At 40.7% G+C, this 539,935-nt stretch overlaps 10 protein-coding genes, 1 non-coding gene and 1 pseudogene across 15 annotated transcripts; 6 read left to right on the forward strand and 6 right to left on the reverse strand.

The window, feature by feature from the left end:
• Positions 1-52,254: 52,254 nt before the first annotated feature.
• On the reverse strand, positions 52,255-64,608 carry SARAF (store-operated calcium entry associated regulatory factor). The gene is made up of 6 exons (XM_016209067.2): positions 64,363-64,608; positions 61,509-61,687; positions 57,705-58,107; positions 55,502-55,631; positions 54,731-54,855; positions 52,255-53,033 (listed from the first exon to the last, which is right to left on the reverse strand). The coding sequence occupies exons 1-6, from the start codon at positions 64,496-64,498 to the stop codon at positions 53,008-53,010; spliced, it is 999 nt and encodes a 332-aa protein (XP_016064553.1). The 5' UTR covers positions 64,499-64,608; the 3' UTR covers positions 52,255-53,007.
• Positions 64,609-69,561: 4,953 nt separating this feature from the next.
• LEPROTL1 (leptin receptor overlapping transcript like 1) lies at positions 69,562-80,643 on the forward strand. The gene is made up of 4 exons (XM_087814145.1): positions 69,562-69,692; positions 75,088-75,163; positions 77,378-77,564; positions 78,400-80,643. The coding sequence occupies exons 1-4, from the start codon at positions 69,677-69,679 to the stop codon at positions 78,514-78,516; spliced, it is 396 nt and encodes a 131-aa protein (XP_087670271.1). The 5' UTR covers positions 69,562-69,676; the 3' UTR covers positions 78,517-80,643.
• A 1,740-nt stretch (positions 80,644-82,383) lies between these two features.
• Positions 82,384-88,962, reverse strand: MBOAT4 (membrane bound ghrelin O-acyltransferase MBOAT4). Its single transcript, XM_016209068.2, has 3 exons — positions 88,182-88,962; positions 86,151-86,375; positions 82,384-84,100 (listed from the first exon to the last, which is right to left on the reverse strand). The coding sequence occupies exons 1-3, from the start codon at positions 88,298-88,300 to the stop codon at positions 83,137-83,139; spliced, it is 1,308 nt and encodes a 435-aa protein (XP_016064554.2). The 5' UTR covers positions 88,301-88,962; the 3' UTR covers positions 82,384-83,136.
• A 1,608-nt stretch (positions 88,963-90,570) lies between these two features.
• DCTN6 (dynactin subunit 6) lies at positions 90,571-109,137 on the forward strand. 2 transcript variants are annotated; one of them, XM_087814146.1, is made up of 7 exons: positions 90,571-90,621; positions 96,348-96,412; positions 102,876-102,981; positions 104,390-104,478; positions 105,639-105,686; positions 107,046-107,188; positions 108,698-109,137. In XM_087814146.1, the coding sequence occupies exons 1-7, from the start codon at positions 90,599-90,601 to the stop codon at positions 108,794-108,796; spliced, it is 573 nt and encodes a 190-aa protein (XP_087670272.1). In that variant the 5' UTR covers positions 90,571-90,598; the 3' UTR covers positions 108,797-109,137. The 2 variants fall into 2 exon arrangements, with proteins under 2 accessions (XP_087670272.1, XP_016064556.1); XM_016209070.2 differs by lacking the exon at positions 90,571-90,621 and adding an exon at positions 93,701-95,382.
• Positions 109,138-217,507: 108,370 nt separating this feature from the next.
• Positions 217,508-366,279, forward strand: RBPMS (RNA binding protein, mRNA processing factor). Of its 3 annotated transcripts, XM_087814149.1 has the most exons (8): positions 217,508-217,652; positions 285,927-286,004; positions 289,165-289,203; positions 290,371-290,433; positions 314,195-314,345; positions 347,664-347,794; positions 360,625-360,694; positions 366,072-366,279. In XM_087814149.1, exons 1-7 carry the CDS (start codon positions 217,587-217,589, stop codon positions 360,685-360,687), a joined length of 591 nt encoding a protein of 196 aa, XP_087670275.1. In that variant the 5' UTR covers positions 217,508-217,586; the 3' UTR covers positions 360,688-360,694; positions 366,072-366,279. The 3 variants fall into 3 exon arrangements, with proteins under 3 accessions (XP_087670275.1, XP_087670274.1, XP_087670273.1); XM_087814148.1 differs by lacking the exons at positions 360,625-360,694; positions 366,072-366,279 and adding an exon at positions 350,492-351,768; XM_087814147.1 differs by lacking the exons at positions 360,625-360,694; positions 366,072-366,279 and having other exon boundaries at positions 347,664-348,081.
• GTF2E2 (general transcription factor IIE subunit 2) lies at positions 351,254-432,977 on the reverse strand. Of its 2 annotated transcripts, none has more exons than XM_016209072.2 (8): positions 429,615-429,879; positions 413,824-413,915; positions 404,004-404,111; positions 402,182-402,364; positions 398,630-398,723; positions 389,427-389,542; positions 387,903-388,034; positions 351,254-351,766 (listed from the first exon to the last, which is right to left on the reverse strand). In XM_016209072.2, exons 1-7 carry the CDS (start codon positions 429,829-429,831, stop codon positions 387,918-387,920), a joined length of 927 nt encoding a protein of 308 aa, XP_016064558.1. In that variant the 5' UTR covers positions 429,832-429,879; the 3' UTR covers positions 351,254-351,766; positions 387,903-387,917. The 2 variants fall into 2 exon arrangements, with proteins under 2 accessions (XP_016064558.1, XP_016064559.1); XM_016209073.2 differs by lacking the exon at positions 351,254-351,766 and adding an exon at positions 432,956-432,977 and having other exon boundaries at positions 387,528-388,034; positions 429,615-429,787.
• LOC148093635 (small ribosomal subunit protein eS8 pseudogene) lies at positions 372,824-373,652 on the forward strand (annotated as a pseudogene).
• LOC148093636 (U2 spliceosomal RNA) lies at positions 409,101-409,290 on the reverse strand. Its single transcript, XR_015714115.1, has one exon. It is a non-coding gene; the product is annotated as a U2 spliceosomal RNA (small nuclear RNA).
• Positions 424,171-424,526, forward strand: SMIM18 (small integral membrane protein 18). The gene has a single exon (XM_087814150.1). The coding sequence runs from the start codon at positions 424,171-424,173 to the stop codon at positions 424,465-424,467; it is 297 nt and encodes a 98-aa protein (XP_087670276.1). The 3' UTR covers positions 424,468-424,526.
• An 11,458-nt stretch (positions 432,978-444,435) lies between the features above and the next one.
• Positions 444,436-467,087, reverse strand: GSR (glutathione-disulfide reductase). Its single transcript, XM_016209078.2, has 12 exons — positions 467,025-467,087; positions 463,622-463,710; positions 462,386-462,455; positions 459,607-459,754; positions 459,200-459,254; positions 457,588-457,687; positions 452,766-452,852; positions 451,575-451,733; positions 449,334-449,445; positions 447,758-447,889; positions 446,604-446,737; positions 444,436-444,645 (listed from the first exon to the last, which is right to left on the reverse strand). Exons 2-12 carry the CDS (start codon positions 463,705-463,707, stop codon positions 444,496-444,498), a joined length of 1,233 nt encoding a protein of 410 aa, XP_016064564.1. The 5' UTR covers positions 463,708-463,710; positions 467,025-467,087; the 3' UTR covers positions 444,436-444,495.
• Positions 467,088-488,238: 21,151 nt separating this feature from the next.
• Positions 488,239-508,496, forward strand: UBXN8 (UBX domain protein 8). Its single transcript, XM_016209079.2, has 8 exons — positions 488,239-488,344; positions 491,823-491,945; positions 493,891-493,961; positions 498,390-498,512; positions 500,388-500,525; positions 501,943-501,984; positions 506,700-506,774; positions 507,548-508,496. The coding sequence occupies exons 1-8, from the start codon at positions 488,257-488,259 to the stop codon at positions 507,713-507,715; spliced, it is 828 nt and encodes a 275-aa protein (XP_016064565.1). The 5' UTR covers positions 488,239-488,256; the 3' UTR covers positions 507,716-508,496.
• A 2,810-nt stretch (positions 508,497-511,306) lies between these two features.
• PPP2CB (protein phosphatase 2 catalytic subunit beta) lies at positions 511,307-530,866 on the reverse strand. The gene is made up of 7 exons (XM_087814151.1): positions 530,741-530,866; positions 521,834-522,043; positions 520,009-520,182; positions 518,192-518,281; positions 517,918-518,079; positions 516,059-516,177; positions 511,307-512,014 (listed from the first exon to the last, which is right to left on the reverse strand). Exons 1-7 carry the CDS (start codon positions 530,840-530,842, stop codon positions 511,942-511,944), a joined length of 930 nt encoding a protein of 309 aa, XP_087670277.1. The 5' UTR covers positions 530,843-530,866; the 3' UTR covers positions 511,307-511,941.
• Between the last annotated feature and the right edge of the window lie 9,069 nt (positions 530,867-539,935).

Genomic DNA, 539,935 nt, shown 5'->3' on the forward strand with positions numbered 1-539,935 from the left:
ATCTGCTTCTGGAAAAAAAAAAAAAAAAAAGTCCTGAAAATTTTTCTTCTATAGTACAATCTAAAGATGTTGGATAAAATTTAACAAGCATTCTTTAACAGTACAGGCGAGTTGGCGAGAAAAGAAAATTCTCAAACACCAGAAACAAAAAGCCACTGAAAACCAGAGAGGTAAGCCTTCCAGTTGACATCACTCTGCAAGGCAGAGGAAGGGAGGCAGGAGACATTGGGTTTTTTGGTACCCTAGGGGTTTTGATTTCTTTTGTTGTCTGTGTGGGAATTAGAATTCAGTCTTCTGCTTCAAACTAGAACCCTTTAAAGATCCATCCTCATAAAATGTAGATTGGGGAAGGGGGAGGGGGACCACCAGAAGCACAGACACACACACACACAAAAAAACAACAACTTACAAACAAAAAAACTTGTCTGTTTTAAGCCTGACCTTGATTAGAAAAAAATCTTCTCTCCTAGGAATACATATATCTGAGTCTGGGCCACACACAGATTTTTTATTTGAGTTTATAATAACCACATGATATGCCAACCCTCAACCTTCAATCTAAGAAATCAGCATAACCCAGGTTGTTAATACCCTGGAATGCTAATGTAAATCAGCTCTGAAAGGCTGTGCCCCCAATCCCAGCCACAAAGGAGTCCCACAGATCAAGTAAGTACCAATGAAGATGAACTTGATGCTCAATCACTATAAATACACGAGCAGTATTTTATGAACACGCCGGGAATCTATCCACCATGGGTGCAATAAACTTCAAGATTAAACAATCTGAATAAGATCAAAAAATTAATTATGTTTAAAGTGATTAAGGACATAAAAGAAGATATGAAAAAAAAAGCTGAAGAGCAGGACACTGTTTAAAAATTAAAATCAGGAAAGAAAACATTCAGAAAAAAGATACATTGGAAATAAGTAAGTAAATTTTCTAGGAATAAAAAATATATTAAATTTATGAAATTCAGCAAGTGCATTAATTAAATAACTGAGCCAAGATAAGAAGAGAGAATCGGTGTATGCAAAGATGACCTAAGGAAATTGTTCAGTGTGCATCTCAGAGACAAAAGAGATCAAAATATTAGGCAGAGGCTATGAGAAGATAAAATAAAAAGGGCTAACATAGACCTAAAAAGAGTCCTGAAAGGCGAGAAAACCAAAGGAAAGTGGGATTGATTTTATTGTTAAAGACTCTAATGAACCCAGAAAGCTTTGTTTTCAACTGTTCAAATTGGCACAACTGATTCTTCTCTTCTGATTATTCTAATTCCCATTCGTCTCTCCCTGTCTGAAGTTCTTTAGTAATTACAGTCCACATATCAGTGTACCATCTGGTCATTGACTGCCTTACCTATTGCCACGATGGTCTCACAAATGCCAGTCTTATCTCCCTAAATCATAGGATTCCAAAAGAACAGGTCATGGCTTACCTTTCGCTTGTAGTCCCTGCAGTGCCTGGTGTAACTTGCTCTATAATTGAATTTAATGAGAGAAGTAATGAAATTAAAGGTAAAAGCCTATATTGAATCCTTCAATACATAATTCTTTATTTTAATAAAGGCATATTCATTTATCTTTTTTCTAGACAAAACATACCCAACTTAAGAACACACATTTCAACCAAGCTTAGATGAGCAAGAGTTCAGCTTAAACTTTATCTTCAGCTTAAAATTCCTTTAAGTATTCATTCATTTTAGTATGCATCCAGCAAGTTTGCATGCTGAGCATATTTTGTAAATCAAACTACAAATAGCTATAATAAATGTCATATGTAAATTGATCTATTTTTGAGGTTTCTGAGTACAACAGAAGATCTGAATAATTTTTTGAATGGCTGACAAATACTTTTTCTGCTTTTGCATTTGAATATCTCCCAAACAACTGAGCAAAATTTTCCTTAAAACTCGATCTACAATTTTCTATAAGATTAAAAATGGACATAAGAAAATTCACTTCCTAAAAAGGTAACTAATGAAGAAGTTCAAGAGCAATGAAAATTAACGGCTTGAGTTAGACATGGGGTCCCTGCATTTACATAGCTTTATTCCAATGGCACAATAAAGACCCATGAGAGTAACATAAAAACATGACCAGCAGAAAATGCACATAGACCCACAATTAAATATAGTACTTCCCTGCTGTCCACTTCAGCATAAAAATGTGTTGTTAGGCCACAAGTTGAGGGTATCCCAAAGCTAAAATGACCTAATGAAAGCAAGTCAAATCTTCTTTTTAATTTATCTTTATTGTTGAAATTATTACAAATGCCCCTTTTAAAAAAGTTTTCTGTACCATTTAAATAACTGAATTCCTTCATAGCACTGCATTATTTCCCATATTGTATAAAGATTAATTACTGAACAGGGATACTATACTGGCCAAGGAAGAAAAGCAGCCTGAAGAGATTATAAGCCAACAAACTGAGAGAGAGAAAAACACAAAGAAATCTCCTCTCAGTCTCTGTCTCCCACCAAAACACCATATGTGTGTGTGTGTGTGTGTGCGCGCACACACACACACACACACAATTCAAGCCAAAAGAAAGAGAACTTCAGAATCCAAGACAGAAAATGACAAAGCAGCAGCTGCCTCAGTTGACTGGGATGTAGGTTTAGGTTGCCTGCTCCTCACAATAAAACACAGCTAGAGACATGATGTCAAGTCCCATATATTCTTTGCTAATCTAAGTAGTTAATTGTCTTTACTTAAAGACATCCATTTTTGTGGGTGGAGGAATTGAACTGGGTAAAAGCTTTGACCTACCTTCTTATATCAAACCTACAAGTTGTCTTGGCCAGAATCTAAAATAAAATCCTAAATCTTATACAAAGCTTTTCATGATATCATACTAACATGAAGTTGACTAGTCCAAGACCCTCAGTTATCCATGCACTCAGTTCACGGGCCAGTCCAAACTCACCATCAGGAGAGAGTTAAACATGCAAATCAAGCAGAACATGTGAAATCAACTTGCTCCTTGCTCTAGGTTTCTAGAACAGGTTTCTGGGCTAACAGCCTCCCATTGGTAAGGATTTTTAGCCATGAAATTTTCCAGCTGAAGTCCATCTATCTAACTCCTGATTAGCAACCAAGGGCTACCTTGCTAAACCTCTCTTTGGGGATCTCAGGGACTTAATTCCATCAAAGAGTTTGGTCTTCTCCATCTGCTCACCATTTTATTTGTTAAATGCCCAGACTGCTTACTCAAGAGAGGAAGTATAATTAGTAGAGAGCAGAGGGACCTTGAACTAGTCAGTCTGGGGGCTGGGGACCTAAGTGCACAATGGGGAGAAGAGCCTCAGTCCCTCTGTGTCCTTCACAGGAAACTGACAATTAAGTGCTCTAGGTCCTTGGGGAGAAGAGGCCTATGTACTAATTCTCTTTCAAAAGCGTTCTCCTTTGAAAACCAAGTCCCAGAAATGTCACCCCAGAAGCCAGCAGAAATTATAAGATGTCTCTTAGTTCTGTCAAGTGTCAGAGACGCTGCAGGAACTTGTTTAGAGCTACCCTAGAGGCATTTTTGAAGGATAAGAACAGAGTTTCTTGTCCTAAGAAACTTAAATATGCCCCACATATGCAAACTGTTTATTAAGCTTAACACTCCTCTGTGCAGCCAAGACCCTCAAAGGTATCAGAGGTACTTGAGAGAGAAAATTCATCTTTTATAATAAATCATCCCTGGATCAAGTCTGGTTTTCCTATATCCTTTAAATTTAAATTTTATAATAATCATTTATAATTACTCATCACATTTTTATAGGGAAAACATAAGTGAATAGAATGTTGGGGGCTTTAGATCTGTTTTACATTAGGGGATCACCCTAGACAACCTTTCTCAAAGCGGATTGCATGGATATTAAAAAGGCCTCTGTGAGAAGAGAGTTTCCTGGTAACAGGTGTTAAAGAAACTCTGGGTTAAAATAAGTAAACCAGTCCATTTTCTGTAGAAATTGCACTTCCCTGGATTAAGATGGTGACATACATCATTCCCGATTTCAGTCTCCCTCACAAGACCAACTAGCAGCTATCCATAGACAAGACACCACTGTGACAATCCCAGAACCCAGGGTGAGGCTGAGCGGCCCCCAGAGCACAGACACCAAGAAGGACCTTGTTAGGGCCTTCACCAGACACCAACCCTGCCAGCGTCTTGGTTTTGGACTCTCAGCCTCTAGAACTACAATAAAATAAATGTCTATTGTTGAAGTCACCCAATCAGTGGTATTTTGTTATGGCAGCCAAAGCAAAGTAATCTAGGCAGGTAGAAAATAAATAGAAGGCACGTTAATTGCTATCAGTCTCCTCCATCTGAGGAGAGAGGTTGGCATTTTGCTTCTGAGTGCTTCCAATTCTACTAACTTTCCAATATGTAGGGACTGGGACCAACTCTGGTCATGCTGGGAGATTCTGGGTAAAAACTGGAAGAGCTGGGAAATAAACACAAGTAAAAAATGTCTTGTGCCAGCAATTGATGGAAAGGGAAAGTTAACTTATTGACTATCCTAAGAGTGGAGCAGTTTTTCTGTGTGAAAATCTGGAGGTAGAATTTCCATCAGCAAGTTTAGATGGGGGTCCAAATATGAGGCTTAATTATTGGTCTGCATTTCTTTTTATCTATTACACATTGGGGTTCCTCAGTGACTTAAAGTTCAGTAACTTCAGGTAATTCCAGTAACTGTTTTTCTCTTAGCTAGAAAGTTCAGGAAGAAGGAGAGGAGGTATGCCACGTCCCTGACCTCACCTCCTTTTATATAAAACCATTCTTTTCCCCTTCAATCTTGTTTGTATGATAAACAGCTGCACTAAATTTAATCTTGAGCTGCTCTGCCACAGCTTTTCTTCTGGTAGAGATCCTCTGGGAGTTTCTACTCGTTAAGAGAGTAGCCAACAAGGTAGAAGGAGGTGAATTTTCCCCAAGAGTCAAGCTTAGCATCAACCTAGAGACAAGACCAGTAATCAAACAGCAACTTCTGTTGAGTGCATATCATGGGTCAGGCGCTGTGCTAAGAATTTTATACACATCAGTCTCTATTATCTTAGGGAAAATTCTCCCTCTCCCTGATATCAAAATCTCCCTTCCTGTCTTTGGAAGCAGAATGTGTCACCTCCATTTCCAGGTAGGTGATTTTCAGATGGAGTTGTGAGCAAGAGATGGGTGTGGAGTCCAGATGGGGAAATAGGCTGCCCGCTTGGCCCCATCCAGAGCCAGCAGTGCCATACCAATGTTGCAGCAATGTGGAGGGTGCAAGAGGCAATGCAGAAAAGAAAGGGAGAATTCATGTTCGTGGGTATTCCAGTGAACATTTCTATCCAATCAATGTTACATGAAAAAATATTTTAAAATGTAAAAATATAGAATTTTCCCAAGATAATATCTCCCCACTTGCTACAGAGCCAGAGCCACCACAACCCACGACTTCAGAACTGTAGCCCAGAAATCACTTTTACTGAAGGAATTTTTAATTTTTTAATCCTGTTAAGACTATTTCAGACATATATTCTTGCCATTGAAGCTGACATTATCAGCTGGAATTTGAAAGTTTATTATAATAAACTATGTCTGGTGTTAAGAGCATCTACTCTGTATTGAGGTTGAATTTGGCCAATTTTTCCCCCCAGAGAACCCCCTGGAATGACTCAGAGGTCCTGAGTACAACAATTGCAGGGCTGTTCCCAGCTGTTGACTAAAATTGGAGCTGTTTAGAGGAGACCATCAGAAGGTGACCAGCACGTCTCAATGATGGTTTGACAGAGCTGAGTATCCAGTAGGATGAATGCTTTGAGGTGCTGCCACTTACACAGCCTCTTCCATGAGCGTAGGTCCTAGGTCAGCATTCACGTAGATGCGTGAGCTTCTTGAGGGGCCTAGCTAACACATGGCCAACTTCATCCCAAACAGCCAGGTGTTTCTCTACTTAACCCGTTGAAATACCCACACCCGGACTGCTAAGCAAAAATTTACTATTTGTAGAAAGCTGTTTCCACAAAGGGCTTAATCCCTTCCAGGGAGCCCAGAGGGTGTCATGTTCCCAGCAGCACAGCATGTCCTCTGTGCCGGGAAAGCCTTTAGGAACAGGATGACTCAATGCTGAAAGAGAAGAGGGATAGAACAGTGTGCCACAGCCACCATTTTGGAAGAATGTATGCTCGGTCACATCCGTTCTTGCTCACTCTCAGACTAAATGAAGACTCCTTGAACTAGTTGAGAACAGTGAGTTAAATGCTATCAAGTCCCTAAGAAAGGGCCCTGTGCCCTGCCACCACCCTTCCCCAACATGTGCCAGCCAGGAGGGTATAGAAATCCCAAAGAAGTTGAAAAATCTGAGAAGACCTGGGCCTCATTCAGGGAAGAGAGCACAGGGAGGTGGCAATCATGCCAGAGCTCCCCCCATGACGCGGAGGCAAAAGAGCAGAAACAGCAGAATGGGGTGACTCAGAGACATAGCCCTGAGACATTTCCCCTGTGTAACACCCACTAAAAGAATGGGAAGAATCAGATGTTTTCTGAAGCACCCAAGGGACCCAGAAGTAACTGAGAGGTCAGACCTCAGAGACCTTGAAGCCAGAATGAGAAAGGCTGTCACAGCTGTCAGCATGGACCAGACACTGAACAAGACAAGAACTTCAAGATGCCAGAGTGGCGGGTAACACCAAGAAAACATGTTTCATCCACCAAACCCTCAAAGCTTAGCCACAGCTCCCGGAAAGGGAGGAGGTAAACCCTGAAACGTCTATGCTTAAGTTCAAACCTCCCAATGGCAGCATGAAAACAGAATTAATTTCTGTCATAGAAAAAAATATTAATTCTATTTCCTGCCACCTGGTGTAGCCTGAAGTTTGCCACTATGTATACTCACCTATATGCAGACATATGTATTAAAAATGTCTGCTGTGGCTAACAGTAGTTACCCTTACAGAATGGACCTGGAAAGAAGAGCATGGAGATGTGTATTTTTCATTTCTTCCCTCCATACAGGTAGTTTTTCCACCATGTGCAATAATAACACAAATTCCCCTTTCACTTGATGGAGGTAGTGGAGTGGGGAATACATTCCTGGAATTTGAAACATTGATGCCTTAAGAGCTCACAAAGTAGTTGTGGCAACACCTAGGTGAAGGTGTGTCCTCAGAATTGTCCACCAGCAATCACAGATTACTCCCTTCAACTCCTCTGGCATCAAAACAGGCCTTTCTCCAACCCTACCAATTTCTCCTTACCTCTGTTTGTTTAATTGTCCCCCAGTCATTCCCAGGTTGCAATCATTTTAATAATGTCATTAATAATGTCAAAGGATGTCCACCAATTCCTAACTGCTTGTTGAAATTTACCTCTGCTGCTTCAACGATGTGCTTGAATAAATTCTAGACACCGTGGAACCCAAGCTTTTAATGTCCTCCATGATGCTCTCATTTGGTTCATGGTGGGCCAGCACCATCGCTCACACAGCTTCGACGGCTATTATGGGTCAAGACAATTCACCAGAATGCAAAATAACTGGCACAAAGAGAGGCTGCAGTAAACAACACACATTGCAAAATGCACTCAACTCAGGATAGCATAATAGAGCAGTCATTGGCTGGAAATATTTGCAGCATGGTGTATTAATGACCATTGGCCTAAAATATGAAAGCCAATGTATGCAGAGAAGAAAGTAGAGTTTAAAGAGCTAGCTCTCATTGGCTGAGAGTATATGGTGGAAGAAAGACACTGCACTACGTCTGGATCAAAATTTGCAAGAGGCACTCATTATTTCAAACAGGCCTGCAGGGAGAAAACTAGATTAGAATCGGTTGCTTTCTGACTAACAAGAGAATGCACACAGTATATCTAGTGGAAGTCAATTAACATAAAACTGGTAAATTCATTTATAAGAGTGGTGAGTTAATTAACATCGGACTGGGGAGTTCATATATAGCTCAAGTAAACAAATTCAATTTTCTATACAAACAATTTATGGCTTAAGTAAACAACTACAGTTTCCTACAACAAACACACTTTTCAACATTTTTGGTTATCAGCTTTCTAGTTAAAATATTACTTTTCCAGGAAATAAAACTTTATAGTTAAAAAATAGAATGACTTAGAAAGCCTTCTGCTTCTTCTCCTGGCACGTCAGCAAACATGAAAAAAGGAAATACAATCAGCCCTGGCCAGGTAGCTCAGTTGGTTAGAGTGTCATCCCAATATTGCCAAGGTTTTGGGTTTGATCCCCAGTTAGGGCATATACAAGAATCAACCAACAAATGAATAAATAGGTGAAACAACAAATTGATTTTTTTCTCTCTCTTTCTCCCTGCCTCCCTCTCTCTAAAAATTCAATAAATATTTTTTTTAAAAAAAAAAAAAGAACTACAATTATGATAAGAAGCAAAGCATATATAGATTTAAATCTTAACAGGAACTTTGCCCCACTAGGCTAAGACAGTAGTCCTCTCCTATCCACAGTTTTACTTTCTACAGTTTCAGTTACCTGCAGTCAACTGTGATCTGAAAATATTAAATGGAATATTCCAGAAATAAGCAATTCATAAGTTTAAAATTGCATGCCGTTTTGAGTAGTGTGATAAAATCTCACACCACCCCGAACCATCCAGCTCCATCCCAGCCAGGATGTGATTCATCCCTTTGTCCGGCATCTGTGTTCTGTCCCTTAGTCACTTAGTAGCCATCTTGGTTATCAGATTGACTGTCATAGTATCACAGTGCTTGTATTCAAGTCACCTTTATTTTACTTAATAAATGCCCCAAGGTGCAAGAGCAGTGATGCTGGTAATTCGGATATGCCAACAAGAAGCCGTAAAGTGCTTCCTTAAAGTGAAAGGGAGTATAGTTCAATAAGATATTTTGAGAGACTACATTCACATAACTTTTATTATACTATACTATTATAACTGTTCTATGTTATTAGTTATTCTTAATCTCTTACTATGCCTAATTTATATATTAAGCCTTTTCATAGGTAGTTATGTATAGGAAAAAACATGGTGTATATAGGGTTCTGTACTACCCATGATTTCCAACATCCACTGGGGGTCTTGTAACATATACCCCATCAATAAGGGGGAATTTCTGTATCTAGCGAGTCTTTGTTCACTGTACTCTGTGGTTAGCAAAATGTAAGATACTCTAAACTTCTCTAGTTTACCTCACTGAGCCACCTAATAGAGCAGCCTGAACTTAAATTCTCAAAGCACTTCCCTCAACAACACATATCCTATCAAGGCTTCCCATAAATTAGAATTGATACCCATAATTTTTTCTAATTTTATGTAAGCTTGATTCAAAGGGTTTTTTTTGGTTCTTTTAAAGTTTATTATGTTGCTTCTATGGTTCAACAACACTCAGAAAATGGAATTTTTATATAAAAATTATATTATATTCTGTTTAGTGTAATTAATCATTTTACATACACACTCATCTATTTTAGAGACAAATAGCGCTGTAACAAGTTAGCACTGCAGGGAGCAGCATTAAACTGTTATTCATATAGTACTTCTCTAATCATTAAAAAATGGGCACCCAGTAAATACAAGAACAAATAATTTTTTTCTAAAAGCTAATGTCATCATTAACATCATTACAGACTCATTGGAATTTTTTTCAATAACATTCATAGTTAGAATCTCTTCAACTGCTATTCACATTTGCTTGCTCAGCTTTTAGCCTTTGCTCTTCTGTGGTTGGCTGATGCTCTATAGCAGGGGAAAAACTATCTTTCAGATGTGACATGGCAGGTCTTCTCTTAGCTATTTCCTCCTAAAGACACCAGGGTAAGGGGGTAAGAGGCAGAGGGAGCAGAATGCACAATTGCTCCCATGAGCCTACACATCCAGGGATCTCAATAACCCAAGACACCCTAGAGCCATGGCTCCAGGTACCTGAGAATGCTGGACCTAGAACAAGACCAGTTTGGGCTGCAAAACCAAGGAATGGGAACAACTTACATACATTGGCATTACCCTCAGCGCCCAGAACAGAATGCTGCCCCCTAGTGCCACTGAACTTGCATTTAGTAAATTGACCAGAAAGTCCAAGATTGGACCAGCAGGAAGACAAAACCACTTCCCACAACACTGCCTAATACTGCGTCCTGCCTCCTCCCCTTTTTCCTAAAGCCACTTACAGAGGAGACTTGAGACCACTGGTGAATGGAAGGGTGAACCAGAGGTCACTGAAAACACCTTTTATTATATAATGATAATGAACTCTGTGATGGAAAAATACTCTGAATCATGTTTGAAAAGTAAGAGGAACTACCACAAATTTACAGATAAGTGCCCTTTTAAAAATTTATATTTAGAGCAATTCCTTGGAGTAGGAAAACCTACCTACCCTCCATTTTAACAGAAGTGCCAAGAGAGACCACCATCAGCAATTTACAAGTTTACATGTTTATAGTCAGAGATGAACTAGATGCAAAAGTACACAGAGCACATGTGGGGGGGGGGAGCACAAGGGTACCCACAGCAGTGTCTGAGGCAGGGGACCTGTGAGAAGTGCAAGGTCAGGAGAGCCTTCAAGGTCAGTCCCTAAGTCAAAGAAATGATCTTAAAAGAACCAACTCCAGAAGAAGTTGAAGCCACACGGCAATTAGCTAAGAAGACAATGACAAAGCAACCTGGGTAGCAGGGAGCTGCTTCTCCCCCCAGCAGTGGGAGGGGTGAAGGATGCCAGTTAATCTCAGGCTGAGTGGGGTAGGGGGAAAGAGTGACACAGGCAGTGAGCTCTGCGGTGTCAAGGGAGCTAGAGGAAGGACACTATAGTGTTAGAAAGGATAACATTATCAGCCTGACATTAGGAAAGAATTTCCAGAAGCAGGCTCCAGCCCTCTTGTTCACATCTATAGCCCCCTATTAATATATCAGAAGCCTCTGCTTCAGACCAGCTCCTCCCTCCTCTGAATACAGCATCTCAGTCACAACCCCCAGCCTTTGCTCTTGCTGCTCCCACCAGTTCCACCCCCTCTTGCTTCAAGGACCCCTGCGGCTGCCTTCTCCATGGAGGTTTCTATGGGAGACACACCCCACCCACCTCCTCCTCTCTGAATTGCTGAGCACTGCAAGTCTGCACCCCTCAGCCTCTCTCCTTATCTACTGCAAAGCTGATACCAAGTCTTATATTTTGTTTCTATTCCTGCTTAATTTCCAACAAGGAGCATTTCATGTAGCAAGTTTCAATAAATATTTGTTGAATTAAAAAGCACTGCCCTGAAAGTTAAATTGAATGCAGGATTGCTGATGACTCTGGAGCCAAAGAAAACTGTAGAAAGTTGGCCTGAGGGGATTTTCTGGGTCATAGTACAAGACCCAGCTCATTGCTACTTCCTTCTATCTTGACTCAATACCCCTATTACAAAGAATCAAACATGCCCTTCTTTGTACCCCAGTGACCCCTGTGCACACTTCTATCACTGCGCCTATCACACATACTATTTTTTAAATTTGCTTATAAGAATCCCACCTTCTTCCCGTTTGATCATGAGATCCTTGAGGACAGGCACCGTTTACTTCAAGTCTGTGTCTCTAACATTTGGAACAATGACTAGGGGCTCAGACTTTGGGATCAGATAGGACAATGTCCTAGCTCTCCCACTTATAAGCTATGTGACCTTGGAAAGCTTTCATTACTTAACCTCTCTAAGCTGACTTGGTTGATGGAAATATTATTGAGACTTATTAAGATAATCATAATTACTATTATTAATGCAAGTAGAGCCTTTAATTCAGTGTTTGGCTCGATCAGTCAGTTAAATAAATGGTTGAAAGTTCATAAAAGCTCATTTTTCACCCTCTTCTTGCCTGTTACTACCTTTTCCAGGAAAGCGCTCCAAGAAATGATACATATGGCTACTAATTCTAAAACTCTCTTTTCCTGGTTTCAGATATCCAGTGCAGACATTCTGAGTTCAGAATAAATGGACCCTTGATTTTGGAATTTCTCTGGCTTCTCCTTCTCATTGCAGCACCTTCTTTGACAACAGTGGTTTGTCAGTGTCCACTGGCAGGGACTAGATCCCTGACACAGGCATTGGCCCCAGCATGGTGTCACTTTTTACTTTGCCCCATACATTTAAGTCATGTATGTTCATGTCTCATTCCCTTCTCTGGTCAAAAACAAAAGAAGAATCATAGTCCATCCTGGAGAATATTAAAAGTGTAGAAATCAAACTAGGAAATTTGGAAGGGAAATTTCAGTTTTGAGAAATAATCGCAGCATGGACTTTGAAAGGATCACTCAAACCTCTACAGAGAAAAAAATAACCCACACTAAGAATGGAAGACACATGAAAACTTGTAAGATTGTGTTCTGCCAATATGTTACAGTCCAGAGTTAAACACACACAGAATCAGTCCAATTTTCCAGAAAAGAAGAAAGAATGAAAGAAAGAAAGAGAATCAGAATTTTCTATCATGAAATAAAATCAAGTTAATAAATGAGAAAAGTTGCAAGTTAATAAGATTCCAAAATAATTTTTTAAATAACCAGAATAATTTCTAAAAAGAAGAAAAGTCAAGCCACAACACTGGAAAATAAAGATGTATAAATTAGCATTTAATAATTCGGCCAAGGAAAGAAGATAACTGATATTCTATAAATCTCTGGATTGGGTATATGCTAGTGTCAACTTCATTGCAGTAGACAGGGTAGACAATTATTCAAATCAAAAAGAATCTGCTTTGCATCCCAAATGACCCAGCAGAGTGTCAACCCTGTGTCAACACTCCCTTCCCCAACTTGATCCAAGTGACAACATGTCACTGGTATGTGCTTGCAGACCTCAAGGACCCAGAAAACCAAACCCACTGAATCACAGATCTGGCAACACCAGCTCAGAGCTCCCCACCCCTTTGCTCCCTTCTTGCCACCCTGCTCATCCCCTTCAGTGCTACCTAGGCCAACACTATGGGTAAATACTGATTATGGTTAATGGGGGTGTTTATCACTGCAAATGCTGAAAGTCAAGTTTGAATGGGCCAAGTTCCGACTGCTACAAATGGGGTTTGATTTCTGCCTGAAGAGGCCACACGCTTGTGGTAGTGACAAATGTCAACAGGCTGCAGATGGCAAAAGCACGGTGTCAGTTCTGACTCATTTAACATTTTTGTTAGTAATCCAGGAGAGTGTAAATGGCACAGTGATAGTGTCTGAAATGGCACCGTATAGGACAATGCGCACATAAGAAGGTAAGGCGGCAGACAGTCCCAGAGGCTTGAACACAGGAAGAAAACCGAAGTACACTCGGCAGAGAGATGAGCTAACAGGCTCAGGAAGGATGAGACAAACCACAGATCTCGGATGGGCTGACTGGCTGGCGCAGGGGATGGAAACTCTCAGCGTGAGTCATGGTCCATCATGTTCTCAGCGTTCAGAGGTGAAGCCATCACTGCCGGGCCACTGTGTCTCTCTGAAACTCAAACCACCATCTGGGAGGAGTGTGTGCCCTCAGAGGAGAAACAGCTAGAATGATGAGTCCGAGGGGGGTGGAAGCGAAGGCAGGAAACTGGGGAATGAGAGGAGGAAAAGGCAAGGCATCCTGCCAAGATCATGGGTCCAGGGCTTGCCTTCCACCTGCATCCTTCTGCTGCTTAGCCCCCCTTACTCTGCTTTCTTCTCCGTCACAAAGTGAACGGAATCTCGAACTCTTGCTCTCAAGTTGGTACAAGCAAAGCATGATTTGGGGTCCACAAATATTAAACCGATAATAGTGTTAGCCCAGGTTCTCCTGTACCTAACTCTCAATTTCTCAATTATAGGCTCTAAGCATGAAGAAAACCCTTCTAGATGAAGAAACACACCTCTGGGATTACCCAGAAGTCTCTTTGCTTTTTATAATCAACAAGAGAGCATAGAGCTTTCTCTCTGGAGGTCTGTGAGAAAAGCACCAACAGCTACTGCAAAAGCTCTATATAGAGATAACAGGGTGGGGAGGGTGGGGGACTTGGTGGGAACCAGAGGCAAGGCAGCTCCACCCTAGTCTGTTTAATCTGAGGATCTACAGATTTCATTGATAACCTGCTATAAACAGTTTTTGAAACTCCCTATTGTTATTGGTTTCCTGCCTTTATACTTCTTTCTTTACCAGCAAGCCCTTCCTTAAGCAATTAACTGTTCATTAACACTATCACAGAAATTAAAGGAATACAGCAAAAAGGGTGGAGGCAAACTGCTATGGATTCTAACTTGACCTGAAACAGAGAAATGGTTTAGTTAATATCTAGGCATCATCTAAAATAAGCATCTTATAGTTCTAACCAAAGAATCCTCCTTAGAATCAAGGTAAGAAACAGTGTTCCCTACTTTTTGCTTTTCTTTTTTTTTTTTTTTTTCTTAAATGTTTATTACATACCCCCAATGCTCAGAATCTTAAGATATTATCTATCTTAATAATAATCCATCCCCTAATTTATAGAAAGAAATGTGAATAGGATGAATCTTCTGTTATTGAGACTTTGTCTCCATTTAAGGTAGTTTTCTATTGGAAACCTGCAGTGTTCAGACTCCTGTGGGTAATGGAAGGAAGTGAAGAGATGGGGGGACACTTTTCTGAGTCACCACAGGGAACCTGGGGAAGTGCTTACTTCTGGAAGGGCACCCAGGCCCACGTATCTTAGTTATCTCCACTTTGCAAGTGCGGTACCGACAGCAGTAACCCTCTAAGAAGAAACAAGAACTTAGCACGCAGGCAAAGACTCCAGTTTTGAATTAGGAAGAGCCCAGAAGTCTTCTATCAGCTGTCAGATTGGCACAGTCTATGCCCGGAATGCTTGTGATAGAGGCTAGTTCATGAAAATCACAGCTGAAGAAAATCAGTCTTCTTCAAAGGAAAACCTGTCTTAGCAAGTAGCAAACAAGGATACTTAGGCAAAATGAAAGGGACAGGCGGAATGTGCAGGGCCAAGGATGGATTTCAGGACCTGGGGTTTATAGAGGCATTAACTTTCGTTTTAAAGCACCCCTATCTGAGATAACAATCCTCCTTGACATAGCTATGAAGGTTTCCTGTTTTCAAACCAACCCCTGACTCATTCACATGTTGAAAAGTCATCTGAAATTTAGCATGTCCAAAATCAAATTCATGTTCCCCACCCCCAAGCCTCCCCATCTCAACAAATGGCAACCCAGTCATTCCAATTGCTTGGTTGAAAAATCATGGAGTTACTCCTTTGACACCTTTGCCTCTCTCCCTCTCTCCCTCTCACTCTCTCTGACACACTCACACACACACCCTACATCCAACCCCATCAGCACATCCTGCTGGCTGACCTTCCAAGTTCCCTGACATTCTCAATGTACACTTTCACCACCTCCTCGCCCTCGCCCTAATCCAAATGGTCTCCCTCCTTCCACACTTGCCCCAGTAAAGTTTATTCACCGCACAGCAGCCAGAATGATCCTTTAAAAACTTAAGTAAGATCATGTTGTTTCTCTATTCAAAGACTCTCCAATGGCTTCTCACTTCCCTCAGAGTAAAACCCAAAGTCTCTACCATGGACTATCAGGGCCTGGCAGCCTGACCTCTCTGCTGCCGATTCCATCTCATCTGCCACCAAGTTACTCTTGCCCTTCCCATGCCTCCTTGCTGTTCCTAGACCTCACAGGCATGTACCCTGCTCAAGGCCTTTGCTCCCCTAGCACTCCACATCCTTCAGATCTCTGCTTACATGCATGCCAGCTTATTAGAGAGGCCTTCCTTTAATACCCCACATGAAATAGCAGCCATTCACCCATGCTTTCTATGCCCTTTACCAGACTTCATTTTTTTGAAATATTTTTACCACCTAGTGTATCTGATTGTGTGTTTCTTATCTGTCTCTCCCATGACGGAATGTGAACTTCATCAGGACAAATGCTTTGTTTCACTGCTGTATCCCCAGGACCCAAAACAGTGATTGACACATCATAGAAACCAAACAAATCACCGATGAGTGACAATTATTCCCCATTTCTGTCTATACAGTTTCCTTGCTATTTCCTCAGGATTCTTTTTATCCATTAGAAAAGTCCTTTTGAAAAATTTCTACCTTATCCAGACTGGTCTAATGGAACAAGTGATCTGTCTACACTAGTCTTGAGAGGCCAGGCATGGTGATGGCAGGGGCCATGCCAGGCTGAAGTTGGAAAAGGAATGAATGGAACTGCGGGCGGGTCCAGAGAGAAAACACAGAAGGAGAGGACTCAGCTCAGCTCAGAGCACTAATCTCTGGAAATACAAATCCAATTTCCTCACTGTGTCCCCATGTTCTTTCCCACTAAAGTGGATTTAGGAAATGCATATTGAAAAAATGTTGTTCAAAAACATTTTTAAGCTTATTTTATTTCTAGGTGTTAATTGATGATTCCAACCCTTATCCTTTTATGTTCAACATTTTTTTCAATGACTCACATGAAGAGAAAGAAGTGGAATTTATCTAATTTGCATGTGACACAAATCTGGGGGGAAATAGCTATGGTGCACAACAGAACCATGATCAAAAAGATGTTGATGAGCAAGAGCAAGGAGCCAAAACTGACAAGATAAAATTTAGCTGGAGTCTAAAAATTTAACTACAAAAACATAGGAAGGAAACATGATGTAGCAGGAATGCTTCTGAAAACTATGTAGGAGCTTCAGGACCCAGCAGAGGCCTAACCAGAGAAACCCAATGGAAATACAAACCTGTGCCCCAACCCCTGGTTTGGGAGATTCTGATTCAGTAGTCCCAGACATCTGTATGCTTTTTAAATGTCACTAGTAACTCAGAAGTACACCCCAATTTGAGGACCACCAGTCCTCAGGGTCAGCCACAAATGCAACATGGCACTCACAAACATCAATGTGCTCTTGGGCTGCACTAACAGAAATAGAGCCTCTAAAATAAAGGTGATCAGACTTTCTATTGTACGCAGATCAAACTTCTTATTCATTCATTCATTCATTCATTCATTCATTCATTCATTCATTCATATTTTGATAAAGTGCCTATTAAGAGTCAGGCACAGGCTTTACTACAATTAAAAAACAAGCAGAGCCCTGCCTGGCCAGGTGTGGCTCAGCGGTTGAGCATCGACCTAGGATCCAGGCAATCGGGGTTCGGTTCCTGGTCAGGGCACATGCCCAGGTTGCAGGCTTGATCAATGACTCCCTCATCATTGATGTTTCTATCTCTCTCTCTCTCCCTCTCCTTTCCTCTCTCTCTGAAATCAATAAAGATATATTAAAAAAAAAAAAAAAAAGACAAGCAGAGCGCTGAGCTCATGGAGCTTACAATCTAGTGGGGGAAGACCATACTTTTGTGACTGGCTTCACCAGCCTATGAGAGCAAACAAGGACCACTTCACAAATATTACTCCAGATCTTGATGTTCCTAATCTCCATGTGTTTGCCTCACAAGAAGTACAAACTTTTCCTAGGATTCCTTACCTTAGATATATCCAACAGTCTCCAAAAGGGTTTATAATTGTCTACAATTCATTCTAGATTTCTTCTCACTTCTTGGCAGGAGAATGGAAACTTATACTTAGCCTAAGAAACCAGACTCTATAACTAATGGCTTCACTACTAATTGTAAAGGAAATTTCTACCACAACCATCTCCACCCACCCATCTTAGCCTGGCTAGGTCAGGAGGGGCTCCTTATCCATCCGTAACTCTAACCCCTCTACGCCTCTGGACCTGATAGTGAAGGTTACTTGCAGCTCATCTCTTCTTGTCCTTAAGAGTGAGTTCCTCTCAGGGTCCCCATTCTCCTTGCCTGAGCCACCTCAGTCTATCAGACATGTTTTTATATCCTTGGACCACAGTGGAAGTCAGAGTCGCATACCCTCTTCCAAGGGAACCTCTCCAGTGCCCTATGCAAATGAGTGGCTGCAAATAGCCTCACTTCACAGCATCAACTCCTCACCTCCAATCCCCTTCCCAGCCAAGGGCCTGTTCAACTCAGAACACTGAAATCAGAACTGGATGCCAAATTTTAGAGGGTCATGAACAAGCAGGAGCTTTTTTTTTTTCAAAAAAAAAAAAAAGATTGGATAAGAAAGAATGATCGAAGGAAGGAGTTAGACATGTTAAACCTGGTCCCTTCTGAATCTGTGATTCTCTGACCAGAAGGAGAAAGTGAGCTCTTGGTGGAGTAGATTTGGGTAAAGGTATATAGTCTGGCTGACTGAAGCATAGGATTTAGACTGGTAAAGTAGGAAACAAAGGTAAAAGGGATAGTTAGGCCTAAGGAAGCCTAAGAAAATCTGTTTAGGGTTTGAAAGACCATGAGGAGCTCATGGAGACTTCTGTGCAGAGGAGAGACCTGCTCAGGGGTGGGCTGTGGTCCTCTGTCGGTGGACTGATTGATTGAAGAGCAGAAACTAAAAACAAAGCAGACTGTTAGGATACTATCAAAGTGACCAGGTATCAGACAGGGAGCCCCTGAACTAGACCAGGCACAATGAGAACCAAAAAAGAAAAAGAAAAAAGGGATTTGATGGAAGAAAGATCTATTGTAGAGTAGAATTTTGGGAACTCAGCAATCAAGGGGATGGGGGAAAGGCATCAGGAAGAAGATGGAGTGAGACTGGACTGGCTATTTCAAGTCCACGGCTACGGGTGCAAGGTAATATCCTCATCAGAAATTCGGAAATGAGACAGAGCTTTAGGTTGGGGGAGGAGGAGGGGGAGGGACTGAGACAAGCAAATAAAAAATATTTATTTCATTTTGGACATTTTAAGATTGAGGTCCCGGCAGGAACCCAGCTGAAAATGTCTAGATAATGAGGAAGGTAGAAGTGATCTCCATGAGGTTGAAGTTAAAAAACAAAAAAACAAACAAAACACTACACTAAACAAGCAGGTGATCTTTGCAACCCTGAAACAAACAAGTTCTGGAGAGACCTGGGGATGGAAGGTGGAACACAAGGGTTAAAAAGGTAGGTAGAGGAAGTGGAAAAGACAAGACAAATACATAACAATATACTCTTTTTCTGATTATAAAAATTAATACCAATTTATTGTTTTTAAAAAATGTTTCTTTGGACATATAAAGAAATAAGTTTAAATTTCCATATATCCACCTCGGAGATAAACACTATTAACATCTTGGGATAGTAACCTCTAGACATTTTTCTATGCATACATTAGGGAGATTTGTATTTTTAAACTAGAATCATACTTTATATGTAGGTTTATTCCTGATTGTTTCTTTTAAGTTACATCTGGAGAATTTTCCTATGTAATTAGTTGTCAAATGCTGTTTTCAATTCTTGAGCAATTAGACCAACTTTTCCCTAAACCAAAATGTATGTAAACAGGTAGAATAGTCAGGGTTATTTCAATTCTCTTACTGTTACAAATATCCATCTTTCTTGATGTTGGAAAGAAAGGGAGAGGGGATGTTGCTCCAGGGTATGGCAGGTGGAGGGAAGAGTGATTTGAGGGGTATTGTTTGTTTTTAATGTAGAAGAAACCTGGATTTGTTTGAAGACAAATCCAAGAGAAATAGAGACAGAACACTGAAAGAGGAAGGCTCTGAAGAAGGCGTGAGCTCACTGGAAAGTGGTGCTATTGAGCCCCAGGAAGACCCCCCACAGTCCTGGTCCAGCGCTCTACAGGGGAAAAGAGGGCCCTGCCTCTTCCAGCCTCGCTGCCCTCACCTCTCAGGGACTTGATCCCTGCTCAAAGACCAGGTGGTACTGGGGGAATTATCCTCCAGCCACAGCTGCCCTCAGGGCTAATGGCATCCTGTCTTCTGAGCTCCTCAGAGAAAGAGGAAACCAAGATTCAGGACAAACTTGTTCTAATTTTTTTTTTAACTATATCTTTATCGATTTCAGAGAGAGGAAGAGAGACAGAAACATCAATGATGAGTCATTGATCGGCTGCCTCTTGCACGACCCCAGCTGGGGATTGGGCCCGCAACCCGGGCATGGGCCCTGACCAGGAATTGAACCATGATCTCCTGGATCCTAGGTCGATGCTCAACTGCAGAGCCACGCCGGGCTGGGCTTGTTCTAATTGTTTTTGAGAGAAGCAAATAATTAAGGGCCCCAGCCTCATCTCCTCCCATAAGACGATCAACCTGGCTCCAGCAGCTCAAGGCTATTTCCTTTTCCCTTGTTTTCCATTCCTCCCAGGGCCCATGTGTCTATTCCTTTCTTGCCTTCTTGGCCTTCCTTTGGTCTCCACCTGTCCAGTCCCCATCTCAATCCAATGCAACAATTAAAATCTGCAAAACCCATGGTCTGGTCAGTGCCCATGCTCTTGAGCAATCCCTGCTGTTTGCTTTTGCCCCTCACATCCCTCCTCAGAGGTTTCGTTTGAGGGAACCCCACCTGGGGTTTTGTCTGAGCATCTCCACTGAAAACGCTTTTGAAATCTTTGTTCTTGAGAGCACCCAAGTAGTGCTTTACCAGGAGAAAAGTAAGAGGCACACGAGTTTCCCAAGGGTAAACATCCCTTTGCATTTCGGATGTCGGAGGCTATCATGCCAGGGAGCAAATGTAGCTGCATTTGTCAGGCCACGTGAGTTGGGGCCCTTGGCCATTTCCCCAGAGACAAGGCTAAGGAAAGTGAATGGGACCATGGGGCAGAGCGATTCAGTAGCCACGAGCACCCTCTAGTGTGCAGTCGGGGGCCTTAACTCTTCCGCAGCCCTACAAAATGAATAAAAACAATATGAAGATTATTCATTATTACACAGCAGATATTCATCACATAGTATTTTATTTTTTTATTGCATTAATGTTAACGATCTAGGTCTCACAAAGAAAAGCTATCTGTTCTTTTGATAAATTATTCAGAGCAAATAAAAGGTTTTTTTTAAAAGGGAATTGGGACATTTAATTCACTACCAACAGCAGCAGTTTCCATGTTTAAACACTGAGCAGAGTTATCATTTACATCTACTATGCTAACCCCACAAACTGTTTTGATGGCAACATCCAGTACTGTCAAAATGTAGGAAAACTGTACGTTCATACTTTGCTGGCATCACTCTACATTGGAAAGCAACATGACAACATGCTTCAATATCATGAAATATCTTATCTTTGGATCTTGATTTCAGGAAATAATGCAACTGAATTTTTTTAATTATATAGACATGAGTGTAGACCACAAGTTTATTTGTAATAGCTTTTCATTATTATATTACTCATCACTTAAAATAATGACTTTAAAACCTCTATATGTGGTTTGATGTGAAATGAAAACAGCAGATTATAAATTGCATGTACAGTACAATTCCAGGTTGTAAAATGTGTATATTGTATGGATATGTACTAATACTAGATTAGAATATAAAAGAATGGAAACAGTTATGTTAAAGTACAGAACAACTGATAGTCTTTTGTTTTTTGCTTTGGTGTTTGTTTTTTATTTTTTAACTACTCTTTTACTGCTTACTAACAGATATCCAGCTTAGAATAAAATCTGCAGGTCTCTAAACCCCTTCCCCAGGCAAGACTAAGCTGTTAACTCTCAATTTATAGCTTGAGGCCAAATGATCTTTTCAAGGCTTTTGTTTTTAAAGCCCCAGAACTGTATTAATTGGAAATAAAACACAATAAACACACAATAAGAAAATAATTATTAAAGATAACATGACATTAATAAAATCATGTTATGTGAATTATATGAACGTCAAGGATAAGTGTAATGTTGATACAAATAAAATGTAATAGAAACCTTAAGAAAAATATTAGAATGCAAAACTGTATATTCACACTTCTTAACAACACTTTAATTGCTGGTGTGTGTATATAGATCCTAGGTAAATTTGAAGAGCTTCATGTTGAAATTGAAAGTGTTTGTTTTTATTTTGCCATAAAGTTCCTGTGGTTGAGAATTTTTTATGACAACTGACCTTAGAGATTAAGAACACCGGGGTTAAGCAAATTTGTCCTCAGTCCTGCTTATAGTTCCAGAGAAGGTCGTGTGTTCTCAGCATTTCCCAGAGTGTTTTCAAAAGCGGGGATGCAGTAGACAAAACAAGGTGATTGTCTAAAAGGCAGCTTTTTGATAGCCTTTTAGAGAGCATTAGCAACATCAGTTCAAGATTTCTGACAAAGATAAAAATTCCATACAGGTTTTGGTCTGTCCCTAAAGGTTTGGTTTAAGCCACTGGAATGATCACAGGACAGATTTGAAATCACGAGTCATGCTCATGCCCATACAAGCAATAACTAACTCAATGTTCCAAATATCTCTAGTTACGTGATGTGATGATAGAGATCCAGCCCAGGGAATGTTTCAGAACCAGTCAAACCATTCAAAGGCAGAACAAAGAAAGGTAAGCCATGTCCTTGAAGCAGGTCAGGCTATGGTTCAGGGACAAAGAAATCAATCTTGGCAAGAAATATTAACATTCTCATAGATGTTTCCCTGGCTGAAATTTGTATGCAAATCAATTTAAGAGCAGAAAGATAAGGGGGGAAATGATTATTCATAATCAAAGTTAATGAAAAGCCTTCACAAAGATGAACCTACATATTATAGTAAGAAATAAAACCCTGGGGAAACATGAATAGCTCAGCATGTAAGAATATGCATTCTACCTGCCAACGAAAACATTACAGTCGTGACAAATGCAATGTGCAGCTATCACTGCAGAGTGGGCTGAGTATCTGAGCAGGCGTTCCCTTTAGCTTCATGGTGTAAAATTCTATACGAATTATACTGAGGGGAAGATGGACCTTTCTTTTCTTCTCCTGGAATAAATTCCACTGTTCCACTTCAGAACCAGGGTTCAGAGTTCTTCACTGCTTCTCATACCTTCCAATTCTGGCCTCCTCTCCTTGTCCTCTTTCCTTCTGACAGCCAAACCTTTAGGAATCCCAGACAGGGTGTTGTTTCTGAGCATACTCCAGTCTCACATAAGGACCTGGATCTTTTCAAAGCTGTTTTCATTGCCTTTAACTACACCACTGAAAGCTCACTGGGGTCCTAAAGCTCACTTTAAATGGCTTACCTGGCAAGTGGAGAGCAATGGGTTAAGGGGGGATGGGGGAGCAGGTGACCCCAACCTCAAACATGAATGTGAATTAGAGGGGCCTTTAGATGGGAATCTTTTCGTAGGAGGAGAAAAAGGCATCAAGGTGGCCAGTGGGAATAAATTGGGTTAAATTAGTAAATTTAGAAGAAACTGAACATAACAGCCAGGCAGAGGAAGCAAAACTGTGGAATGCTTTGCATCTGTGACTTCACAAGTCAGAATATCCAGCTATGGCCAAGCTGCATATGCCCACTGCTAATTGACCTGCTGGCACACCCCCTTTCTTTTGGCAGTGGCTTTATGGTAAGAAAAAAACACATTCCAAAGAAGAAAACAGCAATGTAAGCCTAGGCTACATGCAGACTAACTGGCTCCATCTTGAAGGGGGAGCATCAAAATTGGAATTGGGGGGAATTTATGCTTTGAGCTTTAGGCTTTGGACAAAGAATGGACATGTAGACTCCAATTTGTATATTTGGATGTCTGGGGGCTGTTGACTTGTTTTTCCACCCACTGGTCAACCAGGGAATAAACTGGGCAATTACGTATCCACACTGTCTGCCCTGTTCTAGACATCAGCATCAGCATAGAAGGAACCATAGTCTGGGAAATGGTGAAAGATCATTCTCCCAGGGTCCTGTGTAACTGGCCTGGGTTAGAAGCAATCTATACAGCTGCTGTTAGGTTGCACGCTATTAGTTAGAAGTTAGCTTGGGGTGATCAACAAAGAAATAAACAATTTTTTTAAGTTAACAGTGGATTCAGCAAATCCAGGCAAGCAACCTGAATGTCATAGGTTGCTCCGCAGCGACCTGAAGCCAGTCTCCTTCTATCTTGTTGCTCCACCAGGTGGAGCCTTGATCTCATAGTCCAAGATGGCAGCATCTTCCTTCCAGGCAGCAAGATGGAGAAAGGTTCTCAAAATCTGCTGCACAGTATTTCCACTTACAACCCTTTGGAAAGAATTTAGTCACAAAACTATACCCAGATGTGAATGGAGATGGGAAATGCAGAGTTTACTCTCGGCAGTTAAACGCTGAGCTAAAAATCAGGAGTTCTATGACTACAGAAAAAGGGGAGAACAGCTATTGGGAGAAAATTAGCAATTAGTGCCTTCTTCTCCTTGACCTGACCATTACTCAGATGAAAGAGAGAAGGGAGATCAGGGAATAAATGTTTAGCATCATATGTTTTGACTTTAGAAACATCAGTGCCCAGACGATGGTTAGAGGTTTAGTCCAATGTATATTTTAAGTGTAATGGCTAACACAGACCAAGAGCTGACCTTTTAGAAGAAATATGTCTCTTGAATGACCACTGGCATAGCAGCAGGAGAGGGGGTGATGGGAGGGGTAAACAGCAAGAGGATAGCAGGAGGGTGCTGGGAACCTGAGAAGACAGGTCTTAGGCTTCCAGGAGAGGGAGAGGGGTGGAGATAAAGAAGGGAATGTAAGCAGATGTCAAAAGCAAACATCATTTCCTCATTTGTACCCATAAAACCTCTCCAAGTGCCTTGGTTTGCTGATATCGTTCATTTTAAGCTCTATCCTAGGTATCCTAATGTGTCAGATGCTGCACCCAGTGGCCTCACATGCCAGGCCTCATCTCTGAGGCCCACCAACAAAGGATGCCAATCTGAGAACTGAAAAGCAAGCCCAACTTGATTGAGGCTGCCATGGCAGGAGATTGAAGGAGCGGTCCTAGAGTCTCAAACAGTTGTGGACCACACACAGGTCTTGTTCCTGTTTCTACCATTAACCTGCTGTAATCTTCAAAGAAGTCTTCTTGTTCCTCTAACCTACATTTTCCTATTTATATCAGTAAAAAGATGTTTCTGCCCCCTGGCCATGGTAGCAAAGGACTTAAAACTCCTTGGAGAGAGGGGGAGGGGGGGAGAGAGAGAGAAATAGGTTTATAGGTAAATTTACATATATAACAGAGATATACTATAATACGATTATATTACTATATAATTATATTTATATATAATTATATTACTATATAATATTAAGTATACTTATAATATACAATTAATAATTATATAATAGTTAATATATAATTAATGATATAACATATAATATATTAATAATTTATTAATATAATTAATATTATACAGAGATATAACCTCTATATATTATACTATTATTTCTACTTATATAAGTAATAAAATGTGGTAAATCTATATATTATCTTTTTTTTTTAATATATCTTTATTGATTTCAGAGAGAGGAAAGGAGAGGGAGAGAGAGATAGAAACATCAATGATGAGAGAGTCATTGATCAAGCCCGCAACCGGGCATGTGCCCTGACCGGCAATCAAACCCTGATCGCCTGGATCCTAGGTTGACACTCAACCACTGAGCCATGCCCGGCCAGGCTATACATTATCTTAATATAGAGATATATTTATATGTAACATAAAGTAGTCTCATATAATTTTCATGGTTTCAACTATCTAACAAGAATCAGAGATTTAAGAGAAAACTTGGAGGTGGAAGACAAAACTTGAAGGAGTCCTGCACCTCGCCTCTCCTTGGACCTTCCCCACAGTGCTGCCATGTTTACAGGGTTTCCTCAGCAGTCCAAGTGCTCTGGTTGCAATGCGGGCTTCCCTTAGCTTATGCTGAGCCACAGATGACTCCCCTCCACACCCATTCTTCCTGAAAGAAGTCATAAATCACTAAAATATGTGGTCCTGCAAAAGTGTATTGGCTTCTACAACACACAATGTAGATGATTTTGATGCTAGGAGACCAAGGACATAGCACAGAGATATAGCACAATAGGTACCATAGATTACTTAGGGTTTTCACTGATTACTTAGGGTTCTCAGTGCAACAACCAACTGCAACTGAAACTAGTTAAAACTATCTGTTTTCTATACTAGCCAGTTCCATTGCTGTAGCAGTCACCACTCTTTGCAAAACCAACACTCTATTTCAAAAAAGACAATGAAACACCAGAGAAGTGTTGCCGTCTGGAAAATCTCCAACACATTCTTTGACTTAAATCAAAAGAAACAAACAAAAACCCATTGTGTAGCTTTGTGAACATTTGGCAAAAAAATATATTTACCTTTTCTTTTGAGGAATTTCTAAATTTTGTTGCTGTTAATTAAATTGGGTATTTTGGACAGGTATTTTAGTTGGTATTGTAAAAACTTGAATATTTAGAACTCACTGAGACCTTCGTACCTGAAAGTCTCAGTGCCACCTGACCCCCCCACCTATGACTTCCCTATGACCTCAGCCCTTCACCAGCAGGACCTAGCTCAGCATCACTTAGGGGGAAAACAGTCAATTAAAAATAAACATAATTTGGTTTATGTCTGTATTTCCAACTCAAAACAGGTTCTCATTAAGTGTTATTTAGTATAATAATAAAAAACGTACTCAAAATTGTCCAAATTATTTTTGTGTAATTGAAAGACATCTGAAAAGAGAATAAACTATGAGTTGCTTTAGGAAGATTAATATGAACTTTTCAGTTGACACAAGAGGTAAAGGATACTCTGGTTTCTTGTCATCATGATCAATCTGCTCAGCCTCCCAGGCTATGAGCCGTGGAGCTGAATACACAGTCCCCAAGCCAAACCTGCCGTCCCCACACCCACCACTGCAAACTCTGAGACCTCTTCTCAGTCATGGACAGTTACATGCAAGGTCTTAACCAATCCACCTCCCAGGAAAGAGCTATGCAAATAAAAGATAAACCTCTTCATTTTACAAGTAAAGAAAAAGATGCCCAGAGATTCAAGGTCACAGAACTTGCCACCTCTCCAGGAAGTCAGATAGGGAGAGCCCTCAGGCCCCTACAGCCAAAGCTTGGTCACTCCCATTTCCCCTCCTTTGGAAAGAGTGTTACAGAAATGAGAGTGGGTTTCTCTTGTCACCTAGCCTACGTGCTTTAAAATCATCCACGAATCCATGCCACAGCCTTGTGATGACAATATTTTTAGCCTGCTGTGGGCCCAGTAGAATGTGTTCCCTAGTGGGAATGGGGCTAAATGACTTCCAGAGAGTGAGAACAACTTCCCAAGGAGACAGAGGACATCAGGTAGGAGGAAACCTGCTGATGCGGTCACTGTTCCCCTGCACAGAGCCCAGAGCAAGAGGACCAAGGGAAGGCACCTGCCCAAGCAGGGGAGCAGGTTAGGCTTGGGTTTAAGGTTTCCTTTATACAGGTTGTAGGAAAGGAGGGGCTCACACAAAAGAGGGGGCTTGGGGGATGCTCCATCTACACCTGAAGGTCTGGCAGGGCTTGCAGATCTCCTCGGCAGCCCAAGAAATCCAGAGGAGGTCTGGGCATCGGAGCGCTGGCAGGAGCAGGCCCAGGAGGTTGGGTTGGCCTCCGACTTCCAGTGCCAGAGGTGTGGGCAGGGAGATAGGAGGAGGCTCTTTCCGGCTGACTCACCTCCTCCCCGGCAGCTGCTCTCTCTCTCTCCCACCCTGCCCTGCTCCACTCCCACCCTTTTCCTGGTTTGGGTTCAAACCTTAGCAACCAGCTCCAACAACTAACAACACCTGCCCACTCAAAAACCTGGCATACCATCAGGGGACCCGCACAGACTCGACTATTTTGATGCCTTTTGTCGAAGCCAAGATGTTTGTGAGAAAGAGAGAGAACACAGCCCAGTGGACAGGCTCCTGGCAGCCTGGCAGCTCCGCGAGCAGTGGCTTCCCCGCCCGCGCCCGCGCCTGTGTGTGGAGCGCGCGGAAGCAGGTGGCAAGCCCGGCTCTGGCAGATGCACGGGGCGCGGGGGCGCTCGCAGCAGATGCCGCGTCACTTTCCTTGCAGGTTTCTTGGCACCTTGTGGCCTTTCCTGAGCCAGCGCCTCACAGGAGCTTGCTTCCTGGGGCAGGATCCAGCCCGGTAGGCATAATAGTGCAGGATCTGCCACTCACCCCGCGAAAACTAGGGGGCCTGCGTTTTCTGGGTCACAGAAGTCTCTACCTGTACCTCACTGCCTGCAGCCCCCACCAGGTCTCAGAGGCACAAAGTACAGGGACGGGCCCAGATCATGGAGGCCTCGAGGAGGAAAACCATCATCCTGAGCAATGGCAACAGCCAAAAGGAGGATTCCCGGCCCCCTGAAAATCAGGTCTCCAGGCCTGGCCACTTATTTGTCCCAGCCTTGTCGAGCCTAATGGTGCCCTCTTTTCACACATCTCTGCCCGCATTTACATCAGTCTCTTCAGTTAAAAAAGAAAAAAAAAAAGAAAAGATTTTTCTGTTGAAATGGCTACTGAATATTAGAATTCAAATCACCGGAATTTTCTGTGTGTGAGGTCAAGTGCCTGACCCAAGGCACCTGTTTCTAATAGGTAAAATAAGCCGGGAGGGAGACTATAGGTGATACATGTGTAGCTGGTTCATGCAGCTTCATGACAGTGGGGATATAAGAAATGCCTATTTTTTAGTCAAACCAAATCTAATGAAACCCAACTTTCCAAAGGTGATGAAGTCTAGCGTCCCTCATTTCAGAGCATACTTTCCCCTTCATAAGAGCATAAAAGCCCGTGGAGCTCAGATGATCAAAAAGAAGGATCCTAATTATCACCCCAAGATGTGCGCTATGTGTATTCAGTGCCAGGCAGTTTCAGTCCCTCCTCTGTGCCAAGTTCAACCGTGAGGGAGAGTCCCTTAATAACCACTCTCTAGCCCTGGGTGGCATTTCTCAGTGGTCAGAGAGTCGCCTGTGTACGGGAGGGTCTTGGTTTGATTCCCAGTCAAGGGCATGTACCTGGGTTGCAGGTTCAATCCCAGGTCCCAGTCCAGAGGCAACCAATTGATGTCTCTCTCTTACATGAATGTTTCTCCCCCTCTCCCCCCCCCCCACTTTCACCCTCTCTAAAAATCAATGGAAAAAAATATCCTCCTGTGAGGATTAAAAAAATAATTAAATTAAATTAAATTACCACTGTTTATGAAACTTACAACCCTCTTTCTAGCCCTCAGTTCAAACAGCACCTCCTGGCACTCTGTCCCACAGTCCTGTCATATTTTTCACAGCTCTGATCACCATCCTAACCCAATGAATTTATTGACTATATTGGTTTTCTCCAGAAGAACATAAATTCCATGAGAACGGAATCCTTTCCAACTTTATTTGCTGATATACACCCAATGCCTAGAAAAGTGCCTGGCACACATCACTGACAAATATGTGTTAAACGACTAACTCAATATGCCAGGTCTCCAGCCTCCTCTTTTTTTTCTACTATCCAATGTTCTTCTGCCAACAAACTCACCTCTAATGGACCTACATCTTCAAAAACACATAACTCAAGGATAGAATGTGGGAAAGTGTCTTTTATTCTTTCAAGTTGAGTCCACAGCAGAAGAAAACTCAAGTTAATTTTTTAATCACTTATTACATTATATATATACAGATATATCTATAATGTCAGGATTATTTTAAGGAAATGAAGTTGACTAGGGAGTGAGCTGGACCATATCACCAAACTGATCTGAATCCAACAATTCAGAATGACGATTTGAACTTGGCTTAAGGTTGGTTTCACTTCTGTTTGCTACCCAGCTAGTCAACAAGCAGTGAAAAGAATATATACAAGAGTAGGGACGTGGATAAGTTGAATACTCCTTGTTGCTTTCCTAATTCCTCACCATAAAGCCACCAGAATTGACCATTTCATCAAGGTCAAGTAAAATAGTGAATCTACCACGACAGAAGAGCCCAGAATCTGAGTTCATTGACTTCCCTAGCAATTCCTAAACCATATAAGGAAACTCCTGATGCACAGGTATATACACCTACACTCTGTTTCTAACAGCACCAATGGCCAGCTGTAGGCGTGAGGCACTAGGCCTGGCCACAACCCTCTATAGGGATTTATGGCAGAGAGTACCTTGGTATCATGAAAAGATAATAATAAATGAGTGGATTATTGTCTGAGTCTTGATCTATGGTCTAAGCAGGGGGAATAGTGTGCTATGGAACACAGAGAGAAGGTGCTTTCAAACACACACAGTGGTTTGTTTAAAGGTTTAGAGCAGTTGAGTGTGCAAAGGGGATAACCCACAAGAGCAAGTCTGGCTCAAAAGGCGGCTGCAGACAGGGGTTTACACCAGGAGACTAGAGCCATCTGGTGGAAAACATTGAACGCAACTAAGAAGAAGAAGAATCAGTAAAAATCTGCTAGTAAAATCAAATCCCCAAAGTGGTGACTGGAAGATAGCCTAAGCTGAAAAAATTAGGTAATGGCATTAGTAAACTGGCCACCTTTGAATATGACTTAAGTCCAGTATGAACCAAAAAGTATAGAAAACTGGTTTCAAAGAGTCTTAATTATCAGGGGATTTGTACTTCACCTTAAAACTTTTAACTCTTGCCTCTCCCTTAACCCAGGGATCTATACAGGATCAATCAGCTCTCTTAGTCAATCTTGCTTCTCTACCTGGTTGATCTCAAAGATCACACAGATAAATTCCTGGCTATTTGTCAGAACTTCACTAGCTGGCCTGAAGGAATCCCAGCAAGGAAAGGAAGCAGGGGAGGCAGCACCCCTCCAAGAGTTAGGATTGCATTCTTGATACCACACCTTATCATTAGTAACAATAATGAGATTCCAAATAAACTTCTCCTCAGACAAAGATTAGATTAGATGAGTCAAAGATTAGTGAGTCTGACCTCAACCACATATGAATTATGAATATTTACCTTGTGCTGATTTCGTTTAGGAAGAAGTGTCTTTGGGCCTGAAACTTGCATAATGGATCCTCTGTAGACATGCTTTTGTACACATGTGGGCATTGGTTTATTCTAACAGACAAAGGGCTTACAGAGGAGTAAACACTATTACTTATTTCAGCAGAGATACTCTCTGAGGCCCAATCTCAAAAGGTAAATACAAAAAAACAAAAGAAACTAAAACACTCAGAATTCTTAGCTACAATCCATGAAATCTACTCAGGCTAGCCTAAGCATAAAAGGAACTTGATGAAGGATATTAAACAGCTAACAGAATTACTGGGAGAAGTAGACCACCAGGCACTGAAGCTACAAGGGCAGGAACAACACCCACCTACTTTGTGGGAGGGCTTCAGTGAGCTACCTTGGCAATACTGCTTAATCCCTATGCCTCTTGAGGCTGAATATTAAAAAGCCCACCATCACTTTCCCCAAAGAACAGTCATCTGTCACCATGCTAGCCAAAAGATCAATTTCACCACATAGCAGAACTACTATGTGTTTACCAAAACTCATGCTTAGATTATATTTCTATTATTGTTAGGTGTGGCATGTGCCTGAGTTCTGGCCAATAGAATGTAGATAGAAGTATACACTTCCAGGAAGAGCCTATAAAAACCTCCTATAAATGGTCCTCTCTTGCCTCTTCCACTGCCTAAGTCCCTGAGAAACCACACACAAGGCTACTCCACCAAGAATTGCTACATTGGACTTTGATATGAGAACTAAATATATATTGTGTTTCAGTGCTGAAAATGAGATTTATCTGATATAGCAGTTACTGTTCCCCAAAGGATATCACTTCTAAATTAAGTCTTAGATGGGCCTGTCTGATTGAAAGAATCTAGATTATATGCTACACCCTAGCTGCAAGAGAGCCTGGCGATGCAAGTTTTCTGACATCACTCCTGTGGAAGCAGGATTCTAAATGTGGACAGTTACCAAGATGTAGAGAAAATGCTTCAAGCAGTTATAAATGAAGCACGATCCCTTCTGAAAGAAACAAACAGTTCACAGAAAAGGAAGCCCACATGGCTACTAGATCTATGAAAGTATTGTCATTTCACTGGTAATCATGGAAATAAAAATTTATACCAAAAGGCAGACCATTTTATAATCATTAGATTGCAAAATTTTATAAATTATTTATAAATTGGGTAATAATGTGGAAAAATGGGCTCTGTTTTATCACCTTGTTCAAAGTATAAATTATTGTAACTATTATGGAGTGCAAAACTGGACATTATAAAATTGAAGATTTACATAACGTCACAACCCAGCTAGACTGCTTCTAGATATATAATCTTAGCAATGGAATGTCTCTTACCAACAGATAAATGCTTCAGCTCAGAAGTGATGCATACTGCTTTTACTCACATCCCAATGGCCAGAACTAGTCACATGCAAGGGGAAAGGAAGAGTGTCCCTCTCATGTGTCCATGGGAGGGGGAAGAAAACTAGAGATCACTTAGTATTAGAAATTCCTACCACACTTTTTCAAAGAATGTCAATATTGAAGGCTTCCTTGCATGAATCAGCAAAGAAAGCCTTCTCACAATGCAGAGACATATTGTCATTGAAGGGTCACAAGAATTTTATATTGAAATAGAACCTATAGTTGATGAAAAGGAAATTTTAGAGCTAAATTTAAGAAATATAAAAAATAAATTCCAGTGAAAAGATCAATGATTCATCCCTTGCCCAACTTATACACTCATATAGTCTATGATGGCATCCTGCCATCTGTCCCAATATCTACATGTAAAACCACTTCTCAAGAACCTTTAATCAACAGTAATAGCATCTTGTCTATTTACTATGGCCCATCCCAAGAAGGCATCTTGATATCCATACTTTGGAAAGCAGCCAACAGGTAGCAATGATTAGACCTATATGAGTACAGACACAAACATCCAGATAGTTCAAGTTCAGACAGTTCTGCCCTGTTGAATCCACACAATCTCCTAGGCAATCCAAGCATACAAATAAACAAAAACCTACTGCCACCCACCTCTATTACAATTCAAATTAAGGTGATGTTTTCATATCAGTACCTAGCTTAAGACCTGACACATAGACATATGATAAATGTTTGTTAACTGAATGGATCAATCTATCAATCAGTCTGGATAATCAAATGCAAACTAAATTTAGGATAAACAAGCAGCCAATAAAATCACTAGCAGAGCTAAGTGGTTGTGTATGTACAAGGAATTTTTGTCCAAATGCCAAGAGGAGGTGGAGGAAGAAGATGGGAAATATACCAGCTGGCACAGCTCTATGTATCCCACTGTCAGAGGAAAAACAGATGCGGAAATGGATCTTTGTGCCAATTCAGTGAATCCAGAGGCTGGGGATTTCATTCCAACTGTCCTCATGAATGACTGAGGCAAATCATTTATTCTTTGTTGCTGTTTTGCCATCTTTAACAAGCAGGGTGAGACAGAAGGGGACTGAAATTCTGATCAATTCTCATGCAGAAGGAAAGAGCTTATCTTGTTGAATAATACTAGGATCCCAACTTTAAAGACCCAATTTTCCCTCTTGATTTGGAAACTGAGGTAAAGCTCCATACAGAAGTCACAAACTTACCCAAGTAAAGCATATACACACCCCAGGTCTAAGTGATTTAAGTCAAAATCCATCTTGATCTTTGGAGGAAGCAGTCTCTGCAAATAATTTTCCAAAAACCGTGGAAGGATCACAGCCTACCAGAACTACCTAGCCATTAATGGGTAACTGCCCTAGGAGCATGCAAGCAAGAAGATAGATGTGCCTACCATGATAAAACAGCAAAGGCAGGATTCGTGGAGCATCCTCACTCAACTCAGATGGCACCTACCCCAAATTTGAAGTAATCCAAGTTTCTTGTCAGGTGCCTTCTTCTCACCTCTTCCCTCTCTTAATCTAGTTTGCTACTTTGGGTTCCCCTTCTTCTCCTGGCTTCTAGATTTTATGACTATTAGAGTTGTCTTTACTCAAAGAAAAGTCAGCTAAAAACAACTCACTATTATTATAGCTGCCACCTCTTGAGTACTTACCATGTGCCTACGCTAGTGCTCGTACAACATCTCTTTCTTACACCCCCCACTTTAACAGAAGCATTATTATTTCCTTTGAATAAATGAGGGAACTGAAGCTCAGAGAGGTTAAGTAAAGTCTTAGAACTCACAAAGCTCAGAAGGTGCGAAGCTGGATTTCAGTTGTTCTGTTTTTACTATGTCAGGCTCTCCATTCTCATTAATGAATTGGGGGACTGCACTTTAAAAGACTACCACCCTATGTTGGGGGGATTTGTTTCCTAAAATGAGTCCTGTCTTTCAGTGACATCCACTGAAATATTTCCAAGTGAAAAATATGATGTCCAAATCATCTTGAGGATGGTAAAATATAAAACAACATTGGCCAGAGTAGACAACTATTCAATATATTATTTTTAAATATATTGTTTTTAATACATTGACATTTTTACAAAAGAAAATGCTAATGGAAGAAAGAAAATGAGTTAAACTGAAGGTAAAAAATGAGGGGCAACCTTTCTATAAAATACAATGCTTCACCCAAAGGAATTCCACCAACTATGGCACCCTTCTGTTGAACTGCAAAGAACTTCAATTCCCTTTAAATACCCTTTTGCTCTCTACTCCACCTAAGTTTGACCCCTATCTTCATCACCACCACAAACCAGAATCTCACTCCAATGCCCATCCTACTCTAATAGTCCTACTTGGCCAACAGGAGGCAAAAGCCTCCCTATTTGAGCCTATTCCTCTCAAAAATAACACTAGCACTGATGTGTAGGAAATGTCCACTGAGACTCTGGATTGGGTGAGTACTTACTGTCTACAGAAGTCCCCTCTTATCTGTGGGGGACACATTCCAAGACCCCCAGGGGATGCCCGAAACCAGGGATAGTACAGAACCCTATATACACTATGTTCTATGTTTTCCCTGTACCTACACAATAATTTATAAATTAGGGACAGTAACAGATTAACAACAATACCTAATAATAAAATAGAACAACTATAACAATATATTATAATGTTATATGAATGAGGTCTCTCTTTCTCTCTGTTCCTCTCAATATCTTTTTGTACTGTACTCACCTTTTCACTTAAAGGAAGCACGTTACGGCTTCTCTTTGGCATATCTGAATTGCCAGCATCACTACTGTTGCACTTTGGGGCCATTATTAAATAGAATAAGGGGGACTTGAACACAAGCACTGTGATACAGCGATAGCTGATCTGATAACCAAGGCGGCTGCTAAGTGCCTAATGAGCTAGGAACCTCTGCAGCATGGAGACACTGGACAAAGGGCTGAGTCACATCCTGGGTGGATGGAACAGGCCCTTGCAAGATTTCATCACACTACTCAGAACAGCAAGCAGTTTAAAACTTACAAATTGTTTATTTCTGGAATTTTCCATTTAATAGTTTCAGATTGCAGTTGACCAAAGGTAACTGAAACTCTGGAAAGCAAAACCATGAACAAGGGGAGATGTCTATATATACAAAGGCTGATACATAATTCACCACGCGTGAGGAACCTTGTTCTTTAGCCACTTTTGAAAGCTAAAATTTGACAGCTAAATTCTGGGGCCTAGATGTAAGCTGAAGACCTCAGCAAGGAGCAGTTCTTAGCAAAACTATTAAAAATGTCAGTGTATCTCCACTGCTAGTGACCCACAGTACCAGGTGGTGACTTTGGTCCTGTCTCCAACAGCACACCTTTTGTATGCATAATGGTGGAATTTTGTATCAGGGTGCCCTGCCCTCTCTGGCTTGGGAATGGACACGTGATCAAAGTAGAAACAATTAGACCCTTCATCTCCCAGGATTATTCATCTAAAGTGAAATGGCTTAAGGACGGAATAAGCTTTTAGAGCTTATTCATGCACCCTGGATTTTGAGCCTCCTCTTGACTTTAACCATATCCTCAGGGTGCCATACAAAATACCACAGAATAGGTAGCTTAAAAGGCATACATTTATTTTTTTCACACCTCAGGAGGCTGGAAGTCCAAGACAGCAGGGTTGGAGTCTGATGAGACCTCCCTTCCTGGCTTGCAGATGACAGCCGTCTCACCATGTCCTCACAAGGCCTTTTCTCTCTGTGTGCAGAGAGACATATATATTCTTATGAGGACATCAGTTTTATCAGATCACAGATCCACTCTTATTACCTCATTTGACCTTGAATGCCCCATCTCCAAATACAGTTACATTTAGGGCTTCAATATATGAATGTTGGGGCATAAAATTCAGCCTATAATACTCTGAATTTAAAAATCATTGTCCCAGATACATGCAAAAAAATGAAACTAGATCACCAACTTACTCCATACACAAGAATAAATTCAAAATGGATAAAAGACTTAAATGTAAGTCACGAAACCATAAAAATCCTGGAAGAAAACATAGGCAGTAAAGTCACAGACATATCACATAGTGGAACTTTCACCGATACATCTCCTAGAGCAAGAGAAACAAAAGAAAAAATAAACAAATGGAACTTCATCAAACTAAAAAGCATCTGTACAGCAAAAGAAATAAGCCTCAAAATACAAAAGAACCCCATGGTATGGGAGAACATATTTGCCAAGGACGCATCTGATAAGGGGCTAATTTCCAAAGTATACAAAGAACTCATAAAGAGTAAGACAAACAATCTAATTAAAAAATGGGCCTGAATAGACACTTCTCCAAAGAAGACATACAGATGGCCAAGAGACATATGAAAAAATGCTCAACGTCACTTATCATCAGAGAGATGCAAATTAAAACCACAATGAAGTATCACTTCACATCTGTCAGGATGGCTACCATCAGCAAATCAACAAAGTACTCCTGCTGGTGAGGGTGTGGAGAAAGGGGAACCCTAGTACACTGCTGGTGGGAATGCAGACTGGTGCAACCACTATGGAAGACAGTATGGAGTTTCCTCAAAAGATTAAAAATGGAACTGCGCCAGGCCGGGCGTGGCTCAGCGGTTGAGCATCAACCTAGGATCCAGGTGATCGGGGTTCCATTCCAGGTCAGGGCGCATGCCTGGGTTGCGGGCTTGTCCCCAGTTGGGGACGTGCAAGAGGCAGCCAGTTAATGATTCTCTCATCATTGATGTTTCTGTCTCTCTCTCTCTCCCTCTCCTTTCCTCTCTCTGAAATCAATAAAGATATATTTTAATAAAAAAAAAAAAAAGGAACTGCCTTTGACCCAGTGATCCCACTTCTAGGAATATATTCTAAGAATCCTGAAACACTAATAAGAAAGAATATATGCACCCCTATGTTCATAGCAGCGCAATTCACAATAGCTAAGATCTGGAAACAGCCTAAGTGCCCATCAGTAGATGAGTGGACGAAAAAGCTGTGGGACATTTACCCCATGGAATACTATGCAGCTGTAAAGAAGGATCTCGTACCTTTTGGGACAGTATGGGAGGACCTGGAGAATATTATGTGAAGCAAAATAGGCAGAGAAAGATAAATATCACATGATCTCACATATATGTGGAATCTAAAGAGCATAATAAACTGAGGAACAGAATAGATTCAGTGACATGGAAGCATGGATCAGACTGACGAATCTCAGGGAAGGGGGGGGAGAGATTAACCAAAGAATTTATATGCATATATGCATAACTCATGGACACAGACAATAGTGTGGTGAAGGCCTGGGGTGCGGAGTGGGTATGGGGTGGAAGGGGTCAATGGGGAAAAAGGGCGACATCTGTAATATTTTGAACAATAAAAATTAAAATTAAAATACCTAATAATAAAAAGTTAAAAAAATTAAAATAATAATAAAAATCATTGTCCTCTTTACCTCAGCACTCTCTTCCAGACAGCCCGCAATCTGACCCTTACCCACAGGGTTTGCTCCTATTTCCACTTTAGGATTCAACTCAAGGGTCACCTCCTCTGTAGAACCTACTTGACTTCAGTGCCCTTCCTGTGTTCTACTAGCTCACTACGGTCTGTGCTCATAAGGGTGAGAGTAAGACACAAAGAGCCTGAGTGGCACAGGCATGCAGGGCCTACCAAGGCTTGCAGGTAGAGCAGGAGTACCTGGAAAAGCCTGCCCTACTCCAGGACATACATGCATAGAAAACAGTAGTCAGCTGCCATGGTAGGCACCAAAACCCATCCACACGACTGACCCTTCTTGGTTTATTTTTCTGAGTATTTGTTCCATTTTGTGGCAAAAAAGGTTCTATTTGATTAGGATCCTTATAAATATCAATATGATCAACCTAGATATCTGTGCTAGAGCCTTTCTCTGGCACACACTGATTTTTTATTAATTTAACAAACTTTCCAACCTTCTTCTCCCTAACTACCTCTACTCTACAGACTAGAAAAGCTAATTTTTTTCCTTCTCAGCCTCTCTTGCAGCCACGGGTGATCATGTGACAGGGTTGTAGCCAATGAAATGTAAATAGATGTATGTTTAGGACTCTAAGAAGGCTGATGCCAACCTGTTATGGATTATTTGTATCAGCTTCATTATGTACCTGATTCTAAGGTTTTCTAGCACCACAAAGGAGGAACAAGGAACCACAGTTCCCAGAATTCCCACTCCTATATTGCTCTGAGTTCAAGTTTGCCATAAGAGACACTCACCTAAAATTTAGAAGACAGAGAGATGAGAAGCCAGCATCTTTCAGAGACAGTAGCCAGCAAGTTTATGGCAAATGTAGGTTAAAGCAGCTTCCAGCACCATTAAAAACAACTGACTTAGCTGTTTCAGATGGAGATGGTAGGAGCTTTGCTAAGTTTCTTGAGATTTATAGTAGCTTGTAAACTCTAAGCACCACCCACTTAGGTGCTGCATGCTGAGATCCTCATAGTGATGTTTCTCACCTTTGTTCCCTCAGCCCTTCCCAGGGTTATGTAAACAGCTAATTCCATGTATTAAAATGTTTTTTCCCAGCCGGCACGGCTCAGCAGTTGAGAATCAACCTATGATCCAGGAAATCGTGGTTTGATTCCTGGTCAGGACACATGCCCAGTTTTCTGCTGGATCCCCAGTAGGGATGGGCAGGAGGCAGCCAATCAGTGACTTTCTCATCACTGATGTTTCTATCTCTGTCTCCCTCTCCCTTCCTCTCACTGAAATCAATAAAAATATATTTTTAAAATGTTTCTTGCTTGGAACACATATAGTTCCTTTTGTTTTCCTTACTGAATCCTAAGTGATATTTGAACACAGATTTGATGCCTGGAGCTACAACGGCTCTCTTGTGAGCATGAAAAAATAACCAACAGAATCACAGAGAGGCCTTCAGTGAGGCTTTCCCTCACTGAGCTGCTAAACCAGTGCGAGAAGCTGCCTGCCTTCAGACTTTCCCTTACTGAGAAAAATCAAACCCTGTTTATTTAAACCACTCTTGGTTGGGTATTCTGCTATTTGTAGCCTCATGCAATCCTGCTACATCTTTAAATTTTTCAAAAATTGATCATTGGAGAGAAAAAAGGGGCAAAAAGGTACAATGGAAAACATTCAATTACTTTGAAATCTAGATCTGGAAGATCAGCACTGTCCATCAAACTAATACAATGATGGTGGGTAGAAAAGAATCATTTATGTGAAGACCATGTAAGAAGAGGTATGGTGACTCCTGTTCCTGCCTCCTGCTTCCACTGGAAAAGATAACTCTCCATCCAGCGAGGTGCATGTGGAGACTGAAGGAGCAGAGGGGGTAGGTGATCTCTCTCTCTCTGAAATTTAGCAAAGAAAAAGAAATAGAGGAGAGGATATTCATGGATAGTATTATAGAATCACAGAATGTTAGAGCTGGAAGGAGTTTTAACGTCACACCATTTTATACATGAGAAAAATGAGCCCCGAGATTGCTATTTAATTCGTCGATGTCACTGATGGAGACAATCATTCTTTCTGCCTGTTTTTGGTTTTCTATTGCAGCTCTCTCCCCTCCAGAATTCAACCATGAGACTGTGAGGCTGGGGGGTGGGAGAGTAAGTCAAAAAAGAGAATTTGAATTATACTCAGAATCCCTTCTTCTCTGCCCTTTTGGCCCACTGTCTTTGAAGAAAGCAGATACACATGACTTTTCATCCCTAAGAATGAGTTTTTTGCCAAAAAGCATGTCTGCCCTCACAAAATGAACTCACAATGGGCTCACTCACTATCCTCCAACATGTCCACATCTGTTTAACTTTTAGGGTGGGCAAAAGTTGGACTTTCAAGCTAAGATCTTCATGACATAAGAAAATTCCAGCTAGCCACAGGTGAGCCAGCCATTCACCTCTAAATGTACCCTAATGAAGGACAAGTCTCGCCTTTCAGCCAAAGTTGTGTGTTCCTTGGGTGAAATTCTCTGGAATGTACTGATTAATGTAAATCTTTCCCCAGGTCAAAGGAATTAATCACAGAAAAAGAAAATATTCGACCAAAAAGGTATCTTGCCTACTCTCTTCTTTCTTATAACAATAGAAGATGGATTTTTATACTTTCAGACCCTGGCTAGAAAGTTATCAGCACCCAAAAATTTTTTTTAAATTAGAAATCATATTCTGAAAATTAAACTAACAAACATTAGCACGAAATGGATAACATTAGTTACCAATTGAAATACCTCAATTTTATAGATTGCAAATATATTTCTTCCCTGGCCCAGGGAAGGGCATCATATAGATGACTGAAATATTCATCACAGACTAATGGTACACATTTATCATTGGTTCAGTTGTAGTCTATAAAATATCTAGAAAAGGAGTGAAATGTTAAGATTGTTTCCATCTTATTTTCAAGGAATAGAATTTCCTTCCTAAATGGTGGCTCTAAATGAGCCAAAGTCTTGAGGAGATCATATGGTCACAGAACGCAATAACTGTGTCTTGATAGGTCATATATCTCAAACTCCTCCCATAGCCGACTTAATTGTTACTATTTTCTAATTTACCTTAATCATAAAAACTGAGTTGGAGAGGTTACCTAATGGCTGGTCTGTAAAAGAGGAGTGAATTCAAAAGGAGTCAGATGGCATTTGAGAGCTCGGGTGTGGGAGGGTTTACGTCCATCCGCAGAGCCACTTTCCTTGTCAGTGAATCACAAGTCAAGTTACAGAAGAAACTGACAGGAAGTCAGCTAAACTCCAAGTCTGGGTATCAGAGGGTTATCCACCCACCCTGAAGCATCAGCTCTCTGTTTGGCAAGGGACGTTTCTTCTAATTATGTATTGCTCCCTGCGGGCCACCAGCAGGACCTTTATTTCCTCCACAGTTATTAATCAGCTATCCAGTGTTAACAAGAAGATCCCATCTAGAAGTATGTAAATTCACTCTCAATTCCTTCTCCTAATCACTCAGCAGGCCACCCTGGGAGCTCACTAATGAGGTGCCCCAGCCAACTAACAAGCTGGCTGGCTCCTATTCTTAATGATCACTTCCAAAATGGGACTTTTTATTTCAAATACATAGGCCACTCAATACACTAAAATATATAGCTTTTCTGCAACTTACTGGTAAAACCGTATCTAAATTAGGCAAGGTTAAACTGGAGTAATCAAAGTACAGTAAAGTTAAATGCCCAGCCAATGCAGAATTCAACTGGGCACAAAATCAACACTGGGGACTTTCCTGTCTGTCCCCAGTGACTGAATCCTCATCTGTGTTTCTATTATCAAATTTCATCCTTCTGATATTTCTTCCTCTGACAGTTTCAAAACAGGATTCATGCTCTAAAGCAAGTATTAGATTGAACCTTAGAAAATTGTCAATATTTGATTGTTTTTGACCTATAGTCGCAGCAATTTCATACAGTTCAGCTTAATGCATAGGCCCTCAGATGCTTTAGTTGTTGTTGTTTTTTAATTTTTTAACTGATTTTAGAAGCAGAGGAAAGGGGGGAGAGAGAAAAGAAGAGAGGAGGGAGAGAGAGAGAGAGAGAGGGAACATCGACGTGAGAGAGCTACATCAATCATTTGCCTCCCATACTGGGATCAAACCCATAACCTAGGCATGTGCCCTGACCGAGAATCAAACCCATGACTTCCATTGTGCCGAACGACGCTCCTACCAACTGAGCCATACTGGCCAGGGCAAGAGGTATCTTATTTTTAAATAGCTTATCCTTCTGAATCTCAAAATTTTAGCCAATGGGTACTTCTGATGCTCTTGAAGATTTGAGGAAATGTGGCCATTAAGATCCCAACACTTATTCCAATGGACCCTTAACTTAATTTGAACACACACACACACACACACACACACACACACACACTGTACTTTCCCCCTCAGAAAAAAAGGTTTCCATGAATTCTCTGGAATCAAGGTAACCATCAAGCCTCTCCATTCCTTAACTAGTCTTCCCTCTACGCCCAAGCTTACAGGGTCAAGGAGGAGAGGAAAGCAAGGAGATAAAACAATTTCTTTTCCAAGTTTCACATTATCTCTGGAAGATAGTGTTGGAATGGAGGTTGGCAAGTCCCAACATCTGCGGAGTGAGTTAGCAAGCTGGAAACCCACGAGATTCAACAGTACAGTTCCAGACCCAAGACTGGCAGGCTTGGACCCAGGAAGAGCTGGTGTTTCCCTTCAAAAACGGTCGAGAGAGGAAACAAGATGGCGGCGTAGGTAACCGCGGTACCCGCCGCCTCCCGCAACCACATCAAAATCACAACTAAAATACAGAACCACCATCACTCACAGCCTCCTGAGATCCAGCTGAACAGAAGCCCCACAACCAGGGAACTGAAGCAGCACCGAGAGCGGGAGGAGGGGCGGAGACGCGGGCAGATCGGGGCTGAATCCCGGAGACGCGGGCGCGGGCCCACACCCGGTGCCGCAGTTTAAACCGGGAGGGAATCTCGGCAGTGGAGGTTTCCCAGACGAGTGAGGGGTCCCAGCCCCACAGCAGGCCCCCAGCCCAGGGCTCCAGAGCTGGGAAGAGACCTCCCCACAGCTTCAGGCTGTGAAAACCACCAGGGACTGTCCCTGAGGGACCCAGAGGCTGCGGGAGCCCCAGCAGCAACTCTTAAAGGGCCCGCGCACGGCCCGGCCGGGCGTGGCTCAGCGGTTGAGCATCGACCTAGGATCCAGATCAGGGTTCGATTCCCGGTCAGGGCACATGCCCAGGTTGTGGGCTGCAGCCGATCAGTGACTCTCAAATCATTTGATGTTTCTATCTCCCTCTCTCCCTCTCCTTTCCTCTCTCTGAAATCAATAAAGATATACTTTTTTTAAAAAAAAAAAAAAAAAGGGCCCACGCACAGACTCACTCGGACACGCTCCCTCTGAGCCCAGCGCCGGGCAGCAGCCTGAAAGGACCCGGGACACTCGGGGAGGAACTAACCTGCCTGAAATCCGGGCGAGAGGTGGAGGGGCAGCTTCCTCCCAGGCAGAAGGGCTGGCGGAGGCCATGGCTCCTGTGGCGAGTCCTCCCGCACACAGCTGGCAGGCAGGCGCCATATTTGAATGCCTAGCACCTGACTCACACCTTTGGCCCCGCCCCGTGATTCCCGGAGGCCCCGCCCCCTCCCCACCTGCAGCTCATCCAGGCCATTTCCAGGGGCTTTTCTGCGCAAGTAGCCTCTCGAGCCTCATGCTTAGGACTTTCCTAAAATCTCTCAAGCATCAGCGTTCCCCATATGGCTTGATAAGCAGCCCCAGGCCTGGCACTAGCAGCAGCTGCATTGGCTCATAGCTTGGCCTCTCCTGACACCTACAAGCCCAGCACAAGTAGCAGCCAACTACAGTTTTCTGTGTAACTCATGCTGGGTGGCCCTGGGCAAGGCACTGGCACAGGCTGACTTTGCACCTCCCAGGAGGCCCCAGACACAGTGCACCTGGTAGTCAGACTCGACCACGCTGGATTACAACCCAACCACATCCACGACTGACACACTCAAGGGGCGCACTTGGTGAACACCAAAACCCCACTGAAGTTAATCCTGCTCCATAGGGGTGTCTCCAGCACAGCAGCTCTCTGGTCGTAGTTGCAGCTGGTCCTCACAGCTGATTGGCCAGGGGTCAATTCCTCCCAGTGACACCAACAGCAACCAAGACTCAACTACAACAGGACAGTGCACACAGCCCACTCAGGGGAGCACCAGCTCACCTGACTGGGAAGATTGAGCCACTGGACTCTACAGGACACCTACTACACAAAACCACTCTACAAATTCCAGGAGACATAGCAGCTCTACCTAATACATAGAAACAAACACCTGGAAGCAGCCAAAATGTGGAGGCAAAGAAACATGTCACAAAGGAAGGAACAGAAGAAATCTCTAGAAGAGGAACGAAATGAAATAGATCCGAGCAAGCTAACAGATAGAGAGTTCAGAATTTTGTTTATAAGGATGCTCAAGCATATTATTACGAAAACAACTGAGAAAATCGATGACATAATAAAGGACCAATTTGAAATGAAGGCTACACAAACTGAAATGAAGAATAATTTACAGGGAATCGACAGCAGAGTAGAGGACGCTGAGAATCAAATCAGCAATTTAGAACATGAGGAAACAAAAAAACACCCAACCAGAAGAGCAAAAAGAATCCAGAAATATGAAGATAACATAAGGAGCCTCTGGGACAACTTCAAGAGGCCCAACATTTGTATTATTGGGGTGCCAGAAGAAGAGGAAAGAGAGCAAGAAATTGAAAACCTATTTGAAAAAATAATGACAGAAAACTTCCCCTACCTGGGGAAAGAAATCGACTTACAAGTCCAGGAAGCACAGAGAGTCCCAAACAAGAGGAACCCAAAGAAGCCCACACCAAGACACATCATAATTAAAATGCTAAAGCTTAAAGACAAAGAGAGAATCTTAAAAGCAGCAAGAGAAAAGCAATTAGTTACCTACAAGGGAGCACCCATACAACTGTCAGCTGATTTCTCAACAGAAACTTTGCAGGCCAGAAGGGAGTAGCAAGAAATATTCAGTGATGAAAAACATGGAACTACAACCAAGATTGCTCTACCCAGCAAAGCTATCATTTAGAATTGAAGGCCAGATAAAGAGCTTCACAGATAAGAAAAAGCTAAAGGAGTTCATCACCACCATACCAGCACTACAGGAAATGTTGAAGGGTCTTCTTTAAGAAGAAGCTAATGAAAAAGAATCTGATGAACTAAATAAACCCGGAGACATTGACACATGCAACAGACAATCATATTTCAGAGGAAAGAGGGAAGGGGGGTGGAGGGTGGGAAGAGATTAACCTGAGAAGTTATATGCATGTATGCATAACCCATGGATACAGTCAATAATGGGGTGAAGGCCTGGGGAGGGGGTGGGAGCAAAGTGGAGGGGGCCAATTGGGGGGGGGGGAAATGGGACACCTGTAATACTTTCAACAATAAAGATAAATTTTTTAAAAAATGGTTGAAAAGGAACAGCTTGTAAACTTCACCGCTCCCCTCTCCCCCTTATGCCCCACACCTGGACAAGCTGAGAGAAGGCCTGAGTGCTCCCTCCTCTGGCACAGGCAGGAGCTCCCACCCAGCCTCACTCCCTAATCACAATTAAAACCCATTTCAAACCTGTCTGAGAGATCTGCCCTATTCTCCTGAGAGCCCTCGATTATGTAAGTAATAAATCTATTCATACCCTCTTGTGTATGTGAGGCATCATCAGTCTCGACATCCACGCCTAACTTTGGGTGGGGGTCCACCTGCCTCCGAGGGACCATACAGTATATATTTAAAATAAGTGATTATTTGTTTACCACTGTATTTGTGAATTCAACTGTAGAGATAATGCATTGAACACTATTACTAATCTATTTCATCCCCCCAGTAAGACATCCTACTTGCAAAGACTTTCCTTACTGTAATGGTTTTGAATAACCATAGAGAGTAATTTCTCCGATTATGTCATCGCCTCTCTCTTGTTATCCAACATATGTATGGTGGGTTATTGTATGAGGAGCTCGAAACTGGTACATGATCAATGGCTTATTTGTTCATTCAGTATGTACGTGTCAAATGCCTCCTGTAAGACAGACACTGCTCTGAGCCATGTGGATGCAGTGCAGAACAATATAGACAAAAATCCCTGCCCTCGTGGAGCTTATATTCTAGTGAGAAGAGGTAGGAAAGTAATAATAAAGTGAATTATATAAATTAGGAGATAGTAAGGGCTAGGGAAAAATCAGCAGAGTAAGGAAGGTGCAAAGTCCTATGGCAGAAATGGGGTTGGAAATTTTGAGTAGAGTAGTTTGGTTTCATTACTGTTGTATTTCTCTACCATATGAAAGTTAGAAATGGCCAATGAAGAGCAGGAATGACCTGTTGTTTTAGGACAGAAGGCTTAAGAGCAGTGCCTGAGTCGCCACACGCCCTTCCCTCTGTGGCAGCAATGGCAGAACATGCCAAGAGACGGGTTTCATCAGCCTGAATCCCTGAGTAACTGACGAGCCAGAGCCCCTGTCAATGTGTGCAAGACATTTGGTGTGAGCTGTGTGTTGATTAAGCTAGTGAGATTTGGGGGACTCTTTGTTATGCAGAATAACCTAGCCTATCCTAACAAATGTAAGCAGTCAGAGGTAGACCTCACTAAGGTGACAGGTGATGGTATAGTGGCTTGAACCTGAATGGCAACAGTGGAAAAGATGAGAAGTCATCAGAATCTGGATATATCTTTATGTATAGAAAATAATTAAGTCCTATACGACCGAAAATATGAGAAGTGACAGACCACATTGGTTCTAATAGTACGGCAGAAACATCTTGTGTAAATAACAGCTCTAGTACAGGCAAACCTTCTTTTCTGGTAAGAGCCTGGAATAAAAGATCTAGTAGGTCTTCAACAGCGTAAACAATCCATTGAGTAGTAAAAGTAGAGATTTCGCTGCTCACTATCTTGGAGTGGTGGAGCAATACCACCCTCTAGTGATGAAAGAAGAAATGAACTTAGAAAAAGCTAGAAAGTGGAAACCAATGTTGCAGAGAAGTACGTATTTTGAAATTTGGGGTTCTCTTTGCACCAGCACAGGACACTTTATCACAATTTTTTATTAGGAGATATCATGAGAAATTCTATATCAGGGAAAATAAAATCTGGCATTGTTCTTCAAAGTTATCCATAATTTTCAAGAAAGCAAGGATCCTGAAACACATTGGTTAACATACCATGACTATTATAGGTATAAATTTAGTAGTATTTGTGGTGCTATCAACAACTCAAGCCTTTTCTTGTGATCCATAAAAGAAAAATGATGTTTAATGAGTATAACTGGGAATTCCTGAATTTAGATTTTTGGGATTCTTGTTGTTGTTTTAGTCAATTGTACAAATGCAGGACAGTGACAAACTTCCTGGCTATAAACGGAGTGGGGTTTTTTGTGTGTTTTTTTATCATTTTCCAAAGCTCCATATGTAGTAGTAGAGAAATGTAGCTACCAAAAAGACTGTAATGATAAAATGTTCATCCACATCAAGTAAGTAATAAATCCACTGAACTTTGCATTGGCATAACCAGTATGGCTTATTTAATCAGCTTAGGAACAAATATGGGTACATCTCTTACATTTTCTAATTAAACTGGGCCAGAACCCCAATACTTTAAATTAGCTGGAGGCATTCTACCTCTCAAAGGACCTCTCTTCTTACCCCCACTCACTCAAACACCACATGGACATTGTCCAGAATAATTGAACATATTTCTTAAGTGCCTTCTGGATAGCAATCTGAAAATCTGATCCATTCAACCAGTGGACCAAATTTTCAGCTACCATATTTGTTGCCACATTCTGAAAATTGGTACTGATATATTCTTTTCACAGTTCCTTTCAGTCTCTATTCATGAACAGGCCGCAGTGGCGCCCTACTCCTAGACTTCCCAGGTTATAGCTCTCTAGTTTGAAAACTAAGTAAATGAGTGAGTGAGTCTTCTCCAAGCACACTCATTGTGCCCTGTTGTAAGATCTGGGGCAGTTCCAGTTCCAGACATAGCCACAAAGCTAACTCAGAACCAGATTTCCCCTAAGACCATTGGTAACAAGCCAGATTCCCCCGTCTAAACTCATCTTGCCCTCCCTCAATAAGAGCTACCTCTAACTATCCAAGAAGTACTTATTCATGAGGTACTCTAAGAGAGGAGTGAGAGATATGTATACATTATCTTCCAATAGCCACCTTGGTCTCCAGGGAGTTACTTACTTCCTCTTAAGCAACCTTTGATCTCTACATATTAAAAGGTATTAAAAGAATTGGCCTTCATAGAGCCATTTTAAAAGTCCTGCTATACAATACCCCAAGAGCAGTGGATGGCTACTTACCCTGTATTTATTTACTTAAGAAGAGCCACAGAGTCTTCCCAGAGCAAAGTTTGATCTACCGACGCAGAAAGATGGGAGGCCATGTTTAAACGGCAGCTCCTCTTCCATCCACATCCAAATTTCAACCTGGGTGCCCCATTTAAGCATGGATCTTGTCGCCCTAGAAATAGATCCTACAAATCTAAATGCATATATATTAAAGATCTAAACTACAATAGGGACTCTATTGTTTGGGTGGGGGCCCATCCTGTCTCTTTGTTGAGTGACATAAACACATGTACTAAAGATATGTTTGGATGTTCACTACTGCATGGTTAAAAATAGGAAACTTTCTGAAAACATGGCATTTATCAACAAAGAAATGGCACATTAAATTATGCTATATCCATGATAGAATACTATGCAGCTTTTAAAAAAATAAAGCACATCTATTCTTTGCGGGGAAAATGTGGATATGATGTATTATTTCTAGAACAATAACCAAAACAGTGAACAGAGATTATTTCTAGGTAGACAGGCTGCATTGAAGGGACAGAGGAATGGCCATATGGAGTACTATGGATACAGACTTTGCTTTTCTCTCTATATCCTTCTAAACTACTTCAATGTTTTACAAAGGACTTGTGCTATTTTTAATTATAGAATATGTATGATTATAACTTAAAATTATTAAAATATGTATAATTGCAAATTAGTTTAACTATATAATTTAACTAGATATAACTTAAAATAATTTAACTTAATATTTATAATCTTGAATGTTTTCATGTAAGGAGAAAAAATGTTTCTTTTCTCCTCTAGGATTATAAGGAAACTAAAAAACATTGTGCTAGGGATAAAAAGATAAATATTATCAAACCTAGAACGATGACCAGATGGTGGGGGGACCTAGAAACTATAAATAAAGTAAGAAATGAATGCAGATGTTTTGAATGTCTATCTTGGGCAAAAGATAGAGCTATCTTCAAATATGTAAAGCAGGAGAATTCCGTTTTCAACTAATGGAGAACTGGATGATTGGGACCAATCCTACACAGAGGGAAACTAGCAACACTGAACAAAATGTGAAAAGACATCTTCCTGAAGGCATCACAGAGCTAACAAAGCCATGAAGATGTAATGCTCTTGGGATCAGGGGAGCACAGAGGCCCCTATAAAATATGTGGGCGTAGCTCATTGTTGCACTTTATTCACTATGAAACAGTGCCACTCAGAATACTGTAATGCTTAATAATGTGTTCTGTAAACCCACATATTGTGTATTTTACAAGAAGAATTTCAGGTGGGAAAGGCAAACCCAAACCTAGAGTTAAATGTCTATTTCAATGACTAAAAACCGTGATAGAAGTGGTTTAATGGAATCAAGGGGACTGATTCCCTGCCCCCCACCCCCTTCCCCCAGGGGATGGTACCACAACCAGAACTCAGTGTTGATCTCTTCTTTTAAAGACTGGGCATCCTGGCTGCAGCCAGGTCACTTTCAGTGAGGGAAATCCTCTGCTTCTGAGTCTATGGATAACCTTCCTCTTTACCAATGGAAAGAGACAGTGAGGCTCTTTAAATAGAGTGCCTCTCAATTTAACCAGGTTAGAAAATGTATTCCAGAAAACCAAGAACCAATTCAAAACCCATCCTTAAGACTGTTTCTCTAGAATCACTTCTGACACCAAAATCTGTATCAGTCAGGGTTCAACCAGAGAAACAGAACCAGTAGCAGATACATATGAAGGGGTTTATTGGAAGAAAATGGCTTATACAATTGTGGGGGCTGGCTAAGCAAGTCCAAAATCCATAGGGTAGGCCATCAGGAAGAGTAGGAGCTAACTCTTCAGCAGAAGGCACCATCCACAGGCAGAATCTCTTCCAGGAAATGTTAGTTCTGCTCCCAAGGCCTTCAATTGACTGCATCAGGCTACCCAAATCATCAAGGATGATTTCCTTTACTTAAAGTCAACTGATTATGCACATTAATCACATCTACAAAATGCCTTCACTAAAATTCCTGGAATAGTTTGAATAACGGGACTATAACCTAGCCAAGTTGACACATAAAACTTACGTTACTTCTATTAAATCAAAAACTTGAGGGGGTGGGGGTAGTGCCAAGCCATCTATATTAAAAACCCTTTAGTGATTGTGATGCTCCTCCAAGTTTGAGAACCACTGGTTTAGAGACCAAATCAATAGGGAATAGATGTTGGGAGGCAACCACAATGTTTTATTACAATTAGCCAGTATCTGTTGCTGAGAATTAGAGACTTAGGAGATTCTCCATACATGAGGTTCTTCATAACAAACAAAATGACTAATAAATTGGGCAGAAAAGGAATTTATCAACATATGTATCAGAGTTCACAGAATTGATGGGAAGGCTGGAAAACCAGGCTTAGGAAAAGGCACGTTTTCAGGCATGGGCACCCCAGGGAGCACACACCCAGCCAAAACATACCACAGCCACTGTCCACTTCAAATGTCTCCCTAGGGACTGACACAGGAAATAATCTCTTAATTGTCCTCAGGCCTTTGTGCCACTACCTCCAAAGACCTGGAGGAAGCCTCTAATTGACTAAATTAGTCATGTGACCATGCCCTAGCTGCAAGGGGCAGGAAGAAATAATATTTGACCCTTTTCCCTAAAAAGCTCAGAGCAGTAAGAAAGACCTGCACTGAAAAGATACAGTGCAATGTAGTAAGTACTATAGTAAAAGTGTGTACCATGTTATGGAAGAGCAATAGATAAATTTAAGCCAGTCTTAGAGGACAGGGGTCAGAATGGAAGAAATCAAGGAGCTTGAGGTAAAGCATGCCCAGAACTAGAGAAATATGACTCACTGGTTAAAATATCAGAAATCCCACACTAGCATTTAAAAAATTCTCCTGAGCCCTCTTGTGAGTAAAACTGGAAAGCTTATCATCTCCAGCTCCCTTTCAACTCTTTCTCTTTTTCATGCCCTACCAACCAGGCACACCAAGCTCCCAACTGAAGGACCCCACTTCCCCTTGGTACCAACCCCTATACGGGCCAGTCCTACTGTCCTTTATTCTCTGAGTCTTAGATTTGAAGGTGATATCTCAGAAACTTTTCCATAAATAACAAGTATAAACAGAACAGGTAGAGGACTGGGGGGGGGGGGGGGGTGAGGAGAGGATCTTAAGCCCGTCACACTCAGCTTCTTCTTTTCTTTTCCCTCCAGGCAGCTTCTGAAACAACCTGAAAGAACACCCCTAGGGCTCCTGAGAGTGGTCTGAATGCCACCAGTTTAACTCTATATTCACTCATTATTTTCTTACGATGCCAATGATCTAAAATAATGTGCTCAAAAACAGAAATCTGAGCAGTTATAAGAACAGCAAATTTAATATACAGATCACTATAATCAGCCCAACCTATAGCAGTTCTAAATTAACAATATTTTTTCACTTTGCCCTCCAAGTGAAACATACTCACTCAATGCAAGATTATCAATTCCAGCCCGGATGGCGTGGCTCAGCAGTTTAGCATCGACCTAGGATCCAAGAGATCAAGGTTCGATTCCCAGTCAAGGCACACACCAGGGTTGTGGGCTTGATCCCTAGCTGATCAATGACTCTCTCTCATCATTGATGTTTCTATCTTTCTCTCCCTCTCCCTTCCTCTCTCTGAAATCAATAAAAACATATATTAAAAAAAAATCAATTCCTGTAGCAAAAATAAATTTTCTACCAAGTCTTACTGATGACGATAGTTCTACTCACAGTACTCTTTCAACTACTCCCTAAATCATTTTATCTTTTTGTGAGTTTTTTATCTTTATTGTTACAAGTATAAGAGATATCCCCCCCATTAACTCCCTCTACCTGGCTCCTGCCCCCTTCCCAGGCCTTCCCTGCACTATTTTCTGTCCATGGACTATGCATACATGCCTATAAATTCATTAGTTAATCTCTTCCTGCCTGCCCTTCCTCTGAAATACATTGAATCACATTTTAAAGTCTAAATAAGGGATTGTTTCTAAGTGGTTCCTAAAAGGTAAAAATGAGAGACTTTAAGATTACAGAGCTTAACTAAGACAAATTGTGCAACCTTTGGAGGCATGGAGATTTAATTTTTTCTTTTTTTAAAGCAATTTTTAAAGAAAAGGCTTCCTTCCACACCATTTCTAAATTACTTTCTTGGAAACATTTACCAAATGACTAGTAACTATAAGGCAAGACTACCACCATGGGAAATTATTGTTTGGGGAGACAGAACTTCTGCATAAACCCCTTTCCTTTGGGAAAAATGGTAAAAAAGTAACATCAATTTGTGTCCAAAGCAGGTAAAAATAAGAATAAAACTCCATTTTTGTTTTTTCTGTCACTTTAATGTAAGACTGAAACAGGCTGCTACAACAATATTGAGGTTCCACAGAGAAATGCATGCTTTTGCTATAAAGACCTTTGTTGAAGCATCTGAACCTCACCTCTTAAGAAATAAATAAGGAGATTTCAAGAATTTTTGTCAGCACACAATCATTCATAACAACCTTCTAGATACTTCTTTCTTCAACCTTTTCCTTAAAGAGGAACCCCACCACCACCGAAGGATTCAAAGCTCCTGAGCTCAAAGTGATCAAATCCACAGGTCAGTATAATTAGTAGTTCAAAGCTTGGTTTAAATGTTTGAAGTATAACAAACACCAAATACTGAACAACAAATATATTACTGTTTCTATGAGGCTCATGAACGAAAACCAGACTGAAATTTTATATACTCAGTGTCTATTGGTATAAAGCCTTCATTCCTAATGCTTCTCATGGCATCACAGGTTTCAGAAATTAAACAATACATTTTCAGCATTCTATAGTAATCATCACTTTCAAAAACATCTGCATGTTACACTAACAATTTTCTGCGTAAGTATTTTGTCATATTATCAACTCTTAGTTTTATTAAATGATAAAATACAAACAGCTATAAAGACAAAACACCACAGAATTTTTAATACTCCCTTTCCCCAGCTGTCAACTGAGAGCACTTTTTTTTTTTTTTAAGAGAAAATGATGAAAAATCAGAAATTTCGCATCCAATGTTTGACTTCAACTTTTTACTTTCTTATCGTCTTCTGGTGCCACCATATCCTAAATGAGAAGAGTAAAATTTATATTATTTTTTTAAATGTATTAGAATTGCTTATAAAATTACAACATAATACACTTCCTTGTTAGCAAATGAATGAGAGATATGCAGCAAATGGAGAATGAGTGCCCTGGTGGAACAGGGCTATGCAGGACATAATGCAGCCTCCCCAAAACAGCCCTCCCCACCATTCAATCACCATCAAGTCTACTAAACTTGCTTGCAGCAAATAACTTTTAGTCTAGTAAAACAAAGAAGATGTGTTCTATGATGGGCCAATGCGGTACACCAATGGAGCCCAAGCCATGTCCTACTACCTCCCACAACTCCAGCAGTAAGTAGAAATAATGTGGGGGAGTTTCGGACTTTCCAATGCCCGCGCATGCACACGTGCTGACAGGTTACAAAATGACAGTGTTCCCACCTGAAAAGTCTCAATTTTTTTTCAGGTTTTCCTTTAGGTTATTTGGTAATGTTTTATGATTTTCTTCATATAAGTCCCATACATTTCTAGTTGATATTTATGGGTTTTTACAATTTTTGTTCCCACTGAGAATGAGTTTTCTTTTGTTGGTTCCTATGTAGTTATATTTTTATATGTCCTCCCAATTACTACCTCCTCTTTTCTCCCCAAAGTAACCACTATCTTAGCATCTAACACCATAGATTAGTTTTGCTTGTTTTTAAACATGTATATTTTATGAAATCTGAATGCTGTAATGGTATTGTATATATTTTTTTGTGTCTAGTGTCTTTCTTTATATTTGGCAGACGTACCCACATTATTGGATACAACTTTATTCATTCTCACTGTTGCACAGTAATCCACATTTTCAATTCATTCACCCATCTTATTGCTAATGGGTAGTCCAAAAGGAGGCTATTATGAATAGGGATGCTCTGGACATTCCTGTACTTATCTTTTGGTGTACAAGCATATGCATTTCTGTTGCTATATATCTGACAGTGAAACTGCTGGGTCTTGAGCATGCTTATGTTCAACCAGGTAATGCCAAAAGTTTTTCAAAGTGACTGTATTCACAGCAGCACTAGGGGAATTTCACTCTTACATTTCAAAACATATTTAAATATACCAATTTCAAGAATTAATCATTGTCCTATAACTTCCTTCTCCTGAAGAAGACAAACTCAATCCACAGCACCCCATTATTGCCTCATTACCCACCAGCTCCCATTCTCTGCTAATTAGCTGGATGTTTAACTCCAAATAGTTGTTTTTCAATATCTTTGCTTTTTTGCAAAATGCCCTCTTAGCAACTGCAATAAACATAATAAAAACCTTGACAATTAAAGTATGGTTCAATTTGTATTGAGTTTTACTGAGTTTAAAAAGTTCAAATTTCTACCTAGAAAATTCCATTTTATAGCTTAAAGGATCCCTAGATATCACAGAATTAAACAGATATGGAAAGCAATATCCAGGAAGGTTTTAGTTAAAACTTAGTTATGGAAGAAGTCTAGATCAAATCCTTGTTTGATTTTTAAAGAATGTTTAAAAGTGTGAGAAAAGAATGAATTTGAATTATATTGTAATATCAGTTAATTGGGCTATTAATACTTCTGGTGGGTATACCAAATAAAACCATGATTGCTAAATGTATAATCATCTTCTTAAGTTCCAAAACTATGTCTGTATTTTACTGCTACATGATAAGAACTTCTATATTTTTGCTCTTACCTGATGCTGTTCTGGTTTTTGTCTCTGAACCAGGACATGCTGAATAGCTATTGGAGCCTCCACGAAATGGTGAGTATGAGGGGTAAGGTGAGTGGTACCATGAGTCTGAGAAGGGTGTTGCTGCTCTATAAAGACATAAAAGTGTGTCAAGTATTTTTCTTGTGCCTTTAATTTTTAAATACCTTCCTATCCCTACACTATCAGAAAAAAATCATCAAGTGTTTTTTCTTTAATATTCTTATATTTTAGCATTACCATGAAATAAATACTGTTTTGTATTTCTGATACTGTTATGGTCATTGCCATGGGGGGAGAAAATGAAAGGGAGAGATTGCTTTCTTTCTGAATTCACACCCAAGTAAAATCTAAACACACACTACCAAAAATACTGAGGACATTCCAAAATCCAGCTCCAATTTTTTTCCAGCCTTACTTCTACCATTCTACCAAACCAGACTGGTAACTGTTCCCCAAATGTTGTTATCTTTCCTGCCTAATCATTTTCTCAGATGTCAAGTAAACAGTCTTTTTCCTATCTCATATTATCTACATGGATGACATAGGAAGAAGAAACACAACTAAAGAAAATAATATACACAATATTGATCAAGGCAAATATAGTATACCTTTCCCCATCTCCAAAGAACCTGATTTAATAGGGTAATGTCACCATAATTTATTTTCCTTAAAACAACCAAATCCAGTCAAACTGTAAGCAAAACACTCTCTAAAGTTGAATTAAAGATCAAGTGAGATAAATGCAAAACCTACCTATTGCTGCCAAACAAATATCCTAATATTCCTCCAGTTCCCAAGCCAGTCCAGAAACCTGGTCCTGAATTTTCATGTCCTTGCTGTCCTGTGAAAGCACTGCCAAAACCAGGAGTTGCGCCATGTGCTCCTAGAAATAAAAATGATTTATCAGTATCCTCATTTAAACAAAACATAGCCTACAGAACCAAAAATAATAGGAAATTTCAATTATTTCATCTGTACTTTTTATTATTGACAGTTATAGATGTCCCCCAAACCCCCTTTTGCCCCCTCCCCCAGGCCTTTGCCACATTACTGTGTAGTATTCTTTACTAGTATTCAGGCCTCAACTTATAAGTTGTATTCAAAAAGTGCATTCATAAACTATAGGTTTATAGCTAAGGATTTATTTTAGGATGGTGGAAGTCTTCCTATAAGGTCGCATTTGCCCTGCTTAAGATTAGCTACTACAAGATGACTCCCACTTCTCAGAGTTACTTCCTTTCTGCATTGTGAACATCTCTAAAAGCTCCAGGTGATAGCTATGCTTGAATATCTAATGGAGGAATCCAAGTGGAGGCAGATATTTGTTTGTATCAGTTGGGAAGTCAGGTCTTAAAGGGATCAAAAAACTATTTTCTGCTCAGAGAAAGTTTGTGGGTTTTTGTTGTTGTTTTTTTAAATATATCTTTATTGATTTCAGAGAGAGGAAGGGAGAGGGAGAAAGATAGAGACATCAATGATGAGAGAGTCATTGATCGGCTGCAGCCCGCAACCCAGGCATGTGCCCTGACCAGGAATCGAACCCCGATCTCCTGGATCCTAGGTCGACGCTCAACCACTGAGCCATGCCCGGCTGGGCGAAAGTTTGTGTTTAAATAGATGTATAATATACATAAAGTGTGCTAATCAAATGTGTGAAGCATAATAAATTTGTACATATGTACCCATGCATGTAACTACTACTCACCTCAGTAAAACATTTCTAGCACCCAGAAGGCTTCTTCCTCATGACGATTCCCAATAGATACCCACTCACATCCGAGATAAGCATTTCTCTTTTTTCCATACTTGCACTTTATAAATGGAATCATATGGTAGGTAGTCTTTTGTCTAGTGCACCATGTCTATAAGAGTCAATCCTATTATTGTATATATCAGGTTTGGGGCTTTTTAAAGCTGATGTGTAGTTTCCATTGTGTTAAAAGAAAGAACAATTTGTCTCATTCTAATGTTTATGGACATCCTATTTCTAGTTTTTGGCTACTGTGCATAAAACTTCTATGAACATTCTTGTGCATGACTTTTTGTGTACATATGCATACATTTCTCCTATGTAGGTATCAAGGAATGGAAATGCTGGGTCATAGGATAGACGTATTTTTAGAAGATATTGACAGTGTTCCAAAGTGTTTTACCATTCTAACTCCTACCAGCAAACTCCAGTTGACTACTTAGTAATAATGTTAGCCAATATAGTAGTTATGGTGGTTAATAATGAATTCACTATGGTTTTAATCTGCTCTTTCCAGAAGATTAATAATGTTAAACACCTTTTCATACTTTTATTGGACACCTGGAAATCATCTTTTATTATAAAATATCTGTTCAAGTCCTCTGTCCATTTTTAAAATTGGATAGTCTATCTTTTCTTAGATTTATAGTTCTTTATATATTCTAGATACGCGCCCTGTGTTGGATATGTCTCCTATATTTTCTCCAAGTGTGTAGCTTGCCTTTTCACTCTCTTAATGTCATCTTCTGATAACCAGAAGTTCTTAATTTAAATAAAGTCTAATTTATCCATCTTTTCTTTCATGGCTGGCATTTTTTTGTGTTCTAAGAAATTTCTGCCTATCCCAAGATCATACATTTTCCTATATTTTTATCCAGAAACTTAACTGTTTTATCTTTTATGCTGGTATCTATAATACTTGAATAAATTTTTGTGTATGGTATGAGACAGAGTTCAAGGTAAACGCTTAATGCCAAATCTGATCAAGTTTTTCTGATTAACATGATTTACAATTGAATCATGCATCCTTAAAGAGTAATCACAAATAAGCAGAACAAAAGAAGTAAAAGAAGTTGAAAGTAAAAAAATAAAATGAGAAGACAAATCTGCTTGGTTACTCCATGGCAACCATTTTCTATTTCAGAAGCTGCACCAGATTCACACCTCCCATCTACCCTATTATTGCCATTGCATAGGCAAACGTACCTGAGAACCCTGGCTTAAAGCCTGGGGGAGGGGGTCCTGCCGAGTTGGTGAATCCCTGGTAATGGTGAGAATATGGAGGATACTCAGAATATGGTGGAGGAGAATCTTGACCACCGCTAAGGAACAACTTATATACTCCAAAGGCAATAGCAAGTAACACCACGATGGTAACCAGTCCACTCATGCCACCGGAATTATTTTTATAATAATCAGAGAAAGAGTTAAATCCATGTTTTCCAGACTCTCTCATTTTCTTCAGACCAAGATCCGTGTAATCTAAGTCATACTCCAAGCCACAGGAACCTCTTAGTACATACTGGTCTTCAGAGGATTCATAGCCTTCACAGCTCACCACAGTTTTTCCAAATTTGTACGCAACATCCAAATCAGTCTTACATTCCCACTGTGAAGAAAAGTAGAAATAGGTAATTAGAACCAAAATATTCCTTTTCACTTAATATATTATCATTTGGGCTATCTGTCATAAAACTGTAAAATGAAGCAAAGGAGTGATAAAATTCAGGACAATAAATATTTCTGTACTGGGAGGAGGGCAAGCTAGGGGCCTCAAAGATATTGGTGATGTTAATGTTCTACTTCTTACGCTAGCTGGTGGGTACATAAGTGTTTGTTTTCTTACTATTCCTTATTCTTTACATATAGATATAAGGAATTATTTTGAACATATTAAGTATTCCCTAATTTACAAATTTTAAGCAAATTTCCTAAACATCAACTTTTTACCATTGTTGCTCAAGATGCTTTCTTTAAAAATCTAGTGGGGTTTTTTAGATGATAAGGCTCAAAAATCAGCATCATATATGAAGATCTGGTAGCTACATATAGTATTAGAGATAATATATAACCTTCTGAGAAAAACCTCTATATACAAATTTTTAAAAACCATGGACTAACTTTTCAGAGTCCAATCCTATAAGTAATTTTCTTAATTTTTGAAAAGATACTTCAAAAAATAATCCACACTAGTCTCAAAAAAATTTCCACCTTAAAAAAAAAAAAGCCCAGGTTTTATTTAAATTCTATAACTATATTTTGAGCTAAACAGGTAACATGCTTCTTTAACAGCATTTAAAGCAATATAAGATAAAATATATTTGATTTGTTCTATTACCTTTTTGTACATTTTTCTGTAAGAGGAAGAAAAATTATCTTCTCTCAAACTTCAGATACACTATTTTATTTTTTTATAACAGCTTTATTGAGATATCACTTATATACCATACATTCACCCATTTCAATGATTTTTAGTATATTCACAGAGCTGAATATACTAAAACCATCACCCCAGTCAATTTTAGAATGTTTTCGTTGCCTCAAAAAGAAATCTCAACTCCATTAGCAGTCAGTCCCTATCTTCTCCCAAATCTCCCCACCCTAGGCAATCACCAATCTGTCTCTATGGATTTCCCTATTCTGGACATTTCATAGAAATGGCATCATACAATCAGTGGTCCTAAGTGACTGGCTTCTTTCATTGAGCACGTTTTCAAGGTTTACATATGTTGCAGCATGTATCAGTACTCCGTTCCTTTCTATGGCTGAATAATATTCCAATATATGGATATATCATATTTTGTTTATTCATTCATCAATAACAAACATTTGTTTTTACTTTTTGGCTATGATAAATGATGCTGCTGCTACAAATATTTATGTACAGGCGTTTGTATGGACATGGTTTCAATTCTCTTGGGTATATTCCTAGGAGTGGAATGGTTGGGGCATATGGTAACTCTACATTTAACCTTTTGAGGAACTGCCTGACAGTTATCCAAATTGGCTGCACCATTTATATTCCTAACAGCAATGTATGAGTTTCTCCACATCCTCACCAACATTTGTTACTATCTGCCTTTTACATTATAGCCTGTCGATTGGGTGTTAACTGGTATGTTATAGTGGTTTTGACTTGTATTTCCCTGATGGCTAATGATGAACATTTTTTCACAAGTTTGTTGGTTATTTGCATATCTTCTTTTAAGAAATGTCTAGTCAGATGTTTTGCCCACTTTTAAATTTGGTTATTTGTCTTCTTACTGAGTTGTAATAATTCTTTCTAGATACAAGTCCCCCCCATCAGATACACGATGTGCAAAAGCTTTCTCCCATTGTGTAGGCTGTTCTTTTCACTTTCTTAATGGTGTCCTTTGAAGCCCAAAAGTTTTTAATTTGGATGATACAATTTTTCTGCTTTGCTGTCCTTGTTGTTGCTACCTCATTTATTTTTTAAATAATTTTATTTGGAGGAAGACGTATAAGCTTGCTGATTTAAGTAAATAAACTAAATCTCTACTGGTATTTCATGTTGTCATTTCCTTAATAGTGTACATTAAAAGTGGCTCTAATTATTACATTTAAATTTTTGGAATTGGAAGAGGCTCTCTCCTGTTACTAAACATAAGTCAATATATGACATCCCCTACACTACTTTGCTCATGCTATTCCCTTCTCTATCTCTTCAGCTCTAAAAATCTTACTCTTCCTGCCCAGCCGGGCATGGCTCAGTGGCTGAGCGTCGACCTGGGATCCAGGAGATCGGGGTTCAATTCCCGGTCAGGGCACATGCCCGGTTTGCGGGCTAGGCAGCCGATCAATGACTCTCTCATCATTGATGTTTCTATCTCTCTCTCTCCCCCTCCTTTCCTCTCTCTGAAATTAATAAAGATATGTTGAAAATAAATAAATAAAATAAAAATCTTACTCTTCCTAACACAGCACACACCTTCTTTAAGTCTTCCCCAACTCCTTCAATATTATAAATGACATGATTTCATAACACTTTGTTGGCACCTCCATGTAATTTGAGTGCTTGTCTTAGGAAGAGTGTTTACTGAGGGTTATGACTCCATCTTATTTATTTTTGTATATAATTTCATATATATTTAATGAATGACTTCACCATTTGTATCTTCTTTTCCAACAAGACTGTAAAAGTAAAATGAGAGTGGGACTCTGCTTTAACCTGGAGATTCTGTGATTCAGTTAGCAATACTAGGAAAAAATGTTGTGAAGTAAGTATCACTCAGTAAATATGAACTCCATCAGAACTGCACAGACTGTGCATAAAGGGGAAATCATGCTGATGGAAGAGGAAATCATCAACAGTTCTTGCAAATGACCAGATATCTTAAATCCTTTCTGAAAGCAGATTGAATATAAAGTAGAAAAACATCAGTATTGATTTAAACTGAATTCATTTAATAAAATCTATTCCATTTCTAAATAATAATAATAAATTTTGGAACTCAAGGAGATGGCCCAACCTAAGTACAAAATGCCAGAGTCCCAAAGACAACAAATAAAGTCCACTGAAATGCTTTTGTTCAAAAGTAGCCACCCACAGTTCTAAAAGAATTTTAAAATCAAGTGTTTAAAGCACAAAAGGGACACATGTACCCCTACTATTTACAACCTACAATTCCTTATCATGTTAACTTTATTTCTTAAGGGTAGGTTGGTATTATTTGAGGAATGACAGAAAAATGACACTCAGAAGAAATCCTCTATTCCTCCCAAGTATATGAAAAGTTTTGAAAATTTACTAACATCTTACAAGAAAATTATGGAATGAAAATTACAATAAATATTTATAAGCTTTAAAATCAATTCACTTCTTTTGGAGGATATTTCTTCCAGAGAATAAATGACTGACTTATATTTATATATTTTAGGTTAACCTGAGATTTTCTATATGTGCTTCCCAAAAACACTGAATAATGTCCCAATAAATACTTGATTAAATTAAAATCCCATTTAGACTGACATCAATGTAATGAATATTACCTGTACATCGTAACCATCCCAGCCTTTGTTCTGGCACTGTATAACTTTTGGGGTATAAGAATCACATCCAGCTGTGCCTCCAACACATCTCAACTGTGGGATAGGACCCAGCCGACGGGAGGTGGTATAGCGGTCATAGTGGAGGGTAAGAGCTTTGATATCTCGCAACAATATTCTGTCTGAAACAGTACGAACACAGATAAACACATGGTAAATATCTTGTCAAACACTGAAAATCATCCTAATAAAACTCTTGTCATATTAAATAGTCTCAAAAGGGTCTCTCTCATCTTTTGAGATGACTAAGAAAGAGAAGTTGCAACAGTCTCCCAAAGCCATACCAACAACTCAGGCCTCCTGCACAAAATTCAGGTGGTCGAACCTTTAAGGCCTCCCTTCATTTCAGGTTGGATGCCCCTAAACTGCTTCTATACTGAAATATACTATTGTACAACAACATTGACGGTTAATTAACATAGCAAAAAATACACACTGATGTTCCTAAAGCACATTTAAAGACTTAAATGTCAACAGGTGAATGAATTAATAAAATGTTGCCTTATTTACACAGTGGAATATTCTACAGTAGTTAAAATGAGTGAACTAGAGCTCATGAGTCAGACTAGAAATGGTAAAAATATTTTAAGCAAAATGCAAGTTGCAGAATGTTTAATCTGATAGCATTACATAAACCCTGAAAACAAGCAAAACAGTATTATATACTGTTAATGTCTACATAATAATGTATATAATGTATATAATGACAGTATGAAAACACACACAAGAATAATTAAACACCAAATTCAGATGAGTATCTCTGAGGAGAGATGGAGAGAAGAGGCTTTAGCTCTATTCCTAATGTTTTATTACTTTGGGGGTAGGGAAATTTGCTGACAATATAATAAAATGTGAAGATTCAATAAAAATAGGTGGTGAGTATATGGGTGTTCACTGTGTACATGTTTAAATATTTCACAACTTTAAAATTAAAAATATTTAAACTATTTTACAAATTAAAAATCACATTAACAGAGGTTTAAGAATAAAAAGTCAAGACAAGGAAATTTTATGTCTGGCATTCAAGAACATAAATGAATTTTAAAGTGTTATTGGAAAATGAATAGTCTTCCTACTTATCACCCTTGGATTATGATGGCAGATGATTGTAGACTGGTTCACTCAATATCCATTTCACCCTGAAAATGGTATGCCTCCTTGCAAAGCTAAAAGGGTTTCAAAAACTCTTGCAGCTACAGTTCCCAAAAGAGGAACTCAAGCCCGGTGTGGAGGGCAGACCTTAGACTGTGCTGTGTCCTTTGGTGAGCAAGCAGTCATGGGGGCACTGGGTTTTCCTGACAGTGCTCCAGTAACCCATAATTAGCTCTGTGGCTGTCCAGAGGCTTGATGTGAGCAATGCACTTTTCATTGCTGCATGCGGCAGGCATCACTTTCTACCGTTTTGTTAGCACCTAATTCCCTATATTCAACCTGTCAAATTAGTAGAATTTGCTATCACCCAAATTCCACTAAAACTATAATAAATGGGTTGTTCTGATGATGTGAACTAACAAAGTCAAGTAAAACAGAAAAAGAGATGGCAACAGAATTTGGAAAGTGCAAGCCTACGGGAGGTGGTATTATGGAAGGTGAGTAGACCTAAAGGAAGCTTTTTAAAATTTTTAAAAGCTATGATATCCTCAAAAATATATTTTTAAAAAATTGAGTCCCTAAAACAATCATTTTCAAAGGGAACACTCAGAAAGCAAAACAAGAGCTCTTGGAGATTAAAATCAGGGCAGCTGAGAAGAAAAACTCAATAGAACTATTAAAAGCTAAAGATAAAAAACCTCCTAGAAAACAGAGCAAAAAGATGGAAAGTAGGAGGGGGGAAAAAAAGAAAATCTGTTGCTTAAATTCAAAAACATAGGCATTTCCTATCACGAAATCACAAATACAATATTGTTATACTTTCCACTAGGCATAACACCTTTACTCTTTAGAACAAACTTGAAATTTTAAATGTTTAAAAGTCATTTTTTAATTCCAATTTAACAGCACACACCATTTATTAAATGGAAACCTGTATGTATGTGATATATATACATACATGTACATATATTAATTACAAATAATACTACTGATCCCATAAAAAATTCTTTAAATAATTCTAATTACATAGTAATATAAAAGAACCTTTTTCCTAAAAATCACTTATCATGTCCCAACAAAAAAAAAAAAAAAAACATAAGATGAAAATATTTCTTAAGTTCTTGAGTACGGTGAAAATAAGAAAAGCTGGCGTAACGCAATGTACTTCCCTGTAATGGTCACAATAAGATGAATGAGTTCGGCTCACATAAATACATGATTCTGTTAACCTACCTACAGGTTCGCTGCCCTGTGCGTTAAATGTGATTCAGAAGCTACCGGTGTCAAGGAAACTGCCAGCCATAGCAACAGGCAGCCATGACAACAGCCACCTACGACGACATCGCACAGTCATGATAACAAAGCAAGATGCGCAGGTGAGTGTCGAGCTTTCCAGCCAGACACCCGGATGAGGGCCTTAGGCCGAGAAAAGTGGAGGTGGGCAAATTCTGGGAGTCCAGGGAAGGAAGAAACGGGACGTTAATACTGAGCCGTCCCGTCCCACCAGATCCCCAACAGTCTCCACTCTCCCGTCGCACCTCTGGGAAGGGAAGACAACAGGTGCCAGGCAGGGCACAGGCGAATAATGAAGGGGATGAAAATAAGGAATTAGGGCAGAAAGGCTCAAGGGAGCGAAAATGGCGGCCCGCAGGGCCTCTCAGAGCAGGCTAAAGGCGGCAGGAAGGGGCGAGTGAACACAACTCACCAGGGTCGTTCCAGCCCAGGACAGGGCCTGCGATCAGAAGCAAAAGGAGGCCGAGAAGAAGGCAGCGCCTGTCCACTCCGGGGCCACCGGCCGCGGCCATGGCGCTGGGCGAAGATGGCGCGCGGCTGCCAGGCATTCGCGGACCGGTACCGGGGCTGTGGAAATCCGCGCGCAACTGCTCAGCGACCGGGAACTCCAGGCGCGTACACGGGGTCTCAGACCAGAGCCTCTGCCGCTCCGAAGGTCGGTGCGCCAGTCCCACGTCACTGCAGCGGCTGCGCGCGGGGGAGCATGGGCGGGCGCTGCTGGCCCCGCCCCTGAGGCTCAGAGCTGCGGGGGACTGGCCCCGCCGTTGGGGGCGGGGCCAAGGGCCGTCACCCGGGCGATTATTCGCGTAGGTGCCGCGGTTGGAGTGAAGCTGTCGCTTCGCAAGATCTAAGATGTGCGTAGCCAAGTTATGTATTTCCAAAACCTCAATAACCTTCCCCAGGGAAGCTACTGTGCCTTACTCAACTTTATGTCTTCAGCACCTCACATAGCTCCTGGCTCATTATTTATGTTGTTACTGTTTGCTACATACAGAGAATTCGAGCAAATGGTAGAATCGAAATACATTGTCTGGTTTCAGAGGTTCTGAGCCTTTACATATGTCCCTATGCGTGGTGGCAGTAAGAATTTACAAAATATCAGGAGGAGAAGTTACTGTCTAAATAACCAGCCAGAGAAAACAGTTCTAAGAGTGCAGAGGAATTATCTTTGAGGTCCAACAGGCCTAGGTTTCTCTCATTCATTCATTCAACATACATAGATTGAATGCCTAATATGTGTCGGGTACTGTTTTAGGCATGGAGGATACAGCCAAGGTCCCTGTACTCGTGGATCTTGAAGTTGGACAGGACACACAAAACTAAGTAATAAATTAAGATAAGTGCACTGATGAAAATAAAACAGGGTGATAACACAGAGGCTGGTAAGCAACTTCAACGAGGGAGGACTTTACTGAGCAAATTATTTCGAAGCTTTGAGACCTGAATGATGAGAGAGAACCAACCACAGGGAAACAGCCTTCATGGATGCAAAAGCCCAGCTTTGTGTTTTGAGGAAAATCATTCACCAATTCAACCAATACCTTTATATATTGAGCACCTACTAGTAAGTAACTCATAGTACCTGCCAGACACTGTTCCAGGCACTGGGGATACACCAGTGAATAAAACAAAATTTGGGGGTTGGGGAAGACAAGGCCAGTATAACTAAAGCAAAGTAAGACAGGTGAAGAGTGGAAAAAGAGGAGGCAGCACAATGGTGGCTTCGAGTAGGACCAAATATGACTGGAATAAAGATAATAGAGAATTCTCAGCATGTTAAGTTTGAGGTAGGCATCCAGGTAGATATGTCAAATAGATACTTGGATATACAAGTCTGAATTTCAAAGCTAAGGTAAATTTGGTAATTATGTTACCAAAATGAAGAGGGCATTTAATGCCACAGGAAGAGCTACAATGTGTAAGGAGAGAATTTAGATATAACAGTAGCAATGTGTGAATCTGATCAGATTCTGATTCAAACAAACTATAAAATAAATGTTATAAGACAATTGGAAATTTAAACGGACTCAATATATAAGGATATTAAAGAATCCTTTTTCAGGTGGGATATATGTACTATGACTATGTTATTTTTAAGAATCCTTTTAGAAATACTGAAATATTAAAGATGAAAAATTTTATCTTCAAAATAATATGGGCAAAATAATATAGTAGGTGGGGGGAAGTTGATGGGGAATATAGGTAAAACAATATTGACCATGTGTTAACTGTTAAGGGCAACTGATAGTACATGGAAGTTCATTTTACTATTTAGACTACATTTTTATATATTTAAAGTATTCTATAATAAAGAGTTTTTTAAAATCTTTAAAAAAAACACTAAAATCTTCTCTGGGGTTTTTCTGACTTGATCTGTAAGAGTTAGCAATTCCAAATCAACAAAATTGTAGAGAGGGTTAAGTCAGATATTTAAAGCACCAGCTACATAGCAGCTGCTCAATAAACAACAGCTCTTTTTCTCTCACCCCATCTCCATCTTTGTGAATTAACTTTGGAGGACAGCAAGCCATCTGAATGAAAAGTTTTGAAACTATGAAAGATTATTATATAAGAATACTTAGAGAACACTTAAAGGATATAATATTACTAATGTTTAGGATTCACTTGGCAAGCTGATGAAGAAAACTCCTGACATTCTGCCCCTTTCAGACAATTATATTTTCAAGCTTTAGTTTGCATAGGAAATCTTTAGGGTGCTTGTTAAAATTTCAGAGTCCTGGGCTCTGCCCACAAAAGTTCTGACTCAGAATGTCTGGAGTGGGACCCAGAAGTTTACACTTTTAGGAAGCATCCCAAAGAATTCTGTTGTAGGTGACCGTTGAAATACATTTGGACATGCTGTTGTTAAGGTCTCAAGTAGCTCTAGACAACATCGGTAAACCAAAACTAGTCCTTAGGGTAGTGAGTGTTTTCTTCCTAGAAACACTGTGGCTCTCGTGCGAAAGTCAAAGGAGCACAAACTTAGGATTCAGTGACCATGGAAGCAAAAGTTCCCTCTAACCTAAAGAACAATCCCAGTTGCCCATAAAGGTCAAGGACAAAAGTCTGTAATGCCCAACCCATTATATTCACAAGAGGAAACTAGACTAGCATTAAACTCTGCCACTGGGGCTTTTGGAAGCTCCAAAAGGCTTCCTAAAATGTGATCTTTCCCCGGGAGCCAAACCATGAGCCTATCAGAGGAGAACCTATCACTTCCCAATACACCACCACTGACCAGCTATCTCTCTGCTATGTTCCTTCAACCACCCGTTCTCAAGGCTGGAACACTGTGGAACAAAACAAAACGCGTTAGTGGTGACTACTTGGGATGGCTCACTCACTTCTCCAGGAATTCTGCCTCTTCCTTCCAAGATGGTTGGCGAGCAGGACGCATGTCTGCTTCAGCTTAGAAGAGGGAACTAGGTTCACAGACTGTCTAAACAGCAACATTTTCACGACATACTTTCAAGTGTGCCTTGTGGTACTGTTACCACCATCCTTAAATGAAAACTCTTTCTTCATGGCACAGAAAATGGTACAGAACTACTTCTTGTAACTTGAATAGAAAAGAAATTCTCATATGCACCCCTGTGTTCATAGCAGCACAATTTACAATAGCTAAGATCTGGAAGCAGCCCAAGTGCCCATCAGTAGGTGAGTGGATAAAAAAGCTGTGGGACATTCACACCATAGAATACTACGCAGCTGTAAAGAAAGTCCTTTTACCCTTTGGGACAGTATGGATGGACCTGGAGAACATTATGCTAAGTGAAATAAGCCAGAGAGAGAAAGACAAACATCACATGACCTCACTTATGCGTGGAATCTAAAGAACCTAATAAACTGTTGAACAGAATAGATTCAAGGACATGTAAGCATGGATCAGACTAATGTCAGAGGGATGGAGGAGGGCGGGTGGGTGGAGGGGGAGAGAGTAACCAAAGAATTTATATGCATATATGCACAACCCCAGGACAAGGACAAGGTGTGGTAAGGGACTGGGGAGGGAGGTGGGACGGGGCGGAACGGGTCATTGGGGAGAAAAAAGGACATCTGTAATATTTTAAACAAAAAGAAAAAAAGAAAAGAAATTCTCCTCCACAGGACACTTTTAGGTTTATTTAGGGCACTACGCTTCAAAAAGTGACCTTTTATTTTTATTTTTTTAAAATATATTTTTATTGATTTCAGAGAGAGGAAGGGAGAGGGAGAGAGAGAGAAACATCCATGATGAGAGAGTCATTGATCGGCTGTCTCCTGCGCACCCGGACTGGGGATCGAGCCTGCAACCCAGGCATGTGCCCTGACCGGGAATTGAACCCCGATCCCCAGGATCCTAGGCCGACGCTCAACCGCTGAGCCACGCCGGGTAAAACGTGTATTTTTTAAAAGCTCCCCCGCGGAGCAGTGGCGGGAAGCAGGGCAGACGGCGCCTGCAGCGCTCCTCTTGAGGCATGCTGGAAAACCTCTTCTCGCCCTTCGTTCAACACGGTCCTCTAGGCCAGTTTATCTTAGTTTGACGACGGAAAAGATTTAAACTCAAATCTTACGTCACCCACCTCTTTTTTTCTGAGCGGTACCACTGCTCAACGGGGGGGGGGGCTTCTAAAGGACCCTGCTGTACAACCACACTGCGCCCCAAGCCCCAGCAACCCCACTGGCCGCTCCTCTCCGCAGGCCAAGCTCGCCCCCGCCCCCTCGGCAAACACAATCCTTCCCAGCGCATGCCTTTCCCTCTCCTCCACTAACACTCGCTTCACCCCTCCGTCGCCCCTCCCCTGGGGAAATCTTCTGACAAATCTAAGTAGAAGGCTTTCACAGACTATTGACCCATCTTCCTACCAATGATCAGTTGCAACCTCTCGCTTTTCTGTGTCGGTCTCTCTCACGGAGCTTTGAGCTTCTGGAGGGCAGAAACCGTACCCAGCTTCGCTAACTTCAGGGCCTCGTCCTGTTCCCCACACACAGCAAAACGTTCAATAAACTTCCACGAGGACTTAAATGAATGTGTTGTACCTCTGCTTTCTCCTTTTTTCCTAGCCCTATTACTGCCCCAAAATAACCAGCGGTTCTCACAGACCGAGAGGCCGGCCGGTGTGAAACCCGCCCTTCTGGGGTCGCGCCGCCCCTGCCTCCGGAGCCGGGTCTCACCGGAGCCCGCGCTGTGCGTCGGCAGCGCGGCGCCGAGCGCCTACCGGCCGGCTGCTCTCCACCGCGGGGCTGCGGGCGACGGCAGGGGCGCGCTCCGAGGACCACGTCCTCCCTCAGCGCCACCGTGCCGCGACCTGCAAGGGTCCGCGGCCACTGGCGCTCCCCCCCTCACCAAAGAACGTGGAAGGTCGCGGGGCGCCCGAGAGGCGCTTCGGGACGGAGCTTCCGCCCACCCGAGAACAGCTGGGGGCCGGGCCCACCCGCCCCGGAAGCGGGGCTGGGGGGAGCCTCGGAGGCCGGCGGTCTGCGGAGGCGCCGAGCCGAGAAGGACGGGATCGGCCCACAGTCCCAAGCCTGCGCGCCCCCGCACCTCCCCGCGCCCCCCGCGCCCCCGCGCGAGCGCCAGCCGCCGGCGGAAGTGCTGCGTCGCGCACTTCCGGGTGTTGTCTGGCCGCCGCCGCCGCGCGTCTCCTGTCTCCGCGTCGCCGCCACCGCGCGTCTCTGGTCTCCCGGCCGCCGCCGCCGACGACGACGACGCCTCGGGTCCCGGAGCCAGGAGCGACGTCACCGCCATGGCCGGCATCAAAGGTGGGCCTGGGACGCTGGACGACTGAATGGCCGCCCGGAGCGAGGGGGAGGGGGTCCCACGCGGGCCCCGCACGCCCCCGCCCCGGCCCGAGCGCGCGCCGCGGGGCCCCTGCGCCGGTGGCCAACCCCGGACCCCCGCCTCCGCCCTCGCAGCCTGGGAGCGTAGGTGGGCGCGGCGCCGTCCCTGAGCCGGCGGCCGGGACTCTGGCTTCCCCGTCAGCCCCCACTTGCAGCTGATCTCCGCAACCTCGCCCTCTCCCCAGGCATCGCCCCTCGTACAAAGAACGAAGTGGTCCGCGATCTGTTAAAAGTCCCGCAGCAACTCGTTTTGCAGGAGTTTGCACCCGAGTTAGAGGAGGGCAGAGTGTGGGTTTGAGGGGGCTGAGACCGCTGGAGACGCCAGTTACGGAAAATCAGTGTCATTTCTCACTTAAATGCACAAGTGCGATCTTTGGGCGCCGAGCCGAACCGAGTCGCCCAGGAACGTCCTGGAAGGGTCAGGACGGTTCCTTCCGAAACCTCGGCGATCGCATCCACTCTCAGGCCCGGTGCTCGAAGCTCCCCACACCCCTGAAACTGATGCATTTTGATTTGTGGTCTTTGTGCCATAGGCTAGACCCTGTAGGCGACTCCTCTTCTCTGTGCCCTCTCCACACTTGCACGTTGAGACTTTTTCACTTCGTTGGGTTTTTAAAAGATGAAATAGTGTTAAAGCGTAATGGAAAATTAGTCGTTTGATCGTATATTTTCTTTAGAAATAGGAATGTTGCATTCTTTCCAATTAGCAGTTTTATTAGTGTGATTAGAAGCAGATACCATTAATAGTGTTTTCAACTTGACAGTGAACTTCATTGATTTCCTGACCAGCGGCTTTGTAAAAGAAAGGGGCTGCAAAGTAGGAAGTGAAGAACTTTGAAAGCGGTGTTTTTTCTGTGTATTTGATTTCCTTTAAGGGCAACTTTTGAGCTTCTTTCCCAGAGTCACATTTTTTTACTGTTTCATGTTTATTTTTAATTTCTGAAAACATTTTGTTTCCCGTATAAAACCTTGTCATCTGAGCAACTGAAAGCCTTTATAATCTCCTTTTGAACCATAATAGACCTTTTTAAATCCTTGTGTGAAAGGCAGTTATGGTAGAATGCTGTGGTTTTTAGGATGATGCCAGGTTCCCTGTTCTTCCCCATTTCTTCAGGGAACTCGTTAATGCATGAGTTTCTTTCTTAAAATAACTGTAATTTCTTCCTGTAAACCTAGGTAAATATTAACTAGGTGAAAGTCAAATGGAATTGCACTTAACACTTTTTGGTTTCAGTGAGATCTTCTGATTGTTTATCAGGATATTTTCTTCCTGTTGGCCTATTAAGGAGGAGTGTTGCTATAATTGGAGCCCATTACTTATTTCTTGAGCCACTTGCCTGTTACTTTGTTATATATTGGGTTTTCTGGTAACACCTAGGTTGGGGAACTGCTGCCCTCTCCTGCTCTAATTTCTTTGTAATCACAGAATCAGCACCCTGTCTCTAGAGAGTTTAGATAATTGGGCTGTTCCATCCCTAGCATAGAGGCTTTGGGAAGAGAAACCAGACTCATCAAAGTTTTGCTTCCAAATGTTGCATCACTCAATCACAGTATAAATTCTTGTCTTGTTGATGTCATCTAGGACATCCATTTATACACAAATGATGAAATTTGTATATAAATCAGCCTAGTTGCTGATTTCATAAGACTGGAGAAACTACAAGTTTTGGCAACACTTTTGAGCAATTTTCTTTAACCCCTTTGGCATTTATCTAGTATGACTGGGAGATGACATGTCACATAAAATTATTTTATGATACCTGAATCTTATTTTAGTTCCTTGATTTTTTTTTTAAGACATTGTCTTTCATTAACTTTTTAAGAGTGTACTCAAAGAATTTAGACTTTCTTTTTTGATGATAAGAGCATAAATAATTGGGCCCAGCCGGTGTGGCTCAGCTGTTGAGCATCAACCTGTGATCCAGAAGATAATGGTTCAGTTCCTAGTCAGGGCACATGCCCAGGTTGCAGGCTCCATCCCCAGTTGGGGGTGTGCAGGAGGTAGCTGATCAATGACTCTCTCATCATTGATGTTTCTAGCTCTCCCTCTCCCTCCCCCTCTCTGAAATCATAAAGATTTAAAAAAAACAAAAAACAAATAATTGTTCTCTGTCACAGAACAGAGTTACCCTCAGAGACCTAGTCCTAACGCCACTTGCCTCTTGGTCAAGATTGCCGAAAACTGGTATGCTTTTGGAGAATTTTTCTGCCTGATTTAAATTTTTTTGGCAGTCTTCTCCCTCCTGTCAGAGAGCAGATCTTGCTTATATGCAATTCTACCTTATCCTTCTCATTTGTTTTAATATGGGGTACATGAATTGCTATTGAAAACATATACATATACATATATATGAGCATAGATGATTCTTTAAAAATTTTTTATTCTGCTGAAATTCACACACAATAATTGTATTACAAAATATGAAAAAGTAACCTCTGAATAAGAGCCTAAGGGTCTGTTTATAAAGAATGTTAGCTTTAGTGTATGGATTTTGTGACATACATTTTGTCTTTTTAGTGACCTTTGTTTTCTCCAGGATTCTAAGCTATATTCTGGGTACACTGGCTTCTGAATAAATAAGGTGTTACTATATAGTATTTATAGTGGTGAACTTAGCTGTTTGGCAACTACATTAAAAAAAGTAGAGATGGTTTTTTACTTCTTCAGCATTTCTTATAACATATCTTTCGAGTTCAGAGAATTATTTGCATTTCAGATCTAGCCCAACTCTCATAGAAGAAAGAACTGACACTCAGATATAATCACTGTATTTAGACAGCCAGCTGGTGGGAAATAGGACCCAGCATTTCCTGACTTTCAGTTAAGAGCTGTATCTGCTCTGCTATATCAGGCACACTATCTTCCCCTTCCCTCCCCACCCTCTCCTTTCCTCCTGCTCCTCCCTCTTCCCCCCTCTGCTCCTCGCCCATTCCCTCCATCCCTTTCGTTCCTTTCGGTAATTCTACAGATATTTTTTAAGTGTTAAGAGCTGGGCGTAGCATCAACAGAAAACGTTTTCTGTTGTGGAGCAGTTTAAAAGGAAAGACAAATACAAATCAATGTAAATTACAGCTGTAATAACTGTACAGTGTAAGGAGAGCCTCTGCACATGCACATCCCTCTGCTTGGAATGCTCCCCCAGATATCCACATCGCCCAGTTTCTCATTTCATTTAGATCTCTGCTCAGATGTCACCTCATCAGAGATGCCTACCCAGGCCACTGTGTCCAGAATAGCACTCCTTCCCCTTACTCTACCTGATTTTTTTTCATAGCACTTGACGTTTATTTGATGACTTTTTAAAAATCACTTTATTCTCCCGCTAGAATGTAAGCTTTATGAGAGTAAGAGCTTTGATTTTTTTTTTTAATGATTTTAGAGACAGGAAGGGGGAGAGAGAGCGGAGAGATATCAGTTGGCTGCCTCTTGCACGTGCCCCAACTGGGGATCAAAACCGCAACCTGGGCATCTGCTCTGACTGGGAATCAAACCCACCACCTTTTGGTGCACCAGACGATGCTCCAAACAGCCGAGCCACACTGGCCAGGGCAAGAGCTTTGATTTTTTTTCATTGCTCTACTTTCAGAATCAAGATGTGACACACATTAGGTGCTCAATAGATATTTGTTGAATGAATATAATAGGGGAATTGTTCTAGTCAGGAGGTTTGGAAAAACTTTACAGAGGAAGAAATGATTGAGCTGAGATCTGAAGGAAGAATAGAAATTACCTTGGAGGAAAGAGGAAAGGAGTAGTAGGAGGACAAGAGTGCAAGCTCCCTGAGTGTGAAAGGGCCTTACCTTGCTTATTAACATATCCCCAGCTCCTATTAAGTATTTGGTGCTTGGTAAATATTTTTTGAATAAAATGAATGAAGAAGTGTTTGACGTAGAAGAGATAGCTTGTGCTATGACCACATAGATGAGGGGACCTGCTGATTTCCAGAAAAGGAAAGAGGGCCAGTGTCACTGGAGGGCAGAGGGCAAGGGTAGGTAGCCTGCTGTGATTGATGTGTCAGGGGAAGTAAATGGCAGATTATGAGGCCCTATGTTGAACTGACCAAAGCTGATGGTAAACTCGGTATTTTCCTAATCATTTACATTGCATTCCCTTGTGAGCTTCCTCATTTGCTGTAAAATAAAAGTGCACATATTTTTTTTTCTTTCTGTAACTGAAAATATTATGGCACTAAGGACTGAGTAAATGTGTTTAGGGTTGACAGGACCTACATTAGTGATCTAAATGAAAACTAAATCTACCAGGCTACCATGTCAGTGGGTTTCCTTGATTTTGCCCACTTTAATTCAGAGAAGTATATCAGTAGTACTTGGCAATATTTAACTCCTTTACTATTAATTTTGGTTTGTATATGTTCAATTTTTGTCTTGATAACTTTAGACCTTTGTACAAATCTTTGGAATTTTAACTACATCACTAGAAAGAGGACATGTGATTCTTTTAAGCATGTGCTTGCAGAAATATGAGTTATATAGAACTCAAAATAAATCATTTATTTCTTTGCTTAATTCTAGGCCATAGATTAACTATACCTATTCAAGAAAATTGTTTCTGTTCACTGATATATGTGAACACCCTTTGTAAAATACACCGCTTTGGATAGGTGTGTGTGTGTGTAACTTTAGAAACTGTTTCACCTGTAGAATGCATCTATTAAATAGAATGCATCTATTTAATGTCTTAAAATAGTGATACCAGAGAAGGATGTACCCATTATCCTGCATTTTCTAACGTGTAGGAGATTAGGGGAGGAAACCAGCTAGCTTTCCCAATTATTTAAAGATATGTAACAAAATTGATTAAAATTATTAACCACAGATAGCCTTGGACACTTTTTCTTACCAGTTTTGTGCACATTGGGGGTACAGTATGTATAAAAAGCAAAGTCTGAGCTGGAGAGATTTTCCCAAGGGTAAGGCTTCTTAAGTCCAGTAAAGCTGACAGTGCAGTTTCTCCACATACTGCTTTTCAAAACTGTAATGATCTGTGGAGTAAATATAATCCTAATGTCTGGAAGAGCATTGATTGTGCAGATTGAGAATGGAACCAGTAATTAGGGAATGCAGTGGTGTGCTAGCAATAGGTCAGGGCTTTGAAAATCAATATTGCTTCATTTGCCTTGAAGATGCTACAGAAGACTTATTCTGAGACTAGGCAACACATTTTGAAAGGTAACTCACTTTTAATGCATTTGTTTTTTGTGTATTTTTTTGCTTCTGGGATTACAAGTAATTTTCAGACTGAAATATTAATTTAGTTTAATTAATATTTCTACTTGACTTTTTATTTACTTTGCAGCTTTGATTAGTTTGTCCTTTGGAGGAGCGATTGGGCTGATGTTTTTGATGCTTGGATGTGCCCTTCCAATATACAAGTATGTAAAATTTTTGTCTTTTTGTGTATATAAGGATAAAGTTTTTCTACTTTTAAAGCTTTAATAATTTTTTTTACTACTGTAGAAGTAATCCTAAGAAATATTCATTTACCAGGGACAAACCTTTTTTAAAATGCTTCACTTAAAATTTGTTTGTAAATATTTTAGGACACCAAGATGCAAAAAAGACGTGGCTATTACTCCTAGACTACTGCTCCTAGACTACTGCTAAATCTGTAACTGCAAGATAGCAACACAGTAGCCCAGCACTATTGCGCACTTTTGAGGACCTACTGATAAAATTACATACAAGAAAATTAAAAATGCCTTTTTAATACCATAAGCAGTGTCAAGGGACAATTAACTAAGGAGAAAAGTTATGTAAGCAATTACTTTCCCTAGGATAGAGAGAACTTTAAAAAATTACTAAGAAAGATATAGGCAACTTAATAGAAAATTGAAACAGGTATGGAAAGTGAAAGCATATTTTCAACAAATATGTAAAAGAACTGCAAATTGCTTATAAGCCCATGAAAATACACTCAGCCTTACTCAAATTAAATTCATTGGTAAAAATAAAAGATATAGGCACACTGGCATTGTTGTATACTATGAATGGAAGTATAAATAAATAAGAGCAGTCTTTTTGGAGGCCAGTTTTTCAGCTCTCAAAATGTATACTTTGAACTCACCCTCCCACTTCTTAGAATTTCTCACACAGATCTCCTTAACGGATGTTTGCAGAGATGTGTAGTTGGGGGAGAAGTTGGAGGAGAGTATGGATTGTTCATGGCAACCTTGTTTGTAAGAACACAAATAGCTGGAAGCATCCTAAGTGTCTATCAAAAAAAAAAAAAAAAAGTTAAATTGTGGCACATCCAATCAATGGAAATATGAAGCGGCCTAAAAAGAATGAGGAAGAACTGTAATTGCTGATATGTAAAGTTTAAAACATATTGTTAAATGAAAAAATGCAGTGATTCATTCATTTTTTTTTTCCTTTTTCCCATCCTCACCTGAGAATGCGTTCATTGATTTTAGAGAGAGGAGATGAGAGAAAAAGAGAGAGAGAGAGAAACATCGATTCAAGAGAAACATTGATTGGTTGCCTCCCCAATAGGTCCTGACCTGGGATCAAATCCAAAACCTAGGTATGTGCCCTGATGGGAAATTGAACCCGAAACCTTTTGGTGTACTGGACTATGCTCCAATTAACTGAGCCACCCGGCCAGGGCTCATTCATATTTTTAAGTTTATTTATGTGGAAATACTGAAGGATCCACAAGAAGTTCAATAGGAGAGTAGGAAAGAAAAAGCAGGGGAGATGGGAACAACTTTGAGTGTTCACTTTTTGTGCTTTTGTATTGTTTGAATTTTTTTCGTAAGCATATGTCCATTTGTAATTTTTTCTATTCTCAAAATATTTCAGAAAAGATTTTTAGTAAAAACATACATACATCTTTGCTTATCATAAGCCTGTAAGTATGAACAAATCGTCACTCCGATGTGTATGTTATTTTAACTTACTATTTTGAAATAATTATGGACTCTCAGGAATTTGCAAAAATAGTACAGAGCAGTCCTCTCTGCCCTTCACAGCATCCCCCTCTGTGCTGTCTTACACAACTGTAGTTATAATACCATAACCAGGAAATAGCAATACAGTAGCCAGACTGTAGACTAATAGCCATCTATTTTTATTGTAATAAATTCTATATTCTGGCTGAAAGTTTTCAATATTACTTCCAGTTCATTTTCTCTATTTTGATTTCAGTATTTTGAGAGTTCCTAGTGACCTTAGAAAAGTTTGGAGGTGTTCCAGCTTTATGCTAAGGCAGGATATTGAAGTCAAGGGCATGAATTTTTAATTTTAAAAACCGCTGTGATAACATTCCCATTTTTCATATGCCTCTTTATTTATAACCTAAGATGAAAAATATTTTAAATTTTGGGCCTTGGTTCCAACTGTTACCATTTATAAAGCATTTTCTTTTCATATAAGAAATATTTTACTAATTGTATCATAACTGACATTAGGCATGCTGTGACTCGAAATGTTCCTCTTTTGAGTGTCAGGTTATAGCTTATGTTTAAGCTGTATCGTGTTTTGTACATTGCAGTATTCCTTTGGTCCATATTTTTAAAAAGCATATTTTATGTGTAGGAAGATGACATAGACAGCAAAACTACATTCACTTCTTTTTCTTTTTCTAGCAAATACTGGCCCCTCTTTGTTCTGTTTTTTTACATCCTTTCGCCTGTGCCGTACTGCATAGCAAGAAGACTCGTGGATGATACAGACGCTATGAGCAACGCTTGCAAGGAACTCGCCATATTCCTTACAACAGGCATTGTGGTCTCAGCTTTTGGACTCCCTATTGTATTTGCCAGAGCACACCTGGTAAGTGAATGCATTCTTCAGTAATGTCAAGTTTTTCTCCAAAACTCTTTGTTAAAAACATTTTTGTTAAAATGACATGAAAAAGAGAGACATGGGAACCTCACAGATAGAGATACTTCTATTTTTGTTAACTGATAAAAATGATGTTGGAGAGCATGGCTCAGATCTGCAGCACAGTTGACTTACTGATACTCTGCTGTCAGAATTGGGTGCAACAGCTAATCAACCTGGTGCTGAGCAACCACAGGCCCGCCCTGCACAGCTTGAAACATGGAAGACCCAGGGAGATCTTGTGATCTTTGCAGGTGAGACGGTATAAGAGAGGAGAAGGCTGGGTTACGTGTACTCAGTTCTTCCTCCCAGATTCCCCAGTCATAGCTTCACTCATTTATCTCTGGGGAAGTAGAGAAGATGGAAGACAGGACGGCTCCCCCTTCCATGTGGAGAAGGCAATGTCTGCTCCTGCCCCCTTAAAAGAACATACATGTGTGTTTGTACCTCTGATGCTTTCAAATTAATCTGCTCTCTAGATAGAATTTTAGATTTACAAAGAGTTGGAGCAAATTTCTTTACAAACAGAAAATTGTAGAATTCTATGCTTCCTTCTCCTAGCCCAGAATCAAGCTTGCTTTTGAATAGTTAATCATCATTTTTCCATGACTTCGTCTTTTTAAGGGAACTAGAGGTAAATACAAACAGTGATATAGAAGTACTGCTAGGTGTTCAGTGGTATTTTAGGTGATGATTGGCTTATGATTAGAGCCTTGGTTTGCTTTTCATTTTCTTTTTGTTTTTGTATTTCTGTTAACTCAATGTCTATACCTTATTTCCATAGATTGCATGGGGAGCTTGTGCACTTGTTCTCACAGGAAACACAGTCATCTTTGCAACTATACTGGGCTTTTTCTTGGTCTTTGGAAGCAATGACGACTTCAGCTGGCAGCAGTGGTGAAAGAAATTACTGAACTATTGTCAAATGGACTTCTCGTCATTTGTTGGCCGTCTGTGCACACAGGAGATGGGGCAGCGATGCTGAATGGTATAGCAAGCCTCTTGGGGGTATTCTACGTGCTCCCTTCTCACTTTTATTGTAAGCATACTATTTTCACAGAGACTTGCTAAAGGATTAAAAGGATTTTCTCTTTTGGAAAAGCTTGACTGATTTCACACTTATCTATAGTATGCTTTTTGTGGTGTCCTGCTGAATTTAAATATTTATGTGTTTCCCTTCACCTTTTTTTTAAAAAATCAATATGCAGTGTTAAACATTTTTTAAATGTAATAACCATTCACATTGGTTAGGAATTAGATTTCTGCTGGCTATTATTGGGCTAAAGTATATCTTTTCTCTTAAAATTATTTAACCTTCATTATTACAAAAAGTTATAAAAGTAAGTTTTCAATCAGTCAGGATGACATCACTCCCAATTTTATGCAAACATTCAGACTCTTGGCATACCTTATAAACTATATACTCAGTGCAAATATAGCTGCATTTATACCTCAGAAGGGCCGAGTATTAATGCCTGTGCTGGTTTTGCCAGTAAGCAGGTGTTTTGTGAATTGAAAATTATTTTATGGAATTGCTACAAAGGAGAGCTTTTCTTCTCGATTGTTTGAAGAATTTTTGTTAAACTTTAAGGTAAGGGTGTAAAAACAGATTTTTGAGATATGGTTTTTATTTATGTTTATTATAGTTAAAGAGTTGCATTGTGGGAGGAAGTGATGTTGAAATTTTATTTCTATTTATAAGGGAAATTTTTGATCTGTCAGCCTTTCATGTTTTACTATGGGTAAAATGGACATTCGTGGAACTACTACTGATAATGGAAAGTTATATGTTTGCATCATATATACAGAAAACCTTACCGTTTCCTCCTTTTAACTTATTTTATACAGTGTATATATTAAGTAAAATAACTTCTCAAATATAATTTAATAACACTTCAAATTAGTGGTATTTAACTCACCTGGAAAGTAATTGCTATACCATACATTCAGAGTGGCTCCTGCCCCACAGGCCTTGACATGATTAACAAGTGACTTGTTAGCCTTGCAGATAATTCATGCATTAACAATTTAAGATTTAGACCATGGTAATTGTAGTTCTTATTCTCTAATGTTATATCATATGTAATTTAAAACTATTTAAGGCAAGATTCCTGTATACCTCTCAATTGTTTTCGTTTTTATTTTATCATGATAGAGCTGCTGTTTCCTTTTAAATGGCATTTATTGCATGAATTAATGCAGAGTAGCCAAATCCAGCTCTACAGCAGCTTCAGACACAAACCTGACCCCAAAATTCCCAGTAACCAGGCATGATCAGATTATAGTGGTTATTTGCAGCTCCCAATTATCAGTACTTCTTTCAGGAGCTAGTTATGAAAGGACATTCGTTTGTATATTTATTTGGTATATTTCCATAAAAAATTGTTTTGCCTTCAGACAAAACAGTCCTCATGACAGCTATCTTTTGTTATTTTATAAAGCTTATTTCTCAAGAAAATGGGAACAATTTGGGGTTTGGTCATCTTTTTACTAAAGATGCCTAAAGGCCATGGATTTTATAGCGCAACTCAAGTGGTTACTTTCAGCTGTGAGATGGGAAGCAGGATGAGCAATCTGCATGTGGTTGTCCCATTTACACATTAGGCTGAGAACAGCTTGCAGTGTTAGAATGCTGTAGACTTGAAGAAGGTGGTACAGGTTCACATGCGTTAGCTGGTGGAACTGCTGGGAACTCAGTGCCTGTTAGCTACTTGATTTTTTTGGCAGGAAGTGCATTCTCTGGTCCTTCCCCGTTTTCTGTTCTAGAATGTCAGTGCAGTACACTGCGACTGTTTTATTCCCTTGGCCATAGACTTCTTCCAACGGCTGCATATTCTTTCTGTGTACTAACTGCATTGGCAGCATCGTGTCTGTGATCTTGCACACTAACTTGGCATAGTGCTGTCTTTGATTTCTAGGCTAGTTACTTGAGGTATGGATTTTCCATAGAATATGCACTGAGACTTCATTGCCATTCTTCTATGGAAAGAAAACTTTTGATGGTGAAACAATAAAGATTTTAAATATCTTTGTTAGTTTGTGGGTGTTTTTGAAATGAAAATGTACTGCACACTTCAGTTTCTGAAGTGCATTATCCATTTTAATAGTGTGATATAAAGCAAGTATGACAGTTAATAACATTAGACTTTCAGAAGTTTCACTTCAAAAATAAAATTGAAACCATAGTAATAAATATTAAAATGAGCCCTATTCTATGATTTTGAGCTGTTAGTGAAAGAGTTGGTATGATCTGGGGAAGTAGAATTTTTACCCAACCTTTTACAAAAACAGCCATAGAAGGTTTTGATGTAAAAAGATGACTGATAATCTAAAGTCAAGGTTGTACTTGGTCTTAAATTTTCAGGAACATTTTTATGACTGCATGTTTTAATGTCTTTATTACCATTTATTATTAGAGTATTTTGCTTTTAGTAAACATTTCAGACAGTTAAAAGTGAAAAAATCTATGCGGTACAAAGTGAACAGAGAAAAGTACTATTCTCTTTTGTCAAACATGAATCTTGTCCCAAATTATCCTAATTATAGTCTCATATACTTTATAAAGTTCAGGCTATAGGTTCTTAGTGTCTACTCTAATATGATTTTGAGTGCGTTGTTAAAATAATCCAGATTTCTAGAGTAACTATAATATTTACATAAAATGTGACTAGATTCATAAGTTTCATATAACTTTCAGTTAACACATCACATTAGATCTCAGGATGCTTTATGATGTTTAAAATTAGTGGGACACGCAAATTCACATTTCCATATAAACCTGTACTGTCCTTTTTCTCAGTTAAGACTAGGAAGCTCTTATTCTAGTACAAGTCTCCTAATTTTCTGTCATTCTCAGGAAAGAACTAACATTTGCTAATTGGAAACCTGAACGAAAGCAAATGTTCACCGTCTGCCAGCAGTGGTATGCAGGCTTTGGCAGATGTGAGTTTTTTCAGAGGCAGACAAGATGCTGCATTCCACTGCTTTTAACCAGACACAGGAGGTTTGTGACTTGGGCAGTGCTTTCTTTTTTTGGGGGGGGGGGGGGGAGAGCAGTGCTTTCTTGACCTCTGGGTTACAGGTATGGGGCACTTCTAGTGGAGATCTGCTTAACTTTTGTTCCCCCAAGCATTCCCATGATTTTGTTGTTGTTCTTACTTTTAAAAAAAAAATCAACTTTAGGTGCCAAGACAGCTCCATGGGGAAAGAATAATGCTTTCAGCAGATGGTGCTGAGACAACTGGATATCTACATGCAAAAGATTGAAATTGGACCCTTACCTCACTCTGTATTCAAAAATTAACTCAAAATGGATCATAGACCTACATATAAGAGCTAAACTATGAAAATCTGAGATTTATGTAAGTGTAAATCTTCATGACCTTGGATAGGCAATGGTTTCTTAGATGTCACAAGCAACCAAAGAAAAAATATATAAATTGTGCTTCATCAAAAATATAAACCTTGTGTGCTTTAAAGGACACTCAAGAAAGTGAAAAGACAACCTACAGAATAGAAGGTAGTTGCAAGTTATATATTTGATAAGGATTAAGTATCCAAAATACATAAATAACAGTGGAAAGACAACCCAGTTAAGAAATGGGTAAAGCACCCAAATAGCCATTTCTCCAAAGAAGATATAAATGCCAGTAAGCACGTGAAAAGATGCTCAACATTAGGGAAATCCAAATGCAAACCATAATGAGATGCCACTTCACACCCCCTAGGATGGCTAGAATGGAAAAGATAAGTTGGCAAGGATGCAGGAAAATTGGAAGCTTCATACATTACTAGTGGGGATTTGAAATGGTTCAGCTGCTGTGAAAAACCTTTTGCAGTTCCTCAAAAAGTTAAACATAGTTACCATATGACCCAGCAATTTCACTCCTAGTGTATACCCAACACTCTGAAAATATCCATATAAAAGCTTGTACATGAAAACTTATAACAGCTAAAAAGTGAAGTGTATTCTTTTGTGAAGTCTGTTCAAATTTTTTGCACATTTTTATTGTATGGGCTCTTATTACTGAGTTGTAAAGTCCTGTGTCAGATTATATGTATTATGTTATTTTACTTCTGAAGTTTGTGTTTTGCTTTTGTAATGTCTTTTAAAAAGCAAAAATTTTTATTTTGAGAAATCAGTTATCACTTTTTCTTTTAAAAATGGTTGCTGCTTTTTTCTGAGTTTAAGGATTCCTTGACTACCTCTAAGATGAAGATTTTCCTTCTGTTTCCTTCTAGAAGTTTTATAGTCTTACCTCTTATTAAGGACTATGATTCATTTCAAGTTATATTTGTGTGTGGTATGAAATAAGAGTTTAGGTTCATTTTTTTTCCACATGAATATTCACTTCCATCACTGTTTATTGTTAAGACTATCCTTTCCCCTTTCAAGCAATATTCATCCAATATATATATTTTTTAATTTACTATGAAAGAGTTCAAATATTGGCAACAACAGCCATCTGGCACTTTCTAAATTCTGTTTCATGGATGTATAAGATGAAGGCTGGGAAAGATATCAGTAAACTTTATGCTTTCTCTTTGCTAATAGGAAAAGCAAAATACAGTACAACATAGGAAAGACACTGTTATAAGAATTGCATAGCAACCAGAGAGAGGAGAGGCTCCTGACCTCCACGGCCAGCATTATATAGGCAATGATGAGCTGGGTGTGGGCCCAGGTGAGAGTTCTATAGAGTAGCCGCAGCAGCCAGGATCTGATAAACAATTTGGCAAAGGTGTGAATAAGGTAGTCAGCTTCCACCATCACAGCCCAGCAAAGGAAACCAAATACCTGTCCTGGGTGGAGTCCATGCCACCAGGCGGAGAAGGCAAATGTCTGCAACAATGGCCAGGTCCTGCCTTGTTGGAATATGAGGCGCCTGAGCCACTGAGCTGTGCTTTGGTTCCACTTTCTCGTGAACACAGATATCCTGTGGGTTGTTTCCAGTGTCCAAATGTCCCCATCAGGGATGTATCCCTCCTGGCCAGGGCTCTCACCAAACTCAGATCCAAAGCCTGCTGCATAGAGGAGGGAGTCATCCAGGAGCCAGTGGGAGTAGTAGGTGAGTTTGAAGAGCCCAGCTGTGGACCACATGACATAGATGCACTGGAGCTGACAGCAGTCGGCCAGTCCCGCTCCTCCATTCACCAACCCCCTCATGACCACTGTTAGGCACTCCAGTCCCAGAATCTGCAGACCCCTCCAAGTTAGAGCCCAGAAAGAGTGCCTGGGACACACAGAGCTGGACCCTTGAACACGAGCCTGAAATCTCTGGAAAGAACACAGAGGGCCTCCTAGGAGAGCAGGAAAAAACAGCAAGTAGCTGAAATAGGGCAGCGCCTTACACAGATGCTCAGACAAAGAGCTCCTGCTCCTGATGCCTTCTGATGCTGCTTCCACTTTCCCATCACAAATGTCCAGAGAGAGGGATGTGACCCTCTGGGTCAAGAGCATGAGGGAAGAAAGAGTGATGCAGAACCTGAAAGATATTTTTTTTAATTTAAAAAACATTTCATATTTATTTTATCCCATCGCAGTCCCTCACACATGACCCCACGGCAAATGGGGGGGGGGGGTTTGAACAATTAAGACCAATCTCATGGCTTGGAATGCCCCCACAAAGACTCTTGGGTAATTCAGAACCACAGGCTACCCTAGGCAGGATCAAAAGATAAATGGGGAAATTTATCATTAGAGAAGCAAATAAAAGAATGACAAAGAATATTGTGGGGAGATATTGATTATAATATTTCTAAGAATGGCTTATGAAGATTAGGATCAGGGACCTGGGAGAGATTTTCCATAGAAGAAACAAAAAGTTAGTAGTAAAGAGATTATAGGAAGTTGAAGATTTTAAAAATGAACCAGTTCCTGATTTTTGTTAGGGATTTGTGCTGAGCAACAGTGGTGAATCAAGCTAGAGGTTCAGTGTGCACTGAGTCGTCAGCAGTGGATATGTGTTATTAACCAATCACCTAAACTGCCCCTCCTTTGCCAGCACCAAGTAGAGAAGGTCCCACTGGCAAGACTTGTGGAAAAATTAAAATTACAGTGACATGCTCTACAATTAGGAATGCTATCCTATGGAGAGAAAATAGTGTTTCCCAGTCATGGCTGTTTCTATCTTTGTGTCTTAGGATTTAAGGACACCTGACCTCATTTGCCTTATCTTAACAGTAAGCCAAGTAGCCTCCAAATGCCACCAGCCCGTTTACTCACCTTCAGTTAAGGGCTGAATGTGTCCCCTAGAAATTCGTAAGTTGAAGTCTCAACCCCAGGCACCTCAGAATCTGACAGTATTTGGAGACAGGGTATTTAAAGAGGTAATTAAGTTAAAATGAGGTCATTAGGGTGGGCCCTAATCCAATATGACTGGCACCCTTGTATGAAGAGATTAGGACACAGACACAGGGAAGACCATGTGAAGACACGGAGAAGATGACCATCTACAAGCCAAGGAGTAGCCCTCAGAAGAAGCTGAACCTACCAACACCTTGATCTTGGATTTCCAGCCTCCAGAGGAAATAAATTTCTGTTGTTTAAGCCACCTGGTCTGTGGAACTTGGTTATGATAGAACAAACTAGTCCATCTTCCCATTTCAGCTCAGGCTCAGCCTTCCTTCCGTGCAGCCAGATCCTGCTCACCTTGTTCCTCCCGCTGAAATCCTAACCCATCACGTCCCCGGCAGTATCCCCCACACCCCACCCATCTGCCATCTTGCCTTTTCTTCAGAGAAGCAAACGCTGAAGCTTTCACAAAACGAGAAAAGGATTCTGGGTTTGGTAGGGATGGCAAAGTGAGTGAATCGATGGCAGGCTGGAATCAGAGAGGTGACCCACCTTGACAGGTCAAAGCCCCAGTTCTCTCAGTGACCCTGGACCCATATTGATTGTGACAGAGCCTGAAACATAGGCCTCAAGATCACAGACATATGTTTCCCCCTAATCTTGGTGATATCACTGACTCATGAACACATTTCTCTAGGCTGTAATTAGCACCTGATTTTTTTCTTTCCTAGATTGGGCGGCTTTCCTTCTGGGAAGATGGGACAGCTGAGTCTCAAAGACAGTACAACTCTTGCATAGCAAGTGCCATGGGAAGGCAGCAAAGGCTTACAGTGAATTTATACCTTCCCTGTCCTGCTAAAGGGGAGGGCAGGCTGCTGGCTGTTGTGTCTAAATCACCCACTCGAGGTGAGCAAACTGCTTAGTCACTTCCAAGCAGGCTGTGCTCCGTAGGTAACACATGGTAGTTATTAGGAGTCATATAATGGCATTTAATTCACCATCTCTAACATGAGTCTTGGAAGATAGGTATTGTTATACCTCCACCCCCTACCACACACACATTTTTTCAGAAAAAGAAACTGAGGCCGGGAGAGGTTAAATGACTTGGTCAAGGTGATACTGCTCAAATATGGAACAATTTGGATTCAAATTCAATACCCAGTTCTCACCACTCCCAGCTCTCACCAGTGCAAACAAACCCTTGGTCGGCTCAGAACCACCAATTGGATGAACTTCTTTACCTTGTGGAAGGAGGCTCCTGCAGGTAATACTCAGTATAGTGCAGACCCAGGTGACATAGTGTCTGCCAGCTCATCTGAAAGAAGAAAGTCCACCTGTGGACCTCCTGTGGGCTGAGTGAGTAGATCAGAACCACGGCACACAGAGCAGGCATGAGAACAAGCACAGCAAAGCGGCCCATGGCGGCCAGGGCCAGGGTGCCCCCTCCAGCCAGGAGAAAGAGGTGCCTGAAAGAAAAAGGGCAAGCTCTGAGGCTGGCCGAGAACAGTGCAACAAGTCACTTCAGATGCCACTCTGGGTACCCCAATTGCAGGAGACCTCAGAACACCTAAGGAAGTCATACTGTTATCACTCCCCAACTTCCTTTGGTTCTGAAGGAAAGAACCATGGGAGAAAGAGCCAGAGTCAATTTGTGAACAATCACCTCCAGAGACAAATCCTGATTCCTGCCTTAGTGGTCCTGGGAGCCTCTCTTTGATCTTTGTCATTTAAGTAGGAACAACACCTGCCCCTAACAATCCTGTGGGTGACAGGTCCAGAAAGTTTCCTACTAGGGACATCAAAATCTAGTGGTATGAAAGTGAGGTCAACCTGGTGTTGAGGGTCTGGGAAATCTCTCTAGACATCGTCTCATCAAAAAGTACAAATTGGTCTTCCTTTCTCACTCCCCAGCCATCTTGGCAGCTGTGGTTGGTTGGGGGCCGTCCCGCACCTAAGGCAGGAAGATGGTGGCCCCAAAGAAGAAGACAAAGTCATTGGAGTCGATCAACTCTAGGCTCCAGCTGGTTATGAAAAGTGGGAAGTATGTGCGGGGGTACAAGCGGACTCTGAAGATGATCAGACAAGGCAAAGTGAAGGCAGTCATCCTCGCAACAACTGTCCAGCCTTGAGGAAATCTGAGCTGTTTCAGGGAGAGAGAGAGGGAGAGGAAAGACTCATTGCCTTCCTTTGATAAGTGTTTGAAAACTCAATCAGATAAATCTTTATATCTGCCCTTAATCCTCTCTACTGCAACTTTAAGATATCATCAGCAAGTGTTTTTAACATTGTAAACGCCCACATCAACTAGGTGGTTGTGGAGCATGCCTCCCTCAGAAGCCAGTAGATGCCCTGAGGATCCGCAGGCCCGGGAGACTTCACAGTATAGGGAGGCTTGTTTGTTTTTAACCAGTGCCAAATTAATACATCTGAACAAAGAGGTCAGAAAAGGTGCAAAACAGTGACTGACTAGTCAAGACAGAGAAACTGAATCAAAGAGGTTTATGTTTTCTCTATGTCACAGGGCACACACCCTGGCACCGTGGCACAGTGATGTGCACACCGTGGTGAAAACTTCTTTCTGGAGGGAGACTGGCAGTTACCTCAGTATGAGCAGCTCTATTACACAGGCCCTGAACCATTTCTGTGCTTCTCTTTGAGCCTGTGTTGGGCTGACTCTTCCCCAAAACCACCCCTATTAACTCTATTGTCCAAGCCTTCACTTGCCGGCCATAGGAAAACGGGAATGCTTATCCTTACAGAGCAGAAGTGGAAGCCTGAAGCAACGCTCTACCCAGAGGCAGCTGCCCTGGGGACCTGCAAACATTAAAATGTCTATACATGTACAATGTAGGATGCATGACTTTTTCAGTGCTTATTCTAGGCATGGTGCTAATGGCATAGTGCTAATTACCCCCTTATAAGAAATATCTTTATTTAATCCGTAAACTAACTCCATGAGATAGGTGCTATTATTTCCATTTTACAGATAAACTCAAGAGAGTTTATTCACACACACAAGGACACTCAGAAAGTGAGGGGGACAACTTGCACTAGGCTGACTCCAAAGCCAGCAATCTTGTTTTATTTTTTAAGATTTTTTATTGATTTTTAGAGAGAAAGGAAGGGAGGAGAGACAGAGACATCGATGGGAGAGCATAACATCGATTGGCAGTGACAACTTAAAAATCTTCACATCTGCACTCCAATCTGTGCTTTTTGACCAACTATATAACATTCATAGATATACAAACAAAATCAGCCATCAAACCTACCTGGCATGAGTGGAAAATGAATCCATATTGCAGAGATAATTGAACAGAAGTGCAAAAGGAAAAGCAGCACCTTGGTAAAGTGAGACAGGGTGGAGGAAAAACAGCTGAAGCCAACCCATTATGAACTGGCACAAAAGATACTGTCCTTTCCAGAGTCCTTCACTGCTGCCTTCCTGCAGCAGAATCCTCAAAAAGACTCTTTGATCTTTTTATAAGGTTTGGCAAGACCTGGGTGAGCAAAAGGCAAACAAAAGCACCGGCGATAGCAGCATTAAAGTTGGCTTTCTGATAAAGGGAACTTCACTATAGAAACCAAAACATATTTGGGGTTATATTACTTAATAATGTGTACTAAAAACACTGCTTTGACAAGTCCTGGTTTTGTTTAGTTTACATTCCACAGTATTTGTCTTTCCAGCCATCTGCCTATCATATTTTCCTCACTAAGTTAAAGAAAAATCTTATTTTCCAGTTGTGGACAGACAAATCCGCAGACTGGGAGAGGGGGAATGAGAACATGAGCATGAGGAAGAGAGGTGGGTTCTCAAAGAGTAAGACGACCCCTCCTCCCAACCCCCACTGTCCTTATGCTATTTTTTTTTTCATAGTATGTCACTACCTCTTATAAATCTATTTCTCATTTAGTTTATTGCCTGTCCACCTGCTACAAATGTGAGCTCTATTGCTGTATTCCCAGCACATAGAACAGTGCTAGGCACATACTATGTACTCAGTAAATACTTGTTAAAATTAAAAAGGCAGAGAAGCCTCTAACCTGCCTGCCCTGTGTTTCTGCCATCTGAGCCAGCCCTTAAAAGGAATTCCTGGAGTCCTGTTTCAACCAATAGGACTGAGGCTTTCCCCATCTAATCAGACCTGCACAGCCCTGACCAATCAGAGTGGGTCTGTTACGACCAATCACGAACCAGAGGCGGGGACTTCTGTCTATATAAGTCAGCTCCCCTGAGGCTCCAGGATCTTATTTTTCACTGAAGACTTTTCCTGGCCAGAGCTGAAACACGGAGGAGGGCTCACTGGAGCAAGCCTTCCACCGCAGTGCTGTTTTTATAGCCATGCTGTGTTACCATGGAGCTGTAGGAAGTTTCCTTCCTCACCACACGCCAAATTGGGGGTTCCTGTTGGCGCTGAATTGACATCAACTACCATCGGTTGACAGTAGCCACTGGGGATCAAAGGTTCCTCATCCCCCATCCTTTTATACTTTCTCTTCCCAAACCACATTTCCATGAGCCAGGGCCATCCTAGAAAATCCCACTTCACTGATACCAACTGTAATGAAAAAACTGATACACTGAGTATGTGACATCTGAGACTTAAAAGGTCAAAAGGACTTAAAAAGCCGTCTGGGGTCGAGAGTCAGCTTGGCTTCTTGGAGAATGAAAGTGTAATTAGAGGAAGAGGAACATGAGATTAAAGAAGAGAGAAGTAGGCAAGGGTTGGATCTAGCCCAGAGATAGGTTATGGAGAGAGAGAAGTTTGGACTTTAAAAGGAAGTAAAAACCAAACTGAATCTGGTTTTTAAAGGCTTGGATGCTTTTATCTACAGGCTTGGATGGGGTGGGGACAGGGATGGTGGGGTGACTTTAGAGATCAAGGGTGGGAGGGGCAGACAATAGGGGAGCTGAGATTAGATTAGAGAGGTGGTAGAGTAAATGATTCAAAGTGGAAGAACGATAGACACCAGGTATAGGACCAGCAGAACCTGCTGGAGAGTTATAGATGGAGAGGTGAGCAGTGCCCAGAGTCACTCAAGAAATCACTGGTTTGAGCAGCTGGGTGAAAGGTGGATTCCTTTACTGAGATGGAGACCAAAGGACCGACTGGCTGGAGGGCCAGGCATAAATCGAAAGCTCCGGTCTGGACTTTTTAGGTTTGATAAGACTTTGAGGCAGTAGCCAATTGAATAATCAGGTGTGACGCTCAGCAAAGAATGAACCCGAGAAAGCCAGCAGCAGGTAGGGGTCCTTAATTTATGGGATCCATCAGCTGGACCAGGAAGAGAGAAACTCGCTGAACAGGACAGAGGCCCAAGGGCCTAGCAGTAAGAATCTTAAATGAGAGACCGGAAAGAAGACTGAAAATGAACAGTGGGGTACGATGAGGTCATAATGATGTGTGTTGGCCTGGACTAAACGACTTTTAAATCCGAGTCTAGCGACCCTAGGACTGCGTTACAATCAGCGGCTGGCCGCACCCCTCCGCCCGGCACTCGCCGGCTCGCTCAGGCGGAGGAGGAGCTGCGAGCCCGAGCCCGCCCCGCCCCTCCCGGGGGCAGGCCCCGCCCCGCCCCGCCCCGCCCCTCCCTATCCTGCCAGGCTATCCAATCGCTTGTAGAGATCGTCGTTATTCAGGCGCCGGTGTCGATCTGGGCTCGGATTGGAGACCCGGGCCAAACCATGGCGGAGAAGACTCCCAAGAGGTGGGTCTGCAGTTTGAGAACAGCCTGTGCTCGCTCTGCGCAGAGGTGGAACCCGTTCCTGGTCGCCGGTGGTGGGGCCTGAGATGGGGTCGTACCCCTGGCACTCGGCCTGGATGGTTCCTGAAGCCCAGGCCTGGCTCCCGCCGAGGGAGAAGGCGACCGAGTGGGGACAGGGAGGCCTGGGAAGGGACGCGGAAGCCGGGTCGGGAGGGTTCCGCCCGTCCGTCCGCCCCGGCCCCGCGCGCCGTGCCTCGTCGACGCGCCTGCGCGGAAGGGGTCGCGGTGGGGCGGGGGCTGTAGGGGGCGCGGGGCCGCCCTCGGTGCGCTGCGCTCGCTGCGGCCGTTCTCGGCGGCCCGTAGCTGCCCTCTCCGTGTGTGCTCGCGGACTCGCACCTCGGTGCCCGCGCTCTCGCGGCCCGGCCCACCTGTCGCGGGCGGTGTGTGTTCGTGTAAACGGATTCGCGGTCACTTGTCACAAAGGGGGCCGCGCCTGCGCTAGAACCGAGACGTTCCGCCTTGTAAACGTGTGGGGACGGGAACTGGGACTCCTGTCCCGCAGCCTCCGTTGCGAGGAACTGTCGTCGGTGGGAAGGAGCGGCTCGGCTGAGAGAAACGCTCAGGGGAAACGATTTCCCAGAGCAGCGGTGTTAGGCACCCTCTGTGACTCTTTTTGAAAAAGAAGACTGACAAACATTGTGTCTGGTGCCATAAATTAACATTTAGGTTGTCCTACCTAAGCAGGTAACTAATGTTTTTTCGCAAGCTACAGAGGAACAGACCTGCTGTGAATATTAAGTGCAGTGTTCAGCACTGTACGGTGGAGCTGAAGGTATTTGTTGTTGACTTATTTTAGCAGATCTCGGCTAAGCCTCCTCCCAGCTGCCTTGCTCCCCGCTCTGCCCCACCACTCAGAGGTGCGGGGGGTCTACCCGGAGATGTTTGGACCATGTTTTAATTGACGTAATGGTGAATTTAATTATTCCTGCCTCAGAGAAGTGTGCCCATTGTGACAGTCTACCTGGGGCGCCTCCCTTAGGCATAACACGGAAGACGGAGGGGCACTTGGGGGTCGCTCCTCTCTCCACTTGTCCAGGACAAGTCAAATGTTAGATAATGCTCTCTTCATAAAAAAACCGTAGTGAGAGGTGGGCTGAGGGAATGGAAAGTTGGAATGGGAGATAAGGTCTAAAACGAGGCATTTATAAAGCCTGATTCGTTTAACCAAGGCTTAACCGAATACATATTTTAATACACAAACCCACTCTAAATGAAAGGCATTAAAGGGTTACTATATACAAATGGTGGTACATTCAAGGATCGCATCCTTAAGCTCTCACAGGAAAAATACCCAAAATGACAGGGTTGTTACAAGAAAGCTTTCAGCAGAAAAGGGATGGTTGGTGCTAGGATAATGATGCCCCAGCAGTGAACCTTGCTTCAAGAAATTTCTAGTTTCTGGGCTTCAGTTTCCCCATCTCTAAAATGAGAGGATTATTTTCTGATTCATGTTACTGAAGTTTTTCTTCTACTCAGTAGAAAGGTTATATATTTTCTGTGATTTCAGCACAATCAAGCAGCACATAGTAATCCAGATGGATCATTTTTTGAATTTCATTAACTTGAGCCTTGTACAAAGTCAGTGCATGTCAGAATGATGGAAACACGTGCAGCTGTGTCTAATCTCACAAACAGTTTTTAAAGTTAGACCCAGGGGTTATTAGTTTTTTGTTTGATACATAGTCTGATATGTAGTTTTTTGTTTGATATATACCTATTTTAGAGCTTTAAAAACACTTTGTGATAGGAAGTTTTGTTCACTGAAATTTGTGGAAGAATGATTTGTGTATGTCTTTAGATTTTCATATCAGTAGGGAAGTTGGTGTAATTTAAAATATTTTTGGTGTTATTTTGCACTTATATTGAAATATTGGGGGGGACTCTGGAATATGAATGATGGGGAGACATGTTAAAGAGTTTGTACCCTGCTGACTCTCAGCACTATGTCTCTGGTCTAGGGCTCTGTCTTGAACTCCAGATTGCTGAGTTCCAGATTGCTGGGTCTTTCCCCTGAATTTTTAATGAACACCTCAAACTGAATTAATCTAAAATTTAACGAAATAACTTTATTTTTAAAATTTCCTTACTTTTCTATGTGCTGACGTTTTTCAGATCTTCCAACAGATATGTCAAATGTATAGTAATATATTTTTTTTTCAAATGTTCCTCACATAATCTTCCTTTCTTTTTTCGTTTCCCATGGAGATCTTCCCCTTGAAGCCCTCTGTCATCTTTGCTCACTACGACGGATGCACAGCTATTTCCTGATGTTTCCCTCTGTCCCCCCTTGCTGGAGCCTGTTTCTAGAATCTGTCTTGTCTGTCAGTGTACTTTTATTTAGCTAGGTACATCTTTCATCAGCTTCCTGATAAAGAGTGCATGGGAGATCATTTTTTCTCAAGTCCTTGCAAGTCTGAAAGTCTTTATTCTCCTTCCATCCTTGGTTGCTAGTTTGGCTGGATAAATAGCTCTAGTTTGAACATAGTTTTCCCTCACAATTCTGTAGGGATTATCTTCTGGGCTTCTAGCCTCCAGCACTAACTATTGAGGAATCTGATACCATTCTGATTATTTTTTTCCTTCAGTGTGTGACTTTGGCAGGGGCGGGCAGGGAGACATATGAAACTTTAAGGATCTTTTCCATAGTGTTTATAAATTTTAAGATAATATTACTTGACATGGGTCTTTTGCATTCACTGAACTCTTTCAGAGTTGGAAACTTTTATTCCTTGGAAATTTTCTTGTATTTTTTAAAATAGTTTTCTCCACAACTATTTCTCTTTTCTCCTTTTGAGATTTCTTTTATTTGAATTCAAAACCTCACGTATTGGTCCTCTAATTGTCTTGCCCTTTTCCCCCTATTTTCTGGGGGTTTTTTTACATTTTGTTCTACCTTGTAGGTCAAATATTGTGAATATTTTTATGATTCCTGATGCATATTGTTCTAGTATTTTCAAAGAGATGTCCTGACAGTGCCACCAGAAGTGTCCAAGTATCTCAGTTAAATTATAGATGCATCATTATTGGATAGTTATCATAAGTAGAAAAACACCTTATCACCCCAAACAAAGTAATATGAGACAAAAAATGGGCCAGAATATAACCTATTGAATATTCCAATTATTCACATTTACTTAATAACACATCCTTTCATTTCTTGTGTCATGTTTCTGCTAGCCCAGTATCAGGCATCCTGGGTGTAATATGACACAGAATAGTTTTGAACAGTGGTCTAGAAATACTGTAACCAATGCCATTGTGAACATGGCATAATAGGGTTAGATTTATGATAGCAGGTCATTTATTTGAAGATTGAAATTAATAAAAAGTGATACTAATGAATAATAATGTCCTTGGTTAAAGAGGATTATTGCTGAAGCAAGGGCAGAAATGATTTAAAGAACAGAAATAATGGTCTTAATGTGAAACTAAGGAGTCTAAAATTCATTAAATGATACTTAAGAGTTACAAGAAAGTGCTTTTTAGATAAAATAAATAAAATTGAAGGGGTAAAACACTTGATGGGATAAGGGGGATAAAAGTCCACCCTGATTATGGAAATGTATCCAAGACCTCTTTGGCACCTGGTCTTAAGGAAATGTTATCAATCTTTTTGTTTCATTTATTTACTGAATAGGGAATGTATTTGTGCGATTCAGAATGAAAATGATTAAAAAATGCTGCTTAATGAAAAAAATCTTCCGTCTCCCTTTGTGTTCCTGCTTTCCAGCTTCTCTCTCTGAAGGCAGTGAATAATATTAGTTTCTTATCTATTCTTCCAGAGGTAATTTGGAAATATTCAGACAGATACAAATATTCAGCAGTTACACACTAGGACAGCTATACTGTTTGCATCAGTTGTAAATGGTGCTCAAATATTTTTAAAATTCCCCATGTGCCAAGGTTGGGGTTTTAATCCCCAGTCAGGGCTCATGTAAGAATCTACCAATGAACAATAAATCAATGTTTCTCTCTCCCTCTTTCTCTCTTTTATATATACACTTTTTTTTAAGTTAGGAAATTTGAATGCTAAATAAATACTTAAACCTTTCATTAGAATGGCAAATGTGTCCTTTGTAAGCTCATGTTAGATAAAGTGAAAACTTGCAGTCATCAAGGAGGACAAATTAAAAACATGAATCTGCTTCACAGTAAAACATTTGGAAAAAATTTGCAATAACATTTTTTTTTTTGTCGAAGTGTCAAAAAGACACCTGTATTATACTATCTACTGGAAGTTAAAAACAAGCATGTTTATACATTAATAGATATAGAACTTAAAAAATTATATTGATATAAGTAATTCACTTGCATTCTAGATTTCTTGCCCTTTCTGGTTATAAAACACTTGCTGAAATGAGAAAAGGACTTTTTAGAAAATTTATAAACCAAGGCAGTAACATTTTAGTCAACAAAGCATCAATTGTTTCACATACCAGGTTTTAATAGTTTACTTAAAATGCAAAATTCATGGCTTAGAAGACAGTTTAATAGCTTTCGTTGGTCTAGAACAAGGCAAGGCTGTTCTCATGCCTATTTAATATTGTACTGGAAGTCCTAGATAGAGCAGTAAGGCAAGAAAAAGAATGTGCATACAGATTGGAAAAAGAGCTAAAATTGTCCCTATTCACAGACAACAGAATTTTATTTTTACATGGAAAACCTCAGAGAATCTACAAAAAAAGCAAGGTCACAGGATACAAGGTCAGTACAAAATTATTGTATTTCTATATACTCACAATGAACAACTAGAAATTGAAATTTTGAAAAATCCAAATAGAATTCTGAAGTCAAAATATCTAAAATGGTATTGTTATTTCATAGAAGCTGAGAGTAGATTTAATACTATGAATAATATCATTGCAACTAAGAAACATTTTTTTGCTCAGTGAGAACAACTTACTTAATGACTATCAATGTAATGGGAAAGTCATTCGATGCAGTTCATATCAGCACAAGGCTCAACTAGGGCAGCACTTAGCTAGATTCAGCTGTGTCTAACAAAAGATCACAGCAGAAAATATTTGTTTTGAACAGTTTGCACTACAATTTATAACAATTGATAAGCAGTTTTATATATAGTTAGCAAATAAATAGGAATATTTGTTCATTACACTGATTTCTATATTAATATTACCTTGATTAAATAATTTATACATTGCCCCTCCCCCCCTTTACAGAAATAGTGACATAGCAACTGTCCATTTTGTGGCTTTGCTTTTTTGACTTATTTAGACTGGAGATCATTTCAAATTTTTACATAAAGAATTATTCTTTCTTTTTCATGACTGTATGATAGTCCATAGTATACCATAATTTATTAACCAGCCCCCTACTAATGGATATCTGATATCTATGTTCCCAGCTTTCTGGTATTTAGAAACAATGCCGTTGTTAAAAGAAAAGGATCCAAAGCCTCTTTTTTCCTCAAGCATCGTAATAATAAGGCATCACATATGATTTTAGCCCAATGGATAGTATGCCAGCTGAGAAGTGTATAATATGTTAAACCTTACATATTAAACCTATTAAATCTTACAAATTACTTTGCATTTTTCCATCAGTTTTTTTTCTTAGCCTTTTTTCACCGGGAAAGTGTCGGGATAGTGTCTATAACAATATTTATAAACTTTACCTGTGCTAAATGTTACCTTTTTTGCTTCCTACAGTGTGAAGATTGCTCCTGGAGCAGTTGTGTGTGTAGAAAGTGAAATCAGGGGTGATGTAACTATAGGTAAGAAATAGTTTACTAGTGTTGTTTCTCAAGAATTGATGTGATTTCATTTGTGTTTTACAGTAACTAGGTATTATATTTGTCTGTTTCACTGATGTCCTTATTTTATTGACAAAACAATATATTTTTTTCCCATAAGTGTTTTGTGTTTCTAAAAGAATGTAATGTGATGGAGTCTTTTATGTGATGGAGTCTATTTAAACTTCTATCTGATAAACTAATGAAGCAATATAAGTCATTCATTTTACATCTATCGTATACCTACTATGTGCCACGCACTGTGCTAGCATAGGGACACAACAATGTTTATTTTTGACCCACTCTTTAAAAATAATTGTGCTCAAATACATTACAGAAATATCTTAACTTAAAAATTAAGGAAAAGATTCAGAAGTGATAAAGTTACTCATTGTCCTGTCTTCCACAATTTTTATCCCATTTTCATTATGTGTGTTTCTTATCTTTAATTGTATATATAAATATGGAAATTTTCCAGAATTGGTATTTAGATAGTCATTTCTATCATTGTTATATTTGGTATAAAATATACCAAATATATAAAAAATAGTATATTTTGTACCAAATATACTATTTTGTATATTGGTACAAAATATACTATTTTTTTTATTGATTTGAGAGAGAGAGGTGGAGAGGGAGAGAGAGAAACGTTGACTTCTTGTTCTACTTATGCATTCATTGGTTACTGCTTTGTCTTTTCTTTTTTTAAAGTATTTTTTAATCCTCAGCCAAGAGTATGTTTTTCAGTTGAGTTTTAGAGAGAGGAAGGAGGAGAGAAAGCGAGAAACATTCATGTGAGAGAGAAACATCGATCGGTTATCTCCCATCCTTCCCCACCCAGGGTTCAAACCCGCAACCTAGGTATGTGCCCTGACTGGGACTCAAACCCCAGCCTTCTGGTGCACGAGACAACTCTCCAACCCACTGAGCCAACTGGCGGGAGCCATTGGTTGCTTCTTGTATGTGCCCTTACCAGAGATCAAACCCATAACTTTGGTGTATTCGGGACGACGCTCTAACCAACTGAGCTAGCTAGCCAGGGCATCCTTTGGCTACTATTAATTCATTTTTCTGATATAATACATCAGATTAGAAAGCTCCTGGGAGATACAATTATAAAGTTAAAGCACAGAGTAGAGATAAGTTATCTAATTAAAACTCAATCGCCCTGCCATGTCTTATTTTTCACTTTATAGCTTTTATTGTTTTTGTTTTTTATTAATTTTCCAGAAGAATTAATTTGTCTTTTTCCTGTTATGCTATGGATATGGAGATTTGAGCACTTAATATAAGCTGTTTCCTGGGTTAAGTAGCAATAAACTTTAGTGTAGTTTAATTAATAGATTTTTCAGGATGTTATATATAACTTTTTATCCCCTAATTGGTTATACTCTTACCATATTATACCATTATGAAATATTTTGGGAAGAAAATAATTTTTTCCTTTGCTACATTTCAGTGTAGTAGAACTCTAAAACCAATCTTTTATTTTCCTAGAAAATCAGGTATTTGGTTAAACAAAGAAACTAGTCTGAAGCTTTGAAGTATTTTCCTTAACCAGAAACTCTGTGACTTGAGGTTCTGCTGGAGCCCCTTCATTAGAGACTGCTAAAAAACAGACCTTGGGAAAAATAACAGCTCTCTTGTTAATTATAATTTGAGGTTTCATAATATCAAGCCTGTTTTTAATTAGGCTGCCTTGATTCGTGGGCCATGGGTTATTTCCTGTAAATTTTATTTTGAATGCTGAAAACATTTCAGATAGGTACCATTAAGCACAGTCCTATAGCCCCATAATAGGGTGAAAGGCTGTTTCCTGATGTCAGGACTGGGCTTGGTTGGGACATCATAGTGTGAAGGCAGAACTTGGCACAGTGGAAAAGCTCTGTGATGGAGGCACTTTGTCCCACTTAATTCTGTCTTTCTCTTCATTCGAGTTTTTAATTTAGATCAAAAGCTTCCCTTTTATTGTGGAAATATTTTTCAATAAGGCAGAACAGTGGCTTTGACTTGAGAAATTCCCGGACTATAAAGCAGTTCTTACAGGTACGTCAGCTTACAGGTCAAAGGAATCGTTTTAATTTTCAAAACAAAGCTTGTGGCTTTTTCAACTATTTATTGACATATGGAAACAAACTCAGAGATTACTTTCTGTGGCAAAGATAGAGAGGAAAAATGCCCTTAACCAAATGAGGAGAATGGAAATTTGATGCAAGGAATGTCTTTCTGGCTATGTTGCATCAAGCCCAGCCAACCATTTAGAAAAATATTTCATCAGCCAGTAAGACAGCTCCAACTCTAGACACATTTATCCAAACAAGGAGATAAGCCAAATAGGGTTTCACCACATGTGGTAAGAAAATATACAAACTACCCTGCCAGAAAGAGCCCCAAGAAAGTTCACAACAGCTTTTGGGGGGGGGGGGGGGCTTTCCATGGTGACAGATTTTATTTTTAAAGCATTTTAACCTCAAGACCCTTAAACTTGGTTTGAATTCAGACCCATTCTAGGTGAAAGTGTAAAAGCGCTTCCTGCATGCAGAAAAGCGTGGAGCAAACTGTCCATGTTTCAGCATGCTGTCACTGCTCGGGTCTTGGGACAGGGCTATGGTGCTAACCTCCAGCGCAAAACTGTGCGGAGACAAAATTGCATTGGACGCATCATTCAACCTGAGTCAGAAGGTTCCTTTAAGAAGCTTGCCAATCCAACATGTCACTGATCCGAATGTACTACAGTAATTGATACCATATTTAGTATCAGTTTATCAGCTGAAATAGAAACAGCCCACAAGTGGGGGCTAGTGAGAAGGAAACCCAGTCTTACTTATTGGACAGCAGTCAATCCATGTTTGGGTTTGTGATCCCTCTCCACAACTGGCACTTCACGGTCAATGCAAGAGCGCTGCTCTGTGGGCAAGCTGCACTAGGACAGACACAGACTGGCACGTCAGTTCCGGAGCACAGATGCCATGCAGATGGTACAGACTTACCACAGGGGCAGTGAGTGCCAACAGGAGTACTCACTACCGCATGCATATTTGCGGGGGACAGGGCTTGTGCTCCATGCAAATTATATTGTACGTGGGCAAATCTGGACTTTTTTTCAAACAAGAGAGATAATTTAGGTTTTCTTCCCAAATAAAATAATAAATATATACAGCCAGTTAAAAAAAAAGTTAAACAATCTAAAATTTTAGCAGTCACATTTACTGAAGTACATGTATCCAAACCTTTTTAGCCTCTTCCCAAAAAAGACCTATAAGAGATTTAGGGGAACTGTTCAGTTAATTGTCTCTCATGACATTACTGTTCACAACTCAAAATTGGTAGCTTGACCTTTTGTTGTTTCTGCCCTGAAGCACCAGGACTTGTAGTAGTTTGGCAGTGCTGCCACCAGGTGGAGGTAGTGTCTTAAGCACAGATCTCGCCCAAGTTGATAAAGCTCTGCCTCCCAGGCAAGGCCCTCAGATTTAAAGCGAGCTCTCCAGTTATTTACTCACTACCTTATTAATAATGATTAAAAATAGTAAGACGAAAACACCTGGTTAAAATATCTCAGGCATTATTTTTAAATATTGTATAAGAAGGCATGAAATGGGATTAGCTTAATTTTTAAAAATTTGTGTTTATCTGTTTGGTTTTTTGTGTAATTAACATGTATTATATTATTATTGAAAAGGAAAAGAGCAACTTTTAAAGAAATACAGGTCCCAGTGCTACGTTTGTCTTGTTAGTCCATTCTCAGGTGTCTTTGTGCAAATCTGCTTGTTGTCCAACGCTATCTCTTAAGGACCAGCCGGATATCTAGTGCCTCTGGCTACTTATCTGTCAGTGGCAAAGGACCTGCTTTTTATCACAGCCGTGATGATCTCTTCATCCTGTCTACAGTTTTTAATGCTAGTATGGAAGATACCTGTATTGATGTTTTTACTATCTTAAAATAAGGGGAAGAAATTTCTCTCCTGGTAAAAGGAAATATTACCCTAATGACCTGAGTAAGGGAGTAGAAAGACCCTTTTCTTCTGTGTCTCAGACCAGGAGTTATTTTCCTGACTATGATAAAGTGATTTGTTAGCTCTTAGTGTCAGATAGTGATGAACCTCTGTTTTTTAAGAACCATTGTCCAGACCCCATAATCTCCCTTTCAAACATTACTTCCTATAATTCACACTTCAACTCGATGTGGTTATAGATTTCATCTTTTTATAGATGAGAAAACAGGCTTTTGAGAGATTAAGCACATAGCCTTTAAGTGATCGAGGCTAGAGTCTAGACTTTCTAGACAAGGGGTGGGGTGCTGGCTGGGGCTTTCATTATAAAGAACTCAAAATAGATTGTGTCCCTTTATCATAAAACATTTTGAAGTAAGATGTAAATCTGGGATTGCGCATACTACGTTTAAGTTGGTTCACAAGGCTGGAACACTTGTAAGAAACACTTCATTTCAAAGGACTCCAGTGTTTATTTCAGCATTGTTGAGCACTTCTCCCTGCAAAGTGATAACATCTAAATGCCCATTATTAAGGAATTTGTTAAATAAGTTATGATATATTAATATCATATGAAATATTATTCGGCCATTAAAGAGAATATCTACTTGGATGTACTTAGGTGGGAAATTAACCATGACTTATTAGGTGAAAAAAGCAAATTATACAATAATAAGTACTATTCCTTGTTTTTTTTTAAAAAAAAAATGTATGTGCTTGTAATCCATATTTTTTCCTCCTTCCAGTTGAATTTGTTTTTAACTGTCTAATGAGTTATAGTTAACATACAGTAGTACTTAAGTCTGGAATAATGTACCTCAGACTTTTAAGAAAGCTACCTCTAGGGAATGGGATTAGCGTGAGAGGATCCGAGATCTGGATCCTAGTCGATGCTCAACCTCTGAGCCACGCCCGGCCGGGCAAATAGTGTGTATTTTTTAACAAGAAAAAAGGCACACGTGTTCACAATCATGGTCAAGTTGAGAAGCTTCCCAAGGATCTGAGAGATGTCTTCTTCTATCCTGAAATCTATCCTGAATAGGCGAATTTGCCCGGGAAATTTACTTTAGCAGCTGAGGATTTGGGGTTCCAGAAGGTGACAGAAATAACAAAGCCACTCTCATGTTACTTCTTACCAGACTGTGTATCCTGTTGTAGCCCCCTGCCCCACCCTATTATCAATTTCCAGCTCTTCATTGTTAGGGAAAAAATAAGCTGTGCTGAGGTTCCTTCCAGTTCTTTGGGTACCAGGAACACCTCCTTATTCATACACTTGTGAGTGTGTGAGGTATTCCCAGTTTTTAAGATGACAAACTCAAAGGGCAAAAATAGGATGTGTTTCCCCGCAACATACAGCACTGAATCTTTCCTGCCACAGGCAGATAATTAGCAGTTTATACAATTGAATTTCATGTCAGTGTCGTCTTCCTGACTCTCTCCCCACCTTCTGTCAACACTGCCTCCCTCTCTCACTCTCAGAGTCACTTCCTTCCTGACTGCTGGTTTACCAATAAAAATAGCTTTGGAATTGGGGATGGGTAGAGTGGTTGTTAGAGGGAGAGGCTAAAATGAGGCTGTGTTTTCTCATCAGTGGTTTCATTGTCACCAGCATGCGAGGACTGTGGGTAAATGAAAGCCAGGAGAGGGAAAGTCTTAGCATTCCAGAATCAGGGCTTAGGCAGTGCAGTGCCTCTGCCACCCTGGTTGGGAAGTGGACCTGTGAGAGCCCTTTCCTGTGCCCTGCCATTTGAGATGGGAGGCACTGCCTCAGGTCTCCCTGTATATCAGAGTCTCAGGACTCCAGTCATCACATTTGGCTCCTTCAACTGTCTCCCTTTAACCTTGACCTGGTTAAAAATCACATCCTAGACCAGACAACAGAAGCTCTGCCTCTTCCCCATGGGTAAACTTGTAATAGGGATAGTGACAAAGTAGCAAAGCTAAGGTTAGTTTCCATATTTTCTGACTCCCATCCTGCCCGTAGTCCCTCTTAATCATTTAATAAGAAGACTAATCCTGTAGTACACCAGCATAAGAGAGTGTTAGGTGGTTCACTTTTATGAAGGAAAGGAAGGAAGGGAATTAACTTTTATTGCCAACTATGTGCCAGAATACTGGGTCTATAAACATTATCTCATCTAATCCTTACAACAACCCTGCAAGACTGGTATTATCACCGCCTCCATTCACCGCTGAGATAACAGGGGCTTCGAAATAGAGGGTAAGCTAGGGCTGTCTGGCTCCAAAGCGTGTGCTGTCTCCACTCACCTTGGTTTGAGATTTGGCACTAACTACTGATAACAGCTGAGGAGATAACATTTGCCTTGTGTGGTGCCTGGCACATACTTTAGAAAATGTTCCAACAGCCTCCACCCCTTACCCCCTTAGTCACCTCCTATGCTCCTATTTGAAGCATAAGCTCCACTAATAATTTCTTTTCACCATACTTTTAACAGGACCTAGGACAGTGATCCACCCTAAAGCACGAATCATTGCGGAGGCTGGACCAATAGTGATTGGTGAAGGTAACCTAATAGAAGAACAGGCGCTGATCATAAATGCGTGAGTAAGACTTTTACAGATACTCTGAACTTAGTACCACAGAGAGTGTTTTTATTAATTTCGGCTAACTGTAGGAACCTTTTATAACTGACATCTGGAAAGCCCACTGTTTTAGAACTAGGGAAGCATTAAGGATCTTTTCAACACAAGTAATTAGTAAGTGAGGAAACTAAAGACTAGATGAGTAAAGAGAGCTGACCAAGGTGAGGTAGCTCATTGGTGGGTTGGTGGCCGACTAGACTCTCTGACTCTCAGTCTCATAATCTTCCCCTTACATACCACTACCTCCTCTATTCCTTAAGCAAACATTTCCCGAGTACTTCCGATGTCCAAGTGCTGTGCTTACCACCCTGAAGACAGACTTTTGGTTGGATTTCTTGGTTCTGGATGAAATGTTATCTTCGTATGCTTTGTAGGGGTATTACCCAGAATTATATTGGAAAAATTTGGGGTCCTAGAGGCAATTTTTAAACTTTAAAGATTAAAAAATAGTAATAAAATATTAGAACTTGTACATGATCTTAGTTAATTAGAGTGTAATACCTATGAAATTTTCATAAGCATTTGTAAAGCTTTCTAGATATCATCTTGGCAGGAAATTCAAGCTTATACCTAATTTATAGCAACAATGTGTGGAATTTTTAACAAAGACCTTGGGAAAACATTTAACTGATAAAGAGATTGTTTTTTTGTCTTAAAGCTTACTTAGGATTTGGGAGTTTCTTACTATATTAAGCAATTTCTTTTAAAAATAATATTTTGGCACCTTTATCGTAAGTCAATTAACAACAGCTATATTCTGCAGTAACTCAGCTGTCAGAGATAAATCACCATTTTAAAATGACTTCCTACTCTTAGAACACAAACTTTTTTTGTGTTTGCCCGGACCAGAGACCGAACCCACAACCTTGGCATATCCGGACGATACTCTAACCCTGAGACACCTGGCCAGGGCTTAGGCCATAAACGTTTATGTTCCAAATATTTCAACTAACTACCTAACAACATAAAATAATTATTTTTTGTGAATATCTGTTTATGAGTGATTATTAAGAATGGAAAAATTTTCAACTTAGGCATGATTTTGATTCTAATTCAATAAGCTAAAAGTTATAGCTAGTATATTTTTTACCTTGTCCTGGAGAAGGCTCTCTGAGCTTTGAGTTTAAAAAATAAAAGGAAGGCTGTCTTTCTATATATACCTGTGGCTTCTTTACATTTCATTGTGGTTCTTAGCTCTGAATCAAGTATAAGGGATAAATAATTCACTTGGATTAAGAAGTTATTTACACAATTACATATTTTAAGCTTGATGTAGGTAAAATTGAGAGAATGAACCCAAATTCTGAAACAGGAGAGAATGGCTTATTGCATTGTTGACTCGATGATTTTTATCTTCTTTTTATAGTCACCCTGATAACATCACCCCGGACACTGAAGATCCAGAACCCAAACCTATGATCATTGGCACCAATAATGTATTTGAAGTTGGCTGTTGTATCCTTTACATAATTTAGGATGACTCATTCCCAGCTGTCTTTTAGTACCTAAGACTCTTAGTAGAAATTGACATAATATATCTATCTTTCAAGTATATTTATTACGAGTATATTTCTTACATTTTTAGGGTTAGGCCATCCAGTTCTTTGAGAAGATTTAGCTGCAGTGTATCAAAAAAAATTATTCTCTCTCTCCTACTAAATAACCCCATAGAGTAAAGGAGGAATGCCATTTTCAGATGTGCTTGCACACACGTGTACACACACAAATATACCTTTAGCTCAGCATTTTGAAGGTACCATCTTGTTCTTATCGCTACAGCATCTTCATAGATAGCAATGATCAAGTGACAGTAGACACAGAAACAGTAATCCTGGCTTCTGTCCTGATTTGAGAACGACAGCTGTGTCCGTTTGATTCCTGTGCAGTTTTGGGTTGACTGCTGTCTGATGCAAGGAATTGGTGGATGGGAATGAAAACATTTCATTCTGTTTTTCCCCCCAGAAATCACCACTTCTTCTGCCTGATTTCATTCTCTGAAAAGATAGTGAAGATTTTTTATGGTGTCAGCAGAACATTATTTTATAACAGAAAATACTTGGAGGGAAAAAATCTAAATGTTTAACAATAGCAAAATATTTAAATAAGACATAAAATGTACTATTATGACCATTAAGCAGTCACTTAGAATTATATTTTTAACAATTTTAATGGTATATAATAATGCTTGTAAATTTAAAAGTGTAAAATAAAGTGAGCTACAAAAGTTTATACAGTTTGATTTTACAGTTTGATTCCCAGTAAATATACATAATTATATAAAGATATGTCAAACCATCAGCAGTGTTATCATTAAGTTATTGAGTGATAGTCTTAACTTTTTAAAAACAATTGTGGAAATATGTTACTCTTAGAATTGGGGTATAAGGTCCTCATTTCTTTAAAAAACATAGAAATCATTTATTTATACTTAGAGATACTTATATTTAAAGATTAAAACTACTTTCAGACTCCCCTGAGCAAGGAATTTTGGCCAGGCTGAGCTTGCATGGCCCTTCCCACGCCTCTGTGCTCTGCCCTAGTGCAGGATAAGGTCATAGTGAGCTAGTAGGAAGAAAGAGGAACATACTTAATGTTTACTTAACTCTGGCTTACAGATTCCCAAGCCATGAAAATGGGAGATAATAATGTTATTGAATCAAAAGGTAATCTATGTTGGCACTTTTATTGTGAAAAGTGGTTACTCCTTTCTCTTTGTGGGATCTGGAATGCAGCCCGAGTACAGGCACACCTCGCTTTATTGCTCTTCGTTTTATTGCGCTTTCCAGATACTGCGCTTTCATCAGCGTCAAGGCAAGACTCCACCAACGAAAAGATTACGACTCGCTGAAGGCTCAGATGATAGCAATTTTAGCAATGAAGTTTTTTTAATTAAGGTGTCTACATTGTTTTTTTAGACATAATGCTATTGCATACTTAATAGACTACAGTATAATTAGTGTAAGCATCACTCTTATATGTACTGGAGAACCAAAAATCGCCTGTGACTTGATTTATTGCAGTATTCACTTTATTGCGGTAGTCTGGAGCCAACCTGCAATATTTTAGAGGTGTGCCTGTACAAACTATGGCAAAGTGGTGTGCATAGAAGGAAGGTGTGGTTGGAAGTGGACTGAAAGAGCTGTGAGACTAATTCAATCCTTTGCCTTTAAAGAACCCAATTGAGTAATGTGTTTGATACATAAAGTTAAAAATTCAGCTCTTTGTATATTTAAATCAGTACTGAACTTTATGGAAAGTTCAAATGAAAGTTTGGAAAAGATTTCTACTAAATACTAGTGTCACTGATAATTTAGTTGATTAATGTTATTGTAGAATTAAAGAAAAAAATCAGTTTTTCTAGCCATTGGCTTTCTTTAACTTCAGGTCTACTACCCTAGCCCATCAGGACCAAACCTAAGCTACTTAACCATAAATAGGGCCAGGCAGGGGGTAACATAAAGTCACCACCGCTGCTGGAAAGCAGCTCCAAGAGCTTGTCCCACTGAGATCCAGAAAGATCCAGAACGAGACTTCTTTAGAATAATGCTTTATCTTTCTTGGTTCTGATTGGCATGAAAGAAAATGATTCTCTTTTTAAATAATAAAATTAGACTTTTTGTGGATCTGCTTAATGGTTTTATTTTAATTTGGATTACCAATTATTACTACCGTCATCGTCATTTTCGATTTATTATATACTTACTATGTGTCAAACCTGTGCTCAGCATTATACATTTACTCTCCCATTTATTTCTTACAGCAAACTGAGAAGTAGGTTGGTCTTTCCTTTTATTGATAAACTCGCTCAGAAAATTTAAAGTGACTGGCCAAGGTCGCACAACTAATTAGAGGCAGAGCTTGGTTTTGAATACTAGTCTGGTACCTGCCTCTGTGCTATACAATGAAGTATTTTAATTTTTTAAAGCCAGTTTGCATTTTTATACCTAAATTATCTTAGGAAAAAATAGTGTTCTAATCATTTGATGTCTTAAATTATAATTCTTCCTATGTTTTTACTGCAGCATACGTAGGCAGAAATGTCATATTGACAAGTGGTTGCATCATTGGGGCTTGTTGCAACCTAAATACATTTGAAGTCATCCCTGAGAATACAGTGATCTATGGTGTAGACTGCCTTCGTCGGGTGCAGACTGAGCGACCACAGGTACTAGTACTTCTCTTTAAAGGGTTCTTTCTAGGGCTGTTAATTTCCCCAAAATACCACATAATTATTTTAATGGGGCAGCAAGTCCACTATTTAAAAAGCAAATGATTGAAACACAGAAACATTTCTAAAACTAGGATTTATATGCAGTAGAATTATTCAGTCTTTAAGTTAATATAAAAAATGTGTACAAATGTGACAATGAGAAATTGATTATGGGAAAAGAAAATTCAGAGATGTTATTCCTGGTCTTATGCATTTTCACTGAAGATTCATCACAAAATCTTAAAATTTACTGATTCCTCCTAAAATGTCAATCTTCAAGGGTTAGGAGTGACCCTACCAAATTTATACTGGACAGCCATCCAGGTTCCGTCGACTAGTTTACTAACATAGTTAGGTTGAAAATAAATACAGCTTGTAAATATGCAAGTGTGTTTGAGTCATCTCCTGGTTTATGAGAAATGATCCCCTCCTCATGACCAAGAGTAATAAGAGTATGTATTTGGAGTTTCTTTATTTGAGCAGTAGATGAATAAGAAAGGGCACTTGGAACTTCCTTTTGACAGAAGACATTCTGATTGAAATCTGGAGCCTCATTGATTGGCACACGCAATATACTTCTTTAGTTACCCAGCCTCCTTCCGCTCCTCTAGAAGAAAATATTTTTCAACACATTTATCACTTTGACTCTGATTCTTAGCCATATTTTATCAGAAATTTAAACTCCAGTTCTTTCAGGTTATTCTATTTCTGTAATGTTGTTTGGCTTTTATTATTACTATCATTATTATCAGCAAGTATTGCTTCTGTAGACTAAAAAGGAAATAAAAACCAATCCAGCATTTTTTCACTGTCTTTCTACATAACAGCCAAAATGATGAAAGAGGGAGAAATGAAGCTTGAGCTAGGGAAAGGAGATTAGAATTGAGCGAGAATATCTGAAATGTAATACACAATGGTATGCGGTACTGTTTTCCAAATTTCAGTAATCGTAAAGATCATGTAGAAGTCCCCATTGTAAAGGAATTCACCAGACTTAATGAATTAGAGTGTCTAGGGCAGTGGCCTAAAACATTTTTATTTTTCACGAGTACCCCTAGGGAGTTTTACAATGAGGGAAATTTGGGCAAAGCTAGTGTATGAAGAGTGAAGATCAGATGAGTATTGCAGATGTGTTTTCTGTAGGTCTTGTGGAAAGCAGTGTACTCTGGTATTTTACTTCGTTGTCTTCTGTAATTGGAACTTTTTACCATTTTAGAGACCAGGGTGAAATCTATAGAAGTAACATTGAAAATTGAGTCATATATATATATTTTCTATATAAAATATTTTTACTTTTCTCATTACCAAACTTAATTATATGTTCATTGCAAAAAAATTTTTAAAGGGGATAAGCAGTAATAAGTCAGTGATAATCACCTGTAATTCCACCGCCTAGCAATAATCATTTTTACCTGTAGTCTTAACTTTGCTTTCTGTTAGTTCGTCATTATCTTTTCATTTCAGCCCCAGACACTACAGCTGGATTTCCTGATGAAAATCTTGCCAAACTACCACCACTTAAAGAAGACTGTGAAAGGAAGCTCAACTCCAGTTAAGAACTAAGAACAAGCTGTGACATGAAGATAACATTTTGCCTTTGACCACTTTCTTTTGAAAGGGCCACAGTGTTTATGCCCTTAACAGGTCACAGCATAATACAGTTGACTTTATTTTATAAAACTGTGTTAGAAAGGGAAGTGATAGATTTTCATTGTAACTGTCCTCTATAATTTATATAAAATGTATTGTTTTCCTATATCCTTGTTCCCTTTCTGATAATTTACAGATTTAGTTTTCTTTTGTTATATAAAATATTGGCCACTACCCATGATAGGAAAGGGCATATTATTATGTATTTATATTGTGCCATATACTAAACGAAATAAAAATGTTGATGACAGGACTTTCAGTGAGAATACTTTAATCAGTTTTTCTACTTATATTAGCTTTCCCAAAAATAACTTTTAATTTCTATTATGTACTAGCTATATTAAAGTTAATGTGTTTGTCTTTTCCTATGGTGGATTTGTAGCTGTTTAAAATTTCAGGTGAAATGTTAGCAGCTACTGAATTCATTTTGTTTCCAAGAAAAATATTTACAAAAATGGTCAGGGAAAGATATATTCAGTAGAATACAAAGTCAAAAAGAACGGTGTCTGATGACAATGAGAAGTTACCATTAATTGAGTGGTTTTCCTGGGTTTGTGAGGACAATGAAACTAAAAGAGATTTTGATATATTTATGAATTTGTGAAATTATTTTGGCATATTACTAATTATTAATTATTGAGCTCATTATAATTCTATTTATCTAATTGCAGAATGGGCAAAATAATGGGGATTTTGCTGTAATTCCCAGTATTTTTAATAATACAAGGCATACATTTAATGGAACATACTTTTCAACTTTTGAATCAATAGATATTGACAAATACTATTAAATACTAAGATATTTCCTCTTGAAATTTTAATTGTGGATAGTAAAAACTCTTTTTAAATTTCTGAAACTGACAGGTACAAATTAGCCCGATTGCTCCAAATTTGAATGAATTGGTTTTGGTAAGAATACTCATGACTCAGTTTAGAAACCTATACTACTCTATACAGTATCTCAAAAAGGAAAGCATCACATAAAACCCTAGTTTTGATAACTGGTATTTATTCATTTTCAACTCCTGGTGCTCAACATAGGATTTTGTAGATCATGCAAATTGTCTCAGGTAAAAGATCAGAAATTACAAAACTGCCCTTAAGCCCAGCTGGTGTGGCTCAGCGGTTGAGCATCAACCTATGATCACGATTTGATTCCCGGTCAGGACATGTGCCTGAGGTTGTGGGCTCGATCCCCAGTAGGGGGCGTGCAGGAGGCAGTCGATCACTCTCTCCCTCTTCCTCTCTGAAATCAATAAAGACATATTTCAAAAATAAAAGATAAAAAAATTTTAAAACCCCTGCCTTTTGAATGCTATGTCAGTTCTAAAATACTACCTCTGGACAAACACTGATATGCTGATAAATGACTTCTGGTCCAAACTATCCAGGTGTGTGAGGGCACCTGTGAGATACCACCCAAGGACTTGGTAACAAGATATCCCCAGAGAATTAAACTAAGTCAGTATGCAGTGAGAAAAGCCTCATTGTTTCCCAGGTGCACTACAGTTTTTAAGTGGTATTAATTGGAGGAAAAATGTGAACAGAATTAGTCAATTTCCCAAACAAGGTTTGGAGGAAACAAAATACGACAGTTTCCGTACAGTCATCCGCAGAGGGAGGTGCTGATTCCAAGAGATGTGAACAATTCAGTGACCAGAAGTGTTCTCTGCTTCAGGGAGGATCAGTTTACCAAGACTTGCTGTGGTCTGGAAAGAATGTACCTTGAGACCTGCCATTTCTTTTGGCTGTAGTTGCGAGCTTAACTGAACCACCTTTCTATTGCTAATATGGCCTTCAATCCATCATTCAGGAAAAGGCACTGGAATTCCATCCCACACAGTATAACTGGAGAAGCTTTCAGTCTCATGTGAATTTAGTGTGTGTAGTCCTGCCCCCAAGTCTGTCAATTTAGTCTATGAGTTCTGAATATTATAAAATACAGTTTCTGACCCTTCAGGACAAAGAACCACAGCCCAGACAGTTTATTGTAAACCTCACCCCTTGGCGCTTCTCCACAGCCAGGCTACCTGCCTTTTCCTAGACACAGTCTATCTCACTGAGACTGCTCTTCAGCTTTGTGAGAGATATTCTAGGCAGTTACACTAAATGATAGGACAAACCCTGACAGCTTGTGACATACAAAGTGGCAACTGAGCAGGGAGAAGAAAGAAATCATTCTGTCACAGCTTCTTACTGCAATTTGGCGAGAGATTGGATCTGATCTTGGGCCAAGATGATGGATTTTCACCAGGGGAATGGTGTCAGGTCTAGAAAGGGCACTTTGCGCCCCTCTCCATTTCATAAACACACACTAGTGTAGTCATCTATGCAGTGTAGAAAATTATCCCAAATATATAGCACCTTAAAACAATGAACATGTATTACCTTACATAGTTTCTGCAGGTCAAGAATCTAGGAGTGGCTCAGCTGGTGGTTCTGGCTCAGTGTCCTTCATGAGGTTTCACTCAAGGATGTCAGCCAGACCTGCAGTCATCTGAAGACTTGACTGGGGCTGGACATCCGCTTCCAAGATGACTGCCTACCATGGCTGTTGGCAGGCGGCCTCAGTTCCATACCACACAAGCCTCTCCACAGGGCTGCTGAGTATCCTCGTGACATGGCAGCTGGCTTCCCTGAGCTTACTTCAGATCCAAGCGAGGAGAGACCTACTCTCTAAAGTTGCATACCATCACTTCCACTTCATTTTATTTGTTAGAAGCAGGTCACTAAGTCCATCTTATACTCGGGAAGGGACTAGGCCCCACATTTTAAAAGAAGAAGCATCCAAGAATTCATGTTCTAAAACCACTGGCATATACACACATCCATTTAAACTGGGTTCCTTCCAATGTGCTGTTGGCATCTCTTAGGGGTCTCCACACTGGGGAAGAGGGCTGTTTATTAATGGGCCATAGCCCATGACATCATCAAAAGTCTTCATCTTATAACCTATAAACCCTATCTTTTTTTTTAAACAGTATATTTTATATATATATATATACACATATATGTCTTTATTGATTTCAGAGAGGAAGGGAGAGTGATAGAAACATCAGTGATGAAAGAGTCATTGATTGGCTCTCAAACCTGGGCATGTGCCCTGACTGGGAATTGAACAGCGATTTCCTGGGTCATAGGTCGATGCTCAACCCCTGAGCTATGCCAGCCGGGCAAACCCTATCTTCTTAAAAACGTATATCACTTGTCCCTAAATGTATATTTCATTAAGCATCAGTTTAACTTATGTAGGCTTAGTAGCAATTATTATAAATAAAAATCTTGAAGGATAAGAATGTTGAAAATAATACAAAAACTAGTTTTAACACCACTTAGTAAACTCACTGATATTTTTAAAATTTGTATTCCTTTACTAAACTTGTAGAGAACCTACTACATGCCAGGCCCTGTTAAAAGCAGTTTATACATAACTTATTAATTACACATTAACTCACTTAATTCTCTTAACAATCAGGTATCACTATTTTACAGATGTGGAAATTGAGGCACAGAGAGGTTAAGTAACTGGCCAAGGTCACTCAGCATTTTGGCTCCAGCATTCACGATCTTAATCCCATTCAATGCTGCCTTTTGGAAGACTTGTTAAACCTTTTAAGATAGAGATTCCATAATTCAGTGGGCTTCTTAAATGCTAGTTAGGAGAACAGCTATGGATTTGCATTGCTTGGTCTTTGCCTCTCTTAAAGTTCTTAAACTGCATGAGACAAAACAATAGGAAAATTGTAAAGAATTGTTTGGTGTTCTCACTGAATTCAGTAAGAATTACCCCAAGGGATGTTCTGTTGAGGCTACAGGTCACTCTTCCTAAAACTTTACACTGGCTCTGTGTATTATTACTAATTAACTGTGGTGGTGAATTATGGTGGGTTTCTATTGGTTTTACTTATAAAAGTAATATAATTTCATTTTTGACAATTTAGGGGTTGGGGAGGAAGTACTTCTAATACCATGGCCCACCCTCGAGCACCAGCACTTTTATTGTTTTGGTGGCTAATTCTTTGTGTGCAGTCCAATCACTAATGAAGGTAAATGAAGATCCCTTTCAGATCCTTTAATCTTACAGCTTTGTGATCCCACTGCAGACCTACTGTTTTATCATAGGGGAGCCAGGACACAGGACAATTTTTCCCCCATTGGTTAGCAAATGGGTTCTTTAGGAGAATTTATTATCCTTAGTAATCTGACCCATATTAAGGCTACTTTAGGCTTCGATATTTTATTAAACACAAACTAGGAACAGTTCCTTTCCTGCCTCCTTCAAAGGGAGATATATTTTAATATTTTAGAGCATTTACCAGGAGTAGAGCCAGCGACACTAATCACATCCACATGGAGGCTCAGCCATTACACCCTCCCACAGAGAAGCATCGCTGGTCCTTCTAGAGACCCAGCAAAGAAAGCTACCTTCAAATCCTTCTTGCTGTCATTCCTCTCAAAAGAATCTCAGCACTACCTTCATGTGAGTTTGAGTGCTGAATTTAGATATTTTTGTTTCTTAGCTGTACTCAGCTTTCCTGTGGTTCAGACCTTTGAACCACTCTCTGTTCTGTGTAAATAATATGCCTGTAGGTCAAGGCCAATCCAATTTTTACAACTAGGAAGTAGGCTAGTCCCCGATGGGTTATAATCACTTCTCTCCCTAATTGAGTTGTGCACTTTCCAAAAGTCAGTAATTTGTTCCCAAACTTGTTTATGCAAGTTGTACCCAGTTATTATATAATTTAATTCAATATTACCAAAACCATACAAATATGAGTGTAAAGAGAGTGGTAATCTCTATGAAAATAAGTTGAATGCTTTTGGGGAAAACGTGATAAAGACAGGCCTTTCTCAAGGAAAAAATGCTGTGGAATGAGGTGTGAGTAAAACACGTGAAAGTTTGGGTGGAGGAAAGAGTTGTCAACATCTAGAATTCCACCTGCTTTCAGTGGCAAGGGTCTATGGAAGGGGTGGCAGGTGTCATGTCAGCCATGAAGACGGCAAGAAGCCCCTGAAGCAGCAGCCAAGCAGGCCAAGAGATGGGCGAGGTAAGGCACTTGAGCAGAAGCAAAGAGAAGAAAACCAAGGCGCTATGAGTGAAGGCCACGGGGAAGGGCCTGCTAGCCACAGGCGGAATTTAAAAATCTGGCAAGCCCGGCCGGGCGTGGCTCAGCGGTTGAGCCTCGACTCCTTAGGATCCAGGCGATCAGGGTTCGATTCCCGGTCAGGGCACATGCCCGGTTGCGGGTTTGATCAATGACTCTCTCATCATTGATGTTTCTATCTCTCTCTCTCCCTCTCCCTTCCTCTCTCTCAAATCAATAAAGATATATAAAAAAATAGAAATAAAAGATTAAAAAATCTGGTAAAAAGTGAGCTGTTCCTTGTGCCTGGGGCAATAGTGATACTTAATCCCATTCCTGTTTGAACATCTGGATTCCCTGCCTTTTTTTTTTTTAATATATCTTTATTGATTTCATAGAGAGGAAAGGAGAGGAAGAGGGAGATAGAAACATCAGTGATGAGAGAGTCATTGATCGGCTGCCTCCTGCATGCCCCCGACTGGGGATCAAGCCTGCAACCCGGGCATGTGCCCTGACCAGGAATCAAACCCCGATCACCTGGATCCTGGGTCAACGCTCAACCCCTGAGCCATACCCGGCCAGACTGGATTCCCTGTCTTAATATCTCTTGCCACCTATAACTAGAATAAAGTGTTGTCCTGGAGCCTGTTATACATTTAAGAATAAACTTTTGTAAAATAATAATAATAATAATGCAGTGGCCCATCTCTTCAAGTTCTTCTCACTCTGCCATTTCAACCTGAGCTGTGAGGTCAGAGCACACTGGGCCCAGAGTCCTATCAAAGTGTGTTCTTCAGTCTTTGTTCTATCTTGAATTCTGTACTGCCTGGAATTAAACCAACTCATTTGAAAAACAACAATAAAACCTAGAATTCTGCCCTCAGTTTGCTCCACGAGTATCTTGACTCCTCACGCCACTGAAACTAAAATTAGCAATGCTGCTTGCTGTGTTAATGGAGGTCTTATGTGCAGTCCCTGTCAGCAGACACCATTCAAAGAAAAGGCTTTAGCTTGCTCCCAAAGGAATGATGGATGAATGGACTTGTGTGTTTTAAAAGAAAAATAAAGTTTTAAGGATATGTATTTATTATAATTTTGAGATTCCCTACTTTAACTGATCAACTACAGATTTTTGACTATATAGGGGAAGAGAGCGGTAATCTTACAGTAGAATTTCAGGAGCTGCCAACCATACGTAGGTCTGGGGAAATGAGCTGCCTGGACCTCAACACTTGCTAGTGGCTCATGCACACTTGGAAATGAATAACCTCAAATTTGAAAGATTGCACATGCAGTCCCTTGTCTCTGGGCTAGATGTGCTTGATTTTTAATACAGCAGATTTTTAGAACTTAATTACCTATAATGTGTCTAAGCCTATTAGATGAAAGAATGGTTTTAGGTCTTTCAGCTTACCCTGTAGCTGTGCCTAAAACGGTTCCTTTTTACTTAGGGCTGGCTGGCGCACTCGTAGATGTGTGATATATATTGTATAACTGCTCAGAGGCCAAAAGGAAAGAAGGGCTGTTGTCTCCCTTCATTCTAATTCTTTATAATCTAGACAGACTAAAGCCTTAATAATTAACCACTCTTTATAAAATCATTCCAAACACGTGTTTCATTAATCAGAATGCTGCCTCTAAGAGAATTTGAAGTGGGTTAAGATGCAGGATGTGTGTGCATTCAGGTCAATAAAGTGGAAATGAACAGCAGCCAGAAAAATGAGAGAAGCAGATGTGCTAACCCTGAGAACGAGCTAACCACTGGGACTGAGCATCAGGTTCAGCTCAGGAGCAGGTACACAAAGCAGTAGGAAACCTGGAACATGGTAAGCCTACTACATGGTGGCTAATATTATTATAATTCATAACCAGGAGTACACTGCTCGTCTCACATACCCATGTTATTTCACCACATGAAGTTGCCACTACATCCATTTTTAAGGCTTTAAATAATTTTGGAACCAGAAGCCATCGGGTCGGAATCTCCCAGTACAGCCCCGAGCTCTACTGGGCTGTGTGTGAGCTCACTCAGGATCATTTGAGTCTTGTGTTTCAGGAAATAAAAAAGAATGATTAAACTGGCAATGTGCTTTCGCCATATGTTTAGCTCTTTCATCTCTGACTGCAAAATGTGGAGGCAATAAAGTCCCCCATATTTTGGTCTGAAACACATCACTGTGACTCTTGGTGGCCATGACAAATAAGAAAAAAGGGTAAGTTAACACTGTTCTCATCGCATATAATGGAAGGTTTCAACTAGAAGAGCTGAAAAGTGTTTCTAGTGCAGGTCAGAGAGACTGGAGAATCCAACCAAACAGGAGTTTCCTCTTACCCGTCATCTGGATCTGAGATGGATACCCTCAAGAACCAATCTGCAGAGAGCCTAAGGCCCTGGTGCAGTCCCTGAGAGTCTCCGGGGGGGGGGGGGGATCTGGAGTGAGAGTCCCATTGCTTATAGCAGACGGTGGTCAGCACCAATGGCACAACTGCAGACCTTAGAACAGCAGATTACACCCGGGCACAAAGGCCAGCTCTCTCTTTATATGCCCTCCTTCAGCTCTTCCTTTTTGCCTTCTGCCAAATCCTTTGGCAATTTCATTTTTATATTCAAGAGATGATACCAGAAGGCAGTTTATAAAATCATTACCACCCCTCAGGTATCCTAACACAGTGCATAGGAGGCACTCAGTAAATAAATGAACGAGAGCCGAAAAGCATCTAGAAGAAGAATGACCCTAATGGTTCAAGTTCAGTTCAGAAAAAATTTTTTTTTAAAGAGGGGAACAGGCTGTCAAAATTTTCAAAATGAGACCCCATAGGTTTCCCCATATGCAGCCTGCTCCTCCTTCAACCATAGCTGTTGAAAGTCCCTCAGTCCCTATGATTATACAGTTCTCATCAGAAACTACCATCAATTATTATTATTTAGCAATTCTGTCTTTGAAAAAATTAAGATTTGAGGTGAGGGGAGGAACAGCAGATGAAATATATTCTATCTCCTAAGAAGGGAAAAGAGGGAACGTGGACATGATCAATTTCCATAATTAATCAAATAGAAAATACTAATTTTCTAAAAGGAAATTTGTGGTTAAATGCCTCTTTTTTCTTGAAATATCTGCATTTGGTCTCAATCTTCCAAAATGAATGTCGTTTTATTGAATTTTTCTCAGGGTAATTACTACCCTATCTTGCTTCATTCATAGTTAAGAAGCTCTAAAACTACTTCCCATCCATTGGAATTTTTATTTAAACAAAAAAATAAGCATTATGACTAATATATGTACCTTTACACTGTGATTATGAAAAGTAGAAAAAAATGAGAGAATGATTTAACCTGTAGAGCCTTTTACATCATTGTTAAATTTTCTAACCCTGTCCCCTCACATTCTCATATTAAAAATCTTCAGAAGATTATAGAACATCATACATGTATTTAAAAGTCTATTTGTTTGCACATAGGATAGAATTTTAATAGACACGATCCTTCTTGTTACATGAACATAAGCACACAAACTTTTTATGGCACTATTACATATTGTTGCTTATTTCTTGGGTTATGTGAAATTTCCAGCTGACACATGGTAGTTGTTAGAGGTGCTTAACCATGAAGATAGCAGCTGGCTCGCCAGGATTAGAACATGCCGGGCGGTTCTTCTGATAGTGAGGGGAGTGCTTTTTTCCCCTAACTGCTGAGTGTCATGACCTTCATCAATCAGCCCAACACCCAATCTCTCAGCCAACAAGCACCAGATTCTTAAGAAGCTTTTTTTCTTATTTTTCTCCTGGAATGTTCCTACACAAGATCAAAGCCATGTGCAGAAATATCTCTGCATGGTATCGATGCTGATATTTTTTCTCAGTGCAAAACAAGAAAGGACAGCCTTGGCCCAGTGGTCCAGAGATCTTATCCCAGAGTTGAGTGAAGGGAGGTTATAAGACCCTTCCTGCTTTACCTCTGATCCCAGTGGCCTGAGCCCCAAAAGGTCAAGACTGTGGCCTTCCTTAGACCCATGAATTATGGGCCAAGAGCAAAGTAAACTGGGCCTGGATTGAGAAAAGTCAGTACAAAGGGCACAACAGTCCAGCTGTGACTGCCTCACTTGCAATGTGCCCCAGCATCAGTTAGCTGACATGCACCTCCTCCCTGCCCTGCCCAATTCCTTTTGCCCCACTGTGCTTGTGTCCCCACAGCCTTTACTGGCTTTACTTGCCCCTTAGCCAGCCTGGTCCATCATATGGCAGATTCCCAGCCTCTGCTCTCTCCCTGTCCTCTTCAGACCTCAATTCCCACTGCCACCCCTCCTCAGCTGCTCCCTAAATGCTCATGTTCCTTGGGTTTCTGTCCTGGGCCCTCCTTGGGTGATTTCACCTAGGCCAGTAGCTTCAGCCTCCTCTGGTATGCTAATTATTTGCAGCTCAGCTTTCCAGCCCAGCTATCTCCCAGCATCCAAGCTCCAGCTGCCTTCCAGAGAGCTCCACCTCAATGTCCAGCTGGCATGGCATCCAACGCGTCCTTTCAGCGAATGAGTCTCCCAGAAAATGCCTCACGTGCGGGGGTCTGGAGTGAGAGTCTCACTGCACGTAGCAGACTGTGGTTGGCACCAAGGGCACAATTGCTGACCTTAGAGAAAACAGCAGATTCCACCTGGGCGCAAAGAACGAGTCTTCCTTCATACAGCCTGCTTCCGCTCTTCCTCTCTGCCTTCTGCCCAATCCATAGGGAGTTCCCTTCTTAGATGCACCTGAGATGATAGCAGAAGGCAGTTTATAGAAGTGCTACCTCCCTCAGGTACCCGAGCACAATCACGGCAGGCACCTATTTTCCCAAACTAGCCAACTTTCTACCATACTTCCCTCCTTCCTGTACCATCAGTGCCCAACTCAGTTCTACATCCGGAATACCTCTTCACACCGTCCCTGTCTCCCCATCTCACTGCCTAACGCAGGCTTCATCATCTTCGTCTTCTAACAGCTTCCAGATTCATTCTCTCTTAGTCTATCTAGTTATCTTCCCCAAACACAACATGCATCCTGCCTACATTCGCTTTATGACTTCCAGTTGCTTGCAAGTAAAGCCCGGATCCAGTCGGGCCTTTGCAGTCAGCCTTCAGGTGTCCTTCCAGCTGTCTCCCAGTCACTCCCCAGGCACCAGGCCTCCAGCCACACCTAACTCGTCCCTCGGGCACACCACTCCCCGCCACACCATTGGTCAGGCTTCTCCTCAGCTGGGAATATGCTGGTCTTTGCCTGTAAAACATCCACTTAACATTTAACAGCCCGGTTCAGACAGCAGCAAGCTGACTGACTCCCTAGGACAGAGGGAGTTTCCCGTGGGTGGTGGACCTACTCCCGGAGGACAGGACTGGGCTGTTCTTGCCTCATCCACACACCAACCCCACTCCCTGGCGTGATGCATCGACAGGGCAGGTGCTCAGAAATGCCTGTTGGTTTTGATTTCCCCAGAATAAGAAAGCTGAAAAGTCACAGAGCCTATGCCTAACAGTCTCATTACATTTTAATCATCTCCCCTCCCCACAGTAGATACTGGTTACATGAGAAGGTAGCCTGATGGATATTTATTTGAATGACATCTAAGCAGAGAATAAGCTCTTACCAGGAAACTCTCCCAGTGAAAGCCTGTTCCTGAGGGGACAGAAATCGCCCCTGGGGTAGTTGCAGTGGCTTCACCTGGAGCAAGAGGGTGAAGGAGAGGGTGGTGGGAGGAGGGGAAGGAAACCTTGTTTCCATTGAATGGGAAAGTGAAAGGGTGCTGTAAATCCCCCCCACCCCCCGCGTCAGAACCCCAGCCCCTAACAGCATAATTACCCCCCCCCCCCCAGGTCTAAGTGTACAGTTCAGTTATGCTGATGGGGAAGCAACTGGGCTTAATAAATGGCAAAGAGCAAATGAAACTGCCCAGCGATCAGATAAGATGCTCAGAATGGGGAGGCCCTGGCAGGCCCTGATTCAGGCTCCGCCAACAACCTGGTATGGTCTCTTCCCCCCCAAGCTCCTTTCTTCCCTGTTTTTTAAGGGGAGCCTTCAGAAGCCTGGGTCCTCTGGAAGGCCAGGGAGCTGCTAGGGGAAAGGTTGGCAAGGGGCAGAGAGAGAGGCTGTGAAGAGGAGACAGAAATGTCAGTGGGTTTGGGAAGCAGGATGGTGTGGAAGCTCCTCCTCTCTATCGCTCCCTCCACTCCTGGAGTTCAGGCCCTGGTGCCTCTTTCCTGCATTGCTTCCCCTGGTGACTGACCTCAGTGTCCCACTGCCGCCACCACGCCCACCATCTGGTCTCCAGGCAGCTCCCAGAGCTGTGTCTCCAACAGGCTAATCTAACCATGTCTTTCCCCGCTTCCCAGGGCCCTACTCTGTTACAGGACTAACCCAAGCACCTCAGCCAGCATCTGTGGGCCTCCAGTCCTAACCCCGACGTGCTTCTTCAGCCTGGTCTCCTGACCTCCCACCTCCCATCCTAGTTTATGGGTCTGCACGTGTCATCTGTTGCCTTAGTGCACTTGCTCACACCTTCTCTTTGCTTGGAATCTCCCTCCAAGACTTAGGTCAGGCACCTTGTTTTCAAGGAAGATATATATACACACTGACACACACAGTCACCCAGACACACTCAGACACACACAGATACATAGACACACTCACAGACACAGAGGCACACAGTCACACATGCACACACGCACTCACAGCACCTTATCTGAGCCTCTGCTACCAGCTTTTACTGACAAATCTGTCCTCCTAGCTCAATGATAAATTCCTCAAGGTCAGAGACCATGCCCTTTGCAGCTTTTGACACCCTCCCTTCCCTGACACACTATCTAGTTCAGCAATTTTCAACCAGTGTGCTGCAAGAATTTTAAAACATGCAACACCTGACTATTTAGTCAGGGACATTGACCTCTTTTCCCTTAGATTGTCAAATAAAAAACTGACAACAGCCAACACAACAGTAGCTGTCTGGTGTGAATGAATCAAAATTATACCTATTTTTTTGTCAGATCGGCAAAAAATATACTTTTTCGTGTGTCACAGAATTTTATTTATTATTATTATTATTTTAAGTTTACCTTTATTGTAGAAAATATTACAGATGTCCCCTTTTTACCCCCATTGATGCCCTCCACTCCGCATCCATCCCACCCTCAGGCCTTTCCCAGACCAGTGTCTGTGTCCATGGGTTATGCTTATAAACATATAAGTTCTTTGATTAATCTCTCTCCACCCACTCCTCACTCCCCACCTTCCCTCTGAGATCCCTCAGTCTGTTCTATGCTTCTATGCCTCTGGATCCATTTTGTTCATCAGTTTATTTTGTTTATTATATTCCAGATATAAGTGCAATCATGTGGTACTTGTCTTTCTCTGACTGGCTTATTTCACTTAGCATAATACTTTCTAGTTCCCCCCATGCTGTCCCAAAGGATAAAAGATCCTTCTTTTTTACAGCTGCATAGTACTCCATGGTGTGAATGTCCCACAGATTTTTCATCCACTCATCTACTGATGGGCACTTGGGCTGTTTCCAGATCTTACATATTGTGAATTGTGCTGCTATGAACATAGAGGTGCATAAGTTCTTTGTGATTGGTGTTTCGAGTTCCTTAGGATATATTCCTAGAAGTGGGATCACTGGGTCAAATGGCAGGTCAATTTTTAATCTTTTGAGGAAACTCCATACAGCTTTCCATAGTGGCTGCACCAGTCTGCATTCCCACCAGCAGTGGGCTAGGGCTCCCTTTTCTCCACACCCTCACCAGCACGTGTCATTTGATTTGTTGATGGAGCCATTCTGACAGGTGTGAAGTGATACCTCATTGCGGTTTTAATTTTCATCTTTCTGATGATTAGTGACATTGAGCATTTTTTCATATGTCTCTTAGCCATACAGATGGAGAAGTATCTATTTAGGTTCTTTGCCTGTTTTTTAATTGGATTGTTTGTCTTTCTTTTGTTAAGTTGTATGAGTTCCTTATATAGTTTGCATGTTAACCCTTTATCCGATGTGTTGTTAGCAAATATGTTCTCCCATACAGTGGGCTCCCTTTCCGTTTTGTTGATGGTTTCCTTTGCTGTGCAGAAGCTTTGTATTTTGATGCAGCCCCATTTGTTTATTTTCTCCTTGGTTTCTCTTGCCCTAGGAGATGTATCAGCAAACATATTGCTACTAGAGATGTCTGAGATTTTGCTGCTTATGTTTTCCTCTCGGGTTTTTATAGTTTCATGTCTTACATTTAAGTCTTTTATCCATTTTGAATTTACTTTTGTGTATGGTGTAAGTTGGTGGTCTAGTTTCATTTTTTTGCATGTACCTATCCAATTTTCCCAAAACCATTTATTGAAGAGACTGTCTTTACTCCATTGTATGTTCTTGCCTCCTTTGTCAAATATTAATTGACCATAATGGCATGGGTCAATTTCTGGGTTCTCTGTTCTGTTCCACTGATCTATATGTCTGTTCTTGTGCCAGTACCAGGCTGTTTTGATTACAGTGGCTTTGTAATATAACTTGATATCTGGTATTGTGATCCCTCCAACTTTGTTCTTCTTTCTCGATTGCCGTGTCTATTCGGGGTGTTTTTTAGTTCCATATAAATTTTTGAAGAGCTTTTTCTAGATCTGTGAAATATGCTGTTGGTATTTTAATAGGGATTGCATTGAATTTATAGATTGCTTTGGGAAGCATGGACATTTTAATTATGTTAATTCTTCCAAGCCATGAATGTGGTATATTTTTCCATTTTTTTTTTATATCTTCCTCTATTTCTTTTTTCAGTGTCCTGTAGTTTTCTGAGTAAAGGTCTTTTACATCTTTGGCTAAGTTTATTCCTAGATATCTTATTTTTTTAGATGCAGTGGTAAATGGGATTGTTTTTTTAGTTTCTGTTTCAGAGAGTTCATTATTGGTGTATAAAAATGCCATCGATTTCTGGGTGTTAATTTTGTATCCTGCTACCTTGCTGATTTCATTTATTAAATCTAGTTGTTTTTTGATAGAGTCTTTAGGATTCTCTATGTACAATATCATGTCATCTGCAAATAGTGACAGTTTTGTTTCCTCCTTTCCAATTTAGATTTCTTTTATGTTTTCTTCTTGTCTGATGGCTGTGGCGAGGACTTCCAGTACTACGTTGAATAAGAGTGGTAAAAGAGGACATCCCTGTCTTATTCCTGTTTTTAATGGAAATGGGTTTAGTTTTCGCCCATTGAGTATGATGTTGGCTGTAGTTTTGTCATATATGGCCTTTATTATGTTGAGGTATGATCCCTCTATTCCCACTTTGCTGAGAGTTTTTATCAAAAATGGATGTTGGATTTTATCGAGTGCTTTTTCTGCATCTATTGATATGGTCATGTGATTTTTGTCTTTCAGTTTGTTTATGTGATGTATCATGTTTATTGATTTGTGAATATTGTACCAGCCTTGCATCCCTGGAATAAATCCTACTTGGTCATGGTGTATGATCTTTTTGATATATTGCTGGATCCAATTTGCTAATATTTTGTTGAGGATTTTAGCATCTATGTTCATCAGGGATACTGGCCTGTAATTCTCTTTCTTTGTAGTGTCTTTATCTGGTTTTGGAATTAGGCTAATGCTGGCCTCATAAAAAGAGTTTGGAAGTGTTCCTTCCTCTTGGAATTTTTTGAAATAGTTTGAGGAGGATAGGTGTTAATTCTTCTTTGAATGTTTGGTAAAACTCCACTGTGAAGCCATCCAGGCCAGTACTTTCATGTGCTGGGAGCCCTTTGATTACTGCTTCAACTTCATCAGCAGTTATCAGCCTATTCAGGTTTTCTGACTCTTCCTAGTTGAGTTTTGGAAGGTTGTATTTTTCTAGGAATTTATCCATTTCATCCAGGTTGTCCAGCTTGGTGTCATATAGTTGTTCATAGTATTTTCTTTCAATTCTTAGTATTTCTTTTGGGTCAGTTGTTATTTCACCTCTTTCATTTCCGATTTTGTTTACTTGGGTCCTCTCTCTTTGTTTCTTGATGAGTCTGGCTAAAGGTTCATCACTCTTGTTTATCTTTTCAAAGAATCAGCTCTTGGTTTCATTGATCTTTTGTATTGTTTTTTTAGTCTCTATGTCATTTATTTCTGCTCTTATCTTTATTATTTCTTTTCTTCTACTTACTCTGGGCTTTTCTTGTTCTCTTTCTAAGTGTTTAAGTTGTAGGGTTAGAGTCTATTAGAATTTTTTCTTGTTTTTTGAGGCAGGCTTGTAGTGCTATGAACTTCCCTCTCAAGACTGCTTTCATTGTGTCCCATAGATTTGGAATTGTTGTGTGTTTATTTTCATTTGTTTCCAGGAAGTTTTTTATTTCTTTCTTGGTCTCTTTGGTAACCCATTCATTGTTTAAAAACATGTTCTTTAGCCTCCATGTGTTTGAATGTTTTTTAGTGTTTTTATTGTAGTTGATTTCTAATTTCATGCCACTGTGATCTGAGAAGATGCTTGATATGATTTCAATCTTCTTGAACTTGTAGAGACTTGTGTCCTAACATGTGGTCTATCTTTGAAAATGTCCCATGTGCACTTGAGAAGAATGTATATTCTGTAGCTTTGGGGTAAAATGTTCTGTAAATGTCAATTAAATCCATCTAATCTAGTGTGTCCTTTAGGGTCACTGTTTCCTTGCTGATTTTTTGTCTGGAAGATCTATCCAGTGAAGTCTGTGGGGTGTTAAAGTCCCCTAATATGACTGTATTGCTGTTGATCTCTCCCTTCAAGTCCTCTAGAAGCCTTTTAATAGATTTAGGTGCTCCTATATTGGGTGTATATATGTTTATCAGGGTTATATCCTCTTGTTGGCTTGTTTTTTTGGTCTCCCTATTTTGGCTACTTTTTTGGGTTTGTTCCTAAGTATTAGGTAGATCTGCTATGACTCTCAGTCTTTTTGGAGGGTCTCTGCAACAGGCCAATGTCAGACGCAGTTTTTGACTGGCCCTGAGTATCCTGTTTGGAGCTATCAACAACCCTAGGCTTGAGGTCCCCTCTGCTGGGACTGGGTGCATTTGGACAGGACCAAGATGCACTCCAAAGTCTGCTTTTCTAAGGCCTGGGTGGGTCCCCGAATCAGATCAGGCAAAGACTCAAAGCACCCTGAGGTCTGTCTCTGCCTACAGACTGATTAATCTGATTCTCTTAACGAGCCGCAGGCTATAGAAGCTCCACAGGGTGGGGGGCTGGTTGTTATCAGTCTCTTAACAAGCCTCAGGCTGTAGAAACTCCTCTGAGGAGGGCTCAGGCTTTCCAGCTGGGTGGGGCAATTCTTCCCCCCTCAGGCAAAAGCCGAAAATTCGCTGCCAGAGAAAGAATGTCCTCCACAGTCTGGGGGAATGGCTCGGCACAGGAATCCAGATGGGCGTCCCCTGATCTCACTCTCCAGGGCCCACAACTCCAGACTCTCCCCACACAGCTCCAGTCCACTCCCCCTCTGCTGGAGCCCAAGGTGAGTGGCTGCACAGGAAAGTTTGTGCGTTGGCCCTTTAATAGCGTGCCTGCATTTCCAGCCGTCTCTCCCCCGCTGCTTTTCACAGCCAGATGATATGTGGGCACCTCTCTCAGTTTTGGTGCTCTGGGCTGGGGAGCCCAACCTGGGGTTTAGGGCCCAGAGTCCTCAGTGGGAACCCCCCCAGCCGAGATCTCCCTCCAGACCTTCAGCTGCTGCCTGTGGGAGCCCAGCCTGGGGTTTAGGGCCCAGAGTCCTCAGTGGGAACCCCCCCAGCTGAGATCTCCCGCCGGCCCTTCAGCTGCGGCCTGCGGGAGCCCAGGCAGCCCTCTCTCATCCACACTTCCTACCGGTCTCTGTGCTGTCTCCACTTTTCCTCTTTGGTCTTGAGGGTGCTCTCCAGCTCATCTTTGGATGGTTTCTCTATGTTTTAGCTATAAATCCAGATTGGTCCCCGGAGAGTGTCAGTGTAGCTGGCACTCAGTCACTGCCATCTTGGATCTCCTCTCATCTGTCTGCCGCAGAACTTTAGTAATTAGTTTATGTGTGCCATGAGATGGAAAAGGTTGACAGTCACTGCTCTAGTTCATAGTGGCCCATCAATAAAGGCTGCTAAACTGAACCTGAAGATAATTCCAAGGCAGGCCAGAAGGACTGGGGAATAGGCCGGCTCCCACAGTAACTAAATCTAAGATTTATTCTCCGCTCCTAATTCTGGGGCAAGGAGAGAGTGCAGTCTTCCATGGCAACTGACTGTCACAGCATCACCCCCCACCCCCTTCAAGCCTTGCCCCTGCCCCTGAAAACACACACAAAAAGTTGTGCTCCTAACACTTAGCCATTGGTGGTTAAATTCAAGGCCTTTCTCCAACTTGAGATACTGAGCAGAGTAAACTGAGTCGATCCACTTCTAGACGGGCAAAAGGAAACGGCAAAGACACTTGCTTAAAGCTTCACTGAGCATTTATTTCACCCCCATTTATCTCCTGTATGAAACCCTCCAAAAGCAGAAGCTATGGCCGATTATTCTGTATATTTCCCACAGTTCCTAGCAGAATGCTCTTGGTGGGAACGGCAAGGCATTGGAGAAGACGGCGGGATAGAATGGACACAGGCCCTTAGGAGTTTCCAGAAGGAAAAAAATCCCATGTGCTTGGAAGTGTAATGAAACCTTCAAAAGTACGTGACACTACTTTATGTAATTTGTATATAATCTACTTAATGTAATTAAGCATCTCATTAATTTAATTATTTTTATTTTAATTCTATTTTGTTTTCTTTAATATTTAATTATCTAATTATTAGTGTTAAGTAATAAGTATGTGTTTTAATTAATGTAAATTTGGTAGAGCAGCTTGTTAAAGCCTAAGTCAGGCACGTAGGTGGGACATTTCCTTGGCAAAACAGGGCAGGTGGGGAGCTGGGGGCCTAGGCCTCCCCCAAGCTGCCCACAGCTTATCCCAATTCAACTTGGTTCATTCCCAGGTTCTGGTTTCAACAGTTGGTTGGTCTCTTGGTCAGTCAGGAGTAGTCTATAACCCCAGGCCTCCACCCCAAGGACTCTAAAATCTAATGGGAAGTTCCAGCCTGGTCTCTGCCCCCACCCCACGTTGGGTCCCACCGTAGCGGCTGCTCTGCAGGTCTGAAGGATGCTCCCTCATTTCTTCCACCTGGTCAATTTATTCCACCAAAACACTTGATTTGGGTCTTAAAGGATGAATAGAAGTTTGCCAGCCACAACTAAATGATTGCTTTCTCTGGAAATTATAGTCATTTACCCCATTATATGGATGCCAATCCATCTGCCCAGACATTTTAGCTGCACCAAGAGCTGAGGCGACACACTGGTTCTAGTAGAACAGCCTTGTGGGGCCAGTGCCCTGTGACTCTCATGCGACCTACAGTCTTACTTTTGGTGTAACATCTTTCACAGCAATTAAATATACTTTACTCACAGATTGGCACTGAATTCCCTTCTCTGCACCCAATTAAAAATTTAATAATAACAGCCTTATTAGATCTAAACTAAGCCCTGAATAGAAACAGCCTGTTTCAAAATCAATAAACTTTTCTTAATCCCTACAGTGGAAAAAGAGACAGGCTCCCCTCTGTCTTCCCTAAAAAGTCAGTATTTATACAAAGCATTATGTTGCCGGCTTCAGAGACTCAGAGGTGCCCGAGCTCCCGCTGGCTGCCTGCACCCTCTGAATCCTGCATGACTTATTTGGCCATAAGTAATCTCGGCTCCAGGCTTGCTTACATTTTTGGGTTTCCCTTTCGCCTGGAATGCATCTCCGTGTTCTCATTAGCGCCGTCTTCCCAGCCCGGCCCTCTCTCCCCTTGTGTGGCTGTAACTCTGTCCTGCCGTTAGTAATCCTGACTGCTCCCAGCACGCAGCCAGGCCTCGGTGTGTTCCCCGTCACGCCGACAGCCTCTGTTCCTGCGCCAGGCCAGGGCTCCGACGCCCTCTCCTCCTCTCCCCCTCGGCCGTGGCCACCGCGGCCCTGCTCAAGATTTGCAGTAGGAATTTTTAAAAACTTTTTCTAAATATATTTTATGCTTTTTATAGAGGACGATAAGGAAAAATATTGCTCATAATCCAGAGTGAAACACTGTTCCTTTTCTAGCATAATCCTTATCTAAAATATATTTCATTGGATGTTTCATTAAAAAGTAAAGTATCTCTTTTTTTTTTTAAATCCTCGCTGGAGGAAATGCTTAGAGAGAGGGAGAGGGAGAGGGAGGGAGAGAGAGAAAGAGAGAGGGAGAGATCCCTCTTCTCTCTTCATGTGCCCAGACCAGGGATAACACCTGAAACCCAGGTATGTGCCCTGACCAGAATCAAACCGGTAACCATTTGGTGCACAGGGTGACACCCAGCCAAGTGAGCCCCTATGACCCAGCATATATCTCTTGATATGATATGATGAGAATGTTACTTAATTTCTGTGGTCTCTTTCCCAAAAATTCATAACCCCAGTCTAATCATGAGAAAACATCAGGCAAAACAAAATTGAGGGACGTTCTACAAAATATCTGACCAGAGCTCCTCAAAACTATTAAAAACGAGCTAAGCCCGCCCTGGCTGAGTGGCTCAGTTGGTTGGAACATCACCCTGGACATCAAAAGGTTGCAGGTCGCTCCCTGGTCGGCAACTGATCGAAGTTGCTCTCACATAGATGTCTCTCTCTCTCTCCCCTTCTCTCTCTCTAAAGTCAATAAAAGCACGCCCGCCCTGGCCCGTGTGACTCAGTGGTTAGAGTGTTGGCCCACCCACAGAAGAGTCCTGGGTTCGATTCCCTGTCAAGGGCGAGTACCTGGGTTGTGGGTTCCATCCCCAGACCCACAGGGGAGGATTCAGGAGGCAACCAGTTGCTGTGTCTCACATCAATGTCTCCCTCCCTCTCTTCCACTCTCTCTAAAAATCAATGGAGAAATACCCTCTGGCTAGGATTAACAAAAACAAATGAACAAACAGACCAAAAAACCATGAGATAAATCTGAGAAAATGACCAAGTCTGGAGGCTCCCTAAGGAGACATGATCACTATTTGTAATGTGATATCCTGGACCGGATCTTGGAAAAGAAAAAGGACATTAGAAACTTTAAAAATCCTATCAAAGAATAGACATTACTTAATAATGTATCAGTATATTTGTTCGCTGGTTGTGATAAAAGTAAGATGTTAACAATAGGGGAAACTGGATACGTGGGAATTCTCTGTATTATCTTTGCAACCTTTCCGTAAATCTAAAACTATTTTCAAATTTAAAGTTTCGTTTTTAAAAGGGCTGTATGATCACTGGGGGGGAATTTCGGGCAATACGGAAGTATATAAAATGAAAGGCAATAGCCCTTTGCTTCCATGTCCCCACCTCACGCTTGGCACCAGCCTTACTTTCTGGGACTGGTTCCTCTTTATTGCATAGTTGAGCTCATGCTGCAAATGCAATTTTGAATCCTGGCTTTCTGTTTAGCCTTACAGCATAAGCATTTTCCCATGTCCTTAAGAACTTCTTAAAGACAATTTTATAGGTTGCGTAATATTCATTGCATTGTTTTCTTGCCTAAATTAGCTTTGATCCAGCTCTTATGTTTCTATGAGATTTGCTTTCATTACCCATGTCTTAGAATGTTTCCTCCTGCAAAGAACTGCTCTTCTCCAAGCCACAAGATCATCCCTGCTCTCCTGGGGCCCCCAGAAAGCTTGTTTAGTGCAGTGTGTTTCAGCAGAGTTCTATGTTACAGCCTTTCCCTTCTTGATCTCTTCCCTAGCCTTTATTTCTCATGACATGAGGGTTTATAACCCACTGAGATAACCCTGGTGCTGTCATTGCTGATGGCTAACGTGTAGTGTTTGAGCCTTGATGTACTGGATTGAATAGTGTTACACCCCCCAAAAAAATTCATATCAACTCAGAACCTCAGAATGAGACCTTATTTCAAAATAGGGTCTTTGCAGATATAATTCTATAAGATGAGGTCCTGCTGGATTAGTGTGAGCCCTAAATCCAACGACCAAAGTCCTTATAAGAAGGCCACATGAAGACACAGGGACACATAGAGAGGAGAAGGCCATATAAGACAGAGACAAAAATTGGAGTCCTGCATCTATAAGCCAAGGAGCACCAAGGATTGCTGGCAACCACCAGAAGCTAGAAACAGGTTCTCTTTCACAGTCCCTAAGAAGAGTCCTGGCCCAGTAGCTCAGTTGGTTAGAGCATTGTCTCAACACACCAAGGTTGTGGGTTTGATCCCCAGTCAGGGTGCATACCAGAGTCAACCTAGTAGAATACATAAATAAATGGAACAACAAATTGATATTCCTCCCTCTCTCTTAAAATAAAAAAAGAGCCCTAAGAAGAAACCAACCCTCCCAACACCTTAATTTTGGACTTCTGGTGTCCAGAACTGTGAGAGAATAAACTTCTGTTGTTTTAAGCCACCAAGTTTGTGGTACATTTGCTACCCCTTTACCTGCTGTTTTGCTTTCTGCAGTTTGTTACCCCTGACACAAGGTGGTAACCGAATTTAATAGTAAATGAAAAATTCCAGAAATAACACAATTCCTAAGTTTAAATTAAAACCCCAAATTAGGGTGCTGTTTTGAGTAGCGTGATGAAATCTGGCGGGATCCCAGCCCATCCACCCGGATGTGACCCGCCCCTTGGTCCAGCATCTCTACTCGGAGGGCTCACCCTGCATTAGTCACATGGTAGCGGGCTCTGTTATCAGGTCTACTGTCCTCCCCGAATTGCAGTGCTTACATTTAAGTCACCTTTATTTTATTTAACAGTGGCCCCAAAGTACAAGAGTAGCGATGTTGGCAACTCAGATAGGCCAGAGAGAAGCCGTAAAGTGCTGCCTTGAAGAGAAAAGGTGAAATTTCTCTACTTAATAAGGCATTTTATCATCTCACATGGTCACAAGAAGGGTGAGTACAGTACAATAAGATATTTTGAGAGAGAAAGAGACCACATTCATATAACTTTTATTACAGTGTATTGTTATAATTGTTCTATTTTATTATTATTTACGGTTGTTAATCTCTTACCGTGCCTGATTTATAAATTAAAATTTATCACAGGTGTGTATGTATAGAAAAACCATAGTATGTATAGGGTTCTGTACTATGGGCGGTTTCATGCATCCCTGGAGGGTCTTGAAACAGACCCCCGCGGATAAGGGGGACGACTGTGTTTTGCATACAGCGAGCTGTGGCTTCAGAGGGACCTGGGTCTGAGCAGAACTCGGGCGCCTGCGTGGGGACAAGGGCAGTGGTTGTCACTGTGAGGGGCACTGAGATATCTGGAGGTATCAACAGAGATCACAGGTGCCAGGCTTTGAGCAAATGTCCAATCAGAGTGCAGGTGTTTTGTGTCATTTCTCCCCCTCTTCAATCATCCCCACCTGGTGGCCATTTCTTTCTGGTCGGACAGAAAAGACCACAAAGATCACTTTTTTCCTTTTATCTGCCTCCATAGTATTTCTAGAAGATTAAAGTTGTCATTTGCCAAAATATGTCCTTAACATCCAAAGCATCCAGGTTGAAAATATGTTAATTTCAAAGCTTTGATTATGACAAAATAAATTACCTCAGCCCTCCAGCTCTTTTAAGTTATTTATAGTGCATTTGCTTTAAGAACATGCACGCAGACACACAAAAACCTTAACAGTGATTGCTGTATTTTCCAATCTTTCTAAAACAAGCTTATATTACTTTTATAAAGAAAACACACTTATAAAACTTCCTTTAAAAGACGGCTGTTGCAACTGCTACAAAATCTGATTTTGGATGGAGAGGTTCTCCTCAGAGGAGAGGCTTAAGATGGGTGAGAAAAATGTAAGTGGGATGTTGGCAGTAACTTTTTAATGTGTGAGACCTGGGGACCACTCAGGCCCAAGGAGTCATTGTCCTTACGGTGCTGTGAGGTACCATGAGGTCCTGAGGCCAGTGTGTGGTGAGGGATCAATTCTTCTTGTGGGAGTGGGGATGGTGCTAGAGAGCAAAGTCTGGAAGAAGTTTAATGACTTTTAGCACAACTATAGTTGTATGATAGAAAAAACCATTGTATGTGTAGGGTTTGGTACTATCTGTGGTGAGAACAGCAAGAAGAAAACACTTCTCAGTCTCTCCCTGGGCTGCTGTGGATGAACCCGAGGAAGGAGGGTGAGGTCTGTGGGCAGAAGAGAAAGCTCCTGTGGTGAACCACAGGGAGGGGGCCTTCGTGCCCTCTGAAGGTCCCAGCATCACTTTCGGGGTTAGTTATCCATTGCAGCGTCATCTCAACACTTACTGGCTTAACAGAATGATAGACATTGATTACCTCATAGTTTTTGTAGGTAAGGAATTCGGGAGAGAGTTAGGAGGATAATTCTGGCTTTTGATCTCTGATGAGGTTTCAGTCAAGGTGTCAGCCGAAGCTGCAGTTACGTGAAGGAAGGATTGTTTGGGACTGGAGTGTCGCTTCCCAAAAGGCTCCCTCACACGTCTGACAAGCTGGCGCTGGCGCTGGTGCTGGCGCTGGCGCTGGCTGTTGGCCGGAGGCCTCAGTTCCTTGCCAAGTGAACTCCTCCATAGGGTTGGCTTCCCTCAGAGCAAGGGGTTCAAGAGAGACTCAGGCAGCCCAGCCGGGCATGGCTCGGTGGTTGAGCATCGGCCTAGGATCCAGAGGATCACAGTTCGATTCCTGGTCAGAGCACATGCCCGGGTTGTGGGCTCGATCCCCAGTTAGAGGCATGCAAGAGGCAGCCGATCAATGACTCTGTCATCATTGATGTTTCTCTCTCTCTCTCCCTCTCCCTTCCTCTCTCTGAAATCAACAAAGATATATTAAAAAAAAAAAGAGAGAGACTCAGGCAGATGCTGAAATGTCTGTTATGACCTAGTCTCAGAGGTCACACACTATCATTTCCACAATATCCTGTTGGTTACACAGGTTGGCCCTGTTCAATATGGGAGGTGGCCACAAAACCAGGCGGTGAGGTCACTGGGTGCTATCTTGGAGACTGGCTGCCATGCTCTACACAGAGCTAAGCTATGGGTATAGCTACGTCATTGGGTCCATGGCTGACTAAGTGCCTGGAAAATTAACTCTAGGGCTGGGAATGTCCAAAACCTGAGCAAAAATGTATTCTTTCTTAACCCGCAAAGTGAAGCACTCAAAGTATGCCCAGTCAGACTGGGAACCTGGGAAAGGTCCTGAGGATTGTCCCAAAGAGGTCAGAATTCCACGTCAAACCTCACTGCCCTTACTCAGCATTTTTCCCCAACTCTTTTTTAACCATTTTTTCTTTTGATGTCAATTTTACATATCATTAAATGCACAAATCTTAGGCGTACATTTGCTCGGTTTTAAATAATGCCTCATACCTTCATAACCCAAATCCCTATAGAAATACAGAAAGCTCCCTCACATTCCTTCCCAGTCAACACACACACACACACACACACACACACACACACACACACACATTCTCAGGCAACCAAGTGTTCTGATATCCTTCCACTGTAGAGTTTTCTGTGGTCTAGAACGTCAAGTAAATGGAATTATACCCTTTTGTGTTTAGTTTCTCTTTTAGTTGCCATGCACCAGTAATTTGTTTCCCCTAACATTATTTTTTTAATTTCAAGCTACAGAAGAACTGAAAGGTAGTACCATGAACCCTCAATTACCCTTGACAGAGATCCACCAATTGTTAAAATTTTGCAACATTTGCTTTCTTTCAGTTTCTCTTTTTCTTTACTGAACCCCTTGAAAGTTGCAGATATCAAGATACTTCATCCTTAAATACTTCAGCATGTGCCCCTAAGAACAAAGACATTCTCTTCCATAACCACAATACCATTATCATGCCAAGACATTTGATATTGATACAATAATATATAGCCCATATTCAATTTCCCCAACAACATTCTTTAGGGAAGGGCAGGTGCCCATTGTAGGAAGTGTGATGGGGTCTGGGAGTATAGGTCAGCTGTCCTGACCTTGACACCTTCCTCCTCTCTCTCTCCCCTATCCTCTCCCCATGCCTTCTCTGTGCCATCCAGTCCTGTCTTGGGTAGTCACCCAAATTTCCTAAACCTGCTCAACTCCTCCTGGGCATTTTATTTCAGCAATATATTTTTTTAAATCTTCACCCGAGGATATTTTTCTACTGATTTTGAGAGAGGGTGGAAGGGAGGGAGAAGGGGGAGAGAAGGAGGAAAAAACCCACATCAATGTGAGAGAGACACCAATGTGATTGGTTGCCTCCTGCATGTGCCTTGACCAGGGCTGGGGATCAAGCCTGCAACCAAGGTACGTGCCCTTGACTGGGAATCGAACCCAAGACCCTTTGGTCCATGGGCCAACACTCTAACCACTGAGCCAAACTGGCCAGGGCTCAGCATTATTTATAGGAGCTTTCCTTCCCTTTCTTTGGTGGCCAACCCCTCCAAAGTGCACCCCACACCCTCACATGTCCCCCTCCCCAGGGATCATTTGCATGAACCTCTGTGATGGACAGGAAGAGTTTTTGTCCATTCCTCAACATACTATAGACACTGGAAAATAATACCCCCTCCTCGCTTTTTTGTGTCAAGTCTAACTGCTTATACAAACCTCCTTCCTCTCAGCCTTTTCCCCCAAAAAGACACAGGAAAGTTTTCCTGGACTACAAGTAAACTCATCTTTCCAATACACACACACACACACACACACACACACACACACAAATACTCAGGTCTGATTCTCTCCCACCACCAGCCAATCTCCGTTAGGGTGAGGCAGGAGCCATGGAGGCCCACCCAGAAAAATGTGATGCTTAGATGTAGATTCACAGCCCTCTCAGCTCTGCAGCCTCATTGCTCTGAGCCCTTGGTAAGCTAACAGGGCCTCCTACTCAACCCCAAACCCCAGGTGTCCCTCCCAACCTCGCTGCTCACTTGGTCTCAGGGAAGAATTGGTCCCTCCCATTATTGCTCATTCTAAGTATTTATACTCAGCTCTGCCACAGTCCCCTGCACCAGGGCATGGCCAACATGCAGCAATGAGCCTCTCACTGCAGCTGGGAGGTGAGAGACGGGCCCAGGCATGGAGTTCACAGAGAGCCCATGGTGAGCTGGCGGCCTGGCCCATCTCATAGAGCAGCGTCAGACCCCAGTGAACCCTGCCCACCTGCCTGCCCAGAAAGTCTGGGGCTGTGCAACAGGAGCTGCACGTGTACTTTCAAGACTTCATTCTAGCCTTAGTCATGTCTGAAAGCCTAGCCTTGTGGACAAGTGGCAGGATTTCCTTCTGCTTCCTTGTCTAGTGGTTGGAAGCAAGGAACCAGAAAAGCACCTTTTCAGTGCACAGAGGTGTGTGGCTATCAAAGCAGATTTCCACACCTTGGGAGAGAACTCTGGCCATCACCTGCTGCACCTGCCTGCTATTTATAAATTCGCTGTAGGAGTACCTCCCTCAAAAAGCTCTGCCCTGTCCATGCAGGGAAAGCTGCCCTGGTGCTTCCAGCAGTGCCTGGTGCCTTTCTGTAAGACAGTCACATAGCTGGGCTTTGAGGATAGAGTCCTGTTGTTAGACCAACCTGGGGGCGGGGAACTAGTTACCAGGAAGGTTCACCAAGTATTTTGAAAGCCAACTAAAAAAGTAGTCCTTTTGTCATTTCTGGAGGCCAGGAGAAGAGTTATAAGGAAAGGGTGACAGAACTGATGGGGATGGGAAGGAGCCCACCTTCCACCTTCAAGGCTTAATCAAGCCCCCATCTCCCTTTTCCATGTTCAGACCCCTTCCTAAGGGCCATCACTCATTTGGGGCTCCCCTTTCTACGATCCCCTGGGCACTTTTTAATCTGGGTCATTCATTCTAATGTTTACTCATATGTTGTATTAGAGATCTGAGGTGGTTTAAAAAAACTTAAAGATTAAGAACTCAGGTATAATATTAGCTCAGAGGAAAGCACAGTCTTATACAGCTGCTAAAAGGGAGCCAGAAATTTTCTCTAAGTCTCCTGGAAGCCACAGCTAAAGGGCAAATATCCTTGCAGGGGCCGCACAGCGTCCTTAGGTGTGATCGGGCTGGTTTTCAGGAATAGAATATCTCTCAAAACTGAGAAAAATCTCCCCAGTTGGCCAAGCCAGAGAGCTCTGCTGCACCATCTCATCTGAGAACAGCGCTAACCTTTTCATCGCAGTGTGGGGTGTTTGTTTTGGTTTTTTGGTTGTGGTTTTCTTTCTCTTCCTTAAAAAAATCAAAGTCACAAATTGGCTCAAATAGCATTGCCATGGTGACTAACTCCTTTGGTAGAAATGAGAAAAGCATAAGTCAGCGCAAATGGACAAGAGGAATCACAGGAAGAGGGAAAGGGTGGGAGAGGCATTTTGCAGCTTATCAAGATCAAAGGACAGAAATGCATCTGTAAGAAAAAAAAAACAAAAAACCCCAAAAAACAAAACCTAAACTCCCAGACCAGGAACCATGTCTGATGCATCCCCACTACAGCACCCATCATAATGATTGGCCCAGAATAGTTCTGAATTGTTGTTATTTATCACATAGGCATTAGCCCTCCTATTTGTAACTTAAAATATTTATTTAACAACTGCTTATCTCTCCTTCGCTTGACAGGCATTATAAATGGCTTCATCAGGCCGCAGTGTTTCAACTTGCCAGCAGGTGCCGCCAGCTAACATGATTCAGAGATGCTCGAAAATGCAACATTCTTTGCCCCTCCTTTAAAATTTACCATGGGACCTAAATGTGGGCAAAGTACAAATTCCTAGCTAGGACATCCCTTCAGATTTGATCTAACTCACTTTTTATGGCCTCAGATCTTACCAATTCAGGCACCCATTCAATCAGCAGACGTTTATTGAACATTTATTTTTTATAAGGTGCTATGCTGGGTGCTGGAGATGAAAAGATAACAGAGATTTCATCTCCGCTCTGGCGAGGCTCACTGCCTACTCCACCTGGGAAAGTGCTAAGCTGCTATGTTAGAGAGACATCTGCGTGCACGCGCGCGCGCGCACACACACACACACACACACACAGTGGCTTAAAGAATACTCCATTTATTTACTTCTCCATCAGGTCAGGTGGGCATCTGGCTTCTTCCCTTCCTGTTGCATGTCCTCATCCATAAGATATTATCCTTGTGTCATCACCCATTGGCAGTTGTCCTTGGTTGCATGGTCAAAGCTGGGTCATGATCACATCCATGCTTCAGCTTGGAAAGGGGAAGACACAACGTGGAGGGGAAGCAATTTCCTTTTAAGCGAGAAACACAGAAGGTGCACCTACCCTTTTATTCACCTTCTAGGGCGTGAACCTAGTCATGTGGCCTCATCTAGTTGCAAGGAAGGCTGGGAAACGTAGTCTTTAGCAAGGCAGCATCATGCAACTAGCAGTCTGGTCAGAAAGTATCTCTTTTTCACACAACCCAACTGGACTCTTAATTGATTCATGAAACAATTTTTTATCTTCTAGATTTTCTATTGATTGCAATTGCACTGTTAGGGTTTTTAAATGCCAATTCATAGAAATTTGTGGTAATTAGAATGTCCTATAGCAGTTTACCATGCACATTTCATAATCCTGAGACATGCTACTCACTGCCCATCAGAGGTAACAGGTATTATCACAATGAGAATTGAGTTGCCAAAAATCCAGTGAAATGAAACTTAGAATCATCAAGTTTATTTTCTACTCATGAGAATGTGACATTTAAGTTGTCTATTCTATGAAAGAAGGAGAGAACGGATATGGAGGAATAACTACCTGTCTGCCCCTAGGTGGTTTCTGTAAGTTGTACCCAAAGAGCCCTAACTTGAACTCCTCCACAAAGCTTTTCTTGACCTCTGCAGGCTGAGTTGGCTTCTCCCTTTTCTGTATTTGATTCTTAAGCTATATCACTGCACCGCATTCACCTGTTTATGTACTTATGTGGAAGAGACTGCTAGTTATCACCAATTTTTGCTCTTTCCCTCTTCCTTAGTAGTTAAACTTCTCTTCCTCAAGCTTCATGTTTGGCGCATGGCTGAATGGAATAAAGCTGACTTTGTCAGGTTCTCTTACTGCTAGGTGTGGTCATGTAATTTAAGTTCTGGCCAGTGAGATGCAAGCAGGAATAATGTGTGACAGCCTTCAAGAAACCCTTTGCCGCTTCTCTTCCTCATTCCTGCTGGTTGGAATAGCAATGTAATGGCTGGAGCTATGGCAGCCACCTGAGACCATGAGATGATCTTGGGAATAGAAGCCATGTACAATAGAGTAACAGGAGAGAAGTCTTGGTCCACAGCACTGTAGAGTGCCACAAGAGCTCTGAGTTACTACATATTTCATTTTTAAGAGAGAAATAAACTTCTGTTTTGTTTAAGTCACTATTGTTTTGGATTCTCTGTTACTCCCAGCCAAACTAACCCTTACTTTACAACTCATGTCCTTGAAACTTTTCATTAGACTGTGAGCCCTGGGGACCAAGGACTGATTTTAATCATCTTTACATTTCTAGCGCACTTTCTTCAGACTATATTCATGTATATGAGATAGATTTCATTTTGACCCTAACCAGATTGGTTCCATTCTACAGATGGTCCCTTAAGCCTACTGACTAACACTATTGGGCTTTGTCAGTCCAGTTATTCTCTTACTCTCACAGCATGATTTCAAACCCACTCTACTCTCCTCAGATCCCCTCACCCTCAGCAGGTGACCTTGCTCTTACTGTACAGTGAAATAGAAGTGGTTGAGGCAGCAATTGCCTCCTCTTCCCAACACCAAATGGAAAACCAACATTTTCCTCTTGTTATGGCAAGGGTGCTGTCTCTCCTACCAAAAGCTAGGCCCTCCATTCCTGCCTTGAATCTTGGCCAAGAGCCCTTCGTGTATGAACATAAAACTGTCCATTATCCGTTTTTTCTCCTGCTCTCAAATCTCTGGCTCCATAACATACACAATGTCATTAATTCCATAACATCCACAAGTTACTTCCAAAAAGAACAAAACACACTCTTGACACATCATTTCCACTCATATCTCCTTTGCAACCAAACTTCTCCAAAGAGTGGTCTATACTCACGGCCTCCATGGTCTCACTTCAAGCCCCTCAGCAGCATCACCAAAGATGCCCCTCTTGCTAAAGCCAATAGATGAGCTCCCATCCTCTTCTCAACCTGGACCATGTTGGCCATGTTGACCATTCACCCTGGAGATGTCTACTCCCTTGGGTGCCATGGATCCCACCTGTCACCTGGCCTTGTCCCATCCCTGTGGGAACCCTTCCTCTTCCGCTCAGCTATTAAAATAATGATTGCACTCTTTCTCACTTTTTTCATTATGAAAGTTTCTGGCACCCTCTATAGGTGGACAACTGACACATTTATCTCTCCAGCCCAGACTTTATAGCCAATTGCCAATCTGACATATCCTCCTTTGCAATCTGCAAACCATCCCTAACCAGACACTTTGAATACCGAACTCTAGACCTTCCCCCCAAACCTCTCACCGCTATCCATCAAGTTGCACAAGCCAGAAATCTAGATGGCATTCTTAACACTTCTCCACACATCCAGTCTATTTCTAAATATTATTGATTTTATCTCCAAAGTATCTCTTGAATCTGTTTACTTCTCTACATTTCTATCACCATCACCTAAGTTCAAGCTCTCATCTTCTCTCTCCTGGGCTCTTGTAATAACTTCTTAATGGTGTCAACCTATACCCACTTTCACCCCCGTCTATTCTGTTCTGAACTGTTAAAAGATAAACTGAGGCATATTAAAATTTCAAGAGTTTATTTGAACAAAAATAAATTTGCTTTGGAAAACAGCCAATCTAGCAGATAGAAAGGAGCTCCAAGGAGCTGTACAAAATGAAGATCTTTTATAAGCAGAGGGAGTGGGAACAAGGAAGTCATACTGGGCAAAAAAGCATGTTGGTTATTGCAAAATTACTTTCCATTAGAGGATGTCAGAGGCTTATCAGGCAGATTGCCTAACTAGTACTGATTAGGTGATCCTGATTGACTGGTTTAAGATTCTATTTCTGGGAGAGCTGAAACTATAATTAAGTCTTGGCTTGGTGACGTAGGCCTTAGCATAAATTACTCCATTTTGGGCCCATTGTCTTGTTTTTTAACACCACATAACAGTAAAAGTGAGAGTTTCAAAACACAAATCAGAGGATAGCACCCTATATTCATGTATATGCTTGAAGCACTTCCGCAGCTTCCCATTGCTTTCAGGATTGAGAAAAGGCAATCGCCTAAGGGTCCGCAGGGATCTTTATGGTCTGTTCCTCCCTTCTCCTCCAGCATCCTTGCATGCCACACTCTTGACCCACACTCCAACCTGTCTCACTTCTTCATACTTGCTATGATTCCTTCCAGGACAGGACATTGGCATGAGTCACACCCCTCCCTAGAAAGTGCTTCCCTCCCCTCTTCACCTGGCAAACCCTTCACTTGGTTGTTCACATGTCACTTTCTCAGAGAAGCCTATGGTGATCTTGTTGGCTAGGTCTGTGTGCACTATTACTCACGTATGTCTCTCCTTCATGTCCCACTTGTCACAGGTATAATCTTCCATTAGCTTGTGTGATGAGTTGATTGATGTCATACTCACAGTTGCATCACCTTTGTGGTTCTTTTCTTTTCCAAGTAGACTGACCACCAGCATCCTGGAGGTAGGGGCATATCTTATAGTCATTAATCCCCTTCAAAGTGCCTAGTTGTGGTGGGAATGGTCAGTAGGTTCTAAGCCCCTTTTCACAACAGTATGGGTTCACATATGAATAACACCAATCCTTTCTCAATGGTACCACATGTCCTTGTGTGTACAATTACAGTGCTCCTGGCTCACCCTGTCCCTAGGTAGTTTAGACAGCTGCCTATTGGCCTGTTGGTCACTCTAGTCAGAGAAGAGGCGACTCATTCATCCCTTTATGCTCTTATATAGATATTTCATCAACAAATGTTCACTGACATCAGGCATGGTGGTAGGCAGTGGGGGATCCAGAGATGACTCAAACACAGTAGCTGAGGACAGGGCTTCCCTGGACAGTCCGACAAGTTGTGCCCTGCACGAAGGAGCCAGTGAGGACAGGAGCACAAGCTGAAATCCAGTTCACACTTTACTAGGCAAGCCCTGCAGCAAAAGGGCTACATGTGCCCAGAGGGAGTGCCTTTATCAGTGAACTCAAAGGGGCAGTTTGAGGCCCTGGTTGAGGGCTAGTTGCTTAAAGTGGTGGGAGAGAAGAGAGTGCACTATGAAGTAAGTGCAGGAATTAAGAAAGGCTCTGAGGGCACAGAGGAAAGGGCAATTCAAACCAATGGAGAGCTGAGCAGGCCCTTGAAGGAATGAATTACCAGACTAGATTCTTCTGGCACAGGTAAGCATGGACATTCTCCTCTGACTCAGTGGCTCTGTCCCAGAAGAGGCCAGGGCCACACCAGGGAGCACACAGGGAGAGTGGGTAGAGAGGAAGAGGAAGGGGGAATCTTCAACCAAGGAAAGGAGGCCCTGAACTTCATCTCACCATTTTGCTCTGATTTGACTCTGAAAATATTTATACTGCAGACATGCTCTCTCCCTGTCAGGGACACCTACTCAGAGCTGGACAAGTGATCCCTGGAGGCAGGGAGCATCCAGGTCCCCCAGGTGTAACAGTGATATGCTAAGCCTGGAATGTTAATATACAAATTAGCAGCAGCCCCTCCCAGCCTTTCCCATCACCCAGTTGCCATGGGCCACCCAGGTAGGGTTGCTGGGAGAGGCTGTTCTATGCAACAGAGGTCTAGATTGTGTTGGTAAAGAGGAGGGAGAGAAGGAGACAGGGCTGAGGTTTACCCCACATTGCTCCAATTTGCGGAGGCTTTCATTTCTGGAGCCAGAGATTCCACTCACATATTGAGTCCAGAAGCCAAAACCCCTTGCTAGGCCTCTAGCAAGATGTGTTTTAGATCTTTAAAAATGATTGATAATATTACATATATTCATTTTATTGAGTAGAACACCTCACATATGTTATACAATTTGAGACAGGAAACAACTAAGTGAGGTGGGTGATTTGGCTGAGGTCACATGCATGGTTGGTTAACTGGCAGAGCTAGGATAGAAATCACTGTCTGCCTGATTTCAAAATAACTGCCCTAGTTTTCACCAGAGAAAGGGAGTAGCAACACCTGCCCTGTGCACAGTACTCTTAGTTCCCACAGCTGAGAGTGACCAACCCCTGATAAACCACAATACAGAGAACATGGCCTGGTCCTGGACCAGGGTTGGCCTGTGTGTCTCTCTCTTCTTCTCTCTGTGAATCATGGTGTCTACCTGTTGCTTGATGCTCAAAGATGGCATCCTCTAGCCATCCATGCTCCTAATCTTGCTCCTTTCCCAGTAAAAACACAAAAAGCTGCATGAATAAGAAATAGCTAGGGGGGTGGGGGAAGGCTTCTAAGAACATCATTAATTATTATCAAAATAATACTTAATCTTTTTAATGTGGTGCCTATCTAGGCACAGTGCCAGAGACTACCATAGTCTAGGACAGACAGTGGGAATAAGTAAAGGGAGGAACATCCCCTGATACCTCTTACCTTCCAGCCATAAAAGTCTTACTAGACACAGTGGCGCTCAACCTCACCAGATCCAACTCCCCCTCTTCCCCTTTTTTAATAATAAACACACTCTATTTATTATTATCATGAAATAACATTTTAAATCAATATAATTTGCCATTGATGGGGTATTAGCTGGGAGGGGACACAAGGGAGCCTTCTGGGGTGTTAAAATGTTCTGTATGTTGATGTGGATGGTGGTTAGATGGCTATGTTCATATATAAAAATTCATTGAACAATGGATCTTTCTGTATAATTGTTTACAACTTTAGGTGAATCCACAATTATCTCCATAAAAATTTCAATTAAAAATAAGATCCAGGTAAATTTTATTTTATGTGTATTTATCAAAATTAAAAAAAAAATGAGATGGGTCATATGCCCATCAGATTGGCAGAAATTGAGAAGTTTAATAATATTCAATTTGGCAAGAATGTGATGAAAAGGGAAATTCTTAAACTCTGGTAGGAGCATAAGTTAGTACAGTGACTATGGAGAACAACTCAGTATTACCTAGTAAGACCAGAAATGTAAATACTCAATGACAGGACAATTCCAGTTACAATTACTACCAAGAAACGCTCCACACATAAACAAGAATACATGTATGACATATTCTTTGGAATATTGTTAGTAATGGTACAAAATTGAAAACAAAGGACTCATCAGTTTTTTCTTTTCTTTAAAAATAAAAGGCAAGTACTGTGCAAAGGTTAACATAGACCAGGAAATGTGGATGGACATGTCTAATTTGATTCCATGGTTTGAGAAACTGCAGTGCCCAAGAGGCACACAAATTACCATTAGTAAGAAATTGTGGTTATTTAAGGATAAAATTAAAATATTATTTTTTCTTTAAAAGAGTCACATTTTATGTTTCCTGCCAAAACTGTAACAGATAAATAATGTACTGTGCCATTAAGACATCCCTGTCTATTTAAAAACCTCCAGAGAAGCAAGCAGTTGAGCCTTGGAGTTAGCTCAGGGATGGGAGTTACTGCTTGGCTAATTATAAACAGTGTTCTTAGAACTCTTGAAAACACTAAGGAAAGCACAGCCCTGAGGAGCCAGGAGTGACTGTTGAAAAATACCAATGCAACACTCAAGACTCAGGAAGTTAAAAGGTGATGTGACACTGGTGCTTTTGTGGAATCAGGAATTGAATTCATCCATGGGGCAATGTGGTAGCCATACCCCAGTAATCCTAGCCTCCTGAAATTCATGCCTTTCTATGGCCTTCCCTTCTCCCACAGAACTGGTCCTGTGTGGCCAATAGAATATGGTGGAAATGGCAGCATGTGGCTTTCAAGATTAGATCATAAATGGATATACCACATTTTGTTTACCCATTTATCATTTGATGGTCATTTAGGTTGTCTCTAGTTTTCAGCTATTGTGTGTAATGCTGGTTTGAACATATGTATATGTTCAGGTTTTTGGGTGGACCTATGTTTCAACTCTTATGGATATCTACATAGGAGTGTAATTGCTAGGTCATATGGTAACTCTATGTTTACTTTTGTGAGGAATTTCCAACAGTTTTTACGATGCGGGTGTACCATTTTATAATCCCACCAACAATGAATGAAGGTTCCAGTTTCTCCATATCCTCCCCAACACTTGTTATTGTCTGTCCTTTTTATTTTGATTAATGCTTGTATGATATATCATGCCCATCCTTTTACTTTAAACCTACCTATATCATTATATTTGAAGTTTGTTTCTTGTAGACATTATAGAGTTCAGCATTTTTTTATACTCTCTGCCAATTTCTGTCTTTTAATGGGTGAATTTAGACCATTTACATTTAATGTATTATTGATCTTTTAGGGTTTATGTCTACTATTTTATTTTTTGTTTTCTGTTGGGGTTTTTTCTGTTTCATTTTTCTATTTTATTTTTCCTATCTCCTTAAACATTTTCTATTTATTATTATGTTTCTTAGTATATCTCTTTGATAAGCTTTTTTAGTGGTTGCTCTAGGTATTATATATACATATTTGGTCACAGTTTTATTGTATTGGTATCCATATAATAACAGTTATATTCAGAAACTATTTCTAAAAATAAAATACTTTCTTTAAAAAATAATATATATCCAGGAAAAATGCTATATTGGATCACATGTTGGAATAAAACAGATGTTAACTAGGACTAATTTGGACAATCATAGTCCTTTGCCTGTTGTTTCACAGTTCCAAATTCCCCCGTGAATACTTTTCTCTATTATTCCAATTTTGTCCTTCATAGTACACAAAACAGCGTGCAATTATTTATGTTTTTGAAATGTCTTCCCCATTAGAATGAGAGTTCCATGAGAAAAAGACCCATATTGGTCTTGTTCACTATTGTATCCCTATAGCCTAACATAGTGCTTGGCTCAAAGTAGGTACACATATGATTTTTTAAATATGAGTATGAGATTGTGATATAATAAGAAATATATATTTGGTCTTTATCCCTGATTCCTTGCACAAGGACTTCTAAAACCCTTGGAATTTCCTGCCTGGCCAGAGTAGCTCATTGGTTGAGCAACCTCCTGTGCACTGAAAGGTTGCCAGTTTGATTCGCAGTTGGAGCATATACCCGAGTTTTGGGTTCGATCCCCGGTTTGCACACGTGTGGAAGGCAATTGATTGATGTTTCTCTCTCTCCCTTCCTCTCTCTCTAAGCATGTCCTAGGGTAAGGATTTAAAAAATAATAATAAAATAAAACCCTTGGAATTTCCTGATTGATAGGTGTTAGAGGAGTGTCTTTTATTATTCATAATAAGCCCTTTCAACCATACCTGAATTTATGCTAGTGAGGTGACTCTTGGTGGGGCCCTAAAGAACTTCAGGATGGGGGTAATTGCCACAGGAACCAACCATGTAGTTAGAGGGTTGGAACTTTCAGCCCTAACCCCTGACCTCTGGGCAGATTGAGTTAATCACCAATGGCCAATGATTTGATCAATTATGCCTATGTAATAGAACCTCTATAAAAGCCCTAAACTGCAGGGTTCAGGGAGCTTCTGGGTTGGTGAGCACATCAAGGTGCTGGGAGGGTGGCGTGCCCAGAGAAAACATGAAAACCACATACTGAATCCCCTCCCCAATCCTCACCCTATGCATCTCTTCCATTTATTTGTTTCATTTGTATCCTTTATAATAAACTAGTAATAGTAATTAAACCATTTTACCTAAGCTCTGTGAGTGATTCTAGTGATTTTAAAGCTGGTAGATCAGAAATATGAGAGGCCTAGCCTTGTAATTGACCCCTCACATTCATGTGGGGGGTCTGCGGTAACTGCAGGTAGTTAGTATCTCCAGGTTGCTCTCCAACTCTACAGACGTTGGTGTGGGGAATAAAAGCCACATATTTGGTATCAGAAGTAGTCCAAGTAAAAACAGATCAGAGTAATTAATGCAGTCCTTATGTATTACTGCTTAACAAGCTATCCCAAAACTCAGTGACTTAAGACAAAGCCATTATTATTTCTCATGATTTCCTGGTTTGGCTGGGTGGTTCTTTTGCTGGTCTTGCTTGGGCTCACTCAGGAAGCTGCAGTCAGCTGGTATGCTGGCTGGAGCAAGAAGGTCTAAAGCGTCCTCACTTGGCAGGCATAGCTGGAAGACTGAGACCTCTCTTTTTACATAGGGTAATGGCATCTGGATTCCAAAAGGGTAAGTCCCAATGTGTAAATGCTTATCAAGCTTCTGCTATGTCACAGTTATGTCTCATTATCCAAGCCAGTCATAAGGCCAAGGCCAGAGTCAATGTCCCTAAAGGCAGAAATGCCATGAATACCAGTGGGCCTGATTCACTGGGAGCCTTCAGTGTAACAGTGTAATTTTAAACACATTATTGATAATACTGACAGCATCTGCCCTGTGATTGTTATTGTTACCCCTTTTCACAGATGGCAGGAATTAGTATTTGTATGTTCTCCTGTATTTGTATATTCTGTAGGGTGATTAAAAAATATATTTAATATGATAGTATATCTATTTTTTCAACCTCCCCAAATGCTTCATCTTGCCCTCTCTTGTCAAGGAGTTATTACTGGGAGCTCTGTCTCCACAGATTAGCTCTGCTGGTTCCTGAAGCTTATATGAATGGAACCATACACTATGTGCTCTTCTGTGTCTGGCTTCTTTGACTCAACATTATGTCTATTAGCTTTATCCATGTAGTCTACAATCTGCCACTTTCTCCCAGGAGTAAAAAAAATTGCAAAAACTCCAAGTAATTAAAAGTGTGGTGTTTTAGGATTTGGGTAATCAATATTTATACTTATTATATTTGGTCCTAAATAGGCACAGTTTCCTTAGGGATATGAACAGAAAATTCACATACAACTAATATATGTTTAACTAACTAAATACAGCTAATTTGCAGGTATATAAGGAAATGTTCAATCTCACTAGTCTAAGAGATACAAGTTGAAAGAAAATGCCATATTTATTTTTCAGATCATTAAAATTACTTTTTAAAGTATTTAATAAATTAAATTATTTGATGCTAGCAAGATAAAATGGGAATACTCTTGGTGAGGCTATAAATTAATACAACTATTAGGAAATAAAATTCAAGAGCCTTTTCAATGAAAAATCTTCATTCTCCCTTAATATTTCCCTATAGTGACTCTAACAAGGAAATAATCTTATATATGGAAAAAGGCTTTTGAACAAAAATGCTCATCTAGCATCATAAATAACATGAAAAATAAGAAATAATCTAAATATCCAGCACTTGGGGAATGATTATAAAGTTGTGACAGCTTCACTCAATAGAACATTATATCATCTTAAAGCGGCAGCCAGCACATGAAGTTGGCTTTAGGGCAAAGAGGGTTGGAGAAGGTTAGCAACTCTCCTCACAGCTTGTTTGGGCAGCATTGGCTGTTCTGTTTTTCAAACAACATCACAAAGCTGAAATCTCTGGAATCCAGGGATTTGTTTATAATCAAACAATGGATTTATTAAACTATTTTTAGTTAATTAAAAGATGAAAGGCATGTATTGTGGTAAGAGAATGCAAGGTAACTTTACCAAGGTTTCTACCCTATTTCCTGTTTAAGGTAGTGATAATGATTATTGTCATGGTAATAACTAATATTTTACTGCGTGCTGACTATAGGCCAGAGGCTTTACTAAGTCCTTGATACCATCTCACTTTCTTCTCGTTTGATGCATTTTTGCAAGGCCTGTCCACAACACAGTGCTGCATTTTGTTTTTCTTCTTACAGATAGTATGTCTGATCCTATGGGATGGTGGCTTTTAAGTTACAGCCTTGGGACCCTAGCAGCCGGGTCCTGAGTTTTAATGCACTGGTGCACATTAAAGAGAAGGACTTTGTGGGTCACCACCACCCCATCCCCAAGCCAGGATCCCCAGACACCAGAAGAAACGGGCATGCGGGATCCTTGCTGAGACTGGGAGCCAAGTTGGCCCTGCCCACTGAAGCCGGCCAGGTGACAGCCCATCCACCACACAGGGCCCACTGCAGGTGTAGGCTGAGCCCCCAAGTGTAGTCGCCTGAGGAGGAATCGCGGGAAGGCCAGGTCTACCTGGGGTGTGGACTTGGAAAATAGGAATCCCCGGGAAGCAGGACGCAAAGGAGATGAAATTCTCCCGCCACCACCAGCACCTGCAGTTTAGAGTGGGAAAGGTTTACCCCATGTTTGCCTCCCTGGAAGCCAAACAGGGACAGAGAATTCTGCCTCCTCATGCTTCCTGGGAAAAGCACTGGCAGGGCCTGCTGCTTTCCTCGCCAGGGTGCGGCGGACGGAATGCAATCGAGTCAGCCTCTGGACCGCTCAGGCTTCGGAACGACCCCGTTGAGCCCGCCCTGGGCAGAAACCTGAAAGCTGAGGCATTTCTTTTTTATTCCTTCTCATCTCTTTCACATTATTACATTTTAATTTCCTTGTGAAAAAAAACAAACACAACACATCACCTAGTTTAAAAACTAACTACTGCTAGAATTTGAAAGGAACACCAGAGTCCTTACTGCACTCCTCTGCTTCGAATTCCCCCTTTTAAGTTTTTTTCTTCTTCTGGAATTTACTCCATATTTCTCAAATACAAGCCCTCTCAGCTCTATACAGATTTTCAGTTTTAGGTCTTGGCTATCGCCTTTCCCAAACGGAAGGCAAAGGTCTCCGCCTGCACCTCCGGCTACACACCCTTGGCCTCCTCCCACTCACACAGCCTGATTAAATCAGTGTTTAGGGCTTTCACGACCAAGATCTTTCCTTTTAGTTACAGCTGAGCAAAGGCACGCCCTCTGTGTTCTCCAGTCCCTTGTCCCCCTCAGGGCTTAGCCCTTTCCCATCCCTTTGCTCCATTTTGGTGGGTGTGGGGGAGTGAGCCGAGATCGGCCTCACCAACCAGCCCTCTCTCCCCCAAAGCCTTGCCTTGTGCCCCTTCTTCAGCGTCCATGAGCTGATCAAAGAAAAGATTGTTATTTCCTGTCCCAAGGATACTTGTACAATTTTATTAGGAAACACTGGATGGTCAAAAATATTCAGGCTCCAAGACAGAAGTTTGCAGAGCAGAATTTCAGGCTGCCAAGTTTTGGACCTGGGCACTCAGGTGGCCTCTCCCATTTCCTACCAGTTTTGCAGATGTCTGAGGCTGGCAGGGGAATGAAAGGGTTAAGAGTTGGCCCGCAGGAAGGAATAGGAGGGGAGGCAGAGGAATCCAGGCCTGCGAGGGAAGGCTGGTGGGCTGGAACTGGCTAGTCCCTTCCCCGACGTGCTAAATATAACTGTTAAGTAATCTGCAGTCACGGGGTCATTCTAATAGGGGACACGAGGCGGGGAAGTAAGCGGTTGTTTGCAGTTCCAGGTCAAAGGTATCCTGGAGCCAGTGCCACCCGCCCATTTTTTCCTGCAGCTCAGTTCCGTGGGTTCATTGTCATTGTTTTCAGGTTTCACCGAGTTGTTTGAGTAGCACGCCTGCCCTTGCCGGCCGCCTGCTGCAGATCCGCTGTCACTGGGTAACTCTGAGGAAGGGCCTGCATTCCTCCCAGCTCTTTATCTGAGGAGCATTCCTGACTAAAGCAGGGCAGATCCCAGAGGAGTGCTGATGGACTGGGGATCTGCTGACCGCAGGCACGGGGCTGGCCCCACCTCGATTCCTTCCTTCCTTTCTTCCTGCAGGGAGCAGGAGTGGGAGTCCCGGGATCAGCCTGCAGCCTCATTCGGAGGACGCAGGCTGGAGCACTGGTGTCTCCTGACTTGTTTGTTTACTGGGGGCAGCCAAGGCCGGAGTCACTTGTGCAATGTTCAGTGGAGGAGCTGGGCATGGACTCTGTCAACTGGAAACATGTTCTCTGTTAAAAAATAACAACAGGAAGAAAATCTGTTGGGGACAAGGCAGAGAGGAAGGGAGAGCTGGATCCAGAGACCAGTTATATTTTGCAGGAAAGAAAAATCCTTTATGTATTTTTGGAGAGAGGTTTTTTTGGTACTGTCAGAAGAGGTCTTAAAATAGCATTTTCTTTTATGCAGCCACATTGGTTCTGTTTATGAAAGAAAGCAGGCATTTTCCCTGACCATGCATGTTATGGAAGGATTGTGTACACACACATGCATGCACACACCCCTGTATACACATGTATGCATGCGCACACACATGCACACTTGCAAGTACACCACTAGGAACTTTGCAAACAGCCCATATGGGGCTGACGTAGGCTTTGCTTCCTTTGCTCTTGGCACTTCATTAATTTGCTTCCCTAAAGTGTTTCATCTGATTTTCTGAGGCCTCAAATCACCGGGCACTACTAAATGTTCAGTAAGGCCTGTTCCACTCTTTTCCATATCAACGGCCTTCCCAGAGAGGGGCGAGTGGAATGTATTTGATTAGGAGACAGCCAGCCTAAAGGTTTCTTCTTTGACCATTACCTCTTCTCATTCATTCCCCAGAAGCAACATTAGGGTCATGAGCTTTCCCATCTCTGTTGGAAGGTTGGGCTGATTAAGTAAATCAAGTCAGCAGAGCACCTCAGCCCTCAACAGCTCAAACTCCAAGGTGCACACAAATCACCTGAATGTCTTGTTAAAATGCAGGTTCTGATTCCAGCTCTCCGGTGGGGGCTGGGAGTCAGCATTTCTAACTGGGGAATGCCAGCACTCTGGTTCAGACAACACTTTAGTAGTGAGGCCCCCAGGGGACCTTATTATAGAAACACAGAACAACCCAGAGGACACTTGAGGACTGTCCTCCAGCCCCTTAACTTGTAAAGCTCCTCTTCTTCTCCAAGGACTCCGGCTTCCCCAGCAGCCCTAATGCTCCTAGTCTGCGACCTGTCCTTGTACAACTCAAGAACTTGGTAACACCACACAGCGCCTTCCTTCTGCATCCCACTGAAAGTTTATTGAACCTACAATAATCAGCACTGCGTGTGTGTACCAGCAGCCGGCTCAACTCTGCAGCAGATGCTGTGCTAATTACATACTCCGTGTTCATGAATCATCACAAATGAAGTATATGGCCCTCATATTGATGGTCCAGGTGAAGGGCAGCAAAGAATTCAAGTAACTTGCCAAAGGTCACACAGCCAATGGGTGGAAATCCTCATCATTGCAGTGTGCTGCTGCCCCCTTAGTGACATGGGTGACAAATGTCGGGAGGGATCTGAAGGAGTGGGGTACCTTCATGGACTCTGGGTGCAGCTCTGGGACCCATGCCTAATTCCCCTATTTTTAGGACTCCATCCTCACCAAACAGGAGTCCCTGCATCTGGGACCACCCCAAAGCACTGCCAGCTGGGTTTGACAGTGAGTGGAACAGGGTTATGTTACATCCAAGCTGCAGGGAGAAGCCAAAGGGGTGATGACCTTCAGATCACAAGGCTTTGGGAAAGAAGTCATGAAGGGAAAATGGACTTTATCTCATAAGGTGGCCCTCAGATAACCTTTGCTTCCACTTTGTGCTATTAGACTTGACAGTCCTCTTTTTTTTTTTTACCCCCAAAGACTAAGAAAGTCAGGGAAGCATCTATTTGCTTTGGAATCTTTTACACTTCACTGTCTACTGCAGTGATCACAAAAGGGAACACAGGTCCCTTATCTCCATACACAGCAAAGGTCCAGGGAGCCCTGGTTATCTTGCATGCACACACATGCTTGTACACACACACACCTGCGTATGTACACACGCATGATCTTCCGAGTAAATAAAAGGCTCAAGGGGGGGCCTATACCCACTTGTGGAAACAATCTTTTTCAAAGAACTTTGGGGCGAATCCATCTTCTTATATCTGCTTCCTTATCGTTACTCTGAGTCTTGAGCTACCTCTCTCCTCATTAAACTTATATGGAAAATTATCAACCGGGCACATCTTTCCTCTGCATTCTTGTTTCTCTCCAGCTCCATCTGAGCTCTCCTCTGGATACCTGGGGAAACCAGTCTTCTCTTGGAAACAAACCATTCCATGTCATTAACCTTTATTTCAAGTGCTCCTTTCATCACCGCCCTTCAATCAAAATCTGTCTTCATCTGCAGACACTTTCCTCCTCTCCTCACACAGCATTCCACACACACACCTCCCACTTCCCCCACTCCAAATTGACATACCATTAGAGCCTCTCCTTATACCTGGTTCTAAAGTTCCTTTTCCTATTTTTTTCCACCGTTAACTCAACATGCTCTATGAAGTCTTCACTATTCTGTTTCCCAACCCTTCCTGCCTACAGATGTCCAAGTCTCTCGTTCCTCCTCATTCTAGAAACATCCGCATGGAAACTTTTCTTGCAGTTCCTCAGTTGCCTCAAGTCTGGAGACCTTTATCTCCACTGATCTTATGTCACCAAGACACAAGCGGACCGTACAGAACCATACCAGGCCCACACTCTGGAGCCCTGAAAGTCTCCTCTCAGCTCTGCAGGCTCTCACGTACCCTAATCCTACTGAACTGATGATCCCTTCTCAGTTTTCTGAGTGTCCTCCTGGCTTTGCTTGTATCTTTACTCCAACTACAGACTTCCCACTTTCAAGCCATACAACCCTCTGGGTGGGCCATTCTTGGACTCAACTATTTCCATAAGATTCTCTCTCCAGCATTCCTGTTCTTTCTCTTTCACGAACTTCATGAGGTCTCTACCCTGAGTAACCTGCACCTCCCACTTTCTCTTCTCTGCTGTGAGGCCACCAACTGAGGAGCCTGGTTGCTAGTTTTACTTCTAGTTATTATTGTTTAACCTCAAAGAAGACTTCAATGGCCCTTGGCAGTCCTTTTGTCACTCCTGACTCCTTCTCATATGTACCCATCCTCCCATCAAAGCCTTTACTTTACTCCTCAAGCTCCGAATTCCATCTGTCTCCTGCTCTTCAGATAGTCTCCTTTACTAAAAATACTGATTATCTGAAGTAAGTAGTTTTCTCATTTTCTTCCCACTCCCGGTTGCCTTTCTCCTACTTAGAATATTTATTATTTTCAGCTCAGAACACTGTGGTAACCTCTTAACTGCAAGACCCTAATCTTTCCTCCATTTCAATCCCCTGATGGATTTATTATTCCAAAGACCATGCTCCTCTCTCATTTAAAAATCTTCAGGTCTCCCCATTGCTGCTAAATGAACTTGACCTGCTAGGCATGGCTGTTTTCCACACATACACTATTTTGTCTGCTGATAAATCTTTGCTCATGTTATCTTCTCTGTCTCCAGGGTCTTTCCCTCATTACCACATGATTAAATCTTATCTTACCTGAGAGATAAGCTCAAAAGCTATCTCAGGCAAGACCTCCTACTACAGGTCATTTCTCCCACCTTTGCTCTCTTTTAGCTCTTGAATTCCCTTCCAGCATTTATTACTTTCCACCCTGTGTTATAGTTGACTCATAAAACTGTAAGGTCCTTAAGGGTAAAAGCCCTATTCTGTACATCTCTATATGCCCTCTAGCAGCAACCCAGAACATGATACACAATGCTGGAATATTCCGGATGCTTTTATTACAAATGACAGGAACATGGCTATCATAGGGAGAGAGAGAGGGAGGGGGAGAGAGAGAGAGGGAGAGAGGAAGAGGATTTGTCAGATAAACACACTGCAGTTCACACAGCAGTGGGAAGTAGAGGGGAGCAGCTGAGCCCCAGGGACAACTGGAACTGGGGACTGGAATTCTATAGGACACATGCTCTACGTCTTTGCTTCTCTACTGAATTCATTCTCCTGCTGTAGTCAAGGTCCCTCCACATGGCATGGAGAACTCCTAGGACTCGCGCATACCAGGCTCCATCTCCAAAGAGGACTTGGATTCAAGTTTCAGTTTGAAAAATACTATTTTACAAAGATATTCTGAATGGTCCAGCCTGGGTCAGGTATCAGCCTCTGGACAGTCAGCTACGGCCAGGGGGTTGAATGACTCAGCCTTTTAGGAGCTCACTTCTGAGTTCTGAAGCCATTTTAGAAAAAGAGGAATCTTTCGGAGCCAGGTAGGCACCCCAAGAATTATAGCACACTGTATCCAATAAATTTATTAAAAATATGTGTCGTTAATATTTATTATGTAGCAGTGCCATAAGAAGTTCATCACTGCTTAGGGTGGTTCTTTGTCATTTTAACCATGTTCCATATTCTAACCTATTCATTAAAGTAGGACTTTTAATAGTTCCATTGTTCAATATAATTTTAATTAGAATATATACTTGAAGGCAATAAAATTGATTCTTTTTTAAAGGACCTTTAAAATCAAACTTTCCCCTAATTTGGATGGGCCTTGCTTCCAGCTAAAATGGGTTGATGAAGTTTCCCTGTATACATATCTGGCCCCCAACAACAACAAAAGAAAATGGCATCAAGCCCAATTACAGCTTTTTGTTGTACAAATTCCCATGTATTTTGATGAATTTTCTTTTCTCCATTTCCACTAACATCCTATACCTTGAACCCCAGTACTTGTGGATATAGAGAGCGCCTTTGTTTCTTTTGTCCACGTTGGTCATTATTTGCTACGAAAAATTATGAACATATTCCTTAAGTTTGGCTTTTCTGGCGTGGTCCCTTATGACCAGGGCTGTGTGACTCAGATTGGAAAGTATGTCAAGGATGAGTTGGTTTTGTCACTTTGAGCTTTTTCACACTTTGAGATCTTTAATATCCAGAGTAGTCATTTTGACCCCTTTTATCAATGTCACCTCCACTGAAAGTCAATAATAACGGAATTAGCCAGAAACTCTGGTCCTTGGGTCCTTGAGAGTTGGGGGGATAGCAAGAAAAATATTTTGTTTCAAAGGAACACTTGTGGTTAAGGGAGGAAAGGAGCAAAGAGATGTAAGAATAGGAGAAAGTGGGCTTTTAACACTTTACACCAGTGATTTTCAACCTTTTTAACCTTGTGCACACATAAACTACTAAAATTCTGTGGCACATCAAAAAATATTTTATATTTTTTGCCAATTGGACAAAAAAAGGTATAATTTTGATTCATTCACACCAGATGGCTATTGTTGTATTGACTGTTGTCATTTTTTAATTTGACAGTCTAAGGGAATAGAGGTCAGTGTCCCTGACCAAATAGGCAGGTATTGCATGTTTTAAAAATTCTTGTCACATACCAGTCGAAAATCGCTGTTTTACACTATAGCCAAACATCTATATGAAGTGGAAGTTAATTTATCCAGATGACACAAAGTCAAATATCTAGACAATAAACTGAATATTTATTTCCATAGATTTGGCATTGCCAAATTTAGCAAATAACTATAGAAGATGCCCAGTACAATCTTGATCTGAGATAAACAATGAATTTTTTTAGTGTAAATATGCCCCCATGCAATACATAGGACATACTTATACTAAAAAAAGTACTTATCTGAAATTCAAATTTCACCACATATTCTTTATTTTATCTGGTAATTCTACTTAAATTAGATATTTTCACCTTGTATAGACACCGTCTATAGTCATTTTGTTTTTAAGCATATATATCCATAGAAATGAAGCCCTTCCCATGGTTTATGTACTTTTCCACTATCTTTGAAATGGAAATGTATAGGCTGTTTTCCTCTGCTCCAAACTTTCTTCCATATGGCCCATACTCTTTCTTCCATATGGCATGCAGCACTAAAACATCAGAGTTTAATCAATAGATAAATTGAGTTCATGCTCTATTCTGTTAGTATGCCCTTTGTTGATTTGATTTCCTCTAACTTTGAATGCATTGTAGTGCTACTCCAGGCTCCTAAATAGTGGTGATGCAGCCATCTATTCAAGGACCACTTGTCAAGCATATATATGTATATACATATACATATACATATACATATACATATACATATACATATACATATACATATACATATACATATACATATACATATACATATACATATACATATACATATACAATCCTTACCCAAGGATATTTTTTCCATTACTTTTCAGAGAGAGTAGAAGGGAGAGAAAGAGGGAGAGAAAGAAACATCGATGTGAGAGAGACACATTGGTTGGTTGCCTCCTGCAAGAGTCCTGACCAGGGCCGAGATTGAGCCTGCACATATGCCCTTGGCCAGAATCAAACCTGGGACCCTTTAGTCCTCGGGCTGACACTCTACCTACTGAGCCAAACCTGCTAGAGCAAGCACACATTTTATGTGATGCACATTTCTAGTCTCTGTGAGCTGTACAAAATTGTACAAAATTCATTCAACGACCCTTTATGAACAGACTATTGTGCCAGGCACTATTCAAGGTGCTAATGGTACTATTGAGTTCCCACCCTTGAGGGACACTCAGTTTATTGAGGAAGAATGCATCAGAGAAGGTGGCAAACAAACCAAGATCTCCAACCCCAAGGGACATGCTGTTCTGTGAACTACCAAGATTTTTTGTTTTGCTGAATAGAGTATACAAGCCAAGGGCAAAGACTGACTTTCTAAAGATGACAAAGAGAACTTTTAGAGTTGGGTTGGAGGAAAGAAAGAAGAGAGAAGAGGCAACTGGCAGAGGTGGGCTCTTCAGTGAGAAGAGAAAAGCTGTCTGATAGGGTGATGGATTAAGTTTTTGCTCGGTGATATGTATGGGATGTGAACCCTCTTTCATAGAGTCCAAAAAATCTTCAATAAAACATCAGTTTTCTCATTAATGTGCTGTGGTTTTGGATGTGTTTTGGAGGATATGACAAAGTGGTGAGTATGGCCTCAAAGTGAGTATAAAGTAAGAGCCAAAGCCTCCCTCTGGAGGCTCTCCCCATATGGGTTACATCTTGGGGATCCTTATCTTGCATATTTGATAGTAGTTAAAAAATCCAGCTGCATTTCAGGTTAAGTTGTTGCTAAGAAGACAACTTTACCATTCATGCCAAACATTTGGATTTTTGTGTGAAGAGAGTGAAGCTACATCTGGCATACGCTGCAATGATTCTTGGCATCAGTTAAATTTCTTTTGTTTCAAGGAAATCAAGGCTGATTAAGCATGAAAAAAATAAAATAGGAGGACTTGGGGGAAGGGGTTGGTGACAGTATGTACTGGAAGCATTGGCAGAGCTCACAGACCAGCTAGGCCTTAGGAAGGACAGTGGGGCAGGGGCCAGGGCTCCTCCAGGGAACTTAGGGGCACACAGAACTCACGGATACTTTTTCTGGACTGCTGCTGTCATGGGTTTTAGCCCATCTCTGTTTATGTTTTCAAGTTCCTGTGAAAGAATCTGGTTAGTACAGCTGGAGTTAGGGGTCTCTACCCTTTGAGAACAGCCATATGGTACAGGTGTGGTCCATGGCAGAATCACTGGAGTTGGGCAGGCTGCTCTTTTCATGTCTCCAACATACTCAAAACTAGATGAAAATGGTGTAACCTTGGGTGCTCATACTGTTGTGTCTATTTGGCTTAAAAGAGAATTTTAAATTATTCCACACCCCCCCCACACACCCCCCAACACACACACACACACACACACACACACACACACACACACACACACACAATTCGGAGGTTATACACTCTGTTTCTATTCTTTTGGTGGTTACTCCAGAATTTCCAACGCTCATACGCTACCTACCAAAGTCTTTGTTAATCAATATCTTTACTCTCCTTCCAGGCAATACAGAGACCTTAGATAACTAAATCCCATTTCCCCTTACTTGCTTATAAGTTTTTTTCATATATTTTAATTCCATTGTTAAAACACAACCAAAAATTATTAGTTACTACTATGTATCATCAATGTTCATTTGCATTGGCCACTTTCTTTGCTTTTCACTCTTTTTATATCTCAAACATTCCATATAGGATCACTGTTTTTCTGCCTCAAGTATATCCTTTAGTATTTTCTTTAGGGGCTTTTGTTAGTGATGAACTAACAACTTTTATTTCTATGAATATTTATTTATTTTGTTTTTATTCCTGAAAAATTTTTTTCACTGTATGTACAATTCTGGATTGGCAAGTGGGATTTTTTTCAGCACATTGAAGATATACCAATTTTTCTAGCTTCCTTCATTTGCTGTTGAAAATCTGCTGTCAGTCTAGCTGCTGCTCCTTTAAAGGCAATCGTTTCTCTCTTTTTTTCTGGCTGTTTTTAAGATTTTTCTCTTTACCTTTAGTTTTCTACAATTTCACTATGATGTGTCTAAGTATGTTTTACTTACCCTGCTTGGGATTTAATGGGTTTTCTGAATCTCTGAATAAGTATTTGGAGCAATTCTGAAAATGTTTGGTTCTATGTCTTCGAATAATGCCTTTGCCCAATTCTTTTCTCCCTCCTTCTAGAATTCCCCTTTAACCTTATCTTGCATGTCTCTTAAACCCTATTTCATATTTTCCAACTTTTTGATTCTGCATTGCATTCAGAAAATTTTATTTTGCTCTTTCACTGATTGTTTCTTCAATTGTGTCTAATCTATCCCGAGTTTTAAACTTCAGTTAAAACTTATACTTTGTTATTTTTTAAATCCAATGATACTTTTCATAATTTACCATTCCCTGCAGATATTTCTAATATATTTAAACACTGAGCATGGATGTTTTATAACTTACAAATACTAATTCAATAATCCAAAGTCTACATGGGTCTTTCTATGGGTCTCTGTTTTTTCTGTTGGTTTTCCTGTATGCTTGGATATTTTAAATTATATTCTGCTCACTGCCCTTAGAAAATTATTTGTGACGTGGACAACAGTGTGGTGATGGCAGGGAGTGGGAATGTGTGGGAGAGGGCATAAAGGGGATAAAATGGTGTTGGAAAAAATGAAATTAAATTAACTTTAAAAAACAAATAAGATAAAATGATTTATGTTAAAAAGAAAAAAAGAAAATTATTTGTGAAGATGCCCTATGGCCTAAGATGAAGGTGCCGTTCATCAAGGAGAATTTGAGCATGCATTTGCTTCTTTTAGGCATGTAGTTACCCCTCTATCTGGTACCACTTTAAACTTCATTCAGGGCTTAAGGTTTCTTAGACCACCCAAGTCTTTCGAATCCATGAGAATAACTACTTGTAATTGCAACATCTCATGGACTTTGTTTCTCTCCCTTGCTCCTTCTGACTTAGTTAAATCTCTTCTAACTCCCTGGGGGAGGAAGCAAGAAGGTGACTTCACCTTTGAGAGTCCCACCTATTGTGGATGCTTCCATTAAACCTTTACCATTAGAGAGTTCTGGACCTCAGTTCCTGTCCCTTTCACACTCCGAGTCTGTGAAAACCACAGCTCACTTTCTCAGACTGATTGGCAAACACTGTCTCTGAACTACTACAAAAGTAGTTCAGAGCATGCTGCTTATCTCTGGAGTTTTGCTTTCTCTAAGCTTTTGGCCTGACATTTCTTTTCTCTTTGATCACTAATTTTATGCTTTTATGGAACTTTTTTTTTTTTTAATCCTCACCTGAGAATATTTTTTCCACTGCTTTTTCAGAGAGAGTGGAAGAGAGAGAGAAACATCGATGTGAGACACATCGATTGGTTGCCTCCTGCATGTGCCCCAACTTGGGCTGGGGATCAAGCCTGCAACCAAGGTACATTCCCTTGGCCAGAATCGAACCCAGGACCCTTCAGTCTGCAGGCCGACGCTCTAACCACTGAGCCAAACCTGCTAGAGTGAAACATTTTTTTTAATTCATAATTTTTAGATGCTCTTAGCCAAAGGGTGTCTCTGAATAACCTGACTTACCATCGGGGACAGTGGCTGGCCACATAGAGTGACTACTCTTCAGGACTTCAGTGAGTCTGAATCCCAGGAAAGTTAACTCTGCCTCCTCCTCTGTTAGGCAAGGGTACCTGCTCTGTGTCAGTCAAATGTTTAATAGTCTTTGGAGGATTAAAGGTTTGTAACTGTCTCGAAGCAAGTAATTCTAAAGAGATTTGGAGGTGAGCAAAACGTCCATCCTGGGGTCTTTGAAATACTCCTTTCATCCTGCATGGAAAGCACTCCTTCCACGTCTACACGTCACTTTGGAGAGGAAACATCCATGGTCCATTGTAGCTCTTCCCCCACGGTCTCCGGCTTCCCTCGTGGTAGCTGCACAAGGTGTCATCACACTGTCTCTCTCAGGGTGGGTTCTGCCCGAAGACAGATGGGCACTTGCACCTCACGGAGTCACGTTCTGGCCTCGATTTATTCTGGAATCTGGTGTGTTCAGACAGAGGCTGTCTGGGAAGGAGAAGGCAGAAGTAAGGTAGCAGGCAGGGAAGAACTTCTGGGGGGTGGAAATTTTGATGGTTTCTGTCCTTAGTATTCAAATGCTCTGCCCTGTCTTTCCATAAACTTTTGTATAAATTAATGATTTCTCATTACTGTCGTTGAAGTGTCTGTGTGGGGGGATACAAAAAAATTAATGACTGTGACGTCGAGAATGGTGTTGGACTACCCGTGGAAAACCACCCCTAACTGCTTTACTATGTTGTGCACCTGCGTGGCCCCTGTAGCTCCTTGAGCTTGCAGCACTTAAGGGGGATAATGTTAGGTGCCCAAGAGAAGGAGCCAATGGGCATATGGTCACTTCCATGTAAGTAGCTCAGGGGCAACAACCCTTAGCCAGGGAGACTTTGAAATCGGGTGTCGCTTAAGTGGAGTATCTTAAAGAGAAGACAGACATGATCGTCATTTGTAGCCGTAGACTCAGGTTCAACTACTATTTATCGAGGGCATATTATGCACTAGGCTCTAGGCGAGGCATTTTTAAAAACATAACCCATTAACTTCAGAACAAAAGAAGCCCCTTCTTTGGTGTTGAGCAACAAGATGTGAAAAAAGAAACTATTTTAAGACTAAGGAAGGAAGGTTCTCACTAGACATCATCCCATGTAGGGAAAAATATTTAGGGATTATTTTCTGGAGGCTCAAGGGCACGTTTGAAAGCTTAAGTCTGAATAATGCACCTTTCAGATAAGCCTTTAGTTTCTCTAAAGAATGTGGTAAGAGTCCTGTACATGCGAGATTTTCTCCTTATTAGTTTTCCATATTAGTTCATCTTACAAGTGAACTCTAAGGAAATATTGTGCAATGTGCTGTTTCTGTAAAACCCACTGACCCTGGGGTAAGGATTCTCAGAAATGGTGCAAAAAGTAGGGTCCAGCTATGCTAAGAAAGAGGCACCACGTGTCCATATGGGGAGCTTTTTCTACAGGGAAAACATCTGACTTATTTCTCTTTTATGGTGTGTTATACACTACCCTCCACTCTAGCTGTCTGTGGATGCCTTCTGTCTCATATGAAACCTCTGGTTTCCTGAACATTCTGGCCATTCTTCTACCACAGCACCTAGCACAGTGAGTTGTCTGTTACAGGCAATAAGTAATGAGGCAGCATGGAGTATAGAGATGTAAGCACCAGGCCTGGCTCTGCCCCTAAGGACAGGATCAACTCAAGTGTGGCTCATGCTTGTCCTTTCTCTCTCTCCAGGTTTTTGCTCTTCCTTCCTTTCAATAACAATTACAATTACCAAATTTTCACCAGTCACCCATTCCTTGCTCATGTAGTCAATGCCCTTTGGGAAAATCTAACCCTACTCCTGGCTCCAGGGTTGTATTAGTCAGGGTTTTCCAGAGAAACAGAGATAGGTAGATGATGATAGAATAGATGATAGATAGATAGATAGATAGATAGATAGATAGATAGATAGATAGATAGATAGATAATAGATAATAATAGATAGATGATAGATGATGATGATAGATGATGATATAGATAGATGATGATAGATAGATAGATAGATAGATAGATAGATAGATAGATAGATAGATAGATAGATAGATAGATAGATAGATAATTGGTTCATGTGATTACGGAGACTGGGAAGTTCCACAATCTGCCCTCTGCAAGCTGGAGAACCATGAGAGCTGATGGTTAAATTTCCAGTCCAAGTACAGGAGGAAACCAATGTCCCAGCTCAAAAATAGGCAGAGAGAGCAAAATTATCCTTTATGGCATTTGTCACATGTACAACTGTATTTTTATATGTGTGGGCATTTGATCATTTGTCTCCTCCCTGGCCTGTTCACTCTATGAATCTGGAACTGGGTCCAACTTTGTTCACCATTGCAGTGTTCAGAATGTAGCAAAATGCCTGGCACAAGGTAGGCACTTGACACACATTTACAGAATGAAATAACTGCATGTAGGAAAGTAACCACATTGGAAAGGCAGAGTAATTTAGTGGTCAATAGCACAGGCTGTGCAGTTAGATCTACCACTTCCTAGATGATCAGTTGTATATCCTTGGGTGAGATCTTCATACTTTTATTTTTTTACTTAAAATAGATAAAAGTTTTATTTAGTTTTCTCTTGTATAAAATAAGAGCTATCATTCCCACCACAACAGTTCACTGTGAGGAGTAACATGTGTAAAGTACCTTGCACATAATAACTCCTCAATAAATGGCATTTATTATTATTATTGGTTTTCAAAGCATTTCAATAATTGTAATACAATTTAGTTGTAAATATCAGAAATTATTAATCCAGTTTTTAGTCTTTAGAAAAAACATGAGATGTTTATCCTGTCCATGTACATTCTTCATATACTTATTCCATTTGATGAAGTCCCAAAGATGCTTTTGTGTGGGTGCCTGGCTCCTGTTGCTCTCTGGGCTGTGTTGGTGAACTGACTGCAAAACATCAAAGCTCAGGGCAGCCACTGGACTTGTAGGGTTCAGGTTATATGTAGCTCTAAGCACTCAACCCACAGTCCTTAGAAGCTCTGGGGAACCCACAGTGAATCTTCAGGACCCAATATCTCAAAGGTCTCCTTCCTGTGAAATAACAGAGGCTGCTCTTGGATCAGGGAGCCATGGTTAGTAATTAGAATAAATATTCTCATCTCACTGCCACAAATCACAATTTAAAAATGAATTTAAAATCTCCTTTACACTCCAACATGATCAAATGAGTATTTCCCACATGGGAGCGATGGCAAACAAAGTTGGTGAGTATCCAAAATAAAATCATCTGCCCAACAGTTTACTGGCAAAGGAGGCAGTTTCTACCCATGTTTGACCTGAGTAACAAGAGCCAGATGGGCCATATGCAGGATAACAAGCTCCAAAATCTAACCTCCCCACCCTATTCTAGATGGCACAGACTGCCACCCCCACCCCCCAATCCCCCACAAATTTCCTCATTAGAAGTTCAGGCTTTTACAACTTACTGGCTGGAAGAAGATATTTGTCAAATGGTACAGCCACTCTGTCTAAGCTCCACCCACACCCCTTGGCTAAAGTCAAAGGAGGTTGGACTCAAGGTACAGGCCTATGTGGACTCTGGAGGTGAGCTGGAGGCTGTTGTGCAGTTAATTGCAAAGTGTTGGTTCTTGGTGCAGGTTCCAGAAGTCGGGGAATGGGCTCCATGTGGCACGTCCACTTGGCCACACAAACTCCTCACCTGACAGGGTGGGCCTCCTACAGCTTGAGTGTGAGGGCTGTAGGTACTGGTTTTAGGTGATGGGAACACAGGAATATGAATGAGAATCTCTGCCTTTATGGTGCTTCCATTCCTGTGGAGGGAGACAGACTATAAACAAATATGTGAGCAAGTAAATAGCTACCTACATAGTGTATTTGACATAATAAGTACTCTGCAGAAAAGAAGGGGTATGGAGAGTGCAATTAAAATAATGTGGGCCAAGGGGGGGGTGTATTGACTCCCTGGGGCTGCTGGAGCAAAGTACAACAAACTAGGTGGCTTAAATGACAGAAACGCATTCTCATAGAAGTCTGACATCAAGGTGCCGGCAGGGTTTGTTCCTTCCGAGGGCCGTGAGGGAGAATTGGTTCCACGTCCGTCTCCTAGGTGTCTGGTAGCCTCAGGCTTTCCTTGGCTGGTAGACAGCTGTCCTCTGCCTGTGTCTTCACACCATCTTCCCTCTGTCTGTGCCTGTCTTTGTGTCTGAATTTCCCCTTTCTATGAGAACACCAGTCCTGTTGGATTAGGGCCCATTGTAAGGAATGACTTCATCTTACCTTGATCACCTGCAAACAGCTTATTTCCAAATAAAATCATACAAGTACTGGGGGGTGTTAGGGCTTCAACATTATTATGATTATTTTTTAAATATATCTTTATTGATTTCAGAGAGGGGAAAGGAGAGGGAAAGAGAGAGACAGAAACATCAATGATGAGAGAGTCATTGATCGGCTGCAGCCCGCAACCTGGGCATGTGCCCTGACCGGGAATCGAACCCCGATCGCCTGGATCCTAGGTCGATGCTTAACCGCTGAGCCACGCCCGGCTGGGCTGGGCTTCAACATTATTTATGGCAACACAATTCAATCCCTCACAGAAGGTTTTACTGTGAAGATGACATTTGAGTGAAAGCCTGAAGCTGAAGGGCAAGGGGGTGAGTCATGTTGAGATCCCGGGAAGAGCAGTACAGTAGAGGCCACAGCGAGTGCACAAGCCCTGCTTGCTCCCCCAAAACATCTCGGTGAGTTAATACAGTGAACCTGGATGGCCAAGGAGAGAGAATGCAACAGAATAGTACACTAGGCTCAGACATGACCCATCCCCGTCTCGGTGGTGTCCTCCATAATCTCATGGTTTATCTATTTCAAATGTTGAAGACTCTTCCATTTCCTAAGGGATCAGTATAAGGTCATGGAAGGCAGGAAAGCGTCCCCTACCTCTTCTTACTCTCAGGTGGTCAGTGAATGTTTGTGGTGATGCTGAGGGTGCATTTGCACCATCCTTCTTCATCTCCACTCCAAGAAATGGCTTGTACCCCAAAACACAGGAAGAGCCCATGGGACAATAGGAAATTTGGCTGGAGGGAGGTAAGGTGACAGAGACAAGGGAGTCGAGTTTGTCATTAAAAGATGCCTACAGGATTCTGTTGTCATCTATTGATCTGTTGCTACATTCCTGTCAAGATCAGCCCCTGTAATATGACCATCCTTGGCAGTTTTAATTCAAATTTTCTTAGCTTTTAAAATTCTATTCTGCCAATGAAAATTAGAGAAGTAAAAAAAGCATAGGCAAGTTTTCTGAAATTAAAACTTAGAGTCAGAAGACCTATCTTTATCGGAAACCTGACAACTGATCTGTCCCAGCATTGGGACCAACGTAGCATTGAAAGTTCTCATTTACTGAATTTCATCTCACATCTTCACAGGAGTGAAACAAGCAGTTCTTCAGACTTCCCCGGAATCATCCCTGACCTTCTGCCTTCACTTATCTCCACCCTGGAATGCTCTTGAGCCCTCAGCCATCACCCCCACCCAGGGCACCTCCCTAGGCCTTCCACCCTGCCCTGGCTTCAGATAACAACAGGCTTTGCTCCACCACGTTTGGAATGCTCCAGAGCAAACCAAATGGGACTGAGAACCAGCGGCCCCTCATCACACTCTGCTCACCTTCCTTTCACATTCCATACCTCACTCTTAGCCAGAGGGGGCCCGACTGTTTTCCTCTCGTGACTCCCCCAATAAGGCATGATTTGGTCCGGGCTTGTTGGGAGACTAAGTCCTTTGTTCCTGTCCTCCGTGTGGCTCTGGGCACACTTCCTCACTGTCCCATGCCTGCAACAGTCTCCTCCTTGTCTGTCAAAATCCGCACATAAGACTCTGGCCCTGCAGCTATTCTCTGGTGACGTGTATCCTTGGCTTGTCTCTCAGGCTGGAACAGAAAACACAGAAATACGTTAATGGGATGGCAGAGGGAGCAAAAGAACAAAAATGAGCCAGTTCCAGAGCCTTGCACTTTCTGGGGTTTTCAAAGTAGAAATGGTTGCTATAGCTTCCTTTTGGGGGTTCCCCTCTCTCCTCTAAAAGGGAGGGGCTTGCTGGATGCTGGGTGCGCTGCCTTAGGCCTGGTTGTTTGCTTCAGCAGGAATGTCCGGATGGGAGAGGGAGAGAGATGAACAAAAGGCCTTGTGTATGCCCAGCAACATCTCCTAGGGCTCAGAAACGAATCCGTATTGAGCATCCGCTAGGTGCCTTGCACATGAGCATTTCTTACATAATTTTATCTCCACACACACACACACCCCCCCCACTGTGGGTGGGTTTCATTGTCATTTACAGAGGCAGAGGCTGAGGTCTGCAATGCTGGGCACCTCGCTGAGTCCCATAGCCAGGGAGGAGTGGAGCCGAGACTGAATTCAGCTTTGAGCTCAAAGCCCATGCTCTTTCATTCCCTCTTATTTAAAGATAAATACTGTTGTTTTTCTGATTATCTAAGTAATACATATTCTTTATAGAAAATTTGGAAAGACAAAATAAAGTATAAAATAAAAACAATAATTCCACCATCCAGGGAGAGTCACTAGTAACATTTCAGTGCCCTTTTCTCCGGTGTACGTTTGTGCTTTACTATACTATTTTATCTCCTGCTCCTTTTGATGTTTGGAGGGTTTTGTTTGTTTGTTTTTAAATAGACTTTACTTTCTAGAACAGTTTTAGGTTCATAGCAAAATTGAGAAGGTGCAGAGAGTTCCCATACGCACCCCCTCCTACCCCCCCAGTGCTGACATCCTACATCACAGTGGTGTTTAATACCATCCATGAACCTACTGAGACATCATTAGCACCTGAAGTCCACAATACTCTTGGTATTGTACATTCTGTAGGTTTTGACAAATGTATAACAACATGTACCCACTATTATGTATCATACAGAGTAGTTTCACCACCCTAAAAATCCTCTGTGCTCCCCCTACTCATCCCTACTCCCCCAACCCCTGAGCTGCTTACTGTCTCCATAGTGTTGCCGTTTCCAGAGTGTCCTATAGTTGGAATCATACAGTGTGTAGCCTTTTCAGATTAGTTTCTTTCATTTAGTAATGTGCGTTTAAGAGCCCTCTGTGTCTTTTCACAGTTTGGTAGCTCATTTCTCTTTAGTGCTAAATAATATTCCATTGTCTGGCTGGATCAGTTTATCCATTCATCTACTTTGAAGGGCATCTTGGCTCCTTCTAGTTTTGGCAATTATGAGTCAAGCTGCTATAAACATCCATGTTCAGGTTTTTGTGTAGACAGAAGCTTTCAACTCATTTGGGTAAATACCAAGGAGACAAATGCTGGATTACATAGTAAGAGTATACTTAGTTTTATAAGGCACTGCCAAACTGTCTCCCAGAGTGACTGTACCATTTTCCATTCTCACCAGCAATAAATGAGAGTTCCTGCTGCTCCACATCCTCACCAGCATTTGGTGGTGTTAGAGTCTGGGATTTTTTGCTATTCTAATAAGTGCGTAGTGATAGTTCATTATTTTTTAAATTTGAAATTCCTTAGTGACATATGATGTTTAGCATTTTTTCTATGTTTATTTTCCATCTGTATATATTCCTTGGTGAGTTGTCTGTTCAGATATTTTGCTCGTGTTTTAATTGGGTTGTTTATTTTGTTGAGGTTTTTTTCAAAAATATATATGTTTTTATTGATTTCAGAGAGAGGGAAAGGGAGAGAGAGATGGAAACATCGATGTAAGAGAAACATTGGCTGCCTCCTGCCTCCTACATGCTCTCTACCAGGGATCGAGAGCATGGGACACTGCTCAACCAACTGAGCCACACCGGCTGGGCTCTTCTTGTTGAGTTTTAAGAGTCCTGGATAATAATCCTTTTATCATATGTCTTTTGCAACTATTTTATGCCATTCTATGGCTTGTTTTCTCATTCTCTTGACAGAATCTTTTGCAGAGCAGAAGTTTTTCATTTTAATGAAGTCCAGCTTGTCAACTATGTCTTTCATGGATCATGCCTTTGGTATTATATTTCAAAAGTCATTGCCATAACCAAGGTCATCTAGATTTTCTCCTGTCATCTCCTAGGATTTTTATAGTTTTGCATTTACATTTAGGTTTATATTTCATTTTGAGTTAATTCTTGTGTATAAGGTCTGTGTCTAGATTAATTTTTTTCCATGTGAATGCCCAGTTGTCACAGCACCATTTGTTGAAAAGGCTATCTTTTCTCCATTTTATTGTCTTTGTTCTTTGTCAAAGATCAGTTGGCTATAGTTCTGTGGGTTTATTTCTGGGTTCTCTATTCTGTTCTTTTGATCGAATTGTCTATCCTTTCACAAATACCACACTGTCTTCATTACTGTCTGGAAGTCAGGTAGTGCCAGTCCTTCGATATTGTCCCTCTTCTTCAATGCTGTGTTGACTGTTCTCGACCTTTTGCCTCCCCATATAAACTTTAGAATCAGTTTATATCTACAAAATAACTTGCTGAGACTTTGATTGGGATTGCATTGAATCTATAAACCAATCAATACAATCCCTATAAATCACTGCAAGTTGGGAAGAACTGACATCTTAACAATAGTAATTCTTCCTATCCATGAACGTGGAATATTTCTCCATTTATTCAGTTCTTCTTTGACTTCTTTCACCAGCTTTTTGTAGTTTTCCTCACAAAGATTTCATTCATATTTTGTTAGATTTAAACCTAAGTATTTTATTACTAGGGAGTGCTGATTTAAATAGTATTTTGCTTTTAATTTCAAATTTGACTTGCTCATTACTGAGATATAGGAAAACACTTTACTTTTGTATATTAAACTTGTATCCTGAAAACTTACTATTGGTCAATATTTTAGGGTTTTCTACATAGACTATTATGCCATCTGCAAACAGACAGTTTTATTTATTTTTCCCCAATCTGTATACCTTTTATATCCCTTTTTTTCTAATATTGCATTAGCTATGACTTGCAATAAATTGTTGAAAAGGGGTGGTGGAACCAAATGTCCTTGCCTTGTTTCTGGTCTTAGTGAGAAAGCATGTAGTTTCTGACCATTAATTAGGTTAACCATAGGTTTTCTGTAGATACTCTTATCAAGTTGACAAAATTCTCCCTCTATTCCTAGTTATGAAAGTTTTTTATCCCAAATGGGTGTTGGATTTTGTCAAATACTTTTTCTGCACCTATCAATGTAACCATGTGATTTCCTCCCCCCCCCCCCCCCCCCCCCCCGCCTTAACCTGTTGATGTGTCAGATTACATTAATTGAATGAGCCTTGCATACCTGGGATAAATTCCCCTTGGTTATAGTGTATAATTCTTTTTATACATTGTTATATTTGATTGTATTTCACATCTATGTTCATAAGAGATATTGGTCTTTAGTTTTCTTTTCCTGTAATGTTTTTGTCTGATAATAGGATAATAATGCCGGGATCATAGAATGAGTTTTAAAGTATGTTCTTTGCTTCTATCTTCTGGAAGAAATTTTAGAGAATTGGTATCATTTTTTTCTTAAATGTTTGGTAGAATTCCCCAGTAAATCCATATGGGCCTGGTACTTTGTATTTTGAAAGGTTAATTGTTGATTCAATTTTTTAATACATATAAGTCTATTCCAATTGCCTATTTCTTATGTGAGTTTTGGTAGATTGTGTCTTTCAAGGAATTGATCCATTTTATCTAGGTGACCGAGTTTGTGGGCACAGAGTAGTTCAAAGCATTCTTTTATTATCCTTTTAATGTCTGTGATAGCCCTTCTTTCATTTCTGATATTAGTCATTTGTGTCTTTGCTTCTTTTTCTTAGCAAAGTTAGAGATTTATTAATTTTACTGATCTTTTCAAAAAACAATCTTTTGGGTTTTTTTATTTTCTCAATTGATTTCTTGTTTTCAATATTATTGATTTCTGCTCTATTTTTATTTCTTGTCTCCTGCTTACTTTGTATTTAATTTGCTCTTCTTTCTCTAGTTTCCTTAGGTAGAAGCTTAGATTATTGATTTTAGATCTTTTTTCTTTTCTAATATATGCATTCAATGGTATAAATATCCTTCCAAGTACTAATTATGCTGCATTCCACATATTTGACAAGTTGTATTTTTATTTTCATTTAGTTGAAAATATTTTTAAATTTTTCTTGAGATTTCTTCTCTAAACCATGTGCTGTTTTGATATGTACTGCTTAATATTCAAGTATTTTAGGATTTTCCAGCTATCTTTCTGTTCCTGATTTCTAGTTTAATTCCACTGTGGTCTGAGAGCAGACATTGTATGCATTCTATATTCTTTTACATTTGTTAAGGTGTGCTTAATGGTACAGAATGTGGTATATCTTGGTAAATGTTCTATGTCAGCTTGAGAAGAATCTGTATTCCACTGTTGTTAATGAAGTAATCTATAGGTGTCAATTATAGCCAGTTGATTGATGGTGCTGTTGAGTTCAACTCTGTTCTTACTAATTTTCTGCCTGATGGATCTGTCCATTTTTGATAGAGGGGGTTGAAGTCCTCAGCTATAATAGCAGATTCATCTCCTTGCAGTTCTCTCTGTTTCCCTTCACATATTTTGATGGTCTGTTGTTAGACACATACACATTAAGGATTATTATTTCCTCTAAGTAGCTTCTTTTTTTTAAAAAAAAAATATATCTTTATTGATTTCAGAGAGAGGAAGGGAGAGGGAGAGAGAGAGATAGAAACATTAATGATGAGAGAGTCATTGATCGAGCCTGCAACCCGGGCATGTGCCCTGACCGGGAATCGAACCCTGATCGCCTGGATCCTAGGTTGACGCTCAACCGCTGAGCCCCGCCCGGCTGGGCTAAGTAGCTTCTTAGTAGCTTCTTAGTTTATGCTATGTAATACAGGTTTATGTCCTGCTTTTTTCCCCCTCACTAAAACATGATTTTTTTCTAGGAACAAGCTATTTTCACTCCATAAGTCCAATATTTTTGAATCAACTTTGTTCACATCAATTTGTGTTGATTCATGGTATTGCTGCAACAAGATGAGGTTTGAGTGCTCTGGGGAGTGGTAGGATAGTGTACAGGACCTCAGGTGGAGAACAGGTGGAGAGGGAGACCTGGACAGCTGGCAGGCATGATCAGCAAGAGAGATGGAAGAAGGACAAGCAGAAGATTCAGTTATCAGGTGAGAGAGCAGGTTAGCATCAGCCTAGACTGAGCCAATGATTCTCCTTCTATCCTAACACCCGGCTGTCAGTACAAAGGTAGGACCAGGAATCCAAGGTGGAAGAAAGTTTGAGTGCTTCTTGTGAGAGGAGCCAGGGATACAGGCAAAGGTCAAGCCAAGGTCCAGAGTCTATATAAACTGGACACCAGGGTCAACCCCACTCACCCAGGCTGAGCATCCAGCAGGTCTGCTAGATAGATAGGGCCTCCAGACCCTCTTCTGAAACTCAGGCAACTTTCTCATCTGCCACCTTCACATTGCATATGACTTCCTGCTTCTTCTGCAGCTGAACCATAGTTTGAAAGCAAGTCAGGATAAATGTTTGACATGGAAACCCTTTAAATAACTGCCTCTGGTAACTGCTTCAGTTATTACCCCATTCTATTTGCCTGGGTGTGGGCCAGGCATCCCCCTGTCTTCTGGAACCCTGGCCTTGATTGGCCATGTCTATGCTCAGAATAGAAAAAAGGGCTTTAAAGAAAGGATTAGGTGCCTGGCCGGGTATGGTTCAGTGGTTGAGCGTCAACCTAGGATCCAGGCGATCGGGGTTCGATTCCCGGTCAGAGCACATGCCTGGATTACAGGCTCGATCCCCAGTCGGGGGTGTGCAGGAGGCAGCCGATCAATGACTCTCTCATTATCGATGTTTCTATCTTACTCTCTCCCTCTCCTTTCCTCTCTCTGAAATCAATAAAGATATATTTTTTTTTAAAAAAGAAAGGATTAGGCAATGTTAAAATAGGAGGCTGGGTGAGGGGTAGAGTTGATGGCAATGCCCTTAGTGCTACTGAATCAGCTGGTTTCAGACTATTCTTCAGTTCCAAGGTCTCCGAGGTCTTAAAGTGCCCTCATATCCTGGGCTTTAGGACTTGCAGTCTCCTTACACGACAGTACCGTGAGCAAGCTTTCAGTGCCAACTGACTCACTAGCTACAAAGATAAGGATTGACCTTATGTGGACTAAAATTTCTCCTGAGCTATCTTTTGTTTTCATTGGAGCACAGTTGTTGGTTTTCCATAACAGAATAATAGAGAATGCTCCATACTTGGCAATAGGATCCTCAGATAAGCATTGCCTTGAAGTAAGGAGACATGGTGTGGTAAGAATCCAGGAGAGGACTTTTTTAGTACAAACCTCTGAAGCCTCAGACTTTTAATCTATGTGTAATGAATGCAGTGGAAGAACAGTAAGAACAGAACAGAAGAAAGGAAGACAGAATCGTGGCCAGGACGCAGAGTCCCACACTCCTTGGTTCCTTCTTGCTCCGTTATTGTCCAGCTTTGTGCTCATTCCTTACTCTGAGCTTCAGTTTCCCCAGCAAGAATTCCCAGCCCATCCTTCCAGAGAAAGGTCACTTATTCAGCACCTGTTTATTGAACATTGACTAAGTATAGTGAGCCCCTGTAAGTCAGAGCCCTGTGTTCTTCATCTTCCATCCCAGAAGCTTAGTGCATATCTTGCACAGTTAATGTTTACTGAATAAGTAAATAATTTGCATGGGTGGAAAAAAATGAATGAAGATGAAGAAATGAATCCATATAAAAGTACTGACTGTTGAAAATCTGCTTGGAAGCGTTGGAGGTCGAGGTAACGCATCGATTTTGATGTCTCTGGCAGTCACTAACAAATCCATGGAAGTAAATAGAAATCAAAGAGTTGACTGAAAAATACGCAGCCAGGAGGGATAAGGTTGGTAGGTAGGCGAGGGAAGGCCGGAAGTCACCAGCTCCGTTGTGTAAGAAACAATGCTGCCCCACAACGTTTCCCATTTTGTGAATGCCCTTAATGATTAATTTCTAAGTTAATAATTGACATGCTGGGGCGAGCCTGAAAACTGCAATGTCAATTGTTTCATTATTTTGGATTTTCTCTACATGTCTGAGCCCTGCTAATAGTCATCATGTGATACATGGAAACAATAGCAAGGAAGGTACAGTTTTAACCTTCTGAAGTAGTGTATTTAAATAAATTCAAATAAAGTAAATTTAAACAAAATCTCCAAGGTTACCTGAAGAGAGATGAGAGTAGTCAAGAAGGCGTACTGACTGCTCTAAATATCTGGGAGCTCCAAATAGGGCCTCATTTAGGATGTGAGACTCTCAGAACTGGGTTACCATAGAACAGAGTCACCCTGCACATCTGGGGGGACTAGGTTAACAGGAGGAGCTCTACAGATTTTTGCTTTGTCATTTCCTCTTTAAAAATAACAACAAAAAAAAGTCCATTTGGCTGGGATTCTGGAACACTGCCAACTCTTCCTGCCCTATCTGCCTGTAAAATTCAACAGGAGATCATAAATAATAGATTACAGTCCAAAAATACATTTGGGGAATCCTGTCAAATAGACTGTCTGACGTCAATGACTTCTGCATGGCCTCTGATGTCTAGCCTAAGCAGCGAAAGTGAGATCACAAATCCCAGTGTTTGTTCTGCCGAGTGGAGCTGAGTGGAGGGAAGGAAGCAGAGCAGAGGCTCAGCACAGCCTAGGTCGCCCTGGCATTCACCTATCTATGGCTATGTAATAAATGGCTCCAGAACTGAATGGGTTAAGACATTCTCTCTCATGACTTTGTGGGTCAGGAATTCAGGAGAGAGCAACAGGACAGTTTTTCTGCTCCACATGGCATCAATTGAGGTCGGTCAGTGGTGGTCAGCTGGCAGGGGCCTCCTCTGGAGGGTCCAACATGACCACTCACATGTAGAGAGCCTTGGTGAATTGTCTGGAACTGCTGACCAGAGCATGTTCATGTGGCCTCCATGGCTTGGCTGTCTCAGGGTAGTCAGCTTCTTACATGGTGGCTTAAAGAAACTGGAAAGTGTACTGAGAGACTCAGGTGGCAGTTGCAAAGCTTCTTATGTCCTCACATCCGAAGTTCTAGAATGTCACTGTGTGGCATTCTACTGGTCAAGTAAGTCCCTAGGGCCAGCCTGGCGCCAAGGGAGGGGCATTAGACTTCTCCTCTCATTGGAAGAAACAGCAAGAATTTGTGGCCATCATTAACCTAGAACACCAGAGAAGGGAAGAATTTCCATTCGGTGGAAGTGGGCCACCTATGCGAGCATCCTTTGACTTCTCTGTTCCTTGTCCAGTGGCAGGAAGGAGTCTGGAAAGATGCAAGGCAGGTCTAGAACACATCCTCCCAACCCCTCTCGGAGATTGTAGGGTACTGGTACTGCAAATGTCCCAGGAGATCTGGAGACCCAGAGACCCAGGGCCTTCCCTGTGAGTCCCTTTCTCTGAAACAAAGAGCTTTCTCCTTAACCTTCTAGCCCATCTTGTCTTTAAACTCTTACACCTCTGGGGATCTTGAAAAGCTAGAGATGCTCTTCCTGCAGCAACAATTAGACTTGGTGAGTAAACCAAAGCACAGACCTCAAACCTGGCACATCCCACAAACAGTCAAGTGAAGGCCTTTGTTCACATGTTGAAGACCAATTATTTCATAAACTTTCTATTCCAATTTTCCAGTTTCTAAACACTGTAAAGCAAGACGGTGGGTGAAAACAGCCCATGCATTCCATGGTAGACATGTATTGCCTCAACCATCTTAAAGCACAGAGCAGAACAAGGGAGAAGGAAGGAACACGTGGTCCCCTCACACTAGGTGGGCCATAGGTAAGAGCCGTAGCCCAGCGCTTTACAAACATCTTCTCAAAACCCTCTGAGTCGGGACTGTCATTTTACCTCATGTACAGTTGAGGAAGAAATCAGGCTCGGAGAGGTTAGGTGACTTGTCTTAGGGCCCTCAGCGAGGGGGTGGCAAAACTGGGGTTACAACCCAGGTCAGGCTGTGCAACATCCTCTCATAGAAAAGAAGCAAGATGCACTTCTGGGTAAAGCAGAAAAGTTTACTGAGGGTGCTGGTCCTTCTTAACACCCTCCACCCCCCGCCCCACATGCAGATCACTAGACTGAAGCGTAGAGGACTGGAAGGGAATCTCATGCAACACGCAGGCCCAACTTTTCCGGTTAAGCTGCCATTTCTCCAGGCTCCATGGTCTTATTTGGCACTTTCAACAAGTATTCATCCCCTCTGGAGATCAGTCTGGCAGTATATAAAAAGAGCAAGAAGACTGTTCATACACTTTGACCCAATCATCAACTTTTGGAACTTACCCCAAGGAAACATGCAGAAGAGAAAAGAAAGCAAATAGCACAAAGATGTTTATGGTAACATCATTCATAACAGTGGAAAAATGGGACGTGACCCAATACCCAAACTGGGAAAAGGTTATGTAAACTATGCTACTTTAAGACAATGGAATGTTATGTTGCTATTAAAGGGAATTAAGTTTACAGATTCTGTTTATACCTCAAAAGGCACATGTAAGATAATGTTAAGAGAAAAGAGAAGAACCCAAAAGAAAATGTACGTGCTGGCTGCAAACTCCTAAGTATGCATGCTCATCAATAAGGATCAGACGTGAACAGAGTGCTGCAGATAGCTGGTGCTCTACATTGATAGCAGGGATTTTCTCTCTAAAGTCCACAGTACTTTTGGTTTAGGCACAGAAAGTGGAGAAAAGATCCATCATTCCTTTCTGTTTATGGTGAGGAGAGGGGATTTCTTAATCTGAAGGCTCAGTGTGGGTCTGCAATGTAACATGTCTGCAAGGAGAGCCAAGTCCATGCTCACCCACTTAATGGAGACTCCATGTTCAGCGCAAGGAGGGGATGCCTGACCCACACTCATGAGCCAAGTCTCGATAATTACAGTTCTAGGCACCGTGCTCCATAGGAGATTGACAAACTGAACCTCGTTTCAAGTTGTTTAACCAGGATGTGATGTGACTAAAGATGAGGTCATATAAAAAGCTTCATAAGCCTAAGGATGTCTGACCTGCAGCAGAAAAATCTATGAGAGACCTAAGAAGCTCTCCTTTAGCCCATGGGAAACTTTCGTGTGGAGGAGAGTTGGGCTGAGTGGGGGCTAGGAAGCACCAAGAGCTGTGGACAGATGTTAGAAAAAGCAGAGTTCAAGTCAAGATCAAGAGTAGAGTCATTCAGCAGAGGCAGTGAGTTCCACGTGACCAGAAGTATGTAAGCGAAGTGTGTCAGGTCCCATCACGTAACTAAGAGTCTGTTTCCATGATCCTCCATTTTATTTTTGCCAACTTAAGTGGGTTTATGCTCCAACCAGGGGACAGACAGAGTTTCTCTGATTCATGAAGCCCTGAGAGGAAAGTTTATGGTAAATATGAAATATATACTGAGATAATCCCACTGACCTACTGTCAGTGGACTTCCACTTTGAGTTGTTTTCCTCATGAGTGTTTATAAAGTGATGTTGTGGTGAACTACAGACAGCCCGACATACAACCTGTTGAATTCATGTTTTCCATTGAAAAGTTAATTGTCCTGAATTGAGCAGCACCTGTGACCTTTGACCCCATTCATCAAGCAAACAGCTATCAATCACCTATTTGTGTCTTTTAGTCTCTATACTAGGCCCACTGAGGAATGCAAAAAAGGATTAGCCATGATCCCTGCCTTCCAAAAACTTACATTAACATGATGTTCTAGTCTAGTGGCTTCCATACTTCTCAAATTGAGAACCCCCATCAGTCAAAAAATTCTATTATACCCCCAATGTATGTATGTATGTTAATGTACAAATTTATACATGAACTACTGTCAGAACATAGTTAAATATTTATGAAGCTTATTTTTTCTTATCTGTAAATAAAAGTATATAAGCAGAAGTTTTCTTCCCAAACTCTTGGATCATTTTGCTCCCTTCCCCCTCCCTGCCCGTAACACTCCCTCAATATGAACACACTCCAGAGACCGTAGCTCTTGCCAAGTGAGAGCTAAGTCTGATATTATTGGATAAGGTGCAGTGGGACCAAACACATTGGGTTTTAAGGGAATGGGAATATCCAATAAATATCAACTTTTCTCAAACCAGTTTAAAAGTATGACCATTAAGATTTTTACAATAAAATATATGCCACTTTATAACGAATAAATTGAAAACAAAAAATAAGGGCTCTCATCATTGAATCTAAGTAGTGCTAGCACTTAGTGATTGATTCATTTATTAATTCAGTATTTACCAAGAACCTACTAAGTATTAATTAGGCACCATGTGCTATGCATTGGGGATGCAGTAGGAAGGAAAAAGCCAGAGGGTTCCTGAGCTTGTGAGAGAAAAACAAATGTACAAGACAGAAATGCAGGCAAACAAACACCTAATTACAAATTGTGATCTGTGCCATGAAGTAAATAAGCAAGGTGCTGTGATAGAGGGAGGAAGGAAGTGACGGCTTCAGGTAAGGTGCTCAGGACAGGCCTCTCAGGGAAATGATGCCCAGCCCAAGAGCTGAAGATTGAGGAGAGACAGTGCCACACGAAGAGCAGGGCATAAACAGCACACCAAATGTCCCCGAGCCATCAGATGCCCGTGGAGCCCATCATGTATACTTAAAGATGTTTTATTGATGTTTTAGAGAGGAAGGGAGAAGGAGAGGGAGAGAGAGAAACACCGATGTGAGGATCATCAATCGTCTGCCTCCTGCACGCCTCCTACTGGGGATCACGCTGAACCCCAGGCATGTGCCCTGACCTGGAATTGAACCAGCAACCTTTCGGTGCACTGGACATGCCCAACCAACTGAGCCACACAGGCCAGGGTGCCCATCATGTGCATTTAGAATGTCTTCTACAGAGCCTAGAGCAGAGAGCTTTGCTCATTTTAGGTGCTCACTACACTGCGTGAACAGACATCTGACTCTGGAGAAGAGCTTTCCTATTCCTGGGCGATTGGTGTCCCATTCAGTGCAGCACATCTGCTCTCCTCTCCTGGTCAAAGCTTCTTGGCGACTGTGACAGATGGCACAAAGCTAAGGAGACTTCACATCTATAGACAAGCCCCTCACTTGCCCTGCCCAGGATGAACCCCCTTAGCTCAGCAGGGTTACTATAATCTATACCTGGAAATAACAAAAAAAACTATGGATTTGTTCTAAAGTTGTTAAAAATTCCCAGCAAGGGCACCTGCTTTATCTCAAAATGTTAAGACGCCGGAATGAGCTCGTCGTAGGGCCATGCCCACAGCAGACATTAATGTATGGTAGGTGGGTTGGATTTATGGTGCAGTATCATCTGGGAATCACATTCTGTCCATTAGGTCGAGCTAAGTGCCGTCAGGAATGTGGGAAGAGCGGTGCTGAAGTGAGGAAGCAGATAAGTGGTGACGGCGCCCTAAGTGAATCCAGCTGGGCCAGCAGGTCCTCTGGTCACAGCTCCACACTGGGCAACCCGGCCCAGCAGTCTGCAGACTCACTTAACCCTCAGAAATTTGAAATTCAACACACCAGCCCTTTGCTGTTTCATTTCACTTGCTTTTTATATGCACTTACATGACAAGAAAGCTTGAAGAAAAATCACCCAGACACACTTTGGATTAAATAGTAGAACTGTAAGCCTGCCCTCGAACTCAATCTTGTCTCAGCTTCTAGGGTCTTGTGGAAGATCGAGCAAAAATAGCTCTCGGAGGTACAATTAACACTCGTTTAGGCTCTGAATCATCCGGTGATGAACAGTGAGGAGGAAAGTACCTGGATTCAGTTTATAGATAACACTGAAGCTGGTAAAAACTGGGCATTAAAATAGCATCACAAGAGAAAGGTGCCTTTGTGTTGGAACCAGGAGTAGCAGAGACACTTTTAATAGAAAAGCCTGTCACTTTAACTTCAACTCGACATGAAATACAGCACATCTCATGGCACCATAAGAATGTAATCGGAGCCATTTTCGGTAATCGTTTACAAACTTAAAACAGGTAGCGATCAAATGTGCCAAAATTCAACAGGGGAAGAGGAATGTATTCCAGAGAATGCAGATCGGAATTTTATTTTGATCCCCAGCAAAACCTGACAAATAACAGAGACGAGCAACTGAGACCAGGAACCAGTGACAGAGACAGGCGAACTAACTTGTTATCTTTAAAGATTTATGGATTTTTTTGTTAATTCTCACCCAAGGATATTTTTTCCATTGATTTTTAGAGAGAGTAGGGGCTGGGATGTGAGAGAATGTGAGAGAGACACATCAATTGGTTGCCTCACCGAGCCCTGACGGGGGCCGGGGATCAAACCTGCAACCCAGGCACATGCCCTTGACCGGTAATTGAACCTGTGACCCTTCGGTGCACGGGTGGCCACTCGAACCACAGAGCCACCCTGGCCAGGGCTAAAGATTTTTTTTTAAAGATTAGTTTTTTAAAAAAATAAGGGAAGGCTGTGTACTGTTGTATCATGATTGCAACACATTTAACAAAACCCCTCATGGTCTCCTCTTGGCCAGAAGGAGATGTGTGGGCTCCATGGGCAGGAAGCAGGCGCCACGGTTAATAAAATGACCCGAGTGGGTTGCTGGCCCTCAGGGGCCTGCAGAACGATGCCGGGGGTGCTGTGAAGTGTGCTCAGTCCTGTCCATTCAATAGTTTTGTCAGCCTCCGAGTGGAAACATGGGAGACCAGTTCATCAGGTTTAGACTCCACCCCATGTCATAAGGGACTGGGGCATGTCGGAGGGTGCCACCCAGGCGTCCACGCCCCACTCACCACCTGGGGGAGCTTCTGTGAGCTTCAGTTCCTTCGCTGAGTTTCAGGAAAATGAGAATACCTGAGAGAGGCTTTGTGAGAATTAAACTGACCAACACAGGAAAATACCCAAGAGACAGCTTTGATACGTGTGGATTTCCTTCTAGTCTGAGAAAGTGCTAGGAGTCAATATTAGTCTTTTTTTTTTTTTTCGTATCTTTTTATTTATTTTATTTTATTTTATTTTATTTTATTTTATTTTATTTTATTATTTTATTTATTTTTCCCACCACCATCTACGCCCTCTATGCCCCCTTCCACCTCCACCCTCTCCCCTCCCCCTGCCCGGCAGTCACCACACTGTTGTCCACGTCAATGAGTTCTCTCTCTTTTTTGCTCAATCCCTCCACAATCTTGATAGCCAAGATCAATAGATTAAAAATCTAAAACATAAAACATAATAGAACTAATACACACCTTATCTTAAAGTAAACTAAGGTAGGGTATGTGAGAATTAACCTAATACCCACTTTGATTAAAAAAAAATTTAACTCTGGGAATTTTATAACGGGCTCCAAGTTCATGGTGAAGAGTTTGATTTTAAAAGATAAACACAGCCCAGCCCGCTGTGGCTCAGCAGTTGAGCATCAACCGTGATCCAGCAGATCGTGGTTTGATTCCCATTCAGGGCACATGCCTGGGTTGCAGGCTCGATCCCCAGTCGGGGGGGCGTGCAGGGGGCAGCCAGGCAGTGACTCTCATCATTGATGTCTCTACCTCTTTCTCTCCCTCTCTCTTCCTCTTTCTGAAGTCAATAAATATATGTTTAAAATAAATAAATAAATAGATAAATAAATAAAAATATATACACAATCTAAAGATACAGGACTAGTGGTGTGGTGTGGTGTGGACTAGAGCTAATGGCTGCACTCGCAACCAGGCAGAATTTGCTCAATAAAAGGTTTGTGAATGAAATTAGTTTCCTAATGAGTTTGTGGCACGTCCATCAGCTCTCCAAGGAGAGTTAGTAGTCTTGTGTTCAAGGTCTCTCAAGGTCTCTTCTGGACCCTGGGGGGGTGGGGGGGGATAGGGAGGCACTCCTAGGCTTCTCGTCTATGGGTTCTAGTCTACCTGGGCCGTACCTGAGTGCAGCCTAACAGCCTAGCTCCCGCAGAAGGAAGCTCCTCCCGTTGGAAACCTGATCTGGCATCCTCAGGTAACCTGGTGAGGGGATGGGAGCAAGGTGGAGGGGCCAACTGGGGACACCTGTAATACTTTCAACAATAAAGGTAAATTAAAAACCAACCAAACAACCAAACAAGAAAAACAAACAGGTAACTGTATGTTTTCCACCAAGATCAGGCAGCAGTAACATAAACAGCAAGTCCTGTTCTGGGAAGGCATTTGTGCCTCAACCTCCACTCACCTTCATCCCAGGTTGGGGTGATATCAAGTACAGAGTTAATGTCATCAGTGCTCATCAACTATCCTGTATTTGACAACACTGTGGTAGTCATCAGTTCAAGCTTCTGTAGATGTATTAAGTGATAAAACTGATTATTTCTTAATCATGAAGAATTCTATAATTCAAATTTCTTATTTAGGTGGCTCTTTCATTTCTTCTCCACCAGCTAAAAGGATTGTGAAGATTTATAACCTAGTCTCATAAATCATATCAGGAAGGACCACTGAGTCCTTCCTAGAGCCTAATTATTTTAAAGATTCATAGTGACGAAGATGGCATACTTTTTAAAGTTTGTTGTTTACAGAAGCAGGTCTCCTCTGAGTCATGTTTACAGTGAACATGGGCAAAAGGACAGTAACATATTTAAATAAAAGTAGCAGACTGCATTGGTCTGTGCGGAAAGAAATTTTTTAGACATTCACAAGTATAGATACTCAAATCTGTTTTCTTTAAGTAAGGTCTTATCCCTCAAATACAACCAAATTTAGTACATGCCAAAGTTGTTAAAAAACAAAGCAGTTTTTAGTTATGAGTGTGAAAATGAATTTGCTTTTTTTCCTGACCAAAAAAAGGGAAACATTTTCACCAATTTTAAAGTGATCAAAAACAGCCTACTAGATTTTAGGGAGTTTTCCAAAATCAAAAGAAAGGAAGAAGTGAGCTTATATTAAATATGAGAAAACCTGGTACCCAAATGAAATTTGTCCAGATATATAAAAGGTTAGTTTAGCAAAAATCAGAAGTCCAGCATGTCTCATGAGCTCAGAATTGCCACTAAAATATATGATTAGGTATATCATTTGTTATATAATTTATATGTTTACAAATGCAATATTCACTTGAAGCTGATGTTAAAGCACATTAGAGTACGAGCTTTGTTAAGCATATCATAATTTTCTATTGTTAGAAGTTGTTATCAGCAATCTTGTATCTCAGCCCTTCTGTCTCGTCAGGCTTTACACTAAGCAGAGCTTCCAGGTTAAGAAAATATTTGAAATACTTTCTTTTAGTTGCCTTTAACACGAGACTCCGTGAATGAATTAAACCTGCTTAGTGCCATTGACACTCATGTCTCCACTGGCCTGCAGTGCTGACACCAGGGTTCAGGAAGGTAGAAAGATACCCAGATATCCTCCAAAAATAACTGACATGTTTGCGGAGGCAGCCGCTGTCTTCATGACACTTCACTACGCTGGCTCTTCTTCCGCTCAGGCCATCTCCCTCACTGGGAAACTGCTCTGAACTAATCTCTCTCTAGTCCCCTGCGTTGCCTTTTTTTCAAAATTCTGTTTACCTGAGGTTCTCCCCTCTTCTTCCCTGAGATCTATTGCCTTTAGTCCTAGTCTTCTACTTAGCTCTCTGATTTAAAATGCAAATATTGAATTTAACATGACTTCTCAGTGCTGTTTGGAAGGGTTCTAGGAGCAAAATATCCCCCTACAACAGCAACAAAAATGGGTGGCGTGGGGGAGTAGTTCAGGGAATAAATCTGTTGCTATGGGGGTAAATCTGTAGACTGACTTGTCAAAGGGTCTACTAAAACGTTATTTTTTATTTAAAATATCAAATGGTAATTTATTAGGTAGATGTATGTGCATCAAATCAGTAGATGAGAGCAGCATTAAACCACTCATTTAAGTCCCAATTATTTTAATAATCTTTGCATTTCACTGGGGCCAGTTTCAAATGTGCAGCACTGCCTACATTTCATGGCAGATATCTACCTCCGTTTCCAAAAACCCCTGGGCTCTCTCTATAAATAAATTAGATAATTCTTTTTTTCTCAAGTGGAAAAAAAAAAAAAGAATGACAACCACAGTATTTATAGATAAAACCAAGGACACAGAAAATTTGATGAAAGGGATGAAAGAGAAACAGGAGTTAATGGTGATGCTCAGGCTCCAAGCCTAGGCAACTGGGAATATTCATGAGCTCACGAGTGAGGACAGATGTTGTAATCTGTAAAACACTAAAATAATGTCCATGGTGGGTATCGGTGCAGAGGGACAAGCTGAGAAGGAAAAACTGGGAGAGGTGGGAGAGGTAGGAGAAAGAGTGATTTGTCGAGTTTGGGAAATGCCCATCTTGCAGAGTGAGATGATTAAGCAGAGATGTACCGAGCACAATGACAGACTTCCAGTTGGACACTGAGTAACCTAGAAGCCTGGAGACAGATTTAGGAGCCACCCACCTGGGGCGGTGCTTGAGGCTTAGGGTCGATAGGCAGAGCGTGTGGAGGAGGTGTCCTCAAGGACGAAAACCCTTTGATTTTCCCAATGTCTATCTTTTCATTGCCTTTTCCTCTGGTATGAAGCCAGTCCCGTCTTTTCTGTGCCTGCCCTTTTTGTTTTAGCTTATGCACTCCCATGTGAATGTGTCTGTCTAACTCACTTTGAACAGTGTCCAGTTCAATATCACTAGAAAGTAGGCTCGTAATGTGCACACTCCTTATCTAGATATGAGTTGGTCTTACCTGGGCTTGGGACAGGAGAGGACCCAGCTCCAGGACACAGAGGGTGGAGCTAAGGGGGGGTGAAGAGAAGGGGCTTAGAGGCCTGCTCAGAAGCCCGCACCATTGTGAAGGGTGTAGGAGGAGGTGGAATCCAGGTAGAAGACCACCAGAAGGCAAACAGAGCAAGATAGAAGGGGGGGGGGGGGCAGAGCTTTAATGAGGAAGCAGGAAATGTCTAACATGGGACAGTTTCCCCCACCTCCCTTTCCCATTGTACATTCCTGTTGTCGCAGAAGCTCTGACACAGTCTGCTCATATTTACCCGGGATCCCAGGCTTTGGAGTAGGCCTTCCCGAGTACAACTTTGTATCTTTCCTTCAAGTCAGTGGTGGTCTTGACTATCTTTGAAGAACTTCAAATTGTAAGCACCTCAAAGGCAGGGATGTGTCAGAAGTCCCCCCTTCATGGTCTGTCCTGGACCCCTGAGGAACTACCCCGCCTCCTACAACATGGCTCCCTGTGAAAGGGGTGTCCGCTGGGTGTCCACAGCTCAAGGGCCCACCTGGCTGAGCCTTGTTCCTCAGGCCATTCTCGCTTCATGTCACCGGGCAAGACCTCACTCCGGTCTACAGTCATTGCTTTCCTCACAGCCCCGTATCTCCTGCCTTGGTGTCCCCTCAGGCTGTGTTTGCATGTTTCTTCTTTGACACAGCACTTTCTCAGAAAACCATGCCTCAGGGGAAGCACTTGACCTGGCCCAGAAACCCCTGCACTTCCTGCAAGCAGGCCCTGCCCAGGGTGTCCCAGAAACAGCTGGCCATTCTGGCGTTTGTCCACACCCTTGGTTCTGGCCTGTTAACTCCCATTTCCGACAGGCCTGCCCCCACAATCTTCCACCCCAAAGATGAGGGGAAGGTTGGGGGCTGAAACAGTTACACTTACGGCTGGAACGCCTGTGACCATTAGCAAACAGATATAACAAACTATAAGTCCAATGAATAAATAAAAACAGCACATCTTTGTGTGAATATGTGGATTTGGGGTCATATTTCCCTTTTTTCATAAAATTAGAACCAGTTGCCCTGTTTATAGAAAAGGCTTTGCTTTGCCAGGCAAATTGGCAGGGAGGATATTCTTGCAATAAAAGGACAACATCCTAATATCTTTTCCTGGCTCTAACCTATAAAATGCAGCTTCTGTTGCATTTCCACACATCAGGGAATTAGAACTTCCTCCCATCACCACCAACACTGCTACAGACAGAGAAAGAAAAGCCAACATCTTTATTAACTCTTTGAATAAATTGTTACTGTGCACATGTCAAGTGCTGGAAATTAGGTGAGGCACTATGAGAGTTACAGTTGGTGGAAGCTGTGATCCCTGGCCCACAGGCACTCACAATCCATCTGGGGAGATAGGACACGTACAGTTTAGTCACATTACTATGCAGCGTGCCCTTAATGTCAGGTGCATGAGTGGTGGGGATCTCAAGAGCCACAGGATTTCAGAGGAGGAGAGGAAATTTCTGGTTTAACAGAATAACATATTTCTTTAAAATATTACTTATATGGCCCTGGCCCATGTGGCTCAGTTGGTTGGAGTGTCGTCTCGTACACCAAAAGGTTGTGGGTTTGATTTCCAGTCAGGGCACATACCTAGGCTGTGGGTTCAATCCCTGGTCCAGATGCATGCGGAAGGCAACCAATCGATGTTCTCTCTCACGTCGATGTTTCTTTCTCTCTTTCTCTCCCTCCCTCTCCCTCTCTCTAAAATCAATAAGCATATTCCTGAGTGAAGACTAAAATATATGTATTACTTATATATTATGGGAAAATACTTTTTACAATGTCTAAGTATAGTTCAGTAAAAACAGTATGCAGAATGGAAAAAAATCACTAAATAAATGAACCAAAAATGTCAAATGATATTATCACTGGGCAGTAGAATTCTCTGTAGTAGTTCTTTCCTCCTTTATCTTTTTTTTTTTAAATCCTCACCTGAAGATATTTTTTCCATTGCTTTTTAGAGAGAGTGGAAGGGAGAGAAAGAGAGAAAAAAAAACATTGATGTGGGAAAGACAAATCGACTGGTTCGTGCCCAGACCCGGGCTGGGGATCGAGCCTGCAACTAAGGTACAGGGGACCGGAATCGAACCCAGGATCCTTCAGCCCCAGGGCCAACACTCTAACCACTGAGAAAACCATCTAGGTCTCTTTTACCTATTTCAAAAAATATTCTAAAATGAACATATATTACTTTATAATTGTACATTTTAAAACTTTTTAAGAGATAAAGTATAATTTAAAAAACTAAATTCATATTCCTTTTTTGGATTAGTGAGTAAAATAAAAGATTTTCTTTTTTTACTTTCAACCACAGTATGTTCTTTTTATTATGCCTTGAAAGCACTAGTGTGACTTAAAAGACTGATAAGTGACCAAGAATTCATGTGTCATCAAATATAACTCCCTGAACAATGGGGAGAAGACTGTAACCTTGAAATTAGTTTTTGACTAATATAAAAAATTAGTCTTGTATATCTACCAAAACTTCATTTATTGTTTAGTTATGTAGAGACACACTCAGTTATCTGATGCAGTGAAACTATAACAAGTTTTAATAACAAACAGCAAGAGGCTTCACTAAGTTAGGCAAAGACCCAACCAGAAAGATTTTGAAATAGTTAAAACATTACAATGAGCTGAAGACAAAGTCAGTGCAGGAAGCCAAGGCTGATTTCAGAGTCTGAATCACCCTCTCTTCAGATTGGTGATTGTGTCAAGGTGACTCTGGGAGAGAGCTGGCTGAGAGGTGGGGAGAAGCTAATGACTCAGTCAAACTGAGACACCTGTATAATTAGGCAAACCCTTATCTAAATGGACATCGCGAATCTTCGATCTGGTCTGCATGAGATTTCATTTCCACCTCGGGCTCTGTCCTGTGTCAAAATTTGCCAATTATTTGTATGAATCCCATGACAATTTTACACAGATCCCAATAATGCCTCTTACTTTTTAATATCCCTATTTAGCCATTAGATTTTGATAGATTAATTTTAATTTTTAATATTGAGCATATTCTATATTTTAGACCAGGGAGTATGAAGCGATTATGCAGTTAATGAGTTTTATCATTATATACAATACAATGAACAGTGTTTTACTTAATTCGGGCAAACGTTAACAATCATACCCAGAACATTTAAAGAAAATAACAACCAAAAAAACACCTTCTCCGTGCTCTATGGCACATGGCAGTTTCATGGTAGATCCGAAGAAGGAAAAGAAAGTGAGGATTGACTCTGGGCAAGTCAGGAAGACTAAGGTGGGGCTAACTCCTGGTTACTGTTTCTCTAGAAGGGAGCTTTGTGGGGTGGGGTGGGGTGGGGTGGGGTGGGGTAGGGTGTGGGTACCCTCAGGCTGCTCTTCCACAGAAGTACTGTAATCTGAGAAGGTGCTGAGCAGACCGAGCCCCCACATATCTTTCCCGTAGATTTATCACAGTGCCCGAGGTTCTCCCATTACAATTTTCGCCTGGAGTCTTGAAAGCTAATCACTTACGGTTCTGCTTTGAAGATTACAGAGCACCTCTGGGAACACTTATCTGCTAATACGTCAGAGCAGGTGCTCTAACCAGTGGATCGAGACTGACAGGGGAACCTTCAGTGGCAGAGGCTGCATTCATGTTAAGAGCTTGGGCTTTGGAGTTTAAATCCTGCCTCTGTCACTTACTAGCTGAGAGCGACCTGGGGCAGGTTATTTCCTCCAAGCCTCAGTTTCTTCATCTATAAAATAAGGGTTCAGTATTTTCCTTGAAGGGCAGTTGTAAGGAGAAAGTGGTTGTAAAACAATCAACCACAACAGATGGTCCCTGTCTCAGGACAACGGGGTCATTCAGCAGGAAGCTGTCATCCTGATGAGCATGAACACCTCCCTCGGCTCAAGTGCATCCCCGGCAGGAGTTTTTAACCTGGAGATCCCAAAGCCTGGCACTGTGGAAATTTGTCCGTTTTGTCAAATAAGAGGTACTCGGACGCCAGCCCTCAGAGGCTCTGATTCAGGAGGTACAAGAGACTTGGGGGTCAGAAGGATAGATTCTGGAGTCAGTTTACCTAGGTCCAAATTCCAGCTCCCTGGCTTACTATTCACGCCCGTGGGCATGTTACTTACCTTTTCTGTACCTCAGCCTCTTGGTTTATAAAATCAGAATAATAACAGCAACATGCCTCACAGAGTTGTTAATGGAGTGGTTATTATTATTAAGCATGAGGTAGGGCCTAGCATCTGATATTATAGAAGAGGCAGCTGAGCTGGGAGTCAGTTGGCTACAAAGCTACTTCTAATTACCTTCCAACCACTGTCCTTTAATGCAACTTCAGAAGTAGAAACAGGAGATACGGGGACATTGAAGAATGATTTTTGGCAAATGACTGAACAAAGGAGATGACAATGAGGAGGCGTTGCTTTTTGATCCTGCCTTATATGGACACATTACTGAACCACTGGACAAGTTTCAAGGCAAACCGTTTATGTCAAGAAACACAAAGTCAAAAGATTGGCAGGAGAAGCTAAAACTACAGGATTGCACATGACAAATGGAAAGTAAATTAATCATTGCCAGAGATGTTTAAAACTGAGTTGCACACTGAAAGTCAGGGGAATAAGGTATACCCACCTTAAAATGAATAGAATTGCATCGAATTAGGTCCAGATGCATTTAGAGCTCGATACCTGTGTACTACAAATAGACCAGTGGCTCTAAGAGTCAGAAACCAAATGTAGGTGACACATGAAGAGGGAATTTCAGTTCTTTAACAACTTAGTATGTTACTCCTACTTCCAAAATTCAGAGGTGCTGTCCGGCATTTCTTACAGCTTCTCGCTTTCTTGTTTTTCTTAATTGCCTTCCAATTCCTTTCTCTTCCCTTTGTATACTGTCACTTACTCTTCTAAGCAATTGTAAAATCATCCCTATTGCTATTGACCATGGCATCTAGGTAGTTACACATTTTTAAAAATTTATCTTTATTGTTGAAAGTATTATAGATGCCCCCCCCCCATTGATCCCCTCCGCCTCACACCTGCCCCCCGAGGCCTTCCCTATACTATTGCTTGTGTCCATGGGCTATGCATATATGCATATAAATTCTTTGATTACTCTCTTCTCATACATAACACCCCCCCCCCCCCTGAGATTCATCAGTTTGTTCCATGCTCCCATGTCTCTGGATCTATTTTGTTCATCAGTTTATTTTGTTCTTTAGATTCCACATATGAGTGAGATCATGTGACACTTGTCTTTCTCTGCCTGGCTTATTTCACTTAGCACAATGCTTTCCAGTTCTATCCATGCTGACCCAAAGAGTAAGAGATCCTTCTTTTTTACAGCTGCACATTTTAAATTGAAATTTTTATTGATAATTGTAGATTTCCATAGTTGTAAGAAGTAATTACAGAGAGACTCCAGTTTCCCCTAATGGTAACATTTTGCAAAATTTTAGTATAATATCGTAAGCAGGTTATTGACAGGGCTATAATCCACCAATCTTATCCAGATTTCCCTGGTTTTACTAATACTCATTTGTGTACATGTATGTGTGAGTGTTTATTAAGTTCTTACAATTTAATCACCTGTGTAGGCTCATGTATCCACTACCAGAGCCAAAATACTGAATATTCCAACTCCATGAGGATCCCCTTCCTGTTGCCCCTTTAGACCACAACTACCTCCCTCTTGCCCACCCCACCCCCAGCCCCAACTTCCTGTCCCTGACATCCATCTTTTTTTCCATTTCTAAAATTTTGTCATTTAAAAAAATGTTAGGAATCATATATTGTTCAACATTTTGGAGCTGACTTTTTCACTCAGTATAATTCCCCAGAGTTTCATTCAAGTTGTCCTTTTATCAATAGTTCATTCTTTATATTGCTGAGTATGGGTGTTCCACAATTTATCTGACCATTACCTATTGAAGGACGTCTAGGCTGATCCCAATTTTATCTATTACAAATAAAGTTCCTATGAACACTCATGAACAGGCTTTTGTGTGAATATAAGTTTTCATTTCTCTGGGATAAATGCCCAAATGTGTAATTGCTGGGTCATATGATAGTTGCCCATTTAGTTTTATAAGTTGCCAAACTGTTTTCCAGACTGGCTGTGCTATTTTCTATCCCCACCAGCCATATCTGAGTGATCCAGTTTCTCTATATCCTCACAAGCATTTGTGAGATTTTTTAATTTCAGCTATCCTGATAAATGTCTAGCAATATTTCATTGTGGTTTTAATTTGCCTTTCCCTGAGGTTTAATGATGTTAAATCTCTCTTCATGTGTTTATTTGCCATCTGTAGATCCTCATCATTGGAATGTCTATTCATGTCTTTTGCCCATTTTCTAATTGAGTAGTTTGGCTTTGTACTGTTGAATTGTGCAAGTTCTTTTATTATTATTTTTTCATTCATTATGTATTCCAGATACTAGTCCTTTGTCCTATATGTGGTTTGCAAATATTCATATTCATTCCCAGTTTGCAGCCTATCTTTCCATTCTCCTCACAGGGTCTTTTGTGGAGGAAATGTTTTCAATTTTGATGAAGCTCAATTTATCAAGTTTTCCTTTTATGGATTATGTTTTGTGTCAAGTCGAAGAATTCTTTGCCTAGCCCTAGATCTTGAAGATTTTCTCCTGTGCTTTATTTCTAAAATTTTATAGTTTTACATTAAATCAGTGACCCATTTTGAGTTAACTTTTGTATAGGTGTATGGTTTAGGTCAAGGTTTGTTTTTTTGCCTATGGATGGCCAATTGCTTCTGTATCAATTGTTGAAAAGGCTAACTTTCCTCCATTTAAGTGTTGTACCTTTGTCAAAAACCAATTGAGTGTATTTCTGCAATCTTCAGCCTGTTCCATTTTTGTATGTGTCTGTCTCTCTGCCAATACTACACTATCTTGATTACTGTAGCCAGATATAAGTAAGCCTTAATACTGGGTAGAATGATTCCTCCTACTTTGTCCCCCAAGCTTCCACAGACTCCCTGGACAGAGGGACAGAGTCTTAGCCTGTGGGGAAAAGGAAGCTTCCCAGACCAGACCACTTGCTGAAGCTGGATTTTTCCTGTCCATTTTGTCCTGACTTCATATATTAGTCTGCTTGGGCTGCCAAATAAAATACCACAGATCAGATGGCTCAAATAGCATAAATTTATTTTTTCAGTCCTGGAGGTGCTATGGTCTGAATGTTTGTGTCCCCTCAAAATTCATATATTGAAATCCTTCCCCCAAAGATGATGGTATTAGGAGGTGGGATCTTTGGGGGTGTGCTCAGGTTATGACTGTAGAGCCCTTATGAATGGGATTAGTTTTCTTATAAAAGAGGCCCCAAAGAGATCCCTTACCCCCCCTACCATGTGAGGGCACAGGGAGAAGGCACCAAGTATGAGCCAGAAAGAGGGTCCTCACCAGGATGCAACTATGCTGGCATCTTAATCTTGAACTTCCAGCCTCCAGAACTGTGAGAAATAAATTTCTGCTATTTATGAGCTACCCATGGTATTTTATTACAGCAGCCTGAACAGACCAAGATAGAAGGCTAAAAGTCCCTGATCAAGGTGCTGGCAAATTCTGTAACAAGTGAGGCCTCTTTTCTTGGCTTAAAACCAACTGCCTTCTCCCCATATCCTCACATGGCCTTTCCTCTGAGCTGGGTGTATGGTTGGCAGAGGGAGACAGAGAGGAAAAGGCGACAAGAATGAGCTCTCTAAGGTCTCTTCTTATAAGGACACTAATCCTATTGGATGTAGGCCCCACACTTATGACATCATTTAACCTTAATTACTTCCATAGAGGTTCCATCTCCAAATACAGCAATACTGGGAATAAGGGCTTCAATGCGAATTTTGGGGTCACATAAACATTGAGTCCATAACACCTGGTGACTCTGGGTTGGGGAGGAGGGCCTGGGGCCCACAGGGACAAAGGCTTCCTGGACCAATTTGCCTGCTGTAGCTGGATCTCTTCCAGTGCCATCTGCCCACCTTGGTGTCTCTTGGTAGAAAGGGGAGTCTCAGACCCACTGGGAATAAGAATGCTTTCCCTGGCAACTTATTTTTAGTTAGGTTTCAGATCCAGCCCCCTTGCAGGTTATGTCAGGATCACCTGATGTCAGAGGGATTCCAGTTCGATCTGGGGGAAGGAGCCTACCGGGGCTGCCTTCTGTTCCTAGCCCAGGGGTCAGAGAATGCCTGGTCTGCACTGCCTTCTTCTGTAGGGTAGATGGATGCAAAATGCCCTGCTACTGTCCTGCTCCTCCAGCTCTGGGGTCCCAAACTAGCTCACTTTCTCCTTACTACCCTTTAGAGATCTCTTCTGGTTGTCTATTGTGCTGTTTTTAGTTATACTTCCTAAGGAGGAGCAGGGGAAGAGGGGTCTACACTCTCTTGTCCAGAGAGAACATTTTACAGCATATTTAAAGAATTAGTGTTACCTTGGTACTATTATTGATGAAAGGGCCAGGATAGGAAAATTGCAAACGTGACAGACAGCTTGATAAACTGCACTAACCACTCCAGTTACTCTGTTTAACTGAAATGGAACCCAAGGGTTGCCCAGTAACGCAGCTACATGATAAGTATCCCATATGGAACCTTCCTGAATGTCTCTGTATTTCCAAACCCCACAATTTTACCCAGCCACCATTGATGATAATCAGTGATTCAGAGGTTCTAAAACCTATGGACCTCAGCTATTCGAAACCTATTACTATTTATAGAACGTATGCCTATTTGAATTTTTTTCACTAGTCATTATTTTGATTCAAGATGGTAGACTAACCAATACATTGAAATTCAAGTGTGATTTAATGGAAACAGTCTTGGAATAAAAATAAAGAAACCTGGATTCAGGTTTTGTTTCTGTCACTAATTCATTATTCACCCTTAGAGAAATGCATTTCTTATTTAAAATAAAAAATAATAATTTCCGCACAGGGTCAAGAGAATAAAGTAAAATAAAATATGTGAAAATATTTTGGAAAACACAAAATGTTATACACAGGCATGGCATCAGAATTCTTTTTAGTAGAAGCAGTAGTTGGGGCAGATTTTCCCTAATGCATCCACATTCTCAAATGTTAGTAACAGCATACGTGGGATGGCTATCTAGGGCAAAAGCAGCCATTATCCTCTCTTGGTTCGGAGGCACTTGAATTCATAACACCCACCTCACTTACAGAGGCTGTATGGCTGTATGGCTCAAGATCATTACTGAAAAGGAAGTGACTAAAAACTAGGCTGAGTCCTTGGTGAGGTGCTCACACTCTAAACACATATTTGAAGGACAGGGTGCCAGGCTGGGCTGGGAATCAGGACACCTGAGCTGTTCTGCTCTTGACTCTAATGAGCCATGTGACCTCTGGGGAAGTCACCTAAACTTTGGAATACAATATGCTCACATGTAAATGCAAAACTAGGATCTGATGAGCTCTAAGAGCCCTACCTATTCTAAAACTATTCCACACCTTGCAAAGCCACAGAGAGCTGATCACTGCAGCAGCAATCAAACACTGGGGTTGTGCTTGACCAGTATCAGTTTGTAGAGTTTGGCAGGTAGGGGTGGCCCTGTGCTCTGCGCTGCTTCACAGTTCCTCAGCTATGTTTCCTGACTATGCCTCTCCCTTTGCATCCCAGTTACAGCACTGTTATTGAGGTCATCAAGCTGCCATGCCTAGACTGTCGCAATAATCTCTTGGGTAGCCCAGCTCCCATCTCTTTCCCAACAATTTGCCATATATCCTTCAGTAAGTGTTATCTGAGAATTGCAGATTTATTGAAGGTTAGGTTGAAGGAGACCTTAGGAAGCAGTTATTCCAAGATTTCCCAAACCATGTTCCTTTTAAGAGCTGTTGTATGCACACACAGATATGCATGATTCTGTAGTAAACAACTTTTGAGAATTCTGTATTCCTCTCTTGGATATTTACAACTCACACTTGTATATTCAAGGCTCTGAGAAGTCTTGCTATAGAAAGACCCTCATACTATTGCTTAATCTAACTTGACCACACAGCTTTTTTGTTGTTGTTGCCACAAAATATCTATAACATACCCTAGAAGTAGCACCCTAAAGAGCGTAGTTGAGAAATGCTGACCAGGTCATTTTCTAGACGAGGGAACTTGAGTTAAGAGAAGTTAAGATGTATGCAAGGTCACGGGACTAGTGAGTGGTACAGCTGGGTCTAAAAATTACGTTTCTCAAATTCCTGATGATCCAATGTGTTCTGCATCATTCCACACCACTGACTATGAGTCAGGCCCTAAGGCTCTTGAAAAACAACAGGAAATGGTCTTTGAAAAACATTTCAGCCCTGGCTGGTGTTGCTCAGTGGTTAGAGCATCGGCCTGCACATTGGAAGGTCTCAGGTTCAATTCTCGGTCAAGGGCACATACCTAGGTTGCAGGTTCAATCCCTACCCCTGTCAGGGTGTGTGTGGGAGGCAACCAATAGATGTGTCTCACACACCAATGGTTCTCTCTCTCTACTCTCAATCTCTCTCTCTCCCTGCCACCCTCCCTTCTATTCTCTGAAAATCAATGGAAAAAAATATCTTCACTCCTTGGGTGAGAATAAAAAATTTAAAAAATGAAAAGAAAAATATTTTATTATAAAATATTTCTACAGATATAAGTCTTATAACATATATGGAGGGTAAAAAAATGATATTAAAATAAACACCCATCACTCAGTTTAAGGATTAGAATATTATCAGAACCTTTGAAACCCCTATAGGTCTCTACTCAATTACATTACCCTCTGTTTATCACTCACTTGCTTTTCTTTAGTTTTAATATATATACATATCCCTAAAATATATTATTCTATTTTGCAATTTTTCAACCTTTAATTAATGGTATTAGTATAGTATTCTGCAACTTACGAAGTTTTGCTCGTTGGTGTTGTGAGATTCATCCATGCTGATTAGTATAGCTATAGCTCAGTCATTGTTATACAGAATTCCATTGTGTGACTATATCACAATTTATATACTCACTCTCCTGTCAATTGATATTTGAGTTGTTTCCTTCCCTTCTTATTTTGTTTTATCATAAGCAATGTTGTGTGAACTGGCTTACATGTACACACATGTATGAGCACATGTGCTAGTGTTTCTCTAGGTTATAACCTCAGGGAGAAAGTGCTGAGTTATAAGATATACCCATCGTCAGTTTTATTTATTATATTACCAGATAATATGAAATAGTTGTTCAATTTATAATCTACATGCTCACCAGCAGTGTATGAGGGTTCCTATTGTTCTGCATCATTGGTAACATCTTGCCAGACACTTAACCAAAAAACCTTATATTATGGAAAATTTGAAACATAGAAAAAAAGTGCATTGCAAGCCATCCTTTAACTTCAACACTTACCAACTCAAGGCCAATCTTCCATGAGCCATCTTGGAGTATTTTAAAGCTAATCCCAGACATGATATCACTTCATCTGTAAAAACTTCAGAATAAATCCTTTTTTGAGAAAAAAAAAAGAAGAAAAAAAAAGGACTCTACCTTTAAAATATTACATACACTGCCCAGCTGGTGTGGCTCAGTTGGCTTAGCGATGCCCCATGCACCAGGAGGTCACCGGTTTGATTCCTGGTCAGGGCACATGCCAGGGTTTCAGGTTTAGATTCCCAGTAGGGGGCGTGCAGGAGGCAGCAGACTGATGTTTCTCTCTCATTGATGTTTCTATCTCTCTTTTCCTCTTCCTTCCTCTCTTTAAAATCAGTAAAAAAAAACAAAACCATATTTGAAATATTATATACAGTAAAGTGCCCAAATCTTAAGAGCACAGCTCAGTGAACGGTGAAGTTTTATACACGTCCACTGCTGTGAAACCACCACCCAGATCAAGATCTAGAATATTTCTAGCTCCCCAGAGGTTCCTTTGTAGGACCTTATAAAAACATAAGAACAATACCATTGTCACGCCTAGAATTTAACAAAAATTCCTTAATATCATAAAATACCAGTCAATGTTCAAATGTCTTCAATTGTCACACAGTTTTGTTTTTGTTTTGTGATCTGCTCAAATCAGGGTCCAAATAAAAACCACCTTTTCCCCTCCCTGCAGTTTATTTGTTGAACAAACCGGTGGTTTGTTCTTCAACTTCCCACAGACTGGGTTATGTTGAATGCATCCACATAGTGCTATTTCATGTGTTTCTCTGTTCCCCGTTTCCAGTGATGTGCTTGTTAAATCCAGAGGTTTGATCCCATTCAGGATCAAATTTCAGACAGGAACATTTTCTAAGTGGTGGTGTGTTTCTCTACTGGGAGGCACACAATGTTTTGAATCTGTTCTGTGTGGAAAGGCAATCATTGACAATCACTGCTTAGTTCATTACTCATTGGAGGCTGCAAAATTGTGAGATTCTATCACTCCTTTTTCATATACTAGCTAGAATATTTCTCTAAAGAAAAATGTCCCTCATTAATTATTTGGTTACCCTGAAATGCAGTTTGTATGGGAAATTGCCAGATTTTAAATTTTCTACCAATATAAAATATAAAATAATACTGTGGTTTTCATTTTCTATTTCCCTGATTACTGAGATTTTCATGTTTTATAATTTTTCTTCTGGGAATTGCCTGTTCTTGTCTTTTGTCCATTTCCCCACTGATTTTGTATGTCTTTTTCTTACTGAATTTTAAGAGTTATTCACATATTCTGGATACTAATGCTCTCTTGGTTGCAAATGTCTTCTCCTGGTTTTTGGCATTCAACTTTTGGCCTCTGAGGATCTCTCTTACTTTGTTAACAGCTTGGACATGCATTTAAAAGGATGTTCATTTTGCCACTTAAAGGGCATAGATATATACAGCACTAGTTACATGTGAGGTAAATGTAATGTGAGGTTTACTGGGAAACTTACAGGGAGGGAATCAGCAGAGTACATGGGCCCCCCATCCTCTCGCTATCTTATGGATAAGTGTGCTTGGGTAAAGCATAACTAAGTTATAGCAAAATTGGACTGTGACAATAGGAACTTCCTAGTCAAGGGGATGGCTTATTCCAAGGAGGAACCCTGGAGCTCAGCCACCAGCAAAGCTGCCCCTCTGCCAAGCTAACCATCCTGCTTAGGCAGCTTCTTGCTACGCTACAGAAATGGGAAAGGAAATGAGCCTTCAGTGCTATCTGGATATGTCTTTCCTGTCTACCCTGCCATTCTACCAGAAATGGAAGTCCTCCAAAGAGTGCTTCTGAGGTCAACAGAAAGCTTGCAATTAGACTGAGTATAGAATAATATAAGCCAAGCCACATATTGCTGCCAGATTAAGCTTTCTAAAAACTTCACCTTGTTCATGTTAGTCTCTGGCTCAAAAGCTTTCAGTAGTACCCCAGTTCCTACATATTAGTGTGCATATTCCTCAGCTGGACACGTAAACCCTTCTGCAATCTTGTCCCAATCCAGTTCTTCAACCTCACCTTTACACGAATGTCCACTCAACTGAATTGGGGTCATTATCTTCCTATCAAAGCACACAAAATTCTACTCCCCTCTCCCTTCCCTCCAATTATTAAACCAGAAGTCTCCTCTAAGATGCAAAAGATTCTCCTTTCTCTGTGATGCATCCCTCTGTCATTCCTGTCCCTTGTGAAATATTTGGTTGTTGCATAGGAACAATGAATTTAGAGAGTTAGTGCTCACCAAATACCCGTGTGCTCCCAGGCCTCCCAGCCCCCTTTGCAGTTAGGTCGGGGCTATGAGGCTAGTTCTGGCCTGAGGACTATGAGGAAGTGACAGTGGACCCAAGGTGGTTATTTTCCTCCAACCTTTATTCCACTGCTGTGGCAATCTTGGGTTAGAGCTGGTTTCACCACAATATTGAGAACCACCCTACCCACATTGAACTTTAAGTAAATGAGAAATAAACCATGAAAGTTTGAGAATTGGTGTGTTATTGCCGCATTAACTAGCCTGTCCTTTTTAATGCAGACCTCATTGCATTTGGACAACATAAAAGTGTACTTTTTTGTTTTGTTTAATTTTCTAAAACCCATCATCTGTACACTGTATTGTGTGTTCCCACCTCAAGTCAAGTCTCCTTTCATCACCAATTATTCCCCCTGCACCCCCCTCCCTCTCCCCCTCTTGCCTTTTCCCTCCCCTCATCCACACTATTGTCCAGGTCCATGAGTTTTGGGTTGTTTTTTCCCTTTTTTGCTCTATCCCTCCGCCTCCTCCCCCACGCCCCCACCCCCCACGCACAGCTGTCAGCGGGTTCCCCGAGTCTATCTCTATTTTGCTTGCTAGATCATTTTGTTCATTAGATTCTATTTCTGGACTCTTGATGGGACCAAAGTTTCACAACCCTGAAGCTGCCTTTTTAGGATATTGATTTTAAGCTGTTTATTAAGAAACAAGACTCAGAGGGAGCCTTTCACCCACCTCTCTTTCCTGCCCAAGAGATTCAGATAGAAACTTGCTTCAGGAAGATGTTAGGATGTTCACTTTAGCCTAATATGAATGAAATATGGTAAATAAGAGGGCTTTAGGAAGAGACTAGATACCCCGTGTCCCATTGTTTCTGATTCTCCTAGCAAGGATTTTCCTGTCATGTGTGTTCCACTCTTTTTTTTAAAAAAAAAAGATTTTTATTATTTATTTATTTATTTATTTATTTATTTTTAAAAAATATATCTTTATTGATTTCAGAGAAAGGAAAGGAGATGGAGAGAGAGATAGAAACATCAATGATGAGAGAGTCATTGATCAAGCCCGCAACCCGGGCATGTGCCCTGACCGGGAATCGAACCCCAATTGCCTAGATCCTAGGTCGACACTCAACTGCTGAGCCACGCCTGGCCGGGCAAAAAAAAAAGATTTTTATTGACTTTTAGAGAGAGAAGAAGGGAATGAGAAGAGAGAGACATCAATGTGAGAGCAAAACATCAATCTGCTGCCTCTTGCACACCCCCTACCCGGGGATCGAGCCAACACTCCGGGCATGTGCCCTGACCTGGAATGGAACTGGCAACATTTCCATGCACAGGACGAGGCCCAGTGAACGGAGCCGTACCAGCCAGGGTTCCACTGCTCAACTACCTATAAATTGCCCATTCTCACTTCTGAAATCTAACCATCCCTCTTTCTCCATTGTCCAAAAATGTTTTTTATGCCCCAAAATGTCACTGTCTCTGGAATTTTCATGACTATGTGAATTCCCCATGTGCATGTGTTAAACTTTGATTTTCTCCTGTTAATATGTCTCTGTTAATTCGGTTATTAGCCTAGCCAGAAGAACTTAGAAGGTGGGAGGAAAAGTATTAATATTTTTTTACCCCCCACAATCTGGGACATTATTTTTCTTTCTATTACTCACTATTCTTGCCTGCCAAGCATCACCACCCCCTCCTCTGACAAAAACCCCCTATTCCAGATGCGTGATCACTCTGAGGGTGGCTTATTCTTACAGCCCACAGCTGACTGGACCAGGCCACCTGACTCAAGCTGGGCCAGTGAGCTCCTCCTCATTATTTTTACTTGTAACCAGAGGAGTCAGCTCAGACTTTTCAGTGACTAGAGCTCTAGAATACAGGGTGGGGCAAAAATAGGTTTACAGTTGTGTGTACATAAAACACAGTTTATGCTTGTATTATTATTTATTAATTATTGTATTATTTTCCATGCAAACAACTGTAAACCTGCTTTTGCCCAACACTGTATTAAAACTGGGAGCTGCCAGCCACCATGTCCTGACATGTGAACAAAGCTTGTCTACAAGAGTGTTACCATTGTAATTAGCTAGTTAGTATTAATAATAGGAAGAGAGCAAAGGGGAGGCCAGACATTATAAGCACGGTCATCTGGGCAGCTTCACCAGGAAGCTGCAGCTTCATGCTCCCAGGGAACCACCAGTCCATTCCCTGGAGATCACTGGGAGGAAAGATCAAACAAAGGGTGTATATGTAGTGAAGTCGGCGTGACACAGGGAAGGTGCCTGCCAGCCTAGCCTGGGGAACAATGAATTGGCTAGGGCCAATCAGAAACATGCACAATCTTGGAAAGTTAAAATCCCTTCTCTAAAGAATTCGTTCTCTCTTGTCTGCTCTCTTGTTTGCTTTTTTTTTTTTTTTTTTTTTAATCCTCACCTGAGAATATTTTTCTATTGCTTTTCAGAGGGAGTGGAAGAAAGAGAGAGAGAGAAACATCAATGTGAGAGAGACACATTGATTGGTTGCCTCCCGCATGCACCCTGACCAGGGCTGGGGATCGAGTTTGCAACTGAGGTGCACGCCTTTGGTCGGAATTGAACCTGGGACCCTTCAGTCCCCAATCAGACACTCTAACTGCTGAGCCAAACCGGCCAGGACTCTTGTTTGCTCTTACTCTCTCTTGCTCCATGACCTGCTCACCTGTGCTCTCCCCTCTCCGTCTCCATACCCATGTGGCCTTAACCAGCCTCGAGGTCCTTGGCTGTACGTAACCCACATGCAATGGCCTGCAGCTAGCTAGGAACACAAGCTAAGCTAGCCAGATGCTAGGCTGGACTGCAACTTAATATGGAGCAGAAATTCTTGGCAGTGGCCTTAATTCTGGCCCTGCTGAAGACATGGCTGCATTTCTTCCATGGACAGAGATGGGACCTTGGAGGGGAACCCCCAAATTTTACATCATAAAGTTTGCAACAAAAACCCATCCTCCCATGGGGGCCTCAGGAAATTATTTTCCTCATGGCACCCCAAGAACTCCACTTCCACCAATAACAAGAGGATTGAGTTGACATACAGAAGTAGAGACACTTAAGACCCCGCTTCCAGTTGTTCCTGAAACCTACATGCTTCTTAACGTTCACTCATCTTGATGTATCAAACCTTTCTTGGATTCTAAGAGACAAATCCCAAGTTGAGTAAGGTACCCTGAATTGTCACCCATAGTCTATCACCCGCAATGTAGTGAGTCCAACTGACATCTATCTACTCTTTTCCCTGGAGAAATATCAAATCTGCATAACAGGAATTTGGAGAAATGTTGCCTCTAAGGTTGCCCCTAAGTGGTAATGTTTCTTAAGGGCACAGGATGCCCTGATCCTCAACCAGGTATATTCTTGTCAGACACCTTCTACTTTTATGTCAAAAAAAGACACAAGGAGTTTGGCTCCACAGAACCATGGAGAATGGGCTGGAAAATAAAAGGACTTGGGACCCTAAAGGCACAAACCTAGCCATGCAGGAGGAAATAGAACAGCAGGCTGGTTATGTGGTGTTAATGGGCTTAATGAGACTGTCTTCTGGGGGAATCAGTAGGACAGCAAGAGTTATACAGTTCTCAAGTCTTGCTTCAGCAGGAAAGAGAGTTTTCTTTAAAATGCTTTAATTAGCCCTGCCAGTGTGGCTCAGCAATTGAGCACTGACTTATGATCCAGGAGATCTCAGTTTGACTTCTGGTCAGGGCACAAACCTGGGTTGCAGGCCCGATCCCTGGAAGGGGGCGTGCAGGAGGCAGCCAATCAATGACTCTCTTTCCTCACTGATGTTTCTCTCTCCCTCTCCCTCTCCTTTCCTCTCTCTGAAATCAATAAAATATATTAAAAAAAAAAAAAAGGCTTTAACTAAATATTGTAGCAGATGCTATTGGTGCCCACATATAACCTCTCAGTCCACTCCCTAGCTCACCTGCAGCATCCGAGGCTCTTCCTGAGGGAGGAAGGCTCAGCCCATGTGCCAAGCAGACTGGAAGTACTGGGGGGGGGGAGACCCCAAGGGCAATTTTAATCAATGAAGGGTGAGAGTTGGTGGATAATACCTCAGTGTTGTCACCCCTTGGTAGGAGAATTCTGAGGTGCATTCTGTAGTCTCAAAGGGACGCCAGTGGGAATAACAGTAGCCTGCTCACTAGCACATTCTTTCCTCTGTTCCTTGTTAATAAATTACTTGCACTCAAATCCTTATCTCTCAGGAACTGTTTAGGGGAAACCCAAACTAAGACATTATTATTGAGGCATAATTTATATGCAGTGAAAGTCACCTTTTTTAGAGTACAGGTCTATGAGTTTTGAAAGACATAATTAATCAACACGTCCACCTTAAACTTACACGATGTTATATGCCAATTATATTTCCAAAAATATAATAAACTTAAAAATAATAATTTTAAAAAGACACAATTTGTGTAAGCACTACCACATTTCTATCTCTCTCCCCCTTCCCAAGATTCCGTGGTATCCCTGAGTAGCCCACCCCCCCTCCACCTCCAGCTAGTTTTCTGTCCCTTTTCCGGGGCATCATATCGATGGAATCACACACTACGTAGCATTTTTGAGCCTGGCTCCTTTCACTTAACAAAATGCTTTTGAGGTTCATTTATGTTGTTGAACATATCAGTAGTTTGTTCCTTTTTATTGCTTAGCAGTATTTTATTGCATGAATATATTAGAGTGTTTATCCATTCACCTGATGGAGGGCATCTGGGTTGTTTCCAGTATTTGGAGGTTATACATAAAGACATTACAAACACTCACATACAGGTTTTCCCATGAAGATAAGTGTTTGTTTCACTTGGGTAAATACCTAGAAGTGGGATTGCTGAATTGTATGGTACATTTATAAGAAACTAGCCAAAACATTTATAAGAAGTTAGTTTTCCACACAGCAATGCATGAGAGTTTCAGTTGTTCCACATCCTCACCAGCACTTGGCATTATGAATTTTAAAACTTTTAGCCATTCTGATAGATGTGTAGAGTTATCTCATTATAGTTTTAATTTGCATTTCCCCATTGACTAATTATGTTGAGCTTTTTTTTTTCATGTGTTTAATCACCATTCATATGTCTTCTTTGCTAAAGTATCTGTTCAAATCTTCAGCACATTTTTAAATTGGGTTAAGCTCTTATTAAGTTTTGAGCATTTTTTAAAAGATACTCTTTTCTTTAATTTCAAAATAATAACTTTTTTTTTCTAGTTAGAAATGTAGTATGTACTCATTTAAAAATTATCAGGCAGCCTGGCTGGGCGTGGCTCAGCGGTTGATCATCGACCTGGGATCCAGGCGATCAGGGTTCGATTCCCAGTCAGGGTACATGCCCAGGTTGCAGGCTTGATCAATGACCCTCTCATCATTGATGTTTCTATCTCTCTCTCCCTCTCCTTTCCTCTCTCTGAAATCAATAAAGATATATTTAAAAAAAAAAAAATTATCAGGCAGCCCAGCTGGGCGTGGCTCAGCAGTTGAGCATCGACCTATGATCCAGGAGATTGTGGTTCGATTCCCAGTCAGGGCACATGTCTGGGTTTTGGGCTCGATCCCCAGTAGGGGGCGTGCCGGAGGCAGCTGATCAATGACTCTCATCATTGATGTTTCTATCTCTCTCTCCCTCTCCTTTCCTCTCTCTGAAATCAATGAAGATATATTTAAAAAAAAAAAGATTCAGGACCAAAAGACAGAGACTCATCAAAGGCAGGTCACTTTACTGATGATGCTAAGCAACATTCCCATGTCACCCACACTGCTCCCAGCTCTCTGCTGAAGGTGGGATATCTTCCTACATCTAGGACCTCCAAACAGGTGTAGATCATTTGATCAAAGGGGTGGATGTAGACACACTGCCAAGCCCCACCAGCATGGCCAAGCTCCTACTCCAAGATAGAGTCATGGTGTATGCACTTTTAATATCTTCTCTCAGGTAGAACCTATGGCAAACACAACTCTCTTGCCTCATATAAGGCTGTGAAATGGTGAAATCCAACTACTAATTTGTTAACTTACCCAGGTATTGAGAGGAGAGTCTGCCTGTGTTCTTCAGTAAAACATCAGGCACACACTTTCTTCACAGAGGATTTCTCATAGAATTCTACAAATGTCATACTTCATTTTATATATATAATTTTATTTTCTTGAAAAGGAAACACAGGCCTAGCTAAATAGTCCAAGTTTATTAAACCCATGTGCTTGGCAAAAGGAAGGGAAAGAATCATTAAGTGGTGGTTTTGGAGTATCTCCTAAGAATCTCTCATAATATCTATTTTTGTAAGACTCAGGAATAGTGTTGATATTTTCCTTTATAACCTCTCAATTTTTTTCTACGCATACATAAACACAAACAAAATAGGATGAAAATAGATAATATTTGAACAATTTTTCATGTACTATATCATAGAAGTCTTTTCAAATCAATACATAAGGATCTATATTAATCCTATTTAATGGTTGCCCAGTATACACTGTGTAATATAATTTATTTATTCGATCCTCTACTTATGAACATTTAGGTTGTGTTCAACACCTAGATATTACATTTCCTAAATGAATTTGCCTTTCTGTGTCCTTGACCACTTTTCTACTGGGTTATTGAAAGGCACCCTAAATACTGGTGATGTTAAAATATTTAATTAAAATTTTAATAATAATGAGTAACATTCTTTCCTTTTCCCTCTCTTTTTTCATAATTTAATTTAAAAATCATTATGCAGGTCAGAGCACGGAAGGTAGTTGGAGTTTATACAAGGAAGGCAGCCAAGCGGGGTGACAGCCTGGCAGGCATCAGAAGAGTGCATACAGGGGAATTGAGCAATAAGTAAATATATTGAGGATAATGAGAGCCAGGTTTCTCACTGCTGGAGAAGAGAATTACAAATGTGGTAAAGGAGAAAACTAGAATGAGCTTTGTGTGTTGGATTGGAACTATAGGGTTTGATGTGAATGTAGAGATAAAGAAACATATATTTGTGTGTGTTTGTGCATATATATATACACACACACATATATGTAAAACTGTGTGTGTGTGTACACATTTATATATTCCCTAGCTCCATCCACTCAGAGGACCTGTAGCAATGAGCTACCTAATGTCCAGATCTTGCTTTCTAAATACAATTCTCCACTAAAAGGGCTCCTTGTAGAAATGGCTGGTTCCTGGTCCGAGGCATAGAAAGTACAAGATGGGTCTGCAACATCTTCTTGTATCAGGAAGTAATAAAGTGCTCATAGACTGATGGGACATATCAAAAGGACACAGGAGTCCGCTTGAATGAGAGTCCAAATCTGGGCCAAATCTCAGCCAATTTGAGCATTTGACAGTAACATTATATCCCACTGACTAGAACAGGAATCTATGAGTCCACACTGGCATAAATAGGTAAATGAATAAATACAGGGGGAGAAGATAAAATTCTTCCTTAGAGTAGAAGGCAAACCAATAAGTTTAAAAGGAGTGATGGAATTAGAAGATTGCCACTTGTCAATTATTATAGTAAAATTCAGGCAGGAAACATCAATTGATGCTAAAACTGGAAGGTGAAAGCTAGATGAAAACAGGATATTTACACAGCCTCAAAGTTGCTTCCCACAAAACAGTGATTAGCTATAAGAGGACAAAGAGCAATTTTACCATCAGACATGATTAACATTAGTTTGGGACAAACTGACATGTACTACATGATGGGGGCGCAGTAAGACAAGCAGAACATCACTTCTGTGACATCCCTGCAAAAAATGCATAACCTTAATTTAATCATGAGAAAAGAACCATCAGACAAATCCAGCTGAGGGATATTCTATAAAATAAGCAAGGAAATATTCCATATTTAAGGAAACTGAAAAGACATAACAATATACAAACATGTAACAATGTGCAACCCTGGATTGGATCCTTTTGCTTTAAAGGACATTATTGAGACAGTTATGAAACTTGATAGTGTCTCTGGGTGAACAGTGTATGGGAATTCCCCCTACTAGTCTTGCAACTTTCTTGGTAATTTTGTAATAATTTCAAAATGAAGATAAACAAATTATAAACAGAAGAAAGCCAGGAGAGTGCCTGATGTACAGTCAGAAGCAGGAACAGGACAGAATGCTCAAATAACCTCTTCTTTATGGTAAATGGATGAAAAAAAGTCTTTAAATGAAAGGCAAAAAGAAGGCTCCTATAACTGTAAAATATCAATATTTCATTCACAGGACTTCAGTGAAAATATTCAACAAAAAATGTGTATTAATTAGCAAAAATATTACAGAAATAGATCAATTAGAAAAAAAGGCAGAACCATTAAGGTCAATGTGATTATTGCCACTACTCCTCAAACAACTACACACTGAAAAGCAAAACTTTAAAGTGAAGAAATTGCACACAGTTCAAAATCCAATTAAAAATGTAATACTGAATATATATATATATACATACACATATACATATACACAGTACTGTGGGGTTAGGGCCAGAGGATATTCTCAGAATGGGCTCATAGCTAAATCTAATCATCTGGGATACTCTTTTCTTCTTAAAGAAGTCCTTTTAACATTTCTTGTAATACTGGTTTGGTGGTGATGAACTCTTTTAGCTTTTTCTTGTCTGGGAAGCTCTTTACCTGTCCTTAGATTCTAAATGATAGCTTTGCTGGATAGAGTAATCTTTGTTGTAGGTCAAAAACATTTAACTTTTAATGAAAGTGTCAAGAGATGCTTAAAATGTTTGTTAGTGATTATGTTACAGAAGCTGACGCATACGCCTTCTTCATAATCTCCACTCATATGTTCCTCAGTATTTCTTGACTGGCTGCTGTTCAGTTCAAACTGACATTCAAGAGGCAGACACAATTTGTTGAGTCAGACCAGGTTATAGCCCAATAATGCCAATAATTATTTTCATGTTTTAAATATGACATAAATATACATAATGTGTCAGATGAGTCTATGTTGCTATTTAGTCTTTAAAAGTCAATGAATATTCTAGCAAAATTCTTGTGCTTGCTTTCATTTAAAAAAAGAAAAGAAATGAAGACATGAATTAAAGACTATTATTCACTTAAAAGCTATTCAGTCTACAAATACAGGGGTGGACAAATGTAGGTTTACAGTTATGAGTACGCGAAACACCGAGCTTATTCTTCTATTATTATTTATTATTTTTTATTATTGCTATTATTAACCTACTTTTGCCCACCCCTGTGTTTATCAACTATGTGCCAGGCACACAATCTAACTGAATGTATCATTTTCTTATGCCAATAATGGAAATTAAGTATGTTTTGGTTAACATTCCAGTTGGAATACCAGGCATACTTGAGCATCCTTGAAACCCAAATATTAGTTGTTTTAGAACACTAAGGTGCCTTCTGAAGTGTTCATGTCAAATGCTCTAGGTATTGCAGAATTATACCAGAAGAAAATCAGAGTCACGAACGTTTTGAGATGTTGAGAATGAGTGTATTATGCTTGAAAAAAAAGTGAGAGAACTGGATGAAAAAGTGGTGGCTGAGAGTAGAGGACGGGGTAACAGAGAGTAACATGAAAGGATCGAGGGATCTGGAGGAGTAGAACTAAATGTAAATCTCATCACATCACTTGTTTGCTCAAACCCCTTCAAATGCTGGGAACAACGCTGTTGGTTTCCTACCCAATAGCTATTACTCTTCTCTTTCTTCCTCACGGATAGAGCCACCTCCTGTCACAAAGGATGAACATACCAGGTGCTCACTTTCCCAGCATTCAGTGATTCAAACATACTGTTCAAAGAACATACTGGACCAAGGTGAGTATGTCCAGCGACTAGTTTTGAAACTTTTCAGTCAGAATATGTTCACTTTACATATCCAGAACTTAGACATACTCAAGAAAAGTGCAACTTTCAAAGTGGGTCACTTGGGGTGAAAATTACAGTAATGCTTAGGATTACTGGAACCCTAAATTTACACACACATGCACAGATCTAATTTTGCACCTTTTCAGCCACCGATGCTTATCTTACCTAATTAGTCCTGTTTTTTGCCTCTTAAACATTTACATACTTATTTTATATTTAAGCTGCTTTCATAAGACTTTTTCATATGAAGAGAAATAAACTTTTCATAAAAATGAAGAAAGGCCTGAACTCCTTAATGTAGGTTTTAGTAATGATTTTTTGAATCTGACACTAAAAGCAACAGCAACAAAAGCAAAAATAAACAAGTGAGACTACATCAAACTAAAAGGCATCTGCACAGCGAAGGAAACCATCAACAAAATGAAAAGGCAACCTACAGAATGGAAGAAAATATTTGCAAATATGGTAAGGGGCTAATATCCAAAATATATAAATAACTCATACAACTCAATAGCAAAAACAAAAAAAAACAAACAAAACCCAATCCAATTAAAAAATGGGCAGAGCATCTGCATAGGCATTTTTTTCCAGAGAAGACATATAGATGGCCAACAGGTACATGAAAAGACGTTCAGCATCATTGGTTATCAGGAAAATGCCAACCAAAACCACAATGAAATATCACCTCATACCTGTTAGAATGGCTGTTATCAAAAAGACAAGCCCTAGCGGGTTTGGCTCAGTGGTTAAGAGTGTCAGCAGGAAGACTGAAGGGTCTCGGGTTTGATTCTGGTCACGGGCATGTACCTCAGTTGCAGACTTGATGCCTGGCTCCAGTCAGGGTGTGTTAGGGAGGCAACCCATTGGTGTGTCTCTCTCACATCAATGTTTCTCTCTCCCTCTCTCTCTCCTACTCTCTCTGAAAAGCGATGGAAGAAAATATCCTCGAGTGAGGATTTAAAAAAACAGGCAAGAAATAACAAGTGTTGGTGAGGACTTGGAGAAAATGGAACTCCCATGCACTGTCGGTGGGAATGTAAATCGGTGCAGCAACTATGGAAAACAGCACGGCAGTTCCTCAAAGAAGTAAATTATAGGTCTCAGTAATTTATCCAAATTTAAAATAAAAACACTAACTGGAAAAGATATATGCACCCCCCCCCCATGTTCATTGCAGAATTATTTACAATAGCCAAGCTATAACCTAAGTGTCCATCAGTGGGTGAATGGATAAAGCAATTTTTCATGCAATGCCATGTTATTGAGCCACAAAAAAGAATAAAATCTTGCCACTTGCAACAGCATGGATGGACCCTGAGGGCATTGTGCTGAGTGAAAGAAGTCAGAGAAAGACAAATACCATATGATCTCTTATATATGGAAGCTAAAAAAATACAGAGAACAGATTGGTGGTTGCCTTAGGTGGGCAGGGGGTGGAAGGTAGGAGAAATAGGTGAAGGGGGTCAAAAGGTAAAAAAAAAAAAAAAAAAAAAGGGAGCTGTGTGTATCACATTTTTTTCTTTGTAATTTTTCCTGATGGAGATGATCTTTCTAGCATTTATAAAATTACAAGCATATACATTTTACATTAATTTTTATTGTATGTCTAGATGTAATAGCCACAAATAGCTGTTTTTATTAATTCCCTTTTTTTCACTCATTGCAGTTTACTCAAATCCCTATGAATAAATTCAGTAGTTATAGGGGGGAAAATAATGCCTGTTTTTCTTTTTTCCTGTTGGATATTCCTAAAAAGAGGGGAGAATTTTAAAATGTTAATTTAACAATAAATTGTGTGTGAGGGGAGGAATTTGAGTATAAACCACTTTCCTTTTGATCAGTCCTCCAGGTTACAGCCCCATTTTCACTCTCACATCCAAGGTGCCAGCTGCTATCAAGGCTCGAGTCTTTGGGGGATTCCACAGTGTAAGGTTGTTTTTCAATTTTCTCCCATCAGGCTTAGGATTTATTTTTCTCAGTATTTATCTATATGCTTTGCAGCTTCCCAAATTTTATCGCAGTTGTTTTCTTTCATTCTCTGTGTCCTTATTAGTTTATGTCTTAAAATAATGACGAAAACAGCAACAAATCCTGTCTGTGTTTTTATTAGAGGTTTTGGAACAGAGTGGCTAGAAATGTTTATGTTTAACCTGCCATCTTCAAGCAATAAAATGTGACAATCCATGTAGAGCTTGCGGCATGGTCCCCTGTTCAGTGCTGTTGGCTGCTATTATTTTTTTGGTGTGTTTGTCTCATCTTACATCTGGCTGTTTAGTCTGTCTCTTTTCTGGCTACTCTTTCTCTGTGTCCTGTCTAAGCATAGATATTTCTTATGATTCTTATCTCCCGCCTTGTTATTGCTTAAGCTCACCTATGATTTCAATTCAGACGGCACACAAATATATGTGCTATCTCCTATCTCGGGGCTACAGACTCATTTTCTAACAATCAGCATGATCCTGACACTGGCAAACTTCATATGCCTGATGCTGAATTCATCTCTCCCCAGGTCTTCTCTGGATCCCTCTCCCTCCCCCAGGCCACCCCCACCCCCCACCACCACCTTTGGAGTTCACATCACCAAATTCATAAAGCCTTGAAACCTGGCTGAGTCAAAGGCCTTGTTTTCCCTTAGCCCCTACACTCAATCATTTGTCATCCATTTTCCATTTCTTATCCCTGGGCCATTCAATGTCATCTCTTCCCATCTACCGTCTTGCCTCACTTGAATCTCTTACTAGCCACTGAAGATGTCTTTCTAAAATGCTGTTCTTAATCATGACTAAATGAACTAAACTTTTAGCCTTACCTCCTAACACTCACGTATAGATTCACTGCATTCTAGACAAGTCAGAGTACAGTACACATTTAAACTTCTTAAATTTAGCATTTGACCTTTGTTTATAAGTCACTCTCTAAAAGGCCAGAGGCATTTGCTAATTTGTTTTTTTCCTGAAGCACATATTCAAATCACATATACTATAAAACCGGTGATAGGAAGTCAATTATAAGCATGCCTTGCCAACTGCGCCACAGCCACACCTCAATCTGGCTTTGTTGCTTTCTACTTATCACCAGGTATTCAGCAATTTTTATTAATGCTCTGAAGGGACCACATACATTTTTCAATTCTATTTTACCGTCTTTTAGAAGGAAAAGTATATGCTAGAAATGGCACTTATGATTTTTGTTATTTTATAGATATAACTATTGTGCCAAAGGTTACTATAGTTACTAATCTTTGACAATGTCCAGTGCTTTCTGGTTCCCAGAGCCTTGCTTACATTGTCCCCTCCCCCAATGTTTTCATTATGTATTGCTACATAAGAAATCCTAGTGGCTTAAAACAATAACCATTTATTTGCTCACAAGTGTATTCACAATTTGGGCAGTGTTCTGAGAAGACAGCTTATCCCTACCTCATGGGGTGTCAGCTGGGGTGACTCGACATGGAGGATCTGCCTCAGGATGGCTCACTCACAAGGCTGGTTGCTGGTGTAGGCTGCAGGGCAATGAAGCTGTGGGAGTGGGGTTTGGGGGGACTAGGGCTTAAATTTCCTTCATGTGGGCCTCTCCAGGTGACTGTTTGGGCTTTGTCATTACATGGAAGCTGGCTTCCAAGACAGAGGAAACAGAAGTTCCCAGAATGTTTTAATGCCTGGGCTCAGAATTCCTAGAATGTCATTTCACCCATACTCTATTGATCAATGCAGAAACAGGCCCAGCCCATATTCAAGGAGAGGGCATATAAGCTCCAATTCTTGATGGCAGGAGTGGCATACATATACAAAAACGGTGAAGTTATTTGAGGCCATGTTTGAAGACTAGCTACTACCATCCACCCTATGGCCACAACAATATGTTTCCCTCCCATGAGAAAAATACACTATTTCCTCCCCTAAAGATATCAAAATAGTTCATCCCATTACACATCATTTCATAGTCTAGAACAGGGATGAGCAAACCACAGCATCAGGGCCAAATCCAACCTGTGGACTCTTATTGCACAGCCCTGAAATAAGAATGGTTTTATATTTTCACAATTATAAGAGGAAAAGGATGCAACAGAGATCACACACGTGACTGCAAAGCTTCAAATATTTATTATCTGACACTATACAGAAAAAGTTTGCCAACCCCAGGTCTAGGATACTGGCATTTAGGTCAGATCCAAGTGTAGATGTGGCTCCTCAGCAGTTTCCCTTTGATTTGAGGACCAGTGCAATAAAGAGACAAAGTGTCTGTTTCTCACACACCCAATGTCTAATGGTAAGACAAGGGCAGAAAATCTCTAACAGATACATACTTCCATTGAAAAAGAGAAAATGGGAGGGATATGGCAAGTGATCCATAGTAATTCTGAAATTCAACTAGTCAAATGATATCAGTTCCTTAATTTGGCCCACTCCTGCTTTTTGGAAATGATTCTCAGTAGCTCTTTGCTCCATCTTAAGACACCTCCCCTTTTGGAAACAGCTCGTAATTGTAGATGAGTAGCTTCCTTAGCCTGCTTGCTGCCTGTAAAGTTGAAGGTGCCTTTGTTCATTATGCCTCTATTCATTATGAACAGTCTTTTTTTCCAGTACTAGCTAGTAGAGATCCCTAACTAGCCATAGGTTTCTTATCTAGTTATAATCACCTCCCTTAGGCAAAAGCCATATTCATATTTTTTTCAAAGACAGACCCTTTTCCACCTTGGGCCAGTGTGAGACTGTTGTGAGCAACACCATTTAGATTCTTAGAAGCCCTGCTGTCTAGTCAAAGGATCTATTAGGTACTACCTTAAATTTTTCTGAGATATCAACTTATCTATTGCTACCCCAAAACTTAATGTCTTAAAACAACAATCTGTATTATTTCACAGTTTCTGTTGGTTAAGAATCCAAGTCTCTGCTCTGCCTCAGTGTCTCTCAAAGTCTACAACAAAGATGCCAGCTGGTCTATAGCCTTGTTTTAGTCAGCTCAGGCTACCATAACAAAATATCATAGAGTAGGTAGCTTAAACAATAGATATTTATCACAGTTCTGGAGGTTGGAAAGTCCAAGATCAAGGTGCCAGCCAATTTAGTTCTTCACGAAAGCCACCTTCCTGGCTTGCAGATGCCCAACTTCTCATAGTATCCTCAAGTAGCATAGAGAGTGCAAGCTTTAGTGTCTCTCTTATTAGGGAACTAATATCATAATGGGGGCTCTACCCTCATGACCTCATCTAAACCTTATTACTTTCCAAAGACCCTAATGCCATCACATTGAGGGGTAGGGCTTAATAATATGACTTTTGATGGGATTCAAACATTCAGTTCATAACAGGTCTCATCTAAGGCTGCATCTAGGGAAGATCCACTTCCAAGCTTACTCACATGGTTGTTGGCAGAATTCAGTTCCTGTGCGTTGTTGGACTGAGAGCCCCTGTTCCTTTCTGGCTCTTGGATGGAAGACTCCGCTGTTCCTTGCCACATGGGCCTTTCCATAGGGTAGCTCACATCATAGTAGCTGTCTTCCATCATAAGCAGCAAGTGAGGGAGGAAGAGAGGGTATGTAGGATGGGAACCATGTTCTTTGTAATCTAACCTGGAAGTGATATCCACCACTTTTGCTATGCTCTGTTTATTAAAAGCAAGTCATTAGGTCCAGCTCACACTCAGGGGGAGAAAACTACATAAGGGCTTGCATTCCAGGAGGTAGGGATCATTGGGGGCCATAATAGAGGCTGTCTACCACAAGGTCTTGTAGATGTACCCTTGTCTTGAACTTCCCTAAGGTCATATTTTTCTGATATCACCTTGGATTTGACCTTTGCCGTTAGGCCATTTCTTGTTTTGACAGTTTTGTCTTTTGGAGATGCTAGAAAAGACAAATAGTTTTTTTTTTTTTGTTTGTTTGTTTTTAACACAAATAGTTTTATTTCAAATCCAGCAAATCCTGGCTTTTTCACGTCTCCTCTAAATCCTGATTGAAGATGGAACAGTTCCTTTTCTAGCCTATCTCACTTCTTGTGCTCTATATCATAAGTCTCTAAAAGAAAACTTTCAACCCTTTTAACAATCTATCCAAATACCTCCTTAACCAGATCCACATGCTCATTGGGTATCTTTTCTGTCTTCCGTATAACAGCAGGTTAACTTACCTAATTGTTCTTCCAATACATCAGTGGGGTTCCCCTTTCTCCATCCTGTAACAATACTCTCAGTGTCTTTTAATAATGCTCTTCATCAGCAGACTCCTCCAAGTTCTTCCAGCTTCTGTCTCCCACCTGATCCCAAAGCCACTGCCACCTGTCTTAGGCTTCTGTGACAGCAGGACCTCACTTTTAGGTATGCAATTATGTTTCAGTCATCTATTGCTGTATAACAAACCACCCTAGAGCTTCGTGTTTTAAAACAGCACTCACTTTTTTTGCTAACAATTTTACTATTTGGGCACGACTCAGTGAAGACAGCTCATCCCTCTTTCATGAGGCGTCAGCCGGGGCAGCTAAACGAGGGCTGGATTATCCACTTCCAAGATAACTCACTGACAAGGCTGGCAATTGGTACCGGCTGTCCGAGGAGAGCTCAGCTGGGGCTGTAATTCTCTTCCACGTGGCCCTCTCCACATGGCTGCGTGGGCTTCCACAAATAATTGGAGGGAAGTGATTGAATCTCAGAACTATTTAGGAGGCAGAAAGATCAGGAGGGTATTGCACAACAATGTGATTATACTTCATCCTACTGTACACTTAAAAAATGGTTAACATGGTAAATACTATCATGTGTGTTTTTTAGCCAAAATTAAAAAGTAATAAATAAATCGGGGGAAGATGGTATGGTCTGGAGGTGGGTGGGCGTGGGGTGAGGGAGAAAGAAACGCCAAGGATGACAAAACCCAATAAAACACACTCTGGCCTCAAAAAACTTGCTTGGTCCAGCAGAGGATGCAGAAGAGCTCATCACAACACATGTGGTAGGTACTGTAGCTTTCTGCTTCAGCGCGAACATAGATACAAAGCCTCAAAATAGACCTTAATGCCCGTGATTCCCAGAGAGAAACATTTAAGACATAATTATAGGTTTAGATTTCTTGAAGCACGCCTCAAAATGAACACTGCCAGAGAGCAGAGATGAGTAATAAAAACTACAGGTGCATACAATCTTTCCCTACCGATCCGGCATGTAACCTGGGGGGCCAGCAGCAGTGCGGTAGGGTGGTGGGCAGGACAGAAAGCAGATGTTTCTCCGTCATTAGCCCCATTTTTCTAGAGTATAAAGTCCCTTTGTTGGCTTATAACTTAGTGCGTCTGGAAACTATTGCTACTGTGGAGATCTCACTTTTGGAACTCTCTTTCTTTGAAGTAGTAAACAGGTCATAAAGATCATTTATATCCCGAAGGAATGTACATTCCACCCCAACTCCACCCCACCCCCAGTCAAACTCTTTCCCCACACTCACAAGGTTTTATAAATAGCCAAATTTACAGATTTTTACCGAGTTTTGTTGGCAACACGACTCTGTTGTTCTTTCAGATAAGCCTAAACCGTTCTTAATGGACAGGACAAAATAGGAGCCCCCCGTTTTACTGGCATATTACCCCAACTCCATACACGCTTCTGAAAACACTCTGAATTTCACTCTCCCAGTTGACTATCTATTCCAGGTCTCCCTGCTTTGTTGTCAACTGCCTGATGTGGCAGTCGGCTGGCTGAGTGGTGCAATTTTATTTTTTCTCTCTTGAAATCTCACCAGTTGTCCCATCCATCACAAGCTCTCTATCTGGGGTCTCCCCTCTGCAAAATAATGGATAAAGATCACTCCCATGACTCTGCCCAGTGCCCTCCTGCTAGCTCTCCACCAGAGAGCTGGAGAGGCTTCCAGGGATTCAGACCCTCCTGCCCCATCACGGAAGGATCTAGTATCACTCAAAGCCCCAGGCTCAAAACTGATAAGACAATGTGTTCATTCACTCAGAATTAATTCTTGAGACCCTACTATGTGATAGGTACTGTGTAGGTATTGGAAACACAATGAACAAGCCAAACAAGAATCCTCTCATGAAACTTATTACTGTTTTTTTTTTTTTCTTTTTTAATCCCAGAGGTTTTTGTTTTGTTTGTTTTTTTACTTTTAACAATGGACGAAGTGCTGGCTTGGCTTAAAGACAAAGGAATCAGGTTGTTGGTTTGGAATTCGGCCACATTTCCCTGGGTGGGGGTAGGGGAGGCTCTCCCAGCGCCCTGGAATCCCAAATCTTCCACCTACTTCTACACGGAGTCTGACTGCAAGGAACCATCAATGACGAGATCAACTGTCATTTTCCTTGGGCCTTTGCCAGGCTCCAGCCACACAAGGCCTTTCTGTGAAGCGCATTCAGGAAAAGGCAAGAAAGGCCAAGGAGGGGAAAGCGCCGGCGTTCCCGGCGCGCACGGGGCCGCAGACCACCGCGGGCCGCGGCTCGGGGAGACACTGCCCCCTGGCGGCGTGCACCGAGCCGAGCGAGCAGCGGGCCGCGGGCGGAAGCGCTGCGCGCGTCTCCGGGTAACTGCAGCCCCAGCCGCCTCGGTAACTCCAGCTGCAATGTGCGGAGACTCCGGGCTTATTTTCAGCCGGGGCGCACCTTTCTTTTCGCGTAGAGAAAAAGGACATCAAGACAGAAATGAAATCTCTGTGTCACAATCTTCAGACTCCCCGCACGACCAAGAAAAACCCACGTATCACAACCGTTTTTCTCTGCGTAATGCTGGCTCCAAGAAAAGATATGTTCTTGAGTTTCCACAGTTTGAACCCGGATCTGCGATCGTGTTGCCGTGGAGCTGTTTTGGTATCTTGTCGCCACAACACCGCTTCAAACTCCCCAACAGGGGAGCCTTATCTTCCACTCCCCCCCCCCCCCCCAGCAGCACTGAAACCAGTTCGTAAAGCATGTTCAGTGGGGTGGGGGGGGGGCAGGTAAACAGGGAAGCGAGCAAATAAATAATTAGAAACTGCGACGGCTGCGGCGCTAACGGGAGGGGAGGATTCCGGGGAGTGCGGAGCGGAGCGGAACCTACCGACCCGTGGAGTTTCAAATGAGTGTGTTTGTACGTAGCGGTCGTGTTTGAAAAAGCTTACATGACACATCCCCGTGGCCCCGGGATAAATGCAAATTTCCTTAATAATAATGTTAGCTTCCACGTATTGTAAAAACCGGTGCGAGTGGGTGCCAGGCGCGATCGCCCCGTCGCTCCCAGCCTGCAACCCGCTCTAAGGGCAAACTCCTGGGAGGCGAACAAACCGGTCCCGTTTCACAGGCGAGGGGAAGCAGCCAGGCTGTCCCCCCGGGTCCGCGCCCCAACGAGCGCCTTCCCGGAGCGGCTCCGGCGCGCCGAGGGTCACCGCCCGCGCTGGACACCCTCGGCCGGCAGATGGACCTGTCGAATGTCTGCTGTAGACCAGGTGGCCTGTTTTAAAAGCCGTGGGATTAAAAAGACGAACAGGTCACGGTCTAGTCTTCCAGGGACGGTCTCTCAAAAGAGAGACAGAGAGGCAGCCAGGTGAACAGGCGACTCCAGAGCAGCCTGAAGAGCGCGGGGAGGGGAAACTGAGCAGCCCCCCGCCCCCGGAGCCCAGCGGGGAGCCGCCGCGGCGGTTTCCCAGGACCCGGCGTGGGAGGTGGCTTCAAGCTGAGCCTCAAAACGCCGACGCGGGCCGCCCCCGGATGTCACTCGAGTTCTCGCATCCTGTCATTTCCAGCTGCCGGCTAGGAAGGGAAGACATGGTCTAGCCCGGAGCTGAAAAGGAGGGGTAGGTTTAGGGGCCGCCGCAGGCTCACGGAGAGGAGTGCGAGTCCCCCGTGACCACGCAGCACACAAAAGTGGCACATCACGCCTCGCGGTGGTCGCCCGGCCGCGGCCCGGCTCTCCCAAGCCCCGCACCGAACTCGCGCGCACGGCCCCACCAGTTCCCCAGCTCGGGCCCCGCGCCGCCGCGGGGCGCCCGGGGCCGGCCAACCCCGGGGTTACCCTAAGGACCTGATCACCCCCCACCCCCCTTTCGGCGGCCCTAACCCTCCGACCTACCGCGGAGCGGGGCTGGGGTAGGCGGCATCCCCGAGGCCCCTCCCCGGCGCACGGTTTTGGGCTGCGGGTCGGCCGCCCCTGGCGCAGCCCCTCCTCTCGCGGGGGGCTTCGCCGTCCGGGTCGCGTCCCTCCCGGCGACAGCCTGCAGCCCAGACCCGGGAGGGCGGAGGCAGCAGGAGAGGGAGGGGAGGAGAGAGGGGAGGGAAGAAGGCGAGAGAAAGGGAGCCGCCTGGATCCTGGACTTCCCAGAGCCTGCCTGGAGCGCGCACTCAGCGGCGCTCCGGTCCCAGCGTCCCAGCCGCGGCCCGCGCCCCGCACCTCCGCCTCCGCCTCTCCGGGCGCCCCTCGCCCCCTCCCTCCGGTAGCCGCCAGGCTCGGGCCGCCCCCCCAACTCTCTGGGGCGACTCCTGGGACGCGCGTCCTCGCCCCATCCTTTCTTCCTTCCTCCCCTCGCGCCCGCCCTCGCTCTCCAGGTCTCCCGCCGGGGTCCCGATTGTCTCGGTGCCCCTCCGTCCGCCGGCGCCTCGCCCCGCGCGCAGCGTCCCTCGCGCCTCCTGCGCCGCCCGCCGCGGCCGCCGCTGCCCGGGCTCCAGCCCGCCGCGCCCGGGGAAGGGAAGGGAAGAGTGGGCGAGCGCGCCCTCGCCCAGCCCCGCGCCAGCCCTGCCCGGCGAGGAAGGACCAGGAAGATGAACAACGGCGTCAAAGCCGAGAAGGAGAACACCCCGAACGAGGCCAACCTTCAGGAGGAAGAGGTACGGGGGCTCGGTGCGGCGGGCACGGCCCGGGACGCCGGCCGCGCGCGGGCTCCCTCCAAAGTGCGGGGCGAGGCTGCGGGGCGCGGGTCCCGGGGCGCCGCAGCCCAGGGGGTGGGGAACTGCCCCGGACTGTGGCCCCCGGGAAGAGTATGTTTTCGTGTTTTGGTGGGGTGCGTGCCTGAAGTTGCGTAACTTTTCGGACTTTTCGGAGACTTCTTGTAAGCATAATGCTCAGCTTTGTTTGCCCGAGATTTTAAAAGCGGAATCGAGACCTGACTCCCGGGTGACCTCCGATTATGGGGACCCGGAGGGTCAGGGTTTGGCCCTGCGTCTGGCGCTGGAAGTTGCGGGGGGTGTTTGTGCGCGTGAAGAACTCGGGGAAAGTTCGTCTTAAAAGGTACCTCCTGTTCCCTGCCCCCTCCCGCTCGGCGTTGAAAGTTCTTGGTGAAATATCTTTCCCGCTGAGGCATTTTGGATTAATAGATAACTCCTGAGCCACATTCTTCTCTGATGAGTCAGAGACCCCGAACCTGGGTGATTAGGTTTTTGTTAATTTAGGGCGATGCGGTCATGGGGAGTAGGGGGAAAAAATTTTTTTTTAAACTTGACAATTCACCCAGTGCTCATCGAGGCTCTATTAATAGGACCTTGACTTCTGAGCGTGAATTTCATGTGGTGGGACTCGAGGAACGATACAAAATGTGGCTGCTGCGCAGCGCCCCTTGGATAGAAACAAAACTCAGTAAGAGTGGGAGGGGACCTCTGAACACACGCTTCAGAATTTTGTCCTTAGGATATTTGTGGTGGCCTGTTCAGTGGTTCTGTTCCTGCAGGTCCAAGAGACAGTCCTTCCAGCCTACTTTTTAAGAGCCCACCTAGCTGAGTTCTTAAACATTCTAAAAAGAACTTCAGAGTGTGTAGATGCAGGAAAGTATGCATCGAGATATGATCCATAAAGCGCTCTTAAAGTTAGTGCAGAAAGGGACATCTGTAATATTTTAAACAAGAATAAAATTTAAAAAAAAAAGATATTGCATCCTAATATATAAGGTTAGCAGAAGGGAAAGCAGATTCTAAAGCGGGTAGGATGTTGAGATTACTACTGAGATACTATGTTATGTGCAATCTAAAGTTCTGATACTGAAGCCAGACTTTGTGGAAGATTTAATAAGTACGTATACGCCGTCAGCACATTGCCCACTTGTAAACTGGGAACTATTTAAATGGGGAAAATAGAGGAGAGACCTAAGACCATGCAAAATTAGTGTGGGATTTCACTCTTCTCACAGCTGTGTGGCAGGGGAACCTAGGTGAATTGCAGCAGGCCAAAACTTGCCTTCTCACCTGAGGAAATTGCCTATTCGATTACAAACTGTTGTTTTGGAAAGCATTGTTTACATTCTTGTTTTTAACTGCGAGTGAAGGCATAGCATAGACTTTTATTTTTTTTCAGAGAGGTGAAGATTCGCTTTTCAAGTTCCTTTTTTTTTTTTCTTGAACCTTACTAGCTGCTTTGCTATGTATTTTCCCTACCATTGAAATAAAATTTAACAGCGGCAAGTTTGCCTTTTTTTTAAGACTTGCTACATTTTAACTAATTCACCTGAAAACATCAAGGTAATAATTGCTTCAGAAACCTTTCTATTTCAATTAGGGTGGCAATCTGTTTACGTCTGTGGGTGAAAATACACTGTATGAAACCATCTTTCTCTGTTCACCTCCTTGAGAAAACTTGGAAAAAGTTAATCAGGCAAACCAAAGAGTGTTAGTTTTTTTGCTTTTGATAGGTAGCAAAAGTGATTTGTGTGTCCCCAAACTATAACCTACTTAACTTGATAAAATTAGAGAAAAGTCACTTTTTTTTTTTTTGCTTGACCTTTCTCAGCCTAACTGCTGACAGTACTTGAGGTGTTGCCTGCCCTGTTCCTGGTCACGTTAATGTGGGAGGTTGTGTCCAGTTAGAACCACAGGCGATCACAGCACAGTCACTGCCTCTTACCTGTCCTGTTGCCCTGACTGTTCCTTTTCAGGTAGGCATGCCATGTGGCTCTAGGAAGTAGTCGGTAGTCTTCCCAAGGTATTTATTTTAAAAATAAGAGGACAGTTAGGAAGATTTCAGAACCCAAGTCGTACAAGAGGTGGAGTGTGTGCAAACATACACCGTGAAGAGAGAGGGGTTATAGTGTTAAAATTTCAGGAAAAGTGAGTAAGTTGGCCTGAATGATCCAGGTAATTTTGCCCCAATTCCTTGTTTGGGGTTTATGTTTTGAGTTTGAAAAACTCGTAACCTCTTCTGTCTAACCCTGAAAGCCACAAGTAAAATAAATATGGTTTTTAGTGAGTCCCATGAATCTGCTCAGCATTATACAAAACCACCACCCTGGATCCCTTTCCTGCCCACCCAGCGATCAGCAATTTGTCCTCAAACCCATTTAAAAGTCTTAGCTGAGGACTCTGGTAAACAGCACATGCAAACAAAATGTGTATACAAGAGAGGGAAAATGTGTTTTGTTGTTTCTGGCGGTGATTGAACTGATGGGGAAGAGAGAGCCCAGTCATCACTAAGAGAAAATAGTTTATTTCATAGATCATCAGGGTAATTTACTCTTTCTCGGCCACATTATAGAATCCAACTTTTCTTTTTCTCTGTTTTTTAAATAAGTTCCTTTTATTTTCCTGGACATTTTATCCCTGCTTCGAAGCTTCTAAAGCTTACACTGAAATAACTGATGCAGAAACACTTATGTGGTTCCAACTGTATAGATTGAACAGTCTAATATTTAGGAGAGTTTTTGCAGCTTTATAAGGTGGGTCGTTTCTGAGAACTTGGGCAGGACGTAGACTTCTGCTTTGGATAATATTTAAAACTTTGAGAAAAAAATAATTTTAAGATTTGGCTAGCCAGCTATGTAAGAGATAACACATCTGGCTTTCTAACTTCCTCTACATGTGTATTCCTATGCAAGCTGTTCCTATAAAGAAAAACCAGTTGTCAAACTCTCACAGGGGTCTGAGATTTATAAGGCTTATGTGTAGGGCATTAGATTATTTCTTACATCATTTTATACTTAATAAAATAATTCCTAGAATTTGTCTCCAATTTTGGACTGGGCAGTAAGTATTCTCTTAAGCACCTTTGGCAGTTTGCACTTGGCCAGACTTTACTAAAATTAAGTGTAAGTAATAGACATTTTCATTTGTCTTGTCAATTGTTTTAAATATCAAGAGCTTTTAAAATCTAGTAGTAGGCAGAAATAATTGATTTTCTTTGGTCACTGAATTTTCAAAATAGGAATTTCAAAAAATTTTTATTATGTTGAGGTGCTGGTGTTAGAGTCATTTTTTGTTAAATTGCTTTCACTGAATTTTCTTGTACTTAAAACTAAAAAAGCGAAGCACTTGGCAGTGTTGGAATATTGATCAAAAAGATGTTTGGCAGATGTTGGGCAGAAATCACGCAGGAAAGTCAGTTCCTCAGAAGTTAATACGGATCCTTACCTCGCAGTCCTTTTAAAGTGGTTAGTAATTTTGCCAAAATACCAGGGTCAGGAAGAAAATGGTTTCTTATAATTGGCACAGAGAAAGGGTACCAAGTCAATTTGATGTGGCAACCTCAGGTTTTCCCTGCGTGTTAAAATTAATCTACATTATGACCTGGGAAAAGTACAGAATGGTTTTATACAGTTTAACCAAGCCTGGAGTCTCTGTTACTCCAAATCAAACCTAATACGATAAGCTTATACTTCAGTCATAGAATAGGATTTGGTGACAGTGTTTTGGGTGAAAACGTGGTGACTTCATAGTAAAATGACCCACTGCCAATATGACGTGCACTTTTGTTCTTATTCCAGTAGTGGCTTTAAAATTTCCCTGATAAACCCTTCGGCTCATGCTCTATCTCTGCGTTTCCAGGGGTATTTGTTGATTGACTAGATAGTTGGTATAGGGTAGAAGTTTCTTTTGGAGATGCTTTTATATAATTGTTGTGGGCTCATATTGTTTGCTTTGAGGACAAAGTGATCAGTGTTGGCATGGAGAAGAAAAAAAATATTTTGGTGGCTTAAAAACGACAGAAATGTGTTCCCTCCCCGTTCTGGAGGCCAGAAATCTTAGAGTCAAGGTGTGAGCATGGAATCGAGGCGTCAGCGTTGCCCTGCTCGCTCTGACGGCTGTATGGGAGAGGCTGACTTTGTCTCTTCCAGCTTCTGACTACATTTCGATTGAGGGGATAATCCTCAGTATTATAACATTAAATGAAAGGAGAAAATTTAAAAGTTTTATACTATGTGATGCCAGTTCTTTAAAAATATACATATGTAAAACCCCAAATATGAATAAAAATTATCTGGTGGTTACTGGTCATTTTTACTTACTTTCTGGTGCTTTTGGAATTTTCTAAAATGAACATGTGAACAAAAGCAAAAATCTTTTGCTCTCTAGATGTCATTAACTTTCTTTGCAATATCTGTAGGTGTCACAAAACTTCGGGTTGGTTACATGTTTCTGTTCACAAGCCTTGCTGCGGGAATCAGACCCCTTCTGTTCCCGGTAGCCTCTCTGCGTACTGTTTCTCTCACTCATTCCTTTTTCCCGGCTCATTTTAGTGATCTTGAGCAGCTCCCTTTGTTCCGACCTGCGTTCTCAATTCCTGTACCGTATTGCTGGGTCCTCTGATTCCTCAGCTCCTTCAGCACTGCTCTACTCTCCACACAGGAAGGTCCAAACTCGACCAGAGGGCCTTAAGGCACCTCCATACTCCGCAAACCATTTGCGTCAAGAGCCTTTTTTCTCTTGAGTTAGCCTGAGCTGCTTTCAAGGCAGGAGCCAAGTGTCAGCCTACGTTTTTGCAGGATCCCATCACCTGGCTGTCCCAATTCCAAACAGATGATTTCCTCAGAATTTCAGTTATCTCTGTGTTATCTCCATTTTAACTTTCTGTTATCTCCATTTAACTCCTGAATCATTACCTTCCTTCCTATAGTTTTTAAAAAAAGATCAATGACATCTTATCATGGTATTCCCAACACCTACCCATGGATAGTAGTACCCCAGGACTAGAGAAGTACCACACACAGTTGCAAGTTACACACACACACACACACACACACACACACACACACCCCTTTATAAATGTATAATTTATAAACATAGCCTTATTGGTAGGGTTGGTGATGATCACTTTGCGTAGGTAAGCTGTTAAAAAGCAGCCACTGTTTATGATTGAGATCCCTTGCCCACAGGGGATTTAGAGAAGTCATGGATGGATCAGCTGGGGAATTAACTCCCTCCACCTGCCATTAATAGCCTCCATTTGAGTGCACAGGTGAGCATGCCTGGTCTGGCCAGCAGCCACTGCGGGCCGCTCAAAACAAGGTGCATTTAGGTTTTCACCATTGGAACTTGGTTTCTTCTGTGGAACTCGCTTTGATCCTTTGGACATGAGCTTCTCCAAGCCTTGGTGGAAGCGCACAGAGCTCCCTGAGTTCCCAAACAAGCCTGCTCTGTGTGACAGCCACTTCGGAATGTTTGTGTTCAGTTTCATTTGGCACCTTACTGTCTGCCTGGGGACAGGGGAAAGGGAATGCAAATGTTCCTCTTGAACAGTGCTTGCTTCAGTCAAAGAAAAAACTTAGGAAGGAATGAGGGGAATGAACCTTAATAATAGCTGTAGCAAAAGAGGCTGCATGGCTTAGTGGGCTTGAGGCCATGTGAGACCAGATATTTAAATTGATGTTATGTTGATATCAGAATACATCCCTGATGGGGATGAGCTTATTTGATGTCTGGGGATAACTTGGATATGACTCTTTATCGTGTATTGGAAAACTGATTTAAACAACTTCAGTGTATTGTGTGTGTGTGTGTGTGCGTGCGCGTGTGTGCATGTTGGGGTGGGGAGGAGGGTATGCTTGACTGTATATAAAAAACATGCATATAAAACCTATATACATGTTTGAGCTTATCAGAATAAAGTTGCCCAGTTTGCCATTTTTACTGATACCAGAAAAAAGAAAATAGTGGAATATTTCATCTTGTGAAATGTTCAGAACTCTCTATCCACTCGAGAAATGATTGCTGACTTTTGAGTATTTACTGTGTGTCAAGTAATGGCCTAGCACTTGATCTGCATTACATCATCTCATCCTTACAACAGGCCGATGTGGGTATTGCCATGATGATGAACCGCATTTTGTGGGGAGCCACTGAAACTCTGAGAGGCTGAGTAACTGGGGCCTTTGTGTGCAGGTTCTGGGGATGCCGAGATCTATGAGAGGTAGACCTCCCAGTTTAGTGGTGATGGCCCTGTGTAAACAAGGAGGTGTAATAAAGCAGGAACACAGCCCACAGTGCAAGGAGAGGGTGATGGAGCTGTGCCAAGCAGAGCTTTGAAAAGAGGTGACATTTGAGCTGAGCCTCAATTTAAAATTTAGCCAGACGAGGAAAGGGTTGAGACAGTGGGAGAAAGATTGACCAATATGAAAATACAGAGGCTTAAAAAAACACACAAAACCTTTTGAGACAGCAAACAAGCATGGCAGAAGAGGAAGGGAAAGTAAGGATGAGCCTGGGGAGGGAGGGTTGCCTCGTGGAGAGATGGTGAGGAGCTGGCTTTTCATGCCCGGGAGCCAGACTTCTTCTCCTGACGGGAGCTGGGCTGCTACGCAGGAGGGGCCTGGCATTCTGGGACATTCCATTGGGAAAGGGGGTGCAGCAGGTTTTGGAAGAGTTGTTGAGAGAGTCCTGGCCTTAAAGTAAGGCAGTGTCTGGCCAGGGCAACTGAACAGAGACACGGAGGTGTTCAGGGCCCTCAACAACTGTCAGATGCGCCCGAGAGAAGACAGCTGCGTCTGGGAAGCCTCTTGCGTTTCTCCAGTGGACGGCCAGCTAAATAGTGGCTGTATTTGTAGAAAAAGAAAACAGGTTGAAAGGGGGGGAGAAGTAGGCAAGTAGGAGGTGAAGGTGTTGGTTTTGAGATGCAGAGGTTTGATCTTGAAAAGCAATTTTCAGAACAATTCAAGAATCTATGTCTGGTAACTGAAACAGTGGGCAATGTGAGCGAGAGCGCCGGGAAATTTGAAGAGAGGTGCTGGGACTCTAGTTCCTAGGAAGCCTGTGTGGGCTTAAGAAAGAAATTTTACTTAAAGTTTTATGTAAGAAAACTTTATGTAAGAGAGTATTTTCTATGTAAGAAAAGTATTTCAGGAGAACTGGAAATTCTTGGGAAAAATTAAAGCAAAAATTATAAAGCACTCTTTAATTTAGGAACATAAAAATGTATTACATGTGATCTGTCTAATTATAACCTAATAGTGTTTGGTGTACTTATCCATTTGAAAGCCTGAATGGGGAGGAGCTTAGAAAAATCTAGGTATATAAAGTATTTCTCATACACCCTTGTTTTTGCATTCATCTACAGTCAGTGGAAATTGTTTTCCTCTAAAATTTGCAGTTAATTCCCAGGCTCTCAACCCCCCCCCCACACACACACACACACACTGTGCCTAGAAGGGAAGATCAAGCTACCATAACATTTGTAGGTGGGTTTGAAAGTAAAAGGTGGATCGCCTAGAGAGGCTTGAGTGGTTTTCTAAGAAAAAAATGTCCCCGAGTTGCTTTGTTCCTTTTTGACTTTATTTGGGGGTGAAATAGTAAGATGAGCCTTTAGCCAGCGACCTAAGGCATCTATTCTGTGGGTCATATTTTTAATTTACTCATTTCGTGCTTTCCTAAAATTTGCCTGCCTTTTCTGCTCTTGGCTAAGGGTCTGCGAGTGAAGAAAGAAAAATAAAAGGTAGTCTGGGAATTGAAGACAACAACCTGCATTTGTCTTTCTCAGGTTTTAACCCTATTGCAACCATTATGATGCATATTACGTAGAATGGTGGAGAAAAAGGAAATAGCTGTAATAAATGCCCATCACTCTGGGAAGATTAGCTCCAGATTCCGGGTTGTAATACAGCATTGTCACACAAATTTAAATGCGAAGGGAATGCCGCAGCAGCCCAGCTCAAACCTCTCAGCCCCTCGGATTTTGCAAAGGTGTGAGAAATCTGGGAGTCTCAAAATTGAGGTGCGTCTCACCAACCCCCGCAAATAAGGTGGAGGCCAGTTTCTATTTTGAAATAGCCTTTATTTTTCATGAGTTGATTTTTAAATGACATTCCTTTGCTCTTCCTGAATTAGGTCACCAGGTAGGTATGCTGGCAGGTCACCAACATTATCCTAAGAGAAATCTCAAAGATTTTTAAAAAGTTGTTTTCCTTCGAATCCCCAGGATCCAGTTTTGTGAAAATTCTCCTATGCCCACCTATAGGATGGATAGTTGGGGCCTCGTGAGAGACGCCATGGCTTAGAAAGTGCTATCTTATTACAGAAGTACCAGAATTTCCTTTGTGCTGCAGGGGAAGTGCTACAAAAGTGTAATTACTTCACCCAGCATGTGTGATTTACGGGACTTAAAACGTGTGAGTTTCCAAAGAGGCATCTGTTTTTCAATACAGTATCCCTCTAAGCCGGCAGGATGTGTTTTGGGGTTGGGGGGAGGGACGGGCGGACACACACACACACATACACACACACATACACATGCACTCTCACACTCTTCCGTCCTGTGCCTGCCCAGGGATGCTGGGTGACAGGGGACCAAAAATGTTGGTAATTGCTTCTCCCCAGGGCCTTGCTAATCCATAGAACACAGAGCTGCCGGAGTCCAGCCAGCCACTATTAAGCCAAATCACTATGTTCTGATTCTGCCTTCTTTCCTCTTCACTTATTGAAGCCCAATTCCTTCTTTTCCAGGACCTCGAAGCATTTTCCCGTTAATGAGCAAAAGAATTGTTTGAGCTAACTAACACCAAGACCATTTTTGTTGCTCAAATTTCCTTTTCAGTCTTATTTAATGTATAAGAAAATAAATTGGAGGGAGAACTGAAGATCACGTGCATATCAAAATATAATCAGACTTGTAAAAGCATTTACGGATATTTGTGCACATTAATTCATTAAGCATTTACTGAGTAGTGTCTGCTCTGTTTTAAGCATTGCACTTTAACAAACCAAATGAAGTGCTGTCATCCCATGTTTAGGGATCAGGAAACTGAGGCTCTGAGATATTAAGTAATTTGTCTAAGGTTTTACAGCTGGTGGGTAGAAGCTTAAAATTTCTCCCGTGGTGCATGTGATGGGGCCCTGCCGGTCTCTGACCTCATCTACCGGGAATCAGACTCATTCATTATGCTTCAGCTGCTGGGGCCTTATTTAGGTACCTCCAACTTGCCAAACTTGTTCCTGCCTCAGGGCCTTTGTGCTGGCTAGTCAGGCTGCCTGGAAACCCCTGTACCCAGATATTTATAGGGCTGCGACTTCATTGTCCTTCATTCAGATCTCAGTTCAGATGTTACCCAGGGAGACCTCTGACCTCCAAATTTAAAGTAGCCCCACTTTCCAAGCCACTGTTACATCCCTTCTCTTTCATTTTCCGTATTGTATTCCTTGGTCACTGACTTTACCTGTGTACTTAATTGTCTTGTACCCCTGGAATGTGACTCCCAGGCTGCGGGGACCTCTGTCCTAAGGCAGGTTAACCCCCAACACCTGGAACAATGCCTGAAACTGCTCGATATATTTGTTATTTTTAAGTAACTAGAACACAAACCAACCTGCCAAACTCAGGCCTGTACAAATACACCACAGCATTATAAACCTTTTCCAGCAGTTTTTAGATTAAATTTTAATTATTGCTGCCTTCAAGGTGATAATTTCTGGAACCCTGTCTCCACTTAATTATATCAGGAAATACAATTATCACTGCTTTTAAGCAGAAATTTGGGGTGGTAGCAAGTCCTGTAGGGAGGTGAGGGGGGAGTGGAAGGGGAGTGGTTAGGGGTTATGCACAGTTTTTCACACATAAAGGACTCCTTCCTTCCCTTTTTCCAGTTAGAATGGAAACCTAGTACATAATTTCACAGAGCCAGGAGTGAAATGTGGGCCTGGCGTGGGGCGACGAGTAAAAGTAGGGAAGATGAATTGGATTCCTGTTCTGCAGATGTGACTGTTGGCTTGCAAAGGGTTAACGTTAGTAGCCCAGGTGGAATTGATTTGGAGAGACTTAGCACTCCCTGTCCTGTGATTTAGTCTAGCCTCCAGCTCAATGTGCTTTCTTTCCCTCCGTTTACCTACAAAGTAAAAACGCACGTAGCTCGAGATAATGTAGGCTTTAGCTGGACAAATCCGGCTCTCAGGCACCTGTGGGGTAGCCAGGAGCCAGCCTCTGGGTTTTGTGAACCCTTGCGGAGGCTCTCACAGCCACAGTTTACACCCACTGGCCAGGCTCACGGACTCGCGAGCTGTTTTTATTCATTGTAAAGCAGAACGGGTGACGTTTCAGGATGAAAGACCATCGCCTCGGTCATCCGACTGCCTGTTAATGGAGCACACTGATGCACTCGTGAAAATGTGGCCATTGGATAATCCCCATTTGTGGCATTCATGTCATAATACTTGACCTTGAACAAACTTTTTCAACTTCACCGTAATCCACTGTCTGATAGTCTTAGGACCAATGGTACATAAATCCTTATGTTAGTCAGTTCTTGACCAAATCATCAGCACTCCTCGTTTGTTGTTGTTTTTTCTTATTATTTCTCTTTCTCTGAGGGACCCAGGACAAGTCATTTAAGCAGTTTTATCTTTGACAAGTCATTGAGGCCTCGTTTCCTTAACTAAAATATAGGGACTGGACAGGCAAGGCCTGCTGTGCATTTAGAACAAACTCCACTCCCTTTCCCCACTTACTCCACTTTCCATTCCCCCAGGTGACAGGAGCGCTGGGTGGCTGGCTGGCCCAAATCTACCTGGGCTGGAGGGGGAGGCTGTTTGGGTAGAATGGTGTTAAGCCTGAACTTTGTTTTGTTTTTTTGCTAAGAAAGTCAGTGCCTCTCCTTGAGAAATGGGTGGGAGTTTCTGGGTGTGCACTAAGGGCAGGAAATGACCGTGTCTAAACAAAAGGACTCTGTAAGTCCCATCCTGCTTGTCTTTTTGTTTTGAGGAGGATTATGCAGAAAACCAGAGCTCGGAGATTAATCTCCCCGCTTTAGCCATTCTGATGGGGGAGGAGACAGAGGAGAAGGTTCCTTCCTGAACTTTTCTCCAAGGGTCCAAGTGCCAGGAGCCACCAACCCTGAGCACCAGAGGAGTTCGTCAGGAGAGTGTTAACCCCCGAGAGGCAAGAAGGGACCAGGTTGGGCAGAATCATACCCACTGTGACATTTAGCTTTGACCTTGGCTTTCAGCTTTCGCTTGAAAGACCCATCACCAGCAAAATGCACAAAAACTGAATGGGGGACGGAGGAGAAAGATTTTCTAAGATCTGTTTCTCCATCAGTAAAAACTGGGGTGCTGTGATTTGCTAGTAAATACCCTATAAATAAATCAAAGATTTGAAAAACTGTGTTAACTACTGTCTTTATTTTTCTAAATCTAAACCAACAACCTGGTAGTAGAAGTGGCTTCTGCCCTACCCAGGATTCGTAATCCTTGCTGTTAGCTAGTGGGCCTAGATGAACTGGCAGGCCTTGCCCCTACTTAAGGATGCTCCCTGTCTTCAGTTGGAAGTGACTTTTCACTGTGTCCGTCTTTGTACAGCAGGATCCTGAATTTATATTGCTAGGAAAGTAGTTATGTCTTATCAAAATTATTTTGCCTTTGTAAATTCTTGTTGACTTGCAGCAGAGAACTGCTCTTCCAGGCACACCATCTCCCCCCAACTCCCCCCCAGGAATATAAATCTTCCCACTAATAATTAGAAACACACATTTTGTTGAAAATGGTTTTGTGGTTTACTTAAGTTTTCAGAACATTGAAAAGACAAACATCTTTTCAAAGAAAACACATTATTACACCACTACTGCTGGCTTTACATTGTAACTATATTTTTAGAAAGGCCTGCTGGTGTATCTGGTGAGTACTGTATGTTGGGGGGGTGGTTAGAAAAGTCGTTTTACTGACTTCACAGCGCCAGCTACTTAACAGAGGTAAGATTAAAGCTGATGCTCAGATTCAGTATGAAAGGGTTTTGTTTGTACATTAATTGTCCTGAAATATGAAGAGAGGGGTGCCGTATCGTTTAAAAGAGATGTGATCATTGCTAATTCCAGGGTATCTAGGGAAAAATTTTTCTCACTGAAAATCCCAGTGTCTGATGTGTTGGTAGCTTTTCTCATTTTCTTGACACATAAACTTTTGAGAAATACTGTTGTGTTATTAATTTATAGATGTGGAAATAGATATTGATTTAGATTCATTTGGCGGTAAATAAGCAGTATACATTTAGCATATGTTCTGCATTTAGTTATCGGTTGTTTTCCAGTTATCTTTATAACACTGCTTGTATTTTTACAAAGAAAATAAAATACGAATGATAATCTCTACATTAAACTGCTTAGAACTGTGCAGTATATGGCACTAAAATTCTTTGCATTGATAATTGTTTCTGCTTCAGCCTTCCAAGCATTCGCAGTTGTCATATTTTAGGTAGGTTTGTTTGTAGTTTTGATGGATTTAGGAATGGAGTGTGTCTGGTTTCATTGGGTGGAAGAGCAGCTTTTGTCTGTAGCTCTTCACATTCATGCAACTACTGGTAAACCTTGGGTCCTGGTGAAAATGTCCTGGTCAGAAATGGATCAGTTTGTCCATTCTCTCCATGTTCTTAGATGATCAAAGGGAAGCGTCTTGCCCTTTGCAAGACCCGCATCTGTTGCCATTTGGTCATAGTGCACCCAACCTGCTGACTCTCTATCTTCAAAACAAAAACAAGTCAGTGGGGAGAGAGCAAAGCCTCAAAAGTGCTGTGGGTCTTGGAATATTATTAGTTTCTGGTTTTGGCAGATATACTTGGAGAAGCTTTAACCATTAACTGCCTCTTCCTCTCCCTTTCAGAACACCCCAAATTGCTCATTTCTATTATTGTAAATCATGGGTCATGATTATAGAGAAATGCTATTGGTGTGGGCTTATCCTGAAGTCAACAACACTGTTGTTTTTCCTTTTACACTGAGGAAGTCAGTCCAGGCCGAGCTGGGGTGCTGCTCAGTGCTGGGGACCCAGGCATAGCGATCCAGCAATTTGATCTGGGTCCTCCCACTCATTCCAGTGCTCTCCGAAATCTCTCCACAAACCTAATAAGTATTATATTTTCCAAAATGCAAGTGCAATCATATTCCTTGGGAAGCCTGCCATAAATTCCTCACCTTTCTCCTTACTCCTAATGGATGAATTTGCCGTCATATGAATTAGGAAATGTCTCCTACAGGGCGGTGGGATAGACAGTAAGTATACTGTAAGGTTCTGAGGTGGTTCCCCTTTATTCGAAGCTCGGGGATATTAATGCAGTTTTTTGTTGTATTGGACATTTGTAGTGCCCGCTCCTATAGCAGTGGGCAGCAGCCTAGATCCGGTGTACAGCAGAGATTATCGCTTGGGAGATTTTTTGCATATTTTACATCCCGTTTTGCACTTAATTCTGTGGGTCATTTCTCCCAGCATTTCTCAAAGGAAGGGTAGTGATGTATTGCTTCTATTTTAAGATTAAGATAAAATAATGATAATAAATCCATTGGATTTTTAATTTATTTCATTTTTAGGATTGAGGCTACCAAGATTCCCAAGCAATTTGGTTACCTAATTGGGTCACATTGTGCCTGTTTCTTTTCACTGTTTTTAATTTTTAAACAAAATCTTTTTTTTTCTTATTGGCAAATCCACCTACATTATCCCCCCCACCTCACCCCCCAGAAAGTACAGGTAAGCAAAGAAGAAACATACAATTCTCAGTTCCTTTTTCCACAACCAGTGTATCTTTTAAAAGCCTTTTTCTCTTTGTGTACACACACACACACACCCCCCCCTCACACCCTCCCTCCCCTCTATTTTAACAAAAATGAGCTTGTACTATGATAATGTTTACATTTGACTTCTTTTAGTTGATAATGTGATCAGCATCTTTGCATGCCAGTGGATATTATTGATTGTGTAGTTTGTTTCCAGCTCTGTGATGTAAACAGTGCTTTGCATCCTTCTAGCTAAATCCTTGCATACACTGTAGTGACTTCCTTAGCTTCAGCTTTTAGAAGTGGAATTCCTGGGTCAGAGGGCATACATTCTTTCTTAAGGCAGATGTTTATTGCCAAATCTTCTGTAGAAGCACTGTACTAACTTACACTCCCACCGAGAGTACCAGCAGGCCCATTTTCCTACGTCCCCTTACACTGCAATTTTAAAATGTTTCAAGGGTTGCTCTTTGCTGTGGAACTTTTCACATTTATATGATGTCTGTCACTCAGAATTAATATCCCAATCTGATATGTACAACACCTGAGTCTTACATGTTGACTTTTTTTTTTTTAACCCCATTTCGAGACATTGCCCAATTGTTTCGGGTAATGCTATAGGCACTAAAATACTTAGCAGGTAATTTCTGGAGATGTTATTCCTGAGTTCATTGAACATAATGAAAGTGTTGATTTTGTGATCTTGTATATTAAGTCCATGATAGATACTGCTGGCTACAAACTTAACGACCCGTGATGACCAGTACCATGGTGGTTCTGTGTGCATGTACAAACTTTCATTGATGCAGTTTCAGCATTTGTCAGGGGAACTAACAACACTGCCAATTAAACTCTGTTGTCAGATTCATTTCCCATTTCAGAGATGTTATATTGTAGAAGCGTGTCAGAACTGGCGGATAGATCCTTGTAGCTCCACTTTTCTGGTCACGTGGTCGCTTTGCTCTTGAGGTGTGGATAGAAACACTCTTAGACACATGGGTCAGTTTGACATCAGTTTTGGTGGACAGCTAGCCAGTCATATCCTTAGAAGGAACTTTTATGGATACAGTTAAAACAAAGGTGTGGACCCTGCAGTGCACTACTAGTGAAAATGTTCCTTTTTCTCCCCAATAAATTGAGGAAGAGGGCCTGGAGCTCCACTGCAGAAGCTGCCAAATGTATCCTTGAATCTGCACTACCGGCCACCAGAGTGTTCTTATCTTCCCCCAAGGGGCGTTTTCACTGTGGATGCCCACAGCATACCAAGAGCCAAATACTGTCTGAGGCGTGGAGCTAAGGTCTCTCCATGTGGGCCGGGCAATCACCATTAACCCCAGCCCTCAAGGTCTCCTTAATTGTTAACAGAACATTCCTGCAGAGCACACACCCTCCACAAAGCCTACACACATGTTCTGAGAGTGTGACTCTAGGAAGTGAGCAGATGTAATAGAAACCTCAGTCTTGACTCATCCTGACTGGTACATGTGAATGGAGTTTGCATCTCATTTAGCGTTCAATCTAACAGTATTTCAGGGTAAATTTCTATTGAGGTCATGAAATAATACTGAACGTATATGCACATAGCTCCTTTGTCAAAGGGACTGGAAACTCTTTTGCAAATAAAATAAAAACATGCCTTTTTTTCTTTGAATCTTTGATTCCAGTTGAGAGGTGGTGAAGGAGTTGGTGAAGAGAACATTGATTGGTGGTGAAGAGGTCTGATGCCCTTGGGGTACAGTCATTTGTTCTTACTGAAGATGAGCTTCGAGCCGGGGTTGTCTTGGCCAGTCAGTGAGAATGTAGAAGTGTCTACAGAGAAGCTGTTTTCCTGCCTACTTGGAAGGACCCAGTCAACACAAAACAATGGGAAAACAGTCTATATAAATTGACAGCATTGTGTAATATAGGCAGGGCTTAGAAATCCAAACAGAGAGGTCGTTGTGGATGAGAGTAAAACAGGCTCTGTGGAAGAAAGAGATGGGCCAGTAATGAACTGGTAAGATTTAAATAGGTCTAAAGAAATGGCCACTGGTAGGAGAGTGTCACTGTCATAAGAGTTTGGATGTAGCAAGGATTGTGGCATATTTATGTGGCAGGGAGAAGCCTCATTTGGCTGTTAATTTTTAATGAATAACAGAGTAGTAAATGAATGGTAAAATCTGAGGATATTTTAAAGAATTTTGTCACTTGTCATTGGTTCCCCAACCAGGGCCTATGCCATAGGTGACAGATGTACAACCTGCAGAACCCAATGTCAGTATGCTAAGTTGTTTTTTAAGCTAGGTTTGCAAGGCCACACAAGCTGTCTGGATTAGCATACTGGAAAAAAGAAAGTGTTTTCCCCTTTGACTGTTTCCCCTTCTCTTCCTTGATGAAGCCGTGACGGCATGTTTCTTTGTGTGTTCATTCTGCCCATTCAGACTGGCACTGCTGTTTATCAGCCGTGGTGGCTCATGGCCTTCGAAACTGAATGTTTAATTCCTAGGTGATATAATCATTCCAAAGGTATTAAGCTCCTGCTGTATTTAGGCCCTGGTGATACAATGGGCAGCAAAGAGACATTGTCCTTGACCTTCCGGAAGTATATGTTAAATAAAAGCACAAGTAAATATAGACTTACAGACTGATAAGTGCTGTGAAGGAAAGGCAGAGTTGATGTGTTTAAAGGGGGATCTTGTTTACTCTGTTCCAGGCACTGTTCACATCATTTCATGTGTGTTAACTCTTCCAGTCCTCATTACACTGTCTGGTAGGTACCGACCATCATTTGCCTGATGTACAGGTGAGGAACTCAGGCTCAGATTGTTGAATAACGTGCTTTCGGTCACAGCTAATAAACAGCAAAGCCTAGATTTGAACCTGGGCAGTCAGTTCAAAATCTGTCATCTTACACTAAACCTCACTGCCAGTCTGGAGTACTCTTTCTTCAGAGAAATTTATTCCAAGGAGATCAAGAGGTCTCTTGAGCTCCGTGCCTCTTAGGATGCTGCCTTCAAAGGAGAGAGGAATTTGAGATATGGGACCTGCCTAAGCCCTCAGTGATCAATAATGTGGCCACTTCTTTTCAAGGAGGTGAGTCACCCCGGTTATAAATAGCATGTCTACTTTCAGAAAATCAGGGTGGTCTTTGACTTCTTGCCACAGTCTAATCTTTCCCATCTTTTCCACCTCACCTGTCTGGACTCTAAATTAGAGCTTCAGAGCCTCCACCGACTTTCACTCACCCGAACTCTCTTCAACCTTAATGGCAAATTCCTCTTCCAAAGGTGTTACTTGCCCTTAATCAGGTAGCACCTGGAGACATTGGAGGCTCCTTGATCAAAGGATCCAGTGTGTATGAAAGTGGTCTGAAGACTGGAGAGCTCCGTCCACCACCATTTTTGTGGAGCAGTTAGTGGGTAAGATCCAGATTTTATTAGCTGACATTTAAAGCTCCACACGATCAGGCCCTTCCCTGCATTTCCAAACTTGGTGTCTACCGTCTGCCCCCAGGCACTCTCTCTCCTTAACCTCCAACACAGCAGCTAGTCAATGAGGGTACCCTGTTCTTTTTTTTAACGTAACAGCCTTATTGAGGTATAATTCAACCTTCAATAGGGTATCTTAAAATTTACCTTTCTAAAGTGTACAATTCATCACTTTAATTTTAGAACAGTTTCGCTACCACCATCCCCCCCCCAAAAAAAACACCCCTGTGCTTGTTAACCCCCTACTCCCAGCCCCTGGCAACTGCTAATCCACTTTTTGTCTCTGTAGATTTGTCTGTTATGTATGTCATACAAGCAGAGTAATACAAAATGTGGCCTTTTGTACCCAGCTTGTTTTATTTAGTATTGTTTTCAAGGTTCATCCATGTTGTACATGAATTGGTACTTTCTTTTTATTGCTGATTAATATTCCTGTTGTACTGAATGACACATTTTGTTCCTTCATTCACCAGTTGATGAACATTTGAGTTGTTGCCCCTTTTTGGGTGCCCTGTTCTTACAAAGGTATTCTACCTCCAGGTGCCTAGAGTGCTTTCTCCCATCCTCTCCATGCCTTTACATTTCCTTTCTTTCTGGCTTGCCCTGTGGGTTTTCCTACTTATTAGGGACTATTATGTCAGTCTCCGATTTAGCACACTAAATGTGGTACCTAGTATTTTTAATTATATATCTTTTCATGCATATCTACAAATGTTTGCTTTTTTGACCTTGAACTCTTTCTTATAAAAATTTAGTTTATTTTAAAAAATTATATATGTGTGTGTATATATATATTTCGATAGATGATAGATAGATAGATAGATAGATAGATAGATAGATAGATAGATAGATAGATAGATAGATATTACCTACAATGTGCCAGCCATATAGTAGGCAGTTTGGGATAAATCAGTGACAAAACTAAGCGCCTTGCCTTTGTGGGGACTTCAGATTCTAGAAGAGCTTACAGTCTGAGTGACTTAAAATATATATATATATATTTTAACACACACACTACTCTTGTATTTCTAGCACCTGTCATACAGTGTAGATTCTCAGTAAACATTATTTGATAATTATTACATTGAAATTTTCTTAATTTTTAAAAAAATTAATGAGGCTGTTTAATCCTCTACTGAATAGGTTGTTGTCTGATTTCTTACTGACACTATTGCCACATTAATTTGTGAAAGTAAAAGGATGTATATTAAGTGTCTCCTTGGAAATAGAAACCAACTTGGGGAGAGCAAGTCTCACCCCCTCTTGGGGGCTAGGTCTTGACTCCAGACCCTTGCCTGCATCTTGCCCCTTTCCAAGGCTGTTGACTTCAGTCTTAATAATTCTAAGGACTGGAATCTTGTGGAGACTCCGTGGGATAGAGGGTGAGGGGGAAGTCTGTTCTTTGCTTGCCATCAAAGCTGAGAAACTTTCCTCCCCTTCCTGTTCATTAGTAGGAAAGCGTTTACTCAGTTCCCGACAAAACCGAGGCGCGTCTGGCCCTGAACCAGGCCCCCAAGGAGGGTGGCCAGCTCCTTGCCCACGTTGCCATGATTAACTGTAATTAACCAGGTATCTTTCTTCCTCTGTCCTTCCAGAACACTGAGAATTAATGAGTTAATATTTGTCGAGGCCTCTGGAAATGTTAAGTGCTTCGTGTTGTGCTTATCTTCCCTGTGAGCAGAGTTGCCTTATAAGGCTGTCCACTGGGGTCGAGGGCCTTCGGCTGGGGAGCTGGGCCAGCTGGGAGGCTGAAAGGCTGTGGCAGCCCGGGACTGTGTTCCCAGAATGGGCTCAGATTTCCTATTTTAATGCTGGTGATGCCACTTTTTTGCTAATTGTTAGTGTCATCTCACAAGTACTTTGCCCTCAGCTTTATTACATCTATGTTTAGCACCCATCACTGTGATTCTTTTCCTTTGCAAACCAAGTATAGTAAAATCCATTTGCACAAAATATTCCAGCCCAAGTTAAATTCTTAACTTTTCTTTTCCTGGAAAGGTAGACTACTTATCCCAAAATTATTTTGAAGTACACCCGTTTACATACAGCATTTAAAAAAGAAATAGCAGAAACAACATTCTAATCGTGCTCCATATTTTTAAACGATGAATGAAAATGCCCAGATATTTCGTATAGGTTACCACAAAAGTGTGTTCACTTTCCTTCAACGAAACAGACACTGCTTTTCAATTAGTATGCAAACATGGAAATTTACATTCTTGAACACCAGCTTTAAAGACTTTCCTTCCTGCTCCGGTTGTCAGTATGACATAGAGATTTATGCCATCATAGGTTTCACTTGAGCTGCAGGGAACCAACGAAGTGTTTTTGTACAAACCCCTCACTTGAACATGGAGGCAGCTGAAGGCCAGGGTTGGGTCTGGAGCCCCTTCCCTGTTTAAAGTAGGCTACATTGTTCTAATTGATCCTGTGTCTCTCTGGAAGAAGAGCCACCATCTCTTTCTGGATCCCTTGATGTCAAATAAAATCATCCCTGTTATTTTGAGTTTGTTGATTTAAAAAGTAGAGAGAATGAGAAATATGTGAAGCGTGCTCCCAGAAGGGTGCTGTGAAGGCGAATGGTGTAAAATATGCCAAAATGGTTTTTTGGGTCGAGAGGGGTAGAAGGTTAGGATATTATTTCTCATATCCTTGTTGACCTCTAGAAGTATCTTGGTCATAATCCCCTTTTTTTAGTGTCATCAGAACAATGGGTATTAAGTCACTGGTTCCTGTCCATGCTGGCTCCGTGGGCCACTGTCATTTTCATTAATGATACCATTCTGCTTGCCAGGGCAAGTACCTTGTAAGTAAACATGAATCCTATTTAGAGGCAGTGGACAAATATTTTTGATGAGCCTTGGACCTCCTGTGTCTGCATGAATGTTTATAGGCAACCTCTTGTTTATAGGAAATGGTGCAGAGCTGGGGAACTTTGGCCTTAGTAATGGTGGGAAGTGGGACAAAGTGGGCAGGGTCTGTTACTGGTTAGCTCATTTGATTGGAACAGTATGCAGATGAACCCAAGGGCACCGGACCATCTGCATGCAGGCCAGCCAGCTCCGCTCTGCTGGGATTCCAGACCTTGGCCTGGAGGCTGGGCAATGTGTGTCACTGGTCACCAGGCTGGAGCAGAAAGATCACCGAACGAACTCAAAACACATGCCCTCTGGATAGACCATTTGTGGCCCTTTAATTTATGGAGATATCATTACAGTTAGAAATTCTATAATAGTTTTCTTTACTTTTTTTTTCTTCTTTCTGATTAACAACAAAATACTTGTCTATTGAGGATCCTGGGAAAATACAGAAAAGTAGTAAGGAAAGAAACAAAAACAACCATTTGTTATCCCACTACTGACAGGTTTTACATTTCGGATTTTTCCGTTCTTGAAGTTCCCTTTCCTTGGCTCCAGTGATGCCATGGACTTGGCTCCCTCCTTGGCCCCACATTCGCCTTGTCACAGTTTTTCCTTTGTTTGGTCCTTAAATGGTAATATTCCTTAGACTTCCTTCCTGCGCCTTCATTATCCCGTAGTCCCACGGATGATGTTCTTCATCCTGGGCTTCTGTCCTGAGCTCCAGATTCGAATCGCCAAGTGTCCACACCACCTCAGGTTGGCAGTCTCCCATACGCCTTAAACATACCAACCCAAATGATTTCAGGACCCTCAGACCTGCTCCCCTGTGTCCCACATCTCCAATCACCCTTCCTCCAGGTACCCAACTCCTCCCTCTCCCTCCCTAGTCCATCACCAAACCCAACAACTTACCCTCCCACACCTCTCAAATCTCTTGACTTCTGTCCGTCTCCCCTGCTGCCGTCCTGGTTGAGGCCACCATCAGAGCTTTGTGCGCTGCTGCACCAGCTCGGAAACACCCTTCTGTCTCCGGCCTCGCCTCCCCGCAGTCTGTGTTCCTCAGGACAGCGAGATTAACCTTTCAAAAAAATGGAAATACGCTGTCATTCCCCTGTTTAAAACCTTCGACTATGTCCCTTTGCCAGATAGCCTCATCCGTGACACTTTCTCCTGCAGACTCTGGCATTCACTTCTTTGATAATGTGCCATCAATCTTTAATTTTTCAGTAAGCATTTTTATTGATTAACCACGCCGACACTAGGTTTTGGGAACACTCTTCAAGGAGATGGTGAAGGGTCAGGACAGACCTGGGAGTGGGCTTGGCTGGCAGGCTGTGATGGCTCTGTCTTGGTGAAAACCTAGGCCAGGACCACACCGTTTACTGCTTGGCGTGTTAGATGGCAGTGCATGTACCAGCACAGTGCTTGGCGTGTGGAAATTGTGCAGTATTTCAGCTCGTTTTTCTGCTGAACTTTGAAGGATGACTCCTGGGAAGAACTGTGTGGGAAGCACATTGCGCAGAGGGAAGGACATCTGATTTCTTCATCTAAAATAAGTGCTTCTGAGGTTTGTCAGTTTGGTTTTGTGTTAGTTTTATACTTATAATGTATGGGGCAAAATTTTAATGTAATGCAATGAATCCCTTTTGTAACATTCCAAGTCATGTTACATTGCACTGTGGGATTTTCAGAGTTGGGAAATCTCTCTGAGCCAGGATATAGAGTGTTGTTTCTGGACATACTAGTGACTTATGAGTTGGAAGAGTTGCGTATATAGTAGCTTTGTCCCTGTTCATTCTGGGTTTGTTTTGCGTTATCCTGGCCAGATAAACTAAACAAAATGATAAAGGGTAGAAGAGGCCCTCCATTAATGGAGTCAGTGTTTGTGTAAATGTTAATCCCTAGGAAATAGAATGTTCTTTGCTCTCCAGTCCTATAGATCCACTCTATTACCCGTATTCTGCCCTCCTGCTGTTTTTCATTTATTGTTTTTCTGTTGGTGGGGGTAGGTGGTTCTTCAAAGGGACAGATCTTTTTACCTAATATAAGACTACAGTAAAATCTTTTGGTCGTGTTTGTGATCACCGAAAAGTTTGTTAAAATGTTTAGGTCTTTTACTTTCACATAGAAACAAAACAAAATAAGCCTTTACCAAAATGTTTGGAATTGTCGATGCCGTCTGCTTTCTGTCTGCACCCGACAGTGAGTCTTCATTACTCAGAACCAAGTAACTGATGTATCATCAGTGACTGACACCAACATGGAGATACTCAGAAAACCTGTTTTTTATAAACTTCTAGAAGGTTGCAAAAACCATAAATACCACAGTCCCTCTTTCCATTGTTATAAATTACAAAGTAATAAGTACTTATGATTTTTAAAAATGTAAAAATATAGAAGTACATGCAGCAATTTAATTTCCCCCTCAATCTCTTACCCCTATCTTGTTCCAGAGGTGTAATCACAGTTAGTGGTTTAATATACACCTTTCTATGTACTTAGATGCAAATAAAAATGTTTACTTACATGCAATACATATGATTTGCTCCCTGTTTTTAATTAATTAATTATTTTTATTGATTTTTAGAGAGAGGGAAAGCGGGGGGGGGGGGGGGAGGAGAAACAGACAGACAGAAAGACAGAGAAAGAGAAAGAAACATCAGTCAGTTGCCTCCCGTAGGTGCCCAGACTGGGGATCCAACCTGCAACCTTTTGGCGTATGGGGTGACACTCCAACCAACTAAGCCACCCAGCCAGGGTGCTTCCTGTTTTTATTTTAATTTGATAATAAAAATTAGGTCTTCTGTGTCAGAATGTAGCTCATACTTTTTAATAGCTACATAATATTTCATTGTATAAATGTATCAAATATAATCTACCATTTTCCAATGACTGACTTCAGTTTTAGTATTTTTGTTGTTACTAATGCTATTGCAGCAAGCATCTTTGCATATACATCTTCTGACACAGGTGTGCTGGTTATTTAATAGTGAATTAGAGTTGCATTTATATGCATTTAACTTATACTTCCTACTATATATACATCTATGTAGTTAAATATAAAGTTTTATTCTGTCTCATGTTATGATATGTACATAGATAAATATCTATATTTATGTTTATTACATGCATATTTGAAAAAATGAACTATATGTATATTTGGATGATTTAAGGAATCTTTAAGGATTTCTTTTTACTGTATGCTATTTTTTAAAATTTATCTTTATTGTTGAAAGTAATACAGGTGTTCCTCCCCCCCCTCCGACCCTCTCCACCCTATTCCTGCCCTACCATATGCTATTTTATAATTTACTCTTTAACTCTAGAACTTGAGTATAATGTAGACTCCTAGAAATGGAATTTCTGGATGAAAGAGCTATGTGCATTTAATTTTTTGATAGGTAAGGCTGAATTGCCCTCTAGAGAGACTAATTAATTTATAACCTCATTTAGAGAGTTCATTTCATCATACTCTTTCTAACATTAGATACTATCTTACTTTGCAATCATTGGCTGAAGAAAGCATTTCATTATTCTAATTTGTATTCTTAATGAAGTATAAAATTTTCATGTGTTTACTGGTTTTAGTTTTTAGACAACTTGGTTACTTATGTTCTTTATTTTCTATTAGGTTGTCTTTCTTGATTTCTAGGCACTCTTTACATAGTGAGCATTGTCTAATGTATATACTTTGTAATATGTATTTGGAACTATTTACCCCCTTAGTCTTTGCTTGTCTTTTAAGGATAGAGCCAAGCTGTCATTATTTGGTATCAGTGTGACTATCTGACTAGAAAATGTAGAATTACCCATTACAAAAAATTATCAGTTGAAAAAAAATCAGAACTCACAACAAACTTCAGAAAGGTAGCCAGACAAGATAAACACAAACTCACAGGGCTTTCCTGCCCCCCCCCCCTTTTTTTTAACATACCACCATAGGAAAGCAGTACTAATCAGTTAGAAATGATGACTAGGACACCAATAATGAAAAAGATACCATTCTTGGCAGCAGTAAAAACAAATCTGTAAGAACTACTGGAAGAATACTATATTCTGAAGGACATAGAAGACCCAAATAAATGAAGATAAAGACTATGTTCCTGGATTGGTATTATATAGTCATCAATTTCCTCCAAGTTAATTCACAAATTAAATAGTTTCAATAAAAATTTCAAAGTAATTTTAAAAGAACAGACTAGCTCTAAACTTCAACTGGACTTATGAATGTATGTAATGCCAAGAAAATTTTTAAAAAGAGGAACTATGAAGGGGGACTTTCCTCACCTCACCAGATGTCCAAACCCATTTCAAAATGTTTTTTAAAAATGTTTTAAGCCCAGCCGGGTGTGGCTCAGCAGTTGAGCATTGACCTAGGATCCAGGAGATCGGGGTTCGATTCCTGGTCAGGGCACATGCCCAGGTTTTGGGCTAGGCAGCCGATCAATAACTCTCTCATCATTGATGTTTCTATCTCTCTTTCTCCCCCTCCTTTCCTCTCTCTGAAATCAATAAAGATATGTTTAAAAAAAAAAAGTTTTAAAATAGTACAATGTTATAGTTAAAAGAGACAAATCACTAATTGAAGAGACTGAAGGCCAGAAAGGTGAAATGACCTACTTAAGGTACTAGCGTTAGATAGGGACATTTTCCATGACGTATAAAAGTATTTCTCAGTTTCTGAACTGACTGGGTATAATTCTAAATTTTAGCAGAACTCCATTTGGGGATTTTTCATTTCATCAACTAAAAAGATAGTGTGTTTTGGGGGGGGGGGCACAAAGTCTGTATTTATTAAATATAATAACATGTTAATATTTATATAGTAAATATTTGAAGTCACAAAGTAGCCAATTTTAATTTATTTTCTGCCTATGCTTTAAATTTGTGCTCTATTATGAAGAAGATGAATAAAAGTGCATGGAAGGAAGGGGATTTAGAATTAGTTTGGGATTACGTATATGAAATTTGGCAGTTTGTTTTGTTTTCCTTCAGTTTTTTGAGTGTCGTATTTGCTGGTAAGCTGCAGAACCTTCTGTTTAGCAAACTGATAGCATCTTGGGTGGAGCTAAGGGCGGAAACATGTTTAATCACGTACTCACCAACTTCCTGGCACTAAGAAAATTATCAACAGACAGCAGCTACCAGGCTAATTTAACTTTAGTTCTGGACAGGCACATCTGCAGCAATAATTTTAAAGAAATTTCTTAAAGAAAATGTAGGCATTATCTGGCTTCCTCTTTCTGGTGATGTTTTCGTGAGTCCTCTGCAGTCTTTGCCCTTTGTTTTTGCATGCAGAGTGTCCGCAAAAAATATATACACACTTACCAGCTGATAGCTCAATTGATGTTGCTTTTTCCCCCAGATTTAACCCACTGAAATGAATAATTATTCAAAGTGTGTATACATTTTTGGAGGACAACCTATATTTCTTCCCCATTAAAAATTTCTTAAGGTACAAATGTCATATCTAAATATTTAGTGTCCTTAAATTTGGAAGCACAACATCACATAGATTATTTTTTAGACATTTTCTAGGTCCCTATTATGTGTCAACCATTGTAATGCCCTTGGACAACTCATGGAACAGGTAGAAGGTATTAAACACAATGTCAGAAAAGTCTAATAACTATAACAGACATAAAAATAAGGCAATCACTGGGAAGAGAGTCAGGAAAGGTTCTTAAAAGCAGTAGCATTTGGGCTGGGATGTGTAGGATTAAATACTATTATTTTATACACAAACCTGTGCTTTGTTTAGGCCCGAGAGTGTTCCACAGCACTTCTTTTGAAGGAACTTACTGTACAAGAGAAATCCAAATGTATACTTCTGTACAAATTTTGGATATATCTGAGGGTAGATTTTGGAAATCCTTCTACTTTGGGCTCATCGGCCTCATTTTTTTCTTATGTAAACTCATACCCAAGAAGTCATAGGAAAAATACTTAACAAATGTACCTTCTTTTATAATTGTAAGTATCACAGTTTTGTTAATTGTGGTATTGAATGGATGGGTTTTACTGAAACAAAGGTGCATTTTCAATAAATACTTCTTTCCGTCTACTATTTGTGCTAGAGGAATTCAGTAAACAGGAAATGCTGTTTACTGCAGTAAGCCCCTTTGTAATTTCACAGTTGATTTTGTAGAGGTCATTTACCTGCTGATTTCAACGATCCAGAGTAGGGCTGGGAAGCAGGACCTGGCTCAGAGACCGTAAGCCTGGGCTCCAGCCTGGGGGCCGTGTTAAAAGGACGGCTGTTCTTTGCTCTGGGCACTGAATCGCCATCGGCTTTGCTGTCCGGTTTCCCAGCCCAGCCTTTCTGTGCCCTCCTCTGCCCACCACCCGTGTCTTACCAGGGCTCCTTTTATTCTTTCCCCCACTGGGGATCCAGACTCTGCAATATTTGTCCCTTATCTCTTTGTTCCTGTGCTCCGGTCACCTTGTGGGTATTTATAGGTCATCTGTTCTGCTTTCGTTTGAAGACCTGTGTGGCAGGGCTTGGCACCTCTTTCCCCTTTGTGTATGTCGGGTCTAGTTGCCTAGCTGCCTCCTAGGGGACGAGTGAGGACTGGTCTGGAAGCGGGAAGCGGGGGACAAGTCTGGGTTAGGCCTGTGTCCATTCTCCAGTGTGGGAGGGGCTCCAGGGGGCCGAGGGAAAACCTGTCCTGGGAGAACCGGCCACTTCCCTTCCATTTCTTCTTACACTCTTCCCCCTTTACCTCTCCTTTCTCTTTCAGTTCTTCATTTCTACTTTTATCTGGGTCCACTGGTGCCTCTCAGGACCAGAGAATTTGCAGAGTTAATTGGTTGTTGGTGGGGGACTTCTTGGAAAGAGAGTATCTGAGGTTCAGATTTTCCGTGACAAGCCGCATGGGTCAGCTGAGAAGAAAGGCATGGCACAGTGGTGAATAGGGAGAGTTTCCCCCAGACTGCATTCGGAGAACGTAGGTGAGCTTTTGATTTCTCCATGGTGCATTCGGCTCTGGAGTCCGCAGTGTAGGTTTGGAATCCCGGTTTCGTGTCCTGGCTCTGTCACTTGTCAGCTGTGTTACCTTGGGCAGATTACTTGATTTCTCTGAGGCTGGTTCTTCCCATGTAAATTGGCAATAACAAAATCTACAACATAGGGTTGTATAAGAATTGTAGCAATATTTGTAGCAAGCTTGCCTAAAAAAAAAAAACACAACAGGCTTGCCTCAATAGAATTTAAATAATATGCTCAACAAGTGCAAAGCTTCTATTATTATTACTGTTATTATTTGGAAGGGGATTGTCATTGAGAAGTGAAATGAGACTGGGTGTGGAGGTCAGTAAGCCCAGCATTTGTGACATTGGAAACTTACTTATAAATAAATCAGTTACTCATGATACATGGTTGTGTTGGATTCATAATTAGGTTCATAGTCTACTTGTTGACGGGGTGAACTTTAACCTCTCTAAACCTTAGTTTGGTTTCTTCATCTATTTTTAAAGAAGAGGATAGTGATAATGTCTTCTTCATGGAATCACAAGGTGATATATACATAACATGGGACACAGGGTCTACAGAATTTGAGAAAGGAAGCTCTTATTTTTACTTCAGAGTAAATTTTAAGGCACAGTATGAGCAGTTGATGCTACAATAATGTCATTGTGCTCTCTGTTCTTGGAAATATGGCTCTGTGTTTCCAAAGTTTGACACTCCTGCACTATTTTATTTTCCCAGAGAAAACACACACACACCTGCATTATTTTATTTTCCCAGAGAGAACACACACATTAGCCACTATTAAATAGCAGCTTGTTACTCCAATCTTACTTCTATAGGAATGTCCATTTTCCTTTACAGGTAAGTAAAGGCGAGGTTCCTCAATGTATAGCAATGTATATAAGGATGAGTCCTGCTCTGGCAGTATTCTCTATACCTGTGGCTTAAAGATGCATTGTGTATGTAGAATAATTTTAATTTCTTTATTCCCAACATCTAGCACAGTGAGCTCAATAAATGTCTCTCTTAATTTGATTCCCTGATTTTTAAATATTTTTTGTTCTATTGACAGTTAAACTATTTGCACTGTAGTGATTATTTTTAGTGTTTTATTTCACATTGGACAGGTTAACTCTGGATATCGTCATGTTACTGAAAATGTCTTGTCTTCTTTTTCGGTTTTGTTGAAATAGCTTATGTCCTTAACCAAGGACTTTTGGTAAGATTTCATGTATTTGTTAAACACTAGGTTCCAGACACTGTTCTAAACATTTTACAAACATTAACTTGAGTTCTCGTAACAATCCTGTGAGGAGGGATCACTGTGGCCCTTATTTTATAGGTGAAGTAACCAGAGAGGGTAACAGGCCTGAGCTCACCCAGCTCCAGTGTTGTCAGGCTGGCATTTGGACCCAGGCAGCTGCTGACTCCAGCAAGTGTTCTTAACCACCACTCTGCTCTTGGTGCCTGAAGGCTTCTCTGTTTCATGAAAAGTTGCCTGTATTCCCTTGACCTGTGCACTGCTTTCAAGGAGGAACCACGGGGTTGAACAGTGGTAGAGACTTCTGCTGTTCTGACAACATAAGAATTATGATATGTTGAAATGCCGTTGTAAGATGTGATGATGACAGATGTTGGACCAATATCATGTTCCGCCAGGGGGCCAAATTGCCCATCTGTAAATAAAGTCTCTCGTGTTCAGAATCCTCAGTGATTTTTTTTTTTTTTAAATATATCTTTATTGATTTCAAAGAGAGGAAGGGAAAGGGAGGGCAAGAGATAGAAACATCAATGATGAGAGAGTCATTGATCGACTGCCTCCTGCATGCCCCCTGACCGGGAATCGAACCGCAATTTCCTGGATCCTAGGTTGATGCTCAACTGCTGAGCCACACCCAGCAGGCTCCTCAGTGATTCTTAGTCTTCAGGGGGCAGTCATCCTTTTAATCTTGTGGTAGAAAATTAAAGTGAGTTTCACTTAAGTGTGGTTTATTTTTAAATTTTCTTTTAAATATTAGTTCAGAGAAGTTAATTAAGTACCTGCCTTGTGAATCTGGCTTCTTGCATTTCCTTGCGGTTTTCACCATTTTTAGAGGCAAGGTTTTCTTTAGGAGAATTAATTACGAATTGGAGGGTTTATACCTTACTGGTAAATCTTGAACATGTGGGGTCATGAGTAGGTGGCAGGCTTGCATATTATGACCTGAGTCAAGTTAGGCAAACATAACTATCTCTGATCTTACAGGCCTTTTTGCACAGTCTGAAGATAAAGTATTTGTTAGTTTCAAGTAAGGCCCAAGAGGGAGGGAGGAAAGGAGGGGGGATGGCTTTCTCATTTTGCTTGCAGTAATTTTTTGTCTTAGGGTTGCTCCAGGTGTTACAAGATGCATGGGGGTCTGGCTCTAAGCTTGCTGGAAAGCAGTGATGGTTGCGGGGACGGGGGGCAGGGTTGTCATTGATCCCTAAAATAATCTGGTTAAACCTATGGGCATTCTCCCCAGAAAACACACACACGCACACACACATGCATACATGCACATACATGGTTTTGTTCATAACCCCTTAAGGCCCACAAACCTAGGCTTTAGAGTATATGGCAGTTAATTGTGGGAGCCAGTTTACCGCCCCTCCCTTCTGTGCACCATCCTCTGCCATGATAGCCTGGTTCTAAAATTCAGCTAACTGGTTTATTATACTTACCTTCTTGTTTATACTCCAGGACTGTTTGCATGTTAAAGTCTCCCAGACTTTGGGGAAGTAAATCTCAGAAGAAAACACATTCCCTCAAACCCCACCACATATCATCACTATGGGAGACAACTGTCACATGGGTTCTGCTTTCTAGCCACCATTAGCCGCATGGGACCAGAGGCAGAAAGGGATCCAGTTAGCGAGCCTGTAAAATCTCCCCCCTCCTGCCCTGCCTTCCTCTCACCTGCCGGTGGCCATACTGGATTCCCCGAGCTCACTCACCTTGTTCTCTCCCTGGAATGCCCGTCCATTCTTCCTGCACCCCAGGAATGCCTGCCCATCTTTCAGTACCCAGCTCAAGTATAGAAGCCTTGCTCAACTCTCCTGGCAGTCTCTCCTCTGTTGCTACAGCACTTTTTAAAGGCCTGAGTTACAGCATACATATCATGTTGTAATTATTTTTTATGTTTGGCAGACTCCACTGCCCGTAAACCAAGTGCTTGTCTTAATCATCTTTGATCACCCAGCACGGTGTCAGGTGCTAGACATGTTTGCCATCCGGAGTTTAAAAAAGTGGGCTGTGGCTGTGGGGTTGGAACGCCGGGATTCATACTTTGACCTGTGACCTTGTGATGAAATTACTTTGTCTCTGTGCCTCTGTTTCCTCATCTGTAGGCTTCTGGGAGACGGGGGAGGGGGGATTGATGCATGTTGTGCCTGGCACATGGTAAAATATTCAGCAAGTGCTAACCACCATGACATTTAACCATAATGTTAAGCAGGGCTATTATTGGGTGAATGAAAAACTCTTAAAAATGATCCAGCCATAATTGGAGATAACATGACTTAGAATTAAAGAAATGTACTCAATTCTGTATTCTCCAAGCTTTAATCCCAGCATAGATTAAGTCAATTTAACATTTGTAGAGCACCGAGACGCCTGGTAAGACACACTCCCATCATCTTTTTGTATTAATGTTAACGATCCTCTACGTGAAGGCTTCAAGTCAATTTGAAGTAGGTACTGTGGAATATGACTTTTTTAAAAAACAGTGAACACTATTTTAAAGTTATAGTTTAAATGTGTTCAAAACCTTGTTTTTATAGCCCAGCTGGCATGGCTCAGCGGTTGAGCACTGACCTACGATCCAGAAGATATTCCAATCAATGACTCCCTCTCACCATTGATCTCTCTCTTCCCCCCTCTCCTTTCCTCTCTCTCTGAAATCCATAAAAATATACTTTGAAAACAAACAAAAACCTTGGCTTTTTTAAAGGAAACATTTAAAAAATATATATCTTTATTGATTTCAGAGAGAGGAAAGGAGAGGGCAAGAGAGAGAGAGAACATCAGTGATGAGTCATTGATTGGCTGCCTCTTACACGCCCCCAACTGGGGATCGAGCCCGCAACCTGAGCATGTGCCTTGGCCAGGAATCGAACCCCAATCGCCTGGATCCTAGGTCGATGCTCAACCACTGAGCTATACCTGGCTGGGCAAACCTTGTGTTTTTCAAGTTGCTTTCAGAGCAGCCCCAGCAAGTTTTGGAAAGTGTGAGGTCCCCACCGTGTGTGGCCCCAGGAGTAATGTCAGCCTTGGGAGAATCCATGAGACACCTAATCACAAAAACATTTGCTTTTGCTTCTAAGACAAGTCAGACATGGTGAGAAAAAAAAATGTCATCCAAGTTCTTTCCGTAGTGTGTTTTATTTGCAGGCAGGATAGACACATCCCACAAAAGTAAAAAATGTTAACAATACTGTTTTGGAACTGGAAGGCTTCACTAATCTAGCTGCTTCTCTGTAGGCAAATGGGGAAACTGAGGTAAAAATAGGTGGAGTGATTTGCCATATGACACTGTCATGGATATGGAAGTGGGAATAGGTTTGTGCCATCTGTCCTCACATGAACTTCACATGGACAGCCATGTGGCTGACCAGGGGGGTGCCCATGCATCTGCTGTCTGCAGAAGTGCATTGTCAAGCACACAGCTTGCTTCTAGAAAGCCTTCCTAGACTTCCAAGCAGTATCTCCTTTGTTCTCTTATAACTAAATTTTGCCTAAATGAAAAGTAGTGAAATCCAGGCCTCCCGGAAGGGTATTTAGTTTTCCCTTTTTAAAAAAGCAAAACAATTAAGCTAATGACAGTGTTGGAAGCCTTAACCACCTCATCCAGTGATTGATATACACATCCCCAAATTTTGTAAGTGAAATATAAAAGTCTGTAATCTTATTTTGTAATCAAAGTTTAGCCAATTACAGTAGGTCTCAAGTATGTTCTTAGCGATCGGGTCTTCAAGTCACCCAGCAAGATCCCTTTCATCAGCTTGGCGCAGCTATTTCCTTTCATATGTTGGCTTCTTGAGGTCTACATAGTTTCTCAGCTCAGTAGTCCAATAAATTGTACTGTTATCTCCAGATTTCCATGTTTTAAAAAATGGTATACATTTGCTATTGTCTCCTTTTTCAAAATATAGGTCAGTTTGTGATTTACAACTAGTTTCAAAGTGAAAGAGGGAGAGAGCTTTAGAAGAAATTAAATAATAGTAACATAAGTTAAATTCCTGAGCTCTAGTAACTTTTGATTTATAGAAAAACACTAGGTTATAACTGTATAGGTTACAGCATCTATGCAGAAACTTCACAATTTAAAAAATGTGAAATCACGGAAGTCCCTTTGCTTGCCGCTGTTCGCTGTAGAGAAGAGAATTATGCCTAGTACACTGTATACTTGCAGGAACTGGTAATACGTACAAGAAGTTGAATGTCTTCATTTTATGCTGTCATGTGAAACAAGGTAGTTGAGAGCTGAAAGCAAAGAGGGTGGCTTTGTTTGTATCCCTGAAGTGTACTTTTTGGGCACATGTTTCAGAAAACCAGTCTTTATAGTAAGTTATTTAATAACTTGATTCATTCCTCCAAAGTACATTGCAAAGTATATCATATCAAAGAACAGAAATGCAGTAACAACAGCATTTTAAAAATCACTGGTATTTAAATGCTGTATGAAGAGAGTAGTGTGTGAGTTCCTGGGAGCTATCTCAGGTATTAAATGATCATGTGCAGCAAGCACGCAGCAACCCTTTTATACATGTTTGAGTGGATAGTCTTTGACGGACACGTGCTAACACCATATTTAGTGGTTTCTCTAAAAGGCCCAAATTATGGCTATAATCTTCATCTTCATTTACTTTACATAGATGTAGATGAAAGTTCTGTGAGTTTTAAAAATGCCTCTTACAGTTCATTTTCTCCAAGGCACTGGGAAAGCTGCTGAAATGTAAAGACAAAACAAGGCCCTTTGCTTACCTGGTGAGAGGAACGAAACATGAAGCAGGTGATTACAATGCAGGATAATAATTTGTAGGTATAATGTACTTTTAATATTTAAATTAATGTGTGTTTTAAATGAACCAAGGCCTACTCATTCACTTGCATCTCTTTCAATCCTGGTGTATATCAGTGTACTTACTAATGATACAGTTCTGTTGTTTTAAGAGTTTATATTTTTTAAAACTGTACTTTTCAAAGACCATTTTTCTTCCAACCATTCAGTCTTTTTTATTAATGTAATTTGAAGTGTTACTGTAGTTTAAACAAAGTGACTGTCCAGTCAAAAAGTAATTATTTTTCAGCCCATTGTCTGATGAGATGCTCTCAGTCTTTGGTTAGATAGAAAACGGCAAACAAGTTAGCCCTGCATCTCATTTGCATTGCATTTTTTACTCTGAAGCAGGAACCTGTCAGCAGGCCCTCTTGGTGACCTAGTACTGACACAGCACTGACCATGGAGGTGCTCCTGACTTTCTTCAGTGTCCCTGGAGGGTGTTGGTGCCAAAGCTACTTAAATCCTTTCCTGGAGTGAAATGTTGTTATCCCTCGGGAATTACTGCTTTTACCTGTGTCAGTTACCTGTTTTGCCTTTCTATCTACCAAACCACTTTTTTTGTTCCTGTAACTGTGCAGCAACTACCTCCATGAAGGTAGTTACGGGCGAGATAGGAGATGGTGGTGTGAATGTCAGGTGGGCTTCAATAGAGTGTGAGAGTGTGGCGGGTGGGTTTATGACTAGTAATTTAAGATCAGGGTAATAGCTATTGTAATAAAAGCAAGTACAGCTTCTGGCTCATTTATAACTTGGCAATAGTTTGAATTTATTATTATTTACGACTTTACTCTTGTTAGAACAAGGCAAAGAAGAAACAAACACATAAATAGAAAAATATCATTACACAACCGTTTTCTATCTGGCTGAATTGCAACACAGGGAAACAACAAAAGAAAACCCTTTAGCTTACACATTCCATTGAGCCAAGAAAAATCACACAAGCTTTGAAAACAGCTTTTATTTGGAGAACTAGACTTTTCTTGAGTCTTCCCAGGTGGAACATTCAATAGAAATCCAACGCAAGCTTCTGCTCCTCTAAAATGATTGTCTTTTGCTTAAGAATAGACCCTTTTCAGTATAGAAACCAGATAAGCTGTCCTGCAGTGATCCAAATAGCTAGAGGCCTCACCCCCACCCCACCCCCAAACTTGACTAACAACACAGCAATATAATTTTACCGTTTAAAACTTGGCTGACCCAAACATGAACTTTCAAAGAAAACAAGAGTCATTACTAAAAGAGATTCCATTTCTTTCCGGGGCCTAATTTAAGATGACTTTCCAGAACTTTGAAAAAACTTATTCTTCCAATGGTCACTTAATTTTTATACAAAATAAACACCCACAAGGGAGGCGAAATACAGAGTTCTCTATGTTTGCGTTTTAAAATATCTTTTTTCGGAGGTGAGTTTTCTCTTTCTAGGGTTGTCATATGTAGTTTGGAATAATTTATTAGGCTCCATTTGAAGATTATATTCTGCTCTGAATTTGAAAGGCGATGATTTATGAATAACTCTTATTCAATAAGACTTCATTTCTTAAAATTTACCCCGTTAAGCTTCTCCTAATACCTCTTTATTCTGTGAGCCTTGATGATTCAGAACCAGCTAGTGATGGTGCTGGGACTCTAACCCTGATGGGCCTGGCTTTCTGAGCTCTTCCCTGTTGCAATGAACTGTACCACTTTTCTTATTGTGTATGCCTTTCCCAACACCCAGAAATGTGGTCCTAGAGAACTGGAACAGCTTTGAGGAACCATAAGACATATTTAAAGTGTCATAGCAGAGAGTGCATGGACTTTTAAGTCAGGCAGGCCTGGGTTTAAATCCACACTTGTATTTTGAAGCTTTGTCTTTGGGCAAAATAAGCCTCATCTGTAAACCAAGGATAGTTATACCTGCCATGGCAGGATCACTGGGATGATTATGTGAGATATTGTATGCATGGGATCGGGTCAACATAGGAGGAGTTCATGAAATGATAGGTGTTCTTATAATTATCTACTCATTATTATACTTACTGACTTGATCTAGAACTCCCAGGACCTGATTTTTGCCATTGTATACATATGTTATCTAAGTGATGACTTTCAAGTATGAGTTCTTTCAAGAATAAAATGACTCTGCCATCATTAATCTTAGGTGGTGCTTAACCAAGGCAGTGAGTGCTCTGAGGTGATTCAGCCTATAGTTTGTTTGCAATTTAAAAAGAAAAAGGTAAAACACTATTTATAGTCCTGGACCAACAAGTCACTTTACCCTTCTAAAGCAGTAAAATGAGGGAGCTACATTAGACGATCTTAACAATCACACACGTTGCCTGCACACAATTTAGTTCTACAGGTGAAACTTTTTCTATTGGGGACTAGCTTATGGAATTCCGTTTAACCAGCTACTAAGGGATCTTGTGTGGCAAGGAAAAGAAGACATCTCCATCCTCAAGGAATTTATAACCTAAACAAGTCTAAATGCCATAAATGAAAAAGGTCATGAAACATGTTTCTAAGGGACAAACGTCCAAAGACGACGCATATCCATCTGGTCCAAATGGTTGCTAATTCCTTGTGAAGTTACTAAGCTCTAGAACACATGCTCCTAGAGTTGGTTAATTCTCTTTCATAAATTCTTAGACCTTTGTAATCCAGTAGTACCGGTATTTTGTTATATGACTTTATAAATTTGAAACCTTTTGCTATCATTTAGAATTCCATTCATATCAATAATCCTTGTGAGGCAATGAGTACTGTACTGGTGATGTGCACAGATAACTTGGGAGCTTAGAGGAGAGAGCCAGCAGCCAATGGGGGATGTGGGGTGTGTGTGTGTGTGTATGTGTAATTAGGGAAGACTCCGTATCAAGAATAATCTTGAAGTGGCCTCAAAAATAATCCAGTGACTAAGAGAACAAGAAACAACTTTTGGTTACATTATTTAAGTCAGCAGTAATTGATCCAAGATACAAAATTTTTTTGAAATATGGGTAAGTACAGAGAAGGAACAACAATTTTTCTGACTTTTCCTTCAGTCCTTATTTGCAATTTTTCCAATAACCATCCCCTTTTCCTTTTGAAGAATATAATTGTCCTCTCTTACAGTAACTGCTTTAGCCTCCCTCTTAAGTCAGGCCTTCTTTTCACTTTTCCAAATCTCTAAATACTTCCTGGTGCCAAGAGCTTTCTATTCTATAGGTTAGCTTATTTTACTATGGAGAGTTTCAGTAGTTAGACTCCTAGGACCTTCCTATGACTTCCATGCTTAGTACTCTTTCTGCTTAGTTGGATGACTACATAACTAACCTGAGCCTTGCTTTTCCCCCGTCAGGCTCAACCTCTCCACTTTCTTCAACTATTTTTACATGCGTAGTTTCCAGTTCCTTTGCTGATCTGATTGCTCTTTGGGTCTCCAGCTTTTTCCTGCCAGTCTTCAGATGGGATTCTGTGTTGAGCACAGCTGTTCTATGCAGAACAAGTTGGTACAATCATTTTCCTACATCTACCATGGCTGTCACTTAGGACATTAGTTTTCTCAGCACATGTCACCGTTTTCCTGCTTCTCCAAAGCTGGGGTATGTGGTTTGCCACAGGTTGCCTGTCCCTCACATTCTTTCATGCAGCTGTGGTTTGCTCGTGTTTTGCTTTAAAAAGAAAGATATGGATTCATTGTGTTCAAATCATAGGATCCTTGCTCATGGGTATTTAATATATTTCCTGAATGTAACTGAATAAGTATTGCAATTTAAATATTTATACTTGTCATGATATGTGTAGCAATTTGACCTAGAGTTGTCAGGATTATAGGAGTAACATTAAAATTGATCTCATCAGAGCCTGCCATTTGGATAAACAAGTTCACTTCAGAAGAATTTTGTACTGAACTCTGTTTGAATGCTTAAAAAAAACTTGTTTTTGCTTAGGAAATGATTTATCTATTATGCAAGTTTGTATTAGAGCACAATTTTAAGATATTTATTACTTATTATTCATTTCTATCTTCCTCTGCTGATAAAATGCCAATTGGCTTTGAGTAAAATAGGTTCGCTAAATAATAGTCTGTAAAATTTTTGAGCCAACTGCTTGTCTTATCTTTTTTCTTTCCAAGTATCTACTGTATGTATATAAACCATATTTTGTTTGTCCCTTAATTTATTGATAGGCATTTTGGTTGCTTTGCTGTCCTGGCTATTGTAAATTATGCTGCTGTGAACATGGGTGTGCAAATATCTCTTCGAGATCTTGCTTTCAATGTTTTTGAATATATACCCAGAAGTGGAATTGCTAGGTCATATGGTAATTCTGTTTACTTTTTGAGAAACTACCATACTGTTTTCCATAGTGGCTGCACCATTTTGTATTCCCACTAAAAGTGCAGAACAGTTCCAATTTCTCCACATCCTCGGCAACTCTCCCTCTCTCCCTCTTCTCTCTTATTTGATAGTAACTGTCCATTTTTAACACTAACTGTAAGGATCAAATAATTTTTGAGTGCCCAGAGGTGCACAACTATGAGACTTATGCCGTCTAAAAAGCTGAGTTTTAAAATTGTTCTCTTTCACTTGTTTTTAATAAGTCCGGTACATTGCAGAGTATCGTCGTTTCTTCTTGATTTTCAGCAAGGCCTGTATGGGAATTTTTAACCTACGTAGAAAAAATAGTGGAACATTTTGGTAGCTAAAATGTCAGATTTCAACTTGGCGTAACTATTATGCTGACAGAAAAAAAAGTAAAGTTTAGTAGAACAGATTGTGGGGAAGCCATTATTTGTCATAGAATTTACAAATAACAGGTGTACAGTCAGTGCACTGGGATATTTCTTGCCCATGAATGGAAAAGCTCCAGAGACTGCAAAGTCAAGGAAGATGGATAAGGTGGTGGATCTCTTCAACTCTTCTCCAGTGTTTCATTTTTTCCTCATAAAGCCTCATTTCCGTCCTTTCTCTGTTACAGGGGCTAGGTAGTACCAAAATCTTTCCTTGCTGTTAAGTCTGAAAAGTGAACCCTCCAAAAATATTAAAGAGAAAAATATCTAATGTTTTGGAAGTCTGATTTACCTGTCATCAATAGTGTTATTAATTTATTCTTGTACTCTCTTCATATATCGGGAATAACTTTATAATCTGCCTTCTACATACTACAAATATTAAAGAATCAAGTAAACTCATATGGAAGAACATGGGAAATTGCTGACCTAAGAGCATGTGGTGGCTGAATATCAATTTCAAACAGTACAGTTTTGAACCTTCAGTATGCAAAGTGTTCCCTCTGGTGGTACAGACATAATTAATAGGAAATAAAACATTCCAGATCCTTCCCACACCATTTTCTCATTGCCTACCTCTCCAAGTCTCTGCGACGTTTTCACCTTCACTCTCGGTTTTGTAGCACTCGCGTTGCTCCACGGCTTTCCTGCCTCATCTCCTCTCCTCTCCGCTCCGCTCCTCTGGCTCTAGCTGCTCCCGAATGCCGGTTTGGTGGCGCTTTTTCTCTTTTCGGCAAACCTTAGCAGCCAGTGACGGCCTTCACTCTTTTATTTGCATTCCCCCACCCCTGTGGCCTTCCTGGAAGGCTTCCGCCTGATCTAACATTAGGGCCTGTTCTTAGGCCTTCATCTCTGCCCGCTGCTTTTCTCTCTCTCTCTGACTGCTGTTCGGAGCCCGCAGCATGGGCGGAAGTTGGGTCAAGGGCACAGGCGGACTTCCGCTCACGCTGCCGGACTTCCGCTCACGCTGCCGGACTTCCGAATTGCTGGGTGACTACCCAGAAGCGCTGGCCGCCATCTTGGCAGAGGGTTGGAGCTTCATGGGAGGCACCGCGAGCTCCGAAGTCTCTGAAGAATCTGTGGAGTTTGCTGTAATTGGAGGACGGGGAGGTCGGAGGACGGCATTTCGGGTGATATTAGTGACTGAGCTGGGGCTTTCAGGTAAGGGCTATAGAAAGACTTGATCATGAGGTCTCCCGACTGGGGCAATGACCTTTTTTTTTTTTTTAAACATATTTGTATTACAGTTTACATTCAATATTACTTTGTATTAGCTTCAGGTGTACAGTACAGTGGTGGGACAATCATACATGTCACTAAGTGCTCCCCCCAGTATTTCCAGTACCCACCTGGCACCGTGCAGTTACTACAGTATTACTGACTACATTCCTGGTGACTGCTTTCTAACTACTAATTTGTACTTAACCCCTGCACCCTTTTCACCCAGTTCCCCAGTCCCCCTCCTCTGTGGCAACCGTCAGTCTGTTCTCTGTGTCCATGAGTCAGCTTCCATTTTGTTCATTTATTCTGTTATTTAGTTTCCCACGTAGAGGTGACATCATACGGTATGTGTCTTTCTCTGACTTATTTCAGTTAGCATAGTACACTCTAGATCCTGCCCATGGTGTCACAGTGGTAAGATTTCATTCTTTTTTTTAATGACCAAGTAATCTCTCCTCTCCTCTGGCTCTAGCTGCTCCCGAATGCGGGTTTGGTGGCATTTTTTCTCTTTTCCGCAAACCTTAGCAGCTAGTGACAGCCTTCACTCTTTTATTTGCATTCCCCCACCCCTGTGGCCTTCCTGGAAGGCTTCCGCCTGATCTAACAGCGGGGTCTGTTCTTAGGCCTTCATCTCTGCCCGCTGCTTTTCTCTCTCTCTCTGACTGCTGTTCGGAGCCCGCAGCATGGGCGGAAGTTGGGTCAAGGGCACAGGCGGACTTCCGCTTACGCTGCCGGACTTCCGCTCACGCTGCTGGACTTCCGAATTGCTGGGTGACTACCTAGCAGCGCTGGCCGCCATCTTGGCAGAGGGTTGGAGCTTCATGGGAGGCACCGCGAGCTCCGAAGTCTCTGAAGAATCTGTGGAGTTTGCTGTAATTGGAGGACGGGGAGGTCGGAGGACGGCATTTCGGGTGATACTAGTGACTGAGCTGGGGCTTTCAGGTAAGGGCTATAGAAAAACTTGATCATGAGGTCTCCCGACTGGGACAATGACCTTTTTTTTTTTTAAACATATTTGTATTACAGTTTACATTCAATATTACTTTGTATTAGCTTCAGGTGTACAGTACAGTGGTGGGACAATCATACATGTCACTAAGTGCTCCCCCCAGTATTTCCAGTACCCACCTGGCACCGTGCAGTTACTACAGTATTACTGACTACATTCCTGGTGACTGCTTTCTAACTACTAATTTGTACTTAACCCCTGCACCCTTTTCACCCAGTTCCCCAGTCCCCCTCCTCTGTGGCAACCGTCAGTCTGTTCTCTGTGTCCATGAGTCAGCTTCCATTTTGTTCATTTATTCTGTCTGTTATTTAGTTTCCCATGTAGAGGTGACATCATATGGTATGTGTCTTTCTCTGACTGACTTATTTCGGTTAGCGTAATACACTCTAGATCCTGCCCATGGTGTCACAGTGGTAAGATTTCATTCTTTTTTTTTTTTTTTTATGACCAAGTAATATTCCATTGTATGTCTGTATCTCATGGCTTTTTTAATCCACTCATCTACTGAGCATTTGGGTTGCTTCTTATGTCTTGGCTATTATAAATAACGCTGCAACGGACATAAGGGTGTATATGTTCGTTCAGATTAGTGTTTTGGGTTGGTTTGGATATATACCCAGAAGTGAATCGCTGGGTCATTATGGCAGCTTCATTTTTAATTTTTTTTAGGAACCTCCGTACTGTTTTCCATAGTGGTTGCACCAGTCTGCATTCCCACCAGCAGTGCACAAGGGTTTCCTTTTCTCCACACCTTCGCCAGCACTTGTTTGCTGACTTATTGATGACACCCCTCTGACAGGTGTGAGGTGATACCTTTTTGTGGTTTTAATTTGGTGCAGTGATTCTTAATCATTACTTTTTTTCACCATAATCACTGTGTGTGTTTTTTGTACCTTGAAACATTCACTTGTGATAAGAGCATTGAAAAAACCATGTGTTTAGGCACCCTTGTCTATCCCCGGGGGTGATAGCTCCTCTATACCAGGAACGGGTGTGACAGCTACTTCAAGCTCTGCCATTTATCTACAACCCTAATCTGGAGCAATGTGCTCCGTGGAGGTTGCTTATTTATAAAATATTGGAATGAGTTTGCCCAAAGCTTATTTTTCCTTAAAATGTAATATTTATTGTACTTTTTCTGAAGCCTAACTATGGTTTTAAAAATATATGTATTTTTTAAATTCCTGCATTAATTTCAGTAATTATGGGTAGAAAATAATAAACCTAATTCATCTGTGTTACATAAAAAGAAAAGGCTGCCTAGCATAATGGTTAAGAATCCAGGCTCTGAACTGCATGAGTTCAAATCCCAGTTTTAAGACTTAACAGTTTTTTCACTTTGAACAATTTTCCTTAAACAGGTTTCTTAACCCTGTTTCCTCCTTTGCAAAAAAGCTTCTATCTTATAAGGTTGTTGTGGTAAGGGTAATTGAATTGATACAGGTCCACACTTATCTGAAATCCTTGGGACCAGATGTGCTTTAAAACCTTTCAGATTTTATAAGGTAACACAGTATATAACCCATAGGTAATAAATAATAACCCCCATGAAGTCTAAGGTAGCACCTAATAATTAAGCATGTTAATATTTCTGCAATGAAACATAAATAGTTAATGGGATAAATTAAAACTATAAATAGTTATACATCACTTGAGATTATGTTTTGCCACCCAGTGAGTTGGCACATATAACCTCCCTCCTCCCATCACACAACTTTCAGAGCTTTCAGAGCTTTTAGATTTTGGATTTGGATTAGGGTTCCTGGATCCATGTGTATAAAGCATTTGTAAGCACCATATAAATATTTGTTATATGCAGAATGGAATTCTTTCCATATTTTATGACTTTTGGCTTGTCATTATTTATAAGAATAGTTAAATCATTGTGGTTTAAAGTGGATATGGTGCAGGCCACACATAACTATATGTATTTTTCATGTATCACTATTTCACTTGGGTTTCAGACCTACCCCCTTTGTCCAGTTGTGTAAGAACAAGAAAGATGGAGAACAAGGTGGAGCAGAAACATTTCACGTTCCTCCTAATTCCTGTCTTGCATTGCTTACCAGTTCGCTCCTCATGGAACAGATCTTTAGATTAGAAGCACATCATGGAACAGATCTTTAGATTAGAAGCACAGTCAGAGATTTCAAATAATTTCTGCAGTGTTTTGTTGTGACTTCTGCCTTGACTTGTCTCTACTCTTAAGCACACGTTAAGAGCAGAAAGGCCACCCTGTGAATTTAATCTTTTGATCTGCTTTGCTGCCAGTGGGTCATTTCTAGGACATCTGATAGTGTAAAAAAAAAAAAGAAAAGAAAAATCTTACATTTTATGTAACTTAACTGCTCCTAAGATTTTAGCTCTCCTTTCCAAAGAGAGTTTAAACTCCTGAGTTTAGGACTGGGGGTTAGAAGTTTTGTATGAATTCACAATCTGAAAGTCTAACAATCCAATACATTTTATCCTATTAAAATTCATTAAAAATCTATCGTAGCTCTTACAGTAGAAAATAATTATAGCTCTAGATGTTCATCCTCTTTCCACCTAATACACCCAGTCAGAGCCTGGCCAAAAGGAGGGTGTGGTAATGTTTGGGGGAATTCTGTATGCTTCTGAAAAGATAAACCAGATACTGCAAAGCAGAAACTATATACTCCATGAGGGGGTAATTTAAAATTTTAAGGGAAGTGTTACTATCCTTATTTCTGCAAGAAACAGATATATTGACCAAAGTAACTAAATACGTAGGTATTCAGACGCGTCAGAATATATTTTAGATTACTTTGTTGGTTTATAGCTATTCTCTGTAGAACTATAAATTCCATTTTTACCCATAAAGCAGTAGTCCATTAGTTCCTAAAAAATAATTCTCTGTAGGGGAACACTGACATTGGAGTTTTTATACTTTTTCTTTCTCCCTAACACTTCTTTATCATTTGTCTTTAGTTTGTAAGTTTATATTTGTGTGAGAACTTTGTTAAAGAAAGAGGCGATGGATCAGCTAGGACATACTGATTTTGTGATACACTAAAAGCAACCTGGAAAGTTAAAATTGCCAGAGATGACCTTCTTGAAGTTAACCCTGTTTCTTTGTATAAGTTTATCTCTATTCCTGTTTCACATTGTAGTGATGTCAGCTAATAATTTTAAAGATGATTTTATAGTTTATTGTGTATAGTGATTCCTTCTAGTTACTTTCTCCTTTATTGTGGTTAATCTGTGATGTAGAGTAGGTCATTTAGTGCATTTTATTTTTAGCTGTCTCACAGTATTTAAAATCTTATATTTTACCCCTGTAACAAGTAAGAATCAAGGCCAGCAATCGGTAAGTGTGAAGCTGTTCTGCTTCAAACTACACAAAACCAAGGGGGTTAAGGAAGAAGCTAAGATATCTTAGGTTCTTCTGCTTCTCTGCTTTCTATTTTAAGATTTAATACAGATAGATTAATTTTTCAGTCAGTTGAATAAACCTAGCTTTAAAATGAGATGGTATTTAGTTATAGCATTAGAATACTTCTATTGGGGGCGGGGGCGGTGTGCACAAATGCATGATATTGACTGCAGCAACGTAAAGCAAAATGTGGCTTACACATAGTAGACGTGCCTGGCCAGGCGTGGCTCAGCAGCTGAGCATCAACCTAGGATCCAGGCGATCAGGGTTTCATTCCCAGTCAGGGCACATGCCTGGGTTGTGGGCTCGATCCCCAGTCGGGGGCATGCAGGAGGCAGCCGATCAGTGACTCTCTCATCGTTGATGTTTCTCTCTCTCTCCCCCTCTCCTTTCCTCTCTCTGAAATCAATAAAGATATATTTTAAAACAAAACAAAACATAGTAGATGTTTATCGTCTCTGACATGAAAGCCTGAAATGTGGTCCATGGTGGGTCCATATTCATCAGGGATTCTTTATTTTGCTGCTCTGCCATCTTCAACAGGTAGTGTTCATCTTATGGTCTGAGATGACTGCTTTAGTTTCTACTGTCATACCTTCTAGACAACAGGAAAGAAGAAAGATATACTGCCTTTATGGGTACATCTTAGAATTTGCAGGCATCACTCTGCCCACACCATAGGCCAGACTTTAGAAATATATAATGTAGTCCTAACTAGCAAGGGAATTTGGGGAATCATGTACCCCGCTAAGATGTATTACTATGTAAAATGGGTAGAATAGATGTTGAAGAAAATGGGCAGTTGCTACTGAAGTATAGAACATTAAGTGTAGTGTTTTGTTAACTGTTGATACTCATCATCAGTATTTACCAAAAGAAAAAAGACCCTCCTCTGATATATAGCCATTGGGAATCTATAAATTACCAGTCTTGGATATCCTTGAAAAATATTTTCTTCCAGTCTGCCACATGTGGAGAGAGATCTCCTAATTCTTAATTCAGAAAAACCTTTGTTAGGAGAAACCATTATTACCAAAGTGAAACATATGGTTAAAAAATAATTCAGTAATTCATTGAGATTAAATACCTTTGGAATTTTATTGTGTCAGTATACAAAATTGCATCTGTATTGTGTTTTATTGTTCTGTTTTACTTAGCAATGTGTCTTAGACATCTTTCTATATCAGCAATATAGATCTACCTCATTTTTTAAAATGTTATACAGCATTTATTTGGGGAATTTTTAAACAATGCTGTTAATATGTCGCATGCTTCATTTGGGATTACATTTTTTTGTTAGATGATGAATTCTAAATAGCTCCCTGATATAAATGGGAGATTTCTAAAGCCTCTTAGTTCATTTTGTCCTCTTGCCTCAGAAATCTATAGTCTTGTCTTTCAGTGTTCTAAGTTTTCTCTGTGAGAATACATATGCTCTTAGAAATCAAAGAGCTCTGGCATGAAAAGCAAACAAAAATTGAGTTAGTTTTCAACTACAGTTCAATTCAAAATAAAACACTAAGAAAAAATATGTAAATCTGTTCTCTAGTTTTAGATAATTTTTGCATAATTCTTTTTAGTTAGACTATTAGGATTTAATTAATTTGCTGTATGTGAGTAAAGCATTAGAAGAGATACCTATATTTTTCATATGTCTTGTTTATGCTGTAACATTAAGCATACGTGAAGTCCTTCTGTGCACATTTTTTAATAGTTCATTGATTTTTATAGAGGGGAAGGAAAAAGGAGAGAGAGAAACATCAATGTAAGAGTGCACCATCCATCGGCTGCCTCCTGCACATCTCCTACTGAGGATCAAGCCCGAAATTCAGGCATGTGCCCTTAACGGGGAATTGAAACAGCATCCTCCTGGAGCATGGGACAATGCTCAACCAACTGAGCCACACAGGCCAGGGAAATGATAGGTAACTTTTGTAAGAGAAAACAGTGATTAAAGCAATGCTGATTCTATATTCTTGGGCTTTTGAGCAGTTTACCATTCTGGCATGTATTCTTTAAATGCTTTGTTGAGCCCTGGCCGGTTTGGCTCAGTGGTTAGAGCATTGGCACACAGACCAAAGGGTCCCAGGTTCAGTTTTGGCCAAGGGCATGTACCTCAGTTGCAGGCTTGGCCCTGGTGGGGGTTGGAGTGGGAGGCAATCACTTGATGTGTCTCTCTCACATCGATGTTTCTCTCTCTCCTTCTCTCCCACTTTCTGAAAAAATAAAATCTTTAAATGCTTTGTTGACACGAATGGAGAATGGGGAAAAAATAAAGAGAAAGGAAAATGTGAAGGACAACAAACTTCATGGTATTTTTAAATTTGGGCTTTAGTTCAAGTACTAAATCTCTAACATGATCTTCCTTTTCTGACTTAGCCCCATATTCTCATATGTTGAACCAACTTGATTACTGTCCCAGCTCTTAGTTCTTAGGTCTTGAAGTCTGTCCTCACATACCAACTCCTCTTAGGAGGAGACAGAGGTAAGCACTGGCACTGCTGCCTCACGCAGGGAGAAACTGAGCCCGGGGACATCTACTGGAGGTACATAAACTCTCATCAAGACTGGAGGCTGAATTGCAGGGGGTTTCTGCTCCTCTGAGAGTCTCTTGGGCATTCTTTTAACTTTCAGAATAGTTTTACATTGTTTTGAAAAGAACTCCTTCACTACCAGAGTCTGTAGTTTTATGGACAGAATTTGGTTTCAACAGAAAATCGTGAAAAATTACAATTTACATTTAGTCAACTAGGATATCCTGTTTAGAAGCAGGACTCCTGGCCTTTTTAAAGAACAGTTTATCTTTCTTATAAACAAATGGAGGTATTACAAGGGATGCAGATAGAAGGTAGATTGCACATGAAAATAAATTAATACATGGTTTTCTTCTCCCAAATAGCTTTCTTCTTAAAATGAAGGGTGGGAGAATGGATTAAAATTACACAATTTTAGATTGCTACATCTAGTCACTTTACAATCAAGAAGCACCATGGCTAGCCAACATTTTAATATGTGTTTAAAAGTAGACTGCTTTAAAACCCCTGGGGGTACAATAATTACTTGCATGCTCGTCCCTAAGAATTAATAATTAAGCAGTTCAGCATGAAAGGAATTGAGAATCTATGAAGATGGGCTAATTTGGGTTTGATATTCTCTACCAAGTAGACTTAGTTTCAGTGTAGTGGAAACTCGATGGTTGTAACACCATGTTTGCTTTCATTCCTTACACCCAGAACTAGACTTTGAGGAGGGTAGGATGGACACCTTGGGAGGTTTTAGGTAGGGGTGGAAGGTGTGAGCAGAATACCATGTCCCTACCTGTGATATTGGCTGTGAACTCCACGGGGTGAGTGAATGGCAACTTTTTGGTAGTTTCCCTCCAACCAGCTTGGGCTTTCACTCCCAGTTCCTGCCTTGGAATTCATGACACTTGAGTGGGCAGAAGACATCATAACTATGAAAAAATAACTGGAGATCTAAAAGTTGATGGTAGTCTGCTGTAACAGAATGGGTAAATGTAGCTATTAATTTATCTGTCACTTTTGGTCTTATTTGGTTACCCACTGCCTGAAAGCAATAAAACTATGTTAAACTGAAGGAAAACCTTTCATTTAAAAATAGAGAAGTTTTGAAGAAAAATTGTTTTTCCTTAGCCTTTTATGATAATGATAAAAGGCACAGGTGCATTTCTTTAGTAAAAATCCTACTACTTATATAAAAGTGATTAGAAACATCAATACTCATGGTGACTAGTCAGTATTTTAGTATTTGTTTAAAAGTAGGCTGCTTAAACGCCCTGGAGGTGGAATATTTAATCACTTGCGTTCCAGAAGAAACCTTCCAGTCCCAGGGTCTTGAACAGGCCCTGGGTTCTACAGGATAGCAGTTTTTTCTTTTTTGTGCCATGCTCAGAAGCAGAAGGAGGCAGACCATGACACATTTCACTGGCCTGGGCTCTTGAGCTCTTTAGATTCACACCTGCCATCCTAGGGCCCTAAGCCTTAGAAGATTTCTTTTTCATACCTCCATAACCTGATATCTAATACATTTCTGTAAAAGGATGTTTATCAAGTGTTACTTCAGCCATTGACAAAGGGTCTGTACTCAGGGCTGTGATGATTAGGCAAGACAGATGTCTTTCATTATTTAGTGGGTGTTTTGAATTAAGTCATGTGAAGGTTGTATGTCAAGCAAAGTAACAATGCTTTGCACAGGCACGAAGTTGAGATTTTCATAGATACGGATTATTATTTCCCCTCTCCCAGTTTTCTCTTTGGAAATAGCTCACAGTATTTTAGGCTCTTCAGAAATGTGAATGGGCTAGTGTCTTTTCTCAAGGAAAACTGCCATTTTTCTAATGTTCCCCAGCAGGAAACAGTATTTTGGTGATGAATATACTGATAAGAATGAAAAATAAGTGAGAAATTCTTGCACAGAGTTTGAGGGCAAATTTTATTTATGGGAACATTTAGCCCATTTATTTTTAAAAATCAAATTGTTCATTGTACAAATCTTTCCCGTCATTAGGGCAGCAATTTTCAGCCTTTTTCATCCTATAGCACACATTAACTAACTACTGGAAATTCTGTGGCACACTGAAAAATACATTTTTTGTTGATCTGACAAAAAGTATAATTTTGATTCATTAAAAATTATTATTGTGTTGGCTGTTGTATTTTTTTTTTTTTTTTTGACAATCTAAGGGAAAAGAGGTCAGTGCCCCTGACTAAATAGGTTTTGCGTGTTTTAAAAATCGTTGCAGCACACTGGTAGGAAATAGCTGGTCTACAGAACGCAAAATAGTCAGCAGCTAGATGCGGTGTTGTTTTAGGAATTCTCATTAGCCTGGATCCATAATATGTATAGCAGTTGGTTCTCGGTTTCTTTCCCATCATTATTTTAGTTACAGTATTATTTCAGACATTCTCAGAAAGATGTCACGTCTATGGACAATTTTTAGGAATAAAGCAGTGGTAAAAGGTCATTAGTACTATAATGCAGAACTCATAAGTCCCTGTCAAGCTCTTTTTTCCCCCCCCTATCACACTGCCTTCCTCCTCTGTGAGCCTCCTCAACAAGGCTGTGTTCCTGTTTCTAAGAGACTATTAATACTGATTGTATTGTACCAAGTTCAACTCAGCTAAGCATTGGTGACTGTAAAAATGAATTCTGGTCATGATCATTGCCTTCCTCTTATTTATCCTGAAACATATGGGCATTCCATAGAATTTCTCTCTTCAGAGGTGGCCAAGAACCTAAGGTTCTTTAAGTCCAGCCTATGGGAAAGCAGCAAAGAATGAGTAATTAATGTTTGATATGCAGAGATGCTTGTACTGGCTGTGATCACCATGTACAGTGAAAGCATCTAAACCTTAAACAAAATGCTGGGTGCCAGGGGAGTGAGGAGTGGAGAATCATTTGTTGGAGCTAGGTACTTATCCCTGGCATTTTGTCTAGACACTAGATAAACATGGTTCTTGCAGCAAGATTTATTAACTCTACTTACTTTCACCCCCACCGCGCAAGAACTTTTGTTATCTATTAGTGCATAAAATAATCCTTCTCTCATTTGCTTCAGTATAGTGCCTGTTGTTCTGTCACCTCTAACCTCTGTTATGAAGCCTGTGGGGGAAGAGTGCCAATTGGCTCTTATGCCTCAAATTCCTGCCAATCAGGTGGGCTCTTTGTAGTATTTATCATGAGATATACATAGCAGGACAGCTAGCTTTAGCGTCAGACTATTTATTATATCAGGGAGTATGGGAAACTGACTCCTAGCATTTGTTGTCTAAAAACTGTCCTTTTCACACTTAATAGCATTTGCTAATCAAAACTTCAAAATCTTTTTCTTCCTATAATGTCAGTACCTCCTAACTTTAGAGCAAACTGTGAGTACTGTTCTTAGCAAGTATTTGGTACTATTGTGTAGTGTGGCTCTTTGGCACAGATATTTTCTTTCCCCTGACCTGTAAATGCCTCAGAAAGAGATAGCAAACTGTACTAATCTTTGTGACCTTTACAGCAGTACTTATCAGTGTGTGTTTTATGGGTTGCCTAAACCAGTATCATTTAGAGTCTTTATAAAAATGCAGGTTCCAGGGACCTGGCCTTACTTAATCAAAATGTCAGGAATGGAGACCAATAATCTTCATTCTAAATAACCCTGTGGTCCTTATGTCCATTAGTTTAGGCAGTCATTCCTGTAGACACTTTAATATGGTCTGTAGACCTGGCAGCTAGTTAGAAATGCGGAATCTCAGGCCCCACACTCTCTATTGAATCAGAATGTACATTTTAATAAATTCCTGTGTGATAAGGTGCATACTCAAATTCAAGTACACTGCTTTACAATTTCATATAAGTAGTAAGCTCTCATTAATCATCGCCTATTGGTTCGTTGATCTGCTTCTCAGATATCCTATTTTTCTAAAACAACAAAACACCCACAAACTTAATTTCTCAGAAATTTAGGGAGTGTCTCAGGAGAATTATTCGACATTATTTTCAATAAAGAATCCTAGTGTAAAGTTCATTGTGTCACTAGTTTAAGCACTGATTAGTGATTCCTTCATAAATAAATGCAGAAGTACCTCATAAAATCAAATTGCAAATCTGTTTTTCATATGAAAGGGTCTGATTCTTCTCTGCCTATGTGAGATTCATTCTGGGCCTGGCTCAGAAGCCTGTGCTCCAAGGTCAAGGAAAAATCTTCCCAATAGGCTCTATGGCACTTGGCAGTGAGGAGCTTGCAGGGGGCCACAACCTCATCTCTGTGGGAGTAAGTGTAATTGAGTGTTGTTTGTATGTTCTTTTAAAATTAGAACGCCTTTCTGTAGATTTGGTAATGTGTTATTTCAGTGTTTTCCAAATATGTCTGATCAGGAAAATCAACTGTGTTGCTTATTAAAAATGCAGTCTCCCAAGCCTCATTCCCAGATCAACTGAATCAGAATTTCTGGAGGAGAATTCCAGCAATCTGTTTTTTAACAGATACCCCAGACTTCCTTCAGGCATATTTGAGAAATTCTGAATTATGTAATCTTCCCTCAAGCAGATTATTTTTCTGATTATATTTTTTGGGTCATCCTTTTGTTTTCTTGAACATATAGTGCCCCAAGCACAGTAGAGAGGCAGCTCAAGATTGCCAGATTAGTATTGAAAATTGGAAATGTGGATAACTAAGTACTGCATAATTTTGCTGGTCAAGGACTTACGAATACTTGATTAATAAGTTACTTTTTACTTTTTATATTCCTTTGAAAATGTCACAAAGGTGGCAAATTTATGTCCTTTATACATGTGGAGGAAACAAGATCTGAGATGGTGAAATAGTGATGTGTTAAGGAATACTTGAGGCTGTGTGCATGTGCATGTGTGTGTGCATGCATATATATGTGGGGGGGGGGGGGGGAGGTTAAATTTGCCACCTCGTATCTCAGAACTTCGTTCACATTGAATCTTGAATGTGCTTTTACCTCAGAGGTAAACTCTTATTTTTACTATTATTTAGAGAAGTGAATTACACTTTCTTTTCCTTGTAATTAAACTTTTCTAAACTTTGCAGAAGAAAGCTGGTTTTGGGAAAGAAAGAAATTCTCTTGATCTCTGATTTAGGATTAGAGTAATCCTTGTATCTTGAACATTAAGACAGAGAAGTTATCAAATACTTAAGGATGCTGTCTTAGAAATTACTGAATTTATTATTTGTTCCTGTAAATCTGTGATTAAATTAGGGTCATATTACCTAATTTGGGGTCTCAAGTTCTTGCACTTCATAAATCTTTTCATGGGTTAAATTCTTATTTATTTTTGATGGGTAGATAGAAAGGGAGCCTTTCCTCTTAGTTAAAACCTGACCATTTCTGTGAATAATTTAAATTACTATCCAGCCTTGGCTTTCTCCAAGTGAGTTTGTCATTCTCAAGTGTCAGATACGGAAAGAAACTTAGAACCCTAATCTAAGGAACTTTAGCTCCCTAATTCAAGATTATAGTGATAGGTGAATAAGATACGGTGCCTGCTCTCAAGGAATTTATGGCTTAATTGGAAAGGACTTAACTAAAGCCTGTGAAACAGTGAGAGAACAGAGTAAGACCTCTTACTGTGATACAAACAGTGCCGTAGGAGTTCAGCAACAAAGGAATGGAAGAATTGGAGCAGTTATGGAAAGCTTCTTCCTTGGAGAAGACGACTTGATTTGGACTTGTAAGTCAAGAAATGAGCCTTTTACGCAAGAAGAATTACCACAGAAGAAAAGGCTTTTAGCAGGAATAAGCAAGGTATGGGGTTAAGACTGACCCAGTAGAGCCTGGGGAAGAAAAGTTGCAGAAAGGAGGGAAGCATAATTATGAACATTTGAAGGCCACAGGCTCAGGCATTTTGTTGTGATGTAGTGAGAAGAAACTGATGGATGTGAGCAGTATTTTTTTTTTTTTTTTAAACATATCTTTATTGATTTCAGAGAGAGGAAAGGAGAGGGAGAGAGAGAGATAGAAACATCAGTGATGAGAGAGTCATTGATCGAGCCCGCAACCCGGGCATGTGCCCTGACCGGGAATCGAACCCCAATCGCCTGGATCCCAGGTCGACACTCAACCGCTGAGCCATGCCTGGCCGGACTGTGAGCAGTATTGATTATGATGTTAAAACAGCAATAATTTTGTTGTGCATGTTTTTATGCACTTTCAAAACAAATGTATATGTGTATCTCTTTTTTTTAACATCTTTGAGCTGTATCATGACATTGCAAGTAAAATTTTCAATTTCTGATGAGTGGTATACTCTTCAGCATAGATTAAGACACTTGGAGGAAAAAAATGATGCTTGTGTTAGCCTTAGAGAGTCATCTGAGGGTTATAGGTCAGTTGTCCTAGCACTGCTTACCCTTCAGTAGTGTTAAAGGGATGAGGTGCGAGGTTAAGGGTCCGTTGTCATCTTCCCTGGATTCATAGTATCTGTGACACAGTTTTAGTTAGCAAAAAAGTATATTGCATGGGGTTTGTGCTGTTAACCGTAATAAAAAGATTTTAAGTCTTGAGTATAGTTCAGTATATACATATACTGTCTTTTAGATTGCTGTTGAGGTTTTATCTTTTGTTGTATTTAGAACATTTGGAAATTCTTCCATTAAACTCCAGGTAAAATACACTTTAATGAATAGCTTAGACGTGGCTGTTTGGAAGAGTGATTGAAAAGTTTTGGCACAACAGAATGGCGTATCTGGGATGTTGGCTGCATCTTTATTTGGTCATATTAGAACACAGACTCTGGCACTGTGAGAACTGGTTTTGGCTGTGCTTGTCATAGCCTGTGTTCTGGCCAGAGCTCGGCTGGCACGCCAGGCTCAGGGAGACCACTGACAGGCCAGATCATGTCCACTCTGAAAGATCCTTCACAGCCCCCCAGGTTCTGACAACTTTGAGAAGTCTTCCTCATCCGGAGAACAACAGTTTTGGGAACGACCTGAGCTGTTCCAAAGTCACAAAGTGGAAAACATTGAGCTGGCTTCTTTAAATGTTCTGTTTTGTTTGTTCTCTTTACAAATGTTACATTACAAATGTGTGTTCTCATTTACATGTTAAATCTTGAAAAGCAATTCCAAATTTCTGAAAGGGATCAGAGATAGTGTGAATAACGGAGTTTCACTCCAGAAATTAAGCATTAACAATGAAATATTTGTGTCTTACTGTTCAGTGGTTGTATGTCTGTCTCTTCTTTTTTTTTTCTTATTAGCTATTTTGAAACACTGCTTTATAACCCGGCCGGGCGTGGCTCAGCGGTTGAGTGTCGACCTAGGATCCAGGCGATGGGGGTTCGATTCCCGGTCAGGGCACATGCCCGGGTTGTGGGCTGCAGCCGATCAATGACACTCTCATCATTGATGTTTCTCTCTCTCTCTCTCCCTCTCCTTTCCTCTCTCTGAAATCAATAAAGATATATTTTTAAAAAAAGAAACACTGCTTTATAATGGGTAACTTTTTAAAGTATCTTTAGCTGGGTAAATGAAGTCCCAAGTTTCAGGATTTGAATAATTTCATTCTTTAGTGTTCATTCTGCCCCTGCCAGCAAAAAATATTACCAGATAGCAATTGAGGGGTTATATTTACTTAACTTTTTAAACAAAAACTTGTATAATGCTTACTATGTGCCAGGCACTTTTCCAAATGCTTTACAAATATTTATTTATTTAATCTTCTTAACAACCTTATGAGGTAGATTTTATATCTTCCATTTTACAGATAAGCAAGTAAGGGTCTAATTAGTTAATAGGTTGTCCGAGATCACTCAGCTAGTAGGTGTTAGAGCTGGTTTTCAAATCCAGGCAGTCTGGTTCTAGTCTGTGTGCTTAAATGCTATGCTCTGCTGTGCCTTTCTTTCTCACAAGGAGAAAAGCCAAGCAAATAGATTCAGTTATGACGGTTAGGTCAGAGTGTCTGTGATGAACTGATTTCACATCAGTAACTCTGGAGCCCATTTACCTTGTTTACCACTGACAAGACTGCTGAATTCTTTAAATTTGTGGCTTGAGACGTCATTTTTTTCTCCTCCCCCCCTTGCTTGCTTGCTCTCTCTCTTTCTTTCTCCTCCCCCCTGCCCCTCCCTCCCTCCCTCTCTCTCTCTCTCTCTCTTTCTTCCTTCCTTCCTTTCTTCCTTCCTTTCTTTCTTCCTTCCTTTCCTTTCTTTCCTTTCCTTCCTTTCTTCCCTTTCCTTCCCTTTCCTTCCCTTTCCTTCCCTTTCTTTCTTTTTTTTCTTTTCTTTTCTTTTCTTTTCTTTTCTTTTCTTTTCTTTTCTTTTCTTTTCTTTTCTTTTCTTTTCTCTTTTCTTCTCTTTTCTTCTCTTTTCTTCTCTTTTCTTCTCTTTTCTTCTCTTTTCTTCTCTTTTCTTTTCTCTTTTCTTTTCTCTTTTCTTTTCTTTTTTCTTTTTTCTCTTTTCTCTTTTCTTTTCTTCTCTTTTCTTCTCTTCCCCTCCCCTCCCCTCCCCTCCCCTCCCCTCCCCTCCCCTCCCCTCCCCTCCCCTCTCCTCTCCTCTCGTCCTATTGCAGCATGGCAAAGGATCTCTGGATAAGTATCAGTCTACATTTATTTTAGCCAGTATCCTTACTCATTGAGAGCTCTAGTCCACTGGAGCTCTTAAATCCTAAATCTTGTTTTATAGACAAGAGACAAAACATGTTTTGAACTCCAAGATTGTGAATTTCAAGTTTGTATTGCATACCTGCAGTTTTATCCTGACATGTTAGGTTATAAGATGAGGATCAATCCAGTATCTAGCTGTTTTCATTAGATTTCAGTAGACCCTTGTATGTTAGCTGCAATGAAGTTTACTGAGCATTCTGAATGACTGTATCCAGGGTCCTGAGCAGGCTGTAAATGCTCCTCCCCAGAAATGTCCTCGCACTTTGTAAGTTTAAATACAGTGCTACTAAAATAAGGAACCATGGCCTTTGACGTCAGGAGGTTTGCTGGTTATCAGAGATGTGAAGACCACAACTACAGTGATTTTGTAGAGAGCCTGGAAAACTTGGAGAGCCTAACTAAATAAAAAGAGCAACACTCAGGTCTTCAGGACCTGTGTTTGTTGCAGTGATTTAAACTACTAGGCTTAATTTAGTGATCTTTTTCTTACATTATAGTAACTGAAAAGTTACAGTGCTATGGGAACCCATATTAAATATTGAACAGATTTTTAAAAAATTGAGACCTTGCCCTGGCTGGTGTGGCTCTGTTGGTTGAGTGTCAGCCCATGCACCAAAAGGTTGCTGGTTTGATTCCAGGTCAGGGCACATGCCCGGGTTCTCAGCTCAATCCCCAGTGTGGGGGGGTGCAACAGGTGGTCAATCCATGTTTTTTTCTCTCTCTCATCGATATTTCTCTCTCCTTCTCCCTGTCTCTCTAAAATCAATAAAAATATATTTTTAAAATTAGATCTATTTGCAAAGCATTTATTACTTTTGTTAATCTAGGTTCTCAGCCTCAAGCCTCACCATTTATTTTTTTTTGAGATTTGTTATGTCTTTCATTACTCCCAGCTGACACATACAGTCCTACTTGTATGCCATGCCAAGTCTTCTGAGATCTGTATTCCTTTACATAATTACACATATATATACATTTATGTAATATGAACTTAATGTTCACTTGATTTATGACTGCATAAATGGTAAACAGACATAATTATAGGTGGTTATCAAATCAAATATGTCTCAGAGGAGAGTTAATTCCTGTAGTAGGCTGAGGGATTATTAGTGTTAGCCTAAATATACTGGCTGTATTCTGGAACTGGAAACTCCTATGATTGGAAAAGCTAGGGAGTCATCTAAAATCAATTTTAAAAATTAATAAGAATAGACTGATCTTCTGGTAGGGCTTTAAAATAGAGACGTACATCGATTCATGGCCATATAGCTTCACTGCCCAGCGTTACCAACTGACAACTCACTTGATTCTCGTGTATGTAACTATTTATGTCAAAAAATTTTTCTAACTGTACACTTGAATTTGTTTAAACTTTTTATTTTGAAATAATTGTAGATTCCCATACCATTCTAAGAAGTAATGTAGAGAGATCCTTTGTGCCCTTTGCCTAGATTTTCCTAATGGTAACATCTTGTCAAATTATAGCACTATAACAACTAAAAAATTGATGCTGATAGAATCCACTCATTTTATTTAGACTTCCCCGGTTTTATGTGTGCTTTGTTCTATGGATACAGCACAGTCCCATGAACACAAGGATCCTTGCTGTTGCCTTTGTGTCACATGCACTCTTCTCTCACCCCTCACTCCTTTGGCCTTGACTCTACAAACTCTGCATCTGCTTTCCATCTCTGTAATTTCATCATTATATAAATGGAATCATATGGTATGTGACCTCTAGGAATTTGGGGTGTTTTTTTTACTCAGCAAAGTTCCCTTGAGATTTATCCAAGTTGTTTGTAATCACAGGTTTTGTTTATTTGTTTTTCACTGAGTGGTATTCCATGGTGTGGGTATGCCACAGTTCAACCATTCACCCATTGAAGGACATTGGCTTATTTCCAGTTCTTGGCTATTATGAATAAGGCATCTACAAACATTTGTGTACAGGTTTTTGTATAATAATTGAGTTGTGTTTTTTGTTTTATAAGAAACTGCCAAACTTTTCTAGAGGGGTTGTGCTTTTTTACGTTCTCACCAGCAGTGTACATGAGAGATTCAGTTTCTCTGCATCCCAGCATTTCATATGAGATGATACAATCTGGTATGGATATTAATCAAATTGATGCTTTAATGAGTTATGAGTATTAATGTATAATGTAACTAAAATATATGATAAAAAGTAGTGATGAAACAAATCTGGACTATTATAAGATTGAATAAGATATAATGTTTTTAATATACCATGAATGCTAATACTTAATCTAGAAGTTAATTCATACTTTTAATTTTCCCTTTAATGTAGGTAGGAAGAGGGCAGATGTTATTATTATGTCCAAGTTTAATTAAATGTTTTAGAGTGATGATTTGCCTGACACCACTTTTAAAATTTATTACTTTGTTTTCCTTTTCCTTATTTTCCTTTTCCTTGATAGGAATGCTTAACCTTTAAAAGACGGCATTTAAAAGACAGCATCATACAAACTCCATATATTTTCCAGGATCAACTGTACAAATAATGGTTTCTTTCCTTTTGCCTGTAAAAAAGAACATATATGCTTAGGTTTCTGAGTATTTAAACTCATCAGCCTTGATTCTTTTTAAAAGCTCAGAAATAGAATGGCAAGAGAAGCAGAGATTTCCCAGATGTGGCAAAAGTTGAAAAAGAGGGAAAGGAAGGAGAAAAGGAGTTTTAAGAGGATGCATGAGGAGCAGGAGAGTAGGGCGCTGGCCAGAATGGGACTGGCTCATGGCCGCCTAGAGAGGTAGAGAGAGATGTTAGTGAAGGGACTTTGAGTCACACTATCGGGGTTCATAACATGGAAAATACTTCTAGTTCAACTTACGCACGTCTATTCCTTTTACTTTGCAAACTTTTATTTTCTCTCTTGCCCACTTTAAGCCTGTGTACAACAATTACATGAATATTATCAGTTGCAGCCTCTCTTGGTGTTTCCTTTGGAGCCTAAAAAAAAAAATCTTCATTTTGAATATTGTTTCTGAGACCTTACTATGAACTAAGCACTGAACTCTAGGCACTTTACATCTATTAACTCATTGAATCCTTGCGACAACTGTGTGTAAGAAATTACCCCCAAATTTAACAGCGTAAGCCACAAAGCAGTTGTCATTTCACAGTTTCTAAAGGTTAGGAATTTAGGAGTTGGCTTTACTAGGTGGATCTAGCTCAAGGTCTCTTGAAGGTGCAGTCAAGACATTTTGAGCTGGGGCTGCAGTCACCTAAAGGCTAGACTGGGACTGGAAGATCTGCTTCTAAGATGACTCACTGGTATGACTTTTGGCCCCAGGCCTTTCAGTGCCTTATCAGGACCTCCCCCAGGAGCTTCTTGATTATCATCAAGACTTGGTATCTGGCTTCCCTGGAGCGAATGACCCAAGAGAGGCTTCTTCTCCTAAGGAAGCCACAGTGCCTTTTTGACCTAGTGTTAGAAGTCACACACTCATTTGAAGTGAGTCACTAAGTGATACCTATGCTAAAAGAGAGGAGAATTAAGTTCTACTTTGCGAAGGGAGGAGTAACAAAGAATTTGTGGACATGTTTTAAAACAGCGTCAAGTGGGTACCATAATTGTCTCCATTTTCCAGCTTTATAAGGACACTTCTGAAAGAGGAGGTTAAGTGACTTGTCCGAGGTGCATACCTAGTAAGTTGCAGAACTGGCATTTAAATCCCAGCAGCCTGGCTCCACATGAATCTTTAAAAAAGACAGACAAAAAACTACATATGTTTTACTGCCTTGAGTACCTAACCTCTTAAACGCATATTAAAATGTCATAATGACTATTTCTTCCTCATAAGCATCCATATCTGGGTATTTATGTTTCATATGGCTCTCTTTTATGCCTTGTTCCTAGTACCGTTCCTAGTAATGTGAGTTTTTACATTCACCCATGTAGTTTATTCTACAAACAGTCATCATCTACTGCCAAGTCTGGGGTGCTCACCACTGTCACATGGGGAAGAACTTTCATTCTGAAGGTGAGCTGATCTGGCACCAAAAGTTTTAAGGTGTGTATTGGGTTGTATCCCACAACTGAGTATTGGGGAGCAAACCTTTTCTCTACATCTTTCTAGTTTTGCAATTCTCACACCTTCTCTAGTTGTAAGAACTGTGGTGCTTCAGATGGTTGTTAAGAATGCATGGCAAGTTGAAGTTGAGAGTGGGATCAAGTTCTTCAGAGGAAGTTTGTCTACTGTCAAAAGCATGGATGCTTTAGAGCAGTGATTTTCAACTTTTTTCATCTAATGGCACACATAAGCTAATTACAAAAATTCTTCATTCAGCACACCAAAAAATATATTTTTGCCTATCTGACAAAAATAGGTATAATTTTGATAGATTTACAATAATAATAGTAATTACCCTTTTTGCCCCAAAAAGGGTACTTCTTTTAAAAATCAGGTGCCTTGACTTGCAGATAAGGATTTCTGGTACCAGGAATTAACCAATCAGATGCAACCTTAATATGCAGTGTGACCAGTAAGATGTAACTGTTATATGGCCTATATGTTTATGGTTAAAGACTGGGCGTTCACATAGGACGGCTATTGTGTTGGCTGTTGTCTTTTGTTTTTTTCTTTTGATAGTCTAAGGGAAAAGAGGTCAGTGCCCCTGACTAAATAGCCAGGTATTGCATGTTTCAAAAATTCTTGCTGCACACTGGTTGAAAATCTCTGCTTTAGGCCCTGGGCAGTGGAGGTTATTATCTGCCCTGTCTAAAATTTTTTTCAGGTACTTTAAGTGACTGTAAAGAACTCTGTGTGCTATCTGGCATAGTTTTCTCTACATAGTTTGGAATGACTTTTTTGTTTGAACAGATCTGCTTTGTTAACTAACAATCACCCACACAATGCAGAGGGAGAAAAAAAGAGAGGTCTTGGATTTTTGATAAGATCTTTTTCATATATTCTACTTGTATTTCATGTTGTTAGGCCATGGAACAGTCGGTATTGTGGGTAGCCCAGGTGGTTTTTTTGGACATTCAACTTCAGGCTACTCTGTAGGATTAAAATTCTAAGGGCATGTGTAGTTTAGGGCATTAGAATGCAAAGTTCTGTTTACAGTACACTGAATTAATGTACACATCTTTAACTCTTCACATTTTATCATTGTAAGCTGTGTGATTGAGTGAAGAGTAGGATTCCACAGCTAACCGGGGAAACAGAATAAGCTGTCAGAAAGTTGACTAAGGGAACTAAGGGGAGCCAGGGTGGAGTAAGAACGGGGCCAGGGTTAAGGGGTAAAGCTTCCTGTCTTTATAAGGAACTTCTTGTTGAACTCTTAAGGACCTGACAACAATATACTGTGTTGGACAGCACTCAGTGAGTTCACGAGTCATGAGGTTAAGTTCTCATATGCGCACACACATATATCTCGTTTCTTATCTAGGCTAGTTCAAACCCTGAATTCCTGATTTGCCTCTGGAACCAACATTCCTTTGTGTCTCACAGCACTAAAGAAATTTCTTAATAATGAGGTTAAGTGCCTACATGTACAGACACATCTCCTGGGCAGTTTTCAAACTCTAGAAATTTTCTGTTTGTCTCATATCCTTTAGACTAATGTATAACAGAGGCAAGGGGTGGCCTAGATTGGATGTTGGCATGGACTGGGATACATTCAGAGAATTAACCTAGTTCATTAGGCGTGGTATACCTGGTAATCAACCCAATTCCCTGTGCATTTCTGAACCCTGAATATATGAATTTATGGGATGCTACACTCCTCCTCCTCCACATGTGCTCCCATGAGTCTTTTTTCTTTTCCTTATACTACTGGAAACTTTCTGATCACCTTGGCAAAGGGACTTGGTTTACAGGGGCCCTAAATCAAGGTATAAATATGGTTATTCTACAGATAGGGTCAACCAACTGAATAGAACCCAAGGCAAACACTAGAGCTCCCTAAAGCTGGGGAAGTGTGTATTGTTGGTAATTAATGTGGCGCTTTCCTTTAGAAAGAGAAGAGCAATTATCACTTTAAAACTAAAACAAACCTGGGAGTCAGTGTAATGACCCTTTTTATCCTATTGTTAGTCCTTGGTGTCTGTAGCAACCTGGACTCTTGAACCAAAACATACCTTTCCAGGGCCAGAAAAGGAGTGAGTTTTCAAGTCCAGTAGGTGGCCATCATCAGGAAGAAGAAACTTGACCACCTGCTCCAACTTGAAGCCAGGGCCAACAAAACTGGAGTTTGACCAAAGGCTGATCAGGTTTTACTGAGTTGCAATTAGAATTAAATGCCTGACAGTCCATTTTAATGATTGTGGTAATCTGTTTCCATGGTGGCAATACCTGAATGGGAAATCCTAGCAGGCCAACAAAGCCACCTTTGGAAGCAAGATGACCTACAGGCCTCAGTAGGATTTAGTTTTGTTATTTGGTGTTTCAGCTGGTGCTTACAGAATAAGCAAAGAATTTAAATCCATTATACATTATTTTAAAAGAGTAAAATAATGTAACCAGTGTGTAAAACTTAAAAACACAACTCCAGAACACCCCTTCCCTTCCCTTCCCTTCCCTTCCCTTCCCTTCCCTTCCCTTCCCTTCCCTTCCCTTCCCTTCCCTTCCCTTCCCTTCCCTTCCCGTCCCGTCCCGTCCCGTCCCGTCCCGTCCCGTCCCGTCCCGTCCCGTCCCGTCCCGTCCCACCTTTTGGGTTAAAATACCCTAACTCGGGGGGATTAATGCTGCACAGATATGTGAAGCTCTTTTGAACTCTGTCCCTGAAACCAAGCTTACATTACGTGGTCTCTCAGGAAAGAGGTCGCACCATCTTAGGTGTTGGAGTGACCCCTCTGTTCTTGTCTTAGTGGAAGGTAGCATGGTCACAAAGCAAGAACACCCTTTGACTGCAACCAGGATGGTCGTGCTCCTATGGCCTTATTTTAGAGGCATTGGTACCCCTTTAGGTTAGATTTTATTTTCAGACTAAGTATGAAGAAACAGTGGCTTGTGGTCAGAATTGAAATGTGAAGCAAATACATGGGTGTATATTTCTACTAAATCAAGCTTATAAACCCAAGGTTTGTATCTTCAAAGAAATGAAAACATCTGGGCTTGTGTTTGTTCTCTCTTTTAAAAAAATAAACAGTTTATGCTTATAAATATTTAAGATTTGAGTCCTGTAAATTACACCTACCCTCTCCACTATGAACATATAGAACTCCCCACTATTAACATATAGGGAATTAGCTATATGTTCTTCACTACTTTCCTTTTTTACTTGAGCACGTACTAAGTTATAAAAACACAGAAGTAAACTGGGATTATGAACAATTTCTGGTGTTTGCTTTTCTTTCTTTTTTTTTACTTAATTGAAAATTTTGTTCTATATTAGTAGATACAGATACATCTAAGCATTTTACATGTGCACGCTATTGAGTTTGGACATTCTTTTAAAACTTTTTGTGAATTACATACATTTACATACATTTGTTGATACTGGACTTGTTTATACATAAGTATGTTTCAAGCATCAGTTGAAGTGTATCCATGTATTGATCACCCTGTCCTTGTTGATGGTGTATAACCCTGAATTTTTGTGTGGTCTTTTGTGGTTTCAGTCTATTTTTCTTTTTCATTTTTCTTTCCTTGATTCTGGTTGTTTTTGCCTCATTTCTCTTTTTCCTCTCCTAGATTTCCATCTCTTAATAAAGTTAGTCTCTTTTGCCTTTTTGTCATGCATGAGTGTTTATCATTCGATATTGTGGTAGCTGTACTGATGTGATCGTGATGGGAAATATGGTTGCCTCATTTTGCCCCATCGTCACCAGACATGTCAATAGTAAACATTTACTGTGTCCCATGAATACACAGTGTTCTGTAGATTTCTAAATTAATTCAAGAGATATTTATACAGTATACACTCTGTGCCTAGGATTGTGCTACCCACTGCAAAAAAGCCATCACATTCTAAAATGCCCTTTGAAAGTTCTCATCTGTGAATCCACTTGTGTTTTACAAAGAATGATTACTCCAAAAGAATTATTTAAACACACAGCACATTTGAAAGCTTCTTTTGGAGTTTATAGTTGTATGTTAAAAATATGGATAGATGGAGAGGAAGCTTGCAGAGGATAGAAGGTCATCCTCCATGGGTTTTACTCATCAGAATGTTTCAAGTGAGTGACTATTCACAGTTGCTTATGAGTCATTAGAAAATGAGAAATTGCCTTTCCCCACCCTGTGAATTTAAGAGGAGTCTCAAGAGGTCAGCTCAGAGCAGCTAGAGGATGATCCCTAAGACCTTTTTCTAAACAAATAAAATATACCCAGAAAATACCTGTAGTCTTTGGACACTGGTGTTTACCAGATGTGGCCGCTTACTGAAAGGTGTGCATGATTATTCTCTGCAATGTACTGAAATTAAGAAGCATTGTCTATTGGTTTGTATTTTAATGTTTAGATTACTTACAAGATAATGCCTGTTATTTATTAAAGGTAGTGCCTTTCCATTTCAAGGCCTGTTTTGGTCTTTCTATCCAGGAAAGCTTAAGACTCACACAATGACTTTACTTACTGAATTAGAGTTTATTAAATTAGAAGTAAGTCACTGAAATGTGGCTTGTCTTTCTCACTGGGAGCTGGCGATGCCATTTAAGAACATGGTGGTTGGTTTTATCCAAATGTAACTGTGGCCTCTGTAGGAATGATACGTATTAGCTGAGCCAAGAAGGTGCTTTCTCTTACTGTTCTGCACAGTAACAGTAAGAGGATTTCTCCTAGCATTTATTCTTTCAGTCCTTTTGAGGTAAAAGTGAAGTTGGAGGTACATCCACAGAATCCATTAGAGCCCTTTTGGGATAGAGCTGTCAGCAGCTTCATGTCTTGAACTTCTATGAGGCATGTTGTGTCCTTGACTAAAAAATGTGTTTCCCCATGTGTCTGATAAAGTAAACATCTGTGATACTAAAGGCGTAGCGCCAGGCACGTCTGTGTCCTTAAGACACTGCTGGTAAATTAACGGCTGTCCTGGAGTATGACCTGCCACAAAGTTCATTTGGTATCTTATATTTGCTATTTTGGGGGGTAACTTTTTTCTGAGTATTTAATCATGGATTTGCATGTTTCTTAAAATTTTATCTCATTCTTTGGGTTCTAGTTGATTACTTTGTGAATGAGTTAAGCCTTTGGTTACTATGGGAGGTCATTTGCATGTTCTACTTCCTTCCTTGACTCCTGACTGTAAGCTCCCTGCAGTCAGAAAACCCGCCTTACCTTTGTGATTCCATAGCTGCAGCAAAGACAAAACCCAGAGTGCTTGGTTATTTAATGGTTCAGATGAAAAGTGTGGTGGTGAGAAGAGAAGGGAAACTAAAATATTTTCAAATATCCCCATGATTCTAAGTCCCAGTCACCTAGAATTCATACAAAAGCATGAATTACATACTCAAGAAGAGTTTCTTCTTACTCATTATGCATGACCTTTTTAAAAACTTGCTTAATGAAGTTTACAGATCTGAGGAAGTCTAGAAAGGATTCAAAGCTGATACATTCCAAGCACGTGGATTTATGTGACCTTTAGTTGTACTCCATACTTCACAATGTGTTTAAGAATTATTTCTCCTAGTCAGTATATCTGTTCTATCAGAGGAGAGAATATCCCTTCAGTGAGAAGTGACATACCCTGGCAGGTTCCTGAGAAAATGTTGAGCTTCACTAGATTCTAAGAAACTTAAGTTGTTTCCATGTGTAAATAAAATATCAGACATCTTAGTTGCCTCTAATTTGATGAACAAAACAGAGTTGCTTTGAGCCTCTTGTCTTCTGTAGGTGAGTGGCAAACATAGGCCTAACAGTATTTCCCCCTGTATAACAGTTTCCCGTTGAGACACTAAGAATCTCTTCTCTTTCTGAAATATTTACATAAGAAAAGATTTTCCCATAACCTGACAATTTTTATTATAAATGTTGGCATTATTTATAGTTTCCTCAAGAGAGCAAAGTATTTTTTAAAATTTAGACAGTTTTCAACCTTATGTAATAAGTATCTAATACCTACTTATTATAGAAAGATAGAAAAAACAGTAATTAATTAAAATCATTTATTTTACCACTCAGGGCTAAACCATATACTTGTAAATATAAGTCTATTGGTATATATATCCTACAAGGCATTTTCCCTCTCTCCAAATACATGTGTGTTGGCTGTTTGTTTTACAGAATAAAGCCAAACAATGTGTACTTTTTCCTTGAACATCATTTTTATTGGTTATATATTACATTTTATGGATGTAGATGGACCTTAATTTTTATCAGGTAATCTTGTTGATAACCCCCAGATTTCTAGTGGGTGTTGTTGCTGGCTTAGTTGACTTGCCAACTTGTAAAGCCTTCTTTAGGTCAGTACTATAAATGGTAGTTTATTTCCTAAATTAACTCCCCAAACCCTAATTGATACCTATTACATAGCTGAGCTTCCCTGCTGGACAAATGGGACTCCAGTGTTTAAAATGTAGGATCTGGCTCGGCAGGGCGTGGCTCAGCGGTTGAGCATCAACCTAGGATCCAGGAGATCGGGGTTTAATTCCCTGTCAGGGCACATGCCCGGGTTGCGGGCTGCAGCTGATCAATGACTCTCTCATCATTGATGTTTCTCTCTCCCTCTCCTTTCCTCTCTCTGAAATCAGTAAAGATATATTAAAATAAATAAATAAATAATTAAAATGTAGGATCTGCTTATATTATTTTCATGGCAAGCGCGTAATCCAGTCAGCACCTGGCATAGTGTCAGACAAATATAATGGGCACTCAACAAAATCGGAATTAATGGGAGCTGGGATTCCCTCTCTGCCCAGGTTGTCCTGGCCACAGCAGCCAACTAGAACACATGGGTGTTGACTTTCTGGACTATGGAAAGACGGTTGTGGATGGCAGGGAGGGAACACTAGATAGCATGTTTCCCTTTGGCAGTTGTCAGTAGTTCAGCCTTAGCTTTAGTGAAGAATTTTCCTTGGGCTCTGGCCATTCTGGCTCACTTGGTTGAAGTGGAACATAAACTGAAAGGTAGCAGGTTTGATACCTAAGTTTCGGGTTTTGACTCTGGTTGGGGTGTGTACAGGAGGTGGTCGATCGATGTTTCTCTCTCTGTCTCTCTGTGTCCTCCCTCCCCTCTAAAAAAAATCGATAAACATTAAAAAAAAAGAATGTTCCTTGGAAAGAGTTATCATTGTCGAAGTTGGAGGAGAAGAGGAGAAGAAAAAGATAAATTGAACAACAAACTTGACCTAATTGACACTTATAAAACAACCCACCCAATAGCAACAGAATACACATTTGTTGAAGTACACACAAAATATTTATCATGTTCTGAGCCATAAAACAAAGAATTGAAGGCAGTTTTCTAAGAAGTTAAGCATATACTTACCATATCATCCAGCTATTCCACTCCTAGGTATTTATCCCAGAAGAAAGAAAACATATGTCCATACAAAGACGTGTACAGGTTGATATGTGAATGTTCATAGCATTTTATTTGTAAAAGCCCAAAACCAATGTCTCATCAATAAGTGAATGAATAAATGAATTGAGATATATCCATACAACGGAATGCTACTCAGTAATAAAAAGAAATATGGACACATGTAAGAGTGCGAATGAATCTCAAAATAATAATGCTAAAGGGAAAGAAGCCAGACAAAAAGGGTACATACTTTATACCTCAATTTGTATAAAACTTTAGAACATACATACTGATCTGTTGTGAAAGCAGATGGTAAAGACGGTGGGAGGAAGATTAAAGGACATGGGGAAACTTGGTGATGAGTATGTTCATTATCTTGATGTTATGTTTTCACAGGTTATACATATGTCAAAATTTACTAAATTATAAACAACGTGTATAGCTTATATATCAGTTGTGTCTCAATAAAGCTAACATATGAATGAATAAGGAAAGAATAAAAGAAAGCATTCATGATACTGGGCCTGTTTATATCACCTCAGTGGTTCTTAAACTCCTATATGCAAGCAGCATGACATTTTATGGGGTACTGTGCTGGATCAATGAGATGATCTTGCTTGCTGATTTGAACTTCTTTACAACCAGAGCCAATGGAGAGTGTTAGGATTCTAGAAAGTATTCTCCCTATTTCTTATTGCCGGCTGGGGGTGGGGTGGGGTGGGGTGTGGTATCCTTCTGTATTCATACATGTTAACAATTGAGCATGGAATTTTTAAGTAGCAACATGATTTCTAATGAGCTCAATCATGTGGTAGCCTGAGCAGAAACAGAGTAAAATGGTGGTTACCAGGGGCTGGGGGGTGAGGGAAATGGGGAAGTATTCGGTACAAGGCACATACTTTCAGTTAGAAGTGGAATAAGTTTTGGGAATGTAATGCATAACATTGTGTTTATAATTAACAATACTGTATTATATACTTAAAAGATGCTGAGAGTAGATACTAAATGTTCTCACCACGAAAAAAGAAATAGTAATTATGTGACTTGAACGGAGGCTTTAGCTAATGCTGTGGTGGTAATCGTTTTGCAGTATATAAATAAAGCAAATCAACATGTACATCTTAAGCTTATACAGTGTTATATGTCAATTATCTCTCAATAAAGCTGGGGCAGGAGGACTGACAAAACCACACAAAACACACTAAAATAGGTAGAAAAAAAATGTAGTGGTGATGACAATTCAGTGGTTACTCCTCGCCTACTGATTGAAGACGAAGTTCCTGAACCAGTGACTTTTCATGTTTCCTGTAGTTTGATCCTCAGCTACCTGTTCAATTTTGCACACCCATCTCCCAGAGTACATTGTGCTATCCCATCTTTATTGCTTGGTTAGTGCTTTTCTCTGCACCATGTCATCTCACCTTTAATATCTATGTAGTACAACCCTACCTATCCTTTAAATTCCCATTCAGATGCTAACAGGTTTTCTCTGATCCTCCCAGCTGGAAGTGTGTCATCTGTGCTCTGTACTGTAGCTGACACTAAGGACATAGTTTGTACCCTAGGCGTATAGGTGCAGGTCAGTGAGGTCTGCCTTTCTGTCTTTGAACTGAGGAGATGCAGTTTGGAATTTTGGCTACTATTTAGATGTGTTTGAATTTTTCATTAAACTTTCCCATTTATTAAAATTATTATAATTATTAATGCAGATGAGGGAAGCAATAACAGGACAAGCAGCAGAAAACAAAAATTGCTTTGATTTTATTTTTGAACTACATTCTATGTTCATTTGATCAGAGCAGAGAAGTGGTAGATTTACTGCTCTCATGACATTTTTTTCCTTAAGCTAATAATTTAATTATATGAACCGCCTCTTCCCCTCACATTTTTAGAACCAGGCAGTTGCTAGTGGAGAAAGAAGTCAGCTTATTAATTTCAATCAACCAGAGGCAGCTCACTTTGAATAATCCAGGAGTTGGCTTAAGTGACATCTTAACGTTAGAGTACTCTTGTGTCTTGAAAGAACATGAATTAGGTAGGATTCATGGAATATTTGAAGTGTGGTTTTGAAATTTCAATGAGAGCTCTTCTCTGGATTCCACTCCTTTGATCACTTCTCATATTTTTTTCCAGGTCCGGACTCTCTTTGTCAGTGGTCTCCCTCTGGACATCAAACCTCGGGAGCTCTATCTGCTTTTCAGACCATTTAAGGTACCTTTTCTATCTTTCAGAAATTGTAAAAGGAAACAAAAAGAGTGTGTATAAGCTTCATGGGGTCTCTTTGGAGGAAGAAATGAAATGTTTGAAAAACTACCTTATAAAGTGATATTTCTAAAAGGTTGGTGAGCAATGGAGATTTAACAGTTCTGTTCTACTTTACAATCTCTCTTGGGAAAGATGGAGATGGCCTTTTGCCCTCCCAGTAGCTAATCTAGACAAGTCTCTTCTTGCTGATGTGGTTGTGTATCTGTCTCTTCCACATAGAGCAGCTTTGTGTCCTTCCATCAATTGAGGGTGTTCTAGGTACAAATCACCAAAAACATCAATTACTGATTATGTATTTATATTTCAAATACAATAATATAAGTCAAGCCCTATTCCTAGGAGATTATTAGTTGAAATAGTTCTGTTAGTACTATTCTTTGGAGACATAATAGGTTAAATAGGCTTTTATGAATTAGACTAGGAACCTAAAACCATTATTTGTTTTATGGGGAAAATATCCTGTTTCAAATAAAGTAAAACAAAATTTAAAGTGTTGCTTGGTGTGAGCGGACTCTTTCCTGGTGCTTAATGAAATACTTAATGCAGTGTGACTATTGAGATAAAACTACTTTAGAGATACTTAATGTATCTGGGATTGAAAACTTAACAGGAGGTCGGACTAAAGCCGAAATAACCATGCTATCAAGGCAAAACCTTGAAGATTAGCCCTTGGAGGATCAGAGAAGGCTGGGACTGGGCAAATTGTGGGCTGGAGGCCTTGGCCCTTGAGGAGCGAACCTAGAAGTCATGATTAATTCAGGGCCTGTATCTGAGCTCGTCATTGAGGACACGTCAGCCAGCGATGCCAGCTGGGACCACACGATTAGGCAATGGACCCTCTTGATTTTTGGTTAAAGATCCATCCCTGTTGAAGCACGACCCCAGCCAAGACAGGTTGAGGTACAGGATCTAGCTTTTTAGGGAGAGGGAACAGGATGTGACAGCTGAAAACAGCTGTGAGGGAAAGGAAGAGGGAGGGCAAGAGGGCAGCCAGTTAAAAGCAACAAAGATAAAACAGAGCCTAACTTATATGCCAAGAAGGCACCACACAGAGATAATTCCATTCTGACAGCCATCCCCTTAATGCAGTGATTTTCTACCTTTTTCATCTCATGGCACATGTAAATTAATTGCTAAAATTCTGTGGCACACCAAAAAATATATTTTTTTGCCAATCTGACCAAAAAAAATAGTTATAATCTTGATTCATTCACACCAGATGGCTTTTGTTGTGTTGGGTGTTGTCACTTTTTTATTTGACAACCTAAGGGAAAAGAGGTTAATGCTTCTGACTAAATAGCCAGGTATTGCATGTCTTAAAATTTCTTGCGACGCCAGTTGAAAATCACTGCCTAATGCAACATAAATGGCGACAGTGCAGAGGAAACAGAAAGCTGAGATGTGATGTTAGCTGAGAAGAAGTGGGAAAGAGAAGGTGTTGTAGGAAGAGAGTACCAACTTCATAGGATTTCCTGAGTTTCTTCTGCAGGGTTGTAATTTTTATATCCCTTTTGTTGGATGAGGACATTTTAAGCTGTTGATCTTAATGGCAAAATACTGTTGTGTTTATATGTGTGTAGAGAGAGATTCAGCTAGCAAGCCCCTTATATAAATTATCTCATTTAATTCTCATGACAATCCTTTAAAGTGGGTTGACCTCATTTATTCAAATGAGGAAAATGAAACTTCGAGCAGTTGAATAAATTTTGCTCAAGTATACACACAAAATAAATGCAGAGCAGGGTTTGAACCCAAGCAGTCTGATTCTGCCATCCCTGTCCTGAACTACTGTGTGATACTAATTCTCTTCTTGTGACTTGAGAGCACAGTATATCCCTGCCAGTGGTGGTATACTTGAGTGAAATACCCATTTGTCCTTTGCCGCTGAGGCCTTCAGGGTGTTTTAAACCTCTAGGTTTTTTCAGAGAGAGCACCTTGGAAAAGGGGGAGGCAGGGCTGTGAATCATGACCTCTTTGTCCAGAAGAGCTCAAGGCCTTGGAGGTAAAATGTTTACAGTAGTTAATTGGTCACATAGTTCTGTGCTGGGAAGATATGAGGATGAATCAATCCCAACATTCTGCCCAGAAATGCTTCCCTAAAGTCAGGGCTCTGCTACATTCCTAACAGCCCTCTTTTAATTAAAGTCCCTGAAGGTTGACCCTAGTCTGCAAATCTGTCTCTAAACTGGTACGTGTGGTGGTCAATCACGTGAAGTGGTGTCTTTCCCCGTGTCATCCATCAGTGCAAGCCACCAGCTATTGATTATTTTCAGAAATAAACACACTTTGTTGTCTCTATCCTGAAGAGCCAGGGAGGGGTGAAGGGAGGCATTGAAAGGGAGTGTTTCTATCTTCCTGGAGGATGAGCTGGAGTAAAAAGCCAACAGGGCATTTTTTGCATGTCCCAGTCAGAATACTAACATGAAAACTGGCTGTTTCAATAAATAAGCAAAAGAACTCAACAAAATTTAGCATCACTGACTACATAACCTTTCCTGGAATTTTTAAAATTCTGATTAATAAGTTCTACCTAGTGCATTCTTTTTTTAAAAATATTTATTTTTTCAGTTAGAGTTGATGTACAATATTATATTAGCTTCAGGTGTACAACCATGTTGATTAGATATTTAGATAACTTAATGAAGTGATCACCAAAATATAGTGCATTCTTAATGTTTCTTTGTTATTTTATAGCAAATACATGACCAAGTTATTACATACTCTTACCTTCCTATCTTATTAAATTTACCCCTTCCCTCTCCTAGTTCTATAAAACAAAGAGATCTGCTGTACACAGATACACCAATTTTTCTACCATTGCATGATTTCATGGGAAAAAAGGGAAAAGAAACATAAAAAGTGCATGAATTTCAGGGGCTTGATTTTTTTATTTTTTTAGGCCCCAAGTCTGCAAACATAGGCATAGATTCACGTGGGTGTGTGCACGTGTGCCTGTGTGTATAATGTGCTTTCCTGGTTAATTTAAGAGGCATTTGTGTAAAGGATAAAGGATTTATCTTTACTTGAGAAGATGCCATTTATAATTGCTTTCCTCCCAGTACTCTTTCTTTTTGTGTGTCTAAATTCAGTTCTTTTTTATTTTCAGGGCTATGAGGGTTCTCTTATAAAGCTCACATCTAAGCAGGTAAGAATTTTAAACTTGCATATAAATGATCACTTCTACAATAAGATTGAATTGACTTTCTTCAGGAATGTTGCTAGGGCTCAACATTCTTTATTCCCATTAGGATTTTATTTTGAGGTTGTTGTAGTTCTAAAAATTAGGGTGAGGTTGGTTAGGAATTAGCACAGGAAAATGGTTTGTAATTCCATAGTCTCCAGCCAGGATGTCTGGGACTAGCCCCAAGGAAGGCAAATGTCTTACATACATCCAGCATAGTTTTATTGGGGTTTATCTGTATATTCAAAAGTAATTATTATCCAACTTCACTTTTATTCCCAATTTTTTCCTGTTGTCTTTTTTAATAAGGTTAAACAGGCAGACTTTCACAATCGGTATGAGTGTCTGGTGGTGAAGAATCATGTTCTCTCTCAAACCCCGAATGGAGGTGGTAACCATTGACCCTGGTGGTTCCTACAAGCTTCTTGAAAATTCCAGCTGTATGCTTTTTCCCTCTAATGCTGAACACTCAGCATGCTCACCTCCCAATCACTTTTCAACACTCAATGTTGTATTCTCTGGTTCATCAGGAATAAGCTGTGTTGCAAGTATCCTTTTGGACTGAAAGATATTGAGTCCAAAGGGATTATGACCCCTTTCTCTTTAGTTGGAACAGTATGGTTTATACAACTAATTAATCACAGGACTTTTTAATGGCATCCCTTGGGGTTTGCAATGGAAATGTTCATTTTGTAACTTTGATTATGCAGTGAGAGTACAGGATTTTAATGAGTGTGTCATTGTAGTCATTATATTGACTGTACCAGAAGGTTCTCTTTCTACTTTAAAAGATAAAGAAACTAAGGTACATTGAATTCAATTTAGAAAAGTAGAGTCTCTAGGCCCAAGTTTTCCTCTCTTACCTTGTTCACTGCTGCTCACTTCCCAATCCCTTCTAGATTATTTTTATGATCCTCTAAATCCCCTTGAAGAACCACCCTCACAATCCCTTTGATTCATATTAGAAATTCTGCTAAACCACTGAGTCATGATTCTCCTGGACTGGCTTTCTTATTCCTACACTAATGCCTGTGGTCATTTCTTATTCTTAGCTCTTCAGTTTGACATCACCCTTGACCCAGAAAAGTAGATACCTCCTGATTTTTTTCCTTCATATTTTTCTTTCTGCAGCCCGTAGGTTTTGTCAGTTTTGACAGTCGCTCAGAAGCAGAAGCTGCAAAGAATGCTTTGAATGTAAGTACTCCTTTAATCACGGGGGTGTTCCTTAGGAGGTGGTGGGAAGTAGCGGAACCTTAAATGGAAGGAATATGACTTCTCAATCTAACAGGAAAGGGTTCATCAAGTTAATGAGCCCTCTAAAGAGATTTTTCCTAGAATTGTGGTCAGATGTACAGAGTATCCAGTAACACTTTGCTCTTCTAGCTTTTGCTACAGTGCTCAAAATACCTGATACTGTGAGTCTTATTTTAATTCAGCCCAGTCGTGTCCCATGGTGGTGTACAGCTTAGTTTGGCCATCGTACTCTCAAGGCTAAACCTACGCCAAGAATAGATCAAAATCTTGGCTTTTCCTATTTCATGAGGTTTTATTTTAGGTATGTGGCTTTTTGTTTTTTAAACAGGTCATTGTCATTATCCTAACTGATTAAAAGCTTGCATATATGGCTTTCTGGAAAAACATTGTGCATTGTGATAAAATAAGTGAGAGTAAGCTGTAATTAAATAGATATAGCTGTATTTGGTTTGTAGGCATCTTGTCTGACATATGTTATGAAGCTTTTACCAGTTTTATTTTAGTAAATATTTTTCCCCTTTGGTATGTTGAAAATCAAAACAACTTAAGGGAACCAAGCCTAGAGAAGGTGGAAGGAAGCCAATTTAATTTAGTCCAGATGCTGAGAGCTGATCCTCAGGTGAGGAGTCTCAGTGAAGAGCCTGGCTCCATCCTTCTCCAGGCTGTTGGCCTAAGCAGCTGTGGATGAGGGTTGATTAATGCAGCCAAAAGTGTTTAGGGTGCTTCTTGAAAGGAAAGTGACCACACAACTGATTGCAATCTGGGCGTCATGGTGTGAGCTTCTGTGAACTAGTCACAGGCCTTTTCGTTGCTTTGGTACCTGTAGATTCTCCTGCCAGTTGCTCCTCTAAGCTCCTGGATGCTAAGATAGACCATGCTGAGGAGGGGCTATAGAAAAGACCCAATATCCTGATGACTTGGTGGCCCAGTAGAAAGAGATCGACATAATGGTATCATTGTGACACAAGCTTGAGAGGTTTTTGGGCTTTGAAAAAAAATGTATACATTCCCAGAAGAAATAACTTGCTTATTATTGTTGTTTTTTTGGTGGCAACATACAGGAACGTCTTAGGAATCCAAGATTTCCACAGAGCTCAGAATTTTTCCGGATTTGGATAAATGACCTTCTGGTCAGAATAACTTCTTACTTACTCTGTTCCTCTCTCGCAGAAGCAAAGTATATAGTTGAATATTTAGACATAAAAATGATTTCCTGATTTTTGCATTGCATACAACCAGAATTTTCTCAAAAAAAAAATTTAAACTAAAAAAGTATCCACAATTTCTGTTTAAGCAGTGTTTTCTTTCATTCTAACCAGGTGACATCTTTCTAAACTCAGAAATACTCTGGTTCCTTTGAAGCTATGTTAGATGAAGTTTTCACCAGGTCTTTTCATTGTTTTTATAAAGGAAGTAACAGCAGTTGAAACTTGTTCACAGAATGTACTCTGCATTACCTTACTTTATCTTTGCTGTGCATGTAAAGATGTCACTGACTTTCTGTCTGAAGAACAGTAGGCTCTTATAGTTAGTTACCTCTCTCCTCTGATGAACGCAATATTCGCTTACGAGCTAGGTTATTAAATGGTCAGTCATAAGCTGTGATTTCTTGCCTTACTAAAGCAAAGTATAGCAATATAATTTCAAATTTTCTTGGTGCCTGCGGGTTATATCATTACAAATATCAGGTATTAAGCTATGCTACAACATAATTATAGAGGTGTTTAAGCCCATCCCTGTGCCATATGGCCCCAGATCACTGGGCTTTCTTGTCCTGAGGTCTGGTTTTAGGTTCTTCTTGTGCTCTGCTCTTCCTTTTTCACTGTCAGCAAGCCTTCCTTTAGCAGCATCCTCTCTCTTAATCATTAATTGTTTGTTGCTCATGTATTAATTATTTGAGAAGCCCTCCAAGTAAAGCAGATTTAATTCTGTCCTATTCTGTGGATTTAAGAGTAACTGTTAATATTTACCTGAGGAGTATTGAACCTGAGCTTTCTTCTCCTCAGAGGCTGACTTGTGAGTATAAGGGCATTTATTGAGCTCCTAGTTGATCTCTTTCTCAGTGTTTTTAACTTTTATGCATACAGTATCAGAGGTCTTTGTACCTTAGAAATCATCCTGTTGTTATAGTTGGGGGAACTGAGATCTAGAGACAATGGCTGCTAGAAGTAGAAGTAGGCCTCTTGCATCTTAATCCTGGTGACAGTGACAGACTGTTTAATTCATGCTGTCCAGGACAAATGGCCATGGTCAAGCTTGGTGTGTGGCTGTGGAGCAAGACGACCACTTCTCTCTGCAGGGAGATTGGGCTATTTTAGGATAATATACTTTATCATGAAGCTGACATATCTTCTCTATGGCCCAATATATTATGCTTTTATTTAGGGTCATCTTTTCTAATTAGTGAATTAAAAACATATGATGCTCATATTATGAAATCTCATATTATGAAATTTTCTCCTTGTATCATTTGTCTAGGCAGTTCTCTTAAAAGATTTTTCTCACATTTCTTTGGGGAAAGTTTCATTTTGTAATGTTTTGTTTGATTCTACTACTGAGAAACTTAAACCTCAATTCAGTAAGTCCCTCTATATGAAATAGTTCATAGTGTTATGAACCACTTCTCCATGCTGGGAGCTTCTCTTCTTGTTGTTATTTCTGTCTTGATTATTCTCTGGTTCAGTTATTAGTATTAATATTCTTTTCCCATAATTGATTGTTAAATCCATTTATTTTCTTCCATTTTTGGATTATGCTTCAGTCAATTTGATAATTTTATGGAAAAGCTCAGATTGAATTGAGTGGTAACATTGAACTTTTATCGGGATGAATCCTATCTTCTAAATTAAATACAGTATATCTTGTTTTTATGGCAAAAACTCCCACATTAAGCTAAAAATAACCCAAACCCAGACTTCCCTTCAGGTTATCTGTGTTCCCATTAATCCCCATGATTAGAAACCCCATTCATTTTTTAAACTGGCAGCAAAGTATCTGACCTATTCGTCACCCTCCAGACACATTTGTAATTTCTGTACAGGCAGTTTTCCATTTTCCATGCTAATGGAAAGGGGAGCTGATAGCCTAAAGTATCTAATTATTTTTAGGATTTGTTTATAATTTGGGGATGTAAATCAAATACAGTATACTGAGAGTTAACCTGGTGAGTAAAAATTTGATTTGTGGAAATTTTAAGAAGAAACGCAGGAAGCAGGGCAGAAGTGAGATTAAGCCATCTCTGGCTCTTCCTTCCAATTGTGAAGGCTCCAATATTGCTGTTGCTGCCTAGCTGAAATCATGTCTTAATAATAAGAATGATTAGTAGTTAGCACTTCAGATCAAGAGGCTCCTCCTGCTCCTTGCTTTGTGTACAGTTCCGTAAAAGGCATTGTCTTATGCCGGTGCCTGGGAATCGCTCATCTGAAGTACTTTAAAAGATTGTGTGTGGACTCTTGAGTATACATGTAAATTTGTTTGCTATCTCTCCTCTTCTAATTTTAAGTAGTTGTTATGGAGGGTAGGTTTTATATTAGGACTAGAGAAGTCTGATATTATCAAACTATGTATTGCAAATTGCCTTAAGTAAACATTGCTTAGGCTAGCAATAATTTGCTTTACTCTCAAACTAGACTCATTGATCTAAGTGCAATTTTTTAACCTTTTCCATCTCATGGCACATATAAACTAATTACTGAAATTCTGCAGCACACCAAAAAATATATTTTTTTGCCAATTTGACCAAAAAAGGTTTAATTTTGATTCATTCACGCTGGATGGCTATTGTGTTGGCTGTTGTCATTTTTATATTTGACAAACTGAAGGAAAAGAGGTCAGTGCCCCTGATCTAAAAATCAGGAATTGCATGTTTTAAAAATTCTTGCGGCACACCAGTGTGCCACAGGACACCAGTGGAAAATCCCTGATCTGAGTGATTTCTAATTGTCGTTGCACTCACATACTACATAATTTGCCCTTCTTTAATTTTTTTTACATTTTTCACTTAAAGTTGACATTCAATATTATATTAGTTTTAGGTGTACAGCATAGTAGTTAGATATTTATATAATTTATGAAGTGATCCCCTGATAAGTCTAATACCCACCTGACACTATACATAGTTATTACAATATATAGTTTGCCCATTTAAAGTGTACAATTCAGATTTTTTTGGTATGCTATATTATTTTTAGTTGTGAGGAAACATAACAAAATTTACCATTCTAATGGTTTTTACGTTTACAATTCATTGACATTAATTACATTTGCCATGTTGTACAACCATCACCACTATCTATTTACAAAACTTTTTCATCACCCCAAACAGAAACTCTGTAACCATTATGTAATACATCTCCATTTTTCCTTCCCTCTGGCCCCTGGTAACCATTTAATCTATTTTCTGTCTTTGTTAATTTGCCTCTTAAAGATACTGAAATATTTGTCCTTTTGTATCTGGCTTCTTTCACTTAGCATAATGTTTTCAAGATTCATCCATGTTGTAGAATGTATCAAGACGTCATTCCTTTTTTGGCTCAGTAATATTTCATTGTATGGACATATACCACATTTGGTTTACCCATTCATCTGTTTTGATGAACATCAGAGGTGGTTTCCTCCTGCTGGCTATTGTGAGTAATGTGTCAGTGAACATTGGTGTACAAGTAGCTGTTTCACTAGGGACAATTCCTTTGGGTATATACTTATGGGGATGCTGAGTCATATGGTAATTGTATTTTTAACTTTTTAGGATCCTTCAAATCTTCCCCTGGTGGCTGCACCATTTTGTAGTCACACCAGCTAAGTTATGAGAGTTTCAATTTTTCCGTATCCTCACCAATACTTGTTATTTTCTGTTTGTTTTTTTAAAATTATAACCAATCTAGTAGGTGTGAAGTGATCATTGGGTTCTTGATAAATACTTACGACCAGTTTTAGTAGTGGATTTGGATTCTTCTGGTATCTCATGTGACTTAAAATGTTACTAAAAAAAAGAAACATTTCTTTTCTGTGATGGCAGGTCTAATTAATGGAACTGTTACCCTTCAGTAATTTACCTATTAATAAGATAAGGGAGGAGAAAACCCAACCCAACCATTGGATGATTCTTTTAATAAGACAAGACTTGCATGCTGTATATAAAAGAACACAAAACATAAGACATTAGAGAAAGGTATTTTCTCAAGGTCTGTATAAGCTTTGGAATAAAGAGATGAAAGCAGTTGGTTCTGAGGAGGAAAAAGGCAACAGCCATTCAGACTTCCAGTGCAAAGCAGCCTTAATAAGTGGAAAGTGAAGAGGAATTGAGGATATATAGTTTTAAATTATCTCTTGATTATTAGAGAAATTTATTGATTCAGCAGTGTGCAGGGTAAAAATAAATTTTAGAAAAATCTTTATTAGTAAGAGAGCACGTTGAAAAGGCACTTGATAGTGCCACATGTTGAAAAAACAACTGATATAATCAGAAAAACTTACCTTTTTCATTTCCGTAAATTCCTAGCACTGAAGCAAACACTACAGTTATTTGTATCACACTGATTCCAGTTTTTTATGTAGTTTCAGTGTTGTTGTTTTTTAAATATATCTTTATTGATTTCAGAGAGAGGAAAGGAGAGGGAGAGAGAGAGAAACATCAATGAGAGAGTCATTGATCAAGCCCGCAACCTGGGCATGTGCCCTGACCGGGAATCGAACCTCGATCGCCTGGATCCCAGGTCGACACTCAACCGCTGAGCCACGCCCGGCCAGGCTGTAGTTTCAGTTTTGTTGAGTAGGTTGAGTTCTTCAACCACCGAGTTTCTAAACAGTTGGGATGATTAATTCATTATTCCTGTACAAGGTTCCTCATCTGTGAAATAGGGGTATTGTTCATTTCCAAAGGTGTTAAAGGGAAACCACCCAGCAGAAACACTTGTAAATGCTGTAAATATGAACCTGTACCATGAATATACTTTCTTAGTCCAAAGATACAGCCATAAAGTTCTGGTACAAACTCTTGAATACAAAGGGACACCAGGGCAGAAACAGGTACTGGCCACACAAAGACATTTGGCTTCAGTTTGACAGAATCCTGGACAACAGTCTCTGTTTCCTGTATCACAGGTTTTCCTGACAGGTTGTGCAAGTTAGGACTTTTGATCTTAATATTTGTACAGCTTGTGAGTTAGGTGAAGTATTTCCACTAAACAAAATTTTTTCGCAAACACAAGCATCCAGATGGCCTACCTCAACTCTCCCCTCACCAGGCACCGTGTCAGTATGTTTCTTATCAGTTTTAAAAATTTCTCCCTAAATTTCTCTTAGCCTGTTGCTCAGAGTGGTTGAAGAGACCTAATTAATGTGATCCCAGCTGGGACTTTTGGATGGGAAATATGCAGGGCTGCCAGATGAGATCATGAGTCTGATCTAGTGTTTATCTGTTAAATCTGCTTACAACTGCTTACTCTTGACTTGCAGAGTTTTAAGGCAGCTATTTGACGTCACCGGGTTGGGGGCTGTGCCTGTGCTAGCATAGTGGCGCCATGATGCAGGGTTTTCAGACTTTTCCTCAGTGACTGCATGCACTTTAGGGCTTGACAAACAGTTCAGTGCAGCTTGAAATAGGCTTTTTTTTTTTTTTTTTTCCCCTGTGCTCTGCTCTCTTTGTGATGGTCTTGCATTTTTGGTTTGTTATAAAACCTCCTTAGGAATGGTGTAGGACATAATTTAAAAGTTGAATGTGAGGTATTTGCTAAATTTCTAACTAGTGTCTTTGCCCTAAGAAAAGGAGGTTATTTAAACCTGTTAAACATCCACATAGGAAACTGTAAGACACAATGTTAGTAAAAGAAGTCCTAGGGAAGTTTGGAGAAGGGAAAGTAGCCAGAAATGTTAGCATCATCCTTTCCCCAAGGAAATGGGCAGGAAAAACCACACAAACTGGTGTGTATTCCAGTCACAAGTATATGTGGAAATCTCAAGTTTGCCCAGCTCTTCTCTAGGTAAAGTAGTTCATCAAATATTACATGGCTGTGAGAAACCCCTTAGACTTTGCATTGTTCCTTTTTGAAGATCTACTTGTTTAAACTTAGCTAGATTCCCTTTTTAAAATGCTATCTCATATTGACCTTGCCCTTTCTCCATGGTTCTTCAGGTATTTCAGAAATGCTGAGAATCTATTTACCCCTATTGTAAGTGAAAGTTGAAAGTGTAGTTAGTGTTTGTGGAGCATGAAGTGCAAAGAATGAGTTATATGCTAGAATTCCTTTTGCTAAGAAGCCAAGCCAGTTCTTAAAACCAGAGATCTCCACTCTCTAGGCCATCCACAGTACTGATTGCTCTGCAGCGTAGCACATTTTAGCCCCTTAAAATCACTGTCTTTGTTGTAAAATCATTGTTTTACTTTTTACTGAATGATCATACCATCATTATGACTAGGGGCTAGAGAGCTCCCTCCCACATTGGCTTTAATGTTTCTGATTACTTGGATTTGAACTTTTGATCCACAAAGCTGAAACTCTATCTAACTCTGTAATTGGAATGAATTAGAACATTTTAAAGTCTTGGGGAGTGAGGTTGGGACTTGTCTCCCTTAAAGAGGAATAGGGTGTTTTGAGAGGACATATGTTAATTATTGTACTCTTATTTCCTTACAAGTATATACAATATGAGGTATTTTCTTAATTTATACTTAAATGTAAACTTTTCTTGTTGTTTTAATAGATATTTAATAAATATTACATGGAAACATATAAAAACTTTAAATGAGAGAACCACTAATAGTGAAGGATTTTTTTAATATGTAAAAAAGTAAGGAAGAAGAAATAGAATAAATGCTTCTATAATATAAAAAATATATAATGCATTGTAAATACGGGAAAAGGAGGGATAAGAAATAAAACAATTCTAGTGAACATGATATAACTAATCTAGAATCTTAAAAATAATAAAGTTTGTCTTAAAAGGCTAATATTTATAGAATATAAACCATGAGATATATTTTTAAGACTAAAATTCATTTTGTAAAAATGTGATAAGTTTCAGTAGAGAACATTTTGAAAAGTTACGTGGTACCTTGAGTAACCTGGACAGTGCGTAAAAGGACATGAGTTTTGTTTTCTAGCCATTATAGGGCAAGTCAGTTTTAAAGATTAATGTTTTAAATCAAAAGGTCCACATAATTTCCCCAGAAAATGTGGTTGAGTAGAAAATATCTGGTGAAAACTCATAACTAATGGTTCTCTTGTAATCATTTAATTAATTTTATTCTTTAGAGTAAATAGATGAATAAATACACAGAACTTAGAGTAAATCTGGAGATATGGGAAATAAAATAAGTTTCAAAGGAAAGGCATTCATATCACATTCTCAAGCAGAAATTTTATAACAAAGGAGCAAAAACAGGGAAAGTATAAAACTGTTTCTATACTTTCAAAAATTAAAATTCAGACACTATTACAGTATAATTTTTTATAGAATTTTGGTATTCCGTTAGATGGCCAATGTAATGTACAAATAAAGGACCATTGAATAGAAGGTAGAAACGACTGTTCAAGGTTCCAGATACTGGATACACCTCAGTGTAAAAAAAACAGGTTAAGAGGATCAAATTAATGATATAAGCATTTTAAAGTTATTAGCACTCAGTAAATGGTAAAAATTCTGATAATTGGTGGTGATGATGACTTTCACAAAGGACTGGTTTTTATTCCTAAATCCCATTTCCTACAGATTGATTATATGTAAAAATATAGGGAATCCCAAATTCCACTGGGTTCCAAGTACTTCTAAACATTGATTTGTATTATAATGTTATTAATGGTAAACTGATTAATCATTTCTTCCTTGGAGCTTTTTGGTGAGACAAAGTTATAAATGTCCTTCATATTCTCAAGCCTTCAAAATATTGTAAGCCCAGCAAACATTCCTGCATCTCTCTTTTAATCTGTCAAGCTAATCATGCTTCTGCCTTTCTCCATTTTAGGTTCCATTTGAATCTGTTTAAAACCAAAGGCTCCTCCATCCATTCTGTATAAACTGTTTTATTTATCAGCCAGTGAGATTCCTTAGAATTTATTGTCTAAACAAGCTTTTTTTGTAGAGAGGGAGAAATTCAGCCTCAACTTTGTAAGTGGCCTAGAGGTGATGTATTAGAGTAGAGGAAGAATACTGATTGAAGTTGCTCAGAGGTGAGATCCGTTTTGACTCACTTTGTTTTGGCTCCTTGTGAAGCACAGGAAGTACTTTGTAGTGAACTTCCAAAGTTTAAACATCACTGTTTACATTCTTTTCAAATAACTTGTATGTAAGCCCCAAATTTTTGTTTGGAAAGAGCTTGCAAGCCATTTGATGGTCTGTGCTAGAGTTTTTTAAAAATAGGTTTAGGGAACAAATGCTGTCCTCTTTCCTTATTTCTATATATTTAATGCATTCATCAGAGAACAGATTTCCTGCCCATGGGTTGATTTGTCTGTAGTGATGTTAATAAATGACTTTGAGGGCCAAATAAATAACTTCTTGGTGTATTTGGCACTCATTTTTATATCCAGTAAAGTTGAGGATATAAAGCCATTGACTTCTAAAAATACTTAATTTTTCAAATGTAATAGTCTTTTCTTTCTAAAGAATTGCCATTATCCTGTTATGCAGATAAAAATCAATAACTAGAATAGACATGTTTTTTACTTCCTCTTGGCATTCTACTTAAGGCTAACTTTAATATTAAGATTTGACATTAAGATTACCTAAACTCGATTATACACACACAAGTGTGCTCCCACACTGAATTCCACTGGGTTCTGTTGGGAGGAGGGGCATTCAGTACTGGAGTACTGGAAAGCAGAAACAGGGCTGTTAAAATATACTTGGATGCTTATTGTGGGCTGTGTCTGACCTGTAAATGAAGTCTTTTCAAAATGGCTTTGGAAAGTTTAGGCAACTGTCTTTTTTCATTTGTAGTGTCTGTTTATATCAGCACTGTTTTTTCTCTCCTCTCCCGTATCTTTTTCTCTCCTACACCAGTCACTAATAAAGACTCCAAGTAAACTTCGTAAAATGATCCTTAAAGCATATACAGAAATTTAAGATGGGTCCTCAGATGACCTAACAAACACTAAAAGCTCAAAGAGGAGTGAGTTAAATGCACTTTCTTAGCCTGTCTACCTCACAAGTAGGACTTATTTTTTGTATGCTTTTCTGCATAGACACAGAAACACTTGGTTTTATAATAGAGACTTTATATTGCACAGTGTTAATCATTCAGCATATCTCAGAGTTCATTTAGTATTTTTACACGTACATACATCCATTGTCTTATTTTGCCTGGCATGCGTCTAATATGTGTTGAATAAAGAAGGTCACTGTCCTTACAATCATTAGAAGATTAGTGTACAGTTATGTATTATTAGTCTTTGCCTTGAAGTGCCAGCACCATTCTTGAAACTTAAGTTTAAATGTCAGTAATCTTCCCTTTTACTTTAAAAGGATTTGTCTTGTCAGCTCTGAATGAGCTGTTGGATATGTAATTAGTAAGTATCTCAAAACTCATTCCTTCCCAGTTTAATCTTGAGTTTTGTACATTGCACAAAGCTGTATGAGCACATGGGTGGCATTTATGAATGAAAGTGATGTTCTCAATTTTGCCATCACTAGGAAAAGAGATTTATGTTATTTTTGTTATTGTAATTGATAATACACACCCTTGCCTTTTAATCAGATATGCTATGTGACTAAAGGTGTATATTTTCTAGACTGCTTTGATTTAGAATATAGACTATGGCTAAGAATAGGATTGTGATTTCTTTTGTTTGTTAGTTTTATTGCTTAGTTTTCTTTTTCCCTCTTTGTTGATTTCCCAAGTAAGTGAAGTTAACCACAAAAATTCTGAGGTTTCTCTGGTGCCCAGTGGAGTGACAGACATCACATAGAATGTCATGGGTCAACATTAAGCAGATGTGGACCATCAAAAGTTGTTTTGTAGGTTTGTCCCATATCACCCAAAGAGCGTCTTAGGGTCAAAGCTGAACAAAATGAAGACTATTGCCTAGGAACTACTTCCTTTTAAGCTTTCATGTGAGAGCCATTTGTTTGAGTGCCTTTTTTCAGCAGGTGCAGGAGTAAAAGGCAGGCATGCAGTTTCCACCTTTTTCCCCGAGAAGTGGAGTGCTTATGGTACGTTCATTGTCCAATAATGAGACCTGAGAGAGGGCATGAGGACTATACAGTGAAGGGACTGCTGGCAGCACCAGCCACATTTGGTACTTGTGTGTTAAGGATTCCAAGGGATGCCTTTGTCCCTACCAGAACTGTTGACCCCTGTTTACCTTCCACGTCCTCAGAATAAAAATGTTAACATCAGGATTCTTGAATGAAAGAATACCAAATGCACTCTGGCCTGTTTCTTTCCACAAAATAGTGTCTATTTCAGAGTATCACTAAAATATTGCTTTGATGGGTAACTGACCATGCTTCAAGTAGAGACATCCCATCCCCTTCCTAACATTGTCAGGACCCAGGTCTTTGAATCATCCTCTTCATGACAGCTTGAGAACATGGTCGCAGAAGTTCAAATAATCATGCCCTCACAACCCTTTGGAAAATAAACTCTGTTTGACTCCTCTTCTGTTGACATGTTAAAGATTGAGTTTATAGCTGCTTCAAAGCCCCTGTCAGGACTTTATAGTCATCCTATACAAAGCAGATTCTCCTGGGGCATGGCTATGTACACAGGGGGTGGCTGGCAAACAAAAAGTATGCTTTAGTGAAAGAGAAATAAATTTAGCTGGGGTGGATGGTCAAGTCAACTGAAGACCCAGATACTCTGAAGTACTTCTCCCTATTTCTCCTACAAAATGGATCCAGTCCTGCAGTTACCAGCCAGTCCCCCTAAGAGCTACTCAGACTGCCAATCAGTAGAAGTGGGTGAGAGAAGCAGGACAAGCATCAGCTCCCTGTGGGGCAAATGAAACCAGGTGGATTTAATAATAAAAGGATTGTCTGAAACTACATAGCACCAGCTCAGACAGCAGCGCGGGTGTCCCACTGCTTCAGCAATCCTAGGGATTCTCAGAGGTGAGTGTGAATCTCATCCTTCTCTTTCACAAGTGGTAGAAGCACCTTTCCAGAAAATCCAAAGGAGAAAACACCCCTATTGGTTCATGTTTAGGAAGCAGCTCCTTGGCTGATAAGCACTGGACCACAGTAGTGCTCATCACATGATGACCTTAATCTAACCATTGACAAAAAGAGCTCATTTTTTTTCTTATAGTCAACCTATGAGGTATGGACTGTTACCATTTCTAGTTTATAGCTGAGGATACTGAGGCACAGGAAGGTTAAATAACATGCCCAAGATTAACAATGGAGGTAGATTTGAATGCAGGCAGGCCAACTCCAAAGCCCACACTTGTAATTGCCACAACTTAAACTTCTCACTTGGGGGGAGCTTCTCCTCAAAATTGGTTGTGACCTTGGGTTGGGGTTTCTCCTTTGTAATCATCACTATAATTAACTATAGCGGATGGTACTTCTGGGGAACCAGTTTTCTTGCTTGCCTTCACCAGTAAGTGGAAGGGAATCCACCCAAACCACCTCCTAGTTGTCTTCCTAGGCCTTCTGGATTTGGGGGACAGAAATAAGATTTTCCTCATTTTGTTGTTGAGGCAGATATCTTAACCACTTTGTAGGTTTTACCATAGGAGTCTGGCTTGGTGGTGAGAGGGTGTCAATTTGAGTGCTAACTTTTGTTCACACAAAAGTGAAGCCAAGGCTAAACTATTTTAGGAAGTGGCCTAGTCACTGGGAAATACTGTTAAAGTCCTTTTATTCCAGACCCAAGATGGCTAATGAAAGATAACTGGTTTTTCGATTGTGGCCAAGCTGATTCTATTACTACACTCGGAGACGTGAACTTGGTACAAAATATTATCGGAGGAGAAACTACTACATAGGCTTGAAGTCGAGGATAAACCTCCGGAGACATTCTAGACTAGACATGGACGTGCATTTCTGTCAGGAAAACTTTCAGAGCAGGATAAAATTTCATTGTGTTTTATGGAACATCTGGTTTAGAAACAAAATTACACTTTGTTTTAAATTCAAGGTTCTCAAAACAAGGGGATGGATACAAGGCATAGAGAAACCTAACGCTTCCTGGAAGACTGTTAAATTAGACAGTGGAGCAAGGAACTGTACCTGGACTTATAGCCCAGCTTCAACCCATATGGACACATATACCCACAGAGAGCTCTTGGACAAGGGGTCTCTTAAAGCATAATCTAGATATATTACCAATGGAGAGGGACACGTTTTTTTCGAAGGACTACTTAGGCAAGGAGGACAGTGAGTAAGTAAATTATTCTAAGGTAAATCCAAGGCAAGGACTTGGAGGTAGTTGGATTAAAAAAAAGAACAAGGCATAATTGGTCTGATAGTTTCTCAATGGGCAGTGACCCAGCAGCACAGCCTGTTGTATTAACAACAGTCCTGATGTTTCTGCAAGCAATGTCCTTATTTAGGAAAAGTATGAAATACCGTTTACATCTGATGGATTCTTCTCCTCACTTGTTCATTCCTGGTTGGAACTCATGTCTACCTAAATTTCAGCACAGTGGAACTGAACAATGACCTCTATTATTATCTGAAAATAATGTAGTCTTTGTAAAATAACAAACTTCACAGAACTGTCACATACACACACACACACACACACACACACTCACTCTTTCTCTCTCTCTCTCTCTCTCTCTCTCTCTCACAGGAATCGGAAAATTGAATTCTGGATTTTCCCAGTTAACTGAATTTAGCTGGATTGCTTGACTTTTCTGGATCTTCATGTCTTTATGTTGGGAAGTCTGTTGGCATTTTGGATGAGATCATTTTTACATTGTATAGGACTGTCCTGCTCGTTGTAGGACTTGAACATCCTTGCCTGCCCACTGAATGCCAGTGTGGTCCTCAGTCATGTAACAGCCCCCAAACACCCTCACTCATTTCCAAATGTCCCTAAGAAGTGGAGGGGCAGGGGCAGTGAGGACAGTACCCGTGGTTGAAAACTACTAGGTTAGAAGGTCCCAAAATTTCAATAAAATTCTGTGAATTTCATGCTTTATGTAGATAACCCTCTACTACTTAGCATCAGAGAACCTATTTCTCTACCAGCTTCCCACTTCTGTCATATTTACTCACAGGTAGTTTTGTGTTCTTTTAAAAAAGATTTGGGTATTACAAGTTTTCACTTGTGATACAATGATATGTTTATAAATGGTAGAAGGTTTCTACTTATTCATTTTTAGGAATAGGATTGAGTTGGGAGAAATATTTGAAATGGCAGTACTGACCACCCCCCATTTCTTTTCCTCCCGTCGTCTTCTCTGGTTATAATGTATAACATGCAGCTCTTCTTTCACTTTCCTCCACACTGATCTTTGAATGAGTCCCATCCACTCCACTGCAACAGAGTTAGATTACCCAGATTCAGGTTTCTATTTGGCATGTCATTGAGTCATTTTAAGGTTCCAACTGAATGTAACAATTGTTTTCAGACTCCTAGGGAAACTTCTGCATATACCTTGCCTGGAGTCTGTTTCTAATTTGATTGAATGTTTTATGCTGCCTGTAGAAGAGAAAGCTGACAGTACTCAGAAAACTGTAAATATAATTTGGTCCCCTGAGACCTCATACTATCTCTAAAGTATGTATTTACCTATGTAGTTCCTGATGGGAATGACATGTCTATCAATAATTTTCAGAAAACAGTTTATATTTCTCACTTGTGTGTTTAACTTCTAAAAGGTAAAAGTTAGTTCTTTCAACTTCATTCCTTTATGTTGAAAGATTGTGGTTCTCAGATTATTTCCTTGTGACCAAAATGCTATTTAAAAATAGAAGACTTTTATTCTTAGCGCTCTTTAACAAAATGTTTTAAAATGTAACAGCACTGAGAAATGCACATCAGAACCACAAGGAGATACACTACCACTTTACACCTACTAAGATGGCTAAAATTAAAAAGACAGGCAATAACAAGTGTTGGCAAGATGTGAAAAAATTGGGATCCTCATACATTGGTGATGGGATTGAAATGGCATAGCCACTTCAGAAAACAGTTCTGCAGTTCATTAAGAAAGGTAACATAGGGTTACCTTATGATCCAGCAATTCCACTCCTAGAGAATTAAAGACACATATCCACATAAAAACTTGTACACAGGTATTCTAAAGCTATATAGTGATGATGGCTGCATAATTCTGTTAGTGTACTAAAAAAAACTATTGTATACAAAAGGGTGAATTTTATGGTATGTGAATTATATTTTACAGGTTATTAAAAATACATAGTATATGATATTCCAGCAACTTTTAAAATAACACTGAATTTTCAGTTAAATCAACATTAAGAAAAAGAGACACTTAAGTCATGAATAAAATAGACTTCAATGTTTGTTCACTTAGCAAGGACTCAAGTGCATTTTGTGGTTGAATGAAAAATCTTTTGAATGTGGTATATGGTATAGTGTAATTAAGCCACTTCCAACCTCTGGATTTCTTGCCCATATCTTCCCCCACATGCTATTATGACTAGAAATCTTTTAAGTAGAACTTGTGTAAGAATAGATAATAAGAATAATTTTATCTACTTATTTATTAGCTTGTCTTATTTTTATTTATTTATTTATTCATTTATTTATTTATTAGCTTGTTCTAGTCAGCTAGCAGAAGGAACTGGTATTGGAGCACTTAGTTTCTTATGAAAGAAGCTCAGGTTGCTGAGAAATTGAATAGTTGTTTACTAAAGCTCAACCAAGCCATGATATTAACTAATTAGAATATAAATGCTTTCAAAACCCCCACACCATCAGCTAAGTTTCCTGTTCCCTTTAGTTACTCCTGAGAATTGAATTAATTCTTTCCTCCCCATGGATACTGTTTTATGTATCATAGAAACTAGCAGTGTTGGTTTAACTTTGATGTTTAGTGCTTGATCCTTTTATTCATTTAGAAGAAAGTCATTTTACCATCCCACCACTAGTCCCACTATACTTTCCGATTTCTTCTGCATTGTAAGGTAATAATTACAACCTTCAAAAAGAGAAATAAAAAGGTAAGTTATAACTCAGGCTAGGTCAGTGATGTGACAGGCTTGCAGTGGCCCCCAGGCAGATCAGCTACCACCTGAATCTTAGATGTTTTGACATCAGGTGTTTTGAAACAGCCCTTGAGATTTAGTGGGTCTGTGCTTGGGTAAGCTTGGAGAGGCATGTCAGAACTCCTGCCTCACAGGTTCTGGGTTTTAGTACCAGGAACCAAGATAAGGAGGGTGGTGTGAAGCTGGAGAGAAGACAAGATTCAGGTACTGAGGTTGGATTACAAGGTCAGAAAGGGGTCAATACTAAGTTTGACCTTGACTTGAGCTCCTGTTTTCAGGTCCTGTTATTTCCTGTACACAAGATGGGGGTTTCTTTGACCTCAGTGTAAAGGTTAGAAGATTCTCAAGGCTAGGGAAGAACCAAACAGATTACTACAAAGGAAAAGGTATTTTCACACACTGGGATTTTATTGTACTATGTATACAGTTTTGGATGACAAATTATTTTTATTATGTGTTAGGAAGTCAGAATGATTGGTTAGTATTGATAACTTAAAGAGCATTCATTTCTCCCTTGAGCATATAGCCTCCTGCCTGGGCAGCAGGATTTTCTGGATGTGCTGCATTTCTTAAAGCAAAAGTGAGTTTTCATTTGGACTTGGGCGTGGAGAAAGGGGCAGTAAGAAGCCTACAAGAATCAACCAGGAAACTCTTTTAGCATATTAAGTTGAGTCATATGAAATTGCTGCTACTTTAGTATCTGGTTTGATAGGTATGCCTCAGATCCCCTGGATTTCTGTGTCAGGACAGAGTCTGTAAGCAACGCCAGGAGATTTTGATAGGAAATACCCTTCATTCTGAAAGAAGTGGGAGACTTGTGGCTGTCCCCCAGAGGAGAGCAGAGTTGCTGACAGTGGAATGAGTGGAAACAGGGTGGTCTGTCACTTTTCAGTAGAGTTTCATGTGGTTCAAAAAATGGAGTAGCATTCTTAGCCATTTGAATTTGCCCATACTGTCACTTTGTAAAGGTTTTTGGTCTAGGACTCCAGAAGCCATGCATCAAGCGTAGCTCAGCCTTGAGAATGCCTCTTTTCCCCTGGTTCAGGCCACACACTTAGCTGTTTGTTTACAGCTGTGTTTATCTTTACTCCCCCCTTTTTAAACATTTCAATCAGAAATTGAAAATTTTAAAATTAACTATAATAAATGACATTAAAAACCTTTGGTTGTTTAGAATCTTATTTCAAAAGGTTCAGTAGCTCAGTAAGTCGCAGCAAGTGAAGGGGGGGTGCTGTTATAATTCTGGGTCCTCAGCTTTTTATTCAGTATCCATAAAATTATTCATAAATGAGTAAACAAAGATAAAATGCGTTAATGAATTAACGACGTTTTAAGTGGTAGAACGATTTTTCCTGCTATAAATACATAGGTAGAGAGAAAATAAAGTGAAGACAAGGATGGGGAGGGACCTTAAACAGTACAAACGGGAACAAATGAATTTAACTATTTCAAATGAGTATTAGAGCCACAATGAAGAGGGGTTGGGACGAGGAGCACTAACCCAAATAATTCTTGAATATGCATATTGGCTGAATACTTTTAGGCTAAAGACAAAAGGAATGTAAGTAAATAATGAACTCTAGTTCATTAATTTGTTTTTTGTGTTGATATTTAGCAATTCTGAAACTACTTAGTGTACATTCCTGTATTGAGCAAATAAGTAAATGTATAGTCGATAATGAGAGCCAACATTCAGAGAAAGAATTACAAATATAGAAAGGGAAAGTTGAAATTAACCCAATCATGTTGGATTCGAATTGGCGCTATCAGTACAAAGTTGTGTTTTTAATATATCTAAGTAGGTGTGGATGTGAAAGTGTGTGTGAACGTACAAATCTGGGAAAATTTTAGCACTGAAGCAAATGAAAGTAATAAATTATAAATCCTAGAATAAAGTAAGCTATGAGTCAGTACTGATGTGTGAATGAATGAATGAAGAACTTAATGAATAAATAGTAAACGAAGCAGAAGGGTAAGCTTTACCTTAGAAGAGAAAACTGGTAAATACGGAATGAATGATAGGATTAGGATTAGCAAATCACCATTTGGCAACCACAATAGTAATGAGTGCTTTAGGTAAGAATCATCAATAAATGATAAAATTAGTGGGTGGGAATTTATTGAGAAACAAGATATTTATATAAGATATTTATATAGTCTCAAAATATCTCCCTATGAGATACTTATTAATTAAAAAGGGAAACTAGTTTCCTACAGTGAGAACCTTGGCAAGTGATCAAAGTTATTATCACTAGTAATGGGACAAAAATCACATCATGATATGCATTGAGAATGACACAAATCTCATTCCTGCCAAAAATGCATAACCTGAATGTAATTAAGAAGTCAGATAAACCCAAATTGAGGGTCATTCTACGAAATAAATAGCCTACTGTACTCTTCAAAAATGTCAAGGTCATAAAAGACAAGGACTGAGGAAAATATTTCAGGAGACTGAAGAGATGACAGCTGAATGCTATGTGTGATTCTGGATTCGATCCTGTATCAGGACAACAAAGAGAATCCCTTTTTAGGAAATCAAACTATGAAGGGTAAAGGGGCATCAATCCTTTCAACTTGCTTAAACCGTCCCCACCACCACCACCAAAGTTTCCACTGTTACGAAGATGGTTGTCACATTATAAACATTGCTGGGCTTACACAGATAGACTAATGTGTTCACACACGCGCACATATACAGTCTCCCCCACCCCCCCCCCCACAAGACTACTAAACATTGTTGAGTATCTTTTTTTTTTTTTTTTAACATAATAATGCCATGGGCATATTTCTTAATAAAGACATATAGCCTTGTTTCATTCTTTACTGTTTTTTTTTCTTTCTTTCTAATGAATGCTTCCATTTTTCCCTAAACGTAATTGTCCAGGATTGAGAAACCAACTTACTTTAATGGTAGAACCATTCATGAGGATACTGGGGTACCTGGTAACTCATAGAATTGAAGGATGTACCAAATCAACAAGATTCCATCAGGCATCAGGAGAGCTCTGAAGAGCTCAGTGACAGGAGTTTGGGGATGTTTTCTCTAGTGGAAGATTTTTAACATGACTGCTCTAACTACCTTCATTTTCAGTATCTCTGCATGCAAGGTTGAAATCTTTAGAACCAAAAAACATGTTTGGTCACTTTGGGCAGCATTTGTCACTTAAATAGTCAGCTATTGTCATGGGAGTAAGGGCACAGAACTCAGACATTGGCCTCTGGGTGCCCTTCCCACAGAAGAAGGACCAGCAGAGTAGCCACCCCAACCAACTTCTCTTTTCAGAGAGGCTCTAATTGCTTCATGCCTGGTCTGTTCCAGTCTCTCCATAAGCCCAGAAGATTCTCTTTAACTGTTCTATTCACAAGTAATTCTTAAGATTTATTTACATGTAAGTAATAAAAAGAGGATTTAAAAAATTCCCTCAGTGGTCCTGAAGGCAGTAACTGACTTTCTTTGAATTTAGAGCATTGTAGTATGTAAATATAGAATTTCAGTTTTCCATCAGTGTCTCTAATTGTTCTCTGTAGCTTTTGAGATTGAATTATTAGCCCGGCCGGGCGTGGCTCAGCGGTTGAACATCGACCTGGGATCCAGGCAATCAGGGTTCGATTCCCGGTCAGGGCACATGCCTGGGTTGTGGGCTCAGTCAATGACTCTCTCATCATTGATGTTTCTATCTCTCTCTCCCTCTCCTTTCCTCCCTCTGAAATCAGTAAAGATATATTTTTTAAAAAAAGGAAAAGATTGAATTATTAGTCCTTCTAGTGATCACATATACCAGGCATTGCAGAAGTTGTTAAATAAAACTGTTCTTGTTGGTCGAGTCACCTGCCAAAGATGTGGTTGGGCATGGGGTTGGTGGAGAAAGGAGGAAATTTACCTTTGTGGAACCACAGAAGTTTCAGAAAGAATACTCTGTGGTATTTTAGGAACTATGGCCCAAAAAAGGAAACTGTGTTAACATGGTGTCTCAGTCAGTTCCAGCTGCTGTAAAGAAATACCATGTACTGGATGACTTAAACGACATTTAATTTTCTTAGTTCTTAGGCTAGAAAATCCAAGATCAAGTTGCCAACAGATTCAGTATCTGACAAGGGCCCTCTTCCTGGCTTGCAGACAGCTGCCTTCTCACTACATGTTCACATGGCCTTTCCTTGGCATGTGTTCTTGGTAGAAGAGATCCCTGGTGTTTCTTCTTATAAGGATACTAATCCTATCACAGGGGCCCCACCCCCATGACCTCATCCGAACCTAATTAATTACCTCCCAAAGGCCCCACCTCCAAATAGGATCACATTGGGTTTCAACATATGAATTTTGGGAGGACACATTCAGTCCATAATACATAAGTATATGGATTTGAAACTGCTCTTGTGTACTCTTAAATATACTAGGCTACTTAGAATACCATATTTGTCAAGTGTCTTTATAGCTCTCAGAGTTGGCCCTGGGGAGGGAGTTCAGCCTTTGAAGATCATAGTGCACCTGTGTTGCTTTGGCCACAATGTTTTAGGCCATCTAGAAGAGACTGTTGGCTGTCTCTTTTGCCAGTCATGTTGGGTTGTTTCTAAGTAACTATTCTCAAATTGATGTCCAGAAATACTGATATCCAGAAACTTGTTTCTGCTCACCATGTAAATAAGACCACATTGACAAACGGAGAAGTTTCAGTTCATTATAAGAAAGGTTTTGGTGAATTCTGTGCAAGAGAGTAAAAAGTTGATTTGAAAGGCACAGATTTCCTTTGACTTGGCAGTCATCTTATCCTGACAGCATTTAATGTAAAATCACTGTGGCTAGAAAATAATCTTATTAGGTTTTAATTAAAAGCACAAGGTATTTTTTCATGTCTCCCTCTCATTATTGATCTCTTTTTCATCTTTTTCTTTTCTTCCTCTTCACTTCCTTGTTCTCCCTACCCCACCCCCCTTTGCCTCCTCTTCATCATCTTTGAGCATTTAAAATGTTTTGGGCTTGGCTAATCCCTATGGATAGAAACTGAGCTGAGCAGGATATTGATTACCAAATATGGTACTGCTGCTAAAGATGTTAGAGGAATGTGGCTTGTATTCTAAGCCTCCAGCCTCTGAATAAGCTGCCAAACAAATTAGGTCATTTTAACTTCTTAGTTTTTTTAATAAGGATCTGGAACTTTGATTTGGAACATGACGGTGGTGGTATTTTCTCTCATGTGGAGGAGGGGTATAAAGAGGGGGATGGGGAGTTGGGGAGACTCTCTTCAACGTATTTTAGGACCTGAGCCACCAACCCAGGTTGTGTCAGAGGCAAGCATATGTGTGGCGCCTCAGTTGACTGAGACAGCAGTGAAAAAGCTGAGACATGGAATTCCGATGTGCAGCCTCATCACCTGAGGCTGGAAGCTCAGGTGGACAACTGACAGCTCCCAGGATGTTCTCATGTTACAGTGCCAGGGCCGCAGTGCTCAGGTTGATGTGGGCTCAGGTTTAGGAGAGTTGCTTCTTCACAAAAAGGTTGATGGAGTTTAGTGCTGGTGAGGACACCCTCAACTTGATGGCAGGTTGTTACCATGTGTGGCTTAGGGTGTATGGTGTGAATATGCACATCCTATCACAGCGTACCTTTATTTATTTATTTATTTATTTATTTATTTATTTATTTATTTATTTATTTATCTTTATTGATTTTAGAGAGAGGAAAGGTGCATGAGAGAGAGAGAAAAACAATGATGAGAGAGTCGTCACTGATCACTGCTTCCTGCACGCCCCCTCCTGGGGATCAAGCCCACAGCCTGGGCATGTGCCCTGACCTGGAATCAAACCTTGATCACCTGGATCATAGGTCAATGCTTACCTGCTGAGCCACGCCAGCTGGGAGCACAGCGTATTTTTAAATGACCCACAGGGACTGGGGTTGCTTCTAGCAAAGACGACAGCTCTTCGGGTCCATATTTAGAAATATTTATTCTGTTGTGATAATTAGCTTTGATGAGTAAAATGCTCTTAAGTGGAGCAGATGGAAACAAACACTACTTCAGAATTCTGCTTTGTTCTTTTTCCTTATATAAATTTTTGGCAAGATAAATACTAAGGTTTCCCAAATTAAAACAAAAATTGAGACCAGTTAAAGAATTTCCTTTTCTGTTTCATATAATTGGCACCTCCTTTTCACTTTTTGTTGTTGGTTAGGGCTGTACAAGTAGAGTCCCTTTCTTCCTACCCACCCCACCCCTGCCTGTTTGCCACCTTCAGTTGGTTTCTTCTGAGAATCTTAAATCAGGCTCAATAAGAAATTATACTCACTCCAGGACATCTATGGGTCAGGGCTCTGTGGCTTTTGTTGTACCTCTCAGAGGACCTGTCTTTCCTCCCCACCCCCACCTTATTTTGCCTACTGCTGTTACCATCCAGTCACAAGCTCTTCCTCCATCTTTGGAGCTAAGTGTGTGATGTTCAGTTGTTCATCCTGATCGGCAGTCAGAGATTCTTACTAATTTCCTGTGGAAATTGCTCTTGAGTTTCTTCAAGCTGAGCAAGAAGAAGAAGAGAGGGGGCTTTGGGGCCCACAGGCCTACGTGTTCTTTAGGATAGTCGTTTTCAGAACTTCACTTCTTTTCCAGAGCCTGGGACCCAAATCTAATTTGGATGCACATTTATACACTATACTGGGATACATTTTTGATGCTATGGCTTGGGTTCAGAATCCATGTTGTTATGAGATGATTTGTCATGGAGGCATTCTTGAATGGTGGGATGGTTTCAGAATACACTTGCTTATCTTGCCCTAAATCTTGTATTTTATAGTGTTTGTGAATTATTTCATTGAATGTTTCTGTTTTAGATAAACTGCAATAATAGGGTCAGGATACTTGAAATGACTATCTTCTCTCTGGCCTATATCTGTTGTTTCTCTGTGTAGCTAATAAGCCAAGTATAATCAAGATCAGAACTTAACCACATCAAGATATTTAGGTTTTATATAAATTTATAATATAACTGGAATTAAATGATACTTGTTATATTAAAATCTTAAAACTGTTTAGTTCCTGCCTTCTTAGTAACTCAGAGTACATATATCACTGTTATGAAAGTTCTCCAGCTAGACAGGGATGGGAATTCCCACCCCCGGGTAGCTGATGAAAACTGAGGCATTGAAGAATTACATTAAGTCAGTGTCAGAACACTGGTCAAGCATGGGCCATTTTAGATTTCAGAAGTTAGACTTTCTAGTGTTGTACAGGGCTTTACATGAACCCTTTTACTTTAACTGGTAACCATTAATTAAAGTTTTTAACTATGCTCGTAATTTGCTGGTCTAAGTTTAAAACTTGAATTTGAAAGTTTTTCTCCAAGAAGAAAACCCATGAAGAAAAGTTGAAAACCCATGTAACTAAAAATGAAGTAAACTAAATCTTCCCAGCTTTCTGGACATGTTGTGTTACTGGTTTTTGTATTCTGTGCAAGTAGTAAGAATGAGAGTTCTTGCTTTTTTTCTTTTTCAGATAGGCCAAGATTTACTGGTGTGTTTATTTTGTCACTATTCTGGTTTGACTCTAAGGAAATGAAAACATCTTCCATTTGTTCTTTATTTCTAAAGGGCATCCGCTTCGATCCTGAAATTCCGCAAACACTACGACTAGAGTTTGCTAAGGCAAACACGAAGATGGCCAAGAACAAACTAGTAGGGACTCCAAACCCCAGTACTCCTCTGCCCAACACTGTACCTCAGTTCATTGCCAGAGAGCCATGTAAGTGGATCTACTTTTCATTTTTAAGGAAAAAAAAAAAGGATCACTAAGACTTGTTCATGTGCTATACACCACTGGACACAGCTGGCTGAATGTCCCTTCCCAGTTATTTCTATGGGGAGGCTGCCAGTTCTTGCTGTCTGAACTCCCAAATATAGCTGTCTTGTTTGTGATTGGCTGTGTCAAAAGATGGTTCAGCTCGAATAGAACTATAACTACAAAATTTCATTTGATGTGTTGTAGATTTCCTTAGTGGTCTTGACTTTATCCTGAGTGTGCCCTCTTTGCCTTAGAGTGAAAGCCCTTTTTTATTTCCCCATCCTTGGACAAGAGAGCTGGTTCTCAGAATTCACTCTACTTCATTTCCTGAAGAACATTAGTTCTGTGGCTTTGGGAAAATACAACGTTAAAAGTGAAAGACGCAGACGTTAAGAAGTTTATTCTATTTTTGAGAAGAGTTTAGCCATAAATCTCGGGGGGAAAAGTAAACACACAAAGCATTTATATATTGGAACAATCAGTTCCAGCAAAGTGATACCGGGAAAGATTTAAGGAAATCTGGAGCTTTCTGTTTGAAATTAATTGGGTAAGGACACTGACTAATTGTTAACCAAGTCTTTTAGCGCCCTTCATGGCTTATTTGCTTAAACGTCCAGGCTACAATTTCTGTGTTTGATTGAAAAGCTTGAAAAGGTTGTCTTAATGTTCTTAAGCACAGTTACCAGCAGAAGTGAAGCATGAGATGGGCCTTAACTTTTCCTTTCATTTCGCAGCCATATGTGATTGAATATGGCAGGGCATCCAGGAATCCCAAGTGACTTGCTGTTATTTGGAATATTTCTGTACTATCATTCTTCATCTTCTTTCCAAACCACATGATCTTCATCATCTTCCTGTTCTCTCTGACAATATGTTTCAACTTATTGAAATTGAAGGTCACATGGGTTCCTTTCTTGCTCCCGTCATGTGCCTGTCAGATTTAATCAGGTCATTGTGGAAGTTGCAGTCATTCTGTAGCTCAGTCACTCTAGAGAAAGCTGCTGCTTGTTGGTGGAAAACAACAGATAAAAGAGTTTCTCCCCCAGTGTGTTCTACAATTTTCTACAAAGTAATAATAGAGAGAAAAAATTTGTTCTCCCATGTCCTAGGGAAACTTGAAATCTGTGTTTATTTGGGAAGGAAATCTAAATGAAAGTTTAATTTTTAGGTGCAGGGGCACTAAGGGAGGATGTATGGACATTTCTTACATAATTCTGTATCCTCACAGCATTTAGCTCAATACTTTGTATGTTGCATATTATTAATAAATATGTTACAGTGATGAGTGGGTAAAGTAAAAATTTTAATTTAGCTATTTACAGAATAATTCCATTTATATGCCTCTTCTTTTTTTTTCCTGAAGTTTTCTCTCTCTTAAAAGGCATCAGACAAAAGTATTTGTAGAAGACCTTGATTTAGAAAAGATAACCTAGAGCAACTCTTTACTTTTCTAGAGAATTTGCCTGCCTGAGATCTCAGAATGCTTTGAAAAGATTAATTCAGACTGGAAGTGGAATGCTGGCCATACTTGACCCTTTCAGTTCCTTATGGAATGCTTTATCTGGGAGGTCAAAGTGTTTTCTAAATCTGCTACAGCAGCTCTGTGAAATAGGTAGCCAGAATGTGAGAGCTGGTTCACAGCAGGGTACATAGAAGCAAGGGAGATGAACAGACCAAACATTCACAAGTCCCTGAAGTTATAGGAGAGCTTAACCACATTTAGATACTGCTCTGGCCCACTCTACCTACCTCCATTCCCCATGTACAGGACAGCTCAGAAGTAGTCAGATAGTTTCCATGGCGGGCTCAAAACTTGCCTTGCTGCTCATGGCAAAACAAACTTGAAGTTAAAAAAAGATATCCAAACATGTATTCTTGAGAAAATAAAAGTTAGCGTGATATCTATTAATATAGCTCCTTTTTATGACATAGAGGCCTTGACAAATAGCAGTTCCACTGTGACTCAGATCGACCTTGTCATCTATTAAAATTCCCTCTGGAATTGTGAACTTCCCTGTCACATATGCAGAATTGTTGCTTTTCTGGAAGCATAAGGCAGACTAGTGGTTCTGAACTGGTGAATCCAATTGCACTATGTGCATAATTGGTGCTCAGGGTAGTCGGTTTAATCACTTATCAGGAGTAACTGCCTCGGAATCAGAGACTTTGAGGGTTAGAAAAACTCTGGTGGCTTCTGTGTTGTAGGCCCTGAGGAAGAGTTTTTAAATAAATGCTTTTTGTTGATTTTTTTATGATGGTGGCTGCAAAGTACCCATTGTTATCACTAAAGGAAGAATCTGCTATAATTCAGTTATACAACAAATATTTACTTGAATTCTCATTTCTCAAATATCTGTTGAACTTAAATGAGCACCCAGTATGCTAGACACTGGGGAAGAAGGGGACTGTGGTTGTTGCCTTAAAAGAGCTGTCAGTTCAAGGGTCTGATGATGGTCAGTGTTGTCAGGAAACTTGGCCTGTACAAAGGCTGTAGAAGATAACTTGCAGCTTAGTGTAGCTTGCACCAACTCATACCGCATTTGCTGAGTGCCTGCTCTATTTGTGGTAAGCATGAAGATCGAGAAATCCAGTATTGCAACTTTCCAAGGTAGAGATGGTGGCCTCAGTGGAGATCCTTGGCCTTAGACTTGATGATGTCAGTGAGAGCTCTGACTCTGCCAGTTATTGTCAAGCTTTGTGACCTTAAAGAAAAACATTTAACCTTGCTGTGCTCCTTTTCCCTCAACTATAAAATGGGAATAGTACCTTCTCATGATTATAGAGCTCAATAAAATACTGTATGATTGTGTTGATGGGTGTAATATATGTAGAGTACTAGGCAAATGTAAAGTACAATCTTTTTAAAATATGTTTTTATTGATTTTAGAGAGAGGAAAGGACAGGGAGAGAGAAGCAACGATGTGAAAGAGAAACATTGATCTGTTGCCTCCCGACCACACCCTGACTGTGTCTCAAACCCTCAACCTGGCATATGCCCCTGATCGGGAATCACACCAGTGACCTTTCAGTGCATGGGACAACGCTCAATCAACTGAGCCACACTGGCTGGGCTAAAGTACAATCTTAGTTGTTTTTAATCCTCACCTGAGGATATGTTTGTTGGTTTTAGAGAGTGGGGAAGAGAGGGAGAGGGAAAGAAAAAACATCGATTTGTTGCCTCCCATATGCATCCTGACAGGGCAATCAAACTTGAAACCTAGGTATGTATCCTGACCTGGAATCGAACCCGCAACCTTTTGGTGTACAGACTGATACTCCAGCCAACTGAGCCACTTAGCCAGGGCTGTCTTTTTTTTTTTCCCCCCAAATATGTTTTATTGATTTCAGAGAGTGAAAGAGAGAGAGAAACATCAATGATGAGTCATTGATCGACTGCCTCCTGCACGCTCCCTACTGGGGATCAAGCCGGCAACCTGGGCATGTGCCCTAATGGGAATAGAATTGCAATCTTCTAGATCATAGGTTGATGCTCAAATGCTGAGCCCACCGACCAGGCGGCCAGGGTGATCTTAATTTTTTTAAAAAGCACTGAGTTACTTATATTTCTTAGTAATTAAAAATAGGTATTGATTTTATGAGATATCATAACCCTGTGACTATAGCCAGTTGTCTTTGCAAATTAGGAGAAAGGATTAATAAAATTCACATACAATCCCAGGAAAGTAGTACATTTCCCTAACTTAAATTTTTATTAATTTACACTTCCATTTCTTGCACTCTCTTGTATGTAATAAAGTAAGAAAAATACGAGAAGAAAGCAGAAAATAAGAGATGTAGGAAACATACGTTATGTGAAATTCTTCTAAATTATACAATTGACTGTACAGAAAAGTAGTATTGTGTAGTGTAGAAACTCCACTTTAGAGATGAAAACAGGGCAAGTCACCATGGCTCTGAGTTTTGTTTTTCTCATCTGTATAATGATGATACTCTGTGCCAGACACTCTGCTAAACATTTTACATTCATTCTCTCATTTGATTCTCAATAGCACTATTTTACGTTGATATAAACTGAGACCTAGGAAGGTTCAGTAACTTGCCTGAGATGACACAGTCATCAAGTGTTAAGGGTTGAATTGTGTTCCACCAAAATTCATATGATGAAGTACCAACCTCCAGTAGCTCCAAATGTAACCATATTTGGAGGTAGGTCTTTAAAGGGGTGATTAAATGAAAATGAGGCCATTAGGGTGGTCCCTGATCCATTAAGACTAAGCAAGGAATTTTAAAAAGTTGTCCTTCCTACTCACTCTTCTCCCCCTCCATTGCATTCCTCCCCCCTCAAAAAGCAAAAGCACACTCTATTAAATGGATACTCTTAAAAACCTTGTAAGCACATAACAGTTTAGTGACTCATCAGGCCACTTCCTAGTTTTCCTGCCACACCACTGGAATTTCCCATTTATCCACTACTGACCCTGGATGAGAGGGGAGCCCAAAGTGTGAAAAGGAAGTTCTGGAGAAAGATGGTAACGGGGACACTCTGGGCAAGTCAGAGGCCTTGGGCAATAGTAAAGGAGAGGCGCAGGGAGGAGACTGGAGGAGGCAGCTGGCTGCTGAGAGTAAAGGAGATGAGCACATCAAAGGATGGAGGCTGAGCTTGCAGGATTATATGTACTTGACTCATGCCCATTCCCTCTGAGGCAGCTCCATAGTGGGACTGTCTAGGGATTCTGTTCTTGTGGGCCAGTTTGAAGCTACCAAAAGTGATGTTCAAAGAAACATGCCAGTGATTTTCATTCTGTGTATACAGACTTCATGATGATTGAGTAACCCAGTGAGCAGTTGCTGACCACCACCGCCACCCCCCCCTTCCCCTAACACAACCAGGCTTTTGTGGACCCCATTGTCACATCACCGAGAAAAGCCTACAGTCAAGAGTCAGGACGCACATGCACCTGCCATTCACGATATGTATGAGGGTATCTGTCAGGGGCTTAGGCCCTGGATATTGTGAGAAATAAATAAAAACATGAAACAAAACTAGTCAATAAGGACAGCAAAATATTATTTTAAAAACTGGAGGCCTACACTAATGCTTATTTCCATATATGTCCCACTCTGACAAAGCAAAAATACTGTTTTCCTTTTAAAAAGAAGGATCAAACATTTACTGAGCCACATCAGTGTTTACAGACCTGCCTTCACTCTGTCTTCAAACCTGCACACATTCCTAGTTTTTGCTTAATGTGTATAATTGTAATAATCTTTAATAATTAAATTTAACAATAATATTAAAGTGATACTAAACAGTGGATTTGGTAAGGATGGTTTTCATGTAGACATATCTTGTTTGATGTGGGAGGTAAATTATTGCAGCACCATGTAGATCAGCTAATCTGATCCACTTTATTTACATTATGATTCCATGTCTTTGATTAGCAATGGCTATTAACATTTTGCTTTGACTTTCTTGTTTATCTAATCATTGACCAGCTATAAATAAATCCCTTAAGAACTCATAAAGTCAAATCACAGAATTCTTTTGTAATGCAAATTACTGTCCCAACTTTAGTGTTTTGTAAACTCGAATTATTCATTACCTCTGTGGAGAAATGAAAGAATAAAGGGAGTTAAGTGACTGGGACAATCCAGAAGAAACCATGTTCCTAATTCTTTTAAGGTCATGTACTCTCCTCACCTGCTCATTAAAAGGAAGGCATTTCTTACTTCCTCAAATAAAGAGGTGCTTTTTCTTGTACAGCAGTTCTCAGAGTATTTGCCAGGCCCTGGTTCTTCTCCAAGACCCTTTCAGGGAGTCGAAAAGGTCTAAACTATTTTTATGAGCACAGCTTGTTTTTCTCAATGTGCAATGGTAGGCACAACTACTGGCACCATATACATGTCAGGACTGGCACCAAACTGTGCTGGTAGTACTGTATTCCTCACAGTGTTTTTACAAAACCCAGATTCACCTAAGAATTTTGTTGAAGAATAAGTAAAAATTAGTAATTTAATTTCATCTCACTTCCTGAATACAAGTCATTTTATTATTTTTTGACAAAATGGGAGCATAGTACACATCAAGTGCTCTGCAGTTAAATTGTGAGCTGAACTAGCTGCTTTCTTCATGAATGCCATTTTTACTTAAAGAAAAACTGATAGACTGGTTACTCAAACTTGTATATTTGGCAGATGTTTTCTCAGAAATTTAAATGAGCATGGCATGTCCAGAAAAACAACAGTATTTATTCCAGTAATAAAATTTGAGCTTTAAAGCAAAAATTAGATTTCTTAAAAGCTATGCTTTCACAACTTTCCAACACTTACAAACTTTTCTGATACTATTGGTGTTTATTAATAATTTTTTATTGAATAAAAAATGAGTCGACATTTGGAAGATCAACATAATTCAGTGAACCAATATTTTCCAAATGATCGGTGCATTATGTTATAAAATCATGCAAGGGTAAAAGATCCATTTTAAAGTATAAAATGGAGTTGAATGTGACAGTATAAAAAGTTCATTGATAAGGTTTCAGATTCCACACTGCAACAAGTCTTTTGGTGTAACATAAAAAGGAAATAACCACAATTACTTATAAAAGATAGTAAAATACTCCTTCCTTCACAAGCTACGTATCTCGATGAGGCCTTTTTTTCCCTTCCCATGTACTGCAACCAACACAATACATTGCAATAGACTGAATTAGAAGTAGATATGAGAATCTGGTCTTCTGTTAAACCAGATACAGTAGCCCCCTTATTCATGGGGGATATATTTCAAGACCTCAAGTGGATATCTGAAACCACAGATAGTACTGAACCATATATAGACCTATAATGAAGTTTAATTTATAAATTAGTCATTGTAAGATCTAACAACTAATAATAAAATAGAATAATTTTAACAATATACTGTAATAAGAGTTCATGTGAATGTCATCTCTCAAAATATCTTACTGTGCTCACCCTTGTGATGATGTGAGATGATACAGTGCCTACATGATGAGACAAAGTGAGGTACTCAGAATGGCATGCAATTTAAAACTTATGAATTGTTTATTTCTGGAATTTTCCATTTAATATTTTTGAACCACAGTTGACATGGGTAGCTGAAACCACAGAAAGAAAAAATGCAGATAAGTGGGGGATTACTAAGGTTTGCCAAAATGTACAACTAAAGTTTTTCCTTGTTTGTTTTGGAATATGTAGTTGTTTTTCATAAAAACATCTTATTTTAATATGTAGTGGGTTTGTTTTTTTAAAGAATTAATTTTTAATTTTTTTGTTTTAGTTTTTAATATGGTAAATATTAATTGATGTAACCTGCATAACCAGAATTTCTTAATTGTCTTCAAAGTTTTGATTTTTAAAAAATATGTTTTTATTGATTTCAGAAAGGGAGAGGGAGAGATAGAAACATCAGTGATGAGTCATTGATCTGCTGACTCCTGCACGCCCCCTACTGGGGATCAAGCCCAAAGCCTGGGTATGTGCCCTGACTGGGAATCCAACTGTGATCTTCAGGTTCATGGCTTGACACGCCATCACTGAACCATACCAGCCTGGCTCTAGGCCTCACTTTTGCAGCTCAATAAGTATATAGCCCATCTATAACGATGGATTACCCTATAATCAAGGCTCTTTTTCTTGGGGAAAAGACTAGTAGAAGTGGTGGCTGATTGGAGAGTTAAAAGTGAAAAATCTCAGGCTTGAGGTGTAATGCAGTCAGTGCAAACACAGGTCTTCTGTCATCCTCCTTTTCATTCCCCAATGTGTGCAGCCTCTAGGATTTTAGAGAAATGATGGAGCTGGAACCAGAAGAAGCATCTCTACTTGAACAAAGTAGTCTTAATTAGTGGCTGAGGCTTGAAGAGCGTCTTTTTGTCTTTTAATTAAATATCTCTCAGAAGGTCAAGGAGATCAACCTGGTCAAACATTAACAGCTCTGTACAGGATATTATGGTGACTTCCTGTTCCTTTCTCTCTTGAGATCAGCAAACATTTGAGGGGAGGGGAGCGATAAAAAGCTGAATAAGGGTACAGTTCTGCTCTTGTGGTGTTTACACTTTAGTAGAGGAAACAGGCCTATAAATAAATGACTGTAATAGAAGGCAGATAAAGTGCTAAATTAAAGGTATAGATAATGATGAAGCTGCTAATTATAGAGAGAATGGGAAAAGACCTCCTGAAGGTCTAGTGACCTGGTAGCTGAAGATGAAAAGAATTTCATAAATCCCCAGGGCTGGCCAACAGGAAGATCAAAACTGTGAAGGAGCCCATGATCTGGTAAGGTGCACAGAGGAACAGAGGGCCACAGTACTAGACAGGGATAATGTACCAAAGAGAGGAAATCCATAGATACCAGTGCCAGGTTTTGTTCTGTGAACAGGAGGAAACTGGTTCAGATTTTTCACTCCATCACGGACTACATCTCACCAGCACACTGTTTAGTCATCTCAGATAAGCACTTAGGAAATAAGCAAACTGATAAAGGAGCGTCAGTTTGGGGGGGGGATGGTTATTAAGACGACATACATTTGTTACTTCACAGATTGTACAGAACAGAACCAGGCACAGTGTAACTGGATCCTTAGCCCATGGTCTCTCAAGGCTGAAATAAATGTGTTGGCTGAGCTACAATTGCATCTCATGTCCCATGCCCAAGTTGTTGTGGTAGATTTCAGATCTTGAGGTTGTTGGCAGTAGGATAGGAGTATGATTTTTTTTTTTAAACTGTCATTTAATTGAGCCACTACCATGTGCCAAGTACCAGCACAAACATACGTACATTTTCTGTGACCCCTAATAACAACTATGCAAAGCAGTACTGTCCTCATTAGACAGATGGAGGAAAGGACGCACAGAATATGTGGAACACTGTCTTGTTTTTTTCTCTTCCTGATGAGCAGAGAAGATTCTCTGGTGGCTTTGCCTGCCTACTGCCCCACACCCAGAAGCCTGAATTTAGATGGAGAGGAAAGCCTTTACTTAAAAGTCTCCTGCCTGGCCGGGTGTGGCTCCAGCGTCAACCTAGGATCCAGGCGATGGGGGTTCGATTCCCGGTCAGGGCACATGCCCTGGTTGTGGGCTTGATCAATGACTCTCTCATCATTGATGTTTCTGTCTCTCTCTCTCTCTCCCTCTCCTTTCCTCTCTCTGAAATCAATAAAGATATATTTTTTAAAAAATTATAATAATAAAAAATAAAAGTCTCCTTATCATTACTGCCTGACAGGAGGGGGACATGTTTGCATAACAAAACACTGATGAAAACATTCCCTGGATACTGAAATCACCTACATCTTAAGACCCATCTCATGGAGCAGGTGTCTGCTTGGCAACTTTACAGAAGAAACTTGGTTTTGGGCCACAATACAGAAGATACTGGTGTCTTAACAGTTACCAAGATTTCAACACAACTTGCTTTTTAAATCCCTTCTTCCTTTCTTCCCCTTTTCTGTAGTCTTTTTACAGTTGAATTGTTCCTATGAGGTTGATATATTTAGTTAATGTCTCTTAAGTGTCTTTTAATCTAGAGCAGTTCCCTTTTCCCTAGCTCTCCCGTTTTTATGCTATTGATTTGTTGGAAAAAGGGTCAGCCTTCCTGAGAACAAACCCTCCTGGGTTTTTCTGTTTGCTTCCTTTAGGGTATCCTTTCACATGTTCCTGTGCCCCTCTATTTACTGCAAAGTGAAAGGCATGATTAGATATGAAAGGTTGGTTAAATTCAGGCTCACATTTTTTGTCAAGAATACATCCTAGGTGGTGCTGTGTGCTTTGTGTGCCACACCGCATTGTGAAGGAACTAATGTTTGGATTGTTCTTTTTGGTGATGCTAAGATGGACCTGTGGATTCAGGTAGTAATACCACAATGCCTCCATTTTAAAGGAGGCAAACCTTCATTTTCATGGTTTCTTCTATTGATTAGGGGTTGAAAAAGAAGATCTTCCTAATTCTAATTGTTTACCCTGAAATAGTATAGTTAGCTCACCCCCAAAAAAATTCAGTGCAAAACTCTTTCCCTTTCATTGCCAGTTTTGAGCGTAAAGGATTGGTACTTGGTTATCTACATTAGTGATCACTATTTTGTGGGGTTTATTTATTGCTTTTTTTCCCCTGCTTGCTTTCCTTATGAATTTTTATATTTTAAAGGCATTTCAATGTATTGCAGCCATTACTCTTTCTGAATCCTGGAGACAGGAAAGGGGTGGCATTTTTTTGATGGAAGGAAATTCCTGGGCTACCTCAGTGGACAGAGCTTTAGAATGTTCCTCATTTTGGGGAAATGATGGGGTTTCACGGCCTAGAGGTGCAGGGCTGGTGTAGTGCACCTTTGTCCATCCCTGAGTGCTCAGTGGGACCTGTCGTCATTGGAGTGTAGTGAATTTCTTTAGCTGTTTATCTGGTCAAAGCTCCTTTTTTATCCACAGAAAAGGCTACTTCTACAGCCTTGCTGAAGATAAGGATTTTAGAAAGAAAATAGATTGGATTTTAAGAAAAATTAGTCAGATTCCTTAATTAGGAACTTAAGTAGAACACTGGGATTGTTAGTGGTTATAAAGAATAGGTTATTTTCTTCTTAATTTGAAGAATATTTGAGCAGAAGAGTAATGAAAAATAGTTCTATGTGTCCAGTAATTTCCCTCAATGAGATTAAACTAAAAATGGAAAGGTGGGACGTGTAACAGCCAGAATGTTCATCAGAAGGAAATGACATTTATCTCATAAAAAGTGTCTTTGAATTATGCACGTAAAATAAACATAAAACAGACTGTGTGTGCAATGATATTGACTAGATGCTTTAAAATAAGCTCAGGGGGCAGAAAGTTAAATATTTAGATTACTGTGGAATGTTAGCTTTGTAGCAGTGTGCCATTGATGGAGTATTCCTGGAACACGTCTCCTCTGCTTGTTTTAACATCTGACCTTGGTCCCCGAAATGGAATGTGTAGATGGGAAGACACTCAGCGATATGGGTGCGTTTGTTTGACATTTTCTCTTTGTTGTATAAGCCATTTAGTTGTTTCTTTGCACTCTCTTTAATACTATTGAAAATTTGGTGGCTTTCTAGAATCAGGACAGTACGGATCTGTCATTTCGTTATGATCTGTTTGGGTTCACTAACTTTTCCCCCCCCAAAAGACTAGACACTTGAGTCTGAGGCCGAACTTGCCATTTTCATCTTGTGTTTATAGAGAGTAGATTGATTCCATCAAACACTGTGGTACCTGGCACAAAGATGGAGACTTAGTATGCACTTTGGAATGAGAATGTCTGTTTGCTTGTCTCTCCCCCTCATCATATATAAACTGATTCTGTCTGTCTGGAAGGCAAAAATGGCATGGCATCAGTGGTTCTCTAATAAAGTTAATCTCTTTTCATATTCTCATTGGCCATTTAACCTGACAGTGATATCTTTCCATTTATCTATTTCTTATTTTCCTTACTGGTGTGTCTATGTAAGAACAGTGCTTTCTTGATTGGTATGGTTAATTTTCATTGGATGACTTCTTCGTCATTTGGTTGAAGGAGAAGCCAGTAGTTGTTTTCTCCCCCCCCCCCCCCCCCCACTTGATAATATGAGCATCCCTCACAGCTTGTGGTTTCTCTGTAACATAACGATGAACTCCCTGTTGTGCTTGACCTCACTAAACAATAGTGGGAATGAGATGTGTTTTGAAATATGTTAAGCACTGCATAATGGCACGTGGCAGATGGTATTGCTACGCCAAGAGGACTTGAAGCTCGAGGCTTAAACACAGCTTCATTTGGGGTGCCATTTAGAATGCAGTTCCTCTAGAAGTACCTTTTGCTTTTCTTGATTCCTGGGCTCTTACGAAGTCCATTAATTGCATTACACTTAATATAGACAGAAATTGTGATATCACTATCTTGGCATGTTGCTTTCTGGTAAGTAGGAGAATAATCAGTAACCAAGAGGATAGACAAGAAAAGAGAGTTTACATTTACAAGGTGATTATTACCTTGCTTTCCGTGTTATTGTTTTTAATGGAGATCTTATCATTTTTTTTAACTTTTTATTATGGAAAATTTCAAACATAATACAGAAGTAGATTTTCTTTTGTTTTAAATATATCTGTATTGATTTCAGAGAGATTAAGGGAGAGAGAGAGAGAGCTGAGAGAGTTGTCATTGATTGGCTGCCTCCTGCATGCCCCCGACTGGGGATCGACCCTGCAATCCAGGCATGTGCCCTGACCTGGAATCAGACAGCGGTCTCCTGGATCCTAGGTCAATGCTCAACCGCTGAGCCACACCTGGTCAGGCCAAAAGTAGATTTTTAGCATATATATTTTTTAACCATTTGAATCAAGATTCACATCTGTACCATCTCTACATTTGTTTGGTCTCTTACGTCTCTTATAATATAGTAATTAATCTCTGTGTTCCTTCTCGTTCTTTTTCTCCTTGCGTTATATTTGTTTGTCCTCTAATTTCCCATAGTGTGGATGTTTTTATTGCATCTCTGTGGTAGTGTTTAGCATGTTCCTGTTTTTTAATCTTCTGTAAATTAGTAGTTATTTGTAAAGGCTTGATCAAATTCAGGTTAGAATTGGGGATGGGGGCAGTATGTACTTCTGTCTGAAGGCAGTTAGTGATTAGTTGTCTCTTCTTTGGTAGTGTCAGCAACCATTGATTCTCTTTACCTAGATCTGTTAGTTAATTGCCTATTCCCTTTTATATTTAGTTGTTTACTTGTCTTCGTTACTTTAATGAAGCATGAAATTTTATGAAATTTAAAAGACATTTTACATATTTGTCAAATAGCTCTATACAAAGATTCTACTAATTTACATAGTCCAAAGCCGGGTACCAGAGAACCCAAATTTTAATTTTCATATTTCAGAGATGAGGTAGCTGAGGCTTAAGAAGAATCATAGTTTTCCCCAAGGTCACATACTATAATACCTAGAGTTTAATATGAGTCTTGCCTTAATCTTGTACATCACACTAGCTTCCTTCTTCTCTTCTTTTACCACAGCCCCAGGTAATTGCTCATCTTCATTTAGAAGAAGTGATAGAAAGTAATAGAGAAAGAAGGCAAAGTGAGAGATTAAAAGAAAGGAACTGACCAGTTAGCAGGAAAGTTAGACACAAAAGTGATTTCCACAACATTCCCCAATTTCTCTCATTTTGATGCTCTCATGCTAATAATGATACAGCCATTGGTTATCATTACTTAAGTCTTCTAATTCATTGCCTGATCATATGTATTTTTCAAAATATATATTTGACCAAACATCAGTGGGTTTAGAATCTTAATTTCTAATTTTGCCGGGGAGACTACTTTTTTGTAGCACCTTCTCCCGCGCCCTTTAAAGACCATTTATTAACGCTATAAAAAGTACCAGAGCTCAAATCCTAGTTGAACATTCCAAGTTTAGTCCATCATTTCACCTAAACATGCCATTTTTCCTAGCATTTCTCTCTTAATTTATCTGTGGGTATATTTTTGAAGAAATTTAATCTAGAGGTGTTTGATAAACGTTGTCATTAAAAGTATTTCAAAAGCCATTTTATTATATAACAAACATTTCTCAAATTTATTTCATTTAAGTTCCTTTCCTAAAATAGCAATTTAATTTTACTTCTGGCAAGTTGTTCTCAAAGGTTGAGCTAAGTTTTGAGTGTAGTAATTTTGTATAGAAGCTAAATTTAGCAATTACCAGTATCCTACTTCTAGCTCAAATACAAGTGGACTTTCAAGTCTAAAATATATTGGCCTCTCCCAAGACCCACACTCTGATATTAACAAATGCCAAAAGAGATGGAAACTGTGATTCTTTTAAAAATTTTAAAAATCATATAGTCATTTTTCCACTTGACTCTCCCTCCCCAAAATAAAAGGAATCTATAGTAATCCTGTGGAAATTTTAGAAGTCTTTGTTTTTCCTCCCCATCTCCCTGTTTATAAGTTTTAAGTGCTACCTGATACGGCAAACAAATGTGAATTATGTCCTTTCAAAGTTCACTGGCTTCCTCTCTGAAGTCATCTAAAATTCTGGAGCCGTAATACAAACCATAAGATAAAAGTGTGAGGCTTTATTCGTGAGAATCATGAATTGCCTTAAATGACTGAATGGAACCACTAGAGCATTTTTTCCCAGTTTCTAGAAGGAATTGTGTTACTCTTTCATCGAATCAGAATGAGATTTTGGTTCAGGAGAATGGAAACTCCCTGAGGAAACTATGGGCAGGTTAATACTGGTGTAGAGAAAGGTGTTTGATCGCCATAGACCCTAAGGCCAGGGAGGTTGCTGGTCTCAGGACCAACCCACATAGAGCTCCCACTCCTGCCACCTGTGACAGCCCCTCCAGCCAGCCTTCTCAACCCTGCCCAGTTACTCTGAGTCTTCCCTGCCTCTGGCTACCTCTCTTGAATTCTCCCCTGAATGCCATATGCAGTGTGTGAGAGTGCCTTATCACCTGGTAAAATGTATTGATTTATTGTAAAATACTTAATGCATTAAAGTCCCAGATTAGCAGCAGTTAGTAAGAGACCTCCTTTTGATGAAAAAGTATTTTTAATAGATGCAGATCCCAGTAGTGACCTGAGAAGAGCTCTATTGCCCTCTGGAGAGAATCTCAACTTCTTCACAAGGATGCAAGCCCTTCATGATCTGCGCCTCTGCCCCTCATCCCGTCACCAGTCTTGTCAATGCTCACCTCCTTGGAGTCTATGCTGCCTCATCATGTGCTCTCTTTGCCTCTGAGCTTTTTGCTCATAGTAACCATTCCCAGGCCAAAAATTCAATCCTTTTGCAAATTAACTGCTTGTCCTTCAGAAGTGACCATAACTGTCTCCTCCTCTGGAAAGCTTGTCTGACTCTCCAGAGGTGGATTAATTGCCTTACTGGGCTGGTTGCTACTGTAGAACTGTGTTGATTTCTTTCGAGAAAATGTGTTATATGATAAGGAAATTGCCAGTAACTTCTCTATCTCCCTCTGTAGTCTTTAAGCTTCTTGAGTAATAACTGGACTGTGCATACCTTTAGACGCATAGTGGGAATTTAATACTTGCTAAATTAATTCTTGCTCCAGTTCTGCTACTAACTGGCCAAAATCTGTATACCCTGAAACTTACACTCACTGACCTGTATTTACTTCCTGGGCCCCATGAAACAAGTCTAATCCCACTTTTACACGATAGCCCTTCAGAATCTGTATTTCTGGGGAGTGGCTACCCAGAAAGAATGAGATATTAGGAAAGAGTGATTTCTTATACCTGGGCAGAGTACCTCTACTTGCTTATAAAACAGCTGTTAGAAGGAGAGAAACTAAAGGATAGCTTTCCTCCTGGAGGATGGTAGGCAAGATCTTGTGGTTTTTGTTCTAATAAGGCAGGAAGACAATAAAGCACAGATACTGACTACATTCAAGTAGGATGATGATTATAAAAGGTTCTTAAAAGTGATTCTACCAAGATCAAATTTTTTAGCTCCATTTTATATTAATAACTTTGAAGGCTGGGAAGCCCTGAAACTTCAGGGCTCTTGAAACACACACAGCCTTAGGAAAACCTTTCTGAGCTAGAATGCTGCCCCTTGATTTAGATGAATTACATTCCAGGTAAGAGGAAGAACGAGTTTTAAAGTTCAGTGGCAAGAATAACTTCGTTTAAGAAATCATAACCAGTTTTATACAACGAGAGGTGAGTTGATGTGTGGTGGATACGGAAAGAAGGAAGGACGGAGTAAATTGAAATTCTTATTACAGTTAGGAGTTGTCTTTGATTCAGAAGAAGTTGTGAGCTATTGGAGATTGTAAGAAGGGAAGTACATTATCAGAAAGATCTCAGCAGTGGGTTTTGAAAGAGATAGGACTTTGTTTTAGGCATTTTGTCATCAAAAAAAAAAAATTAAATGGGAATGCATCACCCAAACTGTCAGGGTGATGATTCAGATAGCCCTCTGTGGCTCCATCCTAAAAAGGGCATACTAGCCTGTTTTTTGACACATACTCTTAAGAAACTTTCCCAGTACTCCCCCACCTCTGTTTATTTCCAGCACCATTTGCCCCCTTGGACCTGATTCTCATCTAAAGATATTCAAATGTGGCAAAAATAACTTTTCGAGCAAAACCTTGAGATAAATTACTATAAACCCTCAGGCAGGCTTCTCATTCTATATTTGCAGCAGGGACGGGAATTGACAGATGGAATAGCCCTGGGAGCCATCGTAGAGTCTCCACACTGTGGAGGCCTTGCCCCAGATGTGATCTCTCAGCAGCCTCGAGAGGCCTTTTTTGGGGCTCCCAGCCTTGCTCTGAATGACATTTGTTCTCTTGCCCCCAATCACCAGTTTTCCAGGTCTCTCAACTAACTTCCCATTCCCATGTCTTTTCCTGACTTCTCATGAAAGGTCCAGGGACAACTCTCCAAAGAGTTTCTCTTCCTTTTGTGAGACATTTGTGAACTCTGATCACGTCACCCACAAGTTGGCCTGTAGCCATTGGTTACATACATAGCCTCAGCCTAATCTTTTCATAATTTACCATCCGAGCTCCACAGTGTATGTGCTGGGGGTTTTCCGATCTGTTTACCAGACTGTTCCCAGCCCCTGCATCCCATGCTGGGCTCCAACATTGTGTGAAAAAAGAAAAACTTGGAGGGAATCCAACATGAAGAAAATGATTCAGAGATCGAAAAGAGGAGTTGCTATGATCATAGAAAAGGGTGAATGAACTGGGTGGGTTTAGCTCTGAGAAGAGAAAAACATGAGATAGGTGGAAAGAACAGTCAGAAGTCCCTTTGCTTGTTTCATTTTCATCATAGTTATATCATCCATAAAGATACTTGAAAATGTTAATCCTTGTTTAGTGATGGACTCTCTTTGTGTGGGGTATTACATTGCTAGGATAGATGGGCTGAGATGCTTAGTCTCTGCTGTAGGATTTTGCTCCCTATGTTTTCTATCTCTCCTCTGACTTCCTTTGAGATCTGATGACAAGAGAGGTGAGCTGATGTTGCAGTGGGACATGTAGGATGGAGGAGAGTGGAGCTCTTGCCAGGTATGCTTGCCTAATGGACTGTGGATGGGGAGCCAGACATTTGCTGAATCTTTCTTCCTTCCATGGTGGGTCATTAGGTCTTCTGTAGTTCTGAGAGCTGGTAAAACCTGGAGTCTATAGGGAGAGTGTTTGTCCTTTGGGAATCTTCAGGTTATGAGAGATTTGAAAATGATAATGATAGCAGCAGCTGTCATTCACTCAAGGTACTCCGTTGAGCTCTTTACATTCATTATCTCATTTACTCTTCACAACAACTTATTATGAAAGTACAATTATTATCCTCATTTTACAAAGGAGGTATCAGGCCCAGATTGTTTTAAAAATGTGTCAGGGTTGTAATTGGTAAGCTGCCTGTCTGAGGTTTAAAGCCAGGTCTCTCTGGCCACAGAGCCTAATGTGGCTTTATTTTTCTTAAACAACTTTATTGAGATATAATTCTCATTCCATACAATTCAATTCTTTTGTACATTATATTATTTTTTTAATTGTGGTAAAATATATATGACATAAAATTTGCCATTATAACCATTTTAAGTGTACAATTCATTGGCATTAATTACATTCACAGTGTTTTGCAACAATTGCCACTACTTCCAAAACTTTTCATTGCCTCCAACAGAAGCTAACCATTATGCAGGAACTCCCTATTCCCTCCCCCTGACAACCTCAGTAGTCTCTAATCTGCATTCTATCTATGTATTTGCCTATTCTAGATATTTCATAAAAGTAGAATCATACATTTGTTCTTTAATGTCTGGCTTCTTAGCATAGTTTTCAGGGCTCACCAATGTTGTAACATGTTAGAATTTCATTCCTTTTATGGCTAAATAATATTCCATTGTTTGATATACCACGTTTTGTTTAGCCATTCATCTGTGGATGGACACTTGAGTCATTTCCACCTTTTCGCTCTTGTGCATAGCCCAGGTTTTAACCTGAAGTACATTAAGACGTAAGCCAAGGACCACCTTGGGGCAGAATCTCCTGGCCTCAGTCCTGGGTGTTGCACCACGTTGCAGGAAACTCCACTTGCGCTGGCATTTTGTAGTGTTCACAGGAGTCATATGTAGCTGGGCTGTGAAATACATGTCTTTCACACATAGTTGTGGGAGCTAGGACACGTTACTTAGCCTCTCTCTCTCTGGGTTCTTTCAGTATTTAAGGTAGAAGCAATAATGTCTACCCTTCAGGGTTATTTTAAGACACATAATACACAGTAGTTATTTTTTTAATGGCTCATTTGCTGGGGTTTTGATATTTTCTTCTGTATATTTTTACTGACATGGAATTTCACAAGTATGAAATGAAGAAAATTTTCAATCCTATGTTTCTTTTTATAACATTGAAAGAATAAGTGTTCTCTTTTTCATCCCCCAAAGGACCCTTATGTTCCTTTGTGTTTTTACCCCTTAAAAACCAAAAAACTGTAGGAATAATACATGGCCATGGTAGAAATTCATAAAGCATAATGAGAAAAAATTATGTGAAATCCACTATCCAGAGATAATCACAATATTATTAACTATGTGTTATATCACAGAGAATTTTCTAAATCCTTACATATCTCATCTAATTCTCATGACACCCTGTGAGAACTGGTGCTCCCTCTCTCGTCTTCCCCGTCGTCGTTTTTAATAGTTTTCAGATGAGGACATTTGGCTGCGAAGTTACTAACTTACCCCAGGTCACATAGCTGATCAGTGGTCTGAAACCGACGGCTCCTTACCAAAGCATTGTGCCAATTCTTCATGCAAAGCATGTGCGTGCGCGCACGTGTGTGTGTGTATCCATGGGATTATACTATACATGTTCTGCAACCTGTTTTCTTTTTCACTGAGTGTATGAAATTTTTCCATATTTGTAAATACAGCTCTCAGAAATCGTTATTTTCAGTAGCTGTCATATGCCCTTTTATATTACCTAGCCTCTAGGTTTGAACATCAAGGTCCTCCTCAGTTGTTTAGCGGGCCTTGGTATGTCTGGGGCATACCCTTTCTACTCTGAGACATTCTGGTAACTGGCTCTGGGGAGGTGAAGCAATCCCACAAACTCTTGGGTTCCTGTGTAGATGGCCCAGCAAGTCTCAGAAATCATGCCAGATTTGGCCAACTTCCTACTGACCCTCTCACCCAGATTTCCCTAGTGGTGCATATCAGACTAGAACTGGAAAAAAGCTCCTACCAACAGGCAGTGATTTAGAGTTCACAGGTAATCTGTTCATCACAGACCCCAGAGCCCCATGAGACAGAATTGCTTATTGTTCCCCCAAATGAAGAAGCTCAGACTAAACCTGTCCAGTTTTCTTTTGGTATTTCAGTGCTCCTGACCAGGTTAGGATGCCCTGTTCTCAAAAATGACCTCTTCCTGTCACTCACATCCCGAGAGTATCATCTTCAGGAACGAGGGGGCGTGGTGGTGGTGTATACATTAGTACTTGCCAAGTTCTCACTGTTTATCTTAGTGGAAAGTCAACAACATGACTGTTAACCTCCTGCACAGTGAAGATCTAGGCTTTTTGTTATGGTTATTGAATTCTGTGGTTAAATCTTTCTGATTTTTATGAGGCACAGAAATGGAAAAAAGGAAATAAAGGATGGCCAGTTGGGAGGCTGAGACACAGCGACACCTGCAGCCTCTGTTGTAACTTGGGAATCTATAGCTGGTGGAATGGGTGGTCAGGGAAGTGGAGATCAGAGCGTCCAAAGGGACCGGGCCAGTTTCTTTATGAGGTTAGGTGGACCTCTGAGCAGATCAGATTCCCCTTGAGAAGCTGAAGGGCAGTGAGACTTCTTTTAAAGAAAGCCTTCTACTCCCAAAAGAAGAGCAGTATTGTTACTTTAAAAATAAAAAAGTACACACCATGTAGTTACCAAAGCTTTATCTGAGTGCAATCATCAACTTGTTCCCAGTAAAAAGAGCTGAACAAGCAGTGTGAGGCACAAAAGAATGGGGAAGAAACAGTTCAACATGAGAAGCAGCACACATTCCAAAGGTGCGCACTCCCTGCTGCCTCCTCCAAGCAGGTACCGCCAGACAGTTTAATGAACCCAGGAATTTTCTTGTAATAGGAGAGAGAGATCTTATATAGTATAGACAATGTCATTTACACCCGCAGATTGTGTCCTCACCATCTTTCTTGTGTCAGGGTTCATTGTTGTTAGCTAACTAACACCATCTGATATTACCCACTTACAATGTGCATCTCAAATTCTCGTTTACTTTTATAATTAACCTATGTGATAGTCTATCTTTTTATCTGAGGAAACTGAGGCTCAGAGAAATTGGGTAAATTGTCCAAGGTTGCCCAGCTAGCAATATTTACAACTAAAAGACTTAAAGAGGAGAAACGCTAGTTTGACTTTCAGGTGAAACTTACTGGGTCACTTTCCTCCACATTTCTGGACTTAACCTCATGTGTAATTACTGATACAAAAAGGCCATTTGTTCTCCTCCTGTCCGTTTCCTTTTCAGTGACCACTTGCTGACTCCCTTTTCAGGTGACAAGTCATCTTCCTGATAGCCCACCCCTGTGACATTAATAAGGAGTTTCATTTTCAGATACATTCCTCTCCAGACCCCATCCCATTTGCAATGTAAGTGACAGGTGCAATGATCCAGGTACACATAGGCTGTTATGGGAGCTGTGAGGAAAGCTATTTGGTCCATCCTAGATTTTCAAGAGAGCAGCTTGCCTTAATGAAGACTTTTCCAGGCAGCACCTGTTGCAACCTAGGACCTTAGGAGTACATTAGTTTAGCTTCATTAACTATCAAAGAAATGTACATTAAAATAATGGAGAGATGTTTTACTTAGAAAATTGTCAGCTTTATTTAGTTTTGTTTTTAGTGACGATTTCCAGTGTTGTCATATTACAAGTTGGTACAAACATGTCTGTTTCTATTGGGAATATATAGTGAAACACATTTGAACACAGCAAGGTGTATCAAGGTCTTTTAAAATACCGTTACGTTAAACATAATTGTTCCAGTCTTAGAATTTATCTCAAAGGGGGCAAAAAGGATGTACTGAAAGATTTGTGCCTAACACAGTACTTACTAAAAATTACGAGTGTCTGCTATAGAACATACCCAATGCCAGGCACTGAGGATACAGTAGTGAGCAAAACAGATGCAGGCCCTGCATTAAAGGGGCTTATTGTTTAGAAAAAATAGTTTTGTAGGTGATCTATTTCTATAGACTAGAGATATCCAAGCAGCAGTTTGATTACAAAACACCCACACCTCCACATGTTCTTGTAAACATACCTCTCTCTTCCTAATTTCCCCCCTCACCAAATAGTGCACATATTCACCAGAAAGATGAGTGGCAAGTAGAGGTTTTACCAAAACACTAAATGTTCTTCAAATGGAGGAAGAAGTTTCTTTTCCTTCCTTTCTGCTCCCTCCAGTATTCCAGTAAAGCACACATTGTTGACATTTCTCACATGTCATCTCTGTGGCCTAAACCTACAGTTTCTCATGCCTCTCTCTCTTACTAGTACTCATATACACACAGTGTGTCTCCTAACTAGTTTTGTGAAACTTGCTTCAGAATTACCTTAACATGCTTTTTTTTTATTATTATTATAAATTTTTTTTTTTTTTTAATTTAAGCAATAATTACATATCATCATGGCCTGGAAAAGCAGATCAGAATTGTCATGTTTTCAAAATAGCCTCTTGTGTTACTCATCCACCCTAAAGCAGTGTTTTGTTTTGTTTTGTTTTGTTTTGTTTTGTTTTGTTTTGTTTTGTTTGGAGGCATTGACCTGTTTTTTCTAACTTGGTTTGGAAGGTAAGCGTTATGGTTTTGGGGGAAGGTATTTGGCTAGACAAAAGTACCATCTTAACACAGTGGTTTAATGAACTCTGAGCCCTGGCTAGGTAGTTCAGTTGGTTAGAGTGTCGTCCCGATATGCCTAGGTTGCGGGTTAGACCCCCAGTCAGGGCCCATATAAGAATCAGCCAGTGAATCCATAAATAAGTGGAACAACAAATCTATGTCTCCCGCCCTCCCCCAAATCAATTAAAAAAGGAAAAGAGAGTGAACTGTGGAGCCACACTGCTTATATTCAGATCATGGCTTCACTCCTCCTAGCTGCACGGCCTTGGGCCTGCACTTACTCTCCAGGCCCTTAGCATCCTCCATTTGTGATGTGGAGATAATAACAATATCTACCTCATAAGGATGTTTTGGAGAATAAATAGTTTAAAGTCTGTGAAGTATTTTGCACAGAGTGTGCACTGTGTAAGTATCCCTTTTATTAATATTTGACATGAGTACAGTCCCATAGACGAGCCACACAGCCACTCTGGTGTACAGAGTGTACTGAAATCCCTTTATAATCTCAATTATCTACCATAGATGGAAAATGTTGTTTAGGCAACAAAAGAGGCAGAAGAAACATTTCAATGGGTATTACAGTTCTGGACTAGAAAAAGAGGAGGAAAGGGTATGTTATTCATTCAGGAAATATTTGTGTGCCTATTTTTTGCCAGACACTGTGAAAGGGCACATTAGTGAATGCAGCTGAACAGTGTTCTACCCTCACAAAGCTTACCAAGGTCTCTAGCAGAGTGGAGCTGAGCGAATGTTTTTATGTTGTCTGTGTGATATAAAACCCATGCTCTCTGGAAATACAGCTCCTGTTAAACATCCACCATTGACTGCAGTCCTTAGGAAATCCAGGCTTTCAGAGAGGCTCACAAATACTCCCAGAGCTCAGTTGCCCTTGTCTGGGAAGGGAATTGTTTGGGGAAGCTGTGAGGAATCCTCAGCCATGCAGTTGCAGCCCTCAGGAAGGAAGAAGGATGAAAATGTCCCATGGTGATGAACAAGAGCAGATAACAGTAGTGACTTAAGGAGTTTTCTTCCTGCTTATGCTCTGGGTTCCCTTCAGCTGAGATCAGGGATCAGGTCCTTCTAAAGCTATGCTGTGAAACAGCTACAGGGACTGCTCAGAGGCATGGCAGGAAATCATTCACTGGGGGGGGGAGGGGACTCTGGGCCAGTTGAACCAAGACCAACTTGTTTTTGGAATTTCCTTGGCATACTTGTTTTGAGGGTCTGGATTGGCCTTTCCTTCAATAAGCTTAAAGAGTCGCTCCAGGAATATGTGTTGTAAGAGAAAAATTGAAGGGGAGAGAAAGTGGAAGTTATTAGGAAGCCAGTTTAAAAGTCAAGAGACTGTTAAAGCAGTACAGGTGAGAACATGCATTTGAGTGGTAGAAGTAGGGATAGAAAGGAAAAGAGTGAGAAAGGAACAGAGGAAAGGTAATGAATACAGAGAGGCAGAGACCTGAGGGTGTGGTTCTGGACTAATATGACTGATTCACAGCCTGATTCTATCACTTGCTTTGAGTCATTGGGTTAGTTACTGAACCTCTCTGTGCCTCTGCTTCATCATAATGTAAGGGGCTAATGTTAGTACCTCCCACAGAGAGCTCTAGCACAGTGTGGCACATAAAGTGTGCTCAGTAAACATTAGGTACTATATTACTACTATGAGTATTATTATTCTTGTCTTTGCCATCTTTAATGTTATTTGGACTGGATATGGGAAATTTGGAGAGGTAAGAAAAAGAATTAGTTTATGAGTGACAGTGAGTTCACTTTGGGGTGAGTTGAGTTTGCTGAGTTTAGGATATCTACATTGGAGTAGAAATCAAAGCTGTAGATTTATGAGTTATCCTAAATAGAATTAGTAATTGAAGCATGGGAAGTGGCCAACACTGTGATAATGAGCAGGTAGAAGTGGAGAAGGGTCAAGCACAACCTAGATTTCTGCTGGTGTCTCCAGCACTTAGCACGGTTGGTATCCTGTGCGGAATGCAAAAATTCCAGTTGTTATTTGTGCTAGGTGGTGCTGAGCATATTCTTTGAGCTTTTTGCCAAATCTTTTGCATCTTCCTTTATACTTACCTTCTTGAGGAGCCAGCAAAGGTGTGTGATCTTCTATGGCAACCATAGTTTTCCAACAAATTACCACCAGTTGGGTGGCTGAAAACAACAAAAATCTATTCTCTCACAGTTTAGGAGGCCAGAAGTCTGAAATCAAGTTGTCAACAGTGCTTATTTCTGGACGCTCTGAGGGAGAAACTGTCCCAGGCCTCTCTCTAGGCTCACCCTAAATCCAGAATGATTTCATCTCCAGATCCTTAAATAATTATATCTGCAAAATTCCTGTTTTCAAAAAAGGTTATGTTCTGAGGTTCTAGGTAAATGTGAATTTTGGGAGGACACTATTCAAGCCACTGCAGAAGCCAGCGCACTGTGCTTGGCCTCAAAGCTGGGCATGGACCACGTGCATTCTTAGCTGTAACACCAGAAGAGCATGCCCTAATGGGGCAGTCCCCCCAAACAGGCCTCATATGGCTGATATTTGAAGGTTTACCTAGCAGACATGGATCAACTACTTGCTGAGGTATGTGAGTGGGAGTTGATTGCTTAACAGAATCCTTAATTTATTTTTCCGATTTCAAAATTTATAGTTTTCCGAAAAATGGAATTTGTCATCATATATGGGCCTTCTGTGTCAGTTGCTGTTTTTTTTCTGGCCACAATTCTTCATCTGTCAGGCAAGCTGTCCTGGAGGACTCTGTCCCTGGGTTTATTCTAGTACACTGAGTATACAAAAGCTAGAGACTCAGACCACCTGCACTCCAAGGGTCAGCCACCACCTCCAGCAATGGGGCATCCCCACTCCAGGGAGGGTGGAGTGGTGCATGGAAGGGAACCTGAGCCATGAGACAAGAGACCTGGGTTCTGATTTTAGTTCACACACTACAACTTAGCTATTTTCTCATTGTTAAAATGAGACACCCATTTCTGCCAAGTCCCCAGAGCTTTTAATGAGGCTCCCAAATGATAATGGATGTGCGAGTTCCTGGCTGTGTATAAAAATGTATGCAAGTGTAAGGCGTTATTAAAACAGGGTTGGAATGTAACCTTATTTAAGAAGAGCATTTACATGCGGTCATGTCCATGCTCTTTCTGTGCATGTTTCTCTCCCACACAGAATTGAATTAACCTATGTTTTATCATTTCCTCCTCTGAAGGGCAAGATGGAAACGCATTTTTTCCCCTCTATTCATTTTATCAAGTGTAGAATAAATGGGTGACTTCTTGATACTTTCACACTGTGCTAGGCACTGGGGTGAGCAAAGAGTAGGAAGTTAAAATCCTGGAGGTCACTTCTGTGACTGGGGTGCAGGATGCGGCAGGACAGAGAAGGTGCTCCCCATACCGCCCAAGTCAGTGGAGTCCTTTGAAGAATGAGTAAAAGTTAAGCCAGGTGGAAGGAGCAGGAGAAGAACACCCCTGGCAAACGGAACAAGTGTGCATCCAAGGCCCAACAGAGGGAGAGAACCGGGTGTGGACAAGCAGTGAAAATACTAATCCTAGACCTTGAGGGAGAACTGGGTGAGAGCCAGGGCTGGGGAGGTGGGCAGGCAAGATCCTGTGGGGTCTTCTAGGCTGTGATATCTAGAGTTCGGACACTGTCCAGAAAGCAAAGAAATCCCAGAAAGGTTTTAAGTGGGATAGTGACATTACTTAATTGTGTCCTTTAAAAGTTGTCCTGGCTGCAGTGTAGTGGCCAGGAGGACTATCTGAAGGCCTTTTCGGTAATCCAGTGGTGGTGAAGATCAAGTGGATGATGAGATACATTCACTAGGACTGTGGTGAAAGACTGAATATGAGGGAGAATCGGATGACTTCCAGGTCTCTGGCTTGGGCAACTGAGTGGCATCTTTGACTGAAATCTGGAACCAAGGAGAACAGGCCATTGGAGGAGTATGTTTAGTTTCAGACATGTTGAGCATGAGGTTGCTGTGCAATATTTCCAAGTAGAGTATCCAGTGGACAGAGTAAATATAGGACTGATTTGAAGTTCTTGGACCTTGTGTTCTCAACTACACTCAGATGAAATCCACTAAAGACTCTCCCTGTTTCTCTTTTTCTTGGCTCTTCCTAAGAGTCCTCATTTTTGTCTGTTTCAGTGTGATCTTAGACTGGAAGCTTCACCTTTAGCATCTTTGTTTCCTCATCTAAAGTGAAAGGCAGACTAGATGATGTTCATGAGCTCCGGTGTTTTAGGTCTTCCTCAGAGACTGCATCTTTCTTTTCAAAGGGATTGGGGGTGGAGTTGGAGAAGTTTCTAGTTCTTGTTTGTCAGAATCCAATCTGAGCTCTTATGGTTGCATATTTTTATACTAAGAAAAAGGCCTATTCACTTGTATATTGTGAGCCCTCAACAGCATTATCTTCAGAGGTACACCAGGAGAAAGGATACACCTAGATCTGGTGCAAAGGGAAAGCAGGGAGCAAGCCAGGCCTCAGGAGGGCTGGGTTAGGTCCAGAAAGAAAGCCCTGGCCTGCTCATCTCTTTTGGCTCCCTGGGGCCTCGCTCACCTGAGTAGGGTGGTCAAGAGCCTCTTTTCTCAGGGGGAATCTGAACCCCATTTCACCCCAGTGGGCCCAGGGCAGCAAAATTTCCCTTCTTTTTTTAGCTTTCCCATTCTGTTAAGCTTGAGCAGGATGGACAGTGACTCAGGAAGTGAAACGCTTCTGAGCCAGGCTGCTCCCTGCTGCTGCTGCTCCTTCAGTTGGGTATCCACATGAGGGACTTATGCTGTGGAAAATGTCTCCAGCTGTTGTAATTTTCTCAGACCACATTAACAAACAAAAAGAATGTACAAGTGCAAAGAGCTCCTTCAGCTTACACCCTCTTTCATGAAAGGAGAGTGGGTTTTCAGAGTCCTCAGCCTCACACTGAAATGTAGGTGTCCTTGAGGGCTGCTTTCCTGGAAGTGTGACCTGGACCTTGCCAGGCTGCCCCATTGTCCTAATTGCTCTGTCACAGTGGCTCTGAGCCAACTAAGGGGTGTATGACTGGGTCTGTTTTAACCCTCCAGCCAGCTTCTCTCTCAAAACAAGTCCAGGATTATTGCATTCCTTTGCATTTTCTCTCCTGTGGTCTTTTTTTTTTTTTTTTAATTTTTATTGTTGAAAGTATTACAGGTGTCCCATTTTTCCCTCCCCGAATTGATACCCTCCACCTCGCTCCCACCCCCTCCCCAGGCTTTCACCCTGTCGTCGTCTGCGTCCATGGATTATGCGTATATGCATATAACTTTGGTTAATCTCTTCGCACCCTCCACCCCCCCTTCCCTCTTTCCTCTGAAAGATGATTGTCTGTTACATGCGTCGATGTCTCTGGATCTATTTAGGTAATCAGATTCTTTTGTTAATTAGCTTCTTCTTGAAGCTAATGTTGAAGACCCTTCAACATTTCCTGTAGTGTTGGTTTGGTGGTGATGAACTACTTTAGCTTTTCCTTGTCTGAGAAGCTCTTTATCTGACCTTCAATTCTAAATGATAGCTTTGCTGGGTAGAGCAGTCTTGGTTGTAGTTCCATGTTTCTCATCACACTGAATATTTCTTGCCACCCCCTTCTGGCCTGCAAAGTTTCTGTTGAGAAATCAGCTCCCTTGTATGTAATTAATTGCTTTTCTCTTGCTGCTTTTAAGATTCTCTCTTTGTCTTTAGTCTTTGGCATTTTAATTATGATGTGTCTTGCTGTGAGCCTCTTTGGATTCCTCTTGTTTGGGACCCTCTGTGCTTCCTGAACTTGTATGTCTATTTCTTTCCCCAGGTAGGGGAAATTTTCTGTAATTATTTTTTCAAATAGGTTTCCAATTTCTTGCTCTCTTTCCTCTCCTTCTGGCACCCCAATAATACTAATGTTGGGCCTCTTGAAGTTGTCCCAGAGGCTCCTTATGCTATCTTCATATTTCTGGGTTCTTTTTTCTTTTTGCTCTTCTGGTTGGGTGTTTTTTGTTTCCTCATGTTCCAAATTGCTGATTTGATTCTTGGTGTCCGCTACTCTACTGTTGATTCCCTGTAAATTATTCTTCATTTCAGTTCATGTAGCCTTCATTTCAAATTGGTTCTTTATTATGTCATCGGTTTTCTCAGCATATTCTTGAGCATCCTTATAGCCAAAATTCTGAACTCTGTGTCTGTTAGCTTGCTTTGACCTATTTCATTTAGTTCCTTTTCTAGAGAGTTCTTCTGTTCTTTCCTTTGTGACATGTTTCTTTGCCTCCACATTTTGGTTGCTTCTAGGTGTTTGTTTCTGTGTATTAGGTAGAGCTGCTATGTCTCCTGGAATTTGTAGAGTGGCTTTGTGTAGTAGGTGTCCTGAAGTGTCCAGTGGCTCAGCCTCCCCAGTCACCTGAGCTGGGCCTTCTAGGTGCTCCCCTGTGTGGGCTGTGTGCACTGTCCTGTTGTAGTTGAGCCTTGGTTGCTGTTGGCGTCACTGGGAGGAACTGACCCCCAGACCAATCAGCTGTGAGGACCAGCTGCAACTACAGCCAGAGAGTTGCTGTGCTGGAGACACCCCTATGGAGCAGGATTTACTTCAGTGTGTCACTTGTGGATGTGGTAGGGTTGTAATTCAGCATGGTTGAGTCTGACCACCAGGTGCACTGTCTCTGGGGCCTCCCAGGAGGTGCAGAGTTAGCCTGTGCCAGTGCCTTGCCCAGGGCCACCCAGCATGAGCTACACAGCAAACCGTAGATGGCTGCTACTTGTCCTGGGCTTGGAGGTGTCCAGGAGAGGCAAAGCTATGAGCCAATGCAGGCTCCCACTAGTGCCAGGCCTGGGGTCACTTATCAAGCCATATGGGGCACGCTGCTGCTTGTTTGAGAGATTTTAGGAAAGTCCTAAGCGTGAGGCTCGAGAGGCCACTTGCACAGAAAAGCCCCTGGAAATGGCCTGGATGAGCCTGCAGGTGGGGAGGGGTGGGGCCAAAGGTGTGAGTCGGGTGCCGGCTGTGTGTGTGGGGAGGACTCGCCAAAGGAGCAACAGCCTCTGCCAGCTCTTCTGCCTGGGAGGAAGCTGCCCCTCCACCTCTTGCACCAATTTCAGGCAGGTTAGTTCCTCCCCAAGTGCCCCAGGTTCCTTTCAGGCTGCTGCCTGGTGCTGGGGCTCAGAGGGAGTGCCTCGTAGTGAGTCCGTGGGCGGGCCCTTTAAGAGTAGCTGCTGGGGCTCCCTCAAGGACAGTCCCCACTGGTTTCACAGCCCAGAGTTGTGGGGACGTCTCTTCTTAGCCCTGGAGCCCTGGGCTGGGGGCCTGCAGTGGGGCTGGGACCCCTCACTCCTCCGGGAAACCCCCACTGCCGAGATTCCCTCCCTGGTTTCAGCTGCAGCACCGGGTTTAGGCCCAGGGCCTGGTGTCTCTGCGATTCAGCCCTGATCCGCCCGCGTCTCTGCCCCTCCTACGGCTCTCGATGCTCTTTCAGTTCCCTGGTTGCAGGGCTTCTGTTCAGCCAGATTTCAGGAAGCTCTGAGTGATGGTGGTTCTGTATTTTAGTTGTGATTTTAATGTGGTTGCGGGAGGCGGCAGGTGCAGCTGTTACCTACGCCGCCATCTTGTTTCTCGAGGACCTGTGGTCTTTTATTCATTCATTCAACAAACTACTATGTAACAGGTACTATACTAAGCTCTTTGAAAGCAAAGTGCATAACAGTTTGCTCAAGCAGCTAATAATACAGTAAGAAAAGTAAGATAAATAACTTAAGCAATGGTTCTCAAACTAAAGTACTATTCAGAATCACATGGAGGGCAGAATTTCTGATTCAGTAGGTCTGGGGTGGAGCCAGGGGCTTCATTTCTGCCAAGCTCCCAGGCTGCTGCTGCTGCTAGTCCCCCGACACTGTGAGAAGTGTACTGCGGTGCTGAAGTGCAGACAGGAAGGTATGGTTTAGGGTTTGAGGCTGAGGAGGAGGAAGGAAATAGTTCCAACTGCTTTATTTACCTTTTTCTGTTATTTTACCTGTTATATTTATTCCCTGGATTAGATTTTTCTGTACTTTGTGAGGCCATAAAAGCTCACTCGACGTTTCCATGGGTGCCAAGGTACTTTGGGCACTGAGGTCCACATCAGGCAGTAGACCCTGTTTGTTCCATCCCAGTTGCTTCATTGTTCTTTGTCTTTCCCCTGTGCTGGCTGCTCATGGCCACCCTCCCTCCCAGATAGAGGAGTGAGTTCAGACTTCAGAGGTTTTTGAAGAGGAGCGTACTTTAAAAACTGGTCCTTGGGTGAGAGCAGCTGTAAGAGCAGCTTTCAAACTGTGTTCTCGGGAACTTGGTACTTTGGGGACTATCAAAGGGTTGAGGTTCTTCAACCTCCTTCCACCACTACCACGTTAACCAGAATAGCTATACTTTTATTAAAATGCGTTTCTGGTAATAATTAGTTTGAGGAAAGGGTTCCACTGCTTTTATTTTTAACTTTGAAAATTATTGCTCTGTAACATTTGCTCTGGCTTGAGCCTTTTGCTCTGTGTGGTGTGTGTGTGTGTGTGTGTGTGAGAGAGAGAGAGAGAGAGACTGCAAGGATTGAGAAATTTTAGACTTAGTTCCTATGCATATTAGTTCCTTTAACAAAGAAAGCAGTGGTATATTTTTAAACAACTTTTAGGATTTTCCATTGGGCACTGTTCAGTACAACAAACATTATTACACACTACATGCCGGTCTCGGAGCTGGTCCCAGGGTGCAGACCCAAGTAAGACCCACATCCTTGAGAACTTGTTAGAAATTAGCCTCACTTGTGTCCTCTCCCGGTGGTCACTAGCACAGACATCTCCATTGACTCACTTTGAGCTCAGCCTCTTCCTGACCAACCCACAGCATGCTGCATGTTTCCTGACATTTACAGTAACTCCTTGAGATTCCTTCACAAGGGGAAAAGGAAGACATGACATGTATCAAGGGATTTATCATGTGCAGTTCACCCTGATCTCTTAGGCCTCTGCTTCACTACCTATCACATTACTTAACGGCTTTGGGTTTGGGGGATTTGGAGACATATCCCCATTCTGCTGGGTAGGTTTTGTGCAAATTTTATTCATTGAATTGTCTCTGAGCATCAGTGTAGACCCAGTAGGAAGTAATACTTTAAGACGGGGTGGGGAACATCTGGCCTGGGGGAAGTATATATGGCCCCCAAAATCATTTGGTCTGGCCCTGACAAGGCAGCCACAGGTGGGACTCAAAATTCAATAAATCTGGGAGCTTTTTTTAAAGCTAATTTTTAAGTAGATAATTCTGTATGGAAAATGGAAATGTCTAGAAATCATAAATTACATCAGTCAGGCTGAGGTTGAAATGCCAACTGCCCTCATCTCCATTATTTCTCTTTAGGATTAGATGTCTTAAAGACATTTCAGTTTTAAAGCTCTCTAAAGGAAGCGCCCACTGATCAGGCAGAAGCTCCCACTCGGCCGGTCCCTGTGAGGAGCTGGTCGAGGACTGCAAGCGAGCTCAGCCCCTCTGGTGGTCGCCACTCCTGTGGTCATAGCGGGGCTGGTGAGCATGGCTGAGAAACAGTGTGCCGGGTCTTGAGACCCTCTTGACTTTTCAGAAAGACTCAGTATGCCTTAAAATAGCACTGTAGCTAAAGTAACAACAACAATACACATCGTTCCTGAGAATGGACGTTTAAATTTGGGGCACTGCCTCTGGCAGCACTTGGTTTACACGAGCGGGGCTCCCACAGGAGTGGCTCTGATGGGAATCATATGGTCTCATGACAGGAAGCTGTGGTCTGATAGTATCCTCTCAACCCCAGTGAGGAATTTCCTTACAGCAACTGCAGACACCTACACCATAGAAGGGGTGGTATAGACCTGATCGTTTTAAAGAGGCTTGTGATGCTCCTGTTTGCCTCCCCCAGAAACAACGATCAGTCCACTCTTGGCCTAGGCTCTCCAGCTTCCACCACCAAGTCCCGAGGAGGCCACTTTCACTGCCTGTTGAGAGAGGGCATCAGGGAAAAGGTGTTGCAGAAGCTTGCTGGCTAGCCCCGTTATATCACGCACAGTGTTGGGATCCCCGAGCTGCCCTCTGAATGGACAGAAATCAGTCATTCTGGACTGCATCATCCTGGCAGGAGCCCTTGCCATGCCAGCTGGCTGTGGAAAGCCTTGCCCATCAGATGCACATGCACCCACAGGCTCACCTGCTTTCTGGTCTCTCCTTAGAGCAGTTACTGCTTCACACTTAGCAGTGCAGTTTTGTGTTTCTAGCCCCCCTCCCCATACTGAAAACCTGCCCAGAGCCAGAGTTTGGGGGATGGCGAGTATGAGGGAGACCTGAGATGAATGGGCTTGGGAGGCCTCTTAGGTGGTGGGAAGGAGGGAAGTGGCTCTTTTCCTTGGATCACATGCACTGTAGACCTGGAAAGTCCTGAATGGCAGTCACTAATGGCTTTATCAGCCACCTTTTCCTGACTCCCTCAGCAGTCCTGGGCAGCATTCTTGACCTACTTGAGTTCAGAGTTTGACAGGTGGTAAAAGTGGACATCGAGGTTGCTGCTTCACAGGGTCCAGACTCGTAACTATTGACTGGTGTTTCTTCTGCCTTTGCTGAGATGCTCCCTCATGTGTTTGCTGTTACTCTAATGGGTTACTTCCTGATGCATCTGACTCCCAGACAGACACTTGCCCTTCAATCTGGGAAATTGCAGCTTGACCTGAGTGGAATCAGAGCTACACGAGGACCTTTTAGACCAGTTGGCAGCTTGTCTCACTTTTTTCCCTAGAAAATAAATATAGTCGGTGTAAACGGCAACTGTGAAAGTTCTTATTTGCATCTTTGTGGAGCTTAACTTTAACCAGGATACTCAAGGTTTTTTGCACTTCCATTCTCTGAATTTTTAACAGCTTATACCCTGTGTAGCCACAGTGGCTGGTCCCGTGCTTCTAAGTGACAAGTGTAAAATGCTGATGATCATAATTTATTTGTCTATTAATTATACTGATAAACAGAAAAGTCCTCTGGTTTTCCTTCTGTTGGGGTCCTGCCAGGAAGCCATTTTCTCCCACAGGGTCTGCAGAGGGTTTTCAGGAGCTATCTCCTACTGGTTCTTTTTCTTCCTCTTCCCCTCAGAGGACCATATATGCTGTTTTATGCAGGAAATCCCTGCTGTTCTCGAGTTCCCTGGCTCCAGTTGGAAAGACATCAGAGTGTCCAAGGCAGAACTTGCCCGGGCTCTCAGCAGGCTGCAGGCAGCCGATGTGTGTTGCTTTCTCTCATTGTGGGTTTCCCATTCCCTGGCTTAGAGTTTGGGGACCAAAGCCAACAGGTTACTAAAAGAATGAGAGTAATTTGACTTCTGACATGGATTGGGCTCTGGGTTATTGGGTGTTTTGTTCTGATTTGAAACCAGCTGTTTGGTAACCACTAACTCTCCCCTTATTCTTTCTTGCAGATGAGCTCACAGTGCCTGCACTTTACCCCAGTAGCCCTGAAGTGTGGGCCCCGTACCCTCTGTACCCAGCGGAGTTAGCGCCTGCTCTACCTCCTCCTGCTTTCACCTACCCCGCCTCACTGCATGCCCAGGTAATTTATACCCATCGGCCACGACTTCACCCACTCCTTTCAGACCTGGTTTCCAGAGCACACCATACAACTAACACCTACCCAGCTAACAGATCTGCCTTCGAGAGACTACTGATCCCCTCTAAATCGAGCTGACACTACTCCGGGACTTATGAGGACCATTTGACAGCAATGATATCACCCACTGCCTGATGTTTGCCCCAAACGACACCTCTCTCTTCCTTAATGATCTCACTCTCATATCACACACGAGAGGCCGGGCCCCGGTGACCTCCCTAGCTCCCAGCCAACTAGAGGTCTCCCCAGAGCATAGGCGTGTGTGTGCCTTGTTGTGTGGAAGGGGTGTAGGGGAGGTGTGCACTGTCGCAGGAGCTGTGTGTCTGCCTGTGTGTCTACGTAGTGGGGGTTTTCTCTCGTGTTCTCTGAGAGCTAGTGACCAGAGGGGGAAGTTAGGAGCTCCCAGGAGGAAGAGGACTGTCTTGCATCTTACAGAAGAAATGAAGGGTTCCTTTTTTCCATTTTCTGGAAACCCTGAAGAAAAAGAGGTACAGTGTAGTGTCTACAGTGTAATTACAGGTCAAGGTAGAGGCCTTTGTTCTGACCAGCATTTTTTTTTTTTAAGTTAAGAACAGCCTGAGTTTTATAAACAAACTTTCTTGTTTCTTCACAAAGATTACTGTCTACCTACTAACCCTTTCTCTTCCCTTGGAGAGAAAAGTTTTGCTTTTTGCGTAAGTAGTAGTAATCAATATTACGATTCCGGGTGATGCTCAATAGCAAAACAATAGAAAGTAAAGATTTCATTTGTCTTACTGCATGTATAACTCCTCTAAAAGCAGGAAAACCTGATTTAAAAACATGTTGACTTGGACAGGTGGGTTTTTGTCTGTTTTGCTTAGTGTTTATTTACAAGGCTGGATGAAATATACAGCTTCCCAGAATACTCTTCCTTCTGACCTAAAACTTTTATGTTGCACAGAACTCATCCTATTGTATAAGACCCTAAGCAGCCCCAGTGAGGGGTCTCACAGGCCGTGGGGCCAGGCGTGTGCTGTTGGTTGAGCGTCTTTCCATCCTCTCAGCTAAGCTCTCAGTGCTTCCTACGTGCCCTGACGACCCGGCTACCCGGGCCCCGTGCAGGCGAGCGGCAGAGATAGCCTGGTGCCTGGGCCCCAGCAGGGGTACCCTCTGTGCTGGGAGGAGCAGAAACTAGTACAAGTAGTGAAGGAAAATGCAGGTGGGACTTGGTCCAGAGAATAAAGTAATGGGATTGTTCCAAGACTGATTCCCCATTTCTACATTAGCTGTGCTTTCTGCTTCTCCCCCTCTCTGCTTTTTCCACCTTTTGTCCATGTCAGTGTTTAGTCACCTGGAAATGGCAGGTAGAGAAAGGAGGGGTAGAAGGTAAGCCTGTGGATGTCTTCTGCTGAGTCATCAGCCTGCTCAGAGTGGGCTTGGGGATCACTTTGTAGATGACCTGGAACCACTCAAAGAGCCCCCTGGGCTATTTGTGCCCCATGCACCCCACCCGTACGTCTGTGGATGTCTCTCCTCTCCCTTTTCCTCTTGCTAGATTGCCTAGAGTACGGATCAGTTGACAATTGAGGCAAGTGTTAATAAATATCATGAAATGATGCCCAATTTGCATGATCGTCTGAATATCCATGGCTTTGGTTAATCAGCAACAAAGCCTTTCACCATTGCCCTGGAAAAGCGAGAATTGACAGTGGCCAGAAAGGAATGGGAATAGTGGCTTTTAGACGTGACATCTGGGTAATTTGCCCTTACTTCATTCATATAACGGGTGAAATCAAAAGTAGTATCTGGGGATATGGTGAGAAAAGGAGCTAAAGAATCTTAAGAGATTAGAAAGCCCATACCATTGTAAGAAAGGATGGGGAGAGACAGTGCCAAGATTAGATGGACTCCACCCTTTGACCTAATGGGATATAGTGCCCAGGGTCGCACCTTCCCTGTGAGTTCTTCCTTGATCTGGAGACTTTACCAGCCTGGAATCCCCTTGGCTCTGCCACATCAGTCCCAGAGTCGGTGGAACTCTCATCTGGTACCAGAGAGGTCCTGTGCTCAACTCCACTTCTTGTTTCGAGTCATTCCCAGTACAAGCTGGGATTCTGTATCCTAAGGACTCATGAACAGACATGGTTATTTAAATTTCTTTGTCCAGTACAAGCCTCATAGAACACAATGGCAGAGGCTTTACATACATACAGATCAACTGGTCTGACCATTTTTACAGATGAGGAAACAGACCGGAGAAGATGGAGAGAGTTATCCAAAGTCGCAGTGGCTCTGCCATGACTAGGGTCGCGTAACCTGACTCCCGACCTGGCTCTTTCCACACCACAGTGCTGGCTCACCAGACTTATTCTTTGATGGAATTTTGAAAAGGCCTCACTCCAGTGACTGCTTGGATCTTTCTTCTCTAAGTAGATAAGAAGCCTGTAAGAAGAGACTTGGAGGCAAAGACAAGGGAATCAGAACTTAACCATCACCAAAGGGCCTAAGAGAGTTGTTATTACCTGGAGGTAGAGCAGTGGGGAGACCAGCATCCCCTTAGTTGATAATTCCATTTTGTTTTGGAAATCTTATTATGTCTTTGGAGAAGCTTTTAAATTACTTTGCTTTTCTCAGCAATGTTGTGCTTGTTTTGAGACATGGATTTTTTTTTTCTTCTAGTGTTTCTGTCCTGAGGCAAAGCCCAACACACCTGTCTTTTGTCCACTTCTCCAGCAAATTAGATTTGTCTCTGGGAATGTGTTTGTAACATATCAACCTACTGCAGACCAGCAGAGGGAGCTCCCAGGCTGAATTTGCTTGTTAGCAATTCCCTCCCTCCCCCTACCCCCTTTTGCCAAAACTATTTCTTGGTAACATTTGAGAAAATTCAATAAAAGTTTTAATTAGAGCAAAAACGATCTCAAGTAGACTGCAGCGTTTTGTTTTCATGATAATGGGATTTTGGAGCTCAGATGTTATCTCTGGCTGAGATTGTGGGAGAAATGGGCCCAATGACACCACTTGAACATTCTGTGGGAGAAGGACTCGGAATCTCTGGGGGAGACTCAGCCCAGAGCTGAGGCCTCACTTCTGCTGCTTCCATCTTCTTGGGCTTCTGAACCATCAAGAGCTACATATTGGAAGATCCTAATTTTAGCATCCATGAGTCCCATCTACCAGGATTCCTGGCTTCAGCAGAATGCTGCATGTAGCTAGAAGAAGCCTACTTGAAGCAAACAATGTGTTTTCCAGTTATCCATCCTGGTCCAGAGGAGGACCCAGAGACAGGAATTGTCATGACAAAGGAGTCGCATCACATGTCTAGTTCTTCCCTACCATCAGTCTGTGGCCCGGTGCCTCCATCTCTAAATTGAAGACATTTATTTGACATCAAACCCCATTTTTAAAGCATTACTGGATACGGTGGTAGGACTATAGGCCTCAGTGTTATCTTATTTTTATTGAGATGAAAAAACTACTTGGTACAGCAAACATTTGACTTCTAAGAAAATCATTAATATTTTTAGACATGGTCATCCTGTTTACTTCCAAGGCCATTGGTATTTGAAATTTATTAGCTATATTATGTAAGTCACTGAACAGGCGAGGAAGGTTTCATCCATGGCTTTTAGGAACATGCTACTCTGCAGAGGACGTCCAGCTTTTCCTGTCACCTCATGGTCACACATCTCAGCTTTTCCTCTGGGTTCATTTTTGCTTTTAGTCTTGTTGCTGATGGGGCATTGAGAAAGTAAAGCACAGACCTCACTATGTTCCAGAAACAATACCATGTACCCTTGACGAGGGTCATGTTCTTGGGCCAGAACTTTGGCAGGTAAGTGGGACTGAGAGCAGATCCTGGGTATCTGTTTGCTCTCCAGAGGCCTCTTGTGCCTGAGTAACAGCCGATCTTCGCACAGAGCTGCTCTACGGCCCTGGACTTGGACACGTCACCTGCATATAAACAAAAGGTTTTTAAATCACAACACAGATGTCCCAGGGGCAAGACATGCCCCTTGGGAGATCCCTTGTGACACACTGGAAAAATTTAAAGGTTAAACCAAAATAAATACAAAAATGGACCATGGGAAAAGAGACATAGCAAATAGGGAGGTGAGATCATGGGGATGGGGGGGACGGGACAGGAGTGGGGTGTGGGCACCTGACGTGGGGCTGCCACCACTGCCATTTCCAGGCGTTTCCTTGGTAGCTCTGTGCATATTCTGAGCACTGCAGTTTAAAACTTCTTTTGAATAGACTATGCCCTAGAGAATATAGAGGTAAAGACGACACAGAACATCTGGGTCGGGGTGGGCTGTGAGTTAAGTACAGAGACCATGAGAAAGGAGTGTCTTGAGAAAGGAAGGGAGCAGGGCAGGTATGAGTGGACTCAGGTGAGCACACAGCCCCACCTGCCTGGCAGCAATGTACCTACCCCCCCCCACACACACACACACCTGCTGGGACTCATAGAGGGACTCTTATTTTCCAGCTCCCCCTCCGTTCACAGGCAGTGGCCAGTGCTGTAATGGTAGTTGGTCCTGCAGGGGACCTGTGAATAAAGCTGTCTCTGGGACCCAGGAGAGGCAGGTTCAGCACCTTTCCTGCCAACCAACCTCTCAAAGGTGAGGGAGGAGTCCTGAGGTTTGGGCCTTACTTCTGAGCATCACAGATATCATCAGCTCTTAATGCTCTGCCATTCTAGTCCTTGAGGCCTGGCTTTCCCAAAGGTGTGTGGTCCTCCTGCAGCCCAGGGCTTGGGACAGTCTGGCTGGACACTGATCTGAAGGACTGCAGAGTTGCCCGGGGGTTGTTCAACCCAAGGCTTTGTTTTCATATATAAATGAAAGTATTAACCCTCTGACATTTACTTTTCTGTCTAAATCTGCAGCTCTGAAGGACAGACTGTGAGGAGAAAGCACCCTTGGTGCTCCTAAAGGTGCCAGCTTTATCTAGTTTCCAATTTTGTTCGGTGTCTGGCCACCTAGGAGAATCTGGCTTAACTCCCCAAGGAGACGGGTCAGGTAGGCTGGGCAATGTGAGCACAGGGTGGGGCGTCTCCCAGTCATTAGGATCCCAAAGCCCCTGGCCTTTCCCAGTGCCCTGCTCTGGGCTGTTTCCCCGCCTGCTTTGTGAGGCTGGGCACAAGCCCTTCAGGGGAGCTGAGTCTGCGTGGTAACACGGGTAACAGTGCAGGCTGGCCAGTCCCAGGTTCTGCCATTTGTAAGCTGTGTGTCTGACTGAACACTTACCTTAGCCTCTCTCAGCTTCAGTCAGTGGACTAATGAGCCCATGTGTGAGACTCACAGTAAGGGCTTAGTTAACATTGGCCTTTTAGGGAGCATGTGAATTTTCAACAAAGAACGAAGCCCAGGACCAGCCACCCACGAATCTGTGACATTTCAACACTGAGGATGGTCTGCACGTCTCGACAACACCAGCAGGGCTGCCAGGGCCTTATGGCTGCAGCCAAAGGAAGACTAGAGGCTGGGAAGAATGAACGAGGGATGGAGCAAGGTGAGGGAGGGAGCAGTGACAGAGCACCTTGGCATCCAGCATCACAGAGCAGCTGCCATCCAGCAGCTTGGTCTCTGCCCCAGTGTGGCAGTAATGGGAGAACTTGTCCCCCCCCGGGCTAGTCTGTCCACAGCCAGGCCAACATGCCTGCCAGAAGAAAATTCTCCGACAAGAAATGGATCAACAGCGGGAAACAGATGACTTCCCATAGACCAAGCGGTTCCTGTATTTTGCTTTACTCACCCGCTGGCCCTGAACTTTCCAGCTGCTGCCTTATCTTGCTTTCCTATCGGAGAACTGGGTCAGAGAAAGCCAGCCGGCTGTTCCTGCCTCCGGGCTTTCTGGCTTATTCTTCCCGCAGTCCCACTAGGATTCCACCAACCCCGTTCCCAGGTGGTGGAGTTACATCTTGTGCCTTGTAATTCTCTTCATGGTCCTGTGGCTGAACCCCAAGGATCCTACTCCTAGCTGAGCAAATACCCTCTCCGCCCTGTCTGTCCTGTCCGTCCCTTCCCTCTGCGTTTTGGTATTTGGAGAAGTAAGGAAGTGGGAGACATTGATGTCTTCCCTGTCCTCACTGGTCTCTCAGAAGCAGTTCAGTCATTCATCCAGTGTTGTTGGGATAGTTGTGCCTTTCGCCAGAGCTGCAGGTCCTGAGGCCCAGCTTGCCCACACTGGCAGCCTTTGGCAGTACTGTTCCGAAAACAGCCAGTTCCCTGAGGCTGTGACCATCTGGGGTCGCTGATCCCAACATGTGAGAACAGCTCAAGTGGGCCTCCCCTGATGGGGGCTGCAGGGTGGCCTCCATGGGCACACTGTTTTCCGAGTTTCTCAAGCATGTTCTGTTTTGTCCTTTGTGAGACTAAACTTCCTAGATCCTTGGTCTGTGTTCCTGGACCTCACTGGCTATAAGAGCCCATCCCTGAGCCTCAGTGAGTCACACCTACAAGTAAGGTAGTGAGCCCACTTCTGACAGGCAGGGATTGTTAACAAAGGCGAGGTCTGACCACAGTAGCATGTGCAGAGGGCCCAGCACGACATCTCGTAGGGACTCGGTCTTTTCATTCAAAGAGGCTCCATTTTAATGATGATTTCCACCCACTCTGCTAACATTGGGATCATAGGCAAGCTTTTCATATCTCTGAGCTTTCAGTTTGCTCACCTGTAAGGAGGAAGAATGAACACCTACTTAATGGGATGATTCTGAGGGAAAGAGGAAAATGCTTGGCATAGACGAGTAATTATTAAAATAGTCCTCTTTTTGTGAGACTTGATGGTGGCTATGGCTGGTGTGTGTGGAGGGGAGGCTCAGGCAGGTGGCCAGCCATCTACCCAGGGTTTTAGATCTCATTTCGTAGGACTGGTCACCCAGATAGCATCTGAAAGTATTTGAATTCTAACTGCTTTGCAAACAAAACTGAGGCTACAAAGAAACTTCAGAATTATAAAACGTAGCCTTCATGAAAAGAAAGTGAACTTCTCCTTGAAGGAAACCAGTTGTGACAGGCAAAAGGAAAATCAGCTCCAAATGGGATCATGTTTTATTCAGAGTTTGTGCTGCTGGTGGGGAAGGCCAGAGCCCAGTGACAGGATGGGAAAGTGGGGCAGCCCGGCTTCAAGCCTCATCCACCACCACAGAGTTCTCGCTTCACCGAGCTCAGCTCCTGGGGACCTCTAATGGCCCTCCACAGCAAACAGAGTTAAAAATTAACAGGCTGACAAAATTAAATATGGATGACAGGCAACCACCATGGACTTAATCTGACATAGGGTGTTACACGCCTGGGTGCCCTCGACTCGAGTGGTGTCTTGAGTGAACTTCTGGGATGTCTGAGCACATTTCACATGCCTGTCTGGAAATAAGAGCCTAGCTTGTGCTCAGACAGGAAAAGAGTCTAAAAGCCCAGGAGAGAGAATTATCCCTGAGGGCTTATGTTTAATTAAGCCCAGCCTTGACTGGCCTTAGCAGGAGGTGTTCACTGGCCTAGGGCCATGTGGTTGGGGTCTAGATCTCGTTCCTGCCCAGGCTTAGATCTCAGCAGTGTCCACCATTGTGACTGGGAGGCTTGCAGGAGCACAGGGCTGGGCTGCAGGGTGGCCTTCAGCATGGTTGACCAGGAATAAAATGGCAGACTTGCCCTGGCCAATGTCACTCGGCTGAGCATTGTCCCATGCACCAAAATGTTTCTGGTTCCATTCCCAGTGGAGTGTATGCAGGAAGCAGCTGATTGATGTTCCACTCTCACATCGATGTTTCTTTTTCTCTCTCTTTCTCTCTCCATCTTCCTCCCCCTCTCTCTAAAAATCAATCAAAAAAAAGAAAAGATGGCAGACTTAACTTTTGAACCAATTCATGTAAGTCTTGACGTTTGCCTAGATAGGGGCAACCTGTCTATTGCCTGAGGCAAGGAATAGTAGAAGCCAGACAGGTAGTGAATGAAGAGTGCTAATTGCATTTCATGCCCCCTGTGTCTGTTAGGGAAGGGGGCAGAAGGAAAGGGGGGGGGGGGGGTGAAACTTCCTTACAGAGTGATAGTCAGTGGGCCTCATTTCTTGAAACAAATTCCTGACTAGTGTTCTTCCCATTTTGGTGAATGTTTTATTAGGAATGGGGGGGGGGGGGGGTTGCTGTTTAAAAGAACCCTGTAATTAGTCCCATAAAGAGGCTCATCTTTATTGTATTGCAAATCATCACTAGTCTATTCTGGTGAGTTTGGAGTTTCTTGGATCAGAGTATATGCATCTGGCTTGGCAGTCTCTCCCTTAGCCTGTCAGCCTTCAGCAGTTTGCTGTGGGGCCTGACCAGCTTTATTTGTGATGCTCAAGAGCGACAGTCCTCTTGAGTGAGTGGGACACAGTTGACTATGAGCCTATGAGAGTGGCTGCTGCAGTCGGCTCCGTGTTGGAAGAGCCAGCAGGACATTCAGGGCTCTGAGGGGCGGTGGTAGCAGCCTGCCTGAGAGCTTGGCTCTGAATGTGGGGTGGAAAATGAGCATGCAGGTACAGCATCTGCATTAGGAAAGGGAAGCAGATCTTCACCGCTCCTTACAGATTGGACATTTGGGGCGCCAGCTGGCCTGGTGATCTTCCAGCTCTGATTAGTGTCGTTAGGAACTAGACACCCGGATGCTATATTGGATCCACCAAATGCCACCACTACAAGGGGCCTTCGAGACCAACATGTCTCAACACCCACAATTGTTATTATCTGTTACATAATAAAAAGATTCTGTGGTCAGATAAACTTGGAGAACCCAGGGTTTGATCCCCTTCAACAGGTTTCTTTCTTTTGGAACTTGTCAGCCTTTATGTGCAGGTGTGTCTGATCTGCTGCGGGGAGACTGTGTTTCTCCCAAGCCATTTGACTGTGGAGCCCCTCTTCTGATCCTCTGGCCATGTGCTTGGACACCTTACTCAAGGATAGTGTCTCTCAACTGGAGCATGTGCATTGTTGTCACCTGGGGGCTTGTTAAGTGCAGGTGTTTGGGCTCCATCCCTAGAGTTTCTGCAGTTCTGTTGTGTTCTCAAGTGATGCTGATGATCTGGGTACCACACTGTGAGAACCACAGAGAAGAAAATGGCTAAACCCAGGGGTATTTATTAATAACAGTTACCATAATTGTGCCAGGCACCTGGTAAGCACTTCTTGATTATCTCCAAAGGCAAGTGGGTGATGTAAAGCAGACAGTACAGTACAAACAATGACTCTTGGCAGTGCCGCACACTGTGCTCACAGACCACTGTTGACAGGCCAGTGGGCCAGGCAGGGCTCCACCCTGGAGACCAGGCAGAGTCTTCCTGTCCTTGGCAGCATTGCTGGGAAAGTGAAGTCTGTATGTATTTTAATCCTCTGGGCCTTAGTTCCCTCATCTGTACATGGAAGAGGATGGGTGTTATTTTTATGGATACTTCCTACTTTCTCTAGCATTCCACTTTATTTCTGCTGGGCGCTCTCCTGCTCCTCTCCAACCTTTCATCAGTCACAGGAGCTGGACCATGCCGAGGTGTTAAAGACCTCACTGCACGCCTTTTAGAAAAGCGTTTCTTCTGAAGAATGTGATAGTAGAATGCCCAGCATTGTGGCCCCTGGATTGTACTAGTAATGACTGTTATTGTCATTAAGTTCTAGTGGAGAAGTGCCCGTGGCCTAGGGCCTTCTTGTTGCCTATTCACTTAGGGAATGTTGCAACTCGATGTGCTTAGCGGTCTCTGGTACAGAGGAAAATAATCAGCATAGTCTGGGTTATAGATATTATGTTAGAGGTTCTTACAGAGACGTCAGGAGCCCCTTGAATCGTATTGCAGGATTGAGTGGGAGTTTGTTCGTGTGGGTGAGCACACATGCATTTTTCTGCAGACGGATCATTGCCGTACATGGAAGGTCAACTGCATAGCCTCAGTCCCTGTTGAAATGTCTGCAGAGCAGGAGTCAGGGAAGAGTGGATACCCCCAGTGTTTGCGGCGCACTTAAAGCAGCCCCTAGACAATAGCCGGGAGTGGCCACCAGCAACCTGGGCCAAAACCACAGCAGAACAAGCAGCCCACGTGGGTGTAAGGGTTAAACCTTCCTCCCTCCCAGAGGACAGCAGTGAGTAGCACAAAACAGCTTGTTCACCTGGGCCAGCTGCCTGAACCCCAGTTTTTCACCATGAGCCCTGCTGCCTCTGTGTGAAACATTGATGAGAAGCTCTGGCCCAGCCCCGGGACACTTCCCTCTGCTGGACGGTGGGCGCAGCTGCGCGTTGGAGGCAGTGAAGAGGCGGCAGCCTTGGGGCGTCTGCAGTGCTGCGGTGAGAAGCCTTGAGGCACAAGAGTGCTGAATTTCAGGGCCTGTCTTTACTCCACCACTTCCACGTCCTCCCTGAGAATCAGCCAGCAGGCCAACGTCACCTCAGCTCAGCTGAGCACAGCTTTTTCTGGACCCACAGCTCGAAGCTGACTAGCGCTCTGGTCCCACTACTACTGCAGGCCCCGTGTGACTGAGCGAATGTGAGGGCTGTGTGGGTGGAAGAGCCTGGAGTGCGAGAGAGGTGATCAGAGAGCCGGGAGCGGGGGTGTGGGAGATGAGGCTCCCTTCCCTCAGCCACCTGCACTGAAACAGCCATGCCATCCACCTGCGGCTCTCCTGTCTCCTCTGTGAAACACCATCGTGTCTTGGCCTCGTGGGCTTGGCACCCCGGCCTCACACCCAGGCAGCACCAGTCGCCACCACCACGCGCCCCCCAACTCCGGTGCACACAGACCCCTGCCCACTGTGTTTAGGTTCCCAGTCCTTCACTTGCCACAGGGCTGTGCCCTGTCCCACCCTTTACCACCTGTCTCAGGAAGGCAGCTCCAACTCTGCCCTTTGCTTAGTGAGCAAGTGGATTCAGATGCATAAAGCCATAGCCATGGGTAGGTACGCGTTTTTTCTTTGTGTGTCTGTCTTCCTCTCTTCCCTTCTGCCTCCTCCCCCCTTCCCCTGTACTCCACCCTCGCTCTCCTTTCTGGTCTTCCTGCCTTCCACATTGCCACTCTGTTTCTCTCCTTTGCCCTGCATACACCCCTAAATTCCCAAAATGACTTGTTTTTTAGCCTACCTGCATGCAAAGAGTTTCTGGTCCCATGTCCCCTTAATTGCTCTGTGTGTTGAAACAACTCTGTCCCTGCCTTTATGAGATTCAGTGCTTGCTGGTGGCTCCTGAGGAATCCAGCTCTGCCCTCTCACAACACGGGGCCCCACTCTAGAAAATCTGTTGTGGTCCCTCAGAGGGTCCCTAATGCACAGCTGGCCCGACGAGTTCCCCGAGGTGGATTCCTCATGTAGGCAGAGCTTAAAATGCATCCATGGTCCCGAGTGAGTGAGACCAGACACCTCTACCCAGGCTGGAAGAGAGTCTCGGAGTACAGTCCCTCGCCCTGCACTGGCAGCCAGACAGGAAATAGCCGCTCTGGGGGAGGCCCGTGGGTTGGAAGGGAACTCTGAGGACTTTTCTAGGACCCATTCTTAGCTTCAGAATCGTATCTGGAGAGCTAGTGAGCCTGGGCCCTGTGACCATGGGGACATCATTCAGAATGCCCGGGACTCAGCCGACTTCCCTGACTGTAAAACCAGGGGAGAGGAGGCGGGAGTTCTCATTAATGCCCCAGGGCCCCCTGGGTTCTGCAGAGTCGCTGCTCAGGCTGCAGCCCCTGCACCCATTTCAGCCTGAGTGCTGCTTCATGTGTTCATACCGGGGGTCTGAGATGCCATGGGAGGAAGGGTGTCTGCTGCAAAATGTATTTTTTTAAACCACTGGAGTAGCTCTGTTAGGGTTAAATTCCTCCCAGCAGCACATTCTACTCCGGAAACATTTTCAGGTAAAATGGTTTAGGTCAAACCCAGGTAAAAGCGATCTTTCTCCTGCCATGTTGGAGAGTGCCACCTCCAAGGGGCACCCAGCCCTCTTTGCAGCCCCCACCCCGCGTTGTAATTGGCTCTGCCTCCCCTGCTCCCAGCAGTGCTCCCCGTTGCTCTTCGGGGTGATGGACAGCCACCCCTCCTCAGTGTAAGCAGAGGAGCGCCATGAACGTGCTCCTCTTGCCTCTGTCCAAAGGCTTAGGAACAAACCTGACATTGCCAATAGACGGACGTTTGTTAAAGCCAAAGTACACTGCCCTTTTGTTTGTTTTTTAACATTTTCCTCAGTAGAAGACCAGGAACATTCTGCCAAGTGGACGAAGCATCACTTGGTCTATTTGTGTTTGGGGCTGGCCTTCCTCTTTGGAAACCTAATGGGAGAGCTGGGGCTATGGGTCCCTCTGAGCAGAGGGTACCAGACACCCCATAATGCCAAGAAGCCAGGCCCTTTTTCTGAAAGAACAACAGAATCTCCAGTCCTGCCCAGACCATTGGCACAGGTGGTGTCACGACCTGTCCCTTCCTCATCCGAGCAGATCCATGTGTCCACATGCAGCTGGGAAAACCCTTAGGCAGCCTGTCCTCCAGCCTGGGGTTGCTGAGTGAGTGCAGAAAGGGGGGGTCACCAGGCTTCAGCCTTGCCACGCTATTTATTCTGAAAGGAGGGGGATCGAGGCTCCTTGAGGTGGGTGTTTTCCCACGAGCTCAGCCTCTGCATTCACAAAGGAGTGAGGAAGGTTTCTTGGGACACTGCTCTGATGCTTTTCAGCCACTGGGGGAGAAGTGCCTTTGGGCAGGTATGAGTGGGCACCTCCTTGAACAGTGAAGGGGGTGGAGCCCAGCAGGGTGCTCTTTGAGCAGTGAGACCGGCAGCTAGGAGCCCTGGTTCACAGCCTTCTCCCCACATCTCTTCCAGATGCGCTGGATCCCTCCCTCCGAGGCTACTTCTCAGGGCTGGAAGTCCCGTCAGTTCTGCTGAATACTACGTGAGTACTGGTTTTGATGACACTTGTGATACGTGCCTGGTAGACGGTCAGTGACCTGGCAATTCTCATCCTCCCCTGGCACCCACACCTCCCGCCCTGCCTTTGTCTGTTGTTTAACTCACTGGGAGAACTCCGTGGCAGCGCGCGTCTCCTCCACGAGATTGTCACCTGGGGTTGAGGGAAAAGTGAGGGCCACTACTCTTGAGTCTAACTTAAAACCTGAGTCCTGGCCTTCCCTCTTCATCAGTCAGCAGTCAATGCCAGGTTCTGTAGGACAGGTGTCAGGGAATTTCACTGTGTCATCGTGGTTCATCTGCCAGCACCAAACAAGACCTTCCTTGAGTCACGGGCATAATCACCTAAAATGTACAGCAGTTCATTATGGGAGTCTTAGATTTTATCAGAACTTCCCTGCGCACACGTATGCATGTTACAACTGTGGGTAATGTGTGTAAAATCTCCCCGGGCTGAGACCCAGAAAAGAGGCTTGACAACTTCAGTATTGAATGTCAAGTTTATTAAGGGTACTCACATATGAAGCACGTCTTGGGTGGTGGCAAGACCATGGGCACCCTTTGCGCCACATGGTGGGCCCCAAAGAATTACATAGAACATGGCAGGGTGGATGGGGGGGACTGGTGTGACCTCTCCAGATAAAGGGGAAATGTCTTATGTGTTTGCTAGGGCCTGTCCCAGGACCAGCAAGCTGTGGAGCCCTGGGAGGGGTCGGTAAGCAGTCTGAGGGATTTGCAGGAAGTGGTCTCTGTACAGGCCTGGATCTAGCTTGTGGGCCAGCAGAGGTCGTGTCCTGGAACAGTCTCTCCTCCACAAGCAAGCTCTAGACTTTCTAAAATGCCTGATGTTTGTGTGGAAGGCAGGCGGTGTGGCTGTTTCCAGTGTTCTTTCCTAAATGTTTCTTATCTTGAGGGGGGAAAATATCCTAAATTGGCATATTTGTGCCATTTTATCTTAGGCCTAACCTTGCTTCAGAGAACTAGCAAATGAACTTTTTTCCTGTAAGTGTAGAATTTCTATAAAAATTCCAAATGCCTTTTTAAATTCAGTATCTTGACTGCATTTCTGTTAAGTACAAAGCACTGTTACTTTGAACTCTAATTTGGTGAGTGAATTTAGGGAGTCTATCCCAAAGCGAAGTCTTTTAAGTGGTAGGGTTGGTTCTACAGTCAACCTTCCCTTGGTCTGGATCCTTCCCTCACAAAACAGGAAGAAAAATGAGACTAGGGATGGACCAGACCTTCATCCACTTAGAAATGCTAAGTAGTTGTGTACCTAATGCAGACACTAGGGTCATACTGTAGGCTTACATTGTATGGAAAATAGCAGCTTTCTTGGAAAGCTTCTATTCTGAGGTGAAAATACTTCCAAATTAAACTGAGACCAGGGAACCCTTTTTTAAAAATTGAATCTTAGGAAACTAACATTTTACATAGAGCACAGTTTAGGAAACTGTGCTTTAACCTCTTACCCAAAACCTACACCAGTGGCACTCATAATACCAGGGTGGGCAAAAGTAGTCTTAGATTGTATGGAAAATAACCCAATAATTAATAATACAAAAATAAACTATTTCACGGACTCACAACTATTACACTACTTTTCCCCACCCCTGTATGTGTATGTATATGTATGTCTTGGACTAGTGGTCATCTTCCTACTTTTCCCTTATCCACGATGATGGGGGAGACCAGGAAATGCAGCACAGTCTTTCTTAAAGCTGATGGTATTTGTCCCTTATTCTGAAATTGGGTTCTCCGCCGGGGGGGGGGGGGGGGGGGGGATGTTCAGATACCCTTTTTAAATGAAACAGTAAATGTCCTTTCTTAGAAAAATAAGGTCAGCAGTCCATGGTCAATACCTAAAGTATTCTTTAAAATATTTTACTATTAAGTTCACTGGTTAGGGGAAACTTTTTCCCCCTGAAAGTACCACTTTTAAGTTTTGAGGTATACTTAATGCCCGTTAGGTCCAGGATTTTCTAAGTCCATGCTCCATATCCATACACTCATAATTAATTTCTAAACTTCACTTCTGTATCCTCAGCCCTTCTTTATTCAGAAAGCCTTTCATTTTGCCCTAGGGGATGCTCTGTTGCCAGGGTGAGGTAGGTCCATTGTTCACGTGCACCTCCCTCTTCGGTGACAGTGCATTTATGTCTCAGTGTTCAGAGGCTGGTCAATATTTTCCTGGAGGTGTCTAGGATGAGATAACTTGAAATTCTGAAGCACATGAAAGAGTTCATACATATATGATGAAATGTAGATCTGGCATTCAGGATAAGCTGGTGGTTGAGGAAGTAATGACATTAGAAGAGAGGTCAGTGAGACAACCCGGAGGCTCAGCTAGATGTCAGCAGTCAGGACGTGAGGAGTTAGGAGTTGGGTGGTTGTGGGAAGGGTTCTTTAAGGACTCATGAAAATTCCCTGGCCATGACCAAGACCACAGCATAAAAATCATAAGCACATGTAGTTCAGCCTCACCAAATTAGAGAGGACATGGCAAGAGATAATCCAGAACTTGCTGTTTTTCCTTATGTTCAGTTTTGGGCAGGATGGCCTGCTCTCTGGCTGGGGAGAGAGCCAACATCAGGGGAACCCCAGATGCTGGATGTCGGAGCAGGAAAGGTCTTCATGTGGCCCAGATAGCTGCTATGGCTTCTGCCATCACCCTGCCTTCTCCCTAGAGGAGACCTAGACACCTTGCTCTCACGGTGCAGCATGCCACGAAACCAAGGTGGCACTTAACCACTGATTTGCCATTTCCCTTTCTATTAACCAGGGTCTCCATAACACACTTAAGTTCATTAACACAGTAAATACTCAGTGAACCTCTGCAATGTGTAAGGTACTCTCTGGGTGCTGAGGACACAGCAGTGAACAGAAGCAGACAAAATCCTTGCCTTCATGGAGCTGACATTCTGTAACGGGGAGGAGATGGGCAGTAACATACTAAAATGAACACAGGTTGGGTGGTGAGAAGCACTAAGGGGAAAAGAGCAAAGCAGGGTAAGAGGGTGGATGTGATGGGCTGGCAGGCACTTCATTCTACATGGAGCAGAGGCGGCGGCGGCAGCCCGACACCCTTCGAACCCAAAGTTTTCCCAGACTTACATGGGCTCCTTGTTCAGAACAGACCTCACTTTATTGCTAAAGTTCAGAGAATAATTTCACTTCACTAACCCTCTTCTTCTTGCTTCCCCGCCCCCCGCTAAATCTAAGTAAATGGGCTTGAAATACCACAGGCTGAGGTGAGGTGAGGCTTTCTGGAGCACGGCAGGGAGCAGGGAGGCCCAGGCAGCCCCTGCAGCTCTCCCCACATGCGCATCAGCCCCTCCCTGAAGTTTCTCCATTGTCCGGATGAGGAGCCTGGTGCTGATCCCCTGGAACCTTGGAGTCTCTTTTGCTTCCCTTTTGAGTTATAAAGTAGGGAGAGGCCTGAGAATCTGCCCCTTGCTAGTAACTGGTGGGAGCCCCTTCCAACCGCTGCTGAGTCCTCCAGGCTTTGTAAAGTAACACACGACGTCTGCTAACCACACAAGCATTTACTGAGTTTAGCTCAAACCAGGACCTTTATGACAGCCTAATGCAGTGAGAGCTGGGATTCTGCCACTTTGCCTGTTATTTTCTGTGAGTCTGGCTGGGAGATCTGTGGTACCTATATATGATATGTACCAGGAGAGTTGCCTGACTGGTCCCTGGAAAAAATTCAGAGGGCAGCCATGTGTTAAGTCCCAGCATGGAGTCCCAGAGCAGCTGCTGAAGAACAGTCACGGGTCAGGGCCACCTACTGAAGCCTCTGCCCCCAACCCTCAGGCTCATTGTCTGTCCCACTAGGCTGACTGTGGGAATTCATAAGGCCCCTGTGCTCACCATAAAGTTAAACATGAACACATTCAGACTTCCCTCCGGTGTTTTACGTTCTTTGGGGAGTCATCTCCAGGGTCTTTCTATTGTGGACTCTGGCCTGTGCATTCTCTTTGCACACCAGCTGAGCACAGGTGTGTGGACACATGTTGTTGATGTGATAACTGGGCAGAGAGCAGCTGGGTGACAGCTAGGGTTCCCAGACTCTTAACTCATTAGTCCTAAGTCATACTGAGGGGAATCTTCAGCCTTTCTTAAAGGCAGGCAGCCTACAAATGCAGCCCCAAAGGTCTGCTGCTGCTGCTGCTGCTTGGGGGTGCTCCCTCCCTTTCCTCTCTCTCCCTCCAGTGCTCTTGGCAAGTTTGGAAAGGGTGAGAGGGGTTGGGTAAGCTGGTAAGTTCTGTTTGCAAAGATGAGTACTTTCCTGTCCTGAAATAACCTTCTACTAGGAAACTAGAATCACTTCATCATTTAATGTTTTTATAGTGAAATTCTGGGGGAAACATTTTTCTTAATTCTGACATGTCCTAGGAAAGTGATCTTTCCTTCAACCTTACCCAGAATTCCCGAGGTGGAACCCCGAGTGCCATGGGTCCTCCTTCTGGAGGCCAGCTTCCTGTGCCTGAAAACTGGGGAGACCTTTAGGGTGTGCACAGGAGAGCAGTGCTGACCAGGATGAAAATATGAGAACTGTTGGTGGAAAAAAAGAGTCATTGGGGTTCCTTCCTTGACACCAGGAACTCTATGAAACCCAGCTGGCTCAGGTCGCCTTGCCTGCAGGAAGAGGGTTAACAAGTTGCTATTTGCGGGGTCTCTGCACCTTCTTTAAAAATTCTCAGACCTTAGGGAACAGAAGGATATGTTCCCAAATGTATGTTTCTGGGTTTTATTTTCCAGGAGGTGCTTGGAGTAAAGTTGAGCTCAGTGGTGCCCGTGGCACCACAGGGTTCTCCAAGACAACTGATTGTGTGGCCTCTGGCTGACCGAAGTTGTCATTGTGGTCTGGGAAGGCCCTGGTGCTGGTTAGGTTTCGGGCTTTTCTTCTCGGGGTACCTTGGGCCCTGTGCCTTTCCTTAGCAGGGCTTCAGACAGTCCTGGGGACCCAGCCCACGGGAAAGGCAATCCCTGGTGCCGCTCTGCCCCAGGTGATTTACACCCTCATACTCGAGTGAACGTGTGACGCACACTTTTTTCCAGATGCCCTTCTCTCAGGCCTCCGTGCCAGGGAGCCACACTCCACCCCCGGGCCTTCCCTGAGCTGGCTGTCCTGGGTGTGAGCTTTTCATGCCAGATACAAGTTTATTCTCAAGTGGTGTGTGCTTAGCTCGACAGCAGAGGCCTTTGGTCCCTTTGCCTTTGACTCTCTCAGCTCTTCACCCTCAGGACAGGCTGGTCTTAAAGGCCCAAGGAACCCTAGCAGCAGGACAGACCGGGGGTGGAGATGACTGCACACCATTAGCAGGTTTGAGTAATGGGTGATCTCTTTCTCCACCCAGGCTCCAGGTGTGTGATGGTGGCTGCACTCTGTCTTGTGGGTGTTAATGAAATCTTCAATGGTGGCTACTGTTCTCAAGCTGTTCTACAAAACTGGAGCACGCCGGTGAGTTTCAGTCAGAGGCAGAATAGGCCTTGGGAGAAGCAGCGTGTCCTGGGGTGGGGGCTGGCACAACAGTGTGGACCAGTGTGGCCGGACCCTCAGCCAGCATCACCTGGGAAGCCCAGGTCCCAGGGGTGGGGCTCAGCAGCCTGGGTGCTACACCTCTCCAGGGGGAGCTCTAAGTTGGGACATGCTGCTGTGGCGCTCTCAGGGTCAGGGGCGGGTTCTTCCTTACCTCCTCTAACCACTGCCTTCCAAGAGAAGGCTGCCCAGTGCTTGGTTGTCACCACAGGCATTCTAGGTCGGCTACACTCATGTAAGGCTAAGGCCAAGGCCATCAGCACCTCACCCAGCAGCAGCATTGAATGAGATACTCCACCTCAGGGAATTACGGACACGTGACACTTTCCCTAAAGCCCTTAAGCCTTTTTGGGAAATTAACCATTTGGGTGGAAATCTTTTTCAGATGTAGTATGTATATTCCTCCTGACTTACTAATCCAATTACCTGAATATAAAGCAGCCCTTTCTTTATATACACACACAGACACACATATTTCAGAGAGGAAGAGAGAGGGAAAGATAAACATCAATGATGAGAGAGTCATTGATCGACTGCCTCCTGCACACCCCCTGCTGGGGATTGAGCCCGAAACCTAGGCATGTGCACTGACCGGGAATCGATCTTCGATCTAGTGGATCATAGGTTGATGCTCAAGTGAGTCACACTGGCCGGGGTAAGCAGCCCATTCTTGATGACTTGAGGACATTTTTAGGAGCCTCTTTGGAAACGGTGATTGCCTTGGGCATAACTGAATGGTACAGGATTCTCACTGAATTCTCCAGACTGCCGGGCTTTTCTATGGGTAATCATTTTGGTGGTTTGTCCATGTTTTTAGTCAGCGCCAGTTGTCACTTCTCAGTTCATCTATTTCCAGCAGTGAGTGTAGTCTTAAAACAATAGCATAGCATTCCCAAGAGGTGACCTGCCCGCCAGTCTCTGGAAAGCTTGGCCTAGAACAGCAGGATGCCAGGGACAGGCTGACAGTGGTTATGTCTCAGCCCAAATAAGGTGGCAAATTTCATCTCTACGAGGGGCCTCTACAGAAAAGATGAGTCAGAAAAAGGGTGAGATTCCTGCTAAGGACAGAGAACCAGGCAGTTCTGGCCAAGGAGGTCAATGCCACATTTTTGGTGCTTAAGCAATTTTGTGTTGAGAATAGTACCCTTTGGTCCCTGTTCAGAAGTACGGGCACTCAGTTCCTGCTGGGTTCTGTGGCCTGCACCCCCAGTCTCCCCCCCCCCCAGTCCCCCTGCCTGGACAAGAAGCCAGCTGCTGGCACTGGGGTCTTTTTCCTACTGACGTGTTTCTCACACTAACCAAACTTAACAGGTAAATGTTCCACATCACAGAGCAGTGGTGTTATCCCACTAATTCCACAGCTGCCTAATTTATTAGGTTTTCCTTTTGTAACAATGCCGACGATATTCTTACTATCACTAAGCAAAGCTTTTTTAAAAGACAAGGTTTTGTCTTTTCCCCTCCTCTGGGGAAGCTTAAAGACCAATTAAAAGTCATGCATACAATTTTTTGGAAGCAGGTTAGAATAATGATTTTTAAGTGCAGTAATTCAGGGCATGTGCAGATGAGCCTAGTCAGGAAGCAGCAACAGCTGGAGTGTGTGGTGACTTCATGCAGACACTGGGAGGGCCTGGTGATGAGAGGAAGACAAGATGTGGGAGAGAACTGGGGCTTAGTCCTGGGTGGGCAGCAGATATGCCTGAAATAGTGGGGCAGGGGGTACCCTCAGCACTAGCCATGTTCAGGGTGGGTTTACCAGTTCCTGGGCCATCCAGGGGCTATAAGAACGAGTTGGTGGAGGCCTTCCTCTTCCCAAATCTGGTATCAAGAGGACACTGTGTAAGGCCTGCCCTTGGAGAGTAGATAGGCCTGGGGGGAGGGGGGCCTCTTGCCTCAGGGCTAGGCAGCTTGCTGATTATTGTGGCAGGGGAGTGTCTTTAGAACAGGAAGGAGTCTAACTACAGGAACTGTTCCCTGGAGACTATAGAGTATGCATGCACCCGCTTAAATGTTAACTAGTCTTTTTTATTACAAATTAATATCAGCATTTGATTTTGAAAAAATCAGGCTGACAAGTATAAAATGAAAACCAAAACACTCTTACTGAAAACCTTTGTCATATGACGTCCCTTGTTTATTGGGAGTTGGATGGAGGGGAATATTCCTTATCTGACTTTTTGTAAAAAATGAGTAAATGTTAGAGAAACTCTTAGTTTTTTTTTGGGGGGGGGGGCGGTATTAGTTAATAAGTCAAGTACAGATGGTCCCTGCCTTATCATGGTTTGACTTTACAATGGTATGAAAGTGATATGCATTCAGTAAGTAGAAACCTCACTTCAGATTTTGAATGTTGATCTTTTCCTGCGCTAGTGATCTGTGGCATGATGATACTGTCGTGATGCTGGGCGGGGCAGTGGTCCACACAATCATGAGGGTAAACAGTCAGTATTCTGCAACATACTGTGTTGCCAGTGTTCTTTGGATATTGTATTTTTGTGTAAATTACATGAGGTTGAGCACTTCATTACAACTTTTATTTTCAATTACAGTTGACATACAATATTAATTAGGTTCAGGTATGTAGCACAGTAATTAAGGTTTATATGCAGGGGTGGGCAAAAGCAGGTTTACAGTTGTGAGTACATGAAACAGTTTATTCTTGTATTAATTGTATTTTCCATACGAACTGTAAACCTGTTTGCCCACCCTGTACATTGCAAAGTAATCACCCCAAGAAGTCTAATAACCACCTGACACCGTAGTCATTACAGTATTTACTATTTTCCTTCCCCATGCTGCACTTTACATCCTCATGACTGTTTTATAACTATTTTGTAACCACCAATTTGTACCTAATCCCTTCACCATCACCCCAACTTCCCTCGCATCTGGCAATAATCAGTTTGTTCCCTAGATTCCACATGTAAGTGAAATCATATGGTATTGTCTTTCTCTGACTTATTTCACTTAGCATAATACCCTCTAGGTCCATCCATGTCACAAATAGTAAGATTTCCCTTTTTTTTGGCTAATATTCCATTGTAGATATTCATCTTCCTTTTCCATTATCCATTGACGGACTCTTAGGTTGCTCTCCCGTCTTGGCTCTTATAACTAATGCTGTGATGAACATAGGGGTGCATCTCTTTTCGAATTAGTGTTTTGGATAAATACCCGTAAGTGCAATTGCTGGGTCATGTGGTAGTTCTATTTTTTAAAATATATATTTTAATTGATTTCGGAGAGAGGAAGGGAGAGAGAAACGTCAATGATGATAAGTCATTGACTGGCTACCTCCTGCACACCCCCTGCTGGGGATCGAGCCCGCAACCCGGGCATGTGCCCTGACCGGGAATCAAACCCCAGTCTCCTGGATCATAGGTTGATGCTCAATCACTGAGTGCCGCCAGTCGAGTGGTAGTTCTATTTTTAATTTTTCAAGGAACCCCTATACTGTTTTCCACAATGGCTGCACCAGTCTGCATTCCCCCTGGTTCCCCTTTCTCCACATCCTCACCAACACCTGTTTGCTGATTTATTGATGGCAGCCATTCTGACAGGTGTGAGGTGATATCTCGCTGTGGTTTTAATTTGCACTTCTCTCATGATTAGTGATGTTGAACATCTTTTTATATGTCTGTTAGCCATCTGTATGTCCTTTGGAGAAATGGCTATTCAAGTCTTCTGTTCATTTTTTAATAGGATCGTTAAGTTGTACCAGTTCCTTATATTTTGGATATTGAGCCCCTTATTGGATATCTCCTTGGTGAATATCTTCTTCCATTCAGTATGTTTTCATTTTGTTGGTGGTTGCCTGTGCTGTGCAGAAATTTTTGTTTGACGTAGTCCCATCTGTTTGTTTTTATTTTTCCCTTGCCCAAGAAGATATATCCAAAAAAATATCACTAAGACAGGTGTCAGAAGTTTAATGGCTGTTTTCTAGGAATTTTATGATTTCAGGTCTTAACATGTCTTTAATCTACTTTATTATAAAATAGGCTTTGTATTAGATGATTCTGCCCAATTGTAGTCTAAGGTAAATGTTCTGACCATGTTTAAGGTAGGCTAAAGCTATAATGTTCGGTATTAAATGTATTTTTGACAATATTTTCATTGGGTTATTGGTGCATAACCCCATCATAAGTCCAAGAGCATCTGTATATGTGGATGGATGGATGGGGGGAAATAGAGAATTTTCTTATTGCTGGGAGAAAAGGCTCACAAGGCACTTGGACAAACAGACTCGAACTTACCAAGGGGAAAGTTGAGTCGGGAAATCAGCCCTTGCCAGGACTTGACATTGTCCCCACCCCTAGCTACCTCCAAGTACTGAGGGCCACACACTGATCTTTTTGATCAAGAACAACTGAAATGAAATGTTTTAGAATTGAATAATGTTCTTAAGAATGAAATGTTTTAGAATTGTATAATGCTCTTAAGATACCAGTATACATTCTCCACTGTCTTCACATTCAGACGGTTGTGACTTATCTCAAACAAGACTTTAAATATATTTCTTCCCTTGCTTGCCCCATCACAGCATGCTGTAGACGGCCCCCTTTCAGGAAAGGTTCTGTGAGGAGAATCTGCTCTCCAAACAGAGCCTGACCCTCTCCCCCCACGGTGCTTTGTTTTCTCGGACGTCTTTGCATTCTGTTTAAAATGTCCTTGTTAATACATTCCAAGGTTTGAACTCCATTCCTAGCAAAACCCCTTCCTTGTTTACAGGGACTGAAATAGCCACATTTTGACCTTCTGTTCAGTCTGGGAACATCTATGGCCACGGGACACATTCTTTTCCCATGTGAGAATTACATTTACACAACATAGTTATGGAAAGAAAAGCTCAGGAAATTATAGACTTCCATCCCTCTTCCAGGTTTTTCACTTCAAAAGATCAGCCTTTCTAATCAGCCAGAACTAACCAGGAACCCCTCCCGCCTTTCTTCCTTACTCAGGGGTCGAAGAAGAAAGGGACAGAACCCTGAGGTCAGGAGTGCTGGAGGTACCTTTCCCGTCCTCCCTGTGCCAGCTTCCTGTAGAAGACCCGTCAGGGCCAAAGCTGCGCAGTAGAGGTGCTCAGAGCGCCACTGGGCCAGTATGTGGAGCCCAGTGTGGGTTCCTAGGCATGTCTCCTCTCAGCCCAAGGCATTACCAAGACTAGGGAGCCAAGTTTCAGTGCCTCATCCTGTTAAAGGCCCATCATTCCTGTTTCATTTGTCATATAGCCCAAGTGTCTGGATTATCACTATATGCAAGTGACTATGTCTGGGGTGGAGGAAAGAGGAAACAGTTTTAGGGAGGGAAATAATCCAAGATAATCCTTGTGAAAGCCAAATAAGTGGCCTGGACAGCAAGAGTTCCTGGAGGAGTGTTACTGGAGAAAGCCCTGTAGGCCGAGGCTTATACTGAGTTTGGAAAGATAGGACTAGAGAGGGATTAGAACAGAAGGGAGGAAGTAAGAATATGACCTACTTTTGAGGGATGTGTTAGGAATTTGGGTCTTGGGGGAGGCACTGGTGAGATATGAGCAAGGGGGACGGGGTTAGGAGTCATTACCATCTTGCTGCCCACAGCAGAATGGGTGAAGAATCATGTTGGAAACACGCAACAAGAAAGGCAAACCCATGATGGTGATGTCAGAGTGACAGCAGGATCCTAGAGAGAGCTGTGTCAGGGACAGACACAGGGAGAGTGATCAGGAGCTGTGGTACGGAAAGGTTTAGTAGGTCCGAGTTTAGACATGGTGCCTTTGAGGTCGTGGCAGAATGTCCCAAGCAAAGCTGACAGGAGTGGGGAGAATTGTCCAAGAACTGGGTGTGGAACCAGGAAGAGGCCAGGACTAGCAATATACACTTGGCCAACGATGGTTGTGCGCGCTCCTGAGAAGAAAGCAGAAGTAGGCCAGCCAGGCCCCTTACCACACATAGCCAAGGGCTGGCACAGGTGACAGGGACTTCACCTAGCTGATGCTCCTTTGCCTGTTCCTTCAGTCCCTGAAAGCAGTGTGGCAGCTTTGATTTCAGACCCTTGGTCTCAGTGCCCTGTCACCACATCCAATTTCGGCTGCTTTCCCAAGGTGGCCCTCTCCAAGCCCGTGCTCTGTAAGAGGCCGTTGGCAGCTTGTAGGCCCCTTCAGTTCCCAGAGTCTAAGGGCAGCCAAGTGCCGTCCCCTGTGAATTGTTCCAAAGTATGAACAGCCATAGAGTGACTTGTTCCTCAGAAATGGTTTCCTGGAATCAACACACACAGCTTGGGCTCCTGGCACGTGGTCAATTTGGGATGACATAGAAGGTGTCATTCCAGGCCTGACAAGCCAAGAATGTGGGGGAAGGAAGCTGGTTTCCCTCCTCTGTTGATGTGTGGTGACTGGCAAATGGGGTGGGGGTCTTGCCTCTTCACACTTGACAGGAGGGCCAGAAGGGCATGGGTTCATTGGGAGGGTCAGCTAGTGCAGCCCCAAAGGCAATGCCCGGCCTCATAAGACCCCCTGCCAGGGAGAAATCAGAGTGTAGCAGGAGAAATATAGCTTTCAAGAAGGGTCCAGCTCTTTCCAGCCAGCGCCGAGCCATGGGCATCTCTCGGGACAACTGGCACAGGCGCCGCAAGACTGGGGCCAAGAGAAAGCCCTACCACAAGAAGTGAAAATATGAGCTGGGATGCCCTGCTGCCAACACTAAGATTGGACCCCGTTGCATACACACCGTTTGAGTGCGGGAGGCAACATAGTAGTATTGAGCCTTGAGGTTGGATGTGGGCAACTTCTCCTGGGGCTCAGAGTGTTGTACGCGCAAAACGAGGATCATTGATGTTGTCTACAATGCGTCCAACAACGAACTGGCCCGCAACAAGACCCTAGTGAAGAGCTGCGCTGTGCTCTGACAGCGCACCATACCCACAGGTACGAGTCCCGCGTTGCGCTGCCCCTGGGCCGCAAAAGGGGGCCAGCCTGACTCCTGAGGAGGAAGAGATTTTAAACAGAAAATAATCAAAGAAAATTCAGAAGAAATATGATGAAAGGAAAAAGAATGCCAGAGTCAGCAGTCTCCTAGAGGAGCAGTTCCAGCAGGCAGGCTTTTAGCGTGCATCGCTTCAAGACCAGGCCAGTGTGGCCGAGCAGAGGGCTCTGTGCTCGAGGGCAAGGAGCTGGAGTTCTCTCTGAGGAACATGAAGGCCCGGAAAGGCAAATAAATCCCCTTCCCTCCTATCGTAGCTCATGTGATAAAGGTGTTTAATCTAAAAAAAAAAAGTCCTTCCGATGGCCCAGCTCACTGAAGCACCACAGGACAATTTACCTACACTGAAGGGGGATGTGAACGGGCCTGGCCCACACCCAGCATCTGCTGAGGGACCAGGGGAGGCAAAAGGAGTCAGAAAGTGAGCTTTCCTGAAGGCGCGTCCTTCCTGCTGGACACGTGCCTGTTTCAGAGACTTCTGCTGAGAAAGTAAAGGGAGCAGGCCGGGGTGGGGTTGGGGGGCCGCTGAGGTAACTACATTGGGTTTTTTGACTCGTGGCCCATTTCTGCCCATTTGTGCTGTCATCTACAAACCAGGCTGTGACAGGGCTGACTGGTTCACAGTTCAGGTTCAGCTGACACGGGACAGACCTGGTTGGCTAGGAGTATTTACAAAATCATGCGATTAGCTGTGTTTGAGTGTTCACCAAAATATGTTTCTAATTTCAGGATTTATTGCTAAATACACATTTTTCCAAATAAGTAACTTAGGACAATTATATGGGTTTTCAATAATGATACTATTTTCTTTATAGCCTCCTCTCACAAATAAGCATTTCCCGTACAAATTCCTAGTATATGCTGATTTACTCCTGCATGTACCTTTTGTACAACCGCAAATTGATGAGTCTGACATGCTGCTAAGATGATGGCAAGAAAACAAGGGATGTGGAGAGAGAAAAGTAAAATGCATGACAGAATAATAATAGAGGTTTCACAGTGCCGCCTTTACATAGTTAATTAAACCCAGATGGAGGAGCTGAGATGTATTTCAGAGCATCCTGGTAGACCAGGGTGGGCTCTGCCAGCGGCAGTCGGAAAGTCTCAATGATTTTTCCAAGGCCCCTTTTCCTGCCACAAAGCAAGACAAGTATGAGCATTTCCTTGCAAATGCAGGGGAAGGTGGTATTGGAAATTTCTAGTAAGTAAGAGATAAATGAAAATTAAATATACTCCCTATATATCTGAGGTTAGGCCGTCGGTACTCTTGTGTGGTCTTTACTTGGCGAATCAGTAAATTCATTCCACACTGACATACACACACCTACACTTTCGTAAGGGATCACCAAGAATTTCCCCAGGTGCAAGTTTCTAGAGCATGAATTCTAGCAACAGGTGTCTCCATGCACAACCCCGCAGTGGGGAGGCATTAATTACTGCACACACTCTGAAATCCACTTTCTTCATACATTTCTTTCTCTTTCAGGTTTGAAAGAAACCTTGCCCAGTTTTGATCCCTTCAAGACTTTGCCACAGCCTCTATCACACATCTGTTTTTTCTCGAAGAAAAAAAATATAATAAAAATGTTTTACTCTTTTACACTGTATAACTGTAATAAATAGTGTGTTATTTGTGAACGCATGGTCTGACATACATTTTTGTATAGTTTGGAGATATTTTCAAACAAAACATAAAAGGTGTCAACAGTAAAACCAAGAGTGAGTATTTTTATACCAAACATTGAAGTATGACAGGATGGATGATCTTACACTGGGTTGGATCACAGTTTTTGTGCTTGACTTTTGAATGCCTGTAATTAAAAATATCTATTTTTTCCCCTCTAAAATCTGCATGTTTGAGGCATGTTTTTAAATATGAAAATTTCCAGAATCATACTGTGAATGTATAGAAACCTGTGCCTGTCCCGGGTCCAGGGTGAATGAGAAACGTGTTAGATGTTAGAAACAGAGCTGTGCTGTCTGCAGTACTAGGTGTTCGCTCACGGGTCCAGGCCACCCTGCAAGACCATCAAAAGCCTCCAGGAGCTTCCACCATGGTGACATGCTCACAGCCAGGCAAAGAAGCTTTTCCTTGGTACCAATTCCTGATGAGAATGTGCCCTTAGAGAACCCTGGCAGCTCGAGGTGACGCATACACTCTTTGAGCCCCAGTGCATGACCCCCAGTGCAGAGTTGGCCTCACTGAGAAGGGTGACCAGCGCTGCCTCAGGAGGAAGCTGGCTTTGCCCACCCTGCATGGCTGCAGTGAGCAGCTCATGCCTCCCAGGTGATTTAGCAAAACATTGGCTGAGCTGGTGTCCTGAGTGCTGGCAGCACCGTGCCCAATGAGCCATTTAAAACATGGTCTTGAAAACTGTGTGCTCACGAGGACACTTCTACCACACTGGCATGGAGAGGCAGTGCAGTCAGTGGGCGTGGGGAATGAATACTGGGCAGCCTCCTTCAAGACTTCTTCAAAACAAAATGTCTTGCATTGTAAGCTGGCAGTTCTGGAACCACTCAGTCTCTCCCCGCCCCCCCCCCCCCCCCTTTTATAGAAGAACCATGTGTAAAAACACATTGACCTAAGAATTTCATCTGCTGATATAGCTAAACATGATCACAGTCTTTCTTAACTGATCTGCTCATATGCTAAAGACTTCAATGTTTTAATAATTATATTGATTCAGGTTTCCTTCATTATTTTCCATTAGAAATAAACATATCAAGAAGCTTTTAAAGGTCATCACACACACACAAAAAAAACAACCAGAAGGGCCAGGGAAGAGGGGCTCTCACCCTTGTATAAATGAAGCAAAGGGGCACTTACAGTAGTGTGGGGGCGCTATGTTCAAGCCCTCATATGCCTTCAGTGCCACCTGGCTCTCGGTGAGACTTCTATACTCTTGTTTCTAAGGTAAACAGCAACTTCCACACAGCCTATTATGCTTTTATAAACTGTTTAAAGGTACTTTTCTATTGTCATTTTAAAAAATAAAGTGCTTATCCCAGCCGTCACACCATTGCTTGGCAAATTTCTTTTTGCAAGATCTACCAAGAGCAAACCACACTGCAGACCAGGGACCAGCAGATTTGTTTCCCATTTTCAGGCCTTGACAAAGCTAAGGACAGAGAGACTAAGGAAGGAGGCGGGGCTGGGAGAGTCAGAAAATAACCTCCACAGGTGCCTCTATTGTGGGCACTTGGTGAGCAACACCGATGCCTTAGGCTGCGGCCCTTACAGAGCCTGACCTGGCAGGAGGAGCTCATGGTAGATCCACATACCTCTACTGATGCCTTTTACTTTTTTTTTTTTTTAAATATATCTTTATTGATTTCAGAGAGAGGAAAGGAGAGGGGGAGAGGGAGATAGAAACATCAATGATGAGAGAGTCATTGATCGGCTGCAGCCCACAACCCGGGCACGTGCCCTGACCGGGAATCAAACACCGATCGCCTGGATCCTAGGTCGACGCTCAACCCCTGAGCCACGCCCGGCCAGGCGATGCCTTTTACTCTTCACAGCCACCTCAGCCTACAAAGCTTAGCTTCAGATCATCTGAAATCTATAGTCATTTATGGTTTTCTGCTAACTTAATATAATTGATAACCAAGCACTGATAGCCAAGATGATAGAAACATTTCTTATATACACTCTCACCAACCTCTCTTCCCCCAAAAGGGGGGGAACGCACAGTGCTCAATTCCAAGTAATAACAACAACTACTACTAACTATCAGTCTTGTTGGGCACTGACATTAGTTCAGTGTTTGGAGCTCACATCACCAAAAGCAGGTCCCATCAGAGCCTTTCAATACCCTGGAGGCCAGGAATAGAGTAGAAAACCAACTCTCAGCTCTTCCCAGGCTGTGGAGGCCACACCAGCATGGCTCCAGGGCAGGCTTGATCATGTGGCTTTGCCTTCAGCCCGTCTGTGTCCTTCCTACTCAAAGGCACCAGAGATTGGCCAGACAACCTAGGAATTGAGGGCATCACCCCCTGAAGGAGATATACTGCCTCTCCTGTCTACCCTGGGCCACCCTCGTCCCAGTCACTGCCTGAGCAAGTCACTTCCATATGACTCTTCACAAGGGGCCTTGGGATGGATGAGTGAGTGCTCCAGCCACCACCATGCTCATGGTCATCAGTGATCTGCAAGTGACAAGCCTGTGTGGTGCTTATGAACTCCAGATATGTGCCCACTGACCACTCAGCTGGATACCAGCTTCATTACAGTCTGAAAAACTGCCTTTTCTGTCACTCTACTGAGCATGAAGAGTGCCAGAATTGGGAACTTGGGATAAGAGAAAACAGGTCTGTTTGTTCCCTCTTGCTTACATTCATACAGTCCCAGTTTGTAGGCACCACAAAAATGGGAACTAAACCATCTTTAGGGGAGCTGAACCCTCTCTATTGGGAGGGGAAGATATGCCCCTTGTGAACATAAGACTAAACTGGCATCTGGTATTACACGCTATGCTATACCTTCTACCTCTAACAAAATTACAAATTAAAAGGAACCTGGAAAATGAAAGTTAGAATTCCAGTTAATCATATCTAGGCTTCAAACTCACTAGACCCAGTGTTTGCATATATGTTGGACGTTCTATGGGACCAACATGTAATTCTTTCTGCTTTCATCTCAGGTTCCCCAAACCCAGCACCCCATGGCACCTCTGGGCTCTGAGTTGTGCAGCATAAGGAACATTCCCGAGGGGCTGGCTAACATCCCCAAATTCTGTATCTCAATACACAAGAACGCTTGTCTGTGTCAGGGTGACACAGAAGAATAGACCGGTATTTCCGGGTGCTCTGACCAAGCATGCTTGGTGCTGGGACTATGTGCACATTCCCTACAGCCTTCCACGTCACTGGGATGTCCAGCACCTAGAGAACAGCATCCGTACCCAGTTTTAAGAGTGTTGGTGTATGGCTGCTCTTACACATCAACTCTTAATCCACTATATCACACCTTCCTGTGACAATTTTACAACATTCTTAGAAGGCAGAAGAATATGTCACTAGCGAGGTGTTATCTGAAATACCGGTACTCAAAACGCCTACACTAAAACTAAGGAGTGTTATAGTGCAAACTGTATGTAATCAGCTAGCTGAATAAGGCCCCCAGATTGGGAAAATTTTTAGATTGCCACAGTAGAGCTCCCATCTGCCTAGACATGCTAAAACAGTATTAACTCTCCCCTAAACTGACTGACCTGGCTCTAACCACCTCACGGCCTAAAGATGCCAATATGCCACGACAGTTCTTCCCCATTTTATGTTCTCTGCATAGCTCGCCAGTAAACCCAAAGGTTCTATTTTACCAGCACTTCCAGAGTACCCACTGTACTGCTTCCTGCTTTGCAAGGGAGGAGGGGAGGCCCTGTTCCCAGAAACCATAGCCTGCTATGACCACAAATAAAGATAGCAGTGAAACCTTCCACACTCCACTGCTCACACACCTCTTGCTTAAAATTCAAGTGAAACTGACCATGCTAATGAACACAATTAAATTAGAAACTTAGGCCAGAGGCTCATATTCACCTCAAACTTGTCTTCTAAACAAAAAGACATGCCTAAATTGAATGAGAAATGATGCTCAAGTTAAAATATTTGCCTGGGCAAAAGAGCGCTTCTCTAAAACTAGAATGCAGGGCTTGGGTGTGAGTGGGTCAGCAAGAAAGTTCAAATTGTTACAACAGCTGAGTGCAAGATAAACCTGCTTTTGGGGTGTGTCTGGTACAGGTCCTGCCAAATTCAGGCTACAGTTTACTCAGTTCCCTCCTGTTGGTACCCTTCTGTGTTTTCACTTATTTCAAGGTAAGTTTGGGTTGAATGTCCTTTGAAGTATGACCCCTGCAAAGTTCTGGGTGGCTGAAATTCACTGGGTTCTCACAGGGTCTTGAAACCGCATGGTTTGAGTCACAGGAATGTGGTGATCCACTTCCAAACCAGGGGAGCTGAACCAGTTCAACAGGCCTAACTGTCCAAAGAGGCCTGTGAGGGCAGCCTTGCCACTCTGCTGGAGGGCACCAGCACGTTTACTTGTAATGGAAATCCTTTTATGAAGGAAAATGTGCTGTTTTTTTTAACTATTGCCAGAAGGAAGGTCAGAAGCACAATCCCAGGGTCTAGTCTACCTGTTTCCAAAGTGCGTTCACTCTACACATGTGCATGTGCGCGTGTGCACACCACGACTGGGGAAGGGGTCCCAAGGTTCAGTTATTCTGAGGACTGGTTTCCGGAGGTCGTTGGTCTTCCACCGCTCCACCTCCATAGAACATCTCCTGCTTCCTCAGGAGAAGCCTACACAACACACACCGGGTCCTAGCCAGGTTGGCTCAGTGATAAGAGCGTCGGCTGCGGATAGAAGGGTCTTGGGTTCGATTCCAGCCAAGGGCACATACCTTGATTGTAGGCTCCATCCCCGGCCCCAGTCAAGGTGAGTTTGGAAGGCACCCAATCAGTGTCTGTTGCTGTCTCCTCTCCCCTCCCCCCCTTTCACTCTCTCCCTTCTACTCTCTGAAAAGCAATGGGAAAAAATATCCTCAGGTGAAGTTTAAGAAAAACAAAAACACACACACTGGGAAGAGAAGACTGTCCTACATGAAGCCCCAAGGACAGCAATGCATTGGTGGCAGGTCACCTCTGCTGTCTCTAGCACAATATTCCAGCCTTGCTGCAGGGCATAAATGCTGGTCCTGGCTTGTTAAGAATAGTCAAGTGCTCCTCTGTCCCCAGAGTCCTACCATCATCTGGCCACACTTACAGGCTGTGACAGCAACAGCCAAAGGTTCATTTCTTATGCTTGGTCTAGGCTCAAATATATACTTCTTTAGCTATCCTCTTTTAAAAGTCTCAAATGACTGATGAATTATAGATCAAAATGCACACAGACTAACCTGTTAATGCACCAGCCATGCCTGTTCCCACTTATTTCTAAATGGCCAGCAGACCCAGCAGAAAGGGGCAGACACAAGAGCATGACTGCAACTTTAACTTAAATTTGTAGTGGATGTCATTTAAGATGAGAACTAGTAAAAGCCTCTTCTTCCTTTTTTTCACAACCTTCAAACACCATTGGGCTACCACAATTTCCTACAAAGACTATACTCCTCCCCAGATGTCACCAGATGACCCAATCCCAGTAGCTCAACATGGGGTATATGGAGGGCTTTCCCCTCCATGTAGGAGGCAAAGAACATCAAAGCTTAACACAAGAAAATACAAGTGAATGAGGTAAAGCTACAGAATTTGCGTCAAAATTTAGTAAGATGTTTTACCTCTCTAAATCTCAATTTCCTCGTTTCCGAAATGAGTTTAGACAAAATAGCTGAAATCAACTATAAGGCCAGCTCACAAGATACTGACGAGAACAGACTTAGCTAGAAACCACTGGTAATACACAGCTGGCCATAAGCAAGCATCTCATCTTAAAACCTGTGGTGGAGGCAATGATATCCATCTCCTTGCAAAACAAGACGAAGTGTTTGAGATGTCCAAAATGCATTTCCAGATATAACCAACACAGATGGTGACAGGTGATATCCCCAAGATGAAAACATAGGTTGTTCCTGACTTTGTTCCCCCTCACAAGAAAACTAACCACCATTCATGGAGGAGACACCACTGAGAGAATTCGAGAACACGGTGACGTGGAAGCACTACTCTGCACCACAAGGACCAAGACAGACCACCTCAGAAGGTATGAGGAGCAGTTCCATACTAACCGCATTGCTGCTCCCCCAGGCCACAGCAGCACCACACTGAGAGGTCTCCCCTCAGCCTGCAGTTCCTCACAGGAAAGAGTTCCCAGGGTGGACATCCAGCTGCCCCAGCGCTGAGTCACTTCTTAAGAGCCCCCCTTCAATCTCGCCCCACGGAACTGCAGGGAAATTAACCACTGGGAATCTGACTGCAGTAGAGAAGGGGAGAAGAATTGCATCCACCAGCACTGAGTTCTTGGCAGACTGAACTCCTACCTGCAGCGCTCAAGTAGTCACGCACAGCATAATGACGTTTTGGTCAACAGCAGGCCGCACATAGATAGTGGTTTCGTAAGATTATAACGGAGCTAAAAAATTCCTACATCATAATGCCTGCGATGCACGACTCGTGTTTGTGGCGATGCTGGTGAAAACAAACCCAGTGCATTATCAGTGGTATAAATGTGCAGCACATACAATGACAGTAACAGGCTATGCCATCTAGGTTTGTGTAAGTACACTGTTAAGTGTGCACAACAACGAAACTGCCTAATAACACATTTCTCAGAAAGCATCCCTGTCGTTAAGCAGCTCATGACTGTAATAATCCCAACCAACATCTCTGCTCATCTGCAGAACCAAGTAGATGTCACAGTCCCACCAAGGAAATCAGTGGGGTGCAGGTCTGCCTGATTTGGGTCCTCAAACAAAGAAATTTGCCAGCCCTGAAGCTGGTCTGCCCTTGCCAGGCAGGGGGGCTGAGTTATAGCCCTACCCACTGCAGAGTGAAGCTCCCAGCCCTGCCTGACCAGAAAGACTGGCAAGAACACTTAGAAGCTGCATGGCTCGGCAATGCTCGAGCAGATCAGAGGCAAGCGGAACTGATCACCTGCAAAACCAGTGCCACACATGCAGGGTTCCTGGCTCTGTCCAGACAGGGAGCTAAGTCATGGACCCACCCACTACTGAGTGTAGCTCCTGTCCCCTCCCAACCAGAAGTCCTGATCAGGGTACCTTGGGGACTTCCCATGCCAGGGTCCATCACACCTTGGCATGCGAGCTAATATCCCCAGCCCCACAAGACTAGAAAACCTGGCCAGAACACCTATAAAGTTGCATACCCATAATGTGCAGAGAGTCTGCAGTGAAAATCTAGTGTCCCTGTTTGGCCACAGAACTTGAGGCATGGTCAGTTTGAGTCAAGACCATAAAGACCCTTATCGACTTTGGAGCTGGTTCTCCCACTGCACCAGGCAGGAAAACTAATTCGAAGCATTACCCATTTAAGATATTTTATGTAAGCCTCATGGCTACCATAAGGGAAAAACCTACAGTAATTATACAAAATAACATCATAAAGTCAAAGCATACTGATACCAAAACATATCAAAATACAAAAAGGACCCAAGATATGAAACAGGAACAATGGATCTACAAAACAGCCAGAAAACCACAAAAACCAGTAAGTCCTTACCCATCAATAATTACTTTAAATATAAATAGATAAAATTATCCAACCAAAATACAAAGAATGGTTGAATGGACAAGCAAAGAAGATCCAAAATGCCTACAAGAGACTCACTTAAACCTTAACAACACATATAGACTGAGTGTGAAGGAATGGAAACAGATACTTTAAGCAAATAGTATCCAAAGAGACAAAGATCTTATATAATGATAAAGGGATCAATACTGAAGCACCCAAATATATATTTTAAAAAAAAACTAACAGAGCTAAAAGAAATAAACAGCAATACAATAATAGTTGGGAACTTTAATACCCCACTCTCAACAATGGCTAGATCATCCAGACAGAATCAATAAGTGGATTTCAACAACACTATAGAGCAAATTGATCTAACAGACATATATATAGAACACTCTAGCAGATAACAGAACACACATTCTTATCAAGTACACATGAAACATTTTCTAGTATAAGCCATGTTAGGCCACAAAACAAGTCTTAGCAAATTCAAGAAGACTGAAATCATACCAAGTATCTTCTCTGACCACAACGGTATGAAACTAGAAATCAGTAACAAGAAAAACTGGAAAATTCACAAATACATGGAAATTAAACAACGCTCTCCTGAATAACCAATGGATCAAAGAAGAAATTAAAGGGGAAACAAAAAAGTATGAGACAAATGAAAATGGAAACACAATATATCAAAACATAGGATACAGCAAAAGCAGTTCTAAGAGAAAAGGTCATAGCAATAAACACATTAAGAAACAACCTCGCTCTTATGCCTTAATGAACTAGAAAAAGAACAAATGGATCCCAAAGTTAGCAGAAGACAAGAAATAAAGATTAGAGAGCCTGGCCAGCATGGCTCAGTGGTTGAGCAATGAACCAGTGGTTCAATTCCTGGTCAGGGCACATGCCCGGGTTACAACCTTGATATCCAACCCAGTGGGGGGGGTGCAAGAGGCAGCTAATCAATGACTCTCATCATTGATGTTTCTTTCTCTCTCCCTCTCTCTGAAATCCATAAAAAACATATTTAAAAAAATTAGAGAAGTAATGAAATAGAGAATGGGAAAATAGGAAAGACTAACAAAACTAAAGAGTTGGTTTTCTTTGAAAAGATAAAATTTACAAATCTTTAGCTAGACTTATCAAAGAAAAAAAAGAGAGGACCCAATTCAATAAAATTATACATGAAAAAGGTGACATTACAACTGATACAACAAAAAATACAAAGAATCATAAAAGGCTATTATACTACAATTACACTCTAACATTGGATAATCTAGAAAAAAAATGGAAAAATTCTCAGAAACATGCAACCTACCAAGACTGAAATTAGGACGAAATAAAGAATCTGAACAGACCAATTACTAGTAGGGAGATTGAATCGGTAATTTAAAATCTCCCAATAAAGAAAAGCTCAGGATTAGATAGCTTCCCAGGTGAATTTTACTGAACATTTAAAGAATTAACGCCAATCTTTCTCAAACTCTTCCCAAAAAATCAAAGAGGCCCGGCCGGACGTGGCTCAGCAGTTGAGCATCAACCTAGGATCCAGGAGATCGGAGTTCGATTCCCAGTCAGGGCACATGCCCGGGTTGCGGGCCAAGCAGCCAATCAATGACTCTCTCATCATTGATGTCTCTCTCTCTCCCTCCTTTCCTCTCTCTGAAATCAATAAGGATATGTTTAAAAAAAACACAAAAAACAAACAAACAGAAGGGAACACACCCAAACTCATTTTACAAGGCCTGCATTATCCTGATACTAAAGATAAAAAAGAACACTACCAGAAAAGAAAACTACACACCACTCTCCCTCATCAATATAGATTCAAAAATTCTCAGTAAAATACCAGGAAACTAAATACAGTAGCACATTAAAAAGATCATTTATCAGGATCAAGTGGGATTTATATTTGGGATGCAAGAACGGTTCAATGTATGCAAATTAATCAATGTGATACATCACATCAATACAATGACAAAAAAATCCTGATTATGTCAAAAGACACAGAAAAAGCATTTGATAAAACTCATATGCGTTCATGATAAAAACTCCTAATAAAGTGGGTACAGAACATACTTCAACATAATAACGGCCATACATGACAAGCCTAAAGCTAGCATCATGCTCAATGGTGAAATAATGAAAGCTTTTTTTCTAAGAGCAAAAACAAGACAAGGGTGACCACTCTTAGTCAACACAGAACAGAAATTCCCAGCCAAAGCAGTCAGGTGAGAAAAAAGAAATAAAAGGTGTGGTGCTTAATTGTACAATGTATTGTGCTTTTTTAACACCTGGTGTGTACATCCATGTAACAGAAAGGCAACAATAAAACAGCAACCCTACAGAAAGAATATGGCAGAAAAAGATCTATAAGCACAGTCTTATTTCCTTTTGTTGTCCAGAATAATTATAATTCTTGAGCCTCCCAGAAACTGGAAGCTAAATAAAGCAACTCAAGTTTCCTTAAAAAAAATAAAAATAAAAGGCATCAGAACTGAAAAGGAAAAAGTAAAATTGTTTCTATTTGAAGATGACATGATTTTAATATAGAGAAAATTCTGAAGAATCCATCAAAAAAACTATTCGATCTAATAAATTCAGTAAAGTTGCAGCATAAAAAATTAACATACAAAATCAGTAGCATTCTTATACACTAACAAGTTATCTAAGAAATAAAGAAAATAATCCCATTTACAACAGTATGAAAAATATAAAATACTTAGAAATAAATTTAACCAAGGAGGTTAGAGAGCTCCACAATGAAAATTACATGACTTTGATAAAAGAAACTGACGACACAAATAAATGGAAAGGCATCCTGTGTTCATGGATTGAAATAACATTATTAAAATGTCCCTACTACCCGAAGCCAATTACAGATTCAATGCAACCCCTATCAAAATTCCAGTGGTATTTTCTACAGAAGCATAAAACAATCCTAAAATGTGTATGAAACCACAGAAGACCCTAAACAGCCAAAGCAATCCTAGGAAAGAAGAAAAAAATGGGAGGCATCGCACTTCCTGATTTCAAGCTGTATTATAAAGCCATAGTAATATAAGACCAGAAACCATAAAACTCCTAGAATAAAAGAGCAAAAAAGCTTCTTGAGCCCAGCTCAGCCAGTGTGGCTCAGTTGGGTGAGCACTGTCCCATGCACCAGGTGGTCACTGTTCAATTCCTGGTCAGGGCACACGCCCGGGTTGCAGGCTTGATCCCCAGTAGGGAGTGTGCAGGAGGCAGCTAGCTGATCAATGTTTCTCCCTCTCCCTTCTTCCTCTGAAATCAATAGAAACATATTAAAAAAAAAAAAAAAAAAGAAAAGCTTCTTGACATGGGTCTTGACAATGGCATTTTAGATATGACACCTAAAGCACAAGCAACAAAATGAAAATTAGACAAACTAAAAAGTTTCTGCCCACCACTATGGAGAACAGTATGAAGCATCCTCAAAAAATTAAAAGTAGAATCACCCTGCACCCTAGACTGGTGGCCCAGTCAGTCAGAGTGTCTTCCCATGCACTAGAAAGGTCTCGGGTTCAACTGCTGGTCAAGGCACATGCCAGGGTTGCAGGTTCGATCCCTGGTTGGGGCACGTGCAGTAGGCGGCAGATCAATGTTTCTCTCCAATTGATGTTTCTCTCTCTCACTTCCTCTCTCACTAGAATCAATTAAAAAAATTAAAATAAAAGTAGAACCACCCTATGATTCAGCAATTCCACTTCTGGGAGTATTTCTGAAGGAAATAAAAACACTATGTCACATAGATATCTGTATCCTCATGTTCATAGCAGCATTATTTACAATAGCCACCTAAGTGTCCATCAACAGATGAATGGATAAAGATGATGATGTGTATATATCCACAGTGAAATATTATTCAGCCATAAAAAAGAAGGAAATCCTGCTGTTTACAACAACATGGATGGACCCTGAAGATAGTATGCTAAGTGAAATAAGTCAGGCTGAGAAAGAGAAACACTGTACGACCTCACTTACATGTTGAATCTAAAAAAAGACATCCAAACTCATCAAAAAGAGATCAGATGTGGTTACCAGAGGTGGGAAACGGGGGAGGGGAAACTAGATGAAGATAGTTAAAAAGTACAAGTTTTCAGTTATAAGATAAATAAGTACAAGGGATATAAGGTACAATATGATGTCTATAGTTAACAGTGCTGTATGGTATATATGAAAGTTAAGGGAGTAAATCCTAAGATTTCTCAACACAAACAAAACCATCTTTGGTATCTATGTGAGATGATGGATGTTAACTAAACTTATTGTAGTAACAATTTCATGATATATGTAAGTCAAATCATTATGCTTTGAGCCTCAGTTTTACATCTTTGCATGCCATGTTTTGGGGCTTGGATGTAAGAAAGAGGTAAACAATGACACTGTAAATGCAGGTGAGAAGTAAAAAGAAGAGATTAAAAGAACTAAAGCTGCAAAAAGGACTGCTTGTCATATGCACAAAGTACGTACTGCTTTGGGGTACCATGATACCCTTTTTGAGAACACCAAGCCGTTTTTATAATACACTACAATTTTAATTTGTGACGTAAGGACTGTAACAATCAACCCACCAAGTTCGAACCACCAAAGACCATATCACAGGTAGAGATAAGAAAAATGGCAGTTTTCCACAGAAGGCTAGAATGACCACAAAGATTTCCTGTAAGACAACACAACTCTGAAGAACCCATTTGACAATGGCTCTGGTGAACAATGGCCAGTAATGAGGAAAGAAAAAACTCTTCACCAGAAGAACTTCAGGTCAAACCCTAAGGGCTGGGATGCAAAGCTGATATTCAGGATGGCAAGATGACTCTATCTACCTTTGTTGGCATGAGACAATGACTTGCAAAATCCAAGATGCTAAATTCTGATTTACCCTTTTAAAAGAAAACATTAAAAATCACATGTAATGTATCTTTACCTCTTCACTTGCTAACAAGAGGCACACTTTGTGTTCTAACTATGAAATCCATATGCTCAGCAACACAGTACGGGTCAGTCTCCAACACCCCAAACACACACCACGTGGGAGTTAAAGGCCCGAGCTGCCAACTGCCATTGCCAAGAATGAAAAAAACAAACTGAATTATCTAGTATCTCAGAGCTCCTTTGGCAATGATTTTATTATAAATATGTTATTTTGGAATAAACAGATATTGCATTCAGACTATCTGCAAACTTGTTCTAAAGGAATAAAAGGAAAAATGGAACCAGGAACCCCTTAGAAGGAGAGATAAACAGCAGACACCTGTATGCCATGCTAAGTGCCTCTCCCCCAAGAAGTAACAGAAGTTAACAGGGAACATCACATTTCTCATCAGCCTATTCAATTAAAATAAGCTTTGAGTTTGGTAATTTACACTTGTTCTGTAAACGGAACTGCTCCTCTCCTGTCCTAGGAAGCAGGATGGGAAGACAGTCTTCAGATCCCAGGGTCAACAAGAAAGATCTTGACTTTGTATTTGTAACTCTTTGCTCACCTATAAAACTGTTCACTATTTGCCAGGAGCAATGTCAGAGTAGTCCTTCAGCACGCCAGCCATGTGCTCATTATGAGTCTTAAACCGTCGCTTTTTCTGTGAAGCAGGCTTTTTCCTTCTCTGAATAGGGGCCTACAGGAAAAGGTAAAAACAGGAACAGCTACTCAGAGGGCAATGCGGTAAGGATTTTAAAGGATGCCCAGAAACCAGAAGCAAGAGGTTCGGGGTATTTGGCCCATTTTTCTGGTTTGCAGGCCATCCTCATACACACCAATCCACAGCACACTCCCAACCGTAAACAAGAACCAGTGCTGTTATGATGTGTATACCTCTACCTAGAATAAACGAGCTGGCACAAAAACTTCCCAGAACTATTCTAGGCACTAAGTAGATAAAAAGAGAGGCAGTAAAGCTTTGTTCTTCATCACTATTATCTGGTTTAAAAATATATCCATCATGCCCTAGCCAGTTTGGCTCAGTGGTTAGAGCATCAGCCCGTGGACTCAAGGGTCCTGGGGTTCAATTCCGGCCAAGAGCATGCACTTCGGTTGCAGGCTCGATCACTGGCCCCAGTCAGGGCACATGTGGGAGGCAACCAATTGATGTGTCTCTCTCATGTCGATGTTTCTTTCTCTCTGCTTCTCTCTCTCTCCCTCCCTCCCTTCCACTATCTCTGAAAAGTAATGGAAAAAATATGCTCAGGTGAGGATTAAAAATAAATTAATTATATCAATAAGCCAAACAATGATAAAAAATCATGAAGTACTGCAATTACACTAAATCATGGAGATCACTGGCAATAAATCTTCTTTATTAAGGAGTCCCTAAAAATTCAGTGCACATACACACCACACACACAGGAAAAGTCACAAAGAAGGCAAGTTCCACAGCCTGATGGTGAATAAGAAAAAGAGGGAAAGAGGTACAGCAGCTAGAGTCTACAGCGTTGGTGAACTACTTCCCATTTTTGTCCTTGACTAACATAGTCAATTAGCTAAACAGACAATTTCACAAGTCTTCATCCCATTATAAATCCCTCCCCTAAGCAGGATTTAGGGTTACAAAGACAATATTATCTGGTTCCAAAGGGATCTGAAAGTCAACAAGGACAATGCAATATGATCAGGACTAAGGAAGAGCCAGGCACCAATACCACGGGGCTCACGGGAGTACGGAGCGGGGGTGGGGTGCACCAGTAGAGCCTTAAAGGCCAAGATCAGAACTGAGAGGTCAATATGTGAGCACTAGAAAAAGTCTGCTACGGCTGGTGCTGAAGAGCAGACACTGCTAGGACAGGAGTAGTCAGATGGGGAAAACTCACACACGCCGGGGGAGCAGTACTTGAGGGCAGAGATCCACTGGCCCTTAACAAACCACATATGATTTTATTTGCAACTAAGATCAATGGATTAGGACATAGAAAAAATTGAAAGGGAGAACTGTCTACCTGCTTTTCAAAGAATAGAAAGCAGGCTAACAGTTGAAAGAACAAAGGATCACATTTTTCCCCCAGCAATTACATACCACTTTCTTTGGTCCAGATTCCTGCATGGAAGAAATACCCTGTCGCTTCAGATATTCTTCAATCTTCTCCTCATCCATTGAATCCACAGTGACACTCCTCCACAGTTTCTGGAACTCTGTGCCAACAAGACAGTAGATACTTTACAATAGATGTTTATCAGCTACAGCATCTCAGTGATGGAAATCCAGGCTCCAATATTATCTTCTCTGGTCTACATTAGCACATCTGAGATTTCATTATAAAAACAAAGGAAGTGAGACAACATTCAAATGCTGGACACTGAGGAGCAGAGGGGCCTGAGAACAGAACTGCATCCTTACAGACCAGATCAGTAATATTCTATTCTTAGAGTATGGTAAATGAAGGGCCATGTGCTTAAGGCCTCCCTGCTTTCCTGGGAAGGAAAGGCAGTGGACAGTCTCCTTTTATTCCAAAAATCAGTTCTCTCCATTGAAACAGTTCAAATTCCTGCTCATCTCCTCTAAACTCCGTATACTCCATTTCCTCTCCCACTGGTAAAAAGAAGCAAATAGGGACAATGGGAACCAATTTTATACTGGAATGAGGAGCTATACAGTTTACAGCTGACCCTTGAACAACATCGGTCTGAACTGCATAGGTCCATTTATATGCCGATTTTTTTCAATCAATATATTGAAAAAAATTTTTGGAGACTTGTGACAATTTGAAAAAACTCCCAGATGAACCTTATGATATTCTTAATAATTTTCTCTACTGTAAGAATACAGTATATAACATATAAAATACATGTTTAATTGACTGCTTATGTTATCAGTAAGGCTTCCAGTCAATAGCAGGGTATCAGTAGCTGTGTTTTTGAGGAGTCGAAAGTTACACACTAAGGGAGGAGATGGGAGGTTGGCCTGGGGAAATTAACCTAATTTATATGCATAACCCATGGACACAGACAACAGTGAGAAGTGTGGTGAAGGCCAGCAGCAGGGTGGAGGGGGCCAATGGGAGAAAAAAAGGGGACATCTATAATACTTTTAACAATAAAGATAACTTCTTTAAAAAATAAAAAAGGGGGGGGGAGTTACACTTGGCTCTTCGACTGCAGGTGGGAGGGGGTGTTAGAGCTCCTAGTTCCCATGTTGTTTCAGCTTCAAGTAAATTATACCAGCTCACATGTAAAGATGTTGTAATAGTATACTCTGTCGTGACCTTTGAGCTATTGTCATAAATTTTACTATTACATATGCTTTAAACACAAAATACATTTCTAATGTTTTTGTTTTAATCATCTTTCAGAGCAATTAAAAACAAAGTTTTAAATTGATTTAACATTTTTAAATTAGAAAAACATGAATTTTATATTTACCTTCATTTATTCCATTTAGAGCACTCTCACTTATTTGTATAGATCCAAGTTACTGTCTAGTATCACATCCCTTCTGCCTGAAGAACATCCTCAGTACTTCTAATAATGCAGGTCTGATGACAATGAATTCTCTGTTTCTGTGATGTCGAGAGAGTATTACTTTGAAAGTAGTTCTCCATTTTGAAAGACTATTTTTGCTGGCTACAGAATTCTGAGTTGAAAAGTTTTTCCCTTTTGGCCCTTAAAAGGTACCACTGCACTTTCTTTTGGTTTGCATAGATTCAAATGAGAAGTCTGCTATACTCCTTTTTCCTCTATAATAAGCATTTTCCTCTGACTACCTTCAATATTTTCTCTTCTTCAATTTTCAGCAGTATGAATATGGTATGCCTAGACGCTTTTGTCATTTGTTTTGGGGGGAGGGTGGATTATCTTGCGTATTCTCAGAGCTTCTTGCATCTTTGTTTTGTCGTCTATCATTAATTTTGGAAAATTCTTGGCCATTATTTCTTCTGTCCCATTCCCTTTCTCTTCTTCTGAGATCTTAATTACACACTCAGACCACTTTAAATTATCTCAAAGCTAATGGATGCTCTGTTGTATTTTTTTCATGTTTTTCTCTTTGCATTTCAGTTTAGATCATTTGTATTGGCCTATCCTCAAGTTTAAAGATTCTTTCCTTGGCCATGCCAAGTTTACTGATAAGCTTAATGAAGCCAGTCTTTGTCTCTGTTAATGTGCTTTTCAGTTATAGAATTTTCATTTGATTTTGTTATGTGTATCTGTCTGCTAAAATATCATACCTGATCATGTAAGTTTGCCTCTTCTACTAGAGGGCTTAACATATTAATCAGAGTTATTTTAAATTCCACGTCTGATAGTTCCAGTATCTGTGTCCTGAGAATATGATTCTGTTCATCCCCTTGCCTCAAAAGTGCACTGCTTGTCCTTGATTCTTTTTATGCCTTCGTGTGTTCTTTTTTGAAAGCAGGATATCCTCAGTAGAACAGCTGAGACTGAGGTAAATAGTGCCTGGAAAGGGGTACGCCTTTCCTTCTGCTAGGCCTTTCGTGTGTGGAGGTGGAGTCATTCTATTGACAGGATATGAGCTTGGTTGGGAATTTGTTGCTGCCATTGTTACCCATGATGCACCACAGGCTTCAAATTCCTCTAGCCAGACATGTGTTTAGGGTAGAGGCTTGTTTGCCAGAGGGTTTTTCTCAACCTGTGGTTTTAGGTCTTCCCTTTACGCTGCACCTAAGATGATCTGTCAGCCTCCATACTCTTGCACCTCCTGCATTCCACTGTTAACTGCTAAGCCATTTCTGTTAGCCTGGTATGGGGGTGGGAGTTCTCTGATATTCTCATTAAGTCTGGTCTTAGGCAAGCACTGTGTTCCTTGGTGACTGGGGAGTGGCCTCCTCAGTGTTCCTGCCCTGCCCCCTCTGCTGAAGTTCTGGACCCAGCACATAGTCCCGCCCCTTTCCTGGAGGTAGAGGGTTTCCTTTCTGTTCCCTCTGAAAGCAGTTTAAGGCTTTGGTCTCATAGGAGAGAGGTAGGGAGGATTCAGACAGAACTTCGTTATCTTTCCTAAAACATCTACTTACTGTTCCCCTCCTCTGAGGCCTGCTCAATGAGGGCAGTATCCCAACCCTAGCCCCTATCATTCTGTAAGCATCAGATAAAGTCTGTGGAGATGGGTGCAAAGTCCCACGTGTCTGCAGACCCCAGGGGTTCCATATTCTTTTGCTAGTCCACACTAAGCCTTTGCAGTTCATTAAAAAACTCAACTGAATTCTTCTGAGCGGTGTTCATTCTGTCTGTCCCAGGCAAACAAGACCTTCCATTCCATGTTTCCTTAGTGCTTGCCTTTGCTTACTTAGATCTTGGGTCAGATGGTGGCCCTGCTACCTCAGCTCTCTGCTAGATTCAAGAAAACTTTACATTTGCAGCTGTAGAGGGTTTGTTGTTGTTGTGAAGGTGGGAACAATGCTTTCTCTATACTAAGTGAAAGCTTGAAGTCACACCCACCGACCTTTTAGCCACACTTTAAAAACAATGTGACTAGCTCTGCTTGCAGTGGGTACATATGAGAGAAAATAGCTTCAGGCTGAACTTCTAAGTCAGTAATAAAAACATTTTTCTAATTCCAAGAAAGCACACAAAATTGTTTTAAAATGTATACCATAACCAGAGTTTTATATGTCAAATTTACCATAGCTATTGAAGGAAATATGTCACATACAAAAGAATAGTTCTGGAATTTTAACCATGACTTGTTAACTTCTATCAACATGTAAAAATTGTATTCATTAATTTATAAGAAGTGTTACAAGATGTAATTGTATACCAATTATACTGTATGCTTCTCTCTGTATATCAAAAAAGGTAAAGAGAATAAAAATGCATATGATAAAAACACCTTTTACTCATTGGTAAAATTTATTCAATACAATTTTTACCAAGCCTCTATGTTACCAGCATTGCAAAATTTCAGTTCCTTGAAAATGTAAACTACTTTGACTTTTCTACTTGATAGGTACAGAGCTTCAGGCCCCTTATGACACCATCACCAAGGTAATAATATCCACTAGAACAGCGACAGCAATGGTCTGGAAAGCTAATCTGTATAATAATATACCACCAAAAATATACACACAACACTCTAAGTTCTCATGACAAAATAGACTTGCAAGTACATTAAAACAAAATTTACATTCTTTGCTAAAAGAAATGTCACTGGCACTACTTTCAGAGCAAAATCCCTGATAAGAACCCTTCAATGTCTCTGTGTTTTCTTCAATAAAACATTTCTACTTTAATCCCTGCCTTTCCTTAGCTCAATGCTGTTGCAGTGTTTAAATATTATATCCACTCTGTAAATGTATTACAGCTGCATAAATACCTAAGATGAACACTGGAAGGCAGGCCTGATATTAGAGGTAGGATTTCCCAGGATCCCAAGTCTAATTACTTTTTAATGTATATGGGGAAAGAAAATACTCAGCTGACAGAGGTACTAAGAGAAATAAGTAGTTTTTCTTTAATTTTATGAAATCACTGCAAGAAAATACAAATTAAAATCAGGACAATCTTTATTTTCTACAAAGCAGGCAAAGTCAACTAAAAACATCCAGTGCTGGTGAGGGTAAAGAAGTGAATACCTTCTCATACACTGCAGTGATGAAGTAAACTGGTCCAAAGAATTGGTTCAAACTTTATGGTATCATGCAAGCTGCTGAAAATTTTTTAAATGTGCCTTATGTTTTGACACGGCAATTCTACTTAAAAAAAAACACAAACAAAAAACTACAATAAATTAGGTAAGTGCACATATATTTATGTGCAAGTATTGAGCATTATTTGTAATAGGATATAGAAAAAATACAACAAAAAACAAAGCCAAATTTCTATCTGTGGAACATCAGAGAAATGCTTTAAAGTACAACCATAAAAATGGAATGGCATATAGATAGCCATTAAAAAATAATGACAGCACAATCGGCATGGCTCAGCAGCTGAGCATCGACCTAGGATCCAGGAGATGGAGGTTCCACTCCTGGTCAGGGCACGTGCCCGGATTGCGGGCTCGATCCCCAGCAGGGGGTGTGCAGGAGGCAGCTGATCAATGACTCTCTAATCATTGATGTTTCTATCTTACTCTCCTTCTCCCTTCCTCTCTCTGAAAATAAAGATATATTTAAAAAAATAACAATAATAATGACCTAGCCCGGGCTGGTGTGGCTCAGTGGTTAGAGTGTTGGACCGAGTACCGAAGGGTCCCAAGTTTGACTTCCAGTCAAGGGCATGTACCTGGGTTGCAGATCCCTGGCCCGGTTGGGAGTGAATGTAGGAGGCAACCAATCGATGTGTCTCTCTCACATTAATGTCCCCTTCTCTCCCACTCTCTCAAAAAATATCCTCATATGAGGATTAATAAAAAAAAGATCAGTGCAAATGTGGCCTCAGACTAATCAAACGCAAAACTATAGATCCACTGAATCAATAACCAGATAGTTAAGTAAAGGTAAATAAGTAACCAGATAAAATTAAAACACCTAGTATTTTGGTGCTATTTTATATTTTCAGTGCTACTAACAAAAGCTGACATTACTGTTACTATTATTTACTATGTGCCAGGTTCCATTCCAAGCTCTAAGCACTTTTATTTATATTAACTCATGTAATCTTCTTAAGGACCTTGGGGGGGGGGGGGGGTTACAAGATACCATTATTCTATTTTATAGATAAGGAATCTTAGACTGACAGGGGTTAAGTATCTTGCCTAAGCCAGTCGGTAGCTCAGACCATCCTCTTGACCACTGCATTCACACTGCCCCTAAAGGAGTAAGATCCTGACTTAGGGAAATGCTAAGTACCTTGGTGAAGTAAGACACACACTCAGGTCCAACTATTCTGTGTTCACTCATCTATTTGATTTTTTAAATTTCTATGCAACACACTCTCTCCTTACTCACGCTATATCTCATTTTAGGACATTTGCTTCTATTACAGATAGGATAAAGGATTAATCTTAAGAGACTGAAAGCTTGCTCACATAAGATTTCTTCTTCATAGCTAAGACTGCCACCTTGTGGGCTAGAGCAAAGATCTTTATTAATAAAATCGAGAAAGCATTCTGAGGAGTAAAATACAAAAAAAGACAAAGAAAAGAAAAACAGGAAGACAAATGTTAAGAGGACTTTTAATGGGACTTTTCTGGAAACACATACTTTACATAATTAACAAAAAACTCAGTTTTTAAAATTAGTGATTTATGCAATACTGATGCTTTCAACTAAAAAAAGAGTGCCTTTACCTTTACCTCTGAGGCTCCTGTGGGTGACTGCTCCCCAGGGCCTTACAGCGCGGTATGAACACCACAATGACAATATGCAGCATGTCATTGCTGTATGTGTCCTCATGTCATTCCCTATTCACTTTAATATCCCTTGTTCAATCAATGTGCTGAATGCATGAAAAGGAGTTTGAAGACAAAGTATCTTAATCTTTCTCTATTTTATAAACATAAGCTGTTCCTTTTCTTTCAATCCTCACCGGAGGATATGGTTTCTTTAAAATTGATTTTGAGAGACAGTGTGAGGGGGGGAGGACATAGAGGAGAGAAAAACATCAATCAGTTGCCTCCCACATGCACCCTGATCCTGGAGATCAAACCCACCACCTAGGTGTATGCCCTCACCAGGAATCGAACCCACAACCTTTTGGTGTACAAGACAACACTCCAACCAACTGAACCACCCAGTCAGGGCCATAAGCTACACCTTTAATAGAATTCTCAACCCTGGCGATTTGCTTCCCAGGGAACATTTGGTAATGTCCGGAGACATTTTTGATCGTTATAATTTGAGAAAAAGTATACTACTGGCATCTAAAGAAGCCAGGGACGCTGCTAAATGTTCTATAGTATACAGTGACAGCCCCGATACCAAATAAACCTATTTACCTCTAAATATCAATACCATCAAGGTTGAAAAACCCTGCTTCCTCCCAACCATCACTCCTAGAAAGTATACAGATTAATGAAAAATACCAATTTACAATGATAAACTGAGCCTAGAACCCAATTCTGTTTTATGTTAAAAAATTACTTTTGTATTGGTTTAATACACACTAGATTTTCTAGAAACATACAATGTTTAATGTACATAGAATATAGTATGATTAACCTTTGTAAATCACAGAAAAGCTGCACTTCGCATTTTTCAGATCTTTAAGGAGAATTCTTTATCACTTAAGGAAAATACCAATTTTGGTATACAAGTTGCCAATGCATCATACCTGTATTAGTCCATTTGTAGTCACCACGTTTATGGACCCCCGCCCCGCCAAAAAAAAAAAAAAGTTTTATGGAAAGTAATCTCACAATGGTGATCTGATCATAAATTCCTAACTGGGCGGGTCATGGGGGGTAGTCATATAACTTCTTCAGTAAAAGTTTTGTCTCTGTCTTAAGCAAGCCCCGTCCATTGTTTCTGTGCATCCAGATTAATACCTTTGAAAGGTTTCTTTTCAGACCCTTCCTTCAAAAGCGTGACCACCCTCAAGAGAACACACAATCTTAACTATCCTGCAATCCAATCCTTGCCCTGCTTTCTCCCACCTTCATGTAATATTCCATAGTTCCAAATGCATAAAAGCAGGTGCAAACTGTTATTTCTTGGAAGCATTTTATCTCAGTCTATTGCGATTTCGCTTCCAGGTGTATCCTGTTTGGCTCAAATAAGTTCTTATAAAAATTCTCCACAGGTTTCGATGTTTCTTATGTCCACAATCGCCTGCATTTAGCAAAATAAGTGAGGCATGTAACAGGAGATCAGTAACAATTTGTTGGAGCTGCCGGGCTGGCAAACACATGAAGATGAGGGGGAACTGGCGTGCTCCAAGAGACCATGGAAGGTCCTTGGCCCTTCCCACATACTTTGCCCAGTGCATCCCTTCCACCTGGCTGGTCCTGAGTTATATCCTTTTACAATAAACACTAATCTAGTCTCTAAGAATGGTCACTCTTGGGACACTCCCTCTCAGAAACAGCTGCCCTTCTGTGAGAAGCCAGAGTCACATAAGGAAGCCCAACCAAGTTCTCAGCCAGCAGTCAACTGCCAGCCACGCGGACATCAAGTCCAGCTGAGCCTTCAGCACCAGCTGCCATTTGACTGCAAACACAAATATTTAGAGATACCAAATAAAAATTGCTCTCAGTTGAACCCAAACATGGAATGAAAACAGATATTAAGTTCTTGTTATTTAAGCCACTAAATTGGGGGTGAACTGTTGCACAGCAATGGAAAACTAGAATACCTTCTCATTCAATCACTTGCTCTTTTTGTTTAATATCTTTATCACATATATATATATCATTTAGAATAAATTAATTTTGTAAACAAATATTTGCTGAATAAATGGATTCATGAATAAACAATAATAGATTGTAACAAAAATCCCAGAAAGTATCAACTATGAAATAAAAAGAGAATAAAGTTGATAAACTGATACCTATAAGTTTAAGCAAATTTTTTAAAGACAAAAAGAGAACCACTTTTTAAACACACACACACACACACACACACACACACACACACACACAGAACCCCCCCCAACTCATACAATTTCCAAGTAATGGGGAGAATAAATACATCCTACAATAAAAAATAGTATATAAAAATGACAGAACTGATTCAAAAAGTTGAAACCAACCATATACCATCTACAAGGGAAATGTCTAAAACAAATGAAGACAGGTATAAAGTAAGAATGGGCAAAAATATATCACATTTTTAAAAAGGTATAGCGGTTAAGATAGTACTATGAGATAAAGCTGGACTTCAAGTAAATTAATATGACCAGGAGGGATATAATAATGATCATAGATGCAACCCTTAAACTATGACTGTCAAGACCGTTTATAAAAGAACAAAATACACTGATGAACAAAATAGATCCAGAGACATGGAAGCATGGAACAGACTGAGGAATCTCAGAGGGAAGGTGGGGGTGGGGGTGGGGGTGGGGGTGGGGGTGGGGGTGGGGGTGGGGGTGGGGGTGGGGGTGGGGGTGGGAGGAAAGAGATTAACCAAAGAATTTATGTGCATATATGCATGACCCACGGACACAGACAATAGTGTGGTGAAGGCCTGGGGCGGGGAGTGGGTGCAGGGTGGAAAGAGTCAGTGTGGGGAAAAAGGGGACATCTGTAATTCTTTCAACAATAAAGATAAAAAAATTTTTAAAAAACAGTATTATAAAATTTAGGTTATAACTGTATTATATTATAAATTGTTATCCTAAATTTATAACAGACTTGCAACCTAAAGAAAGTATTTATACAGAAAGGCTTACCTTCATCCACAGAAAACTGACAGCTCTTATCATTGAAGAAGAGGATTTTCTTCTTATCAGGACGATTTACAAATAATATCTGGTCCCCTAAAGCCTTAAAGATACAGAAAATTTTTTCCGTTAACTCCAAGTTACTTCACTATCACCACCACCAATTTTTTTTTTTTTACACAGCAAAGGATTCCCATTTCTTTTAACCCTCAGTATACCATTAGGGTTCACTAGTCCCAATTTTAGTTCTTGAGTTTCCTTCTTGAGCAGTTCTGACTATTATTAAGGACCGATATTTCAAGACTTTTAGCCTTAGATGTCTTCCAAAGTACAAAAAAAAAACTTATGTTTTAAAAACAGAATAAATTCAATGTGTGGCAATTATGATTTGAGTCAGAAAAATGGTAGGGTCTTAGTGTTTTTACTTTACCTTGAAATATTTTGCTACTAGCTCATCATTACACCTCAATTATTTCCAGTTGTGCTTTAAAAAGCTAAAATAAGAGAATGGGAGAATAATCGAATCACCTAGGACTGTGATGCTATAATGAAACAGCCATATTTCAGTTTTCTTATTCCACTGTCCAAAGTATTACATCATCTTTCAAGGAAATATAAAAGAATAAAGAGTCTTTGTTGCCTTTAACCTTCTTGAGCGTAGTGACAATTCAGAATTTTTTATTTTCTACTACTTAGAGCAATGACAAGAAAAAACCTGAGATGTTTCACTATTATTAATGAATGAGAACAAGAATGCAAAGAGTCTGAGAGCAGCACTCCCAGTAACAATGACAACAGTAAAGTCATCACAGAAGCAGCCTCAAACTCTAAGTGTTTAGATGACACCACCACAGATGAATAATCTCAATCTTCAGGATCAGTAAGTGAACAATATATTTCCAAAGACATAGAAATAAAGTATTTTTATCCAGTTAGTTATTCAACAAGAAGGACTTCATCATACAATATTATGTGATAAGAACCTTTGCCATCTCACTTTGCTAAAAGGACATGTAATAGTCTTCTTTCATCTTTCTGATGTACATTTGTCAAAATGTACTTGTTACACAGGTTTGCTATGCTTATTAAGATGTCTAATAAAGAAAGCTGTTATTCACCATTCCTTTATTTTTATGTAAATTATTCAGAACATGACTTAAAATATTTTTTAAAATAATAAAATAGGCTCCACTGGACCCAGGTGGTAAGAACAAAATAAAAATTCTGGGATTCAAACAATTTAGAAATAATCCCGCCTGAAAATGAAATAAGACTGTGTGGCTGGGCCGGCATGGCTCAGTGGTTGAGCATGACCTATGATCCAGGAGACTGTGGCTCAATTCCCAGTCAGGGCACATGCCCGGGTTGCGGGCTCAATCTCTGATGGGGGACATGAAGGAGGCAGCTGATCAGTGACTCTCTCATCATTGATGTTTCTCTCTCTCTCCCCCCCCCCCTTCCTCTCTCTGAAATCAATAAAGACATTAAAAAAAAAAAAGAAATAAACTGTGTGCTTTCCAAGACCCCTTCAGCTCCAATCCTTAGGGAATAGAGCCACTAAAGATAAGGTGTCAAAGTAACTACATCACAAAATTGTTCAAAACAGAATTAGCAATTATCAGTTTACTCCATTGTTCTACTTTAGAATGTAATGAAAAGCCTACTGTATAGTAATAATACTGGTCTCTATGAAAATGGGGGGGGGAAGGAGACACACCTAGCACTGTCAACTGTTAAGCTAGGATTCAGCAGTTCTACGTTTTAACATCTGTAAAGTACACAATTTATAAACTTTGGTCACATTTTATTTGAAACATTTGTGCAGGTTAAGTTTAGACAATTTTAAGTAAAAAAATCTTAAAAGGGTCCTGCTTCTAGTAATGGGCAAGTAGCTCCTAAGGGATCAACCCTCCCACAGGAAACTACTATTAACTCTGGACATTTTTTTAAAAGTAAAAGAGCGAAAAGAACAAAATAGATCATATGCTACCCACTGCAAAGAAGAAAGAGTTTAGAGTGGAGTTTAGCCAAGATAACTGCCCACTTAACAAAACAGACAAGCAAAAACATTCTTTGGAGGAACAAAACAGAATCCTGAGTCTTTATACATACAGTTCACAATGTTCAATAAGCAAAAGAAATTTATTAGATATAGGAAGAAACAGGAAAACATGATCCATACTCAAGAGATAAAGAATCAGTGCAGACCAGCCCACGATGAAATTAGAAGAAGAGGATTTTAAAGCAGCCATAAGAAATTATACTCAAGGGAATAAAGGAAAATTTGCCTGTAATGAATGAAACAGAATTTCAACAGAGAAATGGAAACCATAAAGAATGGGAAGTCTGGAAATGAAAAATACAATCTCTAAAATAAAAAATTCACCAACAGGGCTTAACAAACTGGAGGTAAAGATACCTCAGTGGACTTAACAATAGATCAATAGAACAAACAAACAAACAGGTTAGAAAAAAATATCTAAACAGAGCCTCAGGAACTTGTGGGACAATACCAAAAGGTCTAATATATGTAACTGAATTACCAAGAGGTAGAGGAGAGAAAGGAGCAAGTTTTACAAATAAAAAGAAAAAAACCTGCTTACAGATTAGCATCAATCATCAACTGTCAAGAATAGAGACTAGCAGCCTTTCCATGTATGAGTTCCAAATTTAAACTGGAAATGTAATCTGTATGGCTTTTTTTTTAAATCTTCACCCAAGGATATGCTTTTATTAATTTTGAGAGAGAGAGAGGAAGGGGGGGAGAGAGGGAGAGAGAAACACAGATCAGTTGCCACCTATATGTGCCCCGAACAGGGACTGTTCCCACAACCTAGGTATGTGCCCTGACCAGAAATCAAACCCACAACCTTTTGGTGTAGAGGATGATGCTCCAAGCAACCGAGCCTCCCAGCCAGGGCTCTATGACTTTTACTGATAGACCCTTTAGGAATTCAAAACACCCAGATTCTTAGACAATGCTTTTGTGTTTTAATGCCTCTGGTTCCTCAGGTTAGCATTGTTTACTAGCACTGTTGAAGCAGTTCTTGCATACAAACATAAAAACACTAATGCCTTTGAGGAAAACTTTCCAGAAATATTCTGAAGAGTCAATCACAGGCAACACTACCACAAAAGGGAGCTCTCCCGGATACACAAAAAATGGCTGCACTCTGTCCTGGTCTGCAGCACAAATACAAATTTTAAATTTTCAACTGTCTCACCATAACTCAAGTATACATGATGGAGGCTTTAAAAATAAAAATTTAGCCCTGGCCGGTGTGACTCAGTTGGTTGGAGCATCATCCCATACACCAAAACGTTGTGCGTTTGATCCCCAGTTGGGGCTCGTATGGGAGGTGGCCAATCAATGTTTCTATCTTATGTTGATGTTTCTTTCTCTTTCTTTCTCTTTCTCCCTCTCTCTCTAAAATCAACAAACATATCCTCAGGTGAGGATAAAAAAATAAAATAAAAATTTAAAAATTCTTGCTGTTTTTTAAAACCAAGATGACATTATTAATTCACATTATATTAAAGCATAGAAAGAACAACAGTTACCTTGACAGCTTTCTGGGAATTGGGCAGTCCTTCCTCTATGTCTTCTAAAAGAATTCCTCCCAAGCCTCGCTGGTCATGCTTATCTAAGAGCCTAAGCAGGGCCTTCTTATCTTTTAAGTTGTACTTGGGCTTGAACGCATACTTCCCATCTATTACTTCAATTTTGGGATTATTGACTAATGCCTGTAACAGTGACACAATTTGGATATATTAACAAAAGGAAACCTCCTATATATATTCTTAAATCCTACTAATTATTTTTAAAATACAATACCCAATACAATGGCAAATTAAAAGTATCCTGGGAATAACAACTAGCAGATTTAAAATACTGGACATCCATGATCCAAAACAATAGACTATAGAGATCAGCACGGTGCTCACTTTTTGTAAAAAAACCTGTTTATTATTTACATAAATTCTTTAGATTAGAAAAAATCCATTTTATCACAACTGCTTTGAAGAAAGCTATACTCATATCCTTTTGGAAAACCAAACAAGTAAGAATCAACACAATAGCTATTAACATTAATAGACAAAGTGAACTAGTGGGTATCCCACCCTCAAAGTATAGTTTATTGCATATTGGCATTATGTGAGAAACACTACCCTGGGGTCAATATATCAACTCTCAGTCTGCCCCACTCGGTATCAAATGGCACTAGCAGCTGCGGAAGGAACTGAAAGGGACCAAACTAGTGCATTTAAGAAATTTACCTATAACATCAGCTCTAGAATGAAACTGAGTAGGAATACAGGAATTACTGATATACTTATGTTCCTAGTCAGTTCCGTTGTACAGCTAATATCAAAAGAAAAGCTCATTAAAAAAGAGCAACCCTATTTATTTTCTTTTGCAGCTGCCAGCCTGAAAGGAAAATGAAAAAAATAAACAAAGGAGGGAGACTAAAACAGTAATAAAAAATATATATATAGTAATAAATAGAACCCTTAACTAATGTCTATAGTCTGTGAAATTCCAAGATTAGGCATAGCAACAAAATTTGAAAGTGAATTACCATTATTTGTATATCACTAATATAATGAGCTACAATGATAGTGATTAACTGGTTCACTTATATTACGAAAATCAAGAACAATATTTTGCTTGGTAAAATAAACTAACTGAATTACATTTTAAGAATTTTACAGTTGGTCTTTAGAATATAGCACTAGTCCTAGAAAAGAGTCTTCTTAATTGTCATTTCATACTTAAACAGAAGAGAAGCAAATATCTGAATTTTTTTAATGCTGTTCGTTTCCAAATTAGCATGGTCACTGATTGGTTTGCGGTTCCTTTTCTTCCTATGTTGTGTGTACATACACAATGTTCATGATTATTCTTCCAAGTCACTGCTAGAGGCAGTAATATCACTATCAAGTCATAAGAGTAGTAATAATATAGCAAATATCTCACTTAACGAATATCTTGCTATACCTACAATACCTCATGCTTTCAATGTCCTAAAACATATATAAACAATACAATTTTCCAACAAATACATTATAAATTCAGCAATTCAAAATAAGCAACAATAATTCTCTAAAAACTTAAATGGAATTGATACAATGCCTGACTTTTTTAAAACTTTTATGTTAAAGTCTTTGACATTTCTAAATAGATATATAAGGTTATATGAATACCAAATTAAATAATCTTAAAATATATCTGTTTACAAAACAAAAACAATGACCCTATACCAATTCTTTTATAAAAAAGTAAAAACAATGATCAGTTTCAGTGTATTAAAAACCCTAGTTACAGCACGTATTTCATGGTAATCAACAAATTTTTTTTACAATATTTTAAGCCTAGTCTTACCTCAGTCATTAGCCATTGTTTCTGCTTGAGTCCAATATCTAAATGTTGAGTTTCATCCAAAATTTCTTCTAAAGTTAGAGGATGCGTATCTCCTCGCTGATGACGTGTCTATTGGGGGAAAATATTATCATAAGAAGACAGTTTTAAAATGCTACATGCATTAAATAATAGTTACAAGTAAATCATTTCAGGAACGTAGAACATGTATTATTTGAAGCAGAACAATTACAATGATGAAGAGGATGGACTATAAAATCAGAGAGAACCAGGTTCAAACTTGGAGTTCTATAAAATCAAATGTTAAATTGAGAGAAAATATTTGCAACAAACATCACAGGGAGCTAATGTTTCTAACATTTTAGGAGTTCTAAAAACCTAACAGGAAAATGACCCAAAGATAGGAACACATAAATCACAAAAAGAGAAATGCAAATGACCTTAAACATGAAAAGATACTCATCTTCCACCAAGATGTTTACCTATTACACTGACAAAAACCCATGTGACAGACGGTGAGGCTGTGAGAAAACAGGCCCTCACACACTACTGTTATGAATACTAATTGAAGAGCATTTGAGATCTTGCTCCCCAGTATACGTCCTTAGTTTGACTCAAATATGCTTGTATAAAAATTTTTTTAAATACTTTTTTTTTTTTAGAGAGAGAAACAATTTGTTGTTTCACTTATTTATGCATTCTTGTATAAATAAGATTCTTGTAAGTGCCCTGACCCCAGGGATCAAACCCGCAACCTAGGCATACCGGGAAAATGCTCTAACCAACTGAGCTACCCAGCCAGGGCAAAAAAAATACTAATTTATACAACTCAAGGGAGGGCAATTTTACAGTATAAATATATTTAAACCTTGTCACTCAGCAATCCCATTTCTAGGAATTTACCTTACAGGTATACAGGACAACATAGAAAAGTGACAAGGTAGCAGCAGTGTTTGTAAAAGGAAAATATTAGAAACAACCCATATGGTCAATTAAATACACTGAAGCACGACTGTGCTACTATACAGATGTTAAAAAAGAAAATGCAGATGTTCTCTATGTGCTAATTTCAAAAGATGTCCAGGACAAATTATTAAATTAAAAAACATATGTAGACACCAAATGATGGTGAGGAATGGGAGGAACAGAAACTTTCATTCACTGCTGGTGGAAATGCAAAATGGCACAGCTGCTCTGGAACACAGTTTGACAGTTTCTTTTAAAATTGAACATACTCTTATCATATGACCTAGCAATTATGCTCCTTAGTATTTACTCAAAGGAGCTGAAAACTTATTTTCAAAGACCTGTACACAGATGTTTGTAGCAGTTTTATTCATAATTGCTAAAACTTGGAAGCAACCAATATGTCCTTCAGTAGGTGAACTGATAAACTGTGGTACATCCAGTGAAATGTTATTCAGCACAAAACCAAATAAAATAACAAGTCATGAAAAGACATGGTGGAACCTTAAATGTCTATTACTCAGTGAAAGAAGCCAATCTGAGAAGGCTACATACCAACTATATGACATTCCAGAAAAGGCAAAACTATGGCGGCAGTAAACAGTTCAGTGGTTGCCAAGGGTTAGAGAGCAGGAGGGATGAAGAGGCAGAACAGAGGATTTTTAGGGCAGTGAAACGGTTCTGCATGATACTATGATGATGAACACATTCATTATATACTTGTCAAAACCCATACGATGTACACCACCAAGAGTGAATCCTAATGTAAACTAGGAACTTACAACGATAATGATGTATTAATGTAGACTCACAGATTTTAATAAATGTACAACTAAGGTGCAAGATGTCCATAGCACGGGAGGTTGGGGGTGGGGGCAGGGAATATATGAGAACTCTGCTTTCTGTTCCATTATTATAAACCTAAAACTGCTCTAAAAAAAATAAAATCAATTAAAAAACAACTTGTATACATACACAATAGAATATTATTTAGCTATTAAAAGCAGTAAATCTTGCCATCTGCAGCAACATTGTTGAACCTCGATGGCAATATGCTAAATAAAATGTCAGAGAAAAACAAATGCTGTATGATCCCACTCATATGTGGAATAAAAAAAACACTAAACTTACAAATACAGAAAACAGATTAGTGGTTGTCAGAGGAGGGGGTTGGAAGGGGTGAGGAAAATGGGTAAATGTGATCAAAAGGTACAAACTTCCAATTATAAGAGAAGCAAGTCCTAGAAATGTAATATACAACATGGTATATATTAACAATACTGTACTGTAGTAATATATATTCATAGAAGAGGAGTCTAAGCCTAGGCCTGTGAACAATTCCAATAAGGTTAGCAATAAAGAACTATAATCTCCTGAGCCACTTCACTGCACCATCACAATGAGATTTTTTTAAAAAGCCTACCACTACAACAATGCTACTAATCAATGGGTTTTACATGGATGGGTAGGGAATGCAAGGTGTCATCTTTCGTAGTACATCATCTGTGGCAAACAATGTGTAATAGCTCCAGCAAAATGGAGAAGACACTTAAATATAAATCAGAGGCATTGGACAAGTCAAGGTACTTACTATTTTAAACAGTTATTGGAATCTCAAATCAAAGAGTAAAGCTTGTGTATTTTTTTTTTAAGTCACATTCAGTGAAAGGCTCAGGAAGTAAATTATTAGCAGAACTCATTACCCAGAAAAGAAGGAGTGGGGCAGGGGGGAAACACAGCTGGTAGGAAACTAATCATGTCAACATGTCAAATGACAGTGAGTAAAATGCACAGTAAATGAGAAAGTGAAAAGTATCAAACAGTGTAAGCTGACAAATTGAAGACATGTCACATGATGGTGAAAAGGTCTATTTGAGAAACAACAGCCTGTCTATCCAAGTTTACAAATCAACAAATTTCACCAATAAATGCCATGCAGTAATGTCTGTAAAAATTTTAAATGCTGGTGAATTTCAAGAAAAACTTCTCTGCTGCAAAGCACTGCCACAAGCAAGCAAAGAGCAGGCCGTATTTAATGTGGTCTTCATATCTGGAAACAAAGGTCTGTCTTGGAGAACTGCCTTGCTGTCTTCACTGAGGAGTCCCACCAATGGCTGGCTCAGTACAAGGCTTATCCTCTTTTGTAAAAAAAGAAAAAAAAAAAAAAAAAGAATATTCTGTTGTTGTCACAAGACACTGCTTTCTTCAGAGAGGTACCAGTATCAAAACCCCTGGGAAGTAAAATGAAAAATGTCCTGAATGATGCTACAAAAGTGATTTGCTTTATTAAACAAAGACCAGGGTACATGAGCATGTAAATCTGCTACATAAAGAAATCTGGTGGTTTAGCAAAGTAGTTCTCAAAAAAATATTTAAGCTGAAAGGTGAATTACAGGTGTGCTTTCGAGAAAATAGCAGCCCATACATACTTTTACTGAGCACTTTGAAGATGAAGAATGGCTGCAAGGCTAGCTTGCTTAGTAGACATTATTTTTTAATCATGTAAACTGGTTGAACAAGTTTCTGCAAGGTTCTAGAAAAAATGCTTTGACTTTAAGTGACAAGACTTTAGGCCTTCAAAGGAAAACAGCATCTCTGGAAAAATCATGTGGCAAAAGGAAATCTTGTAATGCTGTTCAGGAAGGGCATCAGCAAGTCTCAAGCATTACTAAAAACCAGAAAGAACTAAAAATCAAAACTGAACAATATTTTCCCTCCCTTTCAACACAAATGTACGCCTGGGTAAAGGACCCTTTCTCTGACTCTTCTGCTCATTTAACAAGCTATCATTTAGCATCAAAGGACATATAAAGAAATGCCCAGACAAGAAAAAGCTAAAGGTGTCCATCACCACCAAACCAGTAACATGAAATGTTAAAGGGTCTTCTTTAAGAAGGACAAAAGGTCAAAAATATGAATAATAAAATGGCAATAAGTACATATCTATCATCAATTGAATCTAAAAAAAAAAAACAACAAGCAGAACAGAAACAGACCCATAGATACAGAGAATATTTTGATGGTTGCCACATGGAAGGGGGGTTAAGGGGATGGGTGAAAAAGATGAAGGGATTAAGAAGTATAAATTGGTTGTTACAAAATAGTCACAGGGATGTAAAGTACAGCACAGGGAATATAGTCAATAATAGTCTAATAACTATGTATACAGCTGTCAGATGGGTATGAGATTTATCAGGATGATCACCTAGTAAGTTATATAAGGTATAATCATTGGGGCATACACCTGAAATCTTTGGGGCATACAAATAATAATATTGTATGTCAACTACAATTGAAAAATAAAAAATGATTAATAAATTGTAAAAAGTAAAAGAAAAATGCACTACTTATTTGTCATCTAAGAACTAAAGTAGTGATTCATATGGATAAAGAGATGTCTTTCAATAAGGGAATTTTCAAGATAATTTGGAGTGGTTTTTTGGGGACTTACTTTTTATCGTTAATTTTTTTTACTCATTTTAGAGAGAGGAATAGACAGAAACATCGATTGCATGCCCTCTACTGGGGATCAGGCCCACAACCTGGGCATGTGCCCTGACTGGGAATCAAACCCGTGACCTCCTGGTGCATAGGACAACGCTCAACCAACTGAGCCACACTGACCAGGGCTGGACTTACTTTTAAGCAGTAAAATTGTTTTTCCATCAACTGTTTTGATTTTTTAAAAATCCTTCTAGCCCAGCCGGGTGTGGCTCAGCGGTTGAGCATCGACCTAGGACCCAGGCGATGGGTCAGGGTCGATTCCCAGTCAGGGCACATGCCCGGGCTGTGGGCCTGATCAATGACTCTCTCATCATTGAGGTTTCTATCTCTCTCTCCCTCTCCTTTCCTCTTTCTGAATCAATAAAGAGATATATTTTTTTTAAAAATCCTTCTAAAAATGGACCATGAAATTTTTCTACTTCTCAAACAAGTTCACTGAACATAATCTTTCTGATGTCTCCGTTGCTGCTATAATGTACACTACTGGGCTGTGGTACAACAATAACCACCTTGGGAACTAGTGAGATGTGTTGGGCAGTTTTTTTCCTGTGCCAAATGTTCTCAGTATTATGATTTTGAAGTTAATGAATCTGCTTTTAATTTTCTTTCCCATTTAGTCCCCTCCCCTTTTTTTAGCGCACCATTCCCGGAAGTACTGCAATACCAGATCCATGCACGGAGTGAAGGGAGCAAGCTACTATTCCACTCCCTGCTTCAAAAATACATTTAATATACTGTCCTTGGATAGAGGACATATCAAATATTAAACTGGTAAGAACAGATACTACACTTGATCTTAGCCAAAAGGCTAAGAAGCGATGTTTAATACTTCTTGCTGTAAATCTCACTGTGTGCACCTTACAGTTCCCTAATGGCACCCCTTGAACTTTCTCCATATAACTTCTAAGTAATTCTCATTGACAATTGAAGAGTTACTCTATAAGGAAATGAGTGAACTATGAGGAGCTTTTTTGTTGTTGCCTTTTTTGTTTTCTAAGTTCTTGGTTTTTATCAGATCTTCAAAAAGACTATACAAGGGACAGTTGAAAACTTTCCAAGAAAGTCTTTTACAGACCACTTCCTTTCTCTCAAAGCAGGCCCTCACCTCTTTAAAGAAAAAAGGTAAAACTCACCTCCACCCAGAATTTATAATGCATTGCCTGGAAGTGTAATAAACTCTAGGGACTCAAGAAAAGGACAAGTCAAAAAAATATTTGGGGGAAGTCTTTATAAATGATAACTGAGGTGTCACAGACTATCCACTATAGGGCTTCTTGTCTTTTTCAGTCTTACATAATTTTCCAAGAGTTCAAAATAAAATATTCTGGCCCCTACTAGGGCATTCTAAATTCTGATACATTATAGTTCAGGGGCAACTGAGAGTAGTTTCCTTTAAATAACTTTTCTCTCTTCCATCCCCACACACTCCACCTCCATGCTGTACTGTCCAATAATGCATCACTCTTTGGGGAGAGTCTAATAAGAGCAAAGTAAAGAAACATTGGTAAGAAATATCTAATGATAAAACTAGATTGTATCAAGTAATTAAATATAAGTAATTTTCCTCACCAATTCTCAAAATTCATTCCTTGAATATTTATTAGCTTGGGGGAAAAAGTGCATTTAAAGAACTGAAACAGTATCAATTAAGGAGGCTGATTCTTTTACATATAACAGAAATATTTTCCAGGACTACCAAATTGTTCAAATTACACTCCATAAAACTCACAGACAAAAACTGTGTAAGAACTATTTTAGAGTGTGTAAATTATTCACTGTGGTAGTTAAAACCTATTTTGTCAAAGCATATCATGAATTTTTTATTCTAATTAGTCAATTCTCATTACATCTTTTAAACACTTTAATATTCCTACCTCCTATTACAAAAGTCAGATAGCTCTAAGACCAATTCTTTATTTTTTTCCATCGATTTTTTTAGAGAGAAGCATTGATCGGCTGCCTCCTGTACACCCCCTACTGAGAATCAAGCCTGCAACCAGGGCATGTGCCCCGACTGAGAATCAAACCAGTCACCTACCAGTGCACGGGACGATGTTCAACCAACTGAGCCACACGGGTCAGGGACCAATTCTTTTTTTTTTTTTTTATTGCTCAAAATATTACAGATGTACCTTTTCCCCCCATTGACCCCTTCTACCCCACCCGCACCCCCTCCCCAGCCCAATTTTTAACAATAGACATCCTTCTCCATTAACTACCCCTAAATAGTTATTTATTAATGGAGTTATTCCTGAATCATTCCCTTTTATTTATACCTAACAACTGAGTGTCAGAGATCAAAAGATGCAGGCACACACATTTAGAAAAGAAGTAACACACCTTTTTTCATATCCTTAACTTCATAAGTATTCTATTGTGTAATTTATAATGATGCAATGTAACATAAGCAGCATATATATTTTTTAAATTATAAAAATGGGTAAATGAATTATATTTGATCCATATAACTTTCTCTTTTTTTTTTTGATCCATATAATTTTCATCTCACCTTAGTAGTATCTTTTAGTATGCATTGTATAGTTTATTTCTCAGTGGTTTTTATATTATTTAAAATGTGTATTAACCTATTTATTTGAACTTAAAAGTAGAAGATATTTTTATGATAAAAAACAAGTTTGATATAGCTGGTTGGTTTGACAATGGAGACTAACTTGGTTAACAGAGAGATACTTTTCTAACCCTTCAACCTAAGGGTTTCGACAAAAATGTATTTATACACATAATGAGAGAAAAGCATTCTATGAAAAATTACATTGGCAAAGGTATGTTGAAATTAATATTTTTATTTTCAACTACTTCTGAGTATCAGATTAAAGAAAGTGCCTACAAGGAAAGAGGGAGAAATGATGTAATTAGATACTTGCTAAGTCTTAGTAAAGCCTTTTAGATATACTTTCTAGAAATTAAAAAAAGTCAACGGTTAAGAACCAGGTAACAAATCCTTTGGCAAGTTAAGCAGTTCACATTATTTTGCTTTCAACAAAACTGAGGAAGGGTCTAATAGAACTGTCGACTGACGGATACTTGATGATAAATCGCTAAGTGATATTTGGCATATAACTTGGAGGATTTTGCTATCACAAAACTTCCACTAGAATAAACTTGTTTATATGACCATTTATTTCTCAGCACTTAAACCTACAAAATCTAAAAATAAAAGCAGACATTGATGCCAAATCCTGTTTCATTTTATCAATAATTAATATATATCTCCAGATACAAGAACCACTGGAGGAAGAAAAAAGACTGACTGTACCATTCATTTAAAAAATAAATTTCTATTGAATAATTATTACAAAGTAAATTTTAATCAAAATTTTCATATATATGAGTTATTCTAACCAACTGTGTGCTAATAATAATTGTAATGATACCTCAAACCAAGGTATTTTAAATACTTAGAGCATTACAGTCATAAGAAAAACATTCCTAATATATATATATAAATAATTGTGACAAAGTTTGATAGATGTTCAATAAAATATTTTCAAGCATAAAAATACATAACATTAGCATAAGTGCAGAAGGAGTAACAGAATGGACAAACAAGTTTAAAGGAAAAATTAAATTTCCAATCACTGAACTTTATTTATTTTTTAAATGCTTTTATTGATTTGAGAGAGAGAGGAAGGGAAAGGGACAGCGAGAGCGAGAGAGAGAAATATCAATGGGCTGCCTCCTGTACGCCTCCTACTGGGGATGGAGCCCGAAATCTGGACATGTGCCCTGACTAAACCAGCATCCTCTTGGTGCATGGGACAATGCTCAGCCAACTTAGCCACACTGGCCAGGGCTTTGTTTTATATTTTTAAATTAATAATGGCATTTAGATTCCTTTAGTTAAATGTAAAAGAATGATGTATTTTATTAAAATATTACAATATGCCAGAAATTCTATCCTTTGTCACTTTTCCTGAAAAACTGTAGTTGTCCGTTTAAATATGTGCAGAGGGATACACCATTTTTCAAACTTGTTTCAGGGGACACAAGTAAAAATCTGAACACTGTCCTAGATAAACAAAGTTACAGTAAGGGTCATCTATGTAAGTGAAGACTATTAGCAGAGTAGCAAAAACATGACATTTAAATGTCAGTCTCCCTCAAAAGACTGACAGCCACAAGGGCATACATTTGGGGGGGGTATTCCCCCCTTTAGTGCTCCGAATAGCATATAGTATATTTTAAGAATTGTTTATCACATGGGTTAATGGATGGATGAAATTCATGCATGGTGAATACATAAGTTTAAAGGATAGTATTTGAAAATGGGAAATTATAAACCACAGATTTCTACCAGAAATTAAATACAAACCATAGAACTGAGACATAGCCAAACACTAAGACTCTTAAATTATGAAAGTCTTAGCATAAAACTTGATTTATATTTTAAGCAACAGATAGCTAAAATATGAAATAACTACAAATACAGAACTTTCTTTGACTCTTTTAAAAAGATACAACTACTGCCCGGCCGGGCGTGGCTCAGTGGTTGAGCATCAACCTAGGATCCAGGTGATCGGGGTTCGATTCCCAGTCAGGGCACATGCCTGGGTTGCGGGCTTAATCAATGACTCTCTCATCATTGATGTTTCTATCTCTCTCTCTCCCCCTCTCCTTTCCTCTCTCTGAAATCAATGAAGATATATTTTTTTAAAAAAAGATACAACTACTAACTAAATGGGAATAAGGGTTTGAGAGAAGAAGGGGGCAAATTTGAAATTACATAGCCATCTTAGCTATAAATGAAATTTTATTTTACTTTAATAAACAAAGTTAGGATTCAAAGTATTTAGTAAAGCCAAAATGTCATAATCATAAAAACTTATTTCAAAAAATACTAAATTGTCCATCAAACTTTAGATTCCAATTCTTTTGTGAGTCAATGTTTTTCTAAGACCTCAGTAATTCTCTGATTTTTCTCCTCCAAGATGTAGAAAAGCCATCACTATCATCTGCCTGAACTGTGTAGTTTTTACTTCTCACATCAATGGAAGTAATATTCTTTTCTTACGGGTTTTGCAAACAGGTGTTGACTTAAGAGGTGACTGTATCTATTGCCTGAGCACAATTTTAAGTTAGATGGCAGGTTTAAATTGTGTCCTTGAATTAATGTAAATTAAATATACCTAGGTGAGCCACTGCATTGTTAATTTGATATAAAAGGTTAAAAGCATTATTTTTACAATTTTACTGAGGTAATAAACTACATATAATGAAATATACAATTTTATAAAATGTGACTTGTATATACAAATTTACTTCTGAAAATCCTAATCCCCTTCTTCTGCCCAAAAGTTAAATAGGATTTTTGTCATCTGAGAAAAGTACTTACCTTCATATAATTCACAATCTTAGCAAGAACACCAAACTTATATCCAGAGCTTCCTGATAAAGCTTTCAAGTTAAATGATCCATTGCTATGATCTGAAAATAAATTCAAAAAACAATGGTAACATTTTTATATTAGATGTGATTATGACTTGTAAGCAGCTAAGATGGTTTTAACTCTGGTAAAGATTTTTCTTGTTTGTGCTTTTCTATCCAGTGAATTCTATCCTGTAAAACTTGGTGAAAATTCAAAATCTTTGAGTGTAAATAAACTATCCATTGTCTCATTAAGGATGAGAACAAAGTATACATAATTAAAAAACATTAAAACACATTTATTTTATAAGTACCTTTATCTCATTCTTTCCTTAATTCTGATTAATTTCCCTCATAATTAGAAGCAAGGCTTTTAAAACAAAAACACAATACAAATCTCAATCTGATCCACAGTGCTTTTCTAACAAACTTAAAACCATGAGAAGTGAGTGGATTACTTCTGAGGAATAAAAAGTTCAATTTATTGCCCAGCCAGCGTGGCTCAATGGTTGAACATCGGCCCACAAACCAGGTGGTCACAGTTCGATTTCCGGTCAGGGGACATGCCCAATTTTTGGGCTCTATCCCCAGTCGGGGGCATGCAGGAGGCAGCCAATCAATGACTCTCATCATTGATGTTCTATCTCTCTCTCTCCCTCTCCCTCTTTCTGAAATCAATAAAAACACTTAAAAATTATTTAAGAAGTTCAATTTATCATTTATTACAACAATTTCTGCTTATCAGGTTAAAACAAATGGGCATTAATAGAATAAAAAGAATGATACCATAACTATTTTAAAGTAAAATTTAGAGAAAAATTAGAAATAAGAAATGTAGGTACTGTCACTGCATAAACACGGATGCTTAGAAAGAATGATAGCATGAAACAAGGAACAATCTGTACAGATAATTATTTGTTTCAGGACATCTATCATTTGTTGCATTCTTACAGGCACAAATCCTAATGCCACCCTGCATCACAAATACATTCCTTTAGTCACAGGCAAGAACTAGTAAAAAATTTCATCATAAATACTAGAAAAACATTTCAGAAGTACACATTCTATTAGCATGGCATCAGATAAGAAATTATAAAGTTCCCATGTGGCTGATACACAAGAGAAGAGATTAAATAAAATGGGGGAGAGTCAATGTCTGGCACCAGCTTGGTAATAATAATTTAAGCAAAAGAATGCATTAGAACAACCACAAGTCAAATGTAACAATTGTCTGAGATCCAAAAGAACAGCTTCAAGATGGCACTGCTCCTTTGAGATTAGTTTGCGAAAAGACTTTATTGAATGTTTTCTTGAGACTAAAATGAGACTTCAGATGCAATTTTCCTCTAAAAATAACTGTTACAATTTTGATAGCTTACTTGACACATTAAAGTCTACTTTATTGTTTCCCAACAATATTAAGAGTAAGAATGCTATATAGGTGTACTTTCCCATTCATTTTTTCAATTATCAAATACTACCTACCCACATGGTTCATTTTTCAAGATGTTCAGGACCCTATAACAATAATAGTAACTAACCTTTACTGAACACTTACTATTTGCCAAGAGCTATGCTAAATGATTTCCTCATTTAATCCCTCCCCAAAACCCTATTTAGAAGATATTATTGTCCACTTTTAAACATAAGAAAACAGAGTAGTAAGTGACAGGGTATAGATTCAAAACAAGTTGTACACTCTGTGATAATGCCTTGCATAAGAAAAATTAACTAGCCTTCAACACAGATCATGCCATCGAAAACTGGCTATTTTGTCAGAGTATAGAAATTCATAAATGCACATCTAATGTTTTCTTGTTTAACTTTAGCAAAGTAGTATTAAGCTTATCCTGTATAAACAACTAACTGGGAAGACAAAACACAAATGATGAATATGTTAAGGATAAGCACCAAATGGTCAATCATGATCCCCATACAGTTTTGTTTACCATGGGGTCTCCAGCATTTAACTCAATACAAGACATAGTAAACACTCAGCAAATGTTGAATGAATGAAAGAAGGGGAAGAGGAGGGGAATGAGAATGAACAGTATTTCCATGTACCCTTTTTATGGCCCCAGAATGTGCAGATTTATCTATAATTAAAAGAAGTCTATACAGCAAGCATTTACATAGCCCACTATTGTTATAATAGCCACTCCCATAATTAAAAACCTTGCTTGTTATGCTTAGACCACAACTTTAAATAATATACCATAAATAAAAACATCCTATTTCAAACACCCAACTGAGGATTCTTTTGCCATTTAAATTTCACAGACTGCCCTGGCCGTGGCTTGGTTGGCTGGAGCATGGTCCCATACATCAGAAGGTGGCAGGTTCTATTCCTGATCAGGGCAAGTACTCAAGTTGCAAGTTTGATCCCTGATCGGGGAGTGTACAGGAGGCAACTGATTGATGTTTCTCTCTCACTTCGATGTTTTCTTTTCTTTTTCTTTTCTTTTCTCTCTCCCTTTTCCTCTCCCCACTTCCACTCTTGCTAAAAATCAATTTATAAAACACATAAACATATCCTTGTTTAAAAAATCCAGCCAATTAAGGATTTAAAAAAATAAAATAAATTTCAGACTGCTTTTTTAATGTAGGTGGTATACCTATCCTTTCCCAGCTAGGAAAGCTGAAAACCTTATTTCTTTCTTTTTCCTCAGAATTTTTTCTGTATTAAACCACCATATGAACGGGTCATTGGGGAGAAAAAGGGACATCTGTAATATTTTAAACAAAAATAAAATTAAGAACAAAACAAAAACCACCACATGGAAATAATAAAACACAGTACTGAAAGAAAATATCATCTATAAAATTGTATGCACACTTACGGAGGAAATATAAAACTGATAAACCTGGGCTGTTTGTGTTCTAGGTTACTACCTCTCTCAACATTATCTTCTAGCCCTAGCACTGAAATATTCACTGAAGGATCTGAAATTTTATACTTAAACACTGAAGAAACACCAATTTGTTGCTGACTCAAAAATTCCTAAGCAGGAATTCAGCTAAAGGACAAAAAGGCAAGAAAAAAGGGTGACAGCTGATATCCCAGATAGTTTTATTCAAGTTTATGAATGATTTACTCTTAAGGGTAGCAGGACTTAATGCAAATGAATGTAGAAGAAACTGTCAGCTGCACTGTGGTTCAACCAATAGAAGCACAGCTCCATCTTGGCTGTGCACTAGACTGCATTACAAACAGACGATACCATCGCTTCAACGGCAGCCTTTCAGACAAGAGGTAGGTTTATATGATCTTTTTCATTTAGTAATACATGTCCTTATGATGCAATATAAAAATATTTTACCACAGAAATCAAACAGAAAGCTTTGTTCCTACTAAAGACCAAAATAAGCAATCTATTCATTTCATTGCATGGCAGGATTTTATTATGAAAATATGAAGACTGCCTGTGCTATTTAATAAGTATCCTTACCATCTGGTGCCTTAATGGAAAATTCATGACATTGTCTTTAACCGGATCTATATCCAGACCTTAGAGTAAACCATAAGCATTTGATTTTAAGTGGTTACTTGCTAATTTCATTTTCTCTGAGCTATTTCATTTCAGCAGTTTGGTCTGCTGAATCCTTAAACAAAGGATTTTTCTTAAAGAAAAATCTAGACTAAAAGCGAATCCTGAACAAAAGCTTTCTGATTATATATGTGGAAATTATATTGGCTGGTAAAAAGCAGTTGCTTACAAGAAAGTTTGTTATATTTTAACAAATATCAGAAAATAGTTCAAAATTCTTTTTTATTTGACTTTGAGGACAGATTCAGAGAATGCTGAGAAGTTATCACAATTGTGATTTTTATATAAAAATTTAAAAACCACAAAGGTACCATTTTGTAGGCTGCATTATACTGTAACCAAAGACATCATTTATAGAGCTTCAGACTTTTCAACATTTTAATTTAAATAATTCCTTACAGTAAAATCTTAAAGTCTATATTACTGTAATTAATATACAAATCATGCTATTATTAAATGAAAACCTTTTTGAAACAACCTTTCATTTTTGTATATGCCACAAAAATATATATTTATCACAGTAATTTCAATATGTTAAAATTATTCTTAAATGATCCTCAAAATAAATACGTAGTAAGTCTAATTAACTGCATTTAAAAATAAAAGCACATCCTAAGAATTGGTTAAGGGAGGACAGTACAGTACCTTTCAAGATTCTAAGAATACTTTCATGGCTCTGATTACCATTCATGTCTACTAAAAATCAGTAGCAACTGCTCACCAAATTTCTAATTTTATAATAGTTAAGCATGAAAATATCACTATTTAGTAGATGCTAGAGTTCAAAGATATTACCTGTAAATGATGACCTAAAGATCCAACTTATGTACTTTTACTATGCTGGTAAATCTATTTAAATTTTATAGGACTTTTTTTCATAATTTTTATTTCTTTTATCTCTCAGCTAGCATACAGTGAATATGAGTAAAGTGTCCCTTACAAAGACCAAAGGTTGCTGTAAGAAGATACTAGATCTCCCCAGGTTCAGCACAATGGGATTAGTTACCTAGAAAACATTCCTGTTTGCCATACAAAGTATGGGTGCCCCAAAAGAGTCTCAGATAAAATGAAAACAACTTTGCCAAATAAAAGAGTTAACTTGTGACTCAAATTTCAGGTAAATTGTAAACCAAAACCCCTACCACCTACATTGTTTTAAAACCATACAAGCCTATATATCTTACTGGTAATGCATCTATAGTTAGCACAGATGGAGGTCAGAGCTGTTTCACTGAACAGACTAGAGGCATGGCCTATCTCAGAGAGTTCTAGGGCCGAGCAGCTCTATATTTAAAGACCATTATGATTAATTGATCATATTTCAAAGTGATATGCTTAAAGGCACTAAAAAACTCAATTCAAGGGCTTTTACCATAAATACAACAAAAGTGGAATTTTATTCTCATCTGGCAAGTCAAGGTTCCAAAACAGTTCCAAGTCTTAGCCCCATAAATATTTTACTAGGAACTTTTGAAAAATGGGAGGAAAAATAGGTGGAGTATTTCAAAAATAACAAACTAAAAAAATATGATATTTACCCTAACATTTACCATTCCTATAATAAAAGTTTAAAGGGATCATGGGGCATGCAAAATAGTACCAACTGTTTTGGTTGTTTTTGGGTTGGCTTCTTTTTATCATTTTCTCTTACTTTTCAAAAGGCATGTTTATAGCATTTGTTTGATATAAATTTACATTTTAGTTTTAAAAAAAATAGTCTCAGAGCCCTAGGCAGTTTTGCTCAGTAGTTAGAGCGTTAGCCAGTGGGCTGAAGGGTCCCGGGTTTGATTCTGGCCAAGGACACGCACCTCGGTTGCAGGAGGCAACCAATCGATGTGTCTCTCTCACATCAATGTCTGCTCTCTCTTTCCCTCTTCCACTCTATCTGAAAAGCAATGAAAAAAATATCCTCAGGTGAGGATTAAAATATATATATATATATTTTTTCTCAGAATACAAAAAAATTTCTAATAGTAATATCTTTGTCCGTGTCATGTCTAATCCACCCAAGTAAATTTTAGAGTTTTACCCTAAATTTAGAACAAAAAATTACCAGAGCTCTACTGTACATTGAAAAAACTAAATCACACTAATGTAAGGTAAAAAATGATTCCATATTATAAGGGTTTACTATTTTCAGCTATGCCCAGAAGCAACTAGACAGCTGAGTGTTTTGAGTCCGTCATCAGTTAACAATGCAGTCACAGGAAGCATGCTATCATCATTTATAACATAAACCTGACAGGTATATATTGTTAAACCGCTTACATGCTTCTAACAAAGCTTACAAATGCCCTGTTCTCCACTGTCATTACTGCAACATTATGATAAGCATATTTGTGTGTGGATAAAGTATGCAGTCTAATCAAAATGACAGTGTTTGATAATCCTAATTTTAATTTTTTAGAATCCAGAAAAGTCAATAAATGTATCATATATAACACAATAGACTTTTTTTTTTTTTTAATATATTCTTTATTGATTTCAGAGAAAGGATGGGAGAGGAAGAAAGAGATAGAAACATCAATGATGAAAGAGTCATTGATCAGCTGCCTCCTGCACTCCCGACTGGGGATCAAGCCCGCAACCTGGGCATGTGCCCTGACCAGGAATCGATCTTCGATCTCCTGGATCCTAGGTCGATGCTCAACTGCTGAGCCATGCCTGGCTGGGCTAACACAATAGACTTTTAAAACCCAAAGGCAAGGAATACTTTTAAAATATATGTGTTTGGGTTTTAAGTAATATATTCAAACGGTTCAAAAATTAAAAGAATGTAACAAGGTATATCTTGAGAAGTCTCACATCCCTGTCCCTCAAATCTACTCTCCATCTACCACCACAAGTCATCATTGTTATTAATTTTTTGTATATTCAAGATTTTTGCATAGATACATGCAAATAAAAATATATATTATTTTCCCCTTTCCTATACATATTGTCCTGCATCTTGCTCTTTTCACTTAACATATCCTATCACCATACAACTACCTCATTCATGTATAATATTCAATTGTGTGAATATTCTATATTAATTTTAACCAGAAGTTCACTGATGGATACAAGTTAACATCAAATAATTAAATTTAGTTGTGTGTCTGTCTGCCTACCCCTACCTTCTCCCCTCCCCTTCCACTCTACCCCTTTCTTAGGAGGAGGCATGAAAAAAATTTTAAGCAATTCACTTATACCTCAAAAATAAACAGAATATGAAGCTCCTTAAACCAACTTTCTAATCATTTGTAATAACTTCAGTATACTTTCAACCAGGTATGATTTATATAGCCAATTTCTGGGAGAAAGGGGAAAAAGCTAAAAGCTTGATATGTTAGATAGGATTCTGGGTTAAGCTTTTAATTTTTATTTAAAATTGCTACGGTGTTTCTGAAGTCAATAGTATAGTAACACTTTAAATTAACATAAAGTTACTAAGGTGGATTAAACTAATTTGAAGGGCATAATGTCGGAGTTGCTTCACTCTACTCTCCTCTTCCTCCCTATCACTGTTTCCCCTGCAGTCACTTCGAATGCTCGATTTAGAAGAGAAACCCTTAAAAAGAAAATCACAGATTTTAAAAAGAAATTAACCGGAAAGGCCTTAACTGAAAGTCTAAGGAATATTTTCGTCAGTGCTAGAGAGGTCCTAGTTTAGCCCAAATAAAAGTATTAAACAGACCTACCCAGATAAGCGGCACTGTCCCATTTCCCCAAGGTCCTACTCTTCTTCCTCTCCCTCTCCTCTATTAGCTCTGCTTTTCAAAAAGGGCCTGAAACTCATTTACACTGAAGTAAAAATAACTAACAATGTGTGTTACCCCTCCCAGGAATATCTGCACTTTAGTAGTGCTAAAAATCTTAAAGGAGTTCCAAAGCTGAACTTTTTTTTAGGGGTATGTGTGTGTACACACGATACTATTAGGAAGGCTGGGTCAAAAAGGACTTCACTTTTGTCTCCATTTGAGTCTGTTTCTATGGATTACTTTACTATTTGTGTGCATGATGATTAGAATCAGAGGCAGAAACAATGCAGAAGTTAGAGGGGTAGCCTATCAGAAAATCCACACTGCATAACTTAATGTGACTGGCACTCCACAATACAATATGAATGGTGCTCCTTGGAGATGTGCAACATATCAGCAGCCCTGCTAGGGGCGCTCTTCCTCCAGGGAGCATTCTGGTGCCATCCCCTTCTCCTTCCCCCAGGGGCATGCATCTTCTAAACTCCAAGGAACCCCACAAAACTTGCAACCAGGGCAGCAGCTCATCCAGGGCTAACCCCCTAAACCTGTCTCCAAGGCCCCTTTTCTCTGACTTCCCAGTGAGCTAAGGGAGCCCAGCCTGGGCTCTCCCTTGCTTCTTCTATGCCCTTGTTTGTTTCACTGCCCTAAGTGTGTTTTTGCTGCAGGCAATAAATTCTTGCTTGCTTTTCTAAAAAAAAGAACATGCTCAGAAGAGAAAAATTCAAAGGATATAAAAGAGGGTAACTTTGAAAGGCTGGCTCTCCAGAAATAGTTTGAAAATAATGTAATGTTGCCTGGCCAGACGCGGCTGAGCGTCAACCTAGGATCCAGGTGATCGGGGTTCGATTCCCGGTCAGGGCACATGCCCAGGTTGTGGGCTCGATCAATGACTCTCTCATCATTGATGTTTCTATCTCTCTCCCTCTCCTTTCCTCTCTCTGAAGTCAATAAAGATATGTTTTTTAAAAAAAAGAAAATAATGTAATGTAATAGAACACATACTGTTGTACAGACAATGTATTTCTGTATGTCCCAAGACTAATAGAAGCAATTGATTCATTTACTGTCCATTAGCCCATTATCCCTCATTTCAATATGAAGGGTCACCAAGCACCATAAAACTGAAGAATTCTTAAATCCAAAAAGAAAAAAATGAATTGAAGCCTTTACTTTTGGCCTCAGATCATCAACTTAACCTTCAAAACACACGAAAGAAGAAAGGAACCAAGTCTGTCTAGAGAGATGAAAAGATTTGCTAAGCAAATCTCATTTAAGAAAGAAAACAAAAACCTTAGAAAATATAATTTTAAAGCTCCAGGGTTGATAAATTGATATCTATAACGAAACAAAGAAATCTAAAGGAATTACACTGTTATGGCTTTGTTGGTTTTAAATCACTTTTTAATCTTTTTGATGTGAAAATAATATTATGGTTATATTTAAAAACAGAGTCCTCACCTTATAAGATATACTGAATATTTCTAGAAGAAGGACTATGATGTCTGGGATTTGCTTCAAAATAATGCAGCACTGGGTAGAGCTATAGACTGGCCAAGAGTTGATAAATGAGGCTGTATTATGAGCACATGGGGGTTTTCATTATATCTTTATACTTCTGCACTACCTTGAAGTCTTCTTTAAATGAAACAATCTCACACACAAGTTATCTCTAACATTTAAAAAAGTATTTGGTACACAGTAGGTAATCAATAAACATTTGTTTATAAAAATAAATGAAATTCTATTTACAACTATGTAGGGGAGGAAAGCATGCCAAAAAAAGTCATTTCTTTCATTAAAAAAAGCATACAAATGGTCTTGGCCAGTTTGGATCAGTGGTTAGAGCATCAGTCCTCAGACTGAAGGGTCCTGGGTTCGATTCCAGCCAAGGGCATATATCTCAGTTGCAGGCTTGATCCCTGACCCCAGTCGAGATGAGTGAAGGCAATTAATCAATGTGTCTCTATCATATCGATGTTTCTCTCCTCCACCCCCTTTCACTCTCTCTGAAAAGCAATGGAAAAAATATCCTCAGGTGAGGATTAAGAAAATAAATTTTTTAAAAGCATACAAACGGACAATCACTGAATTAAAGAAGTGGAATATATTTTTCTCTCATTTCCAGAATTTTCTTAGTATATAGGTATTTTTTCTAATTTTTAAAAATAAGCATAAGAAGATAATTTTGGAAGATCAAGATAGTAAAAATTCATTTTTTTAAATACTCAAATCTTTAATCCTTACACTACCATTTAAGGCCTAACAAGTATCAGGTCAACAAGAGCAAAAGTTGATACAAGAATACTGAAACTTTAACTTACTGGCCAATTTTGTGAAATAGAATAATTTAATAAATGATACCTTTGGTGCACTGAATTTGACTGTTTTTAAAAAATATTCACATCTATAGGTCATTTAGGCATATGAAACATTTAGACTATCATATACACAACAAAAACATCTTAAGATTCTGGTCTCTTCATAGGCAACTTAATTTGACTTTTCTTTCTCTACTATTTCTCACTCAGCCACTCACTATTCCCTGTTTCAGGTCCTTGTCCTCAAACTTTAAAGGAGTGGAAATAGGAGCCGAAAATACACTGAACTGAAAAGGTGAGAGGATCCACAAGCACATTTTGAAGAATATGACCTTAAAATGCAAAGATTTCTTGTAGATAATACGTCACTGACCACTGCTTTAGTCAAACTTTAAACCAATTTAGTTGCCTTTTTTCTCTTCCATTAGCAGTTAATTTCTGTGAATCTTAAACATACATATTTGTCTAATAAATAATATACACAAAAATATATAGTATGGTTTACAGAATACATTGGCATAGATATAGAAAAAATTAATACCATTAATTCTGGCAGAAAATAAGAAAGATACGCTTGCCTACATAAATTTAGTAACAAGTCTTAGCACTGAGATTTGAACTGACAAATCTGTAGAGTTTGGTTACATATATTCGTTTTCTACCTTTTTATAGATTCAAAAGAGCAATACAAGAAGTGGAATCTCTAAGAATGGCCTCCCTGAGCTCCAGCCTCTGGAATGAAACCACTACCTCTGTTTATCAGTACCTTGGTTTTCAAGTTCAAAAAATTTACCCTTTCCATGATAACTGGAACACTGCCTGCTTTGTCATTCTGCTTTTGTTTATATTTACAGTGGTATCTTTAGTGGTGCTGGCTTTCCTTTATGAAGTGCTTGACTGCTGTTGCTGTGTAAAGAACAAAACTGTGAAAGACTTGAAAAGTGAACCTAATCCTCTTAGAAGTATGATGGACAACATCAGAAAACGTGAAACTGAAGTGGTCTAGCACTCTATATAAGTTGAACAAAATCTATGAAAACAACCTTTAACTTCTGAGGGGGGGAAAAATTTCTGAGGCCAATTGTTACAAAACTGACTGACTTTGAATGATTAAAAGATTTCTATTAGAAGGGAAAGACAAGTTAAATACGTACTTCTTTGTGTGTGTCTTTCATTAAACATACAGTAAAACTTCATAAATGTAAATAATCTCCCAATCTCTTTAAAATGACACTTAGAAAACTAGATAAAAGATTCCTAGAATTCAATATGAAATAGCAAAATGTAAACTGGAAAGCATAAGCAAGGCTAATGATGCCAAAATAACATATACCTAAACAAATCACAGGGACTAAAAAATAGAGTACTATGCACTGGATGGTGGAGCAGTTGGAGCATCATCCCGTGTACCAAAGGGTGATCGTGGGTTTGATTCCTGGTCAGGGCACATGCCAGGGTTGCGGGCTCGATCCCCGATTGGGGTACAAAGGGGAGGCAACCGATTTTCTCTCTCATGATGTTTCTCTCTCCCTCAAACCTTCCTCTCTCTAAAAATCAACAATAAAAAAATAAGAGTACTACATCTACGTGTATTTTGTAATAAAAATACTATTTAAAATGCTTCTCTAAATCCAAAGTAAAATACTTCCACTTATATTCAAGTCCCTACTTAATAAAAAGCATTTTCTAGTTTATTGAAGACAACTTACATATTTTGAAAGACTTAAGTTTTATGTAGGATTACTGTGACAAAAGTCTCAAATGCTCAGAAATGTCACAAGTATACTTGCATAAAATTTTTATAAAATGGACTGTCGAAATACAAGGTCTAAGAAAGCCCAGGCTATTTTCAAACTAAAGCTTACTAGTACACCCCTAAACTGCATTTTTTGAGCTTGTGCTTTCAGTTTGCTTCTCGTATTCTCTCTCTCAAGGGCTAAGATACACAATGTAGAAAAGACTAAAAAAAAAAAAAAAAAAAAAAAAAGTCAAAAGACAGGACCACTTAACACCTGTTAAGAAATATGGCAGTTTTATTTCTTGGAATTCCAAGGGCTGTACAGATATTATATTTTATAACCCTAATACTATTTCACTACCACACATGAGCATGAGCAAACCAAAGCATGCTCTTTACAACTGCCCTTAGGCAGAAATGCTGCTCCTGAAAATTTATTGAGAAATTAGTTCAAAAGAAGAAAAGTTCAAGATACAAAGATATTTGTAACAGCATTACTAAAAATAACAAAAAATTGGAAATAACAGCTTTTAATGTGGCACATTAACTTAACAGATGAAGAAGCTACTGAAAATTATGACAAAATAGAAAAAATTTGATATGTGAAGTGAAAAATCAATATGTCATTTTCAGTTTAGAGAACCCTAACTGCCAGTTTGAAATAGCTTTTCCACAAAATATTTTTAATATACTTTCTAACATTAGAAACAAACACAAGTAACATAACTAGTTTTCAAAGGACTTGTGAAACCTAGGTATTCAAAATACTTTGGTAACCACGAACTATTCTGAGCACTGTTAAAACCACATTTTCATAAACGTAAACTCTGGGGTCCTTGTCATTGATAGAAAGCACACAGGTTCTTTAGTAACTACATTATTTGATAGTGTACACTATCAACCTCTCCCTACCTTACCCTGTAATTTATTTAGCCATTCAACAAATTTTGAGTGCTTCTATGTGTGAGGGATTAGGTTACAATAGCTAACAAGTAATCAATGCAATTACAATGGCACAGTAGCTTTGTCAGAAATGGTGAGTGCTAAGAGAATTCAAAGGCTAAGCACTGAATTCAAATTCAAAGTGGGAATAGTATGACTTTTAAGCTGAACAGGAGTTAGCCAAAGGAAAGAGGGAAGGAGGTAAGAAAGAATGTTCCAGGAAGAGGAAATAATATTGGCAAGAGCCAAGAGAGTAAAGCATGTTAGAGGCACTACAAGTCAGTATCACTAGGAGATAGTATAAGGAGACAGGTAGATAGGGGCATAAGAGTAAGAGCAGGCTAGATCATGTAAAGCATGTAAGCTACAGGGAAGAGATGGGCTTTATCTGAAAAGCAGTGATGTCATCAGATTTATGAATAGAAAAATCACTGACTGCTGTACAGGGAATGGACAGTAAGGAAGCTAAACCAGGAGCCCTGGTAAGTAGCTAACAGGGCAATCTAAAAATAGTGAACCAAACTAGAGTCATATGGTAGTCTTTAGTATTTACACCCAATGGATATATAGCTCTCCTCTTTCTGAGCACATGGAACCCCTTGTGGCTTGGTACATACAGCCTTGTAGCCAATGAGGAAGTGATATGTGTCACCTCCAGGACAGAGCACTTAACTGCCAGACAAGATCTTCCAGAGTTCTCTTTACCTCTAACGCTACAACCAGCATTTGGAATATCGCTACTCTCCCAGCCTGGGTCCTTGAGTGACTGTAATAAGCTAAGACCCCTGCCAACACATGATAAACATGTGGTATGAAAGAGAGAAACAAATGTTTGCTGTTTTAAGCCACTGAGATTTTGTAGCAGAGACTATATCTAAGAGTGGGTCTCTGCTAATGTTTAAAACAGTTCTTATAATTTTGTTTCCTATAAGTAAGTTTCATTGGAATAAAAGATGATCAATCCTAATGTATGTGCTAATAAGAATGATAGGCCTACTTTGATAAAAAGATTAGCCAACATCATACATAAATAATGGTGAAAGATTGAATATTTTCCCCCTAAGATCAGAAACAAGGCGAAGATGTCCACTCTCACTACTTCTATTCAACATCATACTAGCCAGTCCAGACAGACAGGAAAAAATATAAACGGCATTCATATTGGAAAGAACGAAATAAAACTGTTCTTATTCACTGATGACATAATGTTGTATGTAGAAAATGCTAAGGAATCCACACAGAAACTAGAATAAACGAGTTCAGCAAAGTTGAAGAATACAGGATCAATGTACAAAAAGGAACTGCACTTCCACATACCAGCAATGAACGTTTCAAAAAACAACTAAGGAAACAATCTTATTCACAACAGTACCAAAAATAAAGTACTTAGAAATAAATTTAAGAAAATAAATGTAAAATCCGTATATTAAAAACCTAAATAAATGAAAAGATATCCACGTTCATCGACTAGAAAACTTAATAATGCTAAGATAGCAATACTCCCCAAACTGATGTATAGAGTCAATGCAATCCCTATCAAAATCCAGCTCTGGCTTTTTTTTTTTTTTAAATATATCTTTATTGATTTCAGAGAGAGGAAAGGATAGGGAGAGAGAGAGATAGAAACATCAATGATGAGAGAGTCATTGATTGAGCCCGAAACCCGGGCATGTGCCCTGACCGGGAATCGAACCCTGATCCCCTGGATCCTAGGTCGATGCTCAGCCGCTGAGCCATGCCCGGCCAGGCCTGGCCCTTTTTACAGACGTGAATTGATGAGCAGATCCTAAAATTTATATGTAAATGCAAAGGATCCAGAAAAAAATAAAACAATTTTGAAAAAGAACAAAATTGAAGGACTTAAACTTTCAAAACTTTACTACAATGCTAAAGTTACCAAGAGAGTATGCTACTGTCACAGGATAGACATATGATGCAACAGAACCACATTGTGATACCAGAAGTATATAAACTCATTTATAGTCAAGTGATAACACAGGTGCAATCAATGCAAGTCAAAGGGGAAGATAGTGGTTTCAAGAAATGATACAGAGACAACAGGCAAAAAGATGAATTTATACCCTTATGTTAAACCAAAAAATCAACTCAAACATATCATAAACCTAATGTAAAAGTTAAAATTATAAAACTCTTAGAAGAAAACATAGTAAATTTTCATGACCTTAGGTTAGACAAAGATTTCTTAGATATGACACCAAGAGCACAAGTAACACTGGATCAAGAAATTGTATCCAGAATACATAAAGAACTCTTATAAATCAACAGTAAGAAGACAACCCAATATTTTTCCAGTGGGCAAAAAATGTGAACAGACATTTCACCAAAGACGACACATGAATGGTCAAATAAGCACATGAAATGACATCCAACATCATTAATCATTAGAGAATTACATATTAAAAACAAAATACCACTTTACATCCACTAGAATGGCTATGATAAGAAAGACAGGAATAACAAGACTTGGCAAGAATAAGAAAAAAGTGGAACCCTCATGCATTGATGGTGAGAATGTAAAATGGCACCTCCTCTTTGGTACTTTGTTAAAAACTTAAACATAAAGTTACCACATGAGCCAGAAATTCTACTCTTAGGTCTCTTCACAAGGCGGGGGAAAAAAGATGTCCACACAAAGACATACATGAATATACACAGCAGCATTATTCATAACAGCCAAAAAGTAGAAGGAATACAAATGTGTATTAAATGGTGAATGGATAAACAAATTGTGTGGTATATCCATACAATCCAATACTCTTCAGCAATAAAATGGAATGAAGTACTGATACATGCTACAACATGGATAGAATCCTGGACAAAACACAACAAACTGAATCCCACAACAAGTAAAAAAGATTATATACCATGACCAAGGAAGATTTATTCCAAGAATTCAAGGTGGGTTTAACATCTGAAAATCAATTAATGTAATGTGTTGTTATTAGACTAAAGAACAAGAACATGATCATCTAACAGATGTTAAGTAAAGAGAAGTCACACACTAAAGACCACATATTGTCCAATTCTGCTTATATAAAATGTCCAGAAAAAGGCAAATACACACAGACAGAAAGTAGATTATTGATTATCTGGGACTGGAGTGAAAATAAGGAGCAACTGCAAATGGGCACAAGGGATCTTTTGGGAGTGATGGAAATGTTCTAAGTTTGGATTGTGCTAATAGTTGCACAATTCTGTAAATTTACTAAAAATCTTTTAATTGTACATCTAAAAAAAGAGTGAACTGCATGGTATGGAAATTAAACCTCAATGAAGTTATTTTTTTAAAAATAATAACCTAAATTCTAACTACGACACAAGACTATTAACATCTTAAGAGCAAAAAATTCTCTCATCGTGCCATCCTTTATACTTAAAGTGCCTAACAATATGAATGTTGAACTGAAAAATGAACTTGCCATTACTAAATGGTCCTAGTCAATTTTACTAACCAGAATTTTGTTTAGAGCCTGATGATCCTCCATGTTCTAGCTTTGCTTTCTTCTTCTTCGATGATGATAATGTTGACGACTCAGAAGATACTGAACGTTTTTCTACTACAGGAGTGGAAAGAGCTCGTTTTTTGAACAGCTCCCGTTCTCTCAAAAGGCTTGGATCCATAATGCTGCAAACATAAAAATAAGTATCTTTAATACAGATTCCAGTCATTCAAACCTATATGCGAAATCCATAGATCTCAAGAAGAGTTCCTTCCCAAACAAAATTATCTTGTTACTAGTTGTCTAGCACTTGTATTTACTCACTCACTCATGCACTCAAAAAAATCTTTAATTAGCGCCTATTACACGCAAAGCACTGTGCTAGGCACTAGTAAACAGAAACAATTATTCTCTAACACTCTAGAACTGCACTGTCCAATATGGTAGCCACTGGCCACATGTGCCTATTGAGCACCTGAGTGGGGCTAGAGTTGAGATGTACTCTAAGTGTAAAATATACATCAGATGTAAAAGACTTAGTACAAAGAAAAAAGAACGTACAAAATTACTAATGACATATTTTAGACGTATTATATGGTGATATGATATTTTGAATATACTGGATTAAGTAAAATATTAAAATTAATTTCCCCTAATTTTTTAAAACTTTTTTAGAAACTATGGCTACAAGAAAATTTTAAATTACATGTGTGGCTCACACTTGCAGCTTACATTGTATTTCCACTAGACAACACTGCTCTAGAAACGACATCAAGAATACTGAGCAGAAATTAGGAGGCAGATTTAGGCTCGTTGCGGGAAAAGAGAAACCATCAGAATTGCTTACAAATAAAAATATATATTTTAAAACAGGTGAACTCTCTATCATTAAGTGATAATAAACTGGATTAATACTTGTTAGAAAATTCCTAATTTGGACAGAAGTGAGACTAGACCTCTTCGGGTTTTCCCCGTTTTAAAACTCAATTCTAAGCAACTTCAATACAACCAGGGAAGCCACAGGTCATTCAACAAGTATTTTAAAACATTCCTCTTTTGTCTGAGCTCTCCCTAGAATCCCATGGAGTCTGGGAAGCACACAAGCTAACTATGTAAGTGATATTTGCAGTGTTAAAACTAGTTGTTCATAAGCCGGAAAGGAAGGCCCCAGAGGAAAAAGGCTACCTTATAATCTGAAAGCCTTAAAACACAGGGTAGCTCAATAAATATTTGTTAAATGAATAATGAATGGAAAAGCATCTTTAAATTGCTCTAGCCTCATTGTTATTGGTCTCACAAGCCTTTATTAAATGTCCTGTTTGTGAGGCACTGTTTGAAAGGTTCTGGAAAATAAATTTTTGCCTTCAAGCAGCTTACATTTTGAACCTGAAAGCATTGAGCATCTGGTTTAACAATGAATAAATAAAATCTGACTTAGAGTGCTTAAAGTTAAAAATATAAACACTAATAAGAAATAACCAGAATAAACTTCAGTTAAGTAAAAATCTCAGTTAAGGAAGAGTCACTGGCACAGGACCTAAAATCAAAAACCTATCTTCTCCCCTCAGTTCTAAACTCTAGGCAACATGACCCTAGGCAATCCACAAGACCTCTCTAAATCCAATTTTATCATAAGTTAAAATACTGTCTACATCAAGCCCAACTGTAAGGAAAAAATGAGAAAGCGATTTTTTAAGTGAAGGTATAGAAATATGTTATTTGGGTATTGCTACTTTGAGTTGGATCTGAGAAGAAATAACAATATTATACTGTGGTGAGGGAGAGACCATCTTGGGGGGGAAGGAAAGTGTGAGAACAGAGAGGAGAATTCGCAACTGATAAGGTGGGGGCAACAAGCCTAAAACAGGAAATATGTTTCTTTCACCTTGTAAAACCGGTAGTTAACCTAGGCTTTGAATCACGATTTTAACATAAACTTAAGTGAAAAGCTTTACAGTTTACAAAGACCTAAATGCTTATAGCATTTGATCCTCACAACTCTTGAGATAAAAGGTATCCATTTTATTCCTCTTTTAATATGTAAAATATGAAGTGAAGAGCTGTGGTTAAGGTCACAACAGCAGGAAGAACTTGGACCAGAACCAGAACCCAAATATCCTAACTGCTAAATTAATGCTCCCTGCTCCACACTGAAACACTGGTAAAGCCTCTAAAACACTGTCAAATTTTATTTTTTCACCGCTTTTAAACGAGGTGCTCAATGCTTTCATGTTCTCAAATGTGTGCTGCTTGAAGGCAAGGATTTATCTTTCAGAACCTTTCAAAGCTTGGATGCCTTTACCAGCATTTCAGGTGTGAAGTAGAGAGCACCTAACTTAGGAGTCAAGCTATTCAGATCCGGGGCCAGGACCTTTGTTTTAAAGGCCTTCACTTGCTACTTACTCCACACCTGAAATGCTGGTAAAGGCCTCTAAAAGGTGTGGTACTGATAAAGTCCAAAAGCACCCAGAGCAGAGCAGAAAGGCACCCATCGCATGCTCAGCCTAACTTTTCCTCCCTTTTCAGAAGACCACTCAGTATCTGTAGTCTTCCGTGTGTGGTAGACAGGACACATCACGCTGCCCGTTTTACACCGAAAAAATACCACCGCCCCAACTCAGGCAGTCCCCATGTCAAGGACGGGCACCGAGAAGCCAAAATTAAGTCACAATCTTCTGACTCCACGTTCTTCCCAATATATCGTTCGATTTCTACTCGCCTCTGTTGCTGGTGTCGCTGCCTAAGCCTCGGAGGTGCCACGGGCACGGGGAACACTGCTACGAACAGCCGGCCAGCTGACAAGAGACTTGTATCTTCAGTGACAGAAATATAGAGGTGGGAGAAAAACGTACCGCGGCGTTTCGTTTTAGAAATACCTTTCGACTTTGCACAAAACTACTGTAACTAAAGTTTAGGAGTCATTACAAATTAGGTCTCCAAAAGGCAGCTTAAAAAAAAAAAGTCTGTGAACGAGCATCTAAATCACAGTCTTCAGCCAGTTGGACATCGTGGTTCCCCAAATTCCACACACATGCTCAGCTACTGCTAATGTAAACTTGGGGGCTAGGAAGAGGCGATCCAACTGCAAAATTTCCCCTCTCCACCCCAAAAGTCGGCTCAATAAACCGCCGGCCTAAGACAATGCTCCCAAGAAGTTGTGACTGTTTAAGTGTTTCACGCAGAGAACCGCAGCCCCAGCCTCCCTTGGGGTGGAAACGCGCTCGCCCCGCGGGAAGGGGCGGTCCCGAGAAACAGGCCGGAGCCCCGCGCCCCCCACCCCGAGGCGGGAGCCCCGCGCCCCTCTCCCCTCTCCCCTCTCCCCTCTCCCCTCTCCTGGCGGCCGCAGCCCCTACCTGAGCGAGGAGGGCCGCCCCACGCGACCGGACACCGCCTCCCTGCGCCTCCGCCTCGGCCAGCCACCCACGCCCGCGTGGCTGCCGCTTCCTGCTCCTAGTCGGCGCCCCGCCTGCCCGAAAGCACGCCCGGCGCTGCCCCTCAAAGCCGGGGTTCAGGGGCTGGCGGCGGAGAGAGACGGGAGAGACTCGTCGGCGAGCCCCGCTCGCCACTTCCTGATCAGGTTGCTAAAAGCCCAATCCCGGCAGCCCCCGCGGCGCCCCCGCCGCCTGGAACGCGCGTGCGTCGTCACGTGGCCCGCTAGGGGCGCCGCGGGAGTATAATCAGCCAGCTGGAGCGTTCTGGGTCTCCATGGCAACAGGAGGAGGGCTGGGGCGGGGCTGACGGCGAGATTCAGGTGCGAGGCGAGTAGGAGCCGCCAAGATGGAGAAAATCCTTCCATTTGCAGAAACGTAAACCTGCCAGATCTGCTCAGGAGCCTGTTGAACGCACGTGGCGACGCGATTTTTCAAGGTATTGTCTACCAGGTGTTTTGTGACATTACATCAAATGCAAACGACCAGCATCTAACCTTCAAAGAACATTATTACAACCCTCTCTATTGCAGGTAAGGAAACAAGAGGCCCAGCAAAGCTAAGTGACTTGCGCAAGACACAACCGCCAGTAACGGCGAATCCTGAAATGAAGCCGTTTCTGAACTCCCAACCACCACACGTGTGAACCCTTTTCCACCACACCTGTGAACTCTCAGGAAAGGATTTCGAATTCAGAAGCAACATAAAGGGGTAGAAATAAAGCGACGAGAAAGATTGATTGGCCTTGGCCACAGCCTGTGATGTGCTGGATGGAGTGTGTCCGAGTTCTGTGGCTGTCCTTCCCTCGCTCATAACCCAGAGCGACAGCGCAGCCAGTGCTGAACTGCTCTGTAGCTGCTGTTTACTTACTTAGTACTGGTTACTTCTCGTGTTACTTAACCTGTGCTGGTTTTCTTATTACGAATAGTTGTACTACCACAAGGAATAATTGTACTACCACGATGGCATGAGACTGTTGTGAAAATCAAATGAGATAATACATAAATTTTTATTCAAAATTTGGAAATAAAACCAAAAGATTGTGTGGCTTTTTAAAATTGGTTTCTTTCTAGAAGATTTTTGTAAAAAACCCACCTGATGTTCATCGGACACCCTCAGGAAATGTAACTTTGAATAACAAGTTAGTAGGGCTCAGAGGTTTTACAATCCAGTAAAGCCAGAGATTAACTGGTAAAAACCTTATGAGGTGTAAGGGAGAGGAACAGACAGCAAGTACAAAACATAATCCCAAAGATTAAAATCAAGAAACATGAGCCAGTATTGTATCAATTATTTTGTTGTTGCTGTTAATCCTTACCTGAGGATATTTTTTCCTTTTTTTTTTTGAGAGAGAGTAGAAGGGGGAAGGGAGGGAGGGGGAGAGAGAGAAACATCCAAGTGAGAGAGACTCATTGATTGGTTGCCTCCCACAGGACCCCAAACCTGGGCCAGGGATGAATCTGCAGTCCAGGTGATTGTCCTTGACCAGGAATCAGTCCCAAAAATAGTCCCTTTGGTGAGTGGACCAACACTCAAACCACTGGACCAGACCAGCCAGGGCTGTATCAAGTAATTTTTATTTCATTCTTCCTTTCTCCAGTGATTATATAAATTCCATTGCTTTTTCAGAAAGAGTAGAAAGGGGAGAGACAGAAAGAAACATGTGAGAGAGATACATTCATTGGTTGCCTTCAGCACATACCACAACCCAGGGCGCGGGGTTCAAACCTGCAACACAGGTACGTGCCCTTGGCTGGAATAGAACTTGGGACCTTTCAATCCACAGGCCAAAGCTCTAACCACTGAGCAAAAACGGCTAGGTCTGTCATACCCTTGTGGAATCAGTTCTATCATTCTGTTGACTACCTTATCAATGAGTGAGGGGCTTAATATTCAAATTGACAATGACTAGACCATAAATGATAATAAAACTCTGAGCCACATAAGAAACCAAGCCACAACCTTTGCAGCAATCAGCTCAGGATGGTCAGGATTTGTTCAAAGGCTGCCAACTTCCCTATTTTAGACACACATCCATACCCCAAAACACGCACCAGGATTAAACAGAGAAAACCAAATATGTTCCCCAAACCAATCAAATAGATGCCCCACTTCTAGTTACTTCACCTCCAGCTTCCCCTGCCAACAACCTTTAATCACAACATACCAGGAGCATCCCATCTTTTTCCTCACTATACAGGCATAGCTCGTCTTACTGTGCTTCACTTTTTTGGACTTTACACATGTTGCATTTTTTACATATTGAAGCCAAGACACTTCACCAACAAAAATATTACAACTCAATTTATTGCCATACTTGCTTTATTCCTGTGGCCTGCAACAGAACCACAATGTCTCCAAAACATACCTGTAAAGCTTCCCCTCTTTCTGATTGCCTTTGAGTCTCTGCCAAACACAAGTGATGGCAGCTGACTCCCTTGCTATAGCAAGCTCTGTATGCTCTGTTCTCATTTAAGTGGTCTTCATTTATTCCCACTTGTGTTAAAACTTTGACACGTGCTCACTATCTAGACAGGTGAGAATTGAGCTTAGAGAATCATGCTTTTACAGAACTAGATCTACCATGTGGAAGGCATTCAGTTCAAAAATAAACTGAGGTACATTAAAAATTTGAAGTTTATTTGCACAAACATAGGTTGAAACCGGGCAGCCCCAAACCAAAACAGGTTAGGAACACTCCACTGCCCTGACAGGAGCCTTGGGGGAAGGATTTTATAGCTAAGACTCAGAAGCAAATCAAAGAAAGTATTTGATTGGCTATAGCTTAAGTGATTGCCTTATTCTGGAAAGCCTGGTAGGTAGGTTGTGATTAGTAGTTCTTAAGTTTCATTTTCTCAAATTCTAGTGCACTGACTCTGGCTTAGGTTTGTTTGCTTATGTAAGCCACCGGGTATTAGAGCCACTGCAGTCTAATGGCCTTCTTGTTTAATTACTTTAACCAACTGCTCACAATTATTCCTTTATTTCAATGTCTTGTGTCATCTCAGCCAATTGGAACAGATATTGGACAATTAAGCCTTCAAATGCCAATATTAGAATATGTTATTTATAACCCAAACCCCCAAATCTCAATTGCCCTTCCCCTACCCAAGATATTAGCTATTGTTATCATTGCCCAACTTGAAACCCTCCTCTACAGAGCCCAGCAAACTGTTAAACTATATAAATGATGGATGTTGTCAACCAGTGGCATCACTCCTATTTATACTGTCTGTTGCCTATGACGAGGTCATAATATTGAAAGCAATGACCGAATTAATTCAAAACACTTTTGAGTGATATCCTGTACTCTGACAATAATCCTCAAGTGAAGACAAAAGTGGGCTCCCTATATGGCCTGTAATCAAGCCATTTTTGTGTTAGAATTACCTACACATTGGACACACTACAAATGAACTAATAAAGGATTCCATTTGTCTGCTGGTAATGTTGACTCTACAGCAATGACCAACTTAACCATTTCCAAACATCAGCCCAAATTAGCTTGATATCAGAAAATTCAAGATTTGGAGTTAAACACATTTATTCTGCCTGTTCCTCCTTGTAACACAATATAGACACCATCTAGGTTGCTTCTGAGGCAGGCTCTAACCAGGGATTAGGGAAGACATAGGGAAAATATCCCACTCTGAAGTGTGGGACATGACTATTTATAGGGACATGGCCATTTGTGTAATACACAAGAAGTCTCAACCACTGATGCTTAAATAAGCCTTTATTATAATGAAAACCTACACATTGGCATCCTCGGTATTTCAGGTCAGAAGGGTGTGGCTAGTGTCAAATTATATGAAGGATGATTCAAGCTAATAATGCAACAGCAATTATGTTTATCTCATGAATGCTTATAACACCCTTATAATTTTTGGTAGAAAGTGTGGTGACTTCTCCAGGGGAATATAATTTGTTTTCTTTATTAAACATTCTGTCCTGACCAATCCAAAACCTCCAACCCAAAAAGCACAACTCAGTATAACCACCGGATTAATTCCAATGTAGTGAATTTTTTTTTTTTTTAACTATAGTGTGTCCCCCAAAAATGTATACACACTTTAATAGCTGATAGCTCAATACTGAAAATGAAATGTATTTTAATAAACGCTGCCTTTATAATTATTCAAAGTGTGTGTATACATCTTGGGGACACCCTATATTTTATTTTGGTAAAATATATATAACAAAATAACATAAAATTTACCACTTCAACGATTTTAAAGTGTACAACTCTGTCACATTCCATTCACATTATGCAACCATCATCGTTTCCAAAATTTTTCATTAGCCTGAACAGAAACCCTGTACCCATTAAGCAATAACTCCCCATTCCCTCCTCCCCACCACCCCGGTTAACTCCTAATCTACTTCCTATCTCTATGAATTAGCCCTAGTTCTAGATATTTTATGTAAGTGGAATAAACATAAAAAAATCCTTGGATGAACATTAAAAAATAATAATAAATTTTAAAAGGCAGACTGCCACAGGCAGGCTGCACCTCATTTGGATGTCTGGAGTCTTGGAAGCTTGACTACCCTACGTTCTCCTGCAAATGGACCTTGAGAGCCTGTTTGGAGTTTCTAGCAGGGGAGGAAAGCTACTCATATACCCTTGACCCAAGAAAGGTCCTCTCTTCTATCTGGGAAGGTGGTCCAGCTTTGGAAGGGATGCAAAGGTGACAGATGTCGCAGTCAGATTGCCTTCACGTCCAACAGTATATTCTGCTACCCTACCATCCTCTCTCAAACTTTCACCAAAAAGTAAACATTTGCTATTGCCTCCACTTAATAACTTTCCATCTGCAGAACTGGCCTGAATTTCTGTTCCACCATGTGCTAGTCATATGACCTTGAGCCAGTATTTAATCTCTCTAAACCTGAGTTTCCTATTCTGTAATGGAAAGGACTGTCTCAGTTTGGGCTGCTTTAACAAATTACAGTAAGTCCTCAATGCCATCAATAGGTTCTGCGAGTTTAAGTAAAATAGTGTATAACTAAACCAATTTTACCACAGGCTAATTGATATAAACAAGAATCAAAGTCCTACGGCATCTCATCAACATTATAATGAAATGATGTTGAATGCAGTGATGTTATTGGAAAACCTGCTGTATCATAGACTGGGTGGCTTAAGCAACAAACATTTCTCAGTTCTGTAGGCTGGAAAGTCCAAGATCCAGGTGCCAGCAGATCTGGTGGCTGGTAATTGCCTGCTTCCTGGTTTGCAGGTGGCTGCCTCCTTGCTGTGTCCTCCGGTGGTGATGAGCACAAAAAGAGAGGAAGCAGGCTCTTCCCTTGTTTCTTTTTACAAAGGCCCTAATCCCATCATGAAGACTCCATCCTCATGGACTAACTACCTCCCAAAGGCCCACTGGCTAAAACCATCATATTGGGTGTTTGATTTCAATATATGAATTTGAGGGGGACCCAAACATGCAGTCCATACAAGGATTAAATGAAATAATAAGTGTAAAGCACTCACCAATGTATGAACTATAGCAAATACAGTAATCAGTAAATTTTTAAAGCCCAACTTTTCAGTTACTCTTTTCAAAGGTCACCGGTGATTTTACTGTTACCAAATCCGACAGCCTCTGTGGTAGACTGTGTAATGCCCATGATTATTCACCACCCCTTCTTGCAGGAAAATTCTATTTCCTAGGTCTTTAGACTCAGTGGCTTCCTATGTTCCATTCTCCTTTGAGCTACTTCCCCAGGACTTTATTCCCGAAGACTGTCCCTTTCCTCCGAGGTTTTCGCCCATTATCCTTCTCTTAAACATGGCATTACTGATGCTCTGGATTTCTCTCTTCACCCTCCTTCTTGCCTTAGAGGTGGTATATGTATACTCCTGGCTTTAACTATGACTTCCAGGTGTGTAATTCACAAATCTGTCCCTCTATTCCTGACATTTCTCCTAAACTCCAGCTTTTAAATTTCCAGATCCCTACTGGGACCACAAACTCAACATGGCATCAGTACCCTTTCAACCAACTTCCTTGCTGTCTTCTCTCTCGATTCATGGTATTATCCCAGCTCCTCAGGCTGGAAACTTCTGGGCTTAACTTCTGGTTTTAACTCCTTCCTTTTCCAAAAGCCCTAAATTCAATTAGTTCACAAATCCTGTTGGATCTTTTATTGTAAATTTTCTTGCATGTGTTCCTTTCCATTCCCACTGCAACCATCCTAGTCCGGGCCCCGTGTTACCTCTCAGCCTCACTTCTGAGTTCCTACCCTACTCTCTACTTTTTTTTGCAATTTCCACTTTAACCTTCCAATCCCACTTTGATGACATTTCCTCCCTTAACAGTCTTCAATTTTTAACCATCAACAATTGCAAATTGCTAATCTTCTTATCCATTTATCAAGATCCTTTCTGAACAGGACCAATTTTCTAATTTCATCTTCTACTAATCCCAGTCATTCAACTCAACAACATTGGGCACTGCAATAAACAGCGTGAATATACAGTACAACAGGACCCCCTTACCCCTCGGTTTTGCTTTCTGATGTTTCAGTTACCCATGATCAACTGTGGCCCAAAAGTGGTAAGTGGAAAATTCCAGAAATAAACAATTTATAAGTTTTAAATCACAAGCCATTCTGCGTAGCATGACGAAATCTCTTGTGGTCCCCCTCTGTCCCACCTGGGACATGAATTATTCCTTTGTCCGGTGGATCCACATTGTACATACAGGCTCCCCACCTGTTGGTTAGGTAGTAAACATCTCAGTTATCGGATCGACTGTCGGGGCATCGCAATGCTTGTGTTCAAGTCACCCTTATTTTATTTAATAATGGTCCCAAAGCACAAGAGTAGCCATGATGGCAAGTCAGATATGCCACAGAGAAGCCGTAAGGTGCTTACTTTAAGTGAAATCGTGGAAGTTCTCGACTTAATAAGGCATTTTATCACTTCACACCATCACAAGAAAGGTGAGTACAGCACAGTAAGATATTTTGAGAGACCACATTCATAGAACTTTTATTACAGTATGTTGTTATAATTGTTTTCCTATTGTTATTATTGTTAATCTCTTACCATACCTAATTTATAAATCAAACTTTTTCATAGGTATGAATAAGAAAAAAACCATAGCATATAAGGTTCAGTGCTATCCATGGTTCAAGGTGTCCACAGGGGGTCTTAGAACAGATCCCCCTTGGATAAGAGGGGACTGACTACTGTACAAAAGTATGTAGAGCATGCTCCCTGTGTTTGAAAGGAGCAAAAGAACAGGTACATTGACAAATATTTAATGGCAATGCAACAAATGCTATAATAGATGTATAAGCTTTCTTGTAATTCAAGGTTATGTTTTAAGAAAACAAAACTGTATCAGCCTCAGTTGTTGGTTAAACATTGGAAACTGACCTGGGGTAATTTAAGTAAAATTACTCTATCCTATATAGGGTAGCTCAGAGGATCTTGGGAGGGCTGGTGATCCAGGCTCAGAGGCTTGGCAGCCAGAGACATGGTGGCCAAGATCATGACTCAGAAATGGGTCAGTGAGGTCACCATTGCTGCCACAGAGTTCCAGCCACCATAGCTAGAAACTGACATGACAGGCACTGGCACTACTGCCAGGCCAACCCTTGATGTTGTTGCCATAGTCACTAGAATGGATTCTCTCATCCCTGTTTTCTGAGCAGTCAGGGTGGGTACATCCAATTGGCCAAGCCTATGTCATGTGCCTTCTCCCTAGCTGCAAAGGAGCCTGAGAGAGCACGTATCTGGTATTTTGGGGGTTCTATGTGGGAATATGGGCTTTGTCTCTCCCCAAGGCTCATAAGGTTGGAAGACTCTAAACTTAGGTCTGTAAGCTGAACAGCCGAAAATACAAATGTCTCCTACTACAATTAGCAGATAACTTAAAAGGGGGCATCATGGCCACAAAAATTTATGTAAAAACTAGATATAACCCCAGCCCTACCATCCAACACCTTTTACCTTTTAACGCTGCCTAACACACTAAATAGCACTTAAAATATACTACATAAAAACCATTCTTACTTTTAAGATGTTGACTGATATTTGCTGAAGAATCAACATGCTAAATTACTGTATCAAAGGCAATGGCAATAAAAGAGTATTTCTTGAGTAGGGCACAATGGAAACCACCTTCCATATCCACTTCCAACAGCTCTTCATCTATATCCAGGAGGTCAGATTCACTGAAAGGGAAAAGTTTGAAAATCCTGCCTACTCATTTTTTAAAAACATAAAGGATTAAAATGTTTGCTCTTTAGTATAGATATTGTTAAAAAATCACACAGTAACACACCTTTGTTCTCTTGCAGCCCAAGTTGCTACATGACACACAGGAATGATGTTGTTAAACTCAACATAGAGAACATAGAAATTATTGACATGAAGTATAAAATGACATATACAAGGTGAACATATAACGTAGACTTACTATGTGACAAGGTGTTACGGGAACACATAAAACTATTAAAGATGTCTTCACAAAGGTAGTTTTAGTCAAGTCTTGTAAAATGAATACATTTCCAGGTGTGTGTGACTAAAGATGGCCACAAATTCTTTACCAATCCTCCCACTGAAAGACGAATTCCCGTTAATTTCTGTTTAAATCTAGGCTGGCCTTAGTGACTTGTTTAACCAATAACATGTGGCGGAAGTGATGTTCTAGAACTTCTGAGGTTACGTCATAAGGCCTGCAGCATCTGCCTGGGAATCTTCAAACCATCTCTGGGAGCCCTGAGCTTCCATTAAGTCCATGACCCTGAGACCGCAATGCTGGAAAGGCCACGTGTAGTAACTCCGGTGGACAGTCTCAGCTGAGGCCAACCTTCCGGTCATCCTTGCCTAAGTGTGACATATGAATGACTGTTTTAGACTTTCTAGACCAGTTGAGTATCCCCAAATGGTGTTTGTCAACACCAACAAAACAGTCACCCTTGCTTGCCAAGTTTTGCTTCATTTCCGATCCACAAAATCGTGAGATACAGTGTAATAAAGTGGCTGCTGTTTAAAGGCCCTGAGTTTTAGGTAGTTGGCTAGGCAACGATACTTAACCAGATCACCAGGTAAACAAGTGGGGAAGCACGTTCCACACAAAGCAAACAAGCACGCCTATGCTCCAGCACGTCGAATGAACTGTTATTCCCACGTCCACGTCACCCAGCTGTCTCACTGGGCCTTCCATGCCTTCCCTCCTCCTCTCGCCTCAAATTCCAAATCCTACATGAACTTTTTCTCAAAGCCTTCTTCAGTTTTCCCAGCAAAATGGCACTTTCTGTCTCCTCTGAACTTGTATAATTCCACTAATAACTAGGGTGGCACTGTCCCATTTTTCTGCAGCAGCAAAAATCTGTCCCTTTTGTTCCAATTAATGCCCCCTTTTACTTCCCAAAGTGTCCCATTTTTGTCGATAAATCGTATGGTCACCCTTTGCATAACATGTTATTTTGAATTACAGTTATTTGTGTAGAATTTTCTTATTCTACCCGATATGGTTACTTGCAAGCATTCCCTTCAGTAACTACCTACTGAGCATCTACAACGTGGCAGATACTGCACAGTGTGTTGCCCTAAATACTGTGACTTGACCCAGCGCTTTGTGTAATACAGGCGGTCGGCCAGTCACCTCTCAGCTGAACAGTTTGGGGACTGATGACACCAAAGTCTGAGACTTGGAAAAGATTCCTTTCATGTTGGTTTACTGTACAAACAGGAAGTGCAAAGGATATCTGGGACAAAAAGAAGTACATGGTTAGAGTAGAATTGACTGCTGGGCCTTCCCCTTTTCTTTACAGTCACATCCAGTTTGGGGCCTGTGAGAAACCCACCAGGTCAGCGAAGCCCAGAGCCTTGGCCACTACCTTTTAGGCTGGTGGGTAAGAGGGGGAAGTGGTTGTGTCAGTCTGGTTCATGTCCAGGTTTTTAGACCCTATTTTCTTGCTGCAATCATCCCATAACCTAGTTACTAATGTGGTAACTTTCTTATTTTAAATTTTTATTTATTTGTTGACAGTATTACAGATTAACCAAATAACTTATATACATATATGCATAACTAACGTGGTAATTTTCTTTCATTGACATTGGACCTAACTGGAGCTAGTGCAGCAACCTGGCCACCATCAACTAGAAAGACATCCAGTAAAAGCTTAATGAAAGAAGTCAGTGGCACTATGTCATTAATGAAAGCCATGGGAAAATGTAGCTTACCTAGCTAGTAAAGGCTAATGGAAATAAAGTGATAAAAACCTGTGATTTCTAGAATGTTCTTCCAATGCAACCATTACATTTGCTAAATGCTTCTTTTATACCTCTGGTCCTTATTTATAAAAGTGAAATCTCTTTTCTCTCCCAAAAGGCTTTAGGCCCTCTTAAGGTAGGCTCAGCGTTGGCATCTGGACCTCCAATGTGAAATGTTCTTAGAAAATGAACCGTGAACCATACATTCATAACAACCAATTTTACAAGAAGACTGTGATTTTATTTTCAAAGTTTTGGAAATTGTTTTCAGAAAAAAATAAAATGACAAGAACACATACAATAACTGCAATCTTTCACTGAAACTATGAACTTTTAGCAGAGGAAGGGACTTCTGAAGTGTTTGGGTCCCTCTCCTTTTGCAATCACTTTTAAAATGTGACCAGCATCCTCAAATCTTTCCCACATTTGATGTGCTTCATCTCATAAAAGGAAAAAAATAATGTTTAATCATTTAAAACAAAAGAAAGACTAAAATGTGGGAGACAGGCCTCTCGTGTTATGTTTTTAGAGAAGAGTCACATCCTTAAAGCAGCTTTGTAATATGCAGATCACAGTACTGGCTTCAAAAACAACAAAATACAACAAAAGATTCTGTGCTCTTGCATTATTTAAATGTGAACAGATGCTATCATCTTCCTCTATAAAAAATGGCAAGCTAGCCCTGGCCAGTGTGGCTCGGTTGACTGTCGTCCAGTGCACGAAAAGGTTGCCACTTTGATTCCTAGTCAGGGCACATGCCCAGGTTGCGGGTTCAGTCCCTGTACAGGAGGTAACCGATCGATGTTTCTCTCTCTCTCTTCCCCTCTCCCTTCCTCTCTCTAAAATAAAAAAAACAAAACCATATTTTTAAAAAGTGGCAAGCTATATTCATTCAAGTACATTAATTTAATTGTAGCTCATATAGTTTTACACTTGAGATATGGCTGAAACAAAAACAAAACAACCAGCTAACACAGAGTTGTTAATAAAAAACTTGAAAATATTAATTATTATGAGAAGCAATCAAACGAAAATCAATCTTGGATAACAAAACAAATTTCCAATTACATAAATAAATTCTATTATTTTCTAAAAATTTTCACTATTAGAAGATCCTGATTATAATAAAGAAATACATAAAATGGAAAAGTTTAAGTAAATGTGATTATTTGGTTCATTTCAGAAGGTCTACTGGTCCAACTGCTAGCCACACAAGTCTGCGTTCTCAACGCATTGTGACCAGTTCTTCCGAAGAGGTAGGGTGAATGGCAACTGTGTTGTCAAAGTCGGCTTTTGTGGCTCCCATTTTGACTGCAACAGCAAAACCCTGCAGCATTTCATCACACCCAATTCCTTGCATATGGATCCCGACCACCTGGGAAACAAGAGAAAGATATCTACTATTTAAAACCTCTGAAAAACTCACAGCTCTAATGACACAGCCCACAAGGCCCTGCATGGTCCTGCCTCAACATCCATCCACCGCCCATCTCACACAGCCCTCCCCCAAGCTCCTGGCCTTGCTGGCTTTCCTTCTGTCCTGAGTACTCCCCATGTTCTCGCCTTTGCACAAATTGTTCACTCTGTCTGGACAATCTTCCTTCTCCTCTTTTAAGAGTTAAAGCCCATTTATTCTTCAGACAGCTATACATTCCTTCCCTGCCAAGTTAAACTGTCTATTACATGGTCTTTCACTACCAATGTTTCTCCATGATGGTTCGTTCTATCACAACTGCAATGTGTTATTTATTTATTTGGGGACCAGACAGTTGCAGTCCATCTTTTCCCAGCGGACTTTAATCTCTAGGTGAAGGGGACACTGTCTGCCTTTGCTCCCCACTCTATCCCTATGGCCAAGCACAACAATGGCCCTTAGGAGACACTCAGTCCATACATGTGGGATGACTGCACAAAGGACCGCAAAAGAGCATTTGTGTCAGCTCACTCTACTTTCAAACTATGAGTTCATGTTCACTTTAGGCAGATACTTTTATCAGTCCACTGGAAAACAAAGTCAGAGAACATAAAATTTAGCCACAAAAATGTTTTGTTTAAAAACAAATCAAGAATATACTTAATATTACTGAATGGTACACTTAAAAATGGTTAAGATGGTAAATTTTATGTTATGTGCTTTTTACAATAAAAAAAGAGTATTTCAATTTAAAACAAAAAAAGAATCCCAGATCATGTGTTATACATGCACCAAACAGCCAGATTTTTAAATATTGCAATCTAAACTGAATTTACAACACCAGAGTTTCTGGTGATGGCAGGAACTTCGTGTTATTCTTCTCCATATCCCAGTTCTTAGCTTTATTAGACTGTCAGGTAATGTTTATCAAAGAAATGAATGATAAATGGTATGAAGAAATAACTGATATGAAGAGGTAAGCAGGGGCCCTGCTGATTCAACATCTGGAAAGCTTAGGCTACTGAGGCACATTCAGGGTCAAGAAACAGTGATGTTCGCTTTGCTGCCGACTACTTCCTTTCTTCTCTTTGCCCTGATTCGCTGCATCTGTCAGTCCTCACCGACACTGACTTCTGTAAGCCAGGGACTATGTCCTGTGGCTCTTGGAGTACAGGGACACTGAACTGAATACGGACCATGCTCTTTTTTATAAGAGCAGTTGGAAAAATACAACTGAATCTTCGATTAAGTCCGTCTTGGAGACAGGTTTCCACACCATACTGCTAAGCTGCATTACAATATTTCATTCCATTTGTAGAAAAGCCCAACAGGCTGCCTAAATACCAAAACAAAACCTACTTCATAAATTCTGTTTTAAAACGACTGTTCAAATTCAAACCAAAATCACAATAAGATACCACTTCAATGGCTACAATAAAAAAGACAGTAACAAGAGTTGTCCAGGGTGTGGAGGAACTGGAACCCTCATACATGGCTGAGGGAAATGTAAAATGGCAGCCACTTTGGAAAATAATTTGGTAGTTCCTCAAAAAGTTAAACCAAAAATACATAGTTTTATTGACTAGACTTCATATTCTTCAGTGATTGGTTATATTAAGTTTATCTTGCATTAAATTCTTACACTTAACAATATTTCTGAGTTTCCTATCTATTCTGGCCAATGATAGTGAGCTTTTTGTAGTTTTCGACCTTTCCTCCTCATATCTGCGGTGGAACCTTCTTTCTAAATGAAATATTATGAAGAACCTCAATATACAGACAGACAGAGAAAAGTGGGGCCATACCAACTGAGTCAGAGAAGGCTTAACTACTTGGTCTCCTGCTTCCCCACCCCACCAAAGTGCCTCCCACCCCCACCGACCTTAAAGTCGCTCTAGCTCAGTGGGGAGGTCCCATACCTTTTCCTCTTTGTTAGCACAAACCATTTTCATCACACATTTTGTTTTCCTTTTGGTAACTGCATGATACATTGGGGTGAAGGTGGTTGAATAGGTCTTCACATTTTCCTTTCCGTATTTAGAAATGGCCTCATCTATGCAAGGAAAAAAGCATCTATCAAAAAACTAAACAATTCCACTGACCTATCAAAGGGAGGGCAAGAAATACATAACCCCAATTGAATCATGAAGAAATACCAAACAAAACCACGGGAGCAATGGTCTACAAAATAAATGCTGATGTTGTGAAAGATAAAAGACTGAGGAATATTGTCTCCCAGTTAAAGGAGACAAAAGAGGTGTGAGAACTAAACGCAGTGTATTAGCTTGGACTGAATGCTGCACTTAGGGGAAAAACGTTAAGTGACATGATTTGAGATAACTGGCAAAATCTGAATAAGGTCTGAAGTTTCGATAATATTGTATCAATTTAAACGTTCTCATTTGAAAAGGGAACTGTGCTTCTCTAAAGGAACAGCCTGGCCTTAGGAAATAGATACTAAAGTGTGTGTGTGTGTGTGTGTGTGTGTGTAGAAAGAAAATGATAAAAGTAAAAATATTAAGGGTATTCAGGAGTCCTCTGTATTTATATTTTTTGTTAATCCTCACCAGAGGGTATTTTTTTCCATTGATTTTTAGAGAATGGAAAGGAAGGAGTGAGAGAGAGAGAGAGAGAGAGAAAAACATCGATGTCAGAGACACACATGATCAGTTGCCTCCTGCACGCGCCCCGGCCGGCTGGGGACTGAACCTGCAACCCAGGTACATGCCCTTGACGGGGAATCGAACCAGAGACCCTTCCGCGTGCAGGCTGATGCTCTAATCATTGAGCAACAATGGCCAGGGCTCCTTTGTATTATCTTTATAACTTTTCTTTAAATTTGAAATTAGTTCAAATAAAAAAGTCAAAGAGATAGATAGGGCAGAGTGAGGAAAAGGAATTATACTCTCAAAGCGGTAGTCGTCAGGCAGGAAACTGGAGCTGTGACAAGAGGCTAACCAAAAAGGAGTGCAACTTAAGGGGCTGAGATCAATTTTGTCAGCTGACACACCCACTTTAAAATTGGGGGTGAAAGGAAGGAAACTGTAAAGGACCTTTATTTTTAAATACTGACCTTCTGTGAGTCCCACTGTGCCAATAGGGGGGTGGCTGAAGACCACCGTGGGGATGTTGTCATAGTCTAATTTGGAATCTTTTTTGCATTCAAAAAGTCTATGGGCAAGTTTTCGGCCAGCAGCAATGGCAACTGTAAAGATATTTAAAAATCAGTGGTTAGCTTATTGCTCATTTTAACACAGCAGAATTATTCTAACCATTTAGCCATCTGGCTTAACATACTAGTTCTGACAGTCTCACACCAATGCTCATTATACCACCTAGTTCAATATAATGAAGATGTATCAATGCCTTAGTTAACAATTCAAAACTAACAGCTTATTCTATTATGTCACAAAAAAGAGAAAGACACATTTACAAGTTCCCAATCATCTGGCAGTTACCTACATACTGAGGATATTAGCTTTCTGATACAATATTTATGGAGCAAACTATATTACTTTTGAGCATCTTCAGTTCTACTTTATAACCATATTCAGTTCACACTAATATTTTAATGTTTATTTAAAAAATTATTTTATTTACTTATTTATTTTTCATTGATTTTTAGAGAGAGAGGAAGGGAGAGGGAGAAAGAGAAACATTGATGTGAGAGTGGACCATTGATGGGCTGCCTCCTACACGCCACCTACTAAGGATCAGGCCACAAGCCGGGCATGTGCCTTGACTGGGAAATGAACCGGCAACCTTTTGGTTGACGATCAGCGAACTCAGCCACACCAGCCAGGATTTTATTTTTTTAAAGTTTATTCTCCTTAGCCTGTTTTTATTCCTAACAGTTTTTTAGAATAAATATCTGAGATCAGTAAAAGCATCAGTTATTAATTTTATTGATTTCAAATTGTCAGGTGATTTTTTTTTTCTTTCCAAAGTAAGGTATCAGTAGGAAACATAAGAAATTTCTTCACTTTGACAAAACTTTCAACTGTAAGATTATGTTTTAAAGTTTTTGAAGCTTTGCCTGTTATTCTGCTTTTGAGAGAACTTCCTAAAGACGACAAAAGGCTTTGTGTGTGTAACTGGGGACGTTTCCATTCTGAGGTAAGACCCAGGGCCATTCTGGAATGGGTGGTGAGGTCCCAGAGGCGTATGGAGCGGTGCTGGTAACAGAGAGAAGTGGGACAAAGAGCTTGAAAAGGTGCCGGTTAACTCAGGAAGTAGGCTGAGGTACAGGATTCAGAGGACGGGGGGTAGGGGGGTCAGTCTTGGTTGTATCAAGACTAATGGTCATGGAAGAATCCCACGCTAAACTTCTTCTTCCTAAAGCCACTTCCTTCCACTGTCAACCACACACAACACAGATTCTAACTTACAGTGTTCTTCAGAGAGTGACTGTATCATCTATATAAAAATTTCAATATTCACTAAGCATTTTTTAAAGTAAAAATGAGTATTATTCAGAAAATGTCAGGCACCCAACCATCATTTATTTCAGTACATTTTTATCATTTTGATGATATGAAGACACTCATCCATTTGACTTTGCTTAAGCTGATTTGATTGTGAACTGCTAAGCAGTTTTATATAACACACAGAGCCTCCCTTACCCAAGAAAAGAAAAGAAACAACATTACCTGGAGTAAGAAGAGCCTTTCCACACACATCCCCAACTGCGTAGATGCCTTTCACGTTAGTATTCTGGAATTCATCTACGATGATGTGACCTTTGTAATCAGTTTGAATTCCCTAAAATTGTGCAGGGACATCATGTAAATATTTGGTCCATCTACAAAAAATGGCAGATCAAATCTCTGGATTTGCCTCAATTCAGGCACCTCTTTAATAGCCTGAATCTCTAAGAACCACAAGACTCAACCACAAGATGAAAAACATCTTGGCAAACTGACAAGTTTCCTATCTTTTGCTTGATTTAAAAGGGAAATATTTTATCTAATTTTGAAGTATTTTAACAGGATTTGACCTTGCAATGCACAATTCCTCTGATCAGGTAAAACGAAAGGACTCATTCAACTATCAGGCGTGACACTTGCTATCCCCATGGAGTACCTTTAGGACAGTGCTTTCCAACTCTCTCCACTGCAGTACTCCTCCTGAAGTGTACTAACTCACACCTTGGAGGGGCACAACCCGAAGCAGTCAGCAGAAGGAGATTTGTTTGAAAATTACCATTTAATCTTTAAAAATCCAAGTGCATTTTGCATTCTACTCTAAAACATACTGTTGTTTCCTTTAACCAAAAATTTTTTCCCATATATTAAGTCAAATTTTTGCTCCAAGATGTGTCATGCTTATTGTGTGGCTTTTTAGATCCCAGCGGTATATACTCCTATGTGAGAAGTAGAGACACAACAGGAGTAGGAAGTAGGCAGCTTAGTGGTTAAGAGTGTATTACCTTTGAAGCCAGATAGAGCTGGGTTCAAATCCCAGCTCTGCCATTTATGAGCTATGAGACCTTATATAACCACCTATATATCATCAATGCTTGAATTTTTAGTACAAATGAGGCATTAACCTAGTCACTACAAATACAGTGTAAGTACTACAGATATCCTCCTGGCTCCATGGAGTTTGCAGCCATGAATTGTTTACTAACTCTATACTCCTGGTTTCCTCACCCTTACACCTCAAAGAGTTGTTGGCAAGATTAAATTTGGTTGGTAACATGCTGACAAGATCTACACATAGCAATCATTTGAATCTGCATTACAAATATAGATCTTAACTTGAATGAAATGAAAATTTCGCCTCTTTAAAAAAAAATTCAGCAAATATAGCTGAAAACTGGACCTGCCAATGCCTATGTCTGTACAAAGGCAAATATTACTTGAAGTTTGATAGAAATCTGAATGACTAGTTTTGTTAATATGAAAATAGTTTTACTAAATTTCACTGAACAATAAGATTAAAAGCAAGTCAAACATCTCCCTAGATATTATTTTTATGCTGAAAAATACCTTTTATAGAAATGAAAAAGGAATCTACATTTCAACAGATATAAATATTAGAACATAAATCAAAATATTATATACTTCTCCAGAGGCTCCTTCAAATGTATAAACCTCAAACACATAAAATATCTATTATTACTAGAATAGTAGTATAGCATCTCAAAAAAATCATCATCATCACTACCATCAATAGCAGTTGATTAACATTTATTGAATTTATACTATAAGCTGGAATCTCAGCTTATTGCTTTACATGCACTTTCTCACTTACTCTTCTCTTTAATTCAATGAGGCAAGTACTTTTATTACTCCCATATTTATATGAAGCAATTTAAATTTAAGAGTAATTATGCCTCTTGCTTGATAAGACCATGCAACTGGTAACAAAACTACGGTTCAAAATTGGGTCAACTCTGGGACCCAAGCTCCAAACTACTTTACTAGACTTTCCTTCAAAATTTAAGAGCACAAATAAGAATGCTAATTATAACACTGGTAGGTCAACTTCACTTCACATCTGTTCCCATCCCCAAATGCCACAACATCCAGACAATTTACACACCCAGCTACCAGGATTAGAGCTGCAAACAATAAGCAATAATTACAGGGCTTTAAAGAGACAAGTATTACAGTAAAAAGGAAATCTGTAAGAAAGAGGCTAGTCAGGACACTGCTAGAAGATCTGGATTAGAAGCGGCAGAGGCCTGATACAGGGTGACAACACTAAAAAGAAAAATCTTTTAAGTTCAAAGCAGCAATGGGATTTGAGGACAAACTGGATGCAAGGAATAAAGGGAAAAAACATCCAATAGAACCCACTAAAATTTGGGGGGTCTGGGTGGGTAGGGGGGAACACGGGGCTACTCCGAGATTCAAGAATGTTTTGGGCAGATTAAATCAGTTTACCAGTTTGTCTAAATTCAGGCCGCTGGAATTTGGGTCCCGCCCAATGGCCCAGAGCAGGCAGTCAACATCTGGAATCGTGGTTAAGGTGGGTTTCCAACCAGGAACTGAAGAAACCACGGAGAGTTCCAAGCCCGAGGGAGTCTTTTTAACTTCCTTGACCTATTGGAAAATAAATGTGTTAGCTGTGGGGAGGGAGGAAGAAAGGAAAGCAAAGAGGAAACTAAAATTCTTAACATTTTAAAAAAATCCCCACTGAATCCTACACGTGAATCTCGCGTGCTGACACATTTATTTCTGCCCCAAGGACACCAATACTAGAAATCCTGGGAGCCAAGACTGTTTCTCAATTGCCCCAAATCATCCAGCCAACAGTCAGAAATGTCAGCTTGCGTCACCCTCCTAATGCTTCAGCTTAAAAGCATCCTAAACTGTACCTTTAAAAACTGTGATAAGATTTTAACTCATAAATCTAAGCACAGCGGTTTACAACTCGAGTATGGGGAAGAGGCAATGGGCTATGGCAGCATCGCTAAGAAACTTTTTCACGCTGCAGAATGACTGCTCCTCCCTGGACATTCTTAACCAGAATGGGAAGGGGGCAGGGAGCGGCAGCAAGAATCAGGTCAGGAGAGTGGAGCCCTTCAAACGTTTAGTGAAGGTTCCAGTGATTCTGATGTTGACAACACGGCCAATCTAGCACTTTCACATTCACAAGGCATATTCCCATTTACTATTTTACTTGATATGGCCTATGGGGAGAGGGTAAAACAAGGGGGGGGGGGGGGGGAGAATAATCACTTTTACAAGGCTAATGCTCCAGGGAAATTCTGAAATTTAGGTGATTCCCTGAGAAGTAAAGCACTTTGTAATTCTTTCCATCTGCAAAACCCAAAAGGGTGTGCTTAAAAAAAGGATTCCACAACAACATTCCTGAAAAAAACAATACAAGCCTGAAAACTAAGGATGTTCAATAAAGCATCTAAGCACAAAAAATTAAAGTTTTAGTTCTAACTAAACTAAATTCAACTACCAGATTTCTAAATACCTTGACTTCATTAATACATTAATAAGAAATACAGCATCTTAGAAGAAAGGGAAGAACTGGTAGTACCCTAGAAAGGAATCAATTGACTGGGGTAGACAAAGAGACGGACGACTAAGGGCTGGAAGGGTGCCCTGGGTGGGTCATACCTGCGAGTACTTCAGGACCTCTATGCCAGCATTCTCCAGCTCTTCAGTGCAGTTGGAACTGATCATTGAATCAAAAGTTCTAAGTACCTGTATACAAACAGAGGCAGCAGAGGGATGGTGGTAGGAAAGCGAAAAAGCATATTTAAAGATATGCTACAAACTTGGGAGGGAAATTTCAGTACCGTCCTCCCTTTTATCTCCATTCACAGCCATACTGTGAGTGCAGTTTTAATAAATCTATTTCCCTATGTCACCACCAATGTCTGCATTACATCTGACTCCACCAACTCCTGCTTTAAACAGACAGGCAACCTTCAGGCCTCCACTGCCTTCGCCATGTCCTTTCCTCCCAAGCTTGTTCCTCTTTCCTATAAGTCTAGGGACCAGAAATTGTTTCCCTTTTCAGTATTCCAAGACCAGCTTTCCCTCTGATATGATGTAAAGGAAGATTCTCTAGCAACATCTCCTTATCTAGTCAGAAAAATCAATAGCATTGTTTTGGAGATTTCTTTTTTTTTTTAATACTAGTCTTACTTTAGTCTCAAACTATTTTAGGTCTCTAAATTTGGTAAATATGGAATCCATCCCTATTAAAGTTCCTGACAAAGTTGAAACATTATGTCTTTTTTTCTGGAATGCTAGGTGTTATTCTAGAGAAGGTCTGTCTCTCTATCCATCTATCTACTTATGCTCAAAACCTTCCCCTGATTTTATGGGGAAGGAGATGTTATCCCCATTTTTTTCAGATGAGGAAGCTGAGACTCCAAGAAATGGAATGATTCTTAGAAAGTATTAGAGCCAGGGTTGAAACTGAGCTCAGTCTGATTCTTCAGATCAAGTCTCCTCCATTGACATTACACACTTACTTCTTTGGTCCCATGATCTTGGAGGCAATTTAAAGGCACTGGAGGGAACATTTGAGATCTTGCTCTCCAGCACATGTTGTTGGTTGGCTCAAACTCTTATAAAAATTCAAAATAAAATAAAATAAAATAAAGGCACTAGAACCACTAAGAACTGACCACTGTGTCTATCAGGGAAGACAACTTCTGCTCCATTATCCCTTGCAGGCCTATAGATCCTGGGAAGGCACAGAGAACATGGGAGAATGGTCTGTTCGAAAGCCACATCTGTCAGACCAGTTTAAAGTGTCGCTAAATGGGGAATAAAGAGATAGGGCCTCTTCATGGCCTCAGGACCAAGGCTCATTAATCTCCCTTCCATAGCTATGGAAACACTTTATTTTTTAATTGAGTTCAGAATACCGAGTTGGGGTGGGACGTTCAGCACACTTGGTAAGTTACATGTACCTCCCAAGGCATTTACACGTTCTTTAGCATTGTGTTATAGCAATATTCTCATATTTCACCTTTTTCACAGCAATCACTCACTTAAGTCTTTGCCAGAACGCAAAGACTATCATTATTTTAAATTAGCAGGTATGCACTGAGTGTCTATTTTGTGGGACTTACTCTGAAAGGTGCTAGGAGGATATGAATATGTGTATGGACACCCTAGTCCCTAGTCCCTTTAACTCTTGCCAGCTAAGCTGAGGTCAACACTGTAAATCACTGATCATTCTATCAACAAATATTTATTAAGGTCTACTGTGTGGAAGACACAAAATATCAGAATGAAAGACAGACTAATAATTAACTTAAAGGATGTACAGATAAGGTGGTTTATAGAAGATAGAAATTATACAGACGAGAACAGGGAAGGTTTCATGGAGGATGTGGCATTGGCACCAGATCTCGATGACTCGGGAAGGGAAAGCGCCTTAAGTAGGAGAGTCCGTACAAATATAAGGAGATCTTACCAGGTTACAGATGGGGACCAGCAAGTGGGCCACTTTGAATGGAAGAAATTTGAAGAAATAAAGTGGGGAATAGGCTAGAGACGGTTCAGCTGCTTCTGGAAAACAAGGGCCATGTCTGATGAGACTGCTTTATGGGGGCTCAGCATATACTTGGAGTGATGCTCAAACCTGACAAATCACAGCAGATCAATATGCCAGGAAATGTATTTATGGAGGGCTTGGTGGTCATGCTGGTGGTGATCATGACAAAGGTGGTGATGATGCTGGTGACAGGATGACGCGTGATAGAGGAAGAAGAGGATATTCAGTGGGAAAGGCAGATTTTTGGAAAGAAAATGGAAAATCCACATTTTCCTACACATTATTGGTGAAAGGCTATCCTAATTCTTCTTAAGGTATGCAGCCTTAAAGATCGTATTAGTCATGGGAGAGATCATGGAATTGACAATGCAGTAGATTTAATAGTCAGCTAAACTAATTAAAGAAGACAATGACTCTAATGAGATATGATCAGGCCTCTTTCAAACAAAAGACAATTAAAGACAAACAGAACTGGTAACAAGGGAACAACCTAAGGTATATAATTAACCTGCAGAACCCAGTGACCCTGAATAGATTAGCAGATAGTATTAATTTAAGTAGAACTGTAAGATTTGAAATACATTCGGGCCGGCCGGGCGTGGCTCAGGGGTTGAGCGTCGACCGAGGATCCAGGCGATCAGGGCACATGCCCGGGTTTCGGGCTTGATCAATGACTCTATCATCATTGATGTTTCTCTCTCTCTCTCTCTCTCTCCTTTCCTCTCTCTCTGAAATCAATAAAGATATATTTTTTTAAAATAAATAAATAAAATAAAATAAAATACATTGGGCACTTACACTAATAAACAATGTTTTCAGTATCTAATATCCCCAGAGATAAGCATCATTATCATTTGTTAATTTTCACTTAAGAAGCTGACATAGCTAGCTATTCTTTGCTTGCCCTTATGAAGTGCCATGACTATGAGAATCATACAGCCTTGAGTTAATTAGGAGCCACATGAATTCTATAGTGTAACACCACTGGAATAGGAAATAGAATTGACATAATAATTAATCTACGTTTTTGATACCAGGATTTTTGTTCTTTTTTTCAAAATCCTCAATATTATTTCCAATGTTCTTATGATGGCTCCCATTACTGCCCTTGGGAGACTATTCTTTAAAATAATAGTTGTTACAGTCTAGCAACTTCTCTTTTCTCATAGGAATCCTTTCTTTTTCTAGAGATTTCTTTGTGCCAACACACATGCAACATATCCCAGGCAGGGTAAAGGTGGGGGGTCATGAGTTGTTCATAGGCTACTTCTAGAACAGAGTTACACTGGAACAGGCAGGACAGGGGGAATGAGCTTGATGCATTGGGAAAGGGGAGGGTAGGAAGCCCAAGTGGCTGTGGCTGTCAGCAAACAAGCCATTTTTCCAAATGCAGGAAATTAACCACCACACTGATAAAATGCTGCAGTTTCTTTGCTTATTTACATATTAAATGCAGGCTACCTATCCCTCTGTCTTCCTCCTTCCAATTTGCTAGATACATTCCAGCAATGCAAAATAGCATTTACCTATGAAAACATTATTCAGGACATACATCTCCTGGGGGTTAATTATATGACAAGTCTCAAAGCCAAAGAGAAAGTTCCTTTGAGTACAGGATGGTCGGTCTCCCTCATTTCCCTCCATTTGCTCAAATCATCAAGAATTTGAACGATAGCATTTGGGTGGTCAGGGATCAGATAAATCCTGTTCCAAAGGCATTAAATGACTTGCCCAAGTCACACACTTGTTAGGGGCAGCCAGATTCTTGAGGCAACCCTCCTATTACTGCCCCACACCATGTCTCTGAAAGCTGCAACACTGAGCCACAACCCAACAGGCTAAGTCACAAGCAATAAAAAACAGACTAAGCTGCACTTCATCACCAGTGACAAACGGAGGAAGCATTTTAGCAGAAAAAATACTGGCCAGGGCTTCTGAGACCTTAGCTGACTCTGTTTTGATACTAATTAGCACTCACAAAACTTTCCTTGGCCTTAAAATGAGGTTCAAGCAGGTGATCTAAGAGCTTCCTTTATTATTCTGTGTGATTAAAAAAATGCATACCATTAAATTTACCAACATAACCGCTTCTAAATATACAGTTCCAGAGTCTTAAGTACATTCCTACTGCTGTGCTGAGTGCCATAGCTTTTTTCTCTTGAAAAATTGAAAATCTGTAGCTATTAAACAAGGACTCCCCATTTCCTCCTCCCCGCAGCACCTGGCAACCACCCCCACGCTACTTTCTGTTTCTATGAGTCTGACTACTCTAGATACCCTCATAGAAGTGAAATAAAGTATTTGTCTTTTCGTGACTGGCCTATTTCATTTAGCAAGTCCTCAAGGTTCATCCACATTGTAAGGTGTCAGAATGCCACTCCTTTTTAAGGATGAAAAATATTCCACTGTATGTATGTACCACATTATGTTTATCCAGTCATCCGCCACTGGACATCTGGGTTGCTTCCACTTCTTGGCTGCTGTGAATAATGCTGCCATGAACATCAGTGTGTAAATATTTCAGATACGTTTCCTTTTAATGCAAAGTACGTAGTTGACTGAGTGTTAAAAATCCAATACTACCTGATCATGTGAAATTGCTTTCCAGAATAAGAAATTAAACTGATAGTCTGTTCAATTTAGCTACTATTTATATTTAAGCCTGCATGTCTCCTTGTGAAGGCATCCGATACCATCAAGGACTTCATAATGAAAATACCAGCCAGTTTGATGAAATCAAAATCATTATTGTCAACTAGCAGCTGGTAGCTGGGGCCTAATTCAGACGGCTCCTATGCAGCCCCATGCGGAACAAAGCAGCCAACCCCACAGGCTTTCCAACCTGGTATTTAATGACAACACAAGAGAAAATTTTAAAGAGATTAACGTCAAGGAAGCAGAAGGTAAAAGGACAGAATTTACCTTATCATGCCGTATCATGAGTAATGTCTTAGAACCTAGGGCAGAAAGGATCCCTGCTATCTCCACAGCAATGTATCCTGCTCCAACAATGACACTGCGGCTGAATGAAAAGACAGGGATGAGATTTCTAAATAAACTTAGTTCGGAATAATTTTAGATTTACAGAAAAGTTGAAAAGCTAGTACAGAGATGTTCTATACACCTTGGTACAATTTGAACGAATTTGTTTAAATTCACTTATTGCTAGCAATGCAAGTTTAAGAAACGATTTTAAAGTGTTTAATGGACAGATAGCTATATAATAAAACGTCTTTGAGGGTGAGTCTGGATTGAATGATATCATCTAAACAAGACAAGTCATGACCACACATGTGACATCATTCAACCTTAAAACCAGGGTGGATCACGAGGGAAGAAAGGCTGTCCTCTAACACGGCTCCATGCCCTGCAGACAGCAAACCGAAAAAGGCTGTTTGCTCTTCTCTAAGTCAAAAGATTGCCTGGCCTGAGTATCTTAATAGGACATCTTCACTGCAGCAATGGACATGCAAAGAGGCTCTTTTGTTCCACATTAACTGCAACTCCAGGTGAGTTAACATAAAGGTGTGGGTGTGACTTTCCAGTTATCTCCCATGAAGGCCTTTATAAAAGCACAGGATTAAGACCTCAAACTGGATTGGCAGCACCGCCTTGGGGAGCAGCAGAGTTGAGCTGCTGACTAGAGTGAGTATTACTCAGGAGGAGATAAAAGCCCCTGGGCTAAAAAGGGTCCCTGCTCCAGTTCCTGGGCGTCACCTCTTTCCATGAGTGAAGGGAGGATCCCTCTAACCTAGAAAGCCTGCAGCTTCTTCAAATTAGAGAAACAACCTTCCTTATTCTTTTTCATCTCTGTGTATCCAAATTCATGACAGAAGTTTACTAAGGTTACTTGGACAAACACTTATAAAGAAAGATTTCAGAAAATCTATGTTCGTGAGACTGACAGAGCCTTCGTTTATGGACAGCCGTGAGCACTAGCTGCTCTGACAACCAGAATCAGTTACTTGAGACACATCAAGTGGATGCTGTATAAAGTTGAAGACAGAAGATAGTTTTAGGGCATTAGTATTTATTCTTCAAAACCATCCTGTGCTTGATTCTGGTTCTAAAAATTCTGCAATAACCCGGCCAGCATCGCTCACTAGTTGAGCATTGACCTAGGATCCAGGAGATCGCGGTTCGATTCCTGGTCAGGGCGCATGCCCAGCTTGTGGGCTCCATCCCCAGCAGGGCCATGCAGGAGGCAGCGGATGGATGACTCTCATCACTGATGTTTCTGTCTCTCTCTCCCTCTCCCTTCCTCTCTCTGAAATCAATAAAATATATTTAAATAAATAAATAGATAAATAAATAAATAAAAATTCTACAATAGCCTCTGACCAAAGGCATGAAAGATCTGAGTCACTTAATGAGCGTACAAGTGAATGATACCCAAGGTCATAAAAAGAGAAGAGGCAGGAGAACAGAATCAGGAAAGAACTTGCACTGAATGGCTGGGGGGGAGTGGGGAGAAATGTCAGCAGGAGAGATGGAGGCAGAATGAGCACCGAGGTGAGGAAGGACACCAGCTTACCTAGGCAATTCTTCCAGTTGAAAAAATCCATCACTGGTTATTCCTAGGTGGGCACCTATGTAGGAAAATGCAATATAGATCACACAGGCTCAACTTTCTCTTGGAAAACAATCGCAACATTGTATGCAAGACCCAATGCTTTCTCAGCCACCATACTCTCTGTTTTGACAAGCTGTTAAAAATCCTCACTTGGGAAGCTGCCAACCAAGTCTTCCCAGAGTTGACATTTTAATTTTCTCTCTAGAAATAAGAGCAGTGATAACTAAAAACCTATCAAATCTCTCTGTGGAAATAAAATGTTCTCAGCTCTCGAGAGTAGACCCTTTGTTGACTCTGCTTCCCTCTCCCGCCCTTCAATAAGCTCCCCCTGGCTGTTACTCACAAGCATTTGCGTTTGGAAGACTCACCGGGAATCTCGCTCTCCTGAGGATGCGAGGGGACGCCACCTGTTGCAATCAGGATGTGAGGAGCAGTGTACTTTTTGCCATTGACCTCTACCGTGGGCGTGGGGTCACCCGTGAATGCTGCATAGCCAGGGATGAATTCTATGTGGGCCTGGAGAAGGAACCATGCATGACATGAGAATGTTCTTAAGATAACACAAAAACCCTAGCCCTGGCCAGTGTGGCTCAGCTGGGTGAGCATCGTCCCTCACACCAAGAGGTTGCCGGTTTGATTCCTGGTCAGGGCACATTCTTGAGTTGTGGGCTCAATCCCCAGTAGGGGGGAGTTGCAGGAGGCAGCTAATGGATGTCTCTCTCCCTCATTGATGTTTCTCTCTCCCTCTCCCTTTCTCTCTCTCTAAAATCATTAACAACATATCAAAAAACAAAAACAAACTAAAAAAAAACCCAAACCCTGCTGCAACTTATCAGAGCTTTCTATTTCTCTACTGAGGATTTTGACTTTGGGTTTGCTGAGACCAAGACAACCCTCAATGTTCGAGTTTTCTGTTAAAGGATACTTAGGTAAGGGGGCTGCCATTCAATGCTGGAAGCGTACAAGAAATCAAGGTGCCATTTTGGGCCAAAACCCAGAGACTAAAAAAATATATGCAAGTCACCCCCACAAGGAAGAAGATTTTTTTTTGTCCCCAAGAGTTGAGGGAGAAAGTCTTCCTTACTTGCAACGAAAACACACGGAAGAATGATGTTGTCTGAAGGAGGAGTAGAGGGTTGAGAAAGAAAAAGGGTAGAGGTGAAGGGAGCAGAGGCAGAGGGGAAATACTCAGGCCAAGACAGGAAAATGCAACGCTTTTGTTTTCTTAAACAAAATGGGAAGAATACCACACATGACATAACAATGAAGTTCTGAGCTAGGGATGCTGAGAATTCTGACTCATTTGCTCTTACTGTGCCAGGGCTTCCATTTAGGGAGCCTCAATTTGGGGATTAGAGATTGGCAGCTGGCCTCTACGATACATGTATTGGCATGTAAATGCGGGCAGTTTACAAGGGTAATGGAATCATGCAAACAGGATTACAGAACAGAATGTTTTAACATTTTAGAACATGCTTGCTCTTGTATAGCAACTACTAATAAATTATAATAAACTCAGCTTTCTTTCAGATGTTAAAAATAAAGATGCTTGGTTCTGAATTGAGTTATTGTCTCCTTTCAAACCACCCCTCCAGGCCTGCTCTTAATCAGGCTGAATCAAGATTGATGCCAAAAGCCACAAGCTTCCAGAAATCCTTCCTTCAGGAGCTAATAATTTCCTATGGAGTGCTAGACAAAAAGGGGTATGGGTCAAGTGGCAATAATAGAGATAATAGTTTGGGGAAAGAACTGATGATATTTTTATTTTCATTTCTTAGGATATTTGACAGAAAGTTTCCTTTCCTATTCAGAATTCCTTCCCTATAAAGTCATAGTAAGTTTTATGGCACACCAAAATTTGTATTAAAAAATGCTGATTCTTTTTCTTTTTTAATTCTCACCCAAGAATATGTTTTTATTGATTTTTAGAGAGAGAGGAACGTAGGGAGACAGAGAAACATCGATCGGCTGCCTCTCATATGTGCCCCAACTGGAGATCGAACCCGCAACCTAGGTTTGTGGCCTGACCAGGAATTGAACCTGCAGCCTTTTGGTGTACGGGATGGCGCTCTAACCGACCAAGCCACACCAGCCAGGGCAAAACAATGCTGTTTCTTGAGTGATTTTCCTGTCTCTTTTGCATTTTAGCAAACTCTAATTTTTAATAAAGTTTGATGTGGGTGTTTTAGTATAGCAAGTGCTATCTCTGTACTCATGTCTAAATAGACTTAAAATATCTTGTTGTCAGTGCCCAGGGAACTGAAAGTCCCCAAATGTTTTCCCCTTCAATTCGGGATTAAGGTCAGAAAATATCACCATCCAAAAAGAAACCCAGTGAATGATAAGAATCAATATAAAAATATATGAGGTTAGCCATCTGTAGAAGTAACTCACACTAAAAATTGGCTTATTAACAATCTGCTAATGAGATTAGTGGCCCAAATATCACTGAGAATCTACTGATGTAAATATAACCTAAGCTACGTTCAAATCTTAGAAGCTGCAAAGTGAGACCATAAAAGCAAATGAAAGGTGTGAGATGTATGCTGTCAAGAAAAAGGAGAGTTGATGGTGCACAATTTGTCAATGTCTCTGGCATAGTTGAGGTGGGAGAGGTATGATATTTAAGAACTAAGACATAAGATGAAAAAAACCTCAGGGGAGCCAAGGACAGCATGTATCTGCTATAGGCAAACTGACCTTTGTCCAATTTTCTTGATGAGATTTCATTCAACAAAGAACCTTCTGAACCATAATATGGACTCCTGAGTAGATTTACCCACCAAAGATGAGGCTGCTCTGAGGAAATAACAGTAACTTTCTAGCCAGATAATGCTCCTGATTTTAACTAATAACCTGGCATATTCACTCTTATGTGTTTGGCTTCTGGAACTAAGTGGAGGGCCAGACCTATTCAAAGTACAGCCATCAGGTGAGACCTGGTCTTCAACTTTGGCACAGCTCTCTGTAGAAGACAGACTGGCTTACCAAGTCAGAGGCTTCTCTCCGACAGGTCAGCCTCAGAATCATTAACCATAGAGGAAGTAACAGAACCAACGAGAGAGAGGCAATGGCTACGCTTTAGCCTGGCCAGACTTGTTAGCATGCTCTAGCAACTTCTCAAAGTTCAAAACCCAGCACACTCACCTTGGTTAGATTATTTTGATAGATGGTGTTCAGGCGGCTCACATAGGCATCCCGCTTTTCCTTTATAACCCTGCAGTGAAACCTGAGTCAGTACCAAGAAAGGGGTTTCTCCTCTTTCAGTTAGTTACTAGGGCATCCATGCCTGAACAGAGAATCGCAGACTATCGTCATGAGCCCCATAAGTCAAGGTCTCTAAAGACAGCACCCCTCCCCGTGTCCATCTGTTCTCCCATGTGTGGAGAACACCTATTCTACTCCACAGAGAACGTTCAGTTGGCATTTACGGTATATAAATAAAATTTTTCTCTGCACAGAAGACAAGGAAAGCTGCTTTGGCACAATGCCTAGCATGGTAGCATTAAGAGCTTATTGGAACTAAATGGTGCAAATCATATTTGCCACTTAATATCTGTTGAATAAATGAATGACTTTGCTAAAATTGCTAAAAAATTCAATGGCTTTAAAAAGTTTATGGCAGCTCCTTAAAAAATTAAACACAAAATTGCCACATGATCCAGCGATTCCACTTCTAGGTATAGGCCCAAAATAACTAAAAGCATGAACCTGTAGACCAACGTTCATAGCAGGATTATTTGCAATAGGCAATAGGTGGAAAAAACCCCAAAAGTCCATTGAAAAATGGAGAAACAAAATATGATACATAAATATAAAAGAATATCATTCAGCCTTTAAAAGGACTGGAATTCTGACACACAGCACAAGGATGAACTTTGAAAACACTATACTAAGTGAAACAAGCCAGGCCTAAAAGGACAAATATTGTAGAAAGTACCTAAAATAGGCAAATTCATAGAGACAAAGTGGAATAGAGATACTAGGGCCTGGGAGAGGAGTTATTGTTTCATGGGTACACTGAACAACACTGTTTCTATTTGGGATGGTGGAAAATTTCTGGAAATGGATAGTAGTAATGGTTGCATAACACTATGAACATACTTAATGCCACTGAATTGACAACTTAAAAATGGCTAAAACGGACATTTGATGTTGTGTGTCTGAATATGTACACATTTAATGCATACGACTTGATGAGTTTAGAGATAATATACACCTGTGAAACTCTCACTGTAATCAAGGCATAAACATCTCTATCACCTCCAAAAGCTCCTTATATATTTTACCACAATACAGCCCCCCAAAAGTTTGTGGCACATTTAATTATGAAAGAAAAATATTTATATTTATAAAAAGAACCCTCTGAGAATGAACACTTACCGCCAATTGAATTTACCATCACAACTCTGAAAGCCGTAATCAACGTGATCGTGCATGAATTCAGAGTGGACGGCCGTGTTCCACATTACCTGCAAAAAAAGGACCCCAAACAGTAGCGCATGAGTCCTGAGGGACAACAGAAAGCGGGAATGAAAGGTAACTATGTAACAGCAGATGATAATAATACTGATCTTTAACTTAAAAGGAAAACTAAATATTTTAAAAGAGAATGTTCAGAAAACAACCAGAAAGATTTTATAGAGAGGCTTCTGAAATGTTGGAGGAAAATTACTTCTATAGTTAAATTCCCTAGTTTATAAACTCTGTAAAAGCAGGATGTTAGAAGGCCTATCGTCCTTCCACGAATATTCATTACTCCTTACATTCTCTTTTTAAGCTTCAGATTTCTTTAAGCCCTGCCTTTTGTGATTCGTACCGGGAAATGGAACTGCATCTGTAACTTTACAGTACAGTGATTTGGAAGGAAGCCACTGGGCAAAGTTGAGGACTGAAAACTTAAGAGAATGAATTCCTGTTATGTATTCAGTAACTATGAACATGTCCTTGTAAGAATGTATGTGATTAGATGCCTGGAACTGAAAGGTTCAACATACCTCTTGCGGAATGTAGCCTAACAATCTGTGAAGCCTTTTAATGCCAGCTGATTGATCATCATGATAACCGAATTCAAATTGGCATCCAGAACTCTAGATGACAGCCAAACTACCGTTTGTCTTGGCCAGAGAAGTCTTAATTCTACTTTTGACAAGTCTTAAGATCCCTTGTTTGCACCTTTCTCCCTTTACACCTAATGATGAATAAACTGATGATTCTGCTGGATTCTGTTTCTTTTACTGAGGTGAAATTCATGTGATATCGAGTGAGCCATTTTATCTGCGAGATTCTTTATCTTGAACAATGTATATGAAAAATTTATCAATACCACAAATAAATTATATTATTTTAAGGAATACCACTACACCTCATATTATCCTGAGGTACCATATTTATTTACTTCTGATTTGTAGTATGTACAATGCTATAGCACCTAACCCTCTGGAGAGGGTGCCTCTATCTGAACTGCACTGGCTTTTCGGCTGAAACTTAACCAGGGCTGTGGCAGGCCCATCCATCTGGTTCCTTCTCTACTGCTGCTTCACTCTACCCTGTGCAGGGGACACTGACTCTAGGCTTCAGTCTGCTCTACAGAACAAGAGGTTATCACCCACTGATCTTCAAGAACGCAAAAGCATTTTGAAATAGAGCCCTATAAAAATATACGATAAATGTCTAGTACGTGATCAGAATAGAAGGGCAAGGGAAACAAATGGAAATAAAATATTGCAAATTCCGTCTACTATGCAGTAGCATCCCAGATGGTATTTTAAAATAATGAAGTAGCACCAATCAATAGCAGATTTACTACCATAATTGGCTTAAACTACATAAAACCACCTTGTAACTAATTTACACAATCCATATATCCATAATCTCATATTGCAAAATCTAAGCAGAAAAGATTCCAAAACCTAGGGGGGGGAAAGGAAAAAGTCCCACATAAAAAAAAGAAATTTTCCCAACTCAGAAAAATAACCCAAAAACCTATCTATATTAGAAAACAGATTACAGAAAACCTTTCTGGAATTAAACTAGGCACGTGTCACTGATGAGATTAGGATATTTGCTTGTGTAACCAAAAGCTGCCAATTTAAAATGTAATCTCAGTGACAAAGGTTGAAAATTTAGGATTATAACATGTTTTGAAAGTACATTCAAATGAGGAGTAAAATTCTTAGCGAGTATAAGCAAGGGGCAGCTTTGGAAATAAGGGCTGTCATTTCTTCTTCTTTGTCACAGGTAAGGATGAGTTCATTCAATGTGACCTGCATCGCAGCTATTAGGACGAGCAATCACTATAGTAGTGGTAAAGAGAATCTATGAGGCCACAGAGTTGAATGGAAATACTTAAGAAATTTTCACTCAAGAATTTAGTTTGCCAGCTCGCTCTCCCTACTGAGAAAAAGCTATCCTGTCCTAATTACTAGGCCCAGCTATAATCTCACTCACTCTAAACTGATAAATCAATATATTGTTTTACAAAACAATTTCTTGTGATGTCAGATAATCAATTCACTCCTGAGTAAACCAATAAACTTGAATTTCTGGAATAGCAAAGATGGGACTAGGACCCAAGTACATAGCAACTCTATCAACAGACTATTGTATCCAAATACTGTACTCAGAAATGCCATTCAAGCAACTTGAGAAATTCAACCTTAGAGTTGCCGTTAGATACCCAAAGTCACATGACACATGATTTTAACATGGGAAATGTATAGGGAAATCAATTTCTGTGTTTAAAAACAAAAACTCCCACCAACAAAATGAAACAAACAAAAAAACATGACAAGCTTGACATGTCTTTCCAGGAGAAAAACAGTTCTATTCTCCCTGGGAAAAACCTGATTCAGAGATGCACTGGGACAGGTGAAAGACCAGATGGCTTGAGGCAAACACATCACCCTCTGCACCATCACCCCAGGATTCCAGGTAGTTAACTAGAACCATGTGTGAGAGGAGCATACATCTGCCACTATCATCCACTTGGTCTTGGTCCTATCAGTACTTGGGCTGAGAGTTGGGTATAAACTTTTTATTTCCTGAGAAAAAGTTATCCTGTGCAAAAGGCTACTGCTTTTCTTTTATGCCATGACTATAGAGGTTTTGTTGGTCACTGCTCCTTACAGACCATCAGAAGTTTGAGACTAGACACTGTGTTCCATTCCTGGTTACCTCTCCACTGTGCCACCGCAGGACTTTTTTTCACTTTGTCACCATGTGGTAAAAACTTACCACATAGAGAATGTCCAGGATGAATTTCTTTTGCACACATGACGCAATTAGTGTCCAGGAGCTAATTATTTCTGTGGTTATCTGCCCAGGAGCACCTCCCTCCCCAGGCTCCCCTGCAGGGATAGCTCAGCTCTGGCCAAGAGAGGCTAAAGCAATCTGCAGAAATAGTGCTGGGTGAAGACATCCTGCCTGGAGCTCCGGGAGCCATCCAGTGGCCATGAGGCAGCGGGTTTACTGTAGATTATATACCTAGGTTATCAGAATGGAAAGATGGAAAGAAGCCAGGGTCCTTTCAGATACCCTTAAGTACTAAGCCAATCTCAGAAACTGCCTATCTCCAGGCTTCTTTTTCCCCCTCTAGGTTTCTTAATAAGGGATATCAAAAAACAAACCAAAAAAACCTAGCTTATCGTTTAAGCCACTTTGAGTTGGATCCTCAGTTATTTTTTGCAAAAAGCATTTTGACTGAAACATTTGGAAACCACCTTATTCTGATCATGATTTACCAAACATGTAAAAGGAGTATGGAAGAAATAAATAAAAATTCTACCTTTTTGGGTACACATCCGACATTCACCTAGAAAAAAATTTAAAAGAACATATTTTAATAATATTAAATTCAAAACCATAAAACAGACCCGCAAGAAATGAACCCCAAGCATTAAACCCAGGAGACTTCCTTGAGTTCTAAGTCATAATTTACAGTTATTTCCTTTTTTCTTGTATAGAGCGGGAAAAGATATGAACATTATTTTTCTTATTAGATGAGGCAGAGAATTTTACTTATCATTATTTTCTCAAGAAAAGCAGAGGTAGAGGGAGCGCGAGAGAGAGCACAATTCCATCTGCAGGGGGCTTGCAGTACAGGTCAGGAGGTGGCACAAGCCTGGGCTGGCAGAGAACCCAGAGGGAAGCAGCAGAAGAGAAACATCAGCACGAAGTGAGAGGATCTACCAGCTGAATAAGAGCAACTGAACCATCTGAGCAGCTGTCCTAGGGGATTTCTGGGACCCTTACTGTGGAGTACCCTGGGTGAAACACCCAGAAGTCCCCTTTGAGAAAACCTCTAGTGGAAATCCACATTCTGCTTCAGGACCAAGGGACGCTGATGAGTCAGGCAGTAGGTTCATCACGCCCATCCTCCCAACAGAATGCAGTGGAATTCAGTGTGGGAGCACACTTGTGTGTGCATAATCGAGTTTAGGTAATCTTAATGTCAAATCTTAGTATTAATGTTAGCCTTAAGTTGAATGCCAAGAGGAAGTAAAAAACATGTCTATTCTAGTTATTGATTCTTAATCTGCATAACAGGATAATGGCAATTCTTTACAAAGAAAAGGCTGCAACACATTTAAAAAAATTAAAAATGTTTTAGAAGTCAACGGCTCCTTTGTCAAAGATTATTCACCCATATACATGTGGGTTTATTTGTGGGCTCTCAATTTTATCCCATTGGTCTGTATGTCTGTTTTTCTGCCAGTACTGTGCTATTTTGATTACTGTAACTTTGTAGTATAATTTGAAGTCAGGAATGTGATACCTCTGGCTTTGTTCTTTTTTCTCAGGGCTGCTTTGACTATGCAGGATCTTTTTTGGTTCCATGAATCTGATTATTTTTTTGTTCTATTTCTTTTAAAAATGCCATTGGGAATTTCATGGGGATTGCCTTAAATCTGTATATTGCTTTGGGACTACATCCATTTTAACTATGTTGATTCTTCCAATGTATGAATGTGAAAAATCTTTCCATTTCTTTGTGTTTTCTTCAATTTCTTTAAAAACTGTCTTACAGTTTTCAGTGTATAGGTCCTTCATATTCTTTGTTAAATTTATTCCTAGATATTTTAGTCTTCTTGTCACAATTGCAAAAGGAAGTTTTTAAAATTTCTTTTTCTAAAATTTCATTGTTATATAGTAATATAATGAATTTTTGCACGTTGATTTTGTATCCTGCAACTTTATTTATTGTTTCTAATAGTTTTTTGGTGAAGTCTTTACAGTTTTCTATGTAAAGAATCCTGTCATCTGCCAAAAGTGACAATTTTATGTCTTCTTTTTTTTTTTAGAGAATTTTTATGAGTTTATTTGAACTAAAGTGAGAACATTGCCAGGGAGTAAGATTTCAAATGCTCCCCACTTATACTTCTTCATTCCCAATATGGACATCCTTTTTTTTTTTTTTAAATTTCTTTCTCTTGCCTGACTGCCGTGGCTAGAACCTCCAGTATCAGTACTACGTTGAATAACAGTGGTGAGAATGGGCAACCTAGTCTTGTTCCTGATCTTAGAGGAAAACTTTCCGTTTTTCACCATGAGTATATTAGCTGAGGGTTTGTCATATATGGTCTTTATTATGATGAAGTACTTTCCTTCTATACCCATTTTATTGAAATGGATGCTGTATCCAACATTTTTTAATGAGATTATGCTACAATAAGGACTCATAAGGCAACAGCAGCATGAACTCACAGGACTGAGAAAACGGTGCTGAATTCAAGCCTAATAAAATGAAGGAATCAACACCTTACAGCAGCATTACAAGCACACGCTTCAGAAAGCACTTTATGTTAGCAATCAGAATAATTTATGGCTTTCTACCTAGGCTGCCTTCCCATCTGAGCAAGCTGAGAATATGCTATTTCTCAATCCCCAAGCATTTGACAAAGTCATGGGGATAAATGGAGTGAGCCCATTCTAAGGAAGGAGTGGCAGGTGTTTCCTGGGTGGTAGAACAAAGGAAGGCAGTGCAATCCCTGTGGGAAGAGTAATGCCAGCCATGCGCGGGATGACTTTATCATCAGACCTGCCTTCTCCAGTTCTCCTGGCAAAGCACTTCTAATCCACACCTTTATACCCTGCAGTGTGCAGCTTAAGTTCACTAAAAGGGTTCTACTAGGAGAGACTTCAAAAGCAATTTCTCCAAAAGTAAAGATGATTTCAACATATTAAATAAATCCACTCTGCCTGTCCTCCAGGCAACCTTCTCCAGCTTCCCAGGAACCTTTAAAAGCAATTCAAATTGTCATAAGAACCTAAATGTTCTGAATCACTCTCACGTACCATTAATTTACTCCTTATGTACATTTAAAGCTATTTGAGGCAATTTTTAAAAAGTTTAGAATATGCTTCTTTTAAGGGCCAAGGCAGCCTGACTATCACTAGTGCCAAATACGTGACTAACTTTGGTTTATTTTGTAGAAGTTTCTGCCTTTTTGGCTTCTAAAATTTTTTAACTTGCAACCATTCATTCATTCATTCATTCATTCAAGTATTGGCTAAGCACTCACTCACTTGTGCCAGACATTATGCAAAGCAAAGCATTAGTCCATATAGTCCCTGGTCCCATGGAGCCCACAGTTGTCAAGAGAGAGAGACAGACAGAGAGACAGAGAGAAAGGAGAGAGGGAGAGAGACTCAGCCTATTCAAGATGCTGACTCAAGGGGCAACAGCAGAATCATGACATTCTCTAAAAGTATGGAACCTTAGGCCAGAAATCAGAGGAAGAGAGAGTGGTGGAAAAGTGTAATCTTTTTGGGCCAGAGAGTCTGTATTCTGGCACAGCACAACTCAGGTCCAGGAGATATGGGTGAAAGGAAGCCCTTGACCCTGAAATACTACTCATCCTATTTTGGCAACTCCTAGCAATAGGCCTCCAGGAGTTTCCACTGGTTTTAGAAACCTAGTTACATTTCAGCACAACACAATGGATTACCAGATGCCTCTCTGATTTAAAGAAAAGAACACTTAGTTACCTACAAAGCCTGGGGGCAGTGGGGGCACAGGGGTGGAGAGCTAAGTATGTACAGTCATGCGCAACCCTGCTTCTTCATTCTCTAGCTGACATGTGCAAGAGGTTGTGAGAACATAACTGTAGTCACACAGACATGAGTTTGAATCTCAACCCTCCCACTTACTGGGAGCTGGTGGGTTAACTTTCTAAATCTCTCTGAGCTCAGTTTCTTATTCCATAAAATGAGAATGAGAATACTTAAGTTACAGAGGTTATGAAAAGATTAGAGAGAATGTATCTAAAGCACCTGTTTTCTATTTTATGACAGATCTGATGATGACATTGACCCCTCTGAATTATTTCTATAGTCTGCTGGCTCCTTACGTGCGCAAAAGGCATATGGAAAAGAGATAAACTCCCTCAGCAACTGGCTCCCTTTCATAAACAGGTCAACCGATGGCAAAGAAAGCTTGCCTCCCAGACTGGGGCAGTATGGCGATGGGTTCTCAGGGCTCATTTCCCAGGGGTGCACAGAGCTGATAAGGCCTGAAGCATACAATGATTTCTACCTGGCAAATTCCCTTGCAGAGCCCCCATTCTCCAGGTGGGCATGAATCACAATTAGCTGTAGTAACAGAGACAAGTTTCTTGAACTCTTGTGTAACCCAACATCAGGAACTCCTGAAGCTTGGCCTCCCTTCGCACACTGACAGTCCATTCAGAATCCTTCTGTTCCACTGGCCTGCCAGCGTTGGCTCACAGTGGGGACAGGAGCCCCGCCACACATGGATAGAACGTGGAAAAGACCTTGGTGTTACACTTGGCAAAATTCAGGAGGGTCACCATTTTTCCTAGGGTTAGCCCTTTTACCTTCAATTCTGCCTAGGTAAAAACATCACACTGCCCATGCCAATGGTAAAACAAGAACTTGGTTAATTCACAACTGCACCTACCCAGAATGTCACGTGTGCTTAGCAGTAAACTTCCTTCGTCTTGTTTCCCCATTTCCGTTCCCTGCCCCAAAGTTGCTTACAGTTTCCTGTTCCTTCTCTGCAGGGTAAAATATAATTCAAGACTGATAGGTATGAGGAAGAAACACTTAGAAAATGGAACAGTCACCATTTACTAAGCAAAACACTATTGATTTATGAATTCATTCTTTCAGCAACTATATATACTGAGTACCTACTTAGTGCAAGGCTGTTCTAGGAGCTTGGAAAATACAGGGGACTAGAACAAAGATCCCTGTCTTTGTCAAATTTAATCAGCTTTACACCAACAGTGACTAAATAAGATGCTGCCTGGACACCACTTGGCCCTGTCCTTGTATGATTCTGATACCAATTTCAGTGTGTGTGTGTGTGTGTGTTTGTTTATGGGTCTGGTTTTTTTAAATCACAAACTACTAAGCAATTAACTCAATTCTGACACTATCTACCCGGTGATAGCATTAGATCCCACAGGTTAAGGGCTCAGTCCTTCAAGACTGCCTCCCCTCTCCACTTCAGATGCCAATCCAAGTCCAGTTGTCACCTGGGTTTCTGACCAAGCAGCTCTAGATTAGAGGTTCTAAAGACCCCCTTCTTGGTTTCGATTAATTTGCTAGAACAGCTCACAGAACGGAGATAAGTATTTTATTTACTAGATCACCACTTTATTATAAAGAATATAATTCAGGAACAGCCAGATGGAAGAGATTCCTAGAGAAAGGTATGGGGAACAGGATGTAGAGCTTCCATGCTCTCTCAGAATGTACTACTCTCCGCAAATCTCCATGTGTTCACCAACTCGAAAGCTTTCTGAACCCTGACCTTTTGGGTTTTATGGAGGCTTCATTGCATAGGCATGACTGATTAAGTCTTTGGCCACTGACAACTGATTCAACCTCCTGTCCTTCTCCCGTCCTCAAAGATCAAGAGGGTGGGACTGAAATGCCAACCCTAAAATCTCAGGGCTGGTTCCCCCGCCAACCAGCCCTCCAAAAGATACTTCATTAACATAACCTCAGGTGTGGTGGAAAGGGGTTTGTTATGAATATCAAGACATCTTTTTCACTCTTATGTATTAGGAAATTCCAAGGGTTTTAAAAGCTCTGTGCCAGGCATGAGGACAAAGACCAAATATATATTGCTCTCTTTTAAAAAAAAAAAGTCTTTATTAACTTCAGAGCGAGGAAGGAAGAGGGAGAGAGAGACAGAAACATCAATGATGAGAGAGTCATTGATCAGCTGCCTCCTGCACGGTCCCGACTGGGGATCAAGCCCACAACCCGGGCATGTGCCCTGACCGGGAATCAAACCTCGATTACCTGGATCATAGATCGATGCTCAACCACTGAGTCATGCTGGCTGGGCCCAAATATATATATTTCTTATTATAAATCACAATATCACACCCTGACACACATTAAATGTTTAATATCCATTTATATACCTTCAAATCTCAGAGTTCAGATAAAGGTTAGTCCAGGAAAGCATTTAGCTTTAGAAAGAAAGGAATAAATGAAAAGTATTTTGTGTAAAGCAAAATCTAAAGTGAAAAATATGAACTGGTATGGCTCAGTTGGTTAGAGCATCATCCTGATACACCAAGGTGTGGGTTCGATCCCTGGTCAGGGCACATACAAGAATTAACCAGTAATTGCATAAGTAAGTAGAACAACAAATCGATGTTTCTCTCTCTCTCCCTTCCTCTCTCTAAAATCAATAAATAAATTTTAAAAAAATTTTAATAAGTAAAAAATAAAAAAAAGTTTTAAAGTGCCTTTTGCCCTGGTGATCCACCCTTCCTACCTAACTCTGGGGAGAACTGCACACCTATACCACAAAAACCTGGTCACTCTTTATTGCAGAATCAGTACACTCAGCAAAAACATCTGGACATGCTCCCACAGGCCCTGGGGCAAAGGGTGAGCAGAACACAGGAAAGAATTTTCCTTAAGCTAGCTGACTCTTTGTGAGTCTGTGTAGGCGTAGGCGGAGGCTTAACCACAGAGACAAAGCTCCCAGAAGGCTCTAATTCACCTTGGCTTTGGGCAAGCCTTGATCCTGAGAAAAACATTACATTCAACTTTTTGGAGACCTCAAAAACTGAATTCAAAGATGATCTCATGTATTTTTCTGCCTTCAGAAATGACTTAATTAATCACAGTAGGCAATAAGAGATGACTTATTTGTAATTGAATTGTAGAAGAAAATACATAATTTTTTTCAGTTTCCCATTTTTTACATCTAACCCAATACTCTACTACAATTTTTTTTTTTTTTGCCTGATCCAGAAAAACAAAGGCTAATTTAAGAGTGTTATTAGATTTGGCCTAGTTTATCCTTTAGAAGTTTAGTAGCAGTTCTGGCCCCTGTGTGAACGGAAGGGAATCAGAATATGCCACCCCAAAATATGCCATTTTGGCAGAAGGATTGTTTTGAGCTGAAGATAAGAAACAGCTGACCCAGGAGTAACTCTTTGCCCTCCCCCTCTATGCCTAAAACCAGGATATAAATTTCCCTGTGTGATGGTGTCCCCTACTCCTCTCCCCAATCAGGAGTACAACCCTTATCAATGGAGATGGAAGGATAGCACTGAGATGAATCTGCATTTAGAAACCTTAATAAAGTAACCCTTATCTTCTATTAGTCTTTCCATATATTTGTCTTGCCACAATATCCCCCTCAGAAGTCCCAACCCCCTTTCCTTTGTCTAGTCTCTTCTCCACAATTTATTACCCTTTGTAAAATTGGTAATAAGCTCAGAGGCCTAACTACTTCCTTGGTTTTTATTTTTTCCCCACTTCTTTTCTGTAATGCTCCCATGTGCATATGAAATAAAACTTTTCTCCTCTAATCTATTATCAGTTTAATTTGCAGGCCCCAATTACTGAACCTAAGAGGGTAGAGGAAATATTTTTCCTCCACTACAGAACATAATACGGGGCAAAGTCATCTCCTATCTGAGCTTCTTAACAGCTTAAAGTAATAAATTCTATCAAACTCTTCCCGTACACCAACATGTCACTCATCTTGAAAATGTAGGTGCCCTAGTGGAAATACCAGGGAGAACGCTTTGTAAACTATATGATTGTCTAACCACTATGCTGTACACCTGAAACTAACACAAAATAATATTAAATGTGACTCGTAATTGAAAAATTAAAAAATTCATATAACAAAAAAATAAAATAAAAAAGTTGAATTCGGGAAGAAAGGAAGGGAGGGAGGGAGGGAGGAAAAGAGAGGAAGGAAGGAAGGAAGGGAGGGAGGGAGGGAGGGAGGGAGGAAGAATACAGGTCTCCTGGTAGGGTCTACTCCATCATATCATAGAAGCAAAAAAAAGGCCTCCTGGCAAAGGAAGAGTGAGGAGTAGCCTGAAAATCAAGGTAAACAGTCACATCATATAGACACCCCTGGAAAGCATTCTAAGCTGGTTACTTTGGAAGCCTCTGGGACCAAATTCAATGTCATCTGACTCCCATAATTATAAAGGATTCACCACATTCATTTTTCAAACAATGTTTTTATTGATTTTAGACAGGGAGGAAGGGCGAGAGGGAGAGAGAAACACTGATGAGAAATATCGATTGGTTGCCTCCCGCACACCCCTCACTGGGGCGAGCCTGCAACCCAGGCACGTGCCCCCGACTGGGAATCGAACCAGCACCCTCTAGGTGCACGGGACAACGCTCAACCACTAAGCCACACCGGCTAGGGCCGTCAGGTTCATTCTAATGCTTCCACGGGGTGAGAGTCTTCATATAGTTTCTGCTTCCCATGAAGCCCCCAGCATTGTGTCTGGCTCATGTATTCCAGAATCAGAATGAAGCTCTTTAAAAATACACCCGCTGGGGCTTCCCTCCAGACCTCCTAGGTCAGGAACTCTCGCGTGGAGATCCACATGGCAGACCCTTAACCAAGTGTTTTTAGGTGTCTGGTTCCTAAGAAGTAGGAGTAAGAAGGTTCCTCCCCTGTAGTTGAGAACAACCTTGAAAATGTTCATCAAGTCATAATTATACCACAAATTACACCAAAGCCATGGTTTCTGACAGCTGGGCTGTTAATTCCACAAGTTATACTATGTGTGGTTTGTTTTCAACCACACTTTAACTGATGCTCAATTTGCTTGTCGGTAAAGTGAGGGTCCTGGACTAAATTCCTGTAAGAATCTGTGAGTTCAATCCCTAATGAAATAAAAACAACAGGGCCCATCTAATGTTTCATGAAGCTAATAAAAAAGTATTCAACTTAAAGGACTGTCCTTTCCTTGAAATTATAATATTCCTACTTTTTATTTTAAAAACTTTGATAAAAATGATAGTGATAGAATTTTTTAAACGGTAATTACACTAAAAAATTTAAGTCAGCAAGCTACATTAGTACTTCCAAGTTTTAAGCAACTACAGTCAGACTGGATCAGTGAATTTCCAAAATCCCTTCTAGCTCTACCACTCTATGAATCTAAGTTTCCACGGAGGAAGGCTTAAAACAAACAAACAAAATCCTAAAAACAAAAAACTTGTATTTTTAAAAACTCGTTACAAAACTACTGCATGGAAAATTCAGAAACTACAGATAACTATAATGCTTGGTAAAAAATATATTTTATTTACCACTTTTGTGTCCCTCTCCTACTCAAAACCTTCCACAGTTCACAGTGCCTCTGAGGCAGCTTAGTGAGCCAGGACAAGTATAGGGAAACTGAGACAGAAAGTTAAAGGGCCAAGCAGTTTACAGCAATCTAATAAATTGAAAAATTCTATCTTCCCTACCCAAGGGCACTTAAGGCCAAGCGAAACAAGGTCAAGAACCAAGGAATGTGGGAAGCCTCTAGAAGCTGGAAAAGGCTTCGAAATGGCCTTTTCCCTGGAAGCTCCAGGAAGAACACGCCTTTGATTTTAGCTGGGCAAGGCCCACTTTGGACTTCTGACCTCCGAAACCAAATCACACCATCCTCAAAGCCTCACCTACCAGTTATGGGCAAAGTGACTCATCAGAGCATCGAATTACACTGGGACCTTGAAAAGGAGAAATGACAAGGACCTCAGGAGCAGTGGGTCCAGTTCTGGACTGAAGAAGACCCCAAAATGAACACTTTTGGTATCGTTTGTATGTAGGTGCTGTGTCAAACTGCTTAACATTTTCCTTTGATTTCCTGATTAGCAGGAATGCTTTCTATTGTCTCTAAAAAGGTTCATTTTGAAATTAAAGAGTCAGGAAGAAGAAAAAAAAAAAAGAGTTAATGGTTTACGTTTCTCCCCAACCAGAGGGTAAATAGTTTAAATCACCCCACTCAGGAAGATAGATAACAGAAATTCAGTTAGAGCCATTTGTGCCAACCACTCCTAAAGACAGACGAAATCAGGGGAATAAATCTCATTTTGGCACGTCAGCATAAAGCTGATGATTATTCTATTGAGATCCTCCCCTAAAATTCCCGTCTTTAGAATTTTACCCACGAGATAAGAACCCACGAGATAAGAACCCACAAGACAAAGATCCAGCGTGGGCTCTCTCCGGAGCACACCCATGCCTTTCTTCCCTCTCAGGCGTGCATCTTCACTTTTCTCTCCTAAACTCTAAGGGTCCTCAGGAGACCTGCAACCTGGGGTGCAACAAGCAGCTCATCCAAGGCTTACCCCTGAACCTGTCTCCAAGGCCCTCTTTTCTCAGCCACAGCAGCCCTGTCCTGGCTCACTTCTTTCCTGTAACATTTCTAGGGAGCCAAAGCCGAGCACCGCCTAGGCCCTCCTGCTGCTTCTTCTACCCTGAGCCCTTCCTTGTTTCACTGTCCCCAGCTTTAATAAACCTACTCTGAAAATAAAATAAATACATACATACATACATAAACATAGTCTCAAAATCACCTGGACGTGTGTTGTAAAATCATTCCTGCATTAAGTCAAGAACACACACCAATCCAGGCCCAGCCCCTGTCCAGTGACACTTCCAGAAACTCCACTTTTAAAAAAAATATGTTGTTATTGATGTTAGAGAGAGCGAGGAAAAAAGAGAAACATCCATCTATCCATCAGCTGCCTCCTGCATGCCCCCTACTGGGGATTGAGCCCAAAACCCCCGCACATGTGCCCTGACCAGGAATGGAACCAACGGCATTTTGGTTCGCAGGGCTACGCTCAACCAACTGAGCCACACCGGCAAGAGCGAGAAAATCCACATTTTTTACCACAACCACCTACCCATTAGCTTCCCATCTCTTCTATTAGAGACACCCTCTGCTCCAGTAAAATTCCATTATACAACATACACTGCTTCTAGGCTGTTGCCCTGACTCTACCTTCAAAAAAAAAACACTCAGCCATTCAAGTTCAGAAAGATACTATCTCCTTCACGAAACCATACCACGGTGCCCAGGAAGAAATGATTAATTACAACTTTTCTCTCATCTACTGTGACTTGTTATTACTGCAGCAATTAATACAGACCTTGGGGTTGATTGTCACTTTGGGGTTGATTGTCTACGCTTTGTTCACCCACTATATTGTAAATAATTTGTCTTACAAATGTTTGTATCTACCCTTTTCTCTCAGCCAGCCCCAATTCAAATACTCAGCACTAAGAATACAAAAAATAAAGACATGAACAAAGGATGTGCTTCAGAAAGCCGCAAGTTTTCCCTCACCTGCCTGGAAATTCCTGCATATAAGTTTCTTTTTGCAACTGAGGATAGCACCCATAACTGTAATTTGAACTCACGTCTTATCAATTGGTTATATCTTCTCTCATATTCAACACATACCAACGCCCTTCCTTGTACAAAAGCCAGTTTGAAAAGATCCCAAATGGAATGTTGTGAAAAGGTTAAATAGGGATTTCCCCAAAACATCAATGCTTAAAGGAAAATAGAAGTTGTTTCAGCAGAAAGAGATAAGAAAGGCCAGGTACTCTACATGGAAGCAGGAAAATGCTCAGTGTCCTGAGCTGTCCTTTGTTCACCCTCAGAGATAGTTTATCTCTTAGTGTATTATTCACATTACTAACAGGAACCTAAAAATGGGTCAGCCCCTTCTTGATAATACCAGTAGAACCAGACAATGACAAAGAACACCACAAGTTTATTGTGCCATAAATGAGGAAGGCGAAAAGTAGTGACACCCTGCAATCTGCTTTGTAGAGACGGACTTCTGCTAATTCAGTTTCTAGGACTAAGGTGTCAAGATGCAAGTTGAAAATTAACAGGGATGCCCGGCCGGGCGTGGGTCAGCGGTTGAGCAACCTAGGATCCAGGCGATCGGGGTTCGATTCCTGGTCAGGGCACATGCCCGGGTTGTGGGCTCGATCAATGACTCTTTCATCATTGATGTTTCTCTCTCTCTCTCTCCCTCTCCTTTCCTCTCTCTGAAATCAATAAAGATATATTAAAAAAAAAAAGAAAATTAACAGGGATTTTTTCCCCCCCTCTCATTCCTACTTTCATTTTGAACTTGAAAAATGAGGGCTGGACAAAGGAGTTCCCAATTTTAGTTTAAACATCAGTCTCCAAAGGAATTTAGAGAACCCATCCCCAATCCCAGGTCATTCTTGGAGACAGATCTTAACATTAACAGCAGTACCTCGCCCCAGTCTTATGATAGAAAAAGGTCACGCCAATAACTTGGGGGAAAAAAACTTTTAAAAAATGATAAACAGTTTCTCAATCGCAGGATTTACAACCCTCCCTTTTTAGGGAGTTTTAAAATCCCCCTACCCCAACAAGACAAAACAAGCAAATGGTCCTGAGAATTCATTTAAGAGTAAACCCTCCATCAAGGTAAGCAGTAGTCAGTGGTTCTCAACCTTGGCTGAAATTCAGAGTCACCTGGGGAGCTTCTAAAAACCCCACCGGCCAGGCTGCGCCTCCCACCAACGAAACCAGAAGCCACGGGAACAGGCCCCGGGCGGAATGGTTTCAGCTCCTCAGGTGATTCGAATGTGCAGCCAGGGGTGAGAACCACTGTTGTAAATCACTCTGCCCTCGGGGCTGAAGGGCGAGGACCAGGGTCCTCACTGCTCAAGGGCACCCCGCTCCCCCCTCCCCCCGCCCAGCTGCAGCGTTTCCAGAGGCGGTTCTATGCTCCCGGGGTCTGGCGATGAGCTGGGGCGCGGGGCGCTTCCACCTTGAGGAGGGAGGGGGCGGGCGTGGCGTTAGATTCAGCCACCTCCGGCTACCGCTGCTTTTGCACCCGGGCCAGAACAGCCGCGGGTTTAGCTCGGGGGCGCAGGGACACCCCTTTACACTTCCCTCACATAAGCCGGCTGGGACCCTGACCGCAGCAGCGGGTGGGAAAGCGGAAAGCACAGCGCGCGGGGGACGGGGGGCCATGCTCGGGGCCCCGGGGAACGGATCGCGGCGGGAGAGAGGGCAGAGCGTCCCGGGAGAGGCGGAGGGAGACGGGCGCGGGAGGGACGCGGGGGGGCCGCGGTACTCACGCAGGTGCCGCCCAGCTTGTGGCTCTCCACCACCGCGACCCTGGCGCCCAGCTCGGCCGCGCGGCGCGCGCTCGCCAGCCCGCCCGAGCCGCCGCCGATCACCAGGTAGTCGTAGGCCGCGGCGCGGGCGGCGGGCGGCGGGCCCTGCGGCTGCGGCTGCGGTCTGCTCGCCATGGCGCGGGCCCCGGAGCCGGCGGCCAGGCGCGCGCGCGGGGGCTGAGGCAGCGGGGAGCCGGCGCACGCACGCGCCGCCCGCCGCAGGCTCGGCCACGCGATTGAGCTGCGGACCCGGGGCAGCAGGGCCATGCGCACGGAAGTGCGCGGAAGGGGCGGCCCGGGGCGGTCCCCCGGGAAGGGGGGGGGCGCTGGCCCCGGGCACGGGTGGCCTTGGGGTGACTAAGCGCCTGACCCGGGCGCCGAAGGGGGGGCGGGGCGGGGGTGTCCCGGGCCGCAGCTCGCTGACACTGGGATGGGCGGGCGCCCTGGAGCCGGCACCTCCCCCGGCACCTCCCCCGGCGCCACCCCCGGCCCGTCCAGCTGCGTGCGAGCCGCGGGCCCTGCCCAAAGTGAGGAGTTGGGGTGTGTGTGTGGGGGGGTGAGCTCTCTGCTTCCGTGTTCACCCCGGCACCGGGGGCCCCGCACCCGCGAGGCGTCCACCCGGGGTAGGTTTCTGGAGGCCCGTGGGGTGAGGAAAGATGAACGCCTTCTTTTATCTCATCAGCCTTTGGAGGATTCCCTCCATTATTTTGGAGGCTGATGGTTCTCAAAGTGTGATCCGCAGACCACCCGGAGAGCTTATTCCTGGGCCCTAACCCTGATCGCCTAAATGGGAGCCTCTCGGGGCGGGCCCCAGCAGTCTACACTTTAAACAACACACTCTACAGCTTTCAGGTGATTGCTAAACATACTTAGTTTGAAAAACATCGGAATAAGGAGTTTTGTGATTGTCGGGGCCCAGGGCAAGCTGCCCCCAGGTCATCCACAATGGTGTATTGATTATTTGGAACTAAAATTACCCGAGGAGCAGAAAGAGCTCTCTGAATCTCCTCTGTCCCCCTAAAAGTAGGAAATAAATCTCCAGATAGTTTCTCTCCCAGCTCCTGAAGGGTGGAGAGACAGCCTTATCACAAGTTGTAAAATCCAGATTTGAAAAGCTTGTATACCCCTGGCCAGTGTGGCTCAGTTAATTGAGCATCATCCCATGCACGGAAAGGTCAACAGGTCCGTGCCAGTCACATGCCCAGATAGGTCCCCTGTGGATGTTTCTCCCTTTCTTGCTCTCTCTCCCTCTCTCAAATCAGTAAAAACATATTTAAAGAAAAGTGTGCATAAACAAACCTTGTAAAGCCTTTACTAATTTACTACCCAAGCCCAAACTCTGTTTAGATTCCTCACAATACCCACATCTTGCTTACATTCCTTTCTAATGAATGCTAACTTTCTTTGTCCTGTTAATTTCTCACCAATTTGTTTTGTCTAAAAAGTATAAAACAGTGCCCAGTTCAATCATTTCTTTGAGCCTCATTTTATGATCTGAGCATCATCTTGTCATTCTCCCGTGGACATGTATTAATTTTTTTCACCAGTTAACCTAGTCTTGTGTCAATTTTATTATTTTATAAGTAATCCAGCCTGAAGAACTGAAGAAGGGTAGAGTGGGGGAACTCTCCCACTCCCAACCTGATTCACAGGGTAGAGGTGGAGACACAAAATCATTTTCCTCCCAACCTGTCCAGTCTGGGGTCTTGTTTTACAATATCTGGAACTACCAACTGGACAACAAAGTAGTAAGTGGGCTTTGAGCTGGTGTGGTCATAAGCCACAGCCCATGCCCATCTACAGGCTGAGAGCTCTACAAGCAGAGGAGTGAGGGTGCAGGTCACAGGCGCTGGGCCCAACACACCGAAGGGGACTGGGAATCAACCATACTCCAATTAGAATAGTATCCAATTCTTTTTTGAAGACTTTAGGGATTTTTCCTGATCAAAAAGAAATATAGGGGAAAATGGTAAAGTTCTTCTGGTAGAATGCCATGTAATGTAAATGGAACAACAGAGTTAGAAAGGTCATTAACCATCATTGAATATTAAAACCACTGGGTGAAAGTTTGATGGCAAAAGGATTATTACACAGTCTCCAAATAGGTCCCCACAGATCGCTTATTAATCACAAAGGGAAAAATGGTAACTTTACAATGGGCCAAACACCACCTTATCCAAGTGATCAAAGACAAACATTGCCAGTAATGACACAGTTGTCATTGTGTGCCTTATGAGATACGCAATAAGAAGTGCACAACTTCACTTATGTAGTATTTCTGCTAAAAATCCATAACCTGAAAAATCCACGTTGAGGGAAATTTTACAATTAGCCTGATAGTTTAAAAACTATCAACATCTTAAAAACAAAGCAAGGCTGAGGAAAATGTCCGGGTTAAAGACTGAAGAGTCCTGGCTTGTGTGGCTGTTGGTTGAATGTCATCCCATGCATTGAAAGGTTCAGAGGCCGCAGCTCGAATCCCAGCCAGGGCATGTGCCTGGGTTTCGGGTTTGATCCCCAGGTGAGGGGTGTGCAGGAGGTAGCAGCCGACCAATGTTTCTTTCTCTCCCTCTCCCTTCCTCTCTCTAAAAGCAACACAAACATTTTTAAACAAAGATTGGAGAAATATGAGAGCTAAAAATAAGGCTCAATCCTGGATGAGCTTCCGGATTGAGACAATTGATGAAATTTGAATATGGCCTGTGTAATATATAATGGTCCTACATCGATATAAAATTTCCTGAGTTTGATCACTGTATTGTGGTTATGAGAGAATATCCTGTTCTTAAGAGATACACAATGAAGTACTTGGTAGTTCAGAGTCTGAGTCAGAGAAACTTGGATTCATATCATACTACGGGCACTGTCATAGTTACTTAACCTCTCTGAGTGTCAGTTTCTTCACCTGTGAAACCTGGAGGCTGACCAAAAGAAAATAAGCACGTCAAAGAGAATAACTTGGAGTGGAGGAAACGAGCCAGCAGGAACTGGAAACAGTAGGCAGAGCAGTGCACATGGGCAACTTGAAGGGGGTAATGAGAGATGGGTGAAGTCCTGGAACACCTTGGTGGTAACCAGGCGCAGGTGTTTAGACATTACTCCATAGACTATTAACAGAGTCACTGGAGATTTCTCAGAGGTAGGTTTCCCTGAAAATATATGAAATGAACTGGAGACAGTGAAACTGGCAGTATAGGAGGCAAAGTAATAGCAGTGTCATAACAGGGAAGGAACGGATTGTACAGACATAAAGAAGTGAAATCGGCAAGTTGGGGGAGCGTTCAAGAGTCAAAGATAAGTCTTGACCCAGGAAATACGGGGCGGGAAAATGACTCCATTAAGCAAACATAGAGGAGATGAAAGGAAGTAGAAGTCTATGACTCTGCTAGTTTCGACCGAGAAAGGAAGTTTTTATCACCAACCAAAGGTTCATAACGTATTTTGGGGGGCTAAATTACTTTATTTTCATGTAAGCATTTTTCCTTTTTGCTTCTGATTTAGGTGGGAAGGGGAATAGGTAGCCATGTCCCAAGCACTTGAAGACTTCTGACCATATCTAAATTTTCTCTTTATGCAAAGGAATGTCAGCTAAATTAAAATTTTAGTCAGTGCAGTTTATAAGAGTAGTTTGGGGATGATATTAAATGCCGAGAGTAAAAATCAACTGAGTTGCTGTTTAAATGTGGCAGTCTTATGACATGATGAATTAGCATGATTTGTGAGAAACAGCAGAGCCCAATTATTTCTCCTTTTTTTTAAAACTTTTTTTTAAATCCTCACCTGAGGATATTTTTTCTATTGTTTTTCAGAGAGAGTGGAAGGGGGAGAGAGAGAGAGAGAAACACTGATGTGAGAGAGACACATCGATTGGTGGCCTCCTGCACGCACCCTGACCAGGACCAGGGATCCAGCCTGCAACCGAGGTAGGTGCCCATGGCTGGAATTGAACCCAGGACCCTTCAGTCCTCATGCCAGTGCTCTAACCACTGAGCCACACCGGCCAGGGCGATTTCACGTTTTAATAATTTCATCATTAAAAATATTTTTTGGGCCCTGGCTTTGTGTGGCTCAGTGGTTAGAGCATCGGACTGCACACCAAAGGGTTGTGGGTTTGATTTCCAGTCAAGAGGGCTTGTGGGTTTGCTCCCTGCCCCCAGTCCAGGTGTGTGCAGGAGGCCACCATTCGATGTGTCTCTCTCACATCAATGTTTCTCTCTCTTCCCCTCCCTCCCTCCCTTGCATTCTCTCTCTGAAAAAAAAAAATAAAAAATGCTCAGGTGAGGATTAACAAAAAAATAATAAAATTTTTTGACTACTAGACAAATTTAGGTGATTTCCACAAAGACACTATGAAATATTTGTCAAAATAATAAACTACTATGTATTGAGCTAAGCATTGTGCTTATGTGCTTTATGAGGCATGGCTCTCTTCAACTCAAATAATAAATACTGTTATCATCTCCATTTTATAGATGAGGGGACTGAGGCTCAAAGAGGGAAAATAACATAAGAGGGGTTCAGATCCTGGAGGCTTAACTCTGAAGGCTATTCTCTTAACCAGTACTGGAGAGAACTCATCATAGGTGGTGTTCTATGGTGAAAACAGAAGATCCAAAATTCTTTTTATTTTTTAAATTTATTGATTTCAGAGAGAGAGAGAGAGAGAAACATGTTTGTCGATCCACTTACTTGTTGATTCTTGTATATGCCAAGATTCTTTTAAAATATTTTTTGTAGGAGAAAATACCACTTTTTTAAAATGTAGCCTCTCTCTTTCTCTGCATTTTTTTCTATAATTTGTAGGAAATATATCCATGACCCATAAGTTACTAATTTATATTACAACTTTGTGTTATTTGAGATTACAGGTAAAAAGCTATTATGTTAGAAGGTGTTAACAGTACAGTAGTCCCCCCTTATCTGCAGAGAATACGTTCCAGTACCCTGCCAATGGATGCCTGGAATTACCAATAGTACCAAACCCTACATATGCTATGTTTTTTCCTCTACATACATACCTATAATAAAGTTTAATTTCTGAATTAGGCACAGAAAGAGATTAACAACAATAACTAATAAAATATGCTCTCAAAATATCTTTCTGTAATGATGTGAGATGATACAATGCCTTATATAATGACATGAAGTTGAATGATGTAGGCATTGTTGATGTAGCATTAGGCTACCATATAAGGGTTACTTGAACACAAGCACTGAAAGGCCAAAATAGTCCGAGATCCGAGATGGCTAATAAGTGACCAAAGAGCGAGGAGCATCTCCAACATGGAGACATGGAGACACTGGGCAAAGGGATTACTCATGTCCTGGGCAGGATGGAGTGGTGTGAGATTTCATCACCATACTCAGAATGGTGCACAACTTAAAACTTATGAGTTGTTTATTTCTGCATTTTTCCATTAAGATTTTTAGACCACGGCTGTAACAAACTGCTGAGAGTGAAACAGCGGATGAGGGGGATTACTGACAACAATAGTCCATAAACAATCTGAGAAGTCTGTGCAAGAAATGGTTTATGAAGAACCTTCCTCATAAAGGTTGATCAATGAAATATATTTCTCATGAAGCATATATGAAGTCACTTGTGAAGATAAAAATAACAGGAAAGGAATAAAACATTAATTACACAATTTCATTATTTATTAAGGCAGAGGATAAACACTGAAGACAGAACTATAACTGGTTGTGAAATTAACAAGAAGCAAATTTTATGACAAGGAGAAGGAATTTTCCTGAGGAATAGCAAGTCTGCCTTGTTGGGAAACGGAACACTACCTCAGAAGACACTTCTAGAGGGAAATCACAGATGTGGTCACCCTTTAATCTCAAATTCATTGTTTTATGAGTGTATTTTGAAAGTATAAAATGGAGATCACAAAAAGCTTTAGAAAGAACATTAATATTTCTATTCTGAATCTAAGTATGTATTATTTCTCTATTTACAGAACAAAGCACCCTCCAAGTTGACACATAACATTAACTATCACACACTAGAGTACAAACTCCAAGGTGAGCAGGAATCTTGTCTGTCATGTTTCTATGTTCCCAGCATCTGTAACAACACCTGGGGCATAGTAGTTGCTTCATAGTTGTTGACTGAATGAATCAAGTCAATAAAATTTGGATCATGGTTCCTCATATAACAATACCATTCCTTGTCTAAATTCATCCCCTCCTCCTCAATGCTATCTAAATATGGCTTATAAAACTTACCTGTAGAGCCCTGGCCGGGTTACTCGGTTGGTCATCCCATACACCAAAAAGGTTGTGGGTTTGGCTCCGGGTCAGGGCGCATGCCTGGGTTGTGGGCTTGATCCCCAGTGGGGGGCATGCGGGAGGCAACCAATCAATGTTTCTCTCTTCCCCCTTCCACTCTCTCTGAAAAGCAGTGGAAAAAATATCCTCGGGTGAAGATTAAAAAATAGTGTTCTGCCTTCGTGCAGTAAGTGAGACGCTTGGTTTTACTAGAACAGTTATTCTGGTGGTTCTTTTTGGGTGGAGTTAGCCATAGACAGTGGCCAGGAAGAGACTTCACAATCAATAAAGTTTGAGAAATGGGTAAGACTCTAAGCAATCTGGACTACTTGGGAGTCTCCACTGTATTGTCCTGACAAAGCCATCAACAGTCTTAGGAATATAGAAAGCCAGAGAGGAAGGAGTATATCCTATCAAAATAAAGATACTAAGAGCTGTAGAACTTCCTCTCTTTCCTGTCTTCATGAAGACGATGTATGAGAACATCTGGATGGCTCAATATAATTATTTGATTGGTATGTCATACTATAATTTATATCAGTTCACATCAATGGATTTTGAGATTGTGCCCTCATATGTTGCACCTTTACTTCCAAGATGCAGTCCTTAGCCTATATACAAAGCAAAGCCCTCTGTGGCCTTAGCTCCAACCTCCCTCTAGGCACCTCCATTCACACTTTAAACCGCAGTATTTTAAACGGCTGGCAGTTCCTCTGCATTGTTTTTTAAACTTGAACTCCCACTCTGCCTCTTGTACCCCAATCCCTATTCCTAACCTTTACAACCCAATTTTGTCATGATTTCTTTCAGGAGAGCCTTCCCCCAAGCCCTGCGTGCGGTAGGTTCGGTAGCACCCTTAGATATCCCTGTCACTGCACTCAGGCACTGCGTTTTATCTCCCGCTTCACAGGTCTGTCTTTCCCACCAAACTGAGTTTTGTGAAGACAAATCCAGTAACTTACAGTACCAGGCATATCGTGGGGCTCCATAAGTGTTTTCTGAATTAAATTGAAGGGTGAGGCAGGAGGATTGATGGAATGTGTCAGAAAACGAAAATTCAAGGCATGGAATCTCAAGTTGCGAGGACCTCCCCAGCCTAACTGAGTTGCAGGTCGGCTGAAGCGCCAGCGGTTGAGTCATAGTTGGCAGTGAGGTCATGTAACTGTGCGGCCAAGTCACTAATAATTCCTGCTGGAGCCCTAGCGGGGTTGCCCCCTGGTTAGAGCTCCAGCCGGGGACTGAAGGGTCCCTGGTTCCATTCCGCCAAGGGCACACCTTGGATCCCCAGCTCCAGTCGGGGCATGTGGGAGACAACCAGTGGATGTCCCCCCCCCTCCACTCTCTCTGAAAAGCAACCGAAAAAATATCCTCGGGTGAGGATTAAAAAAAAACAACAAGCCAAAATAATACCTGTTGGCAAAACTGACCGGCAGCCAGAACAAGGGGTTTCCAGGGTCTGGACTCAGGTGCTAGTCTCCACTTTTTAAATTTTTTTATTTTTCCACCATCATGTATCCCCTCTTCCACCAACCCCCACACCGGTCTCCTTTTTTTTTTTTTAAATGTTGATTTCAGAGAGGAAGGGAGAGGGAAAGCGATAGAAACATCAATACTGAAAGAGGGATCGATCGGCTGCCTCCTGCGTGCCCCATACTGGGGGTCGAGCCGCACCCGGGCATGTGCCCTGAACGTGGCACCGCGGTCTCCTGGATCCTAGGTCGACGCTCAACCCCAGCTACGCGGGCGGGGCCAGTCTCCGCTTTTGAACCATCTCTCCGCAGGCGCTACAGACCACGGACGGGGCCAGGAACCGTTGGCGAGAGAAGGCAGGTGTTTCCCAAGAGGGCGGTGCTTAGTAGCCAGGACCCAAAGGCCCGCAATCCCCGACGAAAGGCACAAGGCCAGGGCGCCAGGCGGTCTCCCCACAGCGTCGGCTGCGCGGACACTTTCTCTGCCGCCTGCGCCGACGCCTGAGCGCTCTCCCTCAGCCCCCACAGGCCGGCGGCCGACGGGCAGGCGCCGCCGCCCGGCCCCCGGAGCCGCCACGCTGGAGCTCCCGCCTCGCTTCCGCAGGACGTGGCAGGGCCGGCGGCCAGCGGGCCGGCTCCTCCGGACACCACGTGACGTGGGGAGGTGACCCGTATTTCTTCTGATATAAAGCTACAGGCCGGGAGTTGACGAAGCTACAAACTGGGAATCCCCTCAGTCTGCGCACGAGCGGGCTCTAGGATCTCGCCCTCTCCCAAGTCCGCCCCCTTAGGGGACGGTTCCTCTCCACCTTCCCCGGGGAGGCGGAACCGGAAGGGGAGGGCCTCGCGCCACCATGGCCGCCCGTGGGGTCGTGGGCATCTTCCTCCTCTCCGCGCTCCCTCTCTTGTGTCTGGAGCTGCGGCGTGGGATCCCGGACCTAGGTAAGTGTTAGCGTTTCCCTCCGGGCGCACACCGGGTAGCTTTCCTACGAGTGTGACGTAGAAGTCCCGGCGTCGACTACGACTCCCAGGCTGCATCGCGCCCGCGTCCCGCTTCCGGCGCCGGGTCCTCGGGGAGCCAGTCTTCTGTCGCCTGGGGAGGCCGACTCTGCTTGGCGGAAAAATGTCCCTGCCGATCTGGTGAAGTTTTGCGTGTAAGGAGACGGACGCAGAAAGCACAGGGATATACACACTGCTTTCAAGTTGTGTCGAATGCACCAAAGGAAATAAACGGGGTGACGTGATGTAGGCCTTCTCAGGAATCTAGAGAGATTTGAATGGGGAGGAGCCACCGCTTTGAAAAGTTAGGGCAAAAACATTCCAGACAAAAAAGAATTGTGACGTGTTGGAGGAAACGGATGAAGATCACTGTGGCCGGGCGGGGGAGATGAGGGGGGAGAGTGGTCGAAGATGCATTCATCAGGCACCTATTATAAGCCTAACATTAAATGCTCTTTATTCACTATCTAATCTGGGTACTGTTATAATCCCCATTTACAGTGAGGAAACTGAGATACAGGGAGTTAATTAAGTAGCTTAGGGTTTTATAAAGGTCACTGGATTTAGTGTGGAGACTTGAGGAAGGAGCTACAGTGGAGGCAGTGGGGCACCATAGGTTTCGGAAGTAGGCAAGTAGTGATGGCCGGCACGAGGATGGTCACAGATGAAATGGGCACAGATTTGGGGTACTTACAGAGTACAACCAACAGGATTGTTGATGGATTGTTTGGGATGAGGGAAAGGCTCCCTCCTAGGTGTTGGTAGTGCCAACAATGAAGGGAACACTGAAAGGAAAATGGACCTGTGGAGCATCAGTTCATTTTTGGACATATAAGGGATCAGTTTATATATCTCCCTCATTAAACGTAGTTCTAAAGTTAGATACCAGGATGAAACTGAGCTTTAATATTTCCTATCTTTCCACCATCCCTCAGCCACCCCTAAGTAGTCAGGTACCCAGAAATGTTGCTTGAAATAAGAAATTAAAATACTTTAAAAAATTTTTACAAAGACCCTCTAGGAGCCTGATTCAACTCAAGATGTATTGGGACTGGCCCGGCGTGGCTCAGAGGTTGAGCATCGACCTAGGATCCAGGAGACCAGGGTTGGATTCCTGGTCAGGACACATGCCCTGGTTGCCTGTTCGATCCTCAGACCGGGGCTTGCAGGAGGCGGCTGATGAATGACTCTCTAATCACTGATGTTTCTCTCTCTCCCCCTCTCCCTCTCTATGAAATCAATAAAGATATAATAAAAAAAAAGGTATCAAAAGATATATTGGAATCTAAGAAGACCTTTATCCAAATGATATGTAGAAATGTTAAGTTCACACTTAGCTATTACAGAATTCACTTTGCTCCTTTGCCTCTATGGCATCCACCTCTGCTCTGCCCATTTGGAATCTTCTTTGCACTGATGTTTGAGTTGCTCGCTAGTCAATGAGAAGGTGGTTACTGAGGTTGCAGAAGGAGATAGATTCACACCATCACCTCTGACAACAGGGAAATACACTTCTTGAGGGCAGAGACCTAATTTGTTTTTGTATTCCCAGCACTTATCACAATGTCTAAATTAATAAAAGTACGCCCAAAAATTCTAGAAATTGCAGCTGGGTTCCTGACAGCATCTCCATCTAGTTCCTTTTTCATTTAATTAACTTCTTTTTCCTATAATCCTTTTTCAAGTTGTGAAATGATGGTCTTTTACTTTGGTTTCTTGATATTGGTTCTGCAATTACCCACAGACAATATTTAAGTCTGTTTTACCAATCATACATCCCAGTGTAGCAGCTGCAGGGCTAGTTATGGGTGGAAAGTACTTAGAGATACTAATACTCTTAGCTGGAGCTGCTAATTGAATTTCCAGGTGGGAAAATGGAATTCCCAGACCTTTTCATTCATCTGGGCTGTATTTTTGGATATACCCTGAAAAATGATCCCTGTCTTTTTCTACTGTGTAAAAGCCTTTATTGCCAATACATTTTTACTTGTACTGAAGCTAAATATTTTAATGCTGGCTCCTCACATTTGTTATCCGTTGAAGTGCTCTGTACATGGGCTCTTGAGAGTAGGTACAGAAAAAATCAACTTAATTAAAAATTTTTTTTACCTGAAAGGTGTACACACCAATTAGTTCTTTTCTGTTCCCATATAATATCTGCAAATTGCTTGGTTGGTAGAACAAAAAGCAATATTATGGAACATAAATCCCATAACTGAGTGGTTTCTTTAAACAGAATTACTCTAGCATTAAATTACTTTTGTAATGGCCAGTTACCCCAGATTTACTTGGATTGAGCAATACCTGAATTGATAGTTAATGCTGGCAAAAGTCGAAGGGGCTGTAATGCAAAAATTATAAATATATATCTCTCTGCATATATAATTCCTTCTTTTTTTGGTTAATCTTCACCTGAGGATATTTTTTCCATTGCTTTGCAGAGATAGTGAAAGGGAGGGAGGGGGGAGAGAGGGAGAGAGAAACATTGATATGAGAGAGACACATTGACTGGTTGCCTCCCACATGCCCCCTTACTAGGGGTGGGGAGTGAACCCAAAACCCAGGTACAGGCCCTTGACTGAGAATCGAACCCTCGACTCTCTAACCACTGAACCACACCAGCGGACTATAATTCCTTCTTTAATTTTTAGTTAATTCACTAACTACTAGCCCCATCACATTAGTAAGATGGTTCCTCTGTACCTCTGCCTAGTAATATTTGAGACTTATAAAACAAAACTAAAAATTCCTGGGGAGCAGAAACCATTTTTAACCCAACTTTATATCTTCACCCTTTACCATTTAGTAAATTATATTACACAAAGCAGGCACTTGTTACATTTTTGCTGATTTAATTTTCATCTTGGTTCTTAAAATAATATGTACAACCAAATACTGAATTTTTTTCTAGGCAAACGTATGTAGTAATTTTATTTACACATGACTGAATTAAAGAGAAAGTACATAGTTTCATAATTTAATTGTGAGAAATAAGTGGTGTTTCAGTGTGAATAACTTGTGCATGTGTGTATGTGTGTGTGTATGTATGTGTGAATGACTTTTTAAAATAGAACTAGAATTTGAAAAGATGATACCATCACCATCATTTAATTCCTAAATATGTGGATAATTTTATCTCCTCCTTTGGGCAGAAGGGAAACCAGAATTTATGCATTACTGACAGTCATAATATTTATAACGTAGACAGTCACTTGAATTATACCTCTACTCCTGGGAAGAAAAATGTTCTGGAATTGTTTTCTGAAAACTTGTTCTGGTATTGACAACTATGATGAATTTTGGTGCCTAAAGGAGACTATATGAACTTTTGCTGCATTTTTCTAGTACAAATCTTCTAATATGTATTATTTATTAGTATCAAAAAAAGTTTTTTAATTTTGATTTTTTTTACCTTTATAAGGAATTAAAGATATAATTTTGCTGTGTGGCCGGATTTTCTTACTGCTTGCTGTTCTTACTTTGATTATTTCTGTGACAACCTCATGGCTTAACTCATTTAAATCTTCTCAAGTTTATCTGAAAGGTAAGTTTATTGTTTACCCTTTTCTACTTTTCTACTTTTTTACTGAAATCTGTTTCCTTTATATATACTAGAACTTTGCACAATAAGAACCATTAAGGTAATCATTACAACTTTAGGCAAGATTTTTAATGGATCACAAATCCCAACATTTTTATGAGAAATACATTTTCCTTATATATACATTCGAAACTATAACTTTTAACTTGGTACACTGCAAATTCTCACTTTAAATTGTGTGTTTGTGCAGCTTAACTGCTGCTTGGTAAGTACAGTTTACAAACTGTTCTGCAAATGTTAACTATATCTACCATTAATCTCTAAAGGCTTTGCATCCTAAGTTATTTTTCATTCCATTCCTGCATTTTTTATTTACGCACTTATATATATATATATATAGTTAGGTGCTCTTAATTTTAGGAAACAAACAAACAAAAAATGCTTGTTCTTAATTTTTTTTTTTTTTGGACAAGTGAAAAGAGTATTAGAAGAAGCCTTTTATCAGCTAGTAATTTTTGCAGACTTTGATATAATTCCACATATGTGTTCATTTCTACCATGGTACCAATACTTCTACAAGCTTCTGCCACCTCTCTGAATGCTGGCTCAGGGTGTGCAACTTTCACAAAATCAGACAAGTCAGCCACCCTACACAAGGCGTTGGAGAGTTTGTTAAAGATGAGCACCACCTGTGGCGCTGGCAGCATGGGACGTTCATGTGCCACCAGCAAGTCCATCTTTCTCAAGGCGTTTCCTTGTGTGATACAAAATCCTTCTGAGGCAGTACTAAAAGCCTTTTAAAACAATATTGTAGTTTGCCTCAGAACAGATGAATCCTAAAACTTATGCCTATATTCTTATAGCCTATTAGAGAGAAGTTTGCCGATAGTGAATTTGGGGCATTATGTTTTGTTTTGCTGTTTATGTAAATGTAAATAAATAGAAAAGGAAAGTGATCAGTGTTTAATTTATAGCCCTTTCAGATAACTGAATAAAACCATAATCCGAAAAGTTTACATGATTCAACTCAAACATAACAGATGATGTGCATGTTTCAGCGTCTCCCAACCATAGATTTTGGAAATTTTTCTTTCTTCTTTTGATAAAAGGTTTGATCTCTTATATTCCAAATTCCTCTATTGGAAAATTGAAATAACTCACTGTAGCTTTTCTAAGCAACTGTGTATTAAACATATTTTTATATCTAGAGGATATTTGCTGCATATATTAAATATCGGGTCAAGTATTCTGTCTTATAAATAAGGGAAACATGCACCTGACAGTGTCTTTCCTTAAGTTGTACCTTTATGTTGTGTGGAGTGCAAGGCATTTTGGTACATTTTTGGTTGACAATTTTGAAACATAATCATTACTGAAGGATGAAACTGCATAGGACCTAGTTATCAGATTTTCTTAAATCAGTAAAAAATCAGCCTGCTCACACACTTTCTTTCCTGCTGTCACAGCCCATCATAAGCATTCTTGAAGCTTCCTCACCGAAACTATACCATATACTATTAATATATGTTACAATTTTTGTTTCAGAACAGACCTTTTCTTACTGATTTTACTTGCAGATTTCTTAGTTTCAACTGCATGTATCTCATTTTCTTTTTTTCTTTTAAAAATATATCTTTATTGATTTCAGAGGGAGGAAAGGAGAGGGAGAGAGAGAGATAGAAACATCGATGAGAGAGTCATCGGTCAAGCCCACAACCGGGCATGTGCCCTGACCGGGAATCAAACCCTGATTGCCTGGATCCCAGGTCGATGCTTAACCGCTGAGCCATGCCCGGCCAGGCTCTCATTTTCATTATTTCAAAAATATCTGTGTTTTGAAGGCTTGTCTCTCAAAAACTGTTAAGATCTACAGACTATTTTCAGAGAAAATAACATTCAACTTATTGATACTTGGGAATTAAAAAACACTTATGTTTTGATGTCTTAGAAGAAGAAGAGAAGAATGAGCAAAGGCAAAAACTTGTGAGAAAAAAACAACAAGAGGCACAAGGTGAAAAGGTAAAGCATAACTTTTAGCGAATATATCTTGAAAGAACACAAAAATAGTTGGGGCATTTAAAATTTAGGTCTGTTGCTCTCTGTGTTTATGCTCAGACTTTTTTTTATTATTGAGGTCAAATTCACATGATATAAAATTAACCATTTTGAAGTGTACAATTCAGTAGCATAACAGTCACAATGTTGTGCAACCCCTATCTCTATCTAGTTCTAAAACAGCTTCTTCACCTCAGAAGAACCCCACCTTTCAGCTGGAACTGCCATCTTCCAGTTAATTCACCAAAATGACTAACACAAAGGAAGGAAGAGAGGTACCCACTATATGTTCTCAAGGTTCAAGGCCATTCATTTATTTATTTGTTTGTTTATTTATTTATATTTTTAAAAATTTATTTCAGAGAGAGGAAGAGAGAGGGGGAGATAGAAACATCAATGATGAGAGAGAGTCATTGATCGGCTGCCTCCTACATGCTCCCTACTGGGGACTGAGCCCAAAACCTGGGCATGTGCCCTGACTGGGAATCGAACCATGACCTCCTGGTTCTTAGGTTGACACTCAACCACTAAGCCATGCTGGACGGGCAAGGCTCAAGGCCTTTTAGAACAGTTGGAGTTGCTCCTCTGGCAGAATACATGTGAATCTACAAGAAAGGTGATATTGTAGAAATCAAGGGAATGGGCATTGTTCAGAATGCCCCACAAATGTTTCCCTGGCAAACTGGAAGAGTCTACAGTGTCACCCACCAGGTAGTGGGCACTGTTGTAAACAAACAAGGGCAAAATTCTTTCCAAGAGAATTAATGTATGTATTGAGCATAGTAAGCACTGTAAGAGCCTAGATAGCTTCCTGAAACATGGGAAGGAAAATGATCAGAAAAGGAAGGAAGCCGAAGAGCAAGGTACCTGGGTTCCTCTGAAGTGTCAGCCTGCTCCGTTCAGAGCAGCACACTTTGTGAGAACCTATGGAAATGAGCCTGTGCTGCTGGAACCATTCCCTATGAATTCATGGCATGATAAGTATAAAAAACAACAACAAAAAACCCCCATACCCATTAAACAGTTACTTCCTCATTCCCCCCTCCGGTAACCACCAATCTGCTTTCTATTTGTATGGATTTATCCAGTCTGGATATTTCATATAAATGAAATCATATAACATGACCTTTTGTGTCTGGCTTTTTTCACTTAGCATAATATTTTCCAGGGTTCATCCATATAGCATGTATCAGTACTTCATTCCTTTTTTATGGCTGAGTAATATTCGATTGCATGGAACTATCAAATTTTGATTATCCATTCATTTGCTGATGGACATTTAGGTTGTTTCCACCTTTTGGCAATTATGAGTAGTGCTGCTAGTATTAACTCTTCTTTAAAGTTTCAATAGAATTCACCAGTGAGTCCATCTGGTCCTGGAGTTTTCTTTGGTGGGTTTAATTACTGATTCAATCTCTTGTTAGGTCAGTCCTATTTCTTCTTGAGTCAGTTTTGGTAATTTGTATATTTCTAGGAATTTGTCATTTCATCTTGGTTATCTTAAGTATTCTCTAATATTTTTTATTTCTATAAGGCTGGTAGTAATATCCCTATATTCAGTTTTGATGTTATTTGTCTTTTTTCTTAGTCAAGTTAAGGGTTTGTCAATTTTATTAATCTTCTCAAATAACCCATTTTTTGGTTTCATTGGTTCTATTGTTTTCTATTCTGCATGTTTTTATCTCTTCTGTAATCTTTATTATTTGCTTCCTTATCCTAACTTTGGGTTTAGTTTGTTCATTTTCTAGTTTTTTAAAGTGTAGAGCTAATTTACTGATTTGGGATCTTTCTTCTTCTTTAATTAGATGTTTATAGCTATAACTTTCCCTCTTAGCACTGCTTTTGCTGCATTCTATTCAAGATTGGTTTTGATAACTAGGAATTGCTTTTACCATGGACGATTATCTAACAGTTATTTTTTTTTCCTTTTTAAAAATTGATTTTAGAGAAAGAGGAATGGAGGGGGAGAGAGAGAGAGAGACACCCATCGATTTGTTGTTCCACTTATTTATGCATTAGTTGGTTGATTCTTGTATGTGCCCTGACCAGGGTTCAAGCCCGCAACCTTGGTGTATCAGGATGACACTAAACAACTGAGCTACCCGGCCAGGGATAACAGTTATTTTCTTGACCTTGAACTGTCAGGTAGCATTTGGGCAATTGCCAGATTGATGACTGACCTTTGTGAGAGAGGAGATTGCTGCGCACTTTCACCTAAATATTAAAAACATAAACCGTTTACAAAGGCCTAGGTACAAGGGCATTAATGGTTTGACATCTAGCACTTGTTTCTCTGTTGAACAAATTATTCCCTATTAAGTAAACAAATGAAGGCTGAAAACAAATCACAAGAGTAAAAGCCTAAATATTGGTTAGAGGGTGTGTGTGGGAGGGTATTACCACATTTGTAATTACCCTGAATTGAATTTAGTAACAACAAAAGTGTCCTTGCAAGATCTTTTGTTAGCTCTTTTGTAAATATTTGAATTCTAAAGTTTAATGTTATCCCCTGTGGAAGTAACTTAATTTTAAAGCCTTGCATGCTTATTAGTAAACTATAATTCCATCTATATGCCAATTTTATAATAATTGGCATCAGTAATTCCTAAGGGTATATAAATTTGGTATTCCTTTGTTTGGCAAGAGTCTAAAAACTTTAACCCTGTGTCTTCTGTCTTTGGACGAAGTAAAATTAATAAGGCAGGACCTCACAGTGTAGTCCGCGTGCATGGTGAGGTGCCCAGACTGTGCAGACATGTGCCTGCTGATACATGGCATTTTTGAGTCTTTCTGTTCTAAGGGGGTGATTTTTTTCTCTTGTGACACTTGGTTGTTTGATTTGGTATAGACTTACAGGTTGAAAATTGTTAGTATTTTGAAGTATTGTACCATTATCCTCATTGAAATTTCAATGTGGTTATCAGTTCCTTTTTTTTCTGTTTGCTAATTTAGTCTCCATTTTTCATGTTGGAGGCTTTCCTTAATCATCTGGCAATCCTTGTCTCTGTCCCTTCAGATTTAAGAATGATGCACTAAGAAGCTAATTGATGGTGTATGCATTTATAAAATCTCATCAGGCTTGGTGTTTTTTACTGTTTATAAGTTATACTTCAGTGGAAAAACGAAAAGGAAAATAAAGCTAGTTAGAATTTCTGTGTGTGACCAGAGCTTGCCATGTTGTTTGCTGGTGTAGGAAGTACACCAATTTAATGGTAGGGTGATTGAGGAGTAATTTAGCTTTGTCAGCATCTCTGTTCCTCTTGCAGTTCACCTTAACCAGAGAAGGTGCCTCCGTTTTTCCACCCTGGTGGTGGGGGTGGTGGGGTTAATGCCTGGCTACCAGCAGGCGGGAAGGCAGCTGGGGAGTCTCACCTGTCAGTGGGTACATTTCACATACTCTTTTAGTTGCACTCCTGCCCTCCCCTCGGCCTGGCATCTGTGACTCTGCAGCCTCTCTGGTTCATATTCCCAGAGATTAAACCTTCCATGCCTTCCATTACATGTGGTAGGGTAGTGGGTCTAGGAACCTAATAGCTCTTTTATCTTTTCTTTCCCCAAGAATCTCAGATGCAAAAAATTGAAATAATCCTTGGTTCATTACAAACTCATCACCGGTTGATGCCTGGCTCCGCCTGCCACCTTGTTGTCAGCTCTGTACCCCACTCCCTGTCCCTGCCATGGTATCCGGTGTCTCTTCTTCCTGAGCTCTTCAGGTCTGTGGAGTGCACTGGCTTACTTCTTATTGTTATCCACCTTTACAAGCACTTAGGTTGCATCTTTCTCACTGTTACATCAGTTACCTCTCCTCCATATGCCCTCACATATCATGGTTTGGAGGTTGTAATACTTCTTTGTTTCATCAGTAACGGAATTTGGGTTTCTATTGTTTCCATGGTTGTTTTGGGATGATTTTCAAGTGGAGAGGGAAGCAGAAATAATTTCACTCTGTCATCTTAAAACCGATTCTCCATTTCTTTTGAGTCCAAAAATAGTTTCTACTTTAACATGATTGAGCTATCAATTAACATTCTCCCAAATGAGTTCATGCCTTGGGCATCATGCCTTGAACAAAATGCCCTGACCTTAAGCTCCTAGAAGGCATCTTTGCATCCCCAGCCCTCAGTGAATTTTTGTTGCACTAGAAACACATTAAAGGATATAAGGTGATTGCCATATAAGCATAAGTATAGAACATTTGTTTTTATTTGTATTATGTACAAATGCACATTTTTAGAGAGTGATGCAAAAGTGGAAGATGCTGCTTTTTTGGCAAAATTGACCTAGTGTGAAAACACAATTTCTGACCTGGTTCTTACTGACGACTTTACAGACAAAGTAAAATCTTAGGAATGTTAATGTATAGTAACAATACCTAATTATTTTTTTGAACAGGCCAGCAGATACATAGAGAATGTTCTAAAACCTCACCAGGAAATGAAATTGAAAAAACTGGAAGAGCGCTTTTATCGAATGACGGGTGAAACCTGGAAGTTAAGCAATGGTCATAAACTTGGGGTTAGAAAACATTCCACTTTATATTTTGAATTCTGCTATTACTTATGTTTCATTTTACATATATTGATTTTTTAATTGCAAATGATGTTAAACTATTAATACAGCCTTTTTTAGAAGTCTTTATTAATAACTATATCAATTTTTATTCAGCATATTTGTGTGTCGAACTGTTAAGTGCCTAAGAGCATATAACTTAGAGCCTTGAAAAGCTCTAACATAAGGTAATCTTTAAGAAAAGTGCTGACTATATCACTGTGTTTTATACGAGGGAATTCAGATTTTTCCTCAAGAAAGATCTCCAAGGCATTATAAGCTCACATTATGTTCATTTTGTTTGGCTCTGTTTTTGAAAAGCCAAGTTAACCTTTGACTCTTTTTTCCTTTGGCCTTGAGTATGAATTTTGTCATTTGCTGCTGGGAGTTTACAGTTTTGTTTTCTTACAGAGGAAAAAGGATACTCATAAAGTTTTAGAATAACTGGCCGTTGATTTTATGTATAAGATTATTTCTATGCCCCAAACGCAATTTGCTTTCTGTTTATACTGCACCTTTCACCATCTTGTAAAGAAATGACGTAGTAAAGGCGACAGGATTCTTCCAGTGCAGCAGAATCGGTTTCATCCATCGCATAATGGTAAAGGTGCCATAACACAGTCAGGGTGGGTAATAAAGTTAATGTGAAAGGCAGGCGACATAAAATGCACCTGCTCCCTCCACGTGGTGATTCCACTTCTGAGCTGAATTTGCCTTCTGTTCAGTTGTGTGGTGTTAGACATGGGCAGCCTGAATTTAGCCTGCCGTGTCTCTTTCTGCAACAGTCACAGTGTGACTAATCATTCATTCTGCATCTCGCTTTTAGGTTCTGTCTTCATGGTACTACTAGTATATATTTTAGCCTAATTAGTAGGGACAAAAAAAATTGGATGGGTATGGATGGGCAGACCTTCAGTGTTATGATGTAAGACTCTCAGGACTATCGAAGAACATGAGAATGGGAATGTAGAGCTGAAAGAAAGGGTGTCTGTCAGCTGATCCAGCCTCGTAATTTGCAGCAAAGCAACTTAAGTTTGGTCAGTTAATTGTTCAGCATCAAGATCTCTTGACTTCCATTCCCCATTCTCTTTCCACCAGCTTCTCTTAGGATAAAGGAATGGGGGAAACTGCCCATGAAAATGGTGGCCATTTTAGTCTGATAAAGAGAACTTTTAGAAAGTTGGTAAATATAGATGAAAGACATTAGTGAACTAAATGTATACATTTGCAAATTTGACACTTAAGTGAATTATCTTGCTAAGGGAAAAGTTTTAATAGATAATATTAATAAAAATAATCTTTATGATTTCTAGAATAAAATTCTTTGCCTCCTAAAGTGATTAATACCAATGGAAGCTCAAAGTTGGAATTTGAGAACTAAAATATGTTTATATAAAACAAGATACTAGGGCTACATTTAGCTATGGGAGTTTTGCATGGTCATGTACAGAGACATGTTTTTACATATACATGCTATTTTCACAGCCTTTTAAGGCATAGTTCCTTGCACTGCCTTGCTTCCTTTACTGAAAGGAGGAAAGGATATTTCCAGGTTTCTTTCTTCCATCCTACTGAAAACCTTGGGGGTTAATTAAAATGGAAAGGTCTGTCTCAGCCTTGTATCTATCAGACAGAACACCAGAGCTAAATAAGGGTAGTCTCTACAAGATGTTAATAAGCTCCATGTTTTCATGTCTAAGGAGAGAATGCTTTAATTTTCTGGGTCTTATAATGACTTAATTGTATTTTTTACTGAAATGCCATCAGGATAAAATAAATAACCATTGCGAATATAGTTGATAGGAAGCATCTCTTTAGAAATTTTCTGTTGTTTTTGACCAGGGTGGTGAAGATGCGGTGCTTGAAAATGACAGTCAGGTATCTTTTGACACATCAAACAGAAAAGCAGCAAAGAGACGGAACTTGCCTAAGCTGTCAGCCAAAGTTTCACCACCTGCTGAACAGCCCACGCAGAAGGAGGTTGGTTACTTAATGCCTACTCATTGCATTGTAGCATTGCGTAGCAGGAACAGTTTCTGTGGGTGAGGTGTTATATACTGAGCAGAGGACTAGCTTTTAATCCAGATGATGTCTTCCCACTACCTCACAAAGTGATTGCTGTCATTAAGAGCCACTTTTCCTGCTTAATATTAGTGTTCTGAACCAAACTTAGAAGGAAGCTATGAAGATAAATGACAATAGGTTTAAAAATACTTAGTTCTTTTTGAGGAAGTAACTTGATTATGTAGAAATAAAAAATATAATGTTTACTGAGGAAACATCCCTGTGGGTACCTAAGACATGGTTAAGCCATATTTAGTGAGTGGCTAATATTAACATGAGTGTGTCATTTTCCTCAGTAGCCCTTCTAGGGAATGGGTCAGTGACCACTCACTTTGGAACAGTGCCCAGGTTTTTTATTTTTTATTTTCTTCCAAATTTTTAATCCTTAGGTTAAATTTGGAGCTAGGAAAGGTTAGAAATAAGAAGTCTCTTCTTACTGACTCTTAGGGAAAGCTGGGAGGTTATCTATGCAATCCTTGAAAGTGGTTTCTAATGTTCTGCTTCTCAGTCTGAGGTTTCCTGGTCCCTAACGGAGCTTGAGGGTGAGAATCATGTCATTGAACTATTACTAACATTTCAAAAGATCTAATGCATTGTATGGACTAATTAAAAATTCAAGATTTTTTGCTTTTGTTAATAGAATGGATTATTTCATGCTTATGGTAAATTTTAGTGGACTGTCACATGCTTTTGATACCAAAGGAAAACAAATAGTTTATTTAATAAATGCAATTAGTGTTTGTTAGATAAAGTTATAAAATATGGAGCCTATGGTTTTAAAAAATAAAAAGTGTCCCTAGAGGTGAAATTGTTGGTAACAAGTATTTTAAGGAGAGAAAATGGTCCGAACATCAGGTTTTTAAAGAGATGAGTTAGAAACAGGGAAACACTGAGTAAATCATGAAAGCAACCAAAGTGAATGGTTGTTCACCAACCCTGTAGAAGCACCAGTGAAGGGAAATGCACCCATCTTAAAATGTATATACATACGCACCTAAATAATTTTGGGGTCTTACTGAACTTAATATTTATCCTGTTCCTTTAAAATAGTACATTTTATAGAGTATCTTGGAACATCATAAAAACAAAATTCTTTAAATGTGTATAGATTGGTAGCTGTCATCTAGTCCTATTTTTATGATCTTTTGCTAGCACAAAGTTGCTTACCCAAAAATGTTTATTAATTGGGCTCTCATTCTCATTGTAAACTTATAAGTAAATAGGAAATGAAGAGATTTCCTTCAGCTTAGATGTATCTGAACTATTCTTGTTAAGCTTATTAGTTTCTTCAAAATATTTACATTCCTATTACTAATACTTACTTTTTTTTTAGGTTTCAGATTTACCTGAAGAACCTTCTGAAACAGCTGAAGAAGTAAGCTTATTTTCTTTTTTTGAAAATTAAATATATTTTCTATTTCCTTTAACATCAAGTGTGTCCTATCTAAATTTGGGTTCTGAAAGTAAAGATAGCATGAGTGTTTCTGTGATTCCACTGTAATTCCGTCTTGTTTTGAATACGGTGTAATATGAAGCACCCCAACTTTTCTATAGAATTGTATACCTGAAACCTATATGATTTTATTAATTAATGTCACCCCAATAAATTCAATTTAAAAAAAAGGACTGCATGGGCTTTTCCAAAACTTCAGGTCAGCAGATGAGTTACTTATTAAAATAGAATCAAAATAGGCAGATGACTTCAAATTGTAGTTTTCCCCTTAAAAAAGAGAAAACAAAGAATGCTGTTACTTTTTAGATGTTTGAATGGAAGGATGGTTTGCTGTTGGGGGGGCCAGGGTTGGACTGAACTTCTGTGTTGAGCTGCTTTCTGCCCAGTTGCTTTGTTATAATCTAAGCTGCCTTCCTTCCCTTGCCCAGCTTAGTTTTAGACACGACTCCAATGCACGGGAACACATATCTTTAAAGCCATAAGTCATTTAGGCAGAGAAGAGCCCTGATGGTTTTCAATTACTTGGAGCTCAGTGACTGTTATACTCCTCACAAAGCATTTTTGAGACAGCCAAGAAAGCCATTGGAATTGTCTCATTTTTGTCAACACATTTGCAACATTTTAGTTCTTTGAACGTCAGAGGAAAATCTGAAAGTCCTGCAAAAATAGAGATAATGAAGTATGTAATGCAGGAGAAACACAATGTTTAAAAACATAGAACCTTCTGATTCCTCCCCATTATACATGATAAATTCATTCCTATCATACAGCTCTCCTGACCCTTCTACATTCTCACTTCTTGTCAAGCTCTGGGTTGGTATCCATGACAACAGTTTATAATACAGGAATATTTAAATATAGCTCAGATTTGACAGGGAACCTTTGATGAATTTACTCTGACTTTAAAATACATGACATTATTCTACAGAACAGCAGTTTGTCACCAAAGGCGCATAGATTATAGACCTCAGGCTGTTAGTGAATCCTTTTAAATTGTACCCTTTTGTGATAATACATAAAAGGACAGTGTTTTTTGCCCTGGCTGGTGTGGCTCAGTTGGTTGGAGTGCCGTCCTGTACACCAAAAGGTGGTGGGATTCCTGGTCAGGGCACATACCCAAGTTGCAGGTTTGATCCCAACTCAGGAGCATGTGCAGGGGGCAGCCGATCGGTTTCTCTCTCATATTGATGTTTCTCTCCCCCTCTCCCCTTCCTCTCTCTAAAAATCAATTTTAAAAAATAATTTAAGAAAAGGACGGTATTTTTTCCCCACAATCTCAGATCTGTGGCCCTAAAAAGGCTGAGAAACCTCCGCCACAGAGGCAGTAGATGTTGCCCTCCTCTCTGTGAGTTACTTACAGTCATTCCATTTTGTTTTCTCCTCTCCTCTTTCCCAGTACTTGTTGGGTGATACTTTGTGTTATACTCATTAAAGTGTATGTCAGAGTAATGGAATTTTAGAGCTTGAATGCGCCTAACTAGCATTCCATCTCCCTACTTGAAGCTGAAGCAGTGGTGGAAAGAGTTCCAGGGTACCTGCTGGGAGAAACCAGGCCTCTGAGTGTAGCCAGCACTCCTGCCTTACTGTTAGCGATGTTATCCCTCTTTTCTTCTCCCTGCTCTGATTTTTGGTCGTCTTTGTTCTGTTTTTGGTTAATAAAGTCAACAAAATTATGGTAATTATTACCCAAGAATCACATGTAAAAATGTATGCACCATATATATTGTATTAATTGGTACATGCAACTTTTTTTAAAAAGATTTTTAAAATTGATTTTTAGAGAGAGAGGAAGGGAGAGGGGGAGAGAGAAACATCAATGTGGGAGTGAAGCATCTATCGGCTGCCTCCTGTACACCCCTACCGGGGATCGGGCTGCAGCCAGGCATGTGCCCTGACAGGGAATCAACTGGCAACCCCCCAGTGCATGGGACGACGCCCAACCAACTAAGCCAGGGTGGTACATGCAACTTTTATTGCGACATCTTATTAAGAATGCCACTAATGTATAGTTAGCTGATACTGCTTTATACTTTTACAGTGTATTCTATTCCACACTAATCAAGAAAAGCTAAATATTGGACTATTTTGATTCTCCCAAAATCATCATTGGGCAGGGCATTTTCCATCTGTATAACTCCTACTGCTCATAGACTTCTGGGAAGTCAATGCAAAGATTCCTAATTCCCACCAACCAGTCATAAGCTGTTAGTCTTATTTCCCTGGGTGACTTTAAATGTCCCTTCCACTTTTCAGTAATTCTCCTGTTCTCATTGACCTAGATCTTATTGTACTCTTGATCTAATGACCATTTCTGGGCAGTCAGCCTATATCTCTCTGGACTTCTGCCTGACTTTTCCCTGCCATTGCAGCTGACTTTTTCAGAAAAATGAAAATAGTAAGCATGGAGTGTCATTATTATCATAAAAGTTAAAAACAAAAAGGAAGTGTTCTGTTTTGGGGAGTGTGCCTTTTTAACACACCCTCCATCTACCACCTTAAGAAAATATTTTCAAAGTAAAGACGACATGCCTGGAGTAGGGAATGAGAAATACTGGAGTTACCCAAGATTTTAGGATACCTAATAATGTCTCTGTAAGTTATACAGTCATATTGTTTCTGGCTTTCTGAAAAGATACTATTTCCTATTTTGTCAACAGTTTTGCTCTGGTATTATAATCATTATATATATTACATAATCATGACATATCATCATCTGTAAAGCCTGCCTCTGTTATAACAGCTATATTTTAATCCCTAAGCTGTATAACTTTCTTATGAGTACATGTGTAAAAAGTAATTTCACTTTTAGGAATACTAGAAATTATAATTTTCAAGACATTCTCTATTTCCTTATTAAAGTTAAATGCCCATTAAATGCCTGGTGTCACCCACAGAATAGAGGGACATTTTGATAACTCTGTATTGCCAGGGAAAGGGCCTGACATTCACTGTAAAGGTTATCAGAACCAAGGTGAAGCTTTCACTGTATGGATATGTATTTCTCTACAGATAACTGTGGCTCTGTGATAATGAGCCATGTTAGAAAATTCCTGTTAGGGTAGAAGCCTGCTTGGATTTACAAGCCAACTAATAGATGAGGGAACTAATGACTAACATGGATTTATGATGAGGGAGGGATGTGAAACATAATTAATGCAATTCTTTCTTAAGTAGTATAACCTGATTGTTTTAGTGCCTGTTATGTGTTTATTATTACAGCTATCCTTAGAGTCCTAAAATAATATAGTAAGACTTTAAAAATGAGGGGAGGGAATAACTCATGGTGGTCTATTTACCATATGTTGCTGTTCTACTTTTAAGTTGAAAAGACAGTAATTGTAGAATTTAAGGTAATTTGAAAATAATTTTATAAATCTTCATGTAATGGAGTACCTGGGAACCAAATTTTAATTATTACCACTACTTTTAATTTATATGTCATTTAACAATCTGTGTTTGTGACAGTGATTTACTTTCTAATTTTGGATTGTGTCCCAGGCCTTTTACCCATTCATAATTCAGTGCACTACACTGTCAGTAGTATTGAGAAATTGCATGACCAACTTTCATGATAATTGTAATAACAGAACAATTGCGATATTTCAAACAATAATAGTTCGTTTCTCTCAAGTTTCATCAAATCATAATGGAAAACATTAATTCACTGTATTTTAACCCGTTTCTCATAAAGTATTTGGGTTTAATTCTCTTAACATCACTGAAAAAGTTAAATTTTATTTCTAGAAATAAGCAAAATTGGCCTTTAGTCTGTGATTCAGTTATTCTGTGTTTTCTTTATTATAAAACATTTCTTTAAATGATTTGGATGTGAGTCAAATACCTTAGCTACTTGAATGGAAATATTGTCTAACACGGCTTTCCTGAAGGGGGTAGGCTGCTGTAGAGCCACCGTTTCTGTATGCCGGGACACCCACGTGGCTCCCAGGATAGCTACTGTGATAAGACCATAAGGAAGGCTTTCCTGACAGGTCAATAATGAGCATCAGACGAAATGACTAATTCCTCATCTTTTCTTTTTAGAATGTCCTTTAATAGACTAGCAGTTTGTAAGCTCCTTTTAGTTGTTTAACTTACAGTTTTATCAAAGGGAAGATTATGGGGAAACTCAATACATAATGCAGATAAAGCAGGGCTGCTCCTAGGACAGGAGGTCTCAGCTCACAGCAACCAGGACCAGCTCTAGGCTCGTCTCTCATGCGCTTGGGTGACACAGGCCTGGTGCACAGCCTACAGTATGAGTGGATGGGTGACTTTTTGTTTCCTTTAAATCTAGTGTTTCTTTTGCCTGTGGACTCTGAGTTGGCACTGGACCTCCTTGGTTCGGTAGGTCACTTTTGAAGCCCAACTGCAATCTGCATGTGATCTGGGCAGACAGAATTGTTTAGTCTCTGGTGTCCTCTCTGGAAGACTCTGCCACTGATCTCAATAAGATGTCTTTTAGTTTCAGAGAATTATTCCTCTGTTTAGAGTGAATTTTATCGGGACCTTTATGTTGGTCTACCCTCTCAGAGATAAATGTCCGCAAACCCCACGTGAGCTTTTATAATCACGTTATACTTTTGCAATTGCATAGAGCAGTGCATTGGAACTCTTAACTGAACGTTTCTGTTCCTCAGGTGGTTACTATTGCTCTCCGGTGTCCAAGTGGGAGCGTCCTGAGGAGAAGGTTTCTTAAGTCTTGCAATTCACAGGTGAGGAAATTCATACTTTGAGAAATATTTTTAATGAATTTGACAATAATTCCCATGCAGCGGGAGAGGTACTGTCAGTCACGCCGTTGTCTGGTACTTATCACTTGGTGTAGTCCATGTTGAGGACAAAGGCCATGTCTATGCAGTCCACATCGCAGAGATTTAGGTAGTTAGGCATGCTGGGTCCTTTTCAATTGTGATTTCTGCAAATTTTTTTCCGTTTTTCCTTTTCCTGTTTATTTTTTGTTGTTTTTTTGGTTATAATTACGTTTTCACAGCTTGGTGGGTAAGATGCTTTCAAAGCAGCCAGTTTTAACTTCGTTCCCATTAGCCATTAGTTCCTGCATGTTTTTGATGTGGCTTAGATTATGATATAAATCATTTTGTCCCCAAATGCTAACCTTTTGTTCTCAGTCTTTTTGTTCTTTCTTTTTCTCTTTCTTTTTTGGTCTTTTCTTGCTCTTTTCTCAATCTTTTATTGAATAACCTTTCCCTTCCCCATGGTTGGGGCCTTGCTATTTGTTAAATGCCTCTGGTAACTGTGGGTGCCAGCACTCCCTAGGCCTTAAACAGAATGTATTAAAGGTTGTTCACATCTCAGAATCCATGGCACGCTATTTTTTTTTACACTCCAGAAAGTTCCTATGAAAGGTGTAAAAGTTCTGTCCTATTCCTAGAGGCATGTTTAATAATGCACAAACTGTAAAATACCATGGTGACCCTGAGGGACACAAGTGTGTACAGTACTGACAACTGTGTTTCTTATCTTTTAGGTTTTATTTGATTGGATGGTGAAAATTGGGTACCACACATCCCTATACGGCCTTTCTACTTCCTTTCCCAGAGTGCCTCTGGAAGTGGAGGGAGGCTGGTCACTGCGGGACATAGGAATAACTGTGGATACTGTACTCAACGTAGAAGAAAGAGAGCCAAGCAACTAGAAACTAGAACTGCCTGTTCTACATGAAATCAGTTGTCATGACCTTCCTTACACAGTCAAGGATTCATATTAAAATGCTGTACCTTGATTGAGCTCAAGGCAGTTCAGTCTGCTTTCCATTGGACTATATGGACGTAAAGGATTAAGAAAGGAGTTCTCTCTGCATATATTAATGTTAGGAATGTGCCATTTTATAATGTACCAAATGAGAACTAGGTAAACATGCATCCAATAAGGCACTCAATGGTTTCGTTTTCTTTCCTAGCTGTCATTTATCAGTATGTTGAAAGACAAAGCCATATGGCTTTGGTTTCTGCTTCTTCAATCCATCATAATCACACTATATTTCACAATTCAGTGAAACTCTTCATAGTCTTATAAGTAGGAATGTTTATTCTGCTATTATTTCTATAAATTAAAAACTTTAAAAAGGATATTCAAAGCTCCTTACAGCTTTAAAGTTCTTTCTGATAGGTATGTATTAATCTTTACTTAACAAATGTTTGAGATTTATGTAATTTTGCCTTGTATTCAATTGTAACAGTTACAGAGTTTCAGGTGGATGGGCCAACTTTTTAAAAAACAGAATATGGCATAAAAGGCTGTTAGCTTTGTTCTAGTCACTCCCTTTTTCTTTTCTCGTGCTCAGTCGTAAGAGTCAGCTTGACTCCTCGGTTTGTTGCCCTTTAGTTAATGCTCCTTTATACCTCTTATGTAGAATTTATTACACTGTATTAGAGCTATGGTTTTGTTTCCCCAAATACATAATTCCTTAAAAGCAAGGATTGTATCTTTCTTTCTTTTTTACCCTCCAGAAGTATCTAGTGTAGGGGGGCTGAATACATGTTTGAAAATGAGTAAGCTGTGTCAGTCATTAACTTCGTCTCTGGAATATCCCACATAAAAAGTGAAAAAATTTTCTGACTATAAATTATAAAAGTGTTTCAAAACTTTACAAAGTACAAAAGCAAAGTCCCCCCATAACCTTAATGCCCAGAAATAATGATAACATTAGGTTCCTGTATGTCCTGCCAGACTTTCCTAAGCTTATGTACCACAGATGAAAAAAAAAAAGACCCCACACTTTAGATACTCTGGAAAAACTGATTACTGTGAAAGCTACCAAGTAATTATGCTACTTAGGATGTATGGTAGCAGGCTCCAAGATGACCCCCAACGACCCCGCCTCCTCGTAGTCACACCTTAGTCTATGTGACCAATAAAATGCATAGAAGTGGTTGTGTGTGCTGCTGCTGAGATTATAAGACGGTGACTTCTCTCTTGGTGCTCTTGGGTCACTCACTCACCCAACATGGGGTAGGGGGAAGCCATGTGGCAAGGAACTGTGGACAAGAGACATGAGGAAGCCTGGAGCTGTACCTCCAGCCCCGGTTAAATCCAGAGACTGCGGCTCTGGCCAACAGCATGACTGCAACTTCATGAGAGCCCTAAGCCAGAACCACTTAGCTATGATGCTCCCAGATTCTTGACCCTGATGATGGGAGATAACAAATGTTTTAAGCAGCTAGGTTTTGAGTTAATGTTATGGAGCAATACGGAACATACAAACTTAGAACTTGTGAGTAGCACCCATAACAAAAGACCTAAAATATGAGAGTGGCTTTGGAACCGGGCAGTGGGCTTTGAGGAGAGTGTTGGTAAAAGTTTAAAGTGCCTTGAAATTGTCAATAAAAGCTCATAAGTCTGCAGGTGAGGACTTGCAGGAAAGTGAGGTAAATATTACTGGAAGCTGGAGGAGTGAAAACCCCCGTTATATAGTGGCAGGAAGTATAGCAACACTACCACTGGCAGTTATGTGGGAAGTGGAAAATGCAGCTAGTGAGTTGAGTGATCTAGCTAAGTATTTCCAAACAGAACACTGAAAATACCACCTGTTTCTTGCTGCTCATAGTAAAATGTGAGGAAACGGATAAGCTAAAGGGCTTCGAAAGGAACCAGAGCTCACTGGTTTGGAAGATTCCCTTCTAGAGGTGGAAAACAATGCTAAAATAAAGAAATGGCTTCTGAGCAAAGACAAATCGAGTACATTCTCAGGAAACCATGGCCTAAAGATGAAGCCAAGAGTTTAACTGTAAAATCCTTTGTTAAGACCTGAGAAAGAGCTCCCAGACAAGAAAAAGCTAAAGGAGTTCATCGCCACCAAACTAGCATTAAAACTAAAAGGGCCCAGCCGGGTGTGGCTCAGCAGTTGAGCACGAACTTAGGATCCAGGCGATCGGTGTTCGATTCCCGGTCAGGGCACATGCCCGGGTTGTGGGCTCGATCAATGACTCTCTCATCATTGATGTTTCTATCTCTCTCCCTCTCTTTTCCTCTCTCTGAAATCAATAAAGATATATTTAAAAAAACACTAAGTAAAAGGTACACTGGGGTACCTTATACTCTTCTATTTTTGTATAATTTTCCACCATAAAGTGTTTCAAGATAACAGGCTTAAGATAAAAAAGGAGCAGACCTGTAAATCTGTCAAGTGATAAAACTGATTTAAAATAGCTTTTAAAGAGCCCCAGGGAAAACAAACTTAAATCCTATTTTAACTTAGCTTATTATTGTTTTTAATAATATACTGCAGTGAAAGAGTAAAACTGAAAAATGTTAAAGACCTACGTCTTCAGTATACTAAGAATTGAGTATTTAAAATACTCAGAATTGAGTATTTAAGAATAGCACAGTCCAAATGCTCAGGAGTGCACTGTATAACTATATACCTCTAGCACACAAGCCGCATATCCTTACAGAATTTCCCTTCGTTTCATTACTCTTCGTCTGTTCCTGCTCTACTTAGTAAACTCTGTCATTGACTCAGGTGGGAGCTGTGTTCATTTGAATTTCGTAACACAATAGCTGCCTGCTATCAAAACATGTCATTTCAGATTCTTCTACTACAATGACAGCAACACTAAGGGGTATTTTAGGGAGAAAAAAAGCAGCATAAAAGCCATCCCTATCTGAAGGAAACTGTAAAAGAAATATGACATTCCCCTTTATAAGGGGGCGGGGGAGAGAGCTAGCCTTAATCAGTTCCTTGTTCTGCTCAATGACTTTGATGTCCTAAAAATAGTAAGTTCTAAAAGTACAGCAGCTTTGGGCTTTTACTCCGAAGGGTTGCGGGTTTGATTCCTGGTCAGGGCACGTGCCGGAGATGCAGGTTCGATCCCCCCGTCAGGGGTCTGGGGTCAGGACACGTGCAGGAGGCAGCCGGTTGATGTTTTCTCTCACGTTGGTGTTTCTTGCTCTCTCCCCCTCCCTGTCTCTCTGAAATCAGTGAGAGCCATATCCTCATGAGGATAGAGGGAGGGAAAAATAAAAACATCCTTCCCAGCTATCTAACATTCTACAGTTTTAGTACACAATCCACAGTTAAAAACATGAATACATTAACACAAATTGCCTAATGAAATGTTCAGAAATAAAAATGGCTTTTTTAGGGTCTAAAAGACACCAGGTACTATTTGAATTTTTCCATACGAAAATAAGCCCTATACAAAGAACATTACCTCAGCACAACTATTCACAAGTCAAGATTTTATATCAAATTTCAAAATAAAACTTTCAAGTGTACCACAATCAATGTTTTTGTTTAAAATGAGTTTATTTGCTCAGCACACCAAATAGGATGCAAGCACTGTCGTGACAAACATACAGAAATATGCAGACCAACACAAAACAGTAATTCAGTTTAAATGAAGGGAAATCTCTTTAAATGTTATGACAACATACTCCCAAGAAGAATCTTTTCTTCAGTTAAGTTAATTATACATTTCAATAAAATAAAGGGTAATGGATTAAGTGGAAGTTAGCTTGTGAATTTTTCTTAAAAATAAAACTCCAACTCTATTAGTCCATGCCAGTTAAACACTAAAACTAAACTTTCCGAAGGAGTGCAAAAGGAGATGAAGGGGTTAGTTACGTTTTTGCTTGAATAGTCCAGAGGAAAATGGTTACTACAAATACAGCAGGCAAACTGTTAAGACTGACTGAGCTAGCACTGTACTAAATTTCAGTCTCAATGCTCGTCACTGTGCTAAGTGCTCGTCACCAGTTAGTATGGCACATTTTGGTCCATGATATAGTTTAATGCCAAGACATCCCAATTTGTTACAGATACACTTAGGTTACTGTTGCTTGTTTCGTCTCTAAATACATATAGATATTTAAAAAGCCAGTATACTTCCACATACAAAGGCAGGTTTTCCCAGGAGGAATTTATAGGAAGTAGTCTGGGGTGCGCCGGGTAACGTGAGGCTCTCCACGACGAGGTGCTGGGTCAAACTGAAGGCTATAAATGGCAAAAACAAAACAAAAACCCGATAGTTAAAGGATTTGAAATTATAAGTAAACAAATCAATGTTATAACCAGAATGGACAAGTCACAGCAGGTGTTCTCCATGAAACTACCTCACAGAGCTATGGGGAAAATTTAAGCAGATAAAATGTCCGATTCAGTGCCTGGCATAAAAGGTTTGCAATATTCTTGTCAGTTAAATGGAAGCAGGCAGAGCAGACGTGCTTGTTTTATGCTAGACTTCAGGGAGAAGTATTCAGTCTTTTACTATCAAGAATGATGTTAATTACGGGTTTACTGTAGATGCCCTTTATCAGGATGAGAAAGGTCCCTTCTCTGACTTGCTTACTGAGTATTTTTATTATGAAAGGGTGCCAGGTTTTGATAGCACCTTTTCTGGCTTTACTGAGATCATGTGGTTTTTGTCCTTTATTCTATTAATACAGTTTATTATACTGATTGATTTTCATGTTCTGAACCAACTGTGCATTCCTGGGATAAATCCCACTTGGCCATGGTGTACCATCCTTTTTATACACTGCTGGATTCGGTTTGCTAATATTTTGTTGCAGACATTTACATCTAAATGCATTAACAGTATTCATCTGTAGCTTCCTTCAAATGTCTTTGGTTTGGTATTAGGGTTATGCAGGCCTCAAAGAATGAGTTGGGAAGTAATGCCTCTCTTCTTTGTAGGTGTTTGTGAAGGACTGGTGTTAATTCCTTTTTAAATATTTGGTCAGTTCCACAGAGAAGCCAATGGGGCCTGGGTTTTTCTTTGTAGGAAGTTTTAAAATTATGAATGCCATTTCTTCACTTGTTACAGGTCTGTTTAGATACTCTATTTCTGAGTCAGTTTTGGTAGCTTCTGTATTTCTAGAATTTTCCCATTTCATTCAAGTTGCCCAGTGTTGCCCTCCAGTTATTCACTGTATTCCCTTATGTTTCCTCTTACTGCAGTAAGGTCTGTAGGGATTTTGGTAACATGTCTTCACTCTTATTTTCTTGGCCAGTCTTTCTTTTGTTAAAATTAGTCAACATTTTTGTTGAAATCAATCAACTTTCAGTTTAGCTGATTTTCTGTTTGTTTTCGCTGCATCCCCTAAGTTTTGGTCCATTCTGTTTTCACTTTCATTCATCTCAAAGTATTTTCTAATTTCCCTGTGATTTCTTCTTTGACCCTCAGGTTATTTAAGAGTGTTTTAATTTCCATATATTTATAAATTTTCCAGAGTTCCTTCTGTTATTGATTTCTAATTTCATTCCATTGTGTTTGGAGAACGTACTTTGTATGATTCCAGTCTTCTTAAACTGAGGCTTGGTTTACAGCCTAGCATATAGTCAATCTTAGAGAATGTCCCAGGTGCATTTGAGGAGACTCAGTATTCTGCTGTTGGTGGTGGGGTGTCCTGTAGATGTTAGGTATAGTTTATAGTGTTCCTCAAGCTTTCTATTTCCTTGTTGACCTTCTGCCTAGTTTTATTATTGAAAGTGGCATGATAAAGTCTCCAATGATTGCTGAATTGTCTAGGCCTTCATAGACTCTGTTAGTTTTGCTCCATATATTCTAGCACTCTGCTGTTAAGTGCAGGTTTATAGTTGGTGAGACTCTTCTATCATTATGAAATGTCCTTATTCATGTCTAGTAATAATTTTTGTTTTGAAATCAACATTACTGATATGACTGAATTTACACCTGTGATTCAAAAAATGTCTTCTTTGTTTCTTGGTTCCTGCTTTAACTGCTTTTTTTTTCCACTGAAAGGATATTGCTAGTGTACCATTTAAGTTCCTTTAATAACTTTACAATTACTTTTAAAAATTATTTTAATTAGTGGTTGCTCTAGAGCTTACAATACACAAGTTAACATGAAATTCTACTTCAGATTTATATTAACTTAATTCGAGTGCATCTATGTATGTTACAAACCCCAAAATACTTATTATAATTTTACAGAATCTTATGACCTTAAACCTGAGAAGGGAGAGCAAGTATACATTTATAGATTTTGTTATATTAACCTCATTTTTATTTTCCTCATATACTTCCTTAGGATTCAAGTTACCACCTAGGGTCACTTCTTTACTTAAGCTTTGTTTCCACCCTTCTCCTCTGTACTGTTACTGTCAAATATACCACGCCTGTACATATTACATTTCCCATAAGTTCAACTGTACTACAAATGTACCCATATTGTGTAATGCAACTGGTTTTAAATCAGTTAAGAAAGCTGCAACTGTGCTGTCTTTTACAACTGCCATGGTGCACGTGCATGTGCATTTATTTACTTCCTGGTGTCATATGCTTTCAGCCTGAAGTAGATCCTCTTGGCAGGTCTGCTAGCATTGAATTTTCTCCTTTTTGCTCATGTGGGAACATTTTTCTTTTGCATTCATTCTGAAGTTTTGCTATATGTAAGATTCTTGGCTGAGTTTTTATTTTCGGCACTCTGCATGAATACATTGCCTTTCTGATGAGATGTCAGCTGATTATCCTATCCAGGTTCCCTTTGCAAGTCATTTTTCTCTTACAGCTTTCAACCTTTTTTCTTTTAGATGTTCAGCATTTTAACTATGATGTGTCTGGGTACAGATTTCTTTTAATTTATCCAAGTTATATTAGTTGAGCTTGTTGGATGTGCAAATTCATATTTATCATCAAATCTGAGACGTTTCAGCCATGATTTCTTCAAATATCCTTTCTGCCCCCGTTTCCCTTTTCTCTCCTGGAACTCCGGTACACTTCACACTCATATTGATGTGCTTAAACGTGTCCCACATTTCTGAGGCTGTTCCTTTTTGTTCACTATTTTTCTGTTAAACTTCTCCTTGCTCTGCTCTTTTGCTTGATGCTATTAGTATCATGAGAGAGACAAGAGCCCTCTTAATTGGTCTCTACCAATGATACTCACTGTTTTCAACAAATACTTAGGCTTGGAGTTCTCCACCCTCTGTTCCATGTAAGACCAGTCCCCTCAGGCAGAGCTGAGGAACTTTTTGTTTCACCTCCCACCCTCAATAGAACCTCTATGCCACTGCTTTGGAGCTGTTTCCCCCTCCCCTCATTATTTTATTTTAATTTTTGCTGAAGCTAGTGTGCATGCACTAGGTCCTATTACCTGTTTTTGTTTTTTTTAAATTGATATATACCTGACACATGTTTTTCTCAGGCATACACATGATTCGACAAACATACACACTGCTAAATGATCACCATAGTATGTCTAGTTAAAATCCACCATCACAGTTACAAAGTATTTTTTGTAATGAGAACTCTGAAGATCTATTCTCTTAGCAACTTTCAAATATACAGTACAGTATTAACTAGTCACCACGGTGTACATTACACACCCTCAAACTTATTTCCTTTACAACTAGAAGTTTGTACCTTTTGACCACCCTTCACCCACTTTCTAGTGACACCCTCCTATTCTTCCAGGAGCTGGAAGAACACTGGGGACCCAGCATTCCCTGCCTGCCATGAACTCCTGGAATAGAGCTTCTACCCTAGAAGCTAGATAGGGGAAGGGAATCTCAGCCTGCTTGATTGTACCCACCAGGAATAGAGCTTCTGTAACCCAGGACTGGGGTAGGTGTGATATGCTGGCACAGCCCCCCCCCCCCCCCCCGGGTGAAACCATATCCCTACACTAGGAGCTAGAGAAGGGGAAAAGCCCTCATCTTCTTGTCCAACTGCCTACTGTAGTTTCCATACAGGGGATCTATGACTAGGGGAAAGTAGTCCATTGTAGCTCAAATTTCACAAACTCCAGCTCTTATTACTGAGATTTAGATTTTCTAGAATAAGTGTTTCTCTATCTGCTGTATATACTTAGAACAGTTTCCAAAAATTTGAAATACTTGTTTAAAATAATTTTCTCTAGTTAAATAGTTATTTTTACTGGGGAGAGGGTTTGTCACATTCCTCACTCCCATTATTCCAGAAGCAGAAATCCTCTACCTGCCATTTAAAAAATCTACATTTTTAATTTTCCTTCTAAAAGTGATTATATACAATTAAAATTGAAAGTTACTTACAAGGAATATTTTAAAGTGTCATCTAATTCCATGATAGCAGCTTGGTTCCCACAGCGATAACAGTAATTGGGTGCACTGAAAATGGTAACCACATTCCGATCATGACACCAATTGTATCCCTGCAACATTAAAAAAAAATCAGTATTTCACTATAAAACTATAATCTTGACACAGAGAAGTTTAAACTTAAAAATTACAAATATTTTCTGTGGAAGTGCAGTCTTCTAAGTTACTTTATATAGTATCTATCATTAATCTTGTGCGCCTGCCCAGAATATTCAACTGTTGGGCACAGGGTTTCATTATTGCTTGGAGCTCAGTAAATGCATTGTTCTGGCTTAATCTATGCTTGCAATCTTGGCTATGATGTGTACTCAATTTCTCCCACCATCATGGTAAATTTCTTAATTTTTCTCTTGTCAGTTTTTGTTTGTATATTTTAAATCTATTATTAGGTAAATACAAATTTAGAATTATTTCCTCCCAGAGAACTGGGCTAGTTTTTCCAGTAGTAACCTGTTTTCATTTCTAATTATACTTTTCATCTCTGAGCCTATTCTGATTCTTATTAGCTGTATTTTGGACAATTATCTAATTGATAGACCTGCATACCATTTTCCATCCCTCTACTTCTAGTCTGTGGTGTCATTGTGTTTTATATAAATCCCAAATAATAGCTGAATTTTGATTATCCAATTTGAGTCCTATCTTTTAAGGAAATAAAAATTTTCATCAATTTAACATTTTTTATGATTACTGATATAATTAAATTTAATTTTATCATATGAACTTATGTTCTTTATTATGCTCTCAGTCCTCCTCTTGCCTTTACAGGGCTTGTGAAGTTTTCTCTCATTTTGAAGCCACTCTCTATTGGTTTGGAAGGATTATATTCTATTTATATTCCATTCGTATTTACAAAACAGTAACATCATAATAGAAAATCCTGCAGGCTTCACCTTAACTAAGTGATCCAACTAGCAGGGGGATAAATAAATTTCATGACCCCTGATATAATGCACTGAAAAGGGCACATCATTATGTAGTATATCTGCCAAAAATGCACACCCTGAATCTATAACCACAAGAAAACATCAGTCAAACCACAAATGAAAACTATTTATAAAAAATAAAATTGTTTGTACTTTTCAAAAATGTCAAGATTATGTAAAACAAAGAAAATCTGAGGAATTGTTTCCACATCAAAGGAGACTGAACGCAGCACAATCCTCAACTAGATTATACATACACACACACACACACAATTACATTTTGTGATTAAGGCCATTAGTGAGATAATTAAAATTTGAATAAAGTGTTTAGGTTAGATAATAGGTTAGATAATAGTACTACATCAATGCAAATTTATTGACTATGATAAGTATACTGTGGTTATGGAAGAGAAAAGTCCTTATTTTTACAAAATACACATGAAAATTTGGGGGTAAAGGAGCATCATGTAACTGACATTCAAGCAGTTCAAAAGAAAGTAATGTGTGGAACTGACATTCAAGCAGTTCAAAAGAAAGTAACGTGTGGAAGGGAAGGGTGTAGGAAGAAACAGAATGATAAAGCAAATATTAAACTATTAGTATTTGAGGAATCTGACTTTAGGACACAAAGGAGTTATTTGGTATTATTTTTGTAATTTTTCTCTAAGGCTAAATTAACTTGAGAAGTGAGTTATAATTTTGCTATAGCAAACTAGTACTTTCCCCACTTGCAAAAGCCGGCCAAGTTTCTTCTCCTTTCACTTACATAGTGGTGAGGCATGCTTCTGCTATTTAAGTCATGAAGGCTTTATTACAGACACGTATGTATCAGAAATGAAGAGCACACCCCGATGGAAAACGACATACCTCCATTACAAGCTGGTGAGCGCGGGAAACCAGGGTGAGGCCATTGGCATGATTAAATGTTTCAGAAATGTCTTGTCCAAATGTGTAGCCAGCACCACGTGGTGAAATACCCCATCCACCACGATCATCTGGATCTGACCATAAAAGATCACACATCGGGCCCTGGCCAAGAAAGTACATACATGTTATAAATTATCAGCATTTATATTTAACTAACTAACTGTTACTATAATGTGGTTATGTTTCTTTTCCTTTTAACCTAAACTAAGCTTACCTCATGTGGAACTTCTTGTAACCGATCCAGGGCCCTTATATGGTCCAGTGTATCTATGGATGGAGAGAGGCCACCGTGGAGGCAGAATATCTGTTTATGAATTTATAAAGAAAATAAATGCATTAATTATTAAAAACTAATGAAAAGTAAACAATGATTATAAATATCAATCCTAATAGCTCTTTTCAAAATAAAGTTTCAAAATATTCACCTTGGAGAATGTGTAAGATACAATGAAAAAGGAAACAAAAATCACATCAGAGAGAGCTGTTAATATTTAAATATACTTTGTCTCTTCTTTATAATCCCAAATATTTTATACAGTGTTTTTCCCCCTTCTCTGGTGAATGGGATCTCTATCTTTGTGACCCATGATTGCATTTTCTATTGGTGCTAATGTACAAAACTTTTTTCTCTTAAAACAAGGGCCCTACAGGTTCCTGTTATTGGTCCCAACAGTTTTTCAGTTTTCTTTGATTCTTCTGAGTACATAATCATGTTTGCAAAAATATTTTTCTTTTCTTCTCAATGTTTATACCTTTTAATTCTTTTTATTGCTCACTGTACTGGCTAAAATTTCCAAAACAAAACTAAATACAAGTCAGTGGGATTTACTTATTTCAGTAGAATACCTATTCCCAGGCCTATCCTCTAGGAATGTGAAATAAAGAGAGAGTTATAATACAAGTTTTAAAGGGCATTTTCCCTGATTTTGATGAGAGGATTTCTGATGATAGGTATAGTCAGCATAAGTTTTTTTACCTAATTCATGTTATTTTATTTTATTCCTTAATAACTGAGTTTTAAAAAAATATGTTTTTAGCCCTGGCCAGTTAAGCTCAGTATTTAGAGCATCAGCCTGTGGACAGAAGGGTCCCAGGTTTGATTTCTGGTCAAGGGCACATATTTGGGTTGCAGGTTCTCCGAGCCTAGAGTGCGTGTGGGAGGCAACCAATTGATGTGTCTTTCACATTGATGTTTCTCTCTCTCTCCCCCTCCCTCCACTCTCTCTCTGAAAATTCAGCAATGGAAAAAAATATCCTCCTGTGAAGATTAACAAAACAAATAAATAAATAAGTTTTTATTGACTTTTAGAGAGAGAGGGAGGGAGAGGGAGAAAGAAACATCAATGTAAGAGCAGAGCATTGACTGGCCACCCCCTACTGGGGACTGAACCAGCAATTCAGGCATATGCCCTGAGTGAGAATCGAACCAGCAATCTTTCGGTGCACAGGACAACATCCAACCAACTGAGCCACATTGGCCAGGGCTGTTTTTTGTAAAAATTAATTTTAGAGAGAGGGAGGGAAGGAGGAAGGTAGAGAGGGGAAGTAAGGAGAGAGGGGGAGAGAGGGAAACATGGATTTGTTGTTCCGCTTATTTATGCATTCATTGGTTACTTCTTGTATGTGCCTTGACCAGAGATTGAACCTGCAGCCTGGGCATATTGGGATGATGCTTTAACCAACTGAGCTACCTAGCCAGGGTTCGTGCTCACAGGGATGACATCTATAAACTGGGATAAAGGAAACATAATTTTTTTCTTGTACTTCTGAATGTTTTCATTTTTATACAATTTTTTACAGTATGTCTGTAATACTTGTTATAGGGGGAAACAAAGCATTCATTTCTTAGTAAAGAAGGTGTAATGCACACTATTACTGCTTGTAATTACCATGAAAATGGGAATAAAAAGTTATTAATGATAACCAGCAGACACTGTGTATATATGTGGAGATAGAGAGGCAGAAAAAGCCAAGGAGATGAACTTTTATCCCATCCCAACCTCCACCCCCCCCATAAGCGCACATACACACCTGTCCATCTACTAAAGCTGTCAGTGGAAGATAATCAAACAGATCTGTAAAGTATTTCCAAACATTGGCATTTCCATACTTTCGTAGGCATTCATCATAAAAGCCATATACTTGGGTAATTTGTCGGCTTTCGTGGTTTCCTCTCAATATTGTAATACGTTCTGGATAACGCACCTGGAGAAAAGGCAAAAAAACACAAACCCCAAAACCCATGATACAAACCGTATTTTTACTAGTGACACGCTAAATACATTAACCTCTGACCCATTTCTTTAAATGGAACTTTTGTCTGCTAGTAAATTAAATGTTGAATCTTTTTCAGAGTAAAAGGTGTTCTCGTTCATAACTAGGCCCTGATTAAATGGTGATGAAACAGGTACAGTCCTCCTCCATCACTACTTACACCCTCACTGGAGTCCTTATTAACTGATGCTGTATGACCGCAAGAAACTTGGATTCTTTGTCTCAAATACCTTCACCCTCAAACTATCACTAGTCGTCTTCTGTGATTTCTTACTGCTGAGTGGATAATGAAGATCAGAGATTTGGACCTGAGACAAACTCCTCTACAGACTAACTTCTCCCGCCACCTTTTCAACGTTTGTTTCCCACAAGACTGTACTTACCAACAAAAACACAAAAATAGGCCTTTGCTAAAATCTAGGCAAGATTTCAAATGTATTAATAGTCTCTTTTCCATTATAAAATAGAGACATACCTTATAGCATACTATTTAGTTAGGAATATGTCTAGTAACTTATGAAAAGCATCGGATTCTGTAAACTAAATTAACCAGAAGCTGCAAATACACACTTCCATTCATACACATGTACTAAGCATCCCTTATATATATCCAGCATTAAACTCAGTGCTCAAAGCTAGGTGGTCTTCACAAGTATACTAAAAAACTGCTCTTTAGGGACTAATCTCACTAAAGAGGTATGTGAACTAAGTTACAGAAGGCAATAAACTGCTATGTAACATAAATACGGGGTGGGACAATGTGTTTCATGGTAATATAAAGGAATTGGGCTAAAATGCTTGAAGACTTCAGGGAAGAACTTGAGCTGAATCTTGGCAGAAGAGGTAAGAAATCAGAGTAATCTTGTGAAGAAATTGGACAAGGAAATATATGGAGACAGACTGAGCAAAGAAATTCTTTGATTTGACACAAAGTGTTTATGCTACCAACTACTGGCAGGCAAAGTCAGGCTACACTATAGAGGACCAGCCAGGGAGTTTGAGCTTGAGTGTACAGGCAACGTGGAATCACTAAAGAATTTGGGAGCAGGGAAGTGATAAGATGAAACTGTTAAATAAAAAAGACTTGATTTGGCAGCCTATGCAAGGGCAAGGAAAATCTGGAGGGGTCAGATCCTGGAGGCAGAAATATTAGTTACTAATATTGTTACTAAAATAATCAGAGTGTGAAGTCATAAAGATACGATTTGGGTAGAGATAGTAAAAATAGAAAGACACGGGAGTAACAAACTTTTCAAGGTAAGAATTTTAAAAGACTAAAAAAAAAAAAAAAAAAAAAAAAAAAGACTTGTTAATTGACCAAACATGAGGGATAAGTGGCTAAATCAAAAATGACACCAAGACTTCAGCTATAGAGTCCCCAAGAGAATGATTTACCAGAAGTAGGCAGGAGAGGTTTAATGTATTATTCTCATCTCTCCTTTAAAAGATATAAAATCAACTATTATTTTGAGGGGATATAAACAGAATAGATCATTAAATAAAACAGATGATATGCAATACTGCTATTTTTGCCTTTTGCTGGTTTAAAGCTTGAAAAAAAATTAAATTTCATTAATCATACCTTTAATGCCACAAGAAGAGTCACAGTCTCCACTGAATAATAGCCTCTGTCTACATAGTCACCCATGAACAGATAGTTTGTATCTGGTGATTTTCCTCCAATTCTAAAGAGTTCCATAAGATCATGGAATTGACCATGCACATCTCCACAGACGGTAACAGGACAACGAACCTCTTGCACATTTGATTCTTTTGTTAAAATTTCCTTAGCCTGTTAGGAAAAGGAAATCAGCAATTAAAAAAAGATTCTATCACAAACTTAAAGGCATCATTACTTATGTATTAAAAGAAAATCTGGGGGAAAAAACCTGAAATGTGCCTTATAATATCATAAAAAAACCACAACAAGATACCACTGTACACCTACTAGGATGGCTAAATTAAAAAGACAAATAGCAAGTGTTTGTGAGGGACGATGTGGAGAAACTGGAACTCTCACGCACTACTGGTGGGAATGTAAAATGGTGAAGCCACCGTGGAAAACAGACTGGCAGATCTTCAGTAAGTTAAAAACAGAATTACCATATGACCTGGCAATTCCACTTTTAGAAATATACTTAAGAGAGATGAAAACTTATGTTTACACATGTTCACAACATTATTCACAACAGCCAAAAAGTGGAAAACACTCAAATATCCATTAAAATGTGGTATATCTGTTTAACGGAAGATTATTAATAAAAAGAAATGAAGTACTGATACATGCTACAATGTGGAAAACATTACACAGTAGTCTCCCATTATCCACAGGGCTTAAGTTCCAAGACCCTCAGTGGATGCTGGGAACTGTGATAGTACCATATCTATACTATGTCTTCTTCCTATACGTACATACCTATGATAAAAGTTTAATTTGTAGACACAATAAGGGATTAACAATAACTACAAATAGAATAAAATAATTATAACAATATACTGTAATAAAGTTACATGAATATGGTTACTCATTTCACGGGATTCCTTGCTAGAGTCTTCTAATAGGCTCAATGCTTTCTGGCACAACATGCTGCCATCAATAGGAACACGGTTTCTGTTCTTGTCTTCCACCCACAAATGTAATGCCTTATCCATCTTAACTAAGCACTTATCATGCACTGTGGCTGTAACTTTTGCAATTTGAGCTGCGACACCAAAACTAGCATAGCTTTCTTTTTCCTTTTTGACAATTTCATGATAGAAGATTCATTCTTACCAAAGACCTTTGCAATCTTGGTACATAATTTTCTTTTCTGTGCTTTATTAGGAACTTTTACTTTTCACTTAAAGGAAGCACTTTATGGCTTCTCTTTGGCATATGTGAATCGCCAGCATCACTACTCTTGTGGTCTGGGGCCATTATTAAGTAAAATAAGGGTGACTTGAACACAAGCACTGTGATACCCAAAAAGAAAAGTGAAACAGTGGATATAAGGGGGGGACAATTGTATTAAGTCAACCTGATAACTGAGATAGATGGCTACTAAGTGACTAATGGGAGGGGTGGGTGAACAGCATGGAGACAATGGACAAAGGGATGAGTCACATCCCAAAGGGACAGAGCAGGACAGTGACAGATTTCATCATGCTCCTCAGAACGGCATACAATTTGAAACTTATGAACTGTTATTGCTGGAATTTTTCATTTAATATTTTCGGACTGTGGTTCACCTCGGGTAACTGAAACTGGGGAAAGTGAAACCGTGGATATGGGGGGGGGGGAGGATAATTGTATTAAATGAAAGAAGGCAGTCACAAATTGTCATATTTTGTTTGGCTCATTTTACATTAAATGTCCATAACAGACAAATCTACAGAGACAGAAAGTAGATTGATTAGTGGCTGCCTAGGGCTGGAAAATCTGGGGGAGAAGGTAATGGCTAAGGGGTTTAGGGTTTCTTCTGAGGGGTAATGAAAATGCTCTAAAATTGTGGTGACAGGTCCATATCTGTGACACTGAACTATACATTCTAAATGGGTGAATTGTATGGTATAGGAATCATATCTCAATAAAGATGTTTTTTTAAAAAAATAATCTTTTTATTAATTATTTTTACATTAAAATTTTTTTTATTGATTTGAGACAGGGAGAGGGAGATAGAAACACTGATGAGAGAGAAACTTCCATCGGCTACCTCCTGCATGCCCCCAACCGGGAATCAAGCCCACAACCCAGGCAATGTGCCCTGACTGGGAATTGAACTGGCAACCTTCTGGTACATGGGATGACACTCAACCAAGCCACACAAGCTGGGTAAAAGATAATCTTATTTACTAGTTAAAATAGGTTAATAAAGAAAAAGTCACAAATTAATTATTCAAATTCTTTTATAAAGAAACACATTCTTCTAATTCATAAACCAACCTTCAACGTCATTCCGACTATTTTATATTTAATGAGGCAATATAACATTAGAATGCCCTCAGTTTACATATAAACAATGACAGATTAAATGTACAGACTAAATTCAAGTTCATTACACCTCATCTATTTAGCAACTTTGCCTAATAGGGAAAAGATCCCAGAATTGGAAATAAGTAAAGAAATTTAAAAAAAAAAAAAAAAGCCCCTGAAGGCCTGTAATAAAAACAGATATGATAAAAGTGTATGTATTTTCCCACCAACCTGCCAGAGGAGTCTATTAGGCCTTATTCTGCGCCCCTTGTCGTGTATAAAATTCTAACAAGCTATTTATGGCAGTTCCAGCTCTGAGAGAGATTACTAACAGGAAACCATGAAGGACGAAGGACAAGAGGTAAGAACTGGGACTAATATAGACATACAAACTGAGAGTAGGAAGCAACCTCATAGTGACAGTGATAGTAGCAAAAATGACACTGGGAAACAAAAGCCACACACTCAGGATGAAGCTTAAAGCAGGGCCCAATAGAGGAGAGCTAAGACTGGTGGGAGAGTGAAATTTTAGGGACAGACATTTCTCTGCCTCTCCAGGGACTTGATAATCTAAAGAGCATTTAAAAACATGGATTTTTTAGTTTCTCTACCCACAAGTTCCTATTTCTCTATGTCAACAGACTTTACCATTGTCAATTAGTGGATGTGCAATAGTATCTTTTAATTTGCACCTCTGACACTTTTTAAAATGCAGCTTTTCATGTTTATTGGTCATGGATTTTTGTGTATGTGAAATACCAACTCACAAAATTAGACTAGTTTTTCTACTTGGTTGGTTGTATTTTCCCTATTGATTTGTACCAGTTTTACTTTTAGTATTATGTTTACCCTTTACTGGTTTTATGCATTTTAAACATCCTCTCATAGCCTGGGGCTGATTTTGCTTAGTGTTACTAAAGTTTTTGTTGTTTCTAAACTTTAAGATAGCCAAATTTATCACTCTTCTTTCATAGTCCCTTTATGGTCTGTGCTATTTGGGTACTATTTCTTGTTTTAGAAACTGTTTCCTAAACAGATGTCAAAAAGGCACTCCTGTATTTTTATCCCAGAAGTTTTTGCTTTCACATTTAACAGGTCTTTAATCCAGATCTGTAATGTGTTGCATGGTATAATGTAGGAATTCATTTTAATTTTATTACTCCTAATGGTTAACCAACTGGCCTGGCATTATTTATTATACAGTGCCATCCCTTCCTCACTAATTTGTAATGTCACCTCTGCCAAGTTTTTGTAAAGACCTATGTCTGTTTCCTGATTTCTTAGACCTGGACACAACCTTGTATACCACATCTCAGATTTTCTTAACTCTTTTTTTCTGAAGGAGCTGCCTGTCTCTTGAACTGTTCTGCTGTAATCACTGACGGTACCCTTGCCCAGCCACGGAGCTGGAGTCTAAGCTGAAGTTGTGGACCTGCTTGGCTCTGACTCTATGCTGAGTTGCTCCTCTACTTCAATACATGGATGGAATGCCACATGGTGGGATGTGGGATCTGGCTTCTTGAGAAGGTGCTGAGGGCTGGATAGTACAATTTGGAAATATGTGTTGGTCATCTCTCCATGGAATGAACCTCAACTAGTAGGAAGAGGGAGAAAAGGGAGCCAGGGAAATAAATTGCCTCCCAAGGTAATGTACCATACTGCATTGCTTCACAGCTTTTCCCACCTTATTTTTTCCCCCTCACCTTACATCCTTGAGCTTGCAATCCCCAAATAAAGTTAGTACTTTAATCCTTGCCTCAGTTTCCATTCTCACTGGTCTCCTACCTCTGTCAAAAACAGACTGATTTAATCACTTTAAGAAATCATGCCCAGCCAGGCGTGGCTCAGCAGTTGAGCATTGACCTAGGATCCAGGAGATTGGGATTCGATTCCCGGCCAGGACACATGCCCGGGTTGCGGGCTGCAGCTGATCAATGACTCTCTCATCATTGATGTTTCTCTCTCTCTCTCTCCCTTCCTCTCTCTGAAATCAATAAAGATATATTTTAAAAAAATCATAACTGGGAAATCATAACCACTAATCACAGTACTGATGTTAGGATAAGTAAAACAAAATCACAATGAAAGTCTGTATATACACTGTTAGGACTCACAAAGAGAGTCTATTTCCAGATCGGTCTATGCAATTGGATGCACTAAGCCCAGACATTTAATTTGAAGAGACTCAGGGACAATGGCAAGTTCTATTCCAACAGGTGTTCTCACCAATATTCTAAAACATTTCTAAGGCTTGACTTTTGACTGGCTCCAATCTCTAATTTCTACAAAATTTCCAAGCTTGGTTCTCTAGCTTTCCTTTTGATTCTAGGCTACCAAATATTTTTCCAACAAATACTGTCTCTGCTTAAGTCAGCCTGGTAGCTTTCCAAGAGTTATGAACTATGCAGCCTATGTTTTCTTCTTTTTGCCTATAATTTGTTAGAATGAGATGATACGTACAGAAGTCTTCGAAAAATATGCCCATTGCCAGAGTCACAGTAACAAAAAGTTACTGTATTTGGTTTTGGAAGTCAGCATACAAATTCTTTTCTTTTCCACCTCTATTTAGCACATATCTATCTGCTATAAAACATTATAGGTTATCTCCTATGCTCTAGGCAAATTAATCTACAGAAAGCCACAGAACAGACTGACGTCTGAAACATGAGACTAAATGAAGTTAAAAATTCTACAGGGCTAGGTTAACGTAAGCAGGGTGCTTGTCCTCCTTCAGTTAAAAGGGTCTTCCATAAATGACAGTGGACCTTTTTTTAAATTACAAGGAAATGAACCTTTCTTTTATCTCAACAACAGTCAAGTGTCTGTATGCCAAGTAACGTCAAGTATAGAATACAGCATATACTCTGATAAATCTACCCACGTTTTCTTTATGTATCTTGCTATTATTTTACATTTATTTTATTATTAAAGTTCTTTTCCTCTAAAATTTGTCATGTGGTAAAAACCTGTGAAGAATTAACTTTACCCAAAGGGAGGTCTGGCCTTTACCCCAGCTGCCGAGAGGTAACCACTAAGCCCCAGAGTGTCCTGGTTGATGAGTCTTTCTGCAGGCCTTGACCACTGGACAGTCTAACATGAGTCACAATGGGGGATTAAGGTGGCCTGGTACCAGTTCCACCTCTGGAGGAACTGGAGGTTAGTGGAACCAGTCCATCCTGAACTCTGTGCGATGTATCTCTTCCCTCAGCTGATTTTAACTTATATTCTTTCTTTGTAATAAACTGTAATTGTGAGTTTAACAGCATTCAGTGAGTTCTGTGAATCCTCCCTGTGAATTATTGAACTCAAGAGTGGTTCTGGAACACACTAAACTTGCAATTGGTATTAGAAGTGAGGGCAGTCTTGGGAATGGTGTCCTCTAACTCCTATAGTATCTTTTTAGCTCACAAAAGTAAATCAGAATAAAGATCTGCTAACAAACAAATAGGCGAAGTTTCTTTTCCCTCTTTACTTAGAGTAACATCACCAAGGTTCTTCAAATAAAAACAACAACAAAGTTTATCAGGTCAAAAAGCCTCTACCAGGACTTAAATATAGTTCTAGTCACAGAATGTCCTGCACAGCGCCAGACTGGCTCTCTAGGCACACCATCTTTTAAAATTACTGTGCATAACACTGTTGCGAGAATGAACTGCAGGTCATTTCTCTATACATATGAGGGGAGTCAAAGTCACAATTAGCTTCAAATGTTGGACTGCTAATTTAAGTTAAAGGTAAGAGCTAGTCTCCTGAGAAGATACACCTTCCTATTTTATGCAGTTTTTCTCTAGACAGACATTAACCTTGAAGGCGGCATACCACAACCATTCATACCCATATTTTTTGTAATTATTCTACAACTGGCATTAGGATGGATTTTGTTTTTGCCAGTACCTCAAAATAGGGCTTTAACCAGTACATTTTGGTCTTAATTTCAGCTGACTCCTTCAGTTTTTATATAATCTGAATTAGAATAGAAATTTAATTTTTAGGAAAAACACTATCATATAAAGTAAGTTTCTATAGAGTAATATTTCCAATAGACCCCCAAAATCATGTCAGTTAAAAAAATTAAACTAAGATCTAGTTGCAAAGAATTAAACGAAAAGATGATTTATATAATTAGGCTTGACTTTAATTTTTCTCATATTCTTTCTATATGCCTGCCATTCTTACCCTGGAAGGGTGGAGCAAGTACTAAGTAGACCAAGTAAGGAGTGAAGTTACTTGATAAAATCGCCACTAATCTCAGTACTCTGTGCTTCAGATAACAATGACCACAAGAAATACTGAAACAATATTTGTCAGGGTTCCCTAGTCACTACACACAAAACCTTTTCTGAGGTACATTCACGAGCAAAGTTGTATCAACCCACCTTTTATTTTGCAAGTTTTTCTGAAAAAAAATAGGGTGACAAATTTAAAACAAGATGAAGCAGCTTTTTCTTTTAGTTTTTCTTCATTTAATATTCATCTAATGCTTATTTCTCATCAGGACTTTACACAGGTAGTACCTTAATAGTCACAACCATCCCAGAAGATGGGCAAATAGTATTATTCCTGTCTTACAGATGAGCAATCAGAAGTGCAGAGACTGGCAGCTATCAAGTTGTGGAGCCAGGGTTTGACCTCGGGCTGACTACTAGAGCTCGTTATCTGTAAACAGTACACTTGTCAGGAAAAGAGGAGGAAGGGGAAGAGATATAAAATAGAACTAGACTACGGTTAGAAGACAGAATATAAGTATCACGAAGGGATGCCACAGTTGCTAGAAGAGGGCTGCAAAACTAAGCACTGCTTAGGACAGTAGAGAGAAAGGAATCCTATATTTCTCCATCCCATTGGCAAATCCATCAAAGGGATGAAGGACGAAAATAAATAACTGGGGATTGTGCCTTAAAAAGTCACATTCAGTGCAAAAGTTCAAATAGTCAAAGAAAAAAATGGGTAAGATATAAGCTTAAATAGGCCTGTAAGATCCTAGGGATTGGTAGTCCAATTTATTTAGGAGCTGAAATAAAAATTAATCTCTCCTGATTTAAGTGATTAAGACTCAAGTGTGAATAAGTGGTGGGTGGTACAATATTCTCTAGGAATATATCTTAAAATTTAATATTAGAGTCAAAGGGAAAACAGATTTGACTCCCACCTTTGTCCGTAACTTCAAGTTTATATATAATGTTAACAGTGAGGTTAACTGACCCAACTAATTTCAAAGCTGGATATTTCACTTGATACTAGAGCTTGAGAGAGATTTAAAATGTAAATTTTAAGACTCATGAAATTATAGGTTATCACACAAGAAAAGTGAATGTCGACTTGAAGCTATAAGTAAACTAAGTTTAGAGAAAAATATCATTTGCTTGGCATGATATTTACAGAAATAAACTCTCCATTTAAATAACTATCTCCGTTTATGATATAAAGGCACTTGTTAAAAACACTACTTTAACTCAACATTAGCTACTACTCCTCCATCCCTAAGTTGCTTACTTTTAAGAATGCCCTATTAATGACACTGGCAAAATCCTTCCTTCTCCAGTGCATTCATGAGGCATCCTGACTTCCAAACATAATGACCAGGTCTTACAGATTATGGCTTAAAAATACAAACCAACCCAACAGTATTAAAGAACAAGTAACCTCCTTACTCCTTCATATGGGACATTTTCACGTAAAAAGGTATACAAAAGATAAATGAGAAAAACTCCAGATTTTAAAGTAAATAAGATGGAGAGTCCAAGATAATTCCAGCAGTTAAGAAAACAATGGATACAGAATTCAGAAAGCTGTCTAAGATCGCAATCAAGAACGACTGGAAACAGTTGACCACCTGCATATTTTATTACTTGGGAACAAGAAAAAAAATTACCTATAATAGAAACGGAAAGAACTTTCTGAAAAGTGCTACCCTGCAGGAAGAACGCATACCCCATTTATCATCTCAAGCAACACTGTTGCCCAGCGTAAGGCTTGCTCAAGCTTTCTGAAAACCAACATTTTGCTCCCAAGAGCCTCTCAATGTGAAGACCAGTCGCCATCTGTTTCAACCAAAAGTGAACCTCCATTTAGAAATCAGTCTCCCATCACAGCCACCTCGGGAAAACAGATGCTCGACTCGCTCCAAGTCAGGGCCCGATTTACCTGCGAAAAACCCTCCGTTTAGTAACAAGCTGGTTAACAGTAACGACATCCAGGTTAGTTTTCGGCGCGTTTTCTAGTGAAAGCCTGCCTGGGACCGACTGGCCGGCTTTCTAGAGAGTGGACACTGCGGGTCCACACGCGACACGCTGGGGGTAACTCCCCAGGAGAGTGTCGGCGACCCGTCAATCACGGGGCGGAGGCGGGGCTCCGGCGCCACATTCCCCGCCCATCTTCGCCCACCCTCCCTGCCAGTACCGCGAGCCGGCCGGGGCCGTGGGGTGTTCCCGGGGGGGAGGCCCCGGAGCCCGGACACGCCGGCTGCACGCCCGGTCCCGGGCCCGGCCCGCCCGCACCCACCCGGCGCTCCCGCTTTTCTCCCCTTTTCTCTCTTACCTTTTCGCACAGCGTCCGCACCTGATTCTCGTTCAGCTGCTTACACTCGTTCAGCTGCTCGACCCACAGGTCCAGCTCCTTGGTGACCGCCTTGTCGTCCATGGCGGTCCGCTCCCCTCCCCCCTCCCCCACCCACCCCCGGCCCGGGCGCCGCTCCCCGCCCCGGCCGCCGCCGCCAGCTCCCAGCGGGAGAGGAAGGAGCCGGGGAACGCGGCCAAGGGCCCCTCGCCCCGGCCCAGCCCAGCGGACGGCTCCGGGCGCACGGCCTCCAGGAGACGCCCCGCCGCTCTTGCCCGCCGGGCCGGCGCCCCGCGAGTGGGCGAAGGGCGCGGGGCAGTGGGATGGCGCGGCGCGGGCCTCCGGCGCACCTCCGGCCGGACGCTGGCCACTCGCCGCCTGCCGCCCGCGGGCCTCTCCGGGGTCCCTCCCCTTCAGTCCCGCTCTCTCTCCCCCCGCCGGCTTTCCGTCACCGCCCGGGCATTTCCGCCGGGAAAAGGCGCGCGGGCGGCGCCGCCGGGGCGAAGACGCGAAGAGGGATGCAGCGGCCCCGTGCGGCGCGGCGGAGAAACGGCCCGGGAGGGCGGGGACCGCGCGCTGCCTCCCTCCGCGTCCCCACGCTCCCCGCTCCCCTGGATCTCTCCTCGCCCTTTCCTCCGGGACCCGCGTCCCGCCTCGGTCTCTGCGGTGCCGCCGCGGCGCTCGGGAGAGGGGCTGGGGCGCCTGTGCCTTTCCGCAGCGACGCTGCCTCCCCAGGCTTGGCGCGCTGCCTCAGCATTCGTGTTTACTGAGCGAATGCGTGAGTTCTCTTGGCCTCCTCTCTGCCTCTAACCAGCTGTGGGGCCCTAAAAATCTCAGCCCCCCTTCCGCGAGAAAGAGGAGATGATTGCTCCGCACTGTCAACCCGTGCGCGGTGCAGCCCCGGCACTCTTCGGCCTGTTTACCGCGGTGTTCACGCGACGTCCTAAAAGCCGTTCACGCAAGTGTTTCTCGAGCGGCGGCTAGCTGCGGGATTCCCTGACGGGCCGATGGCAGACGACCGAGCTTCCTCTCCTGAGGAGCGTCCTGGGCGCCGCCCGGGGAGCGCGTCCCGCCCGGCAGGGCGCGGGCACCGGCCTGGGCTTCCCGGCGCCCTCGCGCGTCCTCGGGCCCCGCCGCCTCCCGCGGTCTGCGCCCCGCGTCGGCTCCGCGGGCTCCGGACGCCTGCTTTCTCAGGCGGCGAGGAAAACTAAAGTGCAGTTTGGGAGCAACAGGTGAGGTGCCTCATCCCTTCCAGGCAACGGCTGTGGGAAGGCGGGTTTGGAGGGGACTGCGGGCCTTCTCCCCGGGCAAAAACTTGGGAGCAGACGTGAAAAGCTCTAAGGAACTTGTTTTGTTTTGTGGCAGAGGGCGGGTGTGTGAAAGGCCGCGGTCCGTGTGGAAAGCTGTAAGTACTCCGGTCACCAGAAGTAGTCACGGGTGGAAAATGAGGCCCGGGGCGCTGCTGCCCTCCAGCGATGCGGCGGCAGCGGCGCAACGCGGGGCGGCGGGGAAACTGCGCCGAAGAGAAGGCGCCCGTGGGCGCCCGGCGCCGAGAGGCTGGCCTGAGGGCCTTTCAGCTAAACCTGGAAGCTCAGAATGAAAACGAGGGCACTTTCTGAGCGCTCCATGTGTTCCCTTCATCATAACCTTACGAAGTTGGTGCTGTTACGATTGTTCCAATTCGTCGTATGATCCTGAGGAAGAGCGTAAGCGACCGCCCGAGGCCACTCAGCTGGAGCCGGACGACGACACCTGGTAGCTTTCCAACCTGTGTGTTCTACTGTCACCCACCCTGTCAGTTACTTTAAGGATGTTTAAAAGGCTCCTCGGCCCCAAGATGACCCAGTTATTTCAGTATGTGTTTTATAAACGTGTAATTGGAATATACAATTCACTGTAGATTTGCTACTAAATTGCTTTGCAGTGCTTTTTTGGGTGGTTTTTCTTATTGTGGTCGTAGCATTTACCACTTTAACTACTTTTAAGCAAATAATTTGATGGCATTAGGAACATTCACAGTATTGAGCAACCCTCACCACTATGATCTCCAGAACTCTGTCCCAAACAGAAACTCTGTGCCAATTAAACAATAATTGCCATCCCCCCTAATATACACATACCTTTATATATTTATCGTAAACCTCAGAAGTACCCTTAGCCTGACATCCCAAAGAAGCATTTAGTGCTTACCCTAATACTCTTGAATTATCTGGATTATTGATTTAATTCTAATTTGCATTTTCCCATATTATATCATATTCCATTGATTCTAAGATACCACTTTTCACAGTTTAACATCCCTGAAACTGAGTCCCATCTTACAATTTAATGACATCTTAGGTTCAATCAAATCCCTTTAGAATGAGAATTTATAGCCACAGTGCTGGTACAGGTTATGTTACTTTGGTCTCTCCCCACCCTTCAGTTCAGGGTATAATGATGGTATTCATTTAATAGTAAATTTTGTTCCTGCTTGAATGTGGTTTGTTACTCCCATCCTTATGAATTTAATTTTCTTCTTCATATGTAGCACGTTACCCAAGCCTGCAAAAGTAAAATTTATCGAAAAATGTCCTTTCCCTTAGCCATTTCGCTCTGTTCTCTCCTCTTTGTAACCAACTTCATTGTTTTGTTTTTCTGTTCTTTTATGCAAAAATATGCACATATATTTCCTCTTCTCTCTCACGTGAAAGGTAACATGCTATATGTACTCTTTTTTTCAGTTAAATATTTCACCAAAAACACTCCTTACTGGTTCATACAGATTGTCCTCATTCCATTTACAACTGCAAAGTTCTCCACTAACGTAGATAACATAGTTTCCTCAACTATAGCTAAATGTTTGGGCCCTTAGGTAACTTCCAAAATGTTGCAATTATAAATAATGTATTTATATTTTTATATTGGAGATTTGTCATCAGGACAAATTTCTGGAAGTAGCGTTACTGGATCAGAGAGTAAAGGCCTATGTAGTTTCAATAGATATTGACAACTCTATAAACATTGTAGAATTTAGCATTCTCACAAGCCATGTACGAGCATGCCTGTTTCCCCACAACTTCATCAACAGAGTACATGGCCAGGCTTTTAAAATTGTGCCAATATGATAGGTGAGACATAATAGCTCAGTGTATTTTTAATTTGCGTTTCTGCTTTTTTCATTTTTCTCCCAAACTAGATTACTATGACTGGCTTAATTATGAATCATCTCCTACGTCTGTAGCAGGGATGTATCTTTTTCTTTTTTTAAAAAAAGATTTTTTATTGATGTTTAGAGAGAGGGGAAGGGAGAGAGAGAGAGGGAAACATTGATGTACGAGTGAAACATGGATGAGCTGCCTCCTGACGGGGAATTGAAGCAGCAACCTTTTGGTGCCTGGGACGATGCCCAATCAACGGAGCCACACCAACCAGGGCTTGGGATGTATCTTTTAATAGTTGAACTTGTGACATTTACAGTCTTGGTTAGAACTATATCTAGTTTTTAGAAAAGTAAAATTTTAAGTTGCCATAGTTACATAATTTTTTAAATGCAGAGATATATTTTATATCCCATCATAATTTGTATTGGAAATTAACTCCCCACTTTCTTCTGGATCTAAATTCACATACATAATTAATCCTCTTATTTAAAGCCACATTGTCAACATGTCTGTGCAAAAATCCTATTTCCACTTCCTCCTTAAGACACAATCTCATTTTGCTCTCTTAAAAAGCATCCTCTAATATTTGGGCTTCCTTTTCTGTGATTTGCCCATTTAAATCACAGGATGCTCAATATTCTCTTCATTGTGGAGTTCAGGGCGTATGTTCTATGTATTAATCCCCAGTTTTATTTGTGGTAAATAACTTCTCTCAGTCTGTCATCTCTCTATGGAATTTTTTTTTTTTGAACAGAAACTTTTGTGGTCAAATCCATTTTGTTTTCCTTTTTGTGTTTTTCTGGGTCTCAAATGATTTCCTACTCCTGGGCCTACATTTTAGTTTTATTAGCTCTTAGTATATATTTGTTCACTATGAAAAGGGGTCCAGCCAAAGATACAATCATGAGGAAACATCACACAAGCCCAAGCCAAGGAACACTGTATAAATTAACTTACAATTAAAAAAAATGTGAAGGTATTTTTTTCAGCCTTAAAAAGGAATGCTACAACATGGATGAACCTTGAGGCCATGATTCTAAGTGAAATAAACTAGACATAAAAAGACAAGCCGTGTATGACTTCATTTATGCGGTATCAACAGTAGTCAAAGTCAGAGAGAGAGAATAGAACGGGGGTGCCAGGGCCTGGGGGAGGAGAAAAAGGGAGTAAATGGATTCAGTGTTTCAGTTCTGCAAAAGGTAAAAGTTGTGGACACTGGTGGCACAACAATGTGAATATACTTAAAAAGTTAAGATGGCAAATTTTGTTGCATAATTGAAAACATAAAGTTTTACCAGGAATGCTTTAATTAGGGATATGTTCTGTGGAATGTGCCTACAGAGTCTGCTCTATCCGTGGGTTCTGCATCTGTGGATCCAACCACCCATTGAAAATATTCAGGAAAAAATGTTTGGTTGCTGACATGCGCCTCCTAGTCAGGCCGAGGACAGTTGTGTCTGTACCCAACATGCACAGGCTTTTTTACTGGTCATTATTCACTGAACAATTCAGTGTAACAACTGTTTACATAGCATTTATATTGTGTTAGGTATTAGTAGTACATGCAAATACTGCAACATTTTATATAAGCGACTTGAGAGCCTGTGGATTTCGGCATCCATGGGGGATCCCAGAACCAGTCCCCCATGGACACTGACGGATGACTGTACTTCCTTTCACTTCTGTGGCAAACCCTGTTGGACCAATGGATAACGCCAAGTCACTGTTAGATTGGTATTTTGTGAAGAATGTGAAAGATATTCCTTATCAACTTAAATCATTCCATGGGAGATGAAATTTTACTTCCCCCAAATACGAATACCCACACATACAGTGCCTGTGGAATGTTTTAAGTTATAATAAATTCATGTGTGTCTCCTCCACCTAAAGACCTCACTCTTACCTCTTCACCATGTATAACTCAAGCAGATTGTTCAAAACTTGGCTTAGGGTTGTCTTGCTCTTCTAAGGATGCCTAAATCCCGCAGGATGAAGCATGGCATCTATCACACTATTTACCTCACTGTAATGGTTGGTTTCTTGCATGCCCCTCTCACTCTACACAGACTACAAACTCCTTTCAAGCCAGAAATGCCTCATTGGTTTTTCAGTCCCAAATGTCCACCATCATGCTGAGTGTGGCAATAGAAGGTGCTCAATAAACATCTGTTGTTCATAACTTGGTAATTTACATTGAATGGAATTTTCTTTATGAAAACAAGCAAATGATTATCAAATCTTTTTTGAATTTTTCTCACTCTGACTTACATTAAAAAGAAACACTCCTAATGAGAAAGATCCTTCACTCATAGATTATTTTTACTTTGCCCTTTGATGGGTACCATCAAGGTTACAAAGGAGAAACTTTTTCATTATTGCACGTTTCTGGATCCAGGGTCCAGAAAGCACAGTAAGAAAATTAGTTTTTTGTCTCTTTCTGCATGAGTGCATTTATAAAATAAATAATGCTTCCCCTTATCAGGATGATATCAAGATTAGTTGATGCACATACAAATAGCACACTTTCAGCACAAGTCAGATGTTCAATAGTTGCTCACTGAATGTAAATACAATGTTTAATTAGCCAATGAATGACCAGCTTTCTCAAAACAAATTCTAACATTTTAAAAAAGAAATGACTCTGTCACAGACCTAAATTATCCTTACCTAATAAAGAAAAAGAGACTTGAAAATAAAAGGAGTTACAAATCCTAAGATAAATGCAGTTTCCTGGGACAACAAATTGGAATGCAGTGTATTTTGAGACAAACTGTTCCACAGACTTGTTCAAAGGAGACGTCTAAGAAATACTAGAAGGATTCTTCAGTGGTTATAAGATTCAGAAATAATATAACAATAAAGCAGACAGTAGAGCTTACAGCCCAAGAAATAAAAAGGATTTATATCCTTAAAAATGTTCCTGTCTTAATCTCTAATGAATTCTTTTAAATCTTATTTCCACATTGCATTACTAACCAACAACCGCTTACCTTCTCAGTCCTTTCATTAGCAATTGCATCTGTAGTCATTGCTCTTAGAATTGTATTCATTAGAATTAATTTCAAAAGATGTTCGTTTTATAAAAATAATTTTCTTCTTCCACAATCCTGTTTTTCAAACTGCATGAGTAATTGGGGATTTATCATGGTACTCAAGAAATATTATTATATGAATTAAAATCAAATGATGCCTGTAAAAAAGATTTAATATGCCTGTATGTTATCTTTTCCCCCTAAAATTACTCTCTCTGAAGAGTATGTAGCCTTACTCTATTGGGAATAATATTTGTCATTACTTTAAGGAATGTCTTCGGGGAAGAAATTAGCCTGAAATGACCTGAGTCAAATGTAATTTTGAATGTGTACACAGATTTTAAAAGCATACATCTCTAACAACTTAGAAGTGAGGTGATATGCTTTGGTAAACTCTGTCATAGGTCTCAAAAAGGTTCTAATGGTGACAGATGATATCAAAGATGAATGAGAGGACACTGAAATTGTTCTACAAAATGAGTTAAAAGAATTTAATATAACATACAATTAGCATTTAAACATTTTATCTTTATTTCTAAAAGCTTATATATTTAAGTTTACCAAAAAACGTTTCTTTGGGGATTCCTGTCATTGGGAAAATGAGTGCATAGTCTTATATTTTTGGCTAGATTCAGAACTCAAGTTTTAGAGGCATTTTTACATTATGCATATTAACGGAAGGCGGGAATATAATTAAAATATAAGAATATATGTGAAAGTTAGGTTGATTACCTCAAAGAGGCCTTCCCTGAACATCTCAGCTTATGTATCACCCATTCTTTATTCCACTACTTTGTTTTGTTACACATCACTTCTCATGATGTGACATGAACTATTTACATGTTTATTACTTGTCTCTCTTGACTGAAATGAGAACTGCATTGAGGGCAGGGACTTTGGTTTGTCCTATGAAACTCCAGGCGTAATGCAGTTTGTAAGCATAAGGGGAAGGAAGCGGAGATGAAGGCAAAAGCAGCTGGAGTGGAAGAAGAGCTCCAGCAGTTTACTTAGTCTCTAATTCAGTCAGTTCTTGTGGGCTGTTGCTCACAGATGTATAAATCAAGGACCACCCACATATTTGCTCATTAAAGAAACATAAAAGGAAAAAAAACCCTGAAACTAGAAAACCCCTGAATTCAGTCTCTTCAGATAATTCTTCTTTAAGTTCCAAAACAATAATATTTACAAACAGCCAGGGATTTTTTTTTGTTTTTAACGCTAGCTCAAATTTTAATTTGTTCTATTTTTTGTTTGGTTAATCCTCACCTGAGGATATTTTTTCCACTGCTTTCAGAGAGAGTACAAAGGAGGGAGGGAAAGAGAGAGACAGAGGCAGAGAGACAGATCAATGTGAGACAGACACACCAATGAGAGAGAGACTGGTTGCCTCCCGCAGGTGCCCCCACTGGGGGTGGGGCGGGAGCCTGCAACCCAGGTTACTTGCCCTTGACTGGGAATGGAACCTGAGACTCTCTGGTGCAAGGGCGACGATCTAACCACTGAACACACTGGCCAGGGCAATTTGCTCTCTTTTTATTTTTAGAACCAAAACACATACTTGAGGGAAAAATACTACATTTTTTCATGTTCTATTTCAAAGTACAGATTTCTAAATGTAACTGAATAGCCAGATAAGACTGTTTTCATTTTCTTTTTTTGAAGACATTCAAACTTATGAAATAAAAAATATCACAAAGAGTATCAACAGAATCTGAAAGTTTAAAGAAAGCATTCTTATTTAGAATATTTAACTGAAAGAAACATCTTCAATAATAAATTTGTAACATCTTTTTACAACCAAACATAAATAAAATGGCTGAGGCAAAGTCATTTTTGATTAACAGTTATTATTGCTTTAATTCCTGCTCAAGAGTTTGATTTTTACAGACTATTTTCAAATAAAATTACTGTATGGACAAAAAATGTTATCTTGATATTGCTTTAATTCTGTAGTCTTTTTTCAAATTTCTTTCTCTCGATTGTAGTTCTTTGTTTGACTTTCCTCTTTTAAAGATCTGTTAGAGAAGAACCCAAAGTAATCTGAATTCTATGCTATTTGGTTAATGTGACTAAAGAAGCTTATCCTGTGGGTTCTTAGTGTTTTTCTAAACTGAAAAAGTACTCTATAATAAATATGGCTGAATTACACTGTCTTTGGAGACCTGTGCTGTATAACATAGTTTGCTAACTTAAAAAGTTTGACAGAACACTGTAGGTTAGCTACCTGTTTAGATTTAACCAATGCAAATCTAGAATGACACTTTAGGACCCACCTGCATTTGAGAAAAGTCTATCTAGTTGTGAGGAATCTTTCTGACTGAGATCTTACAGAATACAGGAAGAGTTGTTAGTGGGCTGAGAGGTTGCTAAAGACCATAGTTACACACTACACCCCTGCTGTTCTACAATAATTATTAAGGCATTTTTTACTTTTGTGGAATGTTGAAAAACAATTTGTGACCCCAGCACTAAAAAACTTGTATTTGTGCTGCATTATTTAAATTACTAAAATACCACTAAACTAATGGCATAAGCTAAAGTCACTGTTCCCTTTTATTTGCTACAAAATCATTAAAAACCATTTAAATTATGAAATAAAAATACAAAAGATACAATATTGTGGAAAGGGCTCTTTTGGAAAAAGGTATGAAACATGCTTTAATTTCAATATAATTAAAATAAATCTGCTGCAAACAGATATTTTAAAAATCTCTACTCAAGGACAAACACTGAAAATATGCAAAACTATTACAACATATTTTATAAGTAAAAATTAGAAAATATTAAAAGAAATTTTTCATGTTGGACATAGTAAAATTGTAAATTACATAAATAAAATGTCACAGATTATAAGATTATTGTTCTGACGACCAATTCAAGTAAAAAACAAATCCTATTTTGATCTAAGTCAAATGGCATAACACTACCATAAACAATGTACCAAAAATATCAGAAACAAAATTCTTAAAGATTTCACTACTTTTGCTTACCTTAATCATAGT

This window comes from Miniopterus natalensis, chromosome 2, assembly GCF_054644295.1.
Source record: "Miniopterus natalensis isolate mMinNat1 chromosome 2, mMinNat1.hap1, whole genome shotgun sequence".
Classification (NCBI taxonomy): Eukaryota; Metazoa; Chordata; class Mammalia; order Chiroptera; family Miniopteridae; genus Miniopterus; species Miniopterus natalensis.

Excerpts from the sequence above, each read along its gene's own strand:
- RBPMS (XM_087814147.1), top strand. The coding sequence starts at position 217,587 with ATGAACAACGGCGTCAAAGCCGAGAAGGAGAACACCCCGAACGAGGCC. Across the intron at positions 286,005-289,164 it reads TGCTTTTCAGACCATTTAAG|GGCTATGAGGGTTCTCTTAT; the intron begins GTACCTTTTCTA and ends TTTTATTTTCAG. Across the intron at positions 290,434-314,194 it reads CTGCAAAGAATGCTTTGAAT|GGCATCCGCTTCGATCCTGA; the intron begins GTAAGTACTCCT and ends TTATTTCTAAAG.
- MBOAT4 (XM_016209068.2), bottom strand. The coding sequence starts at position 88,300 with ATGGGTTGGCTTCAGCTGTTTTTCCTCCACCCTGTCTCACTTTACCAA. Across the intron at positions 86,376-88,181 it reads TCATTTTCCACTCATGCCAG|GCACCTCTTTCTCCTGGCTG; the intron begins GTAGGTTTGATG and ends TTTTTCTTTCAG. Across the intron at positions 84,101-86,150 it reads CAGGAGCCTCCTTCCACAAG|GTTCTGCATCACTCTTTCTT; the intron begins GTAAAGAAGTTC and ends AATATCTTTCAG.
- SARAF (XM_016209067.2), bottom strand. The coding sequence starts at position 64,498 with ATGCCTGGCAGCCGCGCGCCATCTTCGCCCAGCGCCATGGCCGCGGCC. Across the intron at positions 58,108-61,508 it reads GGGATGGTTACGATGTACAG|TGGGAATGTAAGACTGATTT; the intron begins GTAATATTCATT and ends TTTTCTTCACAG. Across the intron at positions 54,856-55,501 it reads TATTTGTTTGGCAGCAATAG|AGCAGCAACACCCTTCTCAG; the intron begins GTAGGTTTTGCA and ends ATGTCTTTATAG.
- LEPROTL1 (XM_087814145.1), top strand. Across the intron at positions 75,164-77,377 it reads TGTGCCCTTCCAATATACAA|CAAATACTGGCCCCTCTTTG; the intron begins GTATGTAAAATT and ends TTCTTTTTCTAG. Across the intron at positions 77,565-78,399 it reads TATTTGCCAGAGCACACCTG|ATTGCATGGGGAGCTTGTGC; the intron begins GTAAGTGAATGC and ends TTATTTCCATAG.
- GSR (XM_016209078.2), bottom strand. The coding sequence starts at position 463,707 with ATGTGGAACACGGCCGTCCACTCTGAATTCATGCACGATCACGTTGAT. Across the intron at positions 451,734-452,765 it reads AGGTCCTGAAGTACTCGCAG|GTCAAGGAAGTTAAAAAGAC; the intron begins GTATGACCCACC and ends ATTTTCCAATAG. Across the intron at positions 447,890-449,333 it reads AAAGGCTCTTCTTACTCCAG|TTGCCATTGCTGCTGGCCGA; the intron begins GTAATGTTGTTT and ends ATATCTTTACAG.
- GTF2E2 (XM_016209072.2), bottom strand. The coding sequence starts at position 429,831 with ATGACTGGAATCTGTATTAAAGATACTTATTTTTATGTTTGCAGCATT. Across the intron at positions 402,365-404,003 it reads AACAATGGCTAATGACTGAG|GCATTAGTCAATAATCCCAA; the intron begins GTAAGACTAGGC and ends TCACTGTTACAG. Across the intron at positions 389,543-398,629 it reads TCAGTTTTCTGTGGATGAAG|AGTTCCAGAAACTGTGGAGG; the intron begins GTAAGCCTTTCT and ends TTGTTGGCACAG.
- SMIM18 (XM_087814150.1), top strand. The coding sequence starts at position 424,171 with ATGGCCTCCCTGAGCTCCAGCCTCTGGAATGAAACCACTACCTCTGTT.
- UBXN8 (XM_016209079.2), top strand. The coding sequence starts at position 488,257 with ATGGCCGCCCGTGGGGTCGTGGGCATCTTCCTCCTCTCCGCGCTCCCT. Across the intron at positions 488,345-491,822 it reads GCGTGGGATCCCGGACCTAG|GAATTAAAGATATAATTTTG; the intron begins GTAAGTGTTAGC and ends TACCTTTATAAG. Across the intron at positions 500,526-501,942 it reads AACAGCCCACGCAGAAGGAG|GTTTCAGATTTACCTGAAGA; the intron begins GTTGGTTACTTA and ends CTTTTTTTTTAG.
- DCTN6 (XM_016209070.2), top strand. The coding sequence starts at position 95,333 with ATGGAAAACCTCAGAGAATCTACAAAAAAAGCAAGGTCACAGGATACA. Across the intron at positions 95,383-96,347 it reads GCAAGGTCACAGGATACAAG|TGTGAAGATTGCTCCTGGAG; the intron begins GTCAGTACAAAA and ends TGCTTCCTACAG. Across the intron at positions 105,687-107,045 it reads TAATGTTATTGAATCAAAAG|CATACGTAGGCAGAAATGTC; the intron begins GTAATCTATGTT and ends TTTTTACTGCAG.
- PPP2CB (XM_087814151.1), bottom strand. The coding sequence starts at position 530,842 with ATGGACGACAAGGCGGTCACCAAGGAGCTGGACCTGTGGGTCGAGCAG. Across the intron at positions 522,044-530,740 it reads TGCGGACGCTGTGCGAAAAG|GCTAAGGAAATTTTAACAAA; the intron begins GTAAGAGAGAAA and ends TTTTCCTAACAG. Across the intron at positions 518,080-518,191 it reads TACAAGAAGTTCCACATGAG|GGCCCGATGTGTGATCTTTT; the intron begins GTAAGCTTAGTT and ends TTTCTTGGCCAG.